The 576,716-nt window shown below is 46.3% G+C and overlaps 1 protein-coding gene and 1 long non-coding RNA gene across 3 annotated transcripts; both read right to left on the minus strand.

The window, feature by feature from the left end:
* Nucleotides 1-40,016: 40,016 nt before the first annotated feature.
* On the minus strand, nucleotides 40,017-336,289 carry LOC141091313 (uncharacterized). 2 transcript variants are annotated; one of them, XR_012232484.1, is made up of 3 exons: nucleotides 336,162-336,289; nucleotides 333,467-333,519; nucleotides 40,017-40,301 (listed from the first exon to the last, which is right to left on the minus strand). It is a non-coding gene; the product is annotated as an uncharacterized lncRNA (long non-coding RNA). The 2 variants fall into 2 exon arrangements; XR_012232485.1 differs by lacking the exon at nucleotides 40,017-40,301 and adding an exon at nucleotides 306,529-308,138.
* Nucleotides 336,290-477,730: 141,441 nt separating this feature from the next.
* On the minus strand, nucleotides 477,731-482,003 carry LOC141091392 (inhibin beta B chain-like). The gene is made up of 2 exons (XM_073576947.1): nucleotides 481,227-482,003; nucleotides 477,731-479,174 (listed from the first exon to the last, which is right to left on the minus strand). The coding sequence occupies exons 1-2, from the start codon at nucleotides 481,579-481,581 to the stop codon at nucleotides 478,429-478,431; spliced, it is 1,101 nt and encodes a 366-aa protein (XP_073433048.1). The 5' UTR covers nucleotides 481,582-482,003; the 3' UTR covers nucleotides 477,731-478,428.
* Between the last annotated feature and the right edge of the window lie 94,713 nt (nucleotides 482,004-576,716).

Genomic DNA, 576,716 nt, shown 5'->3' on the forward strand with positions numbered 1-576,716 from the left:
TGAAGAAGGCAGGGAGTAAGGCACGTGGGCGTGGAGTTTCAGCAGGGAGAGGACGTGGGGATTCTGCAGGGAGAGGACGTGGGGATTCTGCAGGGAGAGGACGTGGGGATTCTGTGCCTGCTGCGGGCACCAGTGAGTCAGCATCCCCCAGTTTTAGCAGGCAACAGTCCTTTATGCGCAGCTTTGTAGGGCCACGCCGTACCCCACTGCTGCGGGAGGAACAAATTGAAGCCGTTGTCGGATGTATGGCAGCTAACGCATCGACTTCAATGACTTCCACGTCCTCTCAGGGCCAGAGCACTGAAGAGCAACCATCTGTCTCTTCATCACCTGCCAAAGTGCCCAGGCAGTCAGAGAGCCCTGGACAGGAGCCATCACAGTCTCTACTTCTGTTCTCTGAATCTGTTGGCTTGGAAAGAGAGGGCCAGCCAAGCAGCATTCAAGAATGTGAAGAAGAGGGAGTATGCAGTGATGCGCAACTTCTTTGTCCCTCTGAATCTGAAGAGGGGGGTGGGCCAGTTCCCATGGTCAGCACACCTCAGTACGCATCAGATGATGACGAGACTCAGGTGCCACTTTCTGGTGCGTACGGTGCTGGTGAGTCAACCCAGGAGAAACAGGTTTTTGAAGAGGGGAGTGTAGATGATGAGGTCCTTGACCCATCATGGCGTGAGAAACAGGAAGGTGGTGAAAGCAGCTCTGAGGAAGAGAGTCCCCGAACAACCAAAACAGGAGGGAGAGGGAGGGGGCAGACTTGGTTGCCTGTAGCCTCCACTTCGGCACCCATTAGGAGCATTCATCTTTCAAAAGCCAAAACGGGCGCTCCCAAGACTTGCAGTGCATGGTCCTTTTTTGACACAGTTGCAGATGACATTTGCTTTGTCAAATGCAAGCTGTGTCATCAGAAAGTCAAAAGATGGAAAAACGTCAGCAACCTCAATACCACAAATATGTGGAAACATGTGCGGACCAAGCACGAGGTGGAGTTACACAGACACACTGAAGACGTAGGCCAATGTACAGCACCACCTACCACCTATTCAGTTCGTGTTGGGGCCTCTTCCTCCAGCTCATACACAGCTGGTTCGGCTTCCTCACAGGATCGCCAAGGAAGAACCTCTGGCACTGTTGTCCGGAGACCCAGTGACATTCCACCCACGGCACCACGTTCCCAGTCATCCTCACACTCCCAGGCCACTCTACTGCCATCGGTAGCACAGGCATGGGATAAAAGGCGACCATAATCGGCAAACCATCCCCGAGCACAGGCTCTGAATGCTGGCATTGCCAAACTACTGGCCCTTGAAATGCTCTCATTCAGGCTGGTGGAGACAGACACCTTCCGGAACTTCATGGCATTGGCAGTCACACAATACACTGTGCCGAGCCGCTTTTATTTCAGAAGGCAAGCCATCCCTGCCCTGCAAAAACATGTGGAGTGAAAAATAAAACATGTGCTACTAAACGCCGTCAGTAGCAAGGTCCACCTGACCACCGATGCGTGGACCAGTAACCATGGACAGGGACGATACCTTTCCCTCACTGCGCATTGGGTCAATGTTGTGGAGCCAGATACGGATCTGGAGAGTGGCGCTGTACGTGTTCTGCCAACTCCACAGATTGCAGGAATCCAATCTCTACACATTGACTCCTCCTACTCAAGTTCCTCAGAAACAGCGCTGCAGGAGCCTGTTACGACCGATATGAGCACAGCCGTGGCCAAATGTCAACAGGCCGTACTCAAATTAATTTCTTTGGGGAATCGAAGCCACACAGGAGCTCTGGAATGCCATCAAGTAGGAGAGCGACGTGTGGTTTGTGCCAGCGAATCTCCAGCCGGGCTTGGTAGTGTGTGACAATGGCCGAAATCTGGTGGCAGCGCTGGGCCTAGGCAACCTCACTCACATCCCATGTCTGGCACATGTGCTGAACTTGGTCATGCAGAGCTTTCTGGGGGACTATCCGGATCTTGATGCACTGCTGCACAAGGTCCGCATAGAGTGTGCTCACTTGCGGCGTTCCAGCACAGCAAGATCGCGCCTTGCTGCTCTGCAGCACCGATTACGCCTTCCGGAACATCGTATCATATGTGACCTACCAACCAGGTGGAATTCAATGTTACATATGTTGGAACGGTTGTGTGAGCAGCAGGCAGCAGTCATGGAGTACCAGCTGCATCAGGCGCAAACAAGTCGCACTGTGCGCCGGTCACACTTCAGCACCACTGAGTGGGCCTCGATGAATGACATCTGCCTCATTTTGCATGCCTTCGATGATTTCACGTGGATGGCGAGTGCAAATGATGCACTAGTCAGCATGACTGTCCCCCTTATCTGACTGCTTCAAAAAACACTGCAAGCACTAAGGGAGGAGGTTTTGGAAGAGGTGGAGGATGAGGAGTCACAAATGCCATCTGCTTCTGGACAGTCTGCGCTACGTGGTTCCTCACAAAGGCCTAGGCAGGGGACACTTTGTGAGGAGGATGAGGAGGAGTCAATGGAGGAGGAAGACATCTCTCCAGAGGAGGGAGGTACACAATGCTCTAGTCAGTATGTACAGCGAGGGTGGGGTGATGCAGAGCAGGCAGAGATGACGACTCAAGCAGGGGACAGCGTTTCTTTGGCATGTGGGAGTCTGCAGCACATGGTTGATTTCATGCTGCAGTGCCTGAGAAACGACCGCCGCATCGCCCACATTCTCAACACGACTGATTATTGGGTGTACACCCTCCTAGATCCTCGCTACCGGGACAACTTACAAAGCCTCATACCACCGTTGAACCGGGAGTGTAAACTGCGGGAGTACCAAGACACACTGGTGCAGTCCATCATGTTCTCCATTTCACCCACCGGCAGTGCTGCTAGTGCTTTACAAAGCAACTCTGTGCGTCGAGGCAGTGGAGGAAGCTCAACACAAAGAGGGAGCAGAGGCAGCATCACAGCACAAGGCAAGACCACTATGTTCCAAATGTGGCAAAGTTTTGTGTGTCCGCCACAAATGTCTACACCATCACAGACGGCTCCAGTCAGCAGCAGGCAATGTTTCCGTCAGATGGTGACAGACTACATGTCTTGCCCTGTGACTGTACTCCCAGATGGCTCATCCCCCTTCAAGTTTTGGGTCTCTAAGCTGGATACATGGCCAGAGCTTAGCCAGTATGCTTTGGAGGTGCTGGCTTGCCCTGCTGCCAGTGTATTATCGGAACGCGTCTTTAGTGCTGCAGGTGGTGTACTAACGGACCGTCGCACGCGACTATCCTCCGATAACGTTGACCGGCTTACTGTTCTGAAAATGAACAAGGCCTGGATCTCGCCAGAATTTGCCAGTCCTCTTCCAGAAAAAATAATTGGTTGGCAACAGTATCCAGGTCTCCTGTTGTGTTCATGTTTCTACCACCTGAACTGTAATCCCTGGGCTTCAACACAGCCAGTTGTCGCTCAGAAGTGCCGTCTGCACAGAGAAAAACACTTGCTCCTGTGTTAGTGGGGTTCAGTAACGCCAGCTGCTCCCCTGCTGTGTGGACGGCAAAGTCTCCTGCTCCCCCCACATTCAAACTACTACTGATTTTTAACTGTGCTCCACGTAGGCCTCTGGCTCCACTGTCTCTAGTTTTTCCCCTGCCCTCCAACCCTGCCAGTTTCTGCTCAGAAGTGGGGTCAGCATAATCCACACTTGTTCCTGTGTTACTGGGGCTCAGTCACGTCAGTTGATCCCCTGATGTGTGTCCGGCAATGTCTCCTGCTCTGTCCACATTCCCATTCCCAGTAACACAGGAACAAGTGTGGATTGTGCAGACGCCACTTCAGAGCAGTAACTGGCAGGGTTGGAGGCCAGGGGAAATACTAGAGACAGTGGAGCCAGAGGCCATAGTGGAGCACGGTTACAATCAGTAGTAGTCTACAACCTATATAAAACTTGCTGCAAGTTGGCCTTCGCCTGCTGCATGATTGATGCTGGGCTTCAACACAGCCAGTTGTCGCTCGGAAGTGCTGTCCGCACAGAGAAAAACACACTAGCTCCTGTGTTAGTGGGGTTCAGTAACGTCAGCTGTTCCCCTGCTGTGTGGATGGCAATGTCTCCTGCTGCCTCCACCTGCAAAAAACATCAGGCCTCTGCCTGCTCCATGCTTGATCCTGGGCTCCAACAACGCCAGTTGGTGTTCAGAAGTGCCGTCTTCACAGAGTAAAACACACTAGCTCCTGTGTTAGTGCGGTTCAGTAACGTCAGCTGTTCCCCTGCTGTGTGGATGGCAATGTCTCCTGCTGCCTCCACATGCAAAAAACATCAGGCCTCAGCCTGCTCCATGCTTGATCCTGGGCTCCAACAACGCCAGTTGGTGTTCAGAAGTGCCGTCTTCACAGAGAAAAACACACTAGCTCCTGTGTTAGTGGGGTTCAGTATCCTCAGCTGTTCCCCTGCTGTGTGGACGGCAATGTCTCCTGCTGCCTCCACATTCAAAAACCATCAGGCCTCTGCCTGCTCCATGCTTGATCCTGGGCTCCAACAACGCCAGTTGGTGTTCAGAAGTGCCGTCTTCACAGAGTAAAACACACTAGCTCCTGTGTTAGTGGGGTTCAGTAACGTCAGCTGTTCCCCTGCTGTGTGGACGGCAATGTCTCCTGCTGCCTCCACATACAAAAAACATAAGGCCTCAGCCTGCTCCATGCTTGATCCTGGGCTCCAACAACGCCAGTTGGTGTTCAAAAGTGCCGTCTTCACAGAGTAAAACACACTAGCTCCTGTGTTAGTGGGGTTCAGTAACGTCAACTGTTCCCCTGTTGTGTGGACGGCAATGTCTCCTGCTGCCTCCACATGCAAAAAACATCAGGCCTCAGCCTGCTCCATGCTTGATCCTGGGCTCCAACAACGCCAGTTGGTGTTCAGAAGTGCAGTCTTCACAGAGAAAAACACACTAGCTCCTGTGTTAGTGGGGTTCAGTAACGTGAGCTGTTCCTGTTGTGAGTTCATTTTCCCCTTCACCATTGAGGTCTGATGAACTCCCTCCTCTGGTGAAGGAAGGTAGTGAGGCTGATTACAAAGCACCTGAGCAGAATGATGATGACTAGAGTTGAGCGACTTTTGTTTTTTTAGGGTCGCGTTTCGTTTCGTGAAACCCGACTTTTCCAAAAGTCGGGTCGAGCAAGATCGTCCGAATATAGGGAAAAGTCGGGGTCGTCCAGAAACACGAAACCCAATGTAAGTCAATGGGGAATAAAAGTCGGCAGTGAGAGGAGGACAGGAAACACACCAACAGTGCCCATTTGAATGCCAAAAGCATCAATTCTTCTTACTTAAGCTTGTCAACCTTAATTAACTTCATAATACAAGTTACGCACTGAAAAATGGGGGTTATTTGGCTACAGACTGTGGGGGGGGAGGGCTGGCTCCAGGTTTCCATGTGCCCTGGGCGAAAGAGCGCCCCTTTAACACATACCACAACTCATCATGCTCCGATACGGCAGAGAAATAGCGGTATAGTACAATGAAAAATACCTCACTTTTTACATCTCATGACGAGGCCCATCTATTTCTCCATACAGAATCATTGGTCCCATATAATGTTTGAAACAGTATATGATGAGCTCCACATAATGCTACAGTATATGTTGGTCCCCATGGATGAAGCTCTACTGTCTTATGGGCCCAAATAATGCTCCAAACATAATGGGCCCCATTTCTAATGCTCTAGTGTATAATGGGCCCTGTAAATGCTGCTCCAGTGTCTGATGTCCAGCTTTGGAATGTTCCAGTGTATGGTAGGCCCCATCTATCATTCTCAGACGGTGTTAGGCCCAGTATGGATTGCACGTGATTGCACAAAGGTTAGAAAGGGTACCGTATCCCCAGATAACATGTATGGATAGCGTACACATTCAAAATATATGTCTCAGGAGGCAGGCTCAGGCGGTGTTAGGCCCAGTATGGATTGCACGTGATTGCACAAAGGTTAGAAAGGGTACCGTATCCCCAGATAACATGTATGGATAGCGTACACATTCAAAATATATGTCTCAGGAGGCAGGCTCAGACGGTGTTAGGCCCAGTATGGATTGCACGTGATTGCACAAAGGCTAGAAATAGAGTTGAGCGAAACGGGTCGAAAAATTTCAAAAGTCGCCGACTTTTGGCAAAGTCGGGTTTCATGAAACGAAACCCGACCCTAGGATGAGGTCGGCCACGAGGTCGGCGACTTACGCGCCAAAGTCGCGTTTCAAAAGTTTGTTTTGCGCTCTTTTTCAGCCAATCAGGATCCACGGACACTGTGGGCAACGTGATGACATAGGCACGGGTCACCACCATCTTTCAGAAGGGCATGCACGTGATTGGCTTGCTTTGGTGGGCGTCACAGGGGGTATAAAAGGGCGTGCACGCCGACCGCCATCTTACTTCTGCCGATCTTAGTATAGGGAGAGGTTGCTGCTGATTCTGTAGGGAGAGCGTTAGGCAGGGAAGAAGGCAAAAAAACTGCTTCTGCTGCTAGCGATTTGGCCTGCACAACACACCAGTCACTGTGTGTGCAGTGCAAGGGGAGGCTATATAGTGGTGTATCAGTGGTGTTGGTTGTTGGGCTGCCTTCTAAGGCTTCCTGACATTCCTGCATTGCTGTTTACCCACTGCTCCGCAAACTGCTTTTTTAAAAGCAATCCCAATTTTTTTTTTTTGTCCTGCTGAGAAGACAAAAAAACTGCTTCTGCTGCTAGCAATTTGGCCTGCACAACACACCAGTCACTGTGTGTGCAGTGCAAGGGGAGGCTATATAGTGGTGTATCAGTGGTGTTGGTTGTTGGGCTGCCTTCTAAGGCTTCCTGACATTCCTGCATTGCTGTTTACCCACTGCTCCGCAAACTGCTTTTTTAAAAGCAATCCAATCTCCCTTATCCTCTAGTCACTTTTGTCACAGCTGTGCCATCGAGCCTGTCACATAGCGCTCAGATATTCATTGGGCCTCACACAATCCAAAAGTGTCCAGTGTCCAAAAGTGTGTGCAGAGATTCAAAATCTCCCTTATCCTCTAGTCACTTTTGTCACAGCTGTGCCATCGAGCCTGTCACATAGCGCTCAGATATTCATTGGGCCTCACACAATCCAAAAGTGTCCAGTGTCCAAAAGTGTGTGCAGAGATTCAAAATCTCCCTTATCCTCTAGTCACTTTGGTCACAGCTGTGCCATCGAGCCTGTCACATAGCGCTCAGATATCAGTGGGCCTCACACAATCCAAAAGTGTCCAGTGTCCAAAAGTGTGTGCAGAGATTCAAAATCTCCCTTATCCTCTAGTCACTTTGGTCACAGCTGTGCCATCGAGCCTGTCACATAGCGCTCAGATATTCATTGGGCCTCACACAATCCAAAAGTGTCCAGTGTCCAAAAGTGTGTGCAGAGATTCAAAATCTCCCTTATCCTCTTGTCACTTTGGTCACAGCTGTGCCATCGAGCCTGTCACATAGCGCTCAGATATCAGTGGGCCTCACACAATCCAAAAGTGTCCATCCAGTGTCCAAAAGTGTGTGCAGAGATTCAAAATCTCCCTTATCCTCTACTCACTTTGGTCACAGCTGTGCCATCGAGCCTGTCACATAGCACTCAGATATCAGTGGGCCTCACACAATCCAAAAGTGTCCATCCAGTGTCCAAAAGTGTGTGCAGAGATTCAAAATCTCCCTTATCCTCTAGTCACTTTTGTCACAGCTGTGCCATCGAGCCTGTCACATAGCGCTCAGATATTCATTGGGCCTCACACAATCCAAAAGTGTCCAGTGTCCAAAAGTGTGTGCAGAGATTCAAAATCTCCCTTATCCTCTAGTCACTTTTGTCACAGCTGTGCCATCGAGCCTGTCACATAGCGCTCAGATATTCATTGGGCCTCACACAATCCAAAAGTGTCCAGTGTCCAAAAGTGTGTGCAGAGATTCAAAATCTCCCTTATCCTCTAGTCACTTTGGTCACAGCTGTGCCATCGAGCCTGTCACATAGCGCTCAGATATCAGTGGGCCTCACACAATCCAAAAGTGTCCAGTGTCCAAAAGTGTGTGCAGAGATTCAAAATCTCCCTTATCCTCTAGTCACTTTTGTCACAGCTGTGCCATCGAGCCTGTCACATAGCGCTCAGATATTCATTGGGCCTCACACAATCCAAAAGTGTCCAGTGTCCAAAAGTGTGTGCAGAGATTCAAAATCTCCCTTATCCTCTAGTCACTTTGGTCACAGCTGTGCCATCGAGCCTGTCACATAGCGCTCAGATATCAGTGGGCCTCACACAATCCAAAAGTGTCCAGTGTCCAAAAGTGTGTGCAGAGATTCAAAATCTCCCTTATCCTCTAGTCACTTTGGTCACAGCTGTGCCATCGAGCCTGTCACATAGCGCTCAGATATTCATTGGGCCTCACACAATCCAAAAGTGTCCAGTGTCCAAAAGTGTGTGCAGAGATTCAAAATCTCCCTTATCCTCTAGTCACTTTGGTCACAGCTGTGCCATCGAGCCTGTCACATAGCGCTCAGATATCAGTGGGCCTCACACAATCCAAAAGTGTCCAGTGTCCACAAGTGTCTGCAGAAATTCAAAATCTCCCCTGTCCTATAGACACTTTGTACCTTGTTTTACATTACTGTATAGTTTGTTGGATTTTGTCTACATTTCTACCAAAAATGAGGAAGGCTGGTGGAAGAGGCCGTGGAATTGGGCAGGGGTTGGCAGCTGGTAATGATGGTGTTGGTGGTGGATCTGATGGTAGTGGCAAGAGCAAAATAGGACCGAATGCAGGAGGTGCTGACCCTGCGTCATCGTCTGGCTACATAAGGCCTCGAACGCTTAGTTTTCTAGGAGTTGGCAAACCGCTTTTAAAGCCAGAGCATCAGGAAAAAGTTTTGTCTTACATTGCTGACTCAGCCTCCAGCTCTATCGCCTCCTCTTCTTCAGTTGTAAAAAGTAAAAGCACTGAGTCGTCATTGGAGGCTCATGTTCATGAACCACACCTTTCCTTGTGTCCTTCACCCCAACCATGATTGAAGGATGACGCAGGCCATACTACTGATTACTCCATGGAGCTGTTTTCACATACCATGCCTGGATTATCAAGTGAAATGGTGAATTACCCAGGCCAAGATGAATCTGACATGGAGTGCACTGATGCACAGCCGCTGATGGATTATTCTGCTGGTACATTCACTCAGAGCACTACATTGTCCTCACAGTGTACAGAGCCAGATTCTGACCCTGATGAGACTCAGGTGCCCCTTCCCGCACACTATACCACCATACACGGTGACACAGAGGAAGGTGCACATGACATAGAAGAGGAGGTGATGGATGACCCAGTTGTTGACCCAGATTGGCATCCATTGGGGGAAGAGGGTGCTGCTTCCAATAGCTCAGATGAGGAGCATCCACAGCAGACATCGACATTGCAACAGCTGTTATCTGGCAGGCCCGGAGCACTCCAAAGACAGGTTCCAAACATCAAAAGAGTTGCTGGACAGCTTGTCCAGAGGGTCAAAAGATCACAGCGTGCTAGGCCGCAAAATGTCTGCCAAAGTAGGAAGAGTGCAGTGTGGCACTTTTTTGAACAAAATCCTCATGATCATGCCAAGGTTATCTGTAAGAAGTGCGCAAAGACCTTTAGCCGAGGGAAAAATCTGAAAAATTTGAATACCAGTTGCATGCTTAGACATTTAACCAGCATGCACTTGCAAGCGTGGACACAACACCAAACCTCAAGTGCCACATGTGCAACTGATCACAACGAAGGTAGTCAGCAACGCTACATTGTTTCCCCCACTGTAAGCCCACCGGTTAGCACAGCAGCAAATGTTGAGGTGTCGTTGCAAGACCACAGCAGTCAGGGAATCCCACTGTTATATCAACGAAAGACTGATTCTAGGTCATCAGAAAGAACACCAACTCCATCACCATCATCAACCCTCTCTCAGTCCGCCCTGTCCACCGCTACTTCCACCATATGCAGCTCTCAAGTCCAGCTCACCCTCCCAGACACTATGAGTAGGTCAAGAAAGTACTCAGTCTCTCATCCGCGTACACTGGGTTTGAACGCCCACATTGCCAAACTAATCTCGCTTGAGATGATGCCCTTTCGGTTGGTGGAAAGCACAGCTTTCCGCGAACTCATGGCCTATGCAGTACCACGCTATGACCTACCCAGTCGCCACTTCTTCTCTCGCAAAGCCATCCCAGCCCTCCACCATCATGTGAAAGACCGCATTGTCCATGCACTCAAGCAGTCAGTGAGCGGAAAGGTGCTCCTCACAACTGATGCATGGTCCAGTCGGCATGGCCAGGGCCGTTACGTGTCCATCACTGCGCACTGGGTTAATGTGGTGGATGCAGGGTCCACAGGGGACAGCGGTGGTGGGACAGTGCTGCCTAGCCCACGGTATAGGAAACAGTTGGCTGTAGGCGTTCGACCCTCCTCCTCCTCCTCCAGAAGCGAAAGCTCGTCCACAGAGCGCAGTCGTACGAGCACTCCATCTGCAGCTGCCACTGTTGCACACGATGTGTCCCCCTATCAAGCAGCTAGTGGAAAGCGTCAGCAGGCTGTGTTGCAGATGATGTGTTTGGGCGACAGACACACCGCCGAGGTGCTGGCCGAGTACTTGAAGCGACAAACTGAGTCATGGCTGGGCAGTGTACATCTTGAGGCAGGCAAGGTAGTTAGTGATAACGGCCGTAATTTTGTGGCAGCCATAGCCCTTTCAAAACTCAGCCACATACCTTGCTTGGCTCACACCTTGAACCTGGTGGTGCAGTGCTTCCTCAAAAATTATCCGGAGTTAATTGCCCTGCTCCAGAAGGTGCGAAGACTGTGCGCGCACATCCGCCGGTCGCCTGTACACTCCGTTCGTATGCAGAAGCTGCAGCGATTGCTCCACCTTCCCAACCACCGCCTCATTATCGACATTGCAACAAGGTGGAACTCCACCCTGCACATGGTGGAGCGGCTGTGCGAGCAGAGGCAGGCCATAATGCATTTGTGGGAGGATACACGGCCAGGCACTTTGAGAGCAGACATGGAGTTGACAGGTGTGCAGTGGTCGAAGCTGAAAGACCTTTGTAAAGTCCTTCAGTGTTTTGAGGAATGCACACGGCTGGTAAGCGCAGACGACGCCATCCTAAGCATGAGCATCCCACTTAAGCGTCTGCTCATGCAAACTTTGACGCACCTTAAGGAGCAGGCGTCTGCAGCCAATGTTGATGAGGAGGAAGAGGAGGAGGGAATCCTTGATGACATTCAGCCATTGTCTGCTCAGGGACCTCTCCTGGACGAGGTGGAGGAAGAAAAGGAGGAGGAGGATGATGATGGGGATGATTACTTAGGGGAGGAGGATGCATCTCGTGGGGCAAGTGAAAATGTTGGCGTGGCAAGGTCTGGTACAGGGTTTGTGCATGACTGGAGGGATGTGGATTTGCCAGAAAGTGCTCCTCCACCCAGCACTCGCAGTGCATCATTGACACCGGGAACATTGGCCCACATGTCAGATTATGCCTTGCGGATCCTAAAAAGGGACCCCCGCATTGCCAAAATGATGAACGATGACGACTACTGGTTGGCCAGCATCCTGGATCCACGCTATAAAGGCAAATTACAAAACATCATGCCACAGGAGAACCTTGACCTAATATTGGCTAATAAACAAGCAACTCTGGTAAATCGGTTGCTTGAGGCATTCCCAGCACACAGCAGCGGTGATGGTTCTCACACGAGCCGTACGGGCCGGGTTCAGCTTGGCAGAGGTGTTCGTGGTGCACACAGCAGAAGTGGCGTTGGAGACAGGGGTTTCATGACAATGTTGTGGACTGATTTTTCAAATACCGCTCACACAACTGGTAATACTGCATCGATGGAAAGTGACAGGAGACAGCAGTTGTCAACTATGGTTACAAACTACTTTTCCTCCCATATCGATGTTCTCCCACACAGGTCATTCCCCTTTGACTATTGGGCCGCTAAACTGGACACCTGGCCTGAATTGGCCCAATATGCCTTAAAGGAGCTCGCTTGACCAGCTGCAAGTGTGCTATCGGAAAGAGTCTTCAGTGCAGCTGGATCAATCCTGACAGAAAAAAGCACCCGTCTGTCAACCCAAAATGTGGATGATCTAACCTTCATTAAAATGAACCACGCATGGGTTTCCAAGGATTTTGTCCCACCTTCCCCTGATGACACATAGGGTGACAGAAAAATGCTTGCTTTGGTCCACCTCTTCCTGGTACTTCACCTATTTCGCCTTTTGCATCAGCTGAATGTCCAACATCAACATATGCCACTTTCTAAAACTTCCTAACTGTGCTGCCTCGCCCCCCATGGCCGGGGTCACCACCTAGCGCACGGCACCGTGCGAGTGCCGTTGCCCTGGACAGGTGGGTAGGCCGACTCTTGGGCGCGGGCACTGGCACAGGGTCCCGCATAGTGCAATCAAGTGTCTCTGACGGTGGTGGTGCACACCCTCCGTCAGACACACCGCTGTACTATGAGGGGCCCAGTGCCAGTACCGACGCCCACGAGTGGGCCCCCCTTGCTTGGGCAGGTCCCCAGCATTTGCAATCTTTACCTCTCCCTGCTCCTCCGCTGTGTAATCTGGGCCGTCAAATCCATACTGTGCCTGACACCGTCTGAGCCTGCCTCCTGATGTATAGACATATATTTTGAATGTGTACGCTATCCATACATGTTATCCGGGGATACGGTACCCTTTCTAAACTTTGTGCAATCACGTGCAATCCATACTGGGCCTAACACCGTCTGAGCCTGCCTCCTGAGACATATATTTTGAATGTGTACGCTATCCATACATGTTATCCGGGGATACGGTACCCTTTCTAACCTTTGTGCAATCACGTGCAATCCATACTGGGCCTAACACCGTCTGAGCCTGCCTCCTGAGACATATATTTTGAATGTGTACGCTATCCATACATGTTATTCGGGGATACGGTACCCTTTCTAACCTTTGTGCAATCACGTGCAATCCATACTGGGCCTAACACCGTCTGAGCCTGCCTCCTGAGACATATATTTTGAATGTGTACGCTATCCATACATGTTATCCAGGGATACGGTACCCTTTCTAACCTTTGTGCAATCACGTGCAATCCATACTGGGCCTAACACCGTCTGAGCCTGCCTCCTGAGACATATATTTTGAATGTGTACGCTATCCATACATGTTATCCGGGGATACGGTACCCTTTCTAACCTTTGTGCAATCACGTGCAATCCATACTGGGCCTAACACCGTCTGAGAATGATAGATGGGGCCCACCATACACTGGAACATTCCAAAGGTGGACATCAGACACTGGAGCAGCATTTACAGGGCCCATTATACACTAGAGCATTAGAAATGGGGCCCATTATGTTTGGAGCATTATTTGGGCCCATAAGACAGTAGAGCTTCATCCATGGGGACCAACATATACTGTAGCATTATGTGGAGCTCATCATATACTGTTTCAAACATTATATGGGACCAATGATTCTGTATGGAGAAATAGATGGGCCTCGTCATGAGATGTAAAAAGTGAGGTATTTTTCATTGTACTATACCGCTATTTCTCTGCCGTATCGGAGCATGATGAGTTGTGGTTTGTGTTAAAGGGGCGCTCTTTCGCCCAGGGCACATGAAAACCTGGAGCCAGCCCTCCCCCCCCACAGTCTGTAGCCAAATAACCCCCATTTTTCAGTGCGTAACTTGTATTATGAAGTTAATTAAGGTTGACAAGCTTAAGTAAGAAGAATTGATGCTTTTGGCATTCAAATGGGCACTGTTGGTGTGTTTCCTGTCCTCCTCTCACTGCCGACTTTTATTCCCCATTGACTTACATTGGGTTTCGTGTTTCGGGACGACCCCGACTTTTCCCTATAATCGGACGATCTTGCTCGACCCGACTTTTGGAAAAGTCGGGTTTCACGAAACGAAACGCGACCCTAAAAAAACAAAAGTCGCTCAACTCTAGTTAGAAAGGGTACCGTATCCCCGGATAACATGTATGGATAGCGTACACATTCAAAATATATGTCTCAGGAGGCAGGCTCAGACGGTGTTAGGCCCAGTATGGATTGCACGTGATTGCACAAAGGTTAGAAAGGGTACCGTATCCCCGGATAACGTGTATGGATAGCGTACACATTCAAAATATATGTCTATACATCAGGAGGCAGGCTCAGACGGTGTCAGGCACAGTATGGATTTGACGGCCCAGATTACACAGCGGAGGAGCAGGGAGAGGTAAAGATTGCAAATGCTGGGGCCCTGCCCAAGCAAGGGGGGCCCACTCGTGGGCGTCGGTACTGGCACTGGGTCCCTCATAGTACAGCGGTGTGTCTGACGGCGGGTGTGCACCACCACCGTCAGAGACACTTGATTGCACTATGAGGGACCCTGTGCCAGTGCCCGCGCCCAAGAGTCGGCCTACCCACCTGTCCAGGGCAACGGCACTCGCACAGTGTCGTGCGCTAGGTGGTGACCCCGGCCATGGGGGGGGAGGCAGCACAGTTAGGGAGTTTTAGAAAGTGGCATATGTTGATGTTGGACATTCAGCTGATGCAAAAGGCGAAATAGGTGAAGTACCAGGAAGAGGTGGACCAAAGCAAGCCATTTTTCTGTCACCCTATGTGTCATTAGGGGAAGGTGGGACAAAATCCTTGGAAACCCATGCGTGGTTCATTTTAATGAAGGTTAGATCATCCATATTTTGGGTTGACAGACGGGTCCTTTTTTCTGTCAGGATTGATCCAGCTGCACTGAAGACTCTTTCCGATAGCACACTTGCAGCTGGGCAAGCGAGCTCCTGTAAGGCATATTGGGCCAATTCAGGCCAGGTGTCCAGTTTAGCGGCCCAATAGTCAAAGGGGAATGACCTGTGTGGGAGAACATCGATATGGGAGGAAAAGTAGTTTGTAACCATAGTTGACAACTGCTGTCTCCTGTCACTTTCCATCGATGCAGTATTACCAGTTGTGTGAGCGGTATTTGAAAAATCAGTCCACAACATTGTCATGAAACCCCTGTCTCCAACGCCACTTCTGCTGTGTGCACCACGAACACCTCTGCCAAGCTGCCCCCGGCCCGTACGGCTCGTGTGAGAACCATCACCGCTGCTCTGTGCTGGGAATGCCTCAAGCAACCGATTTACCAGAGTTGCTTGTTTATTAGCCAATATTAGGTCAAGGTTCTCCTGTGGCATGATGTTTTGTAATTTGCCTTTATAGCGTGGATCCAGGATGCTGCCCAACCAGTAGTCGTCATCGTTCATCATTTTGGCAAGGCGGGGGTCCCTTTTTAGGATCCGCAAGGCATAATCTGACATGTGGGCCAATGTTCCCGGTGTCAATGATGCACTGCGAGTGCTGGGTGGAGGAGCACTTTCTGGCAAATCCACATCCCTCCAGTCACGCACAAACCCTGTACCAGACCTTGCCACGCCAACATTTTCACTTGCCCCACGAGATGCATCCTCCTCCCCTAAATAATCATCCCCATCATCATCCTCCTCCTCCTCTTCTTCCTCCACCTCGTCCAGGAGAGGTCCCTGAGCAGACAATGGCTGAATGTCATCAAGGATTCCCTCCTCCTCTTCCTCCTCATCAACATTGGCTGCAGACGCCTGCTCCTTAAGGTGCGTCAAAGTTTGCATGAGCAGACGCATAAGTGGGATGCTCATGCTTAGGATGGCGTCGTCTGCGCTTACCAGACGTGTGCATTCCTCAAAACACTGAAGGACTTTACAAAGGTCTTTCAGCTTCGACCACTGCACACCTGTCAACTCCATGTCTGCTCTCAAAGTGCCTGGCCGTGTATCCTCCCACAAATGCATTATGGCCTGCCTCTGCTCGCACAGCCGCTCCACCATGTGCAGGGTGGAGTTCCACCTTGTTGCAATGTCGATAATGAGGCGGTGGTTGGGAAGGTGGAGCAATCGCTGCAGCTTCTGCATACGAACGGAGTTTACAGGCGACCGGCGGATGTGCGCGCACAGTCTTCGCACCTTCTGGAGCAGGGCTGTTAACTCCGGATAATTTTTGAGGAAGCACTGCACCACCAGGTTCAAGGTGTGAGCCAAGCAAGGTATGTGGCTGAGTTTTGAAAGGGCTATGGCTGCCACAAAATTACGGCCGTTATCACTAACTACCTTGCCTGCCTCAAGATGTACACTGCCCAGCCATGACTCAGTTTGTCGCTTCAAGTACTCGGCCAGCACCACGGCGGTGTGTCTGTCGCCCAATCACATCATCTGCAACACAGCCTGCTGACGCTTTCCACTAGCTGCTCGATAGGGGGACACATCGTGTGCAACAGTGGCAGCTGCAGATGGAGTGCTCGTACGACTGCACTTTGTGGACGAGCTTTCGCTTCTGGAGGAGGAGGAGGAGGAGGAGGGTCGAACGCCTACAGCCAACTGTTTCCTATACCGTGGGCTAGGCAGCACTGTCCCACCACCGCTGTCCCCTGTGGACCCTGCATCCACCACATTAACCCAGTGCGCAGTGATGGACACGTAACGGCCCTGGCCATGCCGACTGGACCATGCATCAGTTGTGAGGTGCACCTTTCCGCTCACTGACTGCTTGAGTGCATGGACAATGCGGTCTTTCACATGATGGTGGAGGGCTGGGATGGCTTTGGGAGAGAAGAAGTGGCGACTGGGTAGGTCATAGCGTGATACTGCATAGGCCATGAGTTCGTGGAAAGCTGTGCTTTCCACCAACTGAAAGGGCATCATCTCAAACGAGATTAGTTTGGCAATGTGGGCGTTCAAACCCAGTGTACGCGGATGAGAGACTGAGTACTTTCTTGACCTACTCATAGTGTCTGGGAGAGTGAGCTGGACTTGAGAGCTGCATATGGTGGAAGTAGCGGTGGACAGGGCGGACTAAGAGAGGGTTGATGATGGTGATGGAGTTGGTGTTCTTACTGATGGCCTAGAATCAGTCTTTCGTTGATATAACAGTGGGATTCCCTGACTGCTGTGGTCTTGCAATGACACCTCAACATTTGCTGCTGTGCTAACCGGTGGGCTTACAGTGGGGGAAACAATGTAACGTTGCTGACTACCTTCGTTGTGATCAGTTGCACATGTGGCACTTGAGGTTTGGTGTTGTGTCCACGCTTGCAAGTGCATGCTGGTTAAATGTCTAAGCATGCAACTGGTATTCAAATTTTTCAGATTTTTCCCTCGGCTAAAGGTCTTTGCGCACTTCTTACAGATAACTTGGCCTGATCAAGAGGATTTTGTTCAAAAAAGTGCCACACTGCACTCTTCCTACTTTGGCAGACATTTTGCGGCCTAGCACGCTGTGATCTTTTGACCCTCTGGACAAGCTGTCCAGCAACTCTTTTGATGTTTGGAACCTGTCTTTGGAGTGCTCCGGGCCTGCCAGATAACAGCTGTTGCGATGTCGATGTCTGCTGTGGATGCTCCTCATCTGAGCTATTGGAAGCAGCACCCTCTTCCCCCAATGGATGCCAATCTGGGTCAACAACTGGGTCATCCATCACCTCCTCTTCTATGTCATGTGCACCTTCCTCTGTGTCACCGTGTATGGTGGTATAGTGTGCGGGAAGGGGCACCTGAGTCTCATCAGGGTCAGAATCTGGCTCTGTACACTGCGAGGACAATGTAGTGCTCTGAGTGAATGTACCAGCAGAATCATCCATCAGCGGCTGTGCATCAGTGCACTCCATGTCATATTCATCTTGGCCTGGGTAATTCACCATTTCACTTGATAATCCAGGCATGGTATGTGAAAACAGCTCCATGGAGTAATCAGTAGTATGGCCTGCGTCATCCTTCAATCTTGGTTGGGGTGAAGGACACAAGGAAAGGTGTGGTTCATGAACATGAGCCTCCAATGACGACTCAGTGCTTTTACTTTTTACAACTGAAGAAGAGGAGGCGATAGAGCTGGAGGCTGAGTCAGCAATGTAAGACAAAACTTTTTCCTGATGCTCTGGCTTTAAAAGCGGTTTGCCAACTCCTAGAAAACTAAGCGTTCGAGGCCTTATGTAGCCAGACGATGACGCAGGGTCAGCACCTCCTGCATTCGGTCCTATTTTGCTCTTGCCACTACCATCAGATCCACCACCAACACCATCATTACCAGCTGCCAACCCCCGCCCAATTCCACGGCCTCTTCCACCAGCCTTCCTCATTTTTGGTAAAATGTAGACAAAATCCAACAAACTATATAGTAATGTAAAACAAGTTACAAGGTGTATATAGGACAGGGGAGATTTTGAATTTCTGCAGACACTTGTGGACACTGGACACTTTTGGATTGTGTGAGGCCCACTGATATCTGAGCGCTATGTGACAGGCTCGATGGCACAGCTGTGACCAAAGTGACTAGAGGATAAGGGAGATTTTGAATCTCTGCACACACTTTTGGACACTGGACACTTTTGGATTGTGTGAGGCCCACTGATATCTGAGCGCTATGTCACAGGCTCGATGGCACAGCTGTGACCAAAGTGACTAGAGGATAAGGGAGATTTTGAATCTCTGCACACACTTTTGGACACTGGACACTTTTGGATTGTGTCAGGCCCACTGATATCTGAGCGCTATGTGTCAGGCTCGATGGCACAGCTGTGACCAAAGTGACTAGAGGATAAGGGAGATTTTGAATCTCTGCACACACTTTTGGACACTGGATGGACACTTTTGGATTGTGTGAGGCCCACTGATATCTGAGCGCTATGTGACAGGCTCGATGGCACAGCTGTGACCAAAGTGACTAGAGGATAAGGGAGATTTTGAATCTCTGCACACACTTTTGGACACTGGACACTTTTGGATTGTGTGAGGCCCAATGAATATCTGAGCGCTATGTGACAGGCTCGATGGCTCAGCTGTGACAAAAGTGACTAGAGGATAAGGGAGATTGGATTGCTTTTAAAAAAGCAGTTTGCGGAGCAGTGGGTAAACAGCAATGCAGGAATGTCAGGAAGCCTTAGAAGGCAGCCCAACAACCAACACCACTGATACACCACTATATAGCCTCCCCTTGCACTGCACACACAGTGACTGGTGTGTTGTGCAGGCCAAATCGCTAGCAGCAGAAGCAGTTTTTTTGTCTTCTTCCCTGCCTAACGCTCTCCCTACAGAATCAGAAGCAACCTCTCCCTATACTAAGATCGGCAGAAGTAAGATGGCGGTCGGCGTGCACGCCCTTTTATACCCCCTTTGACGCCCACCAAAGCAAGCCAATCACTTACATGCCCTTCTGAAAGATGGTGGTGACCCGTGCCTATGTCATCACGTTGCCCACAGTGTCCGTGGATCCTGATTGGCTGAAAAAGAGCGCAAAACAAACTTTTGAAACGCGACTTTGGCGCGTAAGTCGCCGACCTCGTGGCCGACCTCATCCTAGGGTCGGGTTTCGTTTCATGAAACCCGACTTTGCCAAAAGTCGGCGACTTTTGAATTTTTTCGACCCGTTTCGCTCGACTCTAATGATGACTGTGTGACTGGGATTGCTGACTGGATATAAGGCAGCCGACGCCCTTCTGCCTTGCGGGTGATTACTCTTAGGGATTCTTGGAGACCAGTCTGATTCCTGCTCCTCAAAAGCTAAGTTTTCTGCTCTACTTTTTGCATTTGTGTTTTGGTTTGGTTCTGCCTTGTTTTTCTGGATTTCTGCCTTTCCCTGCTGGGTGAGCTGTATTCCTTTTTGCTCTGTCTTCAAATAAAACCTGAGTACTGATATAGTCTTTCAGAAGCCTAGCGTCTTCAGGGCTTTTTTCCCTATCAGTCTGTTGGCTCTTGTTTTTGAGAGGGTTTTGGTGGATTGCAGACAGCAGCTTTTCTATTCTGTCCTATTTAGTTAGCTTGGGCCCCATCATTTGCTCAGCCTATCTTTCTATCTGTGTGAGTGTTTTTTCATCTTGCTTCACCGTCATTATATGTTGGGGGCTGCCTATTGCTTTGGGGTCTGCTCTGGGGCAGTTTAGATTTCCCTTTCTGTCTTTAGGCTATGTAGTTCTCCGGCTGTGATCGAGGGGTCTAGAGCACCGTAGGAACCCCCCACGGCTGCTGCTAGTTGTTGTTGTTAGGTTCAGGGGTCTGCAATCCGATAGCTGTCAACTTCTCTGGTTTTCTGGACTTATCTAGTATTTCTGTTTTTGCCTCCTACGGTGACTCATTCATAACAGAATCACCCTCCATACCGCAGATCTTAGGGTACTCAATAGCAGGAAAGAATTGTAAAAATAAAAAGTGTGTATATTTTTTCCTCTATATCTCTGAAGCCGTAGGGGGAATTTTTTTTCTCTCAATGGAGATAAAGCAATTGTCTGATCATGTGGAGCAGCTCACTATGGAAGTGCGGGGAATTTACGCCTACCTTGCTTATTCACATGCTGCTGAACCAAAGATCCCTACTCCTGATGTGTTTTTTGGGGATCGGTCTAAATTTTTGAATTTCAAAAATAATTGTAAATTATTTTTTGCCTTGAAGCCTAACTCGTCAGGGAGCTCCGCGCAGCAGGTTAAAATTGTCATCTCTTTCTTGCGTGGCGATCCCCAGGATTGGGCGTTTTCTTTAAAACCAGATGATACTATTCTGACTAATGTGAACGCATTTTTTCAAGCCTTGGGGTTGTTGTATGACAAACCTAATGCTATTGATCAGGCTGAAAAGACCCTGTTGGCATTGAGCCAGGGTCGAGATTCAGCAGAATTGTACTGTCAAAAATTCCAAAAGTGGGCGGTCCCTACTACCTGGAATGATAATGCCTTGGCAGCTCTCTGTCGGAAGGGTTTGTCAGAAGCCGTAAAAGATACTATGGTGGGATTTCCTGTTCCCTCTGGTCTTGACGATTCTATGTCATTAGCCATTCAGGTTGATCGGCGTTTACGTGAACGCAGGACTGCACGAGAGGTGTTGCCACCTGTTGAACAAGTGTCTGAACCTATGCAATGTGATAGAGTTTTGTCCAGTGAGCAACGTCAGGAGTTCAGAAGGCGTAATAAGCTGTGTTTTTTTTGTGGAGATGCCTTGCATATTATTTCTGTCTGTCATAAACGAGAGAAACGTTTTGCACACACGTTTTCTGTGGGTGGTGTTCAACCTAAGTTTCTTCTGGCAATTACTCTGATCTGCTCCCTGTCCATATAATGACTGTGAAGCAAGATGGAAAAACACTAACACAGATAGAAAGATAGGTTGAGCAAATGATGGGGCCCAAGCTAACTAAATAGGACAGGATAGAAAAGCTGCTGTCTGCAATCCGCAAAAACCCTATCCAAAAATGTACCAAAAGACTGATAGGAAAAACAGGCCCTGAAGTCGCTAGGCTTCAAAAAGACTATATCAGCACTCAGGTACATTCTGAAGACATAGCCAGAGATCAACAAATCAGAGACAAAAATGGAATTCAGCTCACCCCCGGTCGGGGATGGCTGAACTCCAAAAAACAAGGCAAACAAAACCAGAACTAAAGTGTACAAAAACTTAGCTTTGAGAAGCAGAAATCAGACTGGTCTCCAAGAATCCAGCAGGAAAATCACCAGCAAGGCAGCAGGGCGTCGGCTGCCTTATATCCAGTCATCAGTTCCTGTGACCCAGTCATCATCTACCTGCTCAGCTGTTTGGTAATCAGCCTCACTACCTTCCTTCACCAGAAGAGGGAGTTCATCAGACCTCACTGGTGAAGGGAAAAATGAACTCACAACAGTACCTCCCCCTTGAGGAGGGGTCACCGAACCCTCATCCATGCCACCAGGGCGATCAGGGTGAGCCCAATGAAAGGCACACACCAATCTTTCGGCATGAATATCAGAGGCAGAGACCCAGGAATTATCCTCCTGACCATAACCCTTCCACTTAACCAAATACTGGAGTCTCCGTCTAGCCAGACGGGAATCCAGTATCTTCTCTACCTCATACTCCATGCTACCTTCAACCAATACAGGGTCAGGAGGTGCCACCCCAGGAACTACTGGTTCAACAAATCTCTTCAACAAGGACTTATGGAACACATTATGAATCTTAAATGTGACAGAAAGAGCCAACCGAAAAGAGACCGGATTAATAATCTCCAAAATCTTGTAAGATCCAATAAATCTAGGCTTAAACTTAGGAGAAGCCACCTTCATAGCGATATTTTTTGATGACAACCAAACCATATCACCCACCTTAAACTGGGGGCCAATGGTCCTATGCCGGTTGGAAAACCGCTGGGCCTTTTCCTGGGAGGGAGACAACTTATCCACCACTTGGTCCCAGATCTGGTGCATTCTCTCCACCACAGTGTCAACACCTGGGCAGGCAGAAGGCTCCACCTGCCCTGAAGAAAATCGAGGATGAAACCCAAAGTTACAAAAAAAAGGTGACATCAAGGTGGCAGAACTAGTTCTATTATTTAAAGCAAATTCGGCCAAGGGCAAAAATGAAACCCAATCATCCTGATCAGCAGAAATAAAATATCTCAAATACGACTCCAAAGTCTGGTTTGTTCTCTCCGTCTGCCCATTGGTCTGAGGGTGAAACGCAGAGGAGAAGGACAACTGAATTCCCAGCTTGGAACAGAAAGTCCTCCAAAATCTAGACACAAACTGAACTCCTCTGTCAGACACAATATTCTCAGGAATCCTGTGCAAGCGAACTACCTGTTGCAAAAACAAGGGCACCAATTCAGAGGAAGATGGCAACTTAGGGAGTGGTACAAGATGGACCATCTTAGAGAATCTATCACAAATTACCCAAATAACAGTCATTCTCTGAGAGACAGGCATATCAGAGATAAAATCCATTGAAATAAGGGTCCATGGCCTCTTGGGCACCGGCAAAGGCATCAACAACCCACTAGAGCGAGAACAAGGTTTAGACCGGGAGCAAGTCCCACAGGACTGCACAAAATTCCTGACATCACGAGACAAGGCGGGCCACCAAAAAGACTGACTCACCAGATCTCTAGTACCAAAAATACCTGGATGACCAGCCAATGCAGAGCAATGAACTTCAGACATCACTCTCTTCCTACACTGGTCAGGAACATACAACTTTCCACTGGGACAATGCTCAGGTTTGTCCTCCTGAAACTCTTCCAGAGCACGTCTCAAATCGGTCAAGATGGCAGAAAGAACTACCCCCTCGCCTAAGATGGTAGCAGGTTTGGTCACAACAGGAGAATCAGCAAAGAAACTTCTAGAGAGGGCGTCTGCCTTCACATTCTTAGTGCCAGGAAGAAAAGAGACCACAAAATCAAAACATGTGAAAAAAAAGGCCCACCTAGCCTGTCTAGGATTCAAGCGTTTGGCCGACTACAGATAAATCAAATTCTTGTGGTCAGTAAGGACCACGACCTGGTGTTTAGCTCCCTCCAACCAATGTCTCCACTCCTCAAATGCCCATTTCATGGCCAACAGTTCCAGATTCCCCACATCATAGTTACGTTCGGATGGGGAGAACTTTCGGGAAAAGAAAGCACAGGGATTCATTTTAGATGTCACAGGATCTTTTTGGGACAAAACAGCTCCTGCACCAACCTCAGAGGCGTCCACCTCTACCTGAAACGGGAGTGAGACATCAGGTTGCCGCAGAACCGGAGCCGAAGTGAATCTTCGCTTCAGCTCCTGAAAGGAAGAAACAGCCTCCGGAGACCAATTCAGCACATCAGCACCCTTCTTAGTCAAATCAGTCAATGGCTTAGCAATACTAGAAAAATTAGCTATAAATTTCCGATAAAAATTAGCAAAACCCAAAAACTTCTGGAGGGCCTTCAAAGAAGTGGGCTGAACCCAATCATAAATGGCCTGTACCTTGGCCGCGTCCATTTCAATAGTTGACGGAGACAAAATGAATCCCAAAAATGAAATCTTCTGTACCCCAAAAAGGCATTTCGATCCCTTGACATACAGGGAATTCTCCCTCAAAATCCGGAACACAGTCCGAACATGTTCCACATGAGAGTCCCAATCCTTGGAAAAGATCAAAATATCATCCAGATAGATAATCAAAAATGTATCCACAAAGTCTCGGAAAATATCGTTCATGAAGGACTGGAAGACAGAAGGGGCATTAGTGAGCCCAAAAGGCATCACCAGATACTCAAAATGTCCCTCCGGAGTATTAAACGCCGTCTTCCATTCATCCCCATGCATAATGCGAATAAGATTATACGCCCCCCTGAGGTCAAGCTTGGTAAACCAACAAGCACCTTTAACTCTGGAGAATAGATCAGAAATCAGGGGTAACGGATACTGATATTTAACAGTAATTTTGTTGAAGGCACGATAGTCAATACAAGGCCTTAATGAACCTTCTTTTTTAGCCACGAAAAAAACCCAGCACCTAAGGGTGAAGAGGATGGTCTAATATGACCCTTCTCCAAAGACTCCTTAATATAGGATCGCATAGCCTCGTGCTCGGGTACAGATAAATTGAAAAGCCGTCCCTTGGGAAATTTACACCCCGGGCTCAGCTCAATTGCACAGTCATAACTCCTATGAGGAGGCAAAGACGCAGACTCATTCTCACTAAATACATCAGAAAAGTCAGCCAAATTGTCAGGAACATCATGCGACTGGGAAGAGGTGGAGAAAACAGGAGCATCACTAAGGGCACACCGACAACCCCAACTCACCACAGACACAGATTTCCAATCCAAAACTGGATTATGGATTTGCAACCAGGGAAACCCCAGAACAATGGTATCATGCAAATTATGCAACACCAAAAATCTGCAATTTTCTTGATGGTCTGGGGCGACCCACATTACCACCTATATCCAAAACTGAGGTTTATTTTTCGCCAAAGGAGTCGCATCAATACCCCTCAAAGGGATAGGTGTCCGCAAAGGCGTCATAGGAAATCCACAACGTTTAGCAAAATCCAAGTCCATCAGGTTCAGAGCTGCTCCCGAATCCACAAAAGCCTTGGCGGAAAATGTGGACAGGGAGCAGATCAGAGTAATTGCCAGAAGAAACTTAGGTTGAACACCACCCACAGAAAACGAGTGAGCACAACGTTTCTCTCGTTTAGGGCAGACAGAAATAATATGCGAGGCATCTCCACAAAAAAAACACAGCTTATTATGCCTTCTGAACTCCTGATGTTGCGCCCTGGACAAAACTCTATCACATTGCATAGGTTCAGACATTTGTTCAACATGTGGCAACACCTCTCGTGCGGTCTTGCGTTCACGCAAACGCCGATCAACCTGAATGGCTAATGACATAGAATCGTCAAGACCAGAGGGAACAGGAAATCCCACTATAGTATCTTTTACGGTTTCTGACAAACCCTTCCGAAAGAGAGCTGCCAAGGCATCATCATTCCAGGTAGTAAGGACCGCCCACTTTCGGAATTTTTGACACTACAACTCTGCAGAATCCCGACCTTGGCTCAATGCCAACAGGGCCTTTTCAGCCTGATGAATAGCATTAGGTTCATCATGCAACAACCCCAAGGCTTGAAAAAATGCATCCACATTATTTAGAATAGGATCACCAGGTTTTAAAGAAAACGCCCAATCCTGGGGACCGCTGCGCAGCAAAGAGATGACAATTTTAACCCGCTGCGCGGAGCTCCCCAAAGAGTTAGGCTTCAAGGCAAAAAATAATTTACAATTATTCCTGAAATTCAAAAATTTAGACCGATCCCCAAAAAACACATCAGGAGTAGGGATGTTTGGTTCAGCAGCATGTGAATGAGTAAGATAGGCGCAACTTCCCCGCACTTCCGCAGCGAGCTGCTCCACACGATCAGACAATTGCTTCATCGCCATTGAGAGAAAAAATTCCCCCTACGGCCTCAGAGATATAGAGGAAAAAATATACACAAAGAAATTCTGACAATTTTTTTTTTTATACAATTCTTTCCTGCTATTGAGTATCCTAGGATCTGCGGTATGGCTGGTGATTCTGTTATGGATGAGTCGCCGAAGGAGGAAAAAACAAAAATAATAGCTAAGTCCAGAAAACCAGAGAAGTTGGCAGCTATCGGATTGCAGACCCCTGAACCTATCCACAACAACTAGCAGTAGCCATGGGGGGTTCCTACAGGGCCCTAGACCCCTCGATCACAGCCGGAGAACTAAATTAGCCTAAAGACAGAAAGGGGAAATCTAAACTGCCCCAGAGCAGACCCCAAAGCAATGGGCAGCCCCCAACATATAATGACTGTGAAGCAAGATGAAAAACACTAACACAGATAGAAAGATAGGTTGAGCAAATGATGGGGCCCAAGCTAACTAAATAGGACAGGATAGAAATCTGCTGTCTGCAATCTGCAAAAACCCTATCCAAAAATGTACCAACAGACTGATAGGAAAAACAGGCCCTGAAGTCGCTAGGCTTCAAAAGACTATATCAGCACTCACGTATATTCTGAAGACATAGCCAGAGATCAACAGATCAGAGACAAAAATGGAATTCAGCTCACCCCCGGCCGGGGACGGCTGAACTCCAAAAAACAAGGCAAACAAAACCAGAACTAAAGTGTACAAAAAGCAGAGCACAACTTAGCTTTGAGAAGCAGAAATCAGACTGGTCTCCAAGAATCCAGCAGGAAAATCACCAGCAAGGCAGCAGGGCGTCGGCTGCCTTATATCCAGTCATCAGTTCCTGTGACCCAGTCATCATCTACCTGCTCAGCTGTTTGGTAATCAGCCTCACTACCTTCCTTCGCCAGAAGAGGGAGTTCATCAGACCTCACTGGTGAAGGGAAAAATGAACTCACAACACTAGCTCCTGTGTTAGTGGGGTTCAGTAACATCAGCTGTTCCCCTGCTGTGTGGACGGCAATGTCTCCTGCTGCCTCCACATGAAAAAAAAACATCAGGCCTCAGCCTGCTCCATGCTTGATCCTGGGCTCCAACAACGCCAGTTGGTGTTCAGAAGTGCCGTCTTCACAGAGAAAAACACACTAGCTCCTGTTTTAGTGGGGTTCAGTAACGTCAGCTGTTCCCCTGCTGTGTGGACGGCAATGTCTCCTGCTGCCTCCACATGCAAAAAACATAAGGCCTCAGCCTGCTCCATGCTTGATCCTGGGCTCCAACAACGCCAGTTGGTGTTCAGAAGTGCCGTCTTCACAGAGAAAAACACTCTAGCTCCTGTGTTAGTGGGGTTCAGTAACGTCAGCTGTTCCCCTGCTGTGTGGAAGACAAAGTCTCCTGCTGCCTCCAAAATCTCACTACATCTTATTTTCTACTCACTCCAGGTAGGCCTCAGCCTGCTCCATGATTGATCCTGGGCTTCAACACAGCCAGTTGTTGCTTGGAAGTGCCGTCCGCACAGAGAGAAACACTAGCTCCTGTGTCAGTGGGGTTCAGTAACGCCAGCTGCTCCCCTGCTGTGTGGATGGCAAAGTCTCCTGCTGCCTACACAGTCACACTACTACTGTTTTTAACCGTGCTCCACTTAGGCCTTTGGCTCCACTGTCTCTAGTATTTCCCCTGGCCTCCAACCCCGCCAGTTGCTGCTCTGAAGTGGCGTCTGCACAATCCACACTTGTTCCTGTGTTACTGGGGCTCAGTCACGTCAGTTGATCCCCTGATGTGTGTCCGGCAATGTCTCCTGCTCTGTCCACATTCCCATTACTAGTAGTGGGAATGTGGACAGAGCAGGAGACCTTGCCGGACACACATCAGGGGATGAACTGACGTGACTGAGCCCTTGTAGCCCAGGAACAAGTGTGGATTGTGCATTCGCCACTTCAGAGCAGCAACTGGCGGGGTTGGAGGCCAGGGGAAATGCTAGAGACAGTAGAGCCAGAGGCCTAAGTGGAGCATGGTTACATCAGTAGTAGTGTACAACCGATATAAAACTTGCATCAAGTAGGCCTCAGCCTGCTCCATGATTGATCCTGGGTTTCCACACAGCCAGTTGTTGCTCAGAAGTGCCGTCTGCACAGAGAAAAACACATGCTCCAGTGTTTGTGGTGTTCCGTGGCGCCAGCTGCTCCCCTGCTGTGTGGACGACAAAGTCTCCTGCTGGCTCCAATTTCACACTACATCTTATTTACTACTCACTTCAAGTAGGCCTCAGCCTGCTGCATGATTGACCCTGGGCTCCAACATCGCCAGTTGCTGCTCAGAAGTGTCTTTGGCACGGGTACTCCCTCCTGCCCAGCCTGGTTCCAGCACGTCTGATGTTTCCGGGGATTGTGAACGTCACTTTGCCACCAATACGTTGTCCTGTCGTGTTGCGGTCGGGTTAGCCGAGTCTATGGTGCCTGCAGTTTCGGTGCTTCCTAGGTGGGCTGCGGGTTCTGGTAATAAAGCCTGGTTCCGTAGTGCCAATAGGACAAGCACCCCCTGTTGGACTGTGGGTTTCGGTAACTGCGTCCTGCTCGCGGCCTTGCAATTTTGTTTATTATGGGTACCTTGTGCTACCCATCCGGGTTCCATCACTGTCAGCTGGTTCTCGGCAGTGCCTCTGGCCTAGGTGCCTCCTCGGTATCCAAGTTCCAGCAACGTCTGCTGGTCCTTGGTAGTGCTTTGAAGCACAGGTACCTCCTGCTTAGTAACTGTGTTCCAGCACTGTCAGCTGGTCCATGGTTGTGCCATTGGCTCTTGTTCCTTCTGCTGCCCCTCCGGGTTCCAGCACCGTCAGCTGGTCCTCGCTAGTTCCATTTGCTCTTGTTCCTTCTGCTACCCATCCGGGTTCCTGTGCCGTCAGCTGGTTCTCGGCAGTTCCTCAGCCTTCTTGTACCTTCTGCTACTTTTCCAAGTTCAAGATTGTGGAAATGGTTTTTGGTTCTCACTCTGGATCTCCCTGACGATGACCCTGAAGACGACGACCCTGAAGACCACACCGAAGAAGACCAAAAATATGACCCTGAAGAAGATGACCAAGAGGACAAAGAACATGAAGACAACCACCAAGATGCAGAACAACAAGAGACAGAAGACCAAGAAGCAGACAAACCAAAATCAGAAGAATATTAAGCATAAGACTAAAAATCAGAGCAAATGATGTTATCTAAATTATAAGCAGAAGAAGACTAAGCAGTGTATGGGGGTGAGTCCGTTCCTCCTCGTGGTGCCCCTGGAAAATGGCTGCTGCTGCAGGCCAAACTGAACATGGACAAATCCTGTTGTAAATCTTTTGTGACAGGCAGAACGGAAGGTGTAATCTTCAAACTTTTATAGATAACAACTACAGGAATGCCTGTCACAAATAAGAATATGATGAAGAAGAAGAATAGGAAGAAGATGAAGAAGTAGAATATGAAGAAGAATAATCGTTGAATAAGAAGAATAATGTACAAAAAAAGAATAATAGGAAGAAGGTGAAGAAGAAGAAGATGAATAAGGTGAAGAAGAAGTTGATGAAAAAGATGCTGCTGCTGCTGCTGCTGAGGATGATGAAGGAGAAAGTGTGGGAGAAGTAAAAAAGAAGGTGAAGAGCATGGAAGTAGTGAAACATACATATCTGACAAAATATAAAAGAGGTTAACATAGTCAATATCTTTGTAACTCCGAACGTCTTTAAAAAAAAAAATTTAATTCCTGCTATTCCATTTGATTGGGCTAAACCTCTATGGCTTTAATGTCTCCTACACCTCCCACAATACATTCTACATTATTATTAGTTGTTTTTCTTCATGTAGAATTAACCTACAAGGAAAGAAAGGTTTTTCTTTAATTCCGATATTTCTGTTCCATTGACTTGAATGGGACTTCCGGGATCGGAATCGGCGATACCCGATACTTTTTTTATATCGGCCGATTCAATCCGATCCGATATTTTTCAATATCGGGTGGTATCGCTCAACACTAGTTATGGATCTTGAACGTAACTGGAAGAGCCAATCGAAACGAAACAGGATTAAGAATTTCCAAAATGTTATAAGAACCAATAAATCTTGGCTTAAATTTAGGAGATGCAACCTTCATAGGAATATTCTTAGACGACAACCAAACCATATCACCCACTTTAAACCAGGGACCAATGGTCCTATGCCGGTTGGAAAATCGCTGGGCCTTTTCCGGAGAAAGTGACAACTTATCCACCACTTGGTCCCATATCTGCTGCATTCTCTTAACCACAGTGTCCATGCCTGGACAGGACGAAGATTCCACTTGCCCTGAAGAGAACCGAGGATGAAACCCAAAATTACAGAAAAAGGGTGACATCAAAGTGGCAGAACTAGCTCTATAGTTCAGTGCGAATTCGGCCAAGGGCAAAAATGAGATCCAATCATCCTGATCAGCAGATATAAAACATCTCAAATAAGACTCCAAGGTCTGGTTTGTTCTCTCAGTCTGTCCATTGGTCTGGGGATGAAACACGGAGAAGGATAACTGAATTCCCCGATTGGAACAAAAGGCTTTCCAGAATCTGGAAACAAACTGGAATCCTCTGTTGGACACAATGTTCTCAGGAATCCCATGTAACTGAACCACCTGTTGTAAAAACAAGGGCACCAACTCAGCGGAAGATGGCAACTTTGAGAGTGGTACAAGATGGACCATCTTCGAAAATCTATCACAAATCACCCAGATAACAGTCATTCTCTGAGAGACAGGAAGATCAGAAACAAAATCCATTGAGATATGGGTCCATGGCCTCTTGGGCACCAGCAAGGGCATCAGCAAACCACTAGAACGAGAACAGAGTTTAGACCGAGAACAAGTCCTACAGGACTGTACAAAATTCCTGACGTCACGAGATAAGGCAGTCCACCAAATGGACAGACTCACCAAATCTCTGGTACCAAAAATACCTGGATGACCAGCCAATGCGGAGCAATGAATCTCAGACATCAATCTCTTTCTCCACTGGTCAGGAACATACAATTTTCCCATAGGGCAACGCTCAGGTTTATCCTCCTGAAATTCCTCCTGGGCGCGTCTCAAATCGGGCGAAATGGCAGAAAGAACTACCCCCTCACCTAGGATGGTAGTAGGCTCGGTCACACTAAGAGAATCAGCAAAGAAACTCCTAGAAAGGGCATCTGCCTTAACATTCTTAGTGCCCGGAAGAAAAGAGACCACAAAATTAAAACGCGTGAAAAACAATGCCCATCTAGCCTGTCTAGGATTCAAGCGTTTGGCCGACTCCAGATAAATCAAATTCTTGTGATCGGTGAGGATCACAACTTAATGTCCAGCTGCCTCCAACCAATGTCTCCACTCCTCAAATGCCCACTTCATGGCCAACAATTCCCGATTCCCCACGTCATAGTTGCGTTCTGAAGGGGAGAACTTTCGAGAAAAGAAGGCACAGGGATTCATCTTAGAAGTCACAGGGTCTTTTTGGGACAAAACAGCTCCTGCACCAATCTCAGAAGCATCTACCTCCATCTGAAATGGAAGTGAGACATCAGGTTGCCGTAAAACTGGAGCTGAAGTAAATCTCTGCTTAAGCTCCTGAAATGCCTCAGGAGACCAATTCAGCACATCAGCGCCCTTCTTGGTCAGATCAGTCAGTGGTTTGACAATACCAGAAAAATTACCTATAAATTTACAATAGAAATTAGCAAAACCCAAAAACTTCTAGAGGGCCTTCAAAGAAGTGGGCTGAATCCAATCATAAATGGCCTGTACCTTGGCCGGGTCCATTTCAATAGTCGATGGAGATAAGATAAATCCCAAAAATGAAATCCTCTGTACACCAAAGAGGCATTTCGATCCCTTAACAAACAGGGAATTCTCTCTCAAAATCCGGAACACAGTCCGGACGTGTTCCACATGAGAATTACAATCACTAGAAAAGATCAAAATATCATCCAGATAGATGATCAAAAACTTATCCACAAAGTCACGGAAAATATCATTCATAAAGGACTGGAAGACACAAGGGGCATTAGTGAGCCGAAAAGGCATCACCAGATACTTAAAATGTCCCTCCGGAGTATTAAACGCCGTTTTCCATTCATCCCCGTGCTTGATGCGAATAAGATTATACGCCCCCCTGAGGTTAAGCTTAGTAAACCAGCAGGCACTCTTAACTCTGGAGAATAAATCAGACATCAGAGGTAATGGGTACTGATATTTAACCATCATCTTTTTAAGGGAACGAAAATCAATAGACGGTCTTAATGAACCATCTTTCTTGGCCACAAAAAAAAAACCCAGCACCTAAAGGTGACGAGGATGGTCTAATATGACCCTTCTCCAATGACTCCTTATTATAGGATCGCATAGCATCATGTTCAGGTACTGATAAGTTGAAAAGCCGACCCTTGGGAAATTTACACCCAGGCATCAACTCAATTGCACAGTCATAACTCCTATGAGGAGGCAAAGACGCAGACTTGCTCTCACTAAATACTTCAGAAAAATCGGCTAGATAATCAGGAGGAGAGGTGGAGAAAACAGGAGCGTCCCTAAGAGCACACTGACAACCCCAACTCACCACAGACCCAGATTTCCAATCCAAAACTGGATTATGAGTTTGCAACCAAGGAAAACCCAGAACAATAGTATCATGCAAATTATGTAGCACCAAAAATATACAATTTTCTTGGTGGTCTGGGGCAACCCGCATCGTCACCTGGGTCCAAAACTGAGGTTTAAATCACAAAACTCAAGATAAAAAGCAGACGGCACCGCTGTTACCGTATGACTTCAAATGATGTGCGGCATACAGAAGCCCAGCAGCTGGGAATCTCAGGTGCCTGACCTGGAAACAGTCAATCCTGGGAATCCATGCAAAGAGAAAAGGTCGCACTCATCGAGATCGAGGTTTCACTGATTTATTGACATATCATGAACATGTCAAGTCGGGGGAGTGACATAAGGAGTGCAAGAAAGGCTGACTCCTTATGTCACTCCCCCGACTTGACATGTTCATGATATGTCAATAAATCAGTGAAACCTCGATCTCGATGAGTGCGACCTTTTCTCTTTGCATCAAAACTGAGGTTTATTCTCCACCATCAATACCCCTCAAAGGAATAGGCGTCCGCAGAGGCGTCATGGAAAAACCACAACGTATAGCAAAGTCCAAATCCATCAGATTCATCGCTGCTCCTGAATCCACAAAAGTCTTCGTGGAAAATGTGGATAAGGAGCAGATCAGTGTAATTGCCAAAAGAAACTTAGGTTGTATACTGCCCACAGCAAATGTGTGTGCAAAACGTTTCTCTCGTTTTGGGCAGACAGAAATAATATGAGAGACGTCTCCACAGAAAAAGCACAGCTTATTACGCCTTCTAAACTCCTGACGTTGCGCCCTAGACAAAACTCTATCACATTGCATAGGTTCAGACATTTGACCAAAAGGTGGCAGCTCCTCTCGTGTAGTTTTGCATTCACGTAAACGACGATCAATTTGAATGGCTAATGACATAGAATCGTCAAGACCGGAGGGAACAGGAAATCCCACCATAGTATCTTTTACGGTTTCTGACAGACCCTTCCAAAAGAGAGCTGCCAATGCACCATCATTCCAGGTAGTAAGGACCGCCCACTTTCGGAAGTTTTGACAGTATAACTCTGCAGAATCCTGACCCTGGTCCAATGCCAATAGGGCTTTCTCAGCTTGATCAATAGCATTAGGTTCATGATACAACAACCCCAAGGCTTGAAAAAATGCATCCACATTAGTCAGAATAGGATCTTCAGGTGTCAAAGAAAACGCCCAATCCTGGGGATCGCCGCGCAGCAAAGAGATGACAATTTTAACCTGCTGCGCAGAGCTCCCCGATGAATTAGGCTTCAAGGCAAGAAATAGTTTACAATTATTCTTAAAATTCAAAAATTTAGACCGATCCCCAAAAAACACATCAGGAGTAGGGATCCTTGGTTCAGCAGCATGTGAATGAGCGAGATAGGCGGAAATTCCCTGCACTTCAGCAGTGAGCTGCTCCACACGATCAGACAATTGCTTAAACTCCATTTAAAAAAAAAAATACTCCTACGGCCCCAGAGAAAAAGAGGAAAAAATATACATATAAAAAAAAAAAAATTCTGACCCTTTTATTTATTTATTTTTTTTACAATTCTTTCCTGCTTTTGAGTACCCTAGAATCTGCGGTAAGGCTGGTGATTCTGTTATGAATGGGTCACTGAGGAGAAAAAAAACCAAACAAGCTAAGCCACAGAAAACCAGAGAAGTTGGTAACTATGCAGATTGCAGATCCCTGATCTTACCACACAGCTAGCAGTAGTCGTGGAGCGTGCCTATGTTGTTCCTAGACGCCTCATCACGGCCAGAGGACTAAATAAGCCTAAAGCAAGAAAAGGGAAAACTAACTGCCCCAGAGCAGACCCCAAAGGAATAGATAGCCCCCACACATGTATTGACAGTGAAACAAGATGAAGGCATAAACACAGGCAGGAAAATAGGCTGAGCAAATGATGGAGCCCAAACTAACTAGACAGGAAAGGAAAGGGAAGACACTGTCTGCAACCTGCAAAAAACCCTACAAAAATAATGTCCAACACTTCTGATAGCAAATTTAACCCTGACGTCACTAGACTTCTCCCACTATATCAACACTCTGGAATATTCTGAGACAGAGCAAAAAGAGACCGAACTAGTAAGGGACAAAAAGCCAATTGGCAAAATACTGATAAATAAGAGTGGAAATTCAGCTCAGCCCCCAGCCGGGGCTGGCAGACCACACAAAAGTCTGAATAGACCAACAAAATCAAGTGTGAACATTAGCAGAAAAACTTAGCTTTAGATGACTGGAACAGAGCTGAAAACCAAGAGCTGATAAGCCAGAAGGAATCACCAGCAACTGAATAGGGCGTCGGCTGTCTTAAATCCAATCTAAGAATCCTGAGATCCAATCGTCATCCTCATTCTCAGGTGGCAGATCTCCACCGATCAAACCAGCCGCACCACCTCCCATCACCACCAGATGGACTCCAGAAGGGGAACTCACAACTGGTGAGAATGAACTCACAACAGTTAAGTGTTCGTGTCCTCTTTCTGGATCTGGGAGGGGTATTTATACTCACTCTTTACCAGGGTTCTCTGTCAGCTATACTGTTGTTCTGGTGTGTCTGACCCCTGGTGTGTGTGTATTCTGCGTTGCTTGTTTGCTTCCCGTGTATGACCCGGTCTGTTCCCTCACTCTGTACTCCGTCTCTCATTTTGGTACTATTGTCTTCTCCGGTTCTGACCTGGCTTGGCTATCGGTACTCCATTATAGTTTGTCCCTATTGTACCGTCTTTTGCCCGTTCTGGTTTTCTGATCTATTGCTACGTCCTGACTATCCATTCTGTCTAACCCTTTGGTACTGTATTGCTATCTTGTGCTTTGACCCCGGCTTTATCTGGTTTCTGTCTCTGTCTTTGCCCCTTGGTAATATTGTCCTGTAGTTACCTCTCTAGGAATTTCCCTGCAGCTCCTAGCTCTGTGGAGCTTAGGCCACGCCCCCAGCAGTCACGTGCTTCAGGTCCTGATACTCTGAAGCACGCATCGTCACCGCTGCTGCCCTGCTCCACAGGTATCTTTGAGCACTGTTTTTGTACTCAGGACACATGCGCTGGCTCAGTGAGCAAGTGCAGTGCGGGGTTCCTGACAGGACCTTAGTGAAGGCCACCAAAAACCCCTGGCTACTGCCTCTAGTGGCCGTGATACTTGGATGAGCACTCTGCCTAGACTCATGAAACTCCTGCAGAAGTCTAGGCCGAAATAAATCTGGAACAAACAATTTATCCCCTGGCCTGGTTGCTGGAGCTGGGGCCTGAGTCCTTAGAATTTCTTGTTATAACTCAGATGAGACCCCCGCCACTACCACCCCTGGGTGAAGAATAGAGGATGGCTGCTCGGGGGGAGACACTGGGTCAAAGCTTCTGGACAGAGCATCCGCTTTAACATTTTTGGACCCCGGTCGAAAAGTAATGGAGAACCTAAATCGTGAAAAAAAAAGGGACCAACGCGCTTGTCTAGGAGTAAGCCTCTTAGCAGATTCATGGTATGCCAAATTTTTGTGATCCGTGACAACCGTGATAGGGTGAGCTGCCCCTTCCAAAAAGTGCCTCCATTCCTCAAATGCCAGCTTGACCGCAAGAAGTTCTCTATTGCCTACATCATAGTTTCTCTCGGCTGAAGAGAACTTCTTGGAGAAGAAGGCACAGGGTCTGAGATTGGTAAGGGTGGCCGGACCCTGGAACAGCACTGCCTCCACCCCTACTTCAGAAGCATCCACCTCCACAATGAATGGTTTGGACGGGTTTGGTTGGACCAACACCGGGGCGGACATGAAACATTTCTTAATAGCTGAGGAGGACTCCTTAGCGAGTACAAACCAATTTTTTACATCAGCGCCCTTCTGTGTAAGATCCGTGAGTGGTTTAACCACTTGTGAGAAACCTTTAATGAATCTCCGATAATAGTTCGCAAATCCTAAGAAGCGCTGGAGCCCCTTGAGATCTCGAGGCTGAACCCAGTCAGCGATCGCCAGCACCTTCTTAGGATCCATACGAAACCCCTCACAGGACACAATCAACCCCAAAAAAGACTGTTCCTGTACAAAAAATGAACATTTTTCCAATTTAGCGAACAATTGGTTCTCCCTGAGTCTCTGGAGAACTGTCTGTAGATGCTGCAAGTGAGATTGGCTGTCCGGGGAATACACCAAAATGTCATCCAAATATATAATAACAAAATGGACTATCAGGTCAGAAAACACCACATTGATGAAATTCTGGAAAATAGCGGGCGCATTAGTTAACCCAAACGGCATTACCAGGTTTTCAAAGAGTCCTTCTGATGTGAGGAACGCAGTTTTCCACTCGTCCCCTTCCGAACCCTTATCAGATTGTAGGTCCCCCGGAGATCTAACTTGGAGAACCATTGAGCCCCAGCTAACTGGTTACATAAGTCTGTGATGAGGGGAAGCGGGTAAGTGTTCCTAACCGTTATCTTGTTCAGTTCCCGAAAGTCGAGGCACGGCTGCAAACCACCATCTTTCTTCATCACAAAGAAGAATCCTGCCACAGGTGACACAGAAGGCCTGATATCCCCTTTGCAGAGACTCTCAGCTATGTACCCCTTCATGTCTTGGCGCTCAGGCCCAGACAAATTGAACAATCGAGCCATAGGTAACTTGGCTCCCGGTACTAAATCAATGGCACAATCGTAGGGTCTATGCGCCTCAGCCTCACTTTCGGAAGAAACGACTTCGAAATCCTTCAGGTACTCCGGAATACCTTCCAGACCGACAGACGACACAGATACGGATTTAACAGTGTTAACAAGGTGTCCCAGGTTACCACATTTATCCTTGCATCCTCATTGAGTGATCTCCCCTGTAACCCAATCAATGGTAGGATTATGGTGTTGAAGCCAAGGCATCCCCAGTACCAGTCCTGCAGGCAAGTTATCTAGCACAAGACAACTTAGTTTTTCCACATGAGTGGCATCCACTTTTAGAGAAAAAAGTTCAGAGCTGCAGCAGATACCGTCCTGGGTAAGAGGGGACGAGTCAATTGCCACAAGTTTAACAGGATCCTGAAGCCTGACTGTCCCTATCCTTTTAAGAGTCATAATTTTGGTATCAATCAGGTTCACAGCAAAACCACAGTCAACAAAAGCAGTAGTCTGAACCGGACCATTACCAAGCTCCAGTTCCACCTGCAGCACCATTTTTGCATGTGAGTAAAATTGTACCTGAAGGTCTGAGTAGCCTCCTCGACTACTACCCAGACCTAGTCGTTTCCCGCCATCTTGGAGGATGATGGACAGGAGGGGCAGTCCTTCTTCCAGTGTCCAGATTCCCCACAATAGAAGCACAACTGCTTCTCCCGGCGGCGTCTTCTTTCCTTTTCCTCACAGGTGACAGCGCTCACCTCCTTAGCCACAGGAAGAGTCTGGGTCTCATCTTCACTGAAAAATAATGGTGTTTCCAGTTGCATAATGCCTCTAGCCCGTAGTCTGCGATCCATGCGAACCACTTGGGTCATGGTATCCTCCAGGGAGTCAGGTGGAGGATGGAGTGCCAAGGCATCCTTCAGACGTTCACACAGGCCTCTACGGAACAGCACCCGAAGGGCGGCATCACTCCAAGAAATCTCGGCTGCCCAACGTCTGAATTCAGTACAGAACCACTCGGCCGAGTGCTCCCCCTGACAGACACTCATCACCTTGTCCTCAGCCAAACGCACTCTGTCAGGCTCATCATAAATAAGCCCTAAGGCTTCAAAAAACGCATCAACAGACATTCTCTCTGGGGCAGAAGAGGAAAGCACCCCCATAACCACCCCCACCCTCTGTTTCTCATCCCCAGAGGAGCGGGGTCTCAAAGAGAAAAAGAGCTTACAGCCCTCTTTAAATGCTCTGAATTCATCTTTGTTACCAGAAAACGTACCTGGCAATTTAACCGGGGATTCAGGTGGGACTAAAATGACATCTCTATTCCCCAACCGCTGAAAGCCTGCGGAAAGCACCCCCTGAACTGAGTCCTCAACCCGCCGTTGGGACTGGGCCAGAGCTTGGTATTCCAAACTAAGCTTCTGCAGCGACTGAGTCAAGCATTTCACCTGCTCAGATAAGGCACACATTGAGTCCATGCTGCAGAAGTGAGGAGAGAAAAAAAAATTCAAGGTCAGTTATAATGTCAGGAACACCGCACTGAACTTGCTCACTGAGCCAGTGCGCATGTCCTGAGTAAAGCAAACTGTGCTCAAAGATACCTGTGGAGCGGACAGCAGCCGAGTAGGTGCGTACTTCAGAACAGCAGGACCTGAAGCACGTGACTGCTGGGGGCGTGGCCTAAACTCCAGAGAGCTATGAGCTGCAAGAGAACTCCTAGCAGGGTAACTGTGAGACAAAGTTACCAAGGGGCATAGACAGGGAGGATAGTCAGGACGCAGCCAATGAATCATAGAATCATAGAATCATAGAATCGTAGAGTTGGAAGGGACCTCCTGGGCCATCTGGTCCAACCCCCTGCTCAAAGCAGGATTCACTAAATCATCCCAGTCAGATGTCTGTCCAGCCTCTGTTTGAAGACTTCCATTGAAGGAGAACTCACCACTTCTCGTGGCAGCCTGTTCCACTCATTGATCACTCTAACTGTCAAAAAGTTTTTTCTAATATCTAATCTGTGTCTCCTCCCATTCAGTTTCATCCCATTGCTTCTAGTCTTTCCTTGTGCAAATGAGAATAAAGTTGATCCTTCTACAATGTGACAGCCCTTTAGATATTTGTAGACAGCTATTAAGTCTCCTCTCAGTCTTCTCTTTTGCAAACTAAACATTCCCAAATCCTGCAACCTTTCCTCATAAGACAGGGTTTGCAGACCGGTCACCATTCTGGTCGCTCTTTTCTGAACTTGCTCCAGTTTGTTGATGTCTTTTTTAAAATGTGGTGCCCAAAACTGGACACAATATTCCAGAAGAGGTCTGACCAAAGAGGAGTAGAGGGAAATAATGACTTCACGTGATCTAGACTGTATGCTTCTGTTAATACATCCTAGAATTGCATTTGCCTTTTTTGCTGCTGCATCACACTGTTGACTCATATTCAGTCTGTGATCTATTAGTATACCCAAGTCTTTTTCACATGTGCTGTCACTTAGCCCTATTCCTCCCATTCTATATATGCTTTTTTAATTTTTATTGCCCAGATGTAGTACTTTGCATTTCTCCCTGTTAAAAACCATTCTGTTAGTTGCTGCCCACTTCTCCAGTTTATTTAAATCTTTTTGAATCCTCTCTCTCTCTTCTCTAGTATTAGCTATCCCTCCTAGCTTTGTGTCATCAGCAAATTTAATCAGTTTACCCTCAATTCCTTCATCTAAATCGTTGATAAAGATGTTGAACAATACAGGGCCCAGGACAGAGCCCTGTGGTACCCCACTTGAGACATTCTTCCAACTGGATGTGCAGCCATTTACGACCACTCTTTGGGTCCGATCACTAAGCCAGTTATGAATCCACCTAACAGTTGCCTTGTCCATTCCATACTTAGTCATTTTTTCAATAAGGATTGTATGAGAGACTTTGTCAAATGCTTTGCTGAAGTCAAGATATACTATATCTACAGCATTTCCTTGATCCACCCAATCAGTGATACCGTCATAGAAGGAAATTAAGTTAGTCTGACATGACTTATTAGTTACAAACCCATGCTGACTCTGTTTAATCACTTCATTCTTATCCAGGTATTGACATACATGTTGTTTAATAATTTGTTCAAAGATCTTTCCTGGTATAGAAGTCAGACTCACCGGCCTATAGTTGCCTGGGTCCACCTTCTTCCCCTTTTTGAAGATAGGAACAACATTTGCTCTTCTCCAGTCTTCTGGCACTTCTCCTGTTCTCCAAGAATTTTCAAAGATTATGGAGAGGGGTTCAAAAATTTCTTCTGCTATCTCCTTCAGTACTCTGGGGTGTAATTCATCTGGACCTGGAGACTTGAATTCATACACAGAGATAGCTGCAAGGTACAAGAGGGGCGAGCAGAGAGTAGTCAGATCACAGGCAATGAGTCATACACAGGCAGGGTAGCGCAGTACAGAATCAACAGGCAAACTCACAACGAACAACAGAACCGGGTCAGAACCATATAAACAAGCTATAACAACGAACAGGCACAGGCACAAAGAGGTCTCCATACTCGGCCAAAGGCAAAAGTATAACTGACAGGGATTGGAGCTTCCCAGGGGTTTAAGAACCAAAGAGAGGCCACAATCATTAACCCCAGTTGTGCAGGTCAAAACCTGCAGTGAGCTCCAGACATTATCCCCTGACGTGCAGCTCAAAAACCTGCACTGGGATCATGACACATAATGGACTGAAGGTGTCACCTGGAGGACTTTGTGTCAGGCACCTGTGATTTTATTAATGGACTACCTCGTACGTATATTTATCTCCCTGCGTGGAGCAGATTTCTGTTAAAAAAAGTTTTCTTTAGAGCATTATATGGTCAGGGACGAACATTGTTAAAGGAAGGAAGAGTGTAGGGGGTTGCAAAGACTATCTCGGGGGTTGAAAAGACTGTCTTGTCCCCCGCACACATCCCGGTAAACTAATGGTTAAGGCTATACACTTGTTTGCTGCTATATGTATATCTTGCAATACTGTATAGTGTAATATATGCCAATAAATGTGTAGGGAAAGTGTAGTCATGTAGTTAGGCTACTAGAAGATAGTTAGAAGGGCCAGGGAGCCCATAGAGTCTGGTCGGGCTATTGAGTCCGGGACAGCAAAGTGACCCCACAACATTTAAGAGAGAAGCCCAGCTGTCCAGGACCAGGGGGCCAGAAGTACAGCAGAACTGACTTGCAGGTCGCTCTATAATGTGGCAGCTTACTACATGGGAAGATGCCCTCATGTTTGGGGCAAAACGGACAAGGGAACTCCTGAAAGTAGTAAAGCTGAACAGGGAGGATGCTGCGCTACCGGTCAAGATGGGATGACCCGGGTACAAACTGAAGGATATAGGATAGAGCACATGGAAAATGAAGAATGTGAACTGTGCAGAACTCCGTGTTGATACTGTAACTGATGTGGATGTGTTGCGACTGAAAACAAGTAAATTTCTACATTTAAAGTTGGAATTGGACTGTCTCTTTATGTGAAGAAGTGTCTCTGCATCTAAAGGAGGCCTCTGAGAACCAGGCAAGTGAGACAGTGAGACTTTATACATGTGGTGCGGGTGGCCAGGACACATTAAACCAGACACCTTGGTGGGCCATGACTACCGCCCTGGCTGACGCTCACATAACCTCTTAATTTGGCCTCACTGGTGATCTCGCATATCTGACTTTGGGTCAGAACAAAAACAGCTACAACAAGAATGATCACTAATAGACCATTCTGACCCAATGCAGTATCATGTTAGCAGCACAGCTGCTGTTTACATGGGGTGATGTGCCGCTGAGAACAAAGATTTTTGTTCCAGTATAAACAATCCAATCGCTCGATAAATGAGTATTGTGCTGCTTGTTCATTGGGCGATTTCTGACATGTTTACACTTGTGTACTCTTGACAGTGCTTCGAGTATTTATAAATGTGGATGTTACATACACACACCGTATGTGACACAAACAGTGTATGTTACACACACATATGGATCACCCACCAGGGCCATGGGAATATGGGAATACTCAGTACCAGGCCACTTCTTAAAGGGGAAGTGTCACAGCAGCAGTGACTCAGTCCATGGCCCTGGGCGTCCAATAAAAGGGATATTGAAAAAGGGATAATAAAGTTTGTAATAAAGTGTTCGTGATGCCACACGTGGTATTTGGTCAGGGGACCAACGCTGCAATGCAGATCCTCTGGGGTGATGATAGGGCAGCAAAGTTGATTAAGCTCTCGACGAGTAGGGCTGTGTCCTAGGGCAGTTAGGATGATAAAGGTGTTGTTGGTGGTGAGTATGGTTCAGGGCAGGTGACGCAGGAATGATTCAGAAGACACAGTAGGGTGCAGTTTCCTTTAACTTTTACTGAGCAGTGCAGGTACAGTCCGGGGCTCAGGTTACAGATGGTTCTGGAGCCGGTCAGCCTGGAAGCAATTTGAGAATTTCCTTAGTCAGGTGGGTTGTGAGGCCTCCTTTCTAGCACTATTCTCTGTGGTGCTTGCTGCTGTAAACTCTATTCAAGTCCCTCTTTCTGTCTGATGCTTAGGTAGAACTCCACCTGCATGACAGGCGGCTAGAGCCTATTTCAGGGTTCGTTCTTGTCTGGCGTCTCTGGCTCACACGTGCTGCTGTGTCGTCGAGTATCAGTAGGGGACAGAGGATCTGCGGTCTTCTGCCCTCCGGATTCTGCTGCCTTGACTTTAGTACCCACACACAGCCTCGGGCTCCCGTGCCCGATCACTGGCACTCAAGCCTGGGGTGAGCTCAGATGGAGCGCCTATCCCCAGCTTCTCTCCACATGTCCTCTCTCAACCTTGTTCAGACTCTAAGTCTCTCCACTAGCTTCCTTCTGACCAGAGAGAGCAGCTCCCCTGAAGTCAGGTTTAGAGCTCTCAGCTGGCCTGGAGCAGGAACTGTGTTGTATGCTGGAACTACTTGGTAAGGGGATTCCTTCTTTGCTTCCAGGCATGACATCACTCCCCACTGGAGGGAGGCAAGGCCATTGTGGCAACCAAACTCCTGGGGTGCCACACACACACTGAATGTAACACACATATTTATATGCAAAACACATACACGCATATATATATATGTATACACAGAACACATAGACACTTGTATACACAGAACACATACAAACACACACACAAACATGTACAGTGGGGCAAAAAAGTATTTAGCTAGTCAGCAATAGTGCAAGTTCCACCACTTAAAAAGATGAGAGGCGTCTGTAATTTACATCATAGGTAGACCTCAACTATGGGAGACAAACTGAGAAAAAAAAATCCAGAAAATCACATTGTCTGTTTTTTTTTCATTTTATTTGCATATTATGGTGGAAAATAAGTATTTGGTCAGAAACAAAATTTCATCTCAATACTTTGTGATATATCCTTTGTTGGCAATGACAGAGGTCAAACGTTTTCTGTAAGTCTTCACAAGGTTGCCACACACTGTTGTTGGTATGTTGGCCCATTCCTCCATGCAGATCTCCTCTAGAGTAGTGATGTTTTTGGCTTTTCGCTTGGCAACATGGACTTTCAACTCCCTCCAAAGGTTTTCTATAGGGTTGAGATCTGGAGACTGGCTAGGCCACTCCAGGACCTTGAAATGCTTCTTACGAAGCCACTCCTTCGTTGCCCTGGCGGTGTGCTTTGGATCATTGTCATGTTGAAAGACCCAGCCACGTTTCATCTTCAATGCCCTTGCTGATGGAAGGAGGTTTGCACTCAAAATCTCACGATACATGGTCCCATTCATTCTTTCATGCACCCGGATCAGTCGTCCTGGCCCCTTTGCAGAGAAACAGCCCCAAAGCATGATGTTTCCACCACCATGCTTTACAGTAGGTATGGTGTTTGATGGATGCAACTCAGTATTCTCTTTCCTCCAAACACGACAAGTTGTGTTTCTGCCAAACAGTTCCAGTTTGGTTTCATCAGACCATAGGACATTCTCCCAAAACGCCTCTGGATCATCCAAATGCTCTCTAGCAAACTTCAGACGGGCCCGGACATGTACAGGCTTAAGCAGTGGGACACGTCTGGCACTGCAGGATCTGAGTCCATGGTGGCGTAGTGTGTTACTTATCGTAGGCCTTGTTACATTGGTCCCAGCTCTCTGCAGTTCATTCACTAGGTCCCCCCGCGTGGTTCTGGGATTTTCGCTCACCGTTCTTGTGATCATTCTGACCCCACGGGGTGGGATTTTGCGTGGAGCACCAGATCGAGGGAGATTATCAGTGGTCTTGTATGTCTTCCATTTTCTAATTATTGCTCCCACAGTTGATTTCTTCACTCCAAGCTGGTTGGCTATTGCAGATTCAGTCTTCCCAGCCTGGTGCAGGGCTACGATTTTGTTTCTGGTGTCCTTTGACAGCTCTTTGGTCTTCACCATAGTGGAGTTTGGAGTCAGACTGTTTGAGGGTGTGCACAGGTGTCTTTTTATACTGATAACAAGTTTAAACAGGTGCCATTACTACAGGTAATGAGTGGAGGAAAGAGGAGACTCTTAAAGAAGAAGTTACAGGTCTGTGAGAGCCAGAAATCTTGATTGCTTGTTTCTGACCAAATACTTATTTTCCACCATAATATGCAAATAAAATGAAAAAAAACAGACAATGTGATTTTCTGGATTTTTTTTTCTCAGTTTGTCTCCCATAGTTGAGGTCTACCTATGATGTAAATTACAGACGCCTCTCATCTTTTTAAGTGGTGGAACTTGCACTATTGCTGACTGACTAAATACTTTTTTACCCCACTGTATATAGAGAGCATATACAGTACAATCGCACATGTATACACCAAGCACACACATATGTAGAAACAGAGCACATACACACGTATAAGTGCTCACAGAGTACATACACATATGCATGTCTGCACAGAGCACATAGACACACAGTGGCATGTAAAAGTTTGGGCACCCCTGGTCAAAATTACTGTTATTGTGATCAGTTAAGCAAGTTGAACATGAAAAGGCCTAAAGTTAAAGATGACACATTTCCTATCCTTAGTATTTTCAGAAAAAAAAATGTTCATTCTTTTTCATTTTAAAAATTACAAAAAGAAAAATGGACATATGTAAAAGTTTGGACACCCTTGTAAATTTATTTGCTCAGATAACTTTGACCAATGCTTCAGACCTTAATTAGCCTGTTACGGATATGGCTTGTTCACTATCATCATTACGAAAGGCAAGTAATGCAAATTTCCCAGCTTTATAAAAACCCAGCCTGCTCTATCATTGAGCCAAAAAACCCGCTGCTATGGATACTTTATATACTTCTATGCAGCTTCCTAACACTCTAAATAAAAAAATGGTGGAGGAGAAGGCTATAAGAAGATGGTAAAGTGTTTTCAAATTGCCCTTTCCTCAGTTCGAAATGGAATTAAGAAATGGCAGTTAATAGGCACAGTGGAGGTCAAGATAGGGTCAGGAAGACCAAGCAAAATTTCAGTGAGAATTAGGGTTGGAGCTAGAATTGAGGTGTTTCCACTATTTAGGCACATCAGGGGGTCTCCAAATGTGACATGGCGCCACCATTGATTCCAGCCAATTTTGCGTTCAAAAAGTCAAATGGTGCTCCCTCCCTTCTGAGCCCAGACGTGTGCCCAAAATAGTGGTTTACCCCAACATATGGGGCATCAGCGTACTCAGGACAAATTGCACACCAACATTGGGGGTCTAATTTCTCCTGTTACCCTTGGGAAAATAAAACAATTGGGGGCTAAAAAATCACTTTTGTGAAAAAAAAAATGATTTTTTATTTTCATGGCTCTGCGTTATAAACTTCTGTAAAGCACTTGGGGGTTCAAAGTGCTCACCACACATCTAGATAAGCTCCTTGGGGAGTCTAGTTTCCAAAATGGGGTCACTTGTGGGGGGTTTCTACTGTTTAGGCACATCAAGGGCTCTGTAAACGCAACATGACGCCCGCAGAACATTCCATCAAAGTCTGCATTCCAAAAAGGCGCTCCTTCCCTTCCGAGCTCTCCCATGCGACCAAACAGGGGGTCCCCCCACATATGGGGTATCAGTGTACTCAGGACAAATTGCACAGCAACTTTTGTGGTCCAATTTCTCCTGTTAGCCTTGTGAAAATAAAAAAATAGTGGGATAAAAAAATCATTTTTGAGGCATAAAAATGATTTTTTATTTTCACTGCTCTGCGTTATAAACTTCTGTGAAGCATTTCGGGGCTCAAAGTGCTCACCACACATCTAGATAAGTTCCTTAAGGGTTCTAGTTTCCAAAATGGTGTCACTTCAGGGGGGTTCACTGTTTAAGCACATCAGGGGCTCTCCAAATGTGACATGGCTCCAATCTCAATTCCAGGCAATTCTGCATTGAAAAAGTCAAACGGTGCTCCTTCCCTTCTGAGCTCTGTTGTGCGCCCAAACAGTGGTTTACCAACCCATCCGGGGTATTGGCGTACTCAAGACATATTGCACAACAATATTGGAGGTCTAATTTCTCCTGTTATCCTTGTAAAAATAAAAATTTGGGGGCGAAAAGATCATTTTTGTGGAAAAAATGTTTTTCTTATTTTCACGGCTCTACGTTATAAACTTCTGTGAAGCACTTGGAGGTTCAAAGTGCTCACCATACATCTAGATAAGTTCCTTAAGGGGTCTAGTTTCCAAAATGTGGTAACTTGTTGGGGGTTTCCACTGTTTAGGCACATCAGGGGCTCTGCAAACGCAACTTGGAGTCCAATCTCAATTCCAGCCAATTCTGCATTGAAAAAGTCAAACAGTGCTTCTTCCGTTCCAAGCCCTGCCGTGCACCCAAACAGTGGTTTACGCCCACATATGGGGTATCGGCATATTCAGGAAAAATTACACAATAAGTTTTCATTTTCTCTTTTTACTCTTGTGAAAATAAAAAAAATTGGTTCTGAGGTAATATGTTTGTAAAATAAAGTTAAATGTTATTTTTTTCCTTTCACATTGCTTCAGTTTCTGTGAAGCACGTAAAGGGTTAATAAACTTTTTGAATGTGGTTTTGAGCACCTTGAGGGGTGCAGTTTTTAGAATAGTGTCACTTTTGGGTATTTTCTGTCATATTGACCTCTCAAAGTGATTTTAAAAGTGATGCGGTCCCTAAAAAAATGGTTTTGTAAATTTTGTTGTAAAAATGAGAAATCACTGGTCAACTTTTAACCCTTATAACTTCCTAACAAAAAAAAGTTTTGTTTCCAAAATTGTGCTGATGTAAAGCAGACATTTGGGAAATGTTATCTATTAAATATTTTTTGTGACACATCTCTCTAATTTAGGGGCATAAAAATTAAAATTTTGAAAATTGCAAAATTTTTAAAATTTTCACCATATTTCCATTTTTTTCATAAATAAACACAAGTCATATCAAAGAAATTTTACCACTATCATGAAGTAAAATATGTCGCAAAAAAGCATTTTCAGAATCAGTGGGATCCGTTAAAGCGTTCAAGAGTTATAACTAGAGTTGAGCGATACCGTCCGATACTTCAAAGTATCGTATCGGATGGTATCGGCCGATCTTTAAAAAAAGTATCGGTATCGCCGATTCCGATACCGGAAGTCCCATTCAAGTCTATGGGACTTCCGGTATCGGAATAAGAAAAACCCTTTCCTGCCCTTGTACAGCCTCTCTGGGGTCTGTACGGGCCTTTCGGGGGGCTGTGCCGGCCTGCCAGGGGGTCTGTGCAGGCTCCGGTGGTCTGTGCCGGCCTGCCGGTGGTCTGTGCAGGCTCCGGGGGGCTGTGCCGGCCTGCCGGGGGGCTGTGCCGGCCTGCCGGGGGGCTGTGCCGGCCTGCCGGGGGGCTGTGCAGGCTCCGGGGGGCTGTGCCGGCCTGCCGGGGGGCTGTGCCGGCCTGCCGGGGGGCTGTGCAGGCTCCGGGGGTCTGTGCAGGCATCGTCCGATGGGACTACAAGTCCCATCCGGCGATGCCTGCTACCATGACAGTGATTGACACATTAGCCAATGATGGGACAGTAGTAGTCCCATCATCCGGCTAATGTGTTGAATGTAAAAAAAAAAAAAAAAAAAAAAAATTACATGCTACATACATACAACATGCATACTACATACATGCTACATTCATACTACATACTACATACATGCTACATTCATACTACATAAATACTACATGCAACATACATACTACATATATACTATATGCATGCTACATACATACTGCATGCTACATACATACCACATATATACTACATACATACTACATGCATGCTACATGCATGCTACATGCTACATACATAACACATATATACTACATGCATGCTACATACATACTACATGCTACATACTACATATATACTACATGCATGCTACATACTACATGCTACATACATACTACATATATACTACATGCATGCTACATACATACTGCATGCTACATGCATGCTACATACATACTACATACATGCTACATACATACTACATATATACTACATACATACTACATACATACTACATGCATGCTACATACATACTACATGCTACATACATACTACATATATACTACATACATACTACATATATACTACATGCATGCTACATACATACTACATGCTACATACATACTACATATATACTACATACATACTACATACATGCTACATACATACTGCATGCTACATACATACTACATACATACTACATACATACTACATGCATGCTACATACATACTACATGCATGCTACATACATACTACATGCATGCTACATGCATTGTACATACATACTACATGCTACATACATACCACATATATACTACATACATACAATACATTCATACAATACATACATAGACATACAGTACATATAACATAGAGTAACATACTTACCAATACTTGTCACATTGTTCCCCGAAGCCATTGTCTTTTCCGGGATAAATATTAACATAACAAACCACAAAAATACTCACCCACGATCCGAAGCAGTCCACGAGTGTGTCCCACGACGATCTTGGGTAGAGAACTGCAGCATCAGATGATGCTGCCGTTCTCTACGGGCTGCAGGAATCCAATGACGGAAGGTAGGTATCCTTCCGCACTGTATTCCTCCGCCACTTAAAAAAAAAAAAGTCCCTAGTCTCACTTTATGCCATTGCTGCGTGGGAAATTCCCACACAGCAATGGCATAAAGTGAGACTAGGGACTTTTTTTTTTTAAGTGGCGGAGGAATACAGTGCGGAAGGATACCTACCTTCCGTCATTGGATTCCTGCAGCCCGTAGAGAACGGCAGCATCATCTGATGCTGCAGTTCTCTACCCAAGATCGTCGTGGGACACACTCGTGGACTGCTTCGGATCGTGGGTGAGTATTTTTGTGGTTTGTTATGTTAATATTTATCCCGGAAAAGACAATGGCTTCGGGGAACAATGTGACAAGTATTGGTAAGTATGTTACTCTATGTTATATGTACTGTATGTCTATGTATGTATTGTATGAATGTATTGTATGTATGTAGTATATATGTGGTATGTATGTAGCATGTAGTATGTATGTAGCATGCATGTAGCATGCATGTAGTATGTATGTAGCATGCATGTAGTATGTATGTAGCATGTATGTAGTATGTATGTAGTATGTATGTAGCATGCAGTATGTATGTAGCATGTATGTAGTATGTATGTAGTATATATGTAGTATGTATGTAGCATGTAGTATGTATGTAGCATGCATGTAGCATGCATGTAGTATGTATGTAGCATGCATGTAGTATGTATGTAGTATGTATGTAGTATGTATGTAGCATGCAGTATGTATGTAGCATGTATGTAGTATGTATGTAGTATATATGTAGTATGTATGTAGCATGCATGTAGTATGTATGTAGTATGTATGTAGCATGCAGTATGTATGTAGCATGTATGTAGTATGTATGTAGTATATATGTAGTATGTATGTAGCATGCATGTAGTATGTATGTAGTATGTATGTAGCATGCAGTATGTATGTAGCATGTATGTAGTATGTATGTAGTATATATGTAGTATGTATGTAGCATGCATGTAGTATGTATGTAGTATGTATGTAGCATGCAGTATGTATGTAGCATGTATGTAGTATGTATGTAGTATATATGTAGTATGTATGTAGCATGCATGTAGTATGTATGTAGCATGCATGTAGTATGTATGTAGTATATTATTTTTTTTTTATTTTTTTTTTTAACATTTAACACATTAGCCGGATGATGGGACTACTACTGTCCCATCATTGGCTAATGTGTCAATCACTGTCATGGTAGCAGGCATCGCCCGATGGGACTTGTAGTCCCATCGGACGATGCTTGCACAGACCCCCGGACATCAGCACAGCCCCCCGGCAGGCCGGCACAGCCCCCCGGCAGGCCGGTACAGACCCCCACAGGGTGCACAGACCACCGGCAGGCCGGCACAGCCCCCCAGCAGGCCGGTACAGACCCCGGGCAGTCCACACAGCCCCCCGGCAGGCCGGCACAGCCCCCCGGCAGGCCGGCAGAGACCCCCGGAGGGCCCGAAATGACGGCGCATCATGATGCGCACACACCGCGCATCATGATGACGTCAGGCCGTCAATCAACTGAACTTCCGATTCCGATGCCGAATTCCGATATTGAAAAAATATCGGAAGTCGGTATCGGAATTCCGATACAGCAAGTATCGGCCGATACCCGATACTTGCGGTATCGGAATGCTCAACACTAGTTATAACCTCATAAAGTGACAATGGTCAGAAATGTAAAAATTGGCCTGGTCAATAAGCTGCAAATTGGCTCTGTCACTAAGGGGTTAACCAGGCTTAATGTCAGCTTCCAATAGCAAGTAAGTTAACATTAACCCCTTATTACCCCTTATGCCACCACTACACGGCAATGGGAAGAGAGCGGGTAAGTGCCAGAATTGGTGCATCTTACAGATGCGCCTTTTCTGGGGTGGCTGGGGGCAGATATTTTTAGCCGAGGGGGGGCCAAAAACAATGGTCCCTCTCTTGGCTATTAATATCTGTCCTCAGTCACTGGCGTGCCCTCTCTTGCCGAGAAAATTGGGCAGGAGCCCATGCCAGTTTTTTTCCGTGAATTAATCCTTTAATTTAACACCTACAGCTCCAAAATTTTACACACATACACTACTAACATTGTTAGTGGGGGAAATATAAAAAAATAACGGATATGCAATGGTTTACTGTATGTAAACCATGTCTCATATCCTGTCAGGTTCTGTAATGATTTTACAGAAGCCGACAATTGAATTATCGGCTAATTCTGCTATCTATATCTCTGTGAAATATAAATATATATATATATGTGTGTGTCTCACTGACATATATACTGTATATATAGACTGTATATATGTTTTCACGAATATTTGAGGCTATGAACCCATTATATGTCCATTTTGCAAGCCGGAGAGAAAATCTCACCGTACTGATGCCATACAGATGCCACACAGATATTTTGATGCAAGGAAATTGCATCCTCGCATCAAAAACGGATTAGATACGGATCACTGTTCATGAAACATTGATGCGATTCCCGGCCGTAAAAGCGGACCGATTTTTATACGTTATGTGTGACTCCACCCTTAGACTAACATCCAGTATAATCCAAACCTTCTACTTCAGTCTGCAAGACTTTACTCATGCTGTACCAGTTTTCTGGAATGCACTGCCCTGGATTATCTGATTAATACAAGGCCCCCACATATTTAAACATCTTTTAAAAACATCTCTTTAGACTGGTCTATCACCTAACTTCAGTAATCAAACTCTTCCCTGTTCCCTCTTTGTAAATTTTCCTCAGAATCTGATCCCTTCTATTCATATGTCGACACATCCTCCATGCACCAAATAGCACTTGGTAACTGTTATTAGACAGAATATAAGCAGCATATTTGAAATGTTATGAATAAAAATCCAGAAAATTGGGTTAATTCAATAAAAATAATCACTGCTAAAAACAGGTATACTCCAAATAAGGCTAAATACAAGAAAAAAAGGAGTACAAAATACCCATATAAAATGTCACAAATATTGTATTAATTAATTATTCTCATAAGACATCATTTTCAAAATTTATATATAAAAAATATTATATGGACAAAAAAATATAAGTGAAGGACACATGACAATAGATTGGGGCAGCATGGTGGCTCAGTGGATAGCATTGCAGGTCCTGGGTTTGAATCCCATCAAGGACAACATCTGCAAGGAGTTTGTATGTTCTCCCCGTGTTTGCGTGGGTTTCCTCCGGGTACTCCGTTTTCCTCCCACATTCCAAAGACATACTGATAGGGAATTTAGATTGTGAGCCCCATCGGGGACAGTGATGATAATGTGTGAAAACTGTAAAGCGCTGCGTAATATGTTAACGCTATATAAAGATTATTATTATTAAATCCGACACATTTACAAATTTATATGGACCTGGGGATTCAGAGTCCATAAAAGGATATCATAATGATATAATACACTAAATGTATAAATATATTACAACACTATCACAGTATCAGAGAATCACAAAATTACTATGGGTGTAGCGGGATCTAATAAAAACACATTATCACCATAATTTTGGCCCCATAAACACCCCAAATCCACAATATACACCGTCCAGTACTGAGCAAAGTCTTACCCAAATGAGGTCCAAGTACGCGGTCAGATACCGCAGCCCCAATGCATGTTTTGTGTGGGCTTCCTCAGGGGCCTGTGGTCTCTGAATCCCCAGGTCCATATACATTTGTAAAAGTGTCGGATTTATTGTCATGTGTCCTTCACTTTGATATTTTTTTGTCCATATATTATTTTTTATATATAAATTTTGAATATGATGTCTTATGAGATTAATTAATTAATAAAATATAATTTGAAATGTTCTATTTATTATAATGATTGCTGTACCACACAAGACGTGCAATTTTTATTTGTGTTCCCCCTATTTCCTTACAGATTTGAGCAGGGCCCTTCCTTCTACTTTAAGTGTTTAACTATGTGTTACTTTGTGATGTCTTTATTGTTTATACATGTCCCCACTTAATTGTAAAGTGATGTGGAATATGTTGGTGCTATATAAATAAGTTTATTTTTACAGTGTCTTGAAAAGATATTCATACCTCTTTAACTTTTGCACATTTTCCACATTACACCTGTAAACTGTCATGATCCAGACAGGGTTGAGTTCTGTTTCCCCTTTTTCCCTGGTCTGGTCATGTCCAGAGTTAAGGTTGGCTATTTATGGCCACTGCTTCCTGCAGGTGATGTCACTTATAGCTTTTGCCTAGGGCTGCTGTAGCTGACACTGGTTGCTCTGATTTGTCCTGCTGCGTTTGCTGTCTGAACCTGTGTCTCCGTTTTCCCCTATTCCCGTCGTGACTCAGTGTTTCCCTTTAGTGTGCTGACGTCTTGGTTTTGACTTGGCTTGTATCCTGACCTGCTTCTGTCTTTTGTCTTTTGTCTTATCCTCTCCTGACCATTACCGATTTCCTGGCTTGTCTCTGACTGTATGTTTGCTTATTCCTTTGGTAATGAGCTACAGTCTAGGATTTGACCCTGCTTGTTTGACTATTCTGCTGCCACCCGTGGTAGCCTCACTGCTGCACTGCAGGCCTGCTTTGTTTAGGTGCAGTCCTGCTTCCACTCTACTGCCATCTAGTGGAGCCTGCACCAACCTGCATTTTAGCAAGCAGCATTGCACAAACTTAAATGAATATTATTGGGATATTTGATGTGATATATCAAATGCAAAGTAGGATGTATTTCTCATCTGTAAATAATATATGGTTTACTAATTATTTAAAAAATATCAATATGAAAATTGTGACTTGTATTTGTATTTAGCTCCTCTGTAGTCAGAGACCCCTAAGTAAGTTCATGAGTGACTAATTGCCTCTAGCAGTCACATAATTACCATATTTTTCAGACCATAAGACACACTTTTTTCCCCAAATTTTTTTTGGGAAAATGGGGATGCATCTTATAGTCGGAATATACCTACAAAATGCAATGCAGCCTCCATCCCCAGGCTGGTGCGGCGGTCATGCTCTGTGGTACGGCGGTCATGCTCTGTGGTGCGGCGGTCGTTATCTTTGGTGTGGGGAGGCTCCGTGGTGTGGGGAGGCTCTGCCGGCATTTTCTTAAAGCCCGGAGGCCCCCACAGATCCATTTTCCCGGAGGCCACCGCATTGCAGCATTGGATCTGCTGGGACCTTGGGGCTTTCACAGAATGCCGGCGGAGCCCCGCATCCGTACTCAGAGCATCACAGAGCATCCGCACCACTGTGCTACACAGAGCATCACAGAGCATCTGGAGCGCCCTCACTCACCAGGGCTGTGGGGTACTCGGTACCGGGCCGGTTGATCTTCTCAACAGGGTGTTGTCACGGCAGCAGTGACCTGGTCCGTGGCCGTGGGGCTCCATTACAAAAGGGGTTGTTTCAGTGTGCTTATGGTGGTGAAAGTTTATAAGTGATTCGTGACGCCACCTGTGGTGTTCGGCAAGGAAGATGTTAAGCCGACGCTGCAGACAGATCCTCTGGGACAGATGGTGTAGTGCAGCAATGATGTTATAGCCCTCCACAGGCAGGGCTGTAGTCGCAGGGCAGTGTAGTTGAAGTGACACTAAGATGGTGTAGTGTTGAGCGCAGGAGGGATGTAGCAGTGTCGGACAAGCTGGCGCAGGAATAAGTGGAGGACACCAGGGCATGTAGTTCCAAAGCTTTACTCACAGTCTGTGGTGGTACAGGTGCCCGCATCCGTGCCATGTCCTCTGGGTCAGAAGCTCAGCCAACTTCCAGGCAAGATGAAGTACTCCTTCCAAACACTCTGCCAACATATGTGCCTTTTCTGAACGTCTCCCTCTTAGCGCCTTTGAGTGAAGTACTCACAGTACTGAGTTACACTGGAGTTCATCCTGTCAGATGTTCCTAAGAATCCTACTTGTACGGCAGACAGCTGTAGCCTACTTCAGGGACTCCTTCTACCTTGTCTCGGCTCACTATCATTGCTGTTGTGCCCCCAAGTCTTGTGTAGGAATAAAGTGGTCACTACTTCTATTCCTCTGGTGTCTGCTGCAGGACCATTAGTATCCATACAACCTCGGGGACCGGACCCTGGCCTTGAGCTTAGAACTTGGGAAGGGTTCTCCTCTAACCCTGGTCCTTGTTCTCTTATTCTCCTCACGTTCTGTACTAAGCCTTTCCTTCTTATGGAGAGTCAGGCTTTCCTTCAATGTTCCTTTCTTGTGCCAGCGGACCCAGATCACTGAGGTCGGCTGCAGCACTTCCTTCCTCCTTCCCATTCAGGGGATCTCCTTTCACAGACTGACCTCGTCACTAACTAACTAACTGAATCCTATCCTCTTCCCGGCTCTTTTAGTGCAAACTCAGCTCCACCCACCTCCCAGCATGTTTCGTGTTCCAAGCAGGGAGCCACCAAGGGGTGCTATGCTACACTCCAAGCAGGGAGCCGCCGAAGGTGCTTTGCTACACTACTTTGTGGTGTGCGATGCAGGTGTTGGAGTGTGGTCAGGTGTCTCCACCTTACCTGGATAGTGGGGTACCACACCTCAGGAGGAGGTGCAGTACCTCTGTGGCGACTGAACCCTCAGGGGCACCACACATCCGCACCACTGTACCCCATAGAGCATCACAGGACAATCTGCACCACTGTGCCGCACCACAGATCTTCACCACCGCACCTGTCTCAAAATGCCGGCAGAACCACCAAGATCCCCAGAGCACCACTGCCATACCAGCCTGGGATGGGATTTACCGGAGGCCACTGCACCAGACTGGACCACTCCTCCACCTGTGCCGATCCCCCCTGGTAAGCTGAATTCAGACTGTAAGATGGACCCCCATTTGACACATTATTTTTTTCCCCTATTGTCCTTCTGAAAATTTGGGGTGCGTCTTTATGGTCCGGTGTGTCTTATAGTCCAAAAAATACGATATTAAATTGAGTCCACTTGCGTATAACTTATTATCAGTAAAACAACATCTGTACTGTGAAGTCAGCATCATAAAACCATTGAACACACCAAACAGGTCAGAGATAAAGTTGATACAAGAGTAAAGTAGGGTTAGGCTATAAAAAATAGCTCAAGCTCTGAACATCTCCTGGTCCACTGTTCAATTCATCATCCATAAATGGCAGTAGTATGGCACAACTGCAAAACTACCAAGACATGGCCATCCACCTAAACTGATATCCCAAGCAAGAAGAGCACTAATAAGAGAGACAACCAAGAGGCCCACAGTCAGAGATCCACAGCGCAGGTGGGGAGAATCTGTTCACAGGACAACTATTAGTCTTATACTCCACAAATCTGACCTTTATGTAAGTGTGACAATAAGAAAACCATTTTTGAAAGCAAGCTGTCAGGAAAAACATTAGAGAAATCACATAGATCCCACTGTTGCCATCAGTTTGTCAGGGGACTTGACTTCGCTTCCCTAATTGTCAATCGCCCTAATTAAGCAATTAACTGACAAGTGATGGACGAGGCCTCGGCTGTTTAAACTACAAGACCTGTTATTGTGGAACTCACAGTGAGTGTATGGTATATACAGTGGCTTGCAAAAGTATTCACTCCTTTGGGATTTTTAGTGTTTTGCTACATCACAACCTGAAATTTCAGTAGGGTTTGAGGGTTTGCGTTAGTTCATGTAAAGATCATGCCTACAACTGTGAATATTTGGTTTTCTTTTAAGAAGCTAACAACGATGTACAATACAAAATAATATTGTGGTATTTTTGAGCGAAACGGGTCTGTGAAATTCAAAAGTCGCCTACTTTAGCTAAAGTCGGGTTTCGCCAATCGAAACCCAACCATAGCATGAGGTCGTCCATGAGGTCGCCGACCCGAGCGCCAAAGTCGCATTTCAAATAATGCTTCCAGCGCCTTTTCTCAGCCAATGATGGAGGATGCACACTGTGGGCAACGCGATGACATGGGCAGCGGCCACCACCATCTTAGAGAAGGGCATTGAAGTGATTGGCTGGCTTTGTGTGGCGTCACAGTGGCTATAAAAGGCCGTGACCGCCGACCACCATCTTACTTCTGCCGATCTTAGAATAGGGAGAGGTGCTGCTGCTGATTCTGAATAGGGAGAGCGTTATGCAGGGAAGAAGAAAAAAAAATAGTTTCTGCTGAAAGCGCTTTTCACTGTACAGTTAGTGTGCAGTGAAAAGGGAGAATTTTTGTTGTGTGCAGCAGCAGCGCTGGTGGTGATTAGGCTACCTGATAGCTGCATTTCTGTGTGCACACTGCTGTTCAAACTGCTTTTTTCAAAGCACTCCAACTTTTATTATTTTGTTCTGGTCAGTTACCGAGCGTTCATTTTTTCACACACCGCATAGCGGTGTACGCTCCTCACACACTACCGTGTACCCGCTGGTATCACGGACAAATACAAGCTATCTGTGTGTGACTCTGGAAAAACAAACCGAGGAGATTTTCCATTTTTCCAGACCTACACCGTATAGAGCTGTCCGCTTTTCAAACAGTTTTGTGTATCTGCTGTTTGATTACGGTCAAAACTATACAGAGACAGCGTGTGTCACTCTGTATAAAAATAGACGGAGATTGACAATTTTCCATACAGACACCGTATAGAGTTGTCCGATTCTCAAGCAGTATTGTATATCTGCCGTTCGCATTATGGTCACATCTATACAGAGTCAGAATGTGTGTGTGACACTCCGTAAATACATATACGGACATTTCCATTACTCCATACACCGTATTGAGCTGTCCGATTCTCAAACAGTATTGTATATCTGCTGTTTGCTTTACAGTCACATCTATACAGAGTCAGCGTGTGTGTGTCACACTCCATAAATACATATACGGACATTTCCATTTCTCCATACACCGTATTGAGCTGTCCGATTCTTAAACAGTATTATATATCTGCTGTTCGCATTACAGTCACATCTATACAAAGTCAGCGTGTGTGTGTGACACTCTGTAAATACATATACGGACATTTCCTGTTGTGAATTCACTTTCTGGCCTGCCTCTGGTTACTAGTGAAGGTAGTGGAGCTGGTTGTATTGACAGAGGGATCGCGGGTTCTCTTTCCGGGTTCCCTCTGGTGGTTACAGAAGGTAATAGAGCTGATCTAATTAACAGAGGCCTGCAACCTGATAATGAGGAGGACGATTGGACAGTTTCTGACTAGAGTTAAGACAGCTGACTCCCTCTATCCCTGCTGGTGAATTTTTCCTGCCTCCTGAGTTCTTAGTTTCCAGCTCAGTCCCTGCATGCTCAAGCTAAGTGTTCTTTTGCTATTGTTCGCATTTGATTTGGTTCTGTCTATTTCAGTTTTGTGTGGTCAGCCAGCCCCGGCTGGGGCTGTGCTGAATTTCCATCCTTATGTTACTGTTTGTGCCAGTTTGTTTTTGTCCCTTATTAGATTGGCCTCTCTTTGCTCTGCTTTCAGAATATACCAGAGTACTGATATAGTGGGCAAAGTTTAGTGACTTCAGTATTTTTTCTATCAGACGTGCTGGGCATTTTTTGCAGGGTTTTTTTGCGTGATTGCAGACAGTGTCTTTCCTTTCCTGTGCCTTCTAGTTAGTTTGGGCCCCAATGTTTGCTCAGCCTATTTTCCTACCTGTGTTTGTGTTTTCACCTTGTCTCACCAACAATATATGTTTGGGGGCTATCTATTCCTTTGGGGTCTGCTCTGGGGCAATTTGGATTTCCCCTTTCTTGCTTTAGGCTTAGTTAGCTCTCCGGTTGTGCCATGGTGTCTAGGATCAAATCATAACAACTTCCATTTCTCCATACACCGTATTGAGCTGTCCGATTCTCAAGCAGTATTGTATATCTGCTGTTCGCATTACAGTCACATCTATACAGAGTCAGCGTGAGTGTGTGACACTCCGTAAATACATATACAGAGATTGTTAGTTACACAAAAAATGTATACAGCTGTATAATTCTGATACAGTACCGTATATCTGCTTGTTGGATTACCGTCAAATACATACTGGGAGAGCGTCTGTGACTAACAAAATATATACGTAGATTTAATTTTTTTAATACAACTTGCACAGTTGGACGCTCCTCATACAGTACCATCTCTCTGCTGGTATTTTTGGTACATTTTCCCAAACATGTGGAAGTATGGTGGAAGAGGCCGCGGACATGGGCAGGGGGCGTGGCTGGTACTGATGGTGGTGGTGCATCGGCTGGTTCTTGAAAAAGCACAATAGCAGCTAAGGCAGGAGTTGTTGAGCCTGCGTCATCGTCTGGCCCAAGAAGGCCTGTAAGGATCCCTTTTCATGGAGTAGGAAAACCGCTTTTAAAGCCGGAGCATCAGGAACAGGTTTTGGCATACATTGCCGAAACAGCCACCAGCTCTATTGCCTCTTCTTCTGAACGTTCGAAACCTGCAAGCATGGAGTCGCCATTGCAGGGTTCTGGTCAGGAAAAACACCTTTCCTTGTGTCCTTCACCCCCACCAAAAGTTAAGGATGCGGCAGCCCACACTTCAGATTACTCCATGCAGCTCTTTTCACATACCATGCCTGGGTTATCCAGTCAAATCCTGAATTCCCCAGTCCAAGATGAATCTGACATGGAGTGCACTGATGCACAGCCACTGCTAGATGATTCTGCTGGTACATTGACCCAGAGCACTACATTGCCCTTGCAGTCTACTGAGCCAGAATCTGACCCTGATGAAACTCAGGTGCCTCTTCCCGCATATTATACCACCTTACACGGTGACACAGAGGCAGGTAAAGAAGAAGGTGCAGATGACTTTGAAGAGGAGGTGATGGATGACCCAGTTCTTTACCCGGCTTGGCATCCATTGGGGGAGGAAGGTGGCGCTGGCAATAGTTCAGATAAGGAGAAGGATCTGCAGCAGGCATTGACATCGCAGCAGCAGTTATCTGGCAGGCCCGTAGCTGTCCAAAAACGTGGACCAAAAATTAAACGAGTTGCAGGACAGCTTGACCAGTTGGTCAACTTAGCACAGCGTGCAAGGCCAGAAGATGTATACCATAGTAGGAAGAGTGCAGTGTGGCACTTCTTTGTCCAAAATCCTACTGATAAGGCAAAGGTTACCTGTAAGAAGTAGAAGCGTGGAAGGACCTTTAGCCAAGGTAAACAACTCAGAAATTTGAATACCAGTTGCAAGCTTAGACATTTAACCAACATGGAACTTGCAAGCGTGGACGGACTACAAAACCTCAGGTAGCACACGTGCACCTGCTCCGACTGAAGGTAGCCAGCAACGCTCCATCGCTTCCCCCACTGTAAGACCACCGCCACCGTTAAGCACATCACCATGTTGAGGTGTCATCGCAAGGCCTAAGCACTCAGGGAATCATAATGGTTTTGCAACACAACACTGAATCTAGACCTTCACCACCAATACCATCACCAACCCCCTCTCACTCCGTCCGGTCCACCGCTACTTCCCCCATATGCAGCTCTCCAGTCCAGCTCACCTTACCAAACACTCTGAATAGGACAAGAAAGTACTCATTCTCTCATCTGCGTACACTGTGTTTGAACGCCTACATTGCCAAACTAATCTCATTAGAGATGATGCCATACCGGTTGGTTGAAAGCAAAGCTTTCCACGAGCTCATGGCCTAAGCTGTCCCACGCTACGATCTACCCAGTCGGCACTTCTTTTCTCGAAAAGCCATCCCAGCTCTCCACCTAAATGTGAAAGACCGCATTGTCCAAGCACTTAAGCAATCTGTGAGTGGAAAGGTGCACCTCACAAAAGATGCATGGTCCAGTAGGCATGGCCAGGGCTGTTACGTGTCCATCACTGCGCACTAGGTTAATTTGGTGGATGCAGGCTCCACAGAGGACAGCGGTGGTGCAACAGTGCTGCCTAGCCCACGGTATAGGAAACAGTTGGCTGTAGGCTTTCGACCCTTCTCCTCCTCCATAAGTGAAAGTTTGTCCACAGAGCGCAGTCGCACGAGCACTCCATCCGCAGCTGGCAGTGTTGCACACAAGGTGTCCCACTATCGAACAGCTAGTGGTAAGTGTCAGCAGGCTGTGTTAAAGATGATGTCTTTGGGTGACAACAGACACACCGTGGAGGTACTGGCCGACTACTTGCAGCAACAAACTGAGTCATGGCTGGGCAGTCTACATCTTGAGCCAGGCAAGGTAGTCTGTGATAATGGCCGTAATTTTGTGGCAGTCATAGCCCTTGCAAAACTCACACACATACCTTGCCTGGCTCACACTTTGAGCCAGGTGGTGCAGTGCTTCCCTAATAATTATCATCCCTGCTCCATAAGGTGCGAAGACTGTGCTCGCACATCCGTTGCTCGGATGTACACTCCAGTCGTATGCAGAAGCTGCAGCGATTGCTCCACCTCCCCAAGCACTGCCTAATCATAGACGTTGCAACGAGGTGGAACTCCACCCTGCACATGGTTGAGAGGCTGTGCGAACAGAGGCAGGCTGTAATGCATTTGTGGGAGGATACACGGGCAGGCAGTTTGAGGGAAGACATGGAATTGTCGGGTGTGCAGTGGTCAAAGCTGAAAGACCTCTGTAAAGTCCTTCAGTGCTTTGAGGAATTAACACGGCTGGTAAGAGCAGACAAAGCCATCATAAGCATGAGCATCCCACTTATGCATCTGCTCATGTAAAGTTGATGCACAATAAGGATCTGGCATCTGCAGCAGAGGAGGAGGAACAGGAGGAGGAGGAGGAGGGAAGCCTTGATGACAGTCAGCCATTGTCTGGTCAGGGAACTGTCCTGTACGAGGTGGAGGAAGAAGAGGAAGAGGAGGAGGAGGAGGATGAGGGGTATGATTATTTTGGGCAGGAAGATGCTTCTCAGGGGGCAAGAGAAAATGTTGGCATTCCAAGGTCAGGTACAGGGTTTGTGCGTGACTGTAGGGATGTGGATTTGCCAGAAAGTGCTCCTCCACCCAGCAGTGGCAGTGCATTATTTACACCTGGAACATTGGCCCACATGTGCGATTATGCCTTGTGGATCCTAAAAAGGGACCCCCGAATTGCCAAAATGATGAAGGATGACGACTACTGACTGGCCAGCATCCTCGATCCACGCTACAAAGGCAAATTACACAACATCATGCCACAGGAGAACCTAGAGATAATATTGGCTAACAAACAATCAACTCTGGTAAACCGTTTGATTGAGGCTTTCCCAGCACAGCAGCAGTGCTGGTTCTCCCATGAGCCGTAGTGGGCACAATGGAAGAGGTGTTCGTGGTGCACACAGCCAAAGTGGTGTTGGAGACAGGGGTTTCATGACCATGTTGTGGACTGATTTCTCAAGTACCGCTCACACGACTGCTAATACTGCATCAATTAAAAGTGACAGGAGACAGCAGTTGTCAACTATGGTTACAAACTACTTCTCCTCCCATACCAATGTTATCCCTCACAGGTCATTCCCCTTTGACTATTGGGCCTCTAAACTGGACACCTGGCCTGAATTGGCACAATATGCCTTACAGGAGCTCGCTTGCCCTGCTGCTAGTGTGTTATCTGAAAGAGTCTTCAGTGCTGCTGGATCAATCCTGACAGAAAAAAGGACCCGTCTGTTGACCCAAAATGTTGATGATCTAACCTTCATTAAAATGAACCATGCATGGGTTTCAAAGGATTTTGTCCCACCTTCCCCTGATGACACATAGGTTGCCAGAAAACTGCCTCGCTTTTGTCCTCCTCTTCCTCGGACTTGCCCATTTCCGCCATTTGCAGCTGTTGAATATCCAGCCTACACATCAACATATGCCATTTTTTAAACCTCCCTAACGGGGCTGCCCACCCCCCCCAAGGGCTGGGGTCAACACCTGGCGCCGTTGCTCTGAACAGGTGGATGGACCCACTGATGGCCGACGGCACTGGCACAGGGCCCCTCATAGTACAGTACAGTGTCTCTGATGGTGGGGGGGCCCACTCGCCGTCAGACACACCAGCATACTATGAGGGGCCCTGTACCAGTACCGTCGCCCACGAGTGTGCCCCCCCCTGCTTGGTCATGGCCACAGCACTTGCAAGTTGCAATACTTACCTCTCCGTGCTCCACTGCTGTGTAGTCTGGGCAGTTAAATCCTTCACAGGGACGGCCACTAGAAATTTGGTGTATTGATCGATGATCGTTAAGATGTAGGTATGGCCTGTCCTGCTGGCCTCTACGTTCTGATGATCAATGGCTACCATTTGTAATGGATGTCAACTTACAAGCGGATGCAGTGGTGCTTTATGATCACCTTTCACAGTTCTGATAGTCACAGACATGTGACATTCCTGCCACCAATTTTCAATGTCTCCTCTCATGGCAATCCAACAGCATCACCTACGGCCTGTGGCTTCTGTCTTTTGCACTCCAAAATGACCAGACACATCATGATAGGCAGTGAGGACCATGTCTACATCTCTCCCTGTGATCACAATTTGATGGAGACAAATAACGGTGATGTGATGCACGCTACTGCGATAAGCAATCCTTTCTTCACAAAGAACCGTTTTCGCTGTCTCCACAGACACAGTAATTGAGGGTCTGCATCGCCTCTGCAACATCTACTGGGAGGTTTTCCTGCGATGAGTAATTCCCAAATTTCTGCAAGCACTCGACTTTCCATCTGAACTTGTATCCATGTAGTTTGGAGTAGCGGAGAGTCTGGACTGGCTTACTGAGATTGAAATATATACTAAGATTTAAAAGTACCACAACACTGTATAATGGTGTACGCTTTGAATACCTTTCCCTTTTTCTACTTTATATATTCTGGTGTAATACATAGTGAGTCTGTGAGTGTCTGTGTCTGACTCCGGAAGTATAGATGGAAATTTACAATTAACCATAGACTGGATACACCTGGTATGTGCTGATTCAGTACCTTTGTTCAAAATTTTTTATTACAGTGTCATCCATAGTGAGTGAGCGTGTGTGGTTTACGCCTTCTATATATACGGTGAATCGGAGATACCAATTTTTGCCCTATACTTGATACAGCTTGTATCTTGTTATACAGTACCTTTGTTCCACATTTAGTATTACGGTCAAATCCATACTGAGTAAGCGTCTGAGAGTGACTACAGGACTATGTATACGGAGATTTCAATTGTACCCTATAATATATATATACTTGATATCTTGTTATCCAGTACCTTTTCTACAACAATTTTTATTATGGTCAAACCCAGACTGAGTGAGCGTCTGAGGGTGACTCCGGAAATATATACCGAGATTTCAAATTTGGCCAACACTGTATACAGCTGTACGCTTCTGATACAGTAACCTTTTTTGCTATTTAGATTCTGGTGTAATCCACAATGAGCCTGTGAATGTCTGTCTGTTACTCCAGAAATATATTTGGAGATTTAAGATTACCCCAACACTGTATACAGCTGTACACTTGTGTTACATTACCCATTTACAGCTTTTCATATTCTTGTGTAATCCATACTGGGCCTGAGAGCATTTGTGTCTGCCTCCTGAAATATATACGGAAATTCAGAATGTTTACACTATACTATATATGCCTTGTATCTGGCGATACTGTACCCTTTTTCAACTTTTTATTTTATTGGGTAATCCAGTAATCCATACTGAGCCTGTGAGCGACTGTGTATTACTCATGAAATATATAAGTAAATTTACTGTTTTCCCTAGACTGTATAGAGCTGTACGCTTCTGATACAGTACCATATGTCTGCTGGCATTTTGGGTCCATTTTCCAAAACATGAGGAAGTATGGTGGAAAAGGACGCGGATGTGGGCATGGGGGGCCATCTGGTACTGATGGTGGTGTTGGTGCATCTGCTGGTAGTGCCAAAAACACAATAGCAGCTAAGGCAGGAGGTGTTGAGCCTGCATCATGGTGTAGCTCTGTAATGCCTGTAAGGCTCCCTTTTCTGGGAGTAGGTAGAATGCTTTTAAAGCCGGAGCATAAGGAACTGTTTTTGGCTTACATTGCTGAAAAAGCCTCCAGCTCTATCGCCTCCTCTTCTGAAGTTTCAAAAAATGCAAGCACTGAGTCATCAGTGCAGGCTTCTGGCCAGGAGCAACCCCTTTCCTTGTGTCCTTCACCAACACCAAAAGTGAAGGATGCGGCAGCAGACACTTCAGATTACTCCATGGAGCTCTTTTCACATACCATGCCTGGGTTCATTAAAAATGGGGCCCATCATATACTGGAGCATTCCAAATTGGGGACATCAGACACTGGAGCAGCATTTACGGGGCCCATTATACACTGAAGCATTAGAAATGGAGCCCTTTATATATGGAGCCTTATTAGGGCCCATCATACACTGCAGCATCATCCATGAGGCCCATCATATACTGGAGCATTCCAAATGGGGGACATCAGACACTGGAGCAGCATTTACGGGGCCCATTATACACTGAAGCATTAGAAATGGAGCCCATTATATATGGAGCCTTATTAGGGCCCATCATACACTGGAGCACCATCCATGAGGCCCATCATATACTGGAGCATTCCAAATGGGGGACATCAGACACTGGAGCAGCATTTACGGGGCCCATTATACACTGGAGCATTAGAATTGGAGCCCATTACATATGGAGCATTATTAGGGTCCATCATACACTGGAGCATCATCCATGAGGCCCATCATATACTGGAGCATTCCAAATAGGGGACATCAGACACTGGAGCAGCATTTACAGGGCCCATTATACACTGGAACATTAGAAATGGAGCCCATTATATATGGAGCATGATTAGGGCCCATCATACACTGGAGCATCATCCATGAGGCCCATCATATACTGGAGCATTCCAAATGGGGGACATCAGACACTGGAGCAGCATTTACAGGGCCCATTATACACTGGAACATTAGAAATGGAGCCCATTATATATGGAGCATGATTAGGGCCCATCATACACTGGAGCATCATCCATGAGGCCCATCATATACAGGAGCATTCCAAATGGGGGACATCAGACACTGGAGCAGCATTTATGGGGCCCATTATACGCTGGAGAATTAGAAATGGAGGCCATTATATATGGAGCATTATTAGGGCCCATCATACACTGGAGCATCATCCATGAGGCCCATCATATACTGGAGCATTCCAAATGGGGGACATCAGACACTGGAGCAGCATTTACGGGGCCCATTATACACTGGAGCATTAAAATTGGAGCCCATTACATATGGAGCATTATTTGGGCCCATAAGACACTGGAGCATCATCCATGGGGCCCATCATATACTGGAGCATTCTAAATGGGGCAGATCAGACACTGGAGCATCATCTATGGGGCACATTATACACTGGAGCATTAGAAATGGGACCCATTAAATATGGAGCATTATTTGGGCCCATAACACACTGGAGCATCGTCCATAGGGAATATCATATACTGTAGCATTATGTGGAGCTCATCATATACTGTATGGAACATTATATGTGACCAATTATTCTGTATGGAGAAATATATGGGGCTCATTATTCTGTATGGCGCACAATGCGGTGGCCATAATACTTTATGGAGTAATATACTGTCCTTTTTTTGAGCTATTGTACAATTTAAAATAGATCAGTCATGTCATGTAAGCAGTGAAGTATTTGTCGTTGTACTATACCTATATTTCTGTGCCGTATCGGAGCATCATGAGTTGTGGTATGTGTTAAAATGACGCACTGACACTCTTTGGACTAGGGCACACAAAAACCTGGAGCTAGCCCTACCCCCCAATAACTTTAGCCAAATAACCCCCAGTTTTCAATGCGTAATTATTATTCTGAAGTAAATTAAGGTTGACAAGCTTCAGTGATAAGAATTGATGTTTTTGAAATGGGCACTGTAGGTGTGTTTACTGTCCTCCACTCCCTGCCGACTTTGCTTCCCCATTGACTTGCATTGGGTTTCGTGTTTCAGTCGGCCTCCGACTTTTCCCTATAGTTGGCCGATTTCGTTCGACTCGACTTTTGCTCATCTCTACTAACAACAAATAGGACAAAATAACTGAAAACTTCAGTGTGAATAACTATTCACCCCCCTAAAATCAGTACTTGTCAGAGCCTCCTTTTGCTGCAATTACAGCTGCAAGTCGCTTTTGATAAGTCTCTATGAGCTTTACACATCTTGCCACTGGGAGTTGTGCTTATTCTCAAGTCAAAACTGCCACAGCACCTTCAAGTTAGATGGTTTCCTCTGGTGAACAGCAATCTTCACGTCTGACCATAGGCCACTCCAAAACATTTACATATGTCACCTTAAACCACTTTAGTGCTGCTTTAGCTGTATGATTTGGGTCATTATCTTGGTTGAAGGTGGACCTCCATTCCAGTCTCAAATCACTGACAGACTGAAACAGGTTTTGCTAAGAATATCCCTGTATTACGCACCATCCATCTTCCCCTCGACTCAAACCATTTTCCCTATCCCTGCTGCCAAAAAACATCTCTACAGCAGAATGCTGCCACCACCATTTTTAACTGAGGGAATGTTGTTCTGGAGGTGATGAGCTGAGTTGGTTTCATGCCAGACATAGCATTTACATTGGTGGCCCAAAAGTAGAATTTTGGTCTCATCTGACCACAGCACCATCCTCCATGCATTTACGGAGGCTCCCATGTGTATTTTGTCAAACTTATGAGTCTTAGAATTTTTGTGTAAGTAAAGGCTTTTTTCTGCCCACTCTTCCATGAAGGCCACCTCTATGAAGTGTATGGCTTATTGCGGTCGTATGGACTGATACTCTTGTCTCTGCTTGGGAACTCTGCAGCTCCTTCTGAGTTACTTTTGGTCTCTGTGCTGGCTATCTGATTAATTCCCTCCCTTCCTGCCCGGGCTGATAGATTTGGTGGGTGTCCCTTTCTTGGCAGTTTGTTGTGGTATCATATTCTTTCCATTTGATGATAATGGAGTTGATGGTGCTCTGGGAGATCATCAGACATTGGGATATATTTTTTGTTATAACCCAACCCTGACTTGTTTGGAGATCTCCTTGGTCTTCATGGTGTTGTTTGGTTACCGGTGCCTCTTACTTAATGCTGTTGCAGCCTCTGTGGCCTTTCAGAAATGGTGTTTATATACTGACAGACCATGTGATGCTTAGATTGCACATAGGTGGACTTCCTTTCACTAAGTATGTGACATATGAAGGTAATTACTTGCACCAGAAGTTTTTAGGGGCTTCATAACAAATGCGCATTGGCACATGCCAACTTTTAGTTATTTGATCCCATAAATATAATTTATGGCTATATTTTTCTTCACTTCACCATCTTAGTCTATTTAGTGCTTATGCATCACACACAAATCGGATTACAAAAATATTTAAACAAAGGTTGTTTGTAACAAAATACGTAGAATGTGAATGTGTAAAGATGTGAATACTTTCGCAAGCCACTGTACCTCAAAATGGTACCAAGAAATATATCAGATCACCAGAAAAAAAACAAGTGTTCAAGCTCCACTGATGAAACAAAAAAGTTACAAGTCTCAGAAAATGGCGGCACAAACAATTTTTTTAATATGTTTCTGAATTGTTTTCATCACGAAAATATTAATAAAAAAACTCCTGTACAAGTTTGGTATCACCGTAGTCATACTGACCTGAAATTTTTTTCTGCATAATGAATGCCATAAAATTACAGGTCCACTCACCCATCACCTACCCCCCACCCAGCAAAAAAAAGGCATGATTGCATTATTTTTTTGCCTTTTCACTGCACTTAGATTTTTTTCCCTGGTTTCCAGTTTCCTGTAAATTGTCTAGTAAAAAGAATAGTGTAATTTAAAACTTTAGTTTATTCTGCAAAAAAAAAAAATGTCCTAAATCTATGTCAACAGAAAAATAAAAAAAAGTTTTAGCTCTTGGAAGAAGAAGAAGAGTAAAAACAAAAACTTTAAAGCAAAAGCTGGTCTCAGTGGAAAAGGGTTAAAAAAATAGTCAGCGACATAATAAACAGTTTCCTAATTATCTCTAATTAAAAATAATAAACAAAACTGTCCTTCCACTTGTTTTAAAGGACCTGACTTTTCTAGCAAAAGTCGGGTACGAAATTCCTGAGTTGTGGGATCCAGGTAATTGACAGGATTGGACAGCCCTCCATGGCGCTGTTTGCACTGTGAAACCACAATTACTGATTTTAATGTTACTGTTTGTTATGAGTAACTGTTGATTAAAGTGCAAGCAGCACTTTTTTTAGTTAGAACAGCAATATTTTTTGAAAACCAGAAAGATCTCACAGTTTGACTATACTTCAAAAAACTATGCTACACCGTGGTCCCGTATGGCATCCGATTTTTTTGCACACTAATGGACTTGAATGGGGCGATTCTCATCCAACACATGAAAGAAACTAGTGCACACTGAGATTTTTTTTCAGAAGCAGATTCAGTCAGCGGAAAAAAAAATTGCTCATTTGCACTGCCCCATTGAATAACATTGGTCCTTGTACTGTCTGTTTTTTCACAGACAACAGTTAGACCGAAAATACACTTGTGTGAATCTATCATTAGTGCTATAACTGCTCCCTCCACTCTGCAAAGTTTAAGCAAACATGTTAACTAGGGTATTCGGTGCAGTGGTTATTCCGACACCGATTTTGCATGCCCTCCTCAGGCCAGCCAGCACTGTAAATCACCAGTGAGGAAGGCAAGTCTCCTTGCCAAACCAAGGGTGCACCAAGAACTTTAATTAGCATATCTCATTAAACTTCAGTTACTAAAGAATGGGGCAACAATTGAAAAGTTTTGCCTAACAGAATCTCTTTAAATAAAATAGTCACATATTGGTGAATAGTGATGAGCGAGCATGCTCACCACTAGAATTGAGCGACTTTGGTCGGATCGGGTTTCGTGAATCCCGAATTAAACAAAATTTGAGTCGGATGAAACTGGTCCGACTAGGGCAAAAAAAGTCGGAGTTTCGTCCGAAACCCGACCCCAATGCAAGTCAATGGGAAATAAAAGTCGGCATTGAGCGGATGACATTCATCCACTCAAAGACGACTTTTATTCCCCATTGACTTGCTTGGGGTCGGGTTTCGGACGAAACGCTGACTTTTTTTGCCCTAGTCGGACCAGTTTCATCCGACTCAAATTTTGTTTCAGTCGGGTTTCACGAAACCCGATCCGACCAAAATCGCTCAACTCTACTCACCACTACTCGGTATTCGCCCGGGCATGTCACTGCTCGAGATGCTTGGCGGGAGCTCGGGTCCCCGACCTGCATGTTTGGTGCTCTTTAGAGAGCCAATGAACATGCAGGGATTGTCTGCCACACACTGTAATAATGCAGCCATGTTGGTTGTGGCATTACAGTGATTGGCTGGCCGCACAGCGTCATCAGGTCTATATCAGACCTGGCGCCGCCATGCTCGTCACAGTCTACTTTGGAATCAGGCAATGTAGGGAGAGTTGCTGCTGAGCTAGGGAGAGATTTGCTTGGTTCTTACTTAGTGTGGGTGTAAGGTTCTAGCAGGAACGCGGGATGAAGTACATAGTAACATAGTAACATAGTTATTAAGGTTGAAGGGAGACTTTAAGTCCATCTAGTTCAACCCATATCCTGTCCTAACCTGCCCTAACATGTTGATCCAGAGGAAGGCAAAAAAAACCCATGTGGCAAACAGTAAACTTCACATTGGGGAAAAAAATTCCTTCCCGACTCCACATACGGCAATCAGACTAGCTCCCTGGATCAACGCAATATTAAGGAAACTAGTGTATATACCCTCTGATATTATACTTTTCAAGAAAGGCATCCAGTCCCTTCTTAAATTTTAGCAGGGAATCACTCATTACAACATCATATGGCAGAGAGTTCCATAGTCTCAATGCTCTTACAGGAAAGAATCCGCGTCAGTGAGTATGCTTAAACCTTCTTTCCTCCAGACGTAGAGGATGCCACCTTGTCCCCGTCACAGGTCTAAGAGTAAAAACATCATTAGAAAGGTCTTTGTACTGTCCCCGCATATATTTATACATTGTAATAAGATCACCCCTAAGCCTTCGATTTTCCAAACTAAATAACCCCAGGTGTAATAACCTGTCTTGGTATTGCAGACCCCTTAGTTCCCTAATAACCTTGGTCGCTCTTCTCTGCACCCGCTCCAGTTCAGCTATGTCTTTCTTATACACCTGAGACCAGAACTGTACACAGTATTCTAAGTGTGGTCGCACTAGTGACTTATAGAGAGGTAAAATTATGTTCTCCTCATGAGCATCTATGCCTCTTATAATGCATCCCATTATTTTATTTGCCTTTGCAGCAGCTGCCTGACACTGGCCACTTAATGTGAGTTTGTCGTCCACCCATACACTCAGGTCCTTTTTAGTGACTGTTTTGCCCAGTGTTTTACAATTAAGCACATAATTATACATCTTATTCGTTCTACCCAAGTGCATGACCTTACATTTATCCCCATTAAAGCTCATTTGCCATTTATCAGCCCAAGCTTCTAGTTTACATAGAATCATAGAATCATAGAATCGTAGAGTTGGAAGGGACCTCCTGGGCCATCTTGTCCAACCCCCTGCTCCAAGCAGGATTCGCTCCTTCTGTAATATAAAATTGTCCTCCTCTGTATTGATTACCCTGCAGAGTTTAGTGTCATCTGCAAATATTGAAATTCTACTCTCTATGCCCCCTACAAGGTCATTAATAAATATGTTAAAAAGAAGCGGGCCCAAAACTGACCCCTGTTGTACCCCACTGCTAACCGTGACCCAGTCCGAGTGTACTCCACTAATAACCACCCTTTGTTTCCTATCCCTGAGCCAGCTCTTAACCCACCTACACATATTTCCCCCTATCCTCATTGTTCTCATTTTATGTATCAACCTTTTGTGTGGCACTGTATCAAAAGCTTTTGAAAAGTCTATGTACACCACATCCACTTCATTCCCTTGGTCCAGTCCGGAACTTACCTCTTCATAAAAGCATATCAGATTAGTCTGACAGGAACGGTCCCTTGTAAACCCATATTGATATTGGGTCATGAGGTTATTCTTATCCAGATACTCCAGTACAGTATCTCTTAGAAAACCCTCCAGGATTTTACCCACAGTTGAGGTTAAACTTACTGGCCTATAATTTCGAAGTTCAGTTTTTGTCCCCTTTTTGAATATTGGCACCACATTTGCTATACGCCAGTCTTGTGGTACAGACCCTGTTATTATGGAATCCTTAAAGATTAAAAATAATGGTCTATGACTGTGCTTAATTCCTGCAGTACTCAGGGGTGTATCCCATCCGGGCCCGGGGATTTGTCAATTTTAGTGATTTTTAGACGCCGCCGTACTTCCTGCTGGGTTAACCAGGTGACAATTAATGGAGAATTTTTATCCCTGATCATCTTATCCGTCATGGGATTTTCTTGTGCAAATACTGTTGAAAAAAAGTCATTTAGCATATTTGCTTTTTCCTCATCCTCATCCACCATTTCACCCAGACTATTTTTAAGGGGACCAACACTATCATTTTTTAGTTTCTTACTATTTATGTAGTTAAAGAATATTTTGGGATTAATTTTACTTTCTCTGGCAATGAATCTCTCTTTCTCAATCTTTGCTGTCTTCATTTGCTTTTTACAGAATTTATGTAATCTTCTGTATTTAGTTAATGCTTCATCACTACCTACTTGCTTTAATTCTCTAAATGCTTTATTTTTAACTCTTATTGCACCCCATACAGCTCTATTTAGCCATAGTGGTTTCCTCCTATTTCTCGCATGTTTATTCCCATACGGTATATATTGTGCACAGGTCCTATTCAGGATGCTAAAAAACGTCTCCCGTTTTCTTTGTGTATTTTTATGTCTCAGAATATCGTCCCAGTTAATTGCACCAAGATCATCTCTCATCCGTTGGAAATTTGCTTTCCTGAAGTTTAGTGTCCTTGTAACCCCTCTACTACACATCTTATTAAAGGATACATGAAAACTTATTAATTTGTGATCACTATTACCCAAGTGACCCCCAACCCTTACATTTGATATGCGGTCTGGCCTGTTGGTTAATATTAGGTCTAGCAGTGCCCCCCCTCTTGTTGGGTCCTGAACCAGTTGTGAAAGGTAATTGTCTCTCATAGTTGTCAAAAACCTATTACCTCTGCTGGAACTGCAGGTTTCGGTTCCCCAATGTATTTCAGGGTAGTTGAAGTCCCCCATAATAATGACTTCTCCTTGAGTTGCCGCTTCATCTATTTCATCTAGTGACGGACGGGAGGGAGAGCAAGGGTTGACAGGTTTATTTACAGGGGAATATTCCACGCAGGGAGTAAAGGATTCTATAGGGGATTAAACAGAATAAAATGCAAAAGATGTGGTTAGGTGGAGAACTAAATTTCAGATAATGGCAGTTCGTTAGCACGTGTGTCAGGAAATCCTTAAACTGCAGCTCCTGCTGTGAACTCAATAGCACCGGCAACAATGGGCTCAGTATCTTTTCCGGTCTCTGGCACCTTCCACTGCCTCTAGTCCATACACTGCAGGTGGCTAACAAAGGCACAGGTCACAGCCCTGTACAAGCCCAATGTGGCTCCTAAACATCTTCACTAGTGCAGTCAGGTCACAAGTGTCAGGGCAACTATCTGTAGACAACGGGTCACGGTCACATAGTGTACGGCACATGATTCTCTCTTGAGGTCACTGGACACACACTGCATGTCCTGTTCTCCAAGGTCCTCGCTGTTGGTGGCGGGTGATGGTGATCTGTTTGGTGCTGGTGCTCACGGCTGGAGCACTACTTTCTGTGGTTGCTTTAACACCCGGCTCGTCTCTGCTCTGTGTGCATGGCTCTACATGGCTCTGCTCTACACGGCTCTGCTCTGCACGGCTCTCTCTGGATTACTGCTGGGCACACTGCTTCCCTCAGCACAGCAGTCCCCGCCCTTCTGATTGCCTGCAGCCTGGCCTGTCACAGCACTGGTACTCTGTTTCAGGAGCACACTGCTCACCTGTCTGCGCGCTGCTCTGCCCTGGCACCAAACAGGCCTACTTCCCGCACTTTCTCTTTTTCCTCTTACCCCCTCCGACAGCAGGAAGCCCCTCCTCTCTAGAGCTTCCCCCAGGCACCAGGGGAAGGTCCGGCTCACTCAGGCTTCCCCCCGGGAACAGTGGATGCAGCCTCTCTAGTTCTGGACCCAGCACACAGGTATCCACTCCCCTTACACTGGTATGCCATATATTATACACATATCCATCTCAACTAACAGTCCTTCTGAGGACTAATAATGCTGCATAGACATCAGTCCTAGGCAGGCAGGCAGTGTATGTGGCAGACTTCAGTGCATATAACAAGAGGGTCCATTCCAGTTCTGTCTGCTGCTGCTGCTATTACAGGTATTTCTAGACATAGCCCCAGGTATCAGGGGCCAGGAATAATTTTTTTGGGATCTTAATCCTGATTATTTGCTTAAAAGGCAATCCAAAGAACACAATTTTTCTGCTCCATTTGCTTGTTGGCACTGCAGAATACAGACAGTTCCTTTCTATATTACAGTGCTAAAAATCCAGCTATTTAAAACTGTGGTTTGTCCGTCACACGGATCAGAGATAAAAAGTGCGCTCAAAATTCTGCCATTTCTGGCCTCCCTTTAAATTTTGTTGCAGTCTGTAAGCGAGTTATTGACACCAGTTTGCTGTTCAAAATAGTTACCTACAGGCCAGCTATTCACAACTGTTGTTTGTCTGTAATACGGATCACATATAATTGCTCTCAAAATTCTGCCATTTGTGGTCTCAATTTAAATTTTGTTGCAGTGTGTTAGCGAAGTTATTGACACCAGTATGCTGGTAAAAATAGTTACCTATCACACATAGTTGTGCTCAAAATTCTGCCATTTCTGGCCTCCATTTAAATTTTGTTGCAATGTGTTAGCGAAGTTATTGACACCAGTTTGCTCGTAAAAATAGTTACCTACAGGCCATCTATTTAAAACTGTGGTTTGTCCATCTCACGGATCACCTATAAATTCGCTCCAAATTCAGCCATTTGTAGTGAACGTGGAAAATATTGTCCTCTATTTAAAATGGGCAAAGTGCGTGGCAAGGGACGGGGAACTGGATGTGATGATGATGGTGCATATAGAGGTTGAGGCCGTGGGCAAGCTGAAATTGTGCCACAACAAACACCTACATCTTCTCACCCGACCTTCCTGTCCCATATACTAGGGGGCCGCAGCACACCACTATTGAACCCAGAGCAGTGTCAAAAAGGTTCTTAGTTGGATAGCGGATAATGCTTCCAGTCACTTTGCCAACACCATAACCACCCTGTCTTTCACATGGTCAAGTCTCAGTAGCCGGGAGTCTGGACCGCATATTCCTCACCCTGATCCTCCTTTCTCCCACCATGCCGAGTGCCCAGAGACAAATAATCCCACAGTTGAACACTCTGAAGGGCTGTTCACTTTTCCATTAACAGATTCGGGCTTCTCGCCAGGTCCACTTGAAGAGGGGCAAGAGGAGATCACATGTAGCATTGCCCAAATAATTGAGCAGCCATGGTCACATGAAGGTAACGGATGAAACGTGTCACAAGAGGTGGACGAGGATGAGACACAATTTCCAGAAAGTCAGGAGGAGGACCAGGGTGTGGAAGTGGAAGAGGTAGTGGATGATATAGTAACTGACCCAACCTGGCAGGAGGACATGCAGAGCGAGGACAGCAGCACACAGGGGGAGGGAGACATAGTACCCCAACAGACAGGAAGAAACAGTGTAGTGGCCGCAGAAAGAAGGCGGGCAACCATTCCCCGTAACAGCAACATGACGGAATTTGTCAGTCCAACTGTTAGGTCTTCCCGAGTCTGGTTGTTTTTTAAAGACTCTACCAATAACAAAAGAAAAACTTTTTGCACCACTTGCCAGGCCTGCATCAGCAGGCGTAGCAAAACTAACAGCTTGACCGCCACCAGCATGATCAAGCACATGGAAGAAAAGCACCCGACTTTGTGGGCCGAATCCCAGGGTCCAGAAACAGTGTCTGTGGGTGACACCACTGCTTCTTCCGATGTTGTGTGTGCAAGCCAATCCCCTGTCAATGGTGCATGCGAAGATGCCTCCTGCCCTGCACCTGTCGTACACACTCAACTAGCACCATCATCAAGCACGTCCATGTCCTTGTCCCAGCGCAGCGTTCAGTTGTCCATACCCCAGTCCTTGGAATGCAAGCCCAAATACGCAGCCAACACCCAACAGGCCACACTACTAAATTCACACATTATGCGACTGCTTGCGCTCGAAATGTTGCCTTTTAGGCTCGTGGAGGTGGAAGCTTTCTGCATCCTGATGGTGGTGGCCATCCCTCGGTACTCGGTACCCAGCCACCACTATTTCTCCCAGTGTGGTGTCCCCGAATTACACAAGCACACGTCACACAACATTAGCCATGCTGTCAACAATGCAGTTACTGGGAAAGTCCACCTAACCACAGACACGTGGACAAGTGCTTGTGAACAGGGAGGGTACATCTCGCTGACGGCACACTGGGTTAACATAGTTGAAGCTGGGACCCAGTCGGACCTTTGGATGGCACACATCTTCCCGACATCAAACATTGCGGGCCCTGGGTAATTCAGTGTTGCCCCAACAGTCTACAGCTCCTGCACCTCATCCTCCTCCTCTTCTTCAGCCTCCATGTCAGAAATCACCACATCAGTCACAAGCTGGAAGTACTGCAGCACTGCCTCAGCCAAGCGGCAACAAGCTGTGCTGAAGCTAATATGCTTAGCTGACAAACCAAACAATGGTGAAGAGTTGTGGACAGCTCTGAAAGAGCAGGCATATCTGTGGCTGACACCGCTAAACCTACGGCCAGACATGGTCATGTGTGATAATGGCCAGAATCTGGTGGCGGCTCTGAGGCGAGGCGAGCTCACACACATACCATGCCTGGCCCATGTGCTTAACCTCATGGTTCAGCAGTTTCTCAAAACCTACCTGGAGCTGCCGGATCTGCTTGTCAAAGTATGCCACCTGTGTGCCTATTTTAGAAAAGCAGCTACTGCTTCCTCCACCCTTGCCGTGCTTCAGCAGCGTTTGCAGCTTCTGGTTCACCGACTGCTGTGTGATGTCTCCAAGCATTGGAACTCTACACTGCAGCTGTCAGAAAAGATTTGTGAGCCAAAGAGGGCAGTTGTTGACTACCAGCATCAACGAGGTCATCGGTATTTAGTTCAGACTCCACACATAATTAGCATCACCATCCAGCTTCTCTGTGTTCTGAAAGGCTATGTGCTCACAATCAAAGAGGATGCATTGCAGGCAGAGCACGATGAGATGGAGCAAGGAGCCATACAGTGTGATTACACACAGCCCAGCCTCATCTCATCCCAATGTGGATTGGGTGACAATGAGGAAGAGAAGGAGGAGGAAGAACAGGAGCTACTTTCATGCACTATAGACCATACTACCTGCACAACTGTCATACCGTCTGTTCAGTGTGGATGGCCTGAGGACAGGGAGGAGGAGCAGGAGGAGAGCATGGTCAGTCATCGTCTTGGTGAGGATGTGGAAGTCTTGCATATTAGCAGTCTGGCATGCATGGCTGAGTTTATGTTATGCTGCCTTTCCCATGACCCTCGCATTCTCCAAATTTTGGGTGACAGTCATTATTGGTTGGTGACACTTCTAGACCCATGCTATAAGGAGAAATTTCTATCTCTCATTCCCGAGGCGGACAGGTCTACTAAAATGGGGCAGTACTGGAAGACCCTTGTTGTGGAATTACAAAAAAAATTCCCATCTGAAAACACTGTCACAGTTCGTTGGATAACCAAGCAGTACCGGCAAGAGAGACACAACTCCAATCCAGCAGAGGCAGTGAAACACTGGCAAAGTTCTGGGAGAGTTTTCTCAGACCCTACTATTGCACAGGCCCTGAGGTGTAGGGTATTCCTACAAGGAGTGCAAAGTTTGGGAAGATGCTGAGGGAGAACCTTGCTGACCATACCAACATCCTCCGTGATTCCTCTGTGTCTTATAGTTATTGGATATCCAAGCTGGACATGTGGCATGAACTTGCTCTCTACGCCAGTTCTGGCCTGCCATGCCGCTAGTGTTTTGTCACAGCGGGTTTTTAGTGCCGCTGGTGGAATTATAACTGATCAGCGCATCTGCCTGTCTACTGAAAATGCTGATAGGCTGACTCTTATAAAAATGAACAAGGGCTGGATTGGGCCAGATTTCTCAACACCACCGAATGATAGCAGCATAACATAAACTCAAATCCAGTGTCTTTTTTTGGGAGGTCTATTCCCATGCACCCCTTCACACCCATATATGGGTATTCACTTCCTGATTTTGGCTATTTGCTGTTGTCCTCCTCCTTCTCCTCATCCTCATCCTCCACCACCATATCACCAGGGTGACCGTGGTCTATGATGCAACACCCACACAATTTTTTTAAAGGGTGTTTATGATGCCTGTAAAAAATGGTTATACAATATGTTCATGTATACCCCCCAGGGGTAAATGTTTGTCAGCTCATACACTTAGTGCATGGGCATTACAAGTATAGGAGACCTGCTCCTTTCCAATGGGAACATTTTTTACGATGTCCTCCTCCACATCTCTTCTAAGAGGCTTTGGAGTGCCTTCAAATTTTTGGCACCACTTACATTCACTGCATAGGCAAACACTATAGGAGGCCCACTTCCTAATAATGGGAACATTTTTTCATGATGCCCTCCTCTACGTCTCTTCAAAGGGGTATTGTGGAGGACAGTGTTGGTGGTCTGAGCATCGGGATGGAGCAGGCTCATGCCATAGGGACCCAAGATCCTTGTGTTGAGTCTGCTGACAGAAACATGTTAGGTGCCCCTTGACACCTGTGACCGGGAGTGACAAAATTTCCAGCCAGAGAATAGAGGCACGCGTGCTGAGACAGAGAAACCGGGCGACCCGCTGTGAACTGTATCCTGATTCACCCGTGTACAACTGCCGAGCAAGGTTAAGCTCTGGCAGTGATAAAGACTGTTCATGTTCCTGCACTAAAGCTCCTGGACCCAGGACCCCCGTAAGGACGACGAGGAACCACCACTGCCAGGAACTGGATCCCCATCTTCTTCAGGACCACGCCAAACCCCTCACGTGCCATTGCCTTGGTGCCACCGTTTGAAACTAGACTTCGACATTCTGACGTCATCGGACTGATAAGTTTATTGTTACTGAACTTCCCCTTTAAATTCCCCGCTCCTGTTTTATCCCATTTTGCAAAATCTCTTGCAAGCCTGTTTTACTCTACCCTCTCCCTGCATGGAGTATTCCCTGTTAAAGTAAATCACACATTAACCCTTGCTCTGCCTCCTGTCCGTTACTGCATCTTGCAACCTGCTCACACAGTCACACAGCTCAAGTGTTGTGAACAGATATCCAGGCTGAGTTAGAGCAATGGCTATCTCTACTGAACCTGGAGCCAGAAAAGTTTGTGTGCGATAACGGTTCAAACCTGCTGGCGGCCCTATGCCAGGGCAACCTGACAAGCATGCCTTGCATGGCTGACGTCTTCAACCTGATGGTACAGCAATTTTTCCACCACTGTCACAGTCTAGATCCACTGCTGTATAAAACATTTTCTTGGCATGCTCACTTTCATTGATCGTACCCCGCAGGTCATCGACTTACATCGCTACAGAAGTCTTTCAGCCTACCGGTTAACCGATTTGATTTGCAATGTTCTGACATGGTGGAATTCCACTTTGCACACGTTGCAGCGACTGTGGCAGGAGTGACGAGCCCTGGTGCAGTATGTCCTTTTGCATAGCATGTGCAAATCACACTTGTAGAGTAGGCACAGATGAAGGACCTCTGCACCCTTCTGCACAGTTTTGAAATGGCTACTAAGATAGTTAGCTCTGAAAGTGTCATCAGCATCTCTTTACCGGTCATCTACATACTGGATCACACTTTGTATAGTCTGTGGGAGGAGGTGGTGGCCCAGAGAAAGAGGTGGAAGCAGAGGACAATGCGAAAGTGATAACAATATCTCCAATTTCTGGACTGCCGTCACACAGGTGTGTTCCACGGGAGGGTGGCTTACAGCGATCAAGGAGGGCTCATTGTACCAGGCAAACTGTTAGTGATGGTGCAGGAGCTGAGTAACAAATGGAGGAGGATCAGGAGGAAAAGGTGATGGTCGCGCAACAGTCAGGAGATGAAGAGGGTAATGATTCCCTCTCTGTTGTCCGTGGCTGTTGGGAGGGGAAGGAGGAAGCAACCTTGAGTGTTACTCCACCACCAACACAACATGGCCTTGGGCCTTCTTAAGCACTATCTTCAACATGATGCCTGTATTCTCAGGGTTATAAATAGTGCTGACTAGAGTTGAGCGAAACGGGTCGAAAAAATTCAAAAGTCGACGACTTTCACCAAAGTCGTGTTTCATGGAACGAAACCCGACCTTAGCGTGAGGTCGGCCACGAGGTCGGCGACTTTAGCGCCAAAGTCGCGTTTCAAAAGAAGCTTTAGCGCCCTTTTTCAACCAATCAGGAAGAACGGACACTGTGGACAACGTGGTGACATAGGCAGCGGTCACCATCATCTTGGGGAAGGGCATGCAAGTGATTGGCTTGCTTTGTGTGGCGTCACAGGGGGTATAAAAGGGCGGGGACGCCGACCGCCATGTTACTCATGCTGATCTCAGAATAGGGAGAGCTGCTGCAGCTGCTGATTCTGTAGGGAGAGCGTTAGGAAGGCAAAAAGAAAAAAAACTGCTTCTGCTGCTAGCGCTTTTCACTGTAGTTACTTTGCAGTGAAAGGTGAAGATTTTTGCTTTTGTGCAGCAGCGCTGGTGGTGATTAGCCTGCCTTTTAAGGCTAGCTGCATTGCTGTGTGCACACTGGTGTTCAAACTGCTTTTTTAAAAGCAATCCAAATTGTATTGTTGTGTCCTGGTGAGGTAGTGAGCGTTCATTTTTTTACACACTGTACAGCGGTGTACGCTCCTCACACAGTACCGTGTAACGGCTGTTATCACGGCCAAATTGATGCTATCTACGTGTGACTCTGTAAGGAAAAGTCGAGGAGTTTGTCCGTTCTTACAGACCTACACCTTATAGTTTTGTCCGTTTTTCAAACAGTTTAGTATATTTGCTGTTTGATTATATTCAAAACTAGGGAGAGACATCGTGTGTCAGTCCGTATACAAAAACACGGAGCTTGACAATTGTACATACACCGTACAGTGGTGTATGTGCATGCTCCTCTCTCAGTACCGTGTAACGGCTGTTATCACGGCCAAATTGAAGCTATCTACGTGTGTGACTCTGTAAGGAAAAGTTGAGGAGTTTGTCCGTTCTTACAGATCTACACTCTAGGGAGATTCCAATTCTGCCCAATTCTATATACAACTTGTTGTTTGTCATACACTAGGCAATTTCTGCCGGTCACATTGCGGTGTAATATAAACAGGGCCTTACAGAATCCAACTGTGTCCTGAAGTCTAGAGAGATTCTAATTCTCCACAGTCCTCTATACACCTTTCTTACACCATCCAGAATCTGCCTGTCACATTGCGGTGTAATATAAACAGGGCCCAACAGAATCCAACTGTGCCCTGAAGTCTAGAGAGATTCCAATTCTCCACAGTCCTCTATACACCTTTCTTACACCATCCAGAATCTGCCTGTCACATTGCGGTGTAATATAAACAGGGCCTGACAGAATCCAACTGTGTCCTGAAGTCTAGAGAGATTCCAATTCTCCACAGTCCTCTATACACCTTTCTTACACCATCCAAAATCTGCCTGTCACATTGCGGTGTAATATAAACAGAGCCTGACAGAATCCAACTGTGTCCTGAAGTCTAGAGAGATTCCAATTCTCCACAGTCCTCTATACACCTTTCTTACACCATCCAGAATCTGCCTGTCACATTGCGGTGTAATAGAAACAAGGCCTGACAGAATCCAACTGTGTCCTGAAGTCTAGAGAGATTCAAATTCTCCCCACTCCTATATACACCTTGTACCTTTTTTTACAGTACCACATAGTTGACCGTTTTTTGGGTACATTTTCCCCAAAAATGAGGAAGTGTGGTGGAAGAGTCCGTGGAAGTGGGCGTGGGTTGGCAGCTGGTCATGATGGTGTTGGTGGTGGATCTGCTGGTAGTGGCAAAAGCAAAATAGCACCTAATGCAGGAGGTGTTGAGCCTGCATCATCGTCTTGCTCCACAAGGCCTCGAAGGCTCCCTTTTCTGGGAGTAGGTAAACCGCTTTTAAAGCCGGAGCTTCAAGAACAAGTTTTGACTTACATTGCTGACTCAGCCTCCAGCTCTATCGCCTCCTCTTCTGAAGTTTTAAAAAATAAAAGCACTGAGTCGTCATTGGAGGCTCATGGTCATGAACCACACCTTTCCTTGTGTCCTTCACCCCAACCAAAATTGAAGGATGCGGCAGGCCACACTACAGATTACTCCATGGAGCTGTTTTCACATACCATGCCTGGATTATCAAGTCAAATCGTGAATTACCCAGGCCAAGATGAATCTGACATGGAGTGCACTGATGCACAGCCTCTGATAGATGATTCTGCTGGTACATTCACTCAGAGCACTATATTGTCCTCGCAGTGTACTGAGGCAGAATCTGACCCTGATGAAACTCAGGTGCCCCTTCCCGCATACTATACCACCATACACGGTGACACAGAGGAAGGTCCACATGACATTGAAGAGGAGGTGATGGATGACCCAGTTGTTGACCCAGATTGGCATCCATTGGGGGAAGAGGGTGCCGCTGCCAATAGCTCAGAAGAGGAGGAGGAGCATCCGCAGCGGGCATCGACATCACAGCAGCTGTTATCTGGCAGGCCCGGAGCAATCCAAAAACAGGTTACAAAAACCAAAAGAGATGCTGGACAGCTTGGCCAGACGGTCAAAATAGCACAGAGTGCTAGGCTGCAAAATGTCTTCCATAGTAGGAAGAGTGCAGTGTGGCACTTTTTTGAACAAAATCCTAATGATCAGGCAAAGGTTATATGTAAGAAGTAAGCAAAAACCTTTAGCCGAGGGAAAAATCTGAGAAATTTGAATACCAGTTGCATGTTAAGACATTTAACCACCATGCACTTGCAAGTGTGGACGGACTACCAAAACTCGCGTACCACATGTGCAACTGCTCCCAAAGAAGGTAGTCAGCAGCACTACATTGTTTCCCCCACTGTAAGCCCACCGGTTAGCACACTACCAGCAGCAAATGTTGAGTTGTCATCGCAAGGGCAAATCAGTCACGGAATCACACTGTTATTTCAATGAAAGACTGAATCTAGGCCATCAGAAAGAACACCAACTCCATCACCATCATCAACCCTCTCTCAGTCCGCCATGTCCACCGCTAGTTCCACCATATGCAGCTCTCAAGTCCAGCTCACCCTACCAGAGACCATGAGTAGGACAAGAAAGTACTCATCCTCTCATCTGCGTACACTGGGTTTGAACGCCCACATTGCCAAACTAATCTCGTTAGAGATGATGCCCTATCGGTTGGTTGAAAACGCTATGACCTACCCAGTCGCCACTTCTTTTCTCGCAAAGCCATCCCAGCCCTCCACCTTCATGTGAAAGACCGCATTGTACATGCACTCAAGCAATCAGTGAGTGGAAAGGTGCACCTCACAACTGATGCATGGTCCAGTAGGCATGGCCAGGGCCATTAGGTGTCCATCACTGCGCACTGGGTTAATGTGGTGGATGCAGGGTCCACAGAGGACAGCGGTGGTGGGAAAGTGCTGCCTAGCCCACGATATAGGAAACAGTTGGCTGTAGGCGTTCAACCCTCCTCCTCCTCCTCCAGAAGCGAAAGCTCGTCCACAGAACGCAGTCGCACGAGCTCTCCATCCGCAGCTGCCAGTGTTGCACACGAGGTGTCCCCCTATCGATCAGCTAGTGGAAAGCGTCAGCAGGCTGTGTTGAAGATGATGTGTTTGGGAGACAGACACACCGCGGAGGTACTGGCCGACTACTTTCAGCGACAAACTGAGTCATGGCTGGAAAGTGTACATCTTGAGGCAGGCAAGGTAGTTAGTGATAACGGACGGAATTTTGTGGCAGCCATAGCCCTTTCAAAACTCAGACACATACCTTGCTTGGCTCACACCTTGAACCTGGTGGTGCAGTGCTTCCTCAATAATTATACGGAGTTAACAGGCCTGCTCCAGAAGGGCCGAAGACTGTGCTCGCACATCCGCCGGTCGCCGGTACACTCCAGTCGTATGCAGAAGCTGCAGCGATTGCTCCACCTTCCCAAGCACCGCCTAATTATCGACTTTGCAACAAGGTGGAACTCCACCCTGCTCATGGTTGAGTGGCTGAGCGAACAGAGGCAGGCCATAATGAATTTGTGGGAGGATACACGGGCAGGCACTTTGAGGGCAGACATGGAGTTGACAGGTGTGCAGTGGTCGAAGCTGAAAGACCGCTGTAAAATCCTTCAGTGTTTTGAGGAATGCACACAGCTGGTAAGCGCAGACGACGCCATCATAAGCATGAGCATCCCACTTATGCGTCTGCTCATGCAAACTTTGACGCACAATAAGGAGCAGGCATCTGCAGCCGAGGATGATGAGGAAGAGGAGGAGGGAAGCCTTGATGACAGTCAGCCATTGTCTTCTCCGGGAACTCTCCTGGACGAGGTGGAGGAAGAAGAGGAAGAGGAGGAGGAAGATGATGATGGGGATGATTATTTAGGGGAGGAAGATGCTTCTCGTGGGGCAAGAGAAAATGTTGGCGTGGCAAGGTCTGGTACAGGGTTTGTGCGTGACTGGAGGGATGTGGATTTGCCAGAAAGTGCTCCTCCAACCAGCACTCGCAGTGCATCCTTGACACCGGGAACATTGGCCCACATGTCAGATTATGCCTTGCAGATCCTAAAAAGGGACCCCCGCATTGCCAAAATGATGAACGATGATGACTACTGGTTGGCCAGCATCCTGGATCCACGCTATAAAGGCAAATTCCAAAACATCATGCCACAGGAGAACCTTGACCTAATATTGGCTAACAAACAAGCAACTCTGGTAAACCGGTTGGTTGAGGCATTGCCAGCACACAGCAGCGGTGATGGTTCTCACAGGAGCCGTAGGGGCCGGGGGCAGCTTGGAAGAGGTGTTGGTTGTGCACACATCAGAAGTGGCGTTGGCGACAGGGGTTTCATGATCATGTTGTGGACTGATTTTTCAAGTACCGCTCACACGACTGGTAATACTGCATCGATTGAAAGTGACAGGAGACAGCACTTGTCAACTATGGTTACAAACAACTTCTCATCCCATATCGATGTTCTCCCTCACAGGTTATTCCCATTTGACTACTGGGCCGCTAAACTGGACACCTGGCCTGAATTGGCACAATATGCCTTACAGGAGCTCGCTTGCCCAGCTGCAAGTGTGCTATCGGAAAGAGTCTTCAGTGCTGCTGGATCAATCCTGACAGAAAAAAAGGACCCGTCTCTCGACCCAAAATGTGGATGATCTAACCTTCATTAAAATGAACCATGCATGGGTTTCCAAGGATTTTGTCACACCTTACCCTGATGACACATAGTTTTCCAGAAAAATGGCTTTCTTTGGTCCTCCTCTTCCTGGGACTTGACCAATTTCGCCTTTAGCAGCAGGTGAATGTCCCACATCAACATATGCCATTTTGTAAACCTCCCTAACTGGGCTGCCTCCTCCCCCCATGGCCGGGGTCACCACCTAGCGCACTTAACCGTGCGAGTGCCGTTGCCCTGGACAGGTGGGTGGGCCGACTCTTGGGCGCGGGCACTGGCACAGGGTCCTTCATAGTGCAATCAAGTGTCTCTGACGGTGGGGGTGCACACCCGCCGTCAGACACACCGCTGTACTATGAGGGGCCCTGTGCCAGTGCCGTTGCCAACGAGTTGGCCCCCCTGCTTGCTCAGGATCACAGCACTTGCAAAGCTGAAATGCTTACCTCTCCCTGCTCCACTGCCATGACGTCTTCCGCGTTTCCTGACAGTGATATTCTAATCATAGAGCGTAATGACATCACGTCTGTGCGCCCAGACTAGTACAGGGATTCCCTAGCGAGGAGACTTATTTGAGGAGACTTATTTAATTGTTTTCAATGTTGGGACAGCAATTTTGGGGGAGCACTATACTCTGGAGAATGATATATGGGGCCCACCATACACTGGAGCATTCCAAAGGTGGACATCAGACACTGGAGCAGCATTTACAGGGCCCATTATACACTAGAGCATTAGAAATGGGGCCCATTATATATGGAGCATTATTTGGGCCCATCAGACAGTGCAGCTTCATCCTTGGGGACCAACATATACTGTAGCATTTTGTGGAGCTCATCATATACTGTTTCAAACATTATATGGGACCAATGATTCTGTATGGAGAAATATATGGGCCTCATTACTCTGTATAGCGCGCTATGCGGTGGCCATAATACTGTATGGAGTAATATACTGTCCGTTTTTGTAGCTATTTGAGAATTTAAAATGGATATCAGTCATGAGATGTAAAAAGTGAAGTATTTTTCATTGTACTATACCGCTATTTCTCTACCGTATCGGAGCATCATGAGTTGTGCTATGTGTTAAAGGGGCGCTCTTTGGCCCAGGGCACATGAAAACCTGGAGCCAGCCCTACCCCCTCACAAATTTAGCCAAATAACCCCCATTTTTCAGTGCGTAACTAGTATTATGAAGTAAATTAAGGTTGAAATGCTTCAGTAATAAGAATTGATGTTTTTGGCATTCAAAAGGGCACTGTAGGTGTGTTTCCTGTCCTCCACTCCCTGCCGACTTTGCTTCCCCTTTGACTTGCATTGGGTTTCGTGTTTCAGTCAGCCTTCGACTTTTCATGATAATCGGCCAATTTCGTTCTACCCGACTTTTGCGAAAGTCGGGTTTCACGAAACCCGACTCGACCCGAAAAAAGGCAAAGTCGCTCATCTCTAGTGCTGACTATTGGGTTGCCATTCTCTTACATCCATGGTACAAGAGAAAATTTAGCCAAATGCTTCCTCCCATGGAAAGGGAGGCATGCATCTGGAGTATCGAAACATGCTTGTAGACAATTTTAAGAGTGGTTTTACCCAAGACAGCAGTGAGGCACACAGTGTGCATCGCAGTTCTAGACTTCCAATCCTGGGAACAGCAAGGCATCATGGCAACACATTAGCAGCAGCATTGTAAGTAGCATAAGCAATTTCTGTGAATCGTTTCACACATTTTTTAGACCAGACCATGCACCAGCGGAGTACAAGTCTGACACATTGTGAATGATTAGAGAGGATGGTGCAGCAGTATCTCAAGCTCAATATCACGCCTTGAGGTTTTGTCATGCCCGGTAGCCAGCATTCTCTCAGAACTAGTGATGAGCTAGTATGCACGTTACTCGAGTTTTCCAAGCATGCTCGGGTATTCTCAAAGTATTTTGGGCGTGCTCTGAGATTTAGTTTGTGTTGCTTCAGCTGCATGATTTGTGTCTGCTAGACAGCTTGAATACATGTGGGGATTGCCTGTCTGTTCTTTCTTTCTCTCTCGGTTCATTCTTTCTATCTGTTCTCTCTCTCTGTTCTTTCTTTCTTTCTTTCTTTCTTTCTTCCCCTCTTTCTTTCTCTCTCTGTTCTTTTTTTCTGTCCCCTCTTTCTTTCTGTTTGTTCATTTTTCTCTGTTCTTTCTTTTTCCCTCTTTATTTCTCTCTGTTCTTTCTTTCCCTCTCTCTGTTCTTTCTTTCCCTCTCTTGATTTCTCTCTCTCTGTTCTTTCTTTCTCTCTCTAATCTTTTTTTCATTTTCTCTCTGTTCTTTCTTTCTCTCTGTTCTTTCTTGCCCCTCTTTTATTCTTTCTATTTCTTTCCCCTCTTTCTTTCTCTGTTCTTTCTTACTTTGCTTCTTTCTTTCTTTCTTTCTGTCTCTCTCTTCTTTCATTCTTCCCCTCTTTCTTTCTCTCTCTCAGTCTGTTCTTTTTTCTGTCCCATCTTTCTTTCTCTCTCTGTTCTTTCTCTCTCTTCTGTTTATTTTCTTTCTCTTCCTTTCTTTCTTTCTTTCTTTCTCTCTTTCTTTCCCCTTTCTTTCTCTCTCTGTTCTTTTTTATCTTTCTTTCTCTCTCTTTGTTCTTTTTTCTCTTTTTTTCTCTCTCTGTTCTTCCTTTCACTTTTTCTCTCTGTTCTTTCTTTTATCTGTTCTCTCTGTTAGTTCTTTCCCCTCTTTCTTTCTCTCTCTGTTCTTTTTTCTATCCCCTCTTTCTTTCTCTTTCTTTTTCTCTGTTCTTTCTGTCGCTCCCTGTTCTTTTTTCTTTCCCCTCTTTCTTTCTCTCGCTGTTCTTTCTTTCACTCTCTGTTCTTTCTTTCTTTCCCCTCTTTCTTTCTCTCTCTGTTCTTTCTTCTTTCTCTCTCTGTCCTTTCTTCTTTCTCTCTCTGTCCTTTCTTCTCTCGCTGTTCTTCCTCTCTCTGTTCTTTTTTCTCTCTCGCTCTCCTTTCTTTCTCTCTCTGTTTTCTTTTTTCTCTCTTTGTTTTCTTTCTTTTCCTCAGTACCTGTCAGTGTGCCCACAGTACCAGCCACTGTGCCCATAATGCCAGCCACTGTGCCCTCAGTACCAGTCAGATTGATCAGCAGTGTTAAATGGGTGCGGTTGGGGCATGGACATGGGTGTGACTAGTTCTGAAATGGGTGTGGTCAGGGGTGTGGCCTAAAATTTGCCACAGCCTTTGTCCCTCTTTCCCTTCTTCAAAAGTTGGGAGGTATGTTGGAGGTGTTGCATGAGGCATCAGGGCTCCCAGCTAAAAAGGCTTACACTGCTCTCTTAACCACCAGATCCTCTTTGAAACTGCAATTCAAAGCGGTAAATGCTGGCCCAGACCTCGATACTTCATGCATGGCCCATGGCTGCTGCTGTGCCATTTGCAAATTTCTACTGTGGGACAATTGGTGCCATTTTTCATGGTGTCTGCCCCTAATTTTAGCTGTTCGGGAAGCTTTTTGTTACAGCTTAAGGTGTTGTGTATATGTTTGATTTGAATCTAATGGGGTTCTGGTACGTTTGTCAAACCGTTTGGTGAATCGAACCGAACTGTAAAAGGTTTGTTCATCTCTAATGGAGTTGAGAAGAGGGGTCTACGCTATAGACTATCCATGAAAACACTCTTCAAACAAAGGCGTAAAAAGTAAAGCTATGGTCAGAGATATTGGATACAAAATCATGATCAAAATAGAACCAGTTTGGTTCAGGGCAATGAATCTTCTGTTCTAAATATCTTTATATATTTGATATATTTGAGTTTTAATTAGTACAAATTCTAAACATTTGAACAATGAATTTCTGTTCTTTTCTTTATCTGCCTCTTTATTCTCTCTATCTATATCAAAGTCACTAAGACTAATAGCAGAGATACATTATTAAGCTACGGCCAGACTATTAGTATTTGTTCAGTATTTTTTCTCAGTATCAGTAAGCCAAAACCAGGTGAGCAACAGAGGACAAGGTATAATAGAAACAAGTGCACCAATTCGGCATGTTTGACCCACTCCGGGTTTTGGCTTACAAATAATGTTGTGAAATATTGACTAAATACTAGAGTTGAGCGAAACGGGTCGAAAAATTTCAAAAGTCGCCGACTTTTGGCAAAGTCGGGTTTCATGAAACGAAACCCGACCCTAGGATGAGGTCGGCCACGAGGTCGGCGACTTACGCGCCAAAGTCGCGTTTCAAAAGTTTGTTTTGCGCTCTTTTTCAGCCAATCAGGATCCACGGACACTGTGGGCAACGTGATGACATAGGCAGGGGTCACCACCATCTTTCAGAAGGGCATGCAAGTGATTGGCTTGCTTTGGTGGGCATCACAGGGGGTATAAAAGGGCGTGCACGCCGACCGCCATCTTACTTCTGCCGATCTCAGTATAGGGAGAGGTTGCTGCTGATTCTGTAGGGAGAGCGTTAGGCAGGGAAGAAGACAAAAAAACTGCTTCTGCTGCTAGCGATTTGGCCTGCACAACACACCAGTCACTGTGTGTGCAGTGCAAGGGGAGGCTATACAGTGGTGTATCAGTGGTGTTGGTTGTTGGGCTGCCTTCTAAGGCTTCCTGACATTCCTGCATTGCTGTTTACCCACTGCTCTGCAAACTGCTTTTTTAAAAGCAATCCCAATTTTTTTTTTGTCCTGCTGAGAAGAAAAAAAAACTGCTTCTGCTGCTAGCAATTTGGCCTGCACAACACACCAGTCACTGTGTGTGCAGTGCAAGGGGAGGCTATATTGTGGTGTATCAGTGGTGTTGGTTGTTGGGCTGCCTTTTAAGTCTTCCTGACAGGCTGGCATTGCTGTTTACCCACTGCTCTGCAAACTGCTTTTTTAAAAGCAATCCAATCTCCCTTATCCTCTAGTCACTTTTGTCACAGCTGTGCCATCGAGCCTGTGACATAGCGCTCAGATATCAGTGGGCCTCACACAATCCAAAAGTGTCCAGTGTCCACAAGTGTCTGCAGAAATTCAAAATCTCCCTTATCCTCTAGTCACTTTTGTCACAGCTGTGCCATCGAGCCTGTGACATAGCGCTCAGATATCAGTGGGCCTCACACAATCCAAAAGTGTCCAGTGTCCAAAAGTGTGTGCAGAGATTCAAAATCTCCCTTATCCTCTAGTCACTTTGGTCACAGCTGTGCCATCGAGCCTGTCACATAGTGCTCAGATATTCATTGGGCCTCACACAATCCAAAAGTGTCCAGTGTCCAAAAGTGTGTGCAGAGATTCAAAATCTCCCTTATCCTCTAGTCACTTTGGTCACAGCTGTGCCATCGAGCCTGTCACATAGCGCTCAGATATTCATTGGGCCTCACACAATCCAAAAGTGTCCAGTGTCCAAAAGTGTGTGCAGAGATTCAAAATCTCCCTTATCCTCTAGTCACTTTGGTCACAGCTGTGCCATCGAGCCTGTCACATAGCGCTCAGATATTCATTGGGCCTCACACAATCCAAAAGTGTCCAGTGTCCAAAAGTGTGTGCAGAGATTCAAAATCTCCCTTATCCTCTAGTCACTTTGGTCACAGCTGTGCCATCGAGCCTGTCACATAGCGCTCAGATATTCATTGGGCCTCACACAATCCAAAAGTGTCCAGTGTCCAAAAGTGTGTGCAGAGATTCAAAATCTCCCTTATCCTCTAGTCACTTTGGTCACAGCTGTGCCATCGAGCCTGTCACATAGCGCTCAGATATTCATTGGGCCTCACACAATCCAAAAGTGTCCAGTGTCCAAAAGTGTGTGCAGAGATTCAAAATCTCCCTTATCCTCTAGTCACTTTGGTCACAGCTGTGCCATCGAGCCTGTCACATAGCGCTCAGATATTCATTGGGCCTCACACAATCCAAAAGTGTCCAGTGTCCAAAAGTGTGTGCAGAGATTCAAAATCTCCCTTATCCTCTAGTCACTTTGGTCACAGCTGTGCCACCGAGCCTGTCACATAGCGCTCAGATATTCATTGGGCCTCACACAATCCAAAAGTGTCCAGTGTCCAAAAGTGTATGCAGAGATTCAAAATCTCCCTTATCCTCTAGTCACTTGGTCACAGCTGTGCCATCGAGCTTGTCACATAGTGCTCAGATATTCATTGGGCCTCACACAATCCAAAAGTGTCCAGTGTCCAAAAGTGTGTGCAGAGATTCAAAATCTCCCTTATCCTCTAGTCACTTTGGTCACAGCTGTGCCATCGAGCCTGTCACATAGCGCTCAGATATTCATTGGGCCTCACACAATCCAAAAGTGTCCAGTGTCCAAAAGTGTGTGCAGAGATTCAAAATCTCCCTTATCCTCTAGTCACTTTGGTCACAGCTGTGCCATCGAGCCTGTCACATAGCGCTCAGATATTCATTGGGCCTCACACAATCCAAAAGTGTCCAGTGTCCAAAAGTGTGTGCAGAGATTCAAAATCTCCCTTATCCTCTAGTCACTTTGGTCACAGCTGTGCCATCGAGCCTGTCACATAGCGCTCAGATATTCATTGGGCCTCACACAATCCAAAAGTGTCCAGTGTCCAAAAGTGTGTGCAGAGATTCAAAATCTCCCTTATCCTCTAGTCACTTTGGTCACAGCTGTGCCATCGAGCCTGTCACATAGCGCTCAGATATTCATTGGGCCTCACACAATCCAAAAGTGTCCAGTGTCCAAAAGTGTGTGCAGAGATTCAAAATCTCCCTTATCCTCTAGTCACTTTGGTCACAGCTGTGCCACCGAGCCTGTCACATAGCGCTCAGATATTCATTGGGCCTCACACAATCCAAAAGTGTCCAGTGTCCAAAAGTGTGTGCAGAGATTCAAAATCTCCCTTATCCTCTAGTCACTTGGTCACAGCTGTGCCATCGAGCTTGTCACATAGTGCTCAGATATTCATTGGGCCTCACACAATCCAAAAGTGTCCAGTGTCCAAAAGTGTGTGCAGAGATTCAAAATCTCCCTTATCCTCTAGTCACTTTGGTCACAGCTGTGTCATCGAGCCTGTCACATAGCGCTCAGATATTCATTGGGCCTCACACAATCCAAAAGTGTCCAGTGTCCAAAAGTGTGTGCAGAGATTCAAAATCTCCCTTATCCTCTAGTCACTTTGGTCACAGCTGTGCCATCGAGCCTGTCACATAGCGCTCAGATATTCATTGGGCCTCACACAATCCAAAAGTGTCCAGTGTCCAAAAGTGTGTGCAGAGATTCAAAATCTCCCTTATCCTCTGGTCACTTTGGTCACAGCTGTGCCATCGAGCCTGTCACATAGCGCTCAGATATTCATTGGGCCTCACATAATCCAAAAGTGTCCAGTGTCCAAAAGTGTGTGCAGAGAGTCAAAATCTCCCTTATCCTCTAGTCACTTTGGTCACAGCTGTGCCATCGAGCCTGTCACATAGCGCTCAGATATTCATTGGGCCTCACACAATCCAAAAGTGTCCAGTGTCCAAAAGTGTGTGCAGAGATTCAAAATCTCCCTTATCCTCTAGTCACTTTGGTCACAGCTGTGCCATCGAGCCTGTGACATAGCGCTCAGATATCAGTGGGCCTCACACAATCCAAAAGTGTCCAGTGTCCACAAGTGTCTGCAGAAATTCAAAATCTCCCCTGTCCTATAGACACCTTGTACCTTGTTTTACATTACTATATAGTTTGTTGGATTTTGTCTACATTTCTACCAAAAATGAGGAAGGCTGGTGGAAGAGGCCGTGGAATTGGGCGGGGTTTGGCAGCTGGTAATGATGGTGTTGGTGGTGGATCTGATGGTAGTGGCAAGAGCAAAATAGGACCGAATGCAGGAGGTGCTGAGCCTGCGTCATCGTCTGGCTACATAAGGCCTCGAACGCTTAGTTTTCTAGGAGTTGGCAAACCGCTTTTAAAGCCAGAGCATCAGGAAAAAGTTTTGTCTTACATTGCTGACTCAGCCTCCAGCTCTATCGCCTCCTCTTCTTCAGTTGTAAAAAGTAAAAGCAGTGAGTCATCAGTGGAGGCTCATGTTCATGAACCACACCTTTCCTTGTGTCCTTCACCCCAACCAAGATTGAAGGATGACGCAGGCCATACTACTGATTACTCCATGGAGCTGTTTTCACATACCATGCCTGGATTATCAAGTGAAATGGTGAATTACCCAGGCCAAGATGAATCTGACATGGAGTGCACTGATGCACAGCCGCTGATGGATGATTCTGCTGGTACATTCACTCAGAGCACTACATTGTCCTCGCAGTGTACAGAGCCAGATTCTGACCCTGATGAGACTCAGGTGCCCCTTCCCGCACACTATACCACCATACACGGTGACACAGAGGAAGGTGCACATGACATAGAAGAGGAGGTGATGGATGACCCAGTTGTTGGCCCAGATTGGCATCCATTGGGGGAAGAGGGTGCTGCTTCCAATAGCTCAGATGAGGAGCATCCACAGCAGACATCGACATCGCAACAGCTGTTATCTGGCAGGCCCGGAGCACTCCAAAGACAGGTTCCAAACATCAAAAGAGTTGCTGGACAGCTTGTCCAGAGGGTCAAAAGATCACAGCGTGCTAGGCCGCAAAATGTCTGCCAAAGTAGGAAGAGTGCAGTGTGGCACTTTTTTGAACAAAATCCTCATGATCAGGCCAAGGTTATCTGTAAGAAGTGCGCAAAGACCTTTAGCTGAGGGAAAAATCTGAAAAATTTGAATACCAGTTGCATGCTTAGACATTTAACCAGCATGCACTTGCAAGCGTGGACACAACACCAAACCTCAAGTGCCACATGTGCAACTGATCACAACGAAGGTAGTCAGCAACGCTACATTGTTTCCCCCACTGTAAGCCCACCGGTTAGCACAGCAGCAAATGTTGAGGTGTCGTTGCAAGGCCACAGCAGTCAGGGAATCCCACTGTTATATCAACGAAAGACTGATTCTAGGCCATCAGAAAGAACACCAACTCCATCACCATCATCAACCCTCTCTCAGTCCGCCCTGTCCACCGCTACTTCCACCATATGCAGCTCTCAAGTCCAGCTCACCCTCCCAGACACTATGAGTAGGTCAAGAAAGTACTCAGTCTCTCATCCGCGTACACTGGGTTTGAACGCCCACATTGCCAAACTAATCTCGTTTGAGATGATGCCCTTTCGGTTGGTGGAAAGCACAGCTTTCCGCGAACTCATGGCCTATGCAGTACCACACTATGACCTACCCAGTCGCCACTTCTTCTCTCGCAAAGCCATCCCAGCCCTCCACCATCATGTGAAAGACCGCATTGTCCATGCACTCAAGCAGTCAGTGAGCGGAAAGGTGCACCTCACAACTGATGCATGGTCCAGTCGGCATGGCCAGGGCCGTTACGTGTCCATCACTGCGCACTGGGTTAATGTGGTGGATGCAGGGTCCACAGGGGACAACGGTGGTGGGACAGTGCTGCCTAGCCCACGGTATAGGAAACAGTTGGCAGTAGGCGTTCGACCCTCCTCCTCCTCCTCCTCCAGAAGCGAAAGCTCGTCCACAGAGCGCAGTCGTACGAGCACTCCATCTGCAGCTGCCACTGTTGCTCACGATGTGTCCCCCTATCGAGCAGCTAGTGGAAAGCGTCAGCAGGCTGTGTTGCAGATGATGTGTTTGGGCAACAGACACACCGCCGAGGTGCTGGCCGAGTACTTGAAGCGACAAACTGAGTCATGGCTGGGCAGTGTACATCTTGAGGCAGGCAAGGTAGTTAGTGATAACGGCCGTAATTTTGTGGCAGCCATATCCCTTTCAAAACTCAGCCATATACCTTGCTTGGCTCACACCTTGAACCTGGTGGTGCAGTGCTTCCTCAAAAATTATCCGGAGTTAACAGCCCTGCTCCAGAAGGTGCGAAGACTGTGCGCGCACATCCGCCGGTCGCCTGTACACTCCGTTCGTAAAGCTGCAGCGATTGCTCCACCTTCCCAACCACCGCCTCATTATCGACATTGCAACAAGGTGGAACTCCACCCTGCACATGGTGGAGCAGCTGTGCGAGCAGAGGCAGGCCATAATGCATTTGTGGGAGGATACACGGCCAGGCACTTTGAGAGCAGACATGGAGTTGACAGGTGTGCAGTGGTCGAAGCTGAAAGACCTCTGTAAAGTCCTTCAGTGTTTTGAGGAATGCACACGGCTGGTAAGCGCAGATGACGCCATCCTAAGTATGAGCATCCCACTTATGCGTCTGCTCATGCAAACTTTGACGCACCTTAAGGAGCAGGCGTCTGCAGCCAATGTTGATGAGGAGGAAGAGGAGGAGGGAATCCTTGATGACATTCAGCCATTGTCTGCTCAGGGACCTCTCCTGGACGAGGTGGAGGAAGAAGAGGAGGAGGAGGAGGATGATGGGGATGATTACTTAGGGGAGGAGGATGCATCTCGTGGGGCAAGTGAAAATGTTGGCGTGGCAAGGTCTGGTACAGGGTTTGTGCGTGACTGGAGGGATGTGGATTTGCCAGAAAGTGCTCCTCCAACCAGCACTCGCAGTGCATCATTGACACCGGGAACATTGGCCCACATGTCAGATTATGCCTTGCAGATCCTAAAAAGGGACCCACGCATTGCCAAAATGATGAACGATGACGACTACTGGTTGGCCAGCATCCTGGATCCACGCTATAAAGGCAAATTACAAAACATCATGCCACAGGAGAACCTTGACCTAATATTGGCTAATAAACAAGCAACTCTGGTAAATCGGTTGCTTGAGGCATTCCCAGCACACAGCAGCGGTGATGGTTCTCACACGAGCCGTACGGGCCGGGGGCAGCTTGGCAGAGGTGTTCGTGGTGCACACAGCAGAAGTGGCGTTGGAGACAGGGGTTTCATGACAATGTTGTGCACTGATTTTTCAAGTACCGCTCACACAACTGGTAATACTGCATCGATGGAAAGTGACAGGAGACAGCAGTTGTCAACTATGGTTACAAACTACTTTTCCTCCCATATCGATGTTCTCCCACACAGGTCATTCCCCTTTGACTATTGGGCCACTAAACTGGACACCTGGCCTGAATTGGCACAATATGCCTTACAGGAGCTCGCTTGCCCAGCTGCAAGTGTGCTATCAGAAAGAGTCTTCAGTGCAGCTGGATCAATCCTGACAGAAAAAAGGACCCGTCTGTCAACCCAAAATGTGGATGATCTAACCTTCATTAAAATGAACCACGCATGGGTTTCCAAGGATTTTGTCCCACCTTCCTCTGATGACACATAGGGTGACAGAAAAATGGCTTGCTTTGGTCCACCTCTTCCTGGGACTTGACCTATTTCACCTTTTGCATCAGCTGAATGTCCAACATCAACATATGCCACTTTCTAAAACCCCCTAACTGTGCTGCCTCCCCCCCCCATGGCCGGGGTCACCACCTAGCGCATGACACCGTGCGAGTGCCGTTGCCCTGGACAGGTGGGTAGGCCGACTCTTGGGCGCGGGCACTGGTACAGGGTCCTTCATAGTGCAATCAAGTGTCCCTGACGGTGGTGGTGCACACCCGCCGTCAGACACACCGCCGTACTATGAGGGGCCCAGTGCCAGTACCGACGCCCACGAGTGGGCCCCCCTTGCTTGGGCAGGGCCCCAGCATTTGCAATCTTTACCTCTCCCTGCTCCTCCGCTGTGTAGTCTGGGCCGTCAAATCCATACTGTGCCTGACACCGTCTGAGCCTGCCTCCTGATGTATAGACATATATTTTGAATGTGTACGCTATCCATACATGTTATCCGGGGAAACGGTACCCTTTCTAACCTTTGTGCAATCACGTGCAATCCATACTGGCCCTAACACCGTCTGAGCCTGCCTCCTGAGACATATATTTTGAATGTGTACGCTATCCATACATGTTATCCGGGGATACGGTACCCTTTCTAACCTTTGTGCAATCACGTGCAATCCATACTGGGCCTAACACCGTCTGAGCCTGCCTCCTGAGACATATATTTTGAATGTGTGCGCTATCCATACATGTTATCCGGGGAAACGGTACCCTTTCTAACCTTTGTGCAATCACGTGCAATCCATACTGGGCCTAACACCGTCTGAGCCTGCCTCCTGATGTATAGACATATATTTTGAATGTGTACGCTCTCCATACATGTTATCTGGGGATACGGTACCCTTTCTCACCTTTGTGCAATCACGTGCAATCCATACTGGGCCTAACACCGTCTGAGCCTGCCTCCTGATGTATAGACATATATTTTGAATGTGTACGCTATCCATACATGTTATCTGGGGATACGGTACCCTTTCTCACCTTTGTGCAATCACGTGTAATCCATACTGGGCGTGAGAACGGCTGGCGAGCTGTTAAGCAAGCTACAGCACCTGTGGTTTGCACACGTAAGTTTTTCATTTTTTCAGGAATGATGGTTAGGCCTAATTCCGGAACTGCGGTTGACCTGCACTTACTGGGAAATCATTGTTCGCGGGTAATAATTGTAATCAGTGATCCCCATCACTAACGTTGTTCAGCGGGTTATCTGCACCTGTAAGCGACAAACGCTGGCCTTTTCAGTGTAGCGCACATGCAGCCACGGACATGTAAGGGCATGACACACCAGTTATTGGCCAATCTCATGTGCCAGAGCCTCACGTGTCCCTCTAGTAAGCCGGACTCGGACCGCGGGGCATGACGGAGTCTCGTTCGTTAACGGAATTAAGCTTGCAATGTGTGCATCTGTTCTGTAGCTGGCATGGTTGAGGTTTCCCAGGTGGAGTCGAATTTAACCGTAGGCTCCACTCCTGGTGGTGCCCTTCTGGACATTCCTTTAAGGTTCAACTTTGCAACCATACTGCCCACGTAAAACAAACACTTTGCCTTCATGAACGCTGTTTGGAGGGTCATGACTCGTGGGAATAACGCCGCCCAATCAGTTAACCTGCTAGAGAGATCCTTCGTTGCTCCCAAGCATGACATCACACTCCCTAGGAAGAAGGTAATGCCACTGTGGCGACCGTACTCCTGGGGGCGACACAAGTGCACTGATGCCCAGCCACTGCTCGATGAATCTGCTGGTACATTGACCCAGACCACTACATTCCCCTCGCACGCTACACGACCTGAATCTGACCCTTATGAAACTCAGGTTACCCTTTCCATATACAGTTCCATCTTACACGGTGACAAAGAGGAAGCTGCAGATGAAAGTGCAGGTTCGGCCCACCCGCCATCAGACACACCACCGTACTATCAGGGGCCCTGTGCCAGTGCCGTCGCCAACGAGTGGGCCCCCCCGCTTGCTCAGGATCACAGCACTTGCAAAGTTGAAATACTGTGCAGTGAGATGGAAGATGGGGACGACGAGGAATCCAGACAAGTACAGGGATTCCCTAGCGAGGAGACTTATTTGATTGTTTTCAATGTTGGGACAGCAATTTTTGGGGAGCACTATACTCTGGAGAATGATAGATGGGGCCCACCATACACTGGAACATTCCAAAGGTGGACATCAGACACTGGAGCAGCATTTACAGGGCCCATTATACACTAGAGCATTAGAAATGGGGCCCATTATGTTTGGAGCATTATTTGGGCCCATAAGACAGTGGAGCTTCATCCATGGGGACCAACATATACTGTAGCATTATGTGGAGCTCATCATATACTGTTTCAAACATTATATGGGACCAATGATTCTGTATGGAGAAATAGATGGGCCTCGTCATGAGATGTAAAAAGTGAGGTATTTTTCATTGTACTATACCGCTATTTCTCTGCCGTATCGGAGCATGATGAGTTGTAGTATGTGTTAAAGGGGCGCTCTTTCGCCCAGGGCACATGAAAACCTGCAGCCAGCCCTCCCCCCCCACAACTTTAGCCAAATAACCCCCATTTTTCAGTGCGTAACTTGTATTATGAAGTTAATTAAGGTTGACAAGCTTAAGCAAGAAGAATTGATGCTTTTGGCATTCAAATGGGCACTGTAGGTGTGTTTCCTGTCCTCCTCTCACTGCCGACTTTTATTCCCCATTGACTTACATTGGGTTTCGTGTTTCGGGACGACCCCGACTTTTCCCTATAATCGGACGATCTTGCCCGACCCGAGTTTTGGAAAAGTCGGGTTTCACGAAACGAAACGCGACCCTAAAAAAACAAAAGTCGCTCAACTCTAGCGCTCAGATATTCATTGGGCTTCACACAATCCAAAAGTGTCCAGTGTCCAAAAGTGTGTGCAGAGATTCAAAATCTCCCTTATCCTCTAGTCACTTTGGTCACAGCTGTGCCATCGAGCCTGTGACATAGCGCTCAGATATCAGTGGGCCTCACACAATCCAAAAGTGTCCAGTGTCCACAAGTGTCTGCAGAAATTCAAAATCTCCCCTGTCCTATAGACACCTTGTACCTTGTTTTACATTACTATATAGTTTGTTGGATTTTGTCTACATTTCTACCAAAAATGAGGAAGGCTGGTGGAAGAGGCCGTGGAATTGGGCGGGGGTTGGCAGCTGGTAATGATGGTGTTGGTGGTGGATCTGATGGTAGTGGCAAGAGCAAAATAGGACCGAATGCAGGAGGTGCTGAGCCTGCGTCATCGTCTGGCTACATAAGGCCTCGAACGCTTAGTTTTCTAGGAGTTGGCAAACCGCTTTTAAAGCCAGAGCATCAGGAAAAAGTTTTGTCTTACATTGCTGACTCAGCCTCCAGCTCTATCGCCTCCTCTTCTTCAGTTGTAAAAAGTAAAAGCACTGAGTCGTCATTGGAGGCTCATGTTCATGAACCACACCTTTCCTTGTGTCCTTCACCCCAACCAAGATTGAAGGATGACGCAGGCCATACTACTGATTACTCCATGGAGCTGTTTTCACATACCATGCCTGGATTATCAAGTGAAATGGTGAATTACCCAGGCCAAGATGAATCTGACATGGAGTGCACTGATGCACAGCCGCTGATGGATGATTCTGCTGGTACATTCACTCAGAGCACTACATTGTCCTCGCAGTGTACAGAGCCAGATTCTGACCCTGATGAGACTCAGGTGCCCCTTCCCGCACACTATACCACCATACACGGTGACACAGAGGAAGGTGCACATGACATAGAAGAGGAGGTGATGGATGACCCAGTTGTTGACCCAGATTGGCATCCATTGGGGGAAGAGGGTGCTGCTTCCAATAGCTCAGATGAGGAGCATCCACAGCAGACATCGACATCGCAACAGCTGTTATCTGGCAGGCCCGGAGCACTCCAAAGACAGGTTCCAAACATCAAAAGAGTTGCTGGACAGCTTGTCCAGAGGGTCAAAAGATCACAGCGTGCTAGGCCGCAAAATGTCTGCCAAAGTAGGAAGAGTGCAGTGTGGCACTTTTTTGAACAAAATCCTCATGATCAGGCCAAGGTTATCTGTAAGAAGTGCGCAAAGACCTTTAGCCGAGGGAAAAATCTGAAAAATTTGAATACCAGTTGCATGCGTAGACATTTAACCAGCATGCACTTGCAAGCGTGGACACAACACCAAACCTCAAGTGCCACATGTGCAACTGATCACAACGAAGGTAGTCAGCAACGCTACATTGTTTCCCCCACTGTAAGCCCACCGGTTAGCACAGCAGCAAATGTTGAGGTGTCGTTGCAAGGCCACAGCAGTCAGGGAATCCCACTGTTATATCAACGAAAGACTGATTCTAGGCCATCAGAAAGAACACCAACTCCATCACCATCATCAACCCTCTCTCAGTCCGCCCTGTCCACCGCTACTTCCACCATATGCAGCTCTCAAGTCCAGCTCACCCTCCCAGACACTATGAGTAGGTCAAGAAAGTACTCAGTCTCTCATCCGCGTACACTGGGTTTGAACGCCCACATTGCCAAACTAATCTCGTTTGAGATGATGCCCTTTCGGTTGGTGGAAAGCACAGCTTTCCGCGAACTCATGTCCTATGCAGTACCACGCTATGGCCTACGCAGTCGCCACTTCTTCTCTCGCAAAGCCATCCCAGCCCTCCACCATCATGTGAAAGACCGCATTGTCCATGCACTCAAGCAGTCAGTGAGCGGAAAGGTGCACCTCACAACTGATGCATGGTCCAGTCGGCATGGCCAGGGCCGTTACGTGTCCATCACTGCACACTGGGTTAATGTGGTGGATGCAGGGTCCACAGGGGACAGCGGTGGTGGGACAGTGCTGCCTAGCCCACGGTATAGGAAACAGTTGGCTGTAGGCGTTCGACCCTCCTCCTCCTCCAGAAGCGAAAGCTCGTCCACAGAGCGCAGTCGTACGAGCACTCCATCTGCAGCTGCCACTGTTGCACACGATGTGTCCCCCTATCGAGCAGCTAGTGGAAAGCGTCAGCAGGCTGTGTTGCAGATGATGTGTCTGGGCAACAGACACACCGCCGAGGTGCTGGCCGAGTACTTGAAGCGACAAACTGAGTCATGGCTGGGCAGTGTACATCTTGAGGCAGGCAAGGTAGTTAGTGATAACGGCCGTAATTTTGTGGCAGCCATAGCCCTTTCAAAACTCAGCCATATACCTTGCTTGGCTCACACCTTGAACCTGGTGGTGCAGTGCTTCCTCAAAAATTATCCGGAGTTAACAGCCCTGCTCCAGAAGGTGCGAAGACTGTGCGCGCACATCCGCCGGTCGCCTGTACACTCCGTTCGTATGCAGAAGCTGCAGCGATTGCTCCACCTTCCCAACCACCGCCTCATTATCGACATTGCAACAAGGTGGAACTCCACCCTGCACATGGTGGAGCGGCTGTGCGAGCAGAGGCAGGCCATAATGCATTTGTGGGAGGATACACGGCCAGGCACTTTGAGAGCAGACATGGAGTTGACAGGTGTGCAGTGGTCGAAGTTGAAAGACCTCTGTAAAGTCCTTCAGTGTTTTGAGGAATGCACACGGCTGGTAAGCGCAGACGACGCCATCCTAAGCATGAGCATCCCACTTATGCGTCTGCTCATGCAAACTTTGACGCACCTTAAGGAGCAGGCGTCTGCAGCCAATGTTGATGAGGAGGAAGAGGAGGAGGGAATCCTTGATGACATTCAGCCATTGTCTGCTCAGGGACCTCTCCTGGACGAGGTGGAGGAAGAAGAGGAGGAGGAGGAGGATGATGGGGATGATTACTTAGGGGAGGAGGATGCATCTCGTGGGGCAAGTGAAAATGTTGGCGTGGCAAGGTCTGGTACAGGGTTTGTGCGTGACTGGAGGGATGTGGATTTGCCAGAAAGTGCTCCTCCAACCAGCACTCGCAGTGCATCATTGACACCGGGAACATTGGCCCACATGTCAGATTATGCCTTGCAGATCCTAAAAAGGGACCCACGCATTGCCAAAATGATGAACGATGACGACTACTGGTTGGCCAGCATCCTGGATCCACGCTATAAAGGCAAATTACAAAACATCATGCCACAGGAGAACCTTGACCTAATATTGGCTAATAAACAAGCAACTCTGGTAAATCGGTTGCTTGAGGCATTCCCAGCACACAGCAGCGGTGATGGTTCTCACACGAGCCGTACGGGCCGGGGGCAGCTTGGCAGAGGTGTTCGTGGTGCACACAGCAGAAGTGGCGTTGGAGACAGGGGTTTCATGACAATGTTGTGGACTGATTTTTCAAGTACCGCTCACACAACTGGTAATACTGCATCGATGGAAAGTGACAGGAGACAGCAGTTGTCAACTATGGTTACAAACTACTTTTCCTCCCATATCGATGTTCTCCCACACAGGTCATTCCCCTTTGACTATAGGGCCGCTAAACTGGACACCTGGCCTGAATTGGCACAATATGCCTTACAGGAGCTCGCTTGCCCAGCTGCAAGTGTGCTATCGGAAAGAGTCTTCAGTGCAGCTGGATCAATCCTGACAGAAAAAAGGACCCGTCTGTCAACCCAAAATGTGGATGATCTAACCTTCATTAAAATGAACCACGCATGGGTTTCCAAGGATTTTGTCCCACCTTCCTCTGATGACACATAGGGTGACAGAAAAATGGCTTGCTTTGGTCCACCTCTTCCTGGGACTTGACCTATTTCACCTTTTGCATCAGCTGAATGTCCAACATCAACATATGCCACTTTCTAAAACTCCCTAACTGTGCTGCCTCCCCCCCCATGGCCGGGGTCACCACCTAGCGCACGACACCGTGCGAGTGCCGTTGCCCTGGACAGGTGGGTAGGCCGACTCTTGGGCGCGGGCACTGGTACAGGGTCCTTCATAGTGCAATCAAGTGTCTCTGACGGTGCTGGTGCACACCTGCCGTCAGACACACCGCCGTACTATGAGGGGCCCAGTGCCAGTACCGACGCCCACGAGTGGGCCCCCCTTGCTTGGGCAGGGCCCCAGCATTTGCAATCTTTACCTCTCCCTGCTCCTCCGCTGTGTAGTCTGGGCCGTCAAATCCATACTGTGCCTGACACCATCTGAGCCTGCCTCCTGATGTATAGACATATATTTTGAATGTGTACGCTATCCATACATGTTATCCGGGGAAACGGTACCCTTTCTAACCTTTGTGCAATCACGTGCAATCCATACTGGGCCTAACACCGTCTGAGCCTGCCTCCTGAGACATATATTTTGAATGTGTACGCTATCCATACATGTTATCCGGGGAAACGGTACCCTTTCTAACCTTTGTGCAATCACGTGCAATCCATACTGGGCCTAACACCGTCTGAGCCTGCCTCCTGAGACATATATTTTGAATGTGTACGCTATCCATACATGTTATCCGGGGATACGGTACCCTTTCTAACCTTTGTGCAATCACGTGCAATCCATACTGGGCCTAACACCGTTTGAGCCTGCCTCCTGAGACATATATTTTGAATGTGTACGCTATCCATAGATGTTATCCGGGGATACGGTACCCTTTCTAACCTTTGTGCAATCACGTGCAATCCATACTGGGCCTAACACCGTCTGAGCCTGCCTCCTGATGTATAGACATATATTTTGAATGTGTACGCTATCCATACATGTTATCTGGGGATACGGTACCCTTTCTCACCTTTGTGCAATCACGTGCAATCCATACTGGGCCTAACACCGTCTGAGCCTGCCTCCTGATGTATAAACATATATTTTGAATGTGTACGCTATCCATACATGTTATCTGGGGATACGGTACCCTTTCTCACCTTTGTGCAATCACGTGTAATCCATGCTGGGCGTGAGAACGGCTGGCGAGCTGTTAAGCAAGCTACAGCAACTGTGGTTTGCACACGTAAGTTTTTCATTTTTTCAGTAATGACGGTTAGGCCTAATTCCGGAACTGCGGTTGACCTGCACTTACTGGGAAATCATTGTTCGCGGGTAATAATTGTAATCAGTGATCCCCATCACTAACGTTGTTCAGCGGGTTATCTGCACCTGTAAGCGACAAACGCTGGCCTTTTCAGTGTAGCGCACATGCAGCCACGGACATGTAAGGGCATGACACACCAGTTATTGGCCAATCTCATGTGCCAGAGCCTCACGTGTCCCTCTAGTAAGCCGGACTCGGACCGCGGGGCATGACGGAGTCTCGTTCGTTAACGGAATTAAGCTTGCAATGTGTGCATCTGTTCTGTAGCTGGCATGGTTGAGGTTTCCCAGGTGGAGTCGAATTTAACCGTAGGCTCCACTCCTGGTGGTGCCCTTCTGGACATTCCTTTAAGGTTCAGCTTTGCAACCATACTGCCCACGTAAAACAAACACTTTGCCTTCATGAACGCTGTTTGGAGGGTCATGACTCGTGGGAATAACGCCGCCCAATCAGTTAACCTGCTAGAGAGATCCTTCGTTGCTCCCAAGCATGACATCACACTCCCTAGGAAGAAGGTAATGCCACTGTGGCGACCGTACTCCTGGGGGCGACACAAGTGCACTGATGCCCAGCCACTGCTCGATGAATCTGCTGGTACATTGACCCAGACCACTACATTCCCCTCGCATGCTACACGACCTGAATCTGACCCTGATGAAACTCAGGTTACCCTTCCCATATACAGTTCCATCTTACACGGTGACAAAGAGGAAGCTGCAGATGAAAGTGCAGGTTCGGCCCACCCGCCATCAGACACACCACCGTACTATCAGGGGCCCTGTGCCAGTGCCGTCGCCAACGAGTGGGCCCCCCCTGCTTGCTCAGGATCACAGCACTTGCAAAGTTGAAATACTGTGCAGTGAGATGGAAGATGGGGACGACGAGGAATCCAGACAAGTACAGGGATTCCCTAGCGAGGAGACTTATTTGATTGTTTTCAATGTTGGGACAGCAATTTTTGGGGAGCACTATACTCTGGAGAATGATAGATTGGGCCCACCATACACTGGAACATTCCAAAGGTGGACATCAGACACTGGAGCAGCATTTACAGGGCCCATTATACACTAGAGCATTAGAAATGGGGCCCATTATGTTTGGAGCATTATTTGGGCCCATAAGACAGTGGAGCTTCATCCATGGGGACCAACATATACTGTAGCATTATGTGAAGATGATCATATACTGTTTCAAACATTATATGGGGCCAATGATTCTGTATGGAGAAATAGATGGGCCTCGTCATGAGATGTAAAAAGTGAGGTATTTTTCATTGTACTATACCGCTATTTCTCTGCCGTATCGGAGCATGATGAGTTGTGGTATGTGTTAAAGGGGCGCTCTTTCGCCCAGGGCACATGAAAACCTGCAGCCAGCCCTCCCCCCCCCACAACTTTAGCCAAATAACCCCCATTTTTCAGTGCGTAACTTGTATTATGAAGTTAATTAAGGTTGACAAGCTTAAGTAAGAAGAATTGATGCTTTTGGCATTCAAATGGGCACTGTAGGTGTGTTTCCTGTCCTCCTCTCACTGCCGACTTTTATTCCCCATTGACTTACATTGGGTTTCGTGTTTCGGGACGACCCCGACTTTTCCCTATAATCGGACGATCTTGCTCGACCCGACTTTTGGAAAAGTCGGGTTTCACGAAACGAAACGCGACCCTAAAAAATCAAAAGTCGCTCAACTCTACTAAATACTGATAGTGTGGTCGTAGCCTTATAAATATTGTGCAGTGTCCACATTTTTTCTACTAGTAATAAATATATTTTAATTAGCTTATTGCCTTTCAGCTGGGATCAGTGATCCATATCTCTACTGACAAACCTAAGAGATTTTGAAGCATATTCAGTGATTATGAAGCAGAGACAATCCAAAAGACAAAGCCCTAAAAAGGCACTGAATATGTGGTATAACTGCCCCCTCTAGTGGTGATACAGTGTAACGTTTCTTGTACGCACAGATAAGCACAACAATCCAATCTCTCAATCTACTAAGGCTCTTTCCTATCCTTATATGTATTGCAGTTGCCTGAAAGTCTATATTTTATCAAATTAACCCCTTCAACCCCGGGCCATTCTCCTTTTTGCTTTTCTGTTTTTGCTCACCTTCTTCCCAAAGTCATAGCTTTTTTTTATTTTTCCATCAATATGGCCATGTGAGGGCTTGTTTTTTGCAGGACGAGTTGTACTTTTGAACAACACAATTGATTTTACCATATAATGTACTGGAAAGGGGGAAAAAAATTCCAAGTGCGTTGAAATTGCAATCTCACAGTTGTTTTATTTTGTACTATGTTCACCAAATGCTAAAACTGACCTGCCGTTATGATTCTCCAGGTCATTATGAGCTCATAGATACCAAACATGTACAGGTTCTTTTTTATTTAACTTGTGAAAAAATTTCCAAAGTTTGTTAAAAAACTAATTGCGTAATTTTCCTAGAACCGTAACAACTCCATTTTTCTGGATCTGGGGCTGGGTGAGGGCTTACTTTCTGCGTACTGAGCTGACGTTTTTATTAATACCATTTTGGTGCACATACAATCTTTTGATCGCCTATTATTACATTTTAATGTAATGTTGCGGCGACCAAAAAAAAACAGTAATTCTGGCGTTTTGATTTTTTTCCTCTTATGCCATTTTCTGATCGGATTTCTTTATATATACTTATGGATGGGGCAATTTTATTTTCAATAATATTTATTAATTTTTAAAAAAATTCTTTACAAACAAAGGAAAAGCAAGGAAAGATGGGGATAAGGGAGTGGGAAAAGGGGAAGGGAATGGATCAGGCAATTTTGAACTCAGCGATACCAAATATGTGAATGGGTGGTTATTTAATAATAATAGTAATAATCTTTATTTATATAGCGCCAACATATTCCGCAGCGCTTTACAGTTTAACAGTTTCAAAACACAAGTCATAAGTAACAACTTTAACAATACAATAAATAAAGCAAAATAAGGCGAAATAAGACGACCCTGCTCGTGAGAGCTTACAATCTACAATGAGGTGGGGGAGATACAGAGTACAGGTGTGTATTTACAATTGTGTATTTATAATGATGGTCCAGCCATCTTGAGGAAGTGAAGGATGGATGGAGATAGTGAATGGGCTACACACGCACACTTACACATAGAATGACTTTGATTAGTGAACGTGATAGGCCGCTCTGAACAAGTGTGTCTTGAGGGAGCGCCTAAAACTATGCAAATTGTGGTTAGTCCTAATTTCTTGGGGTAGAGCATTCCAGAGGATAGGAGTAGCACGGGAGAAGTATTGGAGTCAGGAGTGGGAGGTATGGATTAGTGCAGAGGTTAGTCGAAAGTCGTTTGCAGAGCGCAGCAATCGGCTAGGCCGATAGACAGAAATGAGGGAGGAGATGTAGGGGGGTGCTGCACTGTGGAGAGCTTTGTGGGTGAGAACAAGTACTTTGAATTGGATCCTATAATGAATGGCCAATATAAGGACTGGCGAAGAGCGGACATGTCCGAGTTCCTATTAACCAGATGGATGATCCTGGCCGCTGCATTAAGTATGGACTGGAGAGGGGAAAATCGAGTGACCGGGAGGCCAATTAATAGAGCGTTGCAGTAATCCAGGCGAGAGTGGATCAATGCTACAGTGAGGGTTTTCGTTGCTTCCATGGTGAGAAAAGGGCGGATTCTAGAGATGCTCTTTAGGTGTAAGCGGCAAGAGCGGGCAAGACATTGTATATTGGATGTGAAGGAGAGATTGGTGTCAAACATAACACCCAGACAGCGCGCCTGCTGCCAGGGTTTTATTGTGGTACCACCCACGAAGAGGGAAATGTCAGATTTAGGGAGGTTAGTAGACGGCGGGAGCAGAAGAAGCTCAGTTTTGGGGAGGTTGAGTTTCAGATAGAGAGTGGACATGATATTGGAGACTGCGGACAGACAGTCACTGGCGCTCTGTAGTACAGCGGGGGTAAGGTCGGGGGAAGACGTGTATAGTTGTGTGTCATCAGCATAAAGATGGTACTGAAAGCCAAATCTGCTGATGGTCTGTCCAATTGGAGCTGTGTAAAGAGAGAAAAGAAGGGGGCCAAGGACTGAGCCCTGAGGTACCCCGACAGCAAGAGGAAGAGGAGATGACATGGAGCCAGAGAACAAAACACTGAAGGAACGGTCAGAGAGATAGGAAGAGAACCAGGAGAGAGCAGTGTCCTTAATGCCTAGTGACTAGAGCCTAGAAAGTAGGAGGTGGTGGTAAACAGTATCGAAAGCTGCAGATAGGTCAAGAAGAATGAGCAGAGAGTGGTCACCGTTACGTTTTGCTGTCAGAAGGTCATTGGTCACTTTGATGAGTGCAGTTTCAGTTGAATGTAGGGGGCGGAAGCTGGACTATGAAGGGTCTAGAAGGGAGTGAGAGGAGAGGTAACGGGTAAGGCGGGAGTAAACTAGGCATTCCAAAAGTTTAGAGATGAAGGGGAGATTGGAGACTGGTCTGTAGTTGTTTGTGCAGGATGGGTCGAGAGCGGGTTTCTTTAGTAATGGAGTAACAATGGCGTGTTTGAAGGAGGATGGGAAAATGCCTGAGGAGAGGGAGAGATTAAAGATTGTAGTTAGGTGGGTTGTGATGACTGGAGAGAGAGACTGGAGGAGATTGAGGGAATGGGGTCGGTAGTGCATGTAGTCAGACGAGAAGAAGAGAGGAGTCTGGAGACTTCTTCTTCTTCTGTGATGGGATCAAATGTGGAAAGTGAGCCAGGGGAGATGCAGGAAGGGATGGGAGTCACAGCACTTGGTGGTTGGGAACAGATTTCCTGACGGATATTATCTATTTTTTCTGTAAAGTGGGAGGCCAGGTCATCAGCACAAATGTCTGTGATAGGGGCTTATGCTTTTGGCCTGAGGAGGGAGTGAAAAGTGTCAAAAAGTTTCTTGGGGTTGTTGGCTAGTGAGGAGATCAGGGTGGTGAAGTAGGTCTGTTTGGTGAGGTGAAGGGCAGTGTTATAGGTTCTTAACATAAATTTAAAGTGGATGAAGTCTTCTGGTGTGCAGGTTTTTCTCCATAGGCATTCAGCACTCCTAGAGCATCGCTGGAGAAGTTGAGTTTGCGATGTGAACCAGGGCTGTTTTACTCTGTGCTTGGAGGTTCTGAGGGTGAGGGAAGCTACTTGGTCAAGGGTGCTTCTAAGAGTGTCATTGTAGTGATGAACAGCCAGACTAGGACAGGAAAAAGAGGAAATTGGGGACAGTGATGAGTGTAGGGAATCTGAAAGTGTCTGAGGGTTAATGGCTTGTAGATTTCTGACTGTGTGGTAGGTAGGAGTGAGCTGGGGTGGGCGAGGATTTGGGAGCGTGAAGGAGAGAATGTTGTGGTCAGAGAGTGGAAGCGGTGAGTTATTTAGGTGGGAGATTGAACAGAGCCGGCCGAAGACCAGATCAAGGGTGTTACCGTCCTTGTGTGTCTCAGAGGTTGAAAGCTGCGAGAGGCCTAGAGAGTTGGTTAGTGATAGAAGCTGGGATGCAGATGTGGAAGTAGAGCTGTTAATGGGGATGTTGAAGTCTCCCAGGATGAGGGCTGGAAGTTCTGAAGACATGAAGTGCGGCAGCCAGGCTGAAAAGTGGTCAAGGAAGTGGGTGGGTGAGCCTGGGGGCCGGTATAAGACCGCTACCCTGAGGGGGAGGGGACAAAAGAGCCTGATGGTGTGGACCTCAAAAGAAGGGAATAAGAGTGATGGAACTGCGGGGGATGACCTGGAAAGTGCATTGTGGGGACAGGAGTATGCCGACTCCACCACCATGTCTGTTTGTGGGTCTCGGGGAGTGAGAGAATTGTAAGCCACCATAGGAAATGGCAGCAGGAGAGACAGTGTCAGAATCATGAATCCAGGTTTCAGTGAGGGCCAACAGATTAAGAGAGTTGTTTAGAAAGTAGTTGTGTAGGAAAGGAAGCTTGTTGCAAGCAGACCGTGGATTCCAGACGGCACAATTAAAAGATAGAGATGAGGGAGTGCAAGTAATGTTAATAAGATTATTATGGTTTCAATATGAGGTAAGGTAGGAGTTGAGGTTGGGGGATGGTGGACCAGGGTTGGGGGAGATGTCCCCTGAAATTAGTAGGAGTAGGAAGATAAAGAGCAAATAGTTGTTGGAATTGTAAGTAGTTTTTTTCTGCGATGTGTTTGGGCAAGATGGGCTGAGGTTTTTCAGGAAGGTGAGAAGTGCATGGGAGCTGTACATGGGAAAGGGAAGTATAGAGGGGCTGATGTGTATGTGTCGTGATGGAGGGGGGATAGGGTGGTGAATGTGGATGGCAAGGGAACACAGGAGGATAAAAATAAAGCACATGGTTAAAGGGGAGAGCAAAGTGTGGGTTACCTGACTCCTGCCCTGACTAACTGCCATGTATAACTGCCGTTTTCCTGATGCTTAGCTTCTGTGATGCTTTGCTTATGGGATGCTTGCGTGCTGCACCCCACACTGCATGCATCCCTTTAGGGACTACTACATATATAGGCCACACTACACTACTATTTAAACTTTTATATTTATTTTATATTTTTTTAACATTTTTTAAAAACTTTTTACTTGCTTCAATAGTATCTTTGGGTGACTAGCAGCTGCTATCATTTGATCACCTACACATAGGAAGGCTTCAGCCCTGCTATGTGTCGCTAAAATGATCACTTGCTATGAGCACCGACGGGCAGCCCTCATAACTTTATGGCTATGACAGCCACAGAGGTCTCCTGCAGCTGACATGCACCGGAAAAGATGCGGGCTCAGTGCTGGAGTGCGCATCAAAGGGGGAGACTGGACATGCACCGTATATGTATGGTGCATGTAATGAAGGGGTTAAGGGCAGGTGCAAAGTTATACTATGGGGTTGTGCACACTGCAAAGGCATCCAATAATCGGATCATGTACACTCATTCGAGTCTATGGGTGCGTGTGAAACATTAGACTGCACTCAGATGTCATCCGAGTGCAGTCAGATTACTGTGGACTTAGACAATTTTAGAAGATGGAAAAATTAAGTTCTCCGTCTTCTCCAAACCTGTGATCCAATTCTCTCATGCAAGAGAATCGGACCACACTAAGATGACAGTTTGATCTAAGTGACAGCATAATCTGCTGATTCTCATGCATGAGAATCAATGGTCATATGACCCCTGCCTTAGGGCTCTTTCAGACGTCAGTGTGTCTGGTACGTGTGGTGACAGTTTTCACACAAATCAGAATGGGTTTGTGCACATGTCAGGGTATTTCCACACCATGTGTACGTGGGTAATATACACTGACATGTCCATAGTTCAGCACAGTGAGTTCAACGCAGATCACCATTCTCACAGTGAGCTGCGATGAACTCACTGAGCTGAACTGCGATCAACTCAGTGACTTTTTCTCACAATGCTGAGGTCACCGCAGTTCAGCCCAGCTGGGAACACAGTCTCAGTGACTGGAGGTTATCTCAATGATGTCGATTGTCACTGACGCTGCGCTCGCAGCTTCTCATTCACCAATGATTTTCAGCCTGGATAATCGGACCTTGGCAATATCCAGGTTGAAAACCATTTATCCCTTAGACATGGATTACGGCGTGGAACAGAATGGCAGACAGGTGAGAGATATTGTTGTTTATTATTTTTGCTTCATTACAGGAGACGAGGGCTGCCATGGAATTGGCATTGGGTGAGTATTGCTGTTTTTGCTATTTTTAAATAAACATGGGAAAGGGTGTTTTGTTTTTATTTATAATAAAAGATTTGACTTTTGGATATGGGACGGACCCCACTTCATCTTAAAACAGCCATAACTATAGTAAACCTAGACACTGGAATGAATACACAACACATTTTTTTTGGTTGTCAAAATGGCCACAGCTTTACTTAAATCACAGGATTAAAGCAATCAATGTAGGAGTCAGGGGAAGTGTTACTACATTGGGATTTACAAGTACTGTGATATCCCCAGCTGTCTGACATACAGCACAAGGACAGACAGCCATAAGGCTGTGTGCCCACGTTGCGCTTTTTTAAACGTTTCCGCAGCATTTGAGCCGGCTCAGATGCTGCAGAAACGCTTAAAAGAAGCTTCACTTTAAATTGCATGCATTTTTGGCTTGTGCCAATGCATGCGTCTTTAAACGCTCAGGAATTGCTTAGCGGCTAAAGCCTTTTGCTTAGCCTTTTCCAATGTTCTCAGAAAACGCGCTGAAAAAACGCGTCAAAAACGCGCGTCTTTTGTGCAAAAACGTGCAAGAAACGAGAGGAAATAGAAAGCGTGTTTTCTGGTAAGGGGATCAGTTTCCTGAGCGCTTAAAAACGCTAACGTGGGCACATAGCGTAAAGGAGCGGCATGTACTGGCTTGCCAAGCAAGCAGAGCCAGTAAACTTTCACGGCAACAATGACCCTATTATCCTCACTCCTGAGCTTAACTATTGTGCCAGCCCCTGATTGACATTACCATTACAACGTCCTTGAGGCTGGCCACCAAAGCCGAGCCTGTTCACCACCATGAGGTTTTACATCCTCTACTAGTTAAATTGAGTCCACCTTAACTTATCTGCAACTTCCACCTGACTCCTATACCGCAAAGCTGTGACAAGTTATAAATTACAATTCACATGTGACGCTTTTAGCCATTCTTTTTTTTTATAAATCACTTTTTTAAACTTATAAAGTAGACGTCATTGCAAAAGCATTAAGGGGACTAAACTTGTCAAACCTCTGACTCACAAAGAGTCATCCTACAGCTCTCAGGAGAGGAAAAAACCCCTTTGGCTTAGAGGTTAATGCTAATAATAACTCTTTATTGCCATGATAAAATTGGACCTGGTGCAAGATGTACAATTGCAAATTCAACAAATACAATAAATCATTCATCATTATGTAAGGAGGTGGAGGGGACCCTCAATTGCCTCCTCTCACCTATATCTAAAGCATGTGTATCACATGCGGCACCCTAATGGCTCACTACCATTTTATACTGTTGTGTAATGTATTCATGTGTAATGTATTAATGTGACTGCATTTGTACTGTATATAACTAGCTCAGGGATAGAATAAGTTAACTTGTTGGGTGGCATTCAGTAGAGAGGCAGTAAAGCAGGCAGACAGGAAAAGGACTTCTTGCTCTGCTTGCAGAGCCTGGGCAGGCTCGCCCAGTGCAAGATGCTCTCCACAGCCAGGAACAGAGGGCACCTGACCGAGTGACCAGCGGTGTCATTGGATCGCCCGCCAGGGCAGTGGGGTTACTAGGTATCGGGCCGGTGTCTCAGAGGGATGTGTCACGGTGGCGGTGACCCGGTCCATGGCCCTGGGCGTCCATGCAAAAGGGGTGAAACGTGGCTAAATAAAGTTTATAGGTGGATGATACGTGAAGCCACCTGTGGTGCTCGGCAATGAAGGGGTTAAGCCGACGCTGCAGGCAGATCCTCTGGGACAGATGGTATAAGGCAGCAAGATGTAAGAGCTCCCCACAGGTAGAGCTGTAGTCCCAGGGCAGTAGTAATAGGTGTTGAGGAAGAGGGTGCAGTGTTAGGCACAAAGGTGTAGCAGTGCTGAAGGGGTTGAGGGAAGAAGGCAATGACACAACAGGGTGCAGTTTCCTTTACCTTTACTTTGCTTTGTAAGTGCATTCCAGGATCCAGATTACAGATGGAACAGGAGTTGATCAGCCTGGATCTCTCTATGCAGATGGGTTGTGTAGTCTCCTTCCTAGCGCTTATCTGAGGTACTTGCAGTTCTGAGTTACACTGAAGTTCCTCTTGCATGCTCTCTATTAAAACTCCCCTCATATGGCAGGCAGCCGTAGCCTCCTGTTGTGAGCTCATTTTCGGGTTTGCCTCTGACTTCTGGTGAGGGTTATGGAGCTGGCTGTGTGACAGAGCAGTAGTGAGTTCTCTATCTGGACTCCCTCTGTTGGTGAAGGGAGGTAATGAAGCTGATCTAAATGGCAGAGACCGGCCACCTGAGGAAGAGGACTGCGATTGGACATCAGGAGTTTCTGATTGGATTTAAGGCAGCTGACTCCCTAGTTTCTTGCTGGTGGTTTTTCCTGACTGTGGCTCCTGGTTTCCAGTTTGGCTCCTGCCTTCCTAAAGCTAAGTTTTCTCTGCTATTGTTAATATGAGTTTTTGTCTGGTTTACTTAGTTTTTGTGTTCAGCCAGCCCTGGCTGGGACTGGGCTGAATCCCCATTTTGTCTCTAATCAGTTGATCTCTTTTGCTCTGTTTTCTGAATATACCTGAGTGCTGATATAGTGATTTGAAGTCTAGCGACTTCAGGGCCTTTTTTCTATCAGATGTGTGGGACATTCTTTTTGGCAGGGTTTTTTGCGTGATTGCAGACAGCAGCTTTTCTTTCCTGTCCTTTCTAATTAGCGAGGGCCCCATCGTTTGCTCAGCCTATCTTTCTACCTGTGTCTGTGTTTTCATCTTGTTTCACCGACAATACATGTTGGGGGCTGTCTATTGCTTTGGGGTCTGCTCTGGGGCAGTTTAGATTTTCCCTTTCTTTCTTTAGGCTTATTTAGTTCTCCGGCCGTGACGAGGCGTCTAGGACCACCGTAGGCACGCTCCTCTTTCTGGCTCACACACGTTACTGCTGTACCTCCGAGTCTTAGTTGGGAACAGAGCATTTACAGCTTCTCGTTCCTCCGGTTTCTGCTGCAGGACCATCAGCGTCCATACAACCTTGGATACCGGACTCCGGACCATTCGCTACAGCTAGAAGTAAGCCTGAATTCTGCTCAATTCTCCAGCTCCTCCCATGCCCACACACTTCACCTTCTCCACACGAACTGCACTAACTTCCATTTCCTGGCCACAGAGAGCAGTTCCTCAGCAGTTAGGTTCAGAGCTCCCTCTGCTGGCCTAGAGTGGGAACTGTGCTGTATGCTGGATTACCTGATAGAGAGACCCTTTCATTGCTTCCAAGCATGACATCACACTCCCTAGGAGGAAGGTAATGCCACTGTGGCGACCATACTCCTGGGGGTGCCACATTCCCCCCCAGTGCAATTCAGTACTCCCGAGCTGAAGAAAACATGCAAACATATCAAGCAAATGAACAATTGCAACTGTTGTAAGATTTCAAAAATAAAAAATTACAAAAACCAAAGCTCAAAAATAGTCCCTGTGATGATTAGTTCATGCGTCAATGTCCATTGTCCAATTCCTGAGCAGTTGGTAACTATATACAAGGATAGTTTTGGCCACACATAGTCCTGTGGCCCAATTGTCCATCAAAAACAAACAGATTGCTCAAAAGATTCTTACAGAGTCTCTGTAGGCACATAAGCTTGAAAAGTTGCATATTTACATTTTACCATTTACATAACTTATTTATTTATATACGAAACCTTAGGGGTGGTATACCTAAGTAGCACTGGTGTTGTTGGGGACCTTACTGGATGCCTTCTGTTAACTACTACTGGTGTAGTGCGTGCTGTACTGGCTGCACTACTGTTGGTTCTGCGTAGTACAGGGATACTAGATTTCCTAGGACCATTTCTACTCACCGTGGGCATGACAGATTCACCACTGGCAGGGCGAGGATTCTCTTGCTCCACTGCTGGTGTGGCACATGCTGCCTGTACTTGCTGGTTTTCAGGGTGGTCTTGAGTCACTTCTTCTTGCACTACCAGTTGGGGAAAGGTCAAAACTGGCACCACTATGGCCTGATTCGCTCTAGTCCATTTTGCAGGGAATTCTCCGAGTACAGTGCTGACCTTTTCTTCTTCTTCCTCCTCTATGGGCTGAACGTTGTTTTGCTCTTCCATCCTGTCCTTTAGTTGGTCAGGGCACAGTTTCAGATGATCCCTCGACACTGCTGATGAGGTTTCTCCTCCATCCTTACTGATAAGGCACACTTTGGTGTTGTTAAAGTTTGATGGTAGGACGGCGTAGGGTTCAGACTCCCATTGGTCATCCAATTTATGCATCCTCCTTTTCCTCTTTAGGACTTGTTCTCCTGGTGACAGGAGAACTGCAGGTGCATGTTGATTGTAGTTTTTTTCCTACTTTTGTCTTGCCTGAACTAGACTCTTTTCCACGCACTCTTGCACTTTACAGTACTGCTAATGCTGTTCTGAATCCCAGTTAGCATCTGGTGATGTCACCTCAGGTGTAAGGACTCCCATATCCAAATCAATAGGCAGCTTGCCAGGCATCGCTCTCATTAGGAAGGCTGGAGTGCAGTTGGTGGAATTCACAGGAATGTGATTGTAGAGGTCTACCAGATCTGGCAACTTCTCTGGCCACAGATTCCTCTTTTCCAAAGGCAAGGTCTTCAGTAGATCGATCACCACCTGATTCATCTTTTCACACATGCCATTGGTCTGTGGATGGTACGGTGTTGTCCTGATCTTCTTGCAACAGTACAAGTTACAGAATTCCTGGAACACTTCTGCCTCAAAGGCTGGACCTTGATCTATAAGCACTCGCTCGGAATATCCATGTGGTCGACAAAAGTGCTATTGGAATGCTCTGGCTGCTGTCCTGGCTGTTTGATCCTTGACAGGCACGACTACCAGGAATCTCAAGTAGTGGTCAACGATGGTAAGAGCTTAAACGTAGCCTGAACGGCTTGGAACCAGCTTCACATGGTCCAGGGCGACCAACTCGAGTGGCTGTTTAGCTATTATTGGCTGCAAAGGAGCTTGCTGGCTGTTATGGTACTTCCTGCTCAGGTTACATTGTCCACACTCCTGGCACCAATTTTCAATTGCCTTCCTCATACCAACCCAGTAGAATCTCTCTCGGAGCAAGGCCTCCAACTTCTTCCATCCAAAGTGTCCAGCTCCATTGTGGTACGCTTCCAAGACCATTGATGCCTCCCTCTTTGGGACTACCCCCTGCCAGACCAACTCATGAGCGCGGACATTGATACTCCGCCGACACAACTTTCCCTCATAGATGAACAGCCTGCCTCTTTCCTTCCACAACTGCTGGGTTTCTTCAGGAGCATCTGGACCTGGGCGTGAGTCAGCTTGTGAGAGTAGCTCCTTTACCAGGCAGACTGCGGGGTCGCTATCCTGCGTTTCTGCCCAGTCATAATGAGGCAATGGATTTAGGATGGCCTCTTTCACAATAGATCGTGTGTTTCTCACTCTTTGGGCACATTGGGCCTCAATTGGCCGGTGGAAGGCTGGTAACTCTATTTCTTTGAGTGCCTCAGGGTCTTCTCCTGCATCTGGCAGATTGGGCATTCTGGACAGTGCATCAGCATTGGCATTCTTGTGCCCCGCTCGGTACTTGATGGTAAATTCATAGTTAGACAGCCAGGCCATCCATCGCTGCTACAGTGCACCTAGTTTTGCAGTCTCCAAGTGAGTCAATGGGTTGTTGTCCATGAAGATGGTAAACTTGACTGAAGCTACCTTCGGTAGTAGCCTACCAACCCGAGGAATTGACGTACCTCATGGAGGTTGCTGGGCTTCTGCCAGTCCCGGATGACAGTGACTTTGTCAGGATCCGGTGCCACACCTTCTGCACACACTACATGACCGAGGTATTGCACGTTGTGCTTCAGGAGGTGGCATTTGGATGGCTTCACTTTCAGGCCAAAGTTGGACAAGGCTTCAAATACCTCAGCCAGGTGCTCCAGATGGTCTTCATAAGTCTTGGAGAAAACAATGACATCATCAAGGTACAACAGAACTGTCTCGAAGTTCTTGTGTCCAAGACAGCACTCCATTAGCCGCTGAAATGTCCCTGGTGCGGTGCAGAGCCCGAACGGCATGTAGTTGAACTCGCAGAGACTCATTGGTGTAGTAAACGCTGTTTTCTCTTTGTCTGCCTCTGCCACGGGAACCTGGCAATACCCACTAGTGAGATCTAAGGTGGAAAAATAGTTAGCAGTTTTAAGTGCAGCTAATGACTCTTCAATTCTGGGTAATGGGTAGGCATCCTTATGTGTAATGCTGGTAATTTTTCTGTAATCAACACACATTCTCATGGTACTATCTTTCTTTTTCACAAAGACTATTGGGGCTGCAACTATCTTTGATCACCCCAGCTTCCTTCATTTCCCGCAACAATCTTTTCCTCTGTGGCCTATGGCTGCCCGACACCAAATTAACATTTCACATCTGGGGGTATCGCAATGGGCAAAGAATCACTCACTCTGACGCTGCCAATTTCTCCGCCAGACAGTTCTACCTGCTGTCTTTGCATCAGGACCTTGATCTCCTTCTGCAGGACTCGTTGTTCACTGGAACCAGCAGTCTTGGCTACCTGTTGCAATAAAACAATAACCTCGGCAAGACAATTTTCAATCACATTAGTACCTAAGGTCATCATTGGGTTACATTCTCGTCAATCAATGTCTAACCTTGAGATTTTAACTCCACTCGCCCCACCTTAATGGTAATCTCTTTGCATCCTACTTGCGTCAAAGACTGACCATTGCTGGCAACTACTGTCAGTTCATCACTTGGGCCGCGAGTAAGTTCAGAGTCAGCCCAATACCACTTGTAAAGGACATATGGCATAGTTGTCACCTGAGAGCCAGTGTCCAGCAAAGCGTTCATGGGGATGCCGTCAATCACCAATAGGAGGACCGGTCGTCCTCCAACATACTTGGCTCGCCAGTTCCTTGAGCCTTGTGGTCCTACTCCTGGGGGTTGGCCCTCTGCCCCAGGGGTTACTCGTTTATATAACAGAATCTTGTGATGTGGCCTGCCTTGTGGCAGTGACGACAGATGGGACGTCCATCCTGGTCATAGCGATCGTTGTCTCTCCCTTGGAGTGGCGGGATCCTCTTCTTCCGTAGCCACGGGACATCCTCTGGACTGGAGGTAACAAGGCCGCTCCCGGTATATAGGGCATGGATAGCGGCATTATGGGGACTGCTGCGGTGGGCGCTTGTTCTTGCAGTGCTCTGGAGGTGGCGCTGGCCGCTGGATTCTGTGGTGCCATCGGAGCCACAGCTGCGCTGGCCCCTGCATCTTGCAGCACTGTGGGGGGTACAGTGGTGCTCACCGCTGCATCTTCTCTTGCCTCAGACATTCTCTTCCCCACTAGTTAACGTTGGCCAGGCCCCGTGTTTCACTGGCTTACCGGATTGTAGGTCCACAGACTGGATTATATGGATTATAGGGCGACACCAGGACTGATCCTCACTTCCTGCCCGCTGGTCTCCTCGCGCGCAGCACCTCACTTTTCGCGCTCTCTTGCAGGCTCCGTCCACAATGGCATGCCCCTTTGGCTTCCCGCGTGCGCCAAGTAGTGGGCTAATGGCAGCAATTGCACAATAAGTCTATGGCACACAATGCAGTCTCTGGCACACAGGACCCGGTGGCACCGGGCTTCATAAATCCTGTTTGTGACGCCAAAATGGATTGCCCGCCAGGGCAGTGGGGTTACTCGGTACCGGGCCAGTGTCTCAGAGGAATGTGTCACGGTGGCGGTGACCCAGTCTGTGGCCCTGGGCGTCCATGCAAAAGGGGTGATACGTAGCTAAATAAAGTTTATAGGTGGATGATACGTGACGCCACCTGTGGTGTTCGGCAATGAAGGGGTTAAGCCGACGCTGCAGGCAGATCCTCTGGGACAGATGGTATAAGGCAGCAAGATGTAAGAGCTCCCCACAGGTAGAGCTGTAGTCCCAGGGCAGTAGTAATAGGTGTTGAGGAAGAGGGTGCAGTGTTAGGCACAAAGATGTAGCAGTTGTTGCAGGAAGAAGGCAATGACACAACAGGGTGCAGTTTCCTTCACCTTTACTTTGCTTTGTAAGTGCAGTCCAGGATCCAGATTACAGATGGAACAGGAGTTGATCAGCCTGGATCTCTCTATGCAGATGGGTTGTGTAGTCTCCTTCCTAGCGCTTATCTGAGGTACTTGCAGTTCTGAGTTACACTGAAGTTCCTCTTGCTTGCTCTCTTTTAGAACTCCCCTCGAATGGCAGGCAGCCGTAGCCTCCTTTTTCTGGCTCACACACATTACTGCTGTGCCTCCGAGTCTTAGTTGGGAACAGAGCATTTACAGCTTCTCGTTCCTCCGGTTTCTGCTACAGGACCTACAGCGTCCATACAACCTCGGATACCAGACTTCAGACCATGCGCTACAGCTAGAAGTGAGCCTGAATTCTGCTCAATCCTCCAGCTCCTCTCTCCCACGTCCACACACTTCACCTTCTCCACACAAACTGCACTAACTTCCCTTTCCTGGCCACAGAGAGCAGCTCCTCAGCAGTTAGGTTCAGAGCTGCCTCTGCTGGCCTGGAGTGGGAACTGTGCTGTGTGCTGGATTTACCTGATAGAGAGACCCTTTCATTGCTTCCAAGCATGACATCACACTCCCTAGGAGGAAGGTAATGCCACTGTGGTGACCATACTCCTGGGGGTGCCAGATCATCAGGTACTTTAACCCCAACAAGGGGTTACGGATTTATATTGGAGATCGGCTCTGGAGGTAAGGTGTACGTCAACCATGGATCCATTACCTTTAAGGGTCCTTTGCAATTATGGGACCGAGTCACCTTTGTCAAGGAGCAAGGGCCCTGTGGGCCATATGCAGTGGCTGTAAAGATGGCCTCCAGCCAGGAGGAAGGATGACCACAAGAGGCCCAATGTTGTGAGCGGCCGACTGCAACGGTCGCAGCCCCTGCAGCTAGACAAGAGGAAGCGGTGCCTGGACAGAATGTGGCAGCTGCAGGTGAGTCACCAGAGCACGCAGCTCTGGGAGCCATGGGACCACCGCTGGAGGGGGCACGGCACAGGAGAAATAGCGGCGACTCCTCCTCCAGCGGATTCTTGGCCCATCCATATATTGTTGTACAGGGCCCAAATGCGGCCCATTATTCTCATCAGTGGCGGTGCATTGACTGATGAGGCCTTGTTCAGTGTTGTGCCGGTTGCACCTGAAGAGTAATAGGGACTGTTCTGCATCTCTGAAAGGGCAGTGAGCCCTATGTGACACTGGGACTGGGTGTCAGTGGTGGCCAGTGAAGTCACAAGCAAGGAACTTTTTGTTTGTGTTCTTTCTCCCTCCTCCAAGTTTTAGTAGCGCAGATTGTGCACCCCCTTCTGGATTTCGGGGCTGGAAACCTATGAGGGTTGATCGCTATGGACTACAGTATGTGTGTGGCTGCTTAAAGAACTGAACTGTTTTTAACCTTGAACTTTACCTTCTTTTAACCCTGGACTGTCCCCTGTTAAAAGCAGCCCACCAGTGTTTAAAGGCCCGTGATCTGCTCAAAGGAGGACTCGAGGAGTGAGCCGGATCAGGACTATATGGACTGTCATTGAGCTGGCCACGAAGCCAGTGAGCTTGTTGTCAAGGAGAAAGACTAGCCTGAGGGTTTACACCATTGCTGTTAGGTCCTAGGAGCAAAGGGGCCAGGATCAGAAGGACCCATATTAAAGGATCTTGGACTAAATCGAGGTCGCGTTGACCCCTTGGTGGCATCAAATAAGGACTGTGTTGGCTTTATGGATGTTTTATAAGCTGTTTTATGTTTACAGATGCCATCATGGTCGGGGACGACTATATTTTAGGAGGGAGGAGTGTAAGGAGGTGGCAGGGACCCTCAATTGCCTCCTCTCTTCTATATCTCAAGCACATGTGTCACATGTGGCATCCTAATGGCCCACTACCATTTTATACTGTTGTGTAATGTATTCATGTGTAAGGTATTAATGTGACTGCCTTTGTATATAACTAACTCAAGGATAGAAGGGATAGAAGGGATAGGGGATAAAAGCTGTGATGGACTGTCAGGCAGTGTTGATGGGCATGAACAAAAAGGGAAAAGTTCCAGCTTCCAGGATATCAAATTTTATTCCAACATATAGATAAAAAATTCCATACATTGCTTTCTCCCCATATACATGTGGATGTGTGTCAGCCTCTGAATCAGCTACGCGTTTTAATCCTTAGTGGATCTTTATCACAGCACATCGTTTGGATCCAGGCGAGGTTCCGTGCTCTGGCTGTGGTTGGTGAGCTGGCTAGGGTGGTTCAGCCCGTTTTTCTTAGTGTTGATGGGCCCTGGTACTGTGGGAACTTCTCCAGAAGGAGTATGGGCTCCAAAACCAGGATGGGGGCTGTTGAGGTCATGCAGCCTACTGAAGTTACAGCGACAGAGCAGGAAGCATTGTATTGTTTGCAGTAAAGTTTTCCCATTGGAACAGAACTGTGGCTCGTGGTGTTTCCTGAGTATTTATACCCAGCGACTGAAGTGAGCGTGTGATGGAGGTAAATGACAGTACTGCAGGACTGGGACTTCACCTGTCATTTCATGTGCAAGATCCCGGGGTGCTCACTGACTGTCACTTAGTGGACTCGCCCACAACTACCACCCCGTGCTACCTTGTTACAATTAGACATGCAATATTTAAAGAAAACATTTTAGGACAGTGATTATAACAGGGTGGGAGGGTAGGTGATGTTTCCTCCAGTTCTTCCGGTGAGAGAAAGAGGGAGAGAGACAGAGTTACTTCCTCTATATAAGCCTCACCCTCATCACAGTAACACACCAGGCACAGAAATACTGCGCTCCTTCAACTTAAAGCAACATTTTTGTTGAGTTAAAGGGTCACCCCTCCTAAACTCATGTCCTCCTCTGCTTAGTGCTCCAGTGGTTTCTTTATTCTTACTGTGTGCTTATTTACCATACAACTATAGGACGCCTTTCCATTACTAATCCGTGGGTTTGATGTCAATAGACAATACAAAGCTTACATCAACCCTACAAATAGGAACCCCACTTGCCACCGCTACAGGGCAAGTGGGAAAAGCAGGGCAAAGCACCAGAATTGGCACATCTAATAGATGTGCCTTTTCTTGGTGGCGGCAGGCTGCTATTTTTTAGGCTTGGGGGCAATATCCATGGCCCCTTACAAACATGAAAATACCAGCCCCCAGCTATCTGTTCTAGCAAGGCTGATTGTCAAAAATGTGAGGGACCCCACGCTGTTTTTTTATAACGCTGTCAGTTTTGCCTGGCTGGTTATTTAAAATACAGGGAAACCCATGTCATTTTTTAAATGTAATTATAGCAGCTGATGAATACTACTAGAAGCCGTCTGTTCTCACTCTCTTCAGCACCCACTTGCAAACTTTATTTTAAGCTTTGTCCTTACTCCTCCGGAAATGAAGAGAAACGAGTGGGTATTGTGATCTCTCTGCTATAGGGAGATTCACAGTCCTGGGCGTTGTCTTTTCCGTAGGATTCTGTTTGTCTCCTGTCTATGGAGGGATTTTTTTGTGTTCTTGCCCTTATTTATGAAGGATTTAAGGGGGGGCATACAACCTGGTTAGAATTAGAGAAGGGGATGAATGGAAAACAGTATTCAAAACCACTGAGGGTAATTTCCAGAGTATGGTCATGACTTTCGGTCAGACCAATGCACCATTCAGGAGGTGCAGTTTTGGGGGTACCTGTTGTCATCTTCAGGTTTTCGGATAGATTCAGAGAAGATCCGTGCTGTCATTGATTGTGATTGTCCCGAGAATTTGGGTTTTACTATTTTTTACTGGAAATTTATCCAGAATTATTCAGTAATTGTAAACCCCCTTACTGACATGTCAAAGAAGGGGTCTAACTTTTCTAAATGATCAAATGCTGCTCTCCAGGCCTTTTCCTCCCTAAAGAGTGGTCATGGCATGGCATACTAAGTCAACCCAAGGTTTCCCAACCCTTTGTTGTAGAGGTTGATGTATTGGAGGTTGGAGTTGGGGCTGTGTTGTCTCAGGGTCCGTCCCCTGGTAAATGGTGTCCATGCGCCTTCTTTTCAAAAAAATGTTCTTCATCTGAAACAAATTATGACGTGGGTAATAGGGAGTTTTTGGCAATCGAGTTGGCATTTGAAGAATGAAGACATTGGTTAGAGGGGGCAGTCCATCCTATTACTGTTATCACTGACCATAAGAACTTGTCATATTTTCAATTGTCTAAACGTCTCAACCCCAGGCAGGCTGGATGATCCCTGTTTTTTACTAGGTTCAATTTTGTGGTCACTTTCCGTCCCGGGGTCAAAAATGTCAAGGCTGATGCTTTGTCCCAGAGTTTTCCTGGTGGTGGTGACCATGAGGACCCTGCTCCAATTTTGCAGTAGGGGGCAGTTATTTGGCCGTTGTGCCCTGTGCTAGAGGGTGAGGTGTTGGAGGCACAGGGGAATGTCCCTACCTCCTGCCCTCCAGGAAGGTTATTTGTATCACCAAATCTGCACTGCAAAGTAATAAGGGAACATCATAACTCTGTGCTTGCTTGTCATCCAGGTGGTAAGGCACACGCCACCTCCTTTCTCATCATTTAAGGTGGCCAGGGATGCATCGGGATGTGGTTGAACAAGTATCTGCTTGTAGTATCTACGCGCGTTCCAAAGTATCGCATACCCATCGGTCTTGTACTCTTCTTCCACTACCTATTCCCAGCAGACCATAGACACACTTGCCCATGGATTTTATTACTGAACTACTGGTGTCTGCAGGCAGCCATAAATCATACAGCTACTTCGACACAAACTAAATCTCCGAGCATGCCAAAATACTCAGGGAACACCCGAGCATGCTCGGGGAAACGCAAGTAACGAGTATATTCGCTCATCACTAGTCATAAGTATTCAGACCCTTTGCTCAGACACTCATAAGTTACATGCTGTCCATTTCCTTGTGATCCTTCTTGAGGTCTTGGTCTGAATACTTTCCGTACCAACTGTATTTCCATTTCCATTTGCCTGTTGAGGCTTGGAGCTAGTCCAGTAGGCTATCTTTCTCTTTCGTGTTTGGAGGACGTCTGTGCTTCCCTGTGAGTCTACTCAAGCTAAGTGTTCCCCTTGTTTGTGCATACCATCTGTCTTTAGTGGTAGTGGGGATTGACTATTGCTTATCCTGTCCTTCCCTTTGCAGGGTTTATCACCAGGGTCAGGCAGGAGTTAGGTATCCTGGTCAGTGATAGGTGTGGAACTTATATAGGGATGCTTAGGGCAGACAGGGTGACGCCAGATCTGCCTAGGGTTCTTGACTCCCCACTTCTCTAGTGTTGGGTTCCTTTCCCGTTATCCCTTCATGTTGCACTTAATCTTTCCTACACTGCGCGTGACACTTGGCCCAGGTAAGACGCTTCTGGCATTGTCTATTGGTCATGAGTTGCTTGACACAAGGAATGCTACACTTGTAGGCCATGTCCTGGATATGTCTCTATGTGGTGGGTCTTGAAGCTATGACTCCAGCAGCAGTCCACTCCTTGTGAATCTCCCCCAAATTTGTGAATGGCCTTTTCTTAACAATCCTTTCAAGGCTGTGGTTATTTCGGTTGCATGCTTTTCTACCACACTTTTTCCTTCCACCTAACTTTCCATTAATATGCTTGAATGCAGCACTCTGTGAACAGCCAGCTTCTTTAGCAATGACATTTTGTGGCTAACCCTTCTTGTGGAGTATGTCAATAACTGCCTTCTAGACATCTGTAAAGTGAGCAGTCTTCCTCATGATTGTGGAGCCTACTGAAACATATTAAAGGACCATTTTTTAACACTTAGGAACCCTTTGCAGGTGTTTTTTGTTAATTCCTCTAATTTACTGAGATAATGACTTTTGGATTTTCATTGGCTGTAAGCCATAATCATCAACATTAACACAAATAATTGCATGAAACACATCACTCTATTTGTAATGACTTTATATAATATGAGCTTCACTTTTTGTATTGAAGAACTGAAATAAATTAACTTTTTGATGATATTCTAATTTAGTGAGCAGCACTTGCATGTAATATGAAAGAGGTATTTGGCAATATTTTGGAACTGTATGGAACTTTGGATCAACACTGCCTTTGCAAAATACACCTGAAAGTCAGTAAAACTTTCTGAAGGCAGGTGATTCCACAAATGAACTCCTGAGCAGGCATACCTGTTTGTTGATCACAAAATTATGTTGTGATTATCTTATGAGAAGTACCAGTCATTTTTTCATCATCTGGGCACCCATAGACTTATTTATACCTGTTGGTTGGCAGCCATGCCAGGTGATTACCTGATGACGCTGCTTGAGTGAAGGATAAGAGGGTGTAAAGCTGTTATTGGAGTAAGGCCGGAGTCACACTACTGTATAACATGACCAAGTGTTACTCTGTGGGGCAGCTCAGATCTGCGATTATTTTCTTATGCCGATTCCGCATGAGAGAACAATCACAGCATGCTGCCATTGGCAACAAGACTCGGCTCACTTGCACCCATCCAAGTCTATGGGTGCAAGTGAAACATCGGACTGCACTCAGATGTCACCCCAGTACTGTCCGATATACGCCAAGACAGGTAATGGAGGAGATGGAGAAATTACTTTCTCTGTCTCCTCAGCACTTGTGCTGCAATTCTCTCATGCGATAGGATTGTCAGAGCACTGACACTCTCAGATCACGCATGCAGCAGAGCAGAAGCTGGGGGTCATTAGAATGTTGCATCAGATGCCATACTATGGTGTGATTCCAGCCTAAAAAAAGAGTTACTTTGACTCGAAGATTTAACTCCACTATAGTTGTTTTTTTTATATTTTTACTCGTGTTTCTTTACTTTTTGTTTCTATATGTGTCCCTTCGCAGTTTTGCTACCTTCAATCTAAATCTAATTCTACAATGTGCACATTTCAACAAAAAGAAGGAAAACCACTGCATGAAAAGGCAAGTCCAAACTTTCAAACTCCTCCCATAATTTTGAGAAAAGTAAGAGGCAAATTTTGGCCATGTCACATGACCACGCCCATTTAGCATTTCTTTCTTCCCTGGCAAGAGGAGATGTCAGAGGGATGGTGGCAGTGAGGGACATTCAGAAGATGTGTGAGACTGCAGGTTGTAGACCCAAATCCAAGACTGTATTCGGTACAATTGGGACTAGAGATGAGCGGACTGTTTCACAGGATTCTGGTCCAGGACAGTGGTACCTGGCAGCCGGATGAGAGGCTGCAAATCTCTTACCTTTCAATGTCTCCAGTGTAGCTTTTGATCAGCCAGGGCCGGCAAGACATCATCTGTGCATCCTACTCATCTCTAGTTGGAATCTGATGTTAGGCACTGGGATTCTCCCACTGCACGGGATGGATCTCAAACCTTGTCTGGTGCTGTGGTCTCCTATTTGGGCCCGGCCACTGGGTCTGCTGATTAGCACAGATGTTGGACACAGCAACTTGCTCAGGTTCCTGTTATACATGTGGCTACTGCTGCCTCCCCAGCTACAGTCTATGGTAGCCAGTAGTATGCAGAGTCAGCCCTACTCTCTGGAGAAATCCAGTCCAGAAATCACCTTACTGAGCATGTCCGTGATGTGGTGCCTCCTTATTGGTGTTCGGACTGCTCTGGTGATATGGCGGCTCAGGATTGGACCACGGACGACGCGCGGTCCGACTGGGCTTGAGTGTTTGGGGTGGAGCCTAGCGCATAAAGGGCTTTCAGCGAAGCATGCGGGCGTGCTAGCGTCACTTGTGTTTGGTGTGTGTGGGTGGATACTCTGCCGCTCTGCTGGCTCATACACTACCGTTTGGGGTCACCAGGACAATTTTGTGTTTTCCATGGAAACTCATACTTTTATTAATCAAATGAGTTGCCAAATGAATTTTCAATCTAGTCCAGACATTGACAGGGTTCAAAACAAAGATTTTTATTTAAAATAGGTAAGAATGCTTATTCGCCGTGCAATGCTCCTCTGGGAAAATAATATGCAAATTACCTTTTCAGAGAAAAAGAGGACTTGTATTCTATCTGTAATAGAGTGGCCAGCGCAGTCACCAGATCTCAACCCCATTGAGCTGTTATGGGAGCAACTTTACCGTATGGTACTCAAAAAGTGCCCATCAAGCCAAACCAACTTGTGGGGGGTTGCTTCTGGAAGCATGGGGTGAAATCTCTCCTCATTACCTCAGCAAATTAACTGCTTGAATGCCAAAGGTCTGCAATGCTGTAATTGCTGTAAAGGGAGCATTCTTTGATGAAAGCAAAGTTTGAAGGAGAAAATTATTATTTCAAATATGCAAATTGCCTCTTCAGAGAAAAAGAGGACTTGAACTCTATAGCGCCACCTGTTGGTAGTAGCGATCCTATAAGTCACAATCAACCCTTTAACGAGTCTTGTAATATGACTTAGGATAAAAGCCAAATCAGAATCTCAATTTGCAGACATGGTGTTTCGGGCTATTGGCCCTCGTCAGTGCAAAGTATGAGAACTGATTTGGCTAGGTGAGAGGCTCTGGACTGAGGTCTAAGGTTTCTCCTTGTGGAGAGTGACATGCCAGCTCTGGTTTGTGAAATCACAGCAGGAGCCGCCAGGATAGATGAGATGGATTACATACAGTAAATACACATAGACATACACGTGAAATCATTTAGATGCAAAACAATGCTGAGCTGAAAGCCAGGTACAATAACCTCCCATTGCTTGAGTTTTATAAATGTTATGTGAACAATGATGATTTTCCCACTGTGAGGAGACATGCATTGAAATATGTATCTGTGTTCGAGACAACGTATTGCTGTTAGCAGTTCTGTTCAAAACTTTCCATTGCAAAGTGTCGGCTTCGCTCAAGATTGACTGATGCAAACTTAGAAAACCAGTTGTGAGTAGCAACATCATCAATACCTCCCAATATCAAACGGGGGAAGAGCCTTGAGGAGATACCAGGGGAAGAGCCTTGAGGAGATCATTTGCATATTCCCAGTGCCTTCTGGGATAAGTGAAGAGTCTCCGCGAGCTCAACGATCACTGGGTTTTGGCCGTTGCAGCTGAAAAGAGGAAATCGGATAACCGCGCGCCTATCGGCATGCGAATTTTGCCTCATCTTTCATCGTTTTTAAGAAATCTCAATATGGAAGAGGCCAGGAGCCATCTGGTGAGCTGCATTTCTTGCTACATGTTCACAGACTTACCAGTGGAAAAGCCAAACTTCACATGCCACAAATGCAAGCTTGTGTCCCTGTTGGAGGAAAAGTTGCAAAATCTCGAAGAGATGTTAGCTACGTTGAAGATTATTAAGGAAGGTGAAGAGTTCTTAGACAGAGCAGAATTTTCTCTTCATGTTACAGAAAGAGAAGAAATTCGAAGTGCACCAGGTCTTCAAAAAGTGGCTAGGACCCTAGGAGGTAGCGACCATGCTATTTTAGAATTTTGGATAACTAGAGGAGGAAGACCTGTGAAGACTCAGATGTCAAGGTTAGATTTCAGAAAGGCAGATTTTAAGGGATTCAGAAAGAGAATTGGAGGGATCCAATGGCTGGATATCCTTATATCCTTAATTTTTGAACCCCTCTCCATAATCTTTGAAAATTCTTGGAGAACAGGAGAAGTCCCAGAAGACTGGAGAAGAGCAAATGTTGTTCCTATCTTCAAAAAGGGGAAGAAGGTGGACCCAGGCAACTATAGGCCGGTGAGTCTGACTTCTATACCAGGAAAGATCTTTGAACAAATTATTAAACAACATGTATGTCAGTACCTGGATAAGAATGAAGTGATTAAACAGAGTCAGCATGGGTTTGTAACTAATAAGTCATGTCAGACTAACTTAATTTCCTTCTATGACGGAATCACTGATTGGGTGGATCAAGGAAATGCTGTAGATATAGTATATCTTGACTTCAGCAAAGCATTTGACAAAGTATCTCATACAATCCTTATTGAAAAAATGACTAAGTATGGAATGGACAAGGCAACTGTTAGGTGGATTCATAACTGGCTTAGTGATCGGACCCAAAGAGTGGTCGTAAATGGCTGCACATCCAGTTGGAAGAATGTCTCAAGTCGGGTACCACAGGGCTCTGTCCTGGGCCCTGTATTGTTCAACATCTTTATCAATGATTTAGAAGAAGGAATTGAGGGTAAACTGATTAAATTTGCTGATGACACAAAGCTAGGGGGGATAGCTAATACTAGAGAAGAGAGAGAGAGGATTCAAAAAGATATAAATAAACTGGAGAAGTGGGCAGCAACTAACAGAATGGTTTTTAACAGGGAAAAATGCAAAGTACTACATCTGGGCAATAAAAATGAAAAAAGCATATACAGAATGGGAGGAATAGGCCTAAGCAACAGCACATGTGAAAAAGACTTGGGTATACTAATAGATCATAGACTGAATATGAGTCAACAGTGTGATGCAGCAGCAAAAAAAGGCAAATGCAATTCTAGGATGTATTAACAGAAGCATACAGTCTAGATCAGACCTCATCTGGAATATTGTGTCCAGTTTTGGGCACCACATTTTAAAAAAGACATCAACAAACTGGAGCAAGTTCAGAAAAGAGCAACCAGAATGGTGACCGGTCTGCAAACCCTGTCTTATGAGGAAAGATTGCAGGATTTGGGATTGTTTAGTTTGCAAAAGAGAAGACTGAGAGGAGACTTAATAGCTGTCTACAAATATCTAAAGGGCTGTCACATTGTAGAAGGATCAACTTTATTCTCATTTGCACAAGGAAAGACTAGAAGCAATGGGATGAAATTGAATGGGAGGAGACACAGATTAGATATTAGAAAAAACTTTTTGACAGTTAGAGTGATCAATGAGTGGAACAAGCTGCCACAAGAAGTGGTGAGTTCTCCTTCAGTGGAAGTCTTCAAACAGAGGCTGGACAGACATCTGACTGGGATGATTTAGCGAATCCTGCTTTGAGCAGGGGGTTGGACCAGATGGCCCAGGAGGTCCCTTCCAACTCTACGATTCTATGATTATATGATTCTATGATTCTATAACGCCTCAAAAAGAGAAGTCATTCCAGCCATCACATTAGGTAGGAGTTATTTAAATGTTTGAAAAAATATAGTTGGCTAATGTTTAAGTTATTAATTAGTGATGAGCGAGTATACTCATTGCTCAGGCTTTCCTGAGCATTCTCAGGTGTCCGAGTATTTTGGCATGCTCGGAGATTTAGTTTTCGTCGCCTCAGCTCCATGATTTATGGCTGCTGGACAGCCTGAATACATGTGTGGATTGCCTGTTTGTTAAGGAATCCCCACATGTATTCAGGCTGTCCAGCAGCCACAAATCATGCAAATGCGTCGGCATAAACAAAATCTCTGAGCACGCTAAAATACTCGGAGGACACCCGAGCATGCTCGGGAAAACCCGGGCAACGAGTATACTCGCTCATCATTATTAATAGTTTTATACGGCCCCCGAACGCTTTTATAAAATTCCAAATGGCCCTTGGCAGAAAAAAGGTTCCCCACACCAGCTGTAGACAGTAAAGGGGCAAAGTCTGAGAGAACAGAATGGAGAGAGAAATGTGTATGAGGACTCAGTATAGAAATGGGGCAGTGTGGAGGCAGTATAGAAAAGGGGCAGCATAGGAGGGAGTATGAAGAGGGGGCACAGTATTGAGACTAGGCAATATGGAGGAGAGAAAGTGTAAGGAGATAATGTGAATAGTGGGTCCAGTATGAAAAGCATCATAGTGACACTCATATTTTTAGGGGCACTGTGTTGAGATGTACTTCAGAAGACCAGACAAGAGGGAAGTCTGCTGGCACCAGCTGTGAATATGAAAAGTCATCATGTAGCTTTTCTTCCTGATTCTCTTAAGGAAGCAGTGGCTGAACTGATATGATTGAGTCACCGAGGAGGAAAAAACAAAACACAAGCTCAGCCCAGAAAATCAGAGAGATTGGAAACTAGCGGATTGCAGACCCCTAATCCTATCACACAACTAGCAGTAGCCATGGAGTGTTCCTACGGTGATACTAGGCACCTCATCACAGCCGGAGATCTAAATAAGCCTAAAGAGAGAAAAGGGAAAAACTGACTGCCCCAGAGCAGACCCCAAAGCAATAGGCAGCCCCCAACATATAATGATGGTGAAACAAGATGAAAACACTAACACAGATTGAAAGATAGGTTGAGCAAACGATGGGGCCCAAGCTAACTAAAAAGGACAGGACAGAAAAGCTGCTGTCTGCAATCCGAGAAAACCCTGCTAAGAATATTACCAACACAACTGATAAGCAAAAAGGACCCTGAAGTCACTAGACTTCAAACCCTATATCAGCACTCAGAATATTCTGAAAGCAGAGCAAAAGAGAACACTGATCAAGGGAAAAGAATCCAGCACACCCCCGGCCGGGGATGGCTGAACTCAAAAAACAAGGTAAACAAAACCAAAACTAATAAGTTCAATAGCAGAGCAAAAACTTATCTTTGGGAAGCAGGAATCAGACTGGTCTCCAAGAATCCAGCAGAGAAATCACCAGCCACTCAGAAGGGCGTCGGCTGCCTTATATCCAATCTGAAGTTCCTGTTACCCAGTCACAATCCACCTGATCAGGTGTTTGGTTTCTTTCATCCAAATCAGCCTCACTACCTTCCTTCACCAGAAGAGGGAGATCCTCGGACACAAAAGGTGAATGAACAGATGAGCTCACAACACTGAACATTGAGAGAAGTAGGAAGAGCAGCTAGTCAGCACATGACTGTAATATATGCAAATCATACATGAGCAGTTGCATGCTGACTACTCAAATCGCTTAAGGCTTCTTTTACACTTGCCGTGTTTTTGCAGGCCGTTTTTGCGGCCGCAATAGATTTCTATGGGGCCGCAAAAACGGGCTGTAAAAATTCGTCAGAGCGCTGTACGGCCGTGAGGGCCATATTTATAGCCGTGAAAAAATATCGAGCCGTCTCAATATTTTTCACGGCTTACGGACACGGCCCCCATTGAAATCAATGGGGCCGCAAAAACAACAGAAGTTTGCCCAGTGTGATGATTTTGCAGTACACCATGAAGACCGTATTTGCAGAATGCCGTATTTTTACTAGGACAATCCCATGTACTTCCTGCCGAAATCCGAGAAGATTTTTGCAGCCAGTTTTTGACGCAGACCGTGAAAATTACGGCAATATGGGCCGCAAAAAACACGGCAAGTGTAAAAGAAGCCTAAGAGGTGTATAAGAGGAGGTGCCATATAAAGTTTTTGCCCCTGGTGCAGAAAAACCTAGACTTACCTCTGTTTAAAGTCACCTATAATCTGTACAAATAATGTGGATGTTTAAGTGTAAACACCCTCTTATAATTAGGGATGTGGTTGTGTTCAAAATTAGATAATCACATTAAACTCACTGTAAAAATTAGTCAATTCACAGCTGCCATAATTTACAGTGATTCTGATTAACTACGGATAATGTTTAGCTGTTCTTTTAGGAATTTCTCTTAAGATTTTAATGAGAGATACAGTCTGAAAAGTATTCATTATGGAGTACAATCAAGGAGGCTTCTGCTTGGCTTCACATTTATTCTATAGCAGGACAATGTCTAGAAACATACAACCAATCTCATTAAGAATTATCTTCAGCATGAAGGAGAACAAGGAGACCTAGAAGTGATGATATGGCCCCCACAGAGCCTTGATCTCGCTATCATCGAGTCTGTCTGAGATTCCATGATGAAACAGAAGTATTTACATAAGGCTACATCCAAAGAAGATCTGTGATTAGTTCTCCAAGATGTTTGGAACAACCTCCCTGCTAAATTTCTTCAAAAACTGTGTGCAAGTGTACCTAGAAGAATTGATGCTGAAATGCTGCTCTGGATGCAAAGAGTGGCCATACCAAATTTTTATTTGAATTACATTTTTCTTTCCTTCATTAACTTTATTATAGAGATGAGCGAATATTTCAATGTTCGGTTCAGCTCACAATCACCGAATTTGCAATATTCGCTGATTTAATCGTCGATTAAATCGCCAAATATAGCCACAGTACACAGCACAAAAGCTGGTGTTTTCCACCTTGTGTGACAGTGTGGGAAACACCGGCGTAGCACTTCTAATCGGAGGTGAAATCATATCCGCCGGTCACAGAGCAGTGGTTCCCATGCTGTGAGAAGACAGCGTGAGCACTCAGCTATGATTGGAAGTATAAAGTTTACCTCCAGTCACTGGTGTCAGCTGATGGGACTACAGCTCCCATCATCTGACACCTGCTGCCGCTAATAACAGTGAGAGCAGGAGCGGCGGATGGGAGTATTCATCCACCACTCCTGCAATGTAAATAAGTAATTTAAAAAAACCTGCATGGGTTCCCCTATATTTTTGATAGCCAGCTAGGCAAAACTCGCAGTTGGGGGGCTGCAACCCTCATTTGTCAATTTCAGCAAGGCTCCCATGCTGTATTTTTAATTATTTAAAAAAACAATTAAAAAAAAACAGTGTGTGGTCTCCCGAATTTTTGACAACCAGCCTTGCTAAAGCTCACCGTTGGGGGCTAGTATTCTCAGGCTGATAAGGGGCCATGGATATAGGCACCCAGCCTAAAAGTAGCAGCCCACAGCTGCCCAGAAAAGTCACAATTTAGATGCACCAATTCTGGCACTTTGCCTGGCTCTTCCCATTTGCTCTGAAGTGGTGGCAAGTGGGGTTCATATTTGTGGGGTTGATGTCACCTTTGCATTGTCACCCTTGTATGGTACATAAACACAAAGCCAGAATAAAGTCCTTTATTAGAAATAAGACTAAGCACAGTTTTCCATTTCATTTAAAAATAGCAAGAACAGTTATACTCACCTAACATCTAATTCCACCAAAGCCCTCGTTCTCCTGTAATGAAACAAAAATAAAAAAATAACAATATACCATACCTGTCTATCGTTCTGTCCCACGCCACAATCTATGTCTGGGGGATTAATAGTTTTCAACCTGGACGGTGCCAAGATGCTATTGTCCAGGCTGAGAACCACCGCTGGTGAATGAACTGCTGCGAGCGTAGCCTCAGTGACTAGTGGTGACTTCATTGAGGTTGCCTCCGGTCACTGAGGCTGCATTCCCAGCAGGGATGAACTGCTGTGACCTCAGCACTGTGGGAAAAAGTCAGTGATGAGGTCACCACAGTTCAAGCCCAGTGACTTCACAGCAGATCACTGTGAGAATTGAATTGGCCGTGAACTCTAAGGACCTGTCAGATTGTACCGTGCGTAGGAGAACTTTCTCACACTCGTGGTGCCCTCAGGAAATAGCAGTGCCTACTTGATGACAGGCTACATGCATCATGCAGCCTGCCATCTAGTTGTAGCAGAGCTAGACCTGTCATGGGACAAATGGATTAAAAGCATCTCTGCAGAAAGGAGAGGAATATTGTTGTTTTTTTACCTCTTTTGCAGATGACGAGGGCATCGGAGGAATAGGAGAGGTTGTAAGTATGGTTTAATTAAGATTATTAAAGGAGTTTGTGTCTTTCTTTCAAATAAAGGACTTTTTTCTGGGTGTCTGTGTTTTCTGGTTAGTAATGGGGGTGCCTTATTGATGCCTCTCCATTACTAACCTCGTGGCTTGATGTCACCTGACAATACAAAGGTGACATCAACCGCCCCAACTATTACCCCACTTGCCACCGCTACAGGGCAACAAGTGGGAAGAGCAAGGCTAAGTGCCAGAATTGGCGCATCTTAGCGATGCACCTTTTCTGGGGAGACTGAGAGCTGATGTTTTTAGCCTGGGGGGCTAGTATCCATGGCCACTTCCTAGGCTATTAATATCAGCCCTCAGCTGCTTGCATAAACTTTGCTGTTTATTAATTATAGGGGGACCCTACGTCATTTTTTAGGGGGTCCCCCAATTTAATAGCCAGCAAGTGCTAAATATACAGCTGTGAGCTGATATTAATAGCCTGGGAAACTCTATGGGTATTGCCACCTTAACAGGCTATAAACATCTGCCCCCAGCCATCGGCTTTCCCTCTGCTAGTTATGAAAATTATGTGGGAGCCCACGCCATTTTTTTCAGAAATATAATCTTTTAATAACTAAATACATGTACAGTAAGATGCACAAACACTTGACACTGGTATTGTCGATGCTCCGATGGGAACCCTCCATTAAATAAACCTTCCAAGTTGAATACCCAATTACCTCCCCATGACCCAGGCCCCAAAATAAAACAAAGACACCACAAATTTGGATAATTTTGGCCACAGCAGTCTTTATGTATACAACATACAAATATTTAACAATAATATAAATAAAACACTGGGAGGGTAATTTAAACTCCAAAAATGTGGTGATTAACCAAACAAAGAACTGCAGACATAATAATAGACCATAACTTACTCCCAGCCGTTACCCCACTGGCTCGGAAGCACCAATACCCCGAGGGGTTCCATTGTCCACTGGCGATCCGACAAACCCTTGCCGAAGATCCACCCAAAATCACCAGACCAAAACCATAATAAATAACCAGTTGGGGAATCCATATACCCATGGACCCCCAGACCAATTTAGCACTAACTTCAAGGACCCCCCCAATCGCACAAGGCCACAATGACCCGATAATTAAAACTAACAAACCACACCGGAATAAATATAAAATTAGGGCAGGTGTGCGGGACTGCTGCTCACCTTCCAGGAGCGGGAAACTGAGGCACAAGTGTATGGAACGAGGCCACGCCCACTGGTCAGGCTCTGGAACCCACTAATCTTTGCAGTGCATTGGGGGGATTCATAAGTCTGTAGTCATACAGAGTGATTGCAGACTTATCGATTTCGACTGCACAACCTCTTTAATATTGACTACTGGTGTGCAATCACTAAATTCTTCCAGCCGCTAAGATCCTGACTCATTTCTAAGGATTTCAGCACAGGATACCAGTTCTTACAATTTTAACATCTCACATAGCATTGTGGCCAGAGATTATGCAAAAAGTTATAAAAAGAGTAGGGAACACTGTATACTGTTTTATCATTGGCAAGCATAATTTTATTATAATCTTATAAACCCCATATTTTATTATATACATCAGACTTTGTTATTAACAGTTTTACCAATATGTAAAAATCCATTCTACAAGGTACATGAACTTAAAATATTAACCAGAAATACTTAGAACATTATTCTCCATCTTACAAGGAATATATTCATAAAGTATCAACTAAATATATAAAATGTTTTGTCATTATAACAGATTATTTTAAGTATACCAGCTAATTAGATCCCTATCACAATCACAAAATCAACAGCATATGCCAGGACTTTAAAACAGAATCACAGACGCAGCTTTAGATTACAGAGCTATAAACAGTCTCATGTTAATCCGTATTTGCTCAGCCTAAAGTAAGCCATAAATATAACTCGAAGAACTTGGCAAGAATATTTTTATTAGTTGAGTAAAGGTGTAATCAAAAACAGAAGCTCAAGATTGTAAAAATTTGCTAAGATAATATTTCAAATATGAATGTTATACCGTATAATATCAAATATACCATATAGCTTATATATATATAGGGGTTGGACAAAATAATGGAAACACCTAACATTTTGGCATCATAATCTTCGAACATGTTAGGGTACGTGCACACGCTGCGGAATGCTCTGCGGATTTGTCCGCGTGGATTTTTAAAATCCGCACGTAAATCTGCGGTTTTGCCCTGCGGTTTATCACCTCTACAATGGAGGAGATGGTAAACCGCAGCGGAATCCGCAGAAAGAATTGACATGTCAATTCTTTCTGTGGATTTGAAACTGCAGCAAATCCGTGCGGAAAAATCCGCACCGTCTGCACTGCGGTTTCCATTTCCCATAGGATATTATGGTACCGTACACCGCAGCAGAAACTGCTGCAGATCCGCAGGACCAAAACCGTTGCGGATCGGCAGCAGAATCTGCAGTGTATGCACACACCCTTATAAACATGCAAACCGTGACATGTGGTAATGTTTTGTAGTTGATTATTTGTGTTATGTGATATGTGTATGTAAATTAACTGTTTGTTTTGCAGAATTGTAAGAACATTGATGAGAACCTGATACCAAGGTCAGACCTCTCGGATTTTCAAAGAGGCCAAATTGTTGGTGCTCGTATGGCAGGCGCTAGTGTAACAGAAAGAGGTACTGTCTCCAAAGTAATGACTGCGTTTGAAAGAGAAGGAAAAACGTCCGCAGCAAAGCACAGGTCCGGCCGAAAGTCGAAGTTGACTGAGAGAGACCGTCGGACTCTAAAGCGAATTGTGAGAGAGGATCGCAAGACCACAGCTCCAAAAATCACTGCTGAGCTCAATGAACACCTACAGAACCCAGTTTCCACAAAATCTGTTCGTCGGGAGCTGCACAAATCTGGATTCCATGGAAGAGCTGCAATTAGAAAACCGCAGCGCTCAATGACAAATGTTTTCAAGAGTTTAGAGTGGTGTAGAAATCTCCAGAATTGGTCCCTCGAGCAGTGGAAACATGTGATATTCTTAGACAAATCATTGTTTACCCTATTTCCGACCTCCGGCCGAGTGCATGTTTGGAGACAGCCGAAAGAAGCATTCCATCCAGACTGCCTTCTCCCAGCCGTAAAACATGGCAGAAGTTCTGTGATGATCTGGGGTGCTATTTCGTAGAGATCCGCCGGGCCAATGATATCCCTTCATGGAAGAATTAACAGCCGCAATTATTTAAGCATTTTGGGCGACCAAGTGCATCCTATCATTCAAGCACTGCTCCCGAAGGGGAACGCCATCTTTCAGGATGATAATGCACCAATTCATACAGCTAGAATTGTTAAAGCATGGCACGAGGAACATTCTAATGAAGCTGAGCATCTCATCTGGCCCCCACAATCCCCAGACCTCAACATTATTGAGCATTTATTGTCGATTTTCGAGATTCATGTTAGACGTCGATTTCCGCCGCCATCGTCGCTTAAAGAACTGGAGGGTGTTTTAACTGAAGAATGGGCTAAAATTACTTTGGAAACAATTGACACCTTATATGAATCCATACCTCGGAGAATTGAGGCTGCAATCGCTGCAAAAGGTGGACCTACACCATATTAAACTAAATTTTGTTGATGTTTCCAGGTGTCTCCATTATTTTGTCCAATCCCTGTATATGCTACCAAAAGGCAACCATGTTCTAATAAAATTTTCAATAATGATAAAGAGAAAAATAAGTATAATTAGTTTGTAGAACAGCACAGCATTAGTGATTGGATTTGATGTATTTTTCAATAAAGGGCTTTTAATTTTAGTATAGGGGCTTGCAAGAAAATGAGGACACTTGATATGGGTTGCAAGCGGGGCCATATTTGCCACTGGGCACTGGAACAATGCAAGCGTGGAAGAGAATTTTTTTAATTCATCTAACCCTTCAAAAGGCCAAATAGCAAAATCAGTGACTTTGTGGAGGGGAAGCGGGGAGTGGTGTTTGGAAGTTCCATGCATTTGTATCTATAAGTTGCGAACACAAATAAAGATGCACACACCCTAAAGATATACAAGTGCTTCTCACTAAATTAGATAATCATCAAAAAGTTAATTTATTTCAGCTCTTCAATACAAAAAAGTGAAACTTATTTATTATATAGAGTCATTATAAACAGAGTGATCAATTTCAAGTGTTTATTTCTGTTAACCCCTTAGATGTACTATCCCGTCCATGAAACCTGTGACATTCTGACCCTGGACGAGATAGTACATCATAGCGATTCTCCCAGCTGACACAGCTGACACCCGGCACTAAGTGCCAGGAGTGGTCACGGACCACTCCCGGCACTTTAACCTCCGGCACACTGAGATTAAATGTGATTGCAACGTTCTGATGGCATAGGGAAGCATCGCGCAGGGAGGGGGCTCCCTGCGTGCTTCCCTGAAACCCTCAGAACGTGATGTGATCGCGTTGTTCTGAGGGCTTCCTCCCTGCAGGCCCCCGGATCCAAGATGGCCACGGGGTCCTTCCGGGTCCTGCAGGGAGCTGGCTTGTCAGTACCTGATGAGAGCAGGCACCGGCAAGCCTCCTACACTGCTTGTCAGATCGCTGACCTGACACAGTGCTGTGTAAAGTGTCAGATCAGCGATCTGACTTTGTATAGTAATGTCCCACCCTGGGACAATGTAAAAAAGTAAAGAAAAAAAAAATATATATATATATATATATATATATATATATATTATACTGTGTAAAATATTTTAAAAAATCCTAAATAAATGTAAAAAATATTTCCCCAAAAAATACATTTATTTATGTAAATAAAAAAATAAACAATAAAAGTACACATATTTAGTATTGCTGCATCCGTAACGACCCGCCCTATAAAACTGTCCCACTAGTTAACCCCTTCAGTGAACACCGTAAAAAAAAATAAAAAACAAGGCAAAAAACAATGCTTTATCATCACACAGCTGAACAAGAAAGTGCAATAACACGCGATCAAAAAGACGATTATAAATAAACATGGTACCACTGAAAACATCATCTTTTCCTACAAAAAATGAGCTGCCATACAGCATCATCAGCAAAAAAATAAAAACGTTGCAGCTCTCAGAGTAAAGCGATGCAAAAATAATAATTTTTTTATATAAAATAGTTTTTATTGTATAAAAGCGCCAAAACATAAAAAATGATATAAATTATGTATCGCTGTAATCGTACTAACCCGAAGAATAAAACTGCTTTATCAATTTTACCACACGCACAACGGTATAAACACCCCCCAAAAGAAACTCATGAATTGATGATTTTTGTTCATTCTGCCTCCCAAAAATCATAAAAAAAAGCGAGCAAAAATGTCATGTTCCCGAAAATGGTACCAATAAAAACATCAACTCGTCCCGCAAAAAAAAAGACCTTATATGACTCTGTGGGCCAAAATATGGAAAAATTATAGCTCTCAAAATGTGGTGATGCAAAAACTATCTTTTGCAATAAAAAGCGCCTTTTAATGTGTGACAGCTGCCAAACATAAAAACCCGCTATAAAAGTCCGCTAAAAATAGTAAAAATAGTAAATCAAACCCCCCTTAGTTAGGGAAAAATAATAAAATAAAAAAAGTATTTATTTCCATTTTCCCATTAGTGTTAGGGTTAGGGTCAGGGCTAAAGTTAGTGTTAGGGTTGGGGGCTGAAGTTAGGGTTGGGGCTAAGGATAGGGTTGGGGCTAAAGATAGGGTTAGGGTTGGGGCTAAAGATAGGGTTAGGGATGGTGCTAAAATTAGGTTTAGGGTTTGGATTAGGGTTGGGATTAGGGTTAGGGTTGGGATTAGGGTTGGGGTGTGTTAGGGTTAGGTTTGTTGTTAGGGTTATGGTTAGGCCTGGGATTAGGGTTAGGGGTGTGATGGGGTTAGGGTTGCAGTTAGAATTGGAGTTTTCCACTGTTTAGGCACATCAGGGGCTCTCCAAGCGCGACATGGCATCTGATCTCAATTCCAGCCAATTCTGCGTTGAAAAAGTCAAATGGTGCTTCTTCCCTTCTGAGCTCTGCTGTGCGCCCAAACATTGATTTACCCCCACATACAGGCTATCGGCGTACTCGGGACAAATTGGACAACAACTTTTGGGGTCTAGTTTCTCCTGTTACCCTTGTAAAAATAAAAAACTGGGGGCGAAAAGATCATTTTTGTAAAAAGATATGATTTTTTATTTTTATGGCTGTACATTATAAACTTCTGTGAAGCACTTGGGGGTTCAAAGTGCTCACCACACATTTAGATAAGTTCCTTAGTGGGTCTAGTTTCCAAAATGGTGTTACTTGTGGCAGGGTTTCCACTGTTTAGGCACATCAAGGGCTCTCCATACGCGACATGGCATCCGATCTCAATTCCAGCCAATTTTGCATTGAACAGTTAAATGGTGCTCCTTCCCTTCCCATCGCTGCCATGCACCCAAACAGTTGTTTACCTCCACATATGGGGTATCAGCTTACTCAGCTCAGGACAAATTGTACAACTTTTGGGGTCCAATTTCTCCTGTTACCATTAGTAAAATAAAAAAATTGGACCTGAAGTAATTTTTTTGTGAAAAAAAGTAAAATGTTTGTTTTTTAAAACATTCCAAAAATTCCTGTGAAGCACCTGAAGGGTTAATAAGCTTTTTGAATGTGGTTTTAAGCACCTTGAGGGGTGCAGTTTTTAGAATGGTGTCACTTTTGGGTATTTTCTATCATATAGACCCCTCAAAGTGACTTCAAATGTCATGTGGTCCCTCCAAAAAAAAATGGTGTTGTAAAAATGAGAAATTGCTGTTTAACTTTTAACCCTTATAACTTCCTAACAAAAAAAATTTTGGTTCCAAAATTATACTGATGTAAATAAAATAAACATGTGGGAAATGTTACTTATTAAGTATTTTGTGTGACATATCTCTGTGATTTAAGGGGAATAAAATTCAAAGTTGGAAAATTGCAAAATTTTCAAAATATTCGCCAAATTTCCATTTTTTCACAAATAAACGCAAGTCATATCAAACAAATTTTATCACTATCATGAAGTACAATGTGTCTCAAGAAGACAAAGTCAGAATCACCAGGATCCATGGAAACGTTCCAGAGTTATTACGTCATTAAGGGACTGTGGTCAGAATTGTAAAAATTGGCCTGGTCATTAACATGCAAACCACCCTTGGGGGTAAAGGGGTTAATGTTGATGATTATGGCTTGCAGCCAATGAAAACTGAAACTTCATTATCTCAGTTAATTAGAATTCTTTATAACACCAGCTTGAAAAAATGATTTTAAAATCCGAAATGTTGGCTAACTGAAATGTATATTCAGTAAATGCACTCAATACTTGGTCGGGGCTCCTTTGGCATCATTTACTGCATGAATGTGGAATGGCATGGAGGCGATCAGCCTGTAGCACTGCTGAGGTGTTATGGAAGCCCAAGTTGCTTTTATAGCATCCTTCAGCTCTTCTGCATTGTGGAGTCTGGTGTCTCATCTTCCTCTTGACATTACCCCTTAGATTCTCTATAAGGTTAAGGTCAGGCGAGTTTGCTGGCCAGTCAAGCGCAGTGATACTGTTGTTTTTAAACCAGGTACTGGTACTTTTGGCAGTGTGGACAGGTGCCAAGTCCTGCTGGAGAATGAAATTTCCATCTCCCACCAACCTACTGTCTCCTTCCCCACCATCCTGTAGCATGTAAGCCCGAAAGGGCAGGGTCCTCTCTCCACTCAGTATCAGTCTGTCATTGTTAGTTTGTTTACTGTAAGTGATATCTGTAATTTGTATGTAACCCCTTCTCATGTACAGCACCATGGAATCAATGGTGCTATATAAATAAATAATAATAATAATAATCTCCAAAAAGCTTGTTGGCAGAGGGAAGCATGAAGTGCTCTAAAATTTCCTCGTAGAGGGATGCGTTGACTTTGGTCTTGATAAAACACAGTGGACCTACACCAGCAGAGGACATGGCTCCCCAAACCATCACTGATTGTGGAAACTTCACACTAGTCCTCAAGCAGCTTGGATTTTGTGCCTCCAGTCTCCACTCTTCCTCCAGACTCTGGGACCTTGATTTCCAAATGAAATGCAAAATTTATTTTCATCTCAAAGCAACACCTTTTACCATTGTGCGAAAGTCCAGTTCTTTTTATCCTTGGCCCAGGTAAGACACTTCTGGCTTTGTCTATTCGTCATGAGTGGCTTGACACAAAGAATGCGACACTTGTAACCCATGTCTTGGATATGTTTGTGTGTGGTGGCTCTTGAAGCAATGACTCCAGCAGCAGTTTGCTTGTGCACCTTTTTCTACCACACTTTTTCAATTCACTTAATTTTCCATTAATATGCTTGGAAACAGCACTCTTTGAACCGCCAGCTTCTTTAGCAAAGACATTTTGTGGCTTACCCTCCTTGTGGAGTGTGTCAATGACTGCCTTCTGCACATGATTGTGGAACTTGCTGAAACAGACTAAGGCTAGCTTCAGACTAGCGTTCGGAAGCGCAGCGCAAGGCCGCCGTTAAGCTCCGTCCCTGGCCGTGCCTCCTCCGGTCAGGTCCTTATCAGATCGCATGACGCTGCATGCGATCAGCATACCCTATATTTAGCGTTGGCTACGCTGGTGATTTTGCCAGCGCTTACGCCCTCTTGGCGCTGCGCCGAGTGCACAAAAACGCTCCCTTAATCACCAAGTATTCATAGAAACTTCAATTCAAAGCTGTAAATGCTGGCCCAGACCCTGATGCCTCATGCATGTGGGTCACCCTCCCAGGGCAGTGGGGTACTCGGTACCGGGCCGGTATCAGTGGGATGTGTCACAGCAGCAGTGACCCAGACCGTGGCCCTGGGCGCCCAAGTAATGGGGAGAATGTGAATGGTGGAATGTAGTTAGATGGAATAGTTCGTGACGCCACCTGTGGTGTTCGGCAAGTGAGATGTTAGGCCGATGCTGCTTGCAGATCCTCTGGGGCTGGTGATGGGTTGCAGACAAGATGGTGAAGTGTTATGAAGGGGTCACCGAGGAGAAAAAAACAAAACAAGCTAAGTCACAGAAAACCAGAGAGGTTGGTAACTATGTAGATTGCAGATCCCTCATCCTAACCACACAACTAGCAGCAGCCGTGGCGCGTACCTATGATGGTCCTAGACGCTTTGTCACAGCCGGAGGACTAAATAAGCCTGAAGCAAGAAAAGGGGAAAACTAACTGCCCCAGAGCAGACCCCAAAGGAAAGACAGCCCCCACACATGTATTCACGGTGAAACAAGATGAAAGCACAAACACAGGCAGGAAAATAGGCTGAGCAAACGATGGGGCCCAAACTAACTAGAAAGGATAGGAAAGGAAAGACACTGTCTGCAATCTGCAAAAAACCCTACAAAAATAAAGTCCAACACTTCCGATAGCAAAATTTACCCTGAAGTTACTAGACATCTCCCACTATATCAGCACTCTGAAATATTCTGAGACAGAGCAAAAAGAGACCTATCTAATAAGGGACAAAAAGCAAATTGGCAAATACAGATAAATAAGAGTGGAAATTTAGCGCAGCCCCAGATGAGGCTGGCTGACCACACAAAAAACTGAATAGACCAACAAAATCAAGTGTGAACATTAGCAGAAAAACTTAGCTTTAGATGACTGGAACAGAGCTGAAAACCAAGACCTGACAAGCCAGAAGGAATCACCAGCACCAGACTAGGGCATCGGCTGTCTTAAATCCAGTCTGAGATTCCTGAGGTCCAATCGTCATCCTCATTATCAGGTGGCAAATTTCTACTGATTAAATCAGCCTTACTACCTCCACTTACCACCAGAGGGAGCCTGGAAGGAGAACTCACAACTGGTGGACCGAAAAATGAACTCACAACAGTACCCCCCCCTTGAGGAGGGGTCACCGAACCCTCATCCACGCCACCAGGCCGATCAGGATGGGCCCGGTAAAAAGCATGAACCAATCTATTGGCATGAATATCAGAGGCAGAGACCCAAGAATTATCCTCCTGGCCATAACCCTTCCATTTGACCAAATACTGGAGTCTCCGCCTAACCAAACGAGAATCCAAAATTTTCTCTACCTCATATTCCATATTGCCTTTAACCAACACAGGGTCAGGAGGTGCTGCCATAGGAACCACTGGCTCAACAAACCTCTTCAAGAGAGACTTGTGAAATACGTTATGGATCTTGAACGTAACTGGAAGAGCCAATCGAAAAGAAACAGGATTAAGAACCTCCAAAATCTTATAAGGTCCAATAAATCTTGGCTTAAATTTTGGAGATGCAACCTTGATAGGAATATTCTTAGACGACAACCAAACCATATCACCCACTTTAAACCGGGGACCAATGGTCCTATGCCGGTTGGAAAATCGCTGGACCTTTTCCTGAGAGAGTGACAACTTATCCACCACTTGGTCCCATATCTGCTGCATTCTCTCAACCACAGTGTCCACACCTGGGCAAGATGAAGATTCCACTTGCCCTGAAGAGAATCGAGGATGAAATCCAAAATTACAGAAAAAGGGTGACATCAAAGTGGCAGAACTAGCTCTATTGTTCAGTGCGAATTCGGCCAAGGGCAAAAATGAGACCAAATCATCCTGATCAGCAGATATAAAACATCTTAAATAATACTCCAAGGTCTGGTTTGTTCTCTCAGTCTGTCCATTGGTCTGGGGATGAAACGCAGAGGAGAAAGATAACTAAATTCTCAGATTGGAACAAAAGTGTCATGATCCAGGACGGGGTTTCGCTTTTGCCCGTCCTGGGCTGATTGGGGGTTAATTAGTTAATTATTCCACCTCTCCCTGGCAGAGGGCGGCTATTTAATGGTCACTGGACCTAGGTCCGGTGTCAGTTATACTCCTGCCCTCGGCTTAGTTAGTTGACCTTGTGCGTACGTGTGCCTTGTGCCTGATATCTTGCTTGCTTGTTCGATTATGATTCGGTTCTGTCCCTGTTACGAGTTCTGCCTGTCCCTCTTGTACTGCGCTACCTCTCATGTATGACTCTCTGCTTGTGACCTGACTTCTTTCTGCTCGTCCCCTTGGTACCGCGTCACCCTCTTGTGTATGACCTTTGGCTTTGTCTTACCTCCCGTCTTTTTACCCCTTCTGTACCTCGCTGTCCGTACTGTGAACGACCTCCATTTTGCCTGACTCTGAGTTTGCTGTCTTCTATGAAAGCAGGACGCTAAGCCCCACCCCCTTGCAGTCACATGACCGTAGGTCCCGTGCCGGCTTGCTAAACTGCATCACTAAGGTCCTGTGCACCTATACTTTCTGGCTATTCTGGTCCCCAGGGGTCCCTACAGTGCGGGTGAGTCCCTGCTCAGCGGAGGCTGTGCGCCGGCGCTGTCAGGATCCTGATATTATAACTGACCGTACCATTTTTTTTTCTCTGCTTCCATTCACCTGTGTGTGTGATGGATCCTATGCACGCTCTTTCTGAGCAGGTTAAACACCTAACCCAGATGTCTCAGAAACTCCTTGGAGAACAACAAGTCCTGGCTCAGTCTCAGCAGCTGATCGCTGACACTGTGCAGGGGGTTTTTGCATCGGGGGCTCGGGATATTACATTAGTTTCCCCTGAGTCTCCAGTGAAGTTACCAGATACCTTTTCTGTAAATAAAAAAGAGTTCAGAGTTTTCAAGGAGGGCTGTAAGCTTTTTTCATTAAGACCACACTCTTCTGGGGATGAAAGTCAGAGAGTGGGGGTCATTATGTCTCTGTTAAGGGGAGCCACCCAAGCTTGGGCTTTCTCCCTTCCGACCACAGCCCCTGAGCGTATGACGGTAGATGCATTTTTTTGAGGCCCTGGGGCATATTTATGATGAGCCTGATCGCATGCGTATGGCTGAGGACATGGTGATGATTGTGTGCCAGGTAAAGCACTCAGCCGAGTGGTTTTGTACAGAATTCAGACACTGGGCAGCGGAGGTCTGTTGGAATGATCCCACCCTTCGGGGTTTGTTCTGTAGAGGCCTGTCTGAATATCTGAAAGACGCCTTGGCTCTCCACCCTCCGCCTGATTCCCTGGAGGAGGCTATGACACAGGCCGTCCGAATGGATCGCCGGCTACAGGCGAGGGGAGTGATGCAAAGTGAAAGACCGTTATTCTCCCAAGGAAGGGGACCCAGTCCTATTTTGGAGATCGCGGAGATGGGAACCATTGACCTCAAGGAAAATGAAAGGAGACCACGGCACGTGGGAAAAGACTGTTTTTACTGTGGCGATTCTGGACATTGGAGAAAGGATTGCCCCTCCCATCCACTAACCAAGCAACTGAGCCCGGGCGATTGTCGTGGAGGTCACCCAGGCTCTCAGGTACCCTTTTCTGCCATCTCTAAAATGTTGTTGCAGGTGGAACTTTGTTGTGGGAGTGTCTCCACATCCACTTCTGCCTTCGTGGATTGCAGATCAACATTTAACTTTATTGACTCTGATTTGGTATCCAGGTGTAAGTTAGAGACAGTTAGGTTGGAGACTCCTATTCACCTTGTGGCCATTGACAAAACACCACTGGTAAAAAATGATATTATGTTTTGTACTGAAGAGTTTCTCCTTAAAGTGAGTTCCTTGCACCAGGAACGTATTTCATGTTTTGTGATGGACAACCTGCCAGCGGGACTGGTGTTGGGGTTCCCCTGGTCACAATTGCATAATCCTGTAATTAATTGGGAATGTCGGGACATTGTTAAATGGGGTCCTTATTGTTCTGAGAAATGTCTTGATACTGTGTCTGTGTCGTCCGTGGGTCTAGAAGGTATTCCGGAGTGCCTGATAGACTACACGGATGTTTTCTCCGAAAAAGAGGCTGAGGTTTTACCACCACACCGCCCATTTGATTGTGCCATTGACCTGGTTCCAGGTGCTAAATTGCCCAAGGCCCGCTTGTATAAACTTTCGGGTCCAGAACGGGCTGCGATGAAGGAGTATATTTCCGAGAGCCTCCGTAAGGGACACATTCGTCCTTCTGTTTCTCCTGTGGTGGCGGGGTTCTTTTTTGTAAAGAAAAAAGACGGTGGTTTACGCCCATGCCTCGATTTTCATGAGTTAAATAAGATAACTGTGAGGAGTACGTATCCCCTTCCACTTATTCCTGATTTATACAACCAATTGTCCGGAGCTAAGTGGTTTTCAAAATTAGATCTACGGGGAGCGTATAACCTTATCCGAGTCCGAGACGGAGATGAATGGAAAACCGCTTTTCTCACTACTGAAGGGTTGTTTGAAAATCTGGTCATGCCTTTCGGCTTGACAAATGCTCCAGCGGTCTTCCAAAACTTCATAAATCACGTGTTCTCTGATTTTATTGGACGTTTTTTGGTGGTATATTTGGATGACAAATTGATCTATTCTCCTGATAAACAGACTCACATTGGTCATGTTCGGGCAGTTCTCCAAAGGCTCCGGTAGAACTGTCTCTTTGCTAAACTGGAAAAATGTTTGTTTTTTGTTCAGGAACTGTCGTTTCTGGGGTTCACCGTGTCTGCTGAAGGGTATCGCATGGATCCTAATAAGGTGCAGGCCATTGTTGAGTGGGTTCAACCTTATGATTTGAAGGCTCTGCAGTGTTCCCTAGGATTTACCAATTACTATCGCAAATTCATAAAGGGGTTCTCACAGGTGGTTAAACCCCTCACAGACATGACTCAAAAGGGGGCTGATATCAAGAATTGGTCAATCGCAGTGGTAGAGGCATTTCAGTTTTTGAAAACATGTTTCATGTCGGCCCGGTTCTTGTTCAACCGGACCAGTCTGAAGCATTTATTGTTGAGGTAGATGCCTCAGAGGTGGGGGTGGGGGCGGTATTGTCCCAAGGACCCGCCACTTTGACCAATTTAAGACCTTGCGCCTTTTTCTCAAAGAAATTCTCTCCTGCGGAGAGAAACTATGATGTGGGAAATCGAGAACTTCTGGCTGTTAAGTTGGCCTTTGAAGAATGGAGGCATTTTTTGGAGGGGGCTGTCCATCCGAGAACCGTAATTACGGACCACAAAAACCTAGCTTATATTGAGTCAGCTAAGAGGTTGACTCCTAGACAGGCTAGATGGTCACTTTTTTTTTCCCGATTCAACTTCTCGATCACTTTTCGGCCAGGATCTAAAAATGTCGGGGAAAGATGCCTTGTCACGCTGTCTAGATCCAGTGTCCCCCCCGGAACCTCCATCCTCCATTCTTCAGCCTGGGGTGGTGGTGGCAGGTATTTTGAATATGTTGGAACGAGAGATTCAGGAAGCCCAGTCTCTTGCACCGCCGGCTAAGCCGGTGGACAAACTTTTTGTGCCAGCTCAGCTTCGCCTTAAGGTCCTCCGGGTGTTCCATGACTCAGTTCTGGGTGGACATCCAGGGATCTCGGCTACCCGGAAGGCCATTGCTAGAGTATTCTGGTGGTCTGCTTTAGTCTCTGATGTTGGGGAATATGTGTCTGCGTGTGATGTTTGTGCCCATGCAAAAACCCCCCATAACCGGCCGGCCGGGGAATTGGTACCACTGCCAATTCCTGAGAGACCATGGACGCATTTGTCCATGGATTTCATCACCAACCTTCCCCCATCCAAGGGTAATACCGTCGTCTGGGTTGTGGTGGACAGGTTTAGTAAACAGGCACATTTTGTACCTTTGGCAGCTCTACCTAATGCGGAAACATTGTCCAGATTGTTTGTTGAGCATGTGGTGCGGTTGCATGGGGTACTCTTGAATGTGGTGTCTGATAGAGGAGTGCAATTTGTTTCCAGATTTTGGAGGGCTTTTTGTAAAAGGTTGGGTATTGGTCTGTCCTTTTCATCCGCTTATAATCCAGAGACTAATGGGCAGACCGAGCGGACCAATCAGTCTCTGGAGCAAATTCTGCGTTGCTTGACTCCAGACCGACAAGATGATTGGTGTTCTGTGTTACCGGTGGCTGAGTTTGCATTTAACAACCGTGTTCACCAGTCTACGGGTACATCTCCTTTTTTTGCAATTATGGGTTTCATCCTCATTTTGGAGAATTTTCCCGTTTGAATTCTGGGTGTCCTGGGGCGGATGAGACGATCCAGCGGTTGGGGGAGGTATGGCGAGAAGTCCAGAGTAATATTACGAAGGCCCAGGACAAGTTTACATTTTTTGCGGACAAAAAACGATCCGCGGGACCGGTGTTTCAGATTGGGGATAAGGTATGGTTGTCCACCAAGAATATAAGACTCAAGGTCCCCTCTGCGAAGCTTGGACCCAAGTTTATCGGTCCTTATGAAATTACCGAGGCAGTTAACCCGGTGGCTTTTCGGTTGCGTCTCCCGCCATCTCTGCGGATCCCAAATGTTTTTCATAAGGCCCTTTTGAAACCTGTGAGGTCCGCTGGGGAGGGATCATCAGCTTCCCCAACACCGGTTTTGGTAGACGGGCAGTCGGAGTACGAGGTGGAAGGAATTGTCGACTCCAGGTTGGTCCGTCGTGCCCTTCAATATCTGGTACATTGGAAAGGCTATGGTCCTGAAGAACGCTCGTGGGTTCCGGGTCGATCGGTTCATGCAGATCGGTTTGTCCGGGCCTTTCACGCCAAGTACCCTGAGAGACCTGGGGGTCCAGTGGCCACCCATTGAGAGGAGGGTACTGTCATGATCCAGGATGGGGTTTCGCTTTGGCCTGTCCTGGTCTGATTGGGGGTTAATTATTCCGCCTCTCCCTGGCAGAGGGCGGCTATTTAATGGTCACTGGACCTAGGTCCGGTGTCAGTTGTACTCCTGCCCTCGGCTGAGTTAGTTGACCTTGTGCATATGTGTGCCTTGTGCCTGATATCTTGCTTGCTTGTTCGGTTTTGATTCGGTTCTGTCCCTGTTACGAGTTCTGCCTGTCCCACTTGTACTGCGCTACCTCTCGTGTATGACTCTCTGCTTGTGACCCGACTTCTCTCTGCTCATCCCCTTGGTACCGCATCGCCCTCTTGTGTATGAACTTTGGCTTTGTCTGACCTCCCGTCTGTTTACCCCTTCTGTACCTCGCTGTCCGTACTGTGAACGATCTCCGTTTTGCCTGACTCTGAGTTTGCTGTCTTCTGTGAAAGCAGGACGCTAAGCCCCACCCCCTTGCAGTCATATGACCGTAGGTCCCATGCCGGCTTGCTAAACTGCATCACTAAGGTCCTGTGCACCTATACTCTCTGGTTATTCTGGTCCCCAGGGGTCCCTACAGTGTGGGTGAGTCCCTGCTCAGCGGAGGCTGTACGCTGGCACTGTCAGGATCCTGATAAAAAGGCTTTCCAGAATCTGTAAACAAACTGGACTCCCCTGTTGTAAAAACAAGGGCACCAACTCGGCGGAAGATGGCAATTTTGGGAGTGGTACAAGATGGACCATCTTCGAAAATCTATCACAAATCACCCAGATAACAGTCATTCTCTGAGAGACAGGAAGATCAGAAATAAAATCCATTGAGATATGGGTCCATGGCCTATTGGGCACCGGCAGGGGCATCAGCAACCCACTAGAACGAGAACAGGGTTTAGACCGAGAACAAGTCCCACAGGACTGTACAAAATTCCTAACGTCACGAGATAAGGCAGGCACACCAAAAAGACCGACTCACCAAATCTCTGGTACCAAAAATACCTGGATGAACAGCCAATGCGGAGCAATGAATTTCAGACATCACTCTCTTTCTCCACTGGTCAGGAACATACAATTTTCCCATAGGCCAACGCTCAGGTTTATCCTCCTGAAATTCCTCCAGGGCGCGTCTCAAATTGGGCGAAATGGCAGAAAGAACTACCCCCTCACCTAGGATGGTAGTAGGCTCGGTCACATTAAGAGAATCGGCAAAGAAACTCCTAGAAAGGGCGTCTACCTTAACATTCTTAGTGCCCGGAAGGAAAGAGACTACAAAATTAAAACGCATGAAAAACAAGGCCCATCTAGCCTGCCTAGGATTCAAGCGTTTGGCCGACTCCAGATAAATCAAATTTTTGTGATCGGTGAGGACCACAATTTGATGTCTAGCTCCCTCCAACTAATGTCTCCACTCCTCAAATGCCCATTTCATGGCCAACAATTCCCGATTCCCCACGTCATAGTTGCGTACAGATGGGGAGAACTTTTGAGAAAAGAAGGCACAGGGATTCATCTTAGAAGTCACAGGGTCTTTTTGGGACAAAACAGCTCCTGCACCAATCTCAGAAGCATCTACCTCCACCTGAAATGGAAGTGAGACATCAGGTTGCCGTAAAACTGGAGCTGAAGTAAATCTCCGCTTAAGCTCCAGAAATGCTGAGACAGCCTCAGGAGACCAATTCAGCACATCAGCACCCTTCTTGGTCAGATCAGTCAGTGGTTTGACAATACCAGAAAAATTACCAATAAATTTACGATAGAAATTGGCAAAACCCAAAAACTTCTGGAGGGCCTTCAAAGAAGTAGGCTGAACCCAATCAAAAATGGCCTGTACCTTGGCCGGGTCCATTTCAATAGTCGATGGAGACAAGATAAATCCCAAAAATGAAATCCTCTGTACACCAAAGAGGCATTTCGATCCCTTAACAAACAGGCAGTTTTCTCCCTCAAAATCCGGAACACAGTCCGGACGTGTTCCACATGAGAATCCCAATCACTAGAAAAGATCAAAATATCATCCAGATAGATGATCAAAAACTTATCCACAAAGTCATGGAAAATATCATTCATAAATGACTGGAAGACAGAAGGGGCATTAGTGAGCCCAAAAGGCATCACCAGGTACTCAAAATGTCCCTACGGAGTATTAAACGCCGTCATCCATTCATCCCCGTGCTTGATGCGAAAAAGATTATACGCCCCCCTGAGGTCAAGCTTAGTAAACCAGCAGGCACTCTTAACTCTGGAGAATAAATCAGACATCAGAGGTAACGGGTACTGATATTTAACAGTCATTTTGTTAAGGGAACGATAATCAATACACGGTCTTAATGAAGCATCTTTCTTGGCCACAAAAAAACCCCCAGCACCTAAAGGTGACGAGGATGGTCTACTATGACCCTTCTCCAACGACTCCTTAATATAGGACCGCATAGCATCATGCTCGGGTACTGCTAAGTTGAAAAGCCGACCCTTGGGAAATTTACACCCAGGCATCAACTCAATTGCATAGTCATAACTCCTGTGAGGAGGCAAAGACGCAGACTTACTCTCACTAAATACATCAGAAAAATCGGCTAGTTAATCAGGAATAACATGAGACTGAGGAGAGGTGGAGAAAACAGGAGCGTCTCTAAGAACACACTGACAACCCCAACTCACCACAGACACAGATTTCCAATCCAAAACTGGGTTATGAGTTTGCAACCAGGGGAACCCCAGAACAATAGTATCATGCAAATTATGCAGCACCAAAAATTTGCAATTTTCCTGGTGGTCTGGGGCAGCTTGCATTATCACCTGGGTCCAAAACTTAGGTTCATTCTCCACCAAAGGAGTAGCATCAATACCCCTCAAAGGAATAGGCGTCTGCAGAGGCGTCATGGAAAAACCACAACGTTTAGCAAAGTCCAAATCCATCAGATTCAACGCTGCTCCTGAATCCACGAAAGCCTTAGTAGAAAACGTGGATAAGGAGCAGATCAGAGTAATTGCCAAAAGGAACTTAGGTTGTACAATGCCCACAGCAAATTTGTGTGCAAAATGTTTCTCTCGTTTAGGGCAGACAGAAATAGTATGAGAGGCGTCTCCACAGAAAAAACACAGCTTATTACGCCTTCTAAACTCCTGACGTTGCGCCCTAGACAAAACCCCATCACATTGCATAGGTTCAGACGTTTGTTCAAAAGGTGGCAGCGCCTCCCGTGTAGTCTTACGTTCACGTAAACGCCAATCAACTTGAATGGCTAATGACATAGAATCATCCACACCAGAGGGAACAGGAAATCCCACCATAACATCCTTTACGGTCTCTGATAAACCCTTCCGAAAGAGAGCCGCCAATGCACTATGATTCCATGTAGCAAGGACCGCCCACTTTCGGAATTTTTGACAGGATAACTCTGCAGAATCCTGACCCTGGTTTAATGCCAACAGGGTTCTCTCAGCTTGTTCAACAGCATTAGGTTCATCATACAACAACCCCAAGGCCTGAAAAAATGCATCCACATTAGTCAGAACAGGATTTTCAGGTGTCAGAGAAAAAGCTCAATCCTCGGGATCGCCGCGCAGCAAGGAGATGACAATTTTAACCCGCTGCACAGAGCTCCCCGATGAGTTAGGCTTCAAGGCAATAAATAATTTACAATTATTCTTAAAATTCAGAAATTTAGACCGATCCCCAGAAAACACATCAGGAGTAGGGATCTTAGGTTCAGCAGCATGTGACTGAATGAGGTAGGTGGAAATTCCCTGCACTTCAGCAGCAAGTTGCTCCACACGATCAGACAATTGCTTAATCTCCATTAGGAAAAAAAAATCCTCTTACGGCCCCAGAAAAAAAAAGAGGAAAAAATAAAAAAATAAAAATTCTGACACTTTTTTTTTTTCTTTTTAACAACTTTTTCCTGCTTTTGAGTACCCTAGAATCTGCGGTATGGCTGGTGATTCTGTTATGAATGGGTCACCGAGGAGAAAAAAACAAAACAAGCTAAGTCACAGAAAACCAGAGAGGTTGGTAACTATGCAGATTGCAGATCCCTGGTCCTAACCACACAACTAGCAGCAGCCGTGGAGCATACCTACGATGGTCCTAGACGCTTTGTCACAGCCAGAGGACTAAATAAGCCTGAAGCAAGAAAAGGGGAAAACTAACTGCCCCAGAGCAGACCCCAAAGGAAAGACAGCCTCCACACATGTATTGACGGTGAAACAAGATGAAAGCACAAATACAGGTAGGAAAATCGGCAGTGCAAACGATGAGGACCAAACTAAGTAGAAAGGATAGGAAAGGAAAGACACTGTCTGCAATCTGCAAAAAACCCTACAAAAATAAAGTCCAACACTTCTGATAGCAAAATTAACCCTGAAGTCACTAGACTTCTCCCACTATATAGCAGCACTCTGAAATATTCTGAGACAGAGCAAAAAGAGGCCAATCTAATAAGGGACAAAAAGCAAATTGGCAAATACAGATAAATAAGAGTGGTAATTTAGCACAGCCCCAGCCGGTGCTGGCTGACCACACAAAAAACTGAATAGACCAACAAAATCAAGTGTGAACATTAGAAGAAAAACAGAAAAACTTAGCTTTAGATGACTGGAACAGAGCTGAAAACCAAGACCTGACAAGCCAGAAGGAATCACCAGCACCAGACTAGGGCGTCGGCTGTCTTAAATCCAGTCTGAGATTCCTGAGGTCCAATCATCATTCTCATTATCAGGTGGCAAATTTCTACTGATTAAATCAGCCTCACTACCTCCAGTTACCACCAGAGGGAGCCTGGAAGGAGAACTCCCAACTGGTGGACCGAAAAATAAACTCACAACAGTGAAGCTCCCACAGGTGGAGCTGTAGCCCCAGGGCAGTGTGGATGTAGGGGAAGAGGAGAGGCGCAGGCGGTGTAGAAGCTGGTACCCAGATGTAGCGGTGCTGGGTGTGTTGGCGCAAGAATCAATGGAGGACACCAGGGCTTGTAGTTCCAAAGCTTTACTCACAGTCTGTAGTACACACAGGTGCCGGCCTCCATGCCCTGTCCTCCGGGTCAGGGACTCAGCCAACCTCCAGGCAAGATGGAATGCTCCCTTCCAACGCTCCGCCAACATGTGCCTTTCTGAACGTATCCTCTTATAGTGCCTTTTAGTGTGAAGATCTCCTAGTACTGAGTTACACTGGAGTTCCTCCTAACAGATGTTCCCAAGAACTCTACTTGTACGGCAGACAGCTGTAGCCTGCTTTGGGGACTCCTCACTCCTAAGTCCTGGCTCTTTATCCGTGTTGCTGTTGTGCCTCCAAGTCTTCGATGGGAGTAGTGCATTTACAGCCCACTACTCCACCGGTGTCTGCTGCAGAACCATTAGTGTCCATACAACTTCGGGGACCGGGCCCCGGCCTTGCGCTTAGAACGTCTAGGCAGGGTTCTTCCTCTAACCCACGTCCTCTGTGTTCTCTTTTTCTCCTACGTTCCGTACTTGTCTTTCTTTACTATGGAAGCTCAGGCTTCAGTTCAATGTAATTCTCCTTCTCTCCTTTCCCGTGCCAGCAGACACGGGTCACTCAGGTCTGCTGCAGCACTCCTTCCTCCATCCCTCTCTCAGGGATCTTCTTTTCTCACTCCTCCCTGAGTGACTTCCTCCCTCAGACTCACCGACTGACTGACTGACCTAAATCCTAAACCTTCCCACTCTTTTATGTACTCTCAACTCCACCCACCTCCCAGCATGTTTCGTGTTCCAATCAGGGAGCCACCAAAGGTGCTCTGCTACACTCTAAGCAAGGAGCCGCAATGTGGCTTTGCTGAACTACCCTGTTGTGTGGGGTGCGAGTGTTGGAGCGTGGTCAGGAGCTTCCACCTTACCTGGATGGTGGGGCACCACACCTTAGGAGAAGGTGCAGTAGCTCTGTGATGACTGAGCCTCAGGGGCGCCACATATGGCCCATGGCTGACTGCTGCTGTATCATTAGTAAATTTCTACTGTGGATCAATTGATGCCACGTATCTGCCTCTAATTTTAGCTATTTGGTAGTTTTTTTGTCTCCTTTTAAGGTGTTGTGTATACGTTTGGTTTGGCTTCCCATTGAATTTAATAGGGTTCGGGTATGTTGAACATTTGAAGAGCCAAACCGAACCATGGAAGGTTTGCTCATCTGTAGTACACACATCTCCACATACTAACTGTTTGGTATGCCCCCTTTAACTTCTTGATCTCCAAATTAGGCATATTGCCTGAGCTTGCCCTTCATGCCTTGGAGGTGCTGGCCTGTGCTGCGGCAAGTGTCATGTTGGAACATGTATTTAACATGGAAAGGTGGGGATCACACACTGGTTCATCAGTCAGTGTTCAACTCTATTTTCCATTCATTTAATTTGGGTGCCTCCCCAAATAAAAAAAACATAACTGCCATGTCCATCTCCACCTCCTTCACCCCCTCCTCTAGTTGGAACGTCACCCCCTGGTTCTTGATTGTTATTTTTTGGGAGGTTAATTCTATGTTCTTTTAAGTTAGTTACCTAAAAAAACACTAAAAAAACAAAAAGTAAAAAAAAAAAATTAAAGAAAACCCCCAAACCCACAAAGATAGTGTTGGATTACTCCTCTCTTGCCTCTTCTACCTGCATCGCCACGTCCACCTTCTCCACTTGGGCCTCCGCCTGCTGGTTCTAGATTATTTTTTTTGTTAATTATATGCTCTATTAAGTCAGTTCCATAAAAAAAAGAAAAAAAACACTAAAACCAAAAAGTGTTGGAATACTCCTCCCTTGCCTTTTTCAGCTACACGGCCATGTCCACCTCCTCCACTTCGACCACCATCTCCTGGTTCTAGATTGTTATTTTTTGTTTAGTTAATTATATGTTCTTTTTAAGTCAGTTCTATAAAAAAAATGATCTCTATATATAAAAATGAATGTATGTATGTGTGTATCACCAACCAATCATGACGCATCTTTCATTTCACCAGTGCTGTTCAAAAGAAGCTCAACTGTGATTGGTTGCTATGATCAACAGTTTTCCTTGCAACCAATCACTAAGCATTTCTCATTTCACCAGAGCTGGTTAAAAGAAGCTGAGCTGTGATGGTTGCTATGAGCAAGTTTTCCCACTTGACAACACCTCAGCAGACACTGACAGGGTGGGAGAAATCTAGCATCCCCAGGAAGATAAGCTCCTAGCCATTGTCTGCCCCCCCAGAAAGGAGCACAGAGCACATGACAGAAATGAATCTCCCCCTCCCATGGATCAATGGTATGCAAGTTAGGGCAAATCCACTCAGCGTTTTGGTACTGACCCCAGGCCTTTCTTAAAGGGATCTCCGGTATGGAAGGCAGGATAAATCCATCCAGTGCTTTGGTTCTGACCCCTTGCCTCTCTTAAAGGGATCCTCGGTATGGAAGTCAGGGCAATTGCCTTCAAATGCTCTGGTACTGACCCCAGGCTCTCTTAAAGAGATCTCCTGTACACAAGTTAGGGCAAATCCCTCAGTGCTCAGATTCTGACCCCAGAGCAAATCGATCCAGCACTGTGGTTCTGATCCCAGGCTTTCTTAAAGGGATCCCCGGTGTGGAAGTTAGGGCAAATCCACTCAGCGCTCTGGTTCTGACTCAAGGCCCCTCTTAAAGGGATCCCCGGTATGGAAGTGAGGGCAAATCCAATCTGCACTTTGGTACTGACCCCAATCCTCTCTTAAAGGGACCCCCAGTTTGGAAGTCAGGGCAATTGCCTTCAAATGCTCTGGTACTGACCCCAGGCTCTGTTAAAGGGATCTCCTGTACAGAAGTTAGGGCAAATCTCTCAGCACTCTGGTTCTGATCCTAGGCTTTCTTAAAGGGATCTCTGGTATGGAAGTTAGAGTACATCCCTCAGCGCTCTGATTCTCACCCCAGGGTTCTATTAAAGGGATCAATGGTATGGAAGTCAGGGCAAATCCACTCAGTGCTCTGGTTCTGACACCAGGCCTCTCTTAAAGGGATCCCCGGTGTGGAAGTTAGAACAGTTCCACTCAGCGCTCTGGTTCTGACCCCAGGCTGAAGGGATGATGTGGGATATTAGGGGGAGTAGTCCAGTGGCTCTGACTGACAAGATGATGCAGGATATTAGGGGTAGTAGTCTGGTGGCTCTGGCTGACGGGATGATGTGGGATATTAGGGGTAGTAGTCTGGTGGCTCTTACGGGATGATGTGGGATATTAGGGGTAGTAGTCCGGCGGATGTGACGGGATGATGTGGGATATTAGTGGTAGTTGTCCGGTGGCTCTGGCTGACAGAATGATGTGGGATATTAGGGGTAGTAGTCCGGTGGATGTGACGGGATGATGTGGGATATTAAGGGTAGTAGTCCGGTGGCTTTAACTGGATGATGTGGGATATTAGTAGTCTGGTGGCTCTGGCTGATGGGACGATGTGGGATATTAGGGGTAGTAGTCCGGTAGCACTGGCTGACGGGATAATGTGGGATAAAATAGTGAATGTGGCTATGCGGAGTGGGCGGGGCTCTACACTCAGCTTTATATATATATAGATATAATCATTATAATTTGTTATAACTAACTGTAGTTAGTTACTATGCCCGGGCAGCGCACAACATCTGTGTTAGATTACTCCTCCCTTGCCTCTTTCACCTACACCGCCCCTTCCACCACCAGTTCTTCCACCTATTTCACCTCCTCTTCCACTGGACCTCCGCCTTCTAATTCAAGATTATTATTTTTTTATTCCTGCTCTGCTTAATGACAGGACACATCTGGAGTGAGGGACAGTATTAGGTTTTGTGTGTATGCAGTTTTCCAAAAAAAACTCTGTGTGTACTCTGCACAGGTGACTGATAGTACTGTGCATAACAACAAAACTTTCTACTCTTATGCACCCATGTCTGTTATAGTGTTACTAGATGTTGGCCCGATTCTAAAGCATTGGGTACTCTAGAATATGTCCAGCGGGAGATTAAAATAAAAAAAAGTGATATACTCACCTTCTGACGGCCCCCGGACTCTTTCCCTCCTCTCACCACGCTCCCGGCATCTTCCGGTCCCAGTAATGCTTAGCGCAAAGGACCGGAGATGAAGTCACTCTAGCGAGAGCGTGACGTCATCAGCGGTGTTTCGCGCAAAGCATTACTGGGACCGGAAGGTGCCGGGCACATGGTGAGAGGAGGGTAAGAGTCCGGGGGCTGTCGGATAGTGAGTATATCACTATTTTTTATTTTAATTCTATTTTTTATGTATGCTCACCTTCCGACGGCCCCCGGACTCTGTCACTCCTCTCCACACTCCCGGCATCTTACGTTCCCAGTAATACTTTGCGCCAAAGACCACTGCTGACATCACTCTCACGAGAGCACGACATCATCAGCGGTCTTTGGCGCAAAGCATTACTGGGAATGGAAGAGTCCGGAGGCCGTCAGAAGGTGAGTATATCTCTCTTTTTTATTTTAATTCTATTTTTTACAGGTTGATGTACCCAGGGTCCAGAGGAGTCTCCTCTCCTTCGGACCCTGGGTACCGGCTAGCGCCTGTCATGTCCCGGCTGCGTGGCCGCTGACGTGCGTGTGGCCGGAGATGACCCAACGCCGCTGATCTCCCAACGGTAGTGGTGGCGTACGTCCTTTGAATTCCGGACTGCGCCTGAGCACTGCGTCTGTCGCTGATTGGTTGAGGCCTGGCGGCCGCGACCAATTAGCGATGCAGGATTTCGGTTACAGACAGACAGACAGAGTAAGATGATTATATATATAGATGCTCAAAAAACTATTTTTCTACAATTTTATACCCGTGTGTGATTATACTGTGCGTAAAAGTAAGCTTTTTTACTGTCATGATCCCATGTCTGTGATATTACTGTGAGTAAAAATAAATTTTTCTAATCTTCAACCGTTTCTGTAGAAGTCATGTGCATAAAAATACATTTTTCTACTTTTATGCACTCATCTCTATTATAGTATTGTGCGTAAAAACAATTTTTTCTACTGTTATGTGCCCATGTCAGTGATATTACTGTGAATAAAAACACATTTCTCTAATCTGCAACTGTGTCTGTGGGAGTAATGTGTGTAAAAACAAAATTTTCTTATCTGCAACCATGTCTGTGGGAGTCATGTGCGTAAAAACTAATTTTTCTACTCTTACGCGCTCCAGTCTGTGATAGTACTGTGCATAAAAACAAATGTTTCTATTGTTATGCACCCATGTTTGTGATATTACTGTGTGTAATTTTTTTTTTCTAATCTGCAGCCATGTCTGTGGTAATCATATGTGTAACAACTCATTTTTCTAATCGGCAACCAAGTTCGTGGGAGTCATGTGCGTAAAAACAAATTTTTAAACTTATACATTCATGTCTGTGATAGTATTGTGCGTAAAAACTATTTTTTTTAATCTGCAATCATGTCTGTGGGACTTCTTTGCCTATACTGTAAACCACTTCAAAAAATGAGGAGAGCATCAAGTAGTGGACGTGGACATGGCCGCGGAGCTGTTGGTGTAGCCTGCCAGTAATAAAGCCTGGTGGAGCATGTCTGTAATACAGGCTGGTGCAGCGTGTCCATAATACTACTCTTCCACAGTCAATACCATGATGGCTTTTTTCCATACCGTCATTGACAGATTCATATTTTTTATGGTGATCTGTATTTAGAAATTCATCAAAGCAAGCAAAATTAATTTAACCCCTTTCTGTCATGTGACGTACTATCCCGTCCATGTGCCCTGGGACTTAATTCCCAGAGACGGGATAGTACGTCACAGCGATCAGTGGCGCCCACGTGGTGAGCGCCGCTGATCACGGCCGGGTGTCAGCTGATTATCACAGCTGACACCCTGCACAATGTGTCAGGGGCAGTCCGTGACCGCCCCCGACACGTTAACCCCTTGCACACAGTGATCGAACACGATCGCGGTGTAAAGGGGGTTAAAGGGAAGCATCGGCAGGGAGAGGGCTCTGGTATGAGCTCATTTTCTGCTCCACCAGTTGAGAGTTCACCTTCCGTTCTCCCTCTGGTGGTGACAGGAGGTAGAGAGGTTGGCTTAAGTGGTAGTGATCTGCCACCTGGTGAGGAAGATGACGATTGGATCTCTGGAGGATCAGAATGGATATAAGACAGCCGACGCCCTATCCTAGTGCTGGTGATTCAGTCTGCTTCTCAGGTCTAGGACTCAGCTCTGTTCCAGTCTTCCCAAGAAAAGTTTGTTTTTTGCTAATGTTCACACTTGCTGTTGTTGGTCATTTCAGTTTTTTGTGTGGTCAGCCAGCCCGGCTGGGCTGTGCTGAATTTCCACACTTATTTGCCAAATTGTCTTTTTTGTCCCTTATTGGATTGGCCTCTTTTGCTCTGTCTCAGAATATTTCAGAGAGCTGATATAGTGGGAGAAGTCTAGTGACTTCAGGGTTTATTTTGCTATCAGCTGTGTTGGACATTTTTGTAGGGTTTTTTGGCAGATTGCAGACAGTATCTTTCCTTTCCTGTCCTTTCTAGTTAGTTTGGCCCCATCATTTGCTTTCCTGCCTTTGTTTGTGTTTTCATCTTGTTTAACCGTCAATACATGTGGGGGGCTGTCTCTATGTTGGGGTCTGCTCTGGGGCAGTTAGTTTTCCTCTTTTCCTGCTTTAGGCTTATTTAGTTCTCCGGTTGTGACGAGGCATCTAGGACCACCGTAGGAACGCTCCACGACTGCTGCTAGTTGCGTGTTAGGATCAGGGGTCTGCAGTCTGCATAGTTACCAACCTCTTTGGTTTTCTGAGACTTAGCTTGTTTGTTTTTTATTTCTTCCTCGGCTACCCATTCATAACAGGGCTCCCTCCGTGCTTCCCTGAGCCCCCTACAGCAGCGCAATGCGCAGCGCTGCTGCGGGGGGCCCCATCCCTGCAGGTCCCCGAATCCAAGATAGCGACGGGGACCTTCGGGGGCCTGCAGGGAGCTGGCTTCCTCAGTGCCTGCAAAGCGCAGGCATGAGGAAAGCCTGTGCAGTGCCTGTGACAGATCGCTGATCTGTCACAGTGATCTGACAGATCAGCGATCTGTCACATGACAGGTATGTCCCCCCTGGGACAATGTAATAAAGATAAAAAAAGTGTAAAAATAATTTTTAGAAAATCGCTAAATAAATTAAAAAAAAAAAATATTCCCAAATAAATTCATTTTTTGGAAATAATAAAAAAACAATAAAAGTACACATATTTGGTATCATCGCGTCCGTAACGACCCGCCCTATAAAACTGTCCCACTAGTTAACCCCTTTAGTGAACTCCTTAAAAAATAAAAATAAAAAACTAAGCAAAAAATAATGATTTATTATCATACCGCCAAACAAAAAGTGCAATAACGCGCGATCAAAAAGATGCATATAAATATCCATGGTACCACTGAAAACATAATCTTGTCCCGCAAAAAACGAGCTGCCATACATCATCATTAGCAAAAAAATAAAAAAGTTATAGCTCACAGAATAAAGCAATGCAAAAATAATTATTTTTTATATAAAATTGTTTTCATTGCATAAAAGCGCCAAAACATAAAAAAAGACTTAAATGAGGTATCGCTGTAACCGTACTGACCCGAAGAATAAAAGCGCTTTATCAATTTTACCGCACGCGGAACGGTGTAAACGCACCACCCAAAAGAAATTCATGAAACGCTGGTTTTTGTTCATTCTGCGTCCCAAAAATCAGAATAAAAAGCGATCAAAAGATGTCACGTGCCTGAAAATGATACCAATAAAAATGTCAACTCGTCCCGCAAAAAATAAGACCTCACATGACTTGGTGGGTCAAAATATGGAAAAATTATAGCTCTCAATATGTGGTGATGCAAAAATTATTTTTACAATAAAAAGCGTCTTTTAGCGTGTGACAGCTGCCAAAAATAAAAACCTGCTATAAATAGTAAATGAAACCCCCCGTTATCACCCCCTTAGGCCTCTTTCACACATCAGTTTTTTGCCTTCAGGCGCGATCCGGCTTTTTTTGGAAAAAACGGATCCGGCAAAATGCAATGCCGGATCCGGTTTTTCCCCATTGACTTGCATTAGCGCCGGATCGTGCCGGATGGCATTGCGTTTCATCCGTTTTTTGCCGGATCCGGCAACTTGTCTCATTCCGGCGTCTTGAAAAAACGTCTACTGTAACGTTTTTTGTCTCCGGCGAAAAAGCCGGAAGCGCCGGATCCGGCGCTTCCAGCTTTTTGCTACAATGAAAGTCTATGGGCGCCGGAATGCGCCGGATCCAGAAAAAGACGGATCCAGCCACCGGATCCGTTTTTTTTAAGTCTGCGCATGCTCAGATCCAATTGGCCAGCCTCCAGGAACAGAGACGGATCCAGCAAAAAAACGGATCCGTTTCTACAGTTCTCCAAAATTTATGCCGGATCCGTTTTTTCTAAAAAAAGCCGGATCATGCCTGACGGCAAAAAACTGATGTGTGAAAGTAGCCTTAGTTAGGAAAAAATAATAAAATGAAAAGAAAATGCATTTATTTCCATTTTCCCATTAGGGTTAGGGCTAGGGCTAGGGTTAGGGCTAGGGCTAGAGTTAGGGCTGAGATTAGGGTTAGGGGTGTGTTGGGGTTAGGGTTGGAGTTGTAATTGGGGGGTTTCCACTGTTTGGGCACGTCAGGTGCTCTCCAAATGCAATATGGCATCTGATCTCAATTCCAGCCAATTCTGCGTTGAAAAAGTCAAATGGTGCTCCTTCCCTTCCAAGCTCTGCCATGCGCCCAAACAGTGTTTTACCCCCACATATGGGGTATCAGCCTACTCAGGACAAATTGCAAAACAACTTTTGGGGTCCAATTTCTCCTGTTACCCTTAGGAAAATAAAAAATTGGGGGCAAAAATATCATTTTTGTGGAAAAAAATGATTTTTTTATTTTCACGCCCGGGCGTTATAAACTTCTGTGAAGAACTTGAGGGTTCAAAGTGCTCACCACACATCTAGATAAGTTCCGTGGGGGGGTCTAGTTTCCAAAATGGGGTCACTTGTGGGGAGTTTCAATAGTTTAGGTACATCAGGGGCTCTCCAAACGCACATGACACCCGCAGACCATTCCTTCAAAGTCTGCATTCCAAAACATCACTACTTCCTTTCTGAGCCCCGACGTGTGCCCATACAGTAGTTTTCTCCCACATATGAGGTATCAGCGTACTCAGGACAAATTGGACAACAACTTTTGGGGTCCAATTTCTCCTCTTACCCTTGGGAAAATAAAAAAATTGGGGACTAAGTGATCATGTTTGTGGAAAAAATATGATTTTTTATTTTCACGCCCGGTCGTTATAAACTTCTGTGAAGCTCTTGGGGGTTCAAAGTGCTCACCACACATCTAGACAAGTTCCTTAGGGGGTCTAGTTTTCAAAATGGGGTCACTTGTGTGGGGTTTCCACTGTTTAGGTACATCATGGGCTCCACAAATGCAACATGACACCCGCAGACCACTCCATCAAAGTCTGCATTCCAAAACGTCACTACTTCCCTTCGGAGCCCTGACGTGTGCCCATACAGTAGTTTTCTCCCACATATGGGGTATCAGCGTACTCAGGACAAATTGGACAACAACTTTTGGGGTCCAATTTCTCCTGGTACCCTTGGGAAAATAAAAAAATTGGTGACTAAAAGATCATGTTTGTGGAAAAAATACGATTTTTTTTATTTTCAAGCCCGGGCGTTATAAACTTCTGTGAAGCACGGGGAGGGGGTTCAAAGTGCTCACCACACATCTATATAAGTTCCTTAGGGGGTCTAGTTTCCAAAATGGTGTCATTTGTGGGGGGTTTCGCTGTTTTGGTACATCAGGGGCTTTCCAAACGCGACATGGTGTCCGATCTCAATTCCAGCCAAAAAAGTAAAATGGCGCTGCTTCCCTTCCGAGCTCTGCCATGCGCTCAAATAGTCGTTTACACCCACACATGGGGTATCAGCGTACTCAGGACAAATTGCACAATAGCTTTTAGGGTCCTGTTACCCTTGAGAAAATAAAAATTGGGGGTGAAAAGATCATTTTGTGGAAAAAATATGATTTTTTAATTGTACTGCTGTACGTTATAAACTTCTGTGAAGCCCTTGTGGGTTCAAAGTTCTCACCACATATCTAGATAAGTTCCTTGGGGGTCTAGTTTACAAAATGGGGTCACTTGTGGGGGGTTTCCACTGTTTAGGTACATCAGGGGCTCTCCAAACGTGACATGGCGTCCGATTTGAATTCCAGCCAATTTTGCATTGAAAAGGTCAAACGGCGCTCCTTCCCTTCTGAGCTCTGCCATGCAGTGGTTCAGTGGTTCAGTGGTTCCCCCACATATCAGGTATCAGCATACTCAGGACAAACTGCACAATAACTTTTGCAGTCCAATTTCTCCTGTTACCCTTGGTAAAATAAAAAAATTGAACCTGAAGTATTTTTTTTTTGTGAAAAAAAGTTAAATGTTCATTTTTTTTTAAATATTCAAAAAATTCCTGTGAGGCACCTGAAGGGTTAATAAACTTCTTGAATGTGGTTTTGAGCACCTTAAGTGGTGCAGTTTTTAGAATGGTGTCACTTTTGGGTATTTTCTGTGATGTGGTCCGTAAAAATAAAATGGTGTTGCAAAAATGAGAAATCGCTGGTCAACTTTTAACCCTTATAACTTCCTAACCAAAAAAAATTTTGGTTCCAAAATTGTGCTGATGTAAAGTAAACATGTGGGAAATGTTACTTATTAAGTTTTTTGTGTGCCGTATCTCTGTGATTTAAGGGCATAAAAATTCAAAGTTGGAAAATTGCGAAATTTTAAAAATTTTCGCCAAATTTCCGTTTTTTTTCACAAATAAACACAAGTTATTTGAAAGAAATTTTACCACTATCATGAAGTACAATATGTCAAGAGAAAACAATGTCAGAATCACCGGGATCCATGGAAGCGTTTCAGAGTTATTACCTCATAAAGGGACAGTGGTCAGAATTGTAAAAATTGGCCCAGTCATGAACGTGCAAACCACCCTTGGGGGTTAAGGAGTTAATGACTTTTCGCAGTTCCACTGTACCCTCCATGTGGGCGCAATAGTGGTGAGAGACTTTAGTGTAAGCTGTTAGAGCTGGAATTACTGTGATTGTTGGTACCAGGTTTGTCCTCCAATAAATGCTCATTAAAGAATTTAAAATACTCTTCCAATTACAGAGCCACTAAATGGTCATGACTGGCGATTTTGTCTTGCAACATCAACTGTTGAGGAGTCGTTATTTGCTTGACTGCTGCCTTCCTTGAGCATGGTATCTGTTTATCGTGTTCCCTCTCCGAGATCAAACTCTGATTCTCCATGCCCCCTAATCAACATTCCACCCAAGCTGCCAAGACAGTAAGAAGGCTACTTCAGACCCCTGGTGGACTGAGCTTAATATGGGAGATGCCACTACTCCAGTAGAGAGAATCAATGTAGTTCTGAACATTGCCAAGCATCATCATCAAGCATTCAGTAAGCACCCATTGGATTTAGGTAAGACTACTCTGATTCAGCATCAAATCCTCACAGGTGAACATCCTCCCATCTGGGAGCGACATCGTCCCATACCACTTGCGAAGTATCAGCCTGTCAAGAAAATGTTTTAAGACAGACATGAAAGAGTCTTATGTCATACGTGAAAGTCAAAGCCCTTGGTCTGCACTGCTGGTCCTTGTAAAAAAAAAAAGATGGCTCCATCCGTTTCTGTGTTGATTACCGCAAATTGAACAACATCACACACAAGGATGCCTACCCATTGCCACGAATTGAAGTGTCCCTGACTGCTCTCGGATCTGCTTCCTAATTCTGTATCCTTGACTTAACCGGCAGATACTGGCAAGTTCCCATGGCACCAGAGCAGAGAGAAGACTGCCTTTACCACATGAATGGGGCTTTTTGAATTAAACGTTATGTCTTACGAACTTTGCAATGCCGCCGCTACAATCCAGCAGCTAATAGAGAGATGTCTTAGCCACAAAAATTTCCAGAGTGTCCTCCTTTACCTTGATGATGTCATTGTCTATTCACGGACATATGAAGACCACATTCATCATCTGTCTGAAGTATTTAAGGTAATAAGCTAACATGGCCTGAAAATCAAGCCCTCCAAATGCCACTTGCTAAAACCACAAGTCAACTACCTTGGACATGTGGTAAGTGCGGAAGGGGTCCAACCTGATCTCGACAAATTGCTGCAGTTCAAAACTGGAGAACGCCAACTACCATCAAAGAAGCCCAAAGTTTTTTGGGATTTGCAGGCTACTATCGCTGCTTTATTCCTCACTTTGCTCAAGTGTCTGAACCACTTACTGAGTTTCTACTGGGATGTCCCAAGGAAAACTACAACCAAAGGCTTCCAGTAGACTGGACAAATCATCAAAAACAAGCATTCCAAACACTGAAGATGTGGTGCCCCTGAGGCTCAGTCGCCACAGAGGTACTGCACCTTCTCCTAAGGTGTGGTGCCCCACCGTCTGGGTAAGTTGGGAGCTCCTTTCCATGCTCCAACACTCGCACCCCACACAACAGGGTAGTTCTGAACAACCACATTGCGGCTCAGTGCTTAGAGAGTAGCAGAGCACCTCTGGTGGTTCCCTGCTTGGAACACTGGATGTGTTGGGAGGTGGGTGGAGTTTAGATTCATATAAAAGATTTGGAAGGTTTAGAATTACAGGTGCAGTCTGACAGAAGGTCGGCGGAGTAGGAAGTCTCTCGGAGAGGAGTGAGGATCCCTGGAAGAAGGGATGGATGGAGGAGTGCTGCAGCTGCTTCAGTGACCTGAGCCAGCTGGCACGGGAAAGTAAAGAAGGTGGAAGGACGTAGAACTGTAACCTAAGCATCCATAAGAAAGAGAGTCAAGTACGGAATGAAGGAGTAGAGAACAGAGAGGAGACGTGGGTTGGAAGAGGAACCCTGCCTATAGGTTCTCAGCGCAAAGCCGGGACCCGGTCCCCGAGGTTGTATGGACACTTATGGTTCTGCAGCAGACACCGGAGGAGTAGTTGGCTGTAAATGCATTACTCCCATCTAAGACTTGAGGCACAACAGCAACACAGATAGAGAGCCGGGAGTGAGGCGTCCCCGAAGCAGGCTACGGCTGTCTGCCATGCAAGTAGAGTTCTAGGAACATCTCTTAGGAGGCATTCCAGGGCTACTAAGTACTGGAGTGCGTCACACCACAAGGCACATTGGCGGAGTCGTTCAGGAAGGTACATGTTTGCAAAGTGTTGGAGAGGAGAGCCCTGACTTGCCCGGGAGGTTGATTGAGTCTTTACCCCGGAGGACACGGCACGGAGGCGGGCACCAGTGTGTACCACGAACTGTGAGTAAAGCTTTGAAACTGCAGCTCTGGTGTCCTCCATTCATTTGTGCGCTAACACCTTCAGCACCGCTACATCTGGGTACTGGCATCCATAACATCCTGCACCTCTCCTCATCCATAGCGCCTACACTGCCCTGGGACTACAGCTCCACCTGTGGGGAGCTGCACCATCTTTGCTGCACCACACCATCAGTCCCAGCAGATCTGCATGCAGCGTCGGCTTAACACCTCCCTTGCCGAACACCACAGGTGGCGTCACAAACTATTTCATTAACTATATCAAAAACCACCATTGATTTGGGCGCCCAGGGCCACGGACTGGGTCACCGCTGCTGTGACACATCCCCCTGACACCGGCCCGGTACCGAGTACCCTGCTGCCCTGGGAGGGTGACCCAAAGACCCTTCTTACCTAACCACCTATACTGGCCTATCCTGATTACACTCAGCCATTCCTTTTGTATACAGATGCTAACCCCAAGGGCTAGGTGCAGTTTTGTCCCATGTCCAGGACAACAAGTAGCGTGTAATTGCTTACGTCAGCCACAGCCTCAGAGGAACTGAGAAGGATGACGAGAACTACAGTTCATTGAAGCATGAACTGCTTGCACTTGTCTGTTTACAGAAAAATTCAAGGATTACCTGGCTGCCACACCCTTCACTATCTACACAGACAATAATCCTCTAACAAACCTGGATAATGCTCGGCTAGGAGCCATGAAACAACGGTGGGCTTCACACCTAGCAAACTACAAATTCACAGACAAATACCGCAGTGGCAAGTCATATGTAAATGCCGATGCATTGTCCCAAATGCCTGTTGGAGAAGAACCACGACGAGTTGACATTTGGGAAGAGGAAGAAATGCCTCCTTTCTACTCAAGGTTTGCTCAAAAGAGTGCCATCACTGCCTCCGCTGAAAAGGAAGAATTTTATTCCAAGCCACCTGCAGAACCTCTTCAAGAACCTTCCCTCTGGAAGAAATTACAAGAAGAGAACAGAGTCCTGGGAGAACTCTATGATTTCCTTACTACTGGAAGAGTTTCAACATGGCTAGGACAAGCTCACCCTGATGTGGAACTTACCTGCCTCTGGAGACAGAGAAAATGCCTATTTGTCCAGAAAGGGCTCATAATGAGAAACATTGTGAACCCTGTCTCAGGTGACAGACTTCACCAAATACTCATTCCACGGAGAGATGCATGGGCCATCCTTGAAACCTACAGTATCATGATCGCTCTGGCCATTTCAGTGTCCAGAAAACTGAAGCTAACATCCGTTGAAGGTGTTACTGGGTCGGTATGAGAGTAGACATTGAAAATTGGTGCCGATAATGTCTCGCATGTAACAAAAGATGGATACAGAGATCAAAAAGCACCCCTACACCCTATCAAGTCACAAAAACCAGGAGAAATTGTTGCTCTTGATCATGTAAAATTGGGTCCAATTCGCTCTGGCTTTATATATATGCCTAAACAATGGTGGATTATTACACAAAGATTGCCGCTATTGCTCCTGTCAAAGATCTGACAGCAAAAACTGCAGCTGAAGTCTTCTATACCGAGTTCATCCAACACTATGGATGGCCAGACTGCATCCTCACTGATCGCGAACCTGCCTTTGAATCTCAACTTTTCCATGAGCTGTACAAGTACAGAGATTGCAAGAAACTGCGTACCACTGTGTTAGGGCTGACGGAATGCATCGAATAAATAGAGATGGTATAAAGGTGCATTCGCAGCCCGGGTCCACAATGCAAAGATGTAGACTTCTGCTCAGTAATGGCGGACACTAATGGTGGTATCGCTCTGGACACACACGGGTTAAACGCCACCCCGTATGTAGTAGCGACGAGCTCTGTTACTTCACAGCGCCCCGGTACTGTGTAACACAAATGCCGAACCCTGTTAACTATCACAGGGCACAGTTGAGTCGGCACTAGAGTGTTGTCACAAGACTCTGCCCCAAGGACACTGGGTAAGAGCCTCTCTAGACCCACTAGGCGCCTGGTGCCGCAGCTGTGAATGCCACAAATAGACTCCGGCTATGGGTCGCCCTCCCAGAGCTGTGGGGTACTCGGTACCGGGCCGATCCTTCAGAGGGGAATGTCACAGCAGCGGTGACCCGGTCCATGGCCCTGGGCGCCCATGTAAAAGGGGTTGAGTTGGGAATAAAGTTTATAAGTGATTCGTGATGCCACCTGTGGTGTTTGGCAATGAAGATGTAAGCCGACGCTGCAGACAGATCCTCTGGGACAGATGGTGTGGTGCAGCAGTGATGTTTAGCCCTCCACAGGCAGGGCTGTAGTCCCAGGGCAGAGTAGGTGAAGTGACACGAAGATGGTGTAGTGTCAGGCGCAAGGGATGTAGCAGTGCTGGGCTGGTTGGCACAGGGAATAAGTGGAGAACACCAGGGCATGTAGTTCCAAAGCTTTACTCACAGTCTGTTATACAAACAGGTGCCCGCCTCCGTGCCGCGTCCTCCGGGTCAGAGACTCAGTCATCCTCCAGGCCAGTTGGAATACTCCTTTCCAACACTTCGCCAACATGTGCCTTTCTGAACGTCTCCTCTTATAGCGCCTTTAACCCCTTCACTACCAAGGGTGGTTTGCACGTTAACTCCCGGGCCAATTTTTACAATTCTGACCACTGTCCATTTATGAGGCCATAACTCTGGAACGCTTCCATGGATCCCGGTGATTCTGACATTGTTTTCTCGTGACATACTGTACTTCATGTTAGTGGTAAAATTTCATTCATATAACTTGTGTTTATTTGTGAAAAAAGCAGAAATTTTGGGAAAATTTTGAAAATTTCACAATTTCCAAATTTGGATTTTTATGCCCTTAAATCACAGAGATATGGCACACAAAAAACTTAATAAGTAACATTTCCCACATGTTTACTTTACATCAGCATAATTTTGGAACCAAAATTGTTTTTTGTTAGTAAGTTATAAGGGTTAAAAGTTGACCAGCGATTTCTCATTTTTGCAACACCATTTTATTTTTACGGACCACATCACATTTGAAGTCACTTTGAAGGGTCTATATGATAGAAAATACACAAAAGTGACACCATTCTAAAAACTGCAACCCTTAAGGTGCTCAAAACCACATTCAAGGAGTTTATTAACCCTTCAGGTGCTTCACAGGAATTTTTTGAATATTTAAAAAAAAAATGAACATTTAACTTTTTTCACAAAAAAAATATTTCAGGTTCAATTATTTTTATTTTACCAAGGGTAACAGGAGAAATTGGACTGCAAAAATTATTGTGCAATTTGTTCTGAGTACGCTGATACCTGATATGTGGGGGGGAACCACTGTTTCGGCACATGGCAGAGCTCAGAAGGGAAGGAGCGCCGTTTAACTTTTACAATGCAAAATTGACTGGAATTCAGATCGGACGTCATGTCACATTTGGAGAGCCCCTGATGTACCTAAACAGTGGAAACCCCCCACAAGTGACCCCATTTTGTAAACTAGACCCCCAAGGAACTTATCTAGATATGTGGTGAGAACTTTGAACCCACAAGGGCTTCACAGAAGTTTATAACGTACAGCAGTACAATTAAAAAATCATATTTTTTCCACAAAATGATCTTTTCACCCCCAATTTTTATTTTCCCAAGGGTAACAGGACCCTAAAAGCTATTGTGCAATTTGTCCTGAGTACGCTGATACCCCATGTGTGGGTGTAAACGACTATTTGAGCGCATGGCAGAGCTCGGAAGGGAAGCAGCGCCATTTTACTTTTTTGGCTGGAATTGAGATCGGACACCATGTCGCGTTTGGAAAGCCCCTGGTGTACCAAAACAGTGGAATCCCCCCACAAGTGGCACCATTTTGGAAACTAGACCCCCCAAGGAACTTATCTAGATGTGTGGTGAGAACTTTGAACCCCCAAGTGCTTCACAGACGTTTATAATGCCCAGGCGTGAAAATAAAAAAATCATATTTTTTTTCCACAAAAATGATATTTTTGCCCCCAATTTTTTATTTTCCTAAGGGCAACAGGAGAAATAGGACCCCAAAAGTTGTTTTGCAATTTGTCCTGAGTAGGCTGATACCCCATATGAGGGGGTAAAACACTGTCTGGGCACATGGCAGAGCTTGGAAGGAAAGGAGCACCATTTGACTTTTTCAACGCAGAATTGGCTGGAAGTGAGATCAGATGCCATGTTGCGTTTGGAGAGCACCTGATGTGCGCAAATAGTGGAAACCCCCAATTCTAACTCCAACCCTAACCCCAACACACCCCTAACCCTAATCCTAGCCCTAACCCTAATCCTAGCCCTAGCCCTAACCCTAGCCCTAGCCCTAACCCTAATGGGAAAATGGAAATAAATACATTCTTTTAATTTTATTATTTTTCCCTAACTAAGGGGGTGAAAACGGGGGGTTTGATTTACTATTTATGGCGGTATTTATATTTGGCAGCTGTCACACGCTAAAAGATGCTTTTTATTGTAAAAATAGTTTTTGCATCACCACATATTGAGAGCTATAATTTTTCCATATTTTGACCCGAGTCATGTGAGGTCTTATTTTTTGCGGGACGAGTTATCGTTTTATTGGTACCATGTTCGGGCATGTGACATTTTTTGATCGCTTTTTATTTCGTTTTTTGGGACGCAGAATTTACAAAAACCAGCGTTTCATGAATTTCTTTTGGGTGGTGCGTTTACACCGTTCCGCTTGCAGTAAAATTGATAAAGCTGCTTTATTCTTTGGGTCAGTATGGTTATAGCGATACCTCATTTATGTCTTTTTTTATGTTTTGGCGCTTTTATGCAATGAAAACAATTTTATATAAAAAAGAATTATTTTTGCATCGCTTTATTCTGCGAGCTATAACTTTTTTATTTTTTTGCTGATGATGCTGTATGATGGCTCATTTTTTGCAGGACAAGATGATGTTTTCAGCGGTACCATGGATATTTATATGCGTCTTTTTGATCGCGCGTTATTGCACTTTTTGTTCGGCGGTATGATAATAAATCATTATTTTTTGCTTCGTTTTTTATTTTTATTTTTTTAAGGGGTTCGCTTAAGAGGTTAACTAATGGGACAGTTTTATAGGGCGGGTCGTTACGGACGCGGTGATACCAAATATGTGTGCTTTTATTGGTTTTTTTTTTTTTATTTCCAAAAAATGAATTTATTGGGGAATATTTTTTTTTTTTAATTTATTTAGCGGTTTTTTTAAAATTATTTTTACACTTTTTTTTTTTACTTTATTACAATGTCCCAGGGGGGACATAACTGTCATGTGACAGATCGCTGATCTGTCACATCACAGATCGCTGTGACATATCAGCGATCTGTCACAGGTACTGCTGCAGGCTTCCTCATGCCTGCGCTCTGCGGGCAGTGAGGAAGCCAGCTTCCTGCAGGCCCCCGGAGGTCCCTGCTGCCATATTGGATCCGGGGACCTGCAGGAAAGGAGCCCCCCGCAGCAGCGCTGCACATTGCGCTGCCGTGGGGGCTCAGGGAAGCACGGAGGGAGCCTCCTTCCTGCCGATGCTTCCCTTTAACCCCCGGTACACCGCGATCGTGTTTGATCGCGGTGTACAAGGGGTTAACGTGTCAGGGGCGGTCCGTGACACATTGTGACAGGTGTCAGCTAAGATAACTAGCTGATACCCGTCCGCGATAAGCGGCGCTCACCACATGGGCGCCGCTTATCGCTATGACGTAATATTCTGTCCATGGTAATTAGGGCCCAGGGCACATGGACGAAATATTACATCCAATGAAGGAAAGGGGTTAAGTGAAGTACTCCTAGTACTGAGTTACACTGGAGTTCCTCCTGTCCGATGTTCTTATGAACTATACTTGTACGGGAGACAGCTGTAGCCTGCTTCGGGGACTTCTTGCTACTAAGTCCCGGCTCACTATCCAGTTGCTGTTGTGCCCCCCAAGTCTTGTGTGGGAATAAAGTGGTCACTACTTCTATTCCTCCGGTGTCTGCTGCAGGACCATAAGTATCCATACAACCTCGGGGACCGGGCCCCGGCCTTGCGCTTGGAACTTCTAGGAAGGGTTCTCTTCTAACCCACGTCCTCTGTTCCCTTTTACTCCTCACGTTCAGTACTAATCTTTCTTTCTATGGAGAATCAGGCTTTCAGTCTATGTTGCTCTCTCTATCTTCCTTTCCCATGCCAGCAGACCCAGGTCACTGGGATCTGCTGCAGCACTTCCATCCATCTATCCCTCTCTCCAGGGACCTTCTTCTCTCCAACTCTCGAACCAACTGACCTCTCATCCTAAACTCTTCCCACTCCTTGTAATGTAATCTAACTCCACCCACCTCCCAGCATGTTTCGTGTTCCAAGCAGGGAGCCACCAATGGGTGCTTTGCTATACTCCAAGCAGGGAGCTGCCGAAGGTGCTTTGCTACACTACTTTGTGGTGTGGGGTGTAGGTGTTGGAGTGTGGTCAGGAGTCTCCACCTTACCTGGATGGTGGGATACCACACCTCAGGAGGAGGTGCAGTACCTCTGTAGCGACTGAGCCTCAGGGGCGCCACAGCTACTGTGGAGTGCAGCCCAAGTACACAGTGACACACAAGCAAAGCCATTACTTGGCACTGGAGCTAGGCTCTGACTCTGCCTCCTACCTGCTCTATCAGCCAAGGCTCTACCTGGCAAGGCTGAACAACACATGCATACCAAGGGTAGGGGTTTCTTAATGAGTCAGTCACCAAAGACATTCATACGTGCATACAATATTCATTCCACATTGTCTACACTAGCGCACAGCCGTGCGATCCTTTTATAACCGCAACCTTCTGGGACCTTCCTGATGGCCCAATCTGATCTGCTTGAGGACCTGAGCATGTGACCTCCGACCACCAATGAGCGGTCGTCTCACAGGCATGCTCAGAAGGAGAAAAGCAGGATTTAGTCCCAGGAGCTGCTCGCTGCTGGCTAGTGCGGGTTGCTATAGCTGAATCAGGGGTGGCAGCAGCAACCAAACTGACAGCACTAACCTGAGCAAGACGCCAGGATCGATGTTTCTGCTGAGCAGCTCCCTCTGCGGTCGAGACTGGATGAGAGACCGCAGAAGGCAAGGCTCGGGACTCCTCCTGTGTAGAGGGAGAAACCTGATGCCTAACACACAAGGTAATGGACTATGGGATACAGTGAACCAAGTCATCACCGATATGCTGCGCACCGCTTCTGCCACCAAGGGAACTGAGTGGCCTGTGATTCTGAAAAATTTTGTCCACATCTACAATAACACCACCCATTGTTCAACTGGTCATACTCCATTTTATTTGATGTTCTGCCAACAAGGCCCATTGCCATCAGACTTGGCTCTAGGTGTACAAATATTTGACACCATTAATCCTTTTCCACAAATGGACTGGGTGATTGAACACCGCAGACAAATTGTGGAAGCCAAGGAAATTGTTGATTGTCACATGGCGGAAGCATGAAGAAGACAACAAGAAGACTGTAAGCAATGTGCCCATGACAAGCCCTTACAAATAGGCGACCTAGTCTGGCTCCAAAACAACCATCGGACTGCAAAATTGGATCCACTGTGGGAAGTTGAACTGTACACAATAACTGCTATACCCTTTTGCATCATCTGATGTGTATGAGATATCCAAAAGTGGTTGGAAACCCCAGATGGAAGTCAGAAGCTGCCTAAAACTGTGATTCAAAGAAGAACTCCTGAGGGAGTTACCACTACCCAAGTCAACTTTGTTTGGATCAGAAAATCCTCCAGATTTTTCTGAAAGACTGCCGAGCCTCGCTGAACTTATCTTTGCTTCACAATTTGTGTTTCCTGGCTAACATCAGTTCATTCCAACCTGAAAAGAGAATATATTTCTTCCACCTGAAGAGACCACAGAACCTGAACTGATCTCCAGTCAATGGACAATATCTTTGAGACACTCTGAGCAGAGTACAAAAGGTATCCTACCTGCTCGGTACAGGGAATAGGTACCTCACCATATATCCTTCTTGAATGATATGCCCTCTTGGCATTTACATACTCAAATTTACCAGATTAATATGTGTTCTTTTTTTCTAGTTAATATAACAGGTCAAGGACTGTGCCTGGCTCACAAAGCCAAGAAATCTTAAACTTCATTAATCCCATTTCCATGTAACAGTCTTATAGTTATTACTAAGAATGTTGTTTATGCTCATGTCTATCTACTATTGCATTTTTTTAGGTATGGACATTTACATCAAATGCCTAGAGGCTCTATTCCAACAATGTTTCTGAATATGTCTCATGTTCACATCCTACGTTGATTTTACTAGTAATTATTCCATTCATGCACAATATGCTGTGAACTTCACCTTTAAGAGAGAAAATGTATCCCGTTAACTCTTTCAGTAAAACTGTTATGTTTACAAGGTCATCTGCACGTCTGGCTGCTTTAAATTGCACAAACGCCATGGGCGCACCTAAACCTACACCCAGACACCACCGCTACAGGATTGCACCTGGGGGGGTCCTATACCATCCAGAAATGACACCTCCCCTTCTGCAACATCTGGCTCCTCCCCAGTGGCCCACCAGAACCTCACCATGGAACGGACCCCGAACGACACGGGGAGGGGGTTGTAAGGGAGAGTGTCTCTCTGTTCGGGTAGGTCCTGAAACTGCAGGCATACAGAATTCACCCCTTGCATGGGGAGGGCGAAGTGAATTGCCTTCAGAGGACACCACGGCCATCTTGCCTCATCACCCACCACACGCTCAGCGTCGCCCAGAAGAGGGGGCGAGGGCCTATGCAGCACCCTTGTCAGGCTTAGACCTGCCTCCGCCATGGGGGTTCTTTTTAATGTTATCTTATTTTAAATAATTTCCATATCCACATTTGTTTGCAGGGCAATTGTTCTGCTGTCAGTCCATTTTCCTTCCTTTTGCACCCCAGTAGCCCTTACTATGACCATTTTACAGTCATTTTAAAGCTCCAAAGTTCAGATTGCTCAATAGCAAAAAATTCAATACTTTTATTGGATTCGAGTTCCGAACCGAACTATGAACTACAGTTTGACTAAACCGAACATCCATGGGTCTGCTCATCCCTACTCATATGGTGTAAATCTGTTACGGATAAATACATCTATATATTGTAGAATAACTCACATGGATGCAATACAAAAAGACAATCAGGTGTCACACGATGTGCAGCTTCCAACATTACGAGGACAGTAATTTTTATTGGTTAAAACTAGTGAATGTCCATCTATCTAAAAAATGATATCTAATTTAAGGCCAGAAAAAGAAAAGATGCAAGCATATGTTTGCTTATTTATTTCATTCAGATAGTGAAGGATTTACCTGTAGAAAACATGGTTACCTTAAATAATTACCATTCTCCAAATCTGCTGTGAGAGCTATATTTTCAAGAACGCAGGGCTTAGGTTGCTAAAATAGTAGAAACATGTGCTAGTTGCTCCTCAAGCTGATAAGTCAAAGCTATCTGTAGATTTTTTTTGTTACTTTTTGCTCCTTGTCTACTTCCAAAGACCTTAGCAGGCTATGTGCGGCTTTACCTTCTCTCAGGAGAGCAGACGGAATAACAGTCTGTTCCATATGCCATTGAGGATAGGACAGATGTTTCTATCACAAGGCAGCCGGGTGATATAACAAGAGATTTTCTCTACAGATGGCCCTATGCATATGTCAAACAATCCACCTCTATGTATTGACTATAAATAGTCGCTGCCAGAATGAGAATAAATAGACCAGTGTGACATGAATGGGATGCAGAGAGAGAATGGTTTGGATATTGCACATTGTTGCTCTATGTGCTATTTTAATACTTTAGTAATATTACTGGCACCGAAAAGTACTACTGGCATGCATGCGTATGAGTCCCCGTGTCACAAGGCGTCATAATGGATTTTTATCTTGATAGCTGATTATAGAAGAGCTGCATGTAGGTTTAAAGGTAAGAGCAAAAGTTACAATATGTTATATTAAAATTATGTTTACAGTTCATATTGTGTCTTATGATATATAAATCAGCACATAGAAATACATAATTTTAAAAATATAATTGTGTCTACCTGAAATATTGCTTCCCCATATATACCGTCCCAACATTGAAAACAATTAAATAAGTCTCCTCGCTATGGAATCCCTGTACTAGTCTGGACTCCTCATCGTCCCACATCCTATTTTGTCACGAGACTGCTGTCTTAAAAAAAGGGGACCAACAGGTGCCAATCATACTAATGCCTCTTTATATCAACACAGAATCACAGGTAAAAACATTCCCAAATAAGTAAAATGCTTGTAAACAAAAGTTTAACATTTTTGAATAGTTTTTTTTTTTTTAACTACGTGTATTGCTTTTTTGCATGAGTTTGTGCTGCCTATATACCGTAATATACTAACTCTAGTTACAATGCATATATGTAGAGATGAGCAACTTTGTCTTTTTTCGGGTCGAGTCGGGTTTCATGAAACCCGACTTTCGCAAAAGTCGGGTCAAACAAAATCGAAAAAATCGTGAAAAGTCGAAGGCCGACTGAAACACGAAACCCAATGCAAGTCAATGGGGAAGCAAAGTCGGCAGGGAGTGGAGGACAGGAAACACAACTACAGTGCCCTTTTGAATGCCAAAAACATCAATTCTGATTACTGAAGCTTTTCAACCTTAATTTACTTCATAATACTAGTTACGCACTGAAAAATGGGGGTTATTTGGCTAAATTTGTGGGGGGGTAGGGCTGGCTCCAGGTTTTCATGTGCCCTGGGCCAAAGAGCGCATACCACACATACCACAACTCATGATGCTCCGATACCGCAGAGAAATAGCGGCATAGCACAATGAAAAATACTTCACTTTTTACATCTCATGACTGATATCCATTTTCAATAGCTCCAAAAACGGACAGTATATTACTCCATACAGTATTATGGCCACCGCATAGTGCGCTATACAGAGTAATGAGGCCCATATATTTCTCCATACAGAATCATTGGTCCCATATAATGTTTGAAACAGTATATGATGAGCTCCACATAATGCTACAGTATATGTTGGTCCCCATGGATGAAGCTCCACTGTTTTATGGGCCCAAATAATGCTCCATACATAATGGGCCCCATTTCTAATGCTCTAGTGTATAATGTGCCCTGTAAATGCTGCTCCAGTGTCTGATGTCCACCTTTGGAATGCTCCAGTGTATGGTGGGCCCCATACATCATTCTTCAGAGTATAGTGCTCCCCAAAAATTGCTGTCCCAACATTGAAAACAATTAAATAAGTCTCCTCGCTATGGAATCCCTGTACTAGTCTGGACTCCTCGTCGTCCCCATCATCCATCTCACTGCACTTGGCTGTTTAGGCAGAGGGCATACAGACGTGATGTCATTGCGCTCTCTGATCAGACTATCACTGTCAGGAAACGAGGAAGACGTCATGGCGGTGGAGCAGGGAGAGGTAAGTATTTCAACTTTGCAAGTGCTGTGATGCTGAGCAAGCAGGTGGGCCCACTCGTTGGCGAAGGCAGTGGCACAGGGCCCCTCTAATAGTACGGCGGTGTGTGGCGGTGTGTCTGATGGCGGGTGGGGGTGGGCCCTCCCGGATGGGCCCTCCCTGGTGGGGATGGGTGGGCCCTCCCCCTCCCACTGGCGGCAGAGACCTCTCCCTCCCACCGGCAGAGACCCTTTTGCGTACTATGAGGGGCCCTGTGCCAGTGCCGTCGCCCATGAGTATGCCCCCCCCACCAGCTCAAGGAACCTGCACTTTCATCTGCACCTTCCTCTTTATCACCGTGTAAGGTGGTATAGTATGTGGGAAGGGGAACCTGAGTTTCCTCTGGGTCAGATTCTGACTGTGTAGAGTGTGAGGGGAATGTAGTGGTCTGGGTCAATGTACCAGCAGAATCATCTAGCAGTGGCTGGGCATCAGTGCACTCATGATGTCCCCAGGAGTACGGTCGCCACAGTGGCATTACCTTCCTCCTAGGGAGTGTGATGTAATGCTTGGGAGCAACGAAGGATCTCTCTAGCAGTTAAACCAACACACAACACATTTCCACTCCACGCCAGCAGTGAACATGACTGCTGAAGAGCTGCTCTCTGTGGTCGGGAGGAGGTAAGTTAGGCCATTCTGTGCAGGGAAGGGGAAGTGTGTGGACGTGAGAAGGGGAGCTGGAGGATGAGCAGAGTTAAGGCTCACTCCTAGCTGGAGTGCATGGTCCGGATTCCGGTCTCCGAGTTTGTAGGGACACTGACGTTCCTGCAGCAGAATCTGGAGAAAGTAGCAGCTGTAAATGCTCTGTACCCAACTGAGGCTCGGAGGCCCCAGCATCGACGTGTGTGAGCCAGAAGGAATAGGCTACGGCTGCCAGCCATACGAGAAAGTTCCAAAAGAGAGTCAAGAGGGAGAACTTCCTTGAACTCAACACTGCGAGTACCTCAGATAAGCGCTAGAACGGAGGCCACACTATCTATAGGCAGAGAGAGAATTCCAAATTGGCTTCCAGGCTGACCAACTCCTTCTCCATCTGTACTCTTGGTCCTGGACAGCACCTACCAAGTACAGGTAAAGGAATTGCACGACTGTGTCTGTCATCTTTCTCCTGCACCTGGCGCATGGCTCAGCTACATCCTGCACTGCACACCATCTCCCAACTCTTTCATCTGCCCTGCGACTACGGCCCTACCTGTGCAGGTCTTCTACATCTTAGCTGCACCACAGCATCTGTCCCACAGAAGCGACACTGCAGCGCTGGTCAATCTAATCAGAAACCAGAGGTGGCGTCACGTATCATTCACCTATAAACGTTATTCACCCCTTTGCATGGATGCCCAGGGCCACGGATCGGGTCACCACCACCGTGACACATCCCTGTGAGACACCGGCCCGGTACCGATTAACCCCACTGCCCTGGCTGGCCACCCACACTCCATGTCAGATTCATCTTGGACTGGGGAATTCACTATTTGACTTGATAACCCAGGCATGGTATGATAGAAAGAGCTACATGGACTAATGTGAAGTGTGGCCTGCTGCCTCAATCAGTTTGGGTGGGGGTGCAGGACACAAGGAAAGGGGTTCTTCCTGACCAGGAGCCAGCACTTGACCACTCAGTGCTTGCATTTTTTGAAACTTCAGAAGAGGCGGGCATATTTGATGGAGTCTGTTTCGGCAATGTAAGCCAAAACCAGTTCCTCATGCTCCGCCTTTAAAAGCAGTTAACCTACTCCCAGAAAAGGTATCATTCCAGGCGTTCCAGAGCCAGACCATGACACAGGCTCAACACCTCCTGCCTTAGCTGCTATTGTGCTTTTGCCACTACCAGCAGATGCACCACCACCATCATCACCAGCTGCCCCCCCCGCTCCCACGTCCGCGGCCTCTTCCACCAAACTTCAAAATTTTGCACAAAATAGACACAAAATAACATCAGATATATGGCACTGTATCAGAAATGTACAGCTCTATTCAGTCAAAGGATAATTGTCAATCTCCATATATTCCATCAATCACACAGAGACGCTCACAGGCTCAGTATGGATTAGACAAGAATATAAAAAGTAGACAAAGTGTACACTATCATCAGATAGCAGGTATATAAGCATAGTTTAAACATTAACAATGTACGTCTATATATCAGGAGTTGTGTTGAGCCACCACGCTAGTGTTTTGGTTCGTCACACAGGAGGCAAGTTCGTCGAATGTTCGTCGAACCCCATTGAAAACAATGGCAGGCAAACACAAACACATACAAACACATAGAAAACAATTACAAAACACCTTAAAAGGTGTCCCAAAGCAGAGAAAATGCTCAGAAGACAAAAATTACATATGGAAAAGGGCAACTACATTTAGAAAAGAGGTGGAGGAGTAAAAGGAGGAGGTGAAGGAGACTCAGATATAGGCTTGTCATTCCCTTATGAAGTCTAAAAATGTAAAATACCAACCAAAAAAAAATAAATCTGAAATCGAACACGATCATATGCCGTCGGACTTCCCACCAATAAATTATGCCAACTGGCAATCAGGCGGCGTTATTCCCACGAACCTCCAAACAGCGTCCATGAAGGCAAAGTGTTTGCTTTCCGGGGGCAGTATGATTGCAAAGCTGAACCTTAAAGGAATGTCCAAAAGGGCACCACCAGGAGTGGAGCCTGCGGCTTAATTGGACTCCACGCGGGAAACCACAACCATGCCACCTCAAGAAAAGATGCACATATTGAAAGCTTTGTCGATTGTGTGTGTGGTGTGGTATGTCCGTTTGTAGTTGTGCTAGCAATTTGTCAGCTTTATTCCGTTAACGAACGAGACTCCGGCATGCCCCCGCGGTACGCGTCAAGCTTACTAGAGGGATACGCGAGGCTCTGGCACAATCATGGTCTATCATGGCGTTACATGTCCGGGGCTGCATGCGCGCTACACTGAAAGGACCAGCTTTTGTCGCTTACACGTGCAGATAACCAGCAGATCACCGTTAGTGATGGGGATCTGTGATTCCAATTATTCCCCACGAACGATGATTTCCCAGTAAGTGCAGGTCAACCACAATTCCTGAATTAGCCTGAAAAATTGCAAAAAATTACGTGTCCAAACCACAGTTGCTGTAGCTTGCTTAACAGTTAGGCAGCCGTTCTCAGGCCCAGTATGGATTTGACCAGCTTGTACAATGTTGAGAAAGGGTACATTATCACTGGATAGCAGGTATATATAGCATAGTTTAAATATTTACAATCTCCATGTTCTCAGTATGGATTAGACAACAATCTAAAAAGTAGAAAAAAGGAAATTTATTTGAAGCGTACACCAGTATACACTTTTGGTGGTATTTTTAAATCTTCACATATATTTCTGTCTCAGTAAGACAGTCCAGACTCTCCGCAATAGGAAATGAGATGCAATTACTGACATAAATTCTAGTGATTGCAGAAATCTAGGAATTCCTATTCACGGGATAAACTTCCGTCACAATTCTCAGAGGCGATGCAGACCCTCAATTAATTAGTGTGTGAAGACAGCGAAAACCTTTCTTTGTGAAGAAAGTGTTGCTGTATCGCAGTACCGTTGATCCCATCGCCATTACTCATATCCATATAATTTTGATCACAGGGAGAGATGTAAACATGGTGCTCACTGCCTATCATGATCTGTCACGTAACTTTGGAGTGCAAAAGGCAGAAGCCACAGGCCGTAGGCGATTCATTTGGATTGGCATGAGAGGGCACATTTAAAAATGTGCGCTGGAATGTCACACGTCTGTGGGTAAGAAAACTGTGAAAGCTGATGAGAAACCACCACTGCATCTCATTGTGAGTCGATGTCCATAAGAAATGGAAGCCATTGATCATCTGAAGCTAGATCCCGGCCAGCGGGACAGGGCATAGCTACGTCTTAACCATCATCTTCTATCAGTTCACCAAATTTGTAGTGGCAGTCCCAGTGAAGGATTTGACAGCCCAGACTACACAGCGGAGGATATTAAACAGAGAAAAAAAGGGGAGTACAAGTCCAATATCATAAAAATAAGCAAAATTTATTAAACATATAGTACTGACAGTTACATAAATGACAAAAGATATATAAAGGATCAGATGAGTATCTGCTGCTTGTTCGTCCTAAGAATAGACAGAATAAAGTGCTTAGTGCCAGTAACAAATATGGGCCATACTTGAGGGATATAAAAGTAAGAGAGATCCTAACAGGTGCGCATCCTGAAAAAATCACTATCCCAAGCCATAGTGCTTACCCATACTGAACTCTGCCAAGGACCACAAGCAGCGCCGCCACCGACGCGCGTTTCGCCTCTTTTTCAAGGTGCCGTACTGTGTTGTGTAAGGGGCCGAGTTATATATCCTGTTACCAGGTGCTCCAATCAAGCGGCGCGTGTGTCCGGTGTCCTGCCCCGGAAGCTGCATCACCACCGGCGACAGCGCGGCGTCGCGTCTCAGACGACGTCACTATGACGTCACTGACCCGCAGACGCCACTGACGCGCCTCAGCAATGCTCCATGGGCACACACCGCAGACATGCGCACTGGAACCAACGATCTAGGTAATACATCCAAGAAAGGAAAATGGATCCTAAATATAACGGATTGTGCACAGTGAATATATATATGAACGAATCCAAAAGATTAATGAATACTAGCTAATAACAACTATATCATTAATAATAGTGAACATAAAAAATATGATCCCTTACAGTAAATGAATGGTAATAATAATAAAAATCCCATAAGAGGAAGGTCCACCTCACTTTCATCGGTATCATCACTGGAAGAACCTATGAACACTTCAGATGGTGTACGACCTTTGTGGGACAGGAGGGATCATGTGAGAGATAGACGTTGGAAGAATGGAAAAACCAACAAAAGAAAAATGGCTAATTCACCGAAGAGTGATAAAAAAGCTCGAACAAATACATTAGAGGTAATTAACCTCTCCTCACATGTGCTCTCTGATCTTCACAAAAGTGTATTACAACTTGGTTTATCGTTCTCTCCAGTAAATAATTTTGATTATTTTACAGCGGTAAAGGATCTCCACCTGTTTTCCAGAAAGATCATCCTTAGAAAATTACATTCACGCCCTCTGTCAGACCAAAGTTTATCGGTCTCAGAAGCTGAGGCAATACGTACTCTAGAAGAATTGGAGAGTGAGTCTCATGGAGATTCGGTAAGTGGATCTTTACCTCCTATTGCAGCCAGATGTACCACGTTTTCCCCTTTCTCACTTTGTCCCCAGGTCGAGATATTTACAAGGTTGGTGACTGAAGATCTTAAGACCATCACCAATTATAAAAAAAGCGATAATTTGACCCCACAACAAAGAGTGGCTTTATGTGAAATTGGAAGTTGGGATGACATTGTTATTAAATCGGCTGACAAGGGGGGAAACGTGGTTCTCTGGCCTGTAGATAAATATGAAAAAGAGGCCTTCAGACAATTGAGAAATAAAGAAAATTATTCTCAGTTGTCTAACAGTCCTCTTAAGATCTTTCAGAATGAATTACATAATATTCTTGAAATGGCATATGAAAGAGGTATTATAACTAAAAAAGTCTTGCAGGGCCTTTTGGTTCATACTCCGGTGATTCCCACTTTTTATCTTCTCCCCAAGGTCCATAAGGATCCTGTGCTTCCTCCTGGACGTCCTATTGTGTCTGGCATGGGGGGGCTATGCGACCCAGCCTGCAAATTCATTGAATACTATTTACATCCGCAGGTTGAGACGCTGCCCTCCTATGTCAGGGACACTAATGATGTCCTCAGGAGATTGGATGGCCTGTTTGTGGATGCGGATATGATTTTGGTTACAGCAGATGTCGAATCGCTTTACACCAGTATTCGACACGTGGATGGACTGAGGGCTTCCAGATTCTTCCTGGAAACGAGTAATTTAGATCCGGACATGCGTGAGTTGGTCTTGGAGCTGTTGGAGTTCGTTCTTACCCACAACTTCTTTACCTTCAAGGACAGATATTTTCTACAGAGACAGGGCACCGCGATGGGGGCGGCCTGTGCGCCATCCTATGCTAATCTCTTTTTGGGCTATTGGGAGAGGGAGGTTTTCTCGGATGGCGCACTGGCTGCTCCCCAGATTGCGGGATGGTTCAGATATATTGATGATGTTCTATTTATCTGGCAAGGCCCTGTCTCTGAGTTACATGACTTTGTGGGGGTTCTGAACCAGAACAGCTTCAATATCCATCTCACGTATGCTTTTCACCATCATCAAATTACATTCCTTGACGTTATGTTAAAAGTACAGGATGATGGTTTAATTCACACCGATCTTTATAGAAAGGAGACTTCTGTGAATGCCCTTCTGCATGCATCCTCGTCACATCCGCATTCCACGATCAGGTCTATTCCAGTTGGACAATTTTTGTGTGCCAGGAGGATTTGCTCAACTGATGCCTTATTTGAGGCCCAGGCGGTGGACCTTGGGGAAAGATTTGCCCAAAGAGGCTATAGTGGTAAAAACATTAGGAGAGGTTACTGGCGGGCCAAAAGATCTTCTAGGGTTGATCTCTTGGGAAACAGGTGGAAAAAATCCAAACCTAAAACGGATGGAGAAGTAAGATTTATTTCAACATATAATCATAAATGGGACCTGATGAGATCTATCTTGAACCGACATTGGGCGGTTCTGAGGACTGACCCAATTTTACGTGAATGCCTTTCTGAACTCCCCCTTATGACTGCGCGGAGGTGTAATACCCTTAAGAACATGCTAGTGAGGAGTCACTATACCTCCAAAAGTATAGATTTCTTTCAGGCTGGCACACCCAGGAATGGATTTTTTCTATGTGGTGGGTGCCTAGCATGTAGGAATCTTCGGAGAGCATTATCGTTCACTTCATCGGATGGCCGTCGAGAATTCAAAATTAGAGGTTACATCACTTGTAGTACCACATATGTGGTTTATTATGCAGTTTGCCCGTGTGGGCTAATATATGTTGGATTAACTACACGTGAACTACGCGTTCGCATAAGAGAACATGTGAGAGATATAATGGCGGCACGTGAAGTGGAGGATATTAATGCTCTCAAACCTATTCCGCGACACTTTCGGTTGAAACATAAATGTGATCCGAGTGGACTCCAAGCTTGGGGTATTGACAGGATCCGTGCGGGAATAAGGGGGGGTGACACCAAACGTGTCTTAGCTCAAAGGGAATGCCGGTGGATCACAGTTCTTGATACCATCACACCGGCTGGACTCAATGAGCAGTTGAGTTTTAGCTCATATTTGTAATTTTTGTGTTGTGATATGGTTTTGTTTTTATTATATATGTTTGTATGTTCACTGTATTGGTTTGTTTCCCTTCAGTCATCTTTAATGGAACACCGTCAATTTCTAGGACGTTTAGTGGGGAAGATCTGGAGGGACCTTTGGTGTTATATCCTGGCTTAAGAACATCATATCAAGTTAGGCTTATGGGACTATTTTTATAAAGGAAAAGGAAGAAAAAAGATGAATAATGAAAAGAAGATAAATATTTTTATTCACGTTGGTGCATCATTTTATATATGTCACATGTATCATGTGTGCACCTCTTTTTTTTTTTTTTGAAGCATTTCACATGTACCATCTCTCTTTTATATATAAAAAGAATACATAGTTGATATTGTAATCACATTTACTGTAAGGGATCATATTTTTTATGTTCACTATTATTAATGATATAGTTGTTATTACCTAGTATTCATTAATCTTTTGGATTCGTTCATATATATATTCACTGTGCACAATCCGTTATATTTAGGATCCATTTTCCTTTCTTGGATGTATTACCTAGATCGTTGGTTCCAGTGCGCATGTCTGCGGTGTGTGCCCATGGAGCATTGCTGAGGCGCGTCAGTGGCGTCTGCGGGTCAGTGACGTCATAGTGACGTCGTCTGAGACGCGACGCCGCGCTGTCGCCGGTGGTGATGCAGCTTCCGGGGCAGGACACCGGACACACGCGCCGCTTGATTGGAGCACCTGGTAACAGGATATATAACTCGGCCCCTTACACAACACAGTACGGCACCTTGAAAAAGAGGCGAAACGCGCGTCGGTGGCGGCGCTGCTTGTGGTCCTTGGCAGAGTTCAGTATGGGTAAGCACTATGGCTTGGGATAGTGATTTTTTCAGGATGCGCACCTGTTAGGATCTCTCTTACTTTTATATCCCTCAAGTATGGCCCATATTTGTTACTGGCACTAAGCACTTTATTCTGTCTATTCTTAGGACTAACAAGCAGCAGATACTCATCTGATCCTTTATATATCTTTTGTCATTTATGTAACTGTCAGTACTATATGTTTAATAAATTTTGCTTATTTTTATGATATTGGACTTGTACTCCCCTTTTTTTCTCTGTTTAATATGTTATGCTGGAGTGTCCATTCCCCACTGAGACGGCACTACATAGTGGGCGACTCTACTGGGATATACATTTGGTTCCGTATGGTTTTGTTTTATATGCTTGCTATCTGTGTTTTCACAGTTACCATTAAGGAACACATGGATTTCCGGGAACGCGAGAAAGCGTGGCAGACTGAACTTGATAAAGTTTTTAATGAAGGATCTGGTATTAATACGGATTGTAAATTTGGTGACACTAGTACATTGATTATTAAATACAAAGAGCTACTCAATAAACGTACACGGTTATGGTGGAATAAGGCATTCATGGATAAGTATCTAATCTGTGGCCTCATACCAAGAGGCTTACGTATACAAGTGTTCCCATCCTTTAATATTAATGACAGTGAGTTTGTCAACCAGTGGGAGGATGCTGCTTCCACATGTTCAAGGAAATATATGGAATTACTGTCTAAATATAATGAAAAACAATTGAATGAATTAGATGTAGAAATTGGATCTATACAGGATGAGGTGAATAAAAACCTTACTGGTGAGATGGCAGCCAAGGTGAAATTGGAGGTGGAGACATTTTTTAAAAAATGTGAAACGGAGGTTGTTCAGAGAAAAACTAAAAAATATCAGCGTGACCTTACTGATCGACAACAGGATCGGATTTATAAATGGCGTTACCGCCAAATGAATGGTAATAATAATAAAAATCCCATAAGAGGAAGGTCCACCTCACTTTCATCGGTATCATCACTGGAAGAACCTATGAACACTTCAGATGGTGTACGACCTTTGTGGGACAGGAGGGATCATGTGAGAGATAGACGTTGGAAGAATGGAAAAACCAACAAAAGAAAAATGGCTAATTCACCGAAGAGTGATAAAAAAGCTCGAACAAATACATTAGAGGTAATTAACCTCTCCTCACATGTGCTCTCTGATCTTCACAAAAGTGTATTACAACTTGGTTTATCGTTCTCTCCAGTAAATAATTTTGATTATTTTACAGCGGTAAAGGATCTCCACCTGTTTTCCCGAAAGATCATCCTTAGAAAATTACATTCACGCCCTCTGTCAGACCAAAGTTTATCGGTCTCAGAAGCTGAGGCAATACGTACTCTAGAAGAATTGGAGAGTGAGTCTCATGGAGATTCAGTAAGTGGATCTTTACCTCCTATTGCAGCCGGATGTACCACGTTTCCCCCTTTCTCACTTTGTCCCCAGGTCGAGATATTTACAAGGTTGGTGACTGAAGATCTTAAGACCATCACCAATTATAAAAAAAGCGATAATTTGACCCCACAACAAAGAGTGGCTTTATGTGAAATTGGAAGTTGGGATGACATTGTTATTAAATCGGCTGACAAGGGGGGAAACGTGGTTCTCTGGCCTGTAGATAAATATGAAAAAGAGGCCTTCAGACAATTGAGAAATAAAGAAAATTAATCTCAGTTGTCTAACAGTCCTCTTAAGATCTTTCAGAATGAATTACATAATATTCTTGAAATGGCATATGAAAGAGGTATTATAACTAAAAAAGTCTTGCAGGGCCTTTTGGTTCATACTCCGGTGATTCCCACTTTTTATCTTCTCCCCAAGGTCCATAAGGATCCTGTGCTTCCTCCTGGATGTCCTATTGTGTCTGGCATGGGGGGGCTATGCGACCCAGCCTGCAAATTCATTGAATACTATTTACATCCGCAGGTTGAGACGCTGCCCTCCTATGTCAGGGACACTAATGATGTCCTCAGGAGATTGGATGGCCTGTTTGTGGATGCGGATATGATTTTGGTTACAGCAGATGTCGAATCGCTTTACACCAGTATTCGACACGTGGATGGACTGAGGGCTTCCAGATTCTTCCTGGAAACGCGTAATTTAGATCCGGACATGCGTGAGTTGGTCTTGGAGCTGTTGGAGTTCGTTCTTACCCACAACTTCTTTACCTTCAAGGACAGATATTTTCTACAGAGACAGGGCACCGCGATGGGGGCGGCCTGTGCGCCATCCTATGCTAATCTCTTTTTGGGCTATTGGGAGAGGGAGGTTTTCTCGGATGGCGCACTTGCCGCTCCCCAGATTGCGGGATGGTTCAGATATATTGATGATGTTCTATTTATCTGGCAAGGCCCTGTCTCTGAGTTACATGACTTTGTGGGGGTTCTGAACCAGAACAGCTTCAATATCCATCTCACGTATGCTTTTCACCATCATCAAATTACATTCCTTGACGTTATGTTAAAAGTACAGGATGATGGTTTAATTCACACCGATCTATATAGAAAGGAGACTTCTGTGAATGCCCTTCTGCATGCATCCTCGTCACATCCGCATTCCACGATCAGGTCTATTCCAGTTGGACAATTTTTGTGTGCCAGGAGGATTTGCTCAACTGATGCCTTATTTGAGGCCCAGGCGGTGGACCTTGGGGAAAGATTTGCCCAAAGAGGCTATAGTGGTAAAAACATTAGGAGAGGTTACTGGCGGGCCAAAAGATCTTCTAGGGTTGATCTCTTGGGAAACAGGTGGAAAAAATCCAAACCTAAAACGGATGGAGAAGTAAGATTTATTTCAACATATAATCATAAATGGGACCTGATGAGATCTATCTTGAACCGACATTGGGCGGTTCTGAGGACTGACCCAATTTTACGTGAATGCCTTTCTGAACGCCCCCTTATGACTGCGCGGAGGTGTAATACCCTTAAGAACATGCTAGTGAGGAGTCACTATACCTCCAAAAGTATAGATTTCTTTCAGGCTGGCACACCCAGGAATGGATTTTTTCCATGTGGTGGGTGCCTAGCATGTAGGAATCTTCGGAGAGCATTATCGTTCACTTCATCGGATGGCCGTCGAGAATTCAAAATTAGAGGTTACATCACTTGTAGTACCACATATGTGGTTTATTATGCAGTTTGCCCGTGTGGGCTAATATATGTTGGATTAACTACACGTGAACTACGCGTTCGCATAAGAGAACATGTGAGAGATATAATGGCGGCACGTGAAGTGGAGGATATTAATGCTCTCAAACCTATTCCGAGACACTTTCGGTTGAAACATAAATGTGATCCGAGTGGACTCCAAGCTTGGGGTATTGACAGGATCCGTGCGGGAATAAGGGGGGGTGACACCAAACGTGTCTTAGCTCAAAGGGAATGCCGGTGGATCACAGTTCTTGATACCATCACACCGGCTGGACTCAATGAGCAGTTGAGTTTTAACTCATATTTGTAATTTTTGTGTTGTGATATGGTTTTGTTTTTATTATATATGTTTGTATGTTCACTGTATTGGTTTGTTTCCCTTCAGTCATCTTTAATGGAACACCGTCAATTTCTAGGACGTTTAGTGGGGAAGATCTGGAGGGACCTTTGGTGTTATATCCTGGCTTAAGAACATCATATCAAGTTAGGCTTATGGGACTATTTTTATAAAGGAAAAGGAAGAAAAAAGATGAATAATGAAAAGAAGATAAATATTTTTATTCACGTTGGTGCATCATTTTATATATGTCACATGTATCATGTGTGCACCTCTTTTTTTTTTTTTTTTGAAGCATTTCACATGCACCATCTCTCTTTTATATATAAAAAGAATACATAGTTGATATTGTAATCACATTTACTGTAAGGGATCATATTTTTTATGTTCACTATTATTAATGATATAGTTGTTATTAGCTAGTATTCATTAATCTTTTGGATTCGTTCATATATATATTCACTGTGCACAATCCGTTATATTTAGGATCCATTTTCCTTTCTTGGATGTATTACCTAGATCGTTGGTTCCAGTGCGCATGTCTGCGGTGTGTGCCCATGGAGCATTGCTGAGGCGCGTCAGTGGCGTCTGCGGGTCAGTGACGTCATAGTGACGTCGTCTGAGACGCGACGCCGCGCTGTCGCCGGTGGTGATGCAGCTTCCGGGGCAGGACACCGGACACACGCGCCGCTTGATTGGAGCACCTGGTAACAGGATATATAACTCGGCCCCTTACACAACACAGTACGGCACCTTGAAAAAGAGGCGAAACGCGCGTCGGTGGCGGCGCTGCTTGTGGTCCTTGGCAGAGTTCAGTATGGGTAAGCACTATGGCTTGGGATAGTGATTTTTTCAGGATGCGCACCTGTTAGGATCTCTCTTACTTTTATATCCCTCAAGTATGGCCCATATTTGTTACTGGCACTAAGCACTTTATTCTGTCTATTCTTAGGACTAACAAGCAGCAGATACTCATCTGATCCTTTATATATCTTTTGTCATTTATGTAACTGTCAGTACTATATGTTTAATAAATTTTGCTTATTTTTATGATATTGGACTTGTACTCCCCTTTTTTTCTCTGTTTAATATGTTATGCTGGAGTGTCCATTCCCCACTGAGACGGCACTACATAGTGGGCGACTCTACTGGGATATACATTTGGTTCCGTATGGTTTTGTTTTATACACAGCGGAGGAGCAGGGAGAGGTAAATATTGCAAATGCTGGGGCCCTGCCCAAGCAAGGGGGGCTCACTCGTGGGCGTCGGTACTGGCTCTGGGCCCCTCATAGTACGGCGGTGTGTCTGACGGCGTGTGTGCACCACCACCGTCAGAGACACTTGATTGCACTATGAGGGACCCTGTGCCAGTGCCCGCGTCCAAGAGTCGGCCCACCCACCTGTCCAGGGCAACGGCACTCGCACGGTTAAGTGCGCAAGGTGGTGACCCCGGCCATGGGGGGAGGAGGCTGCCCAGTTAGGGAGGTTTACAAAATGGCATATATTTATGTGGGACATTCACCTGCTGCTAAAGGCGAAATTGGTCAAGTCCCAGGAAGAGGTGGACCAAAGAAAGCCATTTTTCTGTCAACCTATGTGTCATCAGGGTAAGGTGGGACAAAATCCTTAGAAACCCATGCATGGTTCATTTTAATGAAGGTTAGATCATCCACATTTTGGGTCGACAGATGGGTCCTTTTTTCTGTCAGGATTGATCCAGCTGCACTGAAGACTCTTTCCGATAGCACACTTGCAGCTGGGCAAGCGAGCTCCTGTAAGGCATATTGTGCCAATTCAGGCCAGGTGTCCAGTTTAGCGGCCCAATAGTCAAATGGGAATGACCTGTGAGGGGGAACATCGATATGGGAGGAAAAGTAGTTTGTAACCATAGTTGACAAGTGCTGTCTCCTGTCACTTTCAATTGATTCAGTATTACCAGTCATGTGAGCGGGACTTGAAAAATCAGTCCACAACATGGTCATGAAACCCCTGTCTCCAACGCCACTTCTGATGTCTGCACCACCAACACCTCTTCCAAGTTGCCCCCGGCCCCTACGGCTCATGTGACAACCATCAACACTGCTGTGTGCTGGGAATGTCTCAACCAACCGGTTTACCAGAGTTGCTTGTCTGTTAGCCAATATTAGGTCAAGGTTCTCCTGTGGCATAATGTTTTGGAATTTGCCTTTATAGCGTGGATACAGGATGCTGGCCAAACAGTAGTCATCATCGTTCATCATTTTGGCAATGCGGGGGTCCCTTTTTAGGACCTGCAAGGCATAATCATGTGGGCCAATGTTCCCGGTGTCAATGATGTACTGCGAGTGCTGGGTGGAGGAGCACTTTCAGGCAAATCCACATCCCTCCAGTCACGCACAAACCCAGTACCAGACCTTGCCACGCCAACATTTTCTCTTGCCCCATGAGAAGCATCCTCCTCCCCTAAATAATCATCCCCATCATCATCCTCCTCCTCTTCTGAGCTATTGGCAGCGGCACCCTCTACCCCCAATGGATGCCAATCTGGGTCAACAACTGGGTCATCCATCACCTCCTCTTCAATGTCATGTGCACCTTCCTCTGTGTCACCGTGTATGGTGGTATAGTATGCGGGAAAGGGCACCTGAGTTTCATCTGGATCAGATTCTGGCTCAGTACACTGCGATGATAATGTAGTGCTCTGAGTGAATGTACCAGCAGAATCATCTATCAGTGGCTGTGCATCAGTGCACTCCATGTCAGATTCATCTTTTCCTGGGTAATTCGCGATTTGACTTGATAACCCTTGCATGGTATGTGAAAACAGCTCCATGGAGAAATCTGTAGTGTGGCCTGCCGCATCCTTCAATTTTGGTTGGGGTGAAGGACACAAGGAAAGGTGTGGCTCATGAACATGAGCCTCCAATGATGACTCAGTGCTTATATTTTTTAAAACTTCAGAAGAGGAGGCGATAGAGCTGGAGGCTGAGTCAGCAATGTAATCCAAAACTTGTTCTTGAAGCTCCGGCTTTAAAAGTGGTTTACCTACTCCCAGAAAAGCGAGCCTTCGAGGCCTTGTGGAGCCAGACAATGACGCAGGCTCAACACCTCCTGCATTAGGTGCTATTTTACTTTTGCCACTACCAGCAGATCCACCACCGACACCAACACTATCATTACCAGCTGCCAACCCATGCCCACTTCCACGGACTCTTCCTCATTTTTGGGGAAAATGTACCCAAAAAACCACCAACTATATGGTACTGAAAAAAAAATGGTACAAGGTGTATATAGTATTGGGGAGAATATGAATCTCTCTAGACATCAGGACACAGTTGGATTCTGTCAGGCCCTGTTTATTTTACACCGCAATGTGACAGGCAGATTATGGATGGTGTAATAAAGGTGGATAGAGGACTGTGAAGAATTGGAATCTCTCTAGACTTCAGGACACAGTTGGATTCTGTCAGGCCCTTTTTATTTTACACCATAATGTGACAGGCAGATAATGGATGGTGTAAGAAAGGTGGATAGTTGACTGTGGAGAATTGGAATCTCTCTAGACTTCAGGACACAGTTGGATTCTGTCAGGCCCTGTTTATTTTACACCGCAATGTGACAGGCAGATTCTGGATGGTGTAGTAAAGGTGGATAGAGGACTGTGGAGAATTGGAATCTCTCTAGACCTCAGAACACAATTGGATTCTGTCAGGCCCTTTTTATTTTACACCGCAATGTGACAGGCAGATTATGGATGGTGTAAGAAAGGTGGATAGAGGACTGTGGAGAAATGGAATCTCTCTAGACTTCAGGACACAGTTGGATTCTGTCAGGCCCTGTGTCTGTAACGCCGTAATATGACCGGCAGAAATTGCCTAGTGTATGACACACTACAAGGTGTATAGAGAATTGGGCAGAATTGGAATCTCCTTAGAGTGTAGGTCTGTAAGAACGGACAAACTCCTCGGCTTTTCCTTACAGAGTCACACACTTAGATAGCTTCAATTTGGCCGTGATAACAGCCGTTACACGGTGCTGAGAGAGGAGCGTGCACGTACACCGCTGTACGGTGTATGTAAAATTGTCAAGCTCCGTGTTTTTGCATACGGAATGACACACGCTGTCTCTCTCTAGTTTTGAATGTAATCAATCAGCAAATATACTAAACTGTTTGAAAAACGGACAAAACTATAAGGTGTAGGTCTGTAAGAACAGACAAACTCCTTGACTTTTCCTTACAGAGTCACACACGTAGATAGCTTCAATTTGGCCGTGATAACAGCCGTTACACAGTACTGAGAGAGGAGCGTGCACGTCCACCACCGTACGGTGTATGTAAAATTGTCAAGCTCCGTGTTTTTGTTTTCGGACTGACACACGCTGTCTCTATCTAGTTTTGAATGTAATCAAACAGCAAATATACTAAACCGTTTGAAAAATGGACAAAACTATAAGGTGTAGGTCTGTAAGAACGAAAAAACTCCTCGACTTTTCCTTACAGAATCACACACGTAGATAGCGTCAATTTGGCCGTGATAACAGCCGTTACACGGTACTGAGAGAGGAGCGTGCACGTACACCACTGTACGGTGTATGTAAAATTGTCAAGCTCCGTGTTTTTGTATACGGACTGACACAGGCTGTCTCTCTCTAGTTTTGAATGTAGTCCAACAGCAAATATACTAAATTGTTTGAAAAACTGACAAAACTATAAGGTGTAGGTCTGTAAGAACGGACAAACTCCTCGACTTTTCCTTACAGAGTCACACAAGTAGATAGCTTCAATTTGGCCGTGATAACAGCCATTACACGGTACTGTGTGAGGAGCGTACACCGCTGTACGGTGTGTGAAAAAATGAATGCTCACTACCTCACCAGGACAAAACAATACAATTTGGATTGCTTTTAAAAAAGCAGTTTGAACACCAGTGTGCACACAGCAATGCAGCTAGCCTTAAAAGGCAGGCTAATCACCACCAGCGCTGCTGCACAAATGCAAAAATCTTCACCTTTCACTGCACAGTAACTACAGTGAAAAGCGCTAGCAGCAGAAGCAGGTTTTTTTTTCTTTTTGCCTTCCTAACACTCTCCCTACAGAATCAGCAGCTGCAGCAGCTCTCCCTATTCTGAGATCAGCATGAGTAACATGGCGGTCGGCGTCCCCGCCCTTTTATACCCCCTGTGACGTCACACAAAGCAAGCCAATCACTTGCATGCCCTTCTCCAAGATGGTGGTGACCGCTGCCTATGTCATCACATTGCCCACAGTGTCCGGTCTTCCCGATTGGCTGAAAAAGGGCGCTAAAGCATCTTTTGAAACGCGACTTTGGCGCTAAAGTCGCCAACCGCGTGGCTGACCTCACGCTAAGGTCGGGTTTCGTTTCTTGAAACCCGACTTTGGCGAAAGTTGGCGGCTTTTGAATTTTTTCGACCCATTTCGCTCAACTCTACATATACGTAATGTTATTGCAAACCACAGGAAACAAACATGACTTACTTATTAATGTAAATGCAATGTAAATTTGACAGCCTGAAAGAAAATTCAAAGATAAGTAATTAATTATATTTTATATTGATGTGATTAATTCAAATATGATCCCTAAAATCTTTGTGCAGCAGAAAAAAATAATATTCTGAGTACGCTTGAGTTAAAATTGTTAAGTGTCAAGTTTAGCTTATCTTATAATGTAATCACCACTTTTAGGAATGATACCCCCAAAATATCAAAATTTCCATCTTGTGGTCAAGCTAAAATAAAAGACTTCTGTTAATGTTTTAACCATAAATATTTCTAATAGTACAGTACATTTATACTTATTTTCTTGTCATATACACAGGTGTTATAAGTAATCGTTTTGTCAAATGAATTATACAGTATGCTAACAGTAATGTGAATTTCAGTGAACAGACAGTCTGCAGAATATGTATTGTGTGTTGCCCCCATGTGTTACATAGTAATGATTGCTCATTAGTAATGAGCGGGCATGCTCGGTAATACTCAGTGATTGGCTGGCCGCAGAGCGTATTCAGGTCTATATCAGACCTGGCGCCGCCATGCTCGTCCCAGTTAGCTCCAGAATCACCAGTGTAGCGAGAGTTGCTGCAGAGATAGGATGTGATATAGAAGACCGGGAACACTCTCTTGAATGCAGTGAAGTATTTTAATGTGCAATACATACAGTAGTCACATCACAAACGTTTCGGTCTGTCAATACCTTCATCAGTGTGCAGATTAGTCTTGATATGTGCAGTAGGCACTGCGTGACAAGCAGTGGACACCAAGTCCCGAGGCATATACACCCCCTCACACCCTTTCTGATCCTCCATATGAGGAAACCGTCGTGCCACCACCATACCAGTTCTATTGCCTACCATTATATTTGTGCCTACTGCACATATTAAGGCTAATCTTTTTGCAAACTGATGAAGGTCCTGACAGACCAAAACATTTGTCATGTGACTACTGTATGGATTGTACATTAAATTTCTTCACTGCATTCAAGAGAGTGTGCCCGGTCTTCAATATCACATTCTATGGTTTGGGAGCTTACCGGAGGCACCTCCATCTCTGACTGTGCTAGCATTTTTTCTATTGTGCTGCAGAGATAGGGACATAGTAGGTGGTGTATAAGTTAGTGTGGTTATCCTATTATTGAATACCCAAATCCAGCTAAACCAACAGTCCTTCTAAGGACTAATTACGGGGTATATATATATCAGTGCTAGGTAGGCAGGCAGTGTATGTGGCTATATATATCAGTGCTAGGCAGCAGGCAGTGTATGTGGCTATATAAATATCAGTGCTAAGCAGGCAGGCATTGTATGTGGCATACCTGATTGCATACAGCAAGAGGGTCCATTCCATTACTGTCTTTGCTGCCTATTACAGATATTGATCGTATATACATAGCCACAGGTATCAGTGGTCAGGAATATTTTTTTCTGCATCTTAATCCTGATTATATTATTCAAAAGCAATCCAGAGCACACGTTTTTGTTTTTCTCCATTTGCTTGTTGGCACTGCAGAATACAGCCATATCCTTTCCATAGTACAGCATGAAAATCCAGCTATTTTAAAAAGGGTTTGGCTGTCACAGCGATCACATCTGAGTGTGCATAATATTCTGCCATCTTTGTGGTAGTGGAAAATTTTGTTGGAGTGTCTTATACAAGTTCTTGACACCAGTTTGCTGGAAAAAATATATACCTACAGGGCAGATATTTTACACTGGGTTTTGTCCACCACACAGGTCACATATCATTGTTAGTGTTGAGCGATACCATTCGATACCCAAAAATATCGTATCGGATGGTATCGCCCGATACGAAAAAAATATCGGGTATTGCCGATTCCGATACCATTCAAGTCAATGGGACTTCCGGTATCGGAATTAAAAAAAGCCCTTTATTTCCTTGTTGGCTAATTCTACATATTTGAAAACAAATAAGAATCATGTAGAATGTATTGTGGGAGGTGGAGGAGACATTAAAAGCATAGTGGTTTATTCAAATCACATGGCATAGCATTAATTCCAATTTTTTTTTCAAGACGTTCGGAGTTAAAAAGATATTGACTATGTTAACCTTTTTTATATTTAGTCAGATATGTATGTTTCACAACTTCCATGCTCTTCACCTTCTTTTGTACTTCTCCCACATTTTCTCCTTCATGATCCGCAGCAGTAGCATTTTTTTCATCAACTTTTTCTTCACCTTATTCATCTTCTTCTTCTTCATCTTCTTCCCATTAATTTTTTTTTTCCATTCTTCATATTCTTCTTATTCAGCTATTATTAATTTTCATATGCTATTTCTTCATCTTCTTCCTATTCTTCTTTTTCTTCATTTTCTTATGGTAACAGGCATTCCTGCAGTACTTATCTATAAAATTTATAAGATTACACCTTACGTTCTGCCTGTCACAAAAGATTTACAACAGGATTTGTCCGCGTTCAGTTTGGCCTGCAGCAGCAGGCATTTTCCAGGGGCACCACGAGGAGGAAAGGACTCACCCCCATTTACTGCTTAGTCTTCTTCTGCTTATAATTTTGATTTCTTCTATGCTGATTTTTTGTCTTATGCTTAATGTTCTTCTGCTTTCTGTTCTTCTGCTTTTGCTTCTTCTGCTTCTTGTTCTTCTGTCTTTTGTTCTGTATCTTGGTGGTTGTCTTCATGTTCTTTGTCCTCTTGGTATTATTTAGGGTCATATTTCTGGTCTTCTTTGGTGTGGTCTTCAGGGTCGTCATCATCAGGGTCATCGTCATGGAGATCAATAAGGATTACCAAAGACAATTTCAAAAAGCTTGATCTTGGAAATGTAGCAGAAGGTACAAGAAGGCTGAGAAACTGGCGAGAACCAGCAGACAGTGCTGGCACCCGGATGGGTAGCAGAAGGAACAAGAGCCAATGGCACTACCGAGGACCAACTGACGGTGCTGGACCACGGTTACTGAGCAGAAGGTACCTGTGCTAAAAAGCACTACCAAGGACCAGCTGACGGTGCTGGACCTCGGATACCGAGATGGAGGCACCTAGGCCAAAGGCTGTGGCGAGAACCAGCAGACAGTGCTGGCACCCGGATGGGTAGCAGAAGGAACAAGAGCCAATGGCACTACCGAGGACCAACTGACGGTGCTGGACCACGGTTACTAAGCAGAAGGTACCTGTGCTAAAAAGCACTACCAAGGACCAGCTGACGGTGATGGACCTCGGATACCGAGATGGAGGCACCTAGGCCAAAGGCTGTGGCGAGAACCAGCAGACAGTGCTGGCACCCGGATGGGTAGCAGAAGGAACAAGAGCCAATGGCACTACCGAGGACCAACTGACGGTGCTGGACCACGGTTACTAAGCAGAAGGTACCTGTGCTAAAAAGCACTACCAAGGACCAGCTGACGGTGCTGGACCTCGGATACCGAGATGGAGGCACCTAGGCCAAAGGCTGTGGCGAGAACCAGCAGACAGTGCTGGCACCCGGATGGGTAGCAGAAGGAACAAGAGCCAATGGCACTACCGAGAACCAACTGACGGTGCTGGACCACGGTTACTAGGCAGGAGGTACCTGTGCTAGAAAGCACTACCAAGGACCAGCTGACGGTGCTGGACCTCGGATACCGAGATGGAGGCACCTAGGCCAAAGGCTCTGGCGAGAACCAGCAGACAGTGCTGGAACCCGGGTGGGTAGCAGAAGGTACCCATTGAAAGCAAAGTAGCCAGGCCGCAAGCCGGCCGCAGTTACCGAAACCCACAGTCCTACAGGGGGTCCATGTCCCATTGGCACTACGGATCCAGCCTTCAGTGCCAGTTCCCGCAGCCCACATAGGCGTCACCTAAACTGCAGGCACCGTAGAGTCGGTTAACCCGGCCGCAAGACAACAGGACAACGGATTGGTGGCATAGTGACCTTGACACTACCCGGAAACAGCAGGCGTGCTGGAACCAGGCTGGGCAACAGGGAGTCCCCATGCCAAAGACACTGCCGAGAACCAGCTGACGGTGCTGGAACCCAGATGGGTAGCAAAAGCTACAAGACCCAATGGCACTACCGAGGAACAGCTGACGGTGCTGGACCACGGTTACTAGGCAGGAGGTACCTGTGCTAGAAAGCACTACCAAGGACCAGCTGAAACCCACAGTCCTACAGGGGGTCCATGTCCCATTGGCACTACGGATCCAGCCTTCAGTGCCAGTTCCCGCAGCCCACATAGGAGTCACCTAAACTGCAGGCACCGTAGAGTCGACTAACCCGGCCGCAAGACGACAGGACAACGGATTGGTGGCATAGTGACCTTGACACTACCCAGAAACAGCAGGCGTGCTGGAACCAGGCTGGGCAACAGGGAGTCCCCGTGCCAAAGACACTGCCAAGAACCAGCTGACGGTGCTGGAACCCAGATGGGTAGCAAAAGCTACAAGAGCCAATGGCACTACCGAGGAACAGCTGACGGTGCTGGACCACTGTTACTAGGCAGGAGGTACCTATGCTAGAAAGCACTACCTAGGACCAGCTGACGGTGCTGGACCTCGGATACCGAGATGGAGGCACCTAGGCCAAAGGCTCTGGCGAGAACCAGCAGACAGTGCTGGAACCCGGGTGGGTAGCAGAAGGTATCCATTCAAAGCAAAGTAGCCAGGCCGCAAGCCGGCCGCAGTTACCGAAACCCACAGTCCTACAGGGGGTCCATGTCCCATTGGCACTACGGATCCAGCCTTCAGTGCCAGTTCCCGCAGCCCACATAGGAGTCACCTAAACTGCAGGCACCGTAGAGTCGGCTAACCCGGCCGCAAGACGACAGGACAACGGATTGGTGGCATAGTGACCTTGACACTACCCGGAAACAGCAGGCGTGCTGGGACCAGGCTGGGCAACAGGGAGTCTCCGTGCCAAAGACACTGCCGAGCACCAACTGGCGTTGTTGGAGCCCAGGGACAATCATGGTGTAGGCCGAGGCCTACTTGGTGGTAGTTTTAGATTGTTTGTAGGCTACAACAGACTGTCAACGTGCTCCAATTAGGCATCTGTCTCCACTCTGTTTCCAGGATTTCACGTGACTACCAACACCGCCAGTTTATGCGTACAGTAGCCGTCTGCCCAATCCACACGTGTTCTTGTGTTACTGGTGTTCTGTAATGTCAGCAGATCCCCTGATGTTTGTCTGCCAATGTCTCCTGCTCTGTCCACATTCCCACCACTTGCAGTGGGAAGGTGGACAGCGCAGGAGACAGTGCCGGACACACATTGGGGGATCAGCTCACGTTACAGAACACCAGGAACACGGGAACAAGTGTGGAATGCGTGGACGGCAACTGTGAGCAGGAACTGGCGGTGTTGGAGGTCAGGGGAAATACTAGAGACAGAGTGGAGACAGAGGCCAAATCAGAGAATGTTTAAATCTGAAGTAGTTACAATTTGGAGGCAGCAGCAGTTTGCTCTCCACACAGCAGGGGATCAGCTGACGTTACTGACCCCCACTTTCACATGAACGAGTGTGTTTTTCTGTGTGGACAGCACTTCCGAGCACCAACTAGCGTTGTTGGAACCCAGGGACAATCATGGTGCAGGCCGAGGCCTACTAGGAGCCAGGTGTAAAGCTGAGGTATTTTGACTTTGGAGGGAGCAGGACACTTTGCCCTCCACACAGCAGGGGATCAGCTGACGTTACTGACCCCCACTTTCACATGAACGAGTGTGTTTTTCTGTGTGGACAGCACTTCTGAGCACCAACTAGCGTTGTTGGAGCCCAGGGAGAACCAGGGTGCAGGCCGAGGCCTACTTGGTGGCAGTTTTAGATTGTTTGTAGGCTACAACAGACTGTCAACGTGCTCCAATTAGGCATCTGTCTCCACTCTGTTTCCAGGATTTCACGTGACTACCAACACCGCCAGTTTATGCGTACAGTAGCCGTCTGCCCAATCCACACGTGTTCCTGTGTTACTGGGATTCTGTAATGTCAGCAGATCCCCTGATGTGTGTCTGCCACTGTCTCCTGCTCTGTCCACATTCCCACCGCTTGCAGTGGGAAGGTGGACAGCGCAGGAGACAGTGGCGGACACACATTGGGGGATCTGCTGACGTAACAGAACCCCAGTAACACAGGAACACGTGTGGAATGCGTGGACGGCAACTGTGAGCAGGAACTGGCGGTGTTGGAGGCCAGGGGAAATACTAGAGACAGAGTGGAGACAGAGGCCAAATCAGAGAATGTTTAAATCTGAAGTAGTTACAATTTGGAGGCAGCAGCAGTTTGCCCTCCACACAGCAGGGGATCAGCTGACGTTACCGACCCCCACTTTCACATGAACGAGTGTGTTTTTCTGTGTGGACAGCACTTCCGAGCACCAACTGGTGTTGTCGGAGCCCAGGGAAAATGAGGTAGTAGGCCGAGGCCTACTTGGAGCCAGGTGTAAATCTGAGATTGTTTGACTGTGGAGACATTGCCGTGCTCAACTCTGGAGAAGAGCAGATGTTACAGGACCCAGGTACCACAGGAACAAGTGTGGATTGTGCAGACGGCACTTGACAGCAGAAACAGGCGGTGTTGTAGGCCGGAGGAAATACTCAAAACAGAGTGGAGACAGAGGGCAAATCAGAGAACATATTAAATCAGAGGTAGTCAGAAGTTGTAGGCAGCAGGAGAGTTTGCCGTACACACAGCAGGGGATCAGCTGATGTTACCGAACCCCACTTACACATGAGCGAGTGTTTTGTCTGTGCGGACAGCACTTCCGAGCACCAACTGGCGTTGTCGGAGCCCAGGGAAAATGAGGTAGTAGGCCGAGGCCTACTTGGAGCCAGGTGTAAATCTGAGGTTGTTTGACTGTGGAGGGAGCAGGACACTTTGCCATACACACAGCAGGGGATCAGCTGACGTTACCGAACCCCACTTACACATGAGCGAGTGTTTTGTCTGTGCGGACAGCACTTCTGAGCAACAACGGGCGTTGCTGTAGCCCAGGAAATAAAGTTCAGGTCATAGAAACATGAACACAACAGGAGACCTGGATCCTGTTGCCAGCCAATTATTTATTCTGGAAGAGGACTGGAAAATTCAGGTGAGATCCAGGCCTTGTTCATTTTCACAAAAGTAAGCCGGTCAACATTATCGGCGGATAGTCGCGTGCGACGGTCTGTTACCACACCACCTGCAGCACTAAAGACACGTTCCGATAATACACTGGCAGCAGGGCAAGCCAGCACATCCAATGCATACTGGCTAAGCTCTGGCCATGTATCCAGCTTAGAGACCCAATACTTGAACGGGGAAGAGCCGTCTGGGAGAACACTAACAGGGCACGACAAGTAGTCTGTCACCATCTGACGGAAACGTTGCCTCCTGCTGACTGTGATGGTGTAGCCATTTGTGGCAGTCCCACAAAACTTTTCCACATTTGGGCCATACTGGCCTTGCCTTGTCCTGCGGCACTACCTCTGCTACCTCTTTGTGCAGAGCTTCCTCCACTGCCTCTACCCACATGGCTGGATTGAAAAGCACTACCAGCAACACTTGTGGGGGGAATGGAGAACATGATGGCCTGCACAAGTGTTTCTTGGTACTCCCGCATTTTTCGCTCCCGGTTCAACTGTGGTATGAGGCTTTGTAAGTTGTCCCGGTAGCGAGGATCTAGGAGGGTGTACACCCAATAGTCAGCCGTGTGGAGAATGTTGGCGATGCGGCGGTCATTTAACAAGCACTGCAGCATGAAATCAACCATGTGCTGCAGACTGCCAACTGGACCGGAAATGCTGTCCCCAGCTTGAGGCAGCATCTCTGCCTGCTCAGCATCACCCCACCCTCGCTGTACACACTGACTACTAGAGCCTTGTGTACCTCCCTCCTCTGGAGAGATGTGTTCCTCCTCCTCCATTGACTCCTCGTCATCCTCCTCACTAAGTGTCCCCTGCCTGGGCCTTTGTGTGGAAGCACGTTGCGCAAACTTGCCAGAAGCAGATGGCATTTCTGACTGCTCATCCTCGACCTCTTCAGAAACCTCCTCACTTAGTGCTTGTAAGGTTTTTTGAAGCAGACAGATGAGGGGGACAGTCATGCTGATTAGTGCATCATCTGCACTGGCCATCCGCGTGGAGTCATCGAAGGCACGCAAAACTTGGCAGATGTCCCTCATAGTGGCCCACTCAGTGGTGGTGAAGTGTGTCCGGCGCACAGTGCGACTTGTTTGCGCCTGATGCAGCTGGTACTCCATTACTGCTGCCTGCTGCTCACACAACCGCTCCAACATATGTAACGTTGAATTCCACCTGGTGGGGAGGTCACATATGATGCGATGTTCTGGCATGCGGAATCGGCGTTGCAGAGATGCAATGCGCGATCTTGCCATGCTGTAACGCCGAAAGTGAGCACACTCTAGGCGAACCTTGTGCAGCAGTGCATCAAGATCCGGATAGTCCCTCAGAAAGCTCTGCACGACCAAATTGAGCACGTGTGCCAGACATGGTATGTGAGTGAGGTTGCCTAGGCCCAGAGCTGCCACTAGATTTTGGTCATTGTCACTCACTACCAAACCTGGCTGGAGATTCGCTGGCACAAACCACACATCGCTCTCCTGCTTGATGGCATTCCAGAGCTCCTGTGCTGTGTGGCTCCGATTCCCCAAAGAAATTAATTTAAGGACGGCCTGTTGACGTTTGGCCACACCTGTGCTCATATCTGGCCTAACAGGCTCACGCAGTGCTGATTCCGAGGAACTAGAGTAGGAGGAGGACTCAATATGTACAGACTGCATTCCTGCAATCCTTGGAGTTGGCAGAATACGTACAGAGCCACTCTCCAGATCTGTACCCGGTTCCACAACATTGACCCAATGGGCAGTGAGGGAAAGGTATCGTCCCTGTCCATGGCTACTGGTCCACGCATCGGTGGTCAGGTGGACCTTGCTACTGACGGCATTTAGTAGCGCATTTTTAATTTTTCTCTCCACATGCTTTTGCAGGGCAGGGACAGCTTGCCTGCTGAAATAAAAGCGGCTGGGCACATTGTATTGTGGAACTGCCAATGACATAAAGTTCCGGAAGGTGTCAGTCTCCACCAGCCTGAATGACAGCATCTCAAGGGCCAGTAGTTTGGCAATGCCGGCATTCAGAGCCAGTGCTCGGGGATGGTTTGCCGAGTATGGCCGCTTTTTCTCCCATGCCTGTGCTACCTATTGCTGGTGAGTGGCCTGGGAGTGTGCTGATGACTGCAAACGTGGTTCAGTGGGTGGAATTTCACTGGGTCTCTGGACAACAGTGGCAGTGGTTCTTCCATGGCGTTCCAGTGAGGAAGCCGAACCAGCTGTGTGTGAGCTGGAGGAAGAGGCCCCAACATGAGCTGAAGAGGTGGTAGGTGCTGCTGAAGGTTGGCCTACATCTTCAGTGTGTCTTTGTAACTCCACCTCGTGCTTGGTACGCACATGTTTCCACATATTTGTGGTATTGAGGTTGGTCACATTTTTCCCTCGTTTCACTTTCTGATGACACAGCTTGCATTTGACAAAGCAAATGTCATCTGCAACTGTGTCAAAAAAAGACCACGCACTGCAAGTCCTGGGAGCGCCCGTTTTGTGTTTTGGAAGAGGATTGCTCCTCACGGGTGCCAAAGTGGAGGCTACAGGCAACCAAGTCTGCCCCCGCCCTCTCCCTCCTCTTTTGGCCATTCGGGGAATCTCTTCCTCAGAGCTGCTCCCACCACCTTCCTGTGGCTGACGCCATGATGGGTCAAGGACCTCATCATCTCCACTCTTCTCTTCAAGCACCGGCTGGTCCTGGGTTGTCTCGCCAGCACCGTACGCACCAGAAATTGGCAACTGAGTCTCATCATCATCTGATGCATACTGAGGTGTGCTGACCATAGGCACTGGCCCACCCGCCTCTTCAGATTCAGAGGGACAAAGCAGTTGTGCATCACTGCATACTCCCTCTTCTTCACGCTCTAGAATGCTGCTTGGCTGGCCACCTCTTTCCAAGCCAACAGATTCTGAGAACAGAAGTAAAGATTGAGATGGCTCCTGTCCAGGGCTCTCAGACTGCCTGGGCAATTTGGCAGGTGGTGAAGAGACAGATGGTTGCTCTTCAGTGCTCTGGCCTTGGGAGGATGCGGAAGTCATTGAAGTGGATGCGTTAGCTGCCATCCATCCGACAACGGCTTCAATTTGTTCGTCACGCAGCAGTGGGGTACGGCGAGGTCCTACAAAGCTGCGCATGAAGGACTGTTGCCTGGTAAAAGTGGGGGATGCCGGGTCACTGATGGCCGCAGCAGATACCGAATCCCCACGTCCTCTCCCTGCTGAATCCCCCCGTCCTCTCCCTGCTGAAACTCCACGGCCACGACCACGTGCCTTACTCCCTGCCTTCTTCATCTTGGTAGACTGATAAAGATAGGCAGAAAAGTAAAAAAGGGGTGGCTTAGTGTTCTTATTCCTGAACACCTGCTAACCAGTATAAGAAACACTAATTTGGCTAAGAGTGTGTGTACTACACTTTAATATGATCTAATGTGGCCTAGACAACTGTAAAGTGGAGTGTTTGGTGAACTTTATTTCCTTTTTTTTGGGTGGGGGGAAAGGAAAGGATGTGACCAAAGTTTGAAAGCTATAGTATCACAAACTTTTTGGAGCGATTACAATGCAGGAAGCTAACCTACAATGCAATTGATGAGGCTCCAAAAAATAGGGTGATACTAGCCTGGCTGGCCCTGAAGGGCACAAGCCAGCAAAAAGGCTCCTCTATCTAATCCTATATAGTGTTTGCAACCAACCAATGACAATGGATGCGGTTGGAAGCACACTAATATAGGAGCAAAAATCTGGCTAAATTAGCTGCAAAAAAAGGACTATGTATGAGGCAGTGACGCACGCTGAGCGGACTACAGCTAGCGGTGGCTGTAGAACACACTGCAACGTGAGCTGCACTCACACACAGAGAGACCTATCAGACAGCCAAAAACAGTGCAGAGAAATGGGCTATAGCACTGAAAGGCTGCTGAAAGGCTCCGCCGTCCACTCCTTTAGTGTTTGCAACCAACGTATATGGATACGTATGGAAGCACACTATACAGCCCTTGCAGACAGCTGTGAAAACAGCGCTGCTAGGGAAAAGCAAGCTACAGTGGTGGATTATGTAGCCTGGGTAGAGCAATAGATATTTTAGATGATCGCTATTTCTAACTGTCCCTCACAGTCTTCAACAGCAGCCTGTCCCTAACTGAATTCACAGCAGAGTGACCAGAAATGGCGGCTGCAGCGCTTTTTATAGTGCATCATGACATCATTTCAGCAGCCAATCACAGCCATGCCAGTAGTTAACATGCCTACATGCCTAACAGGATATGCCCACACTTCTGAGGATCCCCATTGGCTGAATCAAATCGAGCGGGCTCCTAGCATTATGGGAACTTCCGATTCCGGTATTCGATATGAAAAAAGTATCGGAACTAAGTATCGGAATTCCGATACAGCTAATATCGGCCGATACCCGATACTTGCGGTATCGGAATGCTCAACACTAATCATTGTGCTCAAAATTGTGGCATTTCAGGCCTCCATTGAATTTTTTATTGTTATGTGTTATTGTAGTTATTGACACCACTTTGCTGCCATAAAAAAATACAGGACAGATATTTTAAAGTGAGGTATCTGCGTCACAGGCATCACATATCATTGCGCTTAAAATAGTGCTATTTCAGCCCTCTGTTGAATTTTTATTTGCTGTGTCTTAGTGGATCGCCCGCCAGGGCAATGGGGGACTCGGTACCGGGCCGGGATCTCAGAGGGAAGTGTCACAGTAGCGATGACCCGGTCCGTGGCCCTGGGCGTCTATGTAAAAGGGGTTGAGCGTGGCTGATTAAAGTTTATAAGTGGACGATACGTGACGCCACTTGTGGTGCTTGGCAATGAAGGGGTTAAGCTGACACTGCAGGCAGATCCTCTGGGACAGATGGTATAAGGCAGCAAGTTTTAATAGCTCCCAAAGGTATAGCTGTAGTCTCAGGGCAGTGGGAATAGGTGTTGAGGAAGAGGGTGCAGTGGAACAGAGATGTAGCAGTGCTGAAGGGGTTGCAGGAAGAAGGCAATGACACAACAGGGTGCAGTTTCCTTTACCTTTACTTTGCTATGCAAGTGCAGTCCAGGATCCAGATTACAGATGGAACAGGAGTGGGCCAGCCTGGAAGCAACTCAGGAATCTCTCTATGCAGATGGGTTGTGTAGTCTCCTTTTTAGTGCTTATCTGAGGTACTTGCAGTACTGAGTTACACTGAAGTTCCCCTTACTTGCTCTCTTTTAGAACCCCCTCGTATGGCAGACAGCTGTAGCCTCCTTCTTCTGGCTCACATGTTGCTGCTGTGCCTCCGAGTCTTATGTGGGAACAGAGCATTTACAGCTTCCTATTCCTCCGGTTTCTGCTGCAGGAACATCAGTATCCATACAACCTCAGAGACCGGACTCCGGACCATGCGCTACGCTAGAAGTGAGCCTGAACTCTGCTCAATCCTCCAGCTCTTCTTCTCATGTCCACACACTTCAACCTCCTCAAACGAACTCACTAACTTCCCCTCCCTGGCCCCCAGAGAGCAGTTCCTCCCCAGCTTTGGTTCAGAGCTCCCTCTGCTGGCCCGGAATGGGAATCATGCTGTGTGCTGTATTTACCTGACAGAGAGACCCTTTATTGCTTCCAAGCATGACATCACACTTCCTAGGAGGAAGGTAATGCCACTGTGGTGACCATACTCCTGGGGGCGCCACATTCCCTCCAGTGCAATTCAGTACTCCCATACTGAAGAAAACATGCAAAACATATTAACAAATGAACAATTGTAAATGTAACAAGATTTCCAAAATGAAAAATTACAAAAACCAAAGCTCAAAAATAGTCCTGATGATGATTAGTACATGCGTCAATGTCCATGGTCCATTTCCTGAGCAGTTGGTAGCTATGTACAAGTAGAGTTTTGACCACACATAGTCCTGTGGCCCAATTGTCTATCAAAAACAAGCTGATATTTCCAAAAGGTTCTTACAGAGTCTCTCTAGGCACATAAGCTTGAAAAGGTTGCATATTTACAGTTTACCATTTACATAGCTTATTTATATACGAAACCTTAGGGGTGGTATACCTTGAGTACTACGGACAGACCTAAGTAGTAGGTGTTGTTGGGGACCTTACTGGATGCCTTGTGTTAACTACTGGTGTAGTGTGTGTTGTACTGGCTACACTACTGGTGGTTCTGCGTAGCACAAGGATACTAGATTTCCTAGGACCACTTGTACTCACTTTGGGCATAACAGATTCACCACTGGCAGGGTGAGAATTCTCTTGTTCCACTGCTGGTGTGGCATCTGCTGCCTGTACTTGCTGGTTTTCAGGGTGGTCTTGAGTCACTTCTTCTTGCACTACCAGTTGGGGAAAGGTCAACACTGGCACCACTATGGCTTGATTCGCTCTAGTCCTATTTGCAGGGAATTCTCCGAGTACAGTGCTGACCTTTTCTTCTTCTTCCTCTATGGGCTGAAGGTTGTTTTGCTCTTCCATTCTATCCTTTACTTGGCCAGGGCACAGTTTCAGATGATCCCTCGACACTGGTGATGAGGTTTCTCCTCCATCCTTACTGATAAGGCACACTTTGGTGTTGTCAAAGTTAGATGGTAGGACGGTGTAGGGTTCAGCTTTCCATTGGTCATCCAATTTATGCATCCTTCTTTTCCTCTTTAGGACTTGTTCTCCTGGTGACAAGGGAACTGCAGGTGCATGTTGATTGTAGTTCTTTTCCTGTTTTTGTCTTGCCTGAGCTAGACTCTTTTCTACGCACTCTTGTACTCTTCGGTACTGCTGCTGCCGCTCTGTATCCCAGTCAGCAACTGGTGATGTCACCTCAGGTGTAAGGACTCCCATATCCAAATCAACAGGCAACTTACCATGCCTTGCTCTCATTAGGTAGGCTGGAGTGCAGTTGGTGGAATTCACAGGAATGTGATTGCAGAGGTCTACCAGATCTAGCAACTTCTCTGGCCACAGATTCCTTTCTTCGATCACCACCTGATTCATCTTTTCACACATGCCATTGGTCTGTGGATGGTAAGGTGTTGTCCTGATCTTCCAACAACCATACAAGTTACAGAATTCCTGGAACACTTCAGCCTCAAAGGCTGGACCTTGATCTTTAAGCACTCGCTTGGGATATCCGTGTGGTCGACAAAAGTGCTGTTGGAATGCTCTGGCTGCTGTCCTGGCTGTTTGATTCTTGACAGGCACGACTACCAGGAATCTCGAGTAGTGGTCAACGATGGTAAGAGCATAAACGTAGCCTGAACGGCTTGGGACCAGCTTCACATGGTCCAGCTCGACCAATTCAAGTGGTTGTTTGGCTATTACTGACTGCAAAGAAGCTCGCTGGCTGTTACGGTCCTTCCTGCGCAGGTTGCATTGTCCACACTCCCGGCACCAATTTTCAATGGCCTTCCTCATACCAGCCCAATAGAATCTCTCCTGGAGCAAAGGCCTCAAACTTCTTCCATCCGAAGTGTCCAGCTCCATTGTGATATGCTTACAAGACCATTGATGCCTCCCTCTTTGGGACTACCACTTGCCAGACCAACTCATGAGTGCGAGCATTGATACTCCTCCGGCACAACTTTCCCTCATAGAGGAACAGCCTGCCTCTTTCCTTCCACAACTGCTGGGTTTCTTCAGGAGCATCTGGACCTGGGGTGAGTCAGCTTGTGACAGTAGCTCCTTTACCAGGCGGACTGCGGGGTCGCTATCCTGCGTTTCTGCCCAGTCATGATAAGGCAATGGATTTAGGGTGGCCTCTTTCACGATAGACCGTCTGTTTCTCACTCCTTGGACACGTTGGGCCGCAATTGGCCGTGGAAGGCAGGTAACTCTATTTCTTTGAGTGCCTCAGGGTCTTCTCCTGCATCTAGCAGATTGGGCATTCTGGACAGCGCATCAGCATTGGCATTCTTGTGCCCCGCTCGGTACTTGATGGTGAATTCATAGTTAGACAGCCGGGCCATCCATCGCTGCACCAGTCCACCTAGTTTGGCAGTTTCCAAGTGAGTCAACGGGTTGTTGTCCATGAAGATGGTAAACTTGGCTGAAGCTAGGTAATGCTTGAATCGTTCAGTCACAGCCCAGACTATGGCGAGGAACTTCAGTTTGAAGGAACTGTAGTTGTCTGGGTTCCTTTCAGTGGGACGAAGCTTCCTGCTGGCATAGGAGATCACTCTTTCTTTGCCATTCTGTACCTGTGACAGTACTGCTCCCAGTCCCACGTTGCTGGCATCAGTATACAAAATAAATAGTTGGTCATAATCTGGGTAGGCCAGAACTTCATCTCCTGTGAGAGCCATCTTCAGTCGAGTGAAGGACCTCTCCAGCTCCTCATTCCATTCAAATGTAGGACTCTTCTTCCTGGCATTCTTGGGCTGGCCCACCAGAAGATTTTGTATAGGTGTGGCTATCTCAGTGAAGCCTTTGATGAACTTTCAGTAGTAGCCTACCAACCCGAGGAATTGACGTACCTCATGGAGGTTGCTGGGCTTCTGCCAGTCCCGATGACAGTGACTTTGTTAGGATCCGGTGCCACACCTTCTGAACTCACTACATGACCGAGGTACTGTACCTTGGGCTTCAGGAGGTGGCATTTGGATTGCTTCACTTTCAGGCCAAAGTTGGACAAGGCTTCAAACACCTCAGCCTGGTGCTTCAGATGGTCTTCATAAATCTTGGAGAAAACAATGACATCATCAAGGTACAACAGGACTGTCTCGAAGTTCTTGTATCCAAGACAACACTCCATTAGTCGTTGAAATGTCCCTGGGGCGGTGCAGAGCCTGAGCGGCATGTAGTTGAACTCGCAGAGACCCATTGGTGTAGTAAACGCTATTTTCTCCTTGTCTGCCTCTGCCAGGGGAACCTGCCAAAACCCACTAGTGAGATCTAAGGTGGAAAAATAGTTAGCAGTTTTAAGTGCGGCTAATGACTCCTCAATTCTGGGTAATGGGTAGTCATCCTTATGTGTAATGCTGTTAAGTTTTCGGTAATCAACACTAGAGATGAGCGACTTTGCCTTTTTCGGGTCGAGTCGGGTTTCATGAAACCCGACTTTCTCAAAAGTCGGTTCGAACGAAATCGACCGATTATCGTGAAAAGTTGACGGCCGACTGAAACACGAAACCCAATGCAAGTCAATGGGGAACCAAGGTCGGTAGGGAGTGGAGGACAGGAAACACACCTATAGTGCCCATTTTAATGCCAAAAACATCCATTCTTATTACTTAAGCTTGTCAACCTTAATTTACTTTATAATAATAGTTAGGCATTGAAAAATGGGGTTTATTTGGCTAAAGTTGTGGGGGGGGGGGGTAGGGCTGGCTCCAGATTTTCGTGGGCCTTGGGCCAAAGAGTGTCACTGGGCTCTTTTAACACATGCCACAATTCATGATCCTCTGATATGGCTGAGAAATAGCGGTATAGTACAATGAAATATACTACACTTCTTACATCTCATGACTGATATCCATTTTAAATTCTCCAATATCTCCAAAAACAGACAGTATATTACTCCATACAGTATTATGGCCACCGCATTGTGCACTATACAGAGTAATGAGGCCCATATATTTCTCCATACAGAATCATTGGTCCCATATAATGTTTGAAACAGTACATGATGAGCTCCACATAATGCTACAGAATATGTTGGTCCCCATGGATGAAGCTAATGCTCCATATATATTGGGCCCCATTTCTAATGCTCCAGTGCATAATGGGCCCAGTAAATGCTGCTCCAGTGTCTGATGTCCACCTTTGAAATGCTCCAGTGTATGGTGGGCCTCATATATCATTCTCCAGAGTATAGTGCTCCCCAAAAACAGCTGTCCCAACATTGAAAACAATGAAATAAGTCTCCTCGCTAGGGAATCCCTGTACTAGTCTGGACTCCTCGTCATCCCCATCTTCCATCTCTCTGCACTTGGACTGTTTAGGCAGAGGATGTACAGACGTGATGTCATCACGCTCTCTGACCAGAATGTCACTCTCAGGAAATGCGGAAGACATCACGGCGGTGGAGCAGGGGGAGGTAAGTATTTCAACTTTGCAAGTGCTGTGATCCTGAGCAAGCAGGGGGGGCCCACTCGTTGGCGACGTCACTGGCACAGGGCCCCTCATAGTTCGGCGGTGTGTCTGACGGCGGGTGGGCCCTCCCACCGGCAGAGACACTTTTGCATACTATGAGGGGCCCTGTGCCAGTGCCGTCGCCCATGAGTATGCCCCCCCACCTGCTCAAGGAACCTGCACTTTCATCTACACCTTCCTCTTTGTCACCGTGTAAGGTGGTATAGTATGTGGGAAGGGGAACCTGAGTTTCATCAGGGTCAGATTCTGGCTGTGTAGAGTGCGAGGGGAATGTAGTAGTCTGGGTCAATGTACCAGCAGAATCATCTAGCAGTGGCTGGGCATCAGTGCACTTGAGGCGCCCCCAGGAGTACGGTCGCCACAGTGGCATTACCTTCCTCATAGGGAGTGTGATGTCATGCTTGGGAGCAGCGAAGGATCTCTCTAGCAGTTAAACCAACTCACAACACAGTTCCCACTCCAGGCCAGCAGGGAGACCTCTGAACCTGACTGCTGAAGAGCTGCTCTCTGTGGTCAGGAGAAGGTAAGCTAGGGCAGTCTGTGAAGGGAAGGGGAAGTGTGTGGACGTGAGAACGGGAGCTGGAGGATGAGCAGAGTTAAGGCTCACTCCTAGCTGGAGCGCATGGTCGGGATTCCGGTCTCCGAGTTTGTAGGGACACTGACGGTCCTGCAGCAGAAACCGGAGGAAGTAGCAGCTGTAAATGCCGTGTTCTCAACTAAGGCTCGGAGGCCCCAGCAGCGGCGTGTGTGAGCCAGAAGGAAAAGGCTATGGCTGCCTGCCATACGAGAAAGTTCCAAAAGAGAGTCAAAAGGGGGAACTTCAGTGAACTCAGTTCTGCTAGTACCTCAGATAAGCGCTAGAATGAAGGCCACACTACCTATTTGCAGAGAGAGAATTCCAAATTTGCTTCCAGGCTGACCAACTCCTTCTCCATCTGTACTCTGGGTCCTGGACGGCACTTACAGTCATATGTAAAAGTTTGGGCACCCCTATTAATGTTAACCTTTTTTCTTTATAACAATTTTGGTTTTTGCAACAGGTATTTCAGTTTCATATATCTAATAACTGATGGACTCAGTTATATTTCTGGATTCAAATGAGGTTTATTGTACTAACAGAAAATGTGCAATCTGCATTTAAACAAAATTTGACCGGTGCAAAAGTATGGGCACCCTTATCATTTTCTTGATTTGAACACTCCTAACTACTTTTTACTGACTTCCTGAAGCACTAAATTGGTTTTGTAACCTCATTGAGCTTTGAACTTCATAGCCAGGTGTATCAAATCATGAGAAAAGGTATTTAAAGTGGCCACTTGCAAGTAGTTCTCCTATTTGATTCTCCTATGAAGAGTGGCATCATGGGCTCCTCAAAACAACTCTCAAATGATCTGAAAACAAAGATTATTCAACATAGCTTTTCAGGGGAAGGATACAAAAAGTTGTCTCAGAGATTTAACCAGTCAGTTTCCACTGTGAGGAACATAGTAAGGAAATGGAAGAACACAGGTACAGTTCTTGTTAAGCCCAGAAGTGGCAGGCCAAGAAAAATATCAGAAAGGCAGAGAAGAAGAATGGTGAGAACAGTCAAGGACAATCCACAGACCACCTCCAAAGACCTGCAGCATCATCTTGCTGCAGATGGTGTCACTGTGCATCGGTCAACAATACAGCGCACTTTGCACAAGGAGAAGCTGTATGGGAGAGTGATGCGAAAGAAGCCGTTTCTGCAAGCACGCCACAAACAGAGTTGCCTGAGGTATGCAAAAGCACATTTGGACAAGCCAGTTACATTTTGGAAGAAGGTCCTGTGAACTGATGAAACAAAGATTGAGTTGTTTGGTCATACAAAAAGGCGTTATGCATGCGCTGTATTGTTGACTGATGCACAGTGACACCATCTGCAGCAAGATGATGCTGCAGGTCTTTGGAGGTGGTCTGTGGATTGTCCTTGACTGTTCTCACCATTCTTCTTCTCTGCCTTTCTGATATTTTTCTTGGCCTGCCACTTCTGGGCTTAACAAGAACTGTACCTGTGTTCTTCCATTTTCTTACTATGTTCCTCACAGTGGAAACTGACTGGTTAAATCTCTGAGACAACTTTTTGTATCCTTCCCCTGAAAAGCTATGTTGAATAATCTTTGTTTTCAGATCATTTGAGAGTTGTTTTGAGAAGCCCATGATGCCACTCTTCATAGGAGAATCAAATAGGAGAACTACTTGCAAGTGGCCACTTTAAATACCTTTTCTCATGATTTGATACACCTGGCTATGAAGTTCAAAGCTCAATGAGGTTACAAAACCAATTTAGTGCTTCAGGAAGTCAGTAAAAAGTAGTTAGGAGTGTTCAAATCAAGAAAATGATAAGGGTGCCCATACTTTTGCACCGGTCAAATTGTGTTTAAATGCAGATTGCACATTTTCTGTTAGTACAATAAACCTCATTTGAATCCAGAAATATAACTGAGTCCATCAGTTATTAGATATATGAAACTGAAATAGCTGTTGCAAAAAACAAAATTGTTATAAAGAAAAAAGGTTAACATTAATAGGGGTGCCCAAACTTTTACATATGACTGTACCAAGTACAGGTAAAGGAACTGCACGACTGTGTCTGTCATCTTTCTCCTGCGCCTGGTGCATGGCTCTGCTACATCCTGCACTGCACACCATCTATCAACTCTTTCATCTGCCCTGCGACTGTGGCCCTACCTGTGCAGGGCTTCTACATCTTAGCTGCACCACAACATCTGTCCCACAGAAGCGACACTGCAGCGCAGGTCAATCTGATCAGAAACCACAGGTGGCGTCACGTATCATTCACCTAAAAACGTTATTCACCCCTTTGCATGGACGCCCAGCGCCACGGAAAGGGTCATCAGTCACCACCAACATGACACATCCCTCTAAGACACCGGCCCGGAACCGATTAACCCCACTGCCCTGGCTGGCCACCCACACTCCATGTCAGATTCATCTTGGACTGGGGAATTCACGATTTGACTTGATAACCCAGGCATGGTATGATAGAAAGAGCTACATGGACTAATGTGAAGTGTGGCCTGCTGCTGTCATGTCGGACGCTGTTCACACCACAGCATCCGGCAGGCAGAGGTAGTTCCACCTCCAGCCACTATAGCCTCAGTGGCGCCAGCCTGATCTTCAGGCTCTCGGGGGTTAATCCTGCTGGAGACCAGGTTGGATGGTTAGTCACGCCCACGGTCTTTAAATAGTCATGCTGGCCTATGGGCGTCGCCGATTATAGCTTGTGTTTCATACCAAGTGGTTCCGGTCTGGAGTGGAGGTGTTCAAGAGAGAGAGATTCATATCTGGTGTCGTATGATCCGTCGTTATCCTTTCTCCTTCCCATATTTGTGTTTAGTTGTGCCCTGTTCACATTACTGTTTATTCCTGTGTGTGTGCGGCGCAGTGCAGTTTAAGTTCTCCCTGTCTGTCATTATTTGTGTGGGAGCTTTGGTGGTGACTTCTCACTGGGTGGAGGGTGGAGGGTTAAGTGCAGGGCTGAGCAGGAGATAAGGAAAGGTCGGAGGCTCAGGCATTTGCACCTTCAGCAAAAACCCTGGGTTGAGGGTCAGACAGGGTTTCCCCTAGTAAAGGGACACCACAGGGGCCCCGGGTATTTCAGCCTTAGTTGAACTAAGCCCCCGTGACAGCTGCATCATTCACTTTTGGTGGGGGGGAAGGACACAAGGTAAAGGGTTCTTCCTGACCAGGAGCCAGCAATTGACCACTCAGTGCTTGCATTTTTTGAAACTTCAGAAGAGGAGGGCATATTTGCTGGAGTCTGTTTCGGCAATGTAAGCCAAAACCAGTTCCTGATGCTCCGGCTTTAAAAGCAGTTAACCTACTCCCAGAAAAGGTAGCCTTCCAGGCGTTCCGGAGCCAGAACATGACGCAGGCTCAACACCTCCTGCCTTAGCTGCTATTGTGCTTTTGCCACTACCAGCAGATGCACCACCACCATTAGCACCAGCTGCCCCCCCCACGCCCACGTCCGCAGCCTCTTCAACCAAACTTCAAAATGTTGCAGAACATGAACCCAAAATAACATCAGATATACACTCACTGGCCACTTTATTAGGTACACCATGCTAGTAAGGGGTTGGACCCCCTTTTGCCTTCAGAACTGCCTCAATTCTTCGTGGCAGAGATTCAACAAGGTGCTGGAAGCATTCCTCAGAGATTTTGGACCATATTGACATGATGGCATCACACAGTTGGCGCAGATTTGTCGGCTGCACATCCCTGATGCGAATCTCCCGTTCCACCACATCCCAAAGATGCTCTATTGGATTGAGATCTGGTGACTGAGGAGGCCATTTGAGTACAGTAAACTCATTGTCATGTTCAAGAAACCAATCTGAGATGATTCGAGCTTTATGACATGGCGCATTATCCTGCTGAAAGTAGCCATCAGATGTTGGGTACATTGTGGTCATAAAGGGATGGACATGGTCAGCAACAATACTCAGGTAGGCTGTGGCGTTGCAACGATGCTCAATTGGTACCAAGGGGCCCAAAGAGTGCCCAGAAAAAATTCCCCACACCATGACACCACCACCACCAGCCTGAACCGTTGATACAAGGCAGGATGGATCCATGCTTTCATGTTGTTTACGCCAAATTCTGACCCTACCATCCGAATGTCGCAGCAGAAATCGAGACTCATCAGACCAGGCAACGTTTTTCCAATCTTCTACTGTCCAATTTCGATGAGCTTGTGCAAATTGTAGCCTCAGTTTCCTGTTCTTAGCTGAGAGGAGTGGTACCCAGTGTGGTCTTCTGCTGCTGTAGCCCATCTGCCTCAAAGTTCGACGCACTGTGCGTTCAGAGATGCTCTTCTGCCTACCTTGGTTGTAACGGGTGGCAATTTGAGTCACTGTTGCCTTTCTATCAGCTCGAACCAGTCTGCCCATTCTCCTCTGACCTCTGGCATCAACATGGCATTTCCGGCCACAGAACTGCCGCTCACTGGATTTTTTTTCTTTTTCGGACCATTCTCTGTAAACCCTAGAGATGGTTGTGCGTGAAAATCCCAGTAGATCAGCAGTTTCTGAAATTCTCAGACCAGCCCTTCTGGCACCAACAATCATGCCACGTTCAAAGGCACTCAAATCACCTTTCTTCCCCATACTGATGCTCGGTTTGAACTGCAGGAGATTGTCTTGACCATGTCTACATGCCTAAATGCACTGAGTTGCCGCCATGTGATTGGCTGATTAGAAATTAAGTCTTAACACACAGTTGGACAGGTGTACCTAATAAAGTGGCCAGTGAGTGTATGTTACTGTATCAGAAGCGTACAGCTCTATACAGTCAAAGGATGATTGTCAATCTCCCAATATATACCATCAGTCACACAGAGACGCTCACAGGCTCAGTATGGATTAGACAAGAATATAAAAAGTAGAAAAAGTGTACAGTATCATCAGATAGCAGGGATATATATTATAGTTTAAACATTCTAAATCTCCGTAGATATTTCAGGAGGCAGACACAGACGCTATGAGGCTCAGTATGGATTAAAACACAATATAAAATGCCGTAAAACGGTAATGGATCTGAACAGTACAGCTGTACACAGTGTAGGGGTCATTGTTGTCAATCTCAGTATATTTTTTCACAGTCAGAAAATAACTCTCATTTGGTCAGTTTGGATTAGACCAGAATATAAAAAGCAGTAAATGGGTAATGTATCACAAGCATAGAGCTGTATACACTAGGGTTGGGGTAATTTTTAAATGTACATCTAAATTGCAGGAGTAACCCACAAACTGTCACATGCTCAGGATGGATCACACCATAATATAACAAGAAGATCCGCAAGAAATAATCACACATGTGGGACAATGTTCCAGGTGTCAATGATACACTTAGAGTGGTGGGTGGAGAAGGAGTTCCTGGCAGAAAGGGTACAGTATCACCAGATACCAGGTATATATAGCATAGTTTAAACATTAAAAATGTACGTCTATACAGTATATTCAGGAGTAGTGTTGAGCCACCCCGCTAGTGTTCGAGCTCGTTTTGGTTCGTCGAACACGAGGCAAGTTCGTCGAATGTTTGTCAAACGTTCGACGAACAACGTCGAACACCATTGAAAACAATGGCAGGCAAACACAAACACATACAAACACATAGAAAACAATTACAAAATACCTTAAAAGGTGTCCCAAAGCAGACAAAATGCTCAGAATACAAAAATAACATATGGAAAACGGTAACTACATATAGAAAAGAGGTGGAGGAGTAAAAGGAGGAGGAGGAGACACAGATATAGGCATGTCATGCCCTTATGAAGTCAAGAAAGACTGGAATAAAAATGTAAAATACCAAAAAATAGTAAAAATCTGAAATCGAAGTCGATCATATACCGTCAGCCTTCCCATCATAAATTAGGCCAACTGCTGATCGGGCGGCGTTATTCCTACGAACTTCCGAACAGCGTCCATGAAGGCAAAGTGTTTGGTTTCTGGGGGCAGTATGGTTGCAAAGCTGAACCTTAAAGGAATGTCCAGAAGGGCACCACCAGGAGTGGAGCCTGTGGCTTAATTCGACTCCACCCGGGAAACCTCAACCATGCCAGCTACAGAAAAGATTGACAGATTTCAAGCTTTGTTGATTCTGTGGGTGGTGGTGGATGTCCGTTTTTAGTTGCGCTAGCGATTTGTCAGCTTAGCTCCGTTAATGAACGAGACTCCGGCATGCCCCGCGGTACGCGTCAAGCTTACTAGAGGGACACATGAGGCTCTGGCACGTGAGATCGATCAATAACAGGTCTGTAATGCCCTTACATGTCCGGGGCTGCATGCGCGCTACACTGAAAGGTCCAGCGTGTGTCGCTTACAGGTGCAGATAACCCGCTGAACCCCGTTAGTGATGGGGATCTGGGATTGCAATTCTTCCTCGCGAACGAGGATTTCCCAGTAAGTGCAGGTCAACCGGAATTCCGGAATTAGGCCTAACCGGCATTCCAGAAAAAATGAAAAAATTAAGTGTCCAAACCACAGGTGCTGTAGCTTGCTTAACAGCTGGGCTCCTATGCTGTGCTGAGTAGCACGCAGTTCTTACATAAACAGGCGGCATAGCTTGGTTCACTGGTGGGCTCCTCTGCTGAGTAGCAGACAGTGCTACAAGGCCCAAAAGGATTTTCTGGACAAGATGCGGTAAAAAATAATTAGAAACACACAAGGTGTAGTTTCTTGACAGGTGTACTACACCGCTACTATGCCATGAAACAGTCTACTAACATTGAAAACCATTATTAATGTGAAAATGAAGTTACGCTTTTGGTGAACGAACCGTTCTCAAACGGAACCCCGAACAGCCGAATTTTAAGCAAAGTGTTCGAGTTCGACGAATGGCTCGAACACCGCCCAAAACAGCTGGAATTTTAACTTGGCGAACAGGTCGACTCGAACACCGCTCATCTCTAATCAGGAGGCAGAATCAGACGTTCTCAGGCCCAGTATGGATTCGACAATATTGTAGAAAGTTGAGAAAGGGTACAGTATCACCCGATAACAGGTATATATGCAGCATAGTTTACACATGAAAAACCTATGTCTATATATCAGGAGGCAAACTCAGAGGGTCTCAGGCCCAGTATGGATTTGACGTGATTGTACAAAGTTGAGAAAGGGTACAGTATCACCAGATAACAGGTATATATAGCATAGTTTAAACTTTAAAAACCTATGTCTATATATCAGGAGGCAGATTCAGAGGATCTCAGGCCCAGTATGGATTTAACGTGAATGTACAAAGTTGAGAAAGGGTACAGTATTACTGGATAACAGGTATATATAGCATAGTTTAAACATTAAAAACCTATGTCTATATATCAGGAGGCAGACTCAGACGGTCTCAGGCACAGTATGGATTCGACGTGATTGTAGAAAGTTGAGAAAGGGTACAGTATCATTGGATAGCAGGTAGAGTTGAGCGACTTTTGCTTTTTTAGGGTCGCGTTTCGTTTCGTGAAACCCGACTTTTCCAAAAGTCGGGTCGAGCAAGATCGTCCGATTATAGGGAAAAGTCGGGGTCGTCCGGAAACACGAAACCCAATGTAAGTCAATGGGGAATAAAAGTCGGCAGTGAGAGGAGGACAGGAAACACACCTACAGTGCCCATTTGAATGCCAAAAGCATCAATTCTTCTTACTTAAGCTTGTCAACCTTAATTAACTTCATAATACAAGTTACGCACTGAAAAATGGGGGTTATTTGGCTAAATTTGTGGGGGGGGAGGGCTGGCTGCAGGTTTTCATGTGCCCTGGGCGAAAGAGCGCCCCTTTAACACATACCACAACTCATCATGCTCCGATACAGCAGAGAAATAGCAGTATAGTACAATGAAAAATACCTCACTTTTTACATCTCATGACGAGGCCCATCTATTTCTCCATACAAAATCATTGGTCCCATATAATGTTTGAAACAGTATATGATGAGCTCCACATAATGCTACAGTATATGTTGGTCCCCATGGATGAAGCTCCACTGTCTTATGGGCCCAAATAATGCTCCAAACATAATGGGCCCCATTTCTACTGCTCTAGTGTATAATGGGCCCTGTAAATGCTGCTCCAGTGTCTGATGTCCACCTTTGGAATGTTCCAGTGTATGGTGGGCCCCATCTATCATTCTCCAGAGTATAGTGCTCCCCAAAAATTGCTGTCCCAACATAGAAAACAATCAAATAAGTCTCCTCGCTAGGGAATCCCTGTACTTGTCTGGACAGGTGCTGTAGCTTGCTTAACAGCTCGCCAGCCGTTCTCACGCCCAGTATGGATTGCACGTGATTGCACAAAGGTTAGAAAGGGTACCGTATCCCTGGATAACATGTATGGATAGCGTACACATTCAAAATATATGTCTATACAGCATGAGGCAGGCTCAGATGGTGTTAGGCCCAGTATGGATTGCACGTCATTGCACAAAGGTTAGAAGGGGTACCGTATCCCCGGATAACATGTATGGATAGCGTACACATTCAAAATATATGTCTATACAGCATGAGGCAGGCTCAGACGGTGTTAGGCCCAGTATGGATTGCACGTCATTGCACAAAGGTTAGAAGGGGTACCGTATCCCCGGATAACATGTATGGATAGTGTACACATTCAAAATATATGTCTATACAGCATGAGGCAGGCTCAGACGGTGTTAGGCCCAGTATGGATTGCACGTCATTGCACAAAGGTTAGAAGGGGTACCGTATCCCCGGATAACATGTATGGATAGCGTACACATTCAAAATATATGTCTATAAAGCATGAGGCAGGCTCAGACGGTGTTAGGCCCAGTATGGATTGCACGTCATTGCACAAAGGTTAGAAAGGGTACCGTATCCCTGGATAACATGTATGGATAGCGTACACATTCAAAATATATGTCTATAAAGCATGAGGCAGGCTCAGACGGTGTTAGGCCCAGTATGGATTGCACGTCATTGCACAAAGGTTAGAAGGGGTACCGTATCCCCGGATAACATGTATGGATAGCGTACACATTCAAAATATATGTCTATACAGCATGAGGCAGGCTCAGACGGTGTTAGGCCCAGTATGGATTGCACGTCATTGCACAAAGGTTAGAAGGGGTACCGTATCCCCGGATAACATGTATGGATAGTGTACACATTCAAAATATATGTCTATAAAGCATGAGGCAGGCTCAGACGGTGTTAGGCCCAGTATGGATTGCACGTCATTGCACAAAGGTTAGAAAGGGTACCGTATCCCTGGATAACATGTATGGATAGCGTACACATTCAAAATATATGTTTATACAGCATGAGGCAGGCTCAGATGGTGTTAGGCCCAGTATGGATTGCACGTCATTGCACAAAGGTTAGAAGGGGTACCGTATCCCCGGATAACATGTATGGATAGCGTACACATTCAAAATATATGTCTATACAGCATGAGGCAGGCTCAGACGGTGTTAGGCCCAGTATGGATTGCACGTCATTGCACAAAGGTTAGAAGGGGTACCGTATCCCCGGATAACATGTATGGATAGCGTACACATTCAAAATATATGTCTATACAGCATGAGGCAGGCTCAGACGGTGTTAGGCCCAGTATGGATTGCACGTCATTGCACAAAGGTTAGAAGGGGTACCGTATCCCCGGATAACATGTATGGATAGCGTACACATTCAAAATATATGTCTATACAGCATGAGGCAGGCTCAGACGGTGTTAGGCCCAGTATGGATTGCACGTCATTGCACAAAGGTTAGAAAGGGTAGCGTATCCCTGGATAACATGTATGGATAGCGTACACATTCAAAATATATGTCTATACAGCATGAGGCAGGCTCAGACGGTGTTAGGCCCAGTATGGATTGCACGTCATTGCACAAAGGTTAGAAAGGGTACCGTATCCCTGGATAACATGTATGGATAGCGTACACATTCAAAATATATGTCTATACAGCATGAGGCAGGCTCAGACGGTGTTAGGCCCAGTATGGATTGCACGTCATTGCACAAAGGTTAGAAGGGGTACCGTATCCCCGGATAACATGTATGGATAGCGTACACATTCAAAATATATGTCTATACAGCATGAGGCAGGCTCAGACGGTGTTAGGCCCAGTATGGATTGCACGTCATTGCACAAAGGTTAGAAGGGGTACCGTATCCCCGGATAACATGTATGGATAGCGTACACATTCAAAATATATGTCTATACAGCATGAGGCAGGCTCAGACGGTGTTAGGCCCAGTATGGATTGCACGTCATTGCACAAAGGTTAGAAGGGGTACCGTATCCCCGGATAACATGTATGGATAGCGTACACATTCAAAATATATGTCTCAGGAGGCAGGCTCAGACGGTGTCAGGCACAGTATGGATTTGACGGCCCAGATTACACAGCGGAGGAGCAGGGAGAGATAAAGATTGCAAATGCTGGGGCCCTGGCCAAGCAAGGGGGGCCCACTCGTGGTGTGCACCACCGCCGTCAGAGACACTTGATTGCACTATGAGGGACCCTGTGCCAGTGCCCGCGCCCAAGAGTCGGCCTACCCACCTGTCCCGGGCAACGGCACTCGCACGGTGTCGTGCGCTAGGTGGTGACCCCGGCCATGGGGGGGGAGGCAGCACAGTTAGGGAGTTTTAGAAAGTGGCATATGTTGATGTTGGACATTCAACTGATGCAAAAGGCGAAATAGGTGAAGTACCAGGAAGAGGTGGACCAAAGCAAGCCATTTTTCTGTCACCCTATGTGTCATCAGGGGAAGGTGGGACAAAATACTTGGAAACCCATGCGTGGTTCATTTTAATGAAGGTTAGATCATCCACATTTTGGGTTGACAGACGGGTCCTTTTTTCTGTCAGGATTGATCCATCTGCACTGAAGACTCTTTCCGATAGCACACTTGCAGCTGGGCAAGCGAGCTCCTGTAAGGCATATTGGGCCAATTCAGGCCAGGTGTCCAGTTTAGCGGCCCAATAGTCAAAGGGGAATGACCTGTGTGGGAGAACATCGATATGGGAGGAAAAGTAGTTTGTAACCATAGTTGACAACTGCTGTCTCCTGTCACTTTCCATCGATGCAGTATTACCAGTTGTGTGAGCGGTATTTGAAAAATCAGTCCACAACATTGTCATGAAACCCGTCTCCAACGCCACTTCTGCTGTGTGCACCACGAACACCTCTGCCAAGCTGCCCCCGGCCCGTACGGCTCGTGTGAGAACCATCACCGCTGCTGTGTGCTGGGAATGCCTCAAGCAACCGATTTACCAGAGTTGCTTGTTTATTAGCCAATATTAGGTCAAGGTTCTCCTGTGGCATGATGTTTTGTAATTTGCCTTTATAGCGTGGATCCAGGATGCTGGCCAACCAGTAGTCGTCATCGTTCATCATTTTGGCAATGCGGGGGTCCCTTTTTAGGATCCGCAAGGCATAATCTGACATGTGGGCCAATGTTCCCGGTGTCAATGATACACTGCGAGTGCTGGGTGGAGGAGCACTTTCTGGCAAATCCACATCCCTCCAGTCACGCACAAACCCTGTACCAGACCTTGCCATGCCAACATTTTCACTTGCCCCACGAGATGCATCCTCCTCCCCTAAGTAATCATCCCCATCATCCTCCTCCTCCTCCTCCTCTTCTTCCTCCACCTCGTCCAGGAGAGGTCCCTGAGCAGACAATGGCTGAATGTCATCAAGGATTCCCTCCTCCTCTTCCTCCTCATCAACATTGGCTGCAGATGCCTGCTCCTTAAGGTGCGTCAAAGTTTGCATGAGCAGACGCATAAGTGGGATGCTCATGCTTAGGATGGCGTCGTCTGCGCTTACCAGCCGTGTGCATTCCTCAAAACACTGAAGGACTTTACAAAGGTCTTTCAGGTTCGACCACTGCACGCCTGTCAACTCCATGTCTGCTCTCAAAGTGCCTGGCCGTGTATCCTCCCACAAATGCATTATGGCCTGCCTCTGCTCGCACAGCCGCTCCACCATGTGCAGGGTGGAGTTCCACCTTGTTGCAATGTCGATAATGAGGCGGTGGTTGGGAAGGTGGAGCAATCGCTGCAGCTTCTGCATACGAACGGAGTGTACAGGCGACCGGCGGATGTGCGCGCACAGTCTTCGCACCTTCTGGAGCAGGGCTGTTAACTCCGGATAATTTTTGAGGAAGCACTGCACCACCAGGTTCAAGGTGTGAGCCAAGCAAGGTATGTGGCTAAGTTTTGAAAGGGCTATGGCTGCCACAAAATTACGGCCGTTATCACTAACTACCTTGCCTGCCTCAAGATGTACACTGCCCAGCCATGACTCAGTTTGTCGCTTCAAGTACTCGGCCAGCACCTCGGTGTGTCTGTCGCCCAAACACATCATCTGCAACACAGCCTGCTGACGCTTTCCACTAGCTGCTCGATAGGGGGACACATCGTGTGCAACAGTGGCAGCTGCAGATGGAGTGCTCGTACGACTGCGCTCTGTGGACGAGCTGTCGCTTCTGGAGGAGGAGGAGGAGGGTCGAACGCCTACAGCCAACTGTTTCCTATACCGTGGGCTAGGCAGCACTGTCCCACCACCGCTGTCCCCTGTGGACCCTGCATCCACCACATTAACCCAGTGCGCAGTGATGGACACGTAACGGCCCTGGCCATGCCGACTGGACCATGCATCATTTGTGAGGTGCACCTTTCCGCTCACTGACTGCTTGAGTGCATGGACAATGCGGTCTTTCACATGATGGTGGAAGGCTGGGATGGCTTTTCGAGAGAAGAAGTGGCGACTGGGTAGGTCATAGCGTGGTACTGCATAGGCCATGAGTTCGCGGAAAGCTGTGCTTTCCACCAACCGAAAGTGCATCATCTCAAACGAGATTAGTTTGGCAATGTGGGCGTTCAAACCCAGTGTACGCGGATGAGAGACTGAGTACTTTCTTGACCTACTCATAGTGTCTGGGAGGGTGAGCTGGACTTGAGAGCTGCATATGGTGGAAGTAGCGGTGGACAGGGCGGACTGAGAGAGGGTTGATGATGGTGATGGAGTTGGTGTTCTTTCTGATGGCCTAGAATCAGTCTTTCGTTGAAATAACAGTGGGATTCCCTGACTGCTGTGGCCTTGCAACGACACCTCAACATTTGCTGCTGTGCTAACCGGTGGGCTTACAGTGGGGGAAACAATGTAGCGTTGCTGACTACCTTCGTTGTGATCAGTTGCACATGTGGCACTTGAGGTTTGGTGTTGTGTCCACGCTTGCAAGTGCATGCTGGTTAAATGTCTAAGCATGCAACTGGTATTCAAATTTTTCAGATTTTTCCCTCGGCTAAAGGTCTTTGCGCACTTCTTACAGATAACCTTGGCCTGATCATGAGGATTTTGTTCAAAAAAGTGCCACACTGCACTCTTCCTACTTTGGCAGACATTTTGCGGCCTAGCACGCTGTGATCTTTTGACCCTCTGGACAAGCTGTCCAGCAACTCTTTTGATGTTTGGAACCTGTCTTTGGAGTGCTCCGGGCCTGCCAGATAACAGCTGTTGCGATGTCGATGTCTGCTGTGGATGCTCCTCATCTGAGCTATTGGAAGCAGCACCCTCTTCCCCCAATGGATGCCAATCTGGGTCAACAACTGGGTCATCCATCACCTCCTCTTCTATGTCATGTGCACCTTTCTCTGTGTCACCGTGTATGGTGGTATAGTGTGCGGGAAGGGGCACCTGAGTCTCATCAGGGTCAAAATCTGGCTCTGTACACTGCGAGGACAATGTAGTGCTCTGAGTGAATGTACCAGCAGAATCATCCATCAGCGGCTGTGCATCAGTGCACTCCATGTCAGATTCATCTTGGCCTGGGTAATTCACCATTTGACTTGATAATCCAGGCATGGTATGTGAAAACAGCTCCATGGAGTAATCAGTAGTATGGCCTGCGTCATCCTTCAATCTTGGTTGGGGTGAAGGACACAAGGAAAGGTGTGGTTCATGAACATGAGCCTCCAATGACGACTCAGTGCTTTTACTTTTTACAACTGAAGAAGAGGAGGCGATAGAGCTGGAGGCTGAGTCAGCAATGTAAGACAAAACTTTTTCCTGATGCTCTGCCTTTAAAAGCGGTTTGCCAACTCCTAGAAAACTAAGCGTTCGAGGCCTTATGTAGCCAGACGATGACGCAGGGTCAGCACCTCCTGCATTCGGTCCTATTTTGCTCTTGCCACTACCATCAGATCCACCACCAACACCATCATTACCAGCTGCCAACCCCCGCCCAATTCCACGGCCTCTTCCACCAGCCTTCCTCATTTTTGGTAGAAATGTAGACAAAATCCAACAAACTATATAGTAATGTAAAACAAGGTACAAGGTGTCTATAGGACAGGGGAGTTTTAGAATTTCTGCACACACTTGTGGACAGTGGACACTTGTGGATTGTGTGCGGCCCACTGATATCTGAGCGCTATGTGACACGCTCGATGGCACAGCTGCCTGTGACCAAAGTGACGAGAGGATAATGGAGATTTTGAATCTCTGCGTACACTTGTGGACAGTGGACACTTGTGGATTGTGTGCGGCCCACTGATATCTGAGCGCTATGTGACACGCTCGATGGCACAGCTGCCTGTGACCAAAGTGACGAGAGGATAATGGAGATTTTGAATCTCTGCGTACACTTTTGGACACTGGACACTTGTGGATTGTGTGCGGCCCACTGATATCTGAGGGCTATGTGACACGCTCGATGGCACAGCTGCCTGTGACCAAAGTGACGAGAGGATAATGGAGATTTTGAATCTCTGCGTACACTTGTGGACAGTGGACACTTGTGGATTGTGTGCGGCCCACTGATAACTGAGCGCTATGTGACACGCTCGATGGCACAGCTGCCTGTGACCAAAGTGACGAGAGGATAATGGAGATTGTGAATCTCTGCGTACACTTTTGGACACTGGACACTTGTGGATTGTGTGCGGCCCACTGATATCTGAGCGCTATGTGACACGCTCGATGGCACAGCTGCCTGTGACCAAAGTGACGAGAGGATAATGGAGATTTTGAATCTCTGCGTACACTTTTGGACAGTGGACACTTGTGGATTGTGTGCGGCCCACTGATATCTGAGCGCTATGTGACACGCTCGATGGCACAGCTGCCTGTGACCAAAGTGACGAGAGGATAATGGAAATTTTGAATCTCTGCGTACACTTGTGGACAGTGGACACTTGTGGATTGTGTGCGGCCCACTGATATCTGAGCACTATGTGACACGCTCGATGGCACAGCTGCCTGTGACCAAAGTGACGAGAGGATAATGGAGATTTTGAATCTCTGCGTAAACTTGTGGACAGTGGACACTTGTGGATTGTGTGCGGCCCACTGATATCTGAGCGCTATGTGACACGCTCGATGGCACAGCTGCCTGTGACCAAAGTGACGAGAGGATAATGGAGATTTTGAATCTCTGCGTACACTTGTGGACAGTGGACACTTGTGGATTGTGTGCGGCCCACTGATATCTGAGCGCTATGTGACACGCTCGATGGCACAGCTGCCTGTGACCAAAGTGACGAGAGGATAATGGAGATTTTGAATCTCTGCGTACACTTTTGGACACTGGCCACTTGTGGATTGTGTGCGGCCCACTGATATCTGAGCGATATGTGACACGCTCGATGGCACAGCTGCCTGTGGCCAAAGTGACGAGAGGATAATGGAGATTTTGAATCTCTGCGTACACTTGTGGACAGTGGACACTTGTGGATTGTGTGCGGCCCACTGATATCTGAGCGCTATGTGACACGCTCGATGGCACAGCTGCCTGTGACCAAAGTGACGAGAGGATAATGGAGATTTTGAATCTCTGCGTACACTTTTGGACACTGGACACTTGTGGATTGTGTGCGGCCCACTGATATCTGAGCGCTATGTGACACGCTCGATGGCACAGCTGCCTGTGACCAAAGTGACGAGAGGATAATGGAGATTTTGAATCTCTGCGTACACTTTGGACACTGGACACTTGTGGATTGTGTGCGGCCCACTGATATCTGAGCGCTATGTGACACGCTCGATGGCACAGCTGCCTGTGACCAAAGTGACGAGAGGATAATGGAGATTTTGAATCTCTGCGTACACTTTTGGACACTGGACACTTGTGGATTGTGTGCGGCCCACTGATATCTGAGCGCTATGTGACACGCTCGATGGCACAGCTGCCTGTGACCAAAGTGTCGAGAGGATAATGGAGATTTTGAATCTCTGCGTACACTTTTGGACACTGGACACTTGTGGATTGTGTGCGGCCCACTGATATCTGAGCGCTATGTGACACGCTCGATGGCACAGCTGCCTGTGACCAAAGTGACGAGAGGATAATGGAGATTTTGAATCTCTGCGTACACTTTGGACACTGGACACTTGTGGATTGTGTGCGGCCCACTGATATCTGAGCGCTATGTGACACGCTCGATGGCACAGCTGCCTGTGACCAAAGTGACGAGAGGATAATGGAGATTTTGAATCTCTGTGTACACTTTTGGACACTGGACACTTGTGGATTGTGTGCGGCCCACTGATATCTGAGCGCTATGTGACACGCTCGATGGCACAGCTGCCTGTGACCAAAGTGACGAGAGGATAATGGAGATTTTGAATCTCTGCGTACACTTTTGGACACTGGACACTTGTGGATTGTGTGCGGCCCACTGATATCTGAGCGCTATGTGACACGCTCGATGGCACAGCTGCCTGTGACCAAAGTGACGAGAGGATAATGGAGATTTTGAATCTCTGCGTACACTTTTGGACAGTGGACACTTGTGGATTGTGTGCGGCCCACTGATATCTGAGCGCTATGTGACACGCTCAATGGCACAGCTGCCTGTGACCAAAGTGACGAGAGGATAATGGAGATTTTGAATCTCTGCGTACACTTGTGGACAGTGGACACTTGTGGATTGTGTGCGGTCCACTGATATCTGAGCGCTATGTGACACGCTCGATGGCACAGCTGCCTGTGACCAAAGTGACGAGAGGATAATGGAGATTTTGAATCTCTGCGTACACTTGTGGACAGTGGACACTTGTGGATTGTGTGCGGCCCACTGATATCTGAGCGCTATGTGACACGCTCGATGGCACAGCTGCCTGTGACCAAAGTGATGAGAGGATAATGGAGATTTTGAATCTCTGCGTACACTTTTGGACACTGGACACTTGTGGATTGTGTGCGGCCCACTGATATCTGAGCGCTATGTGACACGCTCGATGGCACAGCTGCCTGTGACCAAAGTGACGAGAGGATAATGGAGATTTTGAATCTCTGCGTACACTTTTGGACACTGGACACTTTTGGATTGTGTGCGGCCCACTGATATCTGAGCGCTATGTGACACGCTCGATGGCACAGCTTCCTGTGACCAAAGTGACGAGAGGATAATGGAGATTTTGAATCTCTGCGTACACTTGTGGACAGTGGACACTTGTGGATTGTGTGCGGCCCACTGATATCTGAGCGCTATGTGACATGCTCGATGGCACAGCTGCCTGTGACCAAAGTGACGAGAGGATAATGGAGATTTTGAATCTCTGCGTACACTTTTGGACACTGGACACTTGTGGATTGTGTGCGGCCCACTGATATCTGAGCGCTATGTGACACGCTCGATGGCACAGCTGCCTGTGACCAAAGTGACGAGAGGATAATGGAGATTTTGAATCTCTGCGTACACTTTTGGACAGTGGACACTTGTGGATTGTGTGCGGCCCACTGATATCTGAGCGCTATGTGACACGCTCGATGGCACAGCTGCCTGTGACCAAAGTGACGAGAGGATAATGGAGATTTTGAATCTCTGCGTACACTTTTGGACACTGGACACTTGTGGATTGTGTGCGGCCCACTGATATCTGAGCGCTATGTGACACGCTCGATGGCACAGCTGCCTGTGACCAAAGTGACGAGAGGATAATGGAGATTTTGAATCTCTGCGTACACTTTTGGACACTGGACACTTGTGGATTGTCTGCGGCCCACTGATATCTGAGCGCTATGTGACACGCTCGATGGCACAGCTGCCTGTGACCAAAGTGACGAGCGGATAATGGAGATTTTGAATCTCTGCGTACACTTTTGGACACTGGACACTTGTGGATTGTGTGCGGCCCACTGATATCTGAGCGCTATGTGACACGCTCGATGGCACAGCTGCCTGTGACCAAAGTGACGAGAGGATAATGGAGATTTTGAATCTCTGCGTACACTTGTGGACAGTGGACACTTGTGGATTGTGTGCGGCCCACTGATATCTGAGCGCTATGTGACACGCTCGATGGCACAGCTGCCTGTGACCAAAGTGACGAGAGGATAATGGAGATTTTGAATCTCTGCGTACACTTTTGGACACTGGACACTTGTGGATTGTGTGCGGCCCACTGATATCTGAGCGCTATGTGACACGCTCGATGGCACAGCTGCCTGTGACCAAAGTGACGAGAGGATAATGGAGATTTTGAATCTCTGCGTACACTTTTGGACAGTGGATACTTGTGGATTGTGTGCGGCCCACTGATATCTGAGCGCTATGTGACACGCTCGATGGCACAGCTGCCTGTGACCAAAGTGACGAGAGGATAATGGAGATTTTGAATCTCTGCGTACACTTGTGGACAGTGGACACTTGTGGATTGTGTGCGGCCCACTGATATCTGAGCGCTATGTGACACGCTCGATGGCACAGCTGCCTGTGACCAAAGTGACGAGAGGATAATGGAGATTTTGAATCTCTGCGTACACTTTTGGACACTGGACACTTGTGGATTGTGTGCGGCCCACTGATATCTGAGCGCTAGGTGACACGCTCGATGGCACAGCTGCCTGTGACCAAAGTGACGAGAGGATAATGGAGATTTTGAATCTCTGCGTACACTTTTGGACACTGGACACTTGTGGATTGTGTGCAGCCCACTGATATCTGAGCGCTATGTGACACGCTCGATGGCACAGCTGCCTGTGACCAAAGTGACGAGAGGATAATGGAGATTTTGAATCTCTGCGTGCACTTGTGGACAGTGGACACTTGTGGATTGTGTGCGGCCCACTGATATCTGAGCGCTATGTGACACGCTCGATGGCACAGCTGCCTGTGACCAAAGTGACGAGAGGATAATGGAGATTTTGAATCTCTGCGTACACTTTTGGACACTGGACACTTGTGGATTGTGTGCGGCCCACTGATATCTGAGCGCTATGTGACACGCTCGATGGCACAGCTGCCTGTGACCAAAGTGACGAGAGGATAATGGAGATTTTGAATCTCTGCGTACACTTTTGGACAGTGGATACTTGTGGATTGTGTGCAGCCCACTGATATCTGAGCGCTATGTGACACGCTCGATGGCACAGCTGCCTGTGACCAAAGTGACGAGAGGATAATGGAGATTTTGAATCTCTGCGTGCACTTGTGGACAGTGGACACTTGTGGATTGTGTGCGGCCCACTGATATCTGAGCGCTATGTGACACGCTCGATGGCACAGCTGCCTGTGACCAAAGTGACGAGAGGATAATGGAGATTTTGAATCTCTGCGTACACTTTTGGACACTGGACACTTGTGGATTGTGTGCGGCCCACTGATATCTGAGCGCTATGTGACACGCTCGATGGCACAGCTGCCTGTGACCAAAGTGACGAGAGGATAATGGAGATTTTGAATCTCTGCGTACACTTTTGGACAGTGGATACTTGTGGATTGTGTGCGGCCCACTGATATCTGAGCGCTATGTGACACGCTCGATGGCACAGCTGCCTGTGACCAAAGTGACGAGAGGATAATGGAGATTTTGAATCTCTGCGTACACTTGTGGACAGTGGACACTTGTGGATTGTGTGCGGCCCACTGATATCTGAGCGCTATGTGACACGCTCGATGGCACAGCTGCCTGTGACCAAAGTGACGAGAGGATAATGGAGATTTTGAATCTCTGCGTACACTTTTGGACACTGGACACTTGTGGATTGTGTGCGGCCCACTGATATCTGAGCGCTAGGTGACACGCTCGATGGCACAGCTGCCTGTGACCAAAGTGACGAGAGGATAATGGAGATTTTGAATCTCTGCGTACACTTTTGGACACTGGACACTTGTGGATTGTGTGCAGCCCACTGATATCTGAGCGCTATGTGACACGCTCGATGGCACAGCTGCCTGTGACCAAAGTGACGAGAGGATAATGGAGATTTTGAATCTCTGCGTACACTTTTGGACACTGGACACTTGTGGATTGTGTGCGGCCCACTGATATCTGAGCGCTATGTGACACGCTCGATGGCACAGCTGCCTGTGACCAAAGTGACGAGAGGATAATGGAGATTTTGAATCTCTGCGTACACTTTTGGACACTGGACACTTGTGGATTGTGTGCGGCCCACTGATATCTGAGCGCTATGTGACACGCTCGATGGCACAGCTGCCTGTGACCAAAGTGACGAGAGGATAATGGAGATTTTGAATCTCTGCGTACTCTTTTGGACACTGGACACTTGTGGATTGTGTGCGGCCCACTGATATCTGAGCACTATGTGACACGCTCGATGGCACAGCTGCCTGTGACCAAAGTGACGAGAGGATAATGGAGATTTTGAATCTCTGCGTACACTTTTGGACAGTGGACACTTGTGGATTGTGTGCGGCCCACTGATATCTGAGCGCTATGTGACACGCTCGATGGCACAGCTGCCTGTGACCAAAGTGACGAGAGGATAATGGAGATTTTGAATCTCTGCGTACACTTGTGGACAGTGGACACTTGTGGATTGTGTGCGGCCCACTGATATCTGAGCGCTATGTGACACGCTCGATGGCACAGCTGCCTGTGACCAAAGTGACGAGAGGATAATGGAGATTTTGAATCTCTGCGTACAATTTTGGACACTGGACACTTGTGGATTGTGTGCGGCCCACTGATATCTGAGCGCTATGTGACACGCTCGATGGCACAGCTGCCTGTGACCAAAGTGACGAGAGGATAATGGAGATTTTGAATCTCTGCGTTCACTTTTGGACACTGGACACTTGTGGATTGTGTGCGGCCCACTGATATCTGAGCGCTATGTGACACGCTCGATGGCACAGCTGCCTGTGACCAAAGTGACGAGAGGATAATGGAGATTTTGAATCTCTGCGTACACTTTTGGACACTGGACACTTGTGGATTGTGTGCGGCCCACTGATATCTGAGCGCTATGTGACACGCTCGATGGCACAGCTGCCTGTGACCAAAGTGACGAGAGGATAATTGAGATTTTGAATCTCTGCGTACACTTGTGGACAGTGGACACTTGTGGATTGTGTGCGGCCCACTGATATCTGAGCGCTATGTGACACGCTCGATGGCACAGCTGCCTGTGACCAAAGTGAAGAGAGGATAATGGAGATTTTGAATCTCTGCGTACACTTTTGGACACTGGACACTTGTGGATTGTGTGCGGCCCACTGATATCTGAGCGCTAAGTGACACGCTCGATGGCACAGCTGCCTGTGACCAAAGTGACGAGAGGATAATGGAGATTTTGAATCTCTGCGTACACTTTTGGACACTGGACACTTGTGGATTGTGTGCGGCCCACTGATATCTGAGCGCTATGTGACACGCTCGATGGCACAGCTGCCTGTGACCAAATTGACGAGAGGATAATGGAGATTTTGAATCTCTGCGTACACTTTTGGACACTGGACACTTGTGGATTGTGTGCGGCCCACTGATATCTGAGCGCTATGTGACACGCTCGATGGCACAGCTGCCTGTGACCAAAGTGACGAGAGGATAATGGAGATTTTGAATCTCTGCGTACACTTGTGGACAGTGGACACTTGTGGATTGTGTGCGGCCCACTGATATCTGAGCGCTATGTGACACGCTCGATGGCACAGCTGCCTGTGACCAAAGTGACGAGAGGATAATGGAGATTTTGAATCTCTGCGTACACTTTTGGACACTGGACACTTGTGGATTGTGTGCGGCCCACTGATATCTGAGCGCTATGTGACACGCTCGATGGCACAGCTGCCTGTGACCAAATTGACGAGAGGATAATGGAGATTTTGAATCTCTGCGTACACTTTTGTACACTGGACACTTGTGGATTGTGTGCGGCCCACTGATATCTGAGCGCTATGTGACACGCTCGATGGCACAGCTGCCTGTGACCAAAGTGACGAGAGGATAATGGAGATTTTGAATCTCTGCGTACACTTTTGGACACTGGACACTTGTGGATTGTGTGCGGCCCACTGATATCTGAGCGTTATGTGACACGCTCGATGGCACAGCTGCCTGTGACCAAAGTGACGAGAGGATAATGGAGATTTTGAATCTCTGCGTACACTTTTGGACACTGGACACTTGTGGATTGTGTGCGGCCCACTGATATCTGAGCGCTATGTGACACGCTCGATGGCACAGCTGCCTGTGACCAAAGTGACGAGAGGATAATGGAGATTTTGAATCTCTGCGTACACTTTTGGACAGTGGACACTTGTGGATTGTGTGCGGCCCACTGATATCTGAGCGCTATGTGACACGCTCGATGGCACAGCTGCCTGTGACCAAAGTGACGAGAGGATAATGGAGATTTTGAATCTCTGCGTACACTTTTGGACAGTGGACACTTGTGGATTGTGTGCGGCCCACTGATATCTGAGCGCTATGTGACACGCTCGATGGCACAGCTGCCTGTGACCAAAGTGACGAGAGGATAATGGAGATTTTGAATCTCTGCGTACACTTTTGGACACTGGACACTTGTGGATTGTGTGCGGCCCACTGATATCTGAGCGCTATGTGACACGCTCGATGGCACAGCTGCCTGTGACCAAAGTGACGAGAGGATAATGGAGATTTTAAATCTCTGCGTACACTTTTGGACACTGGACACTTGTGGATTGTGTGCGGCCCACTGATATCTGAGCGCTATGTGACACGCTCGATGGCACAGCTGCCTGTGACCAAAGTGACGAGAGGATAATGGAGATTTTGAATCTCTGCGTACACTTTTGGACACTGGACACTTGTGGATTGTGTGCGGCCCACTGATATCTGAGCGCTATGTGACACGCTCGATGGCACAGCTGCCTGTGACCAAAGTGACGAGAGGATAATGGAGATTTTGAATCTCTGCGTACACTTGTGGACAGTGGACACTTGTGGATTGTGTGCGGCCCACTGATATCTGAGCGCTATGTGACACGCTCGATGGCACAGCTGCCTGTGACCAAAGTGACGAGAGGATAATGGAGATTTTGAATCTCTGCGTACACTTGTGGACAGTGGACACTTGTGGATTGTGTGCGGCCCACTGATATCTGAGCGCTATGTGACACGCTCGATGGCACAGCTGCCTGTGACCAAAGTGACGAGAGGATAAGGGAGATTGGATTGCTTTTAAAAAAGCAGTTTGCGGAGCAGTGGGTAAACAGCAATGCCAGCGTGTCAGGAAGCCTTAAAAGGCAGCCCAACAACCAACACCACTGATACACCACAATATAGCCTCCCCTTGCACTGCACACACAGTGACTTGTGTGTTGTGCAGGCCAAATCGCTAGCAGCAGAAGCAGTTTTTTTGTCTTCTTCCCTGCCTAACGCTCTCCCTACAGAATCAGCAGCAACCTCTCCCTATACTAAGATCGGCAGAAGTAAGATGGCGGTCGGCGTGCACGCCCTTTTATACCCCCTGTGACGCCCACCAAAGCAAGCCAATCACTTGCATGCCCTTCTGAAAGATGGTGGTGACCCGTGCCTATGTCATCACGTTGCCCACAGTGTCCGTGGATCCTGATTGGCTGAAAAAGAGCGCAAAACAAACTTTTGAAACGCGACTTTGGCGCGTAAGTCGCCGACCTCATGGCCGACCTCATCCTAGGGTCGGGTTTCGTTTCATGAAGGTATATATAGCATAGTTTAAACATTAAAAATCTGTGTGTATATTTCCGGAGTCCGACAAAGACACTAACAGCCTCAGTATGTATTAGACAAGAATCTAAAAAGTAGAAAAAGGGTTATGTATTCGAAGCATACACCAGTATACACTGTTGGGGTATTTTTCAATCTACATATATATTTCAGTCTCAGTAAGACAGTCCAGACTCTCCGCAAGAGGAAACGAGATGGATACAAGTACAGACAGAAAGTCGACTGATTGCATAAATTTTAGAATTACTAATCACGGTAAAAACTCCCGGGAGAATTCTCAGAGGCGATGCTGACCCTCAATTACTTTGTCTGTGGAGACAACGAAAACAGTTCTTGTGAAGAAAGGTTTGCTGTATCGCAGTACCGTGGAACCCATCGTTACTCATCTCCATCAAATTGTGATCACAGGCACAGATGTAGACATTGTCCTCACTGCCTATCATGATCTGTCAGGTAACTTTAGAGTGCAAAAGACACAAGCCACAGGCTGTAGGCGATTCTATTGGATTGGCATGAGAGGACACATTTAAAAATGTGGGCAGGAATGTCACACGTCTGTGAGTCGGAAAACCGCGAAAGCTGATGATAAACCACCACTGCGTCTCATTGTGAGTCAACGTCCATAAAAAATGGAAGCCATTGGTCATCTGAAGATAGAGCCCAGCAGGACAGGGCATAGCTATGTCTTGACCATCATCTATCATTTCACCAAATTTGTCTTGGCAGTCCCGGTGAAGTATTTAACAGGCCAGACTACACAGTGGTGGATCAGGGAGAGGTAAGTATTGCAAGTGCTGGTGCCCTGAGCAAGCAGGGGGGCCCACTCGTGGGCAGTGGTACTGGCACAGGGCCCCTCATAGTATGCCGGTGTGTCTGACGGCGGGTGTGCACCTCCACCGTCAGAGACACTTGATTCTACTGAAGGACCTTGTGCCAGTGCTGTTGCCAAAGAGTGTGCCCACCCACCTGTCCAGGGCAACGGCACTCACACGGGTGCGTGCGCCAGGTGGTGACCCCGGCCCTGTGGGGGGAGACAGCCCAGTTAGGGGGGGTGGAAAAAATGGCATATGTTGATGTTGGACTTTCAGCAGCTGCAAATGGAGTAATTGGAGAAGTCTGCAGAAGAGGAGGACAAAAGCAAGCCATTTTTCTGGCAACCTACGTGTCAGCAGGAGAGGGTGGGACAAAATCCTTTGAAACTTATGCATGGTTCATTTTAATGAAGGTTAGATCATCAACATTTTGGGTCGACAGACGGGTCCTTTTTTCTGTCAGGATTGATCCAGCAGCACTGAAGACTCGTTCAGGTAACACACTAGCAGTAGGGCAAGCGAGCTCCTGTAAGGCATATTGTGCCAATTCAGGCCAGGTGTCAAGTTTACTGGCCCAATAGTCAAAAGGGAATGACCGGTGAGGGAGAACATCGATATGGGAGGAGAAGTAGTTTGTTACCATAGTTGACAACTGCTGTCTCCTGTCACTTTCGATCGATGCAGTATTACCAGTCGTGTGAGCGGTACTTGAAAGATCAGTCCACAACATAGTCATGAAACCCCTGTCTTCAACACCACTTCTGATGTGTGCAGCACCAACACCTCTTCCAAGTTGCCCCCAGCCCCTACAGCTCGTGTGACAACCATCACCGCTGCTGTGTGCTGGGATTGCCTCAACCAACCGGTTTACCAGAGTTGCTTGTTTGCTAGCCAATATTAGGTCAAGGTTCTCCCTGAGCAGACAATGGCTGACTGTCATCAAGGCTTCCCTCCTCCTCTTCCTCCTCGGCTGCAGACGCCTGCTCCTTAATGTGTGTCAAAGTTTGCATGTCAGTATTAGGAATAAATTCTTGGACTTTTGTGCGCTGCCAGATGAATTCACCAATCCAATATTTAGGAAAAAAGATTAATTCATTTATTTCCCAACGCGTTTCGAAATGTATACCATTTCTTCATCAGGGGATGACAGATATATTGTCATCCCCTGATGAAGAAATGGTATACATTTCGAAACGCGTTGGGAAATAAATGAATTAATCTTTTTTCCTAAATATTGGATTGGTGAATTCATCTGGCAGCGCACAAAAGTCCAAGAATTTATTCCTAATACTGATGTGTAAGCGGTCACAGAGCTGACCTTTGGACGTGCAGCAAGCAGATTACTGATCCTACATGCTTGAATTTCTCTTGAAAAGGGTGAGTACAATCTAAATTATTTTTCCAGCATTAAACCCGGATAAGACCCTATTGCGCTCTTTGTGTTCCTTTAGTTTTGACACTTTTTAAAGTTTGCATGAGCAGACGCATAAGTGGGATGCTCATGCTTATGATGGCGTCGTCTGCGCTTACCAGCCGTGTGCATTCCTCAAAACACTGAAGGACTTTACAGAGGTCTTTCAGCTTCGACCACTGCACACCAGAAAACGCCATGTCTGCCTGCAAACTGCCTGCACGTTTATCCTCCCACAAATGAATTACAGCCTGCCTCTGTTCGCACAGCCTCTGAACCATGTGCAGGGTGGAGTTCCACCTTGTTGCAGCGTAGATAATTAGGCGGTGCTTGGGAAGGTGGAGCAATCGCTGCAGCTTCTGCATACGACTGGAGTGTATGGGCGACCAGCGGATGTGCGAGCACAGTCTTCGCACCTTATGGAGCAGGGGTGTTAACTTCGGGTAATTATTGAGGAAGCACTGCACCACCAAGTTCAAGGTGTGAGCCAGGCAAGGTATGTGTCTGAGTTTTGAAAGGGCTATGGCTGCCACAAAATTATCACTAACTACCTTACCTGCCTCAAGATGTAGACTGCCCAGCCATGACTCAGTTTGTCGCTGCAACTAGTCGGCCAGTACCTCAGCGGTGTGTCTGTTGTCGCCCAAACACATCATCATCAACACAGCCTGCTGACGCTTACCACTAGCTGTTCGATAGTGGGACAACTCGTGCGCAACACTGGCAGCTGCGGATGGAGTGCTCGTGCGACTGCGCTCTGTGGACGAGCTTTCGCTTCTGGAGGAGGAAGAGGGTCGAACGCCTAGAGCCAACTGTTTCCTATGCCGTGGGATAGGCAGCACTGTCCCTCCGCCGCTGTCCCCTGTGGACCCTGCATCCACCACATTAACCCAGTGCGCAGTGATGGACACGTAACGGCCCTGGCCATGCCTACTGCACCATGCATCTGTTGTGAGGTGCACCATTCCACTCACTGATTGCTTGAGTGCATGGACAATGCGGTCTTTCACATGCACGTGGAGGGCTGGGATGGCTTTTTGCAAAAAGAAGTGCCAACTGGGTAGGTCATAGCGTGGTACTGCGTAGGCCATGAGCTCGTGGAAAGCTTTGCTTTCAACCAACCGGTAGGGCATCATCTCTAACGAGATTAGTTTGGCAATGTGGGCATTCAAAGCCAGTGTACGCGGATGAGAGGATGAGTACTTTCTTGTCCTACTCAGAGTCTCTGGTAGGGTGAGCTGGACTTGAGAGCTGCATATGGTGGAACTAGCGGTGGACATGGCGGACTGAGAGAGGGTTGGTGATGGTGATGGTGGTGGTGGTGTTGCTGATGGCCTAGATTCAGTCTTTCGTAGCAATAACAGTGTGATTCCATGACTTCTTTGCATGGACAATGCGGACTTTCACATGCACGTGGAGGGCTGGGATGGCTTTTCGCAAAAAGAAGTGCCGACTGGGTAGGTCATAGCGTGGTACTGCGTAGGACATGAGCTCGCGGAAAGCTTTGCTTTCAACCAACCGGTAGGGCATCATCTCTAACGAGATTAGTTTGGCAATGTGGGCATTCAAAGAAAGTGTACGCGGAGGATGAGTACTTTCTTGTCCTACTCAGAGTCTCTGGTAGGGTGAGCTGGACTTGAGAGCTGCATATGGTGGAACTAGCGGTGGACATGGCGGACTGAGAGAGGGTTGGTGATGGTGATGGTGGTGGTGGTGTTGCTGATGGGCTAGATTCAGTCTTTCGTAGCAATAACAGTGTGATTCCATGACTGCTTTGCCCTTGCGACGACACCTCAACATTTGCTGCTGGTGGTGTGCTAACCGGTGGGTTTACAGTGGGGGAAGCGATGTAGCATTGCTGACTACCTTCATTCGGAGCAGGTGCCCATGTGGTACGTGAGGTTTGGTAGTCCATCCACGCTTGCAAGTGCATGGTGGTAAATGTCTAAGCATGCAACTGGTATTCAAATTTCTCAGATTTTTCCCTCGGCTAAAGGCCTTTGCACACTTCTTACAGATGACTTTTGCCTGATCATTAGGATTTTGTTCAAAAAAGTGCCACACTGCACTCTTCCTACTATGGAAGACATTTTGAGACCTTGCACGCTGTGCTAATTTGACCATCTGGCCAAGCTGTCCTGCAACTCTTTTGGTTTTTGAAACACGTTTTTGGACTGCTACGGTCATGCCAGATAACAGCTGTTGCGATGTCGCTGCCTGCTGCAGATCCTCCTCCTCCACTTCTGAGCTATTGGCAGCGGCACCTTCTTCCCCCAAATGGATGCCAATCTGGGTCAACAACTGGGTCATCCATCACCTCCTCTTCAATTTCATGTGCACCTTCCTCTGTGTCACCATGTAAGGTGGTATAGTATGCGGGAAGGGGCACCTGAGTTTCATCAGGGTCTGATTCTGCCTCAGTACACTGCGAGGACAATGTAGTGCTCTGAGTGAAGGTACCAGCAGAAAAATCTAGCAGTGGCTGACTGGCTGTGCATCAGTGCACCCCATGTCAGATTCATCTTGGACTGGGGAATTTACGATTTGACTTGCTAACCCAGGCATGGTATGAGAAAAGAGCTCCATGGAGTAATCGGTAGTGTGGCCTGCCACATCCTTCACTTTTGGTAGGGGTGAAGGACACAAGGAAAGGTGTTGTTCCAGAGCAGAAGCCTCCACTGATGACTCAGTGCTTTTATTTTTTGAAACTTCAGAAGAGGAGGCGAGAGAGCTGGAGGCTGTGTCAGCAATGTAAGCCAAATCTTGTTCCTGAATCTCTGGCTTTAAAAGTGGTTTACCTACCCCCAGAAAAGAGAGCCTTCGAGGCCTTGTGGAGCCAGACGATGACGCAGGCTCAACACCTCCTGCCTTAGGTGCTATTGTGCTTATGCCACTACCAACAGATGCAACACCACCACCACCATCGGGACCAGCTGGCAACCCCCGCCCACTTCACTGGCATCTTCCACCATACTTCCTCATTTTTTTGAAAATGTACCCAAAATACCACAAGCTATATGGTACTGTAAAACAAGGTAGAAGGTGTATCTACTATTGGTGAGAATTTGAATCTCACTATAGATTTGAGGACGCAGAACTATTGTCTCAGGCCCAGGAGAGATTACACCTCAATGTAACAGGCTTAAATTGGATGGTGTATGACAAGATGGAGGGTGTTTATAGAATTGGTGAGAATTTGAATCTCACTATAGATTTGAGAACGCTGAACTATTGTCTCAGGCCCAGTAGAGATTACACCTCAATGTAACAGGCTGAAATTGGATGGTGTATGACAAGGTGGAGGGTTTCTATAGGATTGGTGAGAATTTGAAACTCCCTATAGATTTGAGGACGCTGAACTATTGTCTCAGGCCCAGTAGAGATTACACTTCAATGTAACAGGCTAAAATTGGATGGTGTATGACAAGGTGGAGGGTGTCTATAGGATTGGTGAGAATTTGAAACTCACTATAGATTTGAGGACGCTGAACTATTGTCTCAGGCCCAGTAGAGATTACACCTCAATGTAACAGTCTGAAATTGGATGGTGTATGACAAGGTGGAGGGTGTCTATAGGATTGGTGAGAATTTGAAACTCACTATAGATTTGAGGACGCTGAACTATTGTCTCAGGCCCAGTAGAGATTACACCTCAATGTAACAGGCTGAAATTGGATGGTGTATGACAAGGTGGAGCGTGTTTATAGTATTGGTGAGAATTTGAATATCACTATAGATTTGAGACAGGAAAGATGTATATCTTTGTACCGTGTTAGCCAGTGGATAGAAAAATATTCAGGATTGAGAGTCCTCAGTAGTTGATACCTTTTAATGGCTAACTGAAAAGATGGTAATACATTGCAAGCTTTCGAGACTACTCAGGTCTCTTCATCAGGCTTGACTAATACAAAATCTGAAGTCACATATTTATGCACAATACAGCCTAGAAAAAATGCAATAGATAAGACAAGTGACGTGAAGAAGAACTATCAATATGGGAGAGGGAGAAACATAAATATAAACATTGGACCAGTTCATAGATAAGGAGTCTGGATGTTTTATGGTCCTCTGATTGGGGTCTAGTTCTGTGTTGCCCCGCAAGGTTTTAAAAGGAAATTCCTTAATTGATGTAAAAAGACATAAATCCATGCGACACATTCATTCCAGCACTGAGAGTGTCAAAGTTCGTCATAAATTTGTACTCCCAAACTTGTCTCTCTCTCTGAGATGTGAAGTTACCATTCAATACCAGTAATTTCATATCCATGCTGCTGTGATCAGGGATACAGAAATGTTTTGCCACAGGTAGATCCATTCTTTTTTCTCTTATTGTGTGACGATGAGCATTCATCCTTGTTCTAAGCTTTTGCCCTGTCTCCCCCACATACAGACCCCCAGTTGGACATTTAGTACAAATAATTAAGTACACCACATTAGATGTAATGCAGGTGAAAGTACCTGGGATCTTGTAGTCCTGATGTGAATTGGGGATCTTTATCTTGTCCGTGGTCATTATAAATGGACAGGTTTTACATTTTTTCTGGTTGCAAGGAAAGGTTCCTCCAGCTGTTGGAGAGGACAGGGAGCTTCTGACAATGATGCTTCTTAAATTTGGGGGCTGCCTAAAACACAGAAGTGGGGGGTCTGGAAAAATGGATTTTAATCGGGCATCTTTTTGTAGTAAAGGTTGTAATTTCCATGCAGCTCCCCTTAGCACCTCCAGATTTGGGTTGTAGGTGACTACTAGAGGCACTCGGTTATTTTCTTCTTTAGCTTTGTAATGTAGCAGGTGATTCCTTGACAATCTGGTGGCTCTTGTAATTTGGTTTTCAATTGTTCTTGGATGGTAACCCTGATTCAAAAAGGTCTTTTTGAGGTGACCAAGGTGTTTGTCTCTATCCATGGGGTTGGAACATATACGATTGTATCTGATGGCTTGGCTATAGATAATAGAGTTCTTTATGTGTTTTGGATGGAAACTGTCCCATTTAAGGTATGTTGGACGGTCGATTGGCTTCTGATACAGGGATGTCTCTATTTCATTGTTTTTTAGCTTAATGATGGTGTCCAAAAAATTAATCTCGGTACTGGAGTAGTTGAGTGTTAAATTGATGGTGGGATGAAATTGATTAAACTGTTCGTGGAACGTCTTTAGCTGTTGCTCAGACTCCGTCCAGATGATTAAAATATCATCAATGAAGCGGTAGTAGGCCAGGGGCCTGATGGGGCATGAGGACAAAAAATCGCTTTCAAGCTTGGCCATGAAAAGATTTGCATACTGTGGAGCCATTTTACTTCCCATAGCTGTGCCAGTCTCCTGTAGATAGATCCTGTTGTCAAATTCAAAGTAATTGTGGGTGAGGATGAATTTTATAAGTTTCACCACAGCATCAGCATCAGTCCCTGTGTTTTGCTGAACTCTGCAGTGATATGGAACAGTATTTCAGGAGACTGCGCCTGAGGGAATATTTCAATGATACAGAAGATTCAGAAAACACTCAGACCGAAGGAAAAGGGATCGTAACAACTAGGAAAAGGTCAGACTGGACACCTCCACCTGGACGCAACCCTCATTTGGATAAATATATAGACTCCTTCAGACACTTGATAAAATCCACAATCATAGACACTAACAGGAGACAAGCATCCAACATCAGTGCCCAGGAGATAAAGGCCATACAGTCTTTAAAAACCAACAAAGAAATCATCATTAAACCTGCTGACAAGGGAGGTGCAATAGTCATGATGAATACGTCAGACTACATGAAGGAAGCAAACAGGCAACTTATGGACACATGCTACTATAGAAAATTGGAGTTGGATCCTACACAGGACTATTACAAGGAACTAAACAAGTTGGTTTCTTGTCTGCCTGACCAGTCCATAAGAGCTGGCGATGATCTGATACCAGAGACTCCAAGAATAGGGACATACTACATGCTTCCCAAAATCCACAAATCTGGAAATCCAGGAAGACCAATTATTTCATGTGTGGGCACCCTCACTGAGCAGGTATCTGGATGGGTAGAGGGTATTCTTAAACCACTGGTGAAGGATACATCCAGCTACATTCAGGACACAACTGACCTATTGAATAAACTAGCAGCAATAGGTCCTCTACCAGAAGGAACCATCCTGGCCACCATGGATGTGGAATCTTTGTACTCTAATATCCCACACCAATATGGTTTACATGCCTGCAAATTCTTCATGGAAAACACAGGGACTGATGCTGATGCTGTGGTGAAACTTATAAAATTCATCCTCACCCACAATTACTTTGAATTTGACAACAGGATCTATCTACAGGAGACTGGCACAGCTATGGGAAGTAAAATGGCTCCACAGTATGCAAATCTTTTCATGGCCAAGCTTGAAAGCGATTTTTTGTCCTCATGCCCCATCAGGCCCCTGGCCTACTACCGCTTCATTGATGATATTTTAATCATCTGGACGGAGTCTGAGCAACAGCTAAAGACGTTCCACGAACAGTTTAATCAATTTCATCCCACCATCAATTTAACACTCAACTACTCCAGTACCGAGATTAATTTTTTGGACACCATCATTAAGCTAAAAACAATGAAATAGAGACATCCCTGTATCAGAAGCCAATCGACCGTCCAACATACCTTAAATGGGACAGTTTCCATCCAAAACACATAAAGAACTCTATTATCTATAGCCAAGCCATCAGATACAATCGTATATGTTCCAACCCCATGGATAGAGACAAACACCTTGGTCGCCTCAAAAAGACCTTTTTGAATCAGGGTTACCATCCAAGAACAATTGAAAACCAAATTACAAGAGCCACCAGATTGTCAAGGAATCACCTGCTACATTACAAAGCTAAAGAAGAAAATAACCGAGTGCCTCTAGTAGTCACCTACAACCCAAATCTGGAGGTGCTAAGGGGAGCTGCACGGAAATTACAACCTTTACTACAAAAAGATGCCCGATTAAAATCCATTTTTCCAGACCCCCCACTTCTGTGTTTTAGGCAGCCCCCAAATTTAAGAAGCATCATTGTCAGAAGCTCCCTGTCCTCTCCAACAGCTGGAGGAACCTTTCCTTGCAACCGGAAAAATGTAAAACCTGTCCATTTATAATGACCACGGACAAGATAAAGATCCCCAATTCACATCAGGACTACAAGATCCCAGGTACTTTCACCTGCATTACATCTAATGTGGTGTACTTAATTATTTGTACTAAATGTCCAACTGGGGGTCTGTATGTGGGGGAGACAGGGCAAAAGCTTAGAACAAGGATGAATGCTCATCGTCACACAATAAGAGAAAAAAGAATGGATCTACCTGTGGCAAAACATTTCTGTATCCCTGATCAAAGCAGCATGGATATGAAATTACTGGTATTGAAAGGTAACTTCACATCTCAGAGAGAGAGACGAGTTTGGGAGTACAAATTTATGACGAACTTTGACACTCTCAGTGCTGGAATGAATGTGTCGCATGGATTTATGTCTTTTTACATCAATTAAGGAATTTCCTTTTAAAACCTTGCGGGGCAACACAGAACTAGACCCCAATCAGAGGACCATAAAACATCCAGACTCCTTATCTATGAACTGGTCCAATGTTTATATTTATGTTTCTCCCTCTCCCATATTGATAGTTCTGCTTCACGTCACTTGTCTTATCTATTGCATTTTTTCTAGGCTGTATTGTGCATAAATATGTGACTTCAGATTTTGTATTAGTCAAGCCTGATGAAGAGACCTGAGTAGTCTCGAAAGCTTGCAATGTATTACCATCTTTTCAGTTAGCCATTAAAAGGTATCAACTACTGAGGACTCTCAATCCTGAATATTTTTATAGATTTGAGGACACTGAACTATTGTCTCAGGCCCAGGAGAGATTACACCTCAATGTAACAGGCTGAGATTGGATGGTGTATGACAAGGTGGAGGGTGTCTATAGGATTGGTGAGAATTTGAATCTCACTATAGATTGGAGGACGCTGTACTATTGTCTCAGGCCCAGTAGAGATTACATCTCAATGTAACAGGCTGAAGTTGGATGGTGTATGACAAGGTGGAGGGTGTCTATAGGATTGGTTAGAATTTGAATCTCACTATAGATTTGAGGACGCTGAACTATTGTCTCAGGCCCAGTAGAGATCACACCTCAATGTAACAGGCTGAAATTGGATGGTGTATGACAAGGTGGAGGGTGTCTATAGGATTGGTGAGAATTTGAAACTCACTATAGATTTGAGGACGCTGAACTATTGTCTCAGGCCCAGTAGAGATTACGCCTCAATGTAAAAGGCTGAAATTGGATGGTGTATGACAAGGTGGAGGGTGTCTATAGGATTGGTGAGAATTTGAATCTCCCTATAGATTTGATAACGCTGATCTATTGTCTCAGGCCCAGTAGAGATTACACCTCAATGTAACAGTCTGAAATTGGATGGTGTATGACAAGGTGGAGGGTGTCTATTGGATTGGTGAGAATTTGAATCTCACAATAGATTTGAGGACGCTGAACTATTATCTCAGGCCCAGGAGAGATTACACCTCAATGTAACAGGCTGAAATTGGATGGTGTATGACAAGGTGGAGGGTGTCTAAAGGATTGGTGAGAATTTGAATCTATAGATTTGAGGACGCTGAACTATTGTCTTAGGCCCAGAAGAGATTTCACCTCAATGTAACAGGCTGAAATTGGATGGTGTATGACAAGGTGGAGGGTGTCTATAGGATTGGTGAAAATTTGAATCTCCCTATAGATTTGAGGACGCTGAACTATTGTCTCAGGCCCAGTACAGATTACACCTCAATGTAACAGGCTGAAATTGGATGGTGTATGACAAGATGGAGGGTGTCTATAGGATTGGTGAGAATTTGAATCTCACTATAGATTTGAGGATGCGGAACTTTTGTCTCAGGCCCAGGAGAGATTACACCTCAATGTAACAGGCTGAAATTGGATGGGGTATGACAAGGTGGAGGGTGTCTATAGGATTGGTGAGAATTTGAATCTCACTTTAGATTTGAGGACACTGAACTATTGTCTCAGGCCCAGGAGAAATTACACCTCAATGTAACAGGCTGAAATTGGATGGTGTATGACAAGATGGAGGGTGTCTATAGGATTGTTGAGAATTTGAATCTCACTACAGATTTGAGAACGCTGAACTATTGTCTCAGGCCCAGGAGAGATTTCACCTCAATGTAACAGGCTGAAATTGGATGGTGTATGACAAGGTGGAGGGTGTCTATAGGATTGGTGAGAATTTGAATCTCACTATAGATTTGAGGACGCTGAACTATTGTCTCAGGCCCAGGAGAGATTACACCTCAATGTAACAGGCTGAAATTGGATGGTGTATGACAAGGTGGAGGGTGTCTATAGGATTGGTGAGAATTTGAATCTCACTATAGATTTGAGGACGCTGAACTATTGGCTCAGGCCCAGGAGAGATTACACCTCAATGTAACAGGCTGAAATTGGATGGTGTATGACAAGGTGGAGGGTGTCTATAGGATTGGTGAGAATTTGAATCTCACTATATATTTGAGGACGCTGAACTATTGTCTCAGGCCCAGGAGAGATTTCACCTCAATGTAACAGGCTGAAATTCAATGGTGTATGACAAGGTGGAGGGTGTCTATACGATTGGTGAGAATTTGGATCTCACTATAGATTTGAGGATGCTGAACTATTGTCTCAGGCCCAGTAGAGATTACACCTCAATGTAACAGGCTGAAATTGGATGGTGTATGACAAGGTGGAGGGTGTCTATAGGATTGGGAGAATTTGAATCTCACTATAGATTTGAGGACGCTGAACTATTGTCTCAGGCCCAGTAGAGATTACACCTCAATGTAACAGGCTGAAATTGGATGGTGTATGACAAGGTGAAGGGTGTCTATAGGAGTGGTGAGAATTTGAATCTCACTATAGATTTGAGGATGCTGAGCTATTGTTTCAGGCCCAGTAGAGATTACACCTCAATGTAACAGGCTGAAATTGGATGGTATTTGACAAGGTGGAGGGTGTCTATAGGATTGGTGAGAATTTGAATCTCACTATAGATTTGAAGACACTGAACTATTGTCTCAGGCCCAGTAGAGATTACACCTCAATGTAACAGGCTGAAATTGGATGGTTTATGACAAGGTGGAGGGTGTCTATAGGATTGGTGAGAATTTGGATCTCACTTGAGATTTGAGGACGCTGAACTATTGTCTCAGGCCCAGTAGAGATTACACCTCAATGTAACAGGCTGAATTGTATGGTGTATGACAAGGTGGAGGGTGTCTATAGGATTGGTGAGAATTTGGATCTCACTAGAGATTTGAGGACTCTGACAATGATGCTCTCAGTCCAAGTATGGACGCAGGCAGCCTAAGAAGCAGGACTGCTACACACAAAAGGGTGAAAAAATGAACGCTTGGTAACTGTCCAGAAAAGAGGAAGAAAAGTATTTTTGCTTTTAAAAAAGCAGTTTGCACAGCAGTGTGCAAACAGCAATGCAGCTATCAGGGAGCCTTATAAGGGAGCCTAATAGCCAACAGAGCTTATGCACAAAAATAGAGCCTCCCCTGTCACTGCACACAAAGTGTTGTGTTGTAAGTGGAAATCGCAAACAGCAGAAGCAGTTTTTTGGCTCTTCTTCCCTGCCTAACACTCTCCCTTATCCTGAATCAGCAGCCAGCAACCTCTCCCTAATGCTAAGATCGACAGAAGTAAGATGGCGGTCGTCGTTCATGCCCTTTTATAGCCCCTGTGACGCCACACAAAGCCAGCCAATCACTTGCATGCCCTTCTCAAAGATGGTTGTGACCGATGCCTATGTCATCGCGTTGCCCACAGTGTGCGTCCTCCATCATTGGCTGAAAAAGGGTACTGGAAGCATCTTTTGAAACGCGACTTTGGCGCTCTGGTCGCCGACCTCGTGGCCGACCTCACGCTATGGTCGGGTTTCGTTTCATGAAACCCGACTTCAGTGAAAGTCGCCGACTTTTGATTATGACCAACCCGTTTCGCTCAACTCTAATCAACACACATTCTCATGGTACCATCTTTCTTTTTCACAAAGACTATTGGAGCTTCCCTGGGGCTGCAACTATCTCTGATCACCCCAGCTTCCTTCATTTCCCACAACATACTTTTGGCACATTGATATTGTGTTGAAGGTATAGGCCAGTACCTTTCTTTAATGGGTGGATGATCTCCAGTGGGGATATGGTGTTTAACACCTTTTGCCTTCCCAAAGTCTAGAGAGCGCTTACTGAATACCCGCTCATACTCCTGAGCCACTCGGTAAACCCCATTCTTTTGGTATGAAGTGGTGGAGTCAGTTCCCACATGCAGCTGCTGACACCACTCCTCCAGCTGCTTTACAGAGCCATTGTCCCCTGCCTGGTTGGATGAGACCAAGGGCTCTGCTGCCTGTATTGCGTTGTTACTGACAGTAACCAGCTTAGCAACTGTGGCATACCGAGGATTTGTGGCCTCCTCCTCCACACAATTCAAGAGGCGTACAGGTATAGTACTCTCCCTTTGTGGACATCAACTACACCTCTGGCTGTCAGGACAGTGGGCCGGCTATCAGAGCACACTGGCTCTACCGATGCTTGGTAATCTTTTCCTCTGAGGCCTATGGCTGCCCGACACCAAATTAACATTTCACATTTGGGGGGTATCGCAATGGGTAAAGAATCACTCACTCTGATGCTGCCAATTTCTCCGCCAGACAGTTCTACCTGCTGTCTTTGCATCAGGCCCTTGATCTCCTTCTGCAGGACTCATTGTTCACTGGAACCAGCAGTCTCGGCTACCTGTTGCAACAAAACAATAACCTCGCCAAGACAATTTTCAATTACATTAGTACCTAAGCTCATCATTGGGTTACATTCTCGTTGATCAATGTCTACAACTATCAGACCAGGAGAATTTAACTCTACTCGCCCCACTTTAATGATAATCTCTTTACATCCTACTTGCGGCAAAGACTGACCATTGCTGGCAACTACTGTCAGTTCATCACTTGGGCCACGGGTAAGTTCAGAGTCAGGCCAATACCGCTTGTAAAGGATATATGGCATAGTTGTCACCTGAGAGCCAGTGTCCTGCAAAACTTTCATGGGATGCCGTCAATCACCACTGGGAGGACCGGTCGCCCTCCAACATACTTGGCTCGCCAGTTCTTTGTGCCTTGTGGTCCTACTCCTGGGGTTTGGCCCTCTGCCCCAGGGGTTGCTTGTTTAAATAACAGAATCTTGCGATGTGGCCTGCCTTGTGGCAGTGACGACAGATGGGACATCCAACCTGGTCATAGCGATCGTTGTTTCTCCCTCGGAGAGGCGGGATCCTCTTCTTCTGTAGCCCCGGGACATCCTCTGGACTGGAGGCCAACTGGATCTTCTCCTTTGAGGACACCTGCATGGACTGCACAGTTTTGGCACATGCAGCCATACTTTTGGTCAGTTCTTGGACCTGAAGGCGCAGTTCTGTAGATGGATCATTATCCAGAGTCTGTGCATCAGCCCCCACAGGGCTGGGAGGGAAAGATGCTGCTTCTTGGTGGTATGTGACAGCTGGGCACCTAGGGGGCGCTGGACGGCTGACATTTGGTTTATGCAGCACCCGGATAGCCCTGTATTTGAAGTCTGCAAAGTCTAGGTCAGGGTTTTGTAGGGCTATGATGCGCAGCTGTGCTCTGTGGGTACTGGATAGGAGTCCCTCAATAAATTTCTCCTTTAACAGTCTGTCTCCATCTTTCACACTGTCTGGGTCAATCTGCTTTATGGTTTGCAGTGCCTCCTGCAGGTTAAGAGCATAATCCTGTATACTGGACTATACACCCAAAGAATCTCATTTTTATTTCAGCTGCAGTGCGTGTGTCAAAGGTGCTTCTTAGCTTAGCCAGAATCGTTTTAACAGTCTCTTTATCAGTTTCCTGCCAGGCTTTTACTTCTCTTTGCGCTGCACCAGTTAGCTGCGCAATAAGGATGTTCATTTTCTGGCTTTCAGACAGAGGATACACCTCAAACAAACTGCACAGTCTCTCTTTAAATTCACTCAGGGTATGTGACTCCCCTGAGTACTGCGGTAACCAGGCTGCTCCCGGTATATAGGGCATGGACAGCGGCATTATGGGGACTGCTGTGATGGGCGCTTGTTCCTGCTGCGTTCTGGAAGCTGCGCTGGCCCCTGCATCTTGCAGCGCTGTGGGGGGTGGCGTTCACCGCTGCATCTTCTCTTGCCTCAGACATTCTCCTCCCCCCTAGTTAACATTGGCCAGGCCCTGGGTTGCGCTGGCTTACCGGTTTCTGCTCCGCAGGCTGGATGATCAGGGGATGCCGGGACTGCAGGCCTCTGCTTCTCACTTCCCGCACGCCCACGATGGCCCGCCCCTTTGGTTTCCCTCGCGTGCCAAGTGGCGGGGTAATGACGGCAATGGTGCAATAGGCCTATAGCACAGAACACAGTCTCTGGCACACAGGACCCGGGGGGCACCGGGCTTCGCAATCTTGTTCATGACGCCAAAATGGATCGCCGGCCAGGGCAGTGGGGTACTCGGTATCGGGCCGGTATCTCAGAGGGAAGTGTCACAGTAGCGGTGACCCGGTCCGTGGCCCTGGGCATCTATGTAAAAGGGGTTGAGCGTGGCTGATTAAAGTTTATAAGTGGACGATACGTGACGCCACTTGTGGTGCTCGGCAATGAAGGGGTTAAGCCGACACTGCAGGCAGATCCTCTGGGACAGATGGTATAAGGCAGCAAGATGTAATAGCTCCCCACAGAGATGTAGCAGTGCTGAAGGGGTTGCAGGAAGAAGGCAATGACACAACAGGGTGCAGTTTCCTTTACCTTTACTTTGCTTTGCAAGTGCAGTCCAGGATCCAGATTACAGATGGAACAGGAGTGGGCCAGCCTGGAAGCAACCCAGGAATCTCTCTATGCAGATGGGTTGTGTAGTCTCCTTTCTAGCGCTTATCTGAGGTACTTGCAGTACTGAGTTACACTGAAGCTCCCCTTACTTGCTCTCTTTTAGAATCCCCTCGTATGGCAGACAGCTGTAGCCTCCTTCTTCTGGCTCACACATTGCTGTTGTGCCTCCCAGTCTTATGTGGGAACAGAACATTTACAGCTTCCTATTCCTCCAGTTTCTGCTTCAGGAACATCAGTATCCATACAACTTCAAAGACCGGTTTCTGGACCATGCGCTATGCTAGAAGTGAGCCTGAACTCTGCTCAATCCTCCAACTTTTCTTCTCCACACACTTCGCCCTCCTCACATGAACTCACTAACTTCCCCTCCCCGGCCCCCAGAGAGCAGCTCCTCCCCCACCTTTGGTTCAGAGCTCCCTCTGCTGCCCGGAGTGGGAACCGTGCTGTGTGCTGTATTTACCTGACAGAGAGACCCTTTATTGCTTCCAAGCATGACATCACACTCCCAAGGAGGAAGGTAATGCCACTGTGGTGACCATACTCCTGGGGGCGCCACATTAGCCTGGTTATTGACACCAGTTTGTTGGCAAAAAAGTACAGGTCAGGTATCTCCATCACATGCCTCATCTATCTGTGGGCTAAAAATTGTGGTATTTTTGGGGCTACACTGAACCGTTTTTTCTGTGTCTTAGTCTAGTTATTGACACTATTTTGCTGTGAAAAAAATACAGGCCAGGTATTTTAAAGTCAGGTATCTCCGTCACACGCCTTATCTATCTGGGCTAAAAATTGTGGCTTTTTTTGGCTCCATTGAACTGTTTTTGCTGTGTCTTAGCCTAGTTATTAACAGTATTTTGCTGTGAAAAAAATACAGACCAAATGTCAGGAAAACAGCACTGCACTTGATCACTGAGCCAGTGTGCGTGTCCTGAGTAAGACAAACTGTGCTCAAAGATACCTGTGGAGCGGGGCAGCAGTGGTGAAGATGCATGCTTCAGACAAACAGGACCTGAAGTATGTGACTGCCAAGGGGCAGAGCCGGTCACAGGTCTCCCAGAGGAAGCAGGAGCAAAGAGAGATTGCTTCCGGGCAGATAGGACCTGAAGCACCTGACTGCTGGGGGCGTGGCCTAAGCTCCGGAGAGCTTGGAACTGAAGGAATACTCCTAGAAGGGTAACTATGGGACAAAGTTACCAAGGGGCATAGACAGTGACGTAAACCAGATCAGGCCGGGGTCAAAGCACGAGATAGCACGATAGTACCAAAGGATTAGACAGAATGGATAGTCAGGACGTAGCAAGAGATCAGTAAACCAGAACGGGCAAATACACTACCAAGACAGTAGACAAATTCACAACGAAGAGACTGACTGGGTCAAAACCAAACAAGCAACAAGATATTAGCCACAAGGTACAGGTACGCAAGGGGTCAACTAACTCAGCCGAGGGCAGGAGTATAACTGACACCAGACCTAGGTCGATTGGCAACTAAATAGCGGCCCTCTGCCAGAGAGAGGCAGAAACAATTAACCCCTGTCTGACCAGGACGGGACAAAGACAAAACCCTTTCCTCGATCATGACACTAGATATTTTAAAATCGGTACCTCCGTCACACGCCTCACCTATCTGTGGGATAAAAATTGGGGCATTTTGGCATTTTTTGGGCTCCATTGAACTGTTTTTCCTGTATCTTAGCCTAGTTATTGACACCATTTTGCTGTGAAAAAAAAATACAGGCCAGATATATTCAAGTCAGGTATCTCCGTCACACGCCTCACCTATCTATGAGCTAAAAATTGTGACATTTTTTGGGCTCCATTGAGCTGTTTTTGCTGTGTCTTAGCCTAGTTATTGACATTATTTTGCTGAAAAAAAACAATTGTTAGCGACAGGCCAGATATTTTAAACTGTGGTTTTCTCGTACATGGATCACATATGAGTTTACTCCAAATTCAGCCATTTGTAGTAAATGTGGAAAATATTGTACTCCATTTAAAATGGGCAAGGTGCGTGGTAAGGGATGGGGAAGTGGATGTGATGATGATGGTTCATACAGAGGACGAGGCTGTGGACAAGCTGAAATTGAGCCACAACAAACACCCACATCTTCTTGCTCATCCTTCCTGTCCAAATTACTAGGGGACCGCAGCACACCACTATTGAACTCAGAGCAGTGTCAAAATGTTTTCGTTTGGATAGCGGATAATGCTTCCAGTCACTTTGCCAGCCATGTTCACAGGAAGGCAAGGGTTGGAACGTGTCACAAGAGGTGGACGATGATGAGATACAATTGCAAGAAAGTCAGGAGGAAGACTAGGGTGTGGAAGTGGAAGACGAGGTGGTGGATGATATAGTAACTGATCCAATGTGGCAGGAGGACATGCAGAGCGAGGACAGCAGCACACAGAGGGAGGGAGGTGTAGCACCCCAACAGGCAGGAAGAAGCAGTGTGGTGGCCACAGACAGAAGGCTGGTAACCATTCCTCGTAACACAAACACCACGGAAGTTGGCAGAACAACTGTTAGGTCTTCCCGAGTTTGGTTGTTTTTTAGAGACTCTCCCGATAACCCCAAACAGGCCATTTGCACCACCTGCCATGCTCGCATCAACATGGGTAGCAAAACTACCAGCTTGACCACCACCAGCATGATCAGGAACATGGCAGCAAAGCACCTGACTTTGTGAGCCGAACCCCAGGGTCCAGGAATAGTGTCTGCGGGTGACACCACTGCTTCTTCCACTGTTGTGCGAGCAAGCCAATCCCCTATCCATGGTGCACGCAAAGATGCCTCCTGCCCTGCACCTGTCATTGCACACACTCAACTATCACCACCATCAAGCATGTTCACATCCTTGTCCCTACACAGCATTCAGTTGTCCATACCCCAGTCCTTGGAATGCAAGCGGAAATATGCTGCCAATGACCCACAAGCCACACTACTAAATTCACACATTTCTTGTCTGCTTGCGCTCTAAATATTACCTTTTAGGCTCATGGAGACATAAGTTTTCCGCAACTTGATGGCGGCGGCTGTCCCAAGGTACGCGGATCCCAGCTCCACTATTTCTCTCGGTATGTCATCCTCACATTACACAAGCACTTGTCTGACAACATTAGCCGTGCCCTCAATAATGCTGTTACTGGGAAAGTCCACCTAATCACGGACACGTGGACGAGCGCTTGTGGGCAGGGATGGTACATCTTGCTGACAGCACACTGGGTTAACAAAGTGGAAGCAGGGACGCAGTCGGACCTTGGGATGGAACACGTCCTCCCAACGCTGAGGACTGCGGACCCTATGTCAATCAGGGTTGCCCCCACAGTCTACAGCTCCTGCACCTCCTCCTCCTCTTCAACCTCCATCTCTGAATTGACCACATCAGTCCCAAGCTGGAAATATTGCATCACTGCCTCAGCCAAGCGGCAACAGGCTGTGCTGAAGCTAATATGCTTAGGTGACAAACCACACAATTCTGAAGAGTTGTGGACAGGTGACATGGTGACCACAGGCAGTACACAGGGCCCCAGGCAGCACACTGGGCCCGAGGCAGCACATGGGGGCCCCAGGTAGCACACAGGACCCCAAGCAGCACACATGAGCCCCAGGCAGCGCACAGGGGGCAGAGACAGCGAACAGGGTCCCAGGCAGCACACGGGAGCCCCATGCAGTGCACAGGGCTCCAGGCAGCACACAGAGGCCCCAGGCAGCTCACAGGGGGCAGAGACAGCGAACGGGGTCCCAGGCAGCACACGGGGCCCCAGGCAGCGCACAGGGCCCCAGGCAGCACACGGGGGGGGCAAAGACAGTGAACGGGGTCCCAGGCAGCACACGGGGTCCCAGGCAGCGCACAGGGCCCCAGGCAGCACACAGGGGCCCCAGGCAGCAATCAGGGGGCAGAGGCAGCAAACGGGGCCCTAGACATCGCACAGGTCCCAAACAGCTTACAGGGGTCCCAGACAGCACAAAAACAGCACATGGAGGGTAGAGACAGCAAACGGGGTCCCAGGCAGCACACAGGCCCCAGGCAGCACACGGGGGCAGAGACAGCGAACAGGGTCCCAGATAGCACACAGGGGCAGAGACAACGAACGGAGTCCCAGGCAACACACAGGGGCCCCAGGCCTGGAGTCCCATGTGCTGCCTGGGGTCCCTGTGTGGTGCCTGGGGCCCCTGTGTGCTGCCTGGGGCCCTGTGCGATGCCTGGGGCCCCCATGTGTTGCCTGGGGCCCCTTGTGCTGCCTGGTAATCTGTTCGCTGTCTCTGTTCCCTGTGTGCACCATGGACAAGGGATTAGCTTCCCTGCACAACAGCGGAAGAAGCAGTGGTGTCACCCACAGACACTGTTACTGAACCCTGAGGTTCGGCCCACAAAGTTGAGTGCATTGCTGCCATGTGTCTGATCATGCTGGTGGTAGTCAGGCTATACAGGCTGTAACCAAACAGCCAGCGTTATTTTTTCCCAAAAATTTTTTTTAAAAAATGTGTGGGCTCGCATCTAATTTTCATAACCAGCAGAGAGAAAGGCTGAGGGTTGGTATTAATATTCCGGGAAGGAGTCAATAGCCATAAAGGTTCCCAGGCTATTAATATAACCTCTCAGCTGTTCGATTAGCCTTTACTGGCTACTTTACAGGGGGACCTCAGAAAAAAAATTGACTTGGGGTCTCCCTATAAAATCTAACTAACAAAGTGTAACGCTCACGCCCTGACTGGCTGGCACGAGCGTGGGGTGTGTGGCAGGCACGGCTGAGGCACTGGCAGGCAGGTGGGTACGGCTGAGGCACTGGCAAGCAGGCGGGCATGGCTGAGGCACTGGCAGACAGGCGCTGACTCGGTAGTCACAGGACAGAGACTCGGACTAGGACGAGTAGTATATGTGAACAGGTAGGGGGCTGTTCACACTGGCGGTGCAGGAACTGGTTCAGGAAGGACGGGAACATAGGTATGAAGGGTATGAGGGAACATGTAGAGAGCTGTTCACACAGAAGATGCAGGAACTGGTTCAGGAACCAGTACGGATGGGTAGGACAAGGATCCATGGAATACGGAACGGAAACAGAGTGGAACAGCAGGGTTGCGGGGCAGAGAAGAAGTGCAAGGAGCGGAGCAGGGTGGAACCGTAAGGCTGCAGAGGAGCTGCAGTTTGCAGCAAGAGGTTCTGCAGCAGGAGGTTCCACAGAGAAGAAGAGCAGAGCGGAACCGCAGGTATGTGGAGAGGAACTGCAGTTTGCAGCAAGACATTCTGGAGCAGGTGCCACAGAGAAGGAGAACAGAGTGGAACCGCAGGTATGCAGAGAGGAGCTGCAGCAAGAGGCTATGCAGCAAGAATGAAGCAAGGCGGAAGCGCAAGGTATGCGGAGAGAAGCTGCAGCAAGAGGTTCAGCAGCAGCACAAGCGAAGCTAGACGGAACCGCAGGTATGCGGAGAGAAGCTGCAGCAAGAGGTTCTGCAGCAGCAAAAGCGGAGCAGAATGGAGTGGAGCTGCAGTAGCCGCAAAACAGAGGGAGTAAAGACAAGGGTACACCAAGCAGGGAAGGAAAGGCCACAGACTGAAAAACAGACACAGGTATAGGACAGAGTTCAGACTAGGCAACGTACATAGCAAGGCACAGAGACAGGGATAAGATGGACACAGCTATAGGTCAGCGTTCAGACAAGGCAAGGTACGAGTCAACGCACAGAGACAAGGATACAGAGACCAGGATATTCTGCCACCTGGTGGGTGGAAAAAATTACGCAAAGCACATGGAAATAGATCTTGGTATGATGCCCCCAGAGCAGGCAGAGACAGGACAGGACCTGGCAACTCAGCAGCAAGACACTGACTGAGTAAAGGCATTGCTCTGGCAGCTTCCACCAGGTGGAGCTGCCCTAAATACGAGAGACCCCTTGTTAATTGACTGGGAACACCATTGGCAGGTGCACTCTGATTCTATAAGAACCAGAGAGTGCCCCCTATGCACACAGCCAAGAAGTATGCAGAGAGCAGGCAGGAGGCAAGAGGCATATAGCATGGAGCCGACAGCAGACAGAACTCACAGCATGGCCCAGAGTTGTGAGTAAGGCAGGTGGGGGATGGGAGGCCATGCAGTGACGCCAGCAGGGTTGTTACACAAAGACTAGGCAGACAGCTGTGGGATGATATTAATAGCCTGGGAAGGGGCCATGGATATTGACCCCCTCCCAGGCTAAAAATATCAGCTCTCAGCCACCCCAGAAAAGGCACATCTATAAGATGTGTCAAATCTGGTGCTTAGCCTCACTCTTCCCACTTGACCTGTAGTGGCTGCAAGAGAGGTAATGGTTGAGGGGGTTGATGTCACCTTTCTATGGTCAGGTGACATCAAGCTCACAGGTTAGTAATGGAGAGGCATCTATAAGACACCCTCATTACTAACTTCATAGTGATATTATAAAAAAACACCCACACCTAGAACAAAGTCCTTTATTAGAAATAATGACACAGACTTCTTTATTGAATCTAAATTAAAAAATACTCACCAAATGCCTAATCCACTGAAGCCAAAGTCTCCTGCAACAAAAATAAAATAATAAACCACAATATTCCTCTCCTGTACGCTAAGAAGATAATAGTCCATAATGTCCCACGATGATCTTGATGACTTTGAGAGCACTGATGTGACTGCTCTCAAAGACATCTGGCTATGCACTGGCACAGGAGGTAATCGCTCCTGCAGTGTATAGCACTGAGCTGACATAAGAGAGGTCACATGAGATCATCAGCTGATCGATGTGGGACACTTGGGATTACTTGAACTACGGCAGACAGATGAGTATATGGTGGTTTATTATTTTTGACTTTTTTATCGGAGACATGGGCATCGGGGATTTGGCATTAAGGTGAGTATATGATGCTTCTTATTTTACATTTTTTATAGGAGACGAGTGCATAAGGGATTGGGCATTAGGTGAGTATAAATTGTTTTTCATTTTTATTCGAATATGTATTTAAATAAATTACATGTTTTATGTTTTTTTTACTTTGACCAAAGGCACCGGCTGATGATAGACTACTTCTCCCATCAGAGAAAACAAAAAAAAAACACCTAGCATGGAATGCTGAACATTGATTCAATAAAGGGTACAACAGACCAAAGAAATATAGAATGTTAAAATTGCCTTTATTAAAATGAATGGCACAGGGTGAGACCCTGAAATTTGCATCATCTTGGGTACTTGCTGGGACTCTTCTGTGTGCTATTGGGAGTTGTGGGTCAATAAAGTATTGCCACACTGTTTTACCCTCACCCTATGTCATCTGAGTAGTGACCCACCCATGGGGAGAGAGCACGGGCGTACAGTGGTATGAGCCCTGATCCATGCAGTCTTGCTAAAGACAGCCCAGCCAGCGGATGAGAGCTGTTATGAATAGGTCACCGAGGAGGCCGGCAGGAATAGGCTAGGCCACCAGGAAAACAGAAAGGTTGGTTGGTAACTTAGCGGATTGCAGAACCCTGATCCTAACAACACAACGAGCAGTAGCCGTGGGGCATACCTACGATGCCCTAGACGCCTTGGCACAGACGGAGAACTAACTAAGATTAAAGCAAGAAAGGTGAAATATAAACTGCCCCGGAGTAGAACCCCAAAGAAATAGATAGCCCCAAACATATAATGTCGGTGAGACAAGATGAGGCACAAACGCAGGCAGAAAATAGACTGAGCAAATGATGGGGCCCAAGCTGACACAAGCTGTACCATATGGAGCGGGGTCCAGCACTGCCCCAGGGGAGCACGCTGAACCCTCAGAGCAAAGCAGAAAGGGCAAAACCAGATCAGATGCAAAGGATTAGCAAATGAACAACTTAACTGAAAAATGCAGGATCAGGCAGGAGACAGCAGACCTCAGAATGCACAGGAAGAAAATAATTATTATTATTATTTATTTGTATAGCGCCATTAATTCCATGGTGCTGTACATGGGAAGGGGGGTTACATACACGCCACATGCCACCAGGCCGATCAGGATGGGCCCGGTGAAAATCACGAACCAATCTTTAGGCATGAATTTCAGAAGCAGAGACCCAAGAATTATCCTCCTGGCCATAACCTTTCCACTTGACCAAGTACTGGAGTCTCCGTTTAGCCAGATGAGAATCAAATATCTTCTCTACCTCATACTTCAAATTACCCTTAACCAATACAGAGTCAGGGGACGCCGCCATGGGAATTACTGGCTCCACAAACCTTTTCAACAAAGATTTATGAAAAACATTATGAATCTTAAACGTAACTGGAAGAGCCAAATGGAAAGAAACGGGGTTAAGGATTTCCAAAATCCTATATGGTCCAATGAACCTTGGCTTGAATTTTGGAGATGCAACCTTCTTAGGAATATTTTTTGAGGACAACCAAACCATATCACCCATTTTAAACCGGGGACCAATGGTCCTATGCCGGTTGGAAAACCGTTGGGCCTTTTCCTGAGAGTGGGATAACTTATCCACAGCTTGGTCCCAAATCTGCTGCATTCTCTCTACCACAGAATCCACACTTGGGCAGGCTGAAGCTTCCACCTGCCCCGAAGAAAATTGAGGACGAAACCCAAAGTTACAGAAAAAAGGTGACATCAAAGTGGCAGAACTAGCCCTATTGTTTAGCGTGAATTCGGCCAAGGGCAAAAATGAGACCCAGTCATCTTGATTAGCAGATATAAAACATCTCAAATAGGATTCCAAAGTCTGGTTTGTTCTCTCAGTCTGCCCATTGGTCTGAGGATGAAATTCAGAGGAGAAAGATAACTGAATTCCCAGTTCGGAACAAAAAGCTCTCCAAAGTCTGGGATCAAACTGGACTCCTCTGTCCGAAACAATGTTCTCAGGAATCCCGTGCAAACGAACCACCTGTTGTAAAAACAAGGGCACCAGCTCAGAAGAAGATGACAACTTTGGGAGTGGTACAAGATGGACCATCTTAGAAAATCTATCACAGATCATTCAGATAACAGTCATTCTCTGAAGGTACTGTCACTAGAGTTGAGCGATACCAGCCGATACTTGAAAATATCGGATCGGAATGGATCGGCCGATCTTAAAAAAAAGTATCGGTATCGCCGATTCCGATACCGGGAACCAATGCAAGTCAATGGGGCCAAAATATCGGAATTAAAAAAAACCCTTTCTTTCCTTGTAGGTTAATTCTACATGAAGAAAAACAACTAAGAATAATGTAGAATGTATTGTGGGAGGTGGAGGAGACATTAAAGCCATAGAGGTTTAGCCCAATCAAATGGAATAGCAGGAATTAAACTTTTTTTTTAAAGATGTTAGGAGTTACAAAGATATTGACTATGTTAGCCTCATTTATATTTTGCCAGACATGTATGTAATGGGAATGTGGACAGAGCAGGCGACATTGCCGGACACACATCAGGGGATTAACTGACCGGACTGAACACCTGTAACACAGGAACAAGTGTGGATTGTGCAGACGCCACTTCGGAGCTGTAACTGGCAGGGTTGGAGGACAGGGGAAATACGAGAGACAGTGGAGCCACAGGCCTAATTGGAGCACGGTTAAAAATCAGTAGTGGTATGACTGTGTAGGCAGCAGGAGACTTTGCCATCTACACAGCAGGGGATCAGCTGACGTTACTGAACCCCACTGAGACACGGGAGCAAGTGTCTCTTTCCGTGTGGACGGCACTTCCGAACTACAACTGGCTGTGTTGAAGCCCAGGAAATAGGAGGGTGTAGGCAGAGGCCTACTGTATTTTGAATGAGGTGACAGCAGGAGAGACTGCCATCCACACAGCAGGGGATCAGCTGACATTACTGAACCCCACTGAGACACGGGAGCAAGTGTCTCTTTCCGTGTGGACGGCACTTCCGAACTACAACTGGCTGTGTTGAAGCCCAGGAAATAGGAGGGTGTAGGCAGAGGCCTACTGTATTTTGAATGAGGTGACAGTAGGAGAGACTGCCATCCACACAGCAGGGGATCAGCTGACATTACTGAACCCCACTGAGACACGGGAGCAAGTATCTCTTTCCGTGTGGACGGCACTTCCGAACTACAACTGGCTGTGTTGAAGCCCAGGAAATAGGAGGGTGTAGGCAGAGGCCTACTGTATTTTGAATGAGGTGACAGCAGGAGAGACTGCCATCCACACAGCAGGGGATCAGCTGACATTACTGAACCCCACTGAGACACGGGAGCAAGTATCTCTTTCCGTGTGGACGGCACTTCCGAACTACAACTGGCTGTGTTGAAGCCCAGGAAATAGGAGGTTGTAGGCAGAGGCCTACTGTATTTTGAATGAGGTGACAGCAGGAGAGACTGCCATCCACACAGCAGGGGATCAGCTGACATTACTGAACCCCACTGAGACACGGGAGCAAGTATCTCTTTCCGTGTGGACGGCACTTCCGAACTACAACTGGCTGTGTTGAAGCCCAGGAAATAGGAGGGTGTAGGCAGAGGCCTACTGTATTTTGAATGAGGTGACAGCAGGAGAGACTGCCATCCACACAGCAGGGTATTAGCTGACATTACTGAACCCCACTGAGACACGGGAGCAAGTATCTCTTTCCGTGTGGACGGCACTTCCGAACTACAACTGGCTGTGTTGAAGCCCAGGAAATAGGAGGGTGTAGGCAGAGGCCTACTGTATTTTGAATGAGGTGACAGCAGGAGAGACTGCCATCCACACAGCAGGGGATCAGCTGACATTACTGAACCCCACTGAGACACGGGAGCAAGTATCTCTTTCCGTGTGGACGGCACTTCCGAACTACAACTGGCTGTGTTGAAGCCCAGGAAATAGGAGGGTGTAGGCAGAGGCCTACTGTATTTTGAATGAGGTGACAGCAGGAGAGACTGCCATCCACACAGCAGGGGATCAGCTGACATTACTGAACCCCACTGAGACACGGGAGCAAGTATCTCTTTCCGTGTGGACGGCACTTCCGAACTACAACTGGCTGTGTTGAAGCCCAGGAAATAGGAGGGTGTAGGCAGAGGCCTACTGTATTTTGAATGAGGTGACAGCAGGAGAGACTGCCATCCACACAGCAGGGGATCAGCTGACGTTACTGAACCCCACTGAGACACGGGAGCAAGTATCTCTTTCCGTGTGGACGGCACTTCCGAACTACAACTGGCTGTGTTGAAGCCCAGGAAATAGGAGGGTGTAGGCAGAGGCCTACTGTATTTTGAATGAGGTGACAGCAGGAGAGACTGCCATCCACACAGCAGGGGATCAGCTGACGTTACTGAACCCCACTGAGACACGGGAGCAAGTATCTCTTTCCGTGTGGACGGCACTTCCGAACTACAACTGGCTGTGTTGAAGCCCAGGAAATAGGAGGGTGTAGGCAGAGGCCTACTGTATTTTGAATGAGGTGACATCAGGAGAGACTGCCATCCACACAGCAGGGGATCAGCTGACGTTACTGAACCCCACTGAGACACGGGAGCAAGTATCTCTTTCCGTGTGGACGGCACTTCCGAACTACAACTGGCTGTGTTGAAGCCCAGGAAATAGGAGGGTGTAGGCAGAGGCCTACTGTATTTTGAATGAAGTGACAGCAGGAGAGACTGCCATCCACACAGCAGGGGATCAGCTGACGTTACTGAACCCCACTGAGACACGGGAGCAAGTATCTCTTTCCGTGTGGACGGCACTTCCGAACTACAACTGGCTGTGTTGAAGCCCAGGAAATAGGAGGGTGTAGGCAGAGGCCTACTGTATTTTGAATGAGGTGACAGCAGGAGAGACTGCCATCCACACAGCAGGGGATCAGCTGACGTTACTGAACCCCACTGAGACACGGGAGCAAGTATCTCTTTCCGTGTGGACGGCACTTCCGAGCTACAACTGGCTGAGTTGAAGCCCAGGAAATAGGAGGGTGTAGGCAGAGGCCTACTGTCTTTGGAATGCGGAGACAGCAGGAGAGACTGCCATCTCCACAGCAGGGGATCAGCTGGCAATGATGAACCCCACTAACACTTGAACGAATGTGTTTGGCTCTGTGGAGACGACACTTCTGAACACCAACTGACGCTGTTGGAGCCCAGGATTAGGCGAGGAGCAGGCTGGGGCCTACTGGATTTTGGCAGGTGAAGGCAGCAGGAGACTTGCCATCTCCACAGCAGGGGAACAGCTGGCAGTGCTGAAACCCACTAACACTTGAACGAATGTGTTTGGCTCTGTGGAGACGACACTTCTGAACACCAACTGATGCTGTTGGAGCCCAGGATTAGGCGAGGAGCAGGCTGGGGCCTACTGGATTTTGGCAGGTGAAGGCAGCAGGAGACTTGCCATCTCCACAGCAGGGGAACAGCTGGCAGTGCTGAAACCCACTAACACTCTAACGAATGTGTTTGGCTCTGTGGAGACGACACTTCTGAACACCAACTGACGCTGTTGGAGCCCAGGATTAGGCGAGGAGCAGGCTGGGGCCTACTGGATTTTGGCAGGTGAAGGCAGCAGGAGACTTGCCATCTCCACAGCAGGGGAACAGCTGGCAGTGCTGAAACCCACTAACACTCTAACGAATGTGTTTGGCTCTGTGGAGACGACACTTCTGAACACCAACTGACGCTGTTGGAGCCCAGGATTAGGCGAGGAGCAGGCTGGGGCCTACTGGATTTTGGCAGGTGAAGGCAGTAGGAGACTTGCCATCTCCACAGCAGGGGAACAGCTGGCAGTGCTGAACCCCACTAACACTCTAACGAATGTGTTTGGCTCTGTGGAGACGACACTTCTGAACACCAACTGACGCTGTTGGAGCCCAGGATTAGGCGAGGAGCAGGCTGGGGCCTACTGGATTTTGGCAGGTGAAGGCAGCAGGAGACTTGCCATCTCCACAGCAGGGGAACAGCTGGCAGTGCTGAAACCCACTAACACTTGAACGAATGTGTTTGGCTCTGTGGAGACGACACTTCTGAACACCAACTGACGCTGTTGGAGCCCAGGATTAGGCGAGGAGCAGGCTGGGGCCTACTGGATTTTGGCAGGTGAAGGCAGCAGGAGACTTGCCATCTCCACAGCAGGGGAACAGCTGGCAGTGCTGAAACCCACTAACACTCTAACGAATGTGTTTGGCTCTGTGGAGACGACACTTCTGAACACCAACTGACGCTGTTGGAGCCCAGGATTAGGCGAGGAGCAGGCTGGGGCCTACTGGATTTTGGCAGGTGAAGGCAGCAGGAGACTTGCCATCTCCACAGCAGGGGAACAGCTGGCAGTGCTGAAACCCACTAACACTCTAACGAATGTGTTTGGCTCTGTGGAGACGACACTTCTGAACACCAACTGACGCTGTTGGAGCCCAGGATTAGGCGAGGAGCAGGCTGGGGCCTACTGGATTTTGGCAGGTGAAGGCAGCAGGATACTTGCCATCTCCACAGCAGGGGAACAGCTGGCAGTGCTGAAACCCACTAACACTTGAACGAATGTGTTTGGCTCTGTGGAGACGACACTTCTGAACACCAACTGACGCTGTTGGAGCCCAGGATTAGGCGAGGAGCAGGCTGGGGCCTACTGGATTTTGGCAGGTGAAGGCAGCAGGAGACTTGCCATCTCCACAGCAGGGGAACAGCTGGCAGTGCTGAACCCCACTAACACTCTAACGAATGTGTTTGGCTCTGTGGAGACGACACTTCTGAACACCAACTGATGCTGTTGGAGCCCAGGATTAGGCGAGGAGCAGGCTGGGGCCTACTGGATTTTGGCAGGTGAAGGCAGCAGGAGACTTGCCATCTCCACAGCAGGGGAACAGCTGGCAGTGCTGAAACCCACTAACACTTGAACGAATGTGTTTGGCTCTGTGGAGACGACACTTCTGAACACCAACTGACGCTGTTGGAGCCCAGGATTAGGCGAGGAGCAGGCTGGGGCCTACTGGATTTTGGCAGGTGAAGGCAGCAGGAGACTTGCCATCTCCACAGCAGGGGAACAGCTGGCAGTGCTGAACCCCACTAACACGCTAACGAATGTGTTTGGCTCTGTGGAGACGACACTTCTGAACACCAACTGACACTGTTGGAGCCCAGGATTAGGCGAGGAGCAGGCTGGGGCCTACTGGATTTTGGCAGGTGAAGGCAGCAGGAGACTTGCCATCTCCACAGCAGGGGAACAGCTGGCAGTGCTGAAACCCACTAACACTTGAACGAATGTGTTTGGCTCTGTGGAGACGACACTTCTGAACACCAACTGACGCTGTTGGAGCCCAGGATTAGGCGAGGAGCAGGCTGGGGCCTACTGGATTTTGGCAGGTGAAGGCAGCAGGAGACTTGCCATCTCCACAGCAGGGGAACAGCTGGCAGTGCTGAAACCCACTAACACTCTAACGAATGTGTTTGGCTCTGTGGAGACGACACTTCTGAACACCAACTGACGCTGTTGGAGCCCAGGATTACGCATGCCGCATGCAGAGGCCAATGGGCAGCGGTTTTTATGGAGGTTGTGGACTACTACTGATTCTAACCATGCTCCACTTAGGCCTCTGGCTCCACTGTCTCTACTATTTACCCTGGCCTCCAACCCCGCCAGCTACATCTCTGAAGTGGCGTCAGCACAATCTACACTTGTTCCTGTGTTACTGGTGCTCAGTCCCGTCAGTTGATCCCCTGATGTTTGTCCGGCAAGTTCGCCAGCTCTGTCCTCATTCCCACTACTGGTTATGGGAATGTGGACAGAGCAGGAGACCTTGCCGGACACACATCAGGGGATAAACTGATGGGACTGAGCCACAGGAACACAGGAACAAGTGTAGATTGTGCTGACGCCACTTCAGAGATGTAGATGGCGGGGTTGGAGGTCAGGGGAAATAGTAGAGACAGTGGAGCCAGAGACCTAAGTTGGGCACGGTTAAAAATCAGTAGTGGTTTGAATGTTGATGGAGCTGGTGACTTTGCCGTCCACACAGCAGGGGATCAGCTGGCATTACTGAACCCCACTAACACAGGAGCTAGTGTGTTTCTCTGTGCAGACGACACATCTGAGCGACAACTGGCTGTGTTGAAGCACAGGGATTATAGTTCAGGTGGTAGAAAAATGAACACACCAGCAGACCTGGATACAGTTGCCAACCACTAATTTAGTCTGTAAGAGGAATGGCAAAGTCTTTGGAGATCCAGGCCTTGTTCATTTTCAGAAAAGTCAGCCGGTCAACATTATCGGAAGATAGTCGCGTGCGACGGTCTGTTAGTACACCACATGCGGCGCTAAAGACACGTTCCGATAATACACTGGCAGCAGGGCAAGCCAGCACCTCCAATGCATACTGGCTAAGCTCTGGCCATGTATCCAGCTTAGAGACCCAAAACTTGAAGGGGGAAGAGCCATCTGGAAGTACAGCGACAGGGCAAGACATGTAGTCTGACACCATCTGACGGAAGCGTTGCCTCCTGCTGACTCGAGGCGTCGCTGATGGTGTAGACAATTGTGGTGGACACACAAAACTTTGCCACATTTGGGCCATAGCGGTCTTGCCTTGTGCTGCGGCGCTGCCTCTGCTCCCTCTTTGTGCAGAGTTTCCTCCACTGCCTCGACGCACAGAGCTGCTTTGTAAAGCACTAGCAACAATGCTGTCGGGTGGAATGGAAAACATTATGGACTGCACCAGTGACTCTTCGTACTCCCGCATTTTACGCTCCCGGTTCAACGTTGGTATGAGCCTTTGTACGCTGTCCCGGTAGCGAGGATCTAGGAGGGTGTACACCCAATAATCAGCCGAGACGAGAATGTGGGCGATGCGGCGGTCGTTTCTCAGGCACTGCAGCATGAAATCAACCATGTGCTGCAGACTCCCAACTGCCAAAGAACCGCTGTCCCCTGTTTGAGGCGTGACCTCGGCCTGCTCTGCATCACCCCACCCTCGCTGTACATACTGAGTAGAGGTTTGTGTACCTCCCTCCTCTGGAGAGATGTCTTCCTCCTCCATCGACTCCTCCTCATCCTCCTCACAAAGTGTCCCCTGCCTAGGCCTTTGTGAGGAAACACGTAGCGCAGACTGTCCAGAAGCAGATGGCATTTGGGACTCCTCATCCTCCACCTCTTCTGAAACCTCATCCCTTAGTGCTTGCAGTGTTTGTTGAAGCAGGCAGATAAGGGGGACAGTCATGCTGACTAGTGCATCATCTGCACTCGCCATCCGCGTGGATTCATCGAAGGCACGCAAAACGAGGCAGATGTCCTTCATAGAGGCCCACTCAATGGTGCTGAAGTGTGAACGGCGCACAGTGCGACTTGTTTGCGCCTGATGCAGCTGGTACTCCATGACTGCTGCCTGCTGCTCACACAACCGCTCCAACATATGTAACGTTGAATTCCACCGGGTGGGTAGGTCACATATGATGCGATGTTCCGGAAGGCCAAATCGCGATCTTGCCGTGCTGGAACGTCGCAAGTGAGCGCACTCTATGCGGACCTTGTGCAACAGTGCAGCAAGATCCGGATAGTCCCTCAGAAAGCTCTGCACGACCAAGTTAAGAACATGTGCCAGACATGGGATGTGTGTGAGGTTGCCTAGGCCAAGAGCTGCCACCAGATTTCGGCCATTGTCACACACTACCAAGCCCGGCTGGAGATTCGCTGGCCCAAACCACACATCGCTCTCCAGCTTGATAGCATTCCAGAGCTCCTGCGCTGTGTGGCTTCGATTCCCCAAAGAAATTAATTTGAGTACAGCCTGTTGACGTTTGGCCACGGCTGTGCTCATATCGGTCATAACAGGCTCCTGCTCTGCTGTTTCTGAGGAACTTGAGTAGGAGGAGGAGTCTATGTGTACAGACTGGAGTCCTGCAATCCGTGGCGTTGGAAGAACACGTACAGCGCCACTCTCCAGATCCGTACCCGGCTCCACAACATTGACCCAGTGGGCAGTGAGGGAAAGGTATCGTCCCTGTCCATGGTTACTGGTCCACGCATCGGTGGTCAGGTGGACCTTGCTACTAACGGCGTTTAGTAGCGCATGTTTTATTTTGCCCTCAACATGTTTCTGCAGGGCAGGTACGGCTCGCCTGCTGAAATAAAAGCGGCTGGGCACGTTGTATTGGGGGACTGCCAATGCCATTAAGTCCCGGAAGGTGTCAGTGTCCACCAGCCTGAATGACAGCATTTCAACTGCCAGAAGTTTGGCAATGTCAGCATTCAGAGACTGTGCTCGGGGATGGTTTGCCGAGTAAGGGCGCCTTTTATCCCATGCCTGTGCTCCTGATGGCTGTGATGGATGGGAACGTGCTGCTATGGGTGTAATCTGACAGGGTCTCCGGACAACAGTGGCAGAGGTTCTTCCTTGGCGATCCTGTGAGGAAGCCGAACCAGCAGTGTGTGAGCTGGAGGAAGAGGGCCCAACACGAACTGAAGAGGTGGTAGGTGGTGCTGTACGTTGGCCTACGTCTTCAGGGTGTCTCTGCAACTCCAACTCGTGCTTGGTGCGCACATGTTTCCACATATTTGTGGTATTGAGGTTGCTGACATTTCTCCCTCTTTTGACTCTCTGATGACACAGCTTGCATTTGACAAAGCAAATGTCATCTGCAACTGTGTCAAAAAAGGACCACGCACTGCAACTCTTGTGAGCGCCCGGTTTGCCTTTGGAAGGAGGAATGCTCCTAACGGGTGCCGAAGTGGAGGGTACAGGCAACCAAGTCTTCCCCCTCCCTCTGCCTCCTGTTTTGGCCGGTAGGGGAATCTCTTCCTCCGAGCTGCTCCCACCACCTTCCTGTTGCTCACGCCATGATGGGTCAAGGACCTCATCATCTTCCCTCCCCTCTTCAAACAGCTGCTTCTCCGGGGTTGTCTCGCCAGCACCGTACGCACCAGAAAGTGGCAACTGAGTCTCGTCATCATCTGATGCGTACTGAGGTGTGCTGACCATAGGCACTGGCCCACTCGCCTCTTCAGATTCAGAGGGACAAAGAAGTTGCGCATCACTGCATACTCCCTCTTCTTCACATTCAGGAATGCTGCTTGGCTGGCCCCCTCTTTCCAAGCCAACAGATTCCGAGAACAGAAGTAGAGACTGTGATGGCTCCTGTCCATGTCTCTCTGACTGCCTGGGCACTTTGGCAGGTGGTGAAGAGACAGATGGTTGCTCTTCGGTGCTCTGACCCTGAGAGGATGCGGAAGTAATTGAAGTCGATGCGTTAGCTGCCATCCATCCGACAACGGCTTCAATTTGTTCCTCCCGCAGCAGTGGGGTACGTTGAGGTCCTACAAAGCTGCGCATAAAGGACTGTTGCCTGCTAAAACTGGGGGATGCTGATCCACTGGTGCCCGCAGCAGGCCCAGAATCCCCACGTCCTCTACCTGTAGAATCCCCAAGTCCTCTCCCTGCAGAATCCCCACGTCCTCTCCCTGCTGAAACTCCACGCCCACGCCCACGCCCACGCGCCTTACTCCCTGCCTTCTTCATCTTGCAAGACTGCTTAAGATAGGCAAAAAAGTACAAAGGGGGGCCTTAGTGTGCTTATTCCTGAACAGCTGGTTACAGGTACAAGAAACACTAATTTTATGAAGTGTGTGTATGTGGACTAGACTTTAATAGGAGCTGATGTGGCCTACACAAGTTCAAAATGTAGTGTTTGGTGAACTTTTTTTGTGGTTTCTTTGTTGGAAACAAACTCAAAGTATGTGAACAAAGAATTGAAACTGATAGTATCACCAACTTTTTGGAGCTATTACAATGCAGGCAGGTAACCTACAATGCAAAAGATGAGGCTCCAAAAAAATTGGGTAATACTAATCTGGCTGCGCCGGCAGGGCACAAGCCAGAAAAAAAGGCTCCTCTATCTACTCCTATATAGTGTTTGCAACCAACCAATGTTGATGGATACGGATGGATGCACACTAATAGGAGAAGAAAAAATGAGCTGCACTCAAAGACAAATATGTGTGAGGCAGTGACGCACGTTGAGCGTCCTACAACCAGACGTAGCTGCAGGACACTCTACTCAGCATGAGCTGCACTCACACACAGTCAGAGGCCTCTCAGACAGCCGTCAACAGTGCAGCTAAGTGGGCACTGGCACTGACAGGCTGCAGAAAGGCTCCGCTGTGTACTCCTATATAGTGTTTGCAACCACCGTAGATGGAGACGGATGGATGCACACTAATAGAAGAAAAAATGAGCTGCACTCAAATAAAAATATGTGTGAGGCACTGATGCACGCTGAGCGTCCTACAGCCAGACGTAGCTGCAGGACACACTACTCAGCGTGAGCTGCACTCACACACAGTCAGAGACCTCTCAGACAGCCGTGAACAGTGCAGCAAAGTGGACACTAGCACTGAAAGGCTGCAGAAAGGCTCCGCTGTCTACTACTAGTGTTTGCAACCAACGTATATGGATACGGATGGAAGCACACTAGATTGAAATTATGTAAAAAATGCAGCTCAAAAAATAAAAGATGTATGAGGCAGCAGTGATCACACTGGGTGGCCTACAGCCTGACGTGGCTGCAGGACCCACTCCACAGCGTGAGCTGCACTCACACAGCCCTTGCAGACAGCTGTGAACACTGCTGCTAGGGCAAAGAAGGCTACAGTGGTGGTTTATGTAGCCTGGGTAAAGCACTAGATGTTTGGTGGAATCGCTATTTCTAACTGTCCCTCACAGTCTTCTACAGCAGCCTGTCCCTAACTGAATTCACAGCAGAGTGACCAGAAATGGCGGCTGCGGTGGCTTTTATAGTGCATCATGACATCATTTCGGCAGCCAATCACAGCCATGCCAATAGTTAACATGCCTACATGCCTAACAGGATGTGCCCACACTTCGGAGGATTCCCATTGGCTTAATCAAAGCAAGCAGGCTCATAGCATGATGGGAACTTCCGATTCCGATTCCGATTCCGGAATCCGATATGACAAAAGTATCGGAACTAAGTATCGGAATTCTGATACCGCTAATATCGGCCGATACCCGATACTTGCGGTATCGGAATGCTCAACACTAACTGTCACACTTAGCGATGTACCAGCGATCCCGACCAGCGATATGACGCGGTCAGGATCGCTGGTGCATCGCTAAGTGGTCGCTAGTGAGCTGCCACACAGGTAGATCTCACCAGCGACGCCGCAGGGGTCGGGGGTCGCTACTTACGTGTCAGACAAGGCGATGAAGATGTCCTCCCGCCCGCGTCCAGGCATCGCTCGTCTCCACAGCAGGAAGCCCAGCAGGAAGCTGACAACGAGAAACACGAGAAACAATCCAGGACATTCTCGCGCGATCAGTGATAACCAGTGGGGGAGCGATTGGAGGTAAGTATCAGACATAGCGATATTGCTAGCAATATCGCTATAACGTCACAAAAAACAGTGACGTTATAGTGATATTGCTAGCGATATCGCTTAGTGTGACAGGCCCTTGAGAGACAGGGAGATCAGAAATAAAATCTATTGAGATATGGGTCCATGGTCTCCTGGGTACCGGCAGGGGCATCAACAAACCACTAGAACGAGAACAGGGCTTGGACCGAGAACAAGTCCCACAGGACTGCGCAAAATTCCTGACATCACAAGATAAGGCAGGCCACCAAAAAGACCGACTCACCAAATCTCTGGTACCAAAAATACCTGGATGACCAGCTAACGCGGAGCAATGAATTTCAGACATTACTCTTCTCCTCCACTGGTCAGGGACATACAATTTTCCCATAGGTTCAGGTTTGTCCTCCTGAAATTCCTCCAGGACACGTCTCAAATCGAGTGAGATGGCGGAAAGAACTGCACCCTCATTTAGAATGGTAGTAGAATCGGTCACAACAAGAGCATCCACAAAGAAACTCCTAGAAGGGGCGTCCGCCTTAACATTCTTAGTGCCGAAAGAAAGGAGACCACAAAATTACACGTGAAAAACAAGGCCCACCTAGTCTGTCTAGGATTCAAGCGCTTGGCTGATTCAAGATAAATCAAATACTTGTGGTGGGTGAGGACCACAACTTGATGTCTAGCTCCCTCCAACCAATGTCTCCACTCTTCAAATGCCCACTTCATGGCCAATAATTCTTGATTCCCAACATCATAATTACGTTCAGATGGGGAAAATTTTCAAGAAAAGAAGGCACAGGGATTAATCTTAGAGGTTACCGGATCTCTTTGAGACAAAATGGCTCCTGCATCAATTTCAGAAGCATCTATCTCCACCTGAAATGGGAGTGAAACATCAGGTTGCCGTAGATCCGAAGCAGAAGTGAATTTCCGCTTAAGCTCCTGAAATGCCGAGACAGCCTCTGGAGACCAATTCGCCAAATCAGCACCCATTTTGGTCAAATCCGTCAGTGGTTTAACAATACCAGAAAAATTACTTATAAATTTAGGGTAGAAATTAGCAAAACCCAAAAACTTCTGGAGAGACTTCAGAGATGTGGGTTGAACCCAATCATAAATGGCCTGTACCTTGGCAGGGTCCATTTCAATAGCAGATGGGGACAAAATGAATCCCAAAAATGAAATCCTCTGTACACCAAAGAGACATTTCGATCCCTTAACATACAGAGTATTTTCTCTCAAAATCCGGAACACAGTCCGGGCATGTTCCACATGAGAATCCCAATCACTGGAAAAGATCAAAATATCATGCAGATAAATGATCAAGAACTTATCTACAAAGTCCCGGAAAATATCGTTCATAAAAGATTGGAAGACGTAAGGGGCATTAGTGAGCCCAAAAGGCATCACCAGGTACTCAAAATGTCCCTCTGGAGTATTAAACGACGTCTTCCATTCATCCCCGTGCTTGATGCTAATAAGATTATATGCCCCCTTGAGGTCAAGTTTGGTAAACCAACAAGCACTTTTAACTCTGGAAAATAAGTCAGAAATCAGGGGTAACGGGTACTGATATTTAACAGCAGGGCTGCCATCAGGGCATTACAGCCCTTACCGTTGTATGGGGCCCGGTGAACAGCAGTACAGAAGGGAGCCCCGCAGGTCAGGGGCCCCGCTCCTGTGCTCCTAGTCATTGGGCCCCAAGTGCTGTGCGCTGCTTCATCGTTATGTGATCAGGGGGCGGAGCTGATCACAGGCCATTACCATTGAGCAGCTCCGCCCCCTGATCACATGACGATGACATCACCACAGGTCCTTCAGCTGAGCTCACACAGCAGCTGCATCTTCACCACAGGAACGCGGCCAGGTAAGAAGAAAGTTTTTTTTTTAATTTAATTATTTAAAGCAGTCAATATGTTTCCCCAGCAGGCTGGAGACACGGGGGAGGCAAGATGGAGATTGGCAGGATTGGAGACGGGGCAGGATTGGAGACATTGGGGTCAGGATGGAGACGGGGCTGGACTGGAGATGGGCAGGATTGGAGACTGGCAAGATGGAGACGGGGCAGGATTGGACACAGGGGCAGGATGGCGACAGGACAGGATCGGAGACATTAGGGGCAGGATGGAGATGGGGCAGGATGGAGATAGGGGCAGGATGGAGACATTGGGGGCAGAATGGAGATGGGGCAGGATTGGAGATGTGGGCAGGATGGAGAATGGGGCAGGATTGTATCAGGATCCTGTCAGCACCGGCGGACTGCCGTGGCTGAACAGGGTAACTCACCCAGACTGCGGGAGGTCCCGGGGTCTGAAACTGCAGGGAAAGTTCAGACAACAGGACCTGCGATACTGAAAATAGTAAGAAGTACAAGGACCTACGATCATGTGACCACAGGGGGCGTGACTTAGCTTCCTGCTGTAGGAGAACACTGTAGGATTCTATTACAGGAATCATGGAGTACAGGCTAGGGAAATTCAGGTCAGACAAACGAGGGGTCATACACAGAGAGGGCGGCACAGTACCAGAGGGACAAGCAGAGAATAGTCAGACATAAGCAAAGAATCATACACAGAGATAGCAATGTAGTACAAGAGGATAAATCAGAGCGTAGTCAGGTCCAAGGCAAAAGAGTCATACACAGAGATAGCAGAGCAGCACAAAAGGAACAGGCAGAACTCGTAACAGGGACAGAACCAGATCAAAACCAAACAAGCACAAAGTATCAGTCACTGAGCACACCAGGGTCATACACTCGGCCAAGGGTCTGAGTATAAGCGACAAGGAGTGAGCCCACAATGAGGCTATAAAAAGTCTTCCAGACTCTCAGAGTGAGGCTGTCCAGATTAACCTCTAAACTACCTGATCCCACAAACTCAGCAGATCATGACAGATTGGAGATGGGGTAGGATGTAGACGGGGCAAGATTGGAGACATTGGGGGCAGGATGGAGATGGAGGCAGGATGGAGGTGGGGCAGGATGGAGACGGGGCAGGACTGGAGACATTGGGGCAGGATGGAGATGGGGCTGGATGGAGATGGGAGTAGGATTGGAGATGGAGGCATTATTGGAGATGGGGCAGGATTGGAGACATTGGGGGCAGGATGGAGACATTGGGGGCAGGATGGAGACGGGGCAGTATTGGGGGCAGGGTAGAGATGGGGCTCGATTGGATACAGGGGGCAGGATTAGAGACACTGGGGGCAGGATGGGAGACACTGGGGGTAGGATGAAAGACACAAGGGGCATGATTGCTGGTATAGGGCATAATTGGAGACAAATGGGCAGGATGAAAGACATGGGGGCAGGATTGCAGGTACAGGGGGCATGATTGCAGACACAGTGGGCATGATTGGAGACAAAGGGGGCAGTATGAAAGACACAGGGGCATGATTGGAGACATGGAGAAAAATGGAGACACGGGACTGGATTAGAGACACGGGGTATGATTGGAGACCCAGGGGGCAGGATTGGAGACACAAGGGCAGGATTGGAGACAGATGGGGCAGGATCATGGGGCAGGATGGATACGATGGAGAAAGATGGGGAGATCATATGAGGCACAATGGATACTCATGAAGGTGGGATGGGAGAACATATGGCTGAAGCCAGGAATGAGACACACGGGGGCCAGGATGGGGGATATTATTACCATAGGGGCTAATTAAGGGATATTATTACTGTGGTGATGTATTTATTTTATTTTTTGAGTATACTGTTTTAAATGGGGGGGCAGTCCTGTTACTGTATAGAGTCATACTATGTTGCCTTTTTTTTCTTCATGTGATGTAATGTAGAAGTTGGGAAAAAAAAGTAATGTGAGTAGAGCTCTAGATAACTGTGTTATTTCCTGCAGTGAGGAGCCCTGGCTGGAAGAAGTGATGGCGATCTGTGCTCGATGAAAGATGAAAAGCAAGGATGAAGGACTTCACCTAGAGACATCACAGATGAGTTAGTGTGTTACCTATAAACTGACACTATACACTGTATGCTATATACAGACATAATGAAGGGATTGCCCACACCTGTCTATGAAATAGCCTTGGAGTCAATTGTCCAATTACTTTTGGTCCCTTTAAAAACAGGGTGGCACATGTTAAGGAGCTGAAACTCCTAAACTCTTCATCCAATTTTAATGTGGATACCCTCAAATGAAAGCTGAAAGTCTGAACTTCAACTGCATCCAAATTGTTTTGTTTAAAATTCATTGTGGTAATGTCTAGAATAGAGTTGAGCGACTTTTGGTTTTTTAGGGTCGAGTTTCGTTTCGTGAAACCCGACTTTTCTAAAAGTCGGGTAGAGCAAGATCGGCCGATTATAGGGAAAAGTCGGGGTCGTCCCGAAACACGAAACCCAATGTAAGTCAATGGGGAATAAAAGTCGGCAGTGAGAGGAGGACAGGAAACACACCTACAGTGCCCATTTGAATGCCAAAAGCATCAATTCTTCTTACTTAAGCTTGTCAACCTTAATTAACTTCATAATTAGTGTTGAGCTTTCCGATACCGCAAGTATCGGGTATCGGCCGATATTTGCCGTATCGGAATTCCGATACCGAGTACCGATACTTTTTTCGTATCGGATACCGGAAGTCCAAAATGCAATGAGCCACTTTTGTGGCTCTGATTGGCTGCCGAAATGACGTCATCATGATGCGCTGTCTGTGCGCATCATGATGCGCCATCAGTTCGGGACTTCGGGGGGGCTGTGCCGACTGTCCGGGGGTCTGTGCCGGCCTGCCGGTGGTCTGTGCAGGCTCCGGGGGTCTGTGCCGGCCTGCCGGGGGGCTGTGCCGGCCTGCCGGTGGTCTGTGCAGGCTCCGGTGGTCTGTGCCGGCCTGCCGGGGGGCTGTGCCGGCCTGCCGGTGGTCTTTGCAGGCTCTGGGGGGCTGTGCCGGCCTGCCGGTGGTCTGTGCAGGCTCCGGGGGTCTGTGCAGGCATCGTCCGATGGGACTACAAGTCCCATCGGGCGATGCCTGCTACCATAACAGTGATTGACACATTAGCCAATGATGGGACAGTAGTAGTCCCATCATCCGGCTAATGTGTTGAATGTAAAAAAAAAAAAAAAAAAAAAAATTACATGCTACATACATGCTACATACATGCTACATACATACAACATGCATACTACATATATACTACATGTAACATACATACTACATGCAACATGCATACTACATACATGCTACATACTACATGCATGCTACATACATACTACATACATAATACATATATACTACATGCATGCAACATACATACAACATATATACTACATGCATGCAACATGCATACTACATATATACTATATATACTACATGTAACATACATACTACATATATACTACATGCTACATACATGCTACATACTACATACATGCTACATACTACATACATAATACATATATACTACATGCATGCAACATACATACAACATATATACTACATGCATACTACATATATACTATATATACTACATGTAACATACATACTACATATATACTACATGCTACATACATGCAACATACATACTACATACATGCTACATACATACTACATACATAATACATATATACTACATGCATGCAACATACTTACAACATATATACTACATGCATGCAACATGCATACTACATATATACTATATATACTACATGTAACATACATACTACATATATACTACATGCTACATACATGCAACATACACACTACATGCTACATACATGCAACATACATACTACATACATGCTACATACATACACACTGCATGCAACATGCATACTACATATATACTGCATATATACTACATGCATGCAACATACATATATACTACATACAATACATACATATAGACATACAGTACATATAACATAGAGTACATACTCACCGTCACTTGTCACTTTGACTGCACAGACCAACGGCAGGCCTGCACAGCCCCCCGGAGCCTGCACAGACCACCGGCAGGCCGGCACAGACCACCGGAGCCTGCACAGACCCCCCGGAAGGCCGGCACAGACCCCCGGAGCCTGCACAGACCACCGGCAGGCCGGCACAGCCCCTCGGCAGGCCTGCACAGACCACCGGAGCCTGCACAGACCACCGGCAGGCCTGCACAGACAACCGGAGCCTGCACAGACCCCCCGGCAGGCCGGCACAGCCCCCCGAAAGGCCCGTACAGACCCCAGAGAGGCTGTACAAGGCAAAAATAGGGTTTTTCTTATTCCGATACCGGAAGTCCCATAGACTTGAATGGGACTTCCGGTATCGGAATCGGCGATACCCGATATTTTTTTTAGATCGGCCGATACCATCCGATACGATACTTTTAAGTATCAGACGGTATCGCTCAACACTATTCATAATACAAGTTACGCACTGAAAAATGGGGGTTATTTGGCTAAAGTTGTGGGGGGGTAGGGCTGGCTCCAGGTTTTCATGTGCCCTGGGCGAAAGAACGCCCCTTTAACACATACCACAACTCATCATGCTCCGATACGGCAGAGAAATAGCGGTATAGTACAATGAAAAATACTTCACTTTTTACATCTCATGACGAGGCCCATCTATTTCTCCATACAGAATCATTGGTCCCATATGTTTGAAACAGTATATGATGAGCTCCACATAATGCTACAGTATATGTTGGTCCCCATGGATGAAGCTCCACTGTCTTATGGGCCCAAATAATGCTCCAAACATAATGGGCCCCATTTCTAATGCTCTAGTGTATAATGGGCCCTGTAAATGCTGCTCCAGTGTCTGATGTCCACCTTTGGAATGTTCCAGTGTATGGTGGGCCCCATCTATCATTCTCCAGAGTATAGTGCTCCCCAAAAATTGCTGTCCCAACATTGAAAACAATCAAATAAGTCTCCTCGCTAGGGAATCCCTGTACTAGTCTGGACTCCTCGTCGTCCCCATCTTCCATCTCACTGCACAGTATTTCAACCTTGCAAGTGCTGTGATCCTGAGCAAGCAGGGGGGGCCACTCGTTGGCGACGGCACTGGCACAGGGCCCCTGATAGTACGGTGGTGTGTCTGATGGCAGGTGGGCCGAACCTGCACTTTCATCTGCTGCTTCCTCTTTGTCACCGTGTAAGATGGAACTGTATATGGGAAAGGTAACCTGAGTTTCATCAGGGTCAGATTCAGGCCGTGTAGCATGCGAGGGGAATGTAGTGGTCTGGGTCAATGTACCAGCAGATTCATCGAGCAGTGGCTGGGCATCAGTGCACTTGTGTCGCCCTCTGGAGTACGGTCGCCACAGTGGCATTACCTTCCTCCTAGGGAGTGTGATGTCATGCTTGGGAGCAACGAAGGATCTCTCTAGCAGGTTAACTGATTGGGCGGCGTTATTCCCACGAGTCATGACCCTCCAAACAGCGTTCATGAAGGCAAAGTGTTTGTTTTACGTGGGCAGTATGGTTGCAAAGCTGAACCTTAAAGGAATGTCCAGAAGGGCACCACCAGGAGTGGAGCCTACGGTTAAATTCAACTCCACCTGGGAAACCTCAACCATGCCAGCTACAGAAAAGATGCACACATTGCAAGCTTAATTCCGTTAACAAACGAGACTCCGTCATGCCCCGCGGTCCGAGTCCGGCTTACTAGAGGGACACGTGAGGCTCTGGCACATGAGATTGGCCAATAACTGGTGTGTCATGCCCTTACATGTCCGTGGCTGCATGTGCGCTACACTGAAAAGGCCAGCATTTGTCGCTTACAGGTGCAGATAACCCGCTGAACAACGTTAGTGATGGGGATCACTGATTACAATTATTACCCGCGAACGATGATTTCCCAGTAAGTGCAGGTCAACCGCAGTTCCGGAATTAGGCCTAACCGTCATTCCTGAAAAAATGAAAAACTTACGTGTGCAAACCACAGGTGCTGTAGCTTGATTAACAGCTCGCCAGCCGTTCTCAGGCCCAGTATGGATTACACGTGATTGCACAAAGGTGAGAAAGGGTACCGTATCCCCGGATAACATGTATGGATAGCGTACACATTCAAAATATATGTCAATACATCAGGAGGCAGGCTCAGACGGTGTTAGGTCCAGTATGGCTTGCACGTGATTGCACAAAGGTGAGAAAGGGTACCGTATCCCCGGATAACATGTATGGATAGCGTACACATTCAAAATATATGTCTATACATCAGGAGGCAGGCTCAGACGGTGTCAGGCACAGTATGGATTTGACGGCCCAGACTACACAGCGGAGGAGCAGGGAGAGGTAAAGTATGCAAATGCTGGGGCCCTGCCCAAGCAAGGGGGGCCCACTCGTGGGCGTCGGTACTGGCACTAGGCCCCTCATAGTACGGCGGTGTGTCTGATGGCGGGTGTGCACCACCACCGTCAGAGACACTTGATTGCACTATGAGGGACCCTGTGCCAGTGCCCGCGCCCAAGAGTCGGCCTACCCACCTGTCCAGGGCAACGGCACTCGCACGGTGTCGTGCGCTAGGTGGTGACCCCGGCCATGGGGGGGGGGAGGCAGCACAGTTAGGGAGTTTTAGAAAGTGGCATATGTTGATGTTGGACATTCAGCTGATGCAAAAGGCGAAATAGGTCAAGTCCCAGGAAGAGGTGGACCAAAGCAAGCCATTTTTCTGTCACCCTATGTGTCATCAGGGGAAGGTGGGACAAAATCCTTGGAAACCCATGCATGGTTCATTTTAATGAAGGTTAGATCATCCACATTTTGGGTTGACAGACGGGTCCTTTTTTCTGTCAGGATTGATCCAGCTGCACTGAAGACTCTTTCCGATAGCACACTTGCAGCTGGGCAAGCGAGCTCCTGTAAGGCATATTGTGCCAATTCAGGCCAGGTGTCCAGTTTAGCGGCCCAATAGTCAAAGGGGAATGACCTGTGTGGGAGAACATCGATATGGGAGGAAAAGTAGTTTGTAACCATAGTTGACAACTGCTGTCTCCTGTCACTTTCCATCGATGCAGTATTACCAGTTGTGTGAGCGGTACTTGAAAAATCAGTCCACAACATTGTCATGAAACCCCTGTCTCCAACGCCACTTCTGCTGTGTGCACCATGAACACCTCTGCCAAGCTGCCCCCGGCCCGTACGGCTCGTGTGAGAACCATCACCGCTGCTGTGTGCTGGGAATGCCTCAAGCAACCGATTTACCAGAGTTGCTTGTTTATTAGCCAATATTAGGTCAAGGTTCTCCCGTGGCATGATGTTTTGTAATTTGCCTTTATAGCGTGGATCCAGGATGCTGGCCAACCAGTAGTCGTCATCGTTCATCATTTTGGCAATGCGGGGGTCCCTTTTTAGGATCTGCAAGGCATAATCTGACATGTGGGCCAATGTTCCCGGCGTCAATGATGCACTGCGAGTGCTGGTTGGAGGAGCACTTTCTGGCAAATCCACATCCCTCCAGTCAAGCACAAACCCTGTACCAGACCTTGCCACGCCAACATTTTCACTTGCCCCACGAGATGCATCCTCCTCCCCTAAGTAATCATCCACATCATCATCCTCCTCCTCCTCTTCTTCCTCCACCTTGTCCAGGAGAGGTCCCTGAGCAGACAATGGCTGAATGTCATCAAGAATTCCCTCCTCCTCTTCCACCTCATCAACATTGGCTGCAGACGCCTGCTCCTTAAGGTGGGTCAAAGTTTGCATGAGCAGACGCATAAGTGGGATGCTCATGCTTAGGATGGCGTCGTCTGCGCTTACCAGCCGTGTGCATTCTTCAAAACACTGAGGGACTTTACAGAGGTCTTTCAGCTTCGACCACTGCACACCTGTCAACTCCATGTCTGCTCTCAAAGTGCCTGGCCGTGTATCCTCCCACAAATGCATTATGGCCTGCCTCTGCTCGCACAGCCGCTCCACCATGTGCAGGGTGGAGTTCCACCTTGTTGCAATGTCGATAATGAGGCGGTGGTTGGGAAGGTGGAGCAATCGCTGCAGCTTCTGCATACGAACGGAGTGTACAGGCGACCGGCGGATGTGCGCGCACAGTCTTCGCACCTTCTGGAGCAGGGCTGTTAACTCCGGATAATTTTTGAGGAAGCACTGCACCATCAGGTTCAAGGTGTGAGCCAAGCAAGGTATGTGGCTGAGTTTTGAAAGGGCTATGGCTGCCACAAAATTACGGCCGTTATCACTAACTACCTTGCCTGCCTCAAGATGTACACTGCCCAGCCATGACTCAGTTTGTCGCTTCAAGTACTCGGCCAGCACCTCGGCGGTGTGTCTGTCGCCCAAACACATCATCTGCAACACAGCCTGCTGACGCTTTCCACTAGCTGCTCGATAGGGGGACATCTCGTGTGCAACATTGGCAGCTGCAGATGGAGTGCTCGTACGACTGCGCTCTGTGGACGAGCTTTCGCTTCTGGAGGAGGAGGAGGAGGGTCGAACGCCTACAGCCAACTGTTTCCTATACCGTGGGCTAGGCAGCACTGTCCCACCACCGCTGTCCCCTGTGGACCCTGCATCCACCACATTAACCCAGTGCGCAGTGATGGACACGTAACGGCCCTGGCCATGCCGACTGGACCATGCATCAGTTGTGAGGTGCACCTTTCCACTCACTGACTGCTTGAGTGCATGGACAATGCGGTCTTTTACATGATGGTGGAGGGCTGGGATGGCTTTGCGAGAGAAGAAGTGGCGACTGGGTAGGTCATAGCGTGGTACTGCATAGGCCATGAGTTCGTGGAAAGCTGCGCTTTCCACCAACCGATAGGGCATCATCTCAAACAAGATTAGTTTGGCAATGTGGGCATTCAAACCCAGTGTACGCGGATGAGAGACTGAGTACTTTCTTGACCTACTCATAGTGTCTGGGAGGGTGAGCTGGACTTGAGAGCTGCATATGGTGGAAGTAGCGGTGGACAGGGTGGACTGAGAGAGGGTTGATGATGGTGATGGAGTTGGTGTTCTTTCTCATGGCCTAGATTCAGTATTTCGTTGATATAACAGTGGGATTCCCTGACTGCTGTGGCCTTGCAACGACACCTCAACATTTGCTGCTGTGCTAACCGGTGGGCTTACAGTGGGGGAAACAATGTAGCGTTGCTGACTACCTTCTTTGTGATCAGTTGCACATGTGGCACTTGAGGTTTGGTGTTGTGTCCACGCTTGCAAGTGCATGGTGGCTAAATGTCTAAGCATGCAACTGGTATTCAAATTTTTCAGATTTTTCCCTCGGCTAAAGGTCTTTGTGCACTTCTTACAGATAACCTTGGCCTGATCATGAGGATTTTGTTCAAAAAAGTGCCTCACTGCACTCTTCCTACTTTGGCAGACATTTTGCGGCCTAGCACGCTGTGATCTTTTGACCCTCTGGACAAGCTGTCCAGCAACTCTTTCGATTTTTGGAACCTGTCTTTGGAGTGCTCCGGGCCTGCCAGATAACAGCTGTTGCGATGTCGATGTCTGCTGTGGATGCTCCTCATCTGAGCTATTGGAAGCAGCACCCTCTTCCCCCAATGGATGCCAATCTGGGTCAACAACTGGGTCATCCATCACATCTATCAGCGGCTGTGCATCAGTGCACTCCATGTCAGATTCATCTTGGCCTGGGTAATTCACTATTTGACTTGATAATCCAGGCATGGTATGTGAAAACAGCTCCATGGAGTAATCAGTAGTATGGCCTGCGTCATCCTTCAATCTTGGTTGGGGTGAAGGACACAAGGAAAGGTGTGGTTCATGAACATGAGCCTCCAATGACGACTCAGTGCTTTTACTTTTTACAACTGAAGAAGAGGAGGCGATAGAGCTGGAGGCTGAGTCAGCAATGTAAGACAAAACTTTTTCCTGATGCTCTGGCTTTAAAAGCGGTTTGCCAACTCCTAGAAAACTAAGCCTTCGAAGCCTTATGGAGCCAGACGATGACGCAGGCTCAACACCTCCTGCATTCGGTCCTATTTTGCTCTTGCCACTACCATCAGATCCACCACCAACACCATCATTACCAGCTGCCAACCCCCGCCCAATTCCACGGCCTCTTCCACCAGCCTTCCTCATTTTTGGTAGAAATGTAGATAAAATCCAACAAACTATATAGTAATGTAAAACAAGGTACAAGGTGTCTATAGGACAGGGGAGATTTTGAATTTCTGCTCACACTAGTGGACACTGGACACTTTTGGATTGTGTGAGGCCCACTGAATATCTGAGCGCTATGTCACAGGCTCGATGGCACAGGTGTGAAAAAAGTGACTACAGGATAAGGGAGATTTTGAATTTCTGCACACACTAGTGGACACTGGACACTTTTGGATTGTGTGAGGCCCACTGAATATCAGAGCGCTATGTCACAGGCTCGATGGCACAGGTGTGAAAAAAGTGACTACATGATCACAGAGATTTTGAATTTCTGCACACACTTGTGGACACTGGACACTTATGGATTGTGTGAGGCCCACTGAATATCACAGCGCTATGTCACAGGCTCGATGGCACAGGTGTGAAAAAAATGACTACAGGATAAGGGTGATTTTGAATTTCTGCACACACTAGTGGACACTGGACACTTTTGGATTGTGTGAGGCCCACTGAATATCAGAGCGCTATGTCACAGGCAGAAATTGGCTAGTGCATCACAAACTACAAGGTGTATGTAGAATTGGGCAGAATAGGAATCTCCCTAGAGTGTAGGTCTGTAAGAACGGAACAAGTCCTCGACTTATCCTTCCACAGTGACACACAGATAGCTTCACTGTGGCCGTGATAACAGCCGTTACACAGTACTGAGAGGAGCGTGCACGTACACGGCTGTCCGGTGTACGTAAAATTGTCAAGCTCTGTGTTTTTTAGGTATACGGACTGACACACGCTGTCTCTCTATAGTTTTGAATGTGATCAAACAGCAAATATATTTAACTGTTTGAAAGCTAGACAAAACTAGTAGGTGCAGGTCTGTAAGAACGGAACATGTCCTCGACTTATTCTCACAAAGTGACACACAGATAGCTTCACTGTGGCCGTGATAACAGCCATTACACGGTACTGAGAGGAGCGTGCACGTACACGGCTGTCCGGTGTACGTAAAATTGTCAAGCTCCGTGTTTTTTAAGTATACGGACTGACACACGCTGTCTCTCTATAGTTTTGAATGTGATCAAACAGCAAATATATTTAACTGTTTGAAAGCTAGACAAAACTAGTAGGTGCAGGTCTGTAAGAACGGAACATGTCCTCGACTTATTCTCACAGAGTGACACACAGATAGCTTCACTGTGGCTGTGATAACAGCCGTTACACGGTACTGTGTGAGGAGCGTACACCACTGTATGGTGTGAAAAAATGCACGCTCAGTACCTCAGCAGGACAAAAAAAAAAATTGGGATTGCTTTTAAAAAAGCAGTTTGCAGAGCAGTGGGTAAACAGCAATGCAGCTGTCAGGAAGCCTTAGAAGGCAGCCTAACAACCAACACCGCTGATCCACCACAATATAGCCTCCCCTTGCACTGCACACACAGTGACTGGTGTGTTGTACAGGCAAAATCGCTAGCAGCAGAAGCAGTTTTTTTTTCTTCTTCCCTGCCTAACGCTCTCCCTACAGAATCAGCAGCAGCAACCTCTCCCTATGCTAAGATCGGCAGAAGTAAGATGGCGGTCGGCGTGCACGCCCTTTTATAACCCCTGTGACGCCCACCAAAGCAAGCCAATCACTTGCATGCCCTTCTGAAAGATGGTGGTGACCCCTGCCTATGTCACCACGTTGCCCACAGTGTCCGTGGATCCTGATTGGCTGAAAAAGAGCGCAAAACAAACTTTTGAAACGCGACTTTGGCGCATAAGTCGCCGACCTCGTGGCCGACCTCATCCTAGGGTCGCGTTTCGTTTCATGAAACCCGACTTTGCCAAAAGTCGGCGACTTTTGAAATTTTTCGACCCGTTTCGCTCAACTCTAGTCTAGAACCAAAATTAGAAAAATGTTGTCTCTGTCCATATATGGACCTAACTGTAACTCTGCAGCATCCTGACCCTGGTTCAGTGCCAATAAGGTTTTCTCAGCTTGATCAATAGCATTAGGTTCATCATACAACAACCCCAGAGCTTGAAAAAACGCATCCACAATAGCCAGAATAGGATCTCCAGGTGTCAGAGAAAAAGCCCAGTCCTGGGGATCGTCGTGCAGCAAGGAGATGACAATTTTAACCTGCTGCAATGGGCTCCCCGATGAGTTAGGTTTCAAAGTGAAAAACAGTTTACAATTTTTCCTAAAATTCAAAAATTTAGACAGATCCCCAGAAAACACATCAGGAGTAGGAATTTTTGGTTCTACAGCAGATGATTGAGCGAGATAGGCCGAAATTCCCCGCAATTCAGCAGTGAGCTGCTCAACATGATCGGACAATTGCTTAGTCTCCATCAAAGAAAAAATCCTTCTACGGCCCCAGAGAAAAAGAGGAAAAAATATATATAAAAAATTCGGTCACCATTTTTTATTTCTTTTTTCCAATTTTGTCCTTCTTTAGAGTACCCTAGAGTCTACAGTCTTGTCTGTTGATTCTGTTATGAATAGGTCACCGAGGAGGATGGCAGGAATAGGCTAGGCCACCAGGAAACCAGAAAGGATGGTAAGTTAGCGGATTGCAGACCCCTGATCCTAACAACCTAACTAGCAGTAGCCGTGGGGCGTACCTACCATGCCATAGACGCCTCGGCACAGCCGGAGAACTAACTAAGCTTAAAGCAAGAAAGGTGAAATCAAAACTGCCCCGGAGTAGAACCCCAAAGAAATAGATAGCCCCAAACATATAATGTCGGTGAGACAAGATGAGGCACAAATGCAGGCAGAAAATAGACTGAGCAAATGATAGGGTCCAAACTATCTAGATAGGATAGGAAAGGAAAGACACTGTCTGCAATCAGGCAAAAACCCTAAAAAATCCACGTCTGATGTACAAAAAACACTGAGGTCTCACGACCTCTCCTCCACTATATCAGCATTCTGGTGTGAACTGGCAGCAAAGCAAAAGAGACTAATATAACAGGACTGAACAAACTGACACAAGCTGTAACATGGAGTGGGGTCCAGCACTGCCCCAGCAGGGAGCACGCTGAACCCTCACATCAAAGCAGAAAGAGGCAAAACCAGATCAGATGCAAAGGATTAGCAAATGAACAACTTAACTGATAAATGCAGGATCAGGCAGGAGACAGCAGACCTCAAAATGCACAGGAAGAAACTAATCACGAGCAGCAACTGATGGAAGCCTGCTCACTTATATCCTCCCAGTCAGTAACCCCTGATTTCCAATCATCGTGATTAGGTGGCAGACTTCTCTCAACCCGGCCAGCTCCACTACCCATAGTAACCACCAGAGGGAGTCCCGACTCAGAAGTCAGATCAAGAGAATTCACAACAGAGATCACCCACTGAACCCTGTTTCTCCACCGTAATGTTACCACCAATCAGAACCACTATGCTGGTGTCATCTGTGCGACATTGTGGGAAAAACCAGCTTTGGTGCTGTGCATAGCATTTGGCTATATTCGGCGAATAAATTGACGTTTAAATCGGTGAATATTGCAAATTTGGCAATTGTGATACGAGCCGAGTATTGATATATTCACTCATCGCTAATCATTATCCTCTTCATCTCCTGACTCTTGCAAGTCCATCACGTTATCCTCCTCCATTTGTTCCTTAGCTCCTGCGCCTTCACTAATAGTTTGTCTGGTACCATAAGCCCCCCTCAATTGCTGCAGGCCATCTTCCCATAACACCCCCCTGTGCGACGACAGTTCGGAAATTTGAGATATTGTTATCCCTTCCGCATCCTCCTCTGCTTCCACCTCTATCTCTGGGACCACCACCTCCTCATGCAGACTATTGAAAGTGTGTTCCAGCATGTAGATGATCGGAATAGGGATGCTAATGACTGCATTGTCAGCGATAACCATCTCAGAAGTCATTTCACAACTGCGCGAAGGGTGCAGAGGTCCTTCATCTGTGCACACAACACAAGCGTGATTTGTACCCCGACTGGACTGTGTTGGCACAGGCTATGCAAAAAAACATACTGCACAAGGGCTCATCAGTCATCACTGCTTCCACCTTCGCTGCAGCATGTGCAAAGTGAAATTCCATGTTGTTGGAACATCACAAATCAAATTGTTAATTGGTAGGTCGAAAGACCTCTGGAGCGATGTAAGTCATTGACCTACAGGGTGCAATCATCAGAAGTGAGCACACAGTGACTGTGCTTTTTGCAGCAGCGCATCCGGGACAGGATAGTGGTGGAAAAATTGCTGTACCACCAGGTTGAGGACATGAGTCATACAAGGCATGTGTGTAAGATTTCAATGACATAGGGTCACCACCAGTTTTGCACTGTTATCGTACACAGCGTTCCCTGGGTCCAGGTTCAGTGGAGACAGCCATTGATCTAACTCGGCCTGGATAGCTGTCCACAACTCTTGAGCTTTGTTTCTGTGATCCCCAAGGCATGTTAATTTGAACACTGCCTGATTGCGGTGAGCCATAGCTGAGCAGTATGGAGGTGGGGCGGATTCTATCTGCACTGTTGGAACAAGTATCAGATTAAGGGAGAGGCTGAGAGCACAGGTGGAGGCCGTAGAGGAGGTGGAGGAGCCAGAAGCAGTGGAGAAAGTGGTAGATATAGAGGTTTGTCTTTCAAGCCTCGGGGATCCAAAAACCTGTGGAGCAGCTCCTTGAACGCCTGCCCTGACAGCCACCAGAGTGCCCCGTCAGTGAGATGTAAGGGTGAAGAGCACCTTTGCAAACATAGATTTTTTTAGGGAATGGGCGACGTTGGCAATATGCTGGTGTAGTGCATGCACAGCTTTTTTAGAGAAGTAATGACAACTGGGACTGGTACTGGGGGACTGCGGTGGCCATCAACTTTCTGTGTCCACCGGGCAGAAAGGCAGCATTTCTGTGGCCAACAGATTGGAGATGATGGAGATCAAGCTCTTAGCTTTGCCATGTGTAGGAGGAAACATTATTTTATGTGCACACAGCTGCGGGACAGAGGGCTGGCTGCTGTACTGAGAAATGGTGGAGTACGGCAAGCAGGACAAACTGCTGGACTGTGAGTGAGATGCAGGCAGAGATGTTAGGGTGGACTGAGAAAGATGACACAGGTAGGTGACACAAAAGCAGCAGTCATGTCCACTTATGTAACAGCTGACGAGCTCTTACTCACCCAAACTCTAAGGGGTAAACAAGTGGAGTTTCTGCTGCCGGAGACCTGTGTGCGAAGACTTGGCATGGTGACAAAGGAGAAAGAAGCAACAGATGGGGTTGATGGGATGGCCGATGGTGGCGAGGATCTCTAGTCCACATTTTAGAGCAGTGAAATTCTCACACTAAAGCATGATGACAACTCATGTGCCGGTTCATGCGTTTAGTTGTCAAATTATTGCAATTTTTGTCTCCAATTTTTGACAATTAAATCAGCTATCATGTGGTGTGAAAGATGCTGGCTCAGCATCTGAGCTAGCAACTAAATCAAGGAGACGGAATATGATGTATGTTTACGTCATATGTCATGAAGGGATTGTCCACCTTTGGGGACTTTTTTTTGTACTTAAATGCAAGCAATAGCCTTGACTGCTGGACCCAAAGGGCATAGGGGAGGGCTCAATGACTGAGGAGCGATGCTAGGCCTTGTTTGGTACATCATATGATAATTTTAGAAGCAGTTTTATGCAAGGAAAATTTAAGGTATAGAATTAGGGGGTTTAAGTCTTTTTCTGATTGGATTGTGGAAGGGTCTGATATGGGGTTTATATAATACAGGGTCATGGAGGAGGCAGTCTGCACCTGGATGCTGTTCTTTCATAATCCCGCCCACCCTGCTTCAAAAGTTATTAGGAGTTGACAAGAAACAAGGGGAATGGGGACTATACTTTTGTTGCACCAGTAAGCGGAAAGGAGGGGGTGCTTTGAAGGTGGTGGATTGCACCGAAGAATGGGCAGTGAAGAAAAGTGATAACATTTTCAGGACCAAAAATTTGGTTTAGCCATAGATTTTACATTTTCACAAGGGGAAATGGATAAAATTAGCTCCAAAATTTGTCACACAATTTTTGCTGAAGGTGGATTTATAGTACTGCTTAGCCATACAGCAAGACTCAGGAGGGACGGAACGCTTTTTGCCTCCTGGAGTGCAGACTTTCCTAGAAGAGTTTGCATACTCTAGATTCAGAGCCTCTAAATTGTTATGACTGGGTCACAGAGGAGGATGGCAGGAACAGGCTAAGCCACCAGAAAACCAGAGAGGTTGGTAACTAAGTGGATTGCAGACACCTGATCCTATCCACACAACAAGCAGTAGCCGTGGAGCGTACCTACGATGCCCTAGACGCCTCGGCACAGCCGGAGAACTAACTAAGCCTAAATCAAGAAAGGTGAAATCTATACTGCCCCGGAGCAGACCCCAAAAGGAATAGATAGCCCCCAAACATATATTGTCGGTGAGACAAGATGAAACACAAACGCAGGCAGAAAAATAGACTGAGCAAATGATGGGGCCCAAACTGACTAGACAGGATAGGAAAGGAAAGACACTGTCTGCAATCACGCAAAAACCCTGAAAAATCCAACACGTCTGATGTACAATAAAACACTGAAGTCACACGATTTCGCCCCCACTATATCTGCATTTCGGAATGAACTGGAAGCAAAGCAAAAGAGACCAATACAACAGGGGACTGAAAAAAAAGACACAAGCTGTAACATATGAAGCGGTGGTCCTGCACAGCCCCCAGATGAGCAAGCTGAACCCGCACAACAAGCAGATCAGATGCAAAGGATTAGCAAATGAACCACTTAGCTGAACAATAGAGATGAGCGGTGTTCGAGCCGAGTTTTTTTGGGTGGTGTTCGAGCCGTTCGCCGAACTCTCTTTGCTTAAAATTCGGCTGTTCGAGGTTACGTTCGAGAACGGTTCGTTCACCAAAAGCGTAACTTTATTTTCACAGTAATAATGGTTTTCAATGTTAAGAGATAGTTTCATGGCATAGTGGCCGGTGGTGGGGGGCCGGGGATAGATCTGTGCTGAAATAATGCACATCTCCTTTTTTTTTTTTCTTTGCCGCATTTACAGTGGGGCGGTGCAGTCTCTCAGCCTATCAGCAGTGCACACACACAAAGCAAAGTGCATGTTTTTTCACACAAGCAAGGGCATTGGTTGTGTATGTCACATGTCCTTGCCCTATAAGAAGCAGCCATTTCCCCCCATCGACCACCATTTTATCACTGCTGCAGCTTGTGTTAGACGGCACCGGTGCTGCTGTGGGTGCTCTACTGTAAAACAGTGTGAATTTACAGCAAATTCAAGCTTACATACAGAGAGAGATTTAGGGAGTAGGGACTAGTTGTAATTACAGCCCTTTTCAGGGCTGCGTTACAGCAGTTCATAGCAAGTGTAAGCAGGGAGGTCTGTGCCGGTGCTGTGCTAGTCTTTTTCACAGCATCTGTCCAAATCAGGCTCAGCCAATCCTAGCATTGTCTGTTACTCAGTGGTGTAGTCCACCTGTCAAGGACCTACACCGTGTGTGTTTCTAATCATTTTTTACCGCATCTTGTCCAGAAAAACCATTTGGGCATAGTAGCGGTGTGTGCTACTCAGCGGTGTAGTCCACCTTTCAAGGAGCTACACCGTGTGTGCTTCTAATAATTTTTTACCACATCTAACCCAGAAAATCCTTTTGGACATAGTACCACAATTTGGTCACTGAGCTCTGCTTGGTTTCCATCCATTGTTATTTGGACAAACATCTACAGAGTTGCCAATAAATAACTTAACCACCAAAATGAGTGGCAAAAGGCCTGCTGCTGGTGGAAAGGGGAATAGGCATGTTGCAAAGGGAAAAAAAGGTTGTGTCCATGGGGTAGGTGCTAAAGCAACTGGAACATCTGCCGAAGAAAGACAATCTTCCAGCCAAAGTAAGATCGTGGACAATCGGATATGATCCCTTTGTTGCGGACACGCCAATCACAAATTCCTGATGAGGCACAAAAAGAGCAGGTGCTTGAATGGATATCAAGTGCTCCCTCAAATGGGCTCTCCTCCACCTCAACTACAACCTCACAAATACTCCAGTCCTCAGAGTTGTCACCCCCAGTGCACTTGCTTCCTCACAGCTCCCAAGTCTCCAGCCGCCAGTCTGAGTCTGGTGCATCACAGATGGTTGAGTCTACATAGCTGTTTACTCATACTATCGCCTGGGAATCAGAGGTCTGCTCCAAAGCTTATGTGAGTCCAGGTGAGGAAATGATGTGCACTGATGCCCAGAAGCTTTCTGAGTCAGATCCAGGCCCAGATGAACAAGATTCTTCTGAGCATAATCTAGACCCTCGTTCCCAAACTGTAAGTCATGTTTGTGGAGAAAATGAGGAAGATAATGAGACTCAGATACCTGATTGGTCACGGCAGGAAGAGGTCAGTTCTGTGGACGAGGGGTGTGGGAACACAGAGGGTGATGATCCCACTTACCGTCAACCCACAGTCCTCCAGTCGATTAGGTCAGCAGAGGAGGTGGAGGAGGATGATAGTGAAGAAGAGGTTAGGTTGCGGCTTCCTGGACAGAGACGGAGTACTGGAAGCATGTCAACAACTGCATCCTCAACCACAACTGTACCTGTGAGCAGAAGTCATGGTGGTTCCTCAGGTCATTTGGGCTCTAAGCCTTGCATAGCGTGGGCATTTTTTGAAATTCCAAAGGATGACCCAATGCATGTGATCTGTAAGATTTGTCACCAAAGCTAAGCAGAGGGCAAAAACTCACTAGTTTGAGTACTTCATGCATGAACCGTCACATGGATATGAGGCATAAGGTGCAGTGGGACGCTCACTGTGCTACAATGCGGCCCAGTGGCCCTGCCCAACCACCGTCTGCCCCATCTTGTGCATCCACAGCCTCTTCATCCTCTGTGACTGGGGGGACAGCAGGCACACATGTGTTTGGACGCAGAACATCCACCTATTTACCCGCAACAGCCAGTGTGCTTGGCAGGTCATCCTTTAATTTGGAAGTGGAAACACCTGCTGGTGTCTCTGCAACCTCGAGAGCACTACATTCAGATCAAGGCAATATAATTGTTCCACCTGCACCTTCCTCACAGACCAGCAGTTTACCGGGGACACCCGACTCAACCCCGTCTACGCATGGCAGCCAGCCCTCTGTCCCTCAGATGTGGACAAGTAAAAGACCATTTCCTCCTACCCATGACAAAGCTAAGAGGTTGAAATTCACCATCTGCAATCTCTTGGCTACAGAAATGCTGCCTTTCCGCCTGGTGGACACAGAGAATTTTTGAGACCTTATGTCGGTCGCAGTGCCCCAGTACCAGATGCCCAGTCGCCACCACTTCTCAAAGAAAGCTGTGCCTGCGCTACACCAGCATGTTGCACACAACATCACTGCTTCCTTGAGAAACTCTGTGTGTGAACGGGTGCATTGCACCACAGACACATGGACGAGTAGGCATGGACAGGGGTGTTACATGTCTCTGACTGGGCACTGAGTAACTATGGTGACAGCAGGAGAAGGGGCTGCTGTCCAAGTCTTGCCATCCCCACGAGTTGCGCCTCAATCCTCTGTAGAATTAAGTAAGTTTCTCCACTGCTTCTGCCTCCTCAACCTCCTCTCAGTCCTGCACCCAAAGCCTATCTGGTAATGCCACCCACGTTGTAACTGCGCAGAAGGAATCCTGCACACCTCCTTACTATGCTGGCACTAGGGCTCAACGGCATCAGGCGGTGTTTACGTTAAAATGTCTGGGAAATGTGAGTCGCACAGCTGAGGAGTTGTGGTCAGCTCTGGAGACCGAGTTCCATCAATGGCTGACTCCACTGAACCTGCAGCCAGGGAAGGCCGTGTGCGACAACGCTGCAAACCTGGGTGCGGCCCTTTGCCGGGGTAATGTCACACACGTGCCTTGTATGGCTCACGTTTTGAACCTGGTTGCCCAGCAATTTGTAGCCCGCTATCCCGGACTAGATGGCCTTCTGCAGAGAGCACGGTCGCTGTGTGCTCACTTCTGCCGTTCGCATCCCGCAGCTCAACGACTCACATCTCTCTAGAAGTCATTGGGCCTGCCAGTTCACGGCTAAAATGCGACGTGCCGACGCGGTGGAATTCAACTCTGCACATGTTTCAGCGACTGTGGCAGCACCGACGAGCCCTGGTGCAATACGTTATGACGTATAGCCTGGGCCACCGGGATCCAGAGGTGGGGCAAATCACGCTGCAGGAGTGGTCTCAGATCAGGGACCTATGCACCCTTCTGCAGAGTTTTGAAATGGCGACAAAAATGTTTAGTGCTGCAGATGCCATGATCAGCATGACTATTCCCGTCATTTACACTGTGTTCCAAATTATTATGCAAATTGGATTTAAGTGTCATAAAGATGTAATTTTTGTTTTTCAAATAAACTCATAGATGGTATTGTGTATCAGGGCTCTTTGGATCACTGAAATCAATCTCAAATGCCTGTGATAATTAGTTTACCAGGTGAGCACAATTAAAGGAAAACTACTTAAGAATGATGTTCCACATTATTAAGCAGGGCACAGGTTTCAAGGAATTTAGGAAAGAAAAAGGATCTCTCTGCTGCTGAAAAGCATCAAATAGTGCAATGCCTTGGTCAAGAGATGAAAACATTAGATATTTCCCAAAAATTTAAACGTGATCATCGTACTGTTAAGAGATTGTGGTTGATTCTGAGCACAGACCATGTTTGTGCTGATAAAGGCAGAATGAGGAAGGTTTCTGCCAGGCAAGTTCATCGGATTAATAGAGCGGCTGCTAAAAGCCATTACAAACCAGCAAACAGATATTTAAAGCTGCTGGTGCCTCTGGAGTCCCTCGAACCTCAAGGTGTAGGATCCTTGAAAGGCTTGCTGTGGTGCATAAACCTACTATTCAGCCACCCCTAAACAGTGTTCACAAGCAGAAATGGTAGCAGTGGGCTCAGACATACATGAAGACTAATTTTCATACAGTCTTGTTTACTGATGAGTGTCAAGCAACCCTGGATGGTCCAGATGGATGGAGTAGTGGATGGTTGGTGGATGGCCACTATGTCCCAACAAGGCTGCGACGTCAGCAAAGAGGTGGAGGAGTCATGTTTTGGGCCGGAATCATGGGGAAACAGCTGGTAGGGCTCTTTAAGGTTCCTGAAGGTGTGAAAATGACCTCTGCAAAGTATATCGAGTTTCTGACTGACAGCTATCTTCCATGGTATAAAAAGCAGAAATGTGCCTTCAGGAGCAAAATCATTTTCATGCATGACAATGCACCATCTCATGCTGCAAAGAATACCTCTGAGTCATTGGCTGCTATAGGCATAAAAGGAGATAAACTCATGGTGTGGCCACCATCTTCCCCTGACCTCAACACTATAGAGAACCTTTGGAGTATCATCAAGCAAAAGATCTATGAGGGTGGGAGGCAGTTCACATAAAAACAACAGCTCTGGGAGGCTATTCTGACTTCATGCAAAGAAATACAAGCAGAAACTCTCCAAAAACTCACAAGTTCAATGGATGCAAGAATTGTGAAGGTGATATCAAAGAAGGGTTCCTATGTTAACAAATAACTTGGCCTGTTAGGATGTTATGGAGTTAAATAGCTTTTTTGTTCAGTGAATGTGACCTCCTAATGCTGCAAATTCCACAAATGAGCATTTTCAGTTCTTTAAAACATATCAAATGTTTATAAATTATACTATGCCTAATAATTTGGAACAGTGCATTTTGAGTTTTTATTCATTTTGGAGATTATACTGTTATCATTGGGAGGTTTCTTCAATAAAATTCGATGTATACTCTAACAGGTGATGACTTTTATTAGACTGACTGTCTGTCTCACTGACTGTCTGCACCGACTATTTAGGAAAATCATATAAAAATATCATTTGCATAATAATTTGGAACACAGTGTAGATGCTAGAGCACATGTTAAACAGTATTCGGAGTCAGGTGGTGGGACAAGAGGAGGAGCAGGAGGAGGAACAGGAGGAGTCATATGCGGAAGGGACAATACCTCGAAGGTCCAGACAGTCGGCAGTACCAAGGTGGCTGGCATTGGAGGGTCTGAGAGAGGGAATAACGAGGGCGCATGGTAGCAGCAAAACTGTTGAGGAAGGCGCAGGAGCTGAGGAAGAGTTGGAGGATGAAATGGCGATGGGCATGGAGGACTCATCAGATGAGGGAGAGCTTGATGATATTTCTGTTGTGCGAGGTTGGGGGGAGAGGGCAGAGGAACGAAGCATGACTCTTGACTCGCCGCCACCAGGACAACAAGGACTTGGTCCTCCTGGATGCGCAAGTTATATGAGTGCCTTCTTGCTGCACTACCTGCAACATGACCCTCGGATTGTCCGAATCTGAAGTAATGCCGACTACTGGGTTGCCACACTCTTAGATCCAAGGTGCAAGAGTAAATTTGGTGAACTAATTCCTACCATAGACAGGGATTCACACATGCAGGAATATCAGCAGAGGCTGTTACAGAACCTACATCTGCATTTCCACAAAACACCAGTGGTGCACATAGTGAATCTCAGAGTTCTAACTTGGCAACCGTGAGACTGTCGTGTCATCACTCTAACCCTACCACTAACATCGTATCAGGTGGTAACAGCAATTTTTTGCAGTCGTTTCACCAATTTTTTGGCCATCCTTTGCAATGCCACAGGAAACGGAAAGTCTGACATATAGTCAGCACCTAGAGAGGATGGTACAGGAGTACCTCCAAGTTAACATCGATGCCATGACTGTGGAACTGGACCCTTGCTCTTTTTGGGCTTCCAATCTGCAAAAATGGCCTGAGCTTGCCACTCACGCCTTGGAGATCTTGTCGTGCCCCGCAGCCAGCGTTCTCTCTGAACATGTGTTCAGCGCTGCTGGTGGTGTGCTGACAGACAAGCGCACACGGCTCTCCACTGACAATGTAGACAGATTTACATTCATAAAGATGAACAAATCGTGGATCCGCAAGGAATTTTCAACCCCTGTGTTATCCTGGGGAGACTAAAAGCGTAATGATTTATGAAGATCACGTCAGCAGAGTCAGCAAGCATTTTAAGCAACTCTGGGACAAGTGAAGCCACTTAAGTGGTTTCTGTGCCCCAATTTTTGGACAAAAATGAGACTCTTTTTGGAGTCCCCTTGCTGTGTTTTACATGGCGTTGGCATTGGCAATTCAAGGTGGGTGGGGTCACCCCCCCTTTTAACCTTAAAAAAACTACATAGACTATGACTTGGGGTTACACAGATGAGTGAGTCTGCAGACCTCATTAGTCATACTATGGCCTGTGAATCAGAGGTCTGCTCCAAAGCTTCAGTGTCTGCTAGTCAGTGGAGTAGCCCACCCATGAAGCAAGCTGCAATGCCTGTTTATGTTAGAAATAGTTTTTAACTCCATTCAGCCCAGTGAATACTGTGGGCCTAGTACCTGTGTCTGCTACTCGGCACAGGAGCCCACCCGTGAACCAAGAAATGCCACCTGTTAATGTAATAACTAGTTTTTAACTGCATTTAGCCCAGTGAATACTTTGGGCCTAGTACCTGTGTCTGCTACTCAGCAGAGGAGCCCACCCGTCAACCAAGCAACCTAGCCCATTCAATCTTTTTGGGCCTTGTAGCTCTCTCTGTTACTCAGTAGAGGAGCCCACCCGTCAACCAAGCTATGCCGCATGTTTATGTAAGAACTAGTTTGTAACTCCATTTAGCCCAGTGAATACTTTGGGCCTAGTACCTGTGTCTGCTACTCAGCAGAGGAGCTCACCCATGAACCAAGTTATGCCGCCTGTTTATGTAAGAACTAGTTTGTAACTCCATTTAGCCCAGTGAATACGTTGGGCCTAGTACATGTGTCTGCTACTCAGCAGAGGAGCCCACCCGTGAACCAAGCTATGCCGCCTGCTTATGTAAGCACTGTCTGCTACTCAACAGAGTAGCCCAGCTGTTAAGCGAGCTACAGCACCTGTGCTTTTGACACTTAATTTTCTCATTCTTTCAGGAATGCCTGTTAGGCCTAATTCCGGTTGACCTGCACTTACTGGGAAATCGTCGTTCACGGGGAAGAATTCGCATCCCAGATCCCCATCACTAACGGGGTTCAGCGGGTTACCCGCACATGTCAGCGAAGAGTAGACACACGCTGGTCCGTTCAGGGTAGCGCGCGTGCAGCCCCGGACATGTAAAGGCATGACAGGCCTGTTATTGCTCGACCATGCGTGGCAGAGCCTCGCGTGTCCCTCTAGTAAGCTGGACGCGGACCGCGGGGGCATGCCGGAGTCTCGTTCGTTAACGGAATTAAGCTGACAAATCGCTAGCACAGCTAAAAATGGCCATGCACCACCACCCACAGAATCGAGAAAGCTTGCAATCTGTCAATGCTTTCCGTGGCCGGCCAGGGTGAGGTTTCCCGTGTGGAGTCCAATTAAGCCGCAGGCTCCACTCCTGGTGGTGATATTCCGGACATTCCTTTAAGGTTCATCTTTGCAACCATACTCCCCCCGGAAACCAAAGACTGTGCCTTCATGGACGCTGTTCGGGGGGTCGTGGGAATAACACCGCCCGATCGGCAGTTGGCATAATTTATGGTGGGAAGTCCGACGGTATATCATCATCTTCAATTTTAGAATTTTTTTTCATTTTAGATTTTTATTCCAGCCCTTCTTGATTTTATAAGGGCATGACATGCCTATATCTGTGTCTTCTCCTCCTCCTTTTACTTCTCCACCTCTTTTCTGTATGTAGTTGTCCCTTTTCCATGTGTTATTTGTGTCTTCTTAGCAGTTTGTCTGCTTTGGGACACCTTTGAAGGTGTTTTGTATGTGTTTGTATGTGTTTGTGTTTGCCTGCCATTGTTTTCAATGGGGTTCAACGGTGTTTGTCGAATGTTCGACGAATATTCAATGAACTTGCCTCCCGTTCGACGAACCGAACCAAACTCGAACACTAAGGGGGTGGCTCAACACTACTGAACAATGCAGGATCAGGGCAGAAGAAATCAGACCTCAGAATGCACAGGAAAGCAATCACCAGCAGGGATTGAAGGAAGTCTGCAGACTTAAATACTCCATTCAGTAACCCCAGACCTCCAATCGTCATCATCATCATCAGGTGGCAGACCTCTGTCAATCTGGCCAGCTCCACTACCTCCAGTAATCACCGGAGGGAGCAGGGGGAGCTTCTATTCAGAAGTCTGAGCCAGTGAATTCACAACACTTAGGTTTCCGTGAGTGATATACTCCGAATGAGGGTAGGTACCAGCACTCATCGTTTTCCTTTAAGGGAGGTGCTAGCTCTGCATAGTTATTCCAGAATATCTTGCTCATAAAGGTGACAATGTGTTCTTTCGTCTCCGATATGCTGCTAAGTGTGTGCTGGAGAGAGTTGAATCTGGACAAGGCTTGTTGACGATTGTTCGGGAGTCTTACCCTGGTAGCTCAGAAGGGTAAGGGAAAAACCCAGTGATTCGTCTCATCCTTAAGGAACTCATTGTCCATTATCCTGACAAATTCCTTGTCTTCCATTGACAGGGCTACCTTGTTGTCATCCTTAGTTGTATGAAACACTGATCTTCCCAAGTCATCTGCATAGGGAGAAGGAATGACATCAAGCAGCTGTACGGGATCTGGAGGCTTCTCTTTCACCTCATAGTGATGAGGGCATGGTTTGCAGAAAGTAGTTCGTCTGTCTTGGCATACGTAGGTCTTAAAGGAATCGACTCTTGTTCGGTCCAAGCACACATTTCCTATGATTACCCACCCCAAGTAGAGTCTCTGTGCGTAGGGGGCATAGTCAGGACCATTGCACTGTTGGCAGACCATATGTATCCTTAAATTGTCTCTGCCGAGCAGAAGTGGGGTTTCAGCATCTGTGTCCATAGGTGGGATAACGCTGAATAGGTGCCTTAGGTGTGGTTGGTGGAACGCAGCTTCTGGGGTAGGAATCTCATCCCTTTGGCTGGGTATTTGATCGCAGTCGATTAGCGTAGGTAGGGCTATTTCTACGCCTCGGTGGACAGGAGAAGCAATGAAACCTTGTGCCCTCCTGCCGCTAGTCTCTATGCGACCTGAGCAAATATTCAGAGTATAGGGTGTTGCTGGTCCCTTGATTCCAAAGGCTTCAAAGAACTTAGGTCCAGCTAGGGATCGATTGCTCTGATCGTCAATGATGGCATACATTTTTACTGCCTTCTTGATAAACTTTGATTAGGCATATCCTGGCACAGCACTTTCACTTTGGCTCTCCCCACATACCTCTGAGCATGAGCAGGAGACAGCTGTGGTAGACGTGGCGTTATTCTATGGCTCCCCGCCATGGTTTGTAGCCAGACTAGAGGTAACTGCAACTGCTGGATCGCTGGTGGCTGAGGTTGGATGCAAAGTTAATGGGTGTTTGTCACTATGACACTCTTCACACATAAAGGAAGATTTGCAGTCCTTGGCCATGTGTTCTATCGAGACGCAGCACTTGAGACACACCCCAAGTTCACTGAGGATTTTCTTGCGCTCCTGCATGGTTTTGGACCTGAAGCTTCTACATGTGTTCAATGAGTTTGGTTTTTTGTGAATGGGACACTCACGATTGAAAGACTCTCGACGGAATAGTGTACTGTTTATCGGCAGTTACTTCAGGTGGGGGCAGGTTAGTCTTTCTGACGCTTACACTATTTCTAAAGTCCTTTCGTCTATGTGTGATGCTTTCATACCTTGATGACGGTGTTGCTGGAGCTGTAGTGTTAGACTCCAGGAAGTCTAGGCTAGGGTCGTTCCTCATTTGGGCCTGTTCGTCGACAAACTTGCAGAACGGATTGAATGGAGGAAAGGTGAAATCATGTGACCTTTTGTACCTGGAAACGCATACTGCCCACTTCTCTTGCAGACTATGTGGCAGCTTTGAGACGATTGGGTTCACCCCATGGGCGGTGTCCAAGTAGCACAATCCAGACAGACAAGGGTCTCTTTTTGCAAGTTCCAGCTCCATAAGCAGATCGCTTAAGTCCAGAAGCTTGTGGCTTCCTTAACCCCTTCACTACCAAGGGTGGTTTGCACGTTAACTACCGGGCCAATTTTTACAATTCTGACCACTGTCCCTTTATGAGGTAATAACTCTGAAACGCTTCCATGGATCCCGGTGATTCTGACAATGTTTTCTCATGACATATTGTACTTCATGTTAGTGGTAAAATTTCATTCATATAACTTGCGTTTATTTGTGAGAAAAACGGAAATTTGACGAAAATTTTGAAAATTCCGCAATTTTCCAACTTTGAATTTTTATGCCCTTAAATCACAGAGATATGGCACACAAAAAAGTTAATAAGTAACATTTGCCACATGTTTACTTTACATCAGCACAATTTTGGAACCAAAATTTTTATTTGTTAGTAAGATATAAGGGTTAAAAGTTTACCAGCGATCTCTCATTTTTACAACACCATTTTATTTTTAGGACCACATCACATTTGAAGCCACTTTGCGGGGTCTATATGATAGAAAATACCCAAAAGTGACACCATTCTAAAAACTGCACCCCTTAAGGGGCTTAAAACCACATTCAAGGAGTTTATTAACGCTTCACGTGCATCACAGGAATTTTTTGAATATTTAAAAAAAATTAACATTTAACTTTTTTTCACAAAAAAAATTACTTCAGGTTCAATTTTTTTATTTTACCAAGTGTAACAGGAGAAATTGGACTGCAAAAATTATTGTGCAATTTGTCCTGAGCACGCTGATACCTGATATGTGGGGGGGAACCACTGTTTCGGCGCATGGCAGAGCTCAGAAGGGAAGGAGCGCCGTTTGACTTTTTCAATGCAAAATTGGCTGGAATTCTGATCGGACGCCATGTCGCGTTTGGAGAGCCCCTGATGTACCTAAACAGTGGAAACCCCCCACAAGTGACCCCATTTTTTAAACTAGACCCCCTAAGGAACTTATCTAGATATGTGGTGAGAACTTTGAACCCACAAGGGCTTCACAGAAGTTTATAATGCCCAGGCGTGAAAATAACAAAAAAATTTTTTTCCACAAAAATGATATTTTTGCCCCAAAATTTTTATTTTCCTAAGGGCAAAAGGAGAAATAGGACCCCAAAAGTAGTTTTGCAAATTGTCCTGAGTAGGCTGATACCCCATATGAGGGGGTAAAACACTTTGGGTGCATGGCAGAGCTTGGAAGGGAAGGAGCACCATTTGACTTTTTCAACGCAGAATAGGCTGGAATTGAGATCAGACGCCATGTTGCGTTTGGAGAGCACCTGATGTGCGCAAATAGTGGAAACCCCCAATTCAAACCCTAGCCCTAACCCTAACCCTAGCCCTAACCCTAGCCCTAGCCCTAACCCTAATGGGAAAATGGAAATAAATACATTTTTTAAATTTTATTATTTTTCCCTAACTAAGGGGGTGATAACGGGGGGTTTGATTTACTATTTATGGCGGTTTTTATGTTTGGCAGCTGTCGCACGCTAAAAGACACTTTTTATTGTAAAAATAGTTTTTGCATCACCACATATTGAGAGCTATAATTTTTCCATATTTTGACCCACCGAGTCATGTTAGGTCTTATTTTTTGCGGGACGAGTTGACGCTTTTATTGGTATCATGTTTGGGCATGTGACATTTTTTGATCGCTTTTTATTTCGTTTTTTGGGACGCAGAATGAACAAAAACCAGCGTTTCATGAATTTCCTTTGGGTGGTGCGTTTACGCCGTTCCGGGTGCGGTAAAATTTATAAGGCAGTTTTATTCTTCGGGTCAGTACGGTTACAGCGATACCTCATTTAGGTCTTTTTTTATGTTTTGGCGCTTTTATGCAATGTAAACAATTTTTTTTTAAAAATAATTATTTTTGCATCACTTTATTCTGCGAGCTATAACTTTTTTATTTTTTCGCTGATGATGCTGTATGGTGGCTCGTTTTTTGCGGGACAAGATGACATTTTCAGCGGTACCATGGATATTTACATGCGTCTTTTTGATCGCGCGTTATTGCACTTTTTGTTTGGCGGTAGGATAATAAATCATTATTTTTTGCTTCGTTTTTTATTTTTATTTTTTAAGGGGTTTGCTTAAGGGGTTAACTATTGGGACAGTTTCATAGGGCGGGTCGTTACGGACGCGGCGATACCAAATATGTGTATTTTTATTTATTTTATTTTTTTTATTTCCAAAATATGAATTTTTTGGGGAATATTTTTTTTTTTTTTTTTATTTATTTAGCGATTTTTTTAAAATTATTTTTACACTTTTTTTTATTTTTTTTTACTTTATTACAATGTCCCAGGGGGGACATAACTGTCCTGTGACAGATCGCTGATCTGTCACATCACAGATCACTGTGACAGATCAGCGATCTGTCACAGGCACTGCACAGGCTTCCTCATACCACGTGGGCGCCGCTGATCGCGATGATGTAATATTCCGTCCATGGTCACATGGACGGAATATTACGTCAGTTGTAGGTAAGGGGTTAAGGTTGATCCTTGGAATGTTCTGCAGTCTCTTGAATAGGGACTTTTCTATGGCTTCAGCGCTGCCATAGGTTCTTTCGAGTCTCAGCCAGGCAGCAGCGAGACCTGCTTCAGCTTGCTCCACATAGACGGTCAGAAGACTCTTGATACGGTTTGTGGAGTCAGGACCCAACCATTTAACTATGCGGTTGAGCTCCTGTTCTGCGGATAGGTTGAGGTCAACAATGGTGACCTTGAAGGTTGCTTTCCAGGATCTGTAGTTCTCTGCACAGTCTTCAAACTTTGAGAGGCTGGTGCTGATTAGCTCTTTGCTCACCATAAACCTGGAAAAACTCTGACATGTCTGATCCTTCACTCCTTGTTACCGTGTTAGCTTGTGGTGCCTCTCGGGCGTATAAGCTGTGTGGCGTGGAAGGGTGAATTGTTCCCGGGTAGAATGATGTTGTTGCAGGGTTGAGCTGTGGTTTAACCTCTGGAGATTTTGATGACTGCGGCTTGAACTGTGGAGATGGACTGGAATGCGTCTTGTGATGATTGCTGCTCCTGAGGGGACACATTATGGCATTGGTCTTGGGTCTCTGCAGATGCTGTCTCCGTACACTTCACACACACACGGCTCCGCTCTGTACACCTCGCTCGTACACACACAGCCTCGCTCCGTACACCTTGTACACACATGGCTCCGCTCCATACACCTCGCTCGTACACACACGGCCTTGCTCCGTACACCTCGTACACACGGCTCTGCTCCGTACACCTAGTACACATACGGCTCCGCTCCATACACCTTGTAGACACACGGCTTTTCTCCGTACACTTCGCACACACACGGCTCTGCTCCGTACACTTCGTACACACACGGCTCCGCTCTGTACTCCTCGCTCATGCACACTCACGGCTCCGCTCTGTACACCTCATACACACACGGCTCTGCTCTGTAAACCCCGCTCGCACACACACGGCTCTTCTCCGTGCACCTCGTACACACACGGCTCCACTCCATACACCTTGTACACACATGGCTTTGCTCCGTACACTTCGTACACACGTGGCTCCGCTCCATACACCTCGTACACACACGGCCCCGCTCCATACACCTCGTACACACACGGCTCCGCTCTGTACACCTAGTACACACACGGCTCCGCTCCGTACACTTCGCACACACACAGGTCCCCTCTGTACACCTTGCTCATACACACACGGCTCCACTCCGTACACCTCGTACACACACGGCTCCGCTCTGTACTCCTCGCTCGTACACACGACTCTGCTCCGTACACACGCGGCTCCGCTCCGTACACCTCGTACACACACGGCTCCGCTCCATACACCTCGTACACACATGGCTCCGCGCCGAACACACACGGCTCTGCTCCGTACACCTCGTACACACACGGCTCTGCTCCGTACACCTCGTACACACACGGCTCCACACACCTTGTAGACACACAGCTTTGCTCCGTACACTTCGTACACACACTGCTCCGTACACTTTGCACACACATGGCTCCGCTCTGTACACCTCGCTCGTACACACACACGGCTCCGCTCCATACACCTCGTACACACATGGCTCCGCGCCGTACACACACGGCTCTGCTCCGTACACCTCGTACACACACGGCTCTGCTCCGTACACCTCGTACACACACGGCTCCACACACCTTGTAGACACACAGCTTTGCTCCGTACACTTCGTACACACACTGCTCCGTACACTTTGCACACACACGGCTCCGCTCTGTACACCTCGCTCGTACACACACACGGCTCCGCTCCATACACCTCGTACACACACGGCTCCGCGACGTACACACACGGCTCTGCTCCGTACACCTCGTACACACATGGCTCTGCTCCGTACACCTAGTACACACACGGCTCCACACACCTTGTAGACACACAGCTTTGCTCCGTACACTTCGTACACACACTGCTCCGTACACTTTGCACACACACGGCTCCGCTCTGTACACCTCGCTCGTACACACACACGGCTCCGCTCCGTACACCTCGCACACACATGGCTCCGCTCCATACACCTTGCTCTTACACACACGGCTGCGCTCCGTACACCTCGTACACACACGTCCGCTCCGTACACCTTTTACACAGACGGCTCTGCTACATGCACCCTGTAAACCTCTCCTGACCCCACACATAAACTTCCCCTCATCCAGCACTATGACAACCAGCACACTGAGGCCCTGATCATGTGACCCCTGACTGCTCCCATCCTGTGACCTCATCACAGGTCCTGTGCACACAGAAGAGAGAACTTAGCAGAGCAGGGAGGGAGATGATCGATTCTCCCTGCTCTGCTGCAGATACAGTTACAGTGGGTGGGCCCCCTCGGAGCCCAGGGCCACTGCCCCCTCTGTCCCCCAGGTAGCGACGCTACTGTTACTATAACTGGTATTTTTTACTCTTGACCTTGGATTTCCCCTCTCTTTGTTTTGTCTTGTAGTTCTATGATTATATGAGAGTGTCCTATAATATTATGACCCTGTGTACCACAGGGTGTGGGGTCTTATTTTTGATATTATGTTTTCTGTTCAATGGATTTTGTTTTCACTTGCTCACATCATGGTATAGCAAGTTTGTCTGTCAGTGCAGCGCTGACAGCATGTAAAGCATAGTAAATCTCCTGCTTTGATTTGCTTTACAAGTGATCAGACTGCAAAAAGTGAAAGTCCCATAAAGGGACAAAGTGAAAAAAAAACCAGAATATTAAGAAAAAATAAAAGCATATTGTACCCATAAATTAATATTTTTATGAAAAAAAGCAAAGCAAAATAAAGTACACATGTTTGGTATCACCACATCCGGAACGACCTCACCTGTAAATCTGTCCTACGAGTTAACAATAGTGAACAACGAGGTGCATGGAGGGAGGACTTGGAGCTGCCACGAGATGAATCCAAATTAGATGAGCCAATTCACATGTGGAGGGTGCACGTCCAAGCTAGTTAGCTTAGCGGAATCAGGAAAAAAGGAGATTGACGGCACTCCAGGAATAAAGAAAAAAATATATATTTTATTGTGGCAAATTAAGCCATATTAAAATCAAGTTGCCTGACGCGTTTTGAGTGCCTGGTGTGCACTCTTAGTCAAAGGAGTGCACACCAGGCACTCGAGACGCGTCAGGCAACTTGATTTTAATATGATAATAATAAATAAACCTGATAGAAACTTGCGCTAATTAAATGTGTCTTGGTTAAATAAAGATATCTTATGAAGAAATCTATTACCTTTACTGAAGCTAAAAACTGGCGAGGCAGGGAAAAGGGTCTTCAGAATGCAGGGTGGATTTCCAGGTCCTTTCCCAATAATACTCCCCGACACAGGTATATAAAAAGTTACTGGAGCTAAAGGGTGCTACCTCCTAGCATGCTGCCGTCCCGGCCGGTGACTGGCGCGCAGCTGGAGGTGTATATCGGCAGGCTGTAAGAGTACCAGCCGCCGCTTGCAAAAGCAGGACTGCAAGGTCCGAAAAAGCTGAAGGACCTTGCGTGACGTCACAGTCACGTGATAGATCACGTGACAGGCAAGAAAGCCCTATGGGGCGCTGATGGGGCCAGAAAGCAATGGCAAATCCTACGCGTTGCGGAATTCACTGATTCCTTCTTCAGGGATGGCCCCCTAGAGCAAGAGGAACCCTTATATAGCCTCCAGTATATAGCAATGGAGCATTATACTATGCATTAAAAGCAAATAGCTCAATCTCGCTATTTAAACCGTTTGGGATCAGAGTATTCAATTCAAATATCCATTTACTTTCCACCCTGGACATCTGATGGATAAAATTACCTTCCCTGATATTTCTTTTAACTATTTGAATCCCAGTCACTTTAGTGTCCCTTAGGGAGCTCCCATGATGTGTAAGATAATGATTAGAGAGGGGGTGACCTGTGAATTTCTTACAAATATTCCGTAAATGTTCCCCAATTCTGACATTTAAGGGACGTATCGTTCGACCTATATATAATTTATCACATGGACATGTGATACAATATATCACCCCCTTCGTGTCACAGGTGATAAAATCACGAATCTGAATCTCCATGGATTTATTTATAATAGAGAATTGTTTCTTACTGCCTAATTTTCTGCAAGATACACATTTTTTGCAGGGAAAAAAGCCTTTTAATTGCTGTTGTGAATGAGAATTGGGGCCTTTTTTAGATATTGAAATAGAAGGGGCTACTAGGTTACCTAAATTATTTGCCCTTCTAAAGACAAACCTAGGGCGGGCTGGTAGAACTTCCCCTATGATTTTATCATTCTTCAAAATACCCCAGTGTTTATTTACAATTTTTCTGAGAATTTGACTATTTGAATTATACTGGGTGATGATAGGAATCTCGTCTATACTAATATTTTCTTTATTTTTTATTTTATGTCTGAGGAATTGTTCCCTTGGTATATGTCCAATATATTCCCTGGTTGCTAGCAGGGATTGGGTGTCATAACCTTTTTGACAACATTTTTTGATTAGAGTTTCAGCCTCAGTTAAATAGTCCTGTGACTTGGAACAATTTCTATGAGCCCGTATGAATTGGCTCTTTGGAATATTAAGAAGCCAACTTGGGAGATGACAGCTTTCTAGCAAAATATAATTGTTTGAATCAGTGGGTTTGTGAAATAGTTGTGTCTGAACGGTGTTGTCCTCAATAAAGATTTTTAAGTCTAAAAAGTTAATCTCCGTGAGACTAGTAGTTGCGGTAAATTTTAAAAAATAACAATTTTTATTCAATTCATCAATAAAATCTGTTAAAAGAGTAGGCCCACCAGACCAAATAAAAATAATATCATCTATGAAGCGGTGCCAGAGTACCAGATTCGCGCGCAGCCTGCCCTCGGGAAAGATGGTTTCATGTTCCCACTTGCCAACATACAAATTTGCATAACTGGGCGCGAATCTGGTACCCATAGCGGTCCCCCACTTCTGGGAGTAGTAGTTCGCTCCATAGTAAAAATAGTTGTGGGTGAGTATAAAATAAATACAATCGACAATAAAAGCAATTTGGTCGCTGGGAAAGCTTTTAGCCTGTGACATAAAGAATTCCGCAGATTTGCAACCCTTTTCATGTTCAATAACTGTGTAAAGGGAAGTTATATCTAAAGTCCCTAAGATGAAATGATCTTTCCATTCTATAGTATTTAAAACCTGTAAAACATGAGTAGTGTCCTTCAAATAGGCTGGAAGGGCAGGGACTAATTGCTGTAAATGGTAGTCCACAAACTTAGAAAGATTAGCCGTCAGGCCGCCAATAGCCGATATTATTGGTCGGCCCTGCTAGCAACCAGGGAATATATTGGACATATGCCAAGGGAACAATTCCTCAGACATAAAATAAAAAATAAAGAAAATATTAGTATAGACGAGATTCCTATCATCACCCAGTATAATTCAAATAGTCAAATTCTCAGAAAAATTGTAAATAAACACTGGGGCATTTTGAAGAATGATAAAATCATAGGGGAAGTTCTACCAGCCCGCCCTAGGTTTGTCTTTAGAAGGGCAAATAATTTAGGTAACCTAGTAGCCCCTTCTATTTCAATATCTAAAAAAGGCCCCAATTCTCATTCACAACAGCAATTAAAAGGCTTTTTTCCCTGCAAAAAATGTGTATCTTGCAGAAAATTAGGCAGTAAGAAACAATTCTCTATTATAAATAAATCCATGGAGATTCAGATTCGTGATTTTATCACCTGTGACACGAAGGGGGTGATATATTGTATCACATGTCCATGTGATAAATTATATATAGGTCGAACGATACGTCCCTTAAATGTCAGAATTGGGGAACATTTACGGAATATTTGTAAGAAATTCACAGGTCACCCCCTCTCTAATCATTATCTTACACATCATGGGAGCTCCCTAAGGGACACTAAAGTGACTGGGATTCAAATAGTTAAAAGAAATATCAGGAAAGGTAATTTTATCCATCAGATGTCCAGGGTGGAAAGTAAATGGATATTTGAATTGAATACTCTGATCCCAAACGGTTTAAATAGCGAGATTGAGCTATTTGCTTTTAATGCATAGTATAATGCTCCATTGCTATATACTGGAGGCTATATAAGGGTTCCTCTTGCTCTAGGGGGCCATCCCTGAAGAAGGAATCAGTGAATTCCGCAACGCGTAGGATTTGCCATTGCTTTCTGGCCCCATCAGCGCCCCATAGGGCTTTCTTGCCTGTCACGTGATCTATCACGTGACTGTGACGTCACGCAAGGTCCTTCAGCTTTTTCGGACCTTGCAGTCCTGCTTTTGCAAGCGGCGGCTGGAACTCTTACAGCCTGCCGATATACACCTCCAGCTGCGCGCCAGTCACCGGCCGGGACGGCGGCATGCTAGGAGGTAGCACCCTTTAGCTCCAGTAACTTTTTATATACCTGTGTCGGGGAGTATTATTGGGAAAGGACCTGGAAATCCACCCTGCATTCTGAAGACCCTTTTCCCTGCCTCGCCAGTTTTTAGCTTCAGTAAAGGTAATAGATTTCTTCATAAGATATCTTTATTTAACCAAGACACATTTAATTAGCGCAAGTTTCTATCAGGTTTATTTATTATTATTATTTTATGGAGACAACTTGAGTGGTGTGTTGTCTTATTACTTGCTGCTTTGTGTTCTGTGGGTGTACGCTTTAGCGCCATTGGTATATACATATATTTATTGATTTTAATATGGCCTAATTTGCCACAATAAAATATATATTTTTTCTTTATACATGGAGTGCCGTCAATCTCCTTTTTTCTTAATAGTAAACAACGTAAAAGTTCATAGTGAACAACATAAAAGAAATAAATAAAAAACTAGGCAAAAATTATGCTCATACAGCCTAACAAAAAGTGGAATTAAACGTGATCAAAAAGACGAATGTAAATAAATATTAAAGAGTCATCTTGTTCCCGCAAAAACAAGCAATCACACAGCTCCATCAGTGGAAAGATAAAAAAGTTATAGCTCTCAGAATAGAGCGATGCAAAAGTAATATTTTTTTCTATAAAGTAGTATTTATTGTGTAAAAGCGCCAAAACACACAAAAAAGATATAAATGTGGTATCGCAGTAATTGCATTGCCCTAAAGAATAAAGGTGCCTTACCAATTTTACCACACATGCAATGGCAGAAAAAAAAACAAAAATAATTCCTAAATTGCTGGTTTTTGTTCACTCTGCCTTCCAAAAATCGGAGTACAAAGCGATTAAAAAATGTGATGTGGCTGTTGCTGGTTTTTGTTCACTCTGCCTCCCAAAAATCGGAATACAAAGCGATTAAAAAATGTAATGTGGCTGAAAATGGTACCAATAAAAATGTCAACTCGTCCCATCGTCCCACAAAAAACAAGCCCTCACAAGACTCTCTCAACTGAAATATAGAAAAATAAGAGCTCCCCAAATATGGTGATCCAAAAACTAGTTTTTGCAAAAAAAAGCGTCTTTTAGCGTGTGACAGCAGCCAAACATAGATACTTGATGTAAATCTGGTATTGCTGTAATCGCACCGACCTGAATAATAAAGTTGTCTAATCACTTACACTGCACAAGAAACAGTGTAAAAAAACAAATAAAACCAATTCTTCACCTGCTGTTGATTTGTTCATTCTGCATCACAAAGATTGCGGTTATCCTAACTGTCCAATCCATCCTGAGTAAAGCTCACACTTATCTTGCGCACTGTGCTTAGCGCTTACATCGGGGTTTCCGTGTAAATCTCTGAAATACGTGATTCAGACGGAACGCCTGGCAGAAAATTCCCTATAATGAGGCAGATGGAGGCACTCTGGACGCCATCTGGTCTATGATCTGGTGGTGTCCGTCTTTTTAGGCATTCATAAAAAATATATTTTTTTCATTTTCACAGATCGATGTTGTAAAATTCTGTGAATCACCTTTGGGTTCAAGGTGATCTCCACACATCTAGATAAATTCCTCTAGGAGCCTAGTTGTCATAATGGGGTCACTTGTGGGGGCTTACACTGTTTAAGCACTAATGAAAAGCACCGAAGAAATTGGGGAATAAGGAGGGTGTCTAAGGGGAGAGAGTATAGAGAATTCTTCATAGTACATTCTCCCTTGTTCTTGCAATATAGATGGAATCGCTTAAGCTTGTAGCACCAGCAGTCCACCACAATCACGATGAATACACCAAGGTAGGCCCGGCACAGACCCAGAATCAGAACCTCCTCAATCACAGACCACACAATGGTAAGTACAAACAAATAGAGATGGTAAGGGGAAATATAAAACCAGATAAATTAAACAGTATATTAAGCTGTGCAAAAAGTGTGATTTATAAAAACAACAACTAGTTTAATGAGGAATGTAATAGACTGGATGAAAAAAACGGGGGGATATACTAACTACAAATTGGAAATGGAATTTTGTGGTTTGTGGGACCTGACGGCGCTGCTTCATACGCCGCTGTCACATATACCGCCAAACATTAAATATTCGGTAATATGTAAAGACACCATTGCCACATGGAAGGCAGTAAGAAAAAAACAAAAAATGTCGTGGAGAGTGTCGAAACACCTGAATCCTTGGGCATTTCCTGCCTTTAGATTAGGAAGAGAAAATAAATTATATACAGAGTGGTTGGGGAAAGGTATACAGACGTTAGGGGACTTACTACATCTACAAGAAGTCACTGGTTGACAGAATTGGAAGTAACAGACAAATTTGAGCTGCCGAGATTTCATTTGATGTTATATTTTATAGTCAATTAAAGCCTTATGTATTAGACCTCCTTCAGGATGTGAGGAAAGAAATCGATTCAGAAATATGGGAGGACTTGGTTACCAAAGACATTGGAGAAATATCTATCACCTCAATATATGGGATGCTGAGGGACATATTACGCCCTTCAGGGAAGGGCAAAATATTTCACAAATGGGAAAAACATATACATGCTGAAGAACTTGAGCATAAGATTCTGCGGGGCTGGGAATTGGTAAGAAAGCATATCATCAATGAACAATGGAGAGATAGTCAGTTCAGAATAATGCATAAAACAATATGTGGCTTTAATATACCTCCGACTCTGCAGAATCCTGATAGGCAGACAAGTTGCCCAAAATGTACAATGCCAAAAACAGACACAGAACTTGGATTGTAGTCATGCCCCAGGACACAAGAACTCTGGTTAAAAGTCCAGGATATGTATCTGAAGATATGTGGGATATGGGTAGAAGGGGATCCATTGTGTTGGTTGTTTCACTTTACGACGGGTAAAACAAGAGGGGGACGGCTACATGACTTGTTTCACTCCATTGCAATGGTGACAAAACGTCTAATTCTACAACACTGGCTAGCTAAAACACTCCCAGGGGTAAAAGAGATCAAGGAAGGTTTAACATCGGTCTTATTTTTGGAAAAAAAAGAAATAAAGATAAAGTGATGACATTTTTTTTTAAAAATGGAGAGTGTTTATAGAAACGTCACTAACCACCAGAGAAATTCAAAATTTAATGAGCGCCTTTGTGGATTCGGATTGGTATCTATTAGAGGATTTGAGTGGTAATCTGGGTAAACTGAAATGTGTTATATGAGCTATATGGAGGATAAGGTAGAGCTGGAGATAAGGTGTCTGATTTCAGTCAATGTAATCTATAAAAATGTGGACGTAAGGGGGTTTGATAATTTTATATTTGCTAAGTTTATTTTTGCTTCTATTCAGGCTTAGGTGATAAGCATGATTAAATATGTTCTTTGTAACAATTAAATGCAATGTGTATAACTTGTAATATGCAACTTCATTACAAAATCAATAAAAATGATGTTTAAAAAAAAAAAAAAAAGAACAACTATTGAAAGGGCAAGGTTTGCTTATAGGTACGGAGCAAAACTTAGATTTTCATTTAAACCTAAGGGGCATAAAGTCTTCAGGGTCCAGATCCAATTTGTCTCGAGTTTAGCCAGATTTACACTGATATTACCACCTCTAATATTTTGTTGGATCATATCAATCCCAATAACCTGTAGAAGGGAGGAATCACAATTATGGTGTATTTTGAAGTGTCTTGGAAGTGTTTAAGTAGAGAGTATCTTGAATCTCCCTTGCCACAATGATATCTAGAACATGTTCCCGAACCTGTACCTTGAATTGCCAGACTGCTAACCCAATGCAGGTCAGGTGACAGGGGCAAGTGCCATAATAAATCACAGTCTTTGCAGTGCATGTAATTGAATGTATAATATTGCACACAATAGAATTATCTAAAAATTTGGACCCTGTCAATATTGGGACAGGTGACACATCTGACGCATGGTCTACAACCCCAAGGTGGTTTTGAGTCAGAAAGGAAAGAAATGGGTTCATTATTATAAAGGCTTTTTACTAGGCTATCGCCCAAGTTCCTGGATCTCCTGAAAGTGATGTTATGTTTAGTCCCAATGTAGTTTGATAAAATTAGGTTTGCATGTAAGATTGGACAGAATTTTTCCAAACACTGCCGCATCACGTGGGTTTGTCCATGATATTGTGTAGTGAACCTGACAAGTTAGTTAGAAATAGAAGGTATATTGGAATATAAAGCCTCATGTTGCGTAGTATGTCTTCTCTATTGTAAGCTCTCTGAATCAAGCGACAACTGTAACCACGATCCAAAAACCTAGAATTCTAATCTTCAGACTGTTGTTGAAAGTCCATGTCATCAGAGCAAATTCTGCATAGACACAGAAGCTGATCTATAGGAATGGATTGGATCATGACTGAAGGGTGGGATGAAGTAGCATGTAGGAGAACTATCGTTGACTACTATAGCTTTACGGATTAAGTCAGTCTGTATAAAGGCTTGCATTGTCCCTTATGATCTTCACATCCAAGAAGTCAATTGAGTCTTTATCAAAATAAGTCAAATGTATGTTGGATTGATTTTGATTTAAAACGGACACAAAGTCCTAAAGTGACTCAACTGACCCCTGCCAGACCAAAAATATGTCGTCAATGTATCACGTCCAAAGAGGATAGTAGGTAGAGGAGGGGAATTGAGGGTTCATATACTTGGAGGGCTATAAATAGCTCTTTATAAATTAGCCCTCTATCTCTGGCTGAATGTAGAATGGATAGCAGCTCATCCGAAACTTGGACATAGGGTTGTTGTGTACTAATTATTCCAGCAAATTTTACACTCAAAATTCAAATGGCGCTCCTTCCCTTTCAGGCCATGCTGTACACCTAAACAGTAGTTTTCATCTACATATTAGGTATCGACATACTCAGGATAAATTGCACAACAAATTTTATAGTGCAAGTTCTCCTGTTACTCTTGTGGAAATGCAACATTTGGGGCTGAATAACACTTTTGTGGAAAAATGTGATTTCTTTATTTTCACGGCTCAACATTATAAACTTCTGTGAAGCACCTGGAGGGTAAAGTGCTCATCACTAGAGTTGAGCGAAACGGGTCGAAAAATTTCAAAAGTCGCCGACTTTTGGCAAAGTCGGGTTTCATGAAACGAAACCCGACCCTAGGATGAGGTCGGCGACTTACGCTCCAAAGTCGCGTTTCAAAAGTTTGTTTTGCGCTCTTTTTCAGCCAATCAGGATCCACGGACACTGGGCAACGTGATGACATAGGCACGGGTCGCCACCATCTTTCAGAAGGGCATGCATGTGATTGGCTTGCTTTGGTGGGCGTCACAGGGGGTATAAAAGGGCGTGCACGCCGACCGCCATCTTACTTCTGCCGATCTTAGCATAGGGAGAGGTTGCTGCTGATTCTGTAGGGAGAGCGTTAGGCAGGGAAGAAGAAAAAAAAACTGCTTCTGCTGCTAGCGATTGTGCCTGTACAACACACCAGTCACTGTGTGTGCAGTGCAAGGGGAGGCTATATTGTGGTGTATCAGTGGTGTTGGTTGTAGGGCTGCCTTCTAAGGCTTCCTGACAGCTGCATTGCTGTTTACCCACTGCTCTGCAAACTGCTTTTTTAAAAGCAATCCCAATTTTTTTTTTTATCCTGCTGAGGTACTGAGCTGCAAACTGCTTTTTTAAAAGCAATCCCAATTTTTTTTTTTGTCCTGCTGAGGTACTGAGCATGCATTTTTTCACACCATACAGCGGTGTACGCTACTCACACAGTACCGTGTAACGGCTTTTATCACAGCCACAGTGAAGCTATCTGTGTCACTCTGTGAGAATAAGTCGAGGACATGTTCCGTTCTTACAGACCTGCACTCTAGGGAGATTCCTACTCTGCCCAATTCTACATACACCTTGTAGTTTGTGATACACTAGCCAATTTCTGCCTGTGACAGCGCTGTGATATTCAGTGGGCCTCACACAATCCAAAAGTGTCCAGTGTCCACAAGTGTCTGCAGAAATTCAAAATCTCCCTTATCCTATAGTCACTTTGGTCACAGCTGTGCCATCGAGCCTGTGACATAGCGCTCAGATATTCAGTGGGCCTCACACAATCCAAAAGTGTCCAGTGTCTGCAGAAATTCAAAATCTCCCTTATCCTCTAGTCACTTTGGTCACAGCTGTGCCATCGAGCCTGTGACATAGCGCTCAGATATTCAGTGGGCCTCACACAATCCAAAAGAGTCCAGTGTCTGCAGAAATTCAAAATCTCCCTTATCCTCTAGTCACTTTGGTCACAGCTGTGCCATCGAGCCTGTGACATAGCGCTCAGATATTCAGTGGGCCTCACACAATCCAAAAGTGTCCAGTGTCTGCAGAAATTCAAAATCTCACTTATCCTCTAGTCACTTTGGTCACAGCTGTGCCATCGAGCCTGTGACATAGCGCTCAGATATTCAGTGGGCCTCACACAATCCAAAAGTGTCCAGTGTCCACAAGTGTCTGCAGAAATTCAAAATCTCCCTTATCCTCTAGTCACTTTGGTCACAGCTGTGCCATCGAGCCTGTGACATAGCGCTCAGATATTCAGTGGGCCTCACACAATCCAAAAGTGTCCAGTGTCTGCAGAAATTCAAAATCTCCCTTATCCTCTAGTCACTTTAGTCACAGCTGTGCCATTGAGCCTGTGACATAGCGCTCAGATATTCAGTGGGCCTCACACAATCCAAAAGTGTCCAGTGTCTGCAGAAATTCAAAATCTCACTTATCCTCTAGTCACTTTGGTCACAGCTGTGCCATCGAGCCTGTGACATAGCGCTCAGATATTCAGTGGGCCTCACACAATCCAAAAGTGTCCAGTGTCCACAAGTGTCTGCAGAAATTCAAAATCTCCCTTATCCTCTAGTCACTTTGGTCACAGCTGTGCCATCGAGCCTGTGACATAGCGCTCAGATATTCAGTGGGCCTCACACAATCCAAAAGTGTCCAGTGTCTGCAGAAATTCAAAATCTCCCTTATCCTCTAGTCACTTTGGTCACAGCTGTGCCATCGAGCCTGTGACATAGCGCTCAGATATTCAGTGGGCCTCACACAATCCAAAAGTGTCCAGTGTCTGCAGAAATTCAAAATCTCCCTTATCCTCTAGTCACTTTGGTCACAGCTGTGCCATCGAGCCTGTGACATAGCGCTCAGATATTCAGTGGGTCTCACACAATCCAAAAGTGTCCAGTGTCTGCAGAAATTCAAAATCTCCCTTATCCTCTAGTCACTTTGGTCACAGCTGTGCCATCGAGCCTGTGACATAGCACTCAGATAGTCAGTGGGCCTCACACAATCCAAAAGTGTCCAGTGTCCACTAGTGTGAGCAGAAATTCAAAATCTCCCCTGTCCTATAGACACCTTGTACCTTGTTTTACATTACTATATAGTTTGTTGGATTTTATCTACATTTCTACCAAAAATGAGGAAGGCTGGTGGAAGAGGCCGTGGAATTGGGCGGGGGGTTGGCAGCTGGTAATGATGGTGTTGGTGGTGGATCTGATGATAGTGGCAAGAGCAAAATAGGACCGAATGCAAGAGGTGTTGAGCCTGCGTCATCGTCTGGCTCCTTAAGGCTTCGAAGGCTTAGTTTTCTAGGAGTTGGCAAACCGCTTTTAAAGCCAGAGCATCAGGAAAAAGTTTTGTCTTACATTGCTGACTCAGCCTCCAGCTCTATCGCCTCCTCTTCTTCAGTTGTAAAAAGTAAAAGCACTGAGTCGTCATTGGAGGCTCATGTTCATGAACCACACCTTTCCTTGTGTCTTTCACCCCAACCAAGATTGAAGGATGACGCAGGCCATACTACTGATTACTCCATGGAGCTGTTTTCACATACCATGCCTGGATTATCAAGTCAAATGGTGAATTACCCAGGCCAAGATGAATCTGACATGGAGTGCACTGATGCACAGCCGCTGATGGATGATTCTGCTGGTACATTCACTCAGAGCACTACATTGTCCTCGCAGTGTACAGAGCCAGATTCTGACCCTGATGAGACACAGGTGCCCCTCCCCGCACACTATACCACCATACACGGTGACACAGAGGAAGGTGCACATGACATTGAAGAGGAGGTGATGGATGACCCAGTTGTTGACCCAGATTGGCATCCATTGGGGGAAGAGGGTGCTGCTTACAATAGCTCAGATGAGGAGCATCCACAGCAGACATCGACATCGCAACAGCTGTTATCTGGCAGGCCCGGAGCACTCCAAAGACAGGTTCCAAAAATCAAAAGAGTTGCTGGACAGCTTGTCCAGAGGGTCAAAACATCACAGCGTGCTAGGCCGCAAAATGTCTGCCAAAGTAGGAAGAGTGCAGTGTGGCACTTTTTTGAACAAAATCCTCATGATCAGGCCAAGGTTATCTGTAATAAGTGTGCAAAGACCTTTAGCTGAGGGAAAAATCTGAAAAATTTGAATACCAGTTGCATGCTTAGACATTTAAACACCATGCACTTGCAAGCGTGGACAAAACACCAAACCTCAAGTGCCACATGTGCAACTGATCACAACGAAGGTAGTCAGCAACGCTACATTGCTTCCCCCACTGTAAGCCCACCGGTTAGCACAGCAGCAAATGTTGAGGTGTCGATGCAAGGCCACAGCAGTCAGGGAATCCCACTGTTATATCAACGAAAGACTGATTCTAGGCCATCAGAAAGAACACCAACTCCATCACCATCATCAACCCTCTCTCAGTCCGCCCTGTCCACCGCTACTTCCACCATATGCAGCTCTCAAGTCCAGCTCACCCTCCCAGACACTATGAGTAGGTCAAGAAAGTACTCAGTCTCTCATCCGCGTACACTGGGTTTGAACGCCCACATTGCCAAACTAATGTCGTTTGAGATGATGCCCTTTCGGTTGGTGGAAAGCGCAGCTTTACGCGAACTCATGGCCTATGCAGTACCACGCTATGACCTACCCAGTCGCCACTTCTTCTCTCGCAAAGCCATCCCAGCCCTCCACCATCATGTGAAAGACCGCATTGTTCATGCACTCAAGCAGTCGGTGAGCGGAAAGGTGCACCTCACAACTGATGCATGGTCCAGTCGGCATGGCCAGGGCCGTTACGTGTCCATCACTGCGCACTGGGTTAATGTGGTGGATGCAGGGTCCACAGGGGACAGCGGTGGTGGGACAGTGCTGCCTAGCCCACGGTATAGGAAACAGTTGGCTGTAGGCGTTCGACCCTCTTCCTCCTCCTCCTCCTCCTCCAGAAGCGAAAGCTCGTCCACAGAGCGCAGTCGTACGAGCACTCCATCTGCAGCTGCCACTGTTGCACACGAGGTGTCCCCCTATCGAGCAGCTAGTGGAAAGCGTCAGCAGGCTGTGTTGCAGATGATGTGTTTGGGCGACAGACACACCGCCGAGGTGCTGGCCGAGTACTTGAAGCGACAAACTGAGTCATGGCTGGGCAGTGTACATCTTGAGGCAGGCAAGGTAGTTAGTGATAACGGCCGTAATTTTGTGGCAGCCATAGCCCTTTCAAAACTCAGCCACATACCTTGCTTGGCTCACACCTTGAACCTGGTGGTGCAGTGCTTCCTCAAAAATTATCCGGAGTTAACAGCCCTGCTCCAGAAGGTGCGAAGACTGTGCGCGCACATCCGCCGGTCGCCTGTACACTCCGTTCGTATGCAGAAGCTGCAGCGATTGCTCCACCTTCCCAACCACCGCCTCATTATCGACATTGCAACAAGGTGGAACTCCACCCTGCACATGGTGGAGCGGCTGTGCGAGCAGAGGCAGGCCATAATGCATTTGTGGGAGGATACACGGCCAGGCACTTTGAGAGCAGACATGAAGTTGACAGGTGTGCAGTGGTCGAAGCTGAAAGACCTCTGTAAAGTCCTTCAGTGTTTTGAGGAATGCACACGGCTGGTAAGCGCAGACGACGCCATCCTAAGCATGAGCATCCCACTTATGCGTCTGCTCATGCAAACTTTGACGCACCTTAAGGAGCAAGCTTCTGCAGCCAATGTTGATGAGGAGGAAGAGGAGGAGGGAATCCTTGATGACATTCAGCCATTGTCTGCTCAGGGACCTCTCCTGGACGAGGTGGAGGAAGAAGAGGAGGAGGAGGATGATGGGGATGATTACTTAGGGGAGGAGGATGCATCTCGTGGGGCAAGTGAAAATGTTGGCGTGGCAAGGTCTGGTACAGGGTTTGTGCGTGACTGGAGGGATGTGGATTTGCCAGAAAGTGCTCCTCCAACCAGCACTCGCAGTGCACCATTGACACCGGGAACATTGGCCCACATGTCAGATTATGCCTTGCTGATCCTAAAAAGGGACCCCCGCATTGCCAAAATGATGAACGATGACGACTACTGGTTGGCCAGCATCCTGGATCCACGCTATAAAGGCAAATTACAAAACATCATGCCACAGGAGAACCTTGACCAAATATTGGCTAATAAACAAGCAACTCTGGTAAATCGGTTGCTTGAGGCATTCCCAGCACACAGCAGCGGTGATGGTTCTCACACGAGCCGTACGGGCCGGGGGCAGCTTGCCAGAGGTGTTCGTGGTGCACACAGCAGAAGTGGCGTTGGAGACAGGGGTTTCATGACAATGTTGTGGACTGATTTTTCAAGTACCGCTCACACAACTGGTAATACTGCATCGATGGAAAGTGGCAGGAGACAGCAGTTGTCAACTATGGTTACAAACTACTTTTCCTCCCATATCGATGTTCTCCCACACAGGTCATTCCCCTTTGACTATTGGGCCGCTAAACTGGACACCTGGCCTGAATTGGCACAATATGCCTTACAGGAGCTCGCTTGCCAGCTGCAAGTGTGCTATCGGAAAGAGTCTTCAGTGCAGCTGGATCAATCCTGACAGAAAAAAGGACCCGTCTGTCAACCCAAAATGTGGATGATCTAACCTTCATTAAAATGAACCACGCATGGGTTTCCAAGGATTTTGTCCCACCTTCCCCTGATGACACATAGGGTGACAGAAAAATGGCTTGCTTTGGTCCACCTCTTCCTGGGACTTGACCTATTTCACCTTTTGCATCAGCTGAATGTCCAACATCAACATATGCCACTTTCTAAAACTCCCTAACTGTGCTGCCTCCCCCCCCATGGCCGGGGTCACCACCTAGCGCACGACACCGTGCGAGTTCCGTTGCTCTGGACAGGTGGGTAGGCCGACTCTTGGGCGCGGGCACTGGAACAGGGTCCCTCATAGTGCAATCAAGTGTCTCTGACAGTGGTGGTGCACACCCGCTGTCAGACACACCGCCGTACTATGAGGGGCCCAGTGCCAGTACCGACGCCCACGAGTGGGCCCGCCTTGCTTGGGCAGGGCCCCAGCATTTGCAATCTTTACCTCTCCCTGCTCCTCCGCTGTGTAGTCTGGGCCGTTAAATCCATACTGTGCCTGACACCGTTTGAGCCTGCCTCCTGATGTGTAGACATATATTTTGAATGTGTACGCTATCCATACATGTTATCCGGGGATACGGTACCCTTTCTAAGCTTTGTGCAATCACGTGCAATCCATACTGGGCCTAACACCGTCTGAGCCTGCCTCCTGATGTATAGACATATATTTTGAATGTGTACGCTATCCATACATGTTATCCGGGGATACGGTACCCTTTCTAACCTTTGTGCAATCCATACCGGGCCTAACACCGTCTGAGCCTGCCTCCTGATGTATAGACATATATTTTGAATGTGTACGCTATCCATACATGTTATCTGGGGATACGGTACCCTTTTTAACCTTTGTGCAATCATGTGCAATCCATACTGGGCCTAACACCATCTGAGCCTGCCTCCTGATGTATAGACATATATTTTGAATGTGTACGCTATCCATACATGTTATCCGGGGATACGGTACCCTTTCTAACATTTGTGCAATCACGTGCAATCCATACTGGGCCTGACACCGTTTGAGCCTGCCTCCTGATGTATAGACATATATTTTGAATGTGTACGCTATCCATACATGTTATCTGGGGATATGGTACCCTTTCTCACCTTTGTGCAATCACGTGTAATCCATACTGGGCGTGAGAACAACTAGCGAGCTGTTAAGCAAGCTACAGCACCTGTGGTTTGCACACGTAAGTTTTTCATTTTTTCAGGAATGACGGTTAGGCCTAATTCCGGAACTGCGGTTGACCTGCACTTACTGGGAAATCATTGTTCGCGGGTAATAATTGTAATCAGTGATCCCCATCTCTAACGTTGTTCAGCGGGTTATCTGCACCTGTAAGCGACAAACGCTGGCCTTTTCAGTGTAGCGCACATGCAGCCACGGACATGTAAGGGCATGACACACCAGTTATTGGCCAATCTCATGTACCAGAGCCTCACGTGTCCCTCTAGTAAGCCGGACTCGGACCGCGGGGCATGACGGAGTCTCGTTCGTTAACGGAATTAAGCTTGCAATGTGTGCATCTGTTCTGTAGCTGGCATGTTTGAGGTTTCCCAGGTGGAGTCGAATTTAACCGTAGGCTCCACTCCTGGTGGTGCCCTTCTGGACATTCCTTTAAGGTTCAGCTTTGCAACCATACTGCCCACGTAAAACAAACACTTTGCCTTCATGAACGCTGTTTGGAGGGTCATGACTCGTGGGAATAACGCCGCCCAATCAGTTAACCTGCTAGAGAGATCGTTCGTTGCTCCCAAGCATGACATCACACTCCCTAGGAGGAAGGTAATGCCACTGTGGCGACCGTACTCCTGGGGGCGACACAAGTGCACTGATGCCCAGCCACTGCTCGATGAATCTGCTGGTACATTGACCCAGACCACTACATTCCCCTCGCATGCTACACGGCCTGAATCTGACCCTGATGAAACTCAGGTTACCCTTCCCATATACAGTTCCATCTTACACGGTGACAAAGAGGAAGCTGCAGATGAAAGTGCAGGTTCGGCCCACCCGCCATCAGACACACCACCGTACTATCAGGGGCCCTGTGCCAGTGCCGTCGCCAACGAGTGGGCCCCCCCTGCTTGCTCAGGATCACAGCACTTGCAAAGTTGAAATACTGTGCAGTGAGATGGAAGATGGGGACGACGAGGAGTCCAGACAAGTACAGGGATTCCCTAGCGAGGAGACTTATTTGATTGTTTTCAATGTTGGGACAGCAATTTTTGGGGAGCACTATACTCTGGAGAATGATAGATGGGGCCCACCATACACTGGAACATTCCAAAGGTGGACATCAGACACTGGAGCAGCATTTACAGGGCCCATTATACACTAGAGCGTTAGAAATGGGGCCCATTATGTTTGGAGCATTATTTGGGCCCATAAGACAGTGGAGCTTCATCCATGGGGACCAACATATGCTGTAGCATTATGTGGAGCTCATCATATACTGTTTCAAACATTATATGGGACCAATGATTCTGTATGGAGAAATAGATGGGCCTCGTCATGAGATGTAAAAAGTGAAGTATTTTTCATTGTACTATACCGCTATTTCTCTGCCGTATCGGAGCATGATGAGTTGTGGTAAGTGTTAAAGGGGCGCTCTTTCGCCCAGGGCACATGAAAACCTGGAGCCAGCCCCCCCCCACAACTGTAGCCAAATAACCCCCATTTTTCAGTGCGTAACTTGTATGATGAAGTTAATTAAGGTTGACAAGCTTAAGTAAGAAGAATTGATGCTTTTGGCATTCAAATGGGCACTGTAGGTGTGTTTCCTGTCCTCCTCTCACTGCCGACTTTTATTCCCCATTGACTTACATTGGGTTTCGTGTTTCGGGATGACCCCGACTTTTCCCTATAATCGGACGATCTTGCTCGACCCGACTTTTGGAAAAGTCGGGTTTCACGAAACGAAACGCGACCCTAAAAAACCAAAAGTCGCTCAACTCTACTCATCACACATCTACATAAGTTCCTTGAGGGGTCTAGTTTCCAAAATGGCTTGTCTTATGGGGTTTTCCACTGCTTAGGCACATGATGGGCTCTCCAAATGCAATATGGTGTCCGCTAAAGATTTCAGCAAATTCTACAAGTCAAGTAGCGCTCCTTTCCTTCCAAGCCGTGGTTTTCCTCCACAAATGGTACATTGGCGTGATAAGGAAACAATTTGCACAATAAATTTTGTGGTCCATTCTCTCCTGTTACCATTGTGAAAATAAAAATAATTGGGGTCTCAAATAAAATTTTTGTGAAAAAGTTAAATGCTCATTTTTTTCCTTCCACATTCCATTAATTCCTGTGAAGTCCCTGAAGGATTAATAAAATTCTTGAATGTGGTTTTGAACTCTTTGAGTAGTGCAACTTTTATAATGGCGTCACTTTTGCGTGTTTTCTGTCATATAGACCCCTCAAAGTCACTTCAAATGTTGTGTGGTCAACTTTTAACCCTTCTAAATGTGATGTCACGTGTGACTGGATACACCGTCTCCAGCAGGGCAAATTTCTAAGACACTCGTGATCCTGGATACACCGCCTCCAGCAGGGCGAATTTAAACAATGTCACATGCAGCAGGATACACCGCCTCCAGCTGGGCGAATTTACAGAGTAAAGGGGAACACCGGGGAAAACAGTTACAATGGTGGGACCTGCTCTAGGGAACGGGGACGTGGAGACCTCCTGCACTCCCTTGAGCCAATGTCCCTGCACTCCTCACGTTCCCTATACAGGCTCCGCACCTGTTGCCGAGCAGGATACCTTTAAACCCTAGCTCACCCTACACCTATCCCTTACTAGTGAACTGGATAGTGCAGAGACTAATCCCACTGCTGCACTAATACACACACAAGGAAAAATACACAAACAGGGAAAACACCACTTAGCTTTGCTCTGTTGCTATCGCTCCCAGCAACAGAGTCCAGCACCTGAGTGCTACTTTCCTCCTGAATAGCTGCTACTTCTCCAAAGCTTTGTCAGAGCTGCAAGGAACTGCTCTCTGTGGCTCCTTCCACACCAGGACTCTGACTGAGCTGCAAGGAACTCTTCTCTAGCTCCTTCCTCCACCAAGGATGGTTGGAAATGACCAATATCACCAACAGTGAGTGAGCCCACCGGACACTCTTTTATAGGCAAGAGTCAGAGCAATCACACCTTCTAGTGATTCCCATGTAATAACGCTTAGCCACCACCGGGGGCAAACTAAAACTAAAGACACCACTGTGTAATGACCCTAATGGCCACCGGGGGCAATACTAACTTTAAGCAAACAGCTTAAAGAAAATAAAAAGGTTACATGAGCTTTTATCTGTCACAATCCAGCATGGATCATGACACTAACTTCCTAACAAATTTTTTGTTTCAAAAATTGTGCTGATATAAAGTAGACATATAATAAATGCTACTCATTAATTATGTTGTGTGACATAACTCTGATTTAAGGATATAAAAAATTTAAAAGTTTGAAAATTTCAAAATTTTCTACAATTTTCACCAAATTTCTGCTTTTTTTCACAAATAATCACAAGTTATAACACACATATTTTCCCACTTTCATGAATTACAATATATCACAAAAAAACATTCTCAGAATCAGTGGGATTCGTTGATGCATTCCAGAGTTATTACCACATAAATTGACACTGCTCAGAATTATAAAATTTGGCCTGGTCATGAAGGGAGAAAACAGGCTCGGGGTTGAAGAGGTTGTTATAAATAATTTTGAACAATTATATAGCATCTGTGTTTTTTTTATTTTTTTTTTCAAATCTTCTCCAATGCTAACAAGATCTGTGCCACAAGGTGGTGCCATGTCCATTAGTTTTGTTAGTCGTGTAGTTATAGGTTTCTTAAAGACATGACTAAACTGATTTATATCTTTCGCTCAAATTCTGGATAACACAGGTGCAATCAAACTTATTCAACTCCCATTGCAAATTAGGCATATTTGCAAAATTTACATATTTTCTGCAGTTTGCAATTAACCAATGAAGCAAGAGCAATTTATATAGCTCAGCTGAATTGTTATAACAAGCGGTTTCTCCGAATTCCACACATAAGGTCTGATACTTGGGTGTTGAGCTGGTGAAAACTGGCTTTCAACTGACAAAATTTGCAAAATATTGCAACATTTGAAGGTGTTTTAAACCATAATCCTGGAAAAAACTGTTTCATCCATTGTTCCCACTCATTAGTATGTTTCAGTCTTTTTTGTTTGTTGTGTGAACGTTTAATGATTTCCACCTTTCTTGTTTGTGCTATATTTATCTTTCATTGTGCCTTTTTAAAGTCTAATTTTTTGCGTTCACCTTATTTGTTATTTTAGTTCACCACTGTGGATGGAGTTCTAGCTTTCAAATGTTTTCACCTTTTTCGTCCTTGCTGGAGTGATTTTTGCTCTCCTGATATATTTGACACAATTTTTTTATTTTCAAAATGTGTGACTTTTTGCTCTAAATAGTTGCAAAAAAGTTAAAGATAAAAATGAAGACATTTTTTGCTTTCACCAAATCTCATGACCTCAGTGTGCTATTTTGAAGGGTTTGCCCCACCCTCCCCCAAAAAATGGCAATAAATACCAGAAGAAAAGGAATAAAAGTGACATAAAAAATACAAAAGATGAATTGGGGCTGTGAAATATGGGAAAATGATATCTAAATTATATCATTTTGATTTCTGATGGAATTCCCCATCAAGATACAGTTTGGCCCAAAAATACTGGCTTCATATCACTCAGCCCCCCTCCCTTGGCATTCATTCCCCAGTATCAATGTTTTTATTTAATTAACATAGCTTGAAGCTCTCTCCAGAGTGGACATAGATCCTGTGTCCAGCAATTAGCACAGGGGTGTTAACTCTCCTGCAGGACCAGCCAAACTGGATTCTTTTGTCTGACTCAAGCACATGGAGACATCGGGACTCCACAGGTCACAGCAAGGCTCTAAGGTATTGAATCTGGAAAATGACCTATAATAACAGAATGCAATATCTCTGAGACTAGCCGAGCACATAATCAGAATCGGCATTCCTTTCCTCACACACCCATACCTTTTAGCACACTGTGTTATGGAGTTATACAGCATAGCTACCAGGAGTTAAATGCAGTAGCCATATTTGGTCTCCATGCACAGATAAAATCCAGCAGAACCCAGTGGTGGCGCCACCAACCCATTTGGAGATAAGGGTGGAAAGTTATGGGCCATCCATGGTTCTGCCTGGAAAATCATACTCTCAGAGTTGGGAGGGGTGAGGCAGCACAAGCCCAGGGGTAGGCACAGAGTGTGAGAGGGAGCAGCCTAGGAGATAAGAGACAGCTGTTCATTTTGAGCATAGTTTTCTACTGGCAGGAGGATCCATTAGCTGACATGGCCAGGAAAGCCCATAACTAAGATTTGGACCTGTGATCCATCAGTGCCTCCCTGTTGTCACATGCTACATACTTTTGAATGTATACCTGTATATTGTTCTGTAAATGTATGCCTGTTTATTTCTAGTGCGCCTTTCGGCGATTACATATAAATCTAATCTTGGGCTGCTCTATTATCTCGATACACAAATCCCCATGTCCGCATGCTCCATTCATTTCTAAAAGCTACCCGGGTTGGTTTCTGACCTGATATAATTGTTGAAAGTGTGACACGTTACTTCTTAAAGTTACATTTGGTCAGATGAGGGTTACCAGTCCCTTATACATATGAATAAAAAATTCCCAGCACTCAAAAGCCAGATGCTCAATAAAAGTTTATTATAGTACATAATCCAAAAAAAAAGGAACATTTCGGTCTCTTCCTTCACCTTCATCAGACGAAGAAAACAGAAAAAATAGGTACACAATGGTACAAAAAATTTATGTCGCATAAGATAATATAGAACAATAATGCATGTCCAGTATTCATTTAGAAGGATATCTAATATATAAAGCTCAATGTGGGTGTGTATGTATGTATGTATGTATGTATGTATGTACGTCCAGGATTGGCATCCGCTCCGTCGCAGCTACAGCCACAAAATTTGGCACAGTCACACTTCTGGAACCCGAGAGCGTCATAGACTATGTTGTGAGGCAAAATTTAAACCCCGCGCATTCCAATTCACCAAACAATTTTGCCCCTATCTACATAATGGGGAAAAAGTGTATGTATTGGCATCTGCACCGTCATAGCTACAGCCACAAAATTTTGCAAAGTTACACGTCTGGACCCCGAGAGCGTCATAGGCTATGTTGTGAGGCGAGATTTTAACCCTGCTCGTTTCAATTCACCAAACAATTTTGCCCCTATCTACATAATGGGGAAAAAGTGAAAGGAAAAGTGTTGGAGGCAAATTGACAGCTGCCAGATGTGAACAAGGGGGACTGAAAGAATAAGAGCGATGGCGCCAAAGAGTATATACCGTACAGTTGCCAAGGTGGGGCCCTGACATGGGATACTCACCACACATGGGGATATGAACACACACACAAAATGCGCCACACACTACCACGTGCTTCAACACATATACCACCCTCAGCACACATTTCACCACACATACACCAACCTCGCCACATAAAAGTCGAAACACAAAAGTTGCCACTCAAAACTCGCCACACTGTCCCAGAGCTGTTTTAAAGATGAAAAATGAGCTGTGATTGGTTGCTATCAGCAACAGTTTTCTTTGTAGACAGTTGTGGTAACTGAGGCCTATTATTCTTATCATTTCTATGGCGTTATCGTCCTTCTGTAAAGCTGGAAATAACACAGTTTATTACTGTGCCAACACAGACCACCCTCTGACATAGACTGCAGGGGAGCCCAGTATCACACAGGATAGGATTAGATACACGGCTCAGCAGTCAGTATTACACAGGATAGGATTAGATACATGGCTCAGCAGACAGTATCACAAGGATAGGATTAGATACACGGCTCAGCAGACAGTATCACACAGGATAGAATTACATACACGGCTCAGCAGTCAGTATGACACAAGATAGGATTAGATACACTGCTTAGCAGACAGTATTACACAGGAGAGGATTAGATACACGGCTCAGCAGGCAGCATCACATAGGGTTAGATACATGGCTCAGCAGTCAGTATCACACAGGACAGGATTAGATACACAGTACAGCAGTCAGTATCACACAGGATAGGAATAGATACATGGCTCAGCAGACAGTATCACACAGGATATGATTAGATATGCAGCTCAGCACACAGTATCACACAATGTATTAGCTACACGGCTCAGCAGTCAGCATCACACAGGATAGGATTAGATGGACGGTTTTTATGTGCAATATAATCATTATAATTTGTTATACCTAACCACAGTTGGTTACTATGCCCAGGCAACGCCGGGCTCTTCAGCTAGTACATACATAAAATAGAAAAACACATATTCATGAGTGAAGAGGAGCTGAAATAATACATGCGACAATATGAACATTGGGACTAGAGGTCCCAAGAGTAAATATCAAGCTATCATTAATGCGTAACATAATTATGACCGTTATCGGGTTATTACAGAAAAAAATGGAGAATTGGTTAAAAAGAACAGGAGATATCTAACACCTCAGTCTAACACCTAGAACCACCATATAAGAAGGAAACAAATGAACAGTATGCTTACCGGATTATAATACTAGAAGGAGACCCAAAGAGCAAGCAAGGTCCTGAGAAGATCTGAAAATAACAGACCACCTGTGTAATTACCATGTCATATTACCATATGAATATAAAAAAAGAAGAAATGCCCGTGATAATAACAGAGATACCTTACCACATATAGTTTGTTGAGGATGTCCAGAGAAAAAGGCGCTGCCTCTGCCACGAGAGGGGAGTAAGGGGGACCATGCATACCATGAAAGGGGAGTGAGGGGACCATGCATACCATGAAAGGAGGGTGAGGGGACCATGCATACCACGAAAGGGGAGTGAGGAGACCATGCATACCATGAAAGGGGAGTGAGGGGACCATGCATACCACGAAAGGGGGGTGAGGGGTCCATGCATACCATGAAAGGGGGGTGAGGGGACCATGCATACCACGAAAAGGGGGGTGAGGGGACCATGTATACCAGGATTGGGGGGCGAGGGGACCATGCATACCAGGATTGGGGGGCGAGAGCACCATACATACCAGGATTGGGGGGTGAGGGGTAGCATGCATACCAGGATTGGGGGGTGAGGGGACCATGCATGCCAGGATAGGGGGGTGAGAGGACCATGCATACCAGGATAGGGGGGGTGAGAGGACCATGCATACCAGGATAGAGGGGGTGAGAGGACCATGCATACCAGGATAGGGGGGTGAGGGGACCATGCATACCAGGATAGAGGGGTGAGAGGACCATGCATTCCAGGATAGGGGGGTGAGGGGACCATGCATACCAGGTTAGGGGGGTGAGAGGACCATGCATACCAGGATTGGGGTGTAAGGGGACCATGCATACCAGGATAGGGGGGTGAGGGGACCATGCATACCAGGATTGGGGGGTGAGAGGACCATGCATACCAGGATTGGGGGGTAAGTGGGCCATGCATACCAGGATAGGGGGGTGAGGGGACAATGCATACCATGAAAGGGGGGTGAGGGGACCATGCATACCACGAAAAGGGGGGTGAGGGGACCATGTATACCAGGATTGGCGGGCGAGGGGACCATGCATACTAGGACATGGGGGTGAGAGGACCATGCATACCAGGATGGGGGGGTGAGATGACCATGCATACCAGGATAGGGGGGTGAGAGGACCATGCATAGCAGGATTGGGGGGTGAGGGGACCATGCATACCAGGAAAGGGTTGGGTGATGGGACCATGCATACCAAGATAGGGATGAGGGGTGCCATGCACACCAGGATAGGAGGGTGGCAGCACATACCAGGATGGGAGACCATATACCAATAAAAATGCCCACCACCCGGGCATAGAACGGGTTCATAGCTAGTATAACTATAAATATAAACCATCAATGGGACATACAGGGCTCAGATAAAGGTATATTATCAGAAGAATATATATATATTTTTAGAGCCTCTATCAATATTTATAACAATCCTAGAAATATACATAAAGAGAATATACAATTTTTTGAGAAGGCATATAATAATGTTAAATCAGAATGAAAAATTACACATAATATATATTTTCATAAGTACTTATATACCACTGTCAAGTATTTTAATAAGCCTAAATCATGTAAATCAGGATAAACCAATGCTGTCATACTCCCTATTTAGTCTCATGGGTTCTAGACTCTGTAGATAATGGATCCAATATGCTTCTGTTAATCAAAGCTTTTTAATTAGGTCACCACCTCTTCTGTTTAAACTGACCTGTTCTAACACCAAAAACCGTAATTGGGCAATCGTACGCCCTGCCAAATAAAAATGATTTGGAATCGGAATATGATATATTTTACATTGTATATCCGATTTATGGTGTGAAATACGATCTTTAATTGCTTGAATTGTTTCTCCAACATTAATTTTGCCACATGGGCATTTTATGGCATATACAATTGATATAAGCCTGCCGATGGACAGGGCTTATTTCGAACGAGGAACTGGTGGCAGCAGACCGTACTGTTTTAGTGAGGAACTCTGGCAGTGATGGCCAGGAGGTTTATATATATATACTAGCTGAAGAGCCCGGCACTGCCCGGGCATAGTAACTAACTGTGGTTAGTTATAGCAAATTATAATTATCCTCCATCCCATAGTCCCGTGCCCATATACCCATCATACATATCCACAATCCCATAGGCCCATGCCCATATACCCATCATACATATCCTCCATCCCATAGTCGAGTGCCCATATACCCATCACACATCCTCCATCCCATAGTCCCATGCCCATATACCCATCACACATCATTCATCTCATAGTCCCATGCCCATATACCCATCATATATATCCTCCATCCCATAGTCCCGCACCCATATACCCGTCATACATATCCTCCATCCCATAGTCCCTCATACATATCCTCCATCCCATAGTCCCATGACCATATACCCATCATACATATCCGCCATCCCATAGGCACGTGCCCATATACCTATCATACATATCCTCCATCCTATAGTCGAGTACCCATATACCCATCACACATCCTCCATCCCATAGTCGAGTGCCCATATACCCATCACACATCCTCCATCCCATAGTCCCATGCCCATATACCCATCACACATCCTTCATCTCATAGTCCCATGCCCATATACCCATCATATCCTCCATCCCATAGCCTGTGCCCATATACCCGTCATACATATCTGTAGTGTCGTGATGTCGGCGATAAAGAATTCAGAGACATACACGGGTGTGCTAGTGCTTGGCTGCCAGGCCGTGCTTTTCTTTATTCCTTACTTCCTCCTTCCTCTCCACGTCCCTCCCCGACTCCTCCTCTCCCCTACATCACTGTTACTAGGCAAAGAATGCAAACAAGGGCAACAGCCCGCAAACAGCAGGAGATGTGACAACATCACACCTCTTCTTTTCTCACAACAAAAAAAAAAAACTGAAACATTTGAAGAACATTGTCGTTCAAACATTAAGTCTCACTGCAGAACATAGTCTGTAAGGTGGGCAGGTGGTCTTCGATAGGTCCTAGTCGGATAGCGGTGAGACAGCCCATCACCAGATGAGCCCTGAGTATCCCCGGAGACATCCCCTGTTAGGCTTACGGCATCTCCAGTCTCTGGCAGGGAGTCGTCGCTCTCCGCTTCCTCACTAGGCGTGGTTTTTGGGACGTGGCCCCGGAGTTTTTTAAAGTGGGACACATTCCGTGTGACCTGACGACTTTGATTCCGGGCAGTAACCATGGTGCCCTTAACGTCTATAACTTGAAAGGGTTCCGGATAGTACGGTGACACAAACTTTCTAGTCGCTTTTAACCTTTGTGCCAGGACCCAATCGCCCACCTGTATTGCCGGCTGTCTGCCTCGATGGTTGCGCTTATCTGCATACCGTTTCATCTTTTCCTTTGATATGGAGTCATTGATAGAAATCGGGGTCTGGACGGAGATTGCTGGAATGCTTGGAAGTTTGACCCGTAAGGGCCTGTTGAACAGTGCCGTTGCAGGTGGTATTCCCGTTGTAGAGTGGGGTGTAGCCCTGTACTGTCTAAGGAATGCGTTCAACTCTTGCTGTAAGTCCTTGTGCTCCATGGTAGCAATCCTTAGGGTCTTGTTGAGCGATTGCATGAATCGTTCGACTTCACCGTTGGTCTGAGGCCAGCAAGGAGTTATTTTCCGGTGTGTGAAACCCAGGTAGGTTGCGAAGGACTGAAAGTCTGTGCTATTGAAAGGTGGTCCATTGTCAGATTTCACGATCTCAGGTATGCCATATGCTGAGAAGATCTTGTCTAATTTTGGAAAACAGCCTTGGCCGAGGTTGTAGAAACATGTTCGATGACTGGAAACCTTGAAAAGTCGTCCATGATCACCAGCAGATAGGAGCTATCTGGTAAACTGCAGAAATCGATGCTAACAGCTATCCATGGGCCGGCTGGCAGGGGTGTCATTTGTAATGGTGCACGTCTATGGGCAACTGTAGTGGCTTGGCACGGTATGCATGTTTCAACGAGTGCCTCTACCTTTTTGTCAAGTCCGGGAAACCACACTTTCTCCCGAAGTAGCTGCTTCGTTTTCACGACTCCTTGATGAGCTTCATGCGCCAGATCCAGTACCCTGCTCTGAAGTTTCTGAGGTATCACCAGGCGATTATCTCTTAAGAGCATATTTGAGTCTGATACTGATAGTGAATGTCTCGCGTTAAAGAAAACCTCCAGGTACCCAGCCTGATCAGGAGGGTGAAGGCGGGCCTCAGCGAGAAAACTGCTCCAGTTCTTGGACCGAACCGTCTCTATCACAAATTGAAGTTGGTGATCGGCATCCAGCGCTTGCTTAATTTCCTGTATGGTCATAGCTTTCGGTACCGAATGGGCAACGACAAAGTTGACATGCTCCTCCGCCAGAATCGTCGTGGGGATGTCGTCTGTGGTGGGCTGTGGTGCTGGGTGTCTCGAGAAATAGTCTGCGGGATTTCCAGCTCCCGCCTCGTATCTCAACTGGAGATGATAGTTCTGTAAGCGGAGCAACCAGCGTTCAAGACGCGGGGGAGGCTTTGACGAGGGCTTATTGAAAATTGGAACGAGTGGCTTGTGGTCAGTTATCACTGTGAATTGATGTCCAAAAAGGTATAAATGGAAATGAAGGCACCCCCACACAACTGCCAGGGCTTCTCTCTCAGTTTGTGAATATCGCTGCTCTGTATCCGTTAGTGTCTTGCTGGCATATGAGATTGTGGATATGTCGCCTGCGCTAGACACTTGTGTGAGAATTGCCCCTAGGCCTACTGGACTAGCATCCACCAGTAGCTGTGTGGGTTTTGACGGGTCAAAATAGGCCATGACAGTGTCGCTGGTTAGGTTAGTTTTCAATGCGTCAAAAGCTGCTTGCTGCTCAGTACCCCATGTCCACGGAGAGTCTTTCTTTGTGAGCTTTCGCAGAGCTTCTGAAACAGTGGCTAGGTCAGGTATAAATCGCCCACAGTATGTGACCAGTCCTAGGAAGCTGCGAACATCTGACACATTTTGCGGTGGGCTAGCCGATTTTATGGCAGCCACTTTCTGTGGGTCAGCTGAAACTCCTTGTTCAGAAAAGATGTATCCAAAGTTAATGATTTTTGGTTAAATTCACATTTCGACGGATTGACAGTGAGATTGCAGGCTTGGAGTCTTTGAAACACTTGTTCTAGGCGATTGTCATGTTCCTCTTGGGTTGTGCCATAAATGAGAATGTCATCACTGACGTTGAGGACTCCTGCAATGCCAGACAGAACCTGGCTGACGATATTCTGAAAAATTTCTGCGGCCGATGAGATGCCAAAGTTCAATCTCTTAAATCTGCGCAGGCCCACATGCGTGCTAAAAGTTGTAATGTACCTGGAGTCTGGAAGCAATTCAAGTTGATGATAGCCTGAGTTTAGGTCAATTTTTGAAAATACCTTCGCACCATTCAGGTCTTCGAGAATGTCATCAATAGTGGGCATGATGTGCCTTTCTCTTTGGATCGCCCGATTGGCGTGGCGCATATCCACACATAGTCGGATTTTACCTGGCTGCTTCGGTTTAGGTGCAACAACGATTGGTGAAACCCAGGGGGTCGGGCCTTCAACGCGTTCGACGACATCGGACGCCTCCAGGTCTTGCAGTTCTTGCTCCACAAGCTTGCGGACATGGAATGGAATGCGCCTGTGGGGCTGAATAGAGGGCTGTACTGACGGATCTATATGCAATTTTATTTGAACATCCTTTAGCTTACCTAGGCCTTTAAAGAGATTTGGGTACTTCTGCATAATGTGGTGGGCCGAAGGACCTGTAATGCTGTTGACAAGGTTCACAAGGCCCAGAGATATTGCACTGGTACAGCTGAGAAGTGTGTCCGCAGAGCATTCTACCACATAAAAGGTGTCAGTGATGGACTTTCCTTCAGCTGCAACTTCTGACTGAAATTTTCCGCACAGGGGCAGTGCAGCTGCTGAGCCATAAGGAAAAATCTTTATATTAGTACTTTGTAGAGTAGGTTTGTTTAGGAGCTGGTTGTAGACTGTATGACTGATGACGTTGACTGATGCCCCCGTGTCCACCAGGGCTTCTATTGGATTGCCATTCACTAGGATTACTCGTTTTGGATTAGTAACTGCGTGCACAGTATTAGATCCCTCTTCCGTCACGGAGAATAAATAGGTGCTGTGGGACTCGTCATTAATCTGCAGTGTTTGGATCTTCGGTGGCCTAGGTTGTGCGGTGGTATGAGGAGATTGTGGCTTGGATCTACACAGCTTTGCAAAATGATTTTGCTTTCCGCAATTATGACAAGTTCCTCCCTTTGCTGGGCAGACATTCTGGTGAGGATACGATCCACCGCAGTTGTAACATGTGGCTGCCTGCGTGCGAGGCACATTTGGTTTCTGTGTAAGCTTTGCTATAGAAGATGTCGCGTCTGGCCCATGCTCGATGTTCTCTATCAGTTTAGCTTGTTTGTCTGCAGCATCATTTATACGCGCTGTATCTAGCAACTTCGCTAACGTCATGGTGGGGTCTCTGAGTGCTTGTCTCCTTAACTTGGAGGAAATACATCCTTGTACGATCTGCATTTGGATTTCTTTGTCTACTTCCGCAAATTCACAGTGCGCTGCAAGGTGTCGTAGCCGGACATGATACTCAGCCATGCTTTCTGTTGGCGACTGCTTTGACTGCCTGAACTTAAAAATTTCAAATGCCGGATTTCTGTGAGGGGAGAAGTGCTTGCTTAACGCAGCTTTGCTGAGCTTATAGTCCTTGTCCTCCCCTGTATTCGGCAGAGTAGTGAATATATCGTAAACCTGCTCCCCTGCGTAGTGTAACAGCATGGCTTTTTTCCGGGTATCATCAGAGACATTCATGGCTTGCAGAAATATCTCGAATCGCTTTAGCCATTTATCCCAAGATACTGCCAGGTTTGCTTGGGACTGATGCACATCAAAAGCAGGAAATGCGGGTAGACAAGCCATAGTGAGTGCTGATAGCCTTGTAGACTGTTCGTGGGACTGAAATACCTGTGGCTGATGAATGAACGCTTCCTCGTCGCCAGTTGTAGTGTCGTGATGTCGGCGATAAAGAATTCAGAGACATACACGGGTGTGCTAGTGCTTGGCTGCCAGGCCGTGCTTTTCTTTATTCCTTACTTCCTCCTTCCTCTCCACGTCCCTCCCCCGACTCCTCCTCTCCCCTACATCACTGTTACTAGGCAAAGAATGCAAACAAGGGCAACAGCCCACAAACAGCAGGAGATGTGACAACATCACAATATCCTCCATCTCATAGTCCCTCATACATATCCTCCATCCCATAGTCCCGTGCCCATATACCCATCATACATATCCGCCATCCCATAGTCCCGTGCCCATATACCCATCACATATATTCTCCATCCCATAGTTCCATGCCCATATACCCGTCATACATATCCTCCATCCCATAGTCGAGTGCCCATATACCCATCACACATCCTTCATCTCATAGTCCCATGCCCATATACCCATAATGCATATCCTCCATCCCATAGTCCAGTGCCCATATACCCATCATACATATCCACCATCCCATAGTCCCGTGCCCATATACCCATCATACATATCCTCCATCCCATAGTCCAGTGCCCATATACCCATCACACATCCTCCATCCCATAGTCCCGTGCCCATATACCCGTCATACATATCCTCCATCCCATAGTCCAGTGCCAATATACCCATCACACATCCTCCATCCCATAGTCAACCATTATGACATCATAATGAGCGGCGGGGCTTGCAACCTATGATGACATCAGCGTCGCCATGGCAACCATTATGACATCATAATGAGGGGCGTGGCTTGATACACACACACTTTTTCCCCATTATGTAGATAGGGGAAAAATTGTTTGGTGAATTGGAACGCGCGGGGTTAAAATTTCACCTCACAACATAACCTAGGCCACTCTCAGGGTCCAGACGTGTGACTGTGCCAAATTTTATGGCTGTAGCTGCGACGGTGCGGATGCCAATCCCGGACATACACACACACACACACACATACATACATACATACATACTTACATACACACACGTGCTTTAAAAATATAGGGTATGTTCACACGTCTCTTTTAGGCTGGTCTGGCACAGATCTGCTTTGAAGCAAACTTAAAAAATGCTCAAAAGAATGAAACTACTTGCTGTTCATATTTTCAAGTTTTTCACCTGACCATTCTTCAGGCTTTGTTCACTTGGAAGATACTCCTTACTTACAATACAAATCAATGGAAAAGCTCCAAAGATATCTGGAAGATGGCCACAAGTCTATTCGAGCGTCTTTGTTAGCATTTTTTATTTAAAAACAGTTAGAGTTTTCTTCATTCTTGAATGGACTTTAAAAAAAAATACCAGAAAATGGCAGAATAAAAGAAACCCTCAAAATGCTGGGAAAATGCTAAAAAAAACCACAGGTAAAAAACATTGAAAAAGTGCTCAGGAAATGACTAAATAATGCTAAAAAAGATAATTCAGGTTTGTAAAATGCTACAGAAAAGGAGCAATTCCTAAAGCGTCTTCCGCTTGAAAAATGGATGATTATGAACTGAAAAAGAAGTCTTCTGAACATACTCAAACAGGGCAGGACCTGAGCCAAAAAGATGCCCTGGCAAACAAAGCCCTCCAGTCCACATTAAAAATTGATCCCCTCCCCATATAAGACCAGGTTCAGATGAGAGTTTGAAATTGTTTGTTTTTCAACTAGAGAAAAAACTGATGATTTTGCATCCGTATTGTCATTCATATGTCATGTTTTACAAGTGGTTTTATCATGAACAGTTTAATACATAATAAAAAGTCAAAGTGCAGAGCTGTTCACACATTCAAAGCATCTGCACCTATGCCCCAACTGTTTTTCAGTTAGATTCGGGGCAGGATGAAGTAGGGTCCGAGCAGAATCCAGACCCTAGTCACTAGATGTGAACCCACAGGAGTGGAGGTGATCCTGATGAGACTCACATACCTGAGGGGCACACAGATTGTAGCTCAGAAAGAAAGGTTTCCAACTCCCCTTGTGTCCCGTGCCAGATCATAAGAACATCGTCAATGTATCTTCTCCAAAACACAGCCTTATCGCACAAGGACACAGGATCAGTTAACAAGATGCCCCTCTCCCACAGTCTCAGGAAGAGATTAGACTATGAAGGCACACAAGACACCCCCATAGCAGTCCCCTGAAGCTGCAGGTAGAGGGCATCCTTAAACTTGAAGAAATTGTATGTGAGCACAAATTTCAAAGCTGTCAGTAAAACATTGCAAAGGTCCTCATGTAAACCACTAGTATAAAGAAAGGACCTGATGACATTCAAACCGTCCACTTGTTGAATAAATCTATAGAGTGACTCAATGTCACAAGTAACAAGCTTACATAAGGGGTCACATATGTTGTTATCTCCAGATACAACAGGCCTACTGGGGGGTGTCACCAAATCCTTGTGGATATTTGGAAGTAGATATATTGTTGCTACTGTTGGTTCATCAATCCAAAGACCTTCCTCCTACTTTGAAGTATGTACAGAACATTCCACAGCATCTGATAGGATCACTTGTAGCTCCTTTATAAATTTAGACAAAGGATTGAAGGTGAGTTTATGGTAACAATTAGTTTTCAACTGCCTGAACATTTCCCTTTCGTAAAGACTCACAGGCCACATGACAATATTTCCACCCTTGTCAGATGGCTTGATGGCCACCCCCTTTAGTTGTTCAAGCTCCTTCAGGGAACATCTTTCTCTGTAGGTCAAATTAGTGTGTTTATTTGTCTTTGAAATAGATTGAATCTCCTGAGTGACTAACCTCACTAACAAGTACACTTTTTAAAAGGCCGATAATTGGGGGAATTTTTTGGATTTAGGCAATAGATGTACAGGATACTTGCCATGCTTATTGTTCTCTAATTCTTCTGCCAGTCCTTTCAAAATCTTTATTGCTTCTTTTTTTGCTTCTGAAGGAAAAGTCTCATCCATTGAGTTCTTAAAATATAGAATCATAGAATCGTAGAGTTGAAAGGGATCTCCTTGACCATCTGGTCCAACCCCTGCTCAAAGCAGGATTTGCTAAATCATCCAAGACAGATATCTGTCCAGCCTCTGTTTGAAGATTTCTATTGAAGAACTCACCACCTCTCGTGGCAGTCTGTTCCACTCATTGATCACTCTGTCAAAAAGTTTTTTCTAATATCTAATCTGTGTCTCCTCCCATTCAGCTTCATCCCATTGCTTCTAGTCTTTCCTTGTGCAAAAGAGAATAAAAATGATCCTTCTACAATGTGACAGCCCTTGAGATATTTGTAGACAGCTATTAAGTCTCCTCTCAGTCTTCTCTTTTGCAAGCTAAACATTCCCAAATCCTGCAAGGTTAGCTAAGTGTTTCCACACTATCTTTCTGTTTATAGATTTCCTGGATTCTTCTATTCCCTTATTAGGACAGTGAAGAAAAGTTGATGTTACATTTCCTTTCTGAGAGAAAACAGATGCAAAATAGGAATTTAAAAGTTCGGCCTTCTCAACATCCTGGCTTACTATTTCATCATTTTCATCCTGTAAAAATCCTATAGTATCTTTGACTTTTCTTTTACTTTTGACATATCCCCAAAATCCTTTATTATTGCTTTTGACGTCTCTTGCAAGCCTCAATTCATTGTCAGCTTTAGATAATCTGATTTGTGCCCTGCAGGTTCTGCAGACAGCATTATATTCTTCTTTAGATATGCCTCCCTCTTTCCATTTTATAAACATTTCTTTCTTCCTTTTTAGCATGTGCTTAAGTTCTGTGTTCATCCATCCTGGTTTCCTTAAATGCTTACTATTCTTCCCTCTTTTCGGAATTGTTAACAATTGTGCGTTGAGAACAGTACAGGAGCTCGCTTGCCCAGCTGCAAGTGTGCTATCGGAAAGACACCGTCTGAGCCTGCCTCCTGATCTATAGACATATATTTTGAATGTGTACACTATGCTATCCATACATGTTATCCGGTGATACGGTACCCTTTCTCACCTTTGTGCAATCACGTGTAATCCATACTGGGCCTGAGAACAGCTGGCGAGCTGTTAAGCAAGCTACAGCACCTGTGGTTTGCACACGTAAGTTTTTCATTTTTTCAGGAATGACGGTTAGGCCTAATTCCGGAACTGTGGTTGACCTGCACTTACTGGGAAATCATCGTTCGCGGGTACTAATTGTAACCCCAGATCCCCATCACTAACGTTGTTCAGCGGGTTATCTGCACCTGTAAGCGACAAACGCTGGCCTTTTCAGTGTAGCGCACATGCAGCCACGGACATGTAAGGGCATGACACACCAGTTATTGGCCAATCTCACGTGCAAGAGCCTTGCGTGTCCCTCTAGTAAGCCGGATTCGGACCGCGGGGCATGACAGAGTCTCGTTCGTTAACGGAATTAAGCTTGCAATGTGTGCATCTTTTTTGTTGCTGGATGGTTGAGGTTGCCCGTGTTGAGTTAAATTACACCATAGGCTCCACTCCTGGTGGTGCCCTTCTGGACATTCCTTTAAGGTTCAGCTTTGCAACCATACTGCCCACGTAAAACAAACACTTTGCCTTCATGAACGCTGTTTGGAGGGTCGTGACTCGTGGGAATAACGCCGCCCAATCAGTTAACCTGCTAGAGAGATCCTTCATTGCTCCCAAGCATGACATCACACTCCCTAGGAGGAAGGTAATGCCACTGTGGCGACCGTACTCCAGAGGGCGACACAAGTGCACTGATGCCCAGCCACTGCTCGCTGAATCTGCTGGTACATTGACCCAGACTACTACATTCCCCTCGCATGCTACACGGCCTGAATCTGACCCTGATGAAACTCGGGTTACCCTTCCCATATACAGTTCCATCTTACACGGTGACAAAGAGGAAGCTGCAGATGAAAGTGCAGGTTCGGCCCACCCGCCGTCAGACACACCACCGTACTATCAGGGGCCCTGTGCCAGTGCCGTCGCCAACTAGTGGGCCCCCCTGCTTGCTCAGGATCACAGCACTTGCAAGGTTGCAATACTGTGCAGTGAGATGGAAGATGGGGACGACGAAGAGTCCAGACTAGTACAGGGATTCCCTAGCGAGGAGACTTATTTCATTGTTTTCAATGTTGGGACAGCAATTTTTGGGGAGCACTATACTCTGGAGAATGATAGATGGGGCCCACCATTCACTGGAACATTCCAAAGGTGGACATCAGACACTGGAGCAGCATTTACAGGGCCCATTATACACTAGAGCATTAGAAATGGGGCCCATTATGTTTGGAGCATTATTTGGGCCCATAAGACAGTGGAGCTTCATCCATGGGGACCAACATATACTGTAGCATTATGTGGAGCTCATCATATACTGTTTCAAACATTATATGGGACCAATGATTCTGTATGGAGAAATAGATGGGCCTCGTCATGAGATGTAAAAATTGAAGTATTTTTCATTGTACTATACCGCTATTTCTGTGCCGTATCGGAGCATCATGAGTTGTGGTATGTGTTAAAGGGGCGCTCTTTCGCCCAGGGCACATGAAAACCTGGAGCCAGCCCTACCCCCCCACAACTTTAGCCAAATAACCCCCATTTTTCAGTGCGTAACTAGTATTATGAAGTTAATTAAGGTTGACAAGCTTAAGTAAGAAGAATTGATACTTTTGGCATTCAAATGGGCACTGTAGGTGTGTTTCCTGTCCTCCTCTCACTGCCGACTTTAATTCCCCATTGACTTACATTGGGTTTCGTGTTTCGGTCGGACCCCCAACTTTTCCCTATAGTCGGCCGACTTTGCTCGACCCGACTTTTGGAAAAGTCGGGTTTCATGAAACGAAACTCGACCCTAAAAAAGCAAAAGTCGCTCAACTCTAATAAAGAGTTCACACATATTTTCAGCTTGCACAGGCGGCCTGTAGTAAATACCTACAATGGTGTCCTTTCCATTGTTCTGTCCTTGTATTCTTACCCAAACCGTTTCCACAGAACTCCCAGTCTCTGAAGCTTCAATCTCTGTGCAGATATACGCATTTCTAACATACAATGCAACACCTCCTCCTCGTTTATCAATCTGTTTCTTGCAAATAAGTTGTATCCTTCTAGCCTTGTTTTCCAATCTTGTGTATCGTCCCAAGTTTCAATGATACCAATGACATCATATTTCTTTTCCAGTGTTAGTAGTTCCAATTCTCCTTGTTTGTTGCCCATGCTTTGTGAATTAGTATAGAAACATTTTAGTTTGTGATTGGTTTCTCTTTCTCCAATATTTTTATTGTTTAGATTCTTTTGTCTTTGTTCTTCCCTCCCACTTCTAATAGCAGAATCCTCAATAGCATTTGTCAGGTGTATGGCTTTTTCTGGCCTTTTGCTTCCCTTCCCACATTGATCTAGTTTAAAGCTCTCCTGATGAGTGTAGCAAGGTGACTTCCAAATACATGTTTTCCAGTCTTCGTAAGGTGCACCCCATCTCTAGCAAGTAGTCCATCGTATAGGTAATTCACTCCGTGATCCAGAAATCCAAATCCTTGCTGACGGCACCATCAACGTAGCCAGTTGTTCACCTGCAGAATCTTATTCCACCTCCTTGTTCCATGGCCATCCACTGGGATGATGGAAGAGAAGACCACCTGCGCTCCCAGTTCTTTCACTTTCTTTCCTAAGTTTTCAAAGTCACTGCAGATGGTTTCCAGGTCGTTTCTTGCGGTGTCATTTGTCCCCACATGTAGTAGCAGGAATGGGTAGTCATCTGTAGGTCTGAAGAGTCCTGATATCATGTCAGACACATCTTTAATTTTTGCACCTGGAAGACAGCACATTTCTCTTGAAGTTATATCCGGTCAGCAGATAGCGGCCTCTGTTCCTCTCAACAGGGAATCCCCCATGACCACCACTATCCGTTTCTTCTTCACAACGTTTTTCTTTCTCCATCCAGGAGGATTCTGAAGGCATACAAGGTTGTTGTTTGTGGGCAAAGTCTTATTTTGATGTATTTCTTCATTGTTCTCCTGCGTAAGAGCCTGCTACTGGTTCCTGAGCAGTTTGTATGCTGACCGCCTCCTGATCCTCCTGCTTCTCTGGATCACATACTTCCATTTCTCTGTTTCTTCAGGTGCACTTCGGATTTCTTCTCTTTCTGTAACATGAAGAGATAATTCTGCTCTGTCTAAGAACTCTTCACCTTCCTTAATGGTCTTCAATGTAGCTAACCTCTCTTCGAGATTTTGCAACTTTTCCTCCAACAGGGACACAAGCTTGCATTTGTGGCATGTGAATTTTGGCTTTTTCACAAAAAAAAACATGTACATGAAGCGAAAAATGCAGCTCACAAAATGGCTTCTGGCCACTTCCATATTGTTATTGTTAAAGAGATTGAAAAATGAGCCAAAATCCAGTGATCGTGGAGCTTGCGGAGACTCTTCACTTATCCCAGAATGCACTAGGAATATGCAAATGATCTCCTCAGGACTCTTCCCCCTGGTTTACCGATTTACTCTTTTCAGCTGCAACAGCTGCAATTTCCTTGTAGATCAATTTTCTGCATTGCGGCTGTGACAGTGGTTGGAGCACGGCTTCACACCATGGGAGCGATGGGAACTCCCTTCATTTGGTGTTGGTGCTGTGTGGCGGTTATTGTTTCTGTGGTTTTGTGCTCATGGAGCTGCGTGGTCTGGAGATACCGGGCCATGTGTTCTGCTGATGCATTGCCGCTGTGGCGGTGGTCGGCGAACAGCTCTGCTCTGTTAGGGCGGTAGGACCCACTACGAGGTTTGCCGTGATGTGGCAGTGGGCTTCATACAATCTGATCAGAACGTTAAACTAAGAACCTCATGTTCAGTCATAGAAATTTTGCCTAGCGGCATTAGCTCATTGTATTATTTTTGGAGGTGCTGTCCTCTCTCTTTTTTTCAGCATCTTCCAAAATCTTTATTGCTTCTTTTACTGCTTCTGAAGGAAAAGTCTCATCCATTGAATTCTTAAAATATATTTTCCTGTAGATCAATTTTCTATCAAAAAGTTGTAGGTCTTTTATCGCTGAAAATCAGTCAAAACTGGATGATGGAGAGAAGGACAGACCTCGACTCAGTACAGCTAACTGATCATTAGTTAATGATACATTTGAGAGATTAATTACCTTAAGCAATGTACCTGGTTGATTCCCAGTTGGATCGCTGTTATTGGCCTGACGTTTCTTATAAGGATGGTGACTATACTGTTCGACTTTATGTTTCCCAAAATGCAAGGGCTAGCTAGCTCTCATTCCTTGAGAGTGATCCAGTTGATGTTCTCACTGTTGATACACTGGTGGATTCAGACTTGGGTTTATCAGGATTAGTATATTTATTATGATTTTATTTTGACCCTGGTCTAATAGGTCCCTCTGAAACTTATTAGTTTTTATACTGGAGATCTGTGTTTCCCACTTAATAAAACATTTATCAATATCTGTCTTTAATTCATTTACCTCTTCAGCAGAAAATTTTTGTTTAAGTTTGTTCTTTACCTCCTCAATTTCCAAACTGAAATTTTTGAGATTTTTACCATTGAGCTCAATGAGTAATTCCATAAATGAAATAGAAGTATTGCACGCTGCTTCCCATCACATCCCACATAACACAACACATAATTTAAATAATAGATGCAGAAATGGTACAGAAATCCTGCAACATCAAAAATGCAGCAAAAGTTCGTCGAGGGAACGTAATCTTAGGCCGGCTCCTGTTATTTAAATTTTGGTTAGAGTACTTGCATTTTTTCATTGTGTTTTTGTGTGTGCTGTTTTTACATGTTTTTTAATGTATTTTTGATGCTGCGTTTTGCTGTTTGGTGTATGCAGTTTTTTGCTGTGGATTTTCTGCAGCTAATGTAAGCCTATGGGGAAAAATAGCCCAGAAAACTCCGTGTACCTGCAACAGAAATTGACATACTTGGATTTGAAAAATGCACCGTAGGTCAGTTTACGGAGCGTTAAAAAGAAGCACAGTGGACAGGAGATTTCTATAAATCTCATCCACTTTGCTGGAACTATAAGATGCTGCATTTTTGATGCAGCAAAAACACACAGCGTCAAAAACGCACAAAAAGCTCATTGTGGGAACGATAGGCTGTGTGCCCACTATGAGTTTTTTGTGAGTTTTTAATGTTGCATATTTTCATTGCATCAAGAACACAACATCTTAGGCTGTGTTCACATGTAGCGTTTTTTTTGTGTTTTCACGACGATTTTAAATGCTCAATTTTGCCGCAAAAATGCAAAAAAAAAGCATCCCATGCAGTTCTATGGCATTCCGCACATGCTGTGCTAATGCTGCGAATTTTTCCGCGGCGGAATTGCATCGTGGAAAAATACGCAGCATGCTAATTCTTTGTGCGGAATCGCGGGAAAATCCGCACACATAGGAATGCATTGTTACTTTCCGCATGTGGCTGTGTGTAATTTGAGGATGGTATCCACGGTCTGGAGGAGAGGAGACTGTCCTCCGGGCTGTGGGTACCATATCCCTGTAAAAAATATAATTAAAATAAAAATATTGTCATATTCTCGCCTTCCGATGTCCCTCGCAGCGTCATGAGGCCTCAGCGATGCTCCCGGCAGGTCCCGTTCCCAGTGATGCATTGCGATAATGACCTTTGGTGACGTCGTGGTCTCGCGATACCGTAGCGGTCTCGCGAGACTGTGACGTCATCAAAGGTCATTGTCGCAATGCATCACTGGGAACGAGATCTTCCGGGAGCATTGCGATGATCGGGAACGCTGCGCGGGACACCGGAAAGTGAGAATATCACGATTTTTTATTTTTTAATTACTTTTAACTTTATATCTTTTAAATACTGATGCTGCATAGGCAGCCTCAATAGTAAAAAGTTGGTCACACTAGTCAAACACTATGTTTGATGAGTCTGACCAAACTGTCAATCAGTTTTCCAAGCGATGCTACAGATCGCTTGGAAAACGCTAGCATTCTGCAAGCTAATTATGCTTGCAAATCACTACTTTTTCCGCGGGAAAAAAGCGGGAATTAAAATATGGTTTTCTCGCATATTTCACGCGGAATTGAATTACGGAATTCCCGCGGAAATTTCCGCGGAAATTCTGCAGTGTGTGCACATAGCCTTACAGTTCCAGCAAAGTGGATGGGATTTTTAGAAATCTCATGCCCACTGTGTTTCTTGTTTAATCTGCTTATACTGACCTGCGGTGCATGTTTCAAATCCACAGGATGCCAATTTCTCTTGTGAGCACGCTGAGGTTTCTGTGTGGATTTTCCCCTGTAGACTTGCATTAGAAATTGAAATTCCACAGGAAGTGCATCGAAAACACATGTAATCCTCATATGACTATGTCAATAAAGCTTTGTCAAAGCCAAATACCAGAAAGTATCAAAAACAAAACAGCTTTATTTGAAGCATGACATACCAAGAAGAGACAAAAAAACACAGCGATAAACACCCATGGAAAAAACCCCACTCAAAGTTCTATGAAAAAATGGAAGTAACCTAATTTACATAATAGGTGCAGAAAATCTGCAACATCAAAAACTCACCAAACGCTCAACGTAGCCTTAAAACATCCTATACAAATGCTTGAAATTCATTGTGTTTAAAAAGTTGAGCAGCATTTTATGGAGCATACATATATGATAATGCCCAGTATCAGAGAACGAGACAAGGCGGTGACCATGGTCCAAAAACGCCTTGTGCATGGATTACCACTCCATATGCTAATCTTAAAAAGGAGAAAACGGAGTAACGGATACAAAATATATGCAAAAGTATAAATTTTATTAATACTCACATCAAGTGCTGACAAGTATACAAGTTGACTAAAATAGGGGGGATAAGCCCCAATGATACAACAATCAGGACAGACAAGGACAGGGTAAATAAAATGATACCAGTGCTCGAAATCTACATGGCACAACGTTCAGTCAGCCCATGGGCATTGCACATAACAGACATGTGTCTAATGGTAAAAGATAGTCAAATATGGCATACTCAATTAAATGTGTATTGTACATAGTTGTACATGTCTAGAGCGCCCAAAAAAAAAAAAAAAAAAACATCCAGAGGGGTCAATGTGCAAGTCCAATGGACACTGAACATAAATGAATCAATGACATGTGGAAGGATTCTTACATAGTAAATAACATATGTATCAGCATATCAAAACTGCGCAATTGTGCCAGAGAGAACCCGGGAGACGACCCGCCCAGCAGTCCAAATGACCGAAGTGTGGAAACAAGTAAAGGCAGGCTGCCACAGGCAGCCTGTGGCGGGCGCGAAACGTACGTCGGGTGTCGTTGCATGGGCCTTCACCTCCTCTGCTCCCCGGTAAGCAGCCTGCACATGTCATTGATTCATTTATGTTCAGTGTCCATTGGACTTGCACATTGACCCCTCTGGATGGTTTTTTTTTTTTTTGTTTTTTTTTGGCGCTCTAGACATGTACAACTATGTACAATACACATTTAATTGAGTATGCCATATTTGACTATCTTTTACCATTAGACACATGTCTGTTATGTGCAATGCCCATGGGCTGACTGAACGTTGTGCCATGTAGATTTCGAGCACTGGTATCATTTTATTTACCCTGTCCTTGTCTGTCCTGATTGTTGTATCATTGGGGCTTATCCCCCCTATTTTAGTCAACTTGTATACTTGTCAGCACTTGATGTGAGTATTAATAAAATTTATACTTTTGCATATATTTTGTATCCGTTACTCCGTTTTCTCCTTTTTAAGATTTTATGGAGCATGCAGCAATAGTATTCTGTTGGATTCGTTCAGATTCCAATTGAACATTCATGTAGAGAGGTGTACCAGGTAATGTCCCCAACTTGCAAATTCTTCCCACCAAATTACACAAGAAAGCATTCATTTCCACCAGTCTTCTGTAGTTGTGTCCATGATCTGTCGAGTCATCATGATCTTCTTATTATACATTTCATTGAGGTCAGTGAGGTAAATGGGTGATAGATTGAAAAACTGATGCAAACATACGACATGTTGTCATCAGTATTTTTATTCAGTTTATAACAGTTATAGAGAAAAGAACATCAAGCTGCAAAGAAAGTATAAAGTTATCATTGACATTAATACTAAATTCCCGAGGTATACAAGAAATTTAGTAAGCACATTCATTATCTTGTGCCTTTATTAAACTATACTTTTAATTGCTTGTGTTGTTTAAAATGATGAAGTGACTCGCAAGCTATTACTTTCATGTTATATTGACCCAGAATGTTACCTCCTAATGGAATTATCCCGCACTTGATACGTTTTAGAAAGCAAAGACGTCATGCGTAAGCCAAACTATTATCAAAATCCTGGCTGCAGAGACCCCCCAGCAGACAGGATAAATCACAAGGGGGACATGGCCTTTTCAGAATCCTATATGAGCGGCTGACCAAGTAACACTAAGTAACTGTATAATCCTTGTAAGATGCTTTATCTATGACTTGACGGGTCCACTCCTGTCCATGTACCTGAGGATTTGGTGAAAATAAGTCTAACTGATCAGAAAAAAATCTTAGTTATTTGCTTGTTTCTTTTACCTTTTTCTAACAATAAATTTATGGGATAAAACATACATGAGCAATTTGTGCAATACTTTCCTATGTAATGGGTAAATAAACTTTTGGAATAGAGTTTGTAATATATATATAGACTAAAATATTGGATGGATTGATTAATAAAGCTTATTACTGCAGCACCTGTCCAATATTTGCTTGGGTCCCTGTACTGATTGCATAGAATATGGACTAGTTGACCATTGAGCATATGATCCTCGGGGTAATTTGCTCTGCTGTTGGTGGTAAGAGGAAGAATTATTGTCCTTGGCTTAGATCTCTGTCCAGTGGCATCTACCATGAAAAAAATAGAATGCACAAAGTTTGCATTTATTGAACAAAGTGCAAGGTCCAATTTAATTTGTGTTTGTTTTATATTTCAAATGTTATATTTAGATCATTGACCTGATACCTATATCTAGTGGTCACAAAGGTTACACACCTGCTTAGACATTTGTCAGTATAAATTAGAAAATTATTGCATATGTTCACTGTCCTGTGAGACATATTGAGAGGGGCAACCCAGAGAAGATAGTGAACATGCTCAGATTTTGCCTAAGAATAAACAAACTGTACGCTGTGATCCTTGAAATCTCTAAATTACATAAACAAGTTAGTCACTGAGGCGCTCCTTCACCGTCTGTGAATTACGTGACTTGCATGCTGCCACATCCTAGCACCATGCTGTAACAAGTGTTGTTGACTTGCCGTCTATTACACAACTGATACTATTTTAGTTTGAGGAATCAGAAGCTTTAATTTTCCCTTCTGGTAAGCTCTACAAATGATTGACCCTTGGACCTCTAAGAAAGTAAACTGACTTGGTCTGGACTGTCTCTGATTGGTTTGGGAATCTAAGCCAGATTAAAGGGTTTAGTACACTGTAGCCCTAGAAGTCCCTAGATTTCTAGGTTAGTATGTCACCATGTCAGTGAGTCATTAGACCAATTGGTTTGTATCATTTAGATGTAATGCTGTGAAAAATGAAAATATCAGATACATTACAGAATCACTCATTTATCTTAAACTTACAACCACAATTAAATCATTTCTAAAAGGAGGTCAGACTGTTCTCCTGACATGCCTGTTTTAGCAAATGCTTGCATTCCCTATAACATATTGATTCTAGAACATTTTTTCCTAGAACCCTATATTGTGTTGAGTCTCTTGTTATTTTAACTAGAAATCTAATGGTAAATTAACAACTGGGCATTACCAGCTAGGGTTGTTTCTCCAAACAGTCTAAATGTCATGATATGTCAGGACCCACCAGGGGTCAGTCCAGCGGACAGCACAGCACACACACTACAGGATGGTAAAGGGGAGAGGAAGGCCCTACCAAATGGGGAAGGAGGGATGGACACCTCCTGAGCTCCAAACTGAGCCTGCACATATACTCCCCTAATGCCCTAAGCGGGTCCTTCCCCCCCGCCGCCCTCACAAACCTTATCCCTCACTGTCACCTCACACTGCCCTGGCTAGTACACTGGCCAGCAAGGCACTAGCCTCATCACTGCAGATGGTACAACACAGAAGACCGTGAAAAGCACGAGGCATACAAGGTAAAAAACAAAACTTAGCTTAACAACTCTCTGCTGCAAAGCACCTCACAGCAGAAGAAAGGCACCAGTGCCACGAACTCCACCAAATCAGCAGATTCACCACTGCAAACAGAGAGCTCCTTATTCCAGGCTTGGTCAACATAGATTGCTCTATCGCCAACAGTCAGCTGATGTATCAGGTGGCTATTTAAGGGATGATGGGAGTGGTTACCACCCACATCAGCTGACCTAGCAACTCTGCAGTTGCAGCAAGGGTAACTAACATTAACCCCTGCTGGCCTAAAAGGAAAAAAGTTACATTTAAATCATAGTGGAACCAGAGCTACCACGCATCCAAAAATGGATCGTGATAATAACATTGTCCAATCCGTGTGCACATTCCCAAGATGTTTAAAGACTAACTTTCTTTACAAAGACAATGGTAGCTTCCTTTAAAAATTTAGTTATTTTCCTGAGGAAAATAACAGAGAAATGACAAAAAGAAGGTTTTTTAGGGTATGTGCACATGATGTGTTTTCTCTAAAGTGTTTTTTCTAACTTCTTTTTAGACACCTTTTGTGGTGGTTTTTCTGCCAATGTTTTGTTTTAACCAGCTCTAGACCAGGCATATTTTCACAGTACAGTAATCAGACTTAAGTTTTCATACCTTGTCCAGTCCAAGGCATTTCACTATTTGATGCTTTTTGGCTGAAGAGAGATCCTTTTTCTTTCCTGTATTACCTGAAACCTATTGCCTGCTTAAAAATGTTGAACATCTTTTTTAACCTCTTTATGACCATGGATGCATCTTTCCCGACACAAGAGAGCTGATTTGATTAGCTGTCATGTGCCTCTAACAGCTGTGAGTAGAATCACCATCCACCTACAGCTGTTAACATGTTAAATGCCACTATCAATCTCTGACATCGGTATTTAACAATCTCACACCAGATGCGCGTCATAGGGCATGCCCATTGGCATCCCTATTATGTGATAGTGGTGTGCCGATGGGTTGTCATGACATCCGGGGGTCTTGCTGTATGTTTATCCTTTTATTCTTGCTGTATGTTTATTTAACAACTTAGTAAGGAGTTAGTAATGAGAGTATCTTATAGACGCTTCTCCATTACTAACCCCTGGGCTTGATGTCAGCTGAAAATACAAAGCTGACATCAATATCAATCCTATTACTCCATTTGTGAATGCCACAGGGTAATTGGGAAGAGCGAGGCTAAGTACCAGATTTGGAGTATTTTATAGATGTGCCCTTTCTGGGGTGGTTGATGGCTGATATTGGTAGACCGAAAGAGGGGCAATATCTCTGACCCCTTCCCAGGCTATATATATCAACCCAAAGCTGTCTGTTTAGTGTTTGCTGGTTTGAATTTATAGGGGGACCCTAAATTGTTTTTTTCTGGGGTCCACCATAAACTCACCAGTAAAGGCTAAGCAAACAGCTGTGAGCTATTATTAATTGCCTGGTAACCTATTGGGATACTGTCCTTTTTCCCAAACTATTAACATCAACACTCAGCCATGGGCTTTCCCTCTCCTGGTTATGAAAATTATGCGAGAGCCCAAGACAATTTTTTTATTTAATTCTTAATTTTACACAGGATTTACAGAGCGGGTGCTGAATACAACTCCAATCATTGTCACCTGGTCGCGCTAAACTCAGGGAGACCAAGCGACAATGATGAGAACTGCCTTCAGCAGCCCGTGTTCACTGTCCGGAATCACCGCGTACCTCTTCTTCCCAGAAGAGTGTGTGGCACACATTTTGTGAGTGGTGCACTTAAAAACTGACTTGTCTGCAGGTTTTTCACATACCTGTGAAAAACCTGACATGTACGCACAACCATTGAATAAAATGGATGTGTATGTGTCAGAATTTGCAGCTTTTAAAAAATGGACCGCATAAGGAAACACAAAGCAAATGTTTAGCAGGCCTAAAACATGATACACCAACAAGCAAAAAAAACCACAGCAAAAACACATGCAAAATAAACGCAAGGAACAAAATTTTCTTAACCCCTTTCCGACATCAGGCGTAATAGTATGCCGATGTCAGACACCCTTCCTTTGATGTGGGCTCTGGCGCTGAGCCCACATTATTTTATTTGGTGATATAGATGTATTCAGAAATTTTTTTTTCTCTCAAAATGGCACTCTGATAGATGCTACTGTGCAGACGCCATTGGCGCCATTCTTCTAGGGAAAAAGAATTGTCTCCGCCAAGATAGGGACGGTGGCACTTGCGCAGTAGCAAGCTTTTATGCACACATACTGATTACAAGCAAGGCGCCAGGAAAGGTCAGAGAGGTCCGGCACCTACGCACTGCAGTATTCTGCTCTGCCCTCAACAGGGCAGTGACGGGAAGCCAAGAAGAGGACGTCATCGCTAGAAGATGGGAGGCGCCAGACCCGAACCGCAACACCCATCGGACCTGGACCAGACACGGACCGCCCCTGGGTGAGTATAGTATAACTTGTTTTTCTTATCTTTCAGGTTACATCGGAGGCTTATCTACAGAATTACAGAATGCTGTAGATAAGCCCATGATGGTAGTGGCCGCATCTTATATGCGAAAAATTAGGTGATAGATTCCCTTTAAATGCGCCTATTCTGGAGCTTTTTTGGGTTCTTCCCACTTGCCCTGTAGCGGTGGCAAGTGGGGTTAATAAGGGGTTAATGTCACCTTGCTATTGTAAGGTGACATTAAGCCCGGCTTAGTAATGGAGAGTTGTCAATAAGTCACCTTTCCATTACTAATCCTATAGTAAGTAAAGGGTTAATTAAACAGTGACGTCACTGAGTCTGTGCACACTGCTTCCCATTCCCCAGTAGTTTACAGCCCGAGAGGTCGCATTAGCACCGCTCCTCCTGTAAACTTATTAACCCCCAGATATGGATTTATGCCGTGGGACTTGACTGAGTGCCGGACAGGTATGCTATATTGTTGGTTTTTTGCTTTTTTTTTTTTTTTACAGGTGATCAATGGCTTCAAGATGAAATTAGCAGTCTAACAAAGATGGGAAAAATGTGTGGTTTATTATTTCATTAAAAGACTTTATTCTTAATGTGTGTTTAATTAACCCTTTACTTACTATAGGATTAGTAATGGATAGGTGTCTTATTGACACCTATTCATTACTAAGCCGGGCTCAATGTCACCTTACAATAGCAAGGTGACATTAACCCCTTATTACTAGTGATGGGCGAGCACTAAAATGTTCGGGTGCTTGTTGCTCGGATCGAGCAAATTGGAATTTTCAGGTACTCGGACAGAACAACGAGCCCAATGTAAATCTACGGGAGACCCGAGCATTTTTACCGCGATCCCCCCCGGGGGACCTTTTAAGGTCTAAAAACGTCTGAAAATGATGGAAACACTGCTCAAATGACACGGGGACATCATGGGGATCGCCCCTGGAAGCATCCCTGACTCCTAGTTCACAGCTTTAAACAACGTTGTCAGAGTTTCATGCCATTTTTACCGGTGCACCAAAAACATACCTAAACTAAACCATGGTGAAGACAGGAATGGGAAAGTACATGATTAATAACAGCAGTAGCTGTGGGAGGTATGAGACCCAGGATACAGCCATCAATGATTCATCGTTTATCCACCATCAATTACCGGAATCGGTCTCATGCCCGTCATAAGATCGGTGTACTAAATGAGCGTGTGAGACTCACCCAAAAAAATGCACATCCAAAATATGTTGCCAAACATGCACGTGTCTGTATAAAGGGCAAAGTGCAACATGTTTGTTAGATGCAGAATTATAGAAAGCAGATCAGTGTAGGAGGAAAACAAAACAAACTGATGGATGCTTGTGAAAAACTAAGTTTAAAAAGGAGTGCACCGTCAGTAACTATAAACACATCCATGCAACAACCTTCTTCATCTTCACCGATACATATTACCAATAATATACAAACGTCACAGTCTAAAATTAATTGAGTGTAACCAGCACTGTTAAAGGAATGCCACAAACGTAAATAACCACGACCCTTTGAAAAACCTAATATCCTCTTTACAACATATGGACGATGATGGTATTGATGACGATTTAGAAAATTTTCACATCCAAACCAAGAAGATGAAGATCACAGCTGCAAAAAATGTTCCAAAAAGGCAGTGAATGTCAGGAAAATAATTTTCTCTAGGGCAAAGTTTACCTCTTACTAAAGTGGTACAGAATGAGGCATACACAGCTCTCTGGTGTATGCAGCGTAAGATGCTTGACAGATGATGTATTCTGATTTGGCCATGTCCACTTTTTGAAAGCGAACAGAAAAGAAGGATGATTAAGTGGAAAAACGTGTGATTTTGATCAGTAAGGAGGTGATGTCAGGTACAGATAGGTAGATCTGTGTGTCATTGGCATAGTGATGATGTAGGAGGAGGGGCCCCCGCCGAGTGTCCGGGCCGGAACCAAGGGGACCGTTTTCTAGGTTCCTAGGGGGTTTGTTTCCGGGGAGCAGAGTTAGGGGGCGGACCGCGGGAACTTCCAGGACGGTTGGGGGAGGAGCCTACATAAAAGTGGCGGAGGATGCCAGTCAGAGTGAGTCAGCAGAACGGGAGAGAAGGAGCAGCAGACCGTGGAAGCGCCAGGGAGCCAGAGCCTCCAGCAGTAACCGGAGAGGAGGACAGCGACAGAAAGGAGACTCTTGGTGGACCGCAGGGAGACAGCGCAGAGCCGACCGACTGAAGACCGCCACTCCACAGCCACCCGTGGCCGTTGCCGCCGTGCTCCAGCCCACGGCTGCGGCCTGCCCGCAGCCACCCGCGGCCGTTGCCACCTCGCTCCAGCTCGCGGCTGCAGCCTTCCCGCAGCCACCCGCGGCCGTTGCCTCCTCACTCCGGCTGCGGCCTGTCCGCAGCCACCCGTGGCTGTTGCCACCTCACTCCAGCTCACTGCTGCGGCTTGCCCGCAGCCACCAGCGGCCGTTGCCACCTCGCTCCAGCCTGCGGCTGAGGCCTGCCCGCAGCCACCCACGGCCGTTGCTGCTCCACTCCCGTCCATGGCTGCGGCGTGTCCATTGCCGCCCATAGCCGCCACCGCCCCGCTCCAGTCCGTGGCAGGGGCTGAGCCGTTGCCCGCCGCGGGTTCCCTAGTGCAGCTGCTGACTGCGTCGGTGGCCTATCAACCGCCATCCAGCACCGCCATTTCCCGCTCCTGTCCGGGGGCTGCGGCCTCTACTCTCCCACTCCCAGGCGGTATCCCGCTGCCTCCGCTGGGGGGACATTCCGCCAAAGAACTCTTCTAGGGCCTGTTGTGCCCCTGCTTTGTCTGTATATATGTATATAGGTGGGCACCACGGAAAATATGACATGAATATGATAACTGGGTGCAACACTGTGCCAAGTAGCTTAAATGAACTATGGACTTGCATGGTAATCATTTGGATTGTTTACATACCTACAAGTGACTATTAGACTGATCAGACTTTACTGCTGCAAATTGTCCATATGTTTATACTAAACATTTTATGCATATTATATGGTGATAGAGGGCATTGTTGTGAATGCATATTTTGAAACACTTATTTATATAAACATTTCTTCCTTTGTATAATGCATGTGTTCTCCACCTGCCAACTTTTGTTTCATTTGTGGTTTTTATTGTACACTTGGATCTCTCTAGCTATTGTATGTCAATAAAAGCCTTTTTTCACATGGACATTCTGCTGTTGTGTGCATGTTATCCTGTGCCTGCTTTGTCTGGGCGTTGGAACGCCCAAAGACTACGCCAGATCCTCGGCGGCTCGGCCCAGTGGCTGCACCACCGAACAGCACGTCGAGGGACGTCAGGACGGCTAAGTGACCCATAATAACTAAGGACCCGTAGTCAGCCAGACCGCGGCCCTATAGTGATCGGCCTTTGCCGGAGTAGTCGTGTTCTGATAATTAGTGTTTTCTTGTATTTGGGTCCCTGTGAGGACAATTACTCTTAACTAGAGATGAACGACTGCCTTTTTTAGGGTCAAGTCGGGTTTCATGAAACCCAACTTTCTCAAAAGTCGAGTTGAACGAAATCGGCAGACTATCGGGAAAAGTCGAAGGTCCGACTGAAACACGAAACTCAATGCAAGTCAATGGGGAAGCAAAGTTGGCAGGGAGTGGAGGACAGTAAACACACCTACATGCCAGACCGCTTTTTTAAAGTGTGCAAAAACTCTCTCTCTCGTCACCCACAGTGTACGTCCTTGCTCAGTGGCTGAAAAAAGTCACGTGCAAGCAATCTGGGAAATCCGACTTTGGTGCTCATTTTGCCGACCGTATGGCCAACTTCACGCTGTGGTTGGGTTTCGGTCGGCGAAACCCGACTTTGCCATAAGTCGGCGACTTATGAATCTGGCCAACCTGTTTCGCTCAACTGTTAACGTGTTTGGGTATGAACATACTGCGGGAGTTCGGCAATTTACTCTTCAATGACCCCACACAAGAGACCCTGAACCAGTGGGGTTCCTGCACGCCCCAAGGGCGGGTCTTTCAGCAGCTGGTGCGGGAGGCGCGAGTACTCCTGGACTGTCAGGAGGGCGAGGCACTGGGCAAAGTCATCACGCCAGTGGCACCCCTGCTTTTGCTGCCCCCTGGGCAGATGGTGGTGGCCCTTCCTATCTGGGCCCCAGTACCCTTGGAGGGCGTGAAGATGCAGGTGGAGCCATGCTACTCGGAACGCCTGCACCTTGGCATACTAGTGGCCCGCTCCCTGACCACTGTGCGGAGAGGGACCGTCCTGGTGCACTGCATTAACCTAGAAGGCCAAGACATTGTCTTAAAACCCGAGTCGAAATGGCCAATCTGGTGAGGCCTTTGGAAGAGGTGCTGCCAGCCCCTGCAGTCCAAGTAAAGGTGCAACCCGAGGACCCTTGGGCAGTGACTATCTGAACCTTGCAGAAGGCCGAGTCCTCATCCCTGGAAAAGGGCCGAAACATCTTAGAAAGAATGCGGGCCAAACTCTCAGGCCTGACTCCAGCCCAGCTTCTCCAGGTGGAGACACTACTAGGACAGTACCATGAGGTATTCGCCAGCCACGAGGATGATTTTGGATGCACCACGGCCATCACACATGGAATTCCCATGGCAGGAATGGACCCCATTCGGGTACGATATCGGCAAATACCTCCACAGCTATACCAGGACGTGAAAACTTTATTGGGCGAAATGCTGCGGAAGGAGGACATACGAGAAAGCCAGAGCCCCTGGGCGGCTCCCATCGTGTTGGTTTGCCAAAATGATGGCACCCTGCGGTTCTGTGTGGACTATCAGAAGCTGAACACCTGCACCATCAAAGACTCATACCCGCTGCCCCGTATAGAAGAGTCCCTGTCCGCCTTGGAGAAGGCGACGTACTTCTCGACTTTAGATCTGGCCAGTGGGTACTGGCAGGTGTCGATGTCGGAGGAAGACAGGGCCAAGACGGCGTTCATTCTTCCCATGGGACTGTTTGAATTCAATCGGATGCCGTTTGGGCTGGCCAACGCCACGGGGATCTTCCAGCGGCTGATGGAACGGTGTCTTGGAGATCTCAACTTCGAGGCCATGCTGATATATCTGGACGATATCATCATCTATGCCGCCACGTTTGAGGACCACCTGCGGCGGTTGGGGCAGGTGCTCGGCCGGCTGCAGAAGTACTGGTTAAAGGTAAAACCCCAGAAATGCCACTTATTTCGCACCCAGATCGAACATCTGGGGCACATTGTTTCTGCGGAGGGCATTAGACCGTCCCTGGAAAAGGTTGCCGCCATCCAGGGATGGCCTACCCCCGAGATGGTAAAAGACATGCGGGCCTTCTTGGGGTTGGCCAGATACTACCGTCGTTTCGTAAAGAATTTTGCACGCCGAGCCCGAGCCCTGCAGGACCTGCTAAAGGGGGCTCCTGCTACGGCGAATGGACGGAAAATCCAGTGGCAACAACCGCAAGAGGAAGCCTTCCAAGATCTCAAGGCTGGACTCTCGGGTGCCCCGGTGTTAGCTTATGTGGATTTCTCACAACCATTCATACTGCACACCGACGGGAGCCTCCACGGGCTAGGGGCTGTATTGTCACAAGTCCAAGACGGCTGGGAGAGAGTGATCGCTTACGGTAGCCGATCACTTCATGTCTCCGAACGTAACCCTGACAATTACAGCTCCTTTAAGCTTGAGCTCCTCACGGTAGTGTGGGCCATGACGGAGTGGTTCGCAGAGTACCTGGCGGGCTCTGAGGTGATGGTGCGGACAGAAAACAACCTGCTGGCCCACCTTGAAAATGCCAAACTGGGGGCTCTGGAGCAGCGATGGGTGGCCCGGATGGCCAAGTTCAACTATAAGGTCATTTATAAAAGAGGAACAGAAAATGTACATGCTGACGCCCTCTCCAGGATCCGGCATACAACTCCAGGAAAGAGTTGGGATGACGAGTTAGAAGGGGAAGAGATGCCGTTCGCCCTCAGTGCTGCCGTGCTCACGGCTGCCACCCAGGAAGAATCCCATCTAGGACCCCCAAGGGGTATGCTGGAACAATCATGTGACAGTTGGATCCAACAGCAGCAGGAAGACAAAGAAATTGGGCTCCTACACAGATGGGTGACCACCAGCAGACTACCGACAGACTCCCAAAGACAGACCTTGACTCAGGATATGTTGCTAATGCTACGCCAATGGGAGAAACTAGTCATCAAGAAAGGACTATTGTATCGGAAGGCCATATCACGGACGACGTCTGAAACAACTTGGCAGGTAGTTGTGTCCCAGGCCCACCTCAGTGAACTGGCTTGGGAAGCCCACGAAAAGGGGACTCACTTCGGAGCTCAATAGACCTTGCAATGGTTGGAGCAGATAGCTTACCATCTGTGCTCGCACACTGCTGTGGAAGAAGCTTGCTGTGCCTGCCGCCTATGCGAGCTAGTTAAATCACCCGCACAACGGGCCCCGGTACAGACGATAGTGACATCAGCACCCCTCGAGCTCCTGACGGTGGACTACTTTACCATTGGCCCCGCATACCAGGGGTATGAACATTGTCTCGTCATGGTGGATCATTTCACCAAATTTGCCGTGGTGACCCCCACCCAAGATCAGACGGCAGAGTAGGCTGACTATGCAATCTGTAAAAACTTTATCCAAGTGTATGGCTGCACCCAACGAATATATTCAGACCAGGGAGCATGCTTCCTGGGGAAAGTCATAGAGGAATTACATCATCTCTGTGGTATCAATAAATCCCGGACTACGCCGTGCCACCCGCAGGGAAACGGGGCCTGCGAACGATTTAACCAGACTCTAATTCAAATGTTGCGTACCCTGGAGAGTGACTGGAAGGCCCGCTGGCCTAAGCATGTTCCTGAACTAGTGTGGGTTTATAACAACCGGGTACACCAGGTTACCGGCAATACCCTCTACTCGTTGCTGTTTGGGCGGGAAGGCAAAGGGATCACGGAGGTGCAACTGAACCCGGAGGAACCCCAACCCTGGACCGGAGTGTCATCATGGGTCTGAAACCACCGACAGCGGCTACAAACCCTCCACCGGATTGTCCATTCAAAACTCCAAGACCTGGAACACCCAGGGGGGACTCTGCCTCCGCCCGCCGACCTCCAGACTGGAGATTGAGTATTCGTGCTAGACCAGCGCCCCCAGAACAAGTTAGAACCCCATTGAGAAGAAAGTCCTTATCGAGTATTGCGCTGAATAATCTCCGACGAGCCTGTGTATGAGATACAACCCGAAAAAGACGGGGCCCTTCCCACTCGCACTGTGCACCGTAATATGTTGCGGACGTGTACATCCACCGACCCCCTGCGACCCGAGCTTACTCCACAGGTCCCCCGAACCACTACCAACCATCTGGGACCTAAATGATGAGGAAGATCGCCCAGCGATACAAGCGGGCCCTCCAAGGAACAATATCTCAGCCGGCCCAGTCAGGCCGCCAGAATTGACTAGCCCATCACCTGCCACCACCCCAGAAAACTCCACCATAGTCGAACCAATAAGCTCTGAGCGGTCCACAGCTGGCAAACCCCCAAACGTTACAAATAGTACCAGTTCGTATGGCAACAAGAACTTCTGTCTTCAAAGGCCAACCCGAGCCTACCAAAGCCCTCACCCGAGGACTGGCGAGCATACAGGATGGGGGAGTGTAGGAGGAGGGGCCCCTGCCGAGTGTCCGGGCCGGAACCAAGGGGACCATCATCTAACATAGTAACATATGCAAGAAACCCACAGAGTAGAAGCCAATTTTCTCCATAGGGAAAAAAATTCCTTCCCGACTCCAAAGCTGGGTCAACCATCTACCTATAATATTATGTTATTCGTAACCTTCTATACTGTTACTCACAAGAAAAGCATCCCTTCCTTTGTTAAATTCATTCAGTGAGTTGGCCATCACCACTTCCTCAGGAAGAGAATTCCAGAGCCTCACTGCTCTTACCATGAAGAACCCTCTTCTATGCTGGTGCAGAAATTGTCTTTCCTCCAAATGAAGAGAATACCCCCTTGTTCTTGTCACAGTTCTTGGTACAAACAGTTCATTGGAGAGATCTCTGTATTGCCCTCTGATATACTTGTACATATATATTAGGTCTCCCCTAAGTCTTCTCTTTTCTAGAGTAAGTAGACCTAATTTTGATAACCTTTCTGGGTATTGTAGTGAATCAACTCCATTTATCATTTTAGTAGCCCGCCTTTGAACCCTTTCAAGTTCAGTAATGTCTTTCTTGAGCACCGGCGTCCAAAATTGCACACAATACTCCAAGTGTGGTCTGACGAGTGATTTGTACAGAGGGAGAATTATGTTTTCATCTCGTGTCCCCAGACCTCTTCTAATGTATCCCATGACCCTATTTGCTTTGGTGGCAGCTGCCTGACACTGGGCACTCCAATTGAGCTTCTTATTGACTAAGATGCCTAAGTCTTTTTCCATGTCTGATTTCCCCAACAGTTTCCCATTTAGTAAGTAATTGTAGCATCTGTTTCTCCTTCCCATGTGCATAACCTTACACTTATCTGTGTTAAACCTCATTTGCCATTTTTCAGCCCAATTCTCCAATTTACTCAAATCTGTCTGTAGTTGCAAACTGTCCTCCTTTGTGTTAACTACCTTACATAGTTTTGTATCATCTGCAAATACTGATATTTTACTGTGTAAGCCATCCACTAGATCATTAATAAATATATAGGTTCCTAGGGGGTTTGTTTCTGGGGAGCAGAGTTAGGAGGCGGACCGTGGGGGACTTCCAGGACAGTTGGGGGAGGAGCCTATATAAAAGTGGCGGAGGACGCCAGTCAGAGTGAGTCAGCAGAACGGGAGAGAAGGAGCAGGAGACCGTGGAAGCGCCAGGGAGCCAGAGCGTCTATCAGTAACCGGAGAGGAGGACAGTGACAGAAAGGAGACTCTTGGTGGGCCGCAGGGAGACGGCGCCGAGCCGATCGACTGAAGACCACCGCTCCGCAGCCAACTGAGGCCGTTGCCGCCTCGCTCCAGCCTGCGGCTGAGGCCTGCCTGCAGCCACCCGTGGCCGTTGCCGCTCCACTCCTGTCCGTGGCTGTGGCGTGTCCATTGCCACCTGTAGGCGCCATCACCCCGCTCCAGTCCGTGGCAGGGGCTGAGCCGTTGCCCGCCGCGGGTTCCCTAGTGCAGCTGCTGGCTGTGTCTGTGGCCTATAAACCGCCACCCAGCACCGACAATGCCCGCCCCTGTCCAAGGGCTGTGGCCTCTACTCTCCCACTCCCAGGCGGTATCCCGCTGCCTCGGCTGGGGGGACATTCCGCCAAAGAACTCTTCTAGGGCCTGTTGTGCCCCTGCTTCGTCTGGGCGTCGGAACGCCCGAAGACTATGCCAGATCCTCGGCGGCTGGGCCCAGCAGCTGCGAGATCGAAGCACCATCGAACAGCACGTCGAGGGACGTCAGGACGGCTAAGTGACACATAATAGCTAAGGACCCGTAGTTGGCCAGACCACGGCCCTATAGTGACAGGCCTTTGCCGGAGTAGTCATGTTCTGATAATTAGTGTTTTCTTGTATTTGGGTCCCTGCGAGGACAATTACTGTTAACGTGTTTGGTTGCTTAGAATAGCTCTACCGGCTTCCATTTATAAAAGTTACTACCCAAAGTTCAATCCGTCTCGCGTCTCATCAGTGCATCCCACGTACCTGCCATTACCACAATGATATTGCAAACCGTGCCATTAATTCAGTTGGCCCAGGCTGAAGGTGGGCATGGAGAAGAGTAGGGTCCTAGAACAGAGCCTTAGGGAACAACGAAAGACAGGTGTCGAGGTGAGGAGGTGGTGTGGTAGAGGGGGACAATGAATGTCCCCCTACCAGTCTTCTTGTTTTTTAAAGACTCTGCCGATAACCCCAAAAAGAACATTTTCACCACCGGCCATGGCCGCATCAGCAGGGGTAGTAAAACTACCAGCCTTACCACCACCAGCATGATGAAGCACATGGCAGAAAAGCAGCAGACTTTGTTGGCTGAACACCAGGCTCCATTACCAGTGTCTGCAGGTGATATCACTGCTTCTTCCGCTGTTGTGCATGCAAGCCAATCCCCTGTCCATGGTGCATAGAAAGATGCCTCCTGCCCTGCACCTGTCATTAACCACAGTCAAATTACACCATTTTCAAGCACGCCCACGTCCTTGTCCCAGCGCAGCCTTCAGTTGTCCGTACCCTAGACGCAGCCAACGTCCTACAGGTTACAGTACTAAATTCACAAATTTCTTGTCTGCTTGCACTCAAAATGTTGCATTTTAGGCTCGTGGGAAATGGATGCTTTCCACAACCTGATGGCGGTGACCGCAACAAGGTACTCAGTCCCCACCCAGCACTATTTCTCCAGGTCTGCCATCACAACATTAGACAAGCAAGCACGTGTCCCACAACATTACCCGGGCCATCAACAATGCTGCTACAGGGAAAATGCACCTAACCATGGACACTTGGACAAGTGCTTGTGGGCAGGGACAGTACATCTTGCTGACAGCACACTGGGTTTGCATACAGAAAGTCATGACCCAGTCGGACATTGGGAGACCATGTCACAGATGTATAGAGGAGACAGGTTGGGGAAGGCTTTGTATGTCATATTTAGGGTTTTGAACTGTAGCATATGGGCAATAGGAAGGTAGTGAAGGGCATGGCAGAGAGGAGTGGCTGGGGTCTAATAGAGGGACAGTTGAATTACTCTGGCAGCAGAGTTTTGGATAGATTTCAGTGGTGCAATAGTGCTAGAAGGGAGGCTACAGAGTATAAGGTTGCAATACTCGAGGCGGGAGATCACAAACATTTTTTACGTTTTTTGTAATGTACGGACCCAGGAAATATTTTTGAATTGTAATGGACAGGAGGAGGCCAGGGCTTGGATATGTAGCTTGAAAGAGATGGCAGTCAAGGATCACCCTGAGGCCACGAACATGTGGGATTATTTGTCCCGGTGTACCGTCTCAGCATTACACAGGCACATGTCCCACAACATTACCTGGGCCCTCCACAATGCTGTTACTTGGAAAGTGCTTGTGGTCAGGGATGATACATCTCACTGAGAGTACACTGGGTTAATGTAGTGGAAGCCAGAACCCACTCCGACCTTGCTATGGTGCCCGTCCTCCCAAACAACGAGTATTGCATGCCCTATGTCAATCTGGGTTGCCCAATGTTAGGGCTGGCGGAACGCACCAAATAATAAAATAATAGTAAGGTGCATTCGCAGCCCGGGGTCCACTGTGCAGAGGTGGTAATCTGCTGCTTAGTAATGGTGGACACTAACTGAGCACTGGTGGGATAACTGCTGACCCAGTGTGTACAGGAGCGAACTTTGTTACTGCACAGAGCCGCAGAAGCCAACACTGGAGCCTGTTAACTTCAAAGGACTCGGCAGAGTGAGCACTAGTAAAGTGACACAGGACTCGGGATGATATGCCAAGGAGAGATTTAGCTCAATGCTGAGCAAGCAACAGAGCTCTCTTCAGAACCAAGACGCAAACTGGGGACCCCGGTCACTGACAATCTTATTCGGCTTGCCGTGTAGGCGAAAGACATGTTTGATGAACAGGCCCCGTGCGGAAGGTAGCCAAGAAAGGGGCACCAGGTGCACCATTTTAGAGAAATGGTCGGTGACAACCTAAATCACAGTGCTGCCACTGGACTTGGGCACCACCACCACGAAGTCCATGCCAACCATTTCCCAGGGCCTGTCCGCCACCGGCAGGAGGTAAAGTAGCCCAGCAGGCCATTGTCGGGGAGACCTATTCTTGGTGCAGGAGATGCATGCCCGAATGTAGTCTCCGACGTCTCGGGCCATATGCAGCCACCAATAGGTCCTCGCCAGTAGGTCCGCTTTGTCCCAAAGTGTCCACCCACCCTAGATGCGTGAGCCCAAGAGAGGACCTCCGTTCGCAAATAGGCAGGGACAAAAGTCTTGCCCGGAGGCACCTACTCAAGGGCAACCGGAGCCACAGTCCTCAGACTCTCAGAGGGGACAATTAGCCGAGGCTCCTTATCCTCCTCCTCCGCTGACACCACGGAGCGAGAGAGAGCATCGGCCCGGACGTTCTTCTCACCGGAAAGGAAATGAAGGGTGAAGTAGAACCGGGAGAAGAACAGGGAACAAGTGGCCTGGCTAGAATTCAGCTGCTAGGCTGTCTGTAGGTATACCAAGTTCTTATGGTTGGTAAACACCTGGAAAGGGAACTACTCCGAGAAGGCCAATTTCATTGCTAGCAACTCCCTGTCCCCAATGAAATAATTCCTCTCCGCCGGTGAAAAGGTCTTGGAATAGAAGAAGCAAGGGTGCTTCCGACCCTGAACATCCTTCTGGAAGAGGACCACTCCAGCACCGACAGAAGAGGCATCCACCTCCAAGATGAATGGCTTATCTATATCGGGCGATGTAAAATGGGAGCGCTAGCAAAGTGAGACTTGGAGGAAAATTCCTTGGACACCTGCTCCAACCATAACTTGGGGTTTGTTCCCTTCTTGGTGAGGGCAACCAAAGGAGCTACCAAGGTGGAGAAGTGGGGAATGAACTGACGGTAGTAGTTCACGAACCCCAGAAAGCGCTGCACCACTTTGAGGGAGTGGGGTTCCTGCAGTCCATTACCGCCTGCAGTTTGGCAGGATCCATAGCCAAACCCTGGGCAGAAATAATATAGCCCAGGAAAGGCAAGGACTCCTGCTCGTACAGGCACTTCTCCAACTTGGTGTAGAGGGAGTTGGCCCATAAGCGGTCGATGACCTTGCAAACCTCTCTCCGGTAGGAGTCAATATCTGGTGACAAGATGAGAATATCATCCAGATAGACCACCACCGAGGTGGAGAGCATATCTCAAAAGATATCGTTTACAAGTCTTGGAAGACAGCAGGGGCATTACAGAATCTAAAGGGCATGAAAAGGTATTCGTAATGGACAACCCTGGTGTTAAAGGGCGTCTTCTATTCGTCTCCCTAACGGATGCGTATCAGGTTATAGGCTCCCCGCAGATCCAGTTTGGAAAAAACCCTCGCTCCTCGTAACCGATCGAACAGTTCTGATATCAGGGGCAGAAGATAATTATTCTTAACGGTTATGGCATTAAAACCCCTGTAATCAATGCAGGGGAGTAGTTCTCATTCTTCTTATGGACGAAGAAGAATCCCGCCCCCGCTGGTGACACTGACTTCCTAATGAATTCTCTTGCCAGATTCTCCCTGATGTATTAAGACATGGCCTCTGTCTCCGGGAGAGATAAGGGGTAGACTCGACCCTGGGGAGGCTCAGTACCTGGCAAGAGGTCAATAGGATAGTCATAGGGGCGATGCGGTGGAAAGGTTTCCTCCGCCTTTTTGGAGAACACGTCTGCATACTGATGATAGTGTTTGGGAGCAGGGAAAAATCTGCAGGGACCTCGGTGGAGGCAACCTGAATGCACTCCCTCATACATCTACCCTCACATGATTTACTCCAACCAAGAATCTTCCCCGACGACCACTCTATATGGGGAGAGTGATACCGCAACCAGGGGACCCCTAGAAGGACCTGGTCGATACCCTCGGGCATGACGAGGAGGGACATCATCTCCTGATGAGATGGAGACACTGAGAGTAACAATGGGGTGGTCTGGTGGGTAATCTGTGAGGGCAGAGTTGCGTCGTTCACCACTCTGACGGTCACTGGCCTAGATAATATAACCAGGGGTATTGCGTGCTGTTGAGCAAAGGCAGATGACATAAAAATGCCCTCCGCTCTGGAATTCACGCAGACCTCCACCACCAGAGTGGAAGAACCAAATTCAAGTGTCCCCTTAAAGGACAACTTGGAGGAAAAAAACGCTGATTCTAGTGAGCCGCCTCCTGCGGCCACTAGGCACGAGCGTTTTCCCAGCCGCTGTGGGCACTGGTTGGCAAGGTGACTGGACTGCTGGCAAACATGACAGATCACAGGGGCTCAAGCAGACCGGGGCCTGGATCCCGCACAGGAAGCCCCCTGACGCTCGGACGCCCGATTGGGAGATTCCAGAGGTTTAGCAAAATTGGCTGCCACTGCCAACCTAAACCTCTGCCTACACTGGGACCTCTCCAACCTTCACTCAGCAAAGCGAAGTTCTATACAGGTGGAGATGGTGATAAGCTCCTCCAGTGTGGCGGGAATCTCCCTGGTGGTCAGAGTGTCCTTCACATGGTCAGCCAAACCTCTCCAGAATGCCGGAATGAGGACCTTGTCTGGCCACGCCAACTCGGAGGCCAGCGTCTGGAACTAGATGGTGAAGTGGCTGTCCATGGAGGAGCCCTGTGACAATGCCAGCAGCCGGAGTGCAGTGTCATGGGTGACTCGCGGTCCCAGGAAGACGTGCTTCAGAGTGCCCAAGAACTGCGAGGCACTCTGCACCACATGATCACTACGCTCCCACAGCGGTGTGGCCCACTCCAAAGCCCTGCCCGACAAGTGGGAAACAATAAATCCCAATTTAGCCCACTCGGAGGGGAATCGTGCAGCCAGCAGCTCCAGCTGTATAGTGAACTGGCTCACGAAACCCCTACAAGAAGCACTATCGCCCAAGAACTTCTCGGGCAGCGGGAGGCAGGACAAAGTCGGGACATGGATGGCAATGGTCACACGGGAGACAGCCTCTGTGGCTGCCTGAACAGCGACCGCAGTAACATCCACAGCTGAGGCTGAACGCTCGAGAGCCGCCAACCTGCTCTCCCGCTGCGGGATGTACTGCAGCAGTCGCTGTTCATCCACCATTACTAGCCAGACGCTGGCGCTAGTATAATGTTAGGGCTGGTGGAACGCACCAAATAATAAAATAATAGTAAGGTGCGTTCGCAGCCCGGGGTCCACCGTGCAGAGGTGGTAAACTACTACTTAGTAATGGCGGACACTAACTGAACACCGGTGGGATAGCCGCTGACCCGGTGTGCACAGGAGCGAACTCTGTTACTGCACAGAGCCGCAGGAGCCAACGCTGGAGCCTGTTAACTTCACAGGGCTTGGTAGAGTGAGCGTTAGTAAAGTGACACAGGACTCTGCCCCAAGGACACAAGGTTGGAGTCCCTCTAGTCCCACTAGCATTCAACACTGCAACTGTGATGCCAGGACTGAAAGAAAGGTAGCACCGCTACTGGTGCATGCAGCAGACGCCACTAACCAGCTTATGCTTATCTGGAAGGTGCTCTATCAGCGCACGGCACCGCACTGACGGACGCTGCAGTATGCGGTACAGTGTGCCTCGTGCTGGATGGCACACTCTGGCGTTACTTTGTGAGAGGAGCCTGGGACACTGCAGCGCTAGGCAGTGTCACTACTCGGCGCTGACTCTAACACAAACACAACCAAGGGTAGGGGTTTCTTAATGAGTCAGTCACCAGTCTCAAGCATTCATCATCACACACACAACTAACCATTAGAGTCTATACTAGCGCATGGCCGAGCGGCCATGTGACTCTTTTATAGCGGTGTCCTACTGGGACCTCCCCAGTAGTGGACCAATCCGAGCAGGATCGGCACCTGCGCATGTGACTTCCGACCTCCAATGAGAGGTCGTCCCACGGGCATGTTCAGTACCCAAAAGACAGGACTTCGTTCCAGAAGCCTCTACTTGCTGCTGACTCAAGCATGGAGTTATAGCAGAGCCAGAAGGAGCAACCAGACACCTAGCATCAGCCTGGGCAAGACGCCTGGAGCGACGTCTCTGCTGAGTAGGAATCTCTGCAGCTGCAGAGGAATGGGAGACCACAGAGGACATGGCTTGAGATTCGCCCTGTGCAGTGTGGGAAACTCAACGCCTAACATCCCCATAGTGTACAGCACCTCCTCTTCAGCCTCCAGCTACAAAAGGTAGCACATGAGTCACAAGCTGGAAGCACTGCAGCACTGCCTAATCAAAGCGGGAACAGGCTTTGCTGAAACTAATATGCTTCTGTGACAAACCCAACAATACTGTCGAGTTGTGGACAGCTCTGAAAGAGCAGGCAGATCGGTGGCTGAGACCTCTGAACACACAGCCAGGCATGGTTGTGTGTGACAATGGCTAGAACCTGGTGGCTGCTCTGTGGCGAGGCGAGCTCACACACTTGCCATGCCTGGCTCATGCGCTTAAACAAATTAATGTTTTGTGAAAAGCGACAGGGAGCTGGCAGATCTGCTTGGAAAAATACAATGCTGGAAATACCCATTTTAGAAAGTCAGCTATAGCTTCATCTGCCCTTGCCATGATTCAGCAGCGCTTGCAGCTTCTGGCTCACCAACTGGTGTGTGATGCCCCCAGGCCTTGGAACTCTATATTGCAGATGTTTGAAAGGATTTGTGAGCAGAAGAGGGCAGTTAGTGACTAGTCTACCAGCATCACCAAGGTTGTCGGTATTCAGTTCTGTCTTCACACATAATATCTGATGAGTGGACATGGATGTCTGACATAAATAACATCCTCCAAAACTTTGAGGAATCCACCAAGAGGGTGAGTGTCAATGACACCATAATTAACGTCTCCATCCTGCTTATTTGTGTTCAAATTTGAAGATTGAGAGTTATTATAGAGGGAAAATATATTTACAGTTTAACTTTTTTTTAGGACAACAGTCCTAAGGCCAGGTTCACATAGCGTAAATCAGCCCTATCAAAGAATAGCGTTGACGGCCTGCGTTAATGCTATAGCATAACACGATATGCGTTATGCTATACCTCTAGCGCTGATGATTCATCAGCGCTAGCGGTGACATGCTTATCAGGTAAGATGAACGCAGTCTTGGCGCGGTCTTCCTCCGACATTGGCACCTGCCAGTACCCGCTGGCCAGATCTAGGGTAGAAAAGTATGTTTCTTTCCCCACGGCTGATAGGGACTCCCCTAAACGGGGCAGCGGGTATGAGTCTTTGATGGTACAGGAAATCAACTTTCGATAGTTTACGCAGAACCGGAAGGTGCCGTCCTTCTTTCGGACTAACACAATGGGGGCTGGCCAAGGACTCTGGCTTTCTGGGATAACTCCTTTCTGCAGCATTTGGCCCAGCAGTGTCTTTACCTCTTGGTATAGTTGCAGGGGTATCAGTCTGTATCGCTCTCGGATAGGGGCCGTTCCTTCAGTGGGGATGCCGTGCGTGATGGCCGTGGTGCACCTGAAATTGTCCTCATGGTTGGCGAATACCTTTTGGTACTGGCCCAGGAGTGCTTCTACCTGATGTATTTGGGTCGGGGTGAGGTCAGAGAGTTCTGCTCGCATTTTCTCCAGTATGGCTCGTCTCTTCTCTTCGGGCCGAGGACCCAGTGGTTTGAATGGATCGAATAGTCACCGCCCTGGGGTCCCCCGCCTGCACCTTCAGTTGGAATGCCGAGGTTGGAAGCACCTCCTACAGCGGTTTCATCAGTTTTGCCATTTCGGCATGCGGCTTGAGAACAACGTCTTGACCTTCTAGGTTGACACAGCACACAAGAATGGTCTCCTTCCTCACAGTGGCCAATTCGTGGGCCACCAGGACCCCAGGGGGTAGACGCTCTGAGAATCATGGCTCCACCTGCACCTCTACTCCCTCCAGTGGCACCTGGGCTCGGATAGGCAGGGCCACCACCGTTTGTCCTGGCGACAGCATGAGGTGAAGGGCTGCCGCAATCACTCTCCCCAGCACCTCCCCTCCTGGCAATCCTGTAGGATCTGCGCCCCCGTACCAGCTGTTGCAAAATCTGCCCTTGGGGAGTGCAGGAGCCCCACTGGCTCAGGGTCTCCTGTGTGGGCTCACTAAGGAGTAGACAGCCGAACTCCCTCAAGATGTTCATACCCAGGGTAACAGGATGTTTATCATTTGCATCTCCCTGGGTCAAGACCAACCCTCGGCAGCCAAGTTGTTTGCCGCACAATGAGATTTGCATCCAGGCTACTCCGATGACAGGGACTGGGAGCTGGTTAGCGGCTAATAGCTTTATCACGGACCACCCCCACTGGGGCCTCACTGCCTTGGGAAAGTGCTGCCGGAAATACGTCTGCGGCATGGTCGTGACTTGCGACTCTGTGTCTACCAGACAGCGTACTGCATGTCCTTCGAGCTCTGCCCATATCACTGGACACTTCGCAATCAGGTCTTCGGGACTTCCACCACCCCACGTCGTGGTTTCTGGCTCTGAGTGGCTCAAAACCCTTTAGTTTAATGGCCGCCGGGGTGGGTATCTCCCACACCATGGGCACTCTCAGGCAAAGTGGCCCAGTTCACCACATTCAAAACATTCTCGAGGCTGCAGGGTCCGACCGCCTCTGGGGTTATTGGGACCCCATTCCAGGCCGTCCGGTCACAGTCTTTGCCCTCCTCTTCACCTCGGCCAGTTCGCCCCTGATGCTCTTCAGTTCTTGCTTAATTTCTTCCACCCATTTTGGCTCCCCGATGGCGTACTTGAAGACTTCAGTGCTCCAGACCTTCCCCACGGGGACTGTCAGCCCTTGCTCCTGCTCCCGAGCACGCGCCTGACTCACTACCTCAGAGAAAGCCATGCGCGGGTTTACCCGGACTCGCTCCCATATTGCCTGTTTAGTCAGAGGGTCTCAGAGCCCGGTCACTAAAAGGTCACGTACTGTGTCAATGGACCCCACACCCACATCGTCCTTCTGCTCAATGGCCGTGTATAGTTCCTGAAGGACGTTCATATATTGGGTAACCGTCTCCCCTTCCCCTTGCATGCGAATGAACAAACCAGGTTTTCAAATCCCCCACATCTGTCGGGTCCCCATGAGTTTCCTCCAGTATCTGTAGGACTCTAGCAAAGGTATTTCGCTGTCCCGGGGGTCTCAACATTACGGAATCCCAGGCCTCCCCATCCAATGCCATAAGGACTACTTTTGCTTCTAAGTCAGGGGTCATTGGATGCATCCTAAACAGCCCCCACATCCGCTCCGTCCAGCTCCACAGCATAGTATTGGTGCCGGAGAACCGGGGCAGGTTACTCAGTATAGCCCCCAAGGATAAACTGGACCGGGGGCCACCAGTGCCCCCCTGGCCCACGGCACCTCCCTGGTCCACGGTATCTCCGCTCACGCTCAGAGACTGCATCCTGCCGACTACACCAAATGTAGATATTGCAGGTACGCAGGATGCAGTGACGAGACAGGAGTCGGAGTGAACTTAAAATGTAACTTTTATATATATTTGTATCTCTAAGGCTATCTTGAGTAACTGAAAAGCTAACAAGAGTTATCCTCACAGGGGTAAGAACAATAATACACAGGTAACTTGAACATGACTACCTGGTCGGAATCGGTGACTATAGGCGCCGCGGTGTGGCCGACTACGAGTTCAATTACTACAGGTTATCAACTACGACGGGTCACTTATCCTCCTCTGATGTCCGGCAGAGTGGTAGTCGTTATCTCTTCGGCGTCTCAGCTGCTGGGCCCAGTCAATGAAGATCTGGCACAGGCTTCTGGCGTTCCTATGCCCAGGTGGAGTGTGGGCACAACAGGCCCCTGTAGAGTTTCTCTGCATTGCGCCTCCCGGCGGAGGTGAGATGGCAGTAGCCGGGGCCCGAGACATGTGGGCTGCAGCTGCTGGCTGGGGCTGGACAGCGGCAGCCGCGGGTAGAAGCGGACAGGCCACAGCTGTGAACTGTAGCTGGAGAAGTGCGACCGCGGGTGGCGATGGGCAGGCCCTCAACAGCGGGCTGGATTTGGGCAGTGGTGGCCACAGACGGCAGCGGGCAGGCCGCAGCCACGGGCAGGGGTCGGGCTGTGGCGGCCGCGAGTGGCAGCGGGTAGGCCGCAGCCGCGGGTTGGAGTCGGGTGGTGGCGGCTGCAGGCGGGCCGTATCTGCGGGCTGGAGTCAGGCAGTGATGGCTGCGGGGACCTCGGTCGTGCAGGCGGGATCCCTCTGTTGGTCGGCTCGGTGCCGTCTCCTTCCTGCTCGTGGTGAGTCTCTCTCCAGTCCCTCTAGCCGCCTCCTCCTAGTTCTGGCTCTGGCTCTCTGGCACCCTCCAGTCTTCCTGCTCCTTCTCTGTCACTCTGTCTAGTGTCCCCTGCTGGCATCCTCAACTCCTTTTATATTGGCTCTGCCCCCACTCCTTCTAGAACTCTCTCCAGCCCATCCTTTAATAGTGTCCCCTGGAAACAATCTCCCTAGGAACCTTGGTGACAGTCCCCTTAGTTCCGGCCCAGTTACACAGTGGGGACTATGTGCTGCTTGTCCACACCAAAAATCTTTGCTGTCTTGCCCGCTTTCTTTAAACTGGTCCCCTGCCTCTAGGTCACTGGGTCTGTCTTTTTGCTGCATTTCACTGCAGAGTTGGCACTTCAGGTGCGTAGTGCACAGCCTTCCTTTCTGCTCACATGGTCACAGCTGTTGGCTCAATCCTGTTTTGCTTTTTATTTCCCTCAGCTTCCGGCCAGGTTCACTGTCTAAACATGACACCTCTTTCTGTGTAATGGGGCCTGTCCATTCCCCTATTCATTCCGCAGGGAAACAGGGGATGCAGCCTTGACAGTTCCCGACACGTCGCAGCACTGGTGCCCGCAGCCCGCTCATCCTGACTCTGTACATATCTGGTAAATCAGTTCTTTAATGCAAGCAGCATAGAAGGCAGGTACTTCCAATTTTATAGACAATATTGGACAGTACATCCAAAACAGTTTCAATTTGAAGGACTTTGTGACTCATATCAGTCCACAAGATGACACTAGTTTCATACAGGGGAAGAGTCTTGAGGAGATCATTTGCATATTCCCAGTGCCTTCTGGGATAAGTGAAGAGTCTCCGTGAGCTCAACGATCACTGGGTTTTGGCCGTTGCAGCTGAAAAGAGGAAATCGGAAAACCAGGGGAAGAGTCTTGAGGAGATCATTTGCATATTCCCAGTGCCTTCTGGGATAAGTGAAGAGTCTCCGTGAGCTCAACGATCACTGGGTTTTGGCCGTTGCAGCTGAAAAGAGGAAATCGGAAAACCAGGGGAAGAGTCTTGAGGAGATCATTTGCATATTCCCAGTGCCTTCTGGTATAAGTGAAGAGTCTCCGTGAGCTCAACGATCACTGTGTTTTGGCCGTTGCAGCTGAAAAGAGGAAATCGGAAAAACCGCGCGCCTATCGGCACGCGAATTTTGGCTCATCTTTAATCGTTTTTAAGAAATCTCAAGATGGAAGAGGCCAGGAGCCATTTGGTGAGCTGCATTTCTTGCTACATGTTCACAGATTTACCAGTGGAAAAGCCAAACTTCACATGCCACAAATGCAAGCTTGTGTCCCTGTTGGAGGAAAAGTTGCAAAATCTCGAAGAGAGGTTAGCTACGTTGAAGATCATTAAGGAAGGTGAAGAGTTTTTGGACAGAGCAGAATTATCTCTTCATGTTACAGAAAGAGAAGAAATTCGAAGTGCACCTGAAGAAACAGAGGGATGGAGACATGTGACCCAGAGAAGCAGGAGGATCAGGAGGCAGTCAGCACCCATACTGCTCAGAAACCAGTACCAGGCTCTCACGCAGGAAAACAATGAAGAAATACATCAGGATAAGACTTTGCCAACAAACAGCAACCTTGTACGCCTTCAGAGTCCTCCTGGATGGAGAAAGAAAAATGTTGTGAAGAAGAAACGGAGAGTGGTGGTCATGGGGGATTCCTTGTTGAGAGGAACAGAGGCCGCTATCTGCAGACCGGATATAACTACAAGAGAAATGTGCTGTCTTCCAGGTTCAAAAATTAAAGATGTGTCTGACAGGATATCAGGACTCTTCAGACCTACAGATGACTACCCATTCCTTCTACTACATGTGGGGACAAATGACACCGCAAGAAACGACCTGGAAACCATCTGCAGAGACTTTGAAGACTTAGGCAAGAAAGTGAAAGAACTGGGAGCGCAGGTGGTCTTTTCTTCCATCCTCCCAGTGGATGGCCATGGAACAAGGAGGTGGAATAAGATTCTGCAGGTGAACAACTGGCTACGCCGATGGTGCCGTCAGCAACAATTTGGATTTCTGGATCACGGAGTGAACTACTTATACGATGGACTACTTGCTAGAGATGGGGTGCACCTTACGAAGACTGGAAAGCATGTATTTGGAAGTCGCCTTGCTACACTTGTAAGGAGAGCTTTAAACTAGGACAGCATGGGAAGGGAAGCAAAAGACCAGAAAAAGCCATACACCTGACAAATGCTATTGAGAACTCTGCTATTAGAAGTGGAAAGGAAGAACAAAGACGAAAGAATCTAATTAATAAAAATATTGGAGAAAGAGAAACCAATCACAAACTAAAATGTTTCTATACTAATGCACAAAGCATGGGCAACAAACAAGGAGAATTGGAACTACTAACACAGGAAAAGAAATATGATGTCATTGGAATCACTGAAACTTGGTGGGACAATACACATGATTGGAATACAAGACTAGAAGGATACAACTTATTTGCAAGAAACAGACTTGATAAACGAGGAGGGGGTGTCGCATTGTATGTTAGAAACGCGTATATCTGCACAGAGATTGAAGCTTCAGAGACTGGGAGTTCTGTGGAAACTGTTTGGGTAAGAATACAAGGACAGAACAATGGAAAGGACACCATTGTAGGCATTTACTACAGGCCGCCTGTGCAAGCTGAAGATATGGATGAACTCTTTATCCATCAAATGGCCAAGTTCTCCAAAAAATATGACATAGTTGTCATGGGAGATTTCAACTATCCAGACATTTGTTGGGAATCTCTCTCAGGCAAAACTAACAGGTCAAGGAAATTCTTATCCTCTCTTGCTGGCAACTTTATCTTCCAAAAGGTAAGGGAGAAAACAAGGGGAACTGCTACCTTGGATCTAATCCTCATAAACAGGGAGGAAATGGTTGAGAAGGTAAAAGTGGCTGGGACCCTAGGAGGTAGCGACCATGCTATTTTAGAATTTTGGATAACTAGAGGCGGAAGACCTGTGAAGACTCAGACGTCAAGGTTAGATTTCAGAAAGGGAGATTTTAAGGGATTCAGAAAGAGAATTGGAGGGATCCAATGGCTGGATATCCTTAAAGACAAAAATGTCCAGGAAGGATGGGAAATCTTGAAAAATGAAATTCTCAAAGCACAATTGTTAACAATTCCGAAAAGAGGGAAGAATAGGAAGCATTTAAGGAAACCAGGATGGATGAACACAGAACTTAAGCACATGCTAAAAAGGAAGAAAAAAATGTTTATAAAATGGAAAGGGGGAGGCATATCTAAAGAAGAATATAATGCTGTCTGCAGAACCTGCAGGGTACAAATCAGATTAACTAAAGCTGAAAATGAATTGAGGCTTGCAAGAGATGTCAAAAGCAATAATAAAGGATTTTGGGGATATGTCAAAAGTAAAAGAAAAGTCAAAGATGCTATAGGATTTTTACAGGATGAAAATGATGAAATGGTAAGACAGGATGCTGAGAAGGCTGAACTTTTAAATTCCTATTTTGCATCTGTTTTCTCTCAAAAAGGAAATGTAACATCAACTGTTATTCACTGTCCTATTAAGGGAATAGAAGAATCCAGGATATCTATAAACAGAAAGATAGTGAGGAAACACTTAGCTAACCTAAATGAATTCAAGTCTCCAGGTCCAGATGAATTACACCCCAGAGTACTGAAGGAGATAGCAGAAGAAATTTTTGAACCCCTCTCCATAATCTTTGAAAATTCATGGAGAACAGGAGAAGTGCCAGAAGACTGGAGAAGAGCAAATGTTGTTCCTATCTTCTAAAAGGGGAAAAAGGTGGACCCAGGCAACTATAGGCCGGTGAGTCTGACTTCTATACCAGGAAAGATCTTTGAACAAATTATTAAACAACATGTATGTCAATACCTGGATAAGAATGAAGTGATTAAACAGAGTCAGCATGGGTTTGTAACTAATAAGTCATGTCAGACTAACTTAATTTCCTTCTATGACAGTATCACTGATTGGGTGGATCAAGGAAATGCTGTAGATGTAGTATATCTTGACTTCAGCAAAGCATTTGACAAAGTCTCTCATACAATCCTTATTGAAAAAATGACTAAGTATGGAATGGACAAGGCAACTGTTAGGTGGATTCATAACTGGCTTAGTGATCGGACCCAAAGAGTGGTCGTAAATGGCTGCACATCCAGTTGGAAGAATGTCTCAAGTGGGGTACCACAGGGCTCTGTCCTGGGCCATGTATTGTTCAACATCTTTATCAATGATTTAGATGAAGGAATTGAGGGTAAACTGATTAAATTTGCTGATGACACAAAGCTAGGAGGGATAGCTAATACTAGAGAAGAGAGAGAGAGGATTCAAAAAGATTTAAATAAACTGGAGCAGTGGGCAGCAACTAACAGAATGGTTTTTAACAGGGAGAAATGCAAAGTACTACATCTGGGCAATAAAAATGAAAAAAGCATATATAGAATGGGAGGAATAGGGCTAAGTGACAGCACATGTGAAAAAGACTTGGGTATACTAATAGATCACAGACTGAATATGAGTCAACAGTGTGATGCAGCAGCAAAAAAGGCAAATGCAATTCTAGGATGTATTAACAGAAGCATACAGTCTGGATCACGTGAAGTCATTATTTCCCTCTACTCCTCTTTGGTCAGACCTCATCTGGAATATTGTGTCCAGTTTTGGGCACCACATTTTAAAAAAGACATCAACAAACTGGAGCAAGTTCAGAAAAGAGCGACCAGAATGGTGACCAGTCTGCAAACCCTGTCTTATGAGGAAAGGTTGCAGGATTTGGGAATGTTTAGTTTGCAAAAGAGAAGACTGAGAGGAGACTTAATAGCTGTCTACAAATATCTAAAGGGCTGTCACATTGTAGAAGGATCAACTTTATTCTCATTTGCACAAGGAAAGACTAGAAGCAATGGGATGAAACTGAATGGGAGGAGACACAGATTAGATATTAGAAAAAACTTTTTGACAGTTAGAGTGATCAATGAGTGGAACAGGCTGCCACGAGAAGTGGTGAGTTCTCCTTCAATGGAAGTCTTCAAACAGAGGCTGGACAGACATCTGACTGGGATGATTTAGCGAATCCTGCTTTGAACAGGGGGTTGGACCAGATGGCCCAGGAGGTCCCTTCCAACTCTACGATTCTATGATTCTATGATTCTATGATTCTAAAATCTTCGGTGGAAAATAATTTCCCCACTGAGAGATTGTGCATGTTCAGAATTATATAACATCATTTTTATGATTAATTATTCCTACCTACTTGCTTCACAATATATTCATCTTTTTCTTCAAGACTTTTGAATATAAGGTTGTAAGAGTTAAAGCAACTTGTTGAAGTGTGTTTCACCTCAAATGTGAAACTACTTGTCAATTGTCATCTTTACTATTTCTCCAGTCCGTGTGTGGCTAACCACCTCATTGATGTTATTGAGTTTCTTTGGCAAGAAACAACAGCTCCACCAATACCACGTGCTTTTCTTATTAATTCATCATGCTGCTGAAGTAGAGGTTAGATTAAGGACCTACATAACATCTAGGGACTGTAGTCAATATGACATTGAGGTATAGCTACCAAGTTGACATGGTTTGTGCACAGCTGAACAGAGTTGTCAGAAAAAAAACCCCCATATAGTATTATTATTATTTATTTATATAGTCCCATTAATTCCATGGTGCTGTACATGACAAGGGGTTACATACAAAGTAATAGATATCGTTTACAAAAAAAAATTACAATGACAGACTGTTACATAGGGGAGAGGATCTTGTCCTTGTGGACTTTCATTCTGTGGAAGAATGGGAAAGAGACAGAAGGTGGGATGTGTGGCTACTCGGGTGCTGGAGAGGCAGCAGCTCGTGTGGTGGTCGTCACGATCCCACCGCTGACACCGGTATGTCACGGACGGAGGGATGCGACGTACTGCCAACACACGGCTATCACATGCATAGGGGGGCTTATCTTAGTTATCCCTCCGCTGGCACCATGTGATAAAAAACAGCAAGCTAGTCTTGCCCTAACAATTTATCGCAGGGGGGTTGCTTTGGATGTCCCACCACTGCTATCAATAGTTCATGAACTGCGGGGATTTATGTATATCCCATATTTCAGTTCTACTTTGGAACTCGCAGCTCTCTGGTGCCCCCTTACCCTCAGGTTAGTCAGGGAACTACACCTGGGATAATTGGTTGCCGGCCAGCTGCTTCAATGAGGACTGGCCACCCAGCACGCTGCAGTTAGGGAATTATAAAATGCTCTGGCTGCAGCAACCCAATTAGCTTATAAAATCATTTCCATCACTCTCAGCAGTGCCCAGGACCCAGACCACACTTTGCCGCCACCAGGTCCAGATTTCTCTGATTAAATTATAAACTTAATAGAGGGGTTTGAAGCCAATCCAATTCAGTAGCGTAATTATCTTAAAGGCACGTAAATTTGTTTCTAGAGCATGAAGATGGACTAATAATAATTTATTCCCAAAGACGGGCAGTGATTACAGAGATAAAAGATTTTACAAAGTTGAGACATTAGATATGTACAATGCAAATATAAACTAAACAGGTTTAAAAAAAGCAGAGATTAACACTTACATTTGCTTAGATGGTCTTTAGGCTAACCATATGGGGAGGTGGGGCCAGACATCTCCCTGCATCTGGGATCCTAGCAGCATGGAATCTTCAGCAAGAATGACCTCTGAACTGAGTGAGTGTACTCTATAGTTCTGGGTCACGACATCATAAAGGGGGCGGTTGGGTGATGGTCCTCCCCTTGCTCTTGGAGTTACACTCTAACTACACAACTTATAATAACTATATCTCGCAGAGGGTACCTTGTATAATCACTCTCATAGTCTCATCTTTTCCAGCCTGTCAAAGGCAATAATTCAAAACCAAACATGCAGTAATTATGTCACACCGTTTAGGAGAAATGCATTTCTCGGTTTCTGTTGGGGCTGGAACCGTGAAAAACATGGGCTAGGACGCTGGGTCGGCACCCTTCGCAGAAATGTAGTTTTCATGTTTTTACCATAAACGCGCCGTGTTTTATGACCAAATGATTAGATCTCCATTATTGTCTATGAGACGTTAGCACATGTTTCAGAGAAAAAGAGACCCCCCGCCATGAGGCAGGAAGGAGCTCACACTGGGAACTCAGGTTAGGCCTGTTTCAAACATCAGTTTTTTTGGTCAGTCAAAATCCGCTAAAATGGCGGATAACGGATCCGTTCCTGTACTGACCACAACGTTTCGTTATTTTAACGGATCCGTCAAAGGAAGAATTTTAAAGGAACCGCTGCCTGGGGAAGAGGGGAGAGAGAGAGAATTTTTCAGCCGCCAGAACAGAGTTTAGGGTTAAATTTGCGGCTGAGTGAAGTCTTTCGGGCATGCGCAGTGAGAAATGCGGATCCTGCCACTCGAAAAAACGTTGTATGGTCCGTTCGGGCATGTCGGCGGTCATCAAAATTTTGGCGGATCCGCAAAAAAACGGATCCAACGGATGGCCATCCATCAAGATCCGCCGGTAATGCAACTCAATGGGAAAAAAACAGATCCGCCAACAAAAATGGCGGATTCGTTTTTTTTGCAAAACGGCGGATTTTGACTGATGGACACAAACGGATGTGTGAAACAGGCCTTAAACTGGTTTTGTGTGTGAGCTGAGGAGGGGGGAGGAACAGGGGGGTGAGTGGCTACAGGGACAGAATACAAAGCTGCAGCTGTGACAGGCTAAAGTCTCATCTGTAGGGTAGAGAATGGAAGATTCTGGAATGTTCTGGAGAAGTCATATCCTACCTTATCATTACAGTGGTGTAGAAGTCACATCTAAGACTACCATGCTCTCCAATTGACATCTCTTGAAATGCAGCCGAAATGACAAAATCTATAGCTTCAGTTAAAGAAAATGCATGGGCTCCTTTTAAACGTCAAAGTCCAAACAGTTCAGTATTAGTAGGTGAGTGCTTGACATAATACTGCCCAAGAACACCAGGCTTCAGTAGTTGTGAGTCCTGTCCCCTTACTCTTCCACGTTATCTTGATCTGGCTCTTCCAGGCATGATTTCATCAAGAAGATTCAGGCTGTGTGCACACGCTGCGGATTAGGTGCGGATTCATCCGCGCGGATTTTGTAAAATCCGCAGGTGAAACCGCAGGTCAAAAGACCTGCGGTTTTACCTGCGGATTGCTCTGCGGTTTTGCCCTGCGGTTTTTCATCTCCTCAATAGAGGAGATGGCAAACCGCAGGAGAATCCGCAGAAAGAATTGACATGTCAATTCTTTCTGCGGATTGAAAACCGCAGACAATCCGCTCGGAAAATTCCGCACCGTCTGCACTGCGGTTTTTGATTTCCATAGGGAATCATGGTACTGTACACCGCAGCAAAAACTGCTGCGGGTCCGCAGCGGCCAAAACCGCTGCGGAACCGCAGCAAAATCCACAGCGTGTGCACACAGCCTTAGCCTTCGTAATACAGAGACAGAGTACAAGACAGAGCACAACACCACCTAAGCTTTCACCCTCTGCTACTCAGATTTTCTATTTGCGCAGTGACTGCCTCTAGGCTGAAGATGATGATGGAGGTAGTAGTTGGAGCATTTAAATCATGAAGCTGCCGTAACAACTTGAAACAGATTTTTTTTTTACAGACATACCCCACTGTACAATATGTTATCTTTTTTTTGTGGATGCAAAAGAGTGCTGGATATAATGAGAGTGACAGACTGGAAAAAAAAGGGAATTTAGCCCTAAAATGCCACAATTTTTGGCACACGGATGTATGAGGTGTGTTAGAGATATACCCCACTGTAAAATGTGGCCTGTTTTTTAAAAAAATGCAACATTGTGCTGTATATAACTGGAGTAACAGAATGGAAAGCAATTGAATACCGGCCTAAAATCCCCAAATTTTTATCACACGGATGTTTGAGTTGTGTCACAGATATACAACACTGTAAAATATATATACGGCATATACTCGTGTATAAGCCGACACGTGTATAAGCCGACCCCCCTAATTTTGTCATAAAAAAGCTGGGAAAACTTATTGACTCGCGTATAAGCCTAGGGTGCACAGTGAGTGGCCCCAGATAATGCTGCACAGTGAGTGGCCCCAGATAATGAGGACAGTGAGTGTCCCCAGATAATGCTGCACAGTGAGTGGCCCCAGTTTTGCTCCACAGTGTGTGGCACCAGATAATGAGGACAGTGAGTGGCCCCCGATAATGCTGCACAGTGAGTGGCCCCAGTTTTGCTGCACAGTGTGTGGCCCCAGATAATGAGGACAGTGAGTGGCCCCAGATAATGCTGCACAGCGAGTGGCCCCAGTTTTGCTGCACAGTGTGTGGCCCCAGATAATGAGGACAGTGAGTGTCCCCAGATAATGCTGCACAGTGAGTGGCCCCAGATAATGCTGCACAGTGAGTGGCACCAGATAATGCTGCACAGTATGTCGCCCCAGATAATGCTGCACAGTAAGTGGCCCCAGACAATGCTGCATAGTGAGTGGCCCCAGATAATACTGCACAGTGAGTGGCCCCAGATAATGCTGCACAGTGAGTGTCCCCAGATAATGCTGCACTGTGAGTGTCCCCAGATAATGCTGCACAGTGAGTGGCCCCAGATAATGCTGCTCAGTGTGTGGCCCCAGATAATGCTGCACAGTGTGTGGCCCCAGATAATGCTGCACAGTGAGTGGCCCCAGATAATGCTGCACAGTATGTGGCCCCAGATAATGCTGCACAGTGTGTGGCCCCAGATAATACTGCACACTGAGTGGCCCCAGTTTTGCTCCACAGTGTGTGGCACCAGATAATGAGGACAGTGAGTGGCCCCGATAATGCTGCACAGTGAGCGGCCCCAGTTTTGCTGCACAGTGTGTGGCCCCAGATAATGAGGACAGTGAGTGGCCCCAGATAATGCTGCACAGTGAGTGGCCCCAGTTTTGCTGCACAGTGTGTGGCCCCAGATAATGAGGACAGTGAGTGGCCCCATCATGTTGCTGTTGCTGCCGCTGCCTCCATTACAAAAAAAATGTATACTCACCTCCTGCCTGATGCTCATCAGTGTTGCCGGCTCTGGAACGGGGACAGGTGAATATGCCCCCCCCCGTTCATACTCACCTCGTCCTGGAGCTTGTCTCTGCAGCGCAGCCCCTGCTTGTTCCATGTTCTTCTCGGAGCAGCTGTGCTCTTCCTGCTTCAGCGGTCATGTGGTACCGCTCATTAAGCTCATGAATATGCGCATATTCATGAGTTTAATGAGCGGTACCACGTGACCGCTGAAGCAGGAAGAGCATAGCAGCGCCCAGAACATGGAGCATGCAGGGGGTCTGCAGAGGGTGAGTATGATCTCTGACCCCCCCGCTCCCTCTCCCCCGCCGACCCCCCCCGGTATATGACTCATGTATAAGCCGAGAGGGGGACTTTCAGCCCAAAAAAAGGGCTGAAAATCTTGGCTTATACACTAGTATATATGGTATATATATATATATATATATATATATATTTTTTTAAAGATGCAAAAGAGTGCCGGATATAACGAGAGTGACAGACTGGCAAAACAGGGAAATTTAGGCCTAAAATGCCTCAATTTTTGTCACACAGATGTATGAGGCCTGTCAGAGATATACCCCACTGTTAAATGTGCCCTTTTTTAAAAAAAAAAAAAGAAAAAGCAACATAGTGCTGTATATAACTGGAGTAACAGACAAGAAAACACTAGAATACCGGCCTAAAATCCACAAATTGTAATCACACGGATGTATGAGGCGTGTCAGAGATATATCCCAATGTAAAATGTGGGCTGTTTTTTAATATAATGCAACTTAGTGCTGTAGATAAGTACAGTTTCACCCAGAACAAAAAAAGCAGACTAAACTGGCCAAACTTTGAGCACACACAGATGTGAGCTGGAATGGACATACCACACAGGAAAATGTGTGGCCTGTATTTTTTTTTATTTTTTTGATAAATAGTGCTGTATATAAGTACAGTGACACCCATGACAAAAAAAAAGAAAAAAAACGACGTAAACTGGCCAAACTTTGAGCACTCACAGATATGAGCTGGCTCGGAGATACTATTGCAACAAATGTGTTTTTTTGTTTCTTTTTCTTTACTAAATAGTGCTGTATATAAGTACAGTTTCACCCTGGTCAAAAAAAGAAAACTGCCATAAACTGGCCAAACTTTGAGCACACAAAGAGATACCACTACGACAAATGTGTGGCCTGTAATTTATTTTTTTGCTAAATACTGCTGTAAGTAAGTACAGTGACACCCAGGAAAAAAAAAAGAAATCCACCGTAAACTAGTCAAACTTTGAGCACGCATAGATATGAGCTGCACGGAGATACCACTACGACAAATGTGTTTTTTTGTTTCTATTTTTTTTGTGGCTAAATAGTGCTGTATATAAATACAGTTTCACCCAGGACAAAAAAAAAGAAAACCGGCCAAAACTGGCCAAACTTTGAGCACACACAGATATGAGCTGACACAGAGTTACCACTACGACAAATGTGTGGCCTGTATTTTTTTATTTTTTGGCTAAATGCTGATGTATTTAAGTACAGTGACAGCTAGGGCAAAAAAAAGAGAACCGTCGTAAACTGGTCAAACTTTGAGCACGCACAGATAAGAGCTGGTACGGAGATACCACTACACCAAATGTGTTTTTTTGTTTCTTTTTTTTTGCTAAATAGTGCTGTATATACATTACAGTAAGTACAGTTTCATCCAGGAGAAAAAAAGAAAACTGGCCTAAACTGGCCAAACTTTGAGCACACACAGATATAAGCTGCTATAGAGATACCACTATGACAAATGTGTGGCCTGTATTTTTTTTATTTTTTTTGCTAAATACTGCTGTATATAAGTACAGTGACACCCAGGACAAAAATAGAAAATCGCACGCACAGATATGAGCTGGCACAAAGATACCACACCAAAAAATGTGTGGCCTGTATTCCAATTACACCTGGGGCTAGCTATATATGGTCAATATATCCTACAGGTAACAGCAGCAGCACCAGAACACAGGAAGGGAATGGACCCTCTTGATGTATGCCATGATCTACAGTATATACACACATACATTGCCTGCAGGCCTTGCACTGATGTGTATAGAGCGACGTACACTACCTTGCCTACCTAACACTGGAACCTACAGTTGTGGCCAAAAGTATTGACACCCCTGCAATTCTGTCAGATAATACTCAGTTTCTTCCTGAAAATGATTGCAAACACAAATTCTTTGGTATTATTATCTTCATTTAATTTGTCTTAAATGAAAAAACACAAAAGAGAATGAAGCAAAAAGCAAAACATTGATCATTTCACACAAAACTCAAAAAATGGGCCAGACAAAAGTATTGGCACCCTCAGCCTAATACTTGGTTACACAACCTTTAGCCAAAATAACTGCGACCAACTGCTTCCGGTAACCATCAATGTAACCATCAATGAGTTTCTTACAATGCTCTGCTGGAATTTTAGACCATTCTTCTTTGGCAAACTGCTCCAGGTCCCTGATATTAGAAGGGTGCCTTCTCCAAACTGCCATTTTTAGATCTCTCCACAGGTGTTCTATTGGATTCAGGTCTGGACTCATTGCTGGCCACCTTAGAAGTCTCCAGTGCTTTCTCTCAAACCATTTTCTAGTGCTTTTTGAAGTGTGTTTTGGGTCATTGTCCTGCTGGAAGACCCATGACCTCTGAGGGAGACCCAGCTTTCTCACACTGGGCCCTACATTATGCAGCAAAATTTGTTGGTAGTCTTCAGACTTCATAATGCCATGCACACGGTCAAGCAGTCCAGTGCCAGAGGCAGCAAAGCAACCCCAAAACATCAGGGAACCTCCGCCATGTTTGACTGTAGGGACCGTGTTCTTTTCTTTGAATGCCTCTTTTTTTCTCCTGTAAACTCTATGTTGATGCCTTTGCCCAAAAAGCTCTACTTTTGTCTCATCTGACCAGAGAACATTCTTCCAAAACGTTTTAGGCTTTTTCAGGTAAGTTTTGGCAAACTCCAGCCTGGCTTTTTTATGTCTCGGGGTAAGAAGTGGGGTCTTCCTGGGTCTCCTACCATACAGTCCCTTTTCATTCAGACGCCGACAGATAGTACGGGTTGACACTGTTGTACCCTCGGACTGCAGGGCAGCTTGAACTTGTTTGGATGTTAGTCGAGGTTCTTTATCCAACATCCGCACAATCTTGCGTTGAAATCTCTTGTCAATTTTTCTTTTCCGTCCACATCTAGGGAGGGTAGCCACAGCGCCATGGGCTTTAAACTTCTTGATGACACTGCGCACGGTAGACACTGGAACATTCTGGTCTTTGGAGATGGACTTGTAGCCTTGAGATTGCTCATGCTTCCTCACAATTTGGTTTCTCAAGTCCTCAGACAGTTCTTTGGTCTTCTTTCTTTTCTCCATGCTCAATGTGGTACACACAAGGACACAGGACAGAGGTTGAGTCAACTTTAATCCATGTCAACTGGCTGCAAGTGTGATTTAGTTATTGCCAACACCTGTTAGGTGCCACAGGTTCGTTACAGGTGCTGTTAATTACACAAATTAGAGAAGCATCACATGATTTTTTTGGACAGTGCCAATACTTTTGTCCACCCTCTTTTTTATGTTTGGTGTGGAATTATATCCAATTTGGCTTTAGGACAATTCTTTTTATGTTTTTTCACTTAAGACAAATTAAATGAAGATAATAATACCAAAGAATTTGTGTTTGCAATCATTTTAAGGAAGAAACTGAGTATTATCTGACAGAATTGCAGGGGTGTAAATACTTTTGGCCACAACTGTATATACTCTGGAATTAGTACTTAGAAGGACGGTTGGTTTAGCTGGATTTAAGTAGTTTAGGATGGTAGACCCCACACTAATAAATCCCCAATTCTAACCCTATCTCGGCAGCAGCTCTCCCTACACTATCTCAATCTGAATGCGCCGAGCAGGGAGCGTCCGGTCTCTTATACCCATGATGATGCTGTGCAGCCAACCAATCACTGCACGACCACAACAAAGATGGCTGCGGAGTTTCATTGCCTGGCAGACAATCCCTGCATCATGATTAAGTCTGTAAAGTCTGTCAAAAAAGCTTGGTGGAGACACGAGTTCCCGCCGAGTAATCCCAGAAATGCTCGGTGCTTGCCGAGTACACAGAGTACCGTGATACTCGTGCAAGTAGCGAGTAGTGGCGAGCATGTTTGCTCATCACTACTTATTACCCCACTTTCCACCGCTATAGGGCAAGTGGGAAGAACCCAACAAAGCTCCAGAATAGGCGCATTTATTAGATGCACCTTTTCTGGGCAGCTGCAAGCTGCTGTTTTTAGGCTGGGGGGGCCATGTTGCCAGCAGAGCAGGGAGAATGACAGCGGAGTTCAGCACCACATGCAGGGGAACAGAGGCTTACAGTAGCCGCTTCTTCCCCGGCGGCCGTCTGTACTCGCGTAGGACTGTGTACACTGTTCTCCGTTTGCACGTGTGCAGCACGTGTTGCGGGCCATGTGTCAATGTTAAAACGGACATGTCTGCGTGTTTTTAACACGAACACATGGTTCTCGAAAACACGTTGACATCTGCAGAGACACATTCAGTTGAATGTGTATGTGTGTCAGTGTCTCTGGTACATGAGAAAACTGTCACTACATGTATCAGAGACACTTACGTGTGAAACAGGCCTTAAAAAGAGAAAACGCAGTAGTTTGACAATAAATGGCTTCACCCAACCACTAACCACGAGTGGAGAAAAGGGTTTGATGTTATCATTCATATTCTCTGAAAAAAGGCCAAGAAAGCAAAAATTCTGCCAGGGTATGTAAACTTTTGAGCACAACTGTATTTGAAGCACACACCGCAGGTCAGTTTATGCTGAATGAAAAGAAAGCAGAGGGGTCACGAGATTTCTATAAATCCCATCAACTTTGCTGGAAATGTAAGGCTGTACCCACAATGAGTTTTTGCAAAGCTTTTAACACTGTATCTTTTTGCTTTGTCAAAAATGCAGCATCTTACAGTTCTAGCGAAGTGCATGGGATTTATAGAAATCTAATGTCCAGTGTCTGTGATTTGAGGATTCACACGTCTGCCCATAGAGTGATTGCAAGCTTGTGACTTTTCGCAAGACAACACCTTTATATCTGTCCAAACAGATACGTCTGCAATCACTCTGTGTGACTGCAGACTTATGATATTCCCCCAGCGCATGCACTGTGGGAATTTGCTTGTTTTCTGGAGGATACATATGAGGTATACATACTCCCAGCCAGTGGGCGTAGCCTTGCTCCATACAATTGCTCCCGAATTAAAAAACATCACTCTGGTGGGCCACACCCATTGCACATCCGCATCTCTAGATGGGGTACGGCCTTGCTCAATACAAGTGTATGGAACAAGGCCATGCCCACTGATGGCGTGATGTATAAGGCTGGAGTCACACTGCTGTATTTCTCATGCGATAATCGCCTCGCACTGCACGGACTGGCTGGCACCTCTCCTGACCTGAGCATGACAGTGTGATGGATTGCTATACAGCTGTCAAGCTCAGGTCAGGAGAGCCAACAGCCAGTATGAGTTTTACGATGCGATTCTCACATGAGAAATACGGCAGTGTGTCTCTGCCATAGCTCATACATACTCTCCACTCCCCTCCCACGAGCACTGGAGGGATTCATAAGTCTGCAGTCACACAGAGTGACTGGAGAGTTATCGGTTTGGACCGGACAACTACTTTTATTTTTTTAACGAGTTCTCCATGTTATGTCATTGACATGTTAATTTTATTCTACAAGTCAATATGATTATGGTGATTACATACTTATAACTTTTTTTTGTTTTATTCACTGAAGTAACTAGAGTCCGATGAACCCCAATGCAAAATTTTTACCTGGAGCCCCCATCTACATGTTAGCTAGATGCTTTTTTTGTTTTTATGTTAAAGCCCTAATTTTTTCATTTTTCTTCTTAGAGAACTGTATGAGCGCTTGTTTTTTTGCTTAATGATGAGACTTAGGTTTTATTGGTACCATTTTGGAATACATACAAGATTTTGAACACTTTTTATTTCATGCTTTTTGAGGCGGGATATACTAAAACAGCAGTTATAGCAAAGTTTTTCATATTTTTCAAAAATAAACATAATGTTTTATAGTACAAGTTGATCTGAACATAATACCAAATATGTGTTGTTTTTGTTCACTAGCACAAAAGTTGGTTACCAGTCAGTGATTCAAACCAATTTTAACTGCTTTGAACAGGTGTGAGTGCCTGTTCAAAGCAGTTAAAACTGGTTTGAATCACTGACTGGTAACCAACTTTCGATTTTACTTAAAAAAATGCTTTGTCCCAATTAATTTGCACAGCACTGAATATTGGCCACCACATAGGCCTGCAAACTGTATAATGATCCACACAAAGCAATTGCAAGCTGTATAAAGGCCACCAAATTGTCCTGCAATCTGTAAAATGGGCCCCACATTGTCCTGTAAACTGTATAATGTTCCCCACACAGCCCTTCAAACAGTATAATGGACCCCACTATTTTAAAATACAAATAACATTATTTATTTTATTAATTTAAAAATGTACTTCTCCTTGTACCCTCACTGCTACGTTCTCTGTAGCGTGTGGTCCGAAACTCTGCACTTTTTGTCAAATAGCGTGTGTGTGTAGTAACATCATCCTGCCCATTGTGCTGAGAAGTCAGTGTTCAGACACACAGGGAAAATGATGGAGAAGATTGCTGATGGCTCCTTGTTCCATCATTGCTTTCAACTGTGTTGGCATCCATAATGTCCATACACTTGAATGTGTGGTGCCAGGATGCGCTGCTATCGGGCCCCTCAACTCACAGTGCCCATAGTTGTCTCATAGTCTGCTGCTATTAGCAGTACACCGCTGGTCACATGATCTTATTGGTATACAGAAGAGTAAGTTAAACTGCTTAAACAAAGTGATTGTCATGACGTTGTTGTTGGTTGTCCCAGGACCAGGGGCTCCTTCCCTGTCTATAATGCTAGGGGTGCCCTAGCTTGTCCTGTTCCCTGGATTACTTCTGATGGTGAAGATGCCAGGACCACGTACCTTGCCTTAGCTCCTGAATTCGCCTCAGTCTGTACCTTTCCCCCATCCAGGGGAGAGGGGAGTAGTAGTATACTGTAATCCACCAACCAGACTAGCAAGGTAATACAAACAGGGATAACAAAAAATACCAATCATACAAATAAATTCACACAAGCAACAGAGGAATACACCAGAGAGTGGAGGATGGGGAGAAACCAAAATAGGAGAAGGGGATTAGCATACACCCAAAACCCAGCAACAGTCACGGATAAATCCACCAATCGCCTTCTCAAATAACAACCAACAACAACCTCCAGCCATGCAGCAAAAGCTACTCTTTTAATGAGTGCTAGCCAGGGCCCAGATTATATGAGATGGGAGTGGCTAACAGTGAACAGCTGAGCCTTAGTACAGGAAAGCTTCCAGGAGCTTTGAACTGAGCAGATTAACCCCTGCACTGCTAAATCAAACCTGCATGAAAGTGAAGTGCATCTAATCAGTGCAGGAGTAGGAGAAATCAAACACTGTGGTCTTCCGGCTCCTCTCTGACACTGTAAACCCATGACAGTGATGGTTACTGACAGAGATGTTCACCACTGGATCTGAAGCAGGTATGTGTATGACAGCACCAGATGCAAATAGATACCACAGCTTATGATGACTTTTAATGTCATGTCATGACTGAATCAAAGGGCAACTATTTGAATGTTTCAGTAAAACAGATAGAGACATCTATTTTCTCTGACTGCATTTGGAGTAGGAAATCTTCTGGGCTCAGATACAAGTAGGTGGAAGGTCAGGACATTGAGATGTGTTGGAGTTAAAAGAACTCAATGAACCCTATCATATCCTGAGGACTCGTTGTGAACAGATCATTTGCAAAAACAATACAGTTCATGATGCAAGAGTCTCGTGACATAAACTAAAACTAAGATGGTATTCATAGTAAATCAATTTTTTCCATACCTACCGGTTTAAACTTTGGCACTTTGCCATCTAGAGATGGATAGATTTTATCTTTTCTTTTTATTTTCTCACATGTTCCAACTCGGTATCTTTTGACAATTTTTTAATGTTTTTTTAATGTTATTTAAAAATACGTGCAAAGCCGGGTGTAAGCTCCCCGGGTTCATTAGAGGACTGCGCTTACTCAGGTAAGTTTTACTGACACTGATCTTGCTTTGCAGGCCAGCTTCAGAAAAGTGGGTTTGTTGATATCACATTTACCAGGGATCTCAAACTCGGCTGGATATATGGGCCGCATATAAAAAAAATTGGAATTTGGGGGGCTGCATTTTTTGAAGGACAAAGTGACATTTTTAGAGATACCATTTTTTTCTATACATCTTTTGCAGATTTTTGCCATTTTTTTAGACCTTGGGTCATTATGGATGTGGTGATAACAAATGTGCACTTAAATTTTAGTTATCTCCCCATATTGTAGTTATGTCCCCATCCAGGTCCTCATACTGTAACTATGTCCCCATATTGTAGTTTTGTCTCTATCCAGGTCCCCATATTCTAGTTACACACGTGGTCAAAATTGTTGGTACCCCTCGTTTAATGACAGAAAAAACAACAATGGTCACAGAAATAACTTGAATCTGACAAAAGTAATAATAAATTAAAAATCTATGAAACTGAACAAATGAAAGTCAGACATTGCTTTTCAACTATGCTTCCACTTCCAATTAAAAAAATAAAATAAAACTCAAGAAATAGGCCTGGACAGAAATGATGGTACCCCTGAAAATAATGTGACAAAAGGGACATGTTAAATCAAGGTGTCTCTAATTAGCATCACAGGTGTCGACAATCTTGGAATCAGCGAGTGGGCCAGTATATAGGGCTACAGATACTCAATGTGCTGTGTGGTGACATGGTGTGTATCACACTCATGGACCATATGAAGCGAAGGAAAGAGTTGTCTCAGGAGATTAGAAAGAAAATTAGAGACAAACATGTTAAAGGTAAAAGTTATAAGACCATCTCCAAGCAGCTTGATGTTCCTGTGACTTCAGTTGGACATATTATTCAGAAATTTAAGATCCATGGGACTGTAGCCAACCTACCTGGACGTGGCCGTAGGAGGAAAATTGATGACAAATCAAAGAGATGGATAATACGAATGGTAACTAAAGAGCCCAGAAAAACTTCTAAACAGATTAAAGGTGAACTTCAAGCTCAAGGAACATCAGTGTCAGATCGCACCATCCGTCATTGTCGAATCCAAAGTGGAATTCATGGGAGATGACCAAGGAGGATATCATTGTTGAAAAAAAAATGATAAAAAAGCCAAACTGGAATTTGCCAAACTACATGTTGACAAGCCACAAAGCTTCTGGGAGAATGTCCTAAAGACAGATGACACAAAGATGTAACTTTTTGCAGAGGCACATCAGCACTATGTTCACAGACAGAAAAATGAAGCATATCAAGAAAAGAACACTGTCCATACTGTGAAACATGGAGGAGGCTCTGTTATGTTCTGGGGCTGCTTTGCTGCATGTGGCACAGGGTGTCTAGAATCTGTGCACGGTGCAATGAAATCTCAAGACTATCAAGAGATTCTAGAGAGAAATGTGCTGACCATTGTCAGAAAGCTTGGTCTCTGTCGCAGGTCACAGGATAATGACCCAAAACACACAGCTCAAAAGCCCCAAGAATGGCTAAGAGGAAAATATTGGACTATTCTGAAGTGGACAGTGAGTCCTTACCTGAATCCTATTGAGCATCTTTGGAAAGAGCTGAAACATGCTGTCTAGAAAAGGCAACCTTCAAACACAAGACAACTGAAGCTCTTGAGGAGTGGGCCAAAATACCTGTCAAGAGGTGCAGAAGTATCATTGACAATTACAGGAATCGTTTGATTGCAGTGAATGCCTCAAAAGGTTGTGCAACAAAATACTAAGTTAAGGGTGCAGTCTAGCATACAGCATAAACCACCTTCTATCTTCCAAAATAAGCAGGCTGTTCTCTGTAAGTTGTCTAACTTGTTTATTAGTGAAGAGTATAGAACATGCGGTAAAACTATAAAGAATACAAATGACATGTGTAAGTATTGGGCAGATGATCACACAGCAAACACAATTACAGGAAGTATACGGTGATGCAAACTTTACATAGAAACACACAGGTGTCTAATTACATCTGCTGAGCACTGGCTACTATACAGTTAATAACATCTCTGAACAAACTGCATTGCAAGAAAAGATGTTAATCTTACCAGATATGCTTTACCCAGATAACGAGCTCCAATAGGGGAATTAAAAGAAGGATAGATAAACACGTGTGTCCTTATGAAATACACAGAATAAAATGGCACCTTCTTTATCCAAGAATACACTGCTTCATTCGCACGATGCATTTCTTCAATCCCAAGTGCAACAGACTGTAAATGCTATTTAAGACACAGCTACAAATTCAGCCACCACTAGATGGTGCTAACTAAACCTGCACATAATGCAAACATATCTGCCCTATTCAGAGGGCAGAACAGGTACTATCATTTCAGTCCAGGCCTATTTCAAGAGTTTTGGGTTTTTTTAAATTCTGTGGAAGTGTATTTGAAAAGCAATGTCTGACTTTCATTTGTCCCTTTTGTCACATTATTTTCAGGGGTACCATCATTTCTGTCCAGGCCTATTTCTTGAGTTTTATTTTTTTTTTTATTCTGTGGAAGCATAGTTGAAAAGCAATGTCTGACTTTCATTTGTTCAGTTTCATAGATCTTTAATTTATTATTACTTTTGTCAGCTTCAAGTTATTTCTGTGACCATTGTCCTCATATTGTAGCTATGTCCCTAGGTTTTACAGGAGAAAAATAGAGCAAAAAGTAATGAAGTAAAAAATGTGGTCAATTCTGTACTAATATCCCATAATATCCCACATCTTGGTATATATATGTTCCCAATCCAGGTACACATGCCCCCCTCATCCCTATCCTGGTATGCATGGCAGGCACCCATCCCCATCCCTATCCTGCTATGCATGGTTCCCATCCCCATCCTGTTATACATGGTCCCCTCATCCCCATCCTGGTATGTATGGTCTCCTCATCCCTATCCTGGTATGCATGGCCCTCTCATCCCCATCCTGGTATACATAGCCCCTTCATCCCTATCCTGGTATGAATGATCTTCTCATCCCCGTCCTGATATGCATGGCCTCTTCATCCCCATCCTGGTATCCATGGCCCCCTCATCCCTATCCTGGCATGCATGGCCCCCTCATCCCTATCCTGGTATGCATGGCCCCCTCTTCCCTATCGTGGTATGCATGGCCCCCTCATCCCAATCCTGGTGTGCATGGCTCCCTCAATCCTATCCTGGTACACATGGCCACAAAAAGAATAACATAAAAAAACCCATAAACTATTATACTTACCTTCCCTGTTCTCCCTCACAGCGCCCTGTTGTGATGCTAGCAGCTGATTTATGCTTGTAAGCAGCGCATGGCAATGATGGCATGCCCTGCTTTCAAGCAGAGGACAGCTGCCGGAATACTCACTGCTCTTCACGGCGAGACTATAAGAGTGGAGAGCAGTGAACATTCATTGATCTTTAATAGTGGGTGCAGTAGTGTGGAGAGCAGTGAATATTCATTCTCTTTAGTAGCGGGCACACGTGATTGCCCGGCAGCTGCAGGAAGCTGGCAGCTTCTCTTACTCTGCCCGCTATTAAGGAGAAATGAATATTCACTGTTCTCCACTCCTATTGGCATGGAGAGTCATGAAAATTAATTTTTTCTTTAGCAGTGGGCACAGGGGTTAGCCACAGCAGCCGATTCCTGCCTCCTGTGACCCACGGCTCTCTACCGCTCCCCCCAGCTCCCCACCACAGCAGGTACATCATTTCAATTGAATGTTTGGCAGATCCCCTGAATTGGGAAGGGATGCCAAGGGGTCTACAGAGCCTGAGGGTCACATGAGTCCTGTGAGCCACGTGTGTGAGACCCCCTTACCTAGACCATGCTGATTTTCAAAATAAAAATCACTGACCACCAAAACACTATAAAAATGCCAACACATATACATTCCCAACATAACAGCAACAACCAACATTGGATTGCACATTTTTTCACGCAAAGTGAGACAGCTCTGGGTCAGTTTTAGACACTACCAACCTCTCACTTTACTTTTGAAGTGTGTGAGGACAAAAAATATGGTGAGAAGATAAAAATTCTATTCAGATATAGTTCATTCTTTTGACTTATTTTGGGGCCAACAGAGTCATATAGAGATGATAGGTACATATTTAGACTAAACTGCTTTTCATTCCAACATTTAATGTTGTCTACCCTTATGTGTAGGAAGAGTTGAAATTCAGCAACTATATTTAAATAGAAGTTATCATAACAAAATGTCCTATTGTTTACATCAGGAATTTGTGATAAATATATATATATTATTATAGCGCCATTTATTCTATGGTGCTTTACATGTGAGGAGGGGTATACATAGTAACGTAGTAACATAGTTAGCAAGGCCAAAAAAATACATTTGTCCATCCAATTCAGCCTATATTCCGTCAGAATAAATCCCCAGATCTACGTACTTCTTACAAACCTAATAACTGTAAGATACAATATAGTTACGCTCCAGGAAAACATCCAGGCCTCTCTTGAACCCCTTGACTGAGTTCGCCATCACCACCTCCTCAGGCAAGGAATTCCAGATTCTCACTGCCCTAACAGAAAAGAATCCTCTTCTATGTTGGTGGAAAAACCTTCTCTACTCCAGACGCAGAGAATGCCCCCTTGTGACCGTCACCTTCCTTGGCATAACCAGATCCTTGGAGAGATATTTGTATTGTCCCCTTATATACTTATACATGGTTATTAACTCACCCCTCAGTCATCTTTTTTTCTAGACTAAATAATTCTAATTTTTCTAATCTCTCTGGGCACTGTAGTTCCCTCATCCCCTTTATTTATTTTGTTGCCCTCCTTGGTACTCGCTCTAGTTTCATTATATCCTTCCTGAGCACTGCTGCCCAAAACTGTACACAGTACTCCATGTGCGGTCTAACAAGGGATTTGTACAGAGGCAGTATAATGCTCTCATCATATGTATCCAGACCTCTTTTAATGCACCCGGTGATCCTGTTTGCTTTGGCAGCCGCTGCCTGGCACTGGCTGCTCCCGGTAAGTTTATCATTAACTAGGATCCCCAAGTCCTTCTCCATGTCATATTTACCCAGATTTTCCCATTCAGTGTGTAGTGGTGATATTTATTCCTTCTTCCCATGTGTATAACCTTACATTTATCATTGTTAAACCACATCTGCCACCCTTCGGCCCAGGTTTCCAACCTATCCAAATCCATCTGTAGCAGAATACTATCATCTCTTGTACTGACTGCATTACATAGTTTTGCATCATCTGCAAATATCAATATTTTACTGTGTAAACCTTCTACCAGATCATTAACAAATATGTTGAAGAGAATAGGTCCCAACACTGACCCCTGCAGTACCCCACTGGTCACAGCGACACAGAGAATATCTATAATATAATGGGCTATGCATCACTCTGTCTGAAGCCTCTATAGACTGCGCAAGCTCGATGTGCCTGCGTAGTCTTGCTCCAGACAGAGTGACGCATCCCCCCACAGAGTGACGCAGACCCCTAAGAGGTCGCGGTATGCGTAATCACTGAGAGCATACCGCGATCTCTGCAACACCTTACGGAGCTGATGTTGCTGTTGCCGCGGGGTCTTGCGCCTTCATGTGATGTCAGAAGAGGGAGGGTTATGGCACCGGAATCGGCGCCTGCGCAGTCCGCGCTTACCGCCGCCATTTTGTAGAAGAAACACTGCAGTGTGTCTTCAAAAAAATGGCGGCGGAAAGAGAGGACTGCGCAGGCGCCGAGTCCGGCACCACAACACACCCACTGCAGACATGAATCGGCGCCTGCGCAGTCCGCGCTTACCACCGCCATTTTCTTGAAGACACACTGCAGTGTGTCTTCAAGAACATGGTGACGGAAAGCGCGGACTGCGCAGGCGCCGATTCATGTCTGCAGTGGGCGTGTTGTGGTGCCGGACTGGGCGCCTGCGCAGTCCTCGCTTTCCACCGCCATGTTCTTGAAGACACACTGAAGTGTCTTCAAGAACATGGCGGGGAAAGTGAGGACTGCGTAGGCACCCAGTCCGGCTCCACAACACGCGCAGAACAGGACAGCGCTGGACACGGGGAGGAAAGGTGAGCATAAATGTGTTTTTTTTTTAAATCTGTGCAGTTTAATAGGGGTGAGGGGGACCATTCTTATCAGGATTGGGGGGTGAGGGGACCATGCATACCAGGAATGGGGGTGAGGGGACCATGCATACCAGGATTGGGGGGTGAGGGGACCATTCATATCAGGATTGGGGGGTAAGGGGACCATGCATACCAGGATTGGGGGTGAGGGGACCATGCATACCAGGATTGGGGGGTGAGGGGACCATGCATACCAGGATTGGGGAGTGAGGGGACCATGCATAGCAGGATTGGGGGGTGAGGGGACCATGCATACCAGGATTGGGGGGTGAGGGGACCATGCATATCAGGATTGGGGGGTGAGGGGACCATGCATACCAGGACTGGGGGGTGAGGGGACCATGCAAAACCAGGATTGGGGGGTGAGGGGACCATGCATACCAGGATTGGGGGGTGAGAGGACCATGCATACCAGAATTGGGGGGTGAGAGGACCATGCATACCAGGATTGGGGGGGTGAGGGGACCATGCATATTAGGATAGGGGAGTGAAGGGACCATGCATACCAGGTTTGGGGGGTGAGGGGACCATGCATAACAGGATTGGGGGGTGAGGGGACCATGCAAAACCAGGATTGGGGGGTGAGGGGACCATGCATACCAGGATTGGGGGGTGAGAGGACCATGCATACCAGAATTGGGGGGTGAGAGGACCATGCATACCAGGATTGGGGGTGAGGGGACCATGCATATTAGGATAGGGGAGTGAAGAGACCATGCATACCAGGATTGGGGGATGAGGGGACCATGCATAACAGGATTGGGGGTGAGGGGACCATGCATAACAGGATTGGGGGGTGAGAGGACCATGCATACCAGGATTGGGGGGTGAGGGGACCATGCATACCAGGATTGGGGGATGAGGGGACCATGCATACCAGGATTGGGGGGGTGAGGGGACCATGCATACCAGGATTGGGTGGTGAGGAGACCATGCATACCAGGATAAGGTTGAGGGGGCCACGCATACCATAATAGGGATGAGAAGGCCGTGCATACCAGGATTGGGGGGTGAGGGGACCATACATACCAGGATAGGAATGAGGGGTGCAGCACATACCAGGATGGGATACCATGTACAAATAAAAAAGCCCGCCACCCAGGCGTAGAGCGGGTTCATGGCTAGTACCATTTATAACCACCCTCTGCTTTCTATAACTAAGCCAGTTACTTACCAATTTACACACATTTTCCCCCAGACCCAGCATTCTCATTTTTTGTACCAACCTCTTGTGTGGCATGGTATCAAATGCTTTAGAAAAATCAAGATACACCACGTTCAATGACTCACCTTCGTCCAGTCTATAGCTTACCTCTTCATAAAAACTGCTTAGACAGTAGAGATTCCTCATAAACCCATGCTGATATGGAGTTAAACAGTTATTCTCATTGAGATAAACCAGAATAACATCCCTCAGAAACCCTTCAAATATTTTACCAACAATAGAGGTTAGACTTACTGGCCTATAATTTCCAGGTTCACATTTAGAAAACTTTTTGAATATTGGCACCACATTTCTATGCACTAGATCTGTGGAACAGACCCCGTCACTATACAGTCCCTAAATATAATACAATGGTTTGTCTATTACATTACTTAGTTCTCTGAGTACTCGTGGGTGTATGCCATCCGGATCCGGAGATTTATCTACTGTATCTATTTTAATCTTATTTAACCGGTTTCGCACCTCTTCTTGGGTTAGATTGGTGACCCTTAATATAGGGTTTTCTTTGTCTCTCGACATTTCACCTAGCATTTCATTTTCCACTGTGAATACCGTGGAGAAGAAGGTGTATAATACATTAGCTTTTTTCTTGTCATCTACAACCATTCTTTCCTTACAATTTTTTAAGAGGCCTACATTTTCACTATTGATTCTATTACTATTGATATAGTTGAAGAACAGTTTGGGATTCGTTTTACTCTCCTTAGCAATGTGCTTCTCTGTTTCTGTTTTGGCAGCTTTAATTAGTATTTTTCTCCCTCTTGTTTTTTAGAGCTTCAATGGTGCCATCATGCTTTAGTAGTTTAAATGCTTTCTTTATACTGTCTATTGCCCCTCTTACTTCTTTGTTTAGCCACATTGGGTTTTTCCTATTTCTTGTCCTATTATTCCCACAAGGTATAAACTGCTTACACTGCTGTTGTAAACTCCCTTGCTCGGATTTCTGAGCCAAAGCTCCCTCTGCTCCCTCTGGTGGTTACTGAGAGTAGTGGAGCTGGCCAGGTGGATGGAGGTTCTCCACCTGACGATGATAATTGGGAATCTGGGATTGCTGGCTGGGAGCATATAATGGAGCTGGCTGATCTTGAAGGTTGCTGGTGATTTTTTCTGCATGTTCTGCTAAGTAATTATTTTCATAAAGTGAAAGAAAAAATGAGCACGGCACCGCTATTACCGTATATCCTCAGCTGGTGTGCGGCATTCGGAGCGCTGATAACTGGCAGCTTCGGGTGCTAGACCTGAGAATTCACAATGCTCTGTATATCCAAGTAGAAATGAGATTTGTTATGATTGAGTCACCGTAGGAGGCAAAAACAGAAATGCTAGCTAAGTCCAGAAAACCAGAGAAGTTGGCAGCTATCGGATTGCAGACCCCTGAACTTATCAACACAACTAGCAGTAGCCGTGGGGGGTTCCTACGATGCCCTAGACCCCTCGATCACAGCCAGAGAATTAAATAGGCCTAAAGAAAGAAAGGGGAAATCTAAACTGCCCCAGAGCAGACCCCAAAGCAATAGGCAGCCCCCAACATATAATGACGGTGAAGCAAGATGAAAACACTAACACAGACAGAAAGATAGACTGAGCAAAGACGGGGCCCAAGCTAACTAGATAGAAAAGGACAGGAAGGCTGCTGTCTGCAATCCGTGAAAAACCCTATGAAAATAAGAGCCAACAGACTGACAGTGAAAAAGGCCCTGAAGACGCTAGGCTTCAGGAGGTAAATCTTCGCTTCAGCTCCTGAAAGGAAGCAACAGCCTCCGGAGACCAATTCAACACATCAGTACCCTTCTTAGTCCGATCAGTCAATGGCTTGGCAATACTAGAAAATTTTGCTATAAATTTCCGATAAAAATTAGCAAAACCCAAAAACTTCTGCAGGGCCTTCAAAGAAGTGGGCTGAACCCAATCATAAATGGCCTGTACCTTGGCTGGGTCCATTTCAATAGTTGACGGAGACAAAATAAATCCCAAAAATGAAATCCTCTGTACTCCAAAAAGGCATTTCGATCCTTTGACATACAGGGAATTCTCCCTCAAGATCCGGAACACAGTCCGAATATGTTCCACATGAGAATCCCAATCCTTGGAGAAGATCAAAATATCATCCAGATAGATAATCAAAAATTTATCGACAAAGTCTCGGAAAATATCGTTCATGAAGCACTGGAAGACAGAAGGGGCATTAGTGAGCCCAAAAGGCATCACCAGGTACTCAAAATGTCCCTCCGGAGTATTAAACGCCGTCTTCCATTCATCCCCCTGCTTAATGCGGATAAGATTATACGCCCCCCTGAGGTCAAGCTTGGTAAACCAGCAAGCACCTCTAACTCTAGAGAATAGATCCGAAATCAGGGGTAACGGATACGGATATTTAATAGTAATTTATTGAGGGCACGATAATCAATACAAGGCCTTAAGGAACCATCCTTTTTGGCCACAAAAAAAAAACCGGCACCTAAGGGTGAAGAGGATGGTCTAATATGACCCTTCTCCAATGCCTCCTTAATATAGGACCGCATAGCCTCGTGCTCGGGTACAGATAAATTGAAGAGCCGACCCTTGGGAAATTTACACCCCGGGCTTAGTTCAATTGCACAGTCATAACTCCTATGAGGAGGCAAGGACGCAGACTCATTCTCACTAAATACATCATAAAAGTCCGCCAAATAGTCAGGAACATCATGCGACTGAGGAGAGGTGGAAAAAAACGGAGCCTCACTAAAGGCACACCGACAACCCCAACTCACCACAGACACAGATTTCCAATCCAAAACTGGATTATGAATTTGCAACCAGGGAAACCCCAGAACAACGGCATCATGCAGACCATGCAACACCAAAAATCTGCAATTTTCTTGATGGTCTGGGGTGACCCGCATGACCACCTGGGTCCAAAACTGAGGTTTATTTTTAGCCAAAGGAGTAGCATCAATCCCCCTCAAAGGGATAGGCGTCTGCAGAGGTGTCATCGGAAATCCACAACGTTTAGCAAAATCCAAGTCCATTAGGTTTAGCGCTGCTCCCGAATCCACAAAAGCCTTGGCGGAAAATGTGGACAGGGAGCAGATCAGAGTAATTGCCAGAAGAAATTTAGGTTGAACACCACCAACAACAAAACGTGTGTGCAAAGCGTTTCTCTCGTTTAGGACAAACAGAAATAATATGCGAGGCATCTCTACAGAAAAAACACAGCTTATTACGCCTTCTGAACTCCTGACATTGCGCCTTAGACAAAACTCTATCACATTGCATAGGTTCAGACGTGTGTTCAACCGGTGGCAACACCTCTCGTGCAATCCTGCGTTCACGCAAACGCCGACCAACCTGAATGGCTAATGACATAGAATCGTCCAGACCAGAGGGAACAGGAAATCCCACCATAGTATCTTTTACGGCTTCTGACAAACCCTTCCGAAAGAGAGCAGCCAAGGCATTATCATTCCAGGTAGTAAGGACCGCCCACTTTCAGAACTTTTGACAGTACAACTCTGCAGAATCTCGACCCTGGTTCAATGCCAACAGGGTCTTTTCAGCCTGATCAATAGCATTAGGTTCGTCATACAACAACCCCAAAGCTTGAAAGAATGCGTTCACATTAGTCAGAATAGGATCATCTGGTTTCAAAGAAAACGCCCAATCCTGGGGATCGCCACGCAGCAAAGAGATGACAATTTTAACCTGCTGCGTGGAGCTCCCTGACGAGTTAGGCTTCAAGGCAAAAAATAATTTACAATTATTTTTGAAACTCAAAAATTTAGATCGATCCCCAAAAAATACATCAGGTGTAGGGATCTTTGGTTCAACAGCATGCGAATGAGCAAGGTAGGCGGAAATTCCCCGCACTTCCGCAGCGAGCTGCTCCACACGATCAGACAATTGCTTTATCTCCATTGAGAGAAAAAAAAAAAATTCCCCCTACGGCCTCAGAGATATAGAGGAAAGAATATACACACACTTTTTTTTTTATTTTATTTTTTTTTTAAGCACAATTCTTTCCTGCTATTGAGTACCCTAGGATCTGCGGTATGGCGGATGATTCTGTTATGACTGAGTCACCGTAGGAGGCAAAAACAGAAATGCTAGCTAAGTCCAGAAAACCAGAGAAGTTGGCAACTATCGGATTGCAGACCCCTGAACTTATCAACACAACTAGCAGTAGCCGTGGGGGGTTCCTACGATGCCCTAGACCCCTCGATCACAGCCAGAGAATTAAATAGGCCTAAAGAAAGAAAGGGGAAATCTAAACTGCCCCAGAGCAGACCCCAAAGCAATAGGCAGCCCCCAACATATAATGACGGTGAAGCAAGATGAAAACACTAACACAGACAGAAAGATAGACTGAGCAAAGACGGGGCCCAAGCTAACTAGATAGAAAAGGACAGGAAGGCTGCTGTCTGCAATCCGTGAAAAACCCTATGAAAATAAGAGCCAACAGACTGACAGTGAAAAAGGCCCTGAAGACGCTAGGCTTCAAAAAGCTGTCAGTACTCAGGAATATTCTGAAGACAGAGCAACAGGCAAAAGGAGATTCAGCTCACCCCAACAGGGAATGGCAGAATCCAGAAAAGCAAGGAAAACGAAAACAAAACACAAATGCAACAGGCAAAGCAAAAAACTTAGCTTTTGAGGAGCAGGAATCTGACTGGTGTCCTAGAAGTCCACAGAGAAATCACCCGCAGGGCAGAAGGGCGTCGGCAGCCTTATATCCAGTCCGTGACTCCACTCAGCCAGTCATCCTCATTAGACTCAGGTGCCAGATAATCAGGCTCATTACCTTCCTTTACCAAAATAGGGAGTTCACCAGACCTCAGTGATGAAGGGGAAAATGAACTCACAACAGAGATTGCACTCAACGAGCTGGTGAAGATATTGCTTGATTTATTGGCACATGTTACACATGTCGGGCCGGGGGAGTGAATCCAGGAGTGCAGAGGGAGCTGACAACGATCGTTTTGCGCTATCCAAGCTCTTCGATGGGTCATAAAGTGGAAGGGAGTGACGGATTCATTTTTTCTCTTTTCTTTTTTATTTATTATTAATTATTTATTTCTCTCTTAGGTCGCTCTCTGTCCATATTGATATGTATTTGCATTTATTTGTATTTGTGCTTTCTTGCATCTTTGGTGTATTATCTCTTTGCTTTTAATTCACTCACGTTGTTTAGACAGCAGCTGTGGAAGGAGGAGGTATCAGGTGATGTAAATTCTATATGAATCCATCACTCCCTTCTACTTTATGACCCGTCGAAGTGCTTGGATAGTGCAAAACGATCGTTGTCAGCTCCCTCTGCACTCCTGATGTCACTCCCCCAGCCCGATATGTGTAACATGTGCCAATAAATCAAGCAATATCTTCACCAGCTCGTTGAGTGCGAGCTCATTTCTACTTGGATATACAGAGTAAGTGATTCTTTTGCTAATCCTTTGCATCTAATCTGGTTGTGTCTTTTTTTGCTTTCTGTTTTGCTGTTAGGGTTCAGCGTGCTCCCTGCTGGGGGCAGCGCTGGGCCCTGCTTCATATGTTGCAGCTTGTTCAGTCCCCTGTTATGTTAGTTCCTTTTTGCTTGCTGCCAGTTTATACCAGAGTGCTGATCTAGCGGGGGTGAGATCGTCTGATCTCAGGTTTTTTTTATATCAGAAGTGTTGGACTTTTTCAGGGTTTTGTGCGTGATTGCAGACACTATCTCTTTCTGTCCTGTCCTGTCTAGACAGCTTGGGCCCCACCGTTTGCTCAGTCTGTTCTCTGCCTGTGTTTGTGTCTCATCTTGTCTCACCCACAATATATGTTTGGGGGCTGTCTATTCCTTTGGGGATCTGCTCCGGGGCAGTTTAGATTTCATCTTTCTGTCTTTAGGGTTAGTTAGTCCTCCGGCTGTGATGAAGCATCTAGGGCATCGTAAGAACGCTCCACGGCTACTGCTAGTTGTGCGGATAGGATCAGGGGTCTGCAATCCGCTTAGTTACCAACCTCTCTGGTCTTCTGATGGCTTAGCCTTTTCCTGCCATCGTCCTTGGTGACCCATTCATAACACACTGCCTATTTAGGATGTTCTCAAACATTTCCCAATTATTATCTGTATTCTTATTTCTGAGGACATTGTCCCAGTCAACCAAATTAAGGGCATCTCTAAGCCTGTCAAACTTTGCCTTCCTAAAGTTCAGTGTTTTTGTGACTCCCTGACAAGTCCCCCTAGCAAAAGAAAAGTGAAACTGTGCAATATTGTGGTCGCTATTTTCTAGATGCCCGACGACCTGCAGATTTGTTATTCTGTCAGGTCTATTAGAGAGTATTAGGTCTAAAAGTGCTCCTCCTCTGATTGGATTCTGCACCAATTGTAAAAGATAATTTTTCTTGGTTATTATCAGAAACCTGTTGCCTTTATGGGTTTCGCTGGTGTCTGTTTCCCAGTTAATATCTGGATAGTTAAAGTCCCTCATAACAAGGACCTCATTATGGGTTGCAGCTTCATCTATCTGCCTTAATAGTAGACTTTCCATGATTTCAGTTATATTTGGGGGTTTGTAACAGACCCCAATGAGAATTTTGTTATTAATTTTCCCTCCATGTATTTCAACCCATATGGACTCGACATCCTCATTCCCTTCGCTAATATCCTCCCTTAAAGTGGACTTTAGACAACACTTTACATAAAGACAAACCCCTCCTCCTCTCCGATTTTTAAGCTCCTTTCTAAACAGACTGTATCCCTGTAAATTAACTGCCCAGTCATAGCTTTCATCTAACCATATCTAGGTTATTTCCACTATGTCATAATTACCTGTAGATATTTCTGCTTCTACAAGTAGTTCTTCCATCTTGTTTGTCAGGCTTCTGGCATTTGCAAGCATGCAGGGTAGAGGATTTTGTTTTGTTCTAATCTCCTCCCTGTAGATTGTTTTAGAAATTTTCTTACCTCCCTTTTGAGTATGTTGTCTTGGGTCTTCTTTGCCGCACCTCATATCCTTCATCAGTATATTTTCTGGCCTCATGTCCGAGTCTAATGTTTTTCTTCCCGTCCTCTCTTCTAATAATAACAAGTACAGTAATCTTAAACTATACAAGTCACGACTAGTACAGAAGGAGAGAGGACCCTGCCTGCGAGGACTCACAATCTACAAGGGATGGGTGAGGATACAGTAGGTGTAGGTGAAAGTATAGCTGGTCGTGCAGTGGCTTGTTGGATCGTTGGTTGCTGCAGGTTGTAGTCTTGTCAGAAGAGGTAGGTCTTCAGGTTCCTTTTGAAGATTGCCATGGTAGGTGAGAGTCTGATATGTTGTGGTAGAGAGTTCCAGAGTAGAGGGGATGTGCAGGAGAAATAGGAGATAAGAGGGGAGTAGAGAAGGAGATCTTGTGAGGATTGGAGGATGCGAGCAGGTAAATACTAGGAGACTAGGCCACAGATGTATGGAGGACACAGGTTGTGAATTGCTTTGTATTTCATGGTTAGAGTTTTGAAGTGGTGTCTCTTGGTAATGGGGAGCCAGTGCAGGAATTGACAGAGGGGTGTTATGAGCTCATTTTCTCCTTCACCTTTGATGTCCAATGAACTCCCTCTGCTGGTGAAAGGAGGTAGTGAAATTGATTTGGATGGGAAAAACCTGTCAACTGAACAGGTGGAGTGTGATTGGACATCCGGAATCTCTGAGTGGATATAAGGCCGCCGACGCCCTGCTGGGTTGCTGGTGATCCTCTCTGCTCTGAGCTCTGGCCTCCAGTTTAGTCCTGTCTACTAAAGCTAAGTTTTTGCTCTGCTATTGTTCCATGAGATTTTGTCTGGTTTACTTAGTGTTTGTTTTCAGCCAGCCCTGGTTGGGACTGGCTGAACTCCATTTTTGTCTCTGATCAGTTGAGCTCTTTGCTCTGTTTTCAGAATATACCTGAGTGCTGATACAGCGATTTTGAAGTCTAGTGACTTCAGGGCCTTTTCTATCAGACGTGTTGGACATTATTTTTGGCAGGGTTTTTGCGTGATTGCAGACAGTTGCTTTTCTTTCCTGTCCTATCTAGTTAGTGAGGGCCCCATCATTTGCTCAGCCTGTCTTTCTGTCTATGTTTGTGTTTTCATCTGTTTTCACCGTCAATACATGTTGGGGGCTGTCTATTGCTTTGGGGTCTGCTCTGTGGCAGTTTAGATTTCCCCATTCTTTCTTTAGGTTTATTTAGTTCTCTGGCTGTGAACGAGATGTCTAGGACCACCGTAGGAACACCCCACAGCTACTGTTAGTTGTTGTGAATAGGATCAGGAGTCTGCAATCCTCTAGCTACCAACCTCTCCGGTTTTCTGGACTTAGCTTGTATTTTTGTTTTTTCCTCCTCCGGTGACTCATTCATAACAGAATCACCAGCCATAACACAGATTCTAGGGTACTCAATAGCAGGAAAGAATTGTAAAAAAGAAAAGAAAAAAAAGCGTCAGAATTTTTTTTCTTTGTATATTTTTTCCTCTTTCTCTCTGGGGCCATAGGAGGAATTTTCTTAATGGAAATTAAGCAATTGTCTGATCGTGTGGAGCAGCTGGCTGCTGAAGTGCGGGGAATTTCCACCTATCTTGCTCATTCACATGCTGCTGAACCAAGGATTCCTACTTCTGATGTGTTTTTTGGGGATCGGTCTAAATTTTTGAATTTTAAGAATAATTGTAAATTATTTCTTGCCTTGAAGCCTAACTCATCGGGGAGCCCTGCGCAGCAGGTTAAAATTGTCATCTCTTTGCTGCTCGGCGATCCCCAGGATTGGGCGCTTTCTTTGACACCTGATGATCCTATTCTAACTAATGTGGATGCATTTTTTCAAGCCTTGGGGTTGTTGTATGATGAACCTAATGCTATTGATCAAGCTGAGAAAGCCCTGTTGGCACTGAGCCAGGGTCAGGATTCTGCAGAGTTATACTGTCAAAAATTCCGAAAGTGGGCAGTCCTTACTACCTGGAATGATGGTGCCTTGGCAGCTCTCTTTCGGAAGGGTTTGTCAGAAACCGTAAAAGATACTATGGTGGGATTTCCTGTTCCCTCTGGTCTTGACGATTCTATGTCATTAGCCATTCAGGTTGATTGGCGTTTACGTGAACGTAAAAGTACACGAGAAATATTGCCACCTGTTGAACAAATGTCTGAACCTATGCAATGTGATAGAGTTTTGTCTAGGGCGCAACGTCAGGAGTTCAGAAGGCGTAATAAGCTGTGTTTTTTCTGTGGAGATGCCTCTCATATGATTTCTGTCTGCCCTAAACGAGAGAAACGTTTTGCACACACATTTGCTGTGGGTGGTGTTCAACCTAAGTTTCTTCTGGCAATTACTCTGATCTGCTCCCTGTCCACATTTTCCGCTAAGGCTTTTGTGGATTCGGTAGCGGCTCTGAACCTAATGGACTTGGATTTTGCTAAACGTTGTGGGTTTCCTATGACACCTCTGTGGACGCCTATCCCTTTGAGGGGTATTGATGCTACTGCTTTGGCGAAGAATAAACCTCAGTTTTGGACCCAGGTGGTAATGCGGGTCGCCCCAGACCATCAAGAAAATTGCAGATTTTTGGTGTTGCATAATTTGCATGATACCATTGTTCTGGGTTTTCCCTGATTGCAAATCCATAATCCAGTTTTGGATTGGAAATCTGTGTCTGTGGTGAGTTGGGGTTGTCGGTGTGCTCTTGGTGACGCTCCTGTTTTCTCCACCTCTCCCCAGTCGCATGATGTTCCTGACTATTTGGCTGATTTTTATGATCTATTTAGTGAGAATAAGTCTGCGTCTTTGCCTTCTCATAGGAGTTATGACTGTGCAATTGAGTTGAGCCCTGGGTGTAAATTTCCCAGGGGCCGACTTTTCAATTTATCTTTACCCGAGCACGAGGCTATGCAATCTTATATTAAGGAGTCGTTGGAGAAGGGTCATATTAGACCATCCTCTTCACCCTTGGGTGCTGTTTTTTTTTTCATGGCCAAGAAAGATGGTTCATTAAGGCCTTGTATTGACTATCGTTCCCTCAACAAAATTACTGTTAAATATCAGTATCCGTTACCTCTGATTTCTGATCTATTCTCCAGAGTTAAAGGTGCTTGCTGGTTTACCAAGCTTGACCTCAGGGGGGCGTATAATCTTATTCGCATTAAGCATGGGGATGAATGGAAGACGGCGTTTAATACTCCGGAGGGACATTTTGAGTACCTGGTGATGCCTTTTGGGCTCACTAATGCCCCTTCTGTCTTCCAGTGCTTCATGAATATTTTCCGGGACTTTGTGGATAAATTTTTGACCATCTATCTAGATGATATTTTGATCTTTTCCAGGGATTGGGACTCTCATGTGGAACATGTTCGGACTGTGTTCCGGATTTTGAGGGAGAATTCCCTGTATGTTAAGGGATCGAAATGCCTTTTTGGTGTACAGAGGATTTCATTTTTGGGATTTATTTTGTCTCCGTCAACTATTGAAATGGACCCAGCCAAGGTACAGGCCATTTATGATTGGGTTCAGCCCACTTCTTTGAAGGCCCTCCAGAAGTTTTTGGGTTTTGCTAATTGTTATCGTAAATTTATAGCTAATTTTTCTGGTACTGCCAAACCATTGACTGATTTGACTAAGAAGGGTGCTGATGTGCTGAATTGGTCTCCAGAGGCTGTTTCTTCCTTTCAGGAGCTGAAGCGGAGGTTCACTTCTGCTCTGGTTTTGCGGCAACCTGATGTCTCACTCCCGTTTCAGGTAGAGGTGGACGCTTTGGAGATTGGTGCAGGAGCTGTTTTGTCCCAAAAAGATCCGGTAACATCTAAAATGAATCCCTGTGCTTTCTTTTCCCGAAAGTTCTCCCCATCCGAACGCAACTATGATGTGGGGAATCGGGAACTGTTAGCCATGAAATGGGCATTTGAGGAGTGGAGACATTGGTTGGAGGGAGCTAAACATCAAGTCGTGGTCCTTACTGACCACAAGAATTTGATTTACCTTGAGTCGGCCAAACGCTTGAATCCTAGACAGGCTAGGTGGGCCTTGTTTTTCACACATTTTGATTTTGTGGTCTCTTTTCTTCCGGGCACTAAGAATGTCAAGGCAGACACCCTCTCTAGGAGTTTCTTTGCTGATTCTCCTATTGTGACCAAGCCTGCTACCATCTTAGGTGAGGGGGTAGTTCTTTCTGCCGTCTCGCCCGATTTGAGACGTGCTCTGGAAGAGTTTCAGGAGGACAAACCTGAGCATTGTCCCATTGGAAAATTGTATGTTCCTGACCAGTGGAGGAAGAGAGTAATGTCTGAAGTTCATTGCTCTGCATTGGCTGGTCATCCAGGTATTTTTGGTACTAGAGATTTGGTGAGTCGGTCTTTTTGGTGGCCCGCCTTGTCTCGTGATGTCAGGAATTTTGTGCAGTCCTGTGGGACTTGCTCCCGGTCTAAACCTTGTTCTCGCTCTAGTGGTTTGTTGATGCCTTTGCCGGTGCCCAGGAAGCCATAGACCCATATTTCAATGGATATTATTTCTGATATGCCTGTCTCTCAGAGAATGACTGTTATTTGGTTGATTTGTGATAAATTCTCTAAGATGGTCCATCTTGTACCACTCCCTAAGTTGCCATCTTCCTCAGAGTTGGTGCCCTTGTTTTTGCAACAGGTGGTTCGCTTGCATGGGATTCCTGAGAACATTGTGTCTGACAGAGGAGTTCAGTTTGTTTCTAGATTTTGGAGGACTTTTTGTTCCAAGCTGGGAATTCAGTTGTCCTTCTCCTCTGCGTTTCACCCTCAGACCAATGGGCAGACGGAGAGAACAAACCAGACTTTGGAGTCTTACTTGAGATGTTTTATTTCTGCTGATCAGGATGATTGAGTTTCATTTTTGCCCTTGGCCGAATTTGCTTTAAATAATAGAGTTAGTTCTGCCACTTTGATGTCACCTTTTTTTTATAACTTTGGGTTTCATCCTTGATTCTCTTCAGGGCAGGTGGAGTCTTCTGCCTGCCCAGGTGTTGACACTGTGGTGGAGAGAATGCACCAGATCTGGGACCAAGTGGTGGATAAGTTGTCTCTCTCCCAGGAAAAGGCCCAGCGGTTTTCCAACCAGCATAGGACCATTGGTCCCCGGTTTAAGGAGGGTGATATGGTTTGGTTGTCATCAAAGAATATCTTTATGAAGGTGGCTTCTCCAAAGTTTAAACCTAGATTTATTGGACCTTACAAGATTTTGGAGATTCTTAATCCGGTCTCTTTTCGATTGGCTCTTCCTTTTACATTCAAGATCCATAACGTGTTTCATAAGTCTCTGTTAAAGAGGTTTGTTGAGCCAGTAGTTACTGTAGTGGCACCTCCTGACCGTGTATTGGTTGAAGGTAATGTGGAATATGAGGTTGAGAAGATACTGGATTCTCCTCTGGCTAGATGGAGACTCCAGTATTTGGTTAAGTGGAAGGGTTATGGCCAGGAGGATAATTCTTGGGTCTCTGCATCCGATATTCTTGCCGAAAGATTGGTTCATGCTTTTCATCGGGCCCATCCTGATCGCCCTGGTGGCGTGGATGAGGGTTCGGTGACCCCTCCTCAAGGGGGAGGTACTGTTATGAGCTCATTTTCTCCTTCACCTTTGATGTCCGATGAACTCCCTCTGCTGGTGAAAGGAGGTAGTGAAATTGATTTGGATGGGAAAAACCTGTCATCTGAGCAGGTGGAGTGTGATAGGACATCCGGAATCTCTGAGTGGATATAAGGCCGCCGACGCCCTGCTGGGTTTTCTGGGTTGCTGGTGATCCTCTCTGCTCTGAGCTCTGGCCTCCAGTTTAGTCCTGTCTACTAAAGCTAAGTTTTTGCTCTGCTATTGTTCCATGAGATTTTGTCTGGTTTACTTAGTGTTTGTTTTCAGCCAGCCCTGGTTGGGACTGGCTGAACTCCATTTTTGTCTCTGATCAGTTGAGCTCTTTGCTCTGTTTTCAGAATATACCTGAGTGCTGTGTGAGAATCATGTGGGAATAGTGGATGAGGGCAGGTATATCTCGCCCAGATTCCTTTCCTATGTGGCCTAGTCTGGTCAGTATCGCACCTGCTTACTAATGGATAATGGGAGGTGGATATAAAAGGATGCAAGGTGGTTGTGTGAGTGTCTCAGCCTGGGAACACAGAGAGCCTGTCTGTGTGAGAGACATACGTGAGTGGAAGCAGTGCCCACTGCAACTGTGGTTTGGCTGGATGGGAGAAGCCCGCCAGTTGGTAGTTAGGTTGTCCATTGTTTAGTTAGTGCCGGACAGGCAAGGATTTGTTTTATGTTTTATTTCCTTTTGCATTGCTTTCACCATTAATAAACCTGACCCAGTGTCAGTTATACCCGAATCTCAGCTCTGCGCCTGAGTTTCATGCTGAACGCACGTGACCTTTGACCCCAGCAAAGGCGATCCCGGAGTGTTTTATCACATTGTGGTGGAGAACGCGGGCATCACGTTGCAAGCATGAGCATGGAGGACGTGGTGAAAGCGCTGGTACAGTCCACCACCGTCCAGCAAGAAGCTAATCGGGTGATGATGGCCCAGCTGAAGGAGTTGGTGGACATGACAGTTACGGATCGTTCGCTTCTCCAGCAGGTGGCGCAGCGCTTGGCAAGCTTACCTGAGCTTAACCTGGAAGCCGAGTCGAGAGTGATTCACGTGAGTCGGTACTGGCAGAAAATGACGACCGAAGATGACGTCGAGGCATACCTGACCACGTTTGAACGGACGGCGGTGAGAGAAAAATGGCCGAAGGCACGATGGGCCGGCCTGATTGCCCCGTTTCTTTCCGGTGAGGCCCAAAAGGCTTATTATGACTTAGAGCCTGAAGCCGCGCAGGACTTTGACAAACTGAAAGCCGAGATCTTGGCCCGGCTGGGAGTGACGACCGCTGTCCGTGCACAGAGAGTGCATCAATGGACTTATCAGCCGGATAAACCACCGCGGTCCCAGATGTTCGACCTGATCCATGTGACGAAGAAGTGGCTACAACCCGAGGTGTTGACAGCGCCAGAGATAATCCAGAGAGTCATCATCGAAAAGTACCTGAGAGCTCTACCGCCAGCCCTGAGGAAGTGGGTAAGCCATGGAAATCCTACGACGGCAGATCAACTGGTGGATCTGGTTGAACGTTACTCCGTGGCGGAAGGACTCCGAGACGACGCTACCCCACCTCGTTCTTCATCATCTCCACGTGGAACCGGTAAGACTGTTCCAGGGAGTAGGGGAGATGGAAAAATCCCTAAGACAGTGGGGGAGGAAAACGGGACTGCCCGCACTGCGAGGCCGAGAGTAACGAACTATGGCCTAAGCAAAGGGCCCGTTAGGTGTTTCCGCTGCCAAGAGATGGGACATATTGCTGCAAACTGTCCGGTCACTACTGAACTCATGCAGTGCGACGTCACAGACTCTAAAAACCGCATGTCTATGGTTGCACGGGTAGTGAGTGTGAATGCCGGTCAAAAGGATGTGGAAAAACACTTGTGTGATTTAACTGTGGATGGCAAAAATGTGGTGGCATTGTTAGACTCGGGAAGTGTGGTGACTCTGGTGAAGGCCAGTCTGGTGTCAGCCCCGACTGGACCATCAGACAAATTTTCTGTAACGTGTGTGCATGGAGACACCTGTTCGTACCTCACCACGGTCATATGCATTACAACTTCCTATGGGTCTGTGCAACATAAAGTGGGACTCGTCCCGGCGTTATTGCATGATGTTATCCTGGGCCGGGATTTTCCCCACTTCTGGCAATTGTGGGAGAATCAGTTGATTCCCTCGGGTAATAGTGTACATGATTCTTCTCCCAGGGAGCGTGTGGGTCCCGAACCCCTGGAAGAGGTCTCCCCGGAAGACTCGGGGGAAGAGTCTGCGGGAAATGACCTGCAGTTCCCGTTTTCAGTCATGGCGGGTGATAATGAGGAGACCGGGGAAGAGGAGGAGGCTGACAGCCGTCCACCTCCCCGTTTGGCGGATTTAGAAGTTCAGAAAGATGACTTCCAAAGCGAGCAAATAAAGGATCCTACCCTTTCTCAGGCTAGGACAAATGTAAAAGTGATAAATGGGGTACCCGTAGAACCTGGCTCTAGGCTGGCATATCCTTACATGGTTTTGGAGAATGATTTACTCTATCAGATAGAGAAAAAGGGGGAAGATACGGTGCAACTATTAGTCGTGCCAAAACCCTACCGGCGGCAGGTGCTGGACCTGGCCCACGGACATGTGATGGGAGGTCACCTGGGAGTCCAGAAAACCTCCGAAAGGATATTACACTGTTTTTTTTGGCCAGGCATGCATCATGATATTCGTGTATATTGCGAGTCTTGTCCTGACTGCCAAGCCTCTGCACCTAAGCCCCGGTTCTGTAGCCCTTTGGTACCCCTACCTATTATTGAAGTCCCGTTTGAGAGGATTGGGATGGATTTAGTTGGGCCCCTTCCACGGTCTGCACGTGGACACCAACATATCCTGGTCATCTTGGATTATGCCACTCGTTACCCGGAGGCCATCCCTTTGCGTAACACGGCCACCAAGACGATTGCCAAGGAGCTGGTGCATGTGTGAGAATCATGTGGGAATAGTGGATGAGGGCAGGTATATCTCGCCCAGATTCCTTTCCTATGTGGCCTAGTCTGGTCAGTATCGCACCTGCTTACTAATGGATAATGGGAGGTGGATATAAAAGGATGCAAGGTGGTTGTGTGAGTGTCTCAGCCTGGGAACACAGAGAGCCTGTCTGTGTGAGAGACATACGTGAGTGGAAGCAGTGCCCACTGCAACTGTGGTTTGGCTGGATGGGAGAAGCCCGCCAGTTGGTAGTTAGGTTGTCCATTGTTTAGTTAGTGCCGGACAGGCAAGGATTTGTTTTATGTTTTATTTCCTTTTGCATTGCTTTCACCGTTAATAAACCTGACCCAGTGTCAGTTATACCCGAATCCCAGCTCTGCGCCTGAGTTTCATGCTGAACGCACGTGACCTTTGACCCCAGCAAAGGCGATCCCGGAGTGTTTTATCACATTGTGGTGGAGAACGCGGGCATCACGTTGCAAGCATGAGCATGGAGGACGTGGTGAAAGCGCTGGTACAGTCCACCGCCGTCCAGCAAGAAGCTAATCGGGTGATGATGGCCCAGCTGAAGGAGTTGGTGGACATGACAGTTACCGATCGTTCGCTTCTCCAGCAGGTGGCGCAGCGCTTGGCAAGCTTACCTGAGCTTAACCTGGAAGCTGAGTCGAGAGTGATTCACGTGAGTCGGTACTGGCAGAAAATGACGACCGAAGATGACGTCGAGGCATACCTGACCACGTTTGAACGGACGGCGGTGAGAGAAAAATGGCCGAAGGCACGATGGGCCGGCCTGATTGCCCCGTTTCTTTCCGGTGAGGCCCAAAAGGCTTATTATGACTTAGAGCCTGAAGCCGCGCAGGACTTTGACAAACTGAAAGCCGAGATCTTGGCCCGGCTGGGAGTGACGACCGCTGTCCGTGCACAGAGAGTGCATCAATGGACTTATCAGCCGGATAAACCACCGCGGTCCCAGATGTTCGACCTGATCCACGTGACGAAGAAGTGGCTACAACCCGAGGTGTTGACAGCACCAGAGATAATCCAGAGAGTCATCATCGAAAAGTACCTGAGAGCTCTACCGCCAGCCCTGAGGAAGTGGGTAAGCCATGGAAATCCTACGACGGCAGATCAACTGGTGGATCTGGTTGAACGTTACTCCATGGCGGAAGGACTCCGAGACGACGCTACCCCACCTTGTTCTTCATCATCTCCACGTGGAACCGGTAAGACTGTTCCAGGGAGTAGGGGAGATGGAAAAATCCCTAAGACAGTGGGGGAGGAAAACGGGACTGCCCGCACTGCGAGGCCGAGAGTAACGAACTATGGCCTAAGCAAAGGGCCCGTTAGGTGTTTCCGCTGCCAAGAGATGGGACATATTGCTGCAAACTGTCCGGTCACTACTGAACCCATGCAGTGCGATGTCACAGACTCTAAAAACCGCATGTCTATGGTTGCACGGGTAGTGAGTGTGAATGCCGGTCAAAAGGATGTGGAAAAACACTTGTGTGATTTAACTGTGGATGGCAAAAATGTGGTGGCATTGTTAGACTCGGGAAGTGTGGTGACTCTGGTGAAGGCCAGTTTGGTGTCAGCCCCGACTGGACCATCAGACAAATTTTCTGTAACGTGTGTGCATGGAGACACCTGTTCGTACCTCACCACGGTCATATGCATTACAACTTCCTATGGGTCTGTGCAACATAAAGTGGGACTCGTCCCGGCGTTATTGCATGATGTTATCCTGGGCCGGAATTTTCCCCACTTCTGGCAATTGTGGGAGAATCAGTTGATTCCCTCAGGTAATAGTGTACATGATTCTTCTCCCAGGGAGCGTGTGGGTCCCGAACCCCTGGAAGAGGTCTCCCCGGAAGACTCGGGGGAAGAGTCTGCGGGAAATGACCTGCAGTTCCCGTTTTCAGTCATGGCGGGTGATAATGAGGAGACCGGGGAAGAGGAGGAGGCTGACAGCCGTCCACCTCCCCGTTTGGCGGATTTAGAAGTTCAGAAAGATGACTTCCAAAGCGAGCAAATAAAGGATCCTACCCTTTCTCAGGCTAGGACAAATGTAAAAGTGATAAATGGGGTACCCGTAGAACCTGGCTCTAGGCTGGCATATCCTTACATGGTTCTGGAGAATGATTTACTCTATCAGATAGAGAAAAAGGTGGAAGATACGGTGCAACTATTAGTCGTGCCAAAACCCTACCGGCGGCAGGTGCTGGACCTGGCCCACGGACATGTGATGGGAGGTCACCTGGGAGTCCAGAAAACCTCCGAAAGGATATTACACTGTTTTGTTTGGCCAGGCATGCATCATGATATTCGTGTATATTGCGAGTCTTGTCCTGACTGCCAAGCCTCTGCACCTAAGCCCCGGTTCTGTAGCCCTTTGGTACCCCTACCTATTATTGAAGTCCCGTTTGAGAGGATTGGGATGGATTTAGTTGGGCCCCTTCCACGGTCTGCACGTGGACACCAACATATCCTGGTCATCTTGGATTATGCCACTCGTTACCCGGAGGCCATCCCTTTGCGTAACACGGCCACCAAGACGATTGCCAAGGAGCTGGTGCATGTGTTTAGTCGGGTCGGTATACCAAAACAGATACTCACCGACCAGGGGACCCCCTTTATGTCCAGGATAATGAAGGAGCTCTGCCGATTGTTACAAATCGAACCGTTACGCACATCCGTGTATCACCCTCAAACAGACGGGTTGGTTGAACGGTTCAATAAAACTCTGAAGCAGATGCTGAGAAAGGTGATAGACAAGGATGGGAAGAACTGGGACTATTTACTTCCGTATTTGCTTTTTGCCATCAGGGAAGTACCCCAGTCTTCCACGGGATTCTCGCCTTTCGAATTATTGTACGCCCGACGTCCTCGCGGACTGTTAGACGTTGCAAAAGAAACCTGGGAGGGTCAGGTCACTCCATTTAAAACAGTGATAGATCACGTCACACAAATGCAGGATCTTATTGCGGCTGTTATGCCTATCGTCAAAGAACACATGATACAGGCTCAAGGAGCCCAAAAAAGAATCTATGATAGGGGCGCCAAGATCCGTACGTTTGCACCCGGAGATAGGGTGTTGATCCTGGTCCCCACGGTGGACAGTAAGTTCCTGGCAAAGTGGCAGGGCCCCTTTGAGATCAAGGAAAGAGTTGGTGAAGTAAACTACAAAGTATACCAGGCAGGTAAATGGAAACCTGAACAGATTTATCATGTAAATCTGATAAAGCCCTGGAAGGATCGGTCTGCCTTGTCAGCGGAGCTGGCCCGTCCTGTCTGCTCGCATACCGTACCGGAGGTACGGGTTGCAGAGACTCTCTCGGAGCGGCAAAAGACGGAAGTCAGGCAGTTTCTACTTTACAACCAAAAGTTTTTCTCAGAAAAACCAGGGCAGACTACGCTAATGAAACATGACATTGTAACGGAACCTGGTGTCACAGTTCACGTAAAGCCCTACCGAATCCCGGAAGCGCGCCGTGAAGCCGTTTCCCGAGAAGTGAAGGCAATGTTAGAGTTAGGTGTCATTGAGGAATCACACAGTGCGTGGTCCAGCCCGATTGTGCTAATTCCTAAACCGGACGGCACCATCCGGTTCTGCAATGACTTCAGGAAACTGAATGCGGTCTCAAAATTTGATGCCTACCCCATGCCCCGGGTCGACGAGTTAATAGATCGGTTAGGAAAAGCCCGGTATATTACGACCCTAGACCTAACAAAGGGGTATTGGCAGATCCCTCTGGTGGAGGCTGCCAGAGAAAAGATGGCATTTGCTACGCCAGAAGGTTTATTTCAGTATGTGTATATGCCGTTTGGACTGCACGGGGCACCGGCAACCTTCCAGAGACTGATGGATCGAGTCTTGAGGCCACATAGGCGGTATGCTTCCGCCTATTTGGATGACATTGTCATTTACAGCTTGGACTGGGAGACTCATCTCCAGAAAGTACAAGCTGTGATTGACGACCTGTGGGAGGCAGGTCTAACCGCGAACCCCAAGAAATGTCACATCGGGCTAGAAGAAGCCCAGTATTTGGGGTATGTAATTGGGAGGGGTGTTGTTAAACCCCAGGTTGATAAGATTCAGGCGGTTCAGGACTGGCCACAACCTGTCAACAAGAAGCAGGTGCAAGCCTTCCTGGGGATCGCCGGCTATTATCGCCGGTTCATACCCAATTTTGCAGCCATCGCTACCCCCCTGACGGATCTTACAAAAGGGAAAGACTCCGTCATGATTAAATGGAGTTTAGCGGCTGAAGAAGCCTTCCATAGCCTAAAACGGGCACTTTGCTCTCAGCCCGTACTGGTGACTCCGGACTTCCGCAGCGAGTTTGTGGTACAAACGGATGCCTCTGATACCGGTATCGGGGCTGTACTCTCACAAGTGAGGGACGGAGTGGAACACCCAGTCCTCTATCTCAGCAGGAAGCTGAATAAACACGAGCAAAGGTATTCAGTCGTAGAAAAAGAGTGCCTCGCCATTAAGTGGGCTCTAGAGGCCCTCAAATATTACCTGGTGGGCCGAAAGTTCAGGCTGATCACTGACCATGCCCCTCTCAAGTGGATGCACTTGAACAAGGAACGGAATAGCCGGGTGACCCGGTGGTTCCTTGCCCTGCAGGCCTACACTTTTACGGTGGAGCACCGCCCAGGGGTACAGATGGGGAATGCAGATGCCCTGTCCCGAGTGCACTGTTTGGCGGGTGTCATTGCTCGACCGGAGTGGTCTGAGCAGAAGGGGGGATATGTGAGAATCATGTGGGAATAGTGGATGAGGGCAGGTATATCTCGCCCAGATTCCTTTCCTATGTGGCCTAGTCTGGTCAGTATCGCACCTGCTTACTAATGGATAATGGGAGGTGGATATAAAAGGATGCAAGGTGGTTGTGTGTGTCTCAGCCTGGGAACACAGAGAGCCTGTCTGTGTGAGAGACATACGTGAGTGGAAGCAGTGCCCACTGCAACTGTGGTTTGGCTGGACTGGAGAAGCCCGCCAGTTGGTAGTTAGGTTGTCCATTGTTTAGTTAGTGCCGGACAGGCAAGGATTTGTTTTATGTTTTATTTCCTTTTGCATTGCTTTCACCGTTAATAAACCTGACCCAGTGTCAGTTATACCCGAATCCCAGCTCTGCGCCTGAGTTTCACGCTGAATGCACGTGACCTTTGACCCCAGCAAAGGCGATCCCGGAGTGTTTTATCACAGCTGATACAGCGATTTTGAAGTCTAGTGACTTCAGGGCCTTTTCTATCAGACGTGTTGGACATTATTTTTGGCAGGGTTTTTGCGTGATTGCAGACAGTTGCTTTTCTTTCCTGTCCTATCTAGTTAGTGAGGGCCCCATCATTTGCTCAGCCTGTCTTTCTGTCTATGTTTGTGTTTTCATCTGTTTTCACCATCAATACATGTTGAGGGCTGTCTATTGCTTTGGGGTCTGCTCTGGGGCAGTTTAGATTTCCCCTTTCTTTCTTTAGGTTTATTTAGTTCTCTGGCTGTGAACGAGGTGTCTAGGACCACCGTAGGAACACCCCACGGCTACTGTTAGTTGTTGTGAATAGGATCAGCGGTCTGCAATCCGCTAGCTACCAACTTCTCCAGGTTTTCTGAACTTAGCTTGTATGTTTGTTTTTTCCTCCTCCGGTGACTCATTCATAACAGAGGGGAGAGGCTGGGGAATAGCGGGGGGACAGGTGGATTAGTCTGGCAACAGAGTTTAGAATAGATTGGAGGGGTTAAGAGAGGGCTTTTTGAGGATTGGTGTGATTGAGGCATGTTTGAAGCATGAGGGGAAAACAATTTTGTTAGTGATAGGTTGAAGAGATGGGTTGGGGCGGGATGAAAACTGTTGTGAAATTTGGGGTGAAGTGGGATGGAATCGGGTCAAGTGCACAGGTGGTGAGTAGAGATGAGCGAAGATTTCATTGTTCGGTTCAGATTACGATCACTGAATTTGCAATAGTCGATTATTAATTTGTCAAATTTTCGCTGAACGTAACTGAACACTACTCAGGTCAATGGGAGGCAAAAACAAACACATGCACAACACATAACGGCTCCAAATGCTACCAAACACATCAAGTGAGGGACTGACACCAGGAAAGTGGCCTCAATTCACCCACAGTACACATTTTAGCATGGCTGTTCTGCCCTCTCAATATAGGGCAAATATGTTTATGTTATGTGCTGGTTTAGTTAGCACCATCTAGTGGTGGCTGAATTTACAGCTGTGTCTTAAATAGCTTTACAGCCTGTGCCTTTAACAGAGCGTTGCATGTGGGATTAAAGCAATGTATTCTGGGATGAGGAAGATGCCATTTTCTTCTGTGTATTTCATGGGAAGCACGTGTTTATTTGTCCTCCTGTAACTCCCCTACTTGAATTCATTATCCTGGTGAAGCATATCTGGTAAGATTAATATCTTTTCTTGCAATGCAGTGTTGTACAGAGATGTTATTAACTGTATAGCAGCCAGCGCACATCAGATGTAATTAGACACCTGTGTATTTCTATGTAAAGTTTGCATCACACTGTATACTTCCTGTAATTGTGTTAGCTGTGTGCTAACAGGTTGTGGATGGCATTATATGTCATAGTTAGGGTTTTGAACTGGAGTCTCTGGGCAGTGGGGAGCCAGTGAAAGGATTGGAAGAGAGGAGAGCCCGGGGAATAGTGGGCGAGAGGTGCATTAGTCGAGCAGCAGAGTTTAGGATAGATTGGAGAGTGCAAGAGTGTTAGAATGGAGGCCAAAGAGCAGGAGTTTGCAGTAGTCAAAGCGGGAGATGATGAGAATATGCACTAGTTTTTTGGTTGAATGATGCAGTTGGAAACCAGGTTCTAACCGGTCAAAGAAGGAGCAGGAGGAGAGGTGGGAGGACAGTTCAAGATGGGCATTAGGTTACAGTAGTTCTGAGGCATAGGGGAGAAGTGATATGGGGCAATAGCTAGTTAGAGTTGATGGCTCAATGAAGGGCTTTTTGAGGACGGATGTGATTGAGGCATATTTAGCCCCTTCCTTACCGATGATGGAATAGTACGTTGTCGTTAAGGTCCCCCTCTTTGAGGTGGGCTCCGGCGGTGAGCCCACCTCAAAGCCGCAACATGTCAGCCGTCCGCCCATGCCTATTAACTAGTTAAATTTCACTGTCAAAGCTGACAGCGGGCATTTACATAGCATTTCCTGCCACCGGGCCGGAAATGAGCTCATTGCCGACCCCCATCACGTGATTGGGGGTCGACATCATGTTGCCTGGACAACCAGAGGTTTCATAGAGACCTCTATGGTTGTTCCAGGCAGATCATTTTCAGCGCCACCCAGTGGTAGGCACTGAAAGCACATGAGTAAATTTGCTACATATGTGTGATCTGCTCATTGCCCATATGTAGCAGAGCCGATCGAGTATTGCATGCTTCAAGTCTCCTATGGAGGCTATTGAAGAATGCCAAAAGTAAAAAAAAAAATGTTTAAATATAAAAAAAATAAAAAAAAACTAAAAGTTCAAATCACCCCACTTTCGCCCCAATCAAAATAAAACAATAAAAAAAAATCCTACATACACATATTAGGTATCGTTGCGTTCAGAATCGCCAGATCTATCAATAAAAAAAAGCTAAACGGCGTAGCGGTAAAAAAGTTCAAAACGCCAGAATTACGTTTTTTTGGTCGCCGTGACATTGCATTAAAATGCAATAACGGGCGATCAAAAGAACATATCTGCACTAAAGTGGTATCATTAAAAACAACAGCCCGGCATGCAAAAAATAAGCCCTCACCTGACCCCAGATCACGAAAAGTGGAGACGTTACGGGTCTCAGAAAATTGCGCAATTTTTTTTTTTTTTTTAACAAACTTTGGAAATTTTTTTCACCACTTATATAAAAGAGAGCATACACATGTTTGGTGAACCTACCAAAAACCCAAGCAAAAAACAATTGTGGGATTGCACTTTTTTTGCAATTTCACCACACTTGGAATTTTTTTCCTATTTTCGAGTACACGACATGGTAAAACCAATGGTGTCGTTTAAAAGTACAACTCGTCCCGCAAAAAATAAGCCCTCACATGGCCATATTGACGGAAAATTTAAAAAAAAAAAACAGCTCTGGAAAGAAGGAGCGAAAACCGAAAAAAGCTCTGGGAGTGAAGGGGTTAAAGCATGAGAGGAAGACGCCAGTTGTTAGTGGTAGGTTGATGGGTTCGGGTTAGAATGAAATCTGTCGTCAGGTTCGGGATAAGGTGGGCTGGGATTGGGTCAAGTGCACAGATGGGGTGACATGATGTTGTCACTCTTCTGCTTGAAGAACAAGGCAACATCTTCAGCTGAGCTGAGAGGAGCGGGAGGAGAGAATTGAAAGTGTTGAATAGCTGTTTAGAGTTGTGAGACAGGAAGCATAGGAGAGATGAGAAGTAGAATTGTTTTGCAGCAGAGAGTTTGGACTTGAAATTGGTGAGGGACTGTTTGTATGAAGTGCTCATTGGAATGGGAACTTTTCCATCTCCACTCACAACCCTGGAAGCCTGACTCAGTTCTTTAGTCAGGCTTGTGTGCTATTGTTGGCTGTTGATTGTACAAGCTTTTGTATGACTGTGGCAACCCAATATCAACCCCACTGGCACACTTCCCAACCCACAAGTGCCAAAATAATAATACTCAAACACTAAGTGATGGGTGAAGATCGGTCACAGCTTTATTAAAGGCTTTTAATTCAACTATTGGAAAGGCACTTAACCCCTTAACCCTCAAGGGTGGTTTGCACGTTCAAGACCAGGCCAATTTTTACAATTCTGACCACTGTCCATTTATGACGTAATAACTCTGAAACGCTTCCATGGATCCCAGTGATCCTGACATTGTTTTCTCGTAACATATTGTACTTCATGTTAGTGGTAAAATTTCATTCAAATAACTTGCATTTATTTGTGAAAAAACTGAAATTTGGCAAAAATTTTGAAAATTTCTCAATTTTCCAAATTTGAATTTGTATGCCCTTATATCAGAGATATGGCACCCAAAAAACTTAATAAGTAACATTTCCCACATGTTTACTTTACATCAGCACAATTTTGGAACCAACATTTTTTTTGTTAGGAACTTATAAGGGTTAAAAGTTGACCAGCGAGTTCTCATTTTTGCAACACCATTTTATTTTTACGGACCACATCACATTTGAAGCCACATTGAGGGGTCTATATGATAGAAAATACCCAAAAGTGACATCATTCTAAAAACTGCACCCCTTAAGGTGCTCAAAACCACATTCAAGAAGTTTATTAACCCTTCAGGTGCTTCACAGGAATTTTTTGAATATTTAAAAAAAAATGAACACTTAACTTTTTTTCACAAAATAAATACTTAAGGTTCATTTTTTTTCAATTTTACAAAGGGTAACAGGAGAAATTGAACTGCAAAAGTTATTGTGCAGTTTGTGCTGAGTACACTGATACCTGATATGTGGGGGGAACCACTGTTTCGGCGCATGGCAGAGCTCAGAAGGGATGGAGCGCTGTTTGACTTTTTCAATGCAAAATTGGCTGGAATTCAGATCGGACGCCATGTCGCGTTTGGAGAGCCCCTGATGTACCTAAACAGTGGAAACCTCCCACAAGTGACCCCATTTTGGAAACTAGACCCCCCAAGGAACTTATCTAGATATGTGGTGAGAACTTTGAACCCACAAGGGCTTCACAGAAGTTTATAACGCAGGGCATGAAAATAAAAAAATCATTTTTTCCACAAAAATGATATTTTTGCCCCCAGTTTTTTATTTTCCTAAGGATAACAGGAGAAATTGGACCCCAAAAGTTGTTTTGCAATTTGTTCTGAGGCTGATACCCTACATGTGGGGGTATAACACTGTTTGGGCGCATGGTAGAGCTTGGAAGGGAAGGAGCACCATTTCACTTTTTCAGCGCAGAATTGGCTGGAATTTAGATCAGACGCCATGTTGCATTTGGAGAGCACCTGATGTGCCAAAACAGTGGAAACCCCCCAATGATAACTCCAACCCTAACCCCAACACACCCCTAACCCTAGCCCTAACCCTATCCCTAGCCCTATCCCTAGCCCTAAACCTAGCCCTAACCCTAATCCTAATGGTAAAATGGAAATAAATACATTTTCTTTTAATTTGATTAATTTTCCCTAACTAAGGGGGTGATAACGGGGGGTTTGATTTACTATTTATGGCGGGTTTTTATTTTTGGCAGCTGTCGCACGCTAAAAGACGCTTTTCATTGTAAAAATAGTTTTTGCATCACCACATTTTGAGAGCTATAATTTTTCCATATTTTGACCCACCGTGTCATGTGAGGTCTTATTTTTTGCGAGACGAGTTGACGTTTTTATTGGTATCATTTTCAGGCACATGACATCTTTTGATCGCTTTTTATTCTGATTTTTGGGACGCAGAATGAACAAAAACCAGCGTTTCATGAATTTCTTTTGGGGGGTGCGTTTACACCGTTCTGCCTGTGGTAAAATTGATTAAGCGCTTTTATTCCTTGGGTCAGTACGGTTACAGCGATACCTCATTTTTTTTTTTATGTTTTGGCGCTTTTATGCAATGAAAGCAATTTTACATAAAAAATAATTATTTTTGCATCGCTTTATTCTGCGAACTATAACTTTTTTATTTTTTGCTGATGATGCTGTATGGCAGCTCGTTTTTTGCGGGACAAGATGACATTTTCAGCGGTATCATGGATATTTATATGCGTCTTTTTGATCGCGCGTTATTGCACTTTTTGTTCGGCGGTATGAATCATTATTTTTTGCTTTGTTTTTTATTTTTATTTTTTAAGCGGTTTGCTAAAGGGGTTAACTAATGGGACAGTTTTATAGGGCGGGTCGTTATGGACGCGGTGATACCAAATATGTGTACTTTTATTGTTTTTTTTATTTCCAAAAAATGAATTTATTAGCGAATATTTTTTTTTTTAATTTATTTAGCGATTTTTTAAAAAAATTATTTTTACACTTTTTTTTTAACTTTGTTACATTGTCCCAGGGGGGACATAGCTGTCATGTGACAGATCGCTGATCTGTCACATCACAGATCACTGTGACAGATCAGTGATCTGTCACAGGCACTGCACAAGGCTTCCTCCTTGCCTGCGCTTTGCAGGCATGAGGAAGCCAGCTCCCTGCAGGCCCCCGAAGGTCCCCGTCGCCATCTTGGATTCGGGGACCTGCAGGGATGGAGCCCCCCACAGCAGCGCTGCACATTGCGCTGCTGTGGGGGGCTCAGGGAAGCACGGAGGGAGCCCCCTCCCTGCCGATGCTTCCCTTTAACCCCCGGTACACCGCGATCGTGGTGTTCAAGGGGTTAACATGTTGGGGGCGGTCCGTGACCGCCCCTGACACATTGTGCCGTGTGTCAGCTGTGATAATCAGCTGACACCCGGCCGCGATCAGCGGCGCTCACCACGTGGGCGCCGCTGATCGCTGTGACATACTATCCCGTCCCTGGGAATTAAGTCCCAGGGCACATGGATGGGATAGTACGTCATATGACAGAAAGGGGTTAAATTTATTAAACCGCGCTCACCACCAAATGCCCTGCTGCATATTCACAGGCAATTCAGCCAACGAACCGCAACCATGTGACCTTTCTTTCCTTTACTGCCACAGAGGAACCTGTGTTCCTAAACAGGACTCCGACCCCCACCCATCAACAACAATGCTTGCTCAATACCGTCTTGGAGCCCTGATAAAAAGATATTGAGCCCAATATCTGTTAAATGAACCCCATCTGGCTGCATTATCTCCTTCCAGTTGTCTGTGTCTTATGATCACAACAAATCTTTCCCGTATGAACTTAGATATGCGAGCATTGATTGTCCTTCTAGTATGCTCGATGGCCATTCCATCTCTGGCTCGTTGCCACACTGCCCTCAAAACAATTTCGGACCAAACCAAAACAAGTTCTGGGAAAAAACTGTGAAAGTGCTCCATATCCGAACGCATCATAGTCATGAGCTCCGCCACTTTGTAAGAGCACAGGTCGTTTCCCCCCACGTGCAAAACCAAAATTACCGGCCCCATGGCCTCTCTTGTGATGTTCACTACTTCAGGAAAGACTTGCGGCCATTGCAAGCCTCTGATGCCCCGCCACATAAAATTCACCTCTCGGAATCCCAAGTTTCTCCCACCTGGGCGGCATTCAGCCCGCTGCGCTTCCCAAAAAAAATATAGGAATGTCCCAGCAGCCAAACCGTCGGTCTAACAACATCTGTGGGTAAAATGAACAGCGTTAACATAACAAATCCGGTCTCATGTAGCTAGCAAAACTCACCGAGCGCCATCTACTGTACCTATCCTCTGAACTTCAGAATCAGGCAAACCTGCCTTGGCGGCCTCTGTTGCAGCCCCTATGCGAAATGAGTGCGTCCCATACTCCCCAGCCAAAACCCTTGCTGCCGATAAATATTTAGTGAATACTGATTGAAATTAGTACCTCGCTAAAGGTGAACTGTCTGCATGCGATAAGAAAAAACTACCTTCCCACCTAATCACTGAATAAGCATTAGTTAAACCGACAGGACAAGTCGGTCCGTTTGAAGGATGTAGCAGCAGCCAAGCACTCCTACCCGATGGATCTGTCTTTGATTTGCGAATCCGAAGTCGAATTGCTTTATCCAATAAAACCACATCCCCATATAATAAACCACCCCCTGTGCTAGACTTTGACTGCGGGACAAGTTCACTGATCTGTAAAGCCCCAAAAAATGCTAATACAAATGCTGCAGATATGAATGTTGACTCAAAAGAAGAAATGCACGTAACCACCATGTTGGCTATGATTTGGCTGAGTAAAGCTAGAGAAATGGGGTGCCTACATTCATTGCTAGGTTGGGTTCTCCTCCAACCTTTCATGGCTTGCCTAATAATAAAGGCTTTAGTAACATCCGCCCAGCCCAATAATTGAAAGTAGAAAGCTAGACCTGATAAGTGCTGCTGTGCGGACGTACCCGATAAACCCCTGTTATTAAGCTGGCATAGATACTTCATAGTAAATTGCAATATTGATTGATCGCAAACCTGGACCGGTCTGTGACCTACCAAGAGGCACCACTCCTCCCATGCCTTACCATATGCTTGCCAAGTTGACAGGGCTACCAAAGAACGAACCAGCGGCATCAGTTGTTCGCTCCCACATCCCAGAGGGAAGGAGGGCAAGGTAAACCCACTGGGAGAGCATTGGAAAAGATGTCTGTGAAGATCTGCCAATCAAAACGTGTCAAAACATAAGCGAGAGTGTTATCAGTTTCCTGTACTAGTTGGGCCCTGAGCCAAATATTGAAATTTAGGCATAAAAGTGCTAATCACCAGAGAAGGGAAACGACACAGAAGACATGTGGTTTATACAACGTGAAACGCTTACACTCTCCGTATGAAAGCAAACTTTCCTATTAGCCAACTGAGCACCCCAAAGTTTGATCGATACGACAATGGGAAAAATCTCACACATAGTCCTGTCGTGACACATGCCTGAAGTTTCCCAAGACACTGGCCATGAATCCCTGCACCATTGGTTTCCGAAAAACTTCGATAAAATCTTTAGCTTGATCCGAGCCCTTAAATAATTTCAACTCCTGTGTCGTCGTTTCGGGCAGCATGAAACATGTATGGCCATTAAATGACCGCAAGAATGTCCTCCATACCTCCAAATCCGCCCTCATAGCCCTGGTAACCCATAGTCTATGGTTGGGCCTAGACGTGCCTTTAGTTGCTAACAACAGCCGCCATGAAAAAACTGTGCCTACTGGCATAACTCTGCTAGCAAACACCAGCAATCCTAGTAAAGATTGCATCTGCAAAAGGGTAACCTTCCACACGGAAATGCATCCCTCAATTAGGAAACCGCCTTTTGGATTTTTTCAGCAGGTAAACGATAGGCCATCGCTATGGTATCTATGTCAATAACTAAAATATCTGGACTGGCCCAATCGTTTTTTCAGGTAACACAGGTACACCAAATTTTTACGTTATAGCTTTAAATGTATTAATTAACCTTAAACATAAGTCAGCATGATTAGGGATGACAAAAAGGAAATCATCTAAGTAATGAGTAATGGACCTGCTTCCAGATTCATATCTCACCACCCAATCCAAAAAGGAACTGAGAAGTTCAAAGTAGTTACAGGAGAGGAGCATCCCATTGGGTGACACATGTCATAGTAGTACTCACTCTCGACCTGACAACCCAAAAGATGGAAACAGGGAGACACATGTCATAGTACTACTCGCTCTCGACCTGACCACTCAAAAGATGTAAACAATCAGGATGCACCGGTGGTAAGCGAAAGGCCGAATCGATGTCCGATTTCGCTAGCCAGGCTCCTACCCCCACTTCCCTGACCAATGCAACCACTCTGTCAAAGGATGCGTTAGATACTGACGTGTCCTCTGGTGAAATCCCATCATTGACTGAGTTCCCCTTTGGATATGATAAATGATGAATCAGGCGAAATGATCCAGGGTCTTTTTTCAGAACAACGCCGAGTGATGAAACCCTGAAGTTCTGAAAAGGTGGGGATGGAAAAGGCCCAGCCATTCTGCCTAGCGCGACTTCCCTCCTGATCTTATCACGAAGGATATCCCGGTGTTCTAATGCGGATTTTACATTTTTCGGAAAGTTAGATGAACATTGCAATTTAATGGGATGAAAAAGCCATATGTGAAACCAAAGTGCAATTGACCTGCCGCATCTTTTTTAGGGTATTGATCTAACCACGGCCCCATCGCGACCATGCTCACCGGTGTCCTTGCATTCAGCCTGTTGGGGTTTAGTTGGCAATTTTCCAACGGGGCACTGAGCAGCGAGATGGGATCCCCCACAAGCGGAACATTCATGTTTAAATTTGCAGAGGCTGTAGAAACGACAGTGTCCTTCATTATATAACCAACAGGCACCGGGTCTTCGTACGACCACTGAATTCGGGCCTGTTGGGCTTTGTCCAGTAGCCGCTGTTGGAAAGGGAAATTGCTTTTGCATCAACATAAGCCGCAGCTAAACCTCGGTTGCTTTTACCCCCCCAGCCTATTTCAGGGTGGAGAGCTAAACGCCTCTTTAACTCCTCGTCGTATCGCCACCAGGCGGAACCGCCGTGCGCTTTGTATGAGTTATAAATCATATCCTGATATATAAATGACTCCGAACAATGTTCCGGGTGCTTCTGTACCATAACATAACTCATCATTGCAAATGCTTGCAACCAGTTGTTCATTTTTTTAGCCACCTTTTGCCTGGCCCTCTCCAAAAACCTTTCAGTTGGTCTCCGCTCTCTGTCGACAGTGTACTGGTCAACCAAAATAAGAGCCCATATGTTGATATTATCATTATTTCAAATCTTATTTTTTTGTAAACTCATCTATATGAGACCCAAGTGCACTAACCCCGCAAAAAATTGCATCTTTATGCACGCTCGTTAGTGATGAATCAACTCTATTAGCATGCTTTCTTGAACTAGCCAGAGCAAATAACTGATCAACCAGAGCCTTAAGAGCCAGTTACAATTGCGAAATTATCCCCATTTTGAATTCCCGGGAAGGAGCACTCATCCAAATCCACAGCTGGAGGAGGGACTCCCATGGACGGAGGAACTCCAGCTCCAGAGTAGGCCGGCAAAAAATTGATGCCATGACTTGAAGCCTCGGGTGGTGCACTTGGCTCGACCAGGCTGGAAGCCCTTGAATGTGCCCTCGACTCCCATCGTTCGGAAGGAGGACCAGGAACCCGCTCAGGGCTCGCAGACGTGCTTGACATCTCTGACGATGAAGATGGAGAGCAGCGCTTCGAGGACCAAGATCTGTAGCATCTATGGGATTTGGAGCTACGACCTGAAAGTGCTGATCTCTTTTTGTGTCTGTCAGATGCTTGATGACCATGGCGGGAATGAGGTGATGAGGAAGAGGATGAATATGATCTGCGGCATCTACGCCTGTCATGTTTGCTCTTATGGGGATGAGTAACTGAGATAGAAACCCCTGGAACAAGCTCTTTAGTCATCACGGATCCCGCTGTAACAGGAGCCAGAATGGGGACAGATTGCCCATGCATTTGGGTATCATATTGTAGTAGAGGTGCTGATGCAAGCTCCCTATCACATGGGTGATGAACTTCTGCTGGGGCTAGCGGGGGCTGAGTGGTGCCTGCAACAGGTACCTGGACCTGTGTAGAGGCAACAAGGGACTGAGCACTGTCTGGGGGGGTATTTTTATTAAATTCAGACCGGGAGATGCATGGCTCCTCTGCTGAGCCTGACGATGAGGTGCTGTGTCTGATACCCTTGGCCGACGCCGCAGGGACGACGGGGTTAATCAAGGCCAGCTGCAGGCTTAAATAGTTTGTGGTGTGCGCCGGGCTACGTCGTACCTGCGGTGACTGCTGTGGGGGCCCAGGGGACAGTAATGGCGCTGGTGCTTGCACGCACACGCCGCTCTGCTGGGAAACTGCTGCCGCGTGTGACAGGCTAGGGGACAGGATGTCAGGGGGTGGGAACTTCTGCTTTGAAGCGCGCTGACGAGAGCCCCCGGCAAGGGCCGGGGATCTCTCTCTAAGGTGCGCAGGAGGGCGGGATCGCTCGCGGACCGCCTGCATCCTCGCTAACCCGCCGCTCCTGGTCGAAAATGAGTCTGTCAGGACAGCGGCAGGATCAGCTGGTGGGTAAGTGGTGACAGGGCCAGACATATGTGGCGGTGCTGCTGCTGACGTTGGTAAGCAGGAGAGGTGAGCGCTGAGCCCCGATACCAAGGCTTGTAGCCAGTGATCACCCTCCTGCTCCGCTCTCACTCGCAGGGCCTCAATAAGAGGGTCTGCCATGGTATCCCTCCAGACAGCGCCACAAGCACTTCCAGGATCTGTGCATCCAGGGGAAGAGGGGCGCTAAGACGTGCAGAGCGTTGTTATATACTAACAGGAATGAGCTGCACTAGCCCGCTCCTCTTTCCATTGGCCCCACAATTTCCTAGCCACCCACCCTTGACCAACTAATGGGTGGGCAGGCTGAAGCGTGCCTCATCCACGTGGGGGACCAGGGGTGTAAGGGGAAGGTGGAGGGCGCTCATCTTAACCAGTGCAGTGCCTGCCAGCGTGAGGGGATGACCGATTTGAGAACTACAGATACTGTGGTGTTATATAAAGTGGCAGCAGCATCTGCATCTTGCAAGAAACTTATGTTTGCCAGAGGGAAAAGGGACTCAGAAAGTGAGCCTAAATCAAGTTTTTTTTTTATTTCTGTCAGGGTGTGCAAGTTTGTGGAGTGGGGATAGTAGTGCACATGGAGAAGATGGGAAAGACAATGTAACTAGGTAGTGTTCAGAAAGGGGGAGAGGTTAGATAGGAAACAGAGGCAGGTTAAGATGAGGTCCAGTGTGTGGCCATCTTTGTAAGTGGCTGCGGAGGACCATAGAGCGTGACCGAAGGAGGAAGGGAGTTTTAGAAGCTTGTAGACAGGTGAGTGGGAAGTGTCAATGGGATGTTGAAGTCACCCATGATAATTGTGGGGATGTCAGCAGAAAGGAAATAAAGTAGCCAAGTGCTGAAGTGGTTGGAGAAGGTGGTGGCTGACCCTGGGAGCGGTGAATGACAGCCATTTGGAGGTTGGAGGGGGAGTAGATGCAGACAGAGTGCATTTCAAAAGAAGGAAGAATAAAGGATGGTGGCAGTGGAATTGGGTGAAGGACATTTATCTGACAGGAGAAAACCATCTCCTCCATCATGCTTGTTGCTGGGGCAGGGGGGGTAAGAAAGATGTAATCCACCATAAGAAAGTGCAGCTAGAGAGGATGTATCAGAGGGGGTGAGCCAGGTTTTGGTTATGCCAAGGAAAGTAAGTTTCTTAGTGATGAAAATATCATGGATGTATGAGAGTTTGCTGTGGAAAGAGCAAGGGTTCCATAGAGCTCCTGTTAGAGGGAGTGGGGAAGTGGGGGCTGGGTGAATGGGTATAAGGTTAGAAACATTCCAGAAATTTGTGATAGATTGTGGATGGGATGTAGAAGTGACTGTGGGAATGTGATGAGGAGGGCTGGGGTTTGGTGAGATATCAGAAGTAAGAAGGAGCAGAAAGAGTGTTAGTAGGTGGGAACAGGAGAGGGCATGAGATGGCTGTCTTTGAGGACAAATGATTGTATCTTGGGGAACAGATCTGAGGAGGAGGGAAGGATGGAAGGAGAGATGACCAGTTCATTACTAGGTGTAAGGATTAGAGGGGGTTGTAGGAAGTGGAGGACTATGGGGGTGACAGTGGAAGCAAACCGAAACATTGTTTACAGTAACTATGTATCAAGTTCCCTTCAGTTCCCTTCTGGTTCTTCACATATTGGTTTCAGTGGTGTGATATGTGTGATCTCTCCAGTGTCATCCTTCACATATTGGATCCTGGATTTTCAGCTGTGTGTACAGGTATTACTTGTCATTCTAGGCCTCCTGATTATATTCAACATGCTGAAAACTCTTCCTGAAAGATAAGAAGTCTTTAAAAAAAAGTCCCAGTGGCCAGTATGAAAATTACAAGATTACAATTTTTTTTATAATAAACATCGTAATTTGAAAATAATAATAATATAAAAAAATTGCCATTTTTCTTAAATACATTTATCACAAAGACCTGATTTAGACAATAAATTATTTTCTGGTGCTAGCGTCTCTCCAAGTCAGTTATGAAATATTAGCTTTGTGCAATGCATGTCCATGGTATAAGGTACATTTTGTGTTTTGTAACACATGCCATGCATTGGTCTCGTGAACAACCTTGATAGGTGCATAGGACTAAAGAGAGAAATCACATTAATCTGCACCCTACCTTATTACAATGCCAATGACCTTTTGAAAGATGTCACCTACTAGGCACCAGGCCCAAATCACAGGAATTGATTCCCTGTTGTGGCGCTGCTAGTAAATGATATACACGGAACTTTTTAAAGATTAGACAAATACACAAACATGCAAGAGGCTAGGACTGAGCTAGGTATTGCAAATACAAAGGTGTTCAAAGAAAAGGATTTCTGGAAAAGTAACTTTGTGTAACTGACTGAAAATGATGTGCTTCCCATAATAAGTAAAGGTTGGCATTAACTCTTTTAGTACCTAAAACATACAGTACATTTTAATGATTAGTTTATTAAGGGCTGTATGAAGTGGGCTCAGTAGTAAAAGAGAGCATCTGGCCATTTGAATCAGCTGTTTTGTACGGTGCTGGGCAGAGATGGGGACATTTTTTGAAATTCAAATTCACTGGCTTTGCCAAATTTCCCAAGAAGATTTGATTTGCGGTGAATAAATTTGCATGAATCGCATAATTAAAAAGCTATGGAGTTAATAGAACACGTTTTGAGCTCTGCAATGCAAATACATCCTTTTTAATATCCAAATGACTTCAACCTATTTGGTATGGGAAAAATGGATGGTAACCAGAGGTAACAAACATTGTATTCAACAAGAAACAGCAGAATCAGACTTTGTGGGCTACCTAAATTGTATAAATGATCTACAAATTATTCTTTTTGGGGGCAGATGCATGCATTGCTTTTTTTCTATAGACTGATGGTGCAAACAGAAGAAGCCGTGACATTGTCACACGGTTAAGTGCAGAAATTATTCTTTTTCGGAATCTATAAAAAAAAAAATTCACTTTGTTAAATTAAGAAGAAATAGCTTTTTATATGCCATTCAAAAACTTGCAGTCTCTAAACACGCTGGATCTCACTTTGTTCAGTTTCCGTGGGTGACCGCACAGTTCATTAACATCCATGGGACTCAACAAGCACCAACAGTCTGTTCCAGTGGCAGATACTTGTCTGCTGTTACCATACCCCCCTTGTCTGGAGTTACCTTAGAGGAGCTCCTGCTCCACACACTGATTCCTTGTCAGTACTCTCTCTCTCAGGGAAGCTGCCTTAATGGGATCACCGTCCTTGCGACTAGATCACTCCTGACAGTCCAGACCCTCAGAAGGTCAGTAGCTTCCACACACAGTGCCGTCACAGACTCCGCACACACATGGTCACCCTGTGCTCTTCAGGAATCCAGTCCCCTAGTGAGACCTTCCAACACAGAGACCATCCCGGTCCACGGTCTCTCCTTTTGCTATTCAGGAGTCCGGTCCACTCACAGAAACCTCCAACACAGAGAACTTCGAGGTACATGGCCTCATCATGTGCTCTTCAGAAAGTCCATCCACACATAGGACCTTCCAACACACAGGCCTCACCTCTTACAGGACCTTAACTTCCTCTAATGTGACCCACACCCCAGTCACATTCTGTAGCTGTAACCACTCCCATAGGTGTGAGGTGTGTGTGGTTAGCCAGTCCCGCCCAGCTCTTTGGCTAACCCTGTAAGACTCCCTAGTATAAACAAAAACAAAAGCTCGTAGAACTACAGGTCCCAGAGCAAAATTTCTGGCTTACAGAAATGCGACACATACCGGCCAGTTACAACAATGGCGGTCGGTGTCTCACACCTAATTGACGTTGTTGAAAACACTTTTCTCCTCAAGCTGGCCCAGACCATCATGACCACTTCTCTTGTTGACTGCTGTGTTTGCTTCCAAGATTTGCTTCTACTGACAATCCCCACATTGTTTGGCAACACAAACCTTTCATAACTCTGCTTAATCTAATTCTGTACATGCAGGTGAACCATTACTTTGATAAGATGACTATCATGCTGGCAAGATAATAGTGTTCAGGACGGGGAAATAATCTCTTTAGAGAAATGGTATTAACTAGAGTTGAGTGAAACAGGTCGGCCAGATTCATAAGTCGCCGACCTATGCCAAAGTCGGGTTTTGCCGACCGAAACCTGACCATAGCATGAAGTCGGCCATGCGGTCGGCAAAACGAGCGCCAAAGTTGGATTTCCCAGAATGCTTGCAGGTGCCTTTTTTTCAGCCAATGAGCAAGGACATACACTGTGGGCAACGAGATGACATATGCAGCGTCCACCACCATCGTAGAGAACGGCATTGCAGTGATTGGCTTGTTTTGGGGGGGCGTCATAGTGTCTATAAAAGCCCTGACTGCCGACCTCCATTTTACTTCTGCTGATCTTAACAGTAGGGAGAGGTTGCTGTTTATCAGTAGGGAGAGAGTTAGGGCTGTAAAGATATAAGAAGTTCTTATGTGCTTGTGCTGATAGCAATTGTGCTGTACAGTTAGTGTGCAGTGACGGGAGGATTTTCTTGTGTGCAGCAGCGCTGGTTATTAGGCTGCCTGATAGCTGTATTGCTGTGTGTACACTGCTGTGCAGACTGCTTTTTACACAGCACTAATACTTTTATTCTTTTTTTCTGGACAGTTACAGACCATTCATTTTTTCCCACACTGTATAGAGCTGTACGCTCCTCACACACTACCGTGTACCGGCTGGTGTCACGGACAAATACATGCTGACTATCTGTGTGTGACTCCAGAAATAAATACGGAGATTTAATTTTTCCCCTACACCGTATACAGCTGTACGCTCCTCATACAGTACCGTATATCTGCTGTTTGTATTACGGTGAAATACATACTGAGTGAGCATCTGTGTGTGACTCCGGAAATATATACGGAGATTTAAATTTTTCCCTACACCATATACAGCTGTACGCTTCTGATACAGTACCGTATATCTGCTGTTTGTATTACGGTCAAATCCAAACTGAGTGAGCATCTGTGTGTGACTCCGGAAATATATACAGAGATTTAAATTTTTCCCTACACCATATACAGCTGTATGCTCCTCATACAGTACCATATATCTGCTGGTATTTTTGGTACATTTTCCCAAACATGAGGAAGTAAGGTGGAAGAGGCCGCGGACGTGGGTGGGGGGGCCAGCTGGTACAGATGGTGGTAGTGGTGCATCTGCTGGTAGTGCCAAAAGCACAATAGCACCTAAGACAGGAGGTGTTGAGCCTGCATTATCGTCTGGCTCCAGAACGTCTGGAAGGCTCCCTTTTTTGGGAGTAGGTAAACCGCTTTTAAAGCTGGAGCATCAGGAACAGGTTTTGGCTTACATTGCCGAAACAGTCACCAGCTCTATCGCCTCCTCTTCTGAAGTTTCAAAAACTGCAAGCACTGAGTCGTCAGTGCAGGCTCCTGGTCAGGAACAACACCTTTCCTTGTGTCCTTCACCCCCACCAAAAGTGAAGGATGCGGCAGGCCACACTTCAGATTACTCCCTGGAGCTCTTTTCACATACCATGCCTAAGTTATCAAGTGAACTCCTGAATTCCCCAGTCCAAGATGAATATGACATGGAGTGCACTGATGCACATCCAGTGCTATATGATTCTGCTGGTACATTCACCAAGAGCACTGCATTGCCCTCGCAGTCTACTGAGCCAGTTTCTGACCCTGATGAAACTCAGGTGCCCCTTCCCGCATATTATACCACCTTACACAGTGAAACAGAGGAAGGTGCAGATGAAATTGAAGAGGAGGTGATGGATGACCCAGTGGTTGACCCGGATTGGCATCCATTGGGTGCCGCTAGCAATAGCTCAGAAGAGGAGGAGGATCTGCAGCAGTCATCGACATCGCAGCTGCAGTTATCTGGCAGGCCTGTAGCAGTCCAAAAACATGTTAAAAAAACAAAAGAGTTGCAGGACAGCTTGGCCAGATGGTCAAATTAGCACAGTGTGCAATCCCTGAAAATTTTTCCCATAGTAGGAAGAGTGCAGTGTGGCACTTTTTTGACCAAAATCCTATTGATGAGGCAAAGGTTATCTGTAAGAAGTGCGGAAGGATCTTTAGCCAAGGGAAAAATCTCCGAAATTTGAATACCAGTTGCATGGTTAGACATGTAAACACCATGACATTGCAAGCGTGGACGGACTACAAAACCTCAGGTAGCACACATGCAGCTGCTCTGACTGAAGGTAGCCAGCAATGCTAAATCGCTTCCCCCACTGTAAGCCCACCAGTTAGCACACCACCAGCAAGAAATGTTGAGGTGTTGTCGCAAGGCCAAAGCAGTCTGGGAATCACATTGTTTTTCCAAGACTGCATCTAGGCCATCTGTCATGTCGGACGTTATTCACACCACAGCGTCCGGCAGGCAGAGGTAGTTTTACCTCCGTCCACTATAGCCTCAGTGGCGCCGGCTTGATTTTCTCGGGCTATCAAGGGTTAATCTAGCTGGAGATCAGGTTGGATGTTTGGTCACGCCCACGGTCTTTAAATAGTCGTGCTGGCCTATGGGCGTCGCCGATTATAGCTTGTGTTTCATACCAAGTGGTTCCGGTCTGGAGTGGAGGTGTTGGAGAGAGAGAGATTCATATCTGGTGGCGTATGATCCATTGTTACCTTTTCACCTTCCCATATTTGTGTTTTGTTGTGCCCTGTTCACATTATTGTATAGTCCTGTGTGTATGCGGGGCGGTGCAGTTTAAGTTCTCCCTGTCTGTCATTATTGTGTGGGGCTTTGGTGGTTTGTCTCCTCACTGGGTGGAGGGTTAAGCTTAGGGCTGAGCAGGAGATAAGGAAAGGTTGGAGGCTCAGGCATTTGCACCATCAGCAAAAACCCTGGGTTGAGGGTCAGACAGGGTTTCCCCTAGTTAAAGGGACACCACAGGGGCCCCGGGTATTTCAGCCTTAGTTGACCTAAGCCCCGCGTGACATTATAATCTGCCTACATTTTTCAGGAGTCCATGGATCCCATGGATTCCATAACCCGCCAGTTGGCGGCGCTGTCCTTACAGGTCTCCGAGTTGAAAGGGGCAGTTCAGCAGCAGGGCCTGGTAGTAGCGAAGGTGCAAACGGCATCTGCAGGTATTGGTGCAGAGCTGAAGATCCCGCTGCCAGAACGATTCTCAGGGGAACACAGCAAATTTGTCATATTTCGGGAGGCCTGCAAGTTATACTTCCTCATGCGCCCTATCTCCTCAGGTAATGAGGCTCAGCGGGTGGGTCTGGTGTTATCATTACTGAGTGGTGACCCCCAAGCATGGGCATTTTCCTTACCAGCTGACTCTGCTACATTTCATTCTGTTGATAATGTTTTTTCTGCACTCGGGCTCATTTATGATGATCCTGACAGATTGGCTCTAGCGGAATCTAAAATCTGCGCCCTCCGCCAGGGGGAGCGCTTGGCGGAGGACTATTGTTCAGAATTTCGCCGTTGGGCAGTAGACACACAGTGGAACGACCCAGCGCTGTGGAGTCAGTTTATTCATGGGGTTTCAGAAAAAGTTAAACAGGCCCTCCTGATGTATGAGACTCCTGCATCGTTGGAGTCTGCCATGAGTTTGGTTATACGTATTGATCGCAGTTTGCATCGGGGCACAGGAGACGCTACCCCTGGGGGAAAGCAGAGGTGCAAGTGTGGTTGCTGCAGGTGAGCCCACTGAACCTATGCAAATTGCGGGGGTGTCACAGGTTAAGCGTCGCGTTCCTGGGTTCAGGAAGCCCGGAGCATGTTTTTACTGTGGTAAAAGAAATCATTATGTTAACGTTTGTCCTCTGCTACCGAAGAAGGTCACACCGGCGGAAAACTGTTAAGCTCAGAGGGTATGGAGGAGGCCCAACTGAGCGTATGCTTATCCTCCATGATGGTATCTCAATGTGTGCTCCCTGCCAAGGTTATTATCGCGGGCAGAGAGCTACCAATATCAGTGTTTGTGGATAGCGGTTCCGCCTCCAATCTCATAGATGAGGAGTTTGCACGCACTGCCGGGTTTAAGATCGAAAAACTCCCTCATCCCATTCAGGTGGTTACCATTAATGCCGCTCCCCTCCCACAAGGGGAAATTACGGAGTTTGTGGCTGAGGTGAAGCTCCACATTGGGGTCCTACATTCTGAGTGGGGTACATGTAGGGTCCTCCGTAATCTCCCAGCACAAATGGTCCTGGGTTTTCCATGGTTGTCCAGGCACAACCCGATGATTGATTGGAAAACTCAGGACATAGTCCAATGGAGTGGTTTCTGCCAGGACAATTGCTTAGGCACATGTGTGTCCGCCGTGACGCCCAGCCTTCCGGAGGCTTTGCAGGATTTCGCGGATGTATTCTCTGAGAGGGGTTGCTCAGAACTGCCTCCACATCGAGCCTATGACTGTGTGATTAGGTTAAAACTCGGGGCCAAATTACCTAAGGCCAGGATGTTTAATATTTCTGGTCCAGAGAGACAAGCTCTGAAAGACTACATCGCGGAGAGTCTGAGCAAAGGACACATCCGGCCTTCGTCCTCGCCTGTAGCAGCGGGGTTTTTCTTCATTAAGAAGAAAGATGGGGGTTACGCCCGTGTCTGGATTTCCGGGAGTTAAACCAGATTACGATCCGTGATCCCTACCCGATGCCTTTGATCCCTCATTTGTTCAACCAGGTGGCGGGGGCGAAGTGGTTTTCCAAGCTTAACCTCAGGGGGGCGTATAACCTCATAAGGGTCCGTCAGGGGGATGAGTGGAAGACGGCGTTTAACACTCCTGAGGGTCATTTTGAGAGCCTGGTTATGCCATTTGGGTTGACAACCGCGCCTGCTGTTTTCCAACATTTTATTAATGATGTATTTGCTCATGTCCTGGGGAAATTTGTGATTGCATACCTGGATGATATCCTCATTTATTCGAGCGACCGGGACACTCATTTAGAGCATGTCAGGCAGGTGTTACAGTTGCTCCGGGAGAATATGCTCTATGCTAAGCTGGAAAAATGCTTATTTATTGTTCAGGAGTTGCCTTTTTTGGTATATATTGTGTCCGCTGCAGGGTTTAAAATGGACACCGCAAAGGTGCAAGCGGTGCTGCAATGGGAAAGGCCTGATAATCTGAAAGCGCTCCAGCGGTTCCTTGGTTTTGCTAATTATTATAGGAAATTTATAAAACACTTTTCTACTATAGTCATACCGCTCACGGACATGACAAAAAAAGGTACCGATCTGGCTAGCTGGTCTGAGGTGGCGATACGTGCATTTGAGCGTCTGAAGAACAGTTTTGCTTCAGCCCCCATTCTGGTGCAACCGGACGTGTCTAAACCTTTTGTGGTGGAGGTTGATGCGTCTGAGGTGGGAGTGGGGGCAGTACTGTCACAAGGCTCGTCCTTAAGCGATATGCATCCATGCGCCTACTTCTCCAAGAAGCTGTTGCCGGCCGAACGGAATTATGATATCGGCAACAGGGAGTTGTTGGCCATCAAATTGGCTTTTGAGGAATGGCGACACTTCTTGGAGGGGGCGGCTCACCAGGTCACAGTCATCACCGACCATAAGAACCTGCTCTATCTGGAGTCGGCCAAGCGTCTGTCTCCTAGGCAGGCTCGCTGGGCATTGTTTTTTACACGTTTCAATTTTCTGGTGACTTACCGTCCCGGGGCTAAAAACACCAAGGCGGATGCCTTGTCTAGGTGTTTTCCGGGGGGAGAACCTCGAGAAGAGCCGGTACCCATCCTCCAGGAAGGTGTAGTGGTCTCGGCTCTCACGACTGAGGTAGAGGTGGAGATTGCCGAGGCCCAAGAGGAGGTACCGCCAGGACTTCCCGCCAACAAATCATTTGTACCCCTTCATCTTCGTCTTAAGGTGTTGAGGGAACACCACGACTCAGTACTGGCTGGTCATCCAGGGGTTAAGGGCACCTTAGAGCTGGTATAGCGTCATTTCTGGTGGCCCAAAATCCGGCAGGACGTGGTCTCGTACGTGGCAGCTTGCATCACGTGCGCTAGGGCCAAGTCGCCCCGAGCCCGTCCTGCTGGCATGCTACAGCCTCTGGGGGTACCCAATAGGCCATGGACAGAAATCTCCATGGATTTTATCACTGACTTGCCAGCCTCGGCGGGGAACACGGTCATCCTGGTGGTGGTTGACCGATTTTCAAAGATGGCGCATTTTCATAGAATCATAGAATCGTAGAGTTGGAAGGGACCTCCTGGGCCATCTGGTCCAACCCCCTGCTCAAAGCAGGATTCGCTAAATCATCCCAGTCAGATGTCTGTCCAGCCTCTGTTTGAAGACTTCCATTGAAGGAGAACTCACCACTTCTCGTGGCAGCCTGTTCCACTCATTGATCACTCTAACTGTCAAAAAGTTTTTTCTAATATCTAATCTGTGTCTCCTCCCATTCAGTTTCATCCCATTGCTTCTAGTCTTTCCTTGTGCAAATGAGAATAAAGTTGATCCTTCTACAATGTGACAGCCCTTTAGATATTTGTAGACAGCTATTAAGTCTCCTCTCAGTCTTCTCTTTTGCAAACTAAACATTCCAAAATCCTGCAACCTTTCCTCATAAGACAGGGTTTGCAGACCGGTCACCATTCTGGTCGCTCTTTTCTGAACTTGCTCCAGTTTGTTGATGTCTTTTTTAAAATGTGGTGCCCAAAACTGGACACAATATTCCAGATGAGGTCTGACCAAAGAGGAGTAGAGGGAAATAATGACTTCACGTGATCTAGACTGTATGCTTCTGTTAATACATCCTAGAATTGCATTTGCCTTTTTTGCTGCTGCATCACACTGTTGACTCATATTCAGTCTGTGATCTATTAGTATACCCAAGTCTTTTTCACATGTGCTGTCACTTAGCCCTATTCCTCCCATTCTATATATGCTTTTTCCATTTTTATTGCCCAGATGTAGTACTTTGCATTTCTCCCTGTTAAAAACCATTCTGTTAGTTGCTGCCCACTTCTCCAGTTTATTTAAATCTTTTTGAATCCTCTCTCTCTCTTCTCTAGTATTAGCTATCCCTCCTAGCTTTGTGTCATCAGCAAATTTAATCAGTTTACCCTCAATTCCTTCATCTAAATCGTTGATAAAGATGTTGAACAATACAGGGCCCAGGACAGAGCCCTGTGGTACCCCACTTGAGACATTCTTCCAACTGGATGTGCAGCCATTTACGACCACTCTTTGGGTCCGATCACTAAGCCAGTTATGAATCCACCTAACAGTTGCCTTGTCCATTCCATACTTAATCATTTTTTCAATAAGGATTGTATGAGAGACTTTGTCAAATGCTTTGCTGAAGTCAAGATATACTATATCTACAGCATTTCCTTGATCCACCCAATCAGTGATACCGTCATAGAAGGAAATTAAGTTAGTCTGACATGACTTATTAGTTACAAACCCATGCTGACTCTGTTTAATCACTTCATTCTTATCCAGGTATTGACATACATGTTGTTTAATAATTTGTTCAAAGATCTTTCCTGGTATAGAAGTCAGACTCACCGGCCTATAGTTACCTGGGTCCACCTTCTTCCCCTTTTTGAAGATAGGAACAACATTTGCTCTTCTCCAGTCTTCTGGCACTTCTCCTGTTCTCCAAGAATTTTCAAAGATTATAGAGAGGGGTTCAAAAATTTATTCTGCTATCTCCTTCAGTACTCTGGGGTGTAATTCATCTGGACCTGGAGACTTGAATTCATTTAGGCTAGCTAAGTGTTTCCTCACTATCTTTCTGTTTATAGATATCCTGGATTCTTCTATTCCCTTAATAGGACAGTGAATAACAGTTGATGTTACATTTCCTTTCTGAGAGAAAACAGATGCAAAATAGGAATTTAAAAGTTCAGCCTTCTCAACATCCTGTCTTACCAATTCATCATTTTCATCCTGTAAAAATCCTATAGCATCTTTGACTTTTCTTTTACTTTTGACATATCCCCAAAATCCTTTATTATTGCTTTTGACATCTCTTGCAAGCCTCAATTCATTTTCAGCTTTAGCTAATCTGATTTGTGCCCTGCAGGTTCTGCAGACAGCATTATATTCTTCTTTAGATATGCCTCCCTCTTTCCATTTTATAAACATTTTTTTCTTCCTTTTTAGCATGTGCTTAAGTTCTGTGTTCATCCATCCTGGATTCCTTAACTGCTTCCTATTCTTCCCTCTTTTCGGAATTGTTAACAACTGTGCTTTGAGAATTTCATTTTTCAAGATTTCCCATCCTTCCTGGACATTTTTGTCTTTAAGGATATCCAGCCATTGGATCCCTCCAATTCTCTTTCTGAATCCCTTAAAATCTGCCTTTCTGAAATCTAACCTTGACGTCTGAGTCTTCACAGGTCTTCCGCCTCTAGTTATCCAAAATTCTAAAATAGCATGGTCGCTACCTCCTAGGGTCCCAGCCACTTTTACCTCCTCAACCATTTCCTCCCTGTTTATAAGGATTAGATCCAAGGTAGCAGTTCCCCTTGTTTTCTCCCTTACCTTTTGGAAGATAAAGTTGTCAGCAAGAGAGGATAAGAATTTCCTTGACCTGTTAGTTTTGCCTGAGAGAGATTCCCAACAAATGTCTGGATAGTTGAAATCTCCCATGACAACTATGTCATATTTTTTGGAGAACTTGGCCATTTGATGCATAAAGAGTTCATCCATAGCTTCAGCTTGCACAGGCGGCCTGTAGTAAATGCCTACAATGGTGTCCTTTCCATTGTTCTGTCCTTGTATTCTTACCCAAACAGTTTCCACAGAACTCCCAGTCTCTGAAGCTTCAATCTCTGTGCAGATATACGCGTTTCTAACATACAATGCGACACCCCCTCCTCGTTTATCAAGTCTGTTTCTTGCAAATAAGTTGTATCCTTCTAGTCTTGTATTCCAATCATGTGTATTGTCCCACCAAGTTTCAGTGATTCCAATGACATCATATTTCTTTTCCTGTGTTAGTAGTTCCAATTCTCCTTGTTTGTTGCCCATGCTTTGTGCATTAGTATAGAAACATTTTAGTTTGTGATTGGTTTCTCTTTCTCCAATATTTTTATTAATTAGATTCTTTCGTCTTTGTTCTTCCTTTCCACTTCTAATAGCAGAGTTCTCAATAGCATTTGTCAGGTGTATGGCTTTTTCTGGTCTTTTGCTTCCCTTCCCATGTTGTTCTAGTTTAAAGCTCTCCTTACAAGTGTAGCAAGGCGACTTCCAAATACATGCTTACCAGTCTTCGTAAGGTGCACCCCATCTCTAGCAAGTAGTCCATCGTATAAGTAGTTCACTCCGTGATCCAGAAATCCAAATCGTTGCTGACGGCACCATCGACGTAGCCAGTTGTTCACCTGCAGAATCTTATTCCACCTCCTTGTTCCATGGCCATCCACTGGGAGGATGGAAGAGAAGACCACCTGCGCTCCCAGTTCTTTCACTTTCTTGCCTAAGTCTTCAAAGTCTCTGCAGATGGTTTCCAGGTCGTTTCTTGCAGTGTCATTTGTCCCCACATGTAGTAGCAGGAATGGGTAGTCATCTGTAGGTCTGAAGAGTCCTGATATCCTGTCAGACACATCTTTAATTTTTGCACCTGGAAGACAACACATTTCTCTTGAAGTTATATCCGGTCTGCAGATAGCGGCCTCAGTTCCTCTCAACAGGGAATCCTCCATGACCACCACTCTCCGTTTCTTCTTCACAACATTTTTCTTTCTCCATCCAGGAGGACTCTGAAGGCGTACAAGGTTGCTGCTTGTTGGCAAAGTCTTATCCTGATGTATTTCTTCATTGTTTTCCTGCGTGAGAGCCTGGTACTGGTTTCTGAGCAGTATGGGTGCTGACTGCCTCCTGATCCTCCTGCTTCTCTGGGTCACATGTCTCCATTCCTCTGTTTCTTCAGGTGCACTTCGAATTTCTTCTCTTTCTGTAACATGAAGAGATAATTCTGCTCTGTCCAAGAACTCTTCACCTTCCTTAATGATCTTCAACGTAGCTAACCTCTCTTCGAGATTTTGCAACTTTTCCTCCAACAGGGACACAAGCTTGCATTTGTGGCATGTGAAGTTTGGCTTTTCCACTGGTAAGTCTGTGAACATGTAGCAAGAAATGCAGCTCACCAAATGGCTCCTGGCCTCTTCCATCTTGAGATTTCTTAAAAACGATGAAAGATGAGCCCAAATTCCGATTTCCTCTTTTCAGCTGCAACGGCCAAAACCCAGTGATCGTTGAGCTCGCGGAGACTCTTCACTTATCCCAGAAGGCACTGGGAATATGCAAATGATCTCCTCAAGACTCTTCCCCTGGTTTTCCGATTTCCTCTTTTCAGCTGCAACGGCCAAAACCCAGTGATCGTTGAGCTCGCGGAGACTCTTCACTTATCCCAGAAGGCACTGGGAATATGCAAATGATCTCCTCAAGACTCTTCCCCTGGTTTTCCGATTTCCTCTTTTCAGCTGCAACGGCCAAAACCCAGTGATCGTTGAGCTCGCGGAGACTCTTCACTTATCCCAGAAGGCACTGGGAATATGCAAATGATCTCCTCAAGACTCTTCCCCTGGTTTTTGTGTCGTTGCCTTCCTTGCCCAATGCAAAGACGTTGGCTCAGGTGTTTGTGCAGGAGGTGGTCAGACTCCATCGGACATAGTATCTGATAGGGGAACTCACTTTGTGACGAGGTTTTGGAAAGCTTTTTGCTCACGTTTGGGGATCAAGTTGTCACATTCATCGGCGTTTCATCCACAGTCAAATGGTCAAACTGAGCGCATGAGCCAAAATCTGGAGCAGTATTTACGATGCTTTGTGTCCGACAACCAAGAGGAGTGGTCTACTTTCCTTCCTCTGGCCGAGTTCGCGTTAAATAATCACCGCCAAGAGTCATCGGGAGAGTCTCCGTTCTTTTGTGTTTACGGTCAACATCCTCAATTTTGTACCTTACGTCAGGGTGACTCGGGGGGTGTCCCGGAGGAGGACCAGCTAGGAGCTCAATTATCATCGGTCTGGAGGAGGGTGAAACAGCGATTGTTGAGCATGAGTGCGAGGTACAAACGGGTGGCTGACAGTAGACGCGTGCCAGGTCCGGACCTGTGTGTGGGTGAATGGGTGTGGTTAGCGACTAAAAACATAAAACTCAAAATTCCATCTTTAAAATTGGGTCCAAGGTTTATTGGGCCTTTTAAGATTGCTGCCATCATTAATCCAGTTGCTTATCGGTTGGAACTTCCTGCGGTATACAAGATACACAACGTGTTTCACAGGGCTTTATTGAAAAAGGTGGTAGGCTCTGTGGACACGACGCCGATGCCACCTCCGGTCATGGTGGATGGCGATTTAGAGTTTGAGGTCTCCAAGGTAGTGGACTCTTGAGTAGTGCGCCGTACTCTTCAGTATTTGGTACACTGGCGGGGGTATGGTCCGGAGGAGAGGTCTTGGGTACCAGCCTCGGACATACATGCGGATCGGCTGGTCAGTTCTTTTCACCGTCGTCATCCGGACAAGCCGAGTCCTATGAGTCTTGAGGGCCCTGGGGTCCCTCGTAGAAGACGGGGTACTGTCATGTCGGACGCTATTCACACCACAGCGTCCGGCAGGCAGAGGTAGTTTTACCTCCGTCCACTTGTCATGTTGGACGCTATTCACACCACAGCGTCCGGCAGGCAGAGGTAGTTCCACCTCCGTCCACTATAGCCTCAGTGGCGCCGGCTTGGTTTTCTCAGGCTATCGGGGGTTAATCTAGCTGGAGATCAGGTTGGATGTTTGGTCACGCCCACGGTCTTTAAATAGTCGTGCTGGCCTATGGGCGTCGCCGATTATAGCTTGTTTGTCTCCTCACTATTTGGAGGGTTAAGCTTAGGGCTGAGCAGGAGATAAGGAAAGGTTGGAGGCTCAGGCATTTGCACCATCAACAAAAACCCTGGGTTGAGGGTCAGACAGGGTTTCCCCTAGTTAAAGGGACACCACAGGGGCCCCGGGTATTTCAGCCTTAGTTGACCTAAGCCCCGCGTGACACCATCACCACCACCACCATCATCACCATCACCAACCCCCTCTCAGTCCGCCATGTCCACCGCTAGTTCCACCATATGCAGCTCTCAAGTCCAGCTCACCCTAGCAGAGACTCTGAGTAGGACAAGAAAGTACTTATCCTCTCATCCGTGTACACTGGCTTTGAACGCCTACATTGCCCAACTGATCTCATTAGAGATGATGCCCTTCCACTGTCCCACGCTATGACCTACCCAGTCGGCACTTCTTTTCTAGAAAAGCCATCCCTGCCCTCCACCTGCATGTGAAAGACCGCATTGTCCATGCACTCAAGCAATCAGTGAGTGGAAAGGTGCACCTCACAACAGATGCATGGGCCAGTAGACATGGCAAGGACCGTTACATGTCCATCACTGTGCACTGGGTAAATGTGGTGGATGCAGGGTCCACAGGGGACAGCGGCAGTGGGACAGTGCTGTCTAGCCCATGGTATAGGCAACAGTTAGCTGAAGGCATTTGACCCTCTGCCTCCTCCTCCTCCAGAAGCGAAAGCTCATCGACAGAGCGCAGTCGCACGAGCACTCCATCTGCAGCTGCCAGTGTTGCACACGAGGTGTCACACTGTCGAACAGCTAGTGGTAAGCATCAGCAGGCTGTTTTAAAGATGATGCCTTTGGGCGACAACAGACACACCGCAGAGGTACTGGCCGACTACTTGCCGCGAGAAACTGAGTCATGGCTGGGCAGTCTACATCTTGAGCCAGGCAAGGTAGTCAGTGATAACGGACGTAATTTTGTGACAGCCATAGCCCTGGCAAAACTCAGACACATACCTTGCTTGGCTCACACCTTGAACCTGGTGGTGCAGTGCTTCATAAATAATTATCCGGAGTTACCAGCCCTGCTCCGTAAGGTGTGAAGACTCTGCTCACTCGCCCGTAGACTCCAGTCGTATGCAGAGGCTACAGCGATCGCTCCACCTCCCCAAGTGCCGCCTAATCATAGACGTTGCAACAAGGTGGAACTCCACCATGCACATGGTTGAGAGGCTGTGCAAACAGGCAGGCAGGCTGTAATGCATTTGTGGGAGGATACACAGTTAGGCAGTTTGAGGGCAGACATTGAGTTGTCGGGTGTGCAGTGGTCAAAGTTGAAAGACCTCTGTAAAGTGTTTTGAGGAATGCGCATGGCTGGTAAGCGCAGGCGATGCCATCATAAGCATGAGCATCCCACTTATGCGTCTGCTCATGCAAACTTTGACACACATTAAGGATCAGGTGTCTGCAGCGGAGGAGGAGGAGGGAAGCCTTGATGACAGTCAGGCATTGTCTGCTCAGGCAACTGTCCTGGACGAGGTGGAGGAAGAAGAGGAAGAGGAGGAGGAGAAGGATGAAGGGGATGATTATTTTCGGGAGGAAGATGCTTCTCAGGGGGCAAGAGAAAATGTTGGATTGCCAAGGTCAGGTACAGGGTTTGTGCGTGACTGGAGGGATGTGGATTTGGCAGAAAGTGCTCCTCCACCCACCACTGGCAGTGCATCATTGATACCTGGAACATCGGCCCACATGTGTGATTATCTCTTGCAGATCCTAAAAAGGGACCCCCGCATTGCCAAAATTATGAAGGATGACGATTACTGGTTGGCCAGCATCCTCGATCCACGCTATAAAGGCAAATTACAGAACATCATGCCACAGGAGATCCTAGAGCTAACATTGGTGAACAAAGAAGCAACTCTGGTAAATTGTTTGTTAGAGGCATTCCCAGCACACAGCAGCGGTGCAGGTTCTACCACGAGCCGTACTGGGCAACATGGAAGAGGTGTTCGTGGTGCACAGCCAAAGTGGCGTTGGAGACAGGGGTTTCATGACCATGTTGTGGACTGATTTTTCGAGTACTGCTCACACGACTGGTAATACTGAATCGATTGCAACAGACAGGAGGCAGCAGTTGTCAACTATGGTTCAAAATTACCTCTCCTCCCCTATCGATGTTCTCCCTCACAGTTCATTCCCCTTTGACTACTGGGCCTGTAAAATGGACACCTGGCCTGAATTGGCACAATATGCCTTACAGGAGCTCGCTTGCCCTGCTGGTAGTGTGCTATCAGAAAGAGTCTTCAGTGCTGCTGGATCAATCCTGACAGAAAGAAGGACCTGACTGTCAACCCAAAATGTAGGTGATCTCACCTTCATTATAATGAACCATGCCTGGGTTTCAAAGGATTTTGTACCACCTTCCCCTGATGACACATAGGTTGCCAGCAAAGTGGCTCGCTTTGTCCTCCTCTTCCTCCGACTTCTCCAATTCCTCCATTTTCAGCTGCTGAACGTCCAGCCTACACCTCAACATATGCCAGTTTTTCCACCTCCCTAACTGGCTGTACCCCCCCCCACAACTTTAGCCAAATAACCCCCAGTTTTCAATGCGTTACTATTAGAGTTGAGCATTCCGATACCGCAAGTATCGGGTATCCGCCGATACTTGCTGTATCGGAATTCCGATACCGACATCCGATATTTTTTCAATATCGGGCACGGGCATCGGAATCGGAAGTTCAAAGTTGATTGACAGCCGAAATGACGTCATCATGATGCGCGGTGTGTGCGCATCATGATGCGCCGTCATTTCGGGCCTTCCGGGGGTCTCTGCCGGCCTGCCGGGGGGCTGTGACGGCCTGCCGGGGGGCTGTGTGGACTGCCCGGGGTCTGTACCGGCCTGCCGGGGGGCTGTGCCGGCCTGCCGGTGGTCTGTGCACCCTGTGGGGGTCTGTACCGGCCTGCCGGGGGGCTGTGCTGGCCTGCCGGGGGGCTGTGCAAAAGCTGCGTGGGAACTTTCTCACACAGCAATGTCAAAAGTGAGACTAGGGACTATTTTTTTTTTTAAGTGGCGGAGGAATACAGTGCGGAAGGATACCTACCTTCCGTCATTGGATTCCTGCAGCCCGTAGAGAGCGGCAGCATCAGCTGATGCTGCAGTTCTCTACCCAAGATCGTCGTGGGACACACTCGTGGACTGCTTCGGATCATGGGTGAGTATTTTTGTGGTTTGTTATGTTAATATTTATTCCGTAAAAGACAATGGCTTCGGAGAACAATGTGACAAGTATTGGTAAGTATGTTACTCTATGTTATATGTACTGTATGTCTATGTATGTATTGTATGAATGTATTGTATGTAGCATGCATGTAGTATGTATGTAGTATGTATGTAGCATGTATGTAGTATGTATGTAGCATGTAGTATGTATGTAGCATGCATGTAGTATGTATGTAGTATGTATGTAGCATGTAGTATGTATGTAGCATGCATGTAGTATATATGTAGTATGTATGTAGTATGTATGTAGCATGTAGTATGTAGCATGCATGTAGTATGTATGTAGTATGTAGTATGTATGTAGCATGTAGTATGTATGTAGCATGCATGTAGTATATATGTAGTATGTATGTAGTATGTATGTAGCATGTAGTATGTAGCATGCATGTAGTATGTATGTAGTATGTAGTATGTATGTAGCATGTAGTATGTATGTAGCATGCATGTAGTATATATGTAGTATGTATGTAGTATATATGTAGCATGTAGTATGTATGTAGCATGTATGTAGTATGTATGTAGTATGTATGTAGTATGTATGTAGCATGCATGTAGTATATATGTAGTATGTATGTAGTATGTAGCATGCATGTAGTATATATGTAGTATGTATGTAGCTTGCATGTAGTATGTATGTAGTATGTATGTAGTATGTATATAGTATGTAGCATGTATGTAGTATATATGTAGTATGTATGTAGCATGCATGTAGTATGTATGTAGTATGTATGTAGCATGTATGTATTTATGTAGCATGCATACAGTATGTATGTAGCATGCATGTAGTATGTATATAGTATGTATGTAGTATGTAGTATGTATGTAGCATGTAGTATGTATGTAGCATGCATGTAGTATATATAGTATGTATGTAGTATGTATGATGCATATATGTAGTATGTATGTAGTATGCATGTAGCATGCATGTAGTATATATGTAGTATGTATGTAGCATGTAGCATGTATGTAGCATGCATGTAGTATATATGTAGCATGTATGTAGCATGCATGTAGTATATATGTAGCATGTAGTATGTATGTAGCATGCATGTAGTATGTATGTAGTATGTATGTAGCATGCATGTAGTATATATGTAGCATGTAGCATGTATGTGGTATGCATGTAGTATATATGTAGCATGTAGTATGTATGTAGCATGCATGTAGTATGTATGTAGTATGTATGTAGCATGCATGTAGTATATATGTACTATGTATGTAGCATGTAGTATGTATGTAGCATGCATGTAGTATGTATGTATGTAGTATTTTATTTATTTATTTTTTTTTTACATTTAACACATTAGCCGGATGATGGGACTACTACTGTCCCATCATTGGCTAATGTGTCAATCACTGTCATGGTAGCAGGCATCGCCCGATGGGACTTGTAGTCCCATCGGACGATGCCTGCACAGACTACCGGAGCCTGCACAAACCCCCCGGCAGGCCGGCACAGCCCCCCCGGAGCCTGCACAGCCCACCGGCAGGCCGGCACAGCCCCCCGGCAGGCCGGTACAGACCCCCACAGGGTGCACAGCCCCCCGGCAGGCCGGTACAGAACCCCACAGGGTGCACAGACCACCGGCAGGCCGGCACAGCCCCCCGGCAGGCCGGTACAGACCCCGGGCAGTCCACACAGCCCCCCGGCAGGCCGGCACAGCCCCCCGGCAGGCCGGCACAGCCCCCCGGCAGGCCGGCAGAGACCCCCCGGAAGGCCCGTACAGACCCCCGAGAGGCTGTACAAGGGCAGGAAAGGGTTTTTCCAATTCCGATACCGGAAGTCTCATAGACTTGAATGGGACTTCCGGTATCGGCATCGGCGATACCGATACTTTTTTTAAAGATCGGCCGATCCATTCCGATCCGATATTTTGAAGTATCGGACGGTATCGCTCAACTCTAGTTACTATTATTATAAAGTAAATTAAGGTTGACAAGCTTAAGTAATAAGAATTGATGTTGTTGCCATTGAAATGGGCACTGTAGGTGTGTTTACTATCCTCCACTCACTGCCGACTTTTATTCCCCATTGACTTGCATTGGGGTCGGGTTTCGGTCGGAACTCCGACTTTTGCCGATAGTCAGCCGATTTCGTTCGACTCGACTTTTGGTAAAGTCGGGTGGTTCGAAACCCGACTCGACCCACCCGGAGGCAAAGTCGCTCATCTCTAGTATTAACTAATTTGGGATTTATCATCAATTAATATACAACACTTTTGTTCAATTATACATATAATTTTGTTGCCAGTATACAAGCCATTTATCATGGTTCCATGTCTCAGTGTGTCTGGGATGCAGCTACTGACAACTCAGCCATCCAGTTTGGTACAGGGGTGTGCTGAAGCTGTCAGTACTTTGACAGCTCAGTCATCCAGTCTGATGCAGGTGCGTACTGAGCTGTATGTGTGTTGACTGACAGCTTGGCAATCCAAGACTGAGAGGCGCTGGCTGTCTACAGGGGTTCGTTGTCCCAGGTGATTGCTAAGCTACTTAACTGAGCTGTTAGTCCCAGACCTCTGCCAGATGCACATTCAGTTACCCCTTCTGCTCTGATCCACTGTCCTCCTTGTATTCTGACTTCAGAACGTTACCTGACTACACTTTTGTCTCTTCCATCTGTTTATGACGTACCTTCCTGGCTTTTGACCTTATACTTCTTGACTATCCCATCTCACAGCTTGGATGTGAAATGTGATTCAATGTCACACCATGACTACAGCTTTGGGCATTATTGTGAGGACACAGACAGCTTGGAAAGATTAACATTAGCTTAAAAATGTTGGAAAAGAGGGCCCCAACATGTTTAATCACTGATCTTGTGTCTTTAGGGTAACAGGACTACTGCCAATCTTCTGTAGAGGAAATTTGTTCATAAAATTTTAAAACTATGTTATCTTTTTTTCCAGTCTGTGTTCACAAATGTGCACAAAAATGCAGGCATTGTGGTTACTTGTTCACAGATGCTTTAACCCCTTTCTGACATGAGACGTACTATCCCGTCCATGGGACCCGGGCCCCTATGCCCATGGACGGGATAGTACGTCTACCGCGATCAGCGGCGCCCACGTGGTGAGCGCCGCTGATCGCGGCCGGGTGTCAGCTGATTATCACAGCTGACACCCGGCACAGTGTGTCAGGGGCGGTCACGGACCGCCCCCGACACGTTAACCCCTTGCACACCGCGATCAAACATGATCGCGGTGTACCGGGGGTTAAAGGGAAACATCGGCAGGGAGGGGGCTCCCTCCTTGCTTCCCTGAGCCCCCCACGGCAGCGCAATGTGCAGCGCTGCTGCGGGGGGATCCTTTCCTGCAGGCCCCCGAATCCAAGATGGCGACGGGGGCCTTCGGGGGCCTGCAGGAAGCTGGCTTCCTCAGTGCCTGCAAAGCGCAGGCATGAGGAAGCCTTTCTGCAGTGCCTGTGACAGATTGCTGATCTGTCACAGTGATCTGTGATGTGACAGATCAGCGATCTGTCACAGGACAGTGATGTTCCACCTGGGGCTATTTAATAAAGTAAAAAAAAAATTAAAAAAAATGTTAAAATAAATTTAAAAAAATCGCCAAATGAATTAGAAAAAAAAAAAATATTCCCCCAAATAAATCCATTTTTTAGAAATAAAAAAAACCAATAAAAGTACACATATTAGGTATCGCCGCGTCCGTAACGACCCGCCCTATAAAACTGTCCCATTAGTTAACCCCTTTAGCGAACCCCTTAAAAAATAAAAATAAAAAACGAAGCAAAAAATAATGATTTATTATCATACCGCCAAACAAAAAGTGTAATAACGCGCGATCAAAAAGACACATATAAATATCCATGGTACCGCTGAAAACGTCATCTTGTCCCGCAAAAAACGAGCCGCCACACAGCATCATCAGCGAAAAATAAAAAATTTATAGCTCTCAGAATAAAGCGATGCAAAAATAATTATTTTTTATATAAAATAGTTTTCATTGCATAAAACCGACAAAACATAAAAAAACGACCTAAATAAGGTATCTCTGTAAGCGTACTGACCCGAAGAATAAAACCGCTTTATCAATTTTATCGCACGCGGAACTGTGTAAACACACCCCCCCAAAAGAAATTCATGAAACGCTGGTTTTTGTTCATTCTGCGTCCCAAAAATCGGAATAAAAAGTGATCAAAAAATGTCATGTGCCCGAAAATGGTACCAATAAAAACGTCAACTCGTCCCGCAAAAAATAAGACCTCACATGACTCGGTGGGTCAAAAATACGGAAAAATTAGAGCTATCAATATGTGGTGATGCAAAAACTATTTTTACAATAAAAAGCGTCTTTTAGCGTGTGACAGCTGCCAAACATAAAAACCGCCATAAATAGTAAATCAAACCCCCCGTTATCACCCCCTTAGTTAGGGAAAAATAATAAAATAAAAAAATGTATTTATTTCCATTTTACCATTAGGGTTAGGGTTAGGGCTAGGGTTAGGGCTTGGGTTAGGGTTAGGGTTAGGGTAGGGCTAGGGTTAGGGTTAGGGTTAGGGTTAGGGCTAGGGTTAGGGTTAGGGCTGAGATTAGGGTTAGGGGTGTGTTGGGGTTCGGGTTGGAGTTAGAATTGGGGGTTTCCACTGTTTGGGCACATCAGGGGCTCTCCAAATGCAACATGGCGTCTGATCTCAATTCCAGCCAATTCTGAGTTGAAAAAGTCAAATGGTGCTCCTTCCCTTCCAAGCTCTGCCATGCGCCCAAACAGTGTTTTACCCCCACATGTATCAGCCTACTCAGGTCAAATTGCAAAACAATTTTTGGGGTCCAATTTCTCCTGTTACCCTTAGGAAAATAAAAAATTGGGGGCAAAAATATCATTTTTGTGGAAAAACAGGATTTTTTTATTTTCATGCCCGAGCGTTATAAACTTCTGTGAAGCACTTGGGGGTTCAAAGTGCTCACCACACATCTAGATAAGTTCCGTGGGGGGCCTAGTGTCCAAAATGGGGTCACTTGTGGGGAGTTTCAATAGTTTAGGTACATCAGGGGCTCTCCAAACGCACATGACACCCGCAGACCATTCCATCAAAGTCTGCATTCCAAAATGTCACTGCTTCCCTTCCGAGCCCCGACGTGTGTCCATACAGTAGTTTTCTCCCACATATGGGGTGTCAGCGTACTCATGACAAATTGGACAACAACTTTTGGGGTCCAATTTCTCCTGTTACCCATGGGAAAATAAAAAAAATTGGGGACTAATTGATCATGTTTGTGGAAAAAATACGATTTTTTTATTTTCATGCCCGGGCATTATAAACTTCTGTGAAGCCCTTGGGGGGTTCAAAGTGCTCACCACACATCTAGATAAGTTCCTTAGGGGGTCTCATTTCCAAAATCGGGTCATTTGTGGGGGGTTTCCACTGTTTAGGTACATTAGGAGCTCTCCAAAGGCAACATGACACCCGCAGAACATTCCCTCAAAGTCTGCATTCCAAAACGTCACTACTTCCCTTCCGTGCCCCGACGTGTGTCCATACAGTAGTTTTCTCCCACATATGGGGTGTCAGCGTACTCAGGACAAATTGGACAACAACTTTTGGGGTTCAATTTCTCCTGTTACCCTTGGGAAAATAAAAACATTGGGGACTAATTGATCATGTTTGTGGAAAAAATACGATTTTTTTTTATTTTCATGCCCTGGCATTATAAACTTCTGTGAAGCCTTTGGGGGTTCAAAGTGCTCACCTCACATCTAGATAAGTTCCTTAGGGGGTCTAGTTTCCAAAATGGTGTCATTTGTGGGGGGTTTCCACTGTTTTGGTACATCAGGGGTTTTCCAATCGCGACATGATGTCCGATCTCAATTCCAGCCAAAAACGTCAAATGGCGCTGCTTCCCTTCCGAGCTCTGCCATGCGCTCAAATAGTGGTTTACCCCCACATGTGCGTACTCAGGACAAATTGCACAATAACTTTTAGGGTCCTGTTACCCTTGGGAAAATAAAAATTGGGGTGAAAAGATCATTTTTGTGGAAAAAATATGATTTTTTAATTGTACTGCTGTACGTTATAAACTTCTGTAAAGCCCTTGTGGGTTCAAAGTTCTCACCACATATCTAGATAAGTTCCTTGGGGGGTCTAGTTTCCAAAATTGGGTCACTTGTAGGGGGTTTCCACTGTTTAGGTACATCAGGGACTCTCCAAACGTGACATGGCATCCGATCTGAATTCCAGCCAATTTTGCATTGAAGAAGTCAAACGGCGCTCCTTCCATTCTGAGCTCTGCCATGCGCCGAAACAGTCGTTCCCCCGACATATCAGGTATCAGCGTACTCAGGACAAATTGCACAATAACTTTTGCAGTCCAATTTCTCCTGTTACCCTTGGTAAAATAAAAAAAATTGAACCTGAAATATTTTTTTTGTGAAAAAAAGTTAGATGTTCATTTTTTTTAAATATTCAAAAAAATTCCTGTGATGCACCTAAAGGGTTAATAAACTTCTTGAATGTGGTTTTGAGCACCTTAAGGGGTGCAGTTTTTAGAATGGTGTCACTTTTGGGTATTTTCTATCATATAGACCCCTCAAAGTGACCTCAAATGTGATGTGGTCCTAAAAATAAAATGGTGTTGTAAAAATGAGAAATCGCTGGTCAACTTTTAACCCTTATAACTTCCTAACAAAAAAAATTTTGGTTCCAAAATTGTGCTGTTGTAAAGTAAACATGTGGGAAATGTTAGTTATCAAGTTTTTTGTGTGCTGTATCTCTGTGATTTAAGGGCATAAAAATTCAAAGTTGGAAAATTGCGAAATTTTCCAAATTTTCACCAAATTTCCTTTTTTCCCCACAAATAAACGCAAGTTATTTGAATGAAATTTTACCACTAACATGAAGTACAATATGTCACGAGAAAACAGTGTCAGAATCACCAGGATCCATAGAAGCGTTCCAGAGTTATGACCTCATAAAGGTACAGTGGTCAGAATTGTAAAAATTGGCCCGGTCATGAACGTGCAAACCACCCTTGGGGGTGAAGGGGTTAAATACTGGACAGGCAATGTGCATCTGGGTTAGTTTATTAATTTTTCACCGATTAACATTTGTCTTCTTTCCACCATATTAACTATGTAACTATCTAAATGGCCCTTTTTTCCTGCTTCGGCTGCACAGTTTTCTCCACAGTCAGCAGGTTGTCATTTCCAACAAGCTCTATAAACATAACACATTTACATGTAATGACTAAGATTCAAGCATTGGCTTTCACTGAACACCATCAGCATGGCTTGGGTTGCCAGCGCCAAGGAGAAAACAAGTATGATATGCACCAAAACTGTATACCGTTAGCACTCCTTGAGCCCTTTCTGCCAGTCCAGTATTTAATCCAAGTGACTACACCACTTCTGAACAAATCTCAGAAACATTCTTTACACTTTATTTTTTCTTTTGATTTTCATTATTGAGACTTAACAAAACTCGGTCCAGTCTATGAGGCACGTTTTACACATACTGTACGTGGGCATCCATTCCTGATTTAGTGGTAAAACCTGGTGTTGGTTGGCAACATTAAATACATTGAGCAGCTCTGTAAAAGTTTTAACACTTGCACCTACAATAATTTAACATACACCTTCAGCAGTGTGTAGAGACACTGAACCAAAGGGATGGTTGTCATTTAAACAAATTGAAAATATCTTCATAGCCAAAGTTAGTGCTACACCAGTAGAGAAAAATGGTGATCCACTTCAGTTTTTTCTGAAATGCTAGCTGGGGGTTCACCACAAGGAGGCAGAACATATTTGATTGGGACTCACTCTAACCTAGGTAACCATGTTCACAGCTATGGAGGTGCACACGAATTTTAGTGTGTATAGTGGGCACTTCAACAGATGACAATACTGTTAGTACATAAAAACTCGCTATACAAAGACCAAGAACAATATTACTAGCATACAGCATTCATATAGAGTAGGTAGATACCAGTCCTGCAGGCTATGTAAGAGATTACAGTACAATTACGTATAACGATTCACAGGTGACCTCTTCTCTTATGGAGACCAACATACCAACTTCTGTCAGTCACAATTCATCATCAGAGTTTACAACACACACTCACATTTCTCTAACATTATCCCCACCTACTGCCAAAGTGCACAAAGTCTCCATTATGTTGATATTCCAATGCTGAGCCTGTTGGTGCCCTTTTTATCCCTTTTACTGCACCTTTGTGGTGCCCCCAGGAGTATGGTCACCACAGTGGCATTACCTTCCTCCTAGGGAGTGTGATGTCATGCTTGGAAGCAATGAAGGGTCTCTCTATCAGTTAAACACAACACACAGCACAGTTCCCACTCCAGGCCAGCAGAGTGAGTTCTGAACCAAAACTGGGGGAGGAGCTGCTCTCTGGGGGCCAGGAAGGGGAAATTAGTTAGTTCGTGTGAGGAGGGAAACCTGTGTGGATGTGAGGAGACGAACTGGAGGATTGAGCAGAGTTCAGGCTCACTTCTAGCTGTAGCGCATGGTCTGCAGTCCGGTCTCCAAGGTTGTACGGATACTGATGTTCCTGCAGCAGAAACCGTAGGAATAAGAAGCTGTAAATGCTCTGTTTCCACATAAGACTCGGAGGCACAACAGCAACATGTGAGCCAGAAGAAGGATGCTACAGCTATCTGCCATACGAGGGAGTTCTAAAAGAGAACAAGCAAGTGGAACTTCAGTGTAACACAGTACTGCAAGTACCTCAGAAAGCGCTAGAAAGGAGACTACACAACCCAACTGCATAGAGAGATTCCGAAGTTGCTTCCAAGTGGGCCAGCCTCTGTTCCATCTGTAATCTGGACCCTGGACTGCACTTACAAAGCACAGTAAAGGTAACGGAAACTGCACCCTGTTGTGTCATTGCATTCTTCCTGCAAACCCTCCAGCACTGCTACATCTCTGTGCCAGACACTACACCCTCTTCCTCAATTCCTATTACCACTGCCCTGGGACCACAGCTCCTCCTGTGGGGAGCTATTACATCTTGCTGCCTTATACCATCTGTCCCAGAGGATCTGCCTGCAGCGTCGGCTTAACCCCTTTCATTGCCGATCACCACAGGTGGCGTCACGTATCATCCATTTATAAACTTTAATCAGCCACGCTCAACCCCTTTTACATGGGTGCCCAGGGCCACAGACTGGGTCACCACTGCTGTGACAATCCCCTCTGAGATACTGGCCCGGTACCGAGTACCCCACTGCCCTGGCGGGAGATCCACCATCGTGTAGCACAGAAAACGTATTCCTTTCCGTTTCCCACATAGTAAAAATGCCCAACAATGTGCCCATACATAACATTAATGAGCCTTTTGTGCCATCTAAATGGTAAAATTGCCCCTTAAAATATTAATGGTTTTTGTGAGCACTCTGGAAGTAATAATGGTTTTTGTATTTTCTATAGAAAGCAATAATGCCTCCTGTGTACACCTGCTACTGTTATAATATTCTGGGTGTCCTGTGAGACAGTAATGGAAATCATTTGCAAATGCAGTTTTTAGGGATGAGCGAATGTGCTCAGTGATACTCGGTTATCACTCAAGTATCATGGTGCTCTTATGTACTCAGGGAGTATTGGGCAGTGCTCTATGTGAAGCTCGAATCTCCACCCTGGATTTTTGGTGCCTGTTGCACAGTGAATAAGCATGCGGGGATTGCCTGTGCCTCACTGTAATAGCCATCTAGGTTGTGGCATTAATGTGATTGGCTGGCCGTGTGAGATTATGAGGGTTATAAAAAAACAGAAGTTGCCCGCCTCGGCACACTGACGCCATTGCACAGTTCTGCGACACTTCTTCATACTGGAGGGAGGCAGTGCTTGTCTAGGCCTGTGTGTGCACAGTATAATGAATCATAGGCCTGTAGTGTTGATACGGGTTCTGAAGCTGAGCCATCATACTAACAGCCTTTTTAAGGGCTAATCATTTGCTTTACTGTTTGGATCACATACATTCTGCATTTAGTCTAGGGAGGGAGAGAGTCGCAAGAGAAAGGAGAGTGGCTGCATTTTTTTGTGGGGGAGGGTGAAAAAATTGATTATGTTTTGATTCATCAAGTATTACGTGTTTTGTGTCACATTTTTCTGTTATATAAGATTCCAAAAAGGTGTAAACAAAATTAGCTGGATTGCATTTCTCACACATGCATTATTCTGTCGTCTGGGGTACATTTCTGTGAATATATCTAACACTACAAAAAATTGACTGGATTGCAGTTCCCTTCCTAGCCACAAGCGCTTGTCCACATGGTAGTTGTTAACTGGACAATCTCAGTAACCAATTTGGTTAGCACACGGGTGATGTTCCTGGACACGTGCTGGTAGAAGGCGGGGACACCACAACAGGAAAAAAGTGGCGGCTGGGGACCAAGTAATGAGTGATGGCTGCCCCCTGAGTCTGCTGAAATCCTGTGTGTCTACCAGCCTAAATGGCAACATTTCCACGGCAAACAGCCTAGAAATGTGCCCGTTTAGCATTTGGTCCTGTGGGTGGGTGGTTGGGAAGTTTCTTTTTTGTTCCAAGGCTTGGGGTGGGGAGAACTGAATGCTGGGCTGGGGCAAAGACTTGGAATTGCCTGATAATGGTAAGTCAGAATGTGCAAGGATAGGTGCAAGGAAGGAGGCATCTGCACCAGTGTTTTTGACAGGGCATTTGGAACCACCTAGCACAAGGGAAGAGGCAGTGGTGTCACTTGATGGCACTAATCGTGAATCCAGACATTTAGCCCACTGAGTCTGGCGCTTAGATGACATGTGCCTGATCATGCTGGTGGTGATTAGATTCTTAGGCTAAGTGCACACGTACCGGAACTCTCGCGGAAATTACCGCGAGAATTCCGGAATTCCAGTCCGCGGGAAAATCGCATTTTAAATTCCCGCGATTTTCCCGCGGAAAACTAGCATTTTGCAAGCGTAATTAGCTTGCAAAATGCTAGCGTTTTCCAAGCGATCTGTAGCATCACTTGGAGAACTGATTGACAGTGCCTATGCGGCATCAGTAGTAAAAGATAGAATGTAAAAAAAAAATAAAAAACGGTTTTATTCTCACCCTCCGACGTCCCGCGCATCCGTTCCCAGTAATCCTTTGCGAAAATGCCCGCGATGACGTCAGTTCTCGCGGGATCACGACGTCTCGCGGTAATTCGCGATGACGTCGCGCGAATGACCGCGAGACTTCGCGATCCCGCGAGAAGGGACGTCATCGCGAGCATTTTCGCAAAGGACTACTGGGAACGAGAGCGTGAAGAGAAGCGGGAAGGCTGCGCGGGACGCCGGAGGGTGAGAATAACAATATTTTTTATTTTTAAATTCTATTTTTTACAGGGATATGGTACCCAAAGCCCGGAGGACAGTCTCCTCTCCTCCGGACCGTGGGTACCATCCGCAAATGTTCTGCTTACTTTCCGCATGGTGTGCACAGCCACATGCGGGAAATAAGCGGAACAATGCATTCCTATGGGTGCGGGATCGTCGCGATTCCGCAAATTAATGAGCATGCTGCGGTTTTTACCGCAAAGCGATTCCGCCGCGGTAAAAACCGCAGCATTAGCACAGCATTGCGGAATCCCATAGGAATGCATGGGATGCTTATTTTTCGCGTTTTCGCAGCAAAATCGCGCGGTTAAAACCGCCACGGAAACGCGAAAAAAACGCCACGTGTGAACTCAGCCTTAGTGGTCAGGCCCCTGCTGACCTTTGCATGGCACAGTTTGCAAATGGCCATTTTGTTTGTCTCAGAACTCTCCTTAAAAAAGTCCCAGACTAAGTAACACGTAACTCTTGGATGGAGAAATTCAGGAGTGTCTCGTCTTCTCCCTCTGGTCACCTAACTGCCTCTTCCTGTCTGCTTCGGTGTTGCCGATCTCTCTCCCCCTCAACGTTGCTGGCTTCACTTTGCATGCCAGTTTCGCAGGTTGGGTTGGGGTCTTTGTCATCCACCACCTGGTTCTCCTGACTTTGTGTTTTAACAAGACTTGGCGGCAACTGTGTCTCATCATCATCTTCCTCCTTAGCCAAAACATGCCATTCCCCACCATTATCTTCTTGTAGCCGTGGCTGCTCTATGTTTTGTGCATCACTAAACAGCATGTCCACTCCTCTTGTCCCTCTTTGAGCATGCAGGTTGAGAGGCTGCTTTCAAGAAAAGCTGATGTAAAGAGCTCCTCTGAGTGTCCTAGTGTGGGATCATTAATCTCCTGAGACTCAACATGGTGGGAGGAAGGAGGATCAGCGTGAAGATTGAATTGATCCACATGGTAGGAAGACTGGTTAGCGCTGCCAAGCCTGCGGGAAGCATTATCTGCTATACAACCGACCACCTGTTTGCACTGCTGTGGCTTCAGATTTGGTGTACCGTGCTTCCCTGCAAAGAGGGACAGGAACCTCTGCGTTGTGGATGGACGTGTCCTCAGCATCTGCATGCACCATAATCAGCACTTCCACTTCCCTGTCCCTTACTGCACGCCTTATGCATTTTATAATTGCTAGGTCTCTTGACACCAAGTAAGTTTTTTAAAAAAGAAAAAAATTGGTCACCTGCAGCAATCAAAAACGATTTTGGGAGTTTGGTACAACCGCAATGTGACAGAATGCAAAAGTGTATGGATGACAATCAAATTCTATCCAGAAAAATGTTTTGATGCTTTTTTGGAATGTTATATGCCACAGAAATGTACCACAAAGCATGAAATACTGTATGGGTGAGAAATTTAACCCAGCAACATTTTGAAATGCTTTTTTTGAGTGTTATATAGTATATTACAGGAATGTACCCCAGACCACGCAATACTGTATGGCTGAGAAATTTAAAAATGAAAATTTTTTAAGGTTTGTTTCTGGATGATACATCACAGAAATGTACCACAGACCACAGAATAGTGTATGAGTGATCACTGTAATCCAGCCAATTTTTTCAGTGATTTTTGAAGTGTTAAATATCACAGATATGTACCACAGAATAGTGTATGGGTGAGAAATGTAATCAAGCTAATTTTTTTAATGCTTTGTGGGAGTATTATATATCACAGAAATGTACCACAGACCACGTAATACTGTATGGCTGAGAAATTTAAGCCTGCAATGCCTTCTTTTAGTTTTTTAGATTACGAAAATGTACCCCAGATCACGAAATAGTGTATGGATGAGATCTGTAATCTGGCCAATATTTTTTTTTATAGTGTTATGTAATATCACAGAAATGTATCCCAGACCTTGGAATAGTGCATGGGTGAGAAATGTAATTTGTGTAACGCTATTTTTGAGTGTTAGATATCACAGAAATGTACCACAGACCATGTTAAACTGTATGGCTGAGAAATGTAAGCCTGCAAAAATGTTAACTTTTTTCTCGTTATATAGAACAAAGAAATGTACCCCAGACAACGTAATACTGTCTGGGTGACAAATTTATCCCTGAGAAATTTTTAAACATTTCTTTGGAGTGTTTTATATATATATATATATATATATTCTCTATATTAATTGCCCCAGAACACAGGATCGTGTATGTGTAAGTAATTTAACAATGAGATGTAACAGCACCACCACCACCACCACCGGTGTCACTGAGCATCTCCACACCATTCCAAGGAAGTGTTCAGATTTCTAACCCCAAACCCTTGAGAGAAAGAGGAAATACCCCATAACCACCCACAAGCCTTGGTCCTGAATGACAGTATTTCCAAATTCCTGGTCTTTGAAATGCTTCCAGCTGGTGGAGATGGATAGTTTAAAAAAACTGATGGTGGTGGCTGTCCCGCAGTACTTTCTTCCTAGTCACCACTACTTTTCCAGGAGTGCCATCCCTGCCCTGCACACACATGTTGCAGACAAAATAAGGTGTGCACTGTGCAATGCCATCAGTGGCAAGGTCCACATAACCACAGACTACCACAGCAAGGGATGTTACATCTCCCTAACTGCCCACTCGGTAAATGTAGTGGCGGCTGGGACAGCGGCGTAAGGCATTCTAGCCTATGTCCTACCACCACCGAGGATTGCTGGGCGTTTCCCTGTCCAGGTTGCCTCCTCCTCCTACTCTGCTTCCTCCACAGCTTCATCATTCGGTCACAGTAAGACCTGCACCCCAAACTTCAGCACAGCCAAGGAGAAACGACAGCAGGCTGTTCTGAAACACCTCTGATTGGGGGACAAATCTCACACTGCGCAGAAGCTGTTGACGTGGATCAAATAGCAGACAAATGAGTAGTTGGTGCCAGTGAACCTCAAGCCCTGCCTGGTGGTGTTTGATAACAGGCAAAATCTTGCAGCAGCTCTGTGCCTAGCCGATTTGACACACATCCCTTGCCTGGCAGATATGCTGAATTTGGTGGTGCAGAGCTTCCTGAAAAACTACCCACATATGTCAGTGCTGTTGCTGAAAGTTTGGGCTGCTGCTACTCTCTTGTCTGTGCTGCAGCATCACTTTTGCCTTTCTATTCATTGGCTGATATGCAATGTACCAACAAAGTGGAACTCCACCCTGCATCTGCAGAACAACACCGCTTCACCACTAATGAATGGGCCTCCATGTGGGACTTGTGTGCGGTATTGTGCTGCTTTGAATATTCCACCAATATGGCCAGCGCTGATGACACCATCATAAGCGTTACTATACCACTTATATGCCTTCTTGAAAAAACAATTCAAGTGATGATCGATGAAGTGGCAACAACACTGCTTATGTGATGTATTGATTGACCAAAGTACTACAAAACACACATCAGGCCTGAAAAAGTATTTGTGGGGCATGGAAATGGCAAAGACACAGCTGATGCAATATAATGATTTGTAAAACTACTAGAAAACACACACCATGCCTTGAATATTATTTTTGGGGGCCTAGAAATGGTAATGAGAAGACTTAGATATATTAATTCGTAAAACTACTAGAAAAAAAGACATCATGGTTGAAAAAGTTTTTTTGTGGCCTAAAAGTGGCAATGAGAAGGCTAATGTGATATATTGATTTGCAAAACTACTAGAGAACACACACCAGGCCTGAAAAAGTATTTTTGAGGCCTAGAAATAGCAACGAGAAGGCTGATATGATATATTGATTTGCAAAAGTACAACAAAACACACACCAGGCCTAAAAATTGATTTTTGGGGCCTAAAAATAGCAACGAGATGGCTGATGCGATATATTGCTTTGCAAAAGTAGTAGAAGGCGCACACCAGGTCTGAAAAAGTATTTTTTGGACCTAGAAATGGCAATGACCAAGCTGATACAATATAATGATTTGCAAAACTACTGCAAAACACACACCAGGCCTCAAAAAGTACTTCTAGGACCTACTAATAGCAATGAGACCACTGATGCCAAATATTTATTTCTCAGACTAATAGAAAACACACAGCGGCTTCAAGGACAGTACTTCCACAGGTGTGGGGTGCAGAGTACACACAGCAGCTTAAAGGACAGTACTCTCACAGATAGGTTTGCAGAGTACACACAGCAGCTTTTCCCACAGAAATGGCACATATTGGGGTACACATGTGCTGTGTTTGCAGAGTGCACGGTCAGAATCTGTTCCTCACTCCAGATGCGTCCTATCCCTACATTACCAAGAGCATAACAGCAGCAGCACTCGTGATCCGGGCTTAATATAGGCAGGGCCACGTGCTGCCCTGGCCAATCATAGCCATGACAATTTTTGGCATGGCTGTGATGGCTCTAGAAGTGCCATTTGGTCTAAAAGCTTGTTGATTGGATGCACTACAACCTTTCAGCAAGCTATATTAGACTGGTGAACCTGAACAGGAAACTGAACATACAGTAAGATGTCCGTGTTCAGTACCAGAAATTAGGTGTCTGGTACGAACACCAAACTTTCTGGTTCAGGTTCGCTCATCCCTACTAATGAGTGAGCGTCCTCGGATAACGTGTTATCTGAGCATGCTTGGATGTCATCCGAGAATCTTGGTCTGCTCGAGTAATATGTTCGAGTCCCTGTGGCTGCATAATTAGCAGCTGTTTGATAGACAATAACGCATGTGTTGCCACTGTCAAAGAGCCTCAAAACATGCAGCTGCAGGGACTCAAACATATTATTCGAGCATGCCCAGAATACTTGGATAATACCCGAGAATGCTCAAATAACACATTATCTGAGTACGTTTGTAAGGAGGTGGCGGGGACCCTCACGTGCCTTCTCTCTCCTGAACGCTGTTCATACAACGACATGTGGCACCTCAGTGTTTATTAGTGTAATGTGTGGTTTCCTAATGTTACTGTAATGTGGTGCATTTGTTATGTATTGTGCTTAAGCTTAGGGATAGATTAAAACGTAGTATAGGACCATAGGGGAATAGAGTAGAGGGGGTATCATATAGATAGGATAGCACAGAATAGAAAGAAGTGTAGTAAGGTATAGGCAGCACAGGGGTTCATCAGTTGGGAGGAGTTGCAAAGCAGGGCCACAGGTATATAGGAGAATGATTTCTGGATTAGAGGCAGAAGCCCAGGCAGCCTGCCAAAGGCGAGATGTGAAGAATAGTGACTCGGACAATAGATGACTGTGGGGATAAGTCTGCTATGGCAGTAAGGGGCACCTAGAGGAGATTAGTGCAGTCGGGCACCAGCTCAACAGAATCATCCTCAAGAAGAATTCGGGGACTAAGACTGGGGCAGAGCAGCTGAGATGGCGTTGCTGGCACGTTTCCCTAATGGAACAGGACAAGGGGCTGACAGGTTGATGGTGACGCAGGAAGTATTGATGGGACACAGAGATGGCAGGGAGAGCAGAAGGAGAGGATATAGAAGGAATGGAGTCTGCCCAGATGGCAGGGAAAGCGCAGGATGTAAGGCTTGGTGTGAAACATGCTGCCTATGTGATGAATACGCTGCTATCCCATAAAGCTAATCTGTTGGAAAAAGACCTTGAATCCGGAGTGATTTATGGGGCTCATGGTTGTGAAGCTGGTGTGACAGCCGGCGAGGGAAACCTGACAGTGACTGTGAGTGTTCTGCTGTGCACGCTGCGTGTGCAGCAAAATGGACTTTGTATTTCATCTGTGGAGCGTCATGGTGTGGGAACTGAACAGCCCATTGCCACGACTACCACCCATGGCCACCTTACACATTCTCTCATCAATAATTTTTAATCTTATTTTTTCATTCTCATTGTCTAGGTTGGCAGCCACCGGTTGCAGGCTAGCACTGTGGCTGAACATGAGCAGGACTTGTAGGCTCTTTTCGATAGCACTGATTTAAAGTTGATCGTATCACTGAAATGCACAATTTGGCCAATATTAATGTTTCTGCTCTATTCCAATGCTGCCGTAGCATCAGAGAGTGCAGAGTTCGAGCTGTCAATCTTCTGGAAGCCAGGAGGCAAGGGAGTGGTACGTTCCCTAAGGTGAAACCAGAGAAGTACCCCTCAAGCATTTTGAATGTACAGCTGCATATTCTCACATAAAATACATTTTTCTGTAAGACTCTTCCAGCTATGTCCTGTTCATGCTGGCTTTCCATGATAAGGTGAGACAACAGGAACAAGGTACATATTACATCATACTGATTGTTGAAGCAACCAGAGAGCTAAAAAAAGGCTTTTTTTCTTACAGATAAGGGTTAGCTTAAAGTATTTACCTAGGAATCCTTAAATGTCTTTTTCAGGATATATTTTTTACATTATAGGCATCCTCTGCATAAAAGATAGAAAAAAAACATACTTACCCCACATGATCTCCATTGCTGCTTTTCCAGTACTGCATGCAGTCTCTGAGGGGGTTGTAGGATTGATGTCTCAACTAGAGGACAAGACCACCCTAGTCAATGAGAGGCTGTCTGACTGGCTGCATGGATGATGTCATGACTACAGCATGTGATTACTGCAGCCAATCACTGGGCTAAGCAATCATGCCATTGCAGTCAGCACAAGACAGCTAAGCTCTGTGATTGGCTATAACAGTCACGTCCTATAGCTGTGACATCATTCACATCATCTGTATTCATCACAAAACAATTACATTGAAGAGACCTGAATACATCCTGTATTTGTACCATACAATACCTATAGATCGCATATAACACTGCAATATTTTTATTTGTAATTTGTATATATATTTATTTTATATTAAATAAGGCTGTCCTTAACAAAATGTATGAGCAGCCAAATAACCTAGTTCTTCCTACTACCCAGCCCTCTACAATACCACTGTCACAACTAAGTTATCGGATGACCCTGAACCAGGGGCTCCTTCCCTGTCCCTAACACTAGGGGGCTTACTAGCTCACTCTATTCCCTGGGATACTTCTGAATGTGAAGATGCCGAGGCCGTCGAATCAGCCCTCTGTCTGTTCCCTTCCCCCACCCAGGGAAAAGGGGAGTTGCCGTGCACTGCAGTACACAAACCTGTCAAACAAGGCAACACAAACAAGGGGTAACTGAAAATACCAGGCATACAAATATTCACTCACATAAAACAAAGGAATGCACTATGGAGTGGAGGATGGGAAGAAAACAAAATAAGAAGAGGGAAGGGAATTATCACACTTACAAACCCACTCAACAGTCACAGATAACTCCTTCAAACATCTCATATAAGCACCAAACACACCTCTCCTCAAAGCCTTTCAACATAAGCTAGCTTTGACACTGTGCTATAATCAGGACCCAAATTATACAGGGGACAGGAATGGCTATCCAAGTTCAGCTGAGAGCTCAGACTCCCAGAGCTTCCTACATGGCTGATTAACCCCTGTTCTGCCAAAAGAAATAAATACCATATAAAAAGAAGGTGAAGTGCTTATTTTCAGCGCACAAGTAGGAGCAATCAGACGCTGCTGCCTTCTGGCTCCTCTCTGTTGCGGTAACCCCATGATAGTAGCCCCCCTTCTAAGAAGGACCTCCGGAACCTCAGGACCTGTGTAACAGGCCAGAATATACCCCATCCCAGACTATGTCTGAGGTTGAAGTGGCCTAGGCCAAAGTATACTCCGGGTATATTCTGGCCTAGGCCAAAGTATACCCTGGGGTATATCCTTGCCTAGGCCACATTATACCCCTCCAGGCCAGAATATACCCCCTGGGGGTGTAAAACAGCCTTGGCCAGACTATACCCAGGATTAAAGTGGCCTAGGCCAGAGTATACCCCGAGTATATATCGGGAGTATATTCTGGCATAGGCTAAAGTATACCCTGGTATATTATAGCCTAGGCTAAACTATACCCCTCCAAGCCCGAATATTGGTGTGTTTTTCCTGCTGTAGTGGTTCTACAGAATTACAACAAAGGCAGAAAGTATGGTTACACTTACAGTATGTGTTGGAGGAGTTGCATTACACTGACAGTAGATGGCACTGTTCCATCAGTGCATAGTTAATGTTATGCTGTATTGTAACTTGCTATGTATGTTTCTCTCTGCTCTCTATGATATGCACTAATTTCTCCAGTGTGAGTTCCTCTTCTATCTTGATAAAATACATAAAGTGAGTTTGCAACACCCCAACACCAAAACAAGTTTTCCAATTTTGACAAGCATGGAAGACCAACTGTATAACCAGCTATTGAGATTCTTTATCTGTAACAGAAAAAAAGTACGCCCAGTGGGTCTAAAATATACCTCCCGAGAAACATGTCCCAGTTTAGACAAACATCTAAGCCATATTGAGCAGACAGTGGAATTCTTTACCATGGTGAAAAGGAGGTTCTCACTAAAAGTCGACTGCCAAATATCCTAAAGGCCTGTCATGACAATCCAATTTTTGGTGGCAATTTTGGCACAGATAAAACGTTACATAAAATCTCTTACCATTATTACTGGAAGAGAATGAAGAGCAACATTCTCAAACATGTCAAAGCCTGTCAAAAATGTTTTGTCATAAATCCTAAAACCATCAAGGAGGCTCCACCACTCAACAGTATACCAGTGCTTGGAAAATTATTGAACTTAGTCGGTATTGATATGCTCGGTCCTCTTCAGGAAACATCAAACGACAACAAATATATAGTTGTTGCCACTGATCATATCTCCAAGTTGACAGAAGCAGCAGCTTTTCCAGAATGAGTGCCAAGTCGCAAGTAGCAAATTTTTTGTAAATGGTTAATTGCCGCCTTGGCTGTATGGACACTCTGATTAGCGACCAGGGAAGAGAGTTTGTGAACTCGATCATTGACAGCCTGATGGAATATTTTCAAACAGATCACCGTCCTTAAAGATGATTTCAGGGAATTAGGCTGCAAGCTTAAAGCAAGGACCTCCAAGGTGGTATTTTCGGAAATACTTCCTGTACCACGGGCCACGCCAGAGAGGCAATGGGAGATTAGGGAGGTTAATAAGTGGCTCAGGAATTGGTGTAGGAAGGAGGGGTTTGGGTTCCTTGAGAACTGGCCGACTTCTCAGTTGGCTACAGGTTCTTCGCTAGGGACGGGCTGCACCTCAATGGGGAGGGTACAGCTGTGCTGGGGGAGAAAATGGCTAGAAGGTTGGAGGAGTGTTTAAACTAGGGACGGGGGGGGAGGGTGTTCCTTTTATAGGAGGGGAAGACAGTGCAGATAGAGACCTGGGCACAAATAATGAAATTGTGGGTGGGGGTTGCATGGGGTGGGGTTAGAACAGTTAATAATTTAAGAAAGAATAGAGGTACAGAGAGATACATAAAGTGCATGTATACTAATGCCAGAAGCCTCGCCAACAAAATGGAGGAATTGGAATTAATGTTGTTGGAACATAATTATGACATGGTGGGGATATCTGAGACATGGCTGGATGAGAGCCACAACTGGGCGGTTAATTTAGAAGGCTATAATCTGTTTAGAAATGACCGTACAAATAAGCGAGGGGGAGACGTGTGTTTATATGTAAAATCTTCCTTAAAACCCATCCTTCGTGATAATATATATGAATCTAATGAAAATGTAGAGTCCCTGTGGGTGGAGATAAGGGGAGGGGGAAAAAATAATAAATTACTGATAGGGGTTTGTTATAAGTCTCCAAAAATAATGGAAGCAACAGAGAATATCCTCATAAAGCAAATAGATGAAGCAGCGACTCAAGGAGAAGTCATTATTATGGGGGACTTCAACTACCCTGAAATACATTGGGGAACCGAAACCTGCAGTTCCAGCAAAGGTAATGGGTTTTTGACAACTATGAGAGACAATTACCTTTCACAACTGGTTCAGGACCCAACAAGAGGGGGGGCACTGCTAGACCTAATATTAACCAACAGGCCAGACCGCATATCAAATATAAGGGTTGAGGGTCACTTGGGTAATAGTGATCACAAATTAATAAGTTTTCATGTATCTTTTAATAAGGTGTGTAGTAGAGGGGTTACAAGGACACTAAACTTCAGGAAGGCAAATTTCCAACGGATGAGAGATGATCTTTGGTGCAATTAACTGGGACGATATCCTGAGACATAAAAATACACAAAGAAAATGGGAGACATTTATTAGCATCCTGAATAGGACCTGTGCACAATATATACCGCATGGGAATAAACATGCTAGAAATAGGAGGAAACCACTTTGGTTAAATAGAGCTGTAAGGGGCGCAAAAAGTGACAAAAAGAAAGCATTTAGAGAAAGCAAGTAGGTAGAGATGAGGCATTAAATAAATACAGAAAATTAAATAAATTCTGTAAAAAGCAAATCAAGACAGCAAAGATTGAGACAGAGACTCATTGCCAGAGAAAGTAAAAATAATCCCAAAATATTCTTTAACTACATAAATAGTAAGAAACTAAAAAATGATAGTGTTGGTCCCCTTAAAAATAGTCTCGGTGAAATGGTGGATGAGGATCAGGCAAAAGCCAACACCTATCATGCCAGCAATCTTAAGTTTTACCAAGATGATGAAACTTCTGTACGACCCCAGTCCCCTAATGATTGTCCATGTGACTCTGCTACACAGAAGCCCAAGCAAACCAAGACTTCCAACCCACTACCAAGTTCAGGAAGGAAGTATCTTACCATCACTCTTGGCCTTATGTTTGGTAGGGTTGTATACTATGGAGCCAAAAGAGACCTTGGACAACCATGGTGTACATGTAAAACCAAAAGTGATGGGAACTGCTACTTCCGGGCCATCAGCTATATTCTGACAGGAACAGAGGACAATCACTCCCTTCTCAAAGATAAAGTCATACACTACATGAAAACTGCCATGACAAAAAAGCTACAGGACTACTTGAATCAAATTGTGAATGAATATATGAACACCTCTGGCATCTCTCATAATGGAGTCTGGGCAACTGATGCACAACGGCCACAACGAATCTATTGAATTGCGACATTGTCATCCACTTAAAAGTCGGTGACTCCATGGATTGGTTGACATATCCTGCAAGCTTCAATCTGCAGTCAACAACAGAACATGCACTTTATCTTGAAAATAAGAGTGATCATTTTAATGATGTTGTTATCAGTGTTTACCTTTAAACGTTTATATTGTAGCAAGGACTTGCTAGTCTAAGGCCAGGGTTGAAAAGTCACATGCAACAATCACATACAAAGTCGCCGTATGTCCCTGTCCTAAAGGTCCCAATACACAGGACAACTATTATGTGATTTGGGTGGGTGAGCAGGAAAAGCACACCAATATTGAGGCTTGGAGGGGTATAGTTTAGCCTAGGCTAAACTATACCTGGGGTATAAAATGATACATCTTACTGAATCTATCCATAACCACCAAAATTACTGTATTCCCCGCTGATATGGGTAGATCTATGATAAAATCGACAGTCAAGTGAGTCCAAGGTCTACTGGGAATCTCCAATGGTTGGAGAGCCCCCGACGGATGAGTTTGAGAGGTCTCCCAGACATCCTGATGAACCCCTGGCCACCAAAAATGCCAAGCAAGAAGATCAGTGTTGGCTTTATTACCTGAATGTCGATCCAAGACCAAATTATGATGTTCAATAAGGGCTCTGCCACAACTGACATCAGGGGCTTATCTACAGCATTCTGTAATGCTGTAGATAAGCCCCCCAATGTAACCTGAAAGATAAGAAAAAAGAATTAGATTATACTCACCCCAGCGTTTGGTCCAGTCCAATGGGTGTCGCCGTCCGGTCCGGCGCCTCTCATCTTCATATGATGCTGTCCTCTTCTTTCCTTTCCGTCATGGCTCCTGCGCAGGCGCACTGCCTTGTTGAGGGCAGAGCAGAGTCCTGCAATGCACAGGCGCCGGGAGAGGTCCGGCGCCTATGCACTGCAGTATTCTGCTCTGCCGTCCACATGGCAGAGCAGTGTGGAGCCACGGCAGGAAGGAAAGAAGAGGACGTCATCGTTAGAAGATGGGAGGTGCCAGACCACAACACACATCAGACCAAGACTGGACCACCCCCCGGTGAGTATAATCTAACTTTTTTCTTATCTTTCAGGTTACATCGGGGGCTTATCTACAGCATTACAGAATGCTGTAGATAAGCCCCTGATGTCAGTGGCGGGAGCTCATAGTAGAAAAAAAGGGTGACAGATTCCCTTTCAGACATGTCTGATTCATTAGGAGGCTTGTGCTTCTAAATGAATCAGAAGCATTTAACTCCAACATTCCCTCTCTTGTCCACCCTGGTCTTGATGAATTGGTGCCTAAATGTTTCCATACACATTACACTAAACTCTGCCAGTTTTAGCTGGAGGAGCGGACCTTCTAGTGTGTATGAAGGACTCCCAAATCTCCCCCATTAAAAGATGTCTGTTAATAATATCTGTCTAAATTTGTTATTCCTTTTAGATAACCGATTGTCAAAAGCATTTGACAGCAGCTTTCTCCCCTCTCCCCAAGACAACATGTGATCACTTGGCCAAGATGTAATGGTTACCAATAGGCACCAATTGGTGCTTATAGACTCATGAAATGTAAATCCAGCACTTCATGGATGATTTTAAAGTTTGTTTCTTATTTTGTACTTGTATTCTTAGCGGTTATTCCCATCAAGGTCCCTAATAAGGAATCAATTCAATAAGGAACATTGTTTTCTTAGTTTTATGTTTGTTTATTAAACAGTGTAAAATAAAAAAAATAATTATAATATACAAATAAAATATAAAATACATGTTAGTTGTGCTAAAGAATCTATGAGATGCTTGAAAAAATACAGCAGAGCACTTAGTAATGACATTCAGTTATTGTAAAGTGACACATGCATGTTCTGTGTGATTGGGACATTGAGTAAAATGTTCTTGAAGGCTTCATGTTATCTTCAATATTTTCAGTTTGGCACTAAAATGTAACACAATATAATCTGGATAAATTCTGATAGTCTCTCTGTTTTCATTTAGAACATTGGGTGCTTAATCTTTGGTAGTGTTCGTTACATTGATGAAGTTGTTATTGGGAACATACCATGTATGTGCTTTATACTCACATGAAAAGCATATCTGGTACATTTCACACAGCTGAGCCTCAAGTATCAAAATGTCTCAGAAAAAAAAGGCTGACCTCAGCAATCAGCACTTTAGAGAAAGAAATCTTAGCCCTGACAAATTCTTGCTGTGGGCTTATGGTGTCACTTTGTTGGCTGAGACAGTTTTTATACAAAAATCCCAGTGTGATGGTCTCGTACAGTCATTGGTGTAATACATTTGGAATGAATATTACAAAAAGAGTCACAAAATGATCCAGTTGTCAAGTATTAATCTTCAAGATTCCATGTGTGCTCCAAGAGATAGTTCATTTGTGCAACTTCTGCAGTCTTTTTTTTCTGCAAGCACATAATACCTAAGAGACAAGCCAGCTTCTCTCTGTAATATTTCAGTACGGACGTACCTTTAGCTACAGCCACATGCTTCCACGATCATATCATCAATGTCAGTCTTAACAATGTTGTTATTTCTATCAAAATAAAGCATGGACAGAGGACGTCGTTTTGTGGGAACACAGCAAGAACTCACTGCTGTATGGATATTGTTGGCTTTAATGAGATTGAAGACTGTGGTTTGGAACGAGGCAGCCATGCCAGGTGCACCAGCCATATGCATGGGGCAAAGGCCCATGCAATAATTTATTTGATATCCCTCGGGTTTTATAATCCACTCATGCCACCCAATGTCCTTAAATTCTACATAATAGTCTTTGCGACAGCAAAGGTTGGAGTTCTGGTCACATTTGAGACTTCTCTTTGAAGCATGGTGGCTCCGCTCTCGTACCTTCGCTTGTGCTACGAGAAATGGTTGGTAGGAATCATTGGTGTTGATGATAACTGGCATATTCTCACATCCCTCACAGTCAAGTTCTAGCTTTAAATTTTTATTTCCGTCATCAAAGAACGTCTGCAGCATTTGTTTCAATGAAAATGTTTGCCAACCTGTCCATCTTGGCTCTAGATATTTCTCGTGTAATAAAATGCGTGAACCTTCGGAGTGCTGGACCACATACAATTTAATATTCTGATTGGCCAGGTTTGTTCTGTTGGACTTGAAGTAGATCCAGAGATGGGCTTGAAGGACATGTACATTCTGTTCATTATCTCTAGTAAACTGGAAGGTTAAAGATGTGCTTGACTTGTTACTGTTTTCTAGAAAAAAAAAAAAGAAATGTTACATTAGTCCATTTTATTTTCTCATATTTACACAAATTAACTAAGTGTGGAAGCTTGATGAACTCTATTTTACCGAATTTGTCTTGGAAATGTAGAGATATGACTGATACCAAGGGGATTGTTATTTCAGCATGGTTTTATAAAAACGTATTATATCAGCACTTATAAATAGAGAGAAATTGGGATTAGTGGTTGGAGGTATAAGTTTGAGCCTCAATTTAAGATTTTAGTAATTTAAAGAGAACCTGTCACCATGAAAATACAGTCCAGTCTGTTGGATTGATGTATAGTTTTGTGATAAAAGATTTAATAAAACATTTGTTTTATTCTTTCAAACCTCTGCTCTTTCTGGGATTTTGGATTAAATGAGCGGTCCTATCAGTGACTGACAGCTATCTCTGTATGCACGCTGACTAGGAAAGCTGTCAGCCACTGATAGGACCACACAATCGACAGAAAATCCTAGAAAGAACAGAGGATTGAAAGACTATTTATATTATCATATTTTGCAGCACTTTGCAGACATTATCATCACTGTCCCTGATGGGGCTCACAATCTACATTCCCTTTCAGTATGTCTTGGATGTGTGGGAGGAAACTGGATTACATGAAGGAAACCCACGCAAACACGGGGACGACATACAAACTCCTTGCAGATATTGTCCTTGGTGGGATTTGAACCCAGCGCACTTAAAACACTAGATTTACTGAATCTTTTCCCACAAAACTATGCATCAGTACGCTCAGCTCCCCCTGATCAATGACATGATGTCTGCAGATTGGATGACATTTTCATGGTGACAGGTTCCCTTTAACTAAAGGTCTAAGGGACACACAATCTGACAACTGCAATAAAAGAAACTGCAGCATATCCTTACTACCAGACTGTCTCAGTGGAGCTCATAACTTCCTCCAGAGGAGGAGAACAAGTAGCAGTGAAACCATTTCCAATCTCAGTCTGTGTGTGAGTTTAAATAAAGAAAAAACAATTAGTATGAATGTTAACTCTACCTAATGAAAAGGAATCCCCCTCTTTTCTTTTATATAAATCTGTAGCTGGATACAGTACTGGATGCTGCAGCGCTGCTGTTCGCATATGACATACACTTCTATGGTTTTCTAATGCTCCTCATAAGGGTAAGATAGTGGGTTATGGTTCAGCAGCAAGGCTCACTAAGCTTCCATTCCACCTGACTATTTCGTGTCATACAATATTGAGCTTTACTTATTACACCTTACTTATTGTTTGGTTTAGTTTTGATTATTCTGCTCCGGCTCATTAATTACGTATAGTGCAGGCCCTACTATGCCCATTAGATGTCACTGCTGTTTGGTCATGATTTGAAACAGCAGGTATTAAAAAGAACACTGCCTTCTTATACTATTAAGAAAAAAGTTGCAATTTTTAATGAAGGCAGTATCATACTGGAATTCACAGCGCACCACTCCATAACCTCATCTCCTGCCATAATAGAATAGATGGCATTACAGACTCTTGGATATTTTACTACAATGTAAAGCCTTCTGAATAGCACTGATAGAGGAGCACTAAGTCAATAGACCTTGTAGTGCAATCTCCTAGTGCATCCTGACCTGTGCTGCACAGTGTTGTGTCTGGGCGTCCAGCATGTCATAGTCTACTGTACTATTTGCTACATCCACCAGCAGCTCAGGTTGACAGGTCATCGTCATACCACAGATGCAATATATTAGACAATGAGGTGACTTTAATATTTAAAACACCTCTCTATATTTAGGTAATTGCATTTTTACTTAATGTCAAATTATTTAACCCTTGTTTGGAATTTATCCTAGGACATATTGCACTTTACAGTGTACTTACAACACGTTGTGTTATTGCATTTACCGTATATCACCATTTCTATTACTTTACATTATACTTGTGACCTTTCTGTTGTGATTGTAAGCAAATTATGCTGAATGTAAATATCATAAAATTAATAGCTTATACTAACTAAAGTATAATTACAGAACAATGGAAAAAGTTTTAAAGCATTGCATTCTTACCTGTTTCTGCAAAGCTGATGATCTCATAGCTTTGTTGCTCTGTCTCATAATTCTCACTGTTACTGTCCCAGCTCGGAGACCCAAAAAGTCCTTCCATTCTTGGCTTGGTTGAATGCAGTCTGCGCAGAGCATTGACCACTGCTGCCCTTGGAATTGGGTGTGTGATGTTTGGTCTTTCCTTTAGATGTAGTTTCTGTAGTATCTGTTGCTTAGCCATCTCCATCATGGCATCTTTGTCTAGTATCCCACAAGATGGGCATTCAGTTTTTCTACCAGTCTGGGTGGAGGCTGACCAAGCACCTAGTAGAGTAAGCAGATAAAAGCAGATGCCTTCTTTTTGGGTTCTTGAAGCCATTTCACAAAAGTTCTTAAAAAGCAGAAAAAAAAGAAAGATGTTGACTTCTGAAAGTGTCAAGTCTCTTTCACCAACACTTTCTTCAGCTCTTCTGCAGTTGTGGGTCCTGGGGAGTAAGCATCCTCCTTTTATCAGAGACCTGGTCCAGCATTAGCTGTCATGTGGCTATTGAGTCTGGGATTAACTCCAAGACACCCCCTGTCAGATGATAGGTCAGAGATGCAGAATCACAATTCTAGAGCTCCAGGTGAATCGGGCTGGTTGAGTTGACTAGTTATAACCTGACTTTCAATGAGTCAGTGAACAGACGTTGTAAAGTCTTGTGTATCATAGATTATTTTATGCTACTTACAAACGTGGAGATTTGCTCGTCAGATCCGATAGAGCACAAAATGTCATAGACAGGATCTCTTCAGTGTGTGGCTATTGTAGCAGAACAGGTAAAGTTAAACACTTTTGAATTCCACTAAGCCTCTCCCTCCTGTTACACTGCCCTATATACTGAAGCTGGTAATTACACTCTCCACCTCCTCCCCTTAGTGCTTCAAGCTCTCATAAAGCCTTTGTCCAGGGTGCTAAATGTTATTTGCCCTTTTGGCACATATGGTCATTTGGAAAGCACTGCCCTCTCTTATCGTGTATTGATTGCTTCACCTCTCCACTTTTATTTACAGTCTCCCTCCTTTTCAAAACCAATAGCCACGTGGAGAACAAGGTGCTTGTCCCCGGGCAGAGATGAGGTATCCAGAGAAAGGTTGATGCAATAAAAAAGGATCTCATCCACTTTGCACACAACAGAACTTTCTGTCAATCCCGACAGTGAGGTTCAGTAGCACTAATGAAGACACGATGCCTGTGTTTTCAGGTGCAGTAATCCTCATCAGCATTGAATACTGCAGAGCTGTATTCTAACCCAAGAATATTCCTAGGATTAGGACAGTTTAGATGTGAGAATTTATGAGTTTAGCAATGTTTGGAATGCACATATCAATGAATGACGGGACAAACTGTGCATAGAGTAGAACATAGACATGAGCCAATCTTTTAAAATCCATATTCACCAACTTAAATTTTTCAAAAACTACTGCAAAGCCTCCAATTACCATGAAAAGACATGTCTGACAATCTAAGGGCTCCTAGGACTGTGTCCAACATGCTTTAGGCTTTTTCATGAAACACAAGCCTCAATTATGTCAAAGTGACTTCAGCATATACAATCATGGCCGAAAGTGTTGGAACCCTTGAAATTGTTCCAAAAAATGAAGTATTTCTCTCAGAAAATTATTGCAATTACAAATATTTTGTTCTACCCATGTTTATTTCCTTTTTGTGTATTGGAACAACAAAACAGAAAAAAAGCAACTTGGACATAACTTGACATACATTGTTGGCACCCTCAACTTAATATTTTGTTGCACACCCTTTGGAATAAATACCTGCAATTAGAGTTGAGCGAAACGAGTCAGTCAAATTCATAATTCGCCGACTTTCGCTGAAGTCCGGTTTCATGAAACGAAACCCGACCATAGCATGAGGTCGGCGACCAGAGCGCCAAAGTCGCGTTTCAAATGATGCTTCCAGTGCCCTTTTTCAGCCAATGATGGAGGATGCACACTGTGGGCAATGTGATGACATGGGCAGCGGTCACCACCATCTTTGAGAAGGGCATGCAAGTGATTGGCTTGCTTTGTGTGGCGTCAGAGGGGCTATAAAAGGGCATGCACGCCGACCGCCATCTTACTTCTGCCGATATTAGCATTAGGGAAAGGTTGCAGCTGCTGATTCTGAATAAGGGAGAGCGTTAGGCAGGGAAGAAGAACAAAAAAACTGCTTCTGCTGTTAGCGATTTTCACTGCACAACACAACAGTTTGTGTGCAGTCACAGGGGAGGATATATTTTTTGTGCATCAGCTCTGTTGATTATTAGGCTGCCTTATAAAGCTCCATGATAGCTGCATTGCTGTTTGCACACTGCTGTGCAAACTGCTTTTTTAAAAGCAAAAATACTTTTCTTCCTCTTTTCTGCACAGTTACCAAGCGTGAATTTTTCCACAGTTTTGTGTGCAGCAGTCCTGCTTATTAGGCTGCCTGCTGCCATACTTGGACTGAGAGCATCATTGTCAGCCTCCTAAAATCTCTAGGGAGCTTCCAATTCTCCCCAATACTATATACACACCTTGTACTTTGTCATACACCAGCCAGTTTCAGCCTGTTAAATTGAGGTGTAATCTATAGTGGGCCTGAGATAATGGTTCAGCCTCCTAAAATCTCTAGGGAGCTTCCAATTCTCCCCAATACTATATACACACCTTGTACTTTGTCATACACCAGCCAATTTCAGCCTGTTAAATTGAGGTGTAATCTATAGTGGGCCTGAAATAATAGTTCAGCCTCCTAAAATCTCTAGGGAGCTTCCAATTCTCCCCAATACCATATACATGCCTTGTACTTTGTCATACACCAGCCAATTTCAGCCTGTTAAATTGAGGTGTAATCTGTATTGGGCCTGAGATAATACAGTAGTTCAGCCTCTTAAAATCTCTAGGGAGATTCAAATTCTCCACAATACTATATACACCTTGTACCTTGCTTTACAGTACCATATAGCTGGTGGTATTTTGGGTACATTTTTCCAAAAATGAGGAAGTATGGTGGAAGAGGCCGTGGAAGTGGGCGGGGGTTGCCAGCTGGTAGTGATGGTGGTGGGGGTGGTGGTGCATCTGCTGGTAGTGGCAAAAGCACACCTAAGGCAGAAGGTGTTGAGCCTGCATCATCGTCTGGCTCCACAAGGCCTCGAAGGCTCCCTTTTCTGGGAGTAGGTAATCCGCTTTTAAAGCCGGAGCTTCAGGAACAACTTTTGGCTTACATTGCTGACACAGCCTCCAGCTCTATTGCCTCCTCTTCTGAAGTTTCAAAAAAATAAAAGCACTGAGTCGTCAGTGGAGGCTCCTGGTCAGGAACAACACCTTTCCTTGTGTCCTTCACCCCTACCAAAAGTGAAGGATGCGGCAGGCCACACTACAGATTACTCCATGGAGCTCTTTTCACATACAATGCCTGGGTTATCAAGTCAAATCGTGAATTCCCCAGTCCAAGATGAATCGGACATGGAGTGCACTGATGCACAGCCACTGCTAGATTTTTCCGCTGCTACATTCACTCAGAGCACTACATTGTCCTCGCAGTGTACTGAGCCAGAATCTGACCCTGATGAAACTCAGGTGCCCCTTCTCGCATACTATACCACCTTACCCGGTGACAAAGAGGAAGGTGCAGATGAAAGTGCAGGTTGCTTGAGCAGGTGGGGGGGCATACTCATGGGCAACGGCACTGGCGCAGGGCCCCTCATAGTACACAAAAGTGTCTCTGCCGGTGGGAGGGCCCACCTGCCGTCAGACACACCGCCGTACTATGAGGGGCCCTGTGCCAGTGCGGTCGCTAAAGAGTGGGCCCCCCTGCTTGCTGAGGATCAGAGCACTTGCAAAGTTGAAATACTTTCCTCTCCCTGCGCTACCGCCGTGACGTCTTCCACGTTTCCTAACAGTGACATTCTGGTCAGAGAGCATGATGACATCACATCTGTATGCCCTCTGCCTAACCAGTCCAAGTGCAAAGAGATGGAAGATTGGGACGACGAGGAGTCCAGACTAGTACAGGGATTCCCTAGCGAGGAAATGTGGCGCCCCCAGGGGTATGGTCGCCACACTGGCTTTGCCTTCCTCCAGGGGAGGGTAATGCCAGGCTTGGAAGCAGTGATGGGTCTCTCCAGTAGTTAACCTAATGCATGCAACACAGTTCCACTTCGGGCCAGCAGGGGGAACTCTGAACCAGGATTGAGGAGCAGAGTGCTCTCTGAGGGTCAGGAGGAGGGAGTAGTCAGATTGTGTGAGGAGGTCCACGTGTGCAGACGTGTGGAGCGGGGTGGAGGTCGAGCTCCGGGTGGAGAGCTCCCACACTGCTAGAGTGCAAAGACTGGAGCCTGGTCTCCACGGTGGTACGGATACTAACTGTCCTGCCACAGATACCAGAGGAGTAGGAGGCTGTAAATGCCCTGCTCTCACCAAAGACTTGGGACACAACAGCAATTGGATAGAGAGCCAGGACTCAGGAGAGGAGTCCCCGAGAGAGGCTACAGCTGTCTGTCATACAAGTATAGTTCTAGGAACATCTGAAGAGAGGCATTTCAGAGTAACTAAGGACTGGAGTGCTTCACACTACAAAGTGCTAGGAAGGAGACTGCACAGCCCTTCTGCTGAGAGAGAATCCTCATCTCCTTCCAGGCTAACCTGCTCCAATATCATCTGTAATCAGGACCCTGGACTGCGTATACTCAGTAAAGGTACAAAAACTACAACCGCTGTGTCTTGTTTGTTCCCTGCGCTTTCAGCACTGCTACATCCCCGTGCCAGCTACATCTACACTGCCCTGGGACTACAGCTCCACCTGTGGGGAGCTTTACCATCTAAGCTGCACATACCATCAGTCCCAGCGGATCTGTATGCAGCATTGGCCTAACACCATATTTGCCAAACAACACGGGTGGCGTCACGAACTATTCTACCAATAACTACATCTCCCATGACTTGGGCGCCCAGGGCCATGGGCCGGGTCATCGCTGCTGTGACACATCCCCCGGACACCGGCCCGGTACCGAGTACCCCACAGCCCTGGGAGGGTGACCCAGAGACTTATTTGATTGTTTTAAAGGTTGGGAGCAATTTTTGGGGAGCACTATACTCTGGAGAATGATATATGGGCCCCACCATACACTGGAGCATTCCAAAGGTGGACATCAGACACTGGAGCAGCATTTACAGGGCCCATTATACACTGGAGCATTAGAAATGGGGCCCATTATATATGGAGCATTATTTGGGCCCATAAGACAGTGGAGCTTCATCCATGGGGACCAACATATACTGTAGCATTATGTGGAGCTCATCATATACTGTATGGAACATTATATGGGAAATTACTGGTATTGAAAGGTAACTTCACATCTCAGAGAGAGAGAAGAGTCTGTGAGTATATATTTATGACGATCTTTGACACTCTCATTGCTGGAATGAATGTGTCGCATGGATTTATGTCTTTTTACATCAATTAAGGAATTTGCTCCTAAGACCTTGTGGGGGCATCACAACACATTAGGAGACCCCAATCAGAGGACAATAAAACATCCGGACTCCTTATCTATGAACTGGTCCAATATTTCTGTTTCTCCCTCTCCCATAATCATAATTCTGCTTCACATCACTTTGTCTCATCGATTGCATTTTTTCTGTGCTGTATTGTGCATAAATATGTGACTCTTCAGATTTTGCATTAGTCTATGCCTGATGAAGAGACCTGAGTAGTCTCGAAAGCTTGCAATGTGTTACAATCTTTTCAGTTAGCCATTAAAAAGTATGAACCACTGAGGACTCTCAATTCTGAATATTTTTCTATATGGGACCAATGATTCTGTATGGAGAAATATATGGGCCTCATTACTCTGTATAGTGCACTATGCGGTGGCCATAATACTGTATGGAGTAGTATACTGTCCGTTTTTGGAGCTATTGGAGAATTTAAAATGGATATCAGTCATGTGATGTAAGAAGTGTACTATACCGCTATTTCTCTGCCGTATCAGAGGATCATGAATTTTGGCATGTGTTAAAGGAGCCCATTGACACTCTTTGGCCCTGGGCCCACAAAAATCTGGAGCCAGCCCTACCCCCCCACAACTTTAGCCAAATAACCCCCAGTTTTCAATGCCTAACTATTATTATAAAGTAAATTAAGGTTGACAAGCTTAAGTAATAAGAATTGATGTTTTTGGCATTAAAATGGGCACTGTAGGTGTGTTTCCTGTCCTCCACTCACTGCCGACTTTTCTTCCCCATTGACTTGCATTGGGTTTCGTGTTTCAGTCGGCCTTCGACTTTACACGATAATCGGCCGATTTCGTTCGACCCGACTTTTGCGAAAGTCGGGTTTCATGAAACCCGACTCGACCCGAAAAAAGGCAAAGTCGCTCATCTCTACTCTGGAGATCGACTTTTAACCTTGAAATTGTTGGTATTTTTCAACAATTTTGGTTCTCAAGTCCTCAGACAGTTTTCTTCTCCTCTTTCTGTTCTTTATGCTTAGTGTGGCACACACAGACACACAATCCAAAGATTGAGTCCATTTCTCTTTTTATATGGTTTCAAGTGTGATTTTCATATTGCCCAAACCTGTTACTTGCCATGGGTGAGTTGGAATGAGCAACACTGGCTTGAAACAAAGTTTTTGGAAAAATTACAACAATTTTGTCCGCCCCATTTTTGGGCTTTTGGGTGAATTGATGTCCAGTTTGCCTTTTTTCTCTTCTTTTTTGTGTTGTTCCAATGCACACAAAATAAACATTTGTATAACAAAACCTGTGTAATTGCAGTAATTTTCTTGGATATATACTTTATTTCCTGAAACAATTTCAAGGAACTCTTTCTTCCATGACTTTATGATGGTGAAAAGTAATCTACTGATTCTCCTATCTCTCTCTATTAGTGATGAGCGAGTATACTCATTACTCGGGTTTCCTCGAGCATGCTCGGGTTGTCTCCGAGTACTTTGGCATGCTCAGAGATTTAGTTTTTGTCGCCGTAGCTGCATGATTTGCGGCTGCTAGACAGGCAGTTCTCAGTGCCAAGCCTCACTAACCAGAACTACCAGTCCTGGAAATTCAAGGTGAAGATGCTGCTCATAAGAGAAGGAACTTGGAAATATACTCAGGAAACAGTGCCTCATCAATTACCAGATGATTGGCTAGAGAAGGATCAGTTTAGATGATAATCAGATATACAAGTGTGCAACTGCAAAGGAGATGTGGGATCAGTTACAGAAAGTGCATGATAGATCAAATCTCAACAATAAGCTTTATCTCATGAGAAAGCTGTATCAGTCTAAGCTAAGTGATGGGCTCAACATATTCCACAAGAAGGTATATCATGTGGAAAAAAAGTGAAAATAAGAGAAAATATTGATTGTTAAAAAATGATTCTTTATTAAATATTATTAAAAGGAGAACTTAAAAAATATGTTGAGCTCAGTATTGAAGTGACTTTGCCTTTCTAAAAAAGGACTATGAGATTTATTAAGCTAAGTGATGGACAGAATATGCAGGACTATATAAGAAACACCCCAGATATTGTGGAGCGTCTCAGGGGTATTGGGGAAGAAATTACAAATTTTCATGTTGCTGCACTTCTATTAAGTGGTCTTCCAGAAAGTTATGACACACTCGTGACTGCACTAGATGCACGGCCAGATGATGAGCTGACACTAGAGTATGTTAAAGGCAAATATGTGGATGAATTCAAGAGAAAAATGCAGCATGTAAGCAGCAGTAATGAATCCAGATCAGAGACAGCATTAAAGACACAACATTTCCCTAAATATAAGAGCAATCTAAGAGAAACTCGTGAATGTTTTGACTGTAAAAAACCCGGCCACCTTAAAGCAGACTGCAGAATTTGGAAAGCAAGAATGAGTCAGCTTAAAAAGCAGAACAGTCATCAAAGGGTTAAAACAGCTGTAAAGGAAGATTCTGCATGTGTTGAAGCTGCATTTAATGCCAGTACAGGCCCATCTTCAAAGCATATATGGTGTATAGATTCTGGTGCAAGCTGTCATATGACAAAATAGCAAAGATTTATTCACTGAATTCACATGTGGCAAAGAGAAAGCCAGCTCACCTAGTATTTGAAGTCCAGCTTGTACAGAATCAGGTGGATCCATATCAGATACTGTGCTCAAGGAAAAAAAAAAGTTTGTTCCAACGTCTGGTAAAACAGTTGTGATAAAGAATGCAAGTGAGCGTTTGAAACGCGTCTTGCTCCCTTACCCTGTCTATGCAACCATTGTAATTTTTGAAAGTTTTTAATGGACCTAAAATAAATAAAAAATATTTCTTCACTGACCTTAATGAAAGCAAGTCAGAAAAGGTCATCTTAGCAAATGGTCACTATATGACTTCAGAAGGAATAGGAGATCGCTACCTCCACTGTCCAGTTTCCTCAACGCAAAGCAGAAAAATCCCAACTAAAGATGTTCTCTATGTTCCCAGCCTTGAAAGCAACCTTCTGTCAGTAAAGAAGTTCACGCAAAAGAGGAATGTTACTTTTAGAGATAACACCTGCATCATCTCAAAGAAGAGTCACACTCTTGTAGAAGGAAAAATCCAAGATGATCTTTATCAGCTTAAATGCAAATAAAGAGTGTACCGTGCTAGAAAAGATCAGCATAAGATCTGTATCCATTTATGGCACAAGCATCTTGGGCACAGAGACCCAGAAGCAGTAAGGAAGTTAGCTCAACTTGCAAATGGTATTGAAATCAACCAGTATAGTCAAATGATGAAGTGCATTAGCTGTCTTAGGCTACTTTCACACTGTGTGCGCAGTGCAAACGCGCATAAAAAATGCATCATGAGTTTTTAAATGCTCTCTCTTGTTTTTTGTGCATGGTTTTTACCTAAAAACGCATGCGTTTTTAAACGCTGACGTGCGCATGATCATGCGCACGTCAGTGCTCCCATAGACTTTAATGTGTTTTGGGGTGAATTCCGTGTGCATTGCGTGCACATGCATTTTTTTTGAGACAGGTCGAACGCACAAAAAATGCAACAGGTTGCATTTTGTGCGCCTGGGCGCACACTACAAAAAAAGCATGCGCATACAAACGCATGACAATGCGCACTGTGTTAAATATAGGGAAAAAAGCATGCGCATGTTTACGCGAAAACGCAGCGCAAAAAAAACGCAAGTGTGAAACCAGCATTAACCCCTTAAACCCCAAGGGTGGTTTGCACGTTCATGACCGGGCCAATTTTTACAATTCTGACCACTGTCCCTTTATGAGGTAATAACTCTGAAACGCTTCCATGGATCCCGGTGATTCTGACACTGTTTTCTCGTGACTAGTGTTGAGCATTCCGATACCGCAAGTATCGGGTATCAGCCGATATTCGCTGTATCGGAATTCCGATACTTAGTTCCGATACTTTTTTCATATCGAATACCGGAATCGGAAGTTCCCATAATGCTAGGAGCCCGCTCGATTTGATTCAGCCAATGGGGATCCTCAGAAGTGTGGGCACATCCTGTTAGGCATGTAGGCATGTTAACTACTGGCATGGCTGTGATTGGCTGCTGAAATGATGTCATGATGCACTATAAAAACCGCTGCAGCCGCCATTTCTGGTCACTCTGCTGTGAATTCAGTTAGGGACAGGCTGCTGTTGAAGACTGTGAGGGACAGCTAGAAATAGCGATCATCAAAAATATCTATTACTCTACCCAGGCTACATAATCCACCACTGTAGCATTTTTGTAGCCCAGCAGCGCTGTTTTAATAGCTGTCTGCAAGGGCTGTGTGAGTGCAGACCCACGCTGTGTAGTGTGTCCTGCAGGCACGTCTGCTTGTAGGCCGCCCAGCGTGTGTCTCTGCCTCATACACATTTTTCTCTTATTGCTGCTTTTTTTTCTCCTGTATAGTGTGCTTCCATACGTATCCATATACGTTGGTTGCAAACACTAAAGGAGTGGACAGCGGAGCCTTTCAGCAGCCTTTCAGTGCTATAGCCCATTTCTCTGCACTGTTTTTGGCTGTCTGATAGGTCTCTCTGTGTGTGAGTGCAGCTCACGTTGCAGTGTGTTCTACAGCCACCGCTAGCTGTAGTCCACTCAGCGTGCGTCAATGCCTCATACATAGTCCTTTTTTTGCAGCTAATTTAGCCAGATTTTTGCTCCTATATTAGTGTGCTTCCAACCGCATCCATTGTCATTGGTTGGTTGCAAACACTATATAGGATTAGATAGAGGAGCCTTTTTGCTGGCTTGTGCCCTTCAGGGCCAGCCAGACTAGTATCACCCTATTTTTTGGAGCCTCATCAATTGCATTGTAGGTTAGCTTCCTGCATTGTAATCGCTCCAAAAAGTTTGTGATACTATAGCTTTCAAACTTTGGTCACATCCTTTTCTTTCCCCCCCCCCCCCCCAAAAAATGGAAATAAAGTTCACCAAACACTCCACTTTACAGTTGTGTAGGCCACATTAGATCATATTAAAGTGTAGTACACACGCTCTTAGCCAAATTAGTGTTTCTTATACTGGTTAGCAGGTGATCAGGAATAAGAACACTAAGCCACCCCTTTTTTACTTTTCTGCCTATCTTTATCAGTCTACCAAGATGAAGAAGGCAGGGAGTAAGGCACGTGGTCGTGGCCGTGGAGTTTCAGCAGGGAGAGGACGGGGGGATTCAGCAGGGAGAGGACGTGGGGATTCGGTGTCTTCTGCGGCCACCAGTGACCCGGCATCCCCCACTTTTACCAGGCAACAGTCCTTCATGCGCAGCTTTGTAGGACCTCGCCGTACCCCACTGCTGCGTGACGAACAAATTGAAGCCGTTGTCGGATGGATGGCAGCTAACGCATCCACTTCAATGACTTCCGCATCCTCCCAAGGCCAGAGCACTGAATAGCAACCATCTGTCTCTTCACCACCTGCCAAATTGCCCAGGCAGTCTGAGAGCCCTGGACAGGAGCCATCTCAATCTTTACTTCTGTTCTCAGAATCTGTTGGCTTGGAAAGAGGTGGCCAGCCAAGCAGCATTCTAGAGCGTGAAGAAGAGGGAGTATGCAGTGATGCGCAACTGCTTTGTCCCTCTGAATCTGAAGAGGCGGGTGGGCCAGTGCCTATTGTCAGCACACCTCAGTGCTCATCTGATGATGATGAGACTCAGTTGCCAAATTCTGGTGTGTACGGTGCTGGCGAGACAACCCAGGACCAGCCGGTGCTTGAAGAGGGGAGTGGAGATGATGAGGTCCTTGACCCATCATGGCGTCAGCCACAGGAAGGTGGTGGGAGCAGCTCTGAGGTAGAGATTCCCCGAACTGCCAAAATAGGAGGGAGAGGGCGGGGGCAGACTTGGTTGCCTGTAGCCTCCACTTTGGCACCCGTGAGGAGCAATCCTCTTCCAAAACACAAAACGGGCGCTCCCAGGACTTGCAGTGCGTGGTCTTTTTTTGACACAGTTGCAGATGACATTTGCTTTGTCAAATGCAAGCTGTGTCATCAGAAAGTGAAACGAGGGAAAAATGTGAGCAACCTCAATACCACAAATATGTGGAAACATGTGCGTACCAAGCATGAGGTGGAGTTACACAGACACACTGAAGATGTAGGCCAACCGTCAGCAGCACCTACCACCTCTTCAGCTCGTGTTGGGGCCTCTTCCTCCAGCTCACACACAGCTGGTTCGGCTTCCTCACTGGAACGCCATGGAAGAACCACTGCCACTGTTGTCCAGAGACCCAGTGAAATTCCACCCACTGAACCACGTTCGCAGTCATCAGCACACTCCCAGGCCACGCACCAGCAATCGGTAGCACAGGCATGGGAGAAAAAGCGGCCATACTCGGCAAACCATCCCCGAGCAGCAGGCAAGCCGTCCCTGCCCTGCAAAAGCATGTGGAGGGAAAAATTAAAAATGCGCTACTAAACGCCGTCAGTAGCAAGGTCCACCTGACCACCGATGCGTGGACCAGTAGCCATGGACAGGGACGATACCTTTCCCTCACTGCCCATTGGGTCAATGTTGTGGAGCCGGGTACAGATCTGGAGAGTGGCTCTGTACATATTCTGCCGACTCCAAGGATTGCAGGAATGCAGTATGTACATATTGAGTCCTCCTCCTACTCTAGTTCCTCGGAATCAGCACTCCATGAGCCTGATAGGCCAGATATGAGCACAGGTGTGGCCAAACGTCAACAGGCCGTCCTTAAATTAATTTCTTTGGGGAATCGGAGCCACACAGCACAGGAGCTCTGGAATGCTATCAAGCAGGAGAGCGATGTGTGGTTTGTGCCAGCGAATCTCCAGCCAGGTTTGGTAGTGAGTGACAATGGCCGAAATCTAGTGGCAGCTCTGGGCCTAGGCAACCTCACTCACATACCATGTCTGGCACACATGCTCAATTTGGTCATGCAGAGCTTTCTGAGGGACTATCCGGATCTTGATGCACTGCTGCACAAGGTTCGCCTAGAGTGTGCTCACTTGCGGCGTTCCAGCATGGCAAGATCGCGCATTGCATCTCTGCAACGCCGATTCCGCCTGCCAGAACATCGCATCATATGTGACCTCCCCACCAGGTGGAATTCAACTTTACATATGTTGGAGCGGTTGTGTGAGCAGCAGGCAGCAGTAATGGAGTACCAGCTGCATCAGGCGCAAACAAGTCGCACTGTGCGCCGGACACACTTCACCACCACTGAGTGGGCCACTATGAGGGACATCTGCCAAGTTTTGCGTGCCTTCGATGACTCCACGTGGATGGCCAGTGCAGATGATGCACTAATCAGCATGACTGTCCCCCTCATCTGTCTGCTTCAAAAAACCTTACAAGCACTAAGTGAGGAGGTTTTTGAAGAGGTCGAGGATGAGCAGTCAGAAATGCCATCTGCTTCTGGCAAGTCTGAGCAACGTGCTTCCACACAAAGGCCCAGGCAGGGGACACTTAGTGAGGAGGATGACGAGAAGTCAATGGAGGAGGAACACATCTCTCCAGAGGAGGGAGGTACACAAGGCTCTAGTAGTCAGTGTGTACAGCGAGGGTGGGGTGATGCTGAGCAGGCAGAGATGCTGCCTCAAGCTGGGGACAGCGTTTCCGGTCCAGTTGGCAGTCTGCAGCACATGGTTGATTTCATGCTGCGGTGCTTGTTAAATGACCGCCGCATCGCCAACATTCTCCACACGGCTGATTATTGGGTGTACACCCTCCTAGATCCACGCTACCGGGACAACGTACAAAGCCTCATACCACAGTTGAACCGGGAGCGAAAAATGCGGGAGTACCAAGAAACACTTGTGCAGGCCATCATGTTCTCCATTCCCCCCGCAAGTGTTGCTGGTAGTGCTTTTCAAAGCACCCATGTGGGTATAGGCAGTGGAGGAAGCTCTGCACAAAGAGGTAGCAGAGGCAGTGCCGCAGGACAAGGCAAGGCCAGTATGGCCCAAATGTGGAAAAGTTTTCTGGGACCGCCACAAACGGCTACATCATCACAGACGGCTCCAGTCAGCAGGAGGCAATGTTTCCGTCAGATGGTGACAGACTACTTGTCTTGCCCTGTTAGTGTACTCTAAGATGGCTCTTCCCCGTTCAGGTATTGGGTCTCTAAGCTGGATACATGGCCAGAGCTTAGCCAGTATGCATTGGAGGTGCTGGCTTGCCCTGCTGCCAGTGAATTATAGGAACGTGTCTTTAGTGCTGCAGGTGGAGTGGTAACAGACCGTCGCACGTGACTATTGGCCGATAATGTTGACCGGCTTACTTTTCTGAAAATGAACAAGGCCTGGATCTCACCTGAATTTGCCAGTCCTCTTCCAGAATAAATAATTGGCTGGCAACAGGATCCAGGTCTCCTGTTATGTTCATGTTTCTATGACCTGAACTTTATTTCCTGGGCTACAGCAACGCCCGTTGTTGCTCAGAAGTGCTGTCCACACAGACAAAACACTCGCTCATGTGTAAGTTGGGTTCGGTAACGTCAGCTGATCCCCTGCTGTGTGTATGGCAAAGTGTCCTGCTCCCTCCACAGTCAAACAACCTCAGATTTACACCTGGCTCCAAGTAGGCCTCGGCCTACTACCCGATTTTCCCTGGGCTCCAACACCGCCAGTTGTTGCTCAGAAGTGCTGTCCGCACAGAAAAAACACTCGCTCATGTGTAAGTGGCGTTCGGTAACGTCAGCTAATCCCCTGCTGGGTGTATGGCAAAGTGTCCTGCTCCCTCCACAGTCAAACAACCTCAGATTTACACCAGGCTCCAAGTAGGCCTCGGCCTACTACCCGATTTTCCCTGGGCTCCGACACCGCCAGTTGTTGCTCAGAAGTGCTGTCCGCACAGACAAAACACTCGCTCATGTGTAAGTGGGGTTCGGTAACGTCAGCTGATCCCCTGCTGTGTGTATGGCAAAGTGTCCTGCTCCCTCCACAGTCAAACAACCTCAGATTTACACCTGGCTCCAAGTAGGCCTCGGCCTACTACCCGATTTTCCCTGGGCTCCGACACCGCCAGTTGTTGTTCAGAAGTGCTGTCCGCACAGACAAAACACTCGCTCATGTGTAAGTGGGGTTCGGTAATGTCAGCTGATCCCCTGCTGTGTCGAGGGCAAAGTGCTGCTGCCTCCAAATTGTAACTACTTCAGATTTAAACATTCTCTGATTTGGCCTCTGTCTCCACTCTGTCTCTAGTATTTCCCCTGACCTCCAGCACCGCCAGTTCCTGCTCACAGTTGCCGTCCGCGCATTCCACACGTGTTCCTGTGTTATTGGGGTTCTGTAACGTCAGCAGATCCCCCAATGTGTGTCCGCCACTGTCTCCTGCGCTGTCCACCTTCCCACTGCAAGCGGTGGAAATGTGGACAGAGCAGGAGACAGTGGCAGACACACATCAGGGACTCTGCCGACATTACAGAACCCCAGTAACACAGGAACACGTGTGGATTGGGCAGACGGCTGGTGTACGCATAAACTGGCGGTGTCACGTGAAATCCTGGAAACAGAGTGGAGACAGATGCCTAATTGGAGCACGTTGACAGTCTGTTGTAGCCTACAAACAATCTAAAACTGCCACCAAGTAGGCCTCGGCCTGCACCCTGGTTCTCCCTGGGCTCCAACAACGCTAGTTGGTGCTCGGAAGTGCTGTCCACACAGAAAAAAACACTTGTTCATGTGAAAGTGGGGGTCAGTAACGTCAGCTGATCCCCTGCTGTGTGGAGGGCAAAGTGTCCTGCTCTCTCCAAAGTCAAAATACCTCAGCTTTACACCTGGCTCCTAGTAGGCCTCGGCCTGCACCCTGATTGTCCCTGGGCTCTAACAACGCTAGTTGGTGCTCGGAAGTGCTGTCCACACAGAAAAAAACACTTGTTCATGTGAAAGTGGGGGTCAGTAATGACAGCTGATCCCCTGCTGTGTGGAGGGCAAAGTGTCCTGCTCTCTCCAAAGTCAAAATACCTCAGCTTTACACCTGGCTCCTAGTAGGCCTCGGCCTGCACCCTGATTGTCCCTGGGCTCCAACAACGCTAGTTGGTGCTCGGAAGTGCTGTCCACATAGAAAAAAACACTTGTTCGTGTGAAAGTGGGGGTCAGTAACGTCAGCTAATCCCCTGCTCTGTGGAGGGCAAAGTGCTGCTGCCTACAAATTGTAACTACTTCAGATTTAAACAATCTCTGATTTGGCCTCTGTCTCCACTCTGGCTCTAGTATTTCCCCTGACCTCCAGCACCACCAGTTCCTGCTCACAGTTGCCGTCCGCACATTCCACACGTGTTCCTGTGTTACTGGGGTTCTGTAACGTCAGCAGATCCCCCAATGTGTGTCCGCCACTGTCTCCTGCGCTGTCCACCTTCCCACTGCAAGCGGTGGGAATGTGGACAGAGCAGGAGACAGTGGCAGACACACATCAGGGGATCTGCTGACATTACAGAACCCCAGTAACACAGGAACACATGTGGATTGGGCAGACGGCTGCTGTATGCATAAACTGGCGGTGTTGGTGGTCAAGTGAAATCCTGGAAACAGAGTGGAGACAGATGCCTAATTGGAGCACGTTGACAGTCTGTTGTAGCCTACAAACAATCTAAAAATGCCACCAAGTAGGCCTCGGCCTGCACCCTGATTGTCCCTGGGCTCCAACAACGCCAGTTGGTGCTCGGAAGTGCTGTCCACACAGAAAAACACACTCGTTCATGTGAAAGTGGGGTTCGGTAACATCGGCTGATCCCCTGCTGTGTGTACGGCAAACTCTCCTGCTGCCTCCAAAGTCAAAATAACTCCGATTTACACCTGGCTCCTAGTAGGCCTTGGCCTGCACCATGATTGTCCCTGGGCTCCAACAATGCCAGTTGGTGCTCGGAAGTGCTGTCCACACAGAAAAACACACTCATTCATGTGAAAGTGGGTGTGACGACTCCTGGAGTGGACCCTCTGGGTCGTGACACCAACCCTCCCAGGGCGAGCTGACCTAGTGAAGACCACCCCCTATACAGGGAGTGTCAGGGGCAAGCCCCAGGGGGTGAGGCACCACGACTGCTGGCACCAGGCGGCCGGCTCACAGGAGACACGAGTGGGTGAGAGTGTCTGCAGGAACGTGTAAAGTGTGGACACGGGAACACGTGGTATACAGAGAACTTCGTTCGTCCGAGTGTGAGTGAAGCAGGAAGCGTGCAAGGAGCACGTCAGAGCACTGAGTCAGGCAGCAGGTGTGCCAGGAGGTGTAACAGAGTAAGAGACTGAGTACAGGATCAGAGTGTGTGCCCGGAGGCACAACTGAGTATAAGACAGAGCACGGAATCAGAGTGTGTGCCAGGAGGCACGACTGAGTATAAGACAGAGTACAGGGTAAGAGCGTGTGCCAGGAGGCACAACCGAGTATGAGACAGAGTACAGTGTCAGAGCATGTGCCAGGAGGCACAACCGAGTACGAGACAGAACACAGGGTCAGAGCGTGTGCCAGGAGGCACAACCAAGTACAAAGCAGAGTGCAGATTCAGAGCGTGTGCCAAGAGGCACAACAGAGTGCAAGGCAGAGGACCTGAGTACAGCGCACAGCCAGGCAGGGACACGGCAGACCAAGCCAGGAAGCACAGCAATAATCAGGCACCTCCCCTAGGGGGAGGTCGTCTGATATAGCACATGACTACTACTGGTTCCGGGTCAGGAACTAGCCAGAAGCACATGACCACTACAGGTTCCGGGTCAGGTCCTCCATTACCATAGAGAGGACCGAGCCCTATACAGCACTGACAGGAGCGCGCAAGCGCAAACGTGACATGTAGGAGGAGGCCCGGGGACGAGAGCTGCGCGTGCGCACCCTACAGGACCCCCGGAGTGACCGCAGCTCCGGAAGAGATGACGTCGGGACCGAGGTCCCGCCCCCAGGTGAGCACGGCGTGACAGTACCCCCCCCTTTATGCCCCCTCTTTCTAAAACTGGAGAGGAACTTAGACAAAATCTGGGGTGCGTGGATATTCTCCCTGGGTTCCCATGACCTCTCCTCGGGGCCAAAACCCTTCCAATCGACCAGGAACATGGTTCTCCCTCTTACCTTCTTCATGGCCAAAATGTCATTCACCTCAAACTCATCCCCCAAGCCAACAGGCTGGGGTGTGTGGCCTGGAGAAGGATGAAATCGGTTAAGAACCACAGGTTTTAGGAGAGACACATGGAAGGAATTGGGAATACGGAGTGAAGGAGGCAGCTTCAATTTGTAAGCAACATCATTAATCCGCCTGAGGACCTCAAAAGGACCAATGTAACGGGGACCCAGTTTGTAAGATGGTACCTTAAGGCGGACGTATTTGGTGGAGAGCCACACCTTGTCACCAGGGAGAAATGGAGGAACGTCCAGGCGCCTCTTGTCAGCGTGTAATTTCATTCTGTCCCGTGCTTTCTCGAGAGCGGTTTTGGTCTCCTGCCATACCCTGGAGAACTCCACAGACTGAGAATTGGCAGCAGGTACCCCCGAGACAGGAAGTACCGGTAGAGGCACATTGAGATGCTGTCCAAAGACGATGAAGAAAGGAGACTTGGTAGACGATTCACTGGAGTGATTATTGTAGGCGAACTCAGCCCAAGGAAGTAGGCCGACCCAGTCATTCTGATGAGCATTAGAAAAATGCCGGAGATAGGATGTAAGGATCTGGTTGGTACGTTCCACCTGCCCATTGGTTTGGGGGTGATAGGCGGAAGAGAAATCCAATGACACTTTCATGAGTCCGCATAGAGCTCTCCAGAACCGGGAGGTGAATTGGACCCCTCTATCCGACACGATGTGCTGGGGGAAGCCGTGAATCCTGAAGATATGGGAAATGAAGATCTTCGCCAAGTCAGGAGCAGAGGGTAGTCCGGGAAGAGGAATGAAGTGAGCCATCTTTGAAAATCGGTCTACAACCACCAAGACCACAGTACAACCGGAAGAACAAGGCAGATCAGTAATGAAATCCATGGCTATGTGCTGCCATGGAGCCGACGGAATGGGAAGCGGGAACAGAAGACCGGAGGGTGGTTGTCTGGGTATCTTGTTCTGGGCACAGGACGGGCAAGATGCTACAAAGTCTTTAACATCCTGGGAGAGTGAAGGCCACCAATAATGGCGAGAGATTAAGTCCAAAGTCTTTTTGACACCAACGTGGCCGGCAATCTTGGACGAATGTCCCCAATTTAGCACTCGTTTTCGGTTATTCTCAGCCACAAAGGTTCTTCCCGGAGGTAACGTGGTTAACTTGACAGGAGCCACAGTAATTACTTTGGATAAATCAATGATATGAGAGGGTTCTTCCTCTGCATCAGACGACAGGAATGATCTTGACAACGCATCCGCTCTAACGTTCTTATCGCCGGGCCGAAAATGTAGCTCAAAGTCAAAGCGGGCGAAGAATAGGGACCACCTGGCTTGCCGAGGATTGAGCCTCTGTGCGGACTGGATGTACGCCAGGTTCTTATGGTCTGTGAAGATCTTGAATGGATGTATGGCACCCTCCAGTAAGTACCTCCACTCCTCCAAGGCCAACTTAATGGCCAATAGCTCTTTGTCGCCAATGGAGTAGTTCTGCTCAGTGGAGGAAAATACTTTAGAAAAGAAGCCACAGGTGACAAAACGTCCAGAAGAGGATTTCTGCAGAAGGACTGTGCCATCCCCAGTAGAGGATGCGTCTACCTCGAGAGTGAAAGGTCTACTAACCTCAGGTCGGTGAAGCGCCGGAGCAGCGGCGAAGGCTTGTTTCAACGACTGGAAGGCCTCTTCAGCCTCAGAGGGCCAAGCCTTTGGGTTAGCTCCCTTGCAGATAAGGGACGAGATGGGGCGAACCAACGAGGAAAAATGAGGAACGAACTGTCGGTAGTAGTTCGCAAAACCAAGGAAGCGTTGGATTGCCTTCACCCCATGGGGCTGTGGCCAATTGAGGACGGCGGACACTTTTGCCGGATCCATGCATAGACCTGATTCTGAGATAATGTACCCCAAGAATGGCAGGGACGTTTGCTCGAAGGCACATTTCTCGAGCTTGGCATAAAGGCGGTTCTCCCTCAGGCGCTGGAGGACTTGACGCACGTTCTTTCTGTGGGCGGAGAGGTCTGGAGAAAAAACGAGGATGTCATCCAGATAGACTACCACGCAAGAGTACAGCATATCCCGGAAGATGTCATTCACGAACTCCTGGAAAACCGCTGGGGCATTGCAGAGGCCGAAGGGCATGACCAAGTACTCGTAGTGACCGTCTCTGGTGTTAAAGGCGGTCTTCCACTCATCCCCGGAACGAATGCGGATCAAGTTGTAGGCCCCACGAAGATCCAGTTTGGTGAAAATTCGAGCTCCTCTAAGTCGGTCAAAGAGCTCCGGGATCAATGGCAATGGGTACTTGTTCTTGACCGTGATATTGTTCAGGCCTCGGTAGTCTATGCAAGGACGGAGGGAGCCGTCCTTCTTTTTTACAAAGAAAAATCCCGCTCCCGCGGGCGAGGAGGACTTACGGATGAAACCTCTAGCAAGGTTCTCCTGGATATAGTCAGACATAGCTTGGGTCTCAGCAGGGGATAGCGGGTATATCCTACCCCTGGGTGGCGTAGAACCAGGAATGAGGTCAATCGGACAGTCATATGGCCGATGGGGGGGCAGAGTCTCGGCCTCCTTCTTGTCGAAAACATCTGCAAAGGACCAGTAAGCCGACGGCAGACCTGTAGGTGCCGGGGATGGACCGGCAGAGTTCATCAGATGGACGGGCAACAGGCACTTCTCCTGACAGAACGGTCCCCACCGGAGTATCTCGCCCGACCGCCAGTCCAGGGTTGGCTCATGAGTCCGTAGCCAAGGGAGGCCTAGAAGAAGTGCGTGAGACATGGTGGACAAGACGAGGAAGGAGATCTTCTCCAGGTGCAGGGCTCCGATCTGCAGCTCGATCTCTTCGGTGGCCTGGGTAACGGACTCCAGCACGGACGTACCATTGACCGAAACAATCGACCGAGGAGTCTCCAGGGATCTGACAGGAATCCGGTATTTTTTAACCGCCTCGAGTGTGATAAAATTCCCCTCTGCGCCAGAATCCAGGAAAGCCTCCTCAGAATAACGCTTGGCACCGAGATTCAATAATACGGACACGAGCAGGGGAGGAGAGGAATCACGTACACCTAGGGAGGCCTCTCCTATCAACCCTAGGTGGAGAAGTTTCCCGGCTTCTTGGAGCAGGAACGGAGGAGGTGAGAGGAGCTCCTCTCTCTGGCTAATTCACGGGCACGTTCCTGAAACCGCAGGTCGATGCGTGTCGCCAGTGAGATCAGATCCTCTAAAGAGGTGGGAATATCCCGACCTGCCAGTACGTCTTTGATCCGACTGGACAGGCCACGCCAAAAGATCCCTACGAGAGCCTCGTTGTTCCAACCGAGTTCGGAGGCCAAGGTACGAAAACGGATGGCATACTGTCCTACCGGTAGCGTACCCTGATGGAGGTTAAAGAGGGACTCGGTGATAGAGGCCAGCCGACCCGCCTCGTCGAACACCTTGCGGAAGGTGTCCAAAAAGGTGGAAAGCCGAGAGACGAGTGGGTCATTGCACTCCCAGAGGGGGTTCACCCATGCTAATGCCTCCCTCTCTAAGTGTGAAACAATAAAGGCAATTTGGGCGCGCTCAGTGGGATAGTGCTGCGGCAAAAGCTCAAAATGTAACCGGCATTGGTTCAGATATCCTCGACAAAACTTAGGGTCCCCGCTATATCGGGGTGGCTTGCCGAGGCACGGCATCGGGTGCGGGGCCGAGGACTGGGCAGAAACGGATTGTATGGCCGACAAACGAGACTCCATGGATTTCAAAAAGACCATAATCCTGGTCTGACTCTCCCGTAGGAACACCAGTTCCTTTTGGATGGAGGTGGTGGCACCAGCGGGGTCCATGGCCTGATTATACTGTGACGACTCCTGGAGTGGACCCTCTCGGTCGTGACACCAACCCTCCCAGGGCGAGCTGACCTAGTGAAGACCACCCCCTATACAGGGAGTGTCAGGGGCAAGCCCCAGGGGGTGAGGCACCACGACTGCTGGCACCAGGCGGCCGGCTCACAGGAGACACGAGTGGGTGAGAGTGTCTGCAGGAACGTGTAAAGTGTGGACACGGGAACACGTGGTATACAGAGAACTTCGTTCGTCCGGGTGTGAGTGAAGCAGGAAGCGTGCAAGGAGCACGTCAGAGCACTGAGTCAGGCAGCAGGTGTGCCAGGAGGTGTAACAGAGTAAGAGACTGAGTACAGGATCAGAGTGTGTGCCCGGAGGCACAACTGAGTATAAGACAGAGCACGGAATCAGAGTGTGTGCCAGGAGGCACGACTGAGTATAAGACAGAGTACAGGGTAAGAGCGTGTGCCAGGAGGCACAACCGAGTACGAGACAGAACACAGGGTCAGAGCGTGTGCCAGGAGGCACAACCAAGTACAAAGCAGAGTGCAGATTCAGAGCGTGTGCCAAGAGGCACAACAGAGTGCAAGGCAGAGGACCTGAGTACAGCGCACAGCCAGGCAGGGACACGGCAGACCAAGCCAGGAAGCACAGCAATAATCAGGCACCTCCCCTAGGGGGAGGTCGTCTGATATAGCACATGACTACTACTGGTTCCGGGTCAGGAACTAGCCAGAAGCACATGACCACTACAGGTTCCGGGTCAGGTCCTCCATTACCATAGAGAGGACCGAGCCCTATACAGCACTGACAGGAGCGCGCAAGCGCAAACGTGACATGTAGGAGGAGGCCCGGGGACGAGAGCTGCGCGTGCGCACCCTACAGGACCCCCGGAGTGACCGCAGCTCCGGAAGAGATGACGTCGGGACCGAGGTCCCGCCCCCAGGTGAGCACGGCGTGACAGTGGGTTTCGGTAACGTCAGCTGATCCCCTGCTGTGTGGAGGGCAAACTGCTGCTGCCTCCAAATTTAAACAATGTCTTATCTTAAACTGCCTCCAAGTAGGCCTCAGCCTACAAAATGACTATCCCTGGGCTCCAACAACGCCATTTGGTGCTCGGAAGTGCTGTGCACACAGAAAAACACACTCGTTCATGTGAAAGTGGGGTTCGGTAACGTCGGCTTATCCCCTGCTGTGTGTACGGCAAACTCTCCTGCTGCCTCCAAAGTCAAAATAACTCCAATTTACACCTGGTTCCTAGTAGGCCTCGGCCTGCACCATGATTGTCCCTGGGCTCCAACATCGTTAGTTGTTGCTTGGAAGTGCTGTCCACACAGAAAAAAACACTCGTTCATGTGAAAGTGGGGGTCAGTAACGTCAGCTGATCCCCTGCTGTGTGGAGGGCAAACTGCTGCTGCCTCCAAATTGTAACTATTTCAGATTTAAACATTCTCTGATTTGGCCTCTGTCTCCACTCTGTCTCTAGTATTTCCCCTGACCTCCAACACCGCCAGTTCCTGCTCACAGTTGCCGTCCACGCATTCCACACGTGTTCCTGTGTTACTGGTGTTCTGTTACGTGAGCAGATCCCCCAATGTGTGTCCGGCACTGTCTCCTGCGCTGTCCACCTTCCCACTGCAAGCGGTGGGAATGTGGACAGAGTAGGAGACAGTGGCAGACACACATCAGGGGATCTGCTGACATTACAGAACCCCAGTAACACAGGAACACGTGTGGATTGGGCAGACGGCTGCTATGCGCATAAACTGGCGGTGTTGGTGGTCACGTGAAATCCTGGAAACAGAGTGGAGACAGATGCCTAATTGGAGCACGTTGACAGTCTGTTGTAGCCTACAAACAATCTAAAACTGCCACCAAGTAGGCCTCGGCCTGCACCATGATTGTCCCTGGGCTCCAACAACGCCAGTTGGTGCTCGGAAGTACTGTCCACACAGAAAAACACACTTGTTCATGTGAAAGTGGGGTTTGGTAACGTCAGCTGATCCCCTGCTGTGTGTATGGCAAAGTGTCCTGCTGCCTCCAAAGTCAAAATAACTCCGATTTACACCTGGCTCCAAGTAGGCCTCAGCCTACACCATGATTGTCCCTGGGCTCCAACAATGCCAGTTGGTGCTCGGAAGTGCTGTCCACACAGAAAGACACACTTGTTCATGTGAAAGTGGGGTTCAGTAACGTCAGCTGATCCCCTGCTGTGTGTACGGCAAACTCTCCTGCTGCCTCCAAAGCCAAAATAACTCCGATTTACACCTGGCTCCTAGTAGGCCTCGGCCTGCACCATGATTGTCCCTGGGCTCCAACAACGCCAGTTGGTGCTCGGAAGTCCTGTCCACACAGAAAAACACACTCGTTCATGTGAAAGTGGGGTTCGGTAACGTCAGCTGATCACCTGCTGTGTGGAGGGCAAACTGCTGCTTCCTCCAAATTCAAACAACGTCTTATCTTAAACTGCCTCCAAGTAGGCCTCAGCCTACAAAATAACTATCCCTGGGCTCCAACATCGTCAGTTGTTGCTCAGAAGTGCTGTCCACACAGAAAAAAACACTTGTTCATGTGAAAGTGGGGGTCAGTAACGTCAGCTGATCCCCTGCTGTGTGGAGGACAAACTGCTGCTGCCTCCAAATTGTAACTATTTCAGATTTAAACATTCTCTGATTTGGCCTCTGTCTCCACTCTGTCTCTAGTATTTCCCTTGACCTCCAACACCACCAGTTCCTGCTCACAGTTGCCGTCCACACATTCCACACGTGTTCCTGTGTTCCTGGTGTTCTGTTACGTGAGCAGATCCCCCAATGTGTGTCCGGCACTGTCTCCTGTGATGTCCACCTTCCCACTGCAAGCGGTGGGAATGTGGACAGAGCAGGAGACAGTGGCAGACACACATCAGGGGATCTGCTGACATTACAGAACCCCAGTAACACAGGAACACGTGTGGATTGGGCAGATGGCTGCTGTACGCATAAACTGACGGTGTGGTTGGTCACGTGAAATCCTGGAAACAGAGTGGAGACAGATGCCTAATTGGAGCATGTTGACAGTCTGTTGTAGCCTACAAACAATCTAAAACTGCCACCAATTAGGCCTCGGCCTGCACCATGATTGTCCCTGGGCTCCAACATCGTCAGTTGGTGCTCGGAAGTACTGTCCACACAGAAAAACACACTTGTTCATGTGAAAGTGGGGTTTGGTAACGTCAGCTGATCCCCTGCTGTGTGTATGGCAAAGTGTCCTGCTGCCTCCAAAGTCAAAATAACTCCGATTTACACCTGGCTCCAAGTAGGCCTCAGCCTACACCATGATTGTCCCTGGGCTCCAACAACGCCAGTTGGTGCTCGGAAGTGCTGTCCACACAGAAAGACACACTTGTTCATGTGAAAGTGGGGTTCAGTAACGTCAGCTGATCCCCTGCTGTGTGTACGGCAAACTCTCCTGCTGCCTCCAAAGCCAAAATAACTCCGATTTACACCTGGCTCCTAGTAGGCCTCGGCCTGCACCATGATTGTCCCTGGGCTCCAACAACGCCAGTTGGTGCTCGGAAGTCCTGTCCACACAGAAAAACACACTCGTTCATGTGAAAGTGGGGTTCGGTAACGTCAGCTGATCACCTGCTGTGTGGAGGGCAAACTGCTGCTTCCTCCAAATTCAAACAACGTCTTATCTTAAACTGCCTCCAAGTAGGCCTCAGCCTACAAAATAACTATCCCTGGGCTCCAACATCGTCAGTTGTTGCTCAGAAGTGCTGTCCACACAGAAAAAAACACTTGTTCATGTGAAAGTGGGGGTCAATAACGTCAGCTGATCCCCTGCTGTGTGGAGGACAAACTGCTGCTGCCTCCAAATTGTAACTATTTCAGATTTAAACATTCTCTGATTTGGCCTCTGTCTCCACTCTGTCTCTAGTATTTCCCTTGACCTCCAACACCACCAGTTCCTGCTCACAGTTGCCGTCCACACATTCCACACGTGTTCCTGGTGTTCTGTTACGTGAGCAGATCCCCCAATGTGTGTCCGGCACTGTCTCCTGTGATGTCCACCTTCCCACTGCAAGCGGTGGGAATGTGGACAGAGCAGGAGACAGTGGCAGACACACATCAGGGGATCTGCTGACATTACAGAACCCCAGTAACACAGGAACACGTGTGGATTGGGCAGATGGCTGCTGTACGCATAAACTGACGGTGTGGTTGGTCACGTGAAATCCTGGAAACAGAGTGGAGACAGATGCCTAATTGGAGCATGTTGACAGTCTGTTGTAGCCTACAAACAATCTAAAACTGCCACCAATTAGGCCTCGGCCTGCACCATGATTGTCCCTGGGCTCCAACATCGTCAGTTGTTGCTCGGAAGTGCTGTCCACACAGAAAAAAACACTCGTTCATGTGAAAGTGGGGGTCAGTAACGTCAGCTGATCCCCTGCTTTGTGGAGGGCAAACTGCTGCTGCCTCCAAATTGTAACTATTTCAGATTTAAACATTCTCTGATTTGGCCTCTGTCTCCACTCTGTCTCTAGTATTTCCCTTGACCTCCAACACCACCAGTTCCTGCTCACAGTTGCCGTCCACACATTCCACACGTGTTCCTGTGTTCCTGGTGTTCTGTTACGTGAGCAGATCCCCCAATGTGTGTCCGGCACTGTCTCCTGTGCTGTCCACCTTCCCACTGCAAGCGGTGGGAATGTGTACAGAGCAGGAGACAGTGGCAGACACACATCAGGGGATCTGCTGACATTACAGAACCTCAGTAACACAGGAACACGTGTGGATTGGGCAGACGGCTGCTGTACGCATAAACTGGCGGTGTTGGTGGTCAAGTGAAATCCTGGAAACAGAGTGGAGACAGATGCCTAATTGGAGCACGTTGACAGTCTGTTGTAGCCTACAAACAATCTAAAACTGCCACCAAGTAGACCTCGGCCTGCACCATGATTGTCCCTGGGATACAACAACGCCAGTTGGTGCTCGGAAGTGCTGTCCACACAGAAAAACACACTTGTTCATGTGAAAGTGGGGTTCGGTAACGTCAGCTGATCCCCTGCTGTGTGTATGGCAAAGTGTCCTGCTGCCTCCAAAGTCAAAATAACTCCGATTTACACCTGGCTCCTAGTAGGCCTCAGCCTACACCATGATTGTCCCTGGGCTCCAACAACGCCAGTTGGTGCTCGGAAGTGCTGTCCACACAGAAAAAAACACTCGTTCATGTGAAAGTGGGGGTCAGTAACGTCAGCTGATCCCCTGCTGTGTGGAGGGCAAACTGCTGCTGCCTCCAAATTGTAACTATTTCAGATTTAAACATTCTCTGATTTGGCCTCTGTCTCCTCTCTGTCTCTAGTATTTCCCCTGACCTCCAACACCGCCAGTTCCTGCTCACAGTTGCCGTCCACGCATTCCACACGTGTTCCTGTGTTCCTGGTGTTCTGTTACGTGAGCAGATCCCCCAATGTGTGTCCGGCACTGTCTCCTGCGCTGTCCACCTTCCCACTGCAAGCGGTGGGAAAGTGGATAGAGCAGGAGACAGTGGCAGACACACATCAGGGGATCTGCTGACATTACAGAACCCCAGTAACACAGGAACACGTGTGGATTGGGCAGACCGCTGCTGTACGCATAAACTGGCGGTGTTGGTGGTCACGTGAAATCCTGGAAACAGAGTGGAGATAGATGCCTAATTGGAGCACGTTGACAGTCTGTTGTAGCCTACAATCTAAAACTGCCACCAAGTAGGCCTCGGCCTGCACCCTGGTTGTCCTTGGGCTCCAACAACGCCAGTTCGTGCTCGGCAGTGTCTTTGGCATGGGTACTCCCTGTTGCCCAGCCTGGTACCAGCACGCCAGCTGTTTCCGGGTAGTGTCAAGGCCACTATGCCACCAATCCGTTGTCCTGTCGTCTTGCGGCCGGGTTAGCCGACTCTACGGTGCCTGCAGTTTAGGTGACTCCTATGTGGACTGCAGGAACTGGCACTGAAGGCTGGATCCGTAGTGCCAATGGGACATGGACCCCCTGTAGGACTGTGGGTTTCGGTACCTGCGGCCGGCTTGCGGCCTGGCTACTTTGCTTTGAATGGGTACCTTCTGCTACCCACCCGGGTTCCGGCATTGTCTGCTGGTTCTCGCCAGAGCCTTTGACCTAGGTGCCTCCATCTCTGTATCCGAAGTCCAGCACCGTCAGCTGGTCCTCGGTAGTGCTTTTTAGCACAGGTACCTTCTGCTTAGTAACCGTGGTCCAGCACCATCAGTTGGTCCTCGGTAGTGCCATTGGCTCTAGTTTCTTCTGCTACCCATCCGGGTTCCAGCACTGTCTGCTGGTTCTCGCCAGAGCCTTTGGCCTAGGTGCCTCCATCTCGGTATCCGAAGTCCAGCACCATCAGCTGGTCCTTGGTAGTGGTTTCTAGCACAGGTACCTCGTGCCTAGTAACCGTGGTCCAGCACCGTCAGCTGTTCCTCGGTAGTGCCATTGGCTCTTGTAGTTTTTGCTACCCATCTGGGTTCCAGCACCGTCAGCTGGTTCTCGGCAGTGTCTTTGGCATGGGTACTCTCTGTTGCCCAGCCTGTTTTCAGTACGCCTGCTGTTTCCGGGTAGTGTCAAGGTCACTATGCCACCAATCCGTTGTCCTGTCGTCTTGCGGCCGGGTTAGCCAACTCTACCGTGCCTGCAGTTTAGGTGACTCCTATGTGGGCTGCGGGAACTGGCACTGAAGGCTGGATCCGTAGTGCCAATGGGACATGGACCCCCTGTAGGACTGTGTGTTTCGGTAACTGCGGCTGGCTTGCGGCCTGGCTACTTTGCCTTGAATGGGTACTTTCTGCTACCCACCCGGGTTCCGGCATTGTCAGCTGGTTCTCGCCAGAGCCTTTGGCCTAGGTGCCTCCATCTTGGTATCCGAAGGTCCAGCACCGTCAGCTGGTCCTTGGTAGTGGTTTCAAGCACAGGTACCTCCTGCCTAGTAACCGTGGTCCAGCACCGTCAGCTGTTCCTCGGTAGTGCCATTGGCTCTTGTAGCTTTTGTTACCCATCTGGGTTCCAGCAACGTCAGCTGGTTCTCAGCAGTGTCTTTGGCACGGGTACTCCCTGTTTCCCAGCCTGTTTTCAGCACGCCTGCTGTTTCCGGGTAGTGTCAAGGTCACTATGCCACCAATCCGTTGTCCTGTCGTCTTGCGGCCGGGTTAGCCGACTCTACCGTGCCTGCAGTTTAGGTGACTCCTATGTGGGCTGCGGGAACTGGCACTGAAGGCTGGATCCGTAGTGCCAATGGGACATGGACCCCCTGTAGGACTCTGGGCTTCGGTAACTGCGGCCGGCTTGTGGCCTGGCTACTTTGTTTTGAATGGGTACCTTCTGCTACCCACCCGGGTTCCAGCACTGTCAGCTGTTCTCGCCAGAGCCTTTGGCCTAGGTGCCTCCATCTCGGTATCCGAAGTCCAGCACCGTCAGCTGGTCCTTGGTATCGCTTTTTAGCACAGGTACCTTCTGCTTAGTAACCATGGTCCAGCACCGTCAGTTGGTCCTCGGTAGTGCCATTGGCTCTTGTTCCTTCTGCTACCCATCCGGGTTCCAGCACTGTCTGCTGGTTCTCGCCAGAGCCTATGGCCTAGGTGCCTCCATCTCGGTATCCGAAGTCCAGCACCATCAGCTGGTCCTTGGTATCGCTTTTTAGCACAGGTACCTTCTGCTTAGTAACCATGGTCCAGCACCGTCAGTTGGTCCTCGGTAGTGCCATTGGCTCTTGTTCATTCTGCTACCCATCCGGGTGCCAGCACTGACTGCTGGTTCTCGCCAGAGCCTTTGGCCTAGGTGCCTCCATCTCGGTATCCGAGGTCCAGCAACGTCAGCTGGTCCTTGGTAGTGGTTTCTAGCATAGGTACCTCCTGCATAGTAACCGGGGTCCAGCACCGTCAGCTGTTCCTCAGTAGTGCCATTGGCTATTGTTCCTTCTGCTGCCACTACGGGTTCCAATATGAAGAATGGAAAAAAAAATTAATGGGAAGAAGATGAAGAAGAAGAAGATGAATAAGGTGAAGAAAAAGTTGATGAAAAAAATGCTACTGTTGCGGATCATGAAGGAGAAAGTGTGGGAGAAGTACAAAAGAAGGTGAAGAGCATGGAAGTTGTGAAACATACATATCTGACAAAATATAAAAAAGGATAGCATAGTCAATATCTTTTTAACTCCGAACGTCTTGAAAAAAAAAATTGGAATTAATGCTATGCCATGTGATTTGAATAAACCACTATGCCTTTAATGTCTCCTCCACCTCCCACAATACATTCTACATGATTCTTATTTGTTTTCAGTTATGTAGAATTAGCCAACAAGGAAATAAAGGGCTTTTTTAAATTCCGATACCGGAAGTCCCATTGACTTGAATGGGACTTCCGGTATCGGAATCGGCGATACCCGATATTTTTTTCGTATCGGGCGATACCATCCGATACGATGTTTTTGAGTATCGAACGGTATCGCTCAACACTAGTCAGTAGGCCTCTTATTCTTCGACCGGCCATAGCCCTTCCCTCTGGGTGCCGCAACTCTGCCTAGTCCTCCTTCTCCTGCCCTTTTCTTCAATTCCACGAGCCCAGCAATCTAGGCCTCTTGATCGGAGAACTTGCTGCTCCGTCCCTGCAACTTCATGAGCTGTTCCAGCATCTCCAACTCCCTGATGGGGTTAAGAGCCACTAAAGACCTTCAGTGGCTACTCACACTGTCCCAGTATGCTGTTCCGCTGCCCGGTAGTCCTTGGCAGCCTGTATTCCCAGCCGGTTGTCCTTTCTCTCCCAGACAGGACACATGTGTTTCCCAGACGGGGGTCCCAGGCTCTCACTAGAAGCAGCAGCTTCCTGCTCCTTACCCACTGGATGGACCGACCCCTTTTAATAACTCTTTGTATCCCTAACCTAACAATACAACAGATAGCATATACAATACAGGATATACAATCAGAGAATATATTACAGACACAGCATACTACATTGACAAACAGAATAGTTTTAACAAACCGTCAGGGCACCAAATGGGGGACACGTGCCTGACATAAAAGAGAGAGGGTGCCCTGAGAGTCCCCGCCACCTCTTTACTACTACACGAAAACATCACCAGGATCAAAAGAACCATCTGTAGTACATGACTACAGCAATACAACAACTATCACTACATAAATTTGTCACCAGAACCACTATCCAAACAGGAATACATCATCATAACCACCATCAGAACAGAGATATGGCACCAGAACCACCATCAGTTTTGATGCAAGTTGTGTCTGTCTCATGACAGGGGCAAGAAACATCAGATGTATCACTTCATCTAATGGGAGTCTGTTTAACTTCCATTAGGGCATCCGCCCAAAGCTGAACACCTTAATTGAAATCAAACAGCTCCCATTGTGGTTAAGCAATATTAGTTTAATGACTATCCTTCAGGTCGAGATTTAAAATATTGGATGTTAGGGACGAATTACACTATTTGTCCCTGGTATTGTGTAAATGGTGTGCAAATAATGAGTGGTTCTACATCTAACTTTGAAATTGCAGTCCCTGTTGAGCCTCACCTTTAATGTACACCACATTTTTTACTTTTGCTGGCACTTTTTGGTGGAAAAGATAACAATTCTAGTGGAAGTGATCATCAGAGGCTGTTACCTTACCTATCGGAGGAAGGTGTATTAGGGGTCCTGTTATCTTAGTCTCTGAATAGGGATGAAAGTGCACTAAAATGCTCAGGTGCTTGTTGTTTGAACCAAGCAATTCCTTGTACTTTTTCCAGCAGACCCTTCAAAAGGGGCAGTGAAAATGTTCAAATGGATGTGAAAAGCGCTGAATGGAAGAAGAACAGTATGGGGAAGACTCTTGGAAGTATCTCTGACTCCCAGATCGCTGCTGAGAACAATGGTGCCACACTTTTATTCCACTTTGAGGAGTCACAATAAAACATTCCAAATCGAGGAGAAATTGCATTTTACAGGCAAAAAAAGATAAGAAACATTTTTTCCTGTATAATGACTTGTATATAAGGCAAAAAAGGATATAAAAATATAATTTAACCCCTCTCTGCCATTAGACGTACTATTCCATCCATTTGACCTGGCTTTACTTCCCATGGATGGAATAGTACGTCATTAGCGATCACCTGCGCACATGGGGCGCGTGCAGATGATCGCGGCCGAGTGTCAACTATAACCCCCAGAATATTGTGATTGAACACGATTGCAGCATTCTGGGAGCAGGCAGAGGGCTGAAAGCCCCTCTGCCTTTGGATCAGAGACCCCGCGGCATGCCTCGGGGTCCCGATCACTCCCATGGTAACCCAATGTCGTCATGACGACATCCAGGTTACCAGACCTGAGAAACTTCCTGTCATGAGCAGTGCATGACAGGAGGTCTCTAAGGTCAGTGTGCACAGAGTGCAGCACTAGCAGCTTCTGTAGCATGCAGATGCTGCTTCTTCTGCATGCTATAGAAGCGATCAGCCTGCAAAAAATGAGCGTCCCATAGAGGGACTAAGTGTAAAAGTCAGTATGAAGTGAAATTTTTTTTTTAAATAATTGTGAAAACATAAAAAAACAATAAAAATATTTATTCTATCATTAAATCAATATTTGAATAAATAAATCTAAACAATAAAAGTACACAGAACACCATAAAAAAACAAGGCTAAAAACAATGCTTTATCATCATACCACCGAACAAAAGTGGAATAACACACAATCAAAAAGGCGGATATAAATAAACATGGTACCGCTGAAAAGGTCATCTTGTCCCGCGATAAAACAAGCCGCCATATAGGATCATCAGCAAAAAAATAAAAAAAGCTATAGCTATCAGAATAAAAAGATTCAAAAACAATTATTTTTTCTATAAAATAGTTTTCATTATATGAAAGCGCCAAAACATAAATGAGATATCGCTGTAATCGTACTGACCCGAAGAATAAAAGTGCCTGGTCAATTTTACCACACGCGGAACAGTGTAAACACCCCCCCAAAAGAAATTCATGAATTGCTGGTTTTTGCTCATTCTGTCTCCCAAAAATTGGAATAGAAAGTGATCAAAAAATGTCATAAATAAATAAAAGCATAAGTTTGTCCCGCAAAAAACAAGACCTCACATGACTCTTTGGGCCAAAATATTGAAAAATTATAGCTCTCAAAATGCGATGATGCAAAAACTATGTTTTGCAATAAAAAGCGTCTTTTAGTGTGTGACAGCTGTGAAACATAAAAACCTGCTATAAGGCCTCTTTCACTCATCCTGATATTTCCGGTACTGGAGATGTCAGTGTCCATGTGTGTGCCGCATCAGTACCACATGGATGGGGGCCAGGGAAGAAGCGTTGCAGTAAGCGCTGTTCCCCTGGGTGCTGAACACGCCTATTGTCATTCTCCCCTGCTCTGCTGGTGATCGGCGAGAGCTGGGGAGAATGAGAAGAGTTACATTTAACCCCTTAACGACCGCCGATACGCCTTTTAACGGCGGCAGTTAAGGGTGCTTAAACCACATCGCTGCTTTTTAATGGCACTGAGGTTTAAGGTTATAGAGCCCCCAAGCGTTGGAATTTCTCTGGGATCTCGGTTGCCGGGGGTAGCCGAAACCCCAGAGAACATGGCTTGGGTCGGTTTTTACCAACCCCGGTGTGGCAATTGCCGTTATTAACGGTATAACGGTGACCACAAAAAAAGTCCAAATTTCCAACTTACTTTCTCCTATGATGTGATCGCACATTAGAGGAGAGAGAAATAGGGTCCCTCGATCCCCTGATCACCCCCTCCGGTACCTCCGATGTCCCTACAGGCCCCTCTGAAGTCTCCCGGGCCACCAGCTTCTTTTTCTGGGAGAAAATGGTGGGCGTATACGCAGTGCGCCCGCTGAGATCTGCCGGCCGGTACCCAGCAACAATAGGAAATTGTTTCCTATTGGTTCATTTTGATCACTGTGCTAGACCCTATCACAGTGATCAAAATAAAAAAAAAGGAAATCAAACCCCTCTATATCACCCCCTTAGTTAGGGAAAAATAATGAAATAAAAAATATATATTTATTTCCATTTTCCCATTAGGGTTAGGGTTGGGCTAAAGTGAGTTGGGCTAAAGTTAGGGTTAGGGTTGGGGCTAAAGTTAGGGTTAGGGCTAAAGTTAGGGCTAGGGTTAGGACTGGGGCTAAAGTTAGGGTTATGGTAGGGTTGGGGCTAGAGTTGGGGTTAGGGTTTGGATTAGGGTTGGGATTAGGGTTAGGGGTGTGTTAGGGTTAGTATATTAAACAGCAAGATACATATAGGGTCTCAAAGCTAGAAAATCATGAAAATCCTCTATCAAAAAAATATTTTACACCAAATAATGACAAACAAAAAACAAAAACAATGTGCTCAATACCAAGATAAAATGTTTTGGAGATATGCTAGAAGTCCCTGGTAAGCAACCTAGGCTCACTCGTTCCTGACTGTGAGATTGCGGCACCCTATATCACCCCCTTAGTTAGGGAAAAATAATGAAATAAAAAATATATATTTATTTCCATTTTCCCATTAGGGTTAGGGTTGGGCTAAAGTGAGTTGGGCTAAAGTTAGGGTTAGGGTTGGGGCTAAAGTTAGGGTTAGGGCTAAAGTTAGGGCTAGGGTTAGGACTGGGGCTAAAGTTAGGGTTATGGTAGGGTTGGGGCTAGAGTTGGGGTTAGGGTTTGGATTAGGGTTGGGATTACGGTTAGGGGTGTGTTAGGGTTAATATATTAAACAGCAAGATACATATAGGGTCTCAAAGCTAGAAAATCATGAAAATCCTCTATCAAAAAAATATTTTACACCAAATAATGACAAACAAAAAACAAAAACAATGTGCTCAATACCAAGATAAAATGTTTTGGAGATATGCTAGAAGTCCCTGGTAAGCAACCCAGGCTCACTCGTTCCTGACTGTGAGATTGCGGCACCCCCACTCCTCGATGGGAGGACCGCCACTAGGGAAACCCTCTAGCCATTCTTCTAGGGACCCCTAACAATAAGCATAGACTGGTCCTATGTCTAAGGAGACCCTAGAACCCAAAACAATAATAAAAACAATAGACAAAGAACACATAAAGCAATCGGTGGCCAAGATATATAAAGCAAGATCAAAATAAATATTCCACAGATATTGGTGGCATAAGGTTGTAACAACACAGATAGATCATTTAAAGGCAAAAAGTGCAGATTACCAACATACGTACAATTGCCCACATATGAATGGGCCTGAATTCACATATGATATACTTTATAACACGTAAAGCAACTTTTTAGATAGTCCCTCAAATTAATGTCTATATTGCCATCAGAGGACCATGTACTAAATGGTCTTAATATCTATACCTGCAGAAGACATAATCAACCAGGTATGTAAATGCAGTATGTGATATCATATTGGCATATTTTAAATGGTACTCATCTTCTTGCCACCACCTGCCATATAGAAATGTGTGCCTCAACACGTTTCACCCCTTTCTGGCTCATCAGGAGGCTTGATATATACAGTTGTGGCCAAAAGTATTGACACCCCTGCAATTCTGTCAGATAATACTCAGTTTCTTCCTGAAAATGATTGCAAACACAAATTCTTTGGTATTATTATATTCATTTAATTTGTCTTAAATGAGAAAACACAAAAAGAATTGTCCTAAAGCCAAATTGGATATAATTCCACACCAAACATAAAAAAGAGGGTGGACAAAAGTATTGGCACTGTTTGAAAAATCATGTGATGCTTCTCTAATTTGTGTAATTAACAGCACCTGTAACTTACCTGTGACACCTAACAGGTGTTGGCAATAACTAAATCACACTTGCAGCCAGTTGACATGGATTAAAGTTGACTCAACCTCTGTCCTGTGTCCTTGTGTGTACCACATTGGGCATGGAGAAAAGAAAAAAGACCAAAGAACTGTCTGAGGACTTGAGAAACCAAACTGTGAGGAAGCATGAGCAATCTCAAGGCTACAAGTCCATCTCCAAAAACCTGAATGTTCCTGTGTCTACAGTGCGCAGTGTCATGAAGAAGTTTAAAGCCCATGGCACTGTGGCTATCCTCCCTAGATGTGGATGGAAAAGAAAAATTGACAAGAGAATTCAACGCAAGATTGTGCGGATGTTGGATAAAGAACCTCGACTAACATCCAAACAAGTTCAAGCTGCCCTGCAGTCCAAGGGTACAACAGTGTCAACCCGTACTATCCGTCGACGTCTGAAAGAAAAGGGACTGTATGGTAGGAGACCCAGGAAGACCCCACTTCTTACCCCAAGACATAAAAAAGCCAGGCTGGAGTTTGCCAAAACTTACCTGAAAAAGCCTAAAACGTTTTGAAAGAATGTTCTCTGGTCAGATGAGACAAAAGAAGAGCTTTTTGGGCAAAGGCACCAACATAGAGTTTACAGGAGAAAAAAAAGAGGCATTCAAAGAAAAGAACACGGTCCCTACAGTCAAACATGGCGGAGGTTCCCTGATGTTTTGGGGTTGCTTTGCTGCCTCTGGCACTGGACTGTTTGACCGTGTGCATGGCTTATGAAGTCAGAAGACTACCAACAAATTTTGCAGCATAATGTAGGGCCCAGTGTGAGAAAGCTGGGTCTCCCTCAGAGGTCATGGGTCTTCCAGCAGGACAATGACCCAAAACACACTTCAAAAAGCACTAGAAAATGGTTTGAGAGAAAGCACTGGACACTTCTAAGGTGGCCAGCAATGAGTCCAGACCTGAATCCCATAGAGCACCTGTGGAGAGATCTAAAAATGGCAGTTTGGAGAAGGCACCCTTCAAATATCAGGGACCTGGAGCAGTTTGCCAAAGAAGAATGGTCTAAAATTTCAGCAGAGCATTGTAAGAAACTCATTGATGGTTACCGGAAGCAGTTGGTCGCAGTTATTTTGGCTAAAGGTTGTGCAACCAAGTATTAGGCTGAGGGTGCCAATACTTTTGTCTGGCCCATTTTTGGAGTTTTGTGTGAAATGATCAATGTTTTGCTTTTTGCTTCATTCTCTTTTGTGTTTTTTCATTTAAGACAAATTAAATGAAGATAATAATACCAAAGAATTTGTGTTTGCAATCATTTTCAGGAAGAAACTGAGTATTATCTGTCAGAATTGCAGGGGTGTCAATACTTTTGGCCACAACTGTAGATACCATGTGTCCCGATGTGGTGTGATCCCCATTCCACAATGTCTCCTGTAATAAAACAAAAAACAACCATATCCCTCACCTGTCTGTAGTTCTGTCCCATGCCATTATCCATGTCTGAGGATTAACAGTTTTCAACTTGGAAGGTTGAACCAGGACAACAGACAGGTGAGTGAGGGATATTGTTGGTTTTCATTTTTGTTTTATTACAGGAGACGTTGGATTCAATGGAATGGGCGTTAGGTGAGTATAACTGTGCTTGTTATTTTTAAGTAAAAAAGTTAAAATGTGTTTGTTTCAAATAAAGGACTTTATTCTGGCTGTGTGTTTATTTACCATAGGATTAGTAATGGATAGGTGTATTATAGATGCTTCTCCATTACTAACCTGTGTACTTTTAACCGGACAATACAAAGGTGACATCTACATCACAAATATGAACCCCACTTGCCACCACTAGAGGGCAAGTGGGAAGAGCTAGGCAAAGCACCAGAATTGGCACATCTAATAGATGCGCTTTTTCTGGGGGGCTGCAGGCTGGTATTTTCAGGCTGCTAGGCCAATATCCATGGCCCTTTACCAGTCTGAGAATACCAGCCCCCAGTTGTCTGTTTTTGACTGGTTGTTTTTTTAAAATTATTTCTTTAAATAATTAACGCTAACGCTGACAGCTGAAGGTTGCAGCCCGCAACTGTCAGTTTTGCCTGACTGATTATCAAAAAATAGGTAACCCATGCCGTTTTTTTTAAATTAATTATTTATCTAGAGTGCTGGCACTGACTGATGAATACTCCCATCATCCGCCGCCTGCTGTCGCTGTTATTAGCAGCAACAGGCGTAGGCTGATGGGAACAGTAGTCCCATCAGCCCAATGCCAGTGACTGGAGGTAAACTTTTTACCTCCGATCACAGCTTCGGACTCACGCTGTCATTTGACACATGGGAACCTCGGCTGTCTGACTAGCGGTAATAATTTTACTGCAGATAAGAAGCACTGTTTGCTGCGCTGTCATGCATATGAAGTATGGGATGTTTGGGTGGACATGGGGAGGCTATGGGGGTGTCGTGCAGAACATGGGGATGATATGGGGGTGTTATGTGTTATGCAGCACATGGGGAGAATATGGGGGTGACATCCTGCACATGAGGAGGCTATGGGGGTGATATGCTGCTCATGGGGATGCTATATGGGTGACATGATGCACATGGGGAGGCTATGGGGGTGGCATGCTGCACAAGGGGATGCTATGGGGGTGACTTGCTGCACATGGGGATGCTTTGGGGGTGACATACTGTGCATGCAGAGTCTATTGGGTGACATGCTGTGCATGGGGAGGCTATGGGGGTGTTGTGCAGAACATGGGGAACATATGGGGTGACATGCTGCACATGGGGAGGCAATGGGGGTGTCATGCTGCACATGGGGAGGCCATGAGGGTGACATGCTGTGCATGGGGAGGCTATGGGGTGACATGCAGAACATGGGGAGGCTGTGGGGGTGACATGCTGTATATGGGGAGGCTGTGGGGGCCTCATGCAGCATACAGGGAGGCTGTGTGGGGCCTCATGCTGAATATAGGGAGGCTGTGGGGGGCCTCATGCAGTATATATAAGGGAGGCTGTGTGGGGCTCGTGCAGTATATATAGGGAGGGGCTGTATCCCCGAGTTCATGTGATATAAACCGGCATGTCAGCATACTTAATGCTGCTCAATATTAAGTGATACAATTAATATTATTGTTATTATCAATAATATAATAATTATAATATATCGATATTATTTAGTATATTTAATTTCAGTCTATTGGTTTGGCCATCCAGAACAGTCACAGTCTCTCATGTGGCCCCTCGGGAAAATTAATTGCCCACCCCCTGCTCTATGCGCATCCTGGGGGGCACATAAAGACTAGAGAGCAAAAGGGAAAAGTTTCTGAATTTGAATTTTCAGTTCACCTCAGGTCAGCCAGGGACGTCACTGAGGCTGCACAGAGTCCCCTGGCTGACCTGAGGAGAACTGATTAGCGTTGGAAAAAAATTCAGAAACTTTCCCACGCTCATTAGTTCATCTCCGGTCAGCCGGCTGCACAGAGAGGAACTAATTCATTCTGGCAGTGGTTTAGAGCATAGATGCGCCTTTTCTGGGGTGTCTGGGGGCAGATTTTTGTAGCCAGAGGGGGGCAAAAACAATGGTCCCTCTCAAGGCTATTAATATTTGCCCTCACTCACTGGCTTTCTGTCATGATCCATGCGGGATCAGGACAGATAAAAGCACAGGTAACCTTTTTTTTTCCTTAAGCTGTGCTTAAGTGTGGTTTTTCCCCTCGGTGGCCATTTGGATTATTGTACTGTGGTGTCGTTTGTTCTAAGTTTGCCCCCCAGTGGTGGTGAGCGTCATTGCACTCTGTTTATTTAGTTAAGTGCACATGTTTATAATGCAGGTGTGATTGCTCGCTTTGCTATAGAAGAGTCACAGGTGTTGCAATCTGCATTGGTGATAGTATTCATTTCAACCATCCTTGGTGGAGGAAGGAGCTGGAGAACGTTCCTTGCAGCACTGTCTTAGCCCTGGTGTGGAAGGAGTCATAGGAGATTTCCTTGTAGCTCTGACAGAGCTTGGTGGCAGCGATTCAGGAGGAGAGCTGCATTCTGGTGGTGGACTCTGTTGCCAGGAGCAAGTGCAACTGAGTAAAGCTAAGTGGTGTTTCCCTGTTTGTGTTTTTCCTTCGTGTGTATTAGTACAGCGGTGGGGCCAGTGCCTGCGCCACCCAGCTCCCTAGCAAGGGATAGGTGTAGGGTGTGCTAGGACGACAGGTATCCTGAGCAGCGCCTGGTGCGGAACCGGCATAGGGAACGTTAGGAGCGTTAGGGACATTGACTCAAGGGAGTGCAGGAGGTCTCCACGTCCCATTTCCCTATCGCAGGGCCCACCGTTGTAACTGTTTTCCCTTCCCCTTGTCTTGTTGTTTTAGTTACTGGCCTGCGGGCCGTGTCACACAGGACTGTATCACGTGCCGCGTCTTGTTGTTTACAGTTACCGGCCTGCGGGTCGCATCACACAGGACGGGTCCACGTGACACTTTCCCTCTCTGGTTGCACATTTACCGTGGGAGCCCACGCAATTTTTTTCAATGAATTAACCCCTTTATTTAACTCCTTCATGTCCCAAATGTAACACACAAACCATAATCTAATTAGTATTCAGGGACATATAAAAAAATAAATGAAATGATTTACTGTATGCAAACCGTGTGTCATTTCATGTGGGGTTTTGGATTGATTTTGCATAAGCCGGCAATTGATTTAGCAGCTATTCGTGCTGCGATTGTCTCAGCCCATAAAATACGGACAAGAAATTTACGGATGATGGGAGCTGCCCCATAGAGAATTATTGGTCCAAGTGTAATGTGTTGTTTTTACGCCTCTCACTCGTCCGTATTTCTCTCTAGTGTGACGCGGGCCTAAAGGTGAGCAATATAATACTGATAAGGGTATGTGCACATGCTGAGTAAAATTTCTGCACCATTTCTGCATTCCATGGCAGGAAAAGCGCAGTTGCAAAATCGTGTGTTATTGGTGCATTTCCCTGAGTTTTTGATTGATTTGAGTGAAATGAATGGTGAAAAACACAGGGCAAAGGTGCACAGAAAACTGACATGCTGTAGATAATTTTCTGCACCAAATCTGCAAGTCAAAAATACTCAACTTATGCATGACACATCAGGTTTCACAATCATTTAGTTAACAGCAAGCTTTGCTTCAGGTTTTGTCACACATCTGTGCAGTAAAAATGCAACAAAAATGGACCAAATCTGCAAAGCGTACACACAGCCTGAGTTTTTAAAGACTTTTTTAAGGGTTATATAGCAACGAAATGTAGTCCAGCCCTTGGAATAATGTATAGATGTGCGATATAATACCAATAAAATTTTGATACATTTTTTGAGGTTAGCAACGAAGTGTACTCCAGACCATGAAATAGTCTGTGGGTGAGGAATATAATATCGATAAATTTTGAACAAGTTATTTGAGGCTTATATACCAACGAAATGTATCCAAGAAGATTTTATACTCTATGGGTGAGCAATATAATACTGATACATTTTGGATAAGTTTTTGGAGAATTACTGTATATGCCAACAAAATGTAATCCAGACCACAGAATTACCTATGGATGAGCAATATAATCTCTATATATAAATCTGAATGTGTGTGTGTGTGTGTGTGTATCACCAACCAATCACAAAGCAGCAGAGTGGGACATCAACCAATCACGAAGCAGCAGAGCGGGGCTGAGGACGGATACAGCAGGACAGTGAATGGAGAGAGGGGTTGTGAGGAAGACAGTCTTCAGGACAGGGGCCGAATAGTGCCGGCACCCTCCCAGCCCTGTCTCGGCTCAGTCAGCGCTCCCCGTCCCCAACTGCACTATCCCCCCTCTCCCCTGCAGCTTCCCGGCCTAAATTTAGTCCCCGGCTCCTACTGCGGCCTACTACAGCGCTAGGCCATGCCCCCGCAGGCCGACCAATCACACGCGCTGCAGCTCCGCTCTAGCTCCGCCTACTCCAGCAAGCTCCACGCACTCCGGCCGACCGCGCAAGGCCACACACCCTGCAGGCCGCCCAATCACATGCGCTGCAGCTCCGCTCTAGCTCTGCCCACTCAGCCCAGCTCCACCCACTCCGGCTGAACCAACAATCTGCGCACATCTTCCCTCTTAAAGGGATCTCCTGTATGGAAGTTAGGGCAAATCCCTCAGTGCTCTGATTCTGACCCCAGGCCTCTATTAAAGGGACCATTGGTATGGAAGTTAGGACCTTTCCACTCAGCATTTTGGTAATGACGCCAGGCCTTTCTTTAAGGGATCCCCGGTATGGAAGTTAAGGCAATTCCACTCAGTGTTCTGGTTCTGACCCCAGGCCCCTCTTAAAGGGATCCACGGTTTGTAAGTCAGGGCAATTGCCTTCAAATGCTCTGGTACTGACCCCAGGACTCTATTAAAGGGATCATTAGTACAAAAGTCAGGGAAAATCCATCCAACGCTTTGGTTTTGGCCCCAGGCCTCTCTTAATGGGATCCCCAGTATGAAACTTAGGACTTTTTCACTCAGCACTGTGGTTCTGACCCCAGGGCCTCTTAAAGGGATCATTGGTATGGAAGTTAGGGCAATTCCACTCAGAGCTCTGATTCTGACCCCAGGCCCCTCTTAAGGGGATCCCCGGTATGGAAGTGAGGGCAAATCCACTCTGTACTTTGGTACTGACCCCAGGGCCCTCTTAAAGGGATCCCCGGTATGGAAGTGAGGGCAAATCTACTCTGCACTCTGATTCTGACCCCAGGCCTCTCTTAAAGGGATCTCCTTTATGGAAGTTAGGGTAAATCCCTCAGTGCTCTGATTCTCACCCCAGGCTTCTATTAAAGGGATCATTGGTATTTAAGTCAGGGCAAATTCACTCAGCGCTCTGGTTCTGACGCCAGGCTGATGGGATGATGGGATATTAGGGGTAGTAGTCCGGTGGCTCTGGCTGATGGGATGATGTGGGATATTAGGGGTAGTAGTCCGGTGGCTCTGGATGATGGGATGATGTGGGATATTAGGGGTAGTAGTCCGGTGGCTGTGACGGGATGATATGGGATATTAGTGGAAGTTGTCCGGCAGCTATGGCTGATGGGATGATGTGGGATATTAAGGGGAGTAGTCCGGTGGCTCTGGCTGACGGGATGATGTCTGATATTAGGGGTAGTAGTCCGGTGGCTTTGACGGGATGATGTGGGATATTAGGGGTAGTAGTCCGGTGACTTTGACGGGATGATGTGGGATATTAGGGGTAGTAGTCCGGTATCTTTGACAGAATGATGTGGGATATTAGTAGTCCGGTGGCTCTGTCTGACGGGACGATGTGGGATACTAGGGGTAGTAGTCTGGTAGCTCTGGCTAACGGGAGATTGTGGGATATTAGAGTGAATGTGGCTATGCGGAGCTGGCGGGGCTATACATTCAGCTTTATATCTACTATATAAAGCTCAAAGTGTGTATGTATGTATGCATTTATGTGTGTGTGTATGCATGCGTGTGTGTATGTTCGGGATAGGCATCCGCACCGTCGCAGCTACAGCCACAAAATTTGGCACAGTCACACGTCTGGACCCCGAGAGCGTCCTAAGCTATGTTGTGAGGTGAAATTTTAACCCCGCGCATTCCAATTCACCAAACAAATTTGCCCCATCTTCATACTGGGGAAAAAGTGTGTGCGCGTCAAGCCCCGCCCCACATTATGATATCATAATGCCCCTATTTGCATACTGGGGAAACAGTGTGTGCGTATCAAGCCCCGCCCCTCATTATGATGTCACAATGGTTGCCATGGCGACGCTGATGTCATCATAGGTTGCAAGCCCTGCCGCCGCTCATTATGATGTCATAATGGTTGACTATGGGATGGAGGATGTGTGATGGGTATATGGGCACTGGACTATTGGATGGAGGATATGTATGACGGGTATATGGGTATGGGACTATGGGATGGAGGATGTGTGATGGGTATATGGGCACTGGACTATGGGATGGAGGATATGTATGACGGGTATATGGGCACGGGACTATGGGATGGCGGATATGTATGATGGGTATATGGGCACAGGACTATGGGATGGAGGATATGCATGACGGGTATATAGGCACGGGACTATGGGATGGAGGATATGTATGATAGAATCATAGAATCATAGAATCGCAGAGTTGGAAGGGACCTCCTGGGCCATCTGGTCCAACCCCCTGCTCAAAGCAGGATTCGCTAAATCATCCCAGTCAGATGTCTGTCCAGGATGTCTGTTTGAAGACATCCATTGAAGGAGAACTCACCACTTCTCGTGGCAGCTTGTTCCATTCATTGATCACTCTGTCAAAAAGTTTTTTCTAATATCTAATCTGTGTCTCCTCCCATGATGGGTATATGGGCATGGGACTGAGATAAAGGATGTATGATGGGTATATGGGCATTCGACTATGGGATGGAGAATATGTATGATGGGTATATGGGCACGGGCCTATGGGATCGTGGTTATGTATGATGGGTATATGGGCACCGGACTATGGGATGGAGGATAATTATAATTTGCTATAATTAACCACAGTTAGTTACTATGCCCAGGCAGTGCCGGGTACTTCAGCTAGTATATAGATATAATTATAATTTGTTATAACTAACTGTAGTTAGTTACTATGTCCGGGCAGCGCCGGGCTCTTCAGCTAGTAACAATATAATTTTGAACTATTTGTTTTAAGCTTTTATGGCAATGAAATGCACTCCAGACCATAGAATAGTCTATGGGTGAGAAATATAATACAGATAAATCCTGAACAAGTTTTTTGAGGCTTATACAGCAAAGAAATCTACCCAAGAAGATGCAATATCCTATGGGTGAGCAGTATGTTGCAAATTAATTTGGAAAAAGTGTTTTCAGGCATATATAGCAAATTGTCTCTTCAGAGAGGAAGAGCACTAGAACTCTAGTGCCACCTAATGGAAGTAGCAATCCTAAAAGTCAATGTCAACCCTTTAAGGAGCCTTGTCACATGACTTAAGGCCCTTTTACATTTAGCGATGCACCAGCGATCCGACCAGCGATCCGACCCGGTCAGGATCGCTGGTGCATCGCTAAATGATCGCTAGTGAGCTTTCATACAGAAAGATCTCACAGCGATGCAGCAGCGACGCAGCGCACGATACTCACCTTTCACACACAGCGATCCTGACGTCCTCCCGCCCACGTCCACGCGTCGCTCGTCGTCACAGCAGGAAGTCTCAGCACGAAGCGCCCGACGAGAAATGGAGCTGGACATTCTCGCGCGATCAGCGACGGACAGCGGGGGAGCCGGTCGTTGGTAAGTATCACACATAGCGATATCGCTAGTGATATCGCTATAACGTCACAAAACCAGTGACGTTTTAGCGATATTGCTAGCGATATCGCTTAGTGTAAAACCCCCTTTAGGATAAAAGCCAAACCAGAATCTCAATTTGCAGACACTGTGTTTCAGGGTACTGCCCCTCGTCATATTTCCCAGAGGAGCACTGTGGCTTTAAGTCTCCCTCCTCTTCTCGGCATGCTTAGTACAGTTGTGGCCAAAAGTATTGACACCCCTGCAATTCTGTCAGATAATACTCAGTTTCTTCCTGAAAATGATTGCAAACACAAATTCTTTGGTATTATTATCTTCATTTAATTTGTCTTAAATGAAAAAACACAAAAAGAATTGTCCTAAAGCCAAATTGGATATAATTCCACACCAAACATAAAAAAGAGGGTGGACAAAAGTATTGGCACTGTTCGAAAAATCATGTGATGCTTCTCTAATTTGTGTAATTAACAGCACCTATAACTTACCTTTGGCACCTAACAGGTGTTGGCAATAACTAAATCACACTTGCAGCCAGCTGACATGGATTAAAGTTGACTCAACCTCTGTCCTGTGTCCTTGTGTGTACCACATTGAGCATGGAGAAAAAAAAGAAGACCAAAAAACTGTCTGAGGACTTGAGAAACCAAATTGTGAGGAAGCATGAGCAATCTCAAGGCTACAAGTCCATGTCCAAAGACCTGAATGTTCCTGTGTCTACCGTGTGCAGTGTCATCAAGAAGTTTAAAGCCCATGGCACTGTGGCTAACCTCCCTAGATGTGGACGGAAAAGAAAAATTGACAAGAGATTTCAATGCAAGATTGTGCGGATGTTGGATAAAGAACCTCGACTAACATCCAAACAAGTTCAAGCTGCCCTGCAGTCCGAGGGTACAACAGTGTCAACCCGTACTATCCGTCGGCATCTGAATGAAAAGGGACTGTATGGTAGGAGACCCTGGAAGACCCAACTTCTTACCCCGAGACATAAAAAAGCCAGGCTGGAGTTTGCCAAAACTTACCTGAAAAAGCCTAAAACGTTTTGGAAGAATGTTCTCTGGTCAGATGAGACAAAAGTAGAGCTTTTTGGGCAAAGGCATCAACATAGAGTTTACAGGAGAAAAAATGAGGCATTCAAAGAAAAAAACACGGTCCCTACAGTCAAACATGGCGGAGGTTCCCTGATGTTTTGGGGTTGCTTTGCTGCCTCTGGCACAGGACTGCTTGACCGTGTGCATGGCATTATGAAGTTGGAAGACTACCAACAAATTTTGCAGCATAATGTAGGGCCCAGTGTGAGAAAGCTGGGTCTCCCTCAGAGGTCATGGGTCTTCCAGCAGGACAATGACCCAAAACACACTTCAAAAAGCACTAGAAAATGGTTTGAGAGAAAGCACTGGAGACTTCTAAGGTGGCCAGCAATGAGTCCAGACCTGAATCCCATAGAACACCTGTGGAGAGATCTAAAAATGGCAGTTTGGAAAAGGCACCCTTCAAATGTCAGGGACCTGGAGCAGTTTGCCAAAGAAGAATGGTTTAAAATTCCAGCAGAGTATTGTAAGAAACTCATTGATGGTTACCGGAAGCGATTGGTCGCAGTTATTTTGGTTAAAGGTTGTGCAACCAAGTATTAGGCTGAGGGTGCCAATACTTTTGTCTGGCCCATTTTTGGAGTTTTGTGTGAAATGATCAATGTTTTGCTTTTTGCGTCATTCTCTTTTGTGTTTTTTCATTTAAGACAAATTAAATGAAGATAATAATACCAAAGAATTTGTGATTGCAATCATTTTCAGGAAGAAACTGAGTATTATCTGACAGAATTGCAGGGGTGTCAATACTTTTGGCCACAACTGTATGTCAATCTCAGCAAGGAGAAATGATACTTCTTGGATAACAGGCTTATATAGCTACTAAATGTACTCGAGAAGATGCAATACCCTATTGATAAGCAATATAATACTGATAAATTTAGAACAAGTATTTTGAAGGTTATATAGCAGCTAAATGTACTCCAGATCATGGAATAGTCTACAGGTGAGCATTATAATACTGATAAATTTTGAACTTTTTTTAATGCTTTCTTAGCAATGAAATATACCCAAGAAGATGTAATACCTTATGGATGAGCAATTTAATACCGATAATTTTTTGACCAAAATTTTTTAGGCTTTCATAGCAAGGAAATGTACCCAAGATAATGTAATACTCTAAGGGTGAGCAATATGATACCAACAAATTTGCAAGCTTTTGTAGTGGTTTCTAGCAACTAAATGTGCCCAAGAAGATGTAATACCCTATTCGGTGAACAATATAACACTGATAAATTTTAAACAAGTTTTTTTTAGGGTTATATATGAAGAAAATGTAAACTAGACCACAGAATACCCTGTGGGTGAGCATGCAATATAATAGCGATAAAATTTTGAAAGGAGGGTTATATATCAATCAAATGTACCCAAGAACACGTAATACTGTATGGCTGAAAAATGTAACCCAGCAAAATTTTTAAATTTTTTTTTAGTCTTATATATCACAAAAATTACACCAGAGCAAGGAATAGTTTATGGGTAAGAATTGTGACGAAACAAGCAAAATTTTCAAATACTTTTTTTCTACTGTCATATACCACAAAAATGTGACATAAAGCACGTAATACTGTATGAATGACTAATATAATCCTGAACTATTTTTCTGCGCTTTTGTAAGTTTTACATGCCACAGTAATGCAACAATAACCATGTTAAACTGTATGGATGAGTCATTCAATCCATAACATTTTTAATGAAAATATTTTGAAAGTGTAGTTGCTGTACCTATACAGTCATAAAGGCTTTGTAGAAACTGCAAAGCCAGGTGGAAAATATGATAGGGCCACCCATAAAGCCCTGAAAGGCAACAACTGGTGAGCCTCATTAAAATACTGAATATTACAAATACTTTATGTGATGCTGTCATCTGGTGGTGTGAAAAAGTGTGAGCTAATCTAAACCTTGTTCATTTTTCTGAGAGTAAGCCTGTCTGCATTCTCTGCTGACAGAAGAAAGCTCCGTTACGACCCCCCTCTGCAGCACTAAAAACCGACTCAGAGAAGATGCTAGTGGCAGGGCAGCACAAAAAATCCAAGGCATAGAGGGAGCGCTCATGCCAAGTGTCCAGCTTTGAGATCCAATTAGGGAGTATGCTGATTTGGTTGGCCAAGTATTGCTTGACCATCTTTAAAAACTTTTCCCTGCCTTTCAAAATACCAGGTCATTCAGCCCTGGGCACTAGGCTGGTGTCATGAAATTGGTCCACACCTTCGATAGTGTACCCCTGCATATGCTGTGTGTCTCCCTGTCATCTCCTTTGTTGGGAAGGGAAGCTTGCCCCCTGCAGCTAACGTTGCATGATGGGAATTTTTTCAACATATTTTCCACAATGTCCTTTAGGGATATCATCATTTTTGAAGACCTCTCCACCTCAGGAAGAAGAGATGCAAAGTTCTCCTTGTAGCATGGGTCTAGCAGGGTGAAAAACCAGTACTCATTTTTGGCCAAGATGAATGTAACATGAGGGTCATGGAAAATGCAGCAGTATATTAAGTCAATCATATGTGCCAAGCTCCATACAGCCAACACTTCCTTCTCCACCATGATGATGAAACTCCATCTCCTCCTCCTCCCTCTTTTCCTCCTCATTCCCATTCTCAACCTATCCACGTAGATGAGACAGGATGAAAGTTGTGAGCCTTTAAGCCTTTGCCAACAGCTCCTGTTCCTCCTCTTCCTTCTCCTCAGTGTCCACCTCCTCATTGTTACCCAATCCACGCTGAGCAGATTAGATGAGGCTGGGCTGGCTACAATCTATCTGTGTTATGTCTTTCTCCATCCTCACCTGGTCTGCATACAAAGCTTTATGTTTAATTATGAGCAGCGACTGTTTAAGTAGGCACAGAAATTGGATAGTTGTGCTGACTATGGTGCCGTCACCGCTCACCATCTTTGTGGAGTCTTCAAAGTCTTGGAGAACCAAACAAATGTCAGACATTCATGCTCACTCTTCAGTTGTTAGGGGTGGAGGCTAACCAGAATACCGACAGGCATGTTGGAGCTGGGGTTCAACCATTGGCCTCTTCTGCTCACAAAGCCTTGACAGTATGTGCGGTGTGGAGTTCCAGGCCATAGTGATGTCGCAGACCAGTCGGTGAACTGGCACTTGCATGCGCTGTTACACTGCCAGAACTGCGCCAGCTGTAACTGACTTGCGCAAAGGGGCGATGATGCGGCTTAACTTGACCAGTGGCTCAGGCAAATCTGGGTATGTTTTCAGAAACCGCTAAGGTACCAAATTGAGCACATGTGCCAAGCATGGTATGTGTGTGAGCTTACCAAGCTTCACAGCCACCACCAGGACAAACCCATTATCACACATGACCATGCCTGGTTGGTGGTTCAGCGAAAAACTCAGATCTGACTGGTCTGTTATTCCTTTAAGTAACTTTGCCGCGGTGTGCGGTTTGTCTCCTACATGAATTTACTTCAACAGAGCCGGTTGCCGCTTCGCTGAAACAGTGGACGACATGCTCTGAGATACCACATCAGATATGGAGGATGAGGAGGTGCAGGAGGGGGTGCATGAACTGCTGTATGAGTTGAAGGAAACCCTGATAGAAGTAGGGCCAGCAATCTGCGGAGCTGAGAGCACATGTGCCATGCCAAAGTGTGACTCAGCCCCAGCCTCAACAATGTTCACCCAGTTTGCCCTTAGGGAAATGTAGCATCCTTGCCACAAGCGCTTGTCTACGTGTCAGTTGTTAAGTGGACAATGCCAGTAAGTGCATCAGGGCAAGTGGGAAGAGCGGGGCTTCAGAGGGTATGGAAAGTATTCAGACCCCGTTAAAATTTTCACTTTGTTTCATTGCAGCCATTTGGTAAATTCAAAAACATTCTTTTTTTTCCCAATAATGTACACTCTGCACAAAAAAACAGATATGTAGAAATTTTTGCAAATTTACTAAAAAATAAAAAAAAAATAAATATCACATGGTCATAAAGTATATTGACCCTTTGCTCAGACACTCATATATAAGTCACATGCTGTCCATTTCCTTGTGATCCTCCTTGAGATGGTTCTACTGCTTCATTGGAGTCCAGCTGTGTTTAATTAAACTGATAGGTCTTGATTTGTAAAGGCACACACCTGTCTATATAAGATCTCACAGCTCACAGTGCATGTCAGACCAAAGGAGAATCATGAGATCAAAGGATCTGGCCAAAGAGCTCAGAGACAGAATTGTGGCAAGGCACACATCTGGTGAAGGTTACAAAAGAATTTCTGTAGTACTCAAGGTTCCTAAAAGCACAGTGGCTTCCATAATCCTTAAATGGAAGAAGTTTGGTCCACCAGAAGTCTTTCTATACCTGGCCGTCCATCCAAACTGATCAATCGTAGGAGAAGAGCCTTGGTGAGAGAGGTAAAGAAGAACCCCAAGATCAATATGGCTGAGCTCCAGAGATGCAGTAGAGAGATGGGAGAAAGCTCCACAAAGTCAACTTCACTGCAGCCCTCCACCAGTCGGGCCTTAATGGCAGAGTGGCCTGACAGAAACCTCTCTTCAGTGCAAGACATATGAAAGCCAGCATAGAGTTTGCTAAAAAAAAAAACACATGAAGGACTCCCAGACTATGAGAAATAAGATTCTCCGGTCTGATGAGATGAAGATAGAACTTTTTGATGATAATTCTAAGCGGTATGCGTGGAGAAAAACAGGCATTGCTCATCACCTGCCCAATACAATCCCAACAGTGAAACATGGTGGTGGCAGCATCATGCTTGCAATTGAAGGAAACATGAATGTGGCCAAGTACAGAATTATCCTGAATGAAAACCACTTCCAGATTGCTCTGGACCTTAGACCTGGCAAAATGTTCACCTTCCAACAAGACGATGACCCTAAACATACAGTTAAAACAACAAAGCAGTGGCTTCAGAACAGCTCTGTTACCATTCTTGACTGTCTCAGACAGAGCCCTGACCTAAACCAAATTGAGCATCTCTGGAGAGACCTGAAAATGGCTGTCCACCAATGTTCACCATCCAACCTGACGGAACTGGAGAGGATCTGCAAGGAAGAAAGGCAGAGGATCCCCAAATCCAGGTGTTAAAAACTTGTTGCAGTGTGAGGATTGGCCAGGACCGTAGTCGTAGCTGAGGACACCAGGGCTCTGGTGTCCTGGCCTCTCCTCACAGAAAAATCATGCTCACTAGTTAGCATACCTGTGTCTCTGGATTCAGCTCCTTCAGGGTCCTCCCTATGCAGTGGGAGACCGTTTCTAGGAAAATTCACATCAACTGAGACACAGTCCATCATAACTTCAACAAAAACATCTTTTCTTGGTTTAATACACAGCAGTTCCAAAGACTTCACAGCATTTCCAACAGGCTTCTCATAACAAGGTTCCTTCTCTTTCACTGCACTGCTTTCATGGTTACACAGTACGGGCCCAGGTCGGACTGTCCCTGACAGTTTCTCAGTTTCCTCTCTGTTCAGCTCTGCTACAGTTAAGCATCCCTCGGTCTGTTTCGCCCTAGACACAAGATCATTAGTCGCCGGAGTCAGTAGCCACTGAGAATGAGACCTGTTATGATGTATTGCCCTCTGTACTGGCCCCGCTTCTTCTCTATCTGTACTCACTGCTTCTGAGGGTTCTGGCCATTTTGCCCCGGTCTTGTCATGGTTAGTTTGGAAGTTTTGCCTGGTACCTCAGGAGTTAAGGCTTTTTGGCCTCTCTCTGGCTATGAGAGGGCTTTAAATAACCTCAGCTGGGCTCCTATCTTTGTCAGTTATATTTCTGCCCTCTTCTTACTAGTTTGACTCTTGTGTGCTTGTGCCTTGTGCCTGCTCTTTGTATGTTATCCTGTTACTGACCCGGTTCATCTCCCTGTTTGGCTTTTGTCCATCGATTCGGTACTGCTCGTTTGTTTGCCTGGTTTCTAACTTCTGCTCCATCCTGACTGCCGGTTTTGCCTGTCCCCCTGGTACTTCTGTTACCCTCTATGGTTTCAGACACTTGGCTTGTAATTGAGTCGTCTTTTGTACCTCGCTCTTGTACCTCACTGTCCTCTCGGTATTGACCTCGGGTCTCCTGAGCTACTCCTGTTCTGTTGGCGTCTGCCGCTCTCCGCTATCTTCCCCGGAAGTGCTGCGGCTGGCTCTGCCCCGGTTCCACCCCCTGCAGTCACATGCTGCAGGTCCTGCATGTCAGCAGTCATGCCCCGCCCCGGTAAGCTTTCTGTGTGCTGCCCAGCCCCGCTCTTCTGGGACATAGTGGGACACGTGTACTGAGTGAGCTTTATCAGTCACGGTGTTCCTGATATTATGACTGACCAACGCAGTCTCCTGGCGCTTGCGGTAGTATGGACCCCATGCGTACCCTTTCTGAGCAGGTGAAGCACCTGACTCAGATGATGCAGAGATTGACTATGAAACAACAAGCTCTTGCTCAGACTCAGCAGAAGGTATCTGATGCGGTGCAAGGAGCTTTGTCATCGGGGGTTCAGGTGAGAATGTCAGTGGATGCATTTTTTGAGGCTCTTGGGCATATCTACGATGAACCTGATCATGTGCGTCTGGCTGAGGACATGGTGATGAGTGTTTGTTATTGGAAGCACTCGGCTGAATGGTTCTGTACTGAGTTTACAATTCCGGATAATAACCCGAACAAAAGGAGCGCAAAGCAGGGAGACAGTGGATTTAAAATCTTCTTTTTATTAATGCATAGTCCACAACACATTTCAACAGAGTCATCTGTCTTCCTCAGGTGGCCCCTCGCTTCTTTCCTCTCCTATGTATAGCACTCACGCTCTTTTCACGTTGTTAAATTGCACAGATCCAGTCAGTCCCACCATTCTACATCAGAGACGCTCTCACAAATCACTTAACCATCTGCTCACTCTTTCTATCCTCCTTCTCCTAGTCGCAGGAGACATTGCTCCCAACCCTGGTCCCCCATGTTATAGAAAGGCAAACCCCCCGAATGCTACACTCAGAAACCCCTCTAATCTTATTAATATTCCCTGCCTGCCATCTGTCTCTCTTAATTGTGCACTTTGGAATTCTCGCTCAGTGTGTAACAAACTCTCCTTCATCCATGACTTCTTCCTTTCTAATTCTCTTAACCTCCTGGCTCTTACTGAAACCTGGATCCAGCAGTCAGACACTACCGCTGCTGCTGCTCTTTCATACGGGGGGCTACACTTCTCTCATACCCCAAGATCAGACAATAGAGCTGGTGGAGGCGTTGGTCTGCTCCTATCTCCAAAATGTACCTTTCAGGTTATCCCTCAAGTACCCTCACTTGTCTTCCCTTCTTTTGAGGTCCATGCCGTCAGACTCTACACCCCCTTCTCCATGTGAGTGGCAGTGGTGTATCGTCCTCCCGGCCCCTCCCATCAGTTCCTGGATCATTTTGCCACTTGGCTTCCACATTTTCTCTCCTGTGACATCCCTACCCTCATCATGTTCGATTTCAACATCCCCATTGCTCTTCCCCTCTCCCCATCTGCTACTCACCTTTTATCTCTAACCTCCTCGTTTGGCCTTTCGCAGCTTACTAATTCTCCAACGCATGAAGACGGAAATTCCCTCGACTTGGTCTTCTCTTGGCTTTGTGCAGTGGATGATTTTGCAAACTCCCCTCTCCCGCTCTCTGACCACAATCTTCTTTCATTCTCTATAAAGAACTGCCAGGCTGCTCAGGTCACCCCCACTGTCCAGACTTATAGAAACATACAGGCCATTAACACCCAGAAACTTATGAAGAACTTGCAGTCTTCATTGGCCCCCATCTCCTCCCTCTCATGTCCTGATTCTGCATTGAAGCATTACAATAAAACACTTCAAAGTGCCCTGGATGAATTTGCACCCCCTATAAATAGAACACCACAATGCAGACGGCAACAACCCTGGCACACGGTGTAAACACGTTTCCTGCAGCGATGCTCCAGGTGCGCCGAACGTCTGTGGAGAAAATCCAATCTACACGAAGATTTCATCCATTTTAAGTTTATGCTTAGAACATACAACACTGCCCTTCACCTCTCCAAACAAACCTATTTCAACACCCTCATCACCTCACTGTCCAATAACCCGAAACGTCTCTTTGACAATTTTCATTCTCTACTCAATCCAAGAGTACAGGCCCCAACCACGGAGCTCCGAGCTGACGATCTGGCCAATTACTTCAAAGAAAAAATTGACCAGATTCGACAGGAAGTTATCTCCCAATCACCACATACCATGCACTGTCCTTCCTCCCCCACTGCATCTAGCTCACTCTCTGAATTTGAACCAGTCACAGAAGAAGAAGTAAGCAGGCTCCTTGCATCTTCTCGCCCAACTACTTGCACCAGTGACCCATTTCCGTCACATCTCCTCCAGTCCCTTTCCCCTGCTGTCACCCCTCACCTAACTAAAATATTTAACCTCTCTCTCTCTTCAGGTATTTTTCCCTCCTCATTTAAGCATGCCATCATACATCCACTACTTAAAAAACCATCCCTCGACCAAAACTGTGCCGCTAACTATAGACCTGTCTCTAATCTTCCCTTCATCTCTAAACTCCTGGAACGCCTGGTCCACTCCCGTCTTATCCGCTATCTCTCAGAAAACTCTGTTCTCGACCCTCTCCAATCTGGTTTCCGCTCTTTACACTCCACTGAAACTGCCCTCACTAAAGTCTCTAATGATCTGCTAACAGCTAAATCAAATGGTCATTACTCCATGCTAATTCTCTTGGATCTCTCTGCAGCATTCGACACGGTGGATCATCAGCTCCTCCTCACTATGCTCCGTTCCATTGGCCTCAAGGATACTGTTCTCTCCTGGTTCTCCTCCTATCTCTCCGACCGCTCCTTTACTGTATCTTTTGCCGGTTCCTCCTCCTCTCACCTTCCCCTTACTGTTGGGGTCCCCCAAGGATCGGTTCTAGGCCCCCTCCTCTTCTCCTTGTACACTGCCCCTATTGGTCAAACAATCAGTAGATTTGGTTTCCAGTACCATCTCTATGCTGATGACACCCAATTATACGCTTCTTCTCCTGACATAACGCTAGCCTTTCTAGAAAACACCGGCGATTGTCTAAACGCTGTGTCTAATATCATGTCCTCACTATATCTGAAACTGAACCTGTCAAAGACTGAACTCCTGGTGTTTCCTCCCTCTACTAATGTACCTATACCCGACATTGCTATTTCTGTGTGTGGCTCCACTATTACTCCCCAGCAACAGGCCCGCTGTCTTGGGGTCATACTTGATTCTGAGCTTTCCTTTGCCCCCCACATTCGATCACTGGCTCGCTCTTGTCATCTGCACCTCAAAAACATTTCTAGAATTCGACCTTTTCTTACTTTTGACTCTGCAAAAACTCTTACTGTTTCTCTTATTCATTCTCGTCTGGACTATTGTAACTCTCTTCTAATCGGTCTCCCTCTTACCAAACTCTCCCCTCTCCAATCTGTCTTGAATGCTGCAGCCAGGATCATATTCCTCACCAATCGCTACACCGATGCCTCTACCTTGTGCCAGTCATTACACTGGCTACCCATCCACTCCAGAATTCAGTATAAACTTATTACCCTCACCCACAAAGCCCTCCATGGCTCAGCACCACCCTACATCTCCTCCCTTGTTTCAGTATACCACCCTACCCGCGCCCTCCATTCTGCTGATGACCTGAGGTTGGTATCCTCAATAGTCAGAACCTCCCACTCCCGTCTCCAAGACTTTACACGTGCTGCGCCAAATCTTTGGAATGCACTTCCCAGGTCAATACGATTAGTCACCAATCCCCACAATTTTAAGCGTGCCCTGAAAACGCATTTATTCAGACTGGCCTATCGCCTCAACACATTAACCTAATCTATCCCTGTGTGGCACAGCCAAAAGTTTTACCATAACCAGATTTCCTGCATCATGTTCCCACATGCTTTATGCATCCATTAGCCCTCTGTGTCTGTACTGTCACACACTTTATGGCTGGTTCATACAATCAGGGCAACTGTTACCACCCACCTTTCGTGTCTACCTCTTTCCTCATAGACTGTAAGCTTGCAAGCAGGGCCCTCATTCCTCTTGGTATTTGTTATAATCTACTGTATGTGATTATTGTTATGCTGTAATGTCTATTGTCTGTACAAATCCCCTCTGAAATGTAAAGTGCTGCGGAATATGTCGGCGCTATAAAAATAAAATTTATTATTATTATTATCAGGTGGCAATACTGAGGAAATGTTAGGAGTGGTGGAAGACACTAAATAAAAAATATAAATAAAGTGCCTTCGTCACTCGGGGTCCACCGTGCGGTGGATGGAAAAACCTCAGCTAGTAGATGCAGAGCATTATGGTTGTAATGTGCCAGGGTTGAATATCACCCAGGTGCAAGTTAGCAGTCTCTGTTAAGAACACAGAGCTGCAATAGCAAATAATAGAGTAGATAATGCTGAGCCTGTTAGCAGCACAGGTACTCAGCGGCACACATGCGGTAGCCGGTCACCGGAGTAGTTATAAAATAATGTCACTACATCCGAGAGGACCTACCGTAACAGGAGGTGTGCGTGGCATCGCAACTGCGAACGCCGGGCAAGACTGCAACGCAGCACGGCGTAAACTGTGCCACAGAGATGGCACCGCTATATCGCAAGCACGATGCAGGACGCTAGCTGCTGAGATGGATGGAGCATAAGCGTGCTGGCGCTAGTGCTGCTACTGGATTAACCCAAACACCCACACAATCGTATTATCAGAGGGAAGGGGTTTCTTAATAAGTCAGTCACCAGTCCAAGCATCCATCACCATACACACAGCAGCAAGTATGAAAAATACTAGCGCATGGCGGAATAGCCATGCGCACTTTTTATAGTAAACGGGACCTTCCGGAAATCTCCAGAGCCCTGAGCAGAACCAATGAAATCAGGAGCAGGATCTGAGCACCTGACTCCTGAACTCCAATGAAAGCTCATCCCATGAGCATGCTCAGAAGAAGGGATGAAGGACTTAGCCTCCGGAGAGAGTTGCTGTAAAGCAATCTCCTCTGCAATTTCCTTTGCATTAAACACAGAGCAGGAGACTGCAGCATGTGAGGGTCTAGATTCCTGCCTAGTAATGGCCAAAATCTGACTCCTAACAGGAAGACAGATGACTCTGTTGACACGCATTGTGGACTATGCATTAATAAAAGATTTTAAATCCACTATCTCCCTGCTCTTCTCTCCTTTTGACCAGGTTATTATCCAGAATTGCAATTACCCTCCTCTCTAGAGGCACCCGGCTGGAGCTGCATTGTTCCCCTAACTATGCACGGCTGGGCCGCTGAGGTTTCCAGGGATGATGCCGCCCTTCAGGGCTTGTTCCGCAGAGGCCTGTCTGAACACCTGAAAGATGCCTTGGCCATTCACTCTCCACATGATTCTCTGGAGGACGCCGTGACCCAGGCTGTCCGTATGGACCATAGATTGCGCGTGAGAGGGGTGATGCAGTTAGAAACCCCATTGTTCCCCAGTGGGAGTGAAGCTGCGTCCACATCTGAGGCCATGGAGGTGGGCACTGTCACCCTCAAGGAGAAAGAGAGGAGACGCCGTCACGAGAAGCAGCTGTGCTTTTATTGTAGGCAGTCTGGACACTGGAAGAAGGACTGTCCCTCCTGCCCTTCGACGACCTAGGTGTCGGGAAATGACTAGGTCTGGGAAGTTGCCGTGGAGACTACCCAGACCCTCAGATACACTTTCCGTCATTCTCTAAAGTTTTGTACAAGTAGACCTGCTGGTGGACAGTTGTCCTTCTTTTTGCTACAGCTTTTGTTAACTGCAGTTCATCCATCATTGTGGTCAACTCATGTTTGCTTTCTCAGTGCAAGATAGGGACAGTCAGGCTTAAGACTACGATTAAAGTGGTGGCTATTGACTCTTCTCCCCTCACAAAGAAGGAATTCTCTATGTGTCAGAGGTTTTTTCACTCAAGGTGGGCTCTGTTCATGTTTAAAAATAAGTTGTTTTGTCTTGGAAAATCTGCCTGCTGGGTTGGTGCTGGGATGCCTTGGTTGGTTGCAATGTCACAACCCCATCATCAATTGGGAGACTGGGGAAATTGTTCAGTGGGGGCCTCACTGTGTCAATCAATGTAATAAATCTGCATTTTTGTCTGAACCTGTCAAATCTGTCTCTGTGTCGTCTGTTGGTTTGGAGGGTATTCGGGAGTACCTGAAGGACTTCGAAGACATGTTCTCTGAAAGTAAAGCCGAGGTTTTACTGCCACATAGAACCTTTGATTGTGCCATTGAGTTGGTTCTTGGGGCTAAGTTGTCTAAAGTCCGTCTGTTCAATTTGTCCATCCTGAGCATTTAGCCATGAAGGAATATATTGCAGAAAGCCTCCACAAGGGGCAAATACATCCTTCCGTATCTCCAGTGGCTGCCGGATTCTTTTTCGTTAAAAAAATAAGATGGCAGTCTAAGTCCCTGTCTCGACTTTCGAGAACTTTACAAAATAACCGTGAAAAACATGTACCCTCTTCCCATTATCCCAGATCTATGTAATCAGTTGTCTGGGGTAAATGGTTCTCCAAACTTAATCTCCGGGGAGCCTATAATCTGATAAGGGTTCGGGAGGGGGACGAGTGGAAAACAGCATTCCTCACATCTGAGGTACTCTTCGAAACCCTGGTTATGCCATTTGGTCTTACTAATGCTCCTGCCATTTTTCAGAATTTCATTAATGTAGTGTTTGCTGATCTTATAGGGCATTTTGTTGTTATCTCTCTTGATGACATTTTGGTGTATTCCTCAGACAGTCATACTCATTTGCAACATTTATGAACTGTTCTCCAAAGAGTCAGGGAAAATTAGTTGTTCGCTATATTAGAGAAATGTTTGTTTTTCGTACAGGAACTGTCTTTTTTGGGCCTAATTGTGTCCTGTGCTGACTGGGCCCATCCCCGGAATCTTAAGGGACTCCAGTGCTTCTTAGGGTTCGCCAATTATTATCGTAATTTTATTAAGGGGTTTTCACAAGTGGTCAAACCGCTTACTGATTTTACACGTAAGGGTGCGGATGTAAAAAATTGGTCTGTATCTGCCAATAATTCCTTTTTGACTCTGAAAAAATGTTTTATGTCTGCTCCGATTTTGGTGCAGCCAGACCAGTCTAAACCTTTTATTGTGGAGGTGGACATCTCTGAGGTGGGGGTGGGAGCAGTATTGTCCCATGGACCAGCCATTTTGACCAATCTTAAGCCATGTGCCTTCTTTTCCAAGAAGTTCTCTTCAGCTGAAAGAAATTACGCTGTGGGCAGTAGAGAACTTCTTGTGGTCAAATTGGCATTTGAAGAATGGAGGCACTTTTTCGAAGGGGCGGCTCTTCCGATCACTGTTATTACTGATCATAAAAGTTTAGCCTATATCGAGTCTGCTAAAAGATTGACTCCCAGACAGGCCCGCTGGTTGCTTTTTTTCTTCTTGGTTTCAGTTTTCTATTACTTTCCGTCCTGGGTCCAAGAATGTTAAAGCTGATGCTTTGTCCCGAAGTTTTGATTCTGTGTCTCCCCCCAAGCCACCGTCCTCCATTCTTCATCCTAGGGCGGTGGTGGCTGGGGTCTCGTCGGAGTTGGAGCAAGAGATTGTGGGGGCTCAGTTTCTTTCCCTTGCCTCCAAATTGGGGGTAGATTGTTTGTCCCGGAGAGATTTCTGTTTAGGCTTCTTCAGGAGTTCCATGAGTCTAGGCTGAGAGCCCATCCTGGCATTTCGGCCACACAGGAGGCAGTGGCAAGGGTTTTTTTGGGGCCCTCACTGGGTATGGATATAAAAGATTTTGTATCTACGTGTGGGGTTTGCACCCGTTCTAAGAACTCTCGTTATCGGCAGGGGAACTAGTGCCTTTGCCAGTTCCTGATAGACCATGGACTCACCTGTCCATGGACTTTATCACCATTCTCTCTCCTTCCAGGGATAGCACTGTGATATGGGTGGTGTTGGACAGGTTTTCTAAACAAGCCCATTTTGTACCCTTATCTGCACTACCCTCAGCGGAAACCTTGTTTAAGTTGTTTGTGTTACATGTGGTTCGCTTGCATGGGGTACCCTTGAATGTGGTGCCTGACAGAAGTGTGCATTTCGCGGCCAAGTTTTGGAGGGCATTCTGTAAGAAACTGGGTATTTCCTTGTCTTTCTCTTCTGCGTACCATCCTGAGAGTATTGGTCAGACGGAACGCACCAATCAGACTCTAGAAGAGATTCTTAGGTGTATGGCCTCAGTTAGGCAGGATGACTGGTCTGATGCATTGCCTTTGGCGGAGTTCGCCTTTAACAATTGTGTGAGTAGGTCCACCGGTATGTCCCCATTTCTGGTCAACTATGGGTTTAGCCCACATTTTGGGGAGTTTTCCTGCCTGGATTCTGGTTGCCCTGGGGCAGAGGGGTCTGTACAGTGTTTAAAAAAATCTGTGGGCTGAGGTCCGTCGTAATATCTTCAAGGCTCAGGGGAGGTATAAGTTCTTCGCTGACAAGAAAAGAGTTTTGGGTAATGCGTTTAAGGTTGGGGAGAAGGTTTGGCTTTTCACATGGAATATCAATCTTAAGCTTCCGTCATCCAAGTTGGGTCCTAAGTTTATTGGGCCATATGAAATTGTGGAGGAGGTCAATCCTGTAGCATATAGGTTACGTGTTCCAGCCTCTTTTAAGATTGCTAATGCATTTCATAAATCTCTTCTGAAACCCTTGGGGGCAGTTGAGGAGGATTCTGGGTCAGCTCTCCCTCCAGCGTTAGTTAAGGGTCAGATGGATTATGAGGTTGGACACATTGTGGTTTCTCATCTGGTATGTCGCTCCTTGCAATATCTGGCTCATTGGAAGGGGTATGGTCAGGAGGATCGGTTGTGGGTTCCTGCCCACTCTGTACACGCTGACCGTCTGGTTTGGGTGATGACAGACACCCTGAGAAGCCTGGGGGTCCAGTGATCCCCTGTTGAGAGAGGGTACTGTCATGGTTTGTTTGTAAGTTTTGGTTGGTACCTCAGGGGTTAAGGCTTTTTGGCTTCTCTCTGGCTATGAGAGGGTTTTAAATAGCCTCAGCTGGGTTTCGGTCTTTGTCAGTTATACTTCTATCCTGTCATGATCCCAATGCAGGTTTTTGAGCTGCACGCCGAGGGTTAATGTCTGGAGCTCTGTGCAGGTTTTGACCTGCACACTTGGGGTTAATGATTGTGGCCTCTTTCTGGTTCTGGGAGAGCTTCATAAACCTCTGGGTAGCTTCAATCCCTGCCAGTTATACTTTTGCCTTTGGCCGAGTGTACTGACCCCCGTGTGCCTGTTTGTTGCTATAGCTTGTTTATATGGTTCTGACCCGATTCTGTTTCCCGTTGTGAGTTTGCTTGTTGATTTTGTACTGCGTTATTATCTGTGTATGACTCATTGCCTGTGACCTGATTACTCTCTGCTCGCCCCTCTTGTACCTTGCAGCTATCTGTGTATGACTCATTGCCTGTGACCTGACTACTCTCTGCTCGCCCCTCTGGTACCTTGCAGCTATCTCTGTGTGTGACTCATTGGCTTCGTCCTGACTATTCTCCCTGTCTATGCCCCTTGGTAACTTTGTCTCGCAGTTACCCTGCTAGGAATTGTCTTGCAGCTCCTAGCTCTGTGGAGTTTAGGCCACGCCTCTAGCAGTCACGTGCTTCAGGCCCTGCAGCTCTGAAGTACGCATCTATTCGGTTGCTGCCCGCTCCACAGGTAGCTTTGAGCTCGCTTTCGCTTTACTCAGGACACGCGCACTGGCTCAGTGAGCAAGTTCAGTGCGGTGTCTCTGACATATCCTCGGCTGAGTAGTTTGACCCTTGTGTGCTTGCACCTTGTGCCTGCTCTTTGTATATTATCCTGTTACTGACCTGGTTCGTCTCCCGGTACTGCTCATTCGTTTGCCTGGCTTCTGACTTCTGCTCTGTCCTGACTGCCCATTTTGCCTGTCCCGTTGGTATTTCTGCTGCCCTCTATGGTTTCTGACACTTGGCTTGTATTTGGCTCCTCTTTTGTACCTTGCTCTTGTACTTCGCTGTCCTCCCGGTATTGACCTCAGCTATCCTGACCTACTCCTGTTCTGTCGTCATCCGTCTCTCTCTGCTATCTTCCTCGGGAGCATTGCGGCTGGCTCCACCCTGGTTCCACCCCCTGCGGTCACGTGCCACAGGTCCTGCACCTCAGCGATCGTGCCCCATCCTGGTAAGCTTTCTGTGTGCTGCCCAGCCCTGCTCATCTGGGACATAGCGGGACTCGTGTACTAAGTCAGGTTTATCAGTCACGGTGTTCCTGATAGGTCTTAAGGGTATGTGCCCAAGCAATGAGTTGCCACATTCTGCTGGTGCAGTGAATGGCTGGGCTTCTCATTTTTAATGTTGCGAGACTGCTGCCGCGTCCTGGGCTTTTAGCCCGTGTGGATACCTTGGGCGCCTCTGGCCCTCTCCCTATTCTAAGACTTTTCCCTGGCTTACCATGCAGCAGCCCCTCCTACAATTAACTATATGCTTGTACTATCTATACTATCTAGGAACTGTGGACATTAACATGCCCCCATCTAGTGGCCAACCCTGGCAACTGCACTTTCCCTAACCTTGTGCACATCAGTGTAACAATATACATGTCATGCATTACATATTTAACAGTAAATGGTAATACACTTAAATGTATAGCAGTACCACAACTGAACATTGGTAATACACCTAAGGGTGTAGCAGTATCACCATAAAGATTCTCATCCCCTTACAGCATCAATCCCAAGAAGACTCAAGGTTGTACTAGCTCAATACTGAGCAAAGGGTCTGAATACTTATGACCATGTGATATTTCAGTGTTTCTCTTTTAATAAATTTGCAAACATTTCTACATGTCTGTTTTTTTTTCCAGCCAAGATGGGGTGCAGAGTGAGAATTAATGAGAAAAAAATGAACTTTTTTGAATTTACCAAATGTCTGCAATGAAACAAAGAGTGAAAAATTTAAAGGGGTCGGAATACTTTTTGTACCCACTGTATGTGTTGATATTTCCTTTGAAAACTATGTGTAAATGATTCAGAGAATTGATCTGTGTTAAAGCTCATGTTAAAATCACATTGCAATTGGATAGTAATTACACAGCATTTGGATGTAAATCTGATGCTAAGTGTGTTAGGTGTCGGTTCCCTGCCACTGCACAGCAGGAATCTAGAGCCTTGCACCCAGCGGTCTCCCATTCTTCTTCGGTCACAGTGGAGCCTGCTCAGCAGATTCATCGGTCCCGGCGCTCTACCCAGGACAACTCCGTGGGTTTGCTTGCTGTTGCTGCTGCCTCTGGCACAGCTAAGACAATGCATGCTGCTCAGCAGCGAGATTCTCCAGGGACTAAGTCCTCATGTCGGGCCACTGAGTATGCCCATGGAGTGATCGGGAGATCGAGGGTCACGTGAACAGGTCCTGCTCGTGTTCGGATTGGTCCATCCGAGAAACCAGGAAGGTCCCGGAGTCCCGTGGCTATAAAAGGTTCACATGGCCGCTCGCCCATGCGCTAGTATAGACTGTATTTAAAGACTATGTGGAGTGAGTGATGTATGAATGTCTCTGGTGACTGACTCATTAAGAAACCCCTACCCTTGGTATGCATGTGTTGTGCAGCCTAGCCTGCTAGCACCCAGGCTTAGGCATAGGTAGGTCTGAGGTTGAGTCAGGCATCTGGCCTCACCAGGGACTCGGCACGCCTCAGTGCACGTGCTCCATAGCCAGCGTCTATAGCGGCGCTCGCGGCAGCGACGCCGCACATTCAGTGGGCCTAGAAGGACTCTAACACCATGTCCTTGGGATAGGGTTCTGTGGCCGTACACTGTGCGCTTTTTTGGCCGAGCTCTGTGAGTCAACAGGCTCCGGCATCTACTTTCATCGGTGATGCGGCTCTGTGCAGTAACAGAGTTCGCCCTGTTCATATTGGGTGACGAAACCTACGTGTGACTGGTTTCACACCGCTTAATTCTTCCGCCATTACTTAGCAGCAGTGTACCACCTCTGCACGATGGACCCCGGGCTGTGAACGCACCTACTATTATTTTATAATTTGGTGCGTTCCGCCAGCCCTAACATTATACTAGTGCCAGGGTCTGGCTAGAAATGGCGGATGAACAGCGACTGCTGTAGTACATCCGGCAGCTGCAGGGCAGGTTGGCGGCTCTCGAGCGTTCAGCCTCAGCTGCAGATGTTACTGCGGTCGCTGTTCAGGCAGCCACAGAGGCTGTCTTCCGTGTGACCACAGCCATCTCTGCCCCGACTTTGTCCTGCCTCCCGCTGCCCGAGAAGTTCTCGGGTGATAGTGCTTCTTGTAGGGGTTTCGTAAGCCAGTGCTCTATACAGCTGGAGCTGCTGGCCGCACGATTCCCCTCTGAGCGGGCAAAAGTGGGATTTATTATTTCCCTCTTGTCAGGCAGGGCTTTGGAGTGGGCCACACCGCTGTGAGAGCGTGGTGATCATGTGGTGCAGAGTGTCTTGCGGTTCTTGGACACTCTGAAGCAGGTCTTCCTGGGGCCACGAGTCACTCATGGCACCGCGCTCCGGCTGCTGGCATTATCACAGGGCTCGTCCATGGTCAGCCACTTTGCCATCCAGTTCCGGACGCTGGCCTCAGAGTTAGAGTGGCCAGATAAGGTCCTCATTCCGGCATTCTGGAGAGGTTTGGCTGGCCATGTGAAGGACGCTCTGGCCACCAGGGAGATTCCCGCTGCACTGGAGGAGCTTATCACTGTCTCCATCCGTATTCATCTTCGTTTCGCTGAGCGAAGGTTGGAGCAGGCCCAGTGTAGGCAGAGGTTTAGTTGGCACCTACCTTTGCTAAACCTCTGGAATCTTCCGATCAGGCGTCTGAGCGTCAGGGGGCTTCCCGCGAGGGGTCCAGGCCCCGGTCCGCTCGAGCTCCTGTGAGCTGTCATGTTTGCCGGCAGTCCGGTCACCTTGCCAACTGGTGCCCACAGCAGCTGGGAGAACGCTCGCGCCTAGTGGCCGTAGGAGGCGGCGCACTAGAATCAGTGGCATTTTCCTCCAAGCTGTGCTTTAAGGGGACACTTGAGGTTGATTCTTCCACTCTGGCGGTGGAGGTTTGTGTGGATTCAGGGGCAGAGGGCAATTTTATGTTGTCAGCCTTCGCTCAACGGCACGCTACACCTCTAGTTATGATGTCTACACCAGTCACCGTTAGAGTGGTGAACGGCACCACTCTACCCTCACAGATAACCCACCAGACCGCCCCCTTGTTACTGTCAGTGGCTCCATCTCATCAGGAGACGATATCCCTCCTCGTCATGCCATGTCATGAGGGTATTGACCAGGTACTTCTAGGGGTCCCCTGGTTGCGGTACCACTCCCCCCATATAGAGTGGTCCTCAGGGAGAATTATTGGGTGGAGTAAATCATGTGAGGGTAGATGTCTGAGGGAGTGCATTCAGGTTGCCTCCACCGAGGTTCCCGCATATCACTCCTCGCTCCCCAAACACTATCGACAGTATGCGGACGTGTTCTCCAAAAAGGCGGCGGAGACCCTTCCACCGCATCGCCCCTATGACTGTCCTATTGACCTCTTGCCTGGTGCTGAGCGGGGGCGGGTTTCTTCTTCGTCCAAAAGAAGAGTGGGGAACTATGTCCTTGCATTGATTACAGGGGTCTTAACGACATCACTGTTAAGAATAAGTATCCTCTGCCCCTGATATCAGAGCTGTTTGATAGGCTACGGGGAGCGAGAGTGTTTACCAAACTTGATCTGCGGGGGGCTTACAACCTGATACGCATCCGTGATGGGGACGAATGTAAGATGGCATTTAACACCAGGGATGGGCACTATGAATACCTGGTGATGCCCTTCGGCCTCTGTAATGCTCCGGCCGTCTTCCAAGACTTTGTGAACGATATCTTCCGGGATGTGCTTACCACTTCGGTTGTAGTCTATCTGGATGATATTCTCATCTACTCACCAGATTGTTGTGAGTTCATTTTCCCCTTTGTCACTGAGGTCTTGTGAACTCCCTATTCTGGTAAAGGAAGGTAATGAGCCTGATTATCAGGCACCTGAGTCTAATGAGGATGACTGGCTGAGTGGAGTCACGGACTGGATATAAGGCTGCCGACGCCCTTCTGCCCTGCGGGTGATTTCTCTGTGGACTTCTAGGACACCAGTCTGATTCCTGCTCCCCTAAAGCTAAGTTTTTTGCTTTGCCTTTTGCATTTGTGTTTTGTTTTTGTTTTCCTTGCTTTTCTGGATTCTGCCATTCCCTGCTGGGGTGAGCTGAATCTCCTTTTGCCTGTTGCTCTGTCTTCAGAATATTCCTGAGTACTGACATAGCTTTTTGAAGCCTAGCGTCTTCAGGGCCCTTTTGACTGTCAGTCTGTTGGCTCTTATTTTCATAGGGTTTTTCACGGATTGCAGACAGCAGCCTTCCTGTCCTTTCCTATGTAGTTAGCTTGGGCCCCATCTTTGCTCAGTCTATCTTTCTGTCTGTGTTAGTGTTTTCATCTTGCTTCACCGTCATTACATGTTGGGGGCTGCCTATTGCTTTGGGGTCTGCTCTGGGGCAGTTTAGATTTCCCCTTTCTTTCTTTAGGCCTAGTTAATTCTCCGGCTGTGATCGAGGGGTCTAGGGCATCGTAGGAACCCCCCACGGCTACTGCTAGTTGTGTTGATAAGTTCAGGGGTCTGCAATCCGTTAGCTGCCAACTTCTCTGGTTTTCTGGACTTAGCTAGCATTTCTGTTTTTGCCTCCTACGGTGACTCAATCATAACACCAGATATTGACTCCCACCGGAGAGATGCTTGCAAAGTTTTCGATCGCCTGCGGGCAAACTCCCTCTATGCCAAGTTGGAGAAGTGTGTTTGAGCAGGAGTTCTTGCCTTTCCTGGGCTATATCATCTCCGCCCGGGGGTTGGCCATGGATCCTGCCAAGCTACAGGCGGTGATGGATTAGCAGGAACCTCATTCTCTCAAAGTGGTGCAGCGCTTTATGGGGTTCATAAATTACTATCGCCAATTCATCCCCCACTTCTCGACTTTGGTAGCACCCTTGGTAGCCCTCACCAAGAAGGGTGCAAACCCCAAGTTGTGGTCGGAACCGGTCTCCAAGGCCTTCACCTCCATTATGTCCCATTTCACTAGTGCTCCCATTCTACATCACCCGGATGTAGATAAGCCCTTCATTCTGGAAGTGGATGCCTCTTCCGTCGGTGCTGGAGCGGTCTTTTTCTCCAAGACCTCACACCGGCGGAGAGGAATTATGCCATCGGGGACAGGGAGTTGCTAGTGATGAAGTTGGCCTTCTCGGAGTGGAGACACCTCCTGGAGGGGGCTCGCCATCCTTTCCAGGTGTTCACCGACCACAAAAACTTGGTGTATTTACATACAGCCCAGTGGCTAAATTCTCGCCAGGCCAGATGGTCTTTGTTCTTTTCCCGGTTCCACTTCACCCTCCATTTTCTCTCCGGGGAGAACGTCCGGGTCGATGCTCTCCCACTCCATGGTGTCATCGGAGGAAGAGGAGGAGGAGCCTCGGCTGATCATCCCATCCGAGAGCCTGAGGACTGTGGCTCCGGTTGCCCTTGAGCCAGTACCTCCGGGCAAGACATTTGTCCCTGCCTGTCTGCAACCGGAGGTCCTCTCTTGGGCTCATTTGTCCAGGGTGGGTGGACATTTCGGGAAAAAACGGACCTCTGACCATCTGGCGAGGACGTACTGGTGGCCGCATATGGCCCGTGACATCAGGGACTATATTCAGGCGTGCGTCTCTTGTGCCCAGAATAGGTCCTCTCAGCAGTGGCCTGCTGGGCTTCTTTTTCCTCTGCCAGTAGCGGACAGGCCCTGGGAGATGGTCGGTATGGATTTTGTGGTGGGGCTACCCAAGTCCAGTGGCAGCACGGTCATTTGGGTTGTCACCGACCATTTCTCTAAGATGGTGCACCTGGTACCTCTCTCCGGTTACCTTCTGCATGGGGCCTGGCAGTGTTGTTCATTAAGCACGTTTTCCGCCTTCATGGCATGCCGGACAAGATTGTCAGTGACCGGGGTCCTCTGTTTGTGTCCCGGTTTTGGAGAGAGCTTTGTTCCCTGCTCAGCATTGAGCTGAATCTCTCTTCGGCCTATCATCCCGAGACGAACGGGTTGGTAGAGAGAGCCAACCAGACTCTGATCACATATCTTCGACATTTTGTCTCGGCCAGGCAGGACGACTGGGCATCTTTGCTGCTGTGGGCAGAGTTTGCTTTGAACAATGCTGTGGCCGAATCCACCTGTCAGACCCCATTCCTCCTAAATTATGGCCAGCATCCGCGCGTCCCTGTGCCCATGCCCGTGTCATCCACCGACTCCAGGGTGGCAGACTGGGCGGTGGAGGCACGAAACATTTGGGATCGCACCCAGGTTGCTATCCGGGCTTCCAAGGAGAGAATGAGGACCTCCGCTGATGCACACCGGCGCCCTGCTCCGACTTTTGCCCCTGGCGACTTGGTGTGACTCTCCGCCCGAAACATCAGGCTGCGGGTAGAATCCGCTAAGTTCGCACCGTGCTACATTGGCCCCTTCAAGGTCCTCGAGCAGATCAGCTCTGTAGTCTACCGTCTGGCCCTTCCACCACACTTGGCTATCTCTGATACATTCCACGTGTCCCTCCTTAAGCCTGTTCACTTATCCCGGTTCTCCAAGTCATCTGCCGGAACATCAGACTTGTCTTCAGGCGAGTTTGAGGTCAATGCCATCGTGGGATGCAAGGTGATGCGGGGCAAAAAGTTTTATTTGGTGGATTGGAAGGGTCATAGTCCAGAGGCTTGGACCTGGGAGGCAGTGGAGAACATCCACGCTCCACTCCTCATTGCAGCGTTTGAGCATAGCGAGGCTCAGAGGGGAGGGGGCGTAATGTTAGGCGTTGGGTCCTGCCACTGCACAGCATGAATCCACAGACTTGCACCCAGCGGTCTCCCATTCTCCTTCGGCCGCAGTGGAGCCTGCTCAGCAGATTCGTCGGTCCCGGCACTCTGCCCAGCCCAACTCCGTGGGTTTGCTTGCTGCTGCCGTCTCTGGCACAGCTATGACAATGCATGCTGCTCAGCAGCGAGATTCTCCAGGGACGAAGTCCCCATGTTGGGCCACTGAGCATGCCCATGGAGTGATCTCCCATTGGAGATCGAGGGTCACGTGAACAGGTCCTGCTCGTGTTCGGATTGGCCCATCCGAGAAGCCAGGAAGGTCCCGGACGCCCGTGGCTATAAAAGGTTCACATGGCCGCTCGCCCATGCGCTAGTATAGACTGTATTTACAGACTATGTGGAGTGAGTGATGTATGCACGTATGAATGTCTCTGGTGACTGACTCATTAATAAACCCCTACCCTTGGTACGCATGTGTTGTGCAGCCTAGCCTGCTAGCGCCCAGGCTTAGGCGTAGGTAGGTCTGAGGTTGAGTCAGGCATCTGGCCTCACCAGGGACTCAGCATGCCTCAGTGCACGTGCCCCATAGCCAGCATCTATAGCGGCGCTCGCGGCAGCGACGCTGCGCATTCAGTGGGCCTAGAAGGACTCTAACCCCAGAGTTCGCCCTGTTCACATTGGGTGACGTAAGCCACGTGTGACTGGTTTCACACCGCTTAATTTTTCCGCCATTCCGCCACTCTGCACGGTGGACCCCGGGCTGCGAACGCACCTACTATTATTTTATAATTTGGTGCGTTCCGCCAGCCCTAACAAAGTGTGAAAAATTGGATTGTACTCGCATGAAAAATGCATGTCACTTGAATAACACTCGTCCTACTTGCAGCAACATGACAATGCCTGTAGATTACTTAGCAAAATCCTGCTGACAGGGTCGCTTTAAAGTTTAATTACATATAGCAATCTGGAGATAAGATGAAACTCACAGTCAGAGGAGGTGCTTAAAGCTGGATGTAATAGTGTGGTGGGCGTGCATAATGCAAGAATACGGAATCCAGGCATGGCTGTATCTCCTGGATGTAAGAATACTGCTTTGGTGTGATTTCTGTAGGAAAGCTTTGGTTGGCATTTTATCGAAAATGTGACCTATAGGTGAAACTATTTTGATGTAGTGGGAACAGGATGGGACTACTCTGGGGGAACTGGATGAGAGGTCTGGATGTGGCTCATGAACCTCTTTCGGAGCTCTCCAGGTAATAAAGGTCGGGGACTGCTACTAAAGAGCCACCTATAGGAAAAAAAATCAAGAAAAATATGAACCCTAAAAGTTAAAATGTAATTAATCCTAACAACCCACAGTGTCTTCTTATTGTACATTGACATATAGTACATATATTTTTTTTCTTCATTTATAATATTTTTGCTCTATAGGTTAAGAAAATGCAAAATACTTCAAATTAATACCCAATTACACTTATTCAAAAAAAACTTTTTCCGGAGATATTTTCAAAATAACTCTAAATTAATTATATGTGCCTTTCTGCATGAAATGTAAAATTTGCAGACAGCTATTATACCAGGTAACTGGCAATCTGATGAATATGGGTACAAAGTATAATGTTAATGCAAACAGTGTCGCCTGCCTGAATTCTGCTTCTTTCAGATTATAAAATAATGCATGTACGCATGCAATTATACAATAAAACTATGTTTATATTAAATCTGATGGTTTCCATTTTATGCATATCCGTTGTCCAATAAAGTAGCTGTAGTGCAGAAATAATAAGAAATTTCTATCTTATGTCATTTTCAGGTTTGTGAATTTAACATGCATGTACGTATGACGTTCAAGAGCATTGGATTAGTGACAGCAAGCAATGTGCTGAAGTGTTTGCGGGGACCTAAGGTAATTTCTCCCAAGTTATCCTCCGATATTCTACAAAAGATATAACATCAGAGACAATGTCAGTTCCTGTTGTTATGCTACATAGTGATTACTAGATACAGCTCTGGCAAAAATTAAGAGACCACTTTCAAATGTTCAGTTTGTCTGATTTTTCTCTTTATAGGTATATTTTTGAGTAAAATGTAAATTGCTCTTTTAGTCTATAAACTTCTGACAACATGTCTTTGAATTTCCAAGCAATAAATTTTGTATTTTTTTTTGACAAAGAAAAATGGTCAAAATTAGTGTTGAGCGACTTTTGTTTTTTTAGGGTCGAGTTTCGTTTCATGAAACCCGACTTTTCCAAAAGTCGGGTCGAGCAAAATCGGCCGACTATAGGTAAAAGTCGGGGTCGTCCCGAAATACGAAACCCAATGTAAGTCAATGGAGAATTAAAGTCGGCAGTGAGAGGAGTACAGGAAACACACCTACAGTGCCCATTTGAACGCCAAAAGCATAAATTCTTGTTACTGAAGCTTGTCAACCTTAATTAACTTCATAATACTAGTTACGCACTGAAAAATGGGGGTTATTTGGCTACAGTTGTGGGGGGGAGGGCTGGCTCCAGGTTTTCGTGGGCCCAGGGCCAAAGAGCGCCCCTTTAACACATACCACAACTCATGATGCTCCGATACGGCAGAGAAATAGCGGTATAGTACAATGAAAAATACTTCACTTCTTACATCTCATGACTGATATCCATTTTAAATTCTCCAATATCTCCAAAAACGGACAGTATATAACTCCATACAGTATTATGGCCCATATATTTCTCCATATGGAATCATTATTCCCATATAATGTTTCAAACCGTATATGATGAGCTCCACATAATGCTACAGTATATGTTGGTCCCAATGGATGAAGCTCCACTGTCTTATGGGCCCAAATAATGCTCCATATATAATGGGCCCCATTTCTACTGCTCTAGTGTATAATGGGCCCTGTAAATGCTGCTCCAGTGTCTGATGTCCACCTTTGGAATGCTCCAGTGTATGGTGGGCCCCATATATCATTCATCAGAGTATAGTGCTCCCCAAAAATTGCTGTCCCAACATTGAAAACAATTATATAAGTCTCCTTGCTAGGGAATCCCTGCACTACTCTGAACTCATTGTCGTCCCCATCTTCCATCTCACTGCACTTGGCTGTTTAGGCCCTCCCACCGGCAGAGACACTTTTGCGTACTATGCGGTGCCCTTTGCCAGTGCCATCGCCCATGAGTATGCCCCCCCACCTGCTCAAGGAACCTGCACTTTCATCTGCACCTTCCTCTTTGTCACCGTGTAAGGTGGTGTAGTATGCGGGAAGGGGAACCTGAGTTTCCTCTGGATCAGATTCTGGCTGTGTAGAGTGCGAGGGGAATGTAGTGGTCTGGGTCAAAGTACCAGCAGCATCATCCAGCGGTGGCTGGGCCTCAGTGCACTTGTGGCGTCCCCAAGAGTACGGTCGCCACTGTGGCATTGCCTTCCTGCTAGGGAGTGTGTTGTCAAGCTTGGGAGCAACGAAGGATCTCTCTAGCAGTGAAACCAACACACAACACATTTCCCACTCCAGGCCAGCAGAAAGACCTCTGAACCTGACTGCTGAGGAGCTGCTCTCTGTGGTCGGGAGGAGGAAGTGTGTGGACGTGAGAAGGGGAGCTGGAGGATGAGCAGAGTTAAGGCTCACTCCTAGCTGGAGCGCATGGTCCGGATTCCCGTCTCCGAGTTTGTAGGGACACTGACGTTCCTGCAGCAGAAACCGGGGGAAGTAGCAGCTATAAATGCTCTGTACCCAACTAAGGCTCGGAGGCCCCAGCATCGACGTGTGCGAGGCAGAAGGAAAAGGCTACAGCTGTCTGCCATACAAGTAAAGTCTGAGGAACATCTGTTAGACAGGAGGCGTTTCAGTGAACCACGGTCCTGTGAGTGCTTCCCCCACAAGCGCTAGAAAGGAGACGTTCAGGAAGGTACATGTTGGCGGAGTGTTGGAAGGGAGCTTTCCATTCTGGTTCCGGAGGTTGGCAGAGGTCCTGACCTGGAGGACACAGCACGGAGGCAGGCATCTGTGTAACCTGCAGACTGTGAGTAAAGCTTTGGAACTGCACGCTCTGGTGTCCTACAGTTATTCCAGCACCGCTACATCTGGGTACCAGCACCTACACCGCCTGTGCCTTTCCCCCATCACTACATCTACACTTCCCTGGGACTCCAAGATTAGTTTGGCAATGTGGGTGTTCAAACCCAGTGTACGCGGATGAGAGACTGAGTACTTTCTTGACCTACTCATAGTGTCTGGGAGGGTGAGCTGGACTTGAGAGCTGCATATGGTGGAAGTAGCGGTGGACAGGGCGGACTGAGAGAGGGTTGATGATGGTGATGGAGTTGGTGTTCTTTCTGATGGCCTAGATTCAGTCTTTCGTTGATATAATAGTGGGATTCCCTGACTGCTGTGGCCTTGCAGCGACACCTCAACATTTGCTGCTGTGCTAACCGATGGGCTTACAGTGGGGGAAACAATGTAGCGTTGCTGACTACCTTCTTTGTGATCCGTTGCACATGTGGTACTTGAGGTTTGGTGTTGTGTCCACGCTTGCAAGTGCATGCTGGTTAAATGTCTAAGCATGCAACTGGTATTCAAATTTTTCAGATTTTTCCCTCGGCTAAAGGTCTTTGCGCACTTCTTACAGATAACCTTGGCCTGATCATGAGGATTTTGTTAAAAAAAGTGCCACACTGCACTCTTCCTACTTTGGCAGACATTTTGCGGCCTAGCACGCTGTGATATTTTGACCCTCTGGACAAGCTGTCCAGCAACTCTTTTGATTTTTGGAACCTGTCTTTGGAGTGCTCCGGGCCTGCCAGATAACAGCTGCTGCGATGTCGATGTCTGCTGTGGATGCTCCTCCTCCTCATCTGAGCTATTGGAAGCAGCACCCTCTTCCCCAATGGATGCCAATCTGGGTCAACAACTGGGTCATCCATCACCTCTTCTTCAATGTCATATGCACCTTCCTCTGTGTCACCGTGTATGGTGGTATAGTGTGCGGGAAGGGGCACCTGAGTCTCATCAGGGTCAGAATCTGGCTCTGTACACTGCGAGGACAATGTAGTGCTCTGAGTGAATGTACCAGCAGAATCATCTATCAGTGGCTGTGCATCAGTGCACTCCATGTCAGATTCATCGTGGCCTGGGTAATTCACCATTTCACTTGATAATCCAGGCATAGTATGTGAAAACAGCTCCATGGAGTAATCAGTAGTATGGCCTGCGTCATCCTTCAATCTTGGTTGGGGTGAAGGACACAAGGAAAGGTGTGGTTCATGAATATGAGCCTCCAATGACGACTCAGTGCTTTTATTTTTTACAACTTCAGAAGAGGAGGCGATAGAGCTGGAGGCTGAGTCAGCAATGTAAGACAAAACTTTTTCCTGAAGCTCTGGCTTTAAAAGCGGTTTGCCAACTCCTAGAAAACTAAGCCTTCGAGGCCTTGTGGAGCCAGACGATGACGCAGGCTCAACACCTTCTGCATTCGGTCCTATTTTGCTTTTGCCACTACCATCAGATCCACAACCAACACCATCATTACCAGCAGCCAACCCCCGCCCAATTCCATGGCCTCTTCCACCAGCCTTCCTCATTTTTGGTAGAAATGTAGACAAAATCCAACAAACTATATAGTAATGTAAAACAAGGTACAAGGTGTCTATAGGACAGGGGAGATTTTGAATTTCTGCACACAGTTGTGGACACTGGACACTTTTGGATTGTGTGAGGCCCACTGAATATCACAGCGCTATGTCACAGTCTCGATGTCGCAGGTGTGAAAAATGTCACTAGAGGATAACGGAGATTTTGAATTTCTGCACACACTTGTGGACACTGGACACTTTTGGATTGTGTGAGGCCCACTGAATATCACAGCGCTATGTCACAGGCTCGATGTCGCAGGTGTGAAAAATGTCACTAGAGGATAACGGAGATTTTGAACTTCTGCACACACTTGTGAACACTGGACACTTTTGGATTGTGTGAGGCCCACTGAATATCATAGCGCTATGTCACAGGCTTAATGTCACAGGTGTGAAAAATGTGACTAGAGGATAACGGAGATTTTGAATTTCAGCACACACTTGTGGACACTGGACACTTTTGGATTGTGTGAGGCCCAGTGAATATCACAGCGCTCTGTCACAGGCAGAAATTGGCTAGTGTATGACAAACTACAAGGTGTATATAGAATTGGGCAGAATAGGAATCTCCCTAGAGTGTAGGTCTGTAAGAACGGAACAAGTCCTTGACTTATCCTTACAGAGCAACACACAGATAGCTTCACTGTGGCAGTGATAACAGCCGTTACACGGTACTGAGAGAGGAGCGTGCACGTACACGGCTGTCTGGTGTACGTAAAATTGTCAAGCTTCGTGTTTTCTAAGTATACGGACTGACACACGCTGTCTCTCTATAGTTTTGAATGTGATCAAACAGCAAATATATTTAACTGTTTGAAAACTAGACAAAACTAGAAGGTGCAGGTCTGTAAGAATGGAACATGTCCTCGACTTATCTTTACAGAGCGACACACAGATAGCTTCACTGTGGCCATCATAACAGCCATTACACGGTACTGAGAGAGGAGCGTGCACGTACACGGCTGTCTGGTGTACGTAAAATTGTCAAGCTCCGTGTTTTCTAAGTATACGGACTGAAACAAGCTGTCTCTCTATAGTTTTGAATGTGATCAAACAGCAAATATATTTAACTGTTTGAAAGCTAGACAAAACTAGAAGGTGCAGGTCTGTAAGAACGGAACATGTCCTCGACTTATCCTTACAGAGTGACACACAGATAGCTTCACTGTGGCTGTGATAACAGCCGTTACACGGTACTGTGTGAGGAGTGTGCACCGCTGTATGGTGTGAAAAAATGCACGCTCAGTACCTCACCAGGACGAAAAAAAAAAATTGGGATTGCTTTTAAAAAAGCAGTTTGCAGAGCAGTGGGTAAACAGCAATGCAGCCATCAGGAAGCCTTAGAAGGCAGCCTAACAACCAACACCGCTGATCCAGCAAAATATAGCCTCCACTTGCACTGCACACACAGTGACTGGTGTGTTGTACAGGCAAAATCGCTAGCAGCAGAAGCAGTTTTTGGTGTCTTCTTCCCTGCCTAACGCTCTCCCTACAAAATCAGCAGCAGCTGCAGCTCTCCCTATTCTGAGATCAGCATGAGTAAGGCTGGTTTCACATTTGCGTTTTTTAGCGCTGGAAAAAAACGCATATGTGCGCATGCGTTTTTTCCCCTATATTTAACATGGGTGCGCATACCTGCGCGCTTGTAAGCGCATGTATGCGATTTTCATGCGCTGCGTTTTTTTGGGGTGTGCGTTTGTATTTTCCAGACGCAGCATGTTGCATTTTTTGGCCCTGCAAAAAAGCGCATGCGCACATATGCGCACGTTTTGCGCTAAAAATGTCCATTATAGCCTATGGATGCGCATATGTGTGCACTGGCATGCTCATGTATGCGTTTTTTTGCATATGCATTTTTTTTTTTAACCATGGAATTTAGGGGTTTGGGTTAGAGTTAGGGTTAGTTAAGGGGGTTTAGGGTTAGGGTTAGGGTCAGGGTCAGGGTTAGGGTTGGGGTTTGGGTCAGGGTTAGGGTTAAGTATGGTTTGGTTAAGGGTTAGGGTCAGGGTTAGGGTCAGGATTAGGGTTAAGTATGGTTTGGTTAAGGGTTAGGGTCAGGGTTAGGGTTAGGGTTAGGGTTAGGGTCAGGGTTAGGGTTAGGGTTAGGGTTAGGGTCAGGGTTAGGGTTAAGTATGGTTTTGTTAAGGGTTAGGGTCAGGGTTAGGGTCAGGATTAGGGTTAAGTATGGTTTGGTTAAGGGTTAGGGTCAGGGTTAGGGTTAGGGTTAGGGTTAGGGTCAGGGTTAGGGTTAAGTATGGTTTTGTTAAGGGTTAGGGTCAGGGTTAGGGTCAGGATTAGGGTTAAGTATGGTTTGGTTAAGGGTTAGGGTCAGGGTTAGGGTTAGGGTCAGGGTTAGGGTTAGGGTTATGGTCAGGGTTAGGGTTAGGGTCAGGGTTAGGGTTAAGTATGGTTTTGTTAAGGGTTAGGGTCAGGGTTAGGGTTAGGGTTAGGGTCAGGGTTAGGGTTAGGGTTAGGGTTAGGGTCAGGGTTAGGGTTAGGGTTAGGGTCAGGGTTAGGGTTAGTTAGGGTTTAGGGTTTGGGTTAGGGTTAAGTATGATTTGGTTAAGGGTTAGGGTCAGGGTTAGGGTTAGGGTTAGGGTCAGGGTTAGGGTTAGGGTTAGGGTCAGGGTTAGGGTTAGTAAAGTCATGGTTTGGGTTAGTGTGAGGGGCCACCTAATGTTGGAAAAAACCGCAAACGCGGTAAAAACGCACTAAAAACGCATACAAACGCATAAAAACGCTACGTTTTTTTCATGCATGCTCATAAAAATGCTTGAAAAAAACGCAGCAGTTGTATGCTTTTGTATGCGTTTTTTCAATGCGTTTTTTTGCGGGAAAAACGCGCTGCAAAAAAAAGCAAGTGTGAAACTAGCCTAACATGGTGGTCGGCATGCACGCCCTTTTATACCCCCTGTGACGCCCACCAAAGCAAGCCAATCACTTGCATGCCCTTCTGAAAGATGGTGGTGACCCCTGCCTATGTCATCACGATGCCCACAGTGTCCGAGGATCCTGATTGGCTGAAAAAGAGCGCAAAACAAACTTTTGAAACGCGACTTTGGCGCTTAAGTCGCTGACCTCGTGGCCGACCTCATGCTAGGGTCGGGTTTCGTTTCATGAAACCCGACTTTGCCAAAAGTCGTCGACTTTTGAAATTTTTTGACCCGTTTCGCTCAACTCTAGTCAAAATAAAAAAAACAGTGCTTTCAGACCTCAAATAATGCAAAGAAAACAAGTTCATTATCATTTAGAAGCAACAATGCTAATGCTAAACTCAGGAAGAGTTCAGAAATCAATATTTTGTGGAATAACCATAATTTTTAATCACAGCTTTCATGCGTCTTGGCATGCTTTCCACCAGTCTTTCACACTGCTTCTGGTTCAAAAATGTAATCAGTTCTTCTTTGTTTGATGGCATGTGACTATCCATCATCCTCTTGATTACATTCCAGAGGTTTGAAGAATGGGCTGCCCATGACAGGGTTTTGATGTGGTGGTCTCTTAATTTTTTCCAGAGCTGTATAAGGCTAGGGTCACACAACAGTATCTTTTCTTATCCAAGAGAATAGGGAGCATTATGCTAATCACACTCTGATCAAAGTGTGATCATAGTGTGATCCGATTTTCTCAGATGAGGAGAAGATGGAGAAATGACATTTCTCCATTTCTACAGTCTATCAAAATCAGACTGCACTCGGATGTTATCAGAGTGCAGTCTTATTTTTTCCACGGGTTCATTGACTTGCAAGTCCAAGTGTGATCTGAATATCAGATGCAAATAGAGTTTTTTTCCTTGGACAAACTCTGAGAAAAAATATTAGACATCTGCAAGGGCCCATAGAATAACATTGGTCCAAGTGCGATCCGCTGTCTTATTGGATCGTACTCGGGCCGAAAATATGGCCATGTGCATGAACCCTATCAAAAACATATACATGCCACAATTGGAAACAATTATCCTAAAGCAAACATGTTTCGGCACGTTAGCAATCACATATTTGTGTGCTTACATCAACACCTCGCCTTTTTAAGCACACAAGAAGAAGCAGAGTCAGGACCAGTATATCCGACTTAATTCTAAAATAGACAGATTTGTCCTTATCGTAGTATTCTGCCCAAAATTGCTTGAATAACATCTTAATGACATAGGCTGTGTCTAGGGATGAGTGAGTCAATTTTACTGGACAGTGGTCCATTGGCCAGGTTAGTATTCAACAGTCACTGGACAGGAACTTTGCAAACCAGCTGATATTTGCTAGCATCCCTGACTCTTTTTATTAGCTGGCATGGCACGACTTCATTGTTGCAGTGTGAAACACATGACTTTGTACCAGGCCGGCTAATCAAAAGACAATCCGCATATGCCAGCAGATAGGAGGCGGATTGCAGGGCTGTTGTCCAGAGGCCACAGAATACTGACCTGACCTGGAGCATTGACATGCAATATATTCTGCAGCACATGCATGAGACTTCTTGAAATCTAATGAACTTTGCTGGTAGTGGAAAATGCAGTAGATTTTCCGCCAGCAAATATATAGTGGAAAATCCTCTGTGTTTTCACTCCATGGGAACTTAGGGTCACCTGAGCTCTGCAATTATAGCCATCACACTGTGACCATTTTTTTCATGTGAAAATATTTTGGCATATCTATAAAAATATGGAGTATTCATTGTACTTTGTACAGTAGCGCTAAAGAAAAAAATTAAGAATAAGCTAGGGTGCGATCTTTCCACTTCTCCTAAACTCACATCCTTTTTTTGAGAAATAATGAGAATTGGACTTGATTTTCCCTGAGATGTATCAGCATTCTAAAGGCTCATTCAGTCGATACATGTGAGTAGAACTTTTGAATCACCTCAAGTGTAGACGCGCGTATGGACATTAGCGCAACGGCATTTATCGGTAATAGCCTTTTTCTTTCAGCTTTTGGGATGAGCGAACGTAACTAAATATTTTTTCAGCAAGCAAGCCGTTAACGGCTGGAAAAGGCTTTAACCTAATCAGGAATGTCGTTGCCCCGTTTCTTTAAGTCTGTTGCGTGATATTATCGCAATCTCTATAACAGTGTGCAAGTCACAATACGAGTCAACCCTAATATCTACAGCGTTCACAATTGCATTCTTTGGAGCTGGTGCCGTGGTCAAAAAGAGCATCAGTAGGCGGTTTAATCAACGAAGATCTCGTCATATGTGGCGACGCTTTGCATAAATGCGATCCCACCGGTAGAGGGACGTGGGTCTTGGTCAAGGCGTTAGACGGCCCTATATGCGCAGTAAAAATAGTCAGAAGCTATACGGTTATAAGACATGAGAGTAGATTCTTTCACACACCGACGGGTCCCCGCTTACTAAATATCAGTTTCACACAATCTTTAAACAGTGCTTAGAGGCAGTCGGCATTAACCCAAAGGAATACAGGACCCATTCCTTCAGAATAGGGGCGGCCACCAAAGCAGCTAGGGCCGGCGTATCGGAAATCGAAGTACAGAGATTGGGCCGTTGGAAATCCGCATGTTTTACAAGATATATAAGACCAGACCTGCTCTAACACATCTTGTCTCTTACAGGCGGCTGTAGCCCACAGTTTGGGTAGTGGGACATTCTTTTGTTTATTGGGTGTTCAAGAGGGCCACACTACGCCCGGGTGGAACAAATTTCGGCTTCCCGGAACTGAAGGTCAACTGGAGAGGCATCTGAGGGCTCCGGTGGCAGCAGATCTTCCCGGAGATGGTCAATATTGCTAAGACGGCCAAAGGGCCGGTGTTACTGGTGTGACACACTGGCGGTAATGATTTGGGCAAGAAAAAAGGTGCCAAGCAGCTCTACATAGCGATGTCAACGGACATAGAGCGTTTTGTCTGTCTATTACCGGATATGGTGGTGGTGTGGTCGGAGATAATACCACGAGCGGTCTGGCATGGAGCTAAGGACGTAAAAGCCATTGACAAATCAAGGAAAAAGATCAACACAAAGATGGCAAAATATGTTAGAGAAAGCTACGGCAACATGGTTCGCCACCACGAGCTAGAGGGAGACAACTCTGATTTACTGAGACCGGACGGCATTCATCTTACGGATACCGGGCTAAATATATTTTTAACTAATTTGCGGGATGGTGTTGAACAGGCCCTAATGATGGTGTGTGGTGGTCGGAGTCCTGTGTAGGTCATACACATGATCCTCCGTGGTGGTAGAGTAGAGGGGGGCTGCAGACAAAAGCTTCCAAGGGTCAGCCGAGGAGAAAGAGGAAGTCACCAACCCTAGGCACTGAATTTAACCCCTGAGGTTGTGGCCAGATGCCCCTTCCTCTTTCTTCCCGTTGGTCAGTTGGGCGTCCCAATTATGGCATCACCTGGGGGAGTAGTGGGAGGGGGAACAGAGCACTGCACTGAGTTTCTTTCTAGCTTATTTTCTAGGGGCTCTGCAGTCTGAAACAAAGAGTGAAAAATGTAAAGGGGTCGGAATACTTTCAGTACCCATTGTACACACATATTTACTTGAGTGGACACAGTTTAGGGGACGGAGTGTGTTATATTATTCATTTCAGGAAACTCAGTGTATTGTATTATTTCTTTCAGGGACATACAGTTTGGCAAACAATTAAATTTAGAACACATAGTTTGCCACAGTATTAAATTTAGGGGTCATAGAGTGTTGCAGTATTAAATTCAAGGGCACAATAAGGCAGTATTATATTCTACTGGCAATACATGAAACAGTATTCTATTCAGGGGCACAGTATGTGGAACTATGAGGATTTCTTTTTGCATGTCAGATGATGATCTGCTGCAAAAAAAGAAGAGCTCAACACTTTGCAGGAATAAGTTCCAGTAGGGTAGAGCTGTCATGATGCTCTGGGCAAAATGCAGAAAAAGGAAAGTGATCAACCCAAAATCACAGAAGTTGGCACATGTGAGCCACTAGATGTTAAGTTTTTAACTTGTCTCAGAATTACATTCACTCACACTGTCTGCAGGTAAATAACAGCTCCCTACATGTCCATCCCATTATATGGGTCACATATGGAGCTGTAGCTGCATGTGATACATACTGTACTTATTGTGGTCAATCTGCTCACTCGCTGCTCATAGATGTAGACACAGGAATGCTGTCTCTTTAAATTTTCCACTGGTTTATTGAGGTACAACATAAACACGGCCTTTCTGGCCGGATGAAAAAACAAAACAAAAACAAATGGCAAAATCCATGTTGCTGCGGGGATCCGCATAAAAAAAGGTTCAAATTTCCATATCCTCAAACACAGTTCTGGAGCTCCCATTTCCTAGCACACCCAACACTGAGCTAGCCAGAAGGCTGTGTATTTATCCTCTTGACCCGCACATGTGGTTCCGTCAGAATTTCATGCTCCACAGTCTTGGCAACAGGTCCTGGTTCTACTGAACCAGTTCTTGGCACTGTTGTTTCTGGGTCACTGACAGTGTCTCTGCCACTATGACATCCTTGACCTTGGTTTCCGGATTGGCCCCTAGGCACGTAGCTTCCACCGGTTCCCCGTCTCGCGACGGTTTAAGCAGGTTGATGAGACACACCTGGTACGGCTTTTTTGCTGGTAGACCTTGTAGTTGATGTTTCTCAGCTTCTCAATGACCTCGTGTGGCCCCTGCACCTTGGCCAGAACTTTACTTTTGACTGTGGAGATCAACACCAACACATGGTTTCCAGGGCGAAATTGTCTCAGCTTCGCTGATCAATTGTAGACCCTTGCCTCGGCCTCTTGTGCTTGAAGGAGGTTCTCCTTCACAATTGGCATCACTCTCCCGATTCTGTCCTGCATCTGGGCCAGATGCTCGATGATACTTTGGTGGGGTGTAACCTCAGCTTCCCAGGTCTCCTTCGCAATATACAGAAGTCTCCAAGGGTGCCGTCATATAACAACTCGATCAGGGAGAACTCCGTAGAGGCCTGTGGAACTTCCCTAATAGAGAACAGCAGGTAAGGGAGTAGGCAATCCCAGTCTCAGCCATCCTTTTCCACGATCTTCTTAAGCATGGACTTGAAAGGTCTTATTTAACCTCTCCAGCAGGCCAGCCTTCTGCGAATGGTATGAGTTGTGAAATCTGGAGAACCTTACATAACTCTCTCATTATCTTGGGCATGAATGGTGTTCCCTGGTCCATCTGGATCTCCTTTGGCAGGCCCGTCTGGGAAAATGCTGTATATGAACTAGCCACTAGTTTCTCAGTGGTACCACCTCCTGGTACCATGTTGCATAGTCCATGACCACCAGGATATATTGGTGCTTTCTGGAGGACTTAACTAGAGGCCCGACAAGGTGACTAGGGGACTATGAAAGTGGGAGACGGGAGCAGTTAGCTGATAGGTGAAAGAGAATGGTCAGCTGTAATATACTGAGTGGCCATGATGAGCTAGGCAGCCATCTTGTGAAAGTTAGAAGAATCAACTTTTACCAAAGAACTAATAAAATGTACTAAATGGAGGAAAGGAAAATGAGATCATGTCTCCTTGCAACCTCAGCAGACGTGCATAGAGGAAGATTGGATCAATAGGGGAATAGGGTTACCAAATATATGGTCAATGTGTGTATATGTGATATTGTTGGTAGAAAGAACACACTCATTAAAATGTCAAATGCATGAATTTATGGATCAAGCCTGAAAGTAGTGATAAGAATAATAACAGTAGCTAGAGAGAATATTGAATTCTATGAGTTTTAGTGTTTGGGGAAATGTTAATTAATGTCTTCGTATTATGTCATTCTATTCTTTGTTGTGAACCACATGTTTCTATAGAATTATCATGTAAACGCCTTCGAATTATCATGTAAACGCCCTCTGCGGCAAAATGCAGCTTTCTTTGTTAGCATTATGTATAAAAATCCCCTGTTACTGTTGCTCGGGGCCATTCCACTGCCATCGTGCCGCTGTGCCACACCATGGCCAGGCTAATGTTCCTTATCACCGCCAGACCTCTTAGCAAATCTCTGCCCATCTGAATTCCTGTTTTTGCCCACATATTTCAACTTCTCTGATTATCTGTTCTGTTTTGCCGTGTATCTCCTGAATAAACTTCGACCTCAGCTTCATAAGAAGATTGTCTGCAATTTTGTCTGGCTCTTCTAACTCTCCCAGTAAGAACTCTTCTCTTACAATAGGTAGGACAGGACCAGCAATAATTAACAATGTCTCGGTGACACCTTGACCAGTAGGACTTTTGAAGTGCCCGCTCTTTGGTTTTGTCTATGCCCAGATGATCTCCAAAAATATGAGAATGGGCCAGGTCTAGTACTGTGCTCCTATAGGATACCTGTATTAACAGCTGCTCTAATACTTCCCCTTTTAGTTTAGTGACCAGATATAGTAAATCCTCATTTACCGTGAAATATGCAAACCTGGTCTTTGGCACCGAGCTCTTGAGAACCCCATTTATTATAATAACATTGTTCCATGTCCCTTTTAATGTAAGGTCTTCCATTTGAGCAGCCCCAAAATTCCCAACAGAAACCACCAACTCAGGAATCTCGACCTCATGGGTCTACACTGCAGGCTGGATAAGCATAATACGAACAGCGTCTCCCTACGCTGCAGTCCATCTGTTCAGTGGACATAGGACAATGGATGGCTATGCTCAGGACCGTGATATCTCTAAGAAATTAAGTCCTTTCCAGTGGCCTTTAACAGTCCCTCAGCGACCCCTTGGGATCATGGACTCTTCACAGTTGTGGCTCTATTATCCTTCTTTTGGGAGTCAAGCTCCTTCTGGGTACTCCAACACAGGAATGCAACACCACCCAGTTTCCTTAAGGACTTCTTGACCTCATGGTACCATTCAACTAGGTCGTCTGCATTCCGGGGGTCTCCCTGGGTTACCCAGGTCTGCCTCAGCCTAGAAAGGGATTGGATGAATCTGTCCATAAAAACTTGTTGAACCATCTGGGCTTGGGTGAAGGACTCCGGCTGCAGCCACTTCTGTACCAGTAGTCGACCTTTTGCGCTCCAGCAAACTTTTCACTCCTGAGCGTGCCAATATCTCAGTTTTTAATTTGGTATACTCCTGGGCATCCTGCAAGTCCAGGTCATAATAAGACTTTTGGGGTTCACCTGTTAAATAGGGGGCCAGCACCTTTGCCCACTGCTCCGGAAGCAGCTTCTCTTGCTCTGCTACCAGTTTGAACACAGTCAAAAATTACTAAACATCATCACCTGGGGTAATTTTTTACATGGCTCTTCTTACTGCGTTATGGATGTATAAGCTATCACCTGGACTTGGAAGGTCGATTTCTCTGCTGTGGACATCCCCTGTCAGGAATTCCATCTGCCATTGCTACTGTTGGATCTGCTGCATCAGTAGTTTATTTGTCTCCTGTTGGACTTTCTGATGCTCCTGGTGCTGCTGGAGCTGCTGTTGGATCTGCTGCTGTTCCTGGACCAGGTGCCTGATCAGCTCCTCCATTTTGTATGACTGCTGTTCCATCCCTAAACCTGTCTTCACCCAGAACATGCAGTTTGCCCACTGATGTCACACTTGCTTCCAGGGGATCTTATCCGCACTTCTAGCACCAACTGTGGTCGATCAGCTCACTCAGCTGCTCATAGAGGTAGATACAGGAACGCTGTCTCTTTATAATTTCCACTGATTTTTTGAGGTACACCATAAACCAGAGCAGGGTTAGCAACATAAACACCACATTTCTGGCCTAATGGAAAAAAACAAACAAAAGCAAATGGCACAGTCTGAGTGGCTGCGGGCATCTGCCCACTCAGGTAACAAATATTAAAAAAGTTTCAATTTTCCTTATCCTCAAACATAGCTCTGGAGCTTCCATCTCCTGGCACACCCAACATTGATTGAGCCACAAGACTGGGTATTTATCCTCTGGACTACACCCTTGGGTGGAGATATGGTGAAAAGCCTCCCACCCACTCTTCAGCTGATCACTAAACCTAGTTTTAAACATGGCCGATTAACCCCACTCAGCAATTAGTGTACTGGAGCATTTTCCTAAGTTCATATCACTGAAGCTAAATATAGTATATAATAGGAGTTAACCTGGCTTAGCAATTGATTTACTTGATTATTGTAGGAAGAAAAATTCATTTTAGCGAACTAGACTGTAGGATTCTGCTACCAAAACTTTGATTCCCACCAGGCCCGGATTGGCAATATAACCAACCGGGCATTTTCCCGCTGGGCCGCTGTCATGTGGGCCGCGGGTGGCAGCGCCCGAACTTCTGGCCGCTTGCCAGCTGCTGCGGCCACTGTGGCTCCTGCCGCCGGCCCTCTGCGGGCATGGCGGTGATAGATTCAAGTTCCTCCCGCACTGCAAGGAGATAAGCCGCCACGCCCCCCCACACACCCCATCCTCGCCGTAGCATGAGACCCCCTCCCCCCCGCAGCCACTCACAGCGTCGCACTCGCTTGCCTGCTCGCTCTGTTTGCAGGACCTGTGATGAGGTCACAGGAGGGGAGGAGTCAGGGGGTCACATGATCAGGAGCCTTTGTCCAGACCCCCGATCGTATCACCCCTGACTCCGCCCCTCCTGTGACCTCATCACAGGTCCTGTGCGCTCAGCCTTGCCTCTACCGTCTGCAAGACTCTGCTTTGCTGTTGTCATGGTGCTGGTTGAGGTAAGTATATGTGGGGTCAGGATTTACAGTGTGGATGTAGCAGAGCTGTGTGTGTATGAGATGTACGGAGCAGAGCCGTGTGTACGAGGTGTACAGAGAGGAGCCGTGTGTACGAGGTGTACGGAGCGGAGCCGTGTGTACGAGGTGTACGGAGAGGAGCCGCGTGTGTACGAGGTGTACGGAGAGGAGCCGTGTGTATGAGGTGTACGGAGCGGAGCAGTGTGTGTGTACGAGGTGGAGCCGCGTGTGTACGAGGTGTACGGAGAGGAGCCGTGTGTATGAGGTGTACGGAGCGGAGCCATGTGTGTGTACGAGGTGGAGCCGCGCGTGTATGAGGTGTACGGAGAGGAGCCGCGTGTGTATGAGGTGTACGGAGAGGAGCCGCGCGTGTACGAGGTGTACGGAGCGGAGCCGCGCGTGTACGAGGTGTACGGAGCGGAGCCGCACGTGTACGAGGTGTACGGAGCGGAGCCGCGCGTGTACGAGGTGTACAGAGCGGAGCCGCGCGTGTATGAGGTGTACAGAGCGGAGCCGCGCATGTACGAGGTGTACAGAGCGGAGCCGCGCGTGTACGAGGTGTACGGAGAGGAGCCACGCGTGTACAAGGTGGACGGAGTGGAACCGTGTGTGTATGGAGTGGAGCCATATGTGTACGGGATGTACGGAGCGAAGCCAAGTGTGTACAAAGCATACGAAGCGTGCTTTTCCCACGGACACAGCAGTACACGGCGGAGCCCCGAGGAGCATTTTAAAACACACACATGACGTTCCACCTGAAGTGATGTGCTGGAAGCTGACCGGAAATGAGATAATTTCTTGAGGAGATTGTGACGGAACCAGGAATGCTTCAGATCCATCACTGTGTCCTCCTCCGACAGCGCAGACAGCAGGATCGCCTTGGAATCGGGGATGCCGGCCATGTGAGCGGATCATGATAGGTCCTGCACCGGGAGGCTCAGGTGGGCATTACAATGGGAGCCGGGCTGCTATAGTATCTTTGTAGAATCTTTCTTTCTTTCTTTTTCTTTCTTTCTCTGTTCTTTCATTCTCTCTCTGTTCTTTCTTTCTCTCTCTAATCTTTCTTTTTTCTCTCTGTTCTTTCTTCCCCTCTTTCTTTCTTTTTCTTTCCTCTCTTTCTCTCTGTTCTTTCTTTCTTTTCTTTACTTCTTTCTTTCTCTCTCTGTTCTCTCTGTCTCTCTCTGTTCTTTCTTTCTTTCCCCTCTTTCTTTCTCTCTCTGTTCTTTCTCTGTCTCTCACTGTTCTTTCTTTGTCTCTCACTGTTCTTTCTTTCTTTCCCCTTTCTTTCTCGCTCTCTCTGTTTTCTTTTTTCTCTCTCTCTCTGTTTTCTCTCTTCCTTAGTGCCAGTCAGTGTGCCCATAATGCCAGCCACTGTGCCCTCAGTACCAGTCAGTGTGATCAGCAGTGCTAAATGGGTGCGATTAGGTGTGGACATGGGTGTGACTAGTTGTGAAATGGGTGTGGTTGGGCGTGGCCAAAATTTATCCGTCTTTCCCTTCTTTGAAAGTTGGGAGGTATGATAGGGGCGGCTATGACCAGGGGGTCTGGTTGCCCAATAGAGAGCAGTTCTGCCAGGAATTCTGTAATCATGCATACAAAAGGGGACAGAGATTTGGGAGGAGTACTGTACCTAAAAGCAATAAATAGGACTGAGCTGAAATACTGGGCACAGCTCTGACTACATGTTATATAGTCGTGTTAATCTCCTCTCACTTCTTGTAAACTACAACTGTACAAAGATATTATATAGTCACCATGTGACTAGTGGGCCTGTGTAACTTCAAATGCCAGGGCTGAATTTTAGTCCCAGTCCGGCCCTGATTCCCACTATGCAAGTATTACTGTCGGGGGCTGTCCAGATAAACATAAACAGAGTATAAATTCAGCAAAAGTCCATGGCTAAATCTGGATTTGTGCTGGATTTTGAGGCGGATTTGACATGAGTTTCACTTTACACATTGCTGAGCAACAAATTGATACACACCCTTATTCAAATTCATTACAAAGCTAACCTTACCAATGCATCTATATTTTTCTGTAACCTGAATGTTTTCTGTTTCTGCCACTAGGAAGCTACATCATCAGTATTAGAACCAGAATCCCGACAAACAGTGAAGGGTGCAGGAATGGACATGGGAAAGAGAATGACCTGGAAAATCTGGGGGGAACTCACAATCCTCCTAGAATAGAATTTCTTGAAGTTTGCAAGTATGACATAAAAAAATTAACCCCTTCTAGCTTTGGCCAATATTTGTATTTTGCCTGACAAGTTGCAATTTTGAATGTTATGACAATGTTCACTGTGGGGAAAAATGTTGAAAAAAACCCTACAAATCCACCACAGATTTCTGAGTTTTATTTTTACAGCATTTAATATGCAGTTGTACTTATTTTTTGCAGGCCAAGCTGTAGTTGTATTGGTTCTTATGACTTTTTAATGCTTTATATTACATTTATATTGCATTTTTTCAGGGAAGGCAAAAAGGCCAAAAAACTATCATTCCGGCATTTTTTTTTCTTTATGTCATTTATCATATGGGTTAAATCATTTTTGTAATAATCTTTTTAAAGATTGGACTTTTCCAGATGCGGTGACTAGAGATAAGCAAACCTGTAAAGTTCGGTGTTCGTACTGGACATAGGTGTCCGGTGTTAAACTCCGAGAGCGGACTTAGATTCAGGGTGAAGATCGGGTACAGTTCTGGTACCCAAACTGAACTTTGGACTAAAGTTCAGTCGGGTACCAGAACCCGAACTTCCAGGGCTCCACTCATCCCTAGCAGTGACGTAAAATATGCTTATTTAAATTTTATACTGCACTTTTTTCCTTTTGTAATGTAAAAAAGAGGTAATTGAACTTTTTTTTATTGTTTTATATTTTGTTAAAATCTTTAAAAATCATTTGCCTTACTTTTTGTTAAGCCCCCTAGTGGACTTGAATCAATTGGATGTAGGCTAGGCTTGGTGGCAATGATGTGGGCCTTCAGCAGGCCCCTGGCTACAATGGCAACACCATAGGCAAACAATTCCCTAAACAATATAGGAGGTACTGCAATCAGATTAGATGGCAAAAACCTGGTGACCAATTTCCTTTAAACTGAAAACTGAGCTTAGACTGACTGACGTTTTGTTTTTATTACTGATGAGTTTCATTTCTGGGGTCTGCTTTCCATGGCCAATACTGAACAATTCCATATGAGCTTAGCTATAGGTTATTTTTATAGAAGGCATAACATTATGAAATTCTTCTCTAGTAGTACATTTTATTCTATATTATCTTGCAAGGGTGAGTCAAAAGTTTTCTGCACTCCATATACATTAAAATGTCTATTGGCCGCAATTACTATTGCTTTCCGTAGGAGGTCCTTGTCTACCCAGTCACTGTTATGAAAGTTTGAACATGCCATGTCAGCTCATTTGTGATAGTGGATTGAGAAACAATGACTGCCTTTGTACAAAATAAAAGCTTTTCTGTGGTCTAAGACCGGAATCCCACTACCGTATAACATGGCCGACTGCTATGCAATACAACATCGCATAGCACTCTGCCCAGTGTTATTCTATATAGCAGCTCAGATCTGCGAATATTTTCTCATGCCGATTCGGTTTGAGAGAACAATCACAGCAAGCTGTGATTGGCAGCCCTACTCAGCTTGCTCATTTATGATGAACAGGTGAATACAGCAGTACAATGAGGGAATACGAAAGCTTATTGACAGATGGACAAAGTGTATGAAAAAGCAGGGAGATTTACCGTATGTCGAAAAAAAGGTTGATAGTTGATTAAAATGTATAGGTTGTCACCTATCTAATAACGTGGAAGAAATCTGAGTGCTTTGTCCTGTCGCTCCATTCATTTCCTATGAGGCTGTTGGACATAGCCAAATACAGTGCTCTGGCAGTCATACAGAGAAAGAATGGAGCAGTAGTCAGGCATGCGCACTTCTGCTCCAATCTAATGAGGATAAAAGTGCCCTATTCTGGTGATTTGTGAGGGTCCCAGTGGTCAGACCCAAACCAAACTAAAAGTTATTTCCAACCAAAATACCATATTAATTCAAATCTGTCATTTTTCTTCTGGCAACATATAGGATAGATTTAGGATAGAGTTTTAACATCTCCTTCTGTATATCATATAGGAAAATTAAATAGCAAATCAGTGACAGTTTACTTAAACATTCCATCAGGAGAGCAAAGGTGAAGAGCAGGATTTTCTATGAGTCTGCATCAATTCATAGGTCAATAAGCATAACATTGAGTTACGTGCCGCTCTGCGTGCTGCTGTCACCTTCCTGTGGTTGCAAAACTGCTGATTATTTGCTGGTATTTGCTAAGTAATGATCAAACTGAAACATGCTGTGGGTATTGTCCTTACTGAACTTGGAGGTGGAAGACCAGTGAGTGGCAAAGAGCAATGCTCTCTACATCTGGATAATTGTTGTTTGCTTGCCATGAGCGATAACAAGCTAATGATTCCAAAAATTTGTCAGCAACGAATTGATATGGAAAACTTCTGATTTAGACTCGGATTCCATTCAGGAATTTTCGGTGCAACGACCATTGAAAAAAAATGAATAGTTTTTTAACGACCATTCGTCTGGCAAATTAACAACATGTGTAGAATCCATATAGTAAAAGAAATATGGACATGGCGTAACCTTTTTAGGCCTTTCATTACCAGGTGAAATTAGGTTTTTGAGCTTTTACTTTGTTCTAATCTTTCTTCCCAGAGTGTTTTTTTCTTGTTTTTCTGTCAAAATAACATATAAGTTGTTTTTTTGGCAGAACAGATTGAAGTTTTGAAAGACACCATTTAATTTACCATAGAAGATAATAGAAAAAAACCCAGAAAATTGGGCATAATGGTAAAAAATATTATAATTTGCCACCGTTTTTTGTTTAGTTTTTACAGCGCTCAATGTGCGGTAGCATCTATGTTCTCCAGATTTATGGCAATAACAAACTTATATATGAGGTACTAGCAAGTACGCAGGATGCAGTGTTGAGACGCGAGACGGTTTTGGTAACAACTTTTATAGGTTTATAGGTAACTATCCGCAGGGATAGTCAAGCAACTGACCAAAATAACAGGAATTGTCCTAGTAGGGACTCAATACAAGCCAACACGGAAATCTAAGAACACGACTAAGTCCGGCAAAGCCGGTCACTATAGGGCCGCGGTATGGCCGACTACGGGTCCTTAACTATATAGTGTCACTTAACCGGCTCGACGTCTCTCGGCGGCCCGGACTATGGTTCTTCGGCGTAGCAGTCGCTGGGACCAGCCACTGAAGATCTTTTGTAGTCTTCGAGCGTTCCAACACTCCGGTGAAGCAGGGGCACAACAGGCCCTGGAGGAGTCCTTGGACAGATTGGCTTCAGCCCCCAGATAGGGGCAAGCAGCGGCGATGTTGGGTGGTGGTTGGCAGGCCACCTGCGCAGCCAGCGACTGCAACGGAGGACCCGCGGCGAGCAATGGCCCGGCCCTTGCCGCGGACTGGAGCGGGACAGTGGTGGCAGCCGTCGGCACAGAACTAGCCGTGGCCACGGGTAGAAGAGGGGCAGCTGCGGGCGGCGGGAGACAGGCCGCAGCCTCAGGCTGAAGTGAGGCGGCAGCGGCCCCTGGTGTCCACGGGCAGGCCCAGCCACGGGCAGGAGCGAGGCGGCAACGGCCGCGAGTGACCGTGGGCAGGCCGCAGCCGTGGGCTGGAGGAAGGCGGCAGCGGCCGCTGGTCGACGCGGGGCAGCGGTTCTCGGACGGTCGCCTCGGCGCCGTTCCACTGATGTCCAGGGGGAGTATCTCTCCTGTCTCTGGCCTCCTTCCTGGCTCCGGTAAATCGCTCTGGCTCTCAGTCGCTCCCACGGTCTCCTGCTCCTTCTGTCTGGTTCTGGTGACTCACGTTCCCCGCCCCTTTTATATTGGCTCCTCCCCCAGCCCACCTGTCAGTCTCCATGGTCCGTCCCTGAACTCTGTCCCCCGGAAACAGTTTCCCCCGGAACCCAGGTGACGGTCCCCTTGGTTCCGGCGGGGACCCTCTCTCCCACATATATATATTTATATATATATTTTATGAAATTCTGCATAAAATTAGCCAGAACATCCACTTATAAAACCGACATCCTTTATTTCAGATCTATGAAAAATTGTTCCGTCGTTATGTGCATCTCTGACGTATTTCTATTTTGCCCCAATTCCCTCCCCTTTCTGGAAGGAAAACTTTCTCTATCCAAATACAATTTGTGCTTTCTATATTGCCTTTGTATATTTCAGAAAAATTCTTTGCTTCACCAGAATAAGTACTGCTATTTATATATATAAATATATATATATATATATATATATATATATATATATAGTACAGACCAAAAGTTTGGACACACCTTCTCATTCAAAGAGTTTTCTTTATTTTCATGACTATGAAAATTGTAGATTCACTCTGAAGGCATCAAAGCTATGAATTAACATAGTTACATAGTAACATAGTTTTGAAGGCTGAAGGAAGACCTTATTTCCATCTAGTTCAGCCTATTTTTAGTGCAGCTGTTCTGCATTGTTGATCCTGGGGAAGGCAAAAAACCCACAGAGTAGAAGCCAATTTTCTCCATAGGGAAAAAAATTCCTTCCCCTAAGCTGGGTCAACCATCTACCTATAATATTATGTTATTCGTAACCTTCTATACTGTTACTCACAAGAAAAGCATCCATTCCTTTCTTAAATTCATTCAGTGAGTTGGCCATCACCACTTCCTCAGGAAGAGAATTCCAGAGCCTCACTGCTCTTACCATGAAGAACCCTCTTCTATGCTGGTGCAGAAATTGTCTTTCCTCCAAACGAAGAGAATGCCCTCTTGTTCTTGTCACAGTCCTTGGTACAAACAGTTCATTGGAGAGATCTCTGTATTGCCCTCTGATATACTTGTACATATATATTAGGTCTCCCCTAAGTCTTCTCTTTTCTAGAGTAAATAGACCTAATTTTGATAACCTTTCTGGGTATTGTAGTGAACCAACTCCATTTATCATTTCAGTAGCCCGCCTTTGAACCCTTTCAAGTTCAGTAGTGTCTTTCTTGAGCACCGGCGTCCAATATTGCACACAATACTGGTCTGACGAGTAATTTGTGCAGAGGGAGAATTATGTTTTCATCTCGTGTCCCCAGACCTCTTCTAATGCATCCCATGACCCTATTTGCTTTGGTGGCAGCTGCCTGACACTGGGCACTCCAATTTAGCTTCTTATTGACTAAGATGCCTAAGTCTTTTTCCATGTCTGATTTCCCCAGCAGTTTCCCATTTAGTAAGTAATTGTAGCATCTGTTTCTCCTTCCCATGTGCATAACCTTACACTTATCTGTGTTAAACCTCATTTGCCATTTTTCAGCCCAATTCTCCAATTTACTCAAATCTGTCTGTAGTTGCAAACTGTCCTCCTTTGTGTTAACTACCTTACATAGTTTTGTATCATCTGCAAATACTGATATTTTACTGTGTAAGCCATCCACTAGATCATTAATAAATATATTAAATAGTATGGGGCTCAATACAGAACCCTGTGGTACCCCACTAGTAACCCTGGCCCAATTTGAGTATGCACCATTAATAACCACTCTTTGTTTTCTATCACTAAGCCAGCTACCTACCCATCTACACACATTTTCCCCTAGCCCAAGCTTTCTCATCTTACTTACCAATCTTTTATGTGGGACAGTGTCAAATGCTTTAGAGAAGTCGAGATAAATGACATCCAATGATTCTCCTTGGTCCATTTGAGAGTTTACATCCTCATAGATGCTGATCAGGTTAGTTTGACAGGAGCGATCCTTCATAAATCCATGTTGATATGGAGTTAAATATTTATTAACATTGAGGTATTCCATAATAGTATCCCTTAGAAACCCTTCAAAAATTTTACCCACAACAGATGTTAAGCTTACCGGCCTATAGTTTCCAGGTTCCCTTTTACACCCCTTTTTGAATATTGGTACCACATTTACTTTCCGCCAATCAAAAGGAACAGACCCTGTTTCTATAGAGTCTTTAAATATAAGGAATAGAGGCCAGTCTATCACATTACTTAACTCCTTTAATACCCGAGGGTGAATGCCATCAGGGCCTGGTGATTTGTCAATTTTAATCTTACTAAGGCGGTTCTGCACTTCTTCCTGGGTTAGGCAGGTAATACTTAATGGGGAGTTTACATTATCACTATGCATTTCCCCTGGCAAATCCTTTTCCTGTGTGAACACTGTTGAGAAAAAAATATTTAAAACATTTGCTTTTCCCACATCGCACTCTATGATTTCACCCTCATTGTTCTTTAAAGGGCCGAAACCATCAATTTTAATCATTTTACTGTTTATATAATTTAAGAATAGTTTAGGGTTTGTTTTACTTTCCCTAGCAATGAGTCTCTCAGTTTCCACTTTTGCTAAATGTATTTGTTTTTTACACATTTTACTTTTTTCTCTATAACTTTTTAATGCTTCTTCATTGCCTTCTTGTTTTAGCTTCTTAAATGCCTTGTTCTTGTTATTTAAGGCCCTTTTTACATACTTATTTAGCCACATCGGTGTTCCCCTGTTCCTAGCCCTTTTATTTCTGTACGGTATGGCTAGTTCGCAATGGGTGTGTAAAACTGATTTAAATATTTCCCATTTATTTTCTGTGCTCCTATTTTTGAGTGCATTGTCCCAATCAATTCGGCGAAGGTCCTCTCTAAGTTGATCAAACTTTTCCTGAAATTCAACGTTTTTGTAACCCCCTTCCAGGGCACCTTACTGAAGGACAAGTGGAATTGTATTATATTGTGGTCACTGTTCCCTAGGTGCCCATCGACTCATACTTCTGTTATTCTATCTGGCCTGTTGCTTAAAATTAAGTCCAGAAGGGCTGACCCTCTAGTTGGGCCCTGCACAAGTTGTGACAGATAATTATCCTTGGTCACTGACAGAAATTGGTTTCCTTTCTGAGATACGCAGGTTTCAGCTTCCCAGTCTATGTCGGGGTAGTTGAAGTCCCCCATAATAATCACCTCATTGTGATTTGCTGCTTTGTCTATTTGTTTCAATAATACATTTTCAGTGGTTTCTGTTATATTTGGTGGCTTATAACAAACCCCTAAGAGGATTTTATTACTTTTCCCTCCTTGTATCTCCACCCATAGAGACTCCACCTCTTCATTTCCCTCTTGTATATCTTCTCTTAGTGTGGGCTTTAAAGTGGACTTTATATATAGACAGACTCCACCCCCTTTCCTTTTTTTACGATCCCTCCTAAACAAATCATATCCTCGCAAGTTAGCCGCCCAGTCATAGCTGTCGTCTAACCATGTCTCAGTTATTCCTACTATGTCGTATTTTTCCTCATACATTACCAACTCCAGATCTTCAATCTTATTGGTCAGACTTCTTGCGTTGGTCAGCATGCAGGAAAGAAGTTTTGCTTCCTTTTTCTTAGCTTCCTTCTGAGTACCCTGCCTTGGGTCCCCTTTACTACATCTAGTATCCTTGATTAGTTTGTCCTTCTGCTGCATGTTCTTGTCTGCTGTTTTTCCTCCCATCCCCTCTTCTTCTAGTTTAAAGCCCTCCTGATGAGTGTGGCAAGTCTTCTGGCGAATGTGTGTTTCCCAGGTTTTGTGAGGTGTATCCTATCTCTTGCGAGAAGTCCATCGTAGAGGTAATTCACGCCATGATCCAAGAATCCAAATCCTTGCTGCCTGCACCACCGTCGTAGCCAGTTGTTCAACTCTAGTATCCTATTCCATCTTCTGATGCCATGACCAGCGACTGGGAGGATTGATGAGAAAATAACCTGTTGTCATGGTATCTGGAATTCTGGTCTGACAAGCGAAGGGTTAATATCATGGTATCTGGAATTTTGGTCTGACAAGTGAAGGGTTAATGGTTGGAGCCTCTCTTTGGTCTCAGAGAGGGTATTTATGGCCACAGGCGAGCAACCT

The sequence above is a fragment of the Dendrobates tinctorius genome, unplaced genomic scaffold, assembly GCF_039654945.1.
Source record: "Dendrobates tinctorius isolate UK_male_01 unplaced genomic scaffold, ASM3965494v1 ptg000051l, whole genome shotgun sequence".
Classification (NCBI taxonomy): domain Eukaryota; kingdom Metazoa; phylum Chordata; class Amphibia; order Anura; family Dendrobatidae; genus Dendrobates; species Dendrobates tinctorius.

What these genes read in the sequence shown, in the direction of transcription:
- LOC141091392 (XM_073576947.1), bottom strand. Translation starts at nt 481,581, where the DNA reads ATGGCTTCAAGAACCCAAAAAGAAGGCATCTGCTTTTATCTGCTTACT. An exon ending in CATCAGCTTTGCAGAAACAG is followed by an intron (nt 479,175 to 481,226) that starts GTAAGAATGCAA and finishes TTTTTTTTCTAG; the next exon opens with AAAACAGTAACAAGTCAAGC.